The 535,025-nt window shown below is 39.6% G+C and overlaps 5 protein-coding genes, 1 long non-coding RNA gene and 1 other non-coding gene across 16 annotated transcripts; 3 read left to right on the forward strand and 4 right to left on the reverse strand.

Annotated features, from left to right (window-relative positions):
* Window positions 1-29,189: 29,189 nt before the first annotated feature.
* Window positions 29,190-111,648, reverse strand: fbln2 (fibulin 2). 2 transcript variants are annotated; one of them, XM_035951857.2, is made up of 17 exons: window positions 111,512-111,648; window positions 106,501-108,463; window positions 74,798-74,921; window positions 73,123-73,249; window positions 72,066-72,252; window positions 66,539-66,748; window positions 64,390-64,539; window positions 61,164-61,265; window positions 52,653-52,787; window positions 49,703-49,840; window positions 46,559-46,702; window positions 44,701-44,829; window positions 41,452-41,577; window positions 40,209-40,325; window positions 38,431-38,559; window positions 35,787-35,910; window positions 29,190-31,108 (listed from the first exon to the last, which is right to left on the reverse strand). In XM_035951857.2, the coding sequence occupies exons 2-17, from the start codon at window positions 108,356-108,358 to the stop codon at window positions 30,748-30,750; spliced, it is 4,161 nt and encodes a 1,386-aa protein (XP_035807750.2). In that variant the 5' UTR covers window positions 108,359-108,463; window positions 111,512-111,648; the 3' UTR covers window positions 29,190-30,747. The 2 variants fall into 2 exon arrangements, with proteins under 2 accessions (XP_035807750.2, XP_023133943.3); XM_023278175.3 differs by having other exon boundaries at window positions 61,164-61,268.
* A 36,820-nt stretch (window positions 111,649-148,468) lies between these two features.
* Window positions 148,469-180,544, reverse strand: hdac11 (histone deacetylase 11). 2 transcript variants are annotated; one of them, XM_023278183.3, is made up of 11 exons: window positions 180,358-180,544; window positions 178,960-179,016; window positions 178,684-178,832; window positions 175,686-175,786; window positions 174,624-174,740; window positions 168,044-168,086; window positions 164,411-164,487; window positions 163,395-163,457; window positions 157,047-157,143; window positions 155,765-155,943; window positions 148,469-151,586 (listed from the first exon to the last, which is right to left on the reverse strand). In XM_023278183.3, exons 2-11 carry the CDS (start codon window positions 178,992-178,994, stop codon window positions 151,344-151,346), a joined length of 1,104 nt encoding a protein of 367 aa, XP_023133951.1. In that variant the 5' UTR covers window positions 178,995-179,016; window positions 180,358-180,544; the 3' UTR covers window positions 148,469-151,343. The 2 variants fall into 2 exon arrangements, with proteins under 2 accessions (XP_023133951.1, XP_023133949.1); XM_023278181.3 differs by having other exon boundaries at window positions 178,960-179,019.
* Window positions 180,545-185,174: 4,630 nt separating this feature from the next.
* Window positions 185,175-185,256, reverse strand: trnac-aca (transfer RNA cysteine (anticodon ACA)). Its single transcript has one exon. It is a non-coding gene; the product is annotated as a tRNA-Cys (tRNA).
* A 58,210-nt stretch (window positions 185,257-243,466) lies between these two features.
* On the forward strand, window positions 243,467-465,605 carry iqsec1b (IQ motif and Sec7 domain ArfGEF 1b). Of its 8 annotated transcripts, XM_023278167.2 has the most exons (16): window positions 243,467-243,993; window positions 323,313-323,420; window positions 366,979-367,032; window positions 443,321-443,600; window positions 446,641-447,899; window positions 448,467-448,628; window positions 449,706-449,828; window positions 452,146-452,312; window positions 452,797-452,936; window positions 453,533-453,562; window positions 453,716-453,841; window positions 453,938-454,037; window positions 455,763-455,924; window positions 456,643-456,819; window positions 458,013-458,062; window positions 461,123-465,605. In XM_023278167.2, the coding sequence occupies exons 1-16, from the start codon at window positions 243,713-243,715 to the stop codon at window positions 461,663-461,665; spliced, it is 3,762 nt and encodes a 1,253-aa protein (XP_023133935.2). In that variant the 5' UTR covers window positions 243,467-243,712; the 3' UTR covers window positions 461,666-465,605. The 8 variants fall into 8 exon arrangements, with proteins under 8 accessions (XP_023133935.2, XP_023133936.2, XP_023133939.2 ...); XM_023278168.3 differs by lacking the exon at window positions 366,979-367,032; XM_023278171.3 differs by lacking the exon at window positions 458,013-458,062 and having other exon boundaries at window positions 461,123-461,271.
* A 3,097-nt stretch (window positions 465,606-468,702) lies between these two features.
* acad9 (acyl-CoA dehydrogenase family, member 9) lies at window positions 468,703-486,899 on the forward strand. The gene is made up of 18 exons (XM_023278174.3): window positions 468,703-468,956; window positions 471,126-471,219; window positions 471,330-471,431; window positions 472,448-472,554; window positions 472,688-472,788; window positions 475,331-475,409; window positions 475,522-475,693; window positions 475,781-475,854; window positions 475,946-476,021; window positions 476,113-476,183; window positions 476,270-476,389; window positions 476,477-476,605; window positions 480,180-480,259; window positions 481,545-481,671; window positions 482,835-482,912; window positions 484,180-484,308; window positions 485,858-485,930; window positions 486,245-486,899. The coding sequence occupies exons 1-18, from the start codon at window positions 468,774-468,776 to the stop codon at window positions 486,343-486,345; spliced, it is 1,896 nt and encodes a 631-aa protein (XP_023133942.2). The 5' UTR covers window positions 468,703-468,773; the 3' UTR covers window positions 486,346-486,899.
* Window positions 486,900-494,711: 7,812 nt separating this feature from the next.
* Window positions 494,712-512,495, forward strand: efcc1 (EF-hand and coiled-coil domain containing 1). The gene is made up of 8 exons (XM_023278177.3): window positions 494,712-495,516; window positions 497,445-497,884; window positions 506,574-506,722; window positions 508,194-508,329; window positions 509,063-509,219; window positions 510,669-510,827; window positions 511,522-511,591; window positions 511,753-512,495. Exons 1-8 carry the CDS (start codon window positions 494,839-494,841, stop codon window positions 511,884-511,886), a joined length of 1,923 nt encoding a protein of 640 aa, XP_023133945.2. The 5' UTR covers window positions 494,712-494,838; the 3' UTR covers window positions 511,887-512,495.
* Window positions 512,496-533,674: 21,179 nt separating this feature from the next.
* LOC129348996 (uncharacterized) lies at window positions 533,675-534,690 on the reverse strand. The gene is made up of 3 exons (XR_008601777.1): window positions 534,635-534,690; window positions 534,416-534,558; window positions 533,675-534,332 (listed from the first exon to the last, which is right to left on the reverse strand). It is a non-coding gene; the product is annotated as an uncharacterized LOC129348996 (long non-coding RNA).
* Between the last annotated feature and the right edge of the window lie 335 nt (window positions 534,691-535,025).

The raw sequence follows: 535,025 nt of genomic DNA on the forward strand, positions 1-535,025 counted from the left end.
TGCTAATTGCATTATACAGTTGTGAAGCAAGGTTGACAGACACGTGACAGAATTGGTGCAGTTTGGTTGAATTTATTTGGCTTTCTGACACAGACGAGGTTTTTCAGAACAGTATACATGCTCTTGATGGGGTCTGCGTCAGGACCTTGAGGAGGCCAGTCTAAACCTTCATCCTAGTCCGATTTAGTCATTTCCACTTTTGATGTGTGTTTGGGGTCATTGTCTTGTTTGAACACCCAAGTGCATCCAAGACCAACCTTCTGGCTGATGATTTTACGTGTTCCTGGATGTGGAGGTAATCCCTCTTCTTTATTTTTCAATTTACTTTCATCAAAGCACCAGTTCCACTGGCACAAAATCATTTACAAGAAGTTAAGAGGTCATGCCACTAAGGAAATTTGACTAATAAACCTTTCTATATCACTAAAACTGATCATTTAAGTTGCTGTATGTATATTTTTGACCCAGCAGATTTTGTCATATTTCCAGAAGATGAAAAATACATCTAGAAAAGATCCACCCATTATCTATACACCACTTAATCCTCCTTAGGGTCACAGGGGTGCTGGAGCCTATCCCAACTGACTTATGGCAAAGGCAGGGGACACCCTGGACAGGTCACCAGTTGACAAACAGAAACAAACAAGCACACTCACATTCACAGCTATGGACAATTTAGAATCACCAATTAACCTCAGCATGTTTTTGGACTGTGGGAGGAAGTCAGAGTACCAGGAGAAAACCTACACATGCACAGGGAGAACATGCAAACTCCATGCAGAAAGATCCCAGGCCGAGGCTGGGATGCGAACTGGGGATCTTCTAGCTGTGAGTCGACAGTATTAACCACTGAGCCACTGTGCAGCCAAGAACCAACATGCATGTTTTTGTTGTTGTTTTTGTGACAATGATGCACATGTTTAAGTCATTCCGTAATAGAAAATTGCAGGAGTTGCAGGAATCATGGGAAACTCAACACTGCCAGGATAAACACAGTCCTTACAAGTGTAAACTTTATTTACGACTATAGATCTGCATAAAGTTATTCATCCACGCACACCCGTTTGCTTCCAAATGTGAGCCTGTAGGTAGTGTAGATATTCCATTTAGAGTGTGTTGCAGCTGCAGAGGTTTCGGCAAACCAGATATTCAACACATAAAACAATTTTCTCTATGTTGTAACATCTTTCATCCACCGCATGGAGAGCAGAGCAGCAGAATCTGGCCGCTGTTGGTCTTTTCTTCTGTTGGTGTTGGGGAGGTGAATCATCCTCTCCAGGGTGTTTATCAAAGCTGCAGATTCATTAGATGTCTTTCCACAGCTGGGATTACTCTCATCCGTGGACACATGGAGATTTTCCAAATCTGGCATCAACAGGTCCCACACTGTGCAGCAACAGCTTTTCTACTCAGAACACAGCCGGTTATACCAAGACACACTTGCAGGATGTCCTTCTAGCTTTCCTCCTGGTCTCATCTTCCATTTGATTTAGTTCTTAATCTCCAGTTGAAGTATGAATGACTATCAAACTGAAATGACTTGCAACTACTCATATAATGGTCCATGGGGAAATCTGCCTTTGCATTTAGCTGCAGAAAGTCAGCTTTACACATGCAAACAAACCAATTAAGGTCACTTTCTATCACTTTCTGAAAATGGAGAGTGCAAAGTTAGCACAGAGGTACTATTGCCACGTGAATGGGAAATATTAGGCTATAATCAACTGCAGATATTATTTAATGTTCAAGTTGCATACAATTGCGATATTCTATTAAACATTTATGATGCACAATGTAAAATCTAGACACGATGTGACTGACAATACCAAGACTAAATGTCAAAAGGAAGTACTGCACAGCTCCACCGTTCAACCTGACACTCTTGGCACTCTAATAAGGAGTCTTTCACATGGATCCATTGTTACACAGGACTGTACTTTGTGCAGGTTTAAACTATTCAGCACTATAAAGCATAGGGTTACAGCTGTGACACAGTTTTGCCGCACACGATGACAGGATTCATTATATTTTCTCAGACAGGGTGGCATGAGAATGAAAGGAGACCGAGCGTAATTAGGGTTCTTCACCCTCGTGTTTTTGCAATAGTCCTCACAAATGATCAAAGACATTGCTTTCCTGCAAGACACAATCACAACTAAACAGGCTGACATGTAACAGTAAGTACAGATTAAATGAACACTGAAGCGTAAGTCAGCATTTTAACTTATTTGTTCTTGCAAGTTCTGACATTTAAGAGCAATATTTCACTATCTGTCTGCTGAATCATCTGCAAAGCCTCCAGATTCCCAAACAAACTGCAGCAGTTGCATAAATGCAGCAGGGTGTTTCTATCTGTTTGGATTTATTCAGACTGGAAAAGGACACCCAGTGATGTCTTCATGTGACAGGCGGAGAAAAAGGCACTTGTGTTTTGCAGGCTCCTACCACAGACAATTAAACACATGGCTGTTCGGAGCTGAGCACACAAGCAGGTTTTACTAGTGAGGACAGGACTGCAGTGGAATTCCTGAGGTGTGCACTAAGTCGGCAGTAAAAACACTCCATGTATCTGTCCTGGACTCCCACACACAGGCAGCCCAGTGTAAAGTGGTCATGCATCCCGACGGATCTGTCACCAGATGCTTAGTGTGTCCCACAGTCGCTGACGGCCGTGGCCTCGGCTCATTGTCTGCCTGACTGCTGCACAACAGAGCAGATTCACATTCCCCACATCCACCGGCAGCCCTCTGCCCTGCTCTGTGGGAGAATACTTTATGACACACATTTTGTCTCCTCAATTTGTCATCTAGTGAAAGGATGTTCATTAGCTGTGGATGGGAGGTGTCTCCAATCTGAAAAGCAGAAGCAGAGAGCATCCAGTCGGCCGCTCTCCAGCTCAGTGGCAGGTCAGGCTACATTTAGCCTACGGTACCCATCATTTAGAAGGTTTTTGTCTGTCGCTGGGAGTGGGTGAGGTGTAAATCACAGAGGCGCTTCCTGCTCTAATTCACAGGGAGTCAGGAGCTATCAGCACAGGCTGAAACCTGGTGAAGATTTCACAGGAAAGCGTGAAAATGCCTTTTTGTGATGAATACTCCAAGAGAACTCAATACTACAGAAACATCGTTTATCTCGAGGCGAGACCCAACTCTTCATGCTTTTGAAGGTCTGTTCATTACTTGGCTTTGGGAAACGTATCAGTTTTAAAACACAAAACTGAACTGATTTGTTATTAAAGGCAACAACAACTAACAGGAAAGTATAAGAAAGAGGGACAGCCGGAAAGGATACCAGTGATACAGATAGAGGAAGGAGAGAGCAACATGTTACTGTGAATACTCTGATGACGAAAGAATCAGAGATCTACTGATACGGACTCGTCAGCCAATATACACTTAAAGTACATTAAACATAAAATCAATCCAGTGTATATGTTTGACAAGTGAATAACTTTGCAATGCATTAAGAAAAGAAAATGCATTTCTACACTAAAGCGGTTTCTCAGTATTACCTATGTGGTCATGGACCTTGTTGTAAAGCTCCAGTAGGTACCTTCAGTCCAAAAGATGTAAAACCTGTGTTCTCTATCACAGTGACCGGCTGCTAATCCAGTATGATGAGTTTACATACACTCTCTGTAATCTGTTCAGCCTTGGTGGCTACCTCAAGGAAATTTCTCTCCTTTTGAAAGTATTCTCTCGTGTTCGTTGCTTTGATGCAGCCGTTGCCTGAGTTACCTGAGGAAACGCACTCTGCTCTGATGAAAGTTTCAAGGTGCCATTATCAAACTGGTATTATTGGTTTCAGCTCTGTTAGTACTGCCTCCTAAAACACCTGTCTTGCAGATATTACATGACTTTCCTTTTCCAACCTAAAATATTTCCACATTGAAGACACTTTTGACACATCCTGCAACAACTTGTGCTCACGTTCCAATGTCCACTCCACTAGGTGGCAGTAATGTGGCTTTAAGTTGATACTACCAACTAAACTAATAGAAGAAGAAGAAAAGGAAGAAGAATTGTGTTTTCCCTTTACAGACGGTTTGCGCTTGGTCAAAAACATGCCTTGAATGATCCTGATCCTGATCATTGAGATTAGCTGGCAACATCCCGAGAAAGAATGCTTTAGCTTCACGACATTATTAGTATTATAAGCCTTTCAAGAACTAACATGCAGTTAATTGGGGAACATGTTAGCTGTCAGTTTGCAAGGTAACCAGACTGTTTATGTGTTAAGTCCACACTGTTTATTCAGGAGTTGTGTCTATACCAGCAATTGTCCCAGAATTGTGTATAAATCACTCTTTCTGTGGGGAGTTCAGTTGTTGTCCTTCTGTTTTTGACTTGGTCTTCCATTCCTTTAAAGGCCAGCACTGTCAAGATGGTTTCCCACAGGTGAAGGGTTTGTATTTACAGGTCAGAAGTTCAACAAAGTTGAACCCAAGCTACGTTTAAATGAAAATATTTGGCCACCAATTTAATGAGTTTGAATGCAGTACAAGTCAGGTTCAGATAAATTAGAATCATCAAACTTAGACAAATAGGGTCTATCTACAATCTAAGCCATGACAACTGACAGGCCATTTTTTTTCAAAACAGTGAGTTTGGAACAAATTGAAACTGGCACATAATTCATTTGGATGAGTTTTGAACATGGTCCATGTAAGACAATGTTTCCGCTGTTTCAAAAGATCTAAACAATAGACATTTTACTAACATGTGGTTCCATTCCACTCCCACAATGTGAATTAAGAGTCCCCTCTGCACAAGACATACTATTTATTTAAAGGGAACAATAAAATCTGTAATACCTTCCCACATGCAAACCCAAGGTTGAATTATGAATAAAAAGTTGTGACATTTACTACATGTTTGGAAATGGAAAAGCCCACTGGAACGATCCAGGATTGTGTATATCCTATGCATGTAGATGGAAATACTTGAGAGCAAATTTTGGATATTTCCCAACAACTTATTTATAGAGGATGTTCCAGTTTTGACTTGAAACATGAAAAATCTCTCTGAAACATCTGTCTTATGATTCAAATGCCAAAAAAGGAATTCTGGGACAGTGAGTAACACAGCTTGCCATTGCTTGCTTGTTTTTTTCTTGTGCATGTATGCACTTGGACAGAATGCTGCAAGCGTGATTCACATGTATCCAGTGGAGTCATGGTGGAAGTCTTTTCTCAACGTAAAATAAATCACCTTGAAACTGAGCTGATCTCTCAGACTCAACAACCGAGACCAACAGTAGTGTAGTGGTCTGTGTGTGTGTGTGTGTGTGTGTGTGTGTGTGTGTGTGTGTGTGTGTGTGTGTGTGTGTGTGTGTGTGTGTGTGTGTGTGTGTGTGTGTCGCAGCAGCAGCAGCAGCTCAGAGGCAGGCTGCATGCCACACAGTGAGACAGCACCGGCGTCCGTCATCAGAACCATTATCCTTTGTTGTAGACAGACCCACCTACGTCAGGTGATGAAAGTTCAGGTTAAAGTGCACTCGGCTGAGAAAAGCCGTCTGCTCTCGGCCTCCTCAAATCTCCAAATTAATTTGGCTTGATAGGACAGAAATGTTTGCAGCCAGTGACTCACACGAGCAACGACCTTAAAGAAGTTTTTTTAAGAGCGCTTTTACAAGAGATCACAAGTTCATGTCCAGCTGCTGCCAACACATTCTCACATTCCTTCACATCCCAGTTTTACACTAAAGGTATCACCAGGGTTTGCTCCATTATCTGCCATAATCCATTCCCCAATGCATAAGTCTTTCAATTTCTATCGAACTATTTCTGTTTTCTGTCTATATTTAATGTCCAAATGGTGACGGTTTTAACCAGTTTAGTAATGTTGTGATTGTGGTGAAAGAACACTGAAACGTGACAAAAACTTATTGAGAGATTTATCTCTTTCCATCAGACTCAGGTTAAGAGACATAAGTAGTCCATTAGTTTCTGTCTGTTAGGGTCCCAGTAGAAAATGGCTCTTTTTTAGTCACATTTAAATGTGTTTTGAGCTTTTCTTTTTTTTTTTTTTTTTACAATTACAGCCCGGCAAGCTTCGTCTTCACCTCACTATCTGTCAGACTGGATCCAGTGTGGCACATTGCTGCCTCTTACAGTTTAAAGGTGGGAGTTCAGTCCAGTGTGTCCCTTAATTAAACTAATGTATTAAATTAATTTGTTCCCTTGTTAGGCTGAAAGTGGCCATTTCATCTGATAGCCATCAGAAAGTCTTTGAACTGTCTTTTTAAATGACCGGTTTCATACGTATTTTCACAGTTCTACCAGTACTACTGCTAATATGTATTAACAGACAACAATATGAACAACAATCCTTGCCAGGAAAATGACAAGCTGAAGCTGAGTAAAATTTCAAACTGTTAACATAATTTTGGAGGACACCAGACATGTATGAACCATTTAGTGTACCGGAGAGATGCTGGAAATGATACCATTCTGATGTCAGACCTGAGGACTGCAGTACAAAACAACATTATTGGGTTAGTGAGGTATGTTGAGCGTAAAGTCAGAGTTTTCTGCTGCTTTTAACCTGCTAGATCACCATGACAACTGATGCTGCGCAGCTAAGAGAAGGTTCTGTTCAAAGTTTGGGATTTAAATCAGCTGTAAAAAACATCTCCCGAGAAAACTTCAATTTCTGATGATGCAGATTCTGCAAACCAGTAACATCTGCAAAACCAGTTGAGCTGCATGTTAGTAATCCCACTTAATGAAGCCGTGCAGTTACAGCATGGTCGACTGTATATGTTGCATTGCTATGGGAACCTGCATGCATTCAGTTGGTGATATAGAAAATGTGTAAATATGTTTTTATGTTTGTTGCCCAGCCTGTTTGACACAGCTGATATTGCAGCTAGTGGAACACAGACTAGAAAAATTATCAGTCTGTTCAGTCAATATTCAATCAATAACACTAATTTTACTTTAGAGTGGCCAAAAGCTATAATATTCCCACGTATCCTTCATTATGGGACAGTGTTGCCACTAAATAGACTTAAATAGAAGTATCATGTTTAAATTAATGAAGTTAAAGAGCTCCAACGGGCAGCTGTCAGGTTAGAAACTGAGATGCTCCGAGTGATAAAAAATAAATGAATAAATAAAAAATTTACACGATTACCAGTTTTCTACCAACATTCCTCTCTTTTTACTATATATTTTTTTTAACCCTCTTAGCTCTCCACTTTTGCAACAACCTGTTGCTCTTCACTGAAATAAGAGGCACGCCATTGGCCCATTTTGTGAGGAGGAGGAGGAGAAACTTGATGCATCAAAGGCCCCATTTGATGTGATGGGGACAGCTTCTGAAGAAGAAAACCTCAGTTAATAGAGACAGTTGATAACCACTGTTGTGATATCCATTATATCTGATTGGGGTTGTAGGTTTTGTTGAGCCAACTTGCAAAAAGAAACTTTCAATACAGCTCTCTGAACTTCTCAGTCATTCAACATTTTCTTCTTCTCTCTAAAGTTTAGGAATCTCTGCTTCCTTGTATTTTTTTTTACACTTTTTTGACAAGAGACAATATAAATTTATATGACGTCTCTGAACACGTTATTAGAACTCATTGAATCTTTATTCTGAGTGCCATCTATTCTCCCTACTGCTCTCCAGCCTCACAAACTCAAATTCAGTTCTTACATTTTCCTGCTCCTCTTTTCTGACAGCTTCAGTCCTTTGCTTTGTTCCTGTCACCAACATCAGACTGTCCTCCATCTACATAGCTAGATATGCATTCATTCTCCAGTAGAAGCGCTTTCTTCTCTCAGTAAAGCAAGCTCTTGTTCTCAAGGATCTGCTTCCTCCTATTTTATTGTCCCTTCTGATCCTCCAGTCTGCATGTTCTTGTAGCACAAGAGCTAGTCTGAGCGTGTGCACATCCACACTACAAGCTGTTTGGTTCAGCTGCATCGATGTGCTGCGCTTTTCTAAAGGGCAAAATGTGACAAAGACTCATGTGTTGTCAGTTGAAAGTGGTGTAGCTTTATACATCTGGACCCTGATTTATTAACAGTGAATACACAAGAAATGCGTATGCATCATTTCCCACACAATGACCAGTTTTTTTTTTGGTATCTAGCTTAACATTTCTTTTTGCTTCAATGTAATATATAAATACATAATCCCACCACTGTACTTTCCATTACCTCTACTTCTAAAGTTACTAGGAAACAATAAATATTTACAGACAGAAGCTACATAATAGACCTTGTTCGTTGCTGCAGACATCTTGGCGTGTCACGGCAGGAAAAGCATAGGTATTACTAATGACATTAAAAATGATTGCATTCCATTTAGGTGAGCTGGTTATAGGTTTCAGGTATTGCAGATGACTTTCCAGGACTTTTGATGGAATTGAGTCACTGTTAATCAAAATTGGACTCGTCTGACAAGTCAGACTGCTGTGGAAAAAGTCCACAGTGCATGTCAGCTACAAGTACTAAAGTTCAACTATAAAAATGAAATTCACTGCAAAAACGGGAAACTACTGAGATGGCATCATAACATTTAGAATGAAAGTCTGCCAGTGGCGCATGTATGGAAAAGATTTCCAAGTTTTTACTAAACATTCTTATCCAGATGTTCAGCATACATTAGCAGAATTCTCAGTCGAAACTGTAGCTTTCCTATCAGTGTCCTTTAGCTAGTCCTTTCTGTAGTGCAGAATGGTCTGTCTGCACCACACCGTTATTCTGCATGTTGGTATTTGTTTGAACCAATCACAGTAGCCTTGGGTGGAGCTACGACAAAGATGCGGCCTTGGTGGTAGGGAGGCAATCACTGGCTTTAAAATGGAGAATCCATCCAAAAGACAAAATTAGCATTGCTGCCTTGCTGCACAATCCAAATCCTCTGCAAAACTGTAAATTTTCAGTTCTGTAGGTTGCTGTTTGCAGGTTGTTCTTATTGTTGTTTTGGCAGTAGAGAAAATGGTAAAGGAAGGACAAAGATGACTGAAATGAGTAGTGGCTTATAACTGCATCCTACATCAGTCATACTATGTGGATCCGAGCAGATCCTCATAAGATTTCTTGTTTAACTTTGTGTTTTAATGCATGTACAAATAGTGTTGAAATGTATTTTGTACTGTCTCTAATAAATTTCAAAGAGCTATATAGGGACATATGTTGCAAACTAGCTCAGGTTCTGAGTAGCTTGTAGCCCAGAAGTCTATTTTGTTACAGTAACATGCAGACAGTGGAACAGGAGGAAGAGGCCATCTGACATAAATGGCCAATGGCAGGCTTATACCTGCAGCTGTCATTGGAGGAGTCAGACTAGTTCCCTCCATATGTGAACGGGGTAAAATTAAATAAGCATTTTCTAGACCTCCCCCTATGGTTTAGGACTACGTGGATCATATTCTAAGGGTATAAAGAGTCATTTTGCAGAGTTGATAATGGCCAGTGGTTGTTCTCTGTTCACTGACTGTGTAAAAAAAGTGCTTTTAGAGTCAGTGTACATCACATTGAGATGTAATAATGAGGTCTGGTCACCATGTCAAGTTGCCAGATTCTGTTCTTGTGGACTTGAGTCTTGACCATGCATAGCAGGAAAATGTCTGCTTTTGTGCCTATGTAATGTATCTGTAGAATTTTATGCACGTGGCCGCTGGATCAGGACTTTTTATTACTGATGAAAACATCTATTACAGCAAAGATTGATCTCTAAATGCCTCTGTTAAAGACCTGAGATGAGCTTGAGCATGGCTGATGGAGCGTGCGGAAGGACAACCGCAAAGATTGAAGGCTTCAGTGAATTCCCTCCAAGCCTCATAGCCGAACCTCAAATGCAGGAAAAGGCCACCCACAAAAAAAATATTTCCCATAACAGCTACTGATAAGCCCAGAGCCAAGATAAATAAGAACACGCTCCTCTGCCAGTCTCCTAGTTTACACTGTAAATACTGCTGGAGTGTGCAAGGCAGTTGGTCAACATTTCGTCTTTTTAATCCGCTGCATCCCAACTACGTCCCGAGGCAAAGATCCTTGCTCAGCTCATCACGCTGATGTATTGTTGTTCAGTGACTATTAGGATACTAAATTTAAAAATCTGCCGTGAGACATGAAATTCTGGAGCAATCTATTTTTATACTTTTAACAGAGCTCATGTCAAATGAGGACAATTTCTGCTTTTAAAACAGTTTTTAAACCATCTGTGCAGCTGAATTCATTAACACCTCTGATGTGTACACATTGAACGGATGAAACAGATCCTTCAACCTGTTTTGTTTATCAAACAGAGAGCTCGGTAAAATATCTGCCACTTCAGAAGGCGAAAAACCCCCGTCTGGGCGGTCTTGAAGGGGGGAATTACCAGGAAACACAAAGTCGCGTGTCGAAAGACGACTGATGGAATGGAAGGTGAGTTGTTCTTTGTTGGCCGGTCAGGTGTCGTCTCTCCTCTGACCCCTGTGTTGACTTTCAGACACCAAACAGACCAGCAGCAACTACTTCTGACTTTTTCTATACAGTTTGGATGTGGACCAATACTGTCATCTAATTTTATAAGCTGCACAATGACCATTTCAACATTATACCTGCAAATCTCATCCATTTTTAAAGCAAGTGTTGCTTCTTAAACCTTCCTCTTACTGTGATGTTTTTATTGGGGTTTCTCTTGACCAGACAAAGTGTGTTAGTTCCATAGAGCGAAACACAAAATGTAAGCAGGGATGTTGCATTTAAAAGTGTCAAATTCCATTTTACAGTGATGAGTAGCCACCAATAAGAAATTTTAATCTCTGCAAGATAATGTGCATGGCTAAGTAGAACTTTTCAAACGCAAAGGTACAGTATAAAGTAAAAAGGACACATGCATACATGTTGTAAAAACTAAATGTTATCAATCATTCAAGTAATACATATTTCTGACTATTATTACCTCCAGGTTCCATTGTACATAAAGAAAATCTGCAAATTTGCCTGAAAAACTTCCTATTTTTAAGTATCAAATTTTAAGTATTAAATTATTCTAATGATATTGGTCTCTGCATCCACTGCAAACACACTGCAAATCAGAACTACAAATAATTATTTTGAGCATCTTTCGCATGGTGCCCGAGTCCACAATTAACTCTACATTTCCTGTTTGTATACTTCAAATTATAGGTCTATATTTTCAAAAGCATGACTATCTCACTTATGAAAGGGGACAAATAATAACGATAGATATGAATTTTCTTATATTGCACTCAATATTACAACTAGTCTATTTCTGCTCAGAATGTGCCGTGTTGTGTGTTTGTGTTGTGCATGAAGCCCACAGACTGGATATAAAAATCACCATAGAAGGATGTGATGTTGACACTGAAATATCCACATTTCCAATTCAAATGTTTGCTTTTGAAATTGATTATATTATTTGAAGTCTATATTTAACTCATCTGGATGATCAGGTGTCCCATACACCCATCCTATCCCTGGGTTCTCTGTTACTGAAACTCATTAATTTTGTATAAATGTGTATTTTTATCAACGGAGAACAGTAGAAAGTCGACACACTACCACCACTTTCTGATCTAATTAATTTTTGACATTCATAGTCACATGAAGCACAGCTCTAGAAATGTGTGAGCTACTGAAGTTGATCTAAAGAAGAAGAAAGTAGGGATTGAGTGATTTATGGGTTAGATGATGATTTCATTTAATAGTTATCATTTATCATTTTTGCCTTTGTTTGTATTGTTATTTTTTTAACCCATCTACAGCAAATTAATATAAAAATGTGCTGCTCTGTTCTCTTAAATAATGTCCCACCTACAGATGTAAAACATGATTAAAGGCATTTCAGCAACTATTGGATTGATCAGTTCTAGGTCTCCTTGATTGATGATAAACAGCATCAGTATCAGCCCTGAAAAACAGAAATTTAACCTTAACTACACAATTAAACCCTTTCAAATTAGGTAAAAGCGTCATATTTCTAATGCAATCTGCAGACCAAGCTATCGAGTTATTACTCCTACAACACAAGGCTCCAGGTACAGTAAGTCTAAGCAGTAGGTAAGATGTCAGCTATCAGGTTTTCTGGGTAGTAAATCTCAACATCTAATTAAGTTTGTATTAATGACACTTGTATCAGCGCCAGCTCACCATAATGAGTAGCTCTGACTCCCAGCGGTGACATTTGCATATTAACACAAACAGGAGAGCACAAGCCTACAAAAGTCACTCTTTCATCTTTTTCCCACCTTGATAGCAATCTGCAGCATTTACTGTGTGCTTCGCATCAACGCAACCACGAATGCGTGGAATGTCCAGATGCTTGAACGCAGCGCTGCGCCTCCTATAACAATCAATATAACGCAGAGTTTCTTCTTGGTTCTGCAGCTCAATACCTGTTTATCCCCCATCGTGCAGCAGAGGTCCTTTCATGAGACCCCTACCTCTGTGTTCCGTAGCAACTCAAGCAAACACCTCACCTTTAGAAGGATTTCACTGCCACTTAAGAATGCAGAATGATAACAAATGAGTCAGATGGACAGACCTGATTAATTACCCTTTTAATTGCTAAAGCTGTTATCTCAAATGAATGCTTTTTCCAAAAACAAAAATGTCACTAATTTCTTGACTTCTCTCAGAAACAATGATCTGCTAAAGATAAGCACTTAACATAAAGCAAATATGTGAAAAAGAAAAGAAAGAAAGCAGGTTTTACTAACATAAGTTCTTGTACATTTGGGATCCTGTTGAGAAATCACTACTAATGTCTTTTAAAGAAAGAAAGACAGCATTCCCCTGCATAAATACACTGACATTATGCAGTGGTTACAGACTACCACTATGGAGACATGAATTTCTCATTTGGTCATTGTCTGAGGACACTGAGCATGGTGATATGATAAGGGCCTTCAAAATATATCCCACTTTTTTGTTTATTTTGCTGCAAATGTGACCATATTTTGCAAAATATGCATCATGATGTATGCTCAGTAGGGTAGCAAACACTCATAAGGACCGATCCCATCCTGGACACCATCTGTTTAACCCACTACCCTCAGGTAGACTCTTCAGGTCCATCAAACCACAGACAAACAGGCTGAAAAACCGCTTCCACCTCAGAGACATAAGAGGACCGAACTCTCCCAAACACTTGCACCAACTGTCTGGATCTGAGTGCCTACTAGCAACTAAAATACTTCCTTGTGCACCGTGTATTCATTTAAAATGCATTGGTAGGGTTATTAACTAATTTTCTTGCACAATGTGAAATGAGATGAGCTTGAAATTAATAATTGAGACCACAAATTCTACTAATGTTTACTGAGGTAACACATCAAGTAGGAAACAGAGTCATTTTTTATTTACTTCTATACAATCTGACCTTCTTTTAATAACTACAGGAAGCTCAAAAAGAATACTTCTGTTGCTCGATGTCTGCTGGATAGCAGGTGTGTTAGCAACTCTCCAATCAACAGTGTGGCCAAAAGGAATTAGTACTATTACAACTACTTTCAGTGTTTTCAGTTTTAACAACAGCAAAAATGTGAATAATGCTGTAGTTGCCCTGAGTCAATACTGAAAAGAAGACCAGTAATACATTTTGACAGTGCATTAGTAAACAGTTATACAAAGTATTTCCCATTCAGACGATAAAAACGAAGCACAACCTGAGCACCATCAGAGCAGGTACTGACAGACTACTCCTTATATGATGAAAAATTGCAATTTTGGACACTGAAGGACATTTTCTAATTCTGCCATTCATGTCAGACAGCTGCAGACTTGAATTCAAAACAGCTAACTTGCACTAGCTCCTATATTTCATCCTACAGTCGGGCAAACATAATAGCGACCTCCTAACAGCAAGAAAAAAGCTGTTTTGTTGATTGTAATTGACTGACAAACACTGAAAAGACAAAAAAAAAGAGAGTAAAAGAAAAGTGGGTGCAATGCTAACAAAGCACAAACTGAATGTCAAGTTTACTTTTCTGGCACAACAAGCATGCAGTCGACATGCATGTTGTGCCAAATTTTGGGATAAATGAAGATAGATAGCTTATGTAGAGAGCAAAAAAACAGGCAGAATAATTGTATTTGCGTAAATCCAAATTTGAAAGACATAAATTCTAATTTATATCCTAATATAAATATGCCACCATATAACCGCCACATATAAACGTTGATTGATCACCGGAAAATTGTCACTACTGAAGTATGCAACATGTTAATGGTAGCCATTCATAAAGTCTAAATCATAAACAATATATTTGCATACTGTTGCTGACAGTGTTAGACATGGATAAGGACTCGGGCTAGATGAGTTTCTCAAGAGAAATAAAAAACAGCAGATCATTCATTGGAAATACTGGGTGACAACACTGGACTGTTAATCACATGCATGTGACAATTGTGTTCTTTATCAAATGACACATCTGCAGTTTGAAGGTGTTCAGAGAAAGAAAAATCCTTGCTGAGACCATCACAGCAGACTCATCATTTATACGTCCTGTAAGCTAAGCGCTTCTGGAAGAGGAGCAAAAGGGAATTACTGCAGCACCCCGGGGCCCGAGGCTGGGCTGAAAATCATCATGGCACGCAGTGAGCAGTTAAAGAGCTACCTGTGCTGTCTTGCTGCCTTGCAAAAAAAAAAAAAAAAAGATCATTTCTGAAGGTCAAGGAAAAAACTATTTTACAGTTGAAATCGTGACAGTATTTTTTCACCATGAATGATGCAGGGTTGGTGGTTTTAAACATTAACAGTAGATACAAAAACTGTTTGCAGGGCTACGGAGCATCAAAGATTCCTCATTCAACTCTGATTCTTTTCCTCCAAATGCTACGTCATATTCTCGGCTGCATGTGCAACTGTTTTTGGAGAGTTTGCAAATTAAAATCTCACATTTCGTGTGAGTGCCCGATGATCGTGAGAGTGTTTTTGGTGCCCCGACGGCCCCACAGGTAGCTGCTGAGTCAGCTGTTCTGGTTGATGATAATAATACCTGACTTAGTGACGCATAAAACAATCCATTCAGCTGTTTCTGTGCTCCGAAGATAAGATGTCTATTGCTGAGTATTTTCAAAAACTAAATGAGGAGAAAGAGAGGAGTACTCATCTGATTTTAAGAAAGTAGGTGCAGGCAGTGCTGGAAAATCGAATGAACATTAATCATGGCAACGGTTTAAACATCCCACAGCTATGAGATATAATCGATCGCTATATTTCTGTTCAAAATGAAGACAGAATTTTTCTTTCATAGAAAACAGTGCAAATAGAATAAATCACTTGGTATATTTTCATGCTAATGGTTCACACACTTGTGTAAGTTGCTACACTTACAGCAACTCTGTAGGGAGACTAGCGGCTTCTCTGTGCATGTTCAACTAGTTTTGCCTGCCTGTGAGGCATTTAAGGAACACTGGTAAATTGTACTGTCTGTCAACAAGCAGATGTTCAGCAAGTGAAATGTTTAGCATAGGAGTGACATCTGAGAATTTTAGTATTTTGCATAGCTATGTCAAATCTCGAACCATTGTCAGTTACATCGATGCAAAATTAGGTTATACAAATGCAGCGAGGTAATTCACTTGTTTAATTGCTGGAAGTATCAGGAATTTATTCTAGACTTGTCTTTATCCATTTACATGTTGTTAAAAATGAAATTTTAAAATTAAAAAGATTTAAAATGTAAACAATTTAAATTTAAATGAGTAACGTTAAACAGAAATACGTGCTGTCTGGCTTGATATTAAAATGAACCCTTTATGGTAGCCTGACATTATATGGTGCCAAAAAACAAATATTCAAATCATCACAGTGAAAGATTCGACTGTTGTAATTCTAATGCAGGGTCAGCCTGAGTAGCATCTTATTTTCAAGAACTAAAACCAATAGATTCAGCTTAAAGTCAATTTGTTCAGAATTTCTGATGTCAACATGATCCTAGTTGTACAATTCAAAAGGTGAAAGCTAATGGCTAAAATCTGCACACAGACTACAACAATTTCTATTACTGTCTGCATAATTTTAAAGAAGCTGAAATCACAATGTACATTTAAGGGCTTTGAAATTGCAAAATAAATTGTATTTTATGTTTATATTTGACTTAAAGTGAGTAAAATGAAAGATGAAAGGGATTTAAAATTGTATTCACTATTTTACCTCTGGAAGAAAATCAATACCATATGAACGAACCAATGAATTCCAGAAGTCACTGTGATATACTTAGGGCTGCACAGTGGCTCAGTGGATCAGTGGTTAGCACTTTTGCCTTGCAGCTACAAGATCCTCTGGGCCTCTGATCTTTCTGCATGGAGCCTGTATGTTGTTCTTGTGTATGCATGGGTTTTCTCTGGGTTCTCCGGCTTTCTCCCACAGTCCAAAATCATGTTCAAGTTCATTTGTAACTCTAGTTTGTCCGTAGGTGTGAATACGAGTGTTTGTTTGTCTGCCATAGACTGGGACCTGTCCAGGGTGTCCCCTGCCTTTGCGCTAAGTCAGCGGGGAAAACATCCAGCCCCCCTGCAACCCCAATGAGGATTAAGCGGTGTAGATAATGAATGGATGAACTGTGGTATGTTTGGACAGGGATTTTACCGCAAATGACAGAACAGGAAATCCATAACCATTCCTCCTTTTGGGGAAATTCATGGCATTCAGTAGGTCACATATGTTGCATTTCAGAAAAATAATGTAACCAATGTGCAAAAGAAATTGCAAGTAGCATGCAAATCACACTGTTGGAGGACATAAGGTGCAAAAGTTGCTGGTATTCACAATCAAGATGCAAAATTGCTGGTATTTACAATAAAAATAGCAATAAAAATCCTAAGTATGGTGAAAAAAGTAGAAATAATATAAATGATATAGGAAGAGTGCTTGGGCCAGAGTTATTGGTTTTATTGCACAGTTGAGTATCTGTTTTTTTTTAGGATGCCTAAATCTGATTTTATTCTTCAGCATCATTTTCTGACAATTCATTGCCAATATGAAAATACACCTTCAAACCAGTTAAAAATTAAACTTTTTAAACAATTTTTTGGGTGAAGTTTCACCAGTCAACAAACAAATTCCTTGTAAATGCAGTTTCATTTCTCCTTCAGACTGAGACGTATCATCCTCGCTGCAGCTTAGAGGTTTATAATCACAGCTCTGGGGTGACCTGTGGGTGATTCAGCTGACCCGAGGATCAAAGCGGCTCGGCGTACCTGCGCGAGCATCACTTGTTGAGTACAAAGGACCACACTCAGGCCGGCCCTCGTCGTAGCTGACCTGCGGCACTCGAGCTGACTGGGAGGCGAACCTACCCAGCCTCAACAAACACACTGCTGGGCGACTTCAAACGCGGCGCTTGGCTCTGAACTTCATTACCTCACATGAAAGACAAAGGTTCATCTCTCCTTTGAGGGCAGACATTTCGTTTGATGCAATGCACTGACCTACACGACCACAGTGCACGCTTGCTTCTTCACTGTCTGTCACATTATATCACCGCAACGCATGCAAAATATGACACAATGCCAATGAGTGGGTGTCTTTCCATGTCGATTTGGTTGGTTTCTATGCTTATGCGTCTCTTACAAAGCCACTTGACAAATGATAATGTCCTCATCACACCACTGTAGATAGAAATGGGGGGAGCTCATTTCCTAATATTTCTGCTGCGGCAGCTCTTACGAAGCATTTACTCTTCAGTGAACCTGGGAGGCAAAACATTTCAGCGTCGGAGGAAGGTAATTTTTCTCACTTAGCCGAGGGGCACGGTGCAGGGCTGTGTGAAGCAGAATAGGGGCTTGAAAATGATCTGTCAAAGTCCACAATAATACCGTTTTTAAAGTCAGAGGAATGCGCCTTTTCTCAGTCCTTTAGCTAAAACACTCGGCTCCTGCAGAGACACATAGGTAATTAATTGCAGTTAACAAATAGCAGGTAAAATTCAGTTTTTAACAGGTTACACGGGTAAGTGGATTCATAATTTGATGTTCTAGCTCAACAATTTAGCTTCCTGTAGGACTATTAAGACAGAACCACAAACACATTATCAAGTTTTTGTTGCAAACCTGTTAGGAAGCTATTTAAAATAAAACCCTAAACATGTACCAACATGTGCATTAATTTAGAATTCACTATTCTTCTATGTTACCCGCCTGTTACTAGAGTTGGTTTTATAAGAGTTTCTCACTGATAAACAGCTGCCTGCTTAAAAACCGAGCCAACACCAGTAGCTGCAGGGCATAAAAACCAAAACTACTAAATTGAATGATAATTCTTTCACATTGAGCAACTACCAGTCACACTAGATTTTAACCCATAGGTTAACCCTATTGGTTTTTCTCATGTAATGTTTACCAATCTCATTAAATCATGAATTAAAAGCTGTAATTTTGCATAAAGGTGCCTTACATATTTATCTTACTGGTTTCTCTTTTAGAAAAGTACATAGAAATGTACATGGAAAGTTCTTGGAACTGTCTTGTTCATGTAAAAAACTGAGCCAAAGAGTGATAATCTACATGTCTGAAAGGTTCCCTGAAGGCCGGAAACAACTATGTTAAGACGTGATAAATTGAGCTCTCAGGTCTTTTGCCTTCTTTTTACTGTCATTGCCGCAGGGAAAGTCAGTGACTGGTATGTTGGGGAAAGTCTCCCCCCTTCCTCTGGTCATATATCCACGTACATAACAGGACTCATTCCTCTTGGTTCAAATGACGGCTAATCAGTTAAGATACAGGATTTTTCATGTTTAACTCTTTTCAGAATGGAATGCTCATGAGATACAATCCCTTTAGAATATTTCAGATTTAGGGTCCAATTCAGCATATTTCATTGGCTGCTTGCACACAATGACAGTAGATTGTCATCAGGATTTTGCAAGCGTTGCTGATTGTTATCACTCCTACTTTTCCTTGGTTTCTGCTATGATTTCCAACTTTTGTAACAGGCATCGGTAGGACCAGTTTGGTGGTTTTATGGGGAATGCTCCAATCTTCTAGGCCCCACTGTGCACTAAACGCTCAGTGTGTCTTTCAAACTCAAATGCTACGAGTTGGATACAGGGTTTGAAATGTAAAGAGTTAAATTCCAATGTGGCAAACTGCAGAATTAAAAGCATGTCTACTTTAGAGAACTATTAAAGAAAATGAGTAAACAGTATCAGTCTCAAACTCCTCAGAAATGGATTATACAGCGTAATGGTCCATCAGTCGGGTAGTTTTTGTGGTGGCAGATTTATAAAAATGCCAACAATGCTACAAAATATGCTGACATACTTTCAAAGTGTGTAGTCTTCAAACATCTATGCCCTGCAGTAGAAATGCTTTTACTAATACATGAGCAGTGTTCCTCCTAATGCATTCTTTAGTTGCACATGTAAGCAACCCATTATGTAGCATAACACTTTCCCCAATGAGATTACTGCTGCCAAAAAAACAATAGCAGTACCTAAAACAGTTATATTTTTTGGCAAACGTCCCCATTTTCTTTTGTTAATTTTCCCTGGTGTTGGTCAGCTGCATCGGTTGAGGCAGCATGTCTTTAGCATTACGGTCCTGTTAGGGAGGAGGTTGGGGTGGCTGATTGGACCAATACAGCATGTTCACAAAGGCCACCACTGAATCGTGTTTCTCGTGTTTCTCACCAACACTGAAGAGTTTTAAAATTTCCCTACAATGTGACAGTTCAGTAGAAGTTTTTGTGTTTTTAGCCTTTTATAGTCTTTAGACTCAACCAACAAGTGACATTTATTAAACTTAAGCAATGGCGAAAAGTAACTCAGTACATTTACTCAAGTACTGTGCTTGGACTTTCATGCTACTTCATATGTCCACTCCACTACATTTCAGGGGGAAACATTATACTTCTTACTCTGGTGCATTTATCTGACAGCTTTAGTTACTTTAAAGATTAGGATGTTACACGATATATTTTATTACACCCTGTCAAAATACAACACATAATTAAAGATGAAACCAGCCTTTGTGGCTTCTTACAAAAATCAGTGTGTAGTCCAGTCACGTTTCAGATGTCCGTGAGTTGTTTACAGCTCCAGCAAATACAGATTTTTCCCTTTTCTCACTTTGTTTCATTTCCCCAAATGTGCCAGTGATCCAGTGTCTCAACAAAAATCCAAGAAAACGAGTTTGCGTATCACAACTTTGCTTTTTCTTCATTCCTCTCCCATTAATCATTTGATGAGCCCTCAGATTTATCTGCTGTCCCTGAATACAAAACCTGATATAAAGTAGTTCAAAGTGCAGCAGCTACCACATTAACATGCTGCTGACACACTAATGCTTCTCTGTCAATAATGCGATCAGGTCATTTGTAGCGATATATCAGTCAGAGGGACCAAACTGGGAGTTTTAATTTAGCACTTGAACTACATTTTGCTGCTAATACTCATGTACTTGTGTTTTATTTCATTTCATTTCATTTGCACATTTCTGTATCACTCTTGTATATTCTGTTGATTTTTTCTACATTATATTTTCAATGTTTTTGTATTTTATTTTATTGTACCTCCACTTTATACCCTAATATCCTGTGCTGCCTTATTGTTAACCCCCTTCATTGAATACCCATGCTGCTGTAACAACTGATTTTCCCTCTGGAGATTAATAAAGTCAGTCTAAGTCTAAGTTTAGTTGGACTTTTTTAATGCAGGACTTTTACTTGTAATGGATTATTTACATTGCTGTGACAGCTTTGACTAGTCTCTTTGACAACATGGGAGCCGCTTAAACAGAATTTAGAGCAACTAGAATACGATTGTTAACTAAAATCATGGTCATGAGTAAGCTGGACATTACCAGAAGACAAGAAAAAAAGAGCATAAACCCTCCTGTTCCTCACTTTAAAACCTGCTCTAAACTAAAAATTGACAGTCTTTTGTCCAGTATTCAGACTGGTGACTTTCAAGATTCTCATACAGAATCCACTCAGTCATGACTTGCTTTGATTTCACTTTTGTTATGTCCGGCTGGATGAAAAATAATCCACCTGATGAATCACATCAGAGATTCCACCACTGAATAGCATGATTTGCTTTTGAAACCAGAAAAGCAAATCTCATCTTTTGTCTCTTTGTATTCTCTCATTGTATTTTTTTTTTTTTTTTTACAATGTGTGTACCTTTAAGCAGAGCACTGGGAGCAATGATAGTAAAAATCTGATGAAAGTTTCTAATCCAAGAAAAATACTACATCACCTGAAGTAGCGTTTGATCACTTATCTCAAAGAAGAATTAATCAAAGTGAGACTCTGCCTGTCATGTCAAATAATATTGCAAAATATATCAATTCCAGGAGATGAGTATGACTAATCGTGAGTGTGCAGACAATCACACGTCTGGTTGTGCGGTAAACAAAACGAGGATCTTACATAAACAGAAGCTCTTTGATTTCTCAGAGGGCATTGTTAGGGGTGCAAAAGACCTCAAACACTTGTAAGGAAGATGAATAGTGTATAATCCGAAAATCTAAGGCGTCATTTAACCGGCTCCCCTGAGGAGACCTGGTGGGGCTGTGAGAGACTGTGCTTTGGAAGAAATGCATCACATCTATCCATGGAAAGGCTGACTCATAGGTTCACACATGATAACCACCCACTAATAGGTCAGACTGACACACTCTTACTGTGGAAATGTGATTGAACGCAGCCGTTCAATGGAATCGGTGGTGTGGTCCTGCAGGGAGGAAGCCCCTGCGTGAAGAATGGGAATGTGTTTGTGCTCACATGTGCTGGAATGGAAACTGTAGGCATGCAGTTGATGTGCTGACACTCAGACAAGTTACGCAAGTGTATTGTGCAAGTGAACATTCTTTCAGCAGCCGGCTGCGGTTGTGGGATTGGTGCAGTCTGCTGCCCTCTGTTGTCAACCTGCAACTCACTCATCACCTAATGACAACTGCTGCTATGTCTATCAGTTAAAAGCTTTGCACATGAAAATAGAAAAGTATTTCAAATGCAATTGTGAGACATGCAATTTACATGTAATTAAAAAGTGAAGAAGTAATGTAATGAGGTGACTGATGCTGTGAATCTTTTGTATTTAGACAAAAACAATCACAAAACAATGTCACAAGAATAAATACAGGAAAACAGCAAACAAACAGCAGTAATTCTCACAAAACTGAATAAAAACATAAAAGTATCCCATTAAGCCTCATAGCAACATTGATTTTTCATGTCATTAGACATAAACACATAAAAGCATATTTAGAAACTAAAAGGTCACTTGGGGAGCATGTTCTCTGCCAAGTTCAATGCCCTGCCTTACTTTTTAAAGAATTATTATTTAAAAAGTGAGCGATGCCCAAGTTTAATGGTTTCTTCCTGTGTACCTGTTCCACCAAGTTTCTTGAAATTTGGCTTTATCGTTTTTGCACAACCCTGGTAACAGACAGGCAGACACACAGACAAAAGGAATAGAAAAGTGGTGCATATATACTACAGCAACTCACAGCTACTGTAAACTCCTCCCATCTTTCAAGATGCAAAAAACACAAGACATGCAGCAACCAGAGCAAAACTAAATAAAACAACAGAAAAAGCTGCACATTCGTTAGTTACCAGGGGTCTATTTGCTCTTTACTGGGGTGAGACATTCAAAGTTATGACACTAATGAGGGGAATCACAGAAATCAAAGAATTGGCAGCAGCTAACAATTGCAAACTGCAATTTTTAAGATAATAAGACCAAGTGGGAATATTCGGAACTGAAAAGCCAATATGAAAGTGAAAAAAAGCTGCAGTTCCACAAACAGCTGGTTCCTAAAGCAAGTTGATCCATCTTGATCCATCTAACTTTACAGCAGAAACATGTTTACAGCATTGCACAAAAAAAAACTGCTGGTCTCTATTACTATGTTTTCTCTCATGACTACCATACGCTGTATGAATTTTTATAGAAGCCTTTTAGAGAGCGAGAGAAATATGAAGCTTACTTCAGGCTCCTGTACCATTTCACTGTCTCATGAGAGATGTTTGTCATCAGCCTCTCTTTTAGCTTCAGCCATGATCGTTTGGCAAACCTAATTAGTTTTGCCATCACACTTTACTAAACTGTGATAGAACACCGGAAATAAACATATATTTTTAGAAAATATTTAGTCAGCAGAGTCTGAAAATAATACGCCAATATAGATTTTAGATTTTGCACAGGATTATTCTGATTCTGTCCTCATGTTTTTGTCAAATATATGCATGTGCAATTGCGTTTATTCTCAAAAAACCCTCATTTTGACAACATTTTACTATCTGAGTCTCTTTAGAAGCCAGATGGAGGAGCTTTGATATGCACCAAATAAGCAGCAGGCATTTAGAATGCCACCTGTTGTATAATGTATACTAAACGGCACATTACAACCATTTGTGCCATCCTTTACACCATTAACAAAAATACAACTGGTGACGCTGAAACAACCATTTTATGGCCCCTTTTTGCTTACTTAGGAGGGAACTTAGGATTTCTGTGACACTTAATACACGTATAAAAACTCATATTTTACTCTCTTCCGATTGGCCCTCAGGTGTCTCCAGCTGTTGAACCTTTTAGTATCTGTTCCTCTGCACCAAGCCATGGAAGCAACCAGACTGTGAACACTGTAACAACACACTCCATTTAACTCATAACTACCCAGCTACAGCTTTCTATCGCTGCCATCAGCCCATGTAGGAGGTGTACTGGCTGGACATCAGTTACAGCAGTCTAGTGTGCACTTTTAGGTCATTTGGTAAACTGCCCGTCAGCCTGAATGTGTTTGAGGTAAAACTGTCTGGATTTCCCTTCTACACGGTGTCTTTATGCCTCTTCACTTTCCACCAGCCGCCCTCCACTTTCTTCACATCTCCATTTACCATCAAAGCTGGCCGGCACGCCTGAACCCTCGAACCTCATGGTCACTGATCGCTTTCTCTAACACACTGCTTTCATTTCATTGCCCAAGCTCTGATGTGCTGTTATTCGACTTTTACTGATGTCTCTTGCCCTCTGAAGGCAGCCTTAATAGTTTTGTAATGAGGCTGACACAGTTCTGTCTTATTCTCTTAATTTTATTCTGAGGTGTCAGATTCATTCAATCACAATTTATCCTCCACAAATGCATTCATGACAGTTCGGCCCTCTGCTGAAATCGGCGAAATTAACTTGTTTTAATAGCTGGCTGCTCCGTGAAAAGGGATAATCTACCACACCTATTCAATTTAATGGGAAATCTGGAGTTAATATTCCTTACTGAACTTACAGGAAGAAATTAATAGAAAAAGAGAACATTTTATTGGAGAAGGCTTCAACATAAAAGTCCTGAAAATTGAAAATGTTACCTGAAAATGTTTTTATTTCTTCTTCTTCTTCTTCTTTTTTAAATTTTTTTTTTTTTTTTTTTAACATTTTTAGTAAAAATGCCATGTCCATAAATATTCATAGCCGTTTAAAATGCTGCATGTTACGAGTCAAGTGCAAGTCATGGTGAAAATCAAACAGCTTAGTAAGTTTGCTACTAGGGTCCATCACTGATGAGACGCTGCACATTTTGGCAGCTCACAAGAAGAGAAAAGTTGATAAAGGCATGCCCAGGTGGCTCAGTTTCAAGTGCCAGTGATCACAGTGCAAAGCATGATTAAAAAGTACAAGGAGTTCCACACTGTGACAAATTTCAGAAGGTGCAATAGGAAAAGTGATTGCTGCGCTAGCGAGAAAAATCCTAAATTACCACAAAGACCAGGCTGATGAATCCAAGTAATTCTGGTACCAACATGTCAATGAGACACTGAACAAGTTTTCATAGAAGTAAACCAAGGAGGAATCCACTTCTAAAAGACAACTGTGCCTCACAACTCACAACAGCTCACCTGTACTAGAAGAAATCTATTCACAAGTTCTGTGGTCAGATGTGATAAAAATGTTTGGACAGAAGGAAATGGCTTTTTTTTCTCGCAGGATTGGAGCTTCCAGCAAGAAAATGTAGTTAATGTTGGTGTTTTTCTATTTGTTGATTATAACAGCTGTAACCTCCAGTAACGATTACAAAAGAAAACCCAAGAAGATTGACAATCATAGACAGCTTTCTCATCACTGATGTGAACGCAGCATGTCAGCTGAGAACTTGAAACAGCAGAAACATGAATGAGCCAAAATATTGTGATCACACACATCTTGTACCTCGTGAAATTCTGGGATATATGAGATAGTAGTAAGTGAACAGTTGGTTCTGACAGCCATTAGCCTACTTTACAGAGATTCTGCACCAATGCTGCTAAGAATATGTCCATAGTATGCTGCTGTTGCAACAAAAATGCAACAAAAAACCCATAAAACACAACAGTCCCACCTTGGACAGATTGTGTGAAAGGGGCTAATGTGTTAGTTGTGGGGGAAATGACTAGATGTAAAGATCTTGTACACTTTGACAAGGACCACAATTCCACTAGCGGTTAATCTCCAAAACGGGAAGGCCTACTGATGCTGGTCTGAGGAGGTAAAAACCATGATCAGGGTAAATGCTGATGCAAGTTCCATCCATGGTGGCTCCAATTTGAACTTTGCAGAACACGAAGGATCTGCTGCTAATGCTGCTTTTTATCTATTCATATAGGAGAACAACAAGCAGGTACATACAGCCATGAACAAAAGTTGACATGCACTTGTACAGACCATGTATTTCGTGGCAGTCTTGAGTTTTAAATGAGTTCTCGAACTTGAAACACTTGCATCTGTGTCACAAAAAACAATCATTTCTGAAACGTCTTTGTCAGAAAGCCAACACAGTTGAACTGCACGAATTCTGTCAAGGGGATTGGTCAAAGATGCAACTAGAAGCTTGTGCGGTTATCAAAAGCACAAGCTGATGATAAAATGGCCAAAGAACTTTTAAGAGTTACAGGAGTCATTGAAAACTTGAGAATGCCATAATAAACATGGTTTTTACAAGCATATGTAAACTTTTGCTCACAACTGTAGATAACTGTAGATAAAAGTAGGTACAACAGATGGTACTGCACTCACTGATAAACCTTCCAAGGTCTGGAAGCATCCAGACATTGTAAAAAATATTAAGAAGGATTGGTGTTAATGCTTTGACTCATAAGTACATATTTCTGTCTTTTCTCCCCTTAAGAGGCATACATACTGACCTATAACAGCAGAGCAGTAAAACTAGACGTGCTGAAGGGAACCAGTCAACAATTGGGCGTTAGTTTAATAAAGTTACTGGATGTCTGGTTGTTCTCATGGTACAATAACAAGGTGGGTCCTCAGCACATATATTTAGTAGCCTTGATAACTGTTTGAAGCTCAGACAGATAATCAGAGATCACACGCCCTCATGTGTGGGACGCCACCTCAATAGCCGGATGTGTTTGGGCTTCAGCAGAGAGGAAAGAAGCCACCCAGTGCAGACCAGTGTCACTGCTGCACAGGCTGATGAGCAATTTCCTGAACAAACTTAGTATCAGCCACTCGCATGAACCACAGCGATGCACTCTTGTGCCATCACTTATATACGTTTACAGGCTCTTTATTAGGTGTTTTTATGTGTTTGGATACATTAATTGAGGTATATCTTCATCACATTCTACATTATTTAGTTAGAAATCTATTGTGTGGGAATGTGGTACGATAATTCTGCTCTGGTGCATGAAATGTGACCTGTTTTTGATATTTGTGATTTACAATACAACAGGAAAACTGGATATCAACAACCCAGACTCAGAGGTGAAAGATCCCAGCAGTGGACATGCTGACTGACAGATGATTTTAATGCAAAAACACCACAGCACTAACTGCTGAATCCCAAAGATGGAAACTAAACAGTGCAGTGAAAAAAAGGCACTGCAGATATTTTAATGATAATGAGGTGCTGATAATAAGATTCTTACTGAGCAAGAGATCCTGTTTTTGAATGTGAAAGAGAAAAACACATCGTAAATTTGTGCACTAAGGTTACTGTAACAGGAATATGTGTGTGGGCTGCTGGATGAAGGTTCCAGTCTCTTGGAACCAAGTTTAGCGCTCAGAAACTAGTACAAACAGGTGATTTATTTCTGGAAGGTTGTTGCTTTCTACGGGTATAGCTAAAACTAAAATGATAATTTCAGTTTCTAGGAATGTAGCTATTATGGCATGTTGCTTGTAGTTTTTAAAAATGATCAACAACTGTGCTGTCTATGGCTGCACAGTGGTTCGGTGGTTAGCACTTTCACCTTGCAGCTAGAAGATCCCTGGTTCGTGTCCCTGCCTTCCCGGTATCTTTCTGCATGGAGTTTGCATGTTCTTCCTGTGCATGCATGGGTTTTCTCCAGGTACTCCAGCTTCCTCCCACAGTCCACAAACATGCTGAGGTAATAGGTAAGTCTAAATTGTCCATAGATGTGAATGCAAGTGTGATTGTCTCTATATGTAGCCTTGTGATAGACTGATGACCTGTCCATCCCCTGCCTTTGCCCTAAGTCAGCTGGGACAGACTCCAGCCCCCTGCGACCCTAATGACGATTAAACGTTGTATAGATAATGGATGGATGTGCTGTCTGTAAATTCTGTGAAGCCTCTATTCTGGTTTTATAGTCTCTTACTGTATGATATCTGCTCCACACTAAAATGCAGACATAAATAATAGAAGTGACTATCTAGTTAACACGGAGGAGCATGTGTGAGATGTGTTTGTCAGGACTGAATATTGAAAATCCAACAAGTGGAAAGAAACATGGCTGGATTTTCTTAATGGGTTCTCAAGTTTCACCCTAAACCAAATAAGTGAATAAATAAATGAATATGACCCTAGTATGGACTGGTGACCTGTCCAGGACTGATTGAGTAAATCAATAAAATTAAAATAAATCAAAAAGGTGTGAGGAAGCACATGCTCCTTACCTGATCACATGCAGACCTTTTGTGTAGAAAGGTGGAGGTGAACCTTACACTGTACTGTTTTTCTGCTTATTTAATCCAGTATCTTCAAATAGTGGCAAATTTGCACTTTATAAAGTTAAAGCTTACTTGTCTGATGAAAGTAAGCAGCCTGTTTAGGCATTAAGGTTAAAGAGGCCACCACCTGTCAGGAGTTTTGTCCTTGAAGAGGCCATATTGTTCTGGATTTTAAAGGGGAGGCGCCTCCAGAGCAGCTCGTTTATTGGTTCAGTGAGGAGGTAGGAAATGCAGCACTGCTTACCCTTGGACACAATTTGTCAAATTTTTCTTGCACATATTTTTTTTCTTGTTATTTATGTTTCTTTTTCTTCCTTTAGAAGATTTGCTTTTGTTTAAAACTGCAAACAAAACAGCTTCCAATTTTCAGGCATTTATTTTGCTTTTACCAGAATGATGTTTTTCCTCCACATCCCTCACAAGGCTATCTACAACCCTCTTTGCAACAAAACCTGGTGACAAAAACAGAAAAACGCAAAAAACTAAATAAAATTAAAAAATACAACAATTACAAAAGTAAATATGAAATAATTCAGATTGTGTTCATTACATGCGTGTTCAATGACACAGCTGCAGGTTTGACACACAACAGCGGAACTGAGAACCCTTAATACTGCAAACCAACAGGTGGCTCATAAATTAAATGGAAAACCTGCAAAATAGAGGAACACAACATCTATTCTGTGAACTCGTTGGCTGGTCTGAGAATTTGGAGAGTGACATAAATCACACAACATGGCCTTCACAGTCACCATCTATCACCACCAGCATCAAAACACCAAATGAGGGAATAAATCTTGAATGACGCTCTTCCGTCCAGAAGAATCTATGCTCAGAAGCACTATGAATCTGTTCTGACAGTTTATCACTTAGCAGTTTCAAAAATACCGATTCTATTATCTTGTACCAGTCCAGCTGTGCTGCTTATCTATACGGTGACCTGTGCTAGACCCCACCCACTCTAGTTTCCAGCTGAATACCCGTCTATTGGGGTGTATTAATAGGCTGAGGGAGCAAAGCACACACACTTTCCGGGTGGGAATGTAACAGGGTGTAACACAGCAGGACGAGGTGGTGAAAACAGTTGAAATAAGAAGTGCCTAGAATCAGTGTGAAACATTTTAAATAAAAATCTGGCTACACCTGAAGGAAAATACAGAATGTTGGATGAATGTTATTAGAGCGGTGAAGCACTGGTCTGCTGCAACCAGCAGATGGGGATGTTGGCTCAGCCTAAGAATAGAAATAACCCCACGGAACCAATGTTGGTGTGGAAAAACCGATCCTGACGCTGTTATTGAGCAAATGACAACAGTTTGATCATCATTTATTGGGTTATAGATACAAAAGCTAAGACTGTACATGGAGGCCAGTCTGCAGTTACAGCAGCAGACCGATTCATTCCTGCACACAGGAAATTGTCTAGCGTGGACAAGATTGCTTGATTTCTTTAGTTTTTTTTCACCCTGAGATAATTACAACACAGTAACATAAAAAAGATGAGTCCTGTAATAAAGGAAAAGAATATAACAATCAAAAGCAACGTCCTCTACAATAACAGTCTCAGTGCTGGAATTTTACCATTTGCAGCTGTTGAACATTTTCTTGTGTGATTTTCAACACTTTCATTCATCAGATTACATCTTTTGAAAAATAATATACACCAAAGGCTGAAGAAAATATGTTATCTGAAGGATTATGTGCTGCTTTTTGGTGGCCACATGGAAAAATTGGGTGATGATTTGAAGGTCCAAAACTGATCAAAATAAATAAAAAAAATACAATTGAATGCATCAATAAATTGTGCAGTTTGTTGCATCATTATAAGGAACTTTGAAAAGACATTAAAATTTGTATTTGCCTTCATTAGTTCCCTTTAATGGACTTCAAAAAAACTAGAATTATTCACCAAAAAATGTTCAAATTAAATGTAATTTTATTCATTAAATTTGTCACAAATTTAAACCTAATTTGTTGAATATAAAAATAAGTTGAAACTCTATGCATTTTACCCCCCACCCCCACATACATCTCATTATCACACATGCAAGGAAATGAAAATAGTGATACAGTAGCAAGAATAAATGCATCTACTTGAAAAAATTATTTAAATTTTGTGAACACCAACACAATGAAACTGAAAAAATGAGCTGCTGAGAATAAATACAAAATTAAAGTACATGACATTTTAATAATGTAAAAGTAAATGACAATAAATTCAATTATCAGTTGATTGGTAGTAAAAGAAAACACTTCATTGTGTTTTAACCAACTGATTGGAAGTTAAATGAACATTTCTTTTTAGCATTTGATTGTTTAACTAACTATATAATTTACTGATATATTCATGCGTAAAAGTTTTTACTACTTTTTTACTTACTTTTTGTCAGTTTTGGGCCTCATATCTGACAAGTGCCCTTAACTTCTAATGCTGTTTATTTGTTTCTTCAAGAATAAATTGAATTAAAATGACTGTTTTTCATTGGGAGATGGAAGAAGGGGGAGTTTTGAAGAGAGCACAAACCGCCAAATCAGATTTGTGCAGTGACTTGTGCAGCACCTTGCTACTGTTCAGTCTGTTTGAAGACTCTAACAATGACGGTGCATAAAAGCTAAGTTACATTAGCAAGTGGAAGAATATTTTGATACATACAAATACATTTTTTTTCAGTTAATATGACTGTCACTGAAACTCTGTGGAAAACCTACCAAAGACACCAAAAAAAAAATAAAGTGAACAGTTAAATCTTTGGCAACGTTCTACAAGATTCTTGAATCATGCTTGGAAACTGAGAGGCATCAGAAAAGTGTGCACACATAAAACTTTAGCACCATATGAAATATCTAGTCTCTGTCTCTATGTGTCCGTTACATAGTGCTGGACGTGATGAAGACGTAGATCCTGGCCAGGAAGGAGGTGGACGTCCCCTGCCTCAGCAGCTTCATCTCCACGTCTATCTGGAAGTCTTTGGGCTCACGGACTCGTCTCTGCAGGTAGACGGCGCCCGTGAAGCTGTTGAGTTTACGGGTGCTGAAGTAACCTTCCTCGTTACCCTTCGTGATGCTGATGACGACGTGGTCGCCGGAGTAGGCGGGCGACGGTCCGATTCGGAAGACCTGGGCTGGAATGATGATGTTGGTCTGGAAGCTGAGCTGGTAGTAGGTGATCCGGGTGGGAGAATTCTGACAGTCCAGGGAGTTGGCGGGACAACTGATCCTCTCACAGCGTCTGAAAACCAGACAAGAAAGACAAAGACGAGAAGAGGGTAGATGAGGAAGAGGTTATATTTACAGACTATATACTGGAGCTGTGATTCAAAGTGCATGTTATTGGTAAAAACAAATATAATAAGTGTCTTCTATGGATGTTAATAATAAATCTATGATAACTTAATTGAATGGATTAAAAATATCTAGCACAATAACAATTCAGAAGCTGAGGGACACAAGCTGTAGGTGTAACTGAGTGTTTTATAGATTTGCTGTAGTACCCAGTAGCACCACTAGATGAAGACTGGTATGCAGGGGTTGCAAATAAAAGATGGACAGCCATCGTAAAGTCAAACAATAGTTTGCTGACAACTATTTTGAAGCCTCGAATTTGGTCTTTTGAAACCGGACATAACAAGTTTGATCAAAATAGAGAATCTTGACGACATTACCCATACATATGATGTATGTATGGCAATCTGTCAATCACAGCATAGCCCCAACCTACAACATACCCTACTTTGTCTATGTTCCTCTAAACAGGACCATTATTTACCAAAAGAACCCCATGCTGCATTGACGCAGTCTTGAAATTATTGATTTACACCATCAACTCAATAGGAAAATGTTCACTGAGGTAGCAAATCAAGAGAGAAGCAGGGTCATTTTCTCAGTAGCTTCTATGCTAATCTCACTTCATTCTTCCAACCAGAGGAGTCGCCCCCTGCTGATGATTGGAAACAATGCAGGTTTCAGGCACTTCAACGCTGGCTTCACTTTTCAGACCTGGAGGCCATATTTTATATACAATACATGCTATAAACACAACACTGAAACACACAAAGTATTGCTTGACTGGGAATTTAAGGACATAGAGTAGTGACCAGTCAATGACAAGTAGCCCTGTCCTAAGGCATGCTCTGGTTTAGCGGAATTTTCCCTCTCAATGGGACTAATTTACTAAATGAATCACATTTGGTTTTGAAGAAGATTATAAACTGGTCACTGAGACTGTAAACACTTTAGAAAAATGTTTATTTAGGCAACACATCAAGTGAGAAGTAGAATCATTTTCTCATAGGTTTCTATACAATTGAATTTCAATTTTTAAGCAGAGGAGTCATCCTCTGCTGGCTGATTTATATACATTCTGTATTGGTGTATTTACTTCTAAAACCTAACAGGGTAGACTAGATTTTTTTGCTCAACAATTCTGTGCTAATACATAACATTATCCAAATTTATTATTAATATAATTACAATGTTTATTAGTATTCATTCTATCACATTTTTCCCAGTTTTACTATATTGTTTTTATCCTAGTTTTTCTTTACTAGCATGTCATGTCTTGATTTAACTTGTGTAACTTCTACATTTCTGGCTTTTGTATTCTACCAATGTATATTAACAAAGTGATGTGTTTTTGGTGTCATGTCCCCCATGCTTTGTGACATGTTTTATATAAATAAAATCACAAAAGAAAACATGTAAAGACTACACAGAAAGTTCAGCTCTGTAATGAGTGTGCTGTTAAGATAGTGGGATGAAGAATACATCAGCGTGTTACTGAATGTGTCTGCACAATAAATACTGAAATACTAACAAAAAAACTTTTGCAAACTATTGGGTTTGTTCTAAAAATGTTTCCATCTATAATCACATTTGAGCCTGTAGGTTTTGGTAAAACAGTCAAAAAAAGTTCTGAAGTTGTTCAATAGCTCTTACTACTTCACTCAGCAAAGGTCACATGAAGCTCAGAAACTCATTTTTCTGCTAAATGTGAACACGGCATAAGAATAGTCACTGAATTGGGACTATTCTACTTTTCTCTAGTACAGGAAAAGGTGTCATTTCACTTGATAGCATATCGTCAGAGCAATAACCGACTGCCAGAGGGAAGCTGCACTGAAATGAACTGCAATTTCCTATTCATTGGAAATTAGAAAGGCAGCAGTTTCATACACTGAAGCTGTTCCACCTCTAGAAACATCTACTGCTAATGAATACATGGAACACTCTCACTCATTGTTTTGGGATGTCATTTCTTTACAACACAAAACATCTGGCTGTCAGTCATGTGTGTTCTCTCTGTGTCTGTGTGGGTTTTCTCTGGATGTTCCAGCTTCCAGTTAAAGACATACATGATATGTTAAACTGGCAATTCTACATTGGCGTAGGTTGATTGACTGTGTTTGCCCTGTAATAGACCGGCAGCCTGCTGGGGATGCACCTCACCTCATCTCTACAGGATGAAAGTAAGGTCTAGCTAATGGATGGATGGATTTTTCATGAATGATTTAATCACATTTATGCAAAAACACTCACACACTTCAACGTAAAGACACAATGCTTGTGTTTTACTTGTGCTTTACGTATCTAAGTGCAAATCCAAAGCATATGTTACACTTCAAGTCTTTTAGCTTCATGTGTAACTACCTTGGCAGTGAATTAGGCTACGAGGGAGCTACGGTTCAATACTACACTAAAAATTTGTGCAACTTGTCTGGTGCACCACACTGTTTTTAATCTGTTTCTATCCAGTTTGTAGTCTTTAACAAATCTGGAATTACTTTCAAAATAAGAGTAACTGCCGTCGAACAACTTTCTGGGTTTTTATAAGGTTGCCTCAAACTTATTGGATCCTCTGTGATTCAAAGATAAGGTCATACAAGTATGGTATGTGGCTAAAGTAGGACTGCAGAGGAGCTGATGTTGATGTTGAAGCCAGTGACTGATTTGGCTTGTAATAGACTAACTGTGGTAAGATCTTGTGGCAGGTAATATGCTTTATAAACAGCAGTGACTTGTGACACCACAGGGCACCAACAGTGGTACCATGTCCATGGTACCTTATCCAGCTCTGAGCTGTTTGGTGGCATGAGGGGAACCTACACAATAATAGGCAGATTATTAGCTTTATTGTGATTTGTGTATATTTTAAATGATCCTAAGAAATGTGAATGGTTAGCAATGGATGGTTGGGTTGCTAGTGATTACCAAAGTCAGCGACATTTCCCATGGGCTGCTGAGGAAGGCATGCAAGTTAAATTCAAATTTAATCCTGGGAATATTACAGAACTTTTAATTAAAATTGTGACATTGTGCACAACTTTGTGAATGAATTGTAACCTAATTTATTCACAATTTTTAATCCTTAAAATTACAACTTTATTCAGGAAATATTTTAGTGTTTCTGCATAAAAATTTGACTTCACTGTGCAGACTTACAAAATTAAAATGTAATCCTGGATATATTACAAAACCTTTGTAAAATTACAACTTAATTGTAATTTTTTTCAATGTATTGCCACAACTTACATGTTAAAATATTTTTGCTTTTTTGTCAAAAACCTCCAACTTCACTCTGCAAACTTTTATAACCTGTTTGTAAAAGAAGAGCTTGATTTGTGTTTTGTAGATTTTATTTATGTTATACTTCTGGTTGTAAAGGCTAAGGACGACGGATGAACTAGTTCATTAAAAAATAAATAAATGCCTTGTAGAGTGACAAGGAAGAGATTCTTCCAGCTTTACGGTTTCCTGTACTGATCTTTAATTAACTACCTCCAGTCAATTAGTAGCTAAATCCGTCATCTCTGGCTTATAGTTTCTTTTTGGCACACACTCTGCACCATAATATGAGAAAGGTATAAGCTGGGGATTTGCAGGTGTAGATGAAAAATCGGCAGCACACAGTTTGATCCTGCAACTCTGCTTCACCTGCTGCTGCAAATGTATTCGATTTTACCATTAAATTACGTTACTGAACTGCTACTGGGAAATGTAGTTGAAGTAATGCTGCAAGTCAAACAATTGCAGTGAGGATTCAGTAAAAACAGAAAATGTGCAGCAAAGAGGGCAGGAATACAATGAAGAGCGCAGCATCCTCTTGAGGCTGCATGATCTGCCCAGTCTGCATTCTGATGCCCTGCAACAGCTTATCCATCACACATCAGAATTTAACCGCCTGGAGTAAACCCTGATTTAGTGCCGCGGAAAATTTGAACAATTCATTTCAGGGCAAGAGCGTGTTGGAACCTCTAATCTGGGAGACATTTTAATCTCATCCGCCTGCCAAGTCTACTCATGAATGAAAGATGTCTCTTGTGGCAAGCCAAGCCACGTCACAGTGAGGTTAATAAGGTGTCTCTAGATAACATTGATAAGAAGCCTCTCGTGGGCCGACCGGAGGGGGTGCATGTGCTGTTTCTGTCCAGTGGAGCGTTGAGCAGAGAGCTGTAGAGACGGCGCCGGGAAGCACAGAGCTGATCAAAGCCATCTGACTTCGCCGTGCAGCTCGATGGGAGTTATGTTCAGTTACCAGCCAGCCTCTGCAGCCGCTTCACTGCTAACAAGGTCCTTCTGTGCAGGGCGTTGCATTGTAAGGACATGGATGTAGACTACTGCACAGCATGACAGGATCTAGACGGAATCCCATGGAAAGAAACCCATATCTATCGATCCAAGTCAGTGATTAAAGGTGCAGTATGTCTGGGAACTGCAAGAAACATAATATATTATATCTGTTAGGGGCAGATTTTATTGGACCCAAGAGAAAATACACGCTCAGATACTCTACCAAGGCTTGACTTGATCGTACTCTGATGTAGATAAAATCATACTTAGATCAGGAAAATGCACCATTGGAGCAAGACATTTCAAAATTAGACAGTTGCTGAGAGATAAATGTGACTCACGTGTCAGACACTTTCTTGTAGTTAGCAGGGCAATTGAAGGAGAGACATCTGAAGCTTCCCTGCAGGTTAAAGCAGTTCTGTCCAAAAGAGCAGTTGTGGGTTCCAGTCATGCACTCATCAATATCTGGAAAAAGAGCCAGGAAATAAAATGAATACCCAACCTGACTACCACGGCTCATTCATGTTCAGATTTAAGACAGTTTAACAAAGCAGTCCAACTCAAGGCCAACTTACTAGCTTTTTTCTGAGGTTTACAACATACTGCATGATCTTCACCAACACATGAAGACCAGCAGGTGCAGCACCATCATATTTTTTTTCTGGCTGAGTTAAAAATGAAGTTAAAGGAATATTTCTGAGCATTCGATGTGACGATATGAAGCTAAAGCCAGCAGGTGATTAGCATAGCTTAGCATAACAACTATTTCTTAGCTGAGTGATACATGTATTAACCTCTGATAAGACATGTCATCTTTAAAAACATGTCAAAATTACACCATGTACCAGAGCCACAAACTGCAAGAACAGAAAGATTTGTCAGATTTCTAACTTTATGAAAGTCCTACAATGGAATTACTCAACATGCTGTTTTGTCTAAGAACAGGACAAAACTGTTTTAAATTTAGGCTTAATTCAGTTTAGATTTAAAATGAATTAAATGTAAACTTAAATTGCAATATTTTATCATAATCCCTCTATTGAACAAGTTGAATTTTTCTCGAACCATATTCTGTATAAAACTAAAAATTTGGAGCTCCTTGAAACAAATGTGAAACCATTAATTGGTTTAACTGGCACTAACAGTCATGCAACAAAAATTCTGTAACTTTTTGGCTGAACTGCAGGCTGTGTACACAGAGCAAATAGGAGACGTATGCAAACAATAAAAAATGGAAATGGTACACCCATAAAATGTAAAACCACCATTTTTTCTTCAGTAATTGGTAACACCTGTGAACACTTGGGAAAATGATGTAGCATTTATTCATTTAAAAAAAAAAGTAAAATAAAAATAGAAGAATTCAACTTTAATTTTCATGATATAGGGCATTTAAACTTTCACACTGCCATGAGACATTTTTGAGTTCTCGCCACTATTAGCAGTGGTTGTGCTGTTTAATTCCTGCTGAATACTGCAGTGAAAAATGAGCCCACAGTGACTAAAAATGTGACACAGGAAAAGAAATTGTCCAGAAATTGGAGTTTGGAGGATCCACGAGGCCACGTATGGCACTGCAGCCAAACATTTTTCCCATAAACCTTAATTATACTCCGTTATAGACAAGAAACATGGACGCATAGTTGTTACAATCATATACTTTCGATCTTTCTTCATCTTTCTTTTACATATTTTCTAGTCCATTACAAGTTGCTTGGAGACTTCCTTTCATACATGTGCACTAAATCAGCATCTATGTGTTCTTCGCATGCTCACTGTTGTTGTTGAAATGCAAGTTATGTGGACTCTGGTCTCGCTTTGCCAGCCCATTCTGTATTACACAATGGTCTGACAGCATCATTCTTGATTGTTGAAAATGGTAAAACTAAAGGAAGGACGAAGACGACTGAAATGCTTGCTGGCTCATACCTGCATCCTACATCTGGTATGTCAGACTATGTGGATACTAGCAGGTTTCCTGTTGACTTTTGTGTGATGTAATGGTTGCATGCATTGTTAAGATTGTGTTTTGTACTGTCTGTAATGCATTTTAAAGGTCTATATAGGGGCCGGCATCGCAAGCTAGGTCAGGCTGTAAATGCCGTGGTATGTGGTCTGTTCAAGTACAAATAAACATACTGATGTTTGAATGGGAATGCACACAGAAACAAACAGTAGCAGTATTTTAATCATGCAACACTCCAGTTAACAAAGTTCTTTGAATAACTCATGTATGACATGTACCTCTCCTTCTAAACAAAACATTTGATCGTTATTCTAAGCTAATCACCTACTTGCTCCAGTGAGAGTACATCAGGAACATGGAAGGAAGAAAGAACATTTTAATAAATACAGAACTGCAATTTAATTCTTCAGAGCTAAATAATACAGATGTGATGAAAGCAGCTACTCAGTGTTCATGGTCACAACTTTACAAACACGATCTGTTAATTAGGACTGCGTGATTCGACAGAAAACTAATTGTGCGGTTGAAATTGTGGGAAACATGTTTCTGAGGATGAATGAGTTTAGAAGAAATGTTAAATTTGACTGAATTATAACCAAAAAAGAAATTCATTAAAATGTGTTTCTACTTGTGCTGCAGCAGTTCCACAGTCTGCCAAGTAAAAAAAGGAGATAATATGTGGAACTATTCCAAATGTGAATTTTAGGGACATGTGGTGCAGTTTTGTCTCATTAGTCTTCTTCATTCCTTCCAACAGGTTGTAACAATGAATGCATTTTTAACAAGTTTGAGAAAAGTTGGAAAGTTTAGAGACATAAATTTAATCAGTATTTTGTTACGTCAGAGTAGCTGATGTCATAAATAAATGAACCAATGAGTTGTACCAACCATTCAATGTCCAGCTTTTAATGTTGGATGCAAACAGTTTCCAGTTTGTCAAAAAAGAGGATTACTGCATCTAACAAAACTACAAAAAAACAACAATATAAATTCATTTCTGAAGACGAGTGACGTCTCACCTCTGCAGGTGTGTCCGTTGGCCGACATGATGTATCCATGAGGAGGACAGGCGCACTGGTAGCTGCCTGCAACGTTAACACACTTGAAGGCGCAGAGGTTCCCGATGCTCTGGGAACACTCGTCAATATCTGTCCAAAACACACACATGTCTCATCAGTTAGATGAAAACCCTGTGAGGACGCCAGAGGCTGCTTCAGATGAAGCTCTTTATCTTAGTATGTGTGTTTTCTGTGCCGGTGTGATGCTTTCATGTCAAGGGGATTAGCAGCAGAAGCTACCTGGAGGCTCTGTCTCCCAAGACAAAACAAAAACTGAATCGTGAGGAATGTGTCTAGTTTGTTAGCCACAGCGTTTCCCTCTTGCAGCCACTTAATGCTGTATATTACCATATTACACTACAGCAAAAACATCAATAACAGTCTCTTTTGGATAAGTTATTGGGTTCTGGAGCACGTGCTGTATGTACATATACTGTATGTCATGAATTCATCTATACTTGATAATGTTGGTCACATGACCTCCCTGCATGAGCTTGATATCTTGAAAATGTTGGAAGTCATTACATTATTATCAACATTTCACTGTTTTTGCACATAATAGCAGGAAATGTAAACCAGAGTTGGTTATTATGATCATTAATCTCCTGTCAGGCTTCATCCAACATTCATCTTATTTCCCTGTTGTCTCAGTAAAGGGAAGAGAAACTGTTATTGACTAGACAGGATAGGTTTGCATTAGTATCCTCTAAATTGTCTTTTTTGACACTATGTCTGGGAAGAACCATAATCAGAAATGTTTAAAATCAAAAAGCTGTTTTGACCACTTGGTGGCAGATCAACTTCACATCAAGTTATAAACACATGCTCTGCCTTAGCACTTTATTAGGTACTTCTAAAAGATATCTAATGTACTCCAAACCAACAGGACAGCGTCAAAATAAAATCAATCGTGAGCTTAAAAGTTATTATTTACTATTTATTTGTTAATTTTACATACATGTATCTTTGTTGTTGGGGAACTATTTCATGTTAGTAGAGCGACTTTCATGTAGCTCAGCTTAATTATGGAAAAGTTACCCAGGGGGTGAAAAAGTTTAGGCTTGAGGCCAACCAAAGAAGATATGTTGATACTACTAGAAGGTTTGTGGCTTAGAAAAGCTGGACTCAGCATTGCTAACATGGTATGGAAAACTGTACCATAAGGTTTGAATGTACAACCTATTTAGAATGAGCAAACAGAAAAAAAGAGCTTGTGTTCACTATAAAAGCTAGTATAGTTGTACTTCTTTAGGGGAGACAGGAGTCAGGTCTCTCCCCATTGTAATGATGTACTTTCATCTCCATATTGTTAACAATATTACATTTATGGACAGCCCAGCAGTGTGTTTCTTATACAAGGGTAGAACTCGGGTGCGTAAAACATCCCAGACAACATACTTATAAAACGGATATATTTTACTCAGAAATTTCAAATTTTGCTAAGAGGTATTAATTGTACTACATAGGATGTTAAATATTGAGGTTCTAGTTTTGTTCTACTGGACTACAGTTTGTGAGTGAGGTGGGAAATACATTAAAATACCTCAATAGGGTCAACACATAGTTCAATTAACATTTCTTTAACAGTGTAAATCACATTTTAGTTCACCTGCATTGCCAATGAGTGGACCTCTGACATAAACACTAAAGTGTTATAGTTAATCATTATCTATACATCTGATTTCAAACAGAGCAACTTATTCTACTGATGTCTACACCATAATATTGGAAAAACATACCTTCACAGGTGTGTCCATCCTCTTTCAGGAAGTAACCTTGGCGACAGTAGCACTGATACGAGCCGTAGATGTTGGCACACTCCTGGCTGCAAGGTTTCTTGTCACATTCGTTCACATCTGAGCACAGAAAAGGAAAAAACAGTTAGAAATTTTTTTGATATTTCCTGAAGAATATAGCACCTATCCTGTATTTTTTATTAACGTCAACAAATCTGATGAAAAACAATAAATTTCATGAGTCCATCTGTCAATACTCTGATGTCTGGTTGGTCCCAAGTGCATTTGTTAGTATAGAAGAAGTCAAATCTATATTGTTTTGTTTATAAAAGTGTTTGAGTAATTTCCTCAGACAGCTGTAGAAAACTGTGCATTTGTTGGGAACTATTTTCATCTGCGGATTAATACAAAACTCATTCTTAGTAAATATGGCAGGAAGGTTTATATGGGATTTCATCACAATAAAATAACTGCAGTGTCCACAGTGATGAATGAACGTGTCTTTAATAGATCTTTAAGAACAATGGAACTCTGGAGTAAGATGTATCATGATCTACATACACTACAATAAAAAATAAAAAATAGAATTAATAAGAAATACATAAATAAATGGGATTCTTGCATGTGAGTCATTTCAGCTGTAATCCTAAACCGCTTCAAGCAAGACAAGCCTCAAGTGTCTGGAACAAATTAACCTGAAAAGCATTAATCAAAGCCTAATCATGTCTCTCAGACAAGCTTTTATAATAAACCCTGATAAATGCAAAGCTTCACCTTTTGGATCATGAACAGAAACCTTCACAACTTGATTAAGTTCCTTCAGTTTCTGTCTGTGACGAGCTGAACGTGAAGCGCCCTCCTGGTCAGCTTTGCTCTTTAAACCACAACCACGTCTCCAACACACTGATGACTGACAGCGGCTGAACCTGGAAACCGTTATGTATGCACCAGGAGACGCCTCCGCATCCAGGAGATGGAGGCGAAATTAAATTCCAGCAGAAAATAGCTTTTGCTGATAACAAAGACTTTACAAAGGACTCATAAACATTTTTCTATTAATATATAAAATCTCCAAAGTGTGCGAAGGCTGCGATTGTTTTTTGATGTTGACATTCTCCCAAGAGGATAACCTCTACGTTTTAAGTTCTTCAAGGGAAATATGACAGTCTGTCTAAACAAGGCAGCATTTATATTCTCAATATGTTGGAGGTAGAAGAAACAAAAACAAAAACGTAGTCTAGCTTACCTTCACAGTTCTTGCCATCGAATGCGAGGGAGAAGCCAGATGTGCAGGAGCAGTGGTAGGAGCCCGGGGTGTTTTCACAGGTCTGGGCACACAGCCTGCCAGGATAGCGCCAGCACTCATTTACATCTGTCAGGATGGAGGAGAAGCTGTTAGACAGCAGACAGATACCTTCAGGGCCCACCGAGGACTCAACACCAGCTCCCATTCACACACACACACAGAACGACTTTTCCACCTTGTTAGTACATTTTTATAAATCCTAAACACACGATGCAGCATTAAGAACAACTTTTCATGGTAATACTGAAGTCAGATGATTATAATTTATAATTTTCAACTGAGAAAACAAATAGAAAGCTTATCTTTAGGCAATGTTAATAATTAAATATGAAAGTAAACTCTAAAGCTAAAATTCAACATAATTGTGGTCAATTAATTCTCTGCTAGTCAATTTACTTTTTTTTTAAAGGTAACTATTAACTATGAATTACTGAAGATTTGCAATGGTTTCTAGTTTGACTATTTTTATAACTTGAAAAAGAATATCAGACTGAAATTTTGTCTAAGAAGTTTTGTAATGCCTATCTTGTATTCTTTGCTCTAAATTATTATTATTAGTATTATTAACCTCCTAAGACCTGGTGTCCACATATGTGGACATCTTTTTTTTTTCAAAAAGAAAATATTGTTCATAATAATGATAATAATAAAAATAAAAACAATAATAATTATAATAATAAAAATAACAACAATGATATCAACATAAATATAATATTACTATAACATAAATATAACAAATATAATTATCAGATATTTGATATTATTATATAATTATATTTACTGGTTGCTCCTTATCCCAAATAACTAGAAGAAATCTAAAATGCAAGCCCAACCAAAGCTCAGGTATTAAGATGTTAATAATAAAAAATAATAATTATTAGTGCTAATGATTATGGTAATGAGAATTATAATAATAATAACAATGATGCTAAAAATAATAATGATTATTATTATCATTACAATTATTATGATTATTATCAGTATTATTATTATAGAGGGAAGAGTAGAAGGACTAACAAATAAAGACTTACAAAAGATTCTTCACTTGTATTTTTTGAGACACTGAACTCACACATTTTATTGACCTAATTTAACTGATGCTGCATATTGGTTCAGTTTTTTCATTCTTACCTGCAGTCCTTAGCTGAATTGGGAAGTTTCATATTTCAAATTGATGCGATGATACTTTTAAACTCGTAAAAATAAAATTAGTCAGAGTGGACCTTCCTTTCTTCCCAATAAACAATTAAGAATATGTTCATCTTCCAATAAAGACTGTAAATAGTCTGGAAGAGACTTGTAAATAAAGTCTCTTCCAGACTTTATTTACAAATAATTATTAACTATCACTTTTTCAGTTTTATAACCACTTAGGTCCTACCATACGTGGAATTTGACTTCACAGTAAACACTAACAAGCAAAAAAAAATTACAAGTTTCACTGATTTCATTTAACATTCTCTACACAAAAACTCTCGTCAATAAATAGTGTTTTTTGTTTTGTTTTTTTTAATCTCTTTCTGCTCTGTACAGGTCTACTTATTCTTAGAGCGAAAGCCGAAACAAACTGTGTCAGAGTAAGTCGGATTGCACTGGGAGCATTTGGGAGTATCAGGTATGAGGATCAGTAGCAGACTTTTGCTTTGGGCCCCTGATGCCATCGCCTCCATCTGGACCCACACAGAACATCATGTCCGTACTTTACTTTCAAGAGATGTCATCAGATTACATAAGAAAGACACTCCAAATGTCTGTGACGTTGTTTCTTTTTTTTTTTTTAAAAACATGTTCCTTCTATTTTTAGGAAAGACAGATGGTGATTAAGTCAAGGTTATAATCTCTGCTCAGTGAGGGGAGAGAAAAAGTCAGAATAGTTTCATCACCAACTTGAACCAGGACCTGCGGCGTTGTAAAGAACAGATTGCACATCCACGATTAGTTTGGAACAGTTTAACATGTTCCAAGTTTCACTTTTTATCCTCTTCATGACATACAGGCAGTTGCTTTTTAAAAGATTTATACGTGACCACACCATTAGCTATATCAAATTTCCATTTTAGTGGGTCTCATGGAGGGTTGCGGCCGACATGATTGTCGTGTTTTTCAAATTTGGTTTTGTTCTTAAGAGGTCAGCAGGTTATTCAACTCGCTCACTGACACAGCTATAGGTGGGAATGGTAAACTGTGTTCTTACTGTAGGCACTGCAATTTACTCAATTCCTCCACAAAATCGCTCTGATGATGGCTTTCTTGGTTACCTGCACTACATCTGTAATCTTTCCTTCGCTCACTATTCTCATACAGGCTCAGTGGGAATGACTGGCACTCAGGTTATTGGAATAAAGGCAGGTTGAGGGTAAAAATTCAAAACTTGTTACGACCAAACATTTTCCGTCCAGGCTGCAAGATTACGGAACAGTCTGTACATCTTGCTCTGTTTCCTGTTATTGCTGATTATTCCTGTACCCACTTGCCTGTTCATGTCTTCGTGTTCTCCTTCCTGTATCCCAACCTCTGCAAATGAATTCATATTTTGATCCACTACCATTATGCTAATAGTTGGATGCTTTCAAGTCAACGTGATAAACAGCTGCTAGCATTAGTTCTGTAGTTAGATGACATTGAACTACTGCAGAGGAAGAGGGAACAATGAACTGATTTAATAATACATAATAAGGCCAGGTACACCTTGAATAATAGGAAACAGTGGAGAACATGTTGGAAGATCTGAATTCTGGTTTTTTTCATGCATTAATGTGAGAAAGGTTGCAGCTTTAAGATTATATTTTCATTGTTTTTAGTGATACATTAGTTTTCTTAGCCATATCTTTTCAGGTTTTCCGTGTTTACAGTCAGGTGTGTTACGCGCAGATTGAAAATATGCATGGAAACCCACTTAATGTACCATTTTTCTCAGTTAAAAAGAGCAACAGAGTCTCTTGTCTTTTTCCCTGTTTGGACCAAAATCACCTATTCTGGTCACAATCTTAATAAATATCAACAGAAGCTTCTTATCTGGAAAGCTTAATAACCTAATTATCATGTCACATGTTATGTATTTAGTAACATCTGACATTAAATTTGCACCAAAGTGAGGTTTAAGTGATCCAGTGAGAGAACTTCTGCCTCTAGAACAACTGAACCTTCAGTCTGCTCCTCGTCTTGCAGGTCTGACACGGTGATACGTACCAGTGCAGACTTTGCGCAGGGCGTCATACTGGTAGCCCGTCTGACAGTCACAGCGGTAGCTGCCAGGGAGGTTGTGACAAATCTGGCCCACTCCACAGCGGTGCGTCCCCATTTGACACTCGTCAATGTCTAGACAGGCAGAGAGAAACATGAAGCACCTCAGCAGTGACCCACTGAGCACCTGAGTGGGTTTACCTTAAACACACACAGCCTCCTATTCACAACACAAGACACAGTCCACGGAAGAAATGCATATGCTACTCCTGCTTTCGCTGTTTCTGAGACTTCTACTGACTAAACAGCAGACTCTGCAGCTGAAAAATGATGCAAAAGTGCAAGAAGCAGCAGAATCTTCAAATGGTGACTTCAGACTGGCTCCTATGTTAAATATTTAACTTTACAGTGGAAATAAACCTGTTTTCAGCCTGTTCCAAAAACACTTCGGGGCTCTATAGCTATTTCCCTGTACGGGGCTGGGGTGGGGTGGTATTATTATATAACTTACTTTTTAAAACTGTATTAAGACTTGAATCTATGCATTTATCGATGCATAAATAGGGCATGGTTCCTTTTACTGACAATCTCCTGAAAAAGAAAAAAAAACCTCAAAAATCTTCTGTTATCAGTTTTATTTTTACTGTTTAAAATTACTCTCTATTACTGTCACTTTTCTCCAGTCATGTAATTGGCCATTGGTTCATTCAAACCAAAGAATAGCCAATCACACATTGCATACAACAGACATAAAAACTCCATCGTGCATCACAAATTTTAGCACCTCTCAATGATTGTGTTATTTCTAAGTTGAAAAGTATTTCCTCTTACGAACATTTAAATCAAACACTGTAATAACACCTGTGGTTTCCAATCAGTCCAACTGCATGAACATGGTTATAAAATGAGTTGTAAGCAGCAGAAATTCCTCAGCTTTGGACCTATGGACTGTCTATCTGCGTTATGGCTCCACACGGACAAGAACAAATCTAGTTGGGAGTTCTCACAAAGATGGAAAAGGATCTGGGAACATGAGTAACCAAATACAATTTAGCCACAGGAGCACTGATCAGAACCACAGTGGCCGTCCTCCTAAAATGATGCCATGGACAGGGTGCTGCTCGCACAATCTAGCTGTGTAAAACAAATGAGCAAAAGGTGCTTCAGCCTTGGCCCAGGGGTAATCAATGGAAACCTGAGTTTCTTTGACAGTAAAGACCAGTTGAAAATTGATAGATCAACCTCTATGGATGCTGTCCAAGAAGGAGAAACCCATGCCTACTCTTTGACACCAAACTGCAAGATGCCTCTTTGCTAACGAACATGAAAAGAAGCCTGATGGACATTAGGATCATATTCTTTGATTTATAAGGATGGAGTCTGTCATATAAATAAAGATATACATACAAAGTACTGAAAAAAAATATAATTGAATCTCAGCAATGAAATGTGTCCTGACTGTTGTTGCATTGAGTTTCTACTGTGATGCCCGTATTTTAAATGTAGTAATTATACTATACTTCCTGGTTTTAACAGTTAGTTTACAATTTAGCATAACAGAAAATACACTGCTGTTCACAAAAACCTGTCACTGTTTAACCAAGAAGAAGAAAAACTTTAGATTCTTTTGCACTTTTCTGGTTAAATTTTCTATCATATATGCATTTCTTCTTATAAATATGTATTTCATATCTCTCCACATGAGTCATCCTGACTGGATGACATTTGGGCTCACTGTCACTCTTCGTTCCTCTTTATGACTCATTGCGTCTCAGCCAAAACAATGATGTCAGTGCTTCATTCACACCTTTCCAGAATGCCATCCTCCTGCGTCAGTGCTGCAAATTTAAGCGCTAAATCTCACCAATACACTTGGCTCCGCTGGGGCTGGCATGGTAACCGTTGCTGCACATTATGATCTTCTGCTGGCAAGAGTAGGAGCCCACTGTGTTGATACAGTTAAAACCTGAGCCGCACGGCTCATCCAGGCTGCTGCACTCATTTATGTCTGCAGGATCACAAAGACACAGAATCAGGCCTCGAGGCTACAGAGAAGAGTGATTGGTAAGAACATTAATCCTGATTGACAGGAATACCTGTGTCCATTTGCACAATTAGAGTTGTGTAATTAGTTGTTCGCTTGTTGGCATCGTGGTAGTGCTACTCAGCAAACACAAACTGGCAGTTTTGAAGTGGTTAACGATGTTTGACAACCTTCTGACTGTTAATCTTCAACTGATGTGACTGCGGCTGTTGACCTGGCTTGTTCCACTCAACTACACACTCAAGTAAGTCAGGATGTCCATGCTTTCCTCCATCAAAATGACTAACTACACTGAGTTCTTTCCAGACTAAATTGTGTTTCTTCATCACTCCCATGGATTTTCTTCTCTCCAAGTCAATGCATTAGTTTCAGCAAGTTAATGGGATGTAAATGCATGCCCTCTATAAAGTGTGCTGTGGTTCCTTTGCAGTTTCCATATATAAGAATAGAGGGTTTTAATGTAATGCTGAACTTGTGTCTGTTTAGCTACACCCTGTTCGCATAATGCAGCTAAAGCAGCAAACATTAGCTGGTGTATACATTGGTCAGTGTTTCAGCTAAGCAAGAGATAGATCTGGTTCCAGGTGGTAGAGTGTGTTTCCTTTATACTGTATTCAGCCTGGGAGCTGCTCCTTCAAAGGCAGTCAGCTGCATTTAGAAACCTGGACCAGCTGTCAACATGCAACCTTATTCCCAGCTAGCATATTCAGATTTATCAAAACCAGAATTCAGGATTCCTCCATATTGTGTTCAGGCTGGAAGCTGCACCTTTACGGGCAGTCAGCTGGGTGCAGAAACCTGAAAACTATGATATGCAACCTTATCCTGCTTTATTTTAAAATACTCCAGCGGGCATATTTGGGTTTATCAAAACCTGAATTCAGGATTTGTCTTCTGAATTTGAACACTTTCAAGCAACTGAGTCACTTAATAAAGCACTTTCAAGAAACTAACAAAGCCACTGAAATGCCAAACAGTGGTTGAACAACAGATCCACACGTCACAGTGGAATTGGGTGAAAAATCATTTAAAAACAGTTACATGAGATTATTTAACCACACAGATATGCATTTGGAGACACCCAAAGGAAGCCTCTCAGCCTCAGTGACAGATCTGTTATGTATGTGCAGCCATGCTGGGAGTTCTACAACTGATGATTACTCAGCTCTTGTCGCTGTATATCAGCCGAGGTATAGGAGACAGTTTTATGACATCAGCAGCACCCAGAGGTGAACATTACGGCTACTGCACTCCACATGATATTTCCCTAAAGATTGCGAAACAAATTGCATGTAATTTAAACAAAAGTGGGATGTTATTTGTTGCATTGTGTCACTACAGTGTTTGTGTATTGGGTACACTGAAGAAAGTGAAGTGTAACAACAACAGTTTGAGGCTTTACTGGGAGTCTTCTAAAGTTTTACCAAGTAGCTAGTGGAGCAACCTTCCAAGAAATAGTTGTTAACAAAACCCCAAATAATAATAAAAAAAAACTCACAACTTTTATAGTTTGGTTTTAGTACAGATGAAACAAAAAGACATTTAAATAGAGCTGAAACACTGAATTGATTAGTTCATCAACAAGAAAATAAAAGCTCTAAATATTCTCAACTTAGTACTTACTGCCCATCTTAGTCATTTATAAGAGTAAATTAATTATGTTTGGCTTCTGAACATGTGGTGAAACTAAAGGTGACATTTAAGGATTGTGTAAAGTTGTGATTGGAACATGTATTTTTGACACCTCATACACAAACAACAATGACGCCACTGATTATAGGCAGGCTGGTAGGCAGATTTGCTGTTCCTTTTGCCTTCACTCTTTAGGCCAAGCTGTCTCATGGTAGTGGCTTTATATGTTAGAGACAGATACATCAGATGTCTCTCAGCAATGAATTGAGTCAACAATAGCTAAAATTTCAAACCAAGTTTTTCTATATTGTGTCTTTGGGTCTTGATAGAATAGCCAACAGGGGAGAAAAGACACATGAGGGTCTGATGTGATCTGGTGACGTTATGGTTGATGGTTATTCTAGAAAAGAAGTGGTTCATACAATGGATAGTTGGACAAAATTAAAAGTGTTTATATCTAAAACGACCAGACTGGAATGTGGAGTGGAAAGAAGTGTGAATCACAATATCGATCAAAAAAGGGGATGATGGTATAAAGTTTCAGTCTCTAGAAAAGTCTCCAATGTGTTGCATTCTGTTGTTCACAAGTGAGAAATTCAACCCAACATTCCCCTATCCCATAATCAGGAATGAGTGGGAGGAAGGGGTTTCCAAAGTTATTCAATCACCATCCAGCAGTTGAACTTCTCACCTTGCTGCCTTTCTGTGATGTTCAAATGTTCTTGAAGACTCAGTGACTAACTCCAAGCAAACTTCTGACCACACTCAATCACAGTAACATCCGTTTAAAAATGTTCATTATTTCAGCTTGGTGCCCGTAGTTTGTCCTTGTAGATTCATCTAGTTCCTAGTAATCCTTAGAGCGTCAGTAAAAAGGAACCTTCTTTTTAGTTTCTAAATAAGCTTTCTGGACAGCTGTGACTCAATTTGCCCACTAATCGCAAGGTTGGTGGTTCAGTACCTGTTGAAGTGGGTAAGACACTCAACCCAAAGTTGCTTCCAATTGTAGGCAGTATTTTGCATGGCAGCTTTGTAACCACTGGTATGTGTGAATGAGAAACACATCATGAAACGCTTTGAGTACCATTAAAGTTGAAAAGTGCTATGTGAGTGCCAACCATTTAGTCCCAAATTTAACATTACAATATATTTGTATAAGTCCAGTTTTTCTCCCTTTATTAACAGTAAAAATCATACAACCAATATGGGTGGGAGCAAATGTACACACTACGTGGAAAATGTGAAAAATTGTGTTGTTGTCGGGGCTCAACACCTCATTTTGGATTAAAAGTTGTCTTCATCCAACAAAGAGCAGCACTGATGTTCTCTTACCGATGCAGTTGCCGTGAGAGTCCTGTGTGAAGCCACTGATGCACTTCTGTTTAGGTTTACACATGAAAGAGCCCACTGTGTTCTCACACACAAATCCCAGACCACAGTTATGGGTTCTCACCAGGCATTCATCAACGTCTGTAGAGACAGAACAGATGAAAATAAATTTAAACATGTCATCTTGACAAGCCAAAATAATCAATACTTCTGTTGTACGGGGCTTAAATCTGCTCTTGCGGCTTCAACCTGAGCTCCCAGCGTGTTAACAGTACAGCAGATGGCACTGTGGCTCAAGCACAGAACAAACATGTGCAGCAGCATCCCAGAAATGCAAACCTTTACTCTGCCAATGTTAAGCTGGAAGAAAAATCCCAATAAAAAACATCACTTGATCCAACTCTGCAATTAACGGAAGCTGAACAAAACTTCTAAAAATGACAGTTATTGAATCTCATGAACGATGGGTGAAGTTTAAATGGAAGATTTGTTCGGTTTTGTGCCGCGAGCCTCATTCTCAGGAGTTCATGTTACCCTGGGCCCTCTGAGCGGAAGGTCTTAATTGGGGTTTTTCTCCACCAATCATCAGTGGATGGATACGTTTCCACCGTCACAGCAGAGATCTCTCCTTGCTTTCATGCAGCTAATTAGTTTTTCCCCTGTTGGACGGTCGACTAAATATTACCTTCATTATCTGGCTACATTGATTAGTCCTCCCTGGTGCCAAGTGCTGATGACACGAGTCACAGAGCTTCAAAGTGCTTTACCGCCTGCGCAGTGCTGCCTCTCTGGGTGATTATCTTGTCACATAGAACCTGGGCATCTGCTCAAGCACAAACATCACTACTGGGGCCAAAAAATATTAACATACATATTTATGAAGCTTCACTGACTGACTTAAAGCTCCGAGTTGAAGACATGACCACAGACATGCAATTCCCCGAGTGCTTAAGGAATGTTGGCACTAAAATGACTGGTGTAGATCGCATTTATCTAAATAGGCACTGAGGGTGAAAACGTGCTTTTCTAAATATACCCTGTTCCTGTTAATGAGCCACTTTGAAAACAATTGTCTGCCATCAATAAAGGAGTCCTAAAGGGGCCCTTTAAGGACACATTATTCTGGGTTTTCAATGATACAATTAGAGAGAGCGGTAGAGGGGAAGTGATGACAAACATCAGGATCAGAATAGCCTGTGTGTGCATGCATGATCATCTATTATGAGCTTCCTGGGTTTGAGGTGTTGTTGGTTGCTGGGTCCTCTTTAAATTATTGGCAACGCTGAGTGTCCAACACAAACATGAGCTCCGGCCAAAGATAAGCAGCAAGTCGTGAAATTCAAATACACTGAAGGTAATGCAAAGTTACAACTATATATAAATAACTATTACAAGTTTTCAAGTTGGATGACATGGCACCAAACAATTTAGATCCAATACATTTCAATATATTTCAAGTGTGTAAAGTTGTGCAGCCTTTAGTGTGGAGGTCATGGTGGTACATGGGCATATAGTGAGTGTTTAAAGCTATAATCCTTAGTCATTCAGTGTGTTTACATTCTTTAATTTCCTCTCTATATGGCTATTTTATATTTAGTGGCAATAAGGGGTCGATCATTCTCACCCTCAATCAATTGCATGCATGTAATCCAGAATTACAGTTTGTAATTTTACTTTCATCTGTATGACAGTTAACTGTCTACTGATGCAAAGGCACATGGTGGAGTTTATTATGAAGAAGTCAAAACAAATGTATTGTTTTTGTTACTACAGTTAGTACCAACCACAACTTTCCATCAAATCAAATGAAATATTTATACAATACTACCATCAATGAAATAAGAAATGCTCTTTTAAGATGCATTTCTACATTGTTTTTTTGTACAAAGTTACTTTTGTAATGTTGAATACAATCTTTTTAATTTTTCCCCCCTATGGTTGTTGACATTGACCGTTTTTATTAGGGATCGACCAATATAGGTTTTTCACGACTAATGTACATTAAATGTAATGTTAACCTGTCCTTCATAACTACACTTCTTTGTCGATAAAGGTGACTATAACTGAATACGTAAAATAGAAATAGGAGAGATTAAATTAGAATGCTCTCGACTGAGATTGATCAGTTTGTGTCCTGCAGTTACGTCTGCTGTTCTTCTCTATTTTCTTCATCTTTCTCCGTTTTATCACTTTTATTGCAAACTTAGGTTCACATCTTAAAGTTTTATTAATTATTGTTTTCCGGACTCTGCTTCAGCTAAATCTGTGGCTGACTTTTAACTTAGCTGCTAGCCTTATCCACTGTGAGAGAAGCTAACTTCCTGGCCTGTGGCAAAAATTTGTTTCTTGTTCACTTTTTGCAGTCTCTGCTGGAGAGACATTTCTGAGAACACAGAGTGATGCCAGACAGACAGAGGTTGTTACTACAGACCTGAAGATGCACATTTAAATCATCAATAATAAGTCAATAATTTACCAATATTGATAATGGAGAAAATGCCAAAATTGGGCAAGCAGGTAATCGGCCTATCCCTATTTTTATTCGAACATCTGTTTGTTTGGTTGCACTTCATACAGATAGACTAGTTGCTACTATGTTGTATTTGTGGTAATCACAAATAAACCATGAGTGAAACCTTAACAACTGCAACTTTAAGCAAACCTTAATCTTATTTTACTGGTAGTGGTCCTACTCTTTCCTCAGCCCTAACTATATTGTAATTGTGAAAAGCAATAACACATGAAGCAGTAATTTAAAGAATACTGTCACCAGCATTATTCTGTGTTGGTGCTTTAGTTGTGTTGTCCACTGTGTCTCATTTCCGTTCCTTAACCAATAAAAGCAAGTTATAAGCAAATCCTGCAGTGCATGTCGAAGAAGACGTCATCAGCATCTGGACAAGACTGCTGGCTGAATTGGCCTAATGAAATACATCAGGGACAATGAACTCACCCTCACAAACACTGTTCCTCAGCTGGTAGCCTGCAGGACAAGTGACCTGCAGCTCGCATACAAATGAGCCCACGGTGTTCACACAGCGCTCTCTCGGCCGGCAGCTGTGGGTGTTGGTCGCGCACTCGTCCACATCTGCAGAAAGAAGACAAAGGTGACTGTGTGTAGAGGGGTGGGGGTGCGATTATGAGGTGGAGGTGAAGGTTGGAGTTAGCTGACGGACAGGTCCTAGATGTAATTCTGCTCCCGTGCTGCTGCTTTTCTTGATGGAGCTCAAGTGAGTCGGCAGGAGACGGACGTAAGTAAAAACAATACCGCGGGAACAAACAAAGAAAGTCATTCTTACATGTCAGGGTTTTGAGATATACCAGGAAATTGCATGAAAATCATCAAGCTGGGAAGCTACTGTGAGTACAAATTTCATTGGCTGGTGCAGTATAAAGCCATGAAATGGTTTTGAAATTCATTGTTCATAGTTTTGTGATTACTGAAAGGAAGAAAACAGGTGTTTTGCGATGCTCTTATAGCTCAAAGCTTGTGAGTGGGTGGACCAGCAGAAGCACAGAAACAACATGCACTGGTAACTCTAGTTTATAAACCAAGTAGAGTAGTGGTATTGAAGATTAAAGCTGCACAACTCAATATTTAAATGTTAGCAATCATTCTAATGACTGTGTGAAAGCAGTGTGTAATGACAAACCAACAGTGAATAATCACTTGGATCTATAGTTGCAACGAGTCCTTTGGAGAATTTCATTGTCTTTCAGCTCATTACTTGGGCTTTTACAGGCATTTTTAAAGGTCCCATAAGGAAAAATCCATTTTTACTGTCCTTTGTGGTTGTCATGAGCTTGGAGGTTTAAAATAAACGCTGTTAAGATATGAAAACATTTACTTCTGCCCTTCCTCAAGCTGCCCCTGCAAGTGGTTAGCCTTCCAGATTTACAAGGGAGTAAGAATTCAACACAGGCGCTACTTCACATCTAACTAACCAACAGTTGTTCAGCTCAAACTTTGTCTAATTCTTCCCTCTCGCTGCTTCCAGGTCAATCATTCAGAGTGAGCAGCTGCAGCCTCACAGGTTACCAGGTTTGTTTACTTTCTGGAGCTGCTTCTGCAGCTCATGACTGTGACATTTTACTGCTCTAAAATGTTGCAGCCACAAGCAAAGCACACCAAATGTTCTGCTGCTGACTGCAAGAGCCATTCCCAGCATCTGAGGAACTGAAGACCCAGTGGACTGCTTGTATTTATGATGGAAATATCACCACGCAACAATAGGAAAATCCTTGCTGCAGCATGTTGTGCAGCTCAAGTGGCTAAAATTACCATTCGTTTAGATGGTGTGATCAGAGGTCAGAGCTCTGTGGAAACTGTAACACTGAGGGAAATTCACAGATGATAAAAACTGTAATTTGACACCAATAAATAAGGATTTGGTGTGTCACTTTGTTTTCACGTCTCTGAGTTGCTTTGTTATCATATTTGTCTTTATGATTGTGCTTCAATGCAACCTAAACTCAGCTGGTCAATCTGTTTGCTTCTCTCCAGCTCTCTGTGCTCACGTTTGCTGCATTATAATACAGCTGAATTCAATAAAGCTGTTCTCACTTAAATATTTTTCTGTTTTTGTTGTCAGACAACGGAATAAGAATAAAACAGTGACTGAAACACAACCTATTAAGACTACATGGTAGCCATCACTTCATAGCCTTTTACGAAGCAGGAACAATGTCACCTGACAATTTCATACATGAGTACCACAGTAGGTGGTGGGCTGTTAATTCAGTGATATTTCCATTCGAAATAATGACTCAGAGAGAAAGGTAGTAGCAACAGTAGAAAGTCCTGATCTCACACATCATCATGTCTGTGTCAGCTCCTGTGCAGTCAACTGTTTGTCTGTCACAGACATAGACAGGGGGTTTTCCTACAGGGGGCCAGGACAACAGCAGCTGTTTCATTTTTAAAGCAAAACAGAACAGTTAGAACAGCTTTAAAAACACTTTTCTTGAATATTTTGAGCTGAAAATTTGAAAGATGCACTGTAGGGACAAGTGCATTAATGTGATGTAAAGGATCACAATATGGGACCTTTAACATCTTCATATGAGAGCTAATGTTGCTCTTTGTCTGGTTGATATGTGATTGTTAACTTATACTTTTGTCAACTTTGTGTGGAAATAATAAGTCAGTGCAAAAAAAAAAAAAATCTACTAATTCGGCATCAAGGACCAGAACATCTAGCATCTAAACTGCATCATTTTTAGCTATTTACTGAAGCTGTACAGTGTTTTAGCAGACATGTTTATGAGTGACTGATCTAACATGTAGACTGAGGTTAGTGATTAATGTTTAGTAGCTCATGAGTTGCAACATAAGACACGACGTGTCATCATGCATGGAAGTAAAAAGTAACTAGCAATTTAATATGAGGTTCAGGTTTTAAGGGATTTTTTCTGTTTTGTTGCTGAGCAATTACTGCTTTATACTATTACAATCTGATTGGCCACCAGCACAGAAAGAGTGGTATTCTCACAAGCTGGGGCTTTGCCAATAAAGTGAATAATATAAATGATAAGTTTTTCCCTTTTGGTTACACTGTTAAAAAGCTGATGTGTCCGTGACGGCAGACAAAAAAAAGAAAAAAAAAAAACACTATTTTTGGTGGACTAAATCAAGATTTGTTTTTAGTCCCATTGATTCTGCACACATGACCCTGACAGAATGTGTGCTGGAGAGCTGTTTGGCAGGCCGTTATATCGACTTTGGACAGCGGCTGCTCTGTAAACCCAAAGTTAAACGTAAAAATATCAGTTCTTGGCAAAACCTAAGTGATATTTTGCTTGTTATGCTTGTTTGTGTGAAATAAAATACACAGCTGCAAACCTTTAAGTCTTTATCAGTCAAACAGCAGTGCAGCCGGTAAACAGGCCGTGTTGATTTATGACACTGCTGGGCTCGTGCTGAGACAGTGGATCGTCGCTCTGTTGTGGCTCGTCTTTATCAAACTGCTGCATTCCCTTATCATGCATCGCAGTGCACAGCCGATTAGCCGGATGCAGTGATAGGGCTGGACTGGGATTATTGTGTGTGCGTGTGTGTGTGCGTGTGTGTGTGTGTGTGTGCGCGCGTTTGTGTGCATGCGAGGGTGCGGCAGCCATCCAGATTTGGAAGATCACCCCAAAATATGCTGCATTCCTCAGGGAACCTGGTGAAAAGGTCTCGTACAAATGTGCATGAAGAAGCCAACGCTGGAAAACTGAAAATCAGGAACGATTCTCCTGTGTTGCCCTTGTGTGTCTATTGGCAGTCCCTTACTGAAATGTCTTTTCTCGACTTTTAAATCTTGCACTACGGGGAATTTGAATGAACTGCATGGCTTACAACACCGTCCCACAGGGAGCAGGAGGAGGAAAAACACTGATGTGAGGCCTTCAGCATGTACCTGGTGTGTGAGTATCATCTGTAGCTCTTTTCTTGTTAGGTTCACCTCACAGAATTACACAAGCTAAGCTCCTCACAGCACAGAACATACTTTAATGTGTTATATAAAGCCTCTGAGGAGCTGCAGCAAGCACATTCATCTTACTAGAATGAACAGTTTCGCCCTTTGATATTGCAGAGACACAGGACGCACACATAAGCACATAAGCAGTGCTGTGGTGGCAAACTCTTGTTTTGTTTTGGGAGCTGCCTTTGCAAATGTCCCCATTTGTTTCCCAACTGAGAGACATCTGTTATCTACGTTGCAGGGAGGATATTTCCAGGGGCAAATCATGCTGAGCGCTGAGTCCACCCCATCCTCTGGGCCCTGCTCTCCTCTAAGCCCAGGGATGGACGGGACCTTTTCCAGTGTTTGCGTATTGCCAGTGGTGCAGAAAGTCGCCTTCTCCTTTCACCACAGAGCTCTGGTGGCCAGACTTATTTCCAGTGCGTCATTCAAAGAGGAAAAAGCAAAGGGAAAAAAGTGCCCATTGCCTTAAGGTCCCTGTACCTCCCCTGACTGGTCTCTTGGGGACAACCACATTACACAGTTGTGAGGAGTGAAGTGATCCAATACGAGGTGGAAACAAAGAGTCTATTTTTGAGAAATACAAATGCTTAGTTGAACTCAGAGGGGAGACAGCAGTTTTCGAAGAATCCCATCTAGAGAGCAGAGGAGGCCGAGCACAGGGAGATGTCAGACAGGCACCACTATTAGGCACAGAAGAAAACACACCCTGTTGTTCTTCCACACCGGACCCAGCAGACGATGAGATTTCTTTCTTTTTTTTTTTTTTAAAGTTCAAGCTGCGGTAAATGAAGTCAGTCTTGGCTTATTTGCAGAATTGGTTCGAAACGGGGAGGTTGGAGTTACACAGATGCAGACTGGAGGAGTTCAAGTGCAAGTTGTGAATTTGATTTCCAAATCATCAGTGAAAGGGAATAAATTCAAGAAGATGAGCCACAGGAGGGGGCATGTAGGCACCTGGAAGTTTTTGTCTTAAGACGTGCAAAATGCTAAACTGATGTACCAAAACATTCTGAAAACTCACAGGTGAAGGCAATAAACTTTGAGTAACTTGTAAAAAAGTCACATACCATATGTCTGGGATGCACTGGATTGTAAATGAACAGTCGTGCCTATCTGATGAATAATGCTAATTTCCTCCTGTGATCTGTGAGTTTGGCTGCTGCTGGGGACGAAGTAGAGTTAAAGCAGCGAAAATGTGGAATTCCATCAGCTAACATTTAACTTAACTGTCCCTGCAAAAATAAATGAATAAACTGAACCAAACTAAGCACGGGACCATGTATAGTGGTCCATGAAGGAGTTTCTGATTCTCAATGACTGCTGTAAACACAACGTTTCAGAATTGTAAGATTATGTCTATGTGACTTAAGAAAGTACAAAATCTTTTTTTACAACATCGCTGGTGGATACTAGCTTAGTTTTAGCACCATTAGCTGAAAACAAAGGAGAGATCGTCCCTCAAAATGAACACCAGCCATCCTGACATAGAGACATCTCCACCTCCTGCTTTACTCCATGTTTTAGGTCAATCAAAGCTGACACCCTTTGGTTTGCAATGAAACTCACAAATGCATATTATGTGCACACTCAGCACGTTTGATTCGGCTGCTTGCTGCAAAGTATCATAGCTCCAATATAATGCGCATAAAGATCATAAAGAGGAATCAGTGAACATCTAAAGGAAGACAACAAGATTCACATCTAATATAAACAGAGACAAGAGGTTAAAACCATATACTATAAAAGGCAGAATATTAGTTGATGTGATAACTTATGATGACTTGATTCACTGAGGAAGACTATTATATACTGCTTACTGATTCAGAAATACCAAGTGAGTTGACCTTTTTGTTAATTGGCTGATCTAAAAAACAGACCTAAGTTGCCGTGGAATGAAAATGTAGCATCTAGAGTGATTCTAACTGCTATTGAAACATCTCTATAGGGAAACGATATCAGTTTCAGGGATTATTCTCTTTGAATTCAAGAGCTAAAGAGACAAACTTTAGCCTGGAGGGGAGCTCGGCATGTTTTGCTGGGCGGATCCGTGATTCAGAAAACTGTGCGGTTGAACCTTCCACAAGGTTTGGTGGAGCAGATGTGTCTCTCCAACTATCCCAGCTATGTAAGTCTAAAGATTATGTTAGCTATGCGACCACAGAAAGGATAACGCAGTGGGCGCTGATTACAATTTATCGCAGGGTCTCATTCGTGTTTATCATCCGTGTAATAACTCTCAAAGCTCTCCACCTCTATGCAGCGTTTAGAGGAATGAAAAACAAATCCAACCCTGATCAAGTGTCTGACCCACACATTCGCTATTCAGTTTGTGCGTAGAGCCTTTCTTTACACAACCTGTCCTTGCTTCACACACATCTCCATGGTAACAACCGTGTGTTAAAATGTTAACGCTCATTCTCATTCATATGCAACTGAATACACCGTCGAGAGAGAGAGGATCAGCTTTATTTACCCTGTAAACCTGTAAATTAAAATATCAAACAGCCTTGATAAGGGCTGAACCACTCCAGCTTTTTCTGATAGAAGCGCCTCCATTTGCTAAACAAATTACAGACGACTGCAAACATCCCAGGTGTTAATGCTTTCACAGTATTTTCACAGTCTGGATGATACATCTACAACAACAAGTGCTCCACAGTTTACTTCACAGTCTACTTACAACTCTGTCAAAACCTCAAACAGCCCCCATTGCACTCCCATCTTGTCGTGCTATTTGCTTTGTTTCATTCCAGTCTAAACCAAATGCTGCCCACCCACATGTCCACATGTGGGAACACTTCAGGGGAGAAAGTGCTCCGTCTGCTCACAGAATGAATTGATAGGAGGGGAAACACGGTCTCTTATGTAGCACTTATGCATTTAGAGGTATTATCCCTTCTGCTAACGGACAGACAGATTAAATAAACTCAGCCAGGCCTGCACTTCACAGCTGCAGCACTCAGTACTAGAGCAGCACATGATCTAACTATCCACCCTTTTCATGTTGTCTTGTACGGTATTGGTGTTTCAGGCAGGGATTTGCACATATCGAGCCAGCGGGTATTGAATCCAAAAGCAGGACCATATATCTCTTTTTTTTTTCTACAAAGCCAAATTACTGCCAAGTTTTCGCCCTTTTGCAAATTCATGGATCAATTTACTAACTACTACAGTAAATTTTAAAACTGTAAGGCCGTTCAGGGAAAATGGGCTTTGGCATGGCAACAATTACATTCTCTTCTGGGTAGGGTTTTAAACATCCATGATCTATCGGCGTGAGGACTTTTCCCACAGTAAAATGTTCAGTGTGAGTGTATGGGTGCTTCTCCTGTCATTTCATACTGGTTTTCAGCTGCAAAACCTCCCGTCTGAAGAGTGGTAATCTTTATTTGCTCAAAGTTGAATTTTTACAAGCAGTGTAGGTGAGTCCTTCAGAATATAAACAAGCATTTACTTCAAGCTCTTCAGAGTTACCTGTTTGATGTTCTAGATAGCAGCATTACATCATTTACTTGGAAGTGGGTTATAATATTCAGTCATGGCTCAAACTTGCACAGGAGGAATCTTGAACTCAGTGATGTACTTCAGCCATCTTTCATGAACAACTCTCTGGAGGTCAATGTTTGATTTATGAGTCAGAAAAACATAGTATAAAGGTGCTTTTGGGCAAAAGTAAGTAACAGTATTATTTGGAGAGTGTCAGGTTTCTTTATGATGTCTAATGAAGGATGTCAAGCTTGTTTAAGGATTTGCAGAATGTAGATTTCTGAATAGAAAATCAGCTCCAATGCTACTTTTAGGGCCTTAGCTGTTAAGCTTTTTACCTCACAGGGTAATCTGCACTGAATTTTTAGTGTCATGTTAGCTGGGAGTTCACCTCTAGTGATAGTAATCTCAGAAATAAATGTTTTGCCCAACTGTGGACTGACTTTGAGCTCTATGAGATTACTTTCTAGCTTCATGCAGATCAACATTTCCTGGTGGTGAGCCTTCTCTATAAATCTCTATTTTCAAGTGAATAGTCTTTGTGAATTGCAAACTTAAAATGAGTGTTTACTGTAATTCAAAGCAGCACTGACACATCTCTAATTCGGCTCTATTAATTGGACACCAGATTTGCCAACACCTGACTCCAGTTAGCTTTAGTTGATGCAATTGGCCTCAAGTTTCAAACATTTTCCAAAAAGAACTGTGACTGTTGGAAAGAAGTATTTATCACGGACAATGATTATTGTGTTAGATTAGTTAAAATAAATTGTGTTTGTTTATAACTGTAACTTTGGTGAAGATGTAACCAGGTTTCAAGACACAATTTGCACATAAATGCAGATCATTCTAAGGGAGAACTTTTCATTGAAGCTAACTCCAGTACTTAAGCTGGACTTTGCACTGACACAGTTCAACAGGAAATGTGTATTTTTGGGTCATAATGAGCCGACATTATGGAAAACATTACTGTTGTTATGTCTTAATTCTGGTCATCTACTGTAATAGACTGCAATGACTGCTGACCTTCCGTCAGAGGTGTCACTGTTGTGCCAAGTTATCACATAGAGTCTTAGAAAGGAAAGTAGCTACTATGTGTAGTGTTTGTTATTGCAGCTACAGCTGCTGCCACAGAGTAATTGGCTATGGTTGACTCATGTTCCAGGCAACGGTCTCCACCTCCAGGTACTGGTAGCCCAATCAGTCGATGCATTGTTTAGTATCACAAGACGTGCATTTCCCTCCTTCATGAGTGACTGAATCCAATTAAAACGTGTCCCGATCTCTGGACAAACTGCTCCACTGCACTTTTGTTCGGTTGTCATGGCTGTACCTGTTTGTCGTTGTTCATTTATGCAGCAGTGACTCGTACTGTTGACGGTGTTGGGTTGTGTGTTAGTTGTGCAAACCCAGCTTGAGGGAGACAGCTTAAGGGATACATACAAGCTTCGTGAATTGCTCCAATTACTGCCAACGGTGACGTGACGAGAGGGAGTAGTGGCCCTTACCTTCACACATGCGTCCGTCTGTCATCAGTGAGAATCCTGGGAAGCAGGAGCAGTGAACCCGGCCTGCCACCGCTGAACACTGCTGACTGCAGCCACCATTTTCTGCTGGAGACAAACAGCATGAACACAATCATCTCCTAATTCCACACAGGTATACCTCCAGGACAGACATTCACTCTTATATTTCTCATCTTTGTGCTGCTTCCGTGCTGTTGTGCCTCCCAGACGTTCCTATAGACTCCTCCTCCTCTCCCTCACACTGATCATCACTCTCTGCAGGAAGGAGCCTCTCATGAGCCATCGCAATCACACAGCAGAATCAATTCTCCCTATTTAACAGCTCAATAGCCCTGTCATAAAGAGGCATGGGCCAGGAACTGTTTCCCCACAATCACTCGCCAACACATTCCCCTCTAAAGTTCTGCAGCGGTGAAGGCCGCTCAATACATTGATCAGGATCTTGCAACTAACAATCAGAGACACTCTGAAGGAGCGAGAGGCTTTCGCCGGAGCCTGGAGAAGAGAGTCAAATAGGTCGAGGGATCACGCTGGTGATCTCCTATAGTAACTTGACAGGATTCAGCTCATGAAGCTGCTGCAACTGTCCCTGTTTTCTCTTCTGTTCACGAGGGAGTCGGCCTCAGGGCAGGGAGTCAGTCCTCGGACACATCGTCATCCAGACCTGCTTGATTTCTTTCAGTAAAATCAGAGCTGATGTTTTGAGCAGATGCATGCAGCTTCTACAGATGGATTTTAGAGGGTGGAGACACCAGAGACTGCTTGTACACTTCACTGCCTTACATGAAACACTCTCTAAAGCACCAAATGCTCTCATTGCCCATTACGCATAGAGCCGTAACAGAAAATGTTAGCTAAGGGAGGAATCCATGAAGAGTCTCACAGCAGGAAGTGAGTATCAGAGCCAAAAACATTAGCGTGCTGATGAAAGCTCAAACATCAGCTCCTTGCTACTTTAATACAGTAGGTGATGCAGTTTTGGTGAATTCTCTCAAAGACAGAAAATGGCTGAAAACAGTATTTTACAATGGCAACTTATGTACTGCAAGTATTACTGGTTGCTTATTTTCTAGACCTCACTCTCATGTTTCAGCTGCTAGAACTAATTATTCCCCAATATGAGCACATTTTCAAAGAGGATGGATACAGATTACCTATCTTCGCATTAATTTGTGGCTATTGTGGCCCTATGGGTGACGCTAGTTTTGCATGCCTTGCATCTGTTGTAGAGATTTGGGGAAACAAGGAGTACCAAACAGAAATAAACCACATCGATCAGTCATTTTGCTAATTGCTATAGGGAGCTCTGCCTGAAGATACTTGCACATTAATCCACACCTGTTGGTTTGTTTATATGTGTGAGGCTTGGGATTGCTTTCCGTTTAGTGTGTTTGTGCTGGAGAGGTCGAAGAAAAAGAGTATCTGCAAGTTTCTAGATTGTAGGGATAAGACAAGATATGGTCATGAAATAATGTAGAACCCTTTAACACAACAAGAAATAATTTGCTAGGCATTGGCAAATTTGAGTCTATTACAAACAGGGGAAAAGCAGAATCCGTCCAGCATTGCTCTCAAAGAGAAGAACTTATTTACACTATGACAGTGAACACAAACTTTTTTTTCCCCCCATTGGCTCAGTGTGAACGGTTCGACAAGCGTACACAACACGTCAGGTCACTGCACATACACAACTGCTGCATGCAGTTGTTGTTATAGCAATTCTAAACTAATGTGTCACAACTATAATTTTAACAACCTAAGCAGAGTCGTAACTACAATCATAATCACAACAAAAAACTATTTGCCTTGGCAGCAGCTGGTGAGAGATCTGGGTGAACGACCTCCCCATCTAATTATTGACAGTGATTACAGTTGGCCACACCCAGTGGCAATCTTCTACAAAATACCATATTGTAAAACAGCTCAGCCTTTCTCTGTGGACTAGAAATGTGAATGTTACGGCGAAACCTTGTAACAGCAAACAAACAGTGAGGGAAGCCTGTGGGGCTCCGAACTCTGTAGCTTTCAGACTGCTTCTGTCACACACACAGATAAAACATACAACCCACATACCAAATGATAATCTAGTCCAACTTGTAAGTGACTGCTGACTGACTCTGACTGCTCAGATAGGTAGCTTCCTGGGGCATAATCCTAATAAAAGAAGTTTTCCTAACAAGCGCTGTGAAAAGAAAAAGCTGCATATCCAGAGGTGAATGACGCCTGATTCATTTACAAAGATATAGTAAATAGAATCAGGCTGGATTAATTTCTCACAAGATGGTATGTATCATCTGTCGCTGAATTTTCTTTATTCACTAATCATCCATAACATTAAAACCACTGACAGGTGAGGTAAAGAACACTGATCATCTCATTACATGGAATGTCCTGCTGGTAAATCTCGTGTTCTGGCATTCAGGTGGATATTACTGTGACATGGACTAACCACCTGAACATACCTGCAGACCAAGCACATTCCCTAATGACGGTGAAACTTCCCAACAGGACACTGAACCCCACCACACCGTAAAAACTGCTCAGGAAGAGCTTGAGGAATATGACAGATTTGATCATCAGCAGCATGGATGCACTGCAACAAGGTCTTACCTATCTAAGGAAGTCATGTGACTGGTCCTGAATGAATATGGAAGACCAGCAATAATTCAAAACGTGTAGCCATATTAATAAAAAAATATCTTTAGCTGGGATTATATGAAGAGGCTGATGACACTAAGACGACTGAAAGTACAGGAGAACAGTAGCAGCTTCTCCAAAATACCTAAAAAAAAACCTGTGTAAGCACACCAAACTATCCATCCTCACTTTTTTTTTAGTGCCTTTACGTTTGAACTGTATCTTTACTACAGTTTGATACCACTAGGAACAAAGCTGTTCTTCACAAAGTCTAAAGGCATACGAACAAAAGGTCCTTTTATTAAGCATTAACAGTTGAATCAGTTAGGATGAGCAGAATAAAAAATATAATTATGGCAGAAAATGTAACGTGTTCTACAAATACACATCGTGGATGCCCATCATCAGTGCTGAAATGATAAGTTTCTTCTCTTTTTGGCTTCAAAGGAGTTTGTAAAATCTGTTCCTAACTCTAAATATCATTTCTGCATGGTTTTATGTGATTGTATAGATGTTTGATACTAAGGGGGGGGGTATGTCAAAGTGACGTTGCATGCATTGTGATTATTACCTGCACAAGGATCAAACCGGGGAGGACTGGTGGTGGTTGTACGGGTTGTACTGGTTGTACTGGTTGTAGTGGTGGTGGTGGTGGTGGTTGGAGTGAGGCTCACAGCTGGACTCTCCACCTCTCCAACTCTGTTGTCCTCCTCAGGACTCACTGGACGGCAGCAACAACAGAAACCACAAGGAACATGAAGCACTCTAGCTAACTGATGGGTCCAACTACAAACTGACTATTTAAAGTTTCTGCCTCATGAGGCTAATTTGAAAACGAGCAATATTCCAAAACATAATTTGACCAACACTGGATGTTTTTGTCATTATACTCTTTTATAGAGCAGAGAGAGGCCTGTGAATAAATTATCTTTCACTTGAGGTTGCAGGGAATTTTGATGAGCCTTTTTAAATGCGTTTTGCTCAAGTGCAATAAGTATGATGTTGAAATCTGTTGTTGGTTTAACCACAGCATACCCATAGTCAGATAAGCATGCAGGCAAATACAATAAAATCAAGATTCCTGTATTAAAACTTTTAGTGCAAGTGAAACATTGTAGTTTTATTATTGTGCATTTGCCTCATCTCCTGTCTGTGAGTTCCAATCACACAGCTGTAGCGTAGTAAAGCTAAATGAGAACAGGGTCAACTAAGAGACATATACTGCGTGAACACAAATGTTTAAATGTTTGTGATAAAGTCTGTTTTTTCATTATTTATTTAATATCCTGATTGGAAGTCAGAACTAGAAGAGAAGAGTTAGCATTTTAGCCTGTTTCATTTGGAAGATCTGATGATAAATACATTAAAAGCATATACATAAATAGCCTGAATGTAAGGGTATTGTCATTTTGTGAGACTTTCAATGACGCAAGCGTTCGAAACTCCATCTAAAAGAAAGACTCTTGACAAAATGCTTTAACCTACAAGGTGAGGGTCAGCTAAAGGTATCTACAAGAAGACCCAATAGACAAGCCCTGTACAGCAAATCTGCACTATGACCAAAACCAATACTACAGTTTGTGCATTTATTCTGTCAAAAATCCTTCTTACCAACACACTCATCGCTGACAAAGGGCCACCTGAAAAATTATGAATATGTTTGTCTGAAAAGATCCATTTGATCCAATCCAGTGACTTTAATAGGATGCAAATAATGCAAGTGCTCTATGGACCCAGAATTGAGGAAGTGTGAAGAAGCTCACTGAAAAAACTGTGTATGCTTCTAGGAGTATGCTCCAAGTGTTCAGCCTTCATACAAATGAATGGGCCTCAATCTTTAAACGACGGCATCCAGCTTACCTTGTTAAAGCTAGAGTATGCATTTATGCCACGTTTTTTTTTACATCCTGACAGAAATCAATAAATCAAGTGCACTGACTGACAATAAAAAGAAAAAAAACGCTGTTGTCTCTGGCAGTTACAGGCCTATAAAAAAACCAACCAGTCAATGCATTTGGTGCATGAGATGATTGGATTGCCTACCCGCCTGTTGAATTATGTACCTGTCTAATTACTTGGTTTTTGAAGAGCACTCATATCACTGGAGTTTTGCACAATCCTATTCAGGCAAAAAGCTAGATGTAGCAAAAAGAATAAAAGTAGAATTGCAGCCACATTTTACGGTTCCACCTAGACCTACAAGATCTTCCAAGGTCAGCAAATACGAAGATTTAGTGCTTTAATCAGTCTCTGTTTCATTCTACCACTATAAAGCCTAAAGAATGATTGTTTTGAAATAGTTAGGGTTAGGGATCGTTTGCAGTTAAGAGAAATTTCATCTTAGAATTTACTAGCAAATATCTTACATTTATACTTGTCAGTAAAAGCCAAAAGCTTGAAGCAGTCTCTAAATCTTTTACATTCCCCTCTCACAATTTGTGCATCGAGCTCCACGAGATCCTCTAAAAACGTAGATGTCATTTTCCAAGACAACTACTTCGTCAATAGGTGGCCTAGTGAGAGTTTGCGCAGATGGTGAAAGCTGATAATGGGAGTAGCAGCGTGTATGTGAAGCATACAAGTATATTAACACCGAAGAAACCAGGCCACTTCATTGAGTTTTTATTCAGATGATGCGCTTATCTGACTGATGTTTTACCTGTAATGTGAAACTCCTATCATTCGTACATGAATCAACCTCCCAGGACGAGCTACAGTACCTGGTGCACAGGAGTGTTCGTCCTGCTGTAGAATGTAGCCCTGGTGGCAGCCACAGCGGTAGGAGCCCCAGATGTTAGTGCATGTATGCTGGCACAGCTGGCCATGGTAGAGCTGGCACTCATCCACGTCCTCCTGCTCCTCCACTGCATTGGCAGCTTCGTCTGTGGCGCTGATGGAGAAGGCCTCCTTGGGGAACTTGCTCTCTGAGACTGGAAGGAGTGAGAGAAGGGAATTTTGAGAAAGGGAGGGGGTCTCAAATTAGAGACAGAGCCATATTGCCTGTATAATTTACGTCATGAAACTGACTTGAAGACACAAAACAACATCTGCTCCTCCTCTACTTTTACATTCAGTGTAAGTGTTTAAATGATGCTTTCATACAGCGCTTCAATTCCTGAATTATCGTGATGACGAAAAACTACTAGTAATAACAAGAGTCAGAGCCTTGCTGCATTTGTCAAACTCTTGTGGCACTACAGTGATAATGAAAGGCTGGAGGAAGAAAGCAACCACCGCACATAGACCATACTCTTGACTATAAGTACACAATGAAGACAAAAGAACATTCCAGGCATCTCCATGAAAAGGTTATTTAAAGGGATAATTCAGGGGATAAGTCAAGAAACAGCACTTGGTGTAAAGATAAATCCATCATTACAAAGCAGCAGGGCTGTGTAAAAAAGTGACAAGAGAATGAGGCCACCAAGAAACCTTGGACTAATCTGAAGAAGTCACAAACTTCATCGATTAAGATGGGAGAGACAATTGTTGTATGTTCTTCACCAGTCAAAGCTTTATGGGAGAGTGGCAAAGAGAAAGCCACTGCTGAAAAAACAGCTCATATTAGATCAGGACTAGAGTTCACTAGAAGGCATGTGGGAAACTCTAAAGTCAACTGGAAGACAGCTGTTTGGTCTGAAAAGACCAAAATTGAGCTTTTAGGCCATCAGACTAGGAAGTCACCAAACACTGCATCCCGGCTATGAAGCATGGTAGTGGCAGCATCATAATGTTGGTATACTTCTCAACAGCAGGCCCTGGCATGCTAGTTAAGGTAGAGAGTAAAATTAATCCAGCAAAGTATAGAAAAAGTCCCGAACAACAACCTGATGCAGTCTGAAAGATAAGAGGGACTTGAAAGAAGATCTGTAATACTATGACCCAAATGATGGAGTCAAAGAAATGGTTTAAAAACAACCAGGTGAATGTTGTGGAGTGGCCGAGTCAGAACCCATACCTCAGTCCAGCTGAGAATTTGTGGCTGGATGAGAAAAGGCCTGTTATCACAATCCTCATGTAACCTGACAGAGCCTGAGCAGTTTTGCAAAGAAGAATGGCGTAACATTGCAGTGTTCAGATGTACAACGCCGATTGAAACCTATCAGCAGGTTCAATGCTGTAATTGTGGCCAAAGCTAGATCTACTAAATACTGACTTAAAGGGGGTGAATACTTATTTTATGTTCTATATTTTTGATTTTGACAAAATAATGTCAAAATCAGTTTTCACTTTGACAGTAAAGAATCTTGTTTTTTGTAAAATCTTGTCAAATTGAGCTAACACTGAAAAGCAACATAAGGGGAAAACTTCCAAGGGGGGTGAATACTTTTAATAAGGACAGTATTTTATCAGTAATAGGTCCAGTTGTGGGTTTTAAGTAAATATTTCTCACAGTCATTACCTGGGATTTAAATTCAGAGGAGCAAGGCGATTAAATGTTTCCTGTTTTAATTAAAAGGCGGTGAGTCATAAGACTGAAAACATATCCCCCATGGAAATAATTACAGTGCAACTCATCCATTTTTTCATCCATAACACACTCACAAAGTAAAGTCATGCTTCCTGCGAGAGCGAGCAAGTGTGTGTATGTGTGTGTGAGAGAGCGAGCTGTAATACAAACTGATGGAGCCTCACTAGTTTTGCAGCTCCTAAACCTTTCACAGCTTTCAGCAGGTTAATTGATTCCCACTTCAGAATGACATCATTCAAACTTCCCCTTTACAGCTGAAAGAAATGAGCTGCAGCCGATGGCTAGAGCAGAGCCTATTAAAGTGCGGGATTAAGAGGCATTCCTCTGATGTTGTGAATGAAATAACAGGCTAAGGCAGCAAGGAGACTGACCTTACCTCAACATCATACTTGAATACGACTCCCATTAAAGGACAACCACGAAGGCTGACTAATAACGAGCTACAGTGCCATGCTGTGTTTCTGGTCCCAATATATGAAATATAAAGCTAAAGAAAAGCCTACCAAACCACAAAATGGTCAACATTGTGATGCCCTAGGAAGAGGAATTGAAGTTTTAATTGCACAGCTGAGAACAGACAGACACACAAACAAATGTGGAGTCTTATATTCAACCATCTCAACACTGATGTCATTGATGAAAAACATGCAAAGCCCTTCTTGGGGAGCTCACAGCTGCAAACAAGGTATGTAGGTCACATATAGATCACAGAGGTGTTCAACAAACGGTCACATTTTTTGTAGATATGAGGAGGTGCAGTCTAGGGTTAGAATGATTTTGCGTTGGGTGCTTGATGGTTCAGAGACGGAGGAAAACTTTGCTGGCACAAGTAGAGAGACAACAGCCTGATCTGCCATCTGTTCCTGATTCATCACAGCTCACATACATCTTTTGCCATCACTACGAACGGTAACGTGATTCCTGACCAGTCAACTCAGAGCATCTGTCTTTTGGAACATCAAGCTCGGCCCAAACTCCACCTCTGACACAAGTTTCAGTGTGGAAAAATACTGACAGCTCAATCCTCGTCTGTTTTATTTACCGGTGCAGTGACAAGGGTAGCTACAGTAACCACTGATATAATCTGAGGGCAGAGTTGTTAAGGAGACAGAGTTAAGAAAAGCTATTTTTCTATTTTTCTGCAAAAATACAATACCTTTAATGCAGTTACAAAGCAAAAAATGAATGCCATTATTGTAGGTTTTATTCTTTCCTTTAATTTATTATTTAAAAAGTAAATGCATTGCTAGATTCTCACTGTTAAGTTGGAACGGTTATTTGTCAAGCACCATAAAAAACATATACATAAAAGAATGCAGGTTTTATGTGACCCTATAAATCACCTGTACTTCAAGCTGCAAACTGGATGCAAGCCACTCTACATTCAAATAAATAAAACTGCATCTGAAAGCATTTTATGCTCAAAAACAATATCTGCAAAAAACCACATTCACCAGTGTTCAAGAATGGACATGTCAACCTTCATCAGAATAACAGTAAAAAGTGGGATAAAACTTCAACAGATTCTAAAGTAAAATAAATCAACGTTGTTTTTGAATCAACGTCAGAGTTGTGTAATCATCGTTGCCTATTTATAAAGATTGACAAATCCTCTGAGACATCACCCACAGATTTCCTGGGAAGCAGTTTAGAGCCTCTGTATGGTGGCTCCAGCTGTTGCAATCTTGGCAGTGACTGACTCTGCCTAATTCCTGGTTAATACACAAATTAGTAAAGTGGAACATGAGTGGAGCTGAGACTATACAAACATCTCTGGGCCGTGGACTGTCCTATCAAAGCATCCACCTGTCACCGAAAACGGCCACATTCTTAATTGTGTTGAACTTAAAGCCTTAAACAGGTGAGTTAGATAAAAATCCAACCCCTTTACAAGTGTCATGACTGGGAAATTAACTATAGAGACCACAACCGTCATGGCACTAGCCTTTAAACATGTTTATTTCTGGTGTTAAATTGAACACTTTAACATTGGGTCTCCAGGGATTGACTCCCTTTTGGAGCTAGCCTCAAGTGGCAATACGAGAACCATTTCTGGAGCTTTTGTCCAAAGAGACTAAAGGTTCCTTCAGTCTTTTGTCATTTGTGTTTTCCCTGTGAAGAGTAGGTGAAGCTGATATTTCCAAACGCAGAGACTGTTTGGCCACATCGTTGTAAAGCAGAGGTACAAAAGGATGAAGAAATTTTAAAGAAGGTTGTCTTATCGTGAGGTTTCAAATTCCTCCTGAATGCCATCCTTTCGATAACAGCCTGGACCTTCTTGTTGATCCATCTGTAACCTGACTGGATGTAGGCTGCTGGTATTAACCTGCAATTGGCCACGCATTTCACACAGCTTTCTCTTGCCCTTCAAGTATATGTGTTACCGTTTTCAAAATCCCCTTCACTAACAACAACAACCTCAGGGCAGCAACTTACACGCTGAAAGTTTCAAGTTTTGCAGAAGAGCCTGTGTGATGAACTCCAGGGTTTGGAGTCCCTGGGAAAATACACATTAAAAGTGGAGTTCTTAAAAGGGTGCTCATATGAACCTGGCTTTAGAAGTTTAGCTGGCAAGTCAACGAGCTTAACTAGATAAGAGTAGCAGTTTTTCTAGTATAGACATACCTGTGCGGCGTCCCAGTACTAGTACACACACTAATTCTAAGCAGGTTTTGGGTTTATAGTGCACTTACTCTGAAAAACTGATTCAGTTAGGTCATTAAAAATGTGTATTTCCCTTCAATGCAATGCATAAAGAAAATGGAGCAGCTATTCACAGCTGCAAAACATTAAAACATACCGATTGTGGTGTGACAACTTGTGAAGGATGATGGATGACATTAAACTTTAAAAAAAAAAAAAAAAATCTTTCCATATTTCTTGTTTTTCAGGAAATTTTAGTCAATTCCTGCTGCTGCCTTTATGGTAAAAACTATGTGACATATTGTGATAATTAGCACAGCAAGCATAACACCTACTATATATAATCACCACATAGTATGTAGCAGTGATGAATCAAAGTTGCACATAGCTAATCTGATTGAATTAGGAGGTTCAAAGCTCACTGCAAACCTTGCAAAAAGCAGATGATAAAGCAAATGTTCTGGAGTTGCAGATGAGGAGTTCGCTCAGTTCTAACTTAGTTGGGGAGGCTCAAATTTGCTTTCTTTCTGGGAGCTGCTATGCACAGATATGCAGAACATGCAGGGTGATTAGCCAGTCAGCCAGCAAAATGTTCGTTTCAGGCAGCTAATTTCGGCTTTTCTTTCATGTCAAAATCAGATTTTTTGGAAAGCTGCGGGAAGCCCATACTTTTGGCCTCGATACAGGCTGTTTTGAGCAAGTCCTCAGTTCCCTGAATCTCTGCAGAGGAGGTTGAGAATTCAAATTATTATGACCCACAGAGTCACAATAGCCACATTAATGTAAAACAAAACAGATTGAAATAAACCACAATTGTGAAGCACTTACCAGGTGCTTAAAATCCTTGACATCTGGGCCAAATAGATCTTATTAAGAAGATTTTAGGATATCATTAAAAGTGCAAGAACACCTACTAAATGGACCAAACATTTCCTTAACTCTCCTTAACTCTTTCATAAGCATTTCTTGTTCCACTGGCCAATGTTTAAAGCTCACTAGGTTCCTCTTTGCTTCCCTCTTTCTTTCATTTTAACAATTTTTGCACGTACAGTAAATCCTAACCGTACCAATGTGCATGATGTTTTCCATGTTGAAACCTCTGTGTGAGTCAAAAATTGTTGTGCACTAGATACCTTTTCTGGGCAGCACAGTTGGTCTGGGCTTCTGCTTTCTCCTCAGCGGGATCTGGCTCAGATCTTCCTCTTCCTCGCAGCAGGTGAGGAAGACGTGTCCACACGGGTAGCCCAGATACTGGTGGGCATCGCAACCCCGTCCTTCACTGCGAACCAGTAAGCCAAGCGCACAGCAGCTGCAGCACACCTGCCCACGTACACGCAACAGCAGAGCCTGTTAGCATCATCACTGGTATACACTTCACGTCTCTAATCAACACCTCTCTTTATGGACCCTCCATTTTTTGTCCTGCTTACTAAACAGCAGACAAACACAGATGAACACACTGGTTCATCCAACAGCAAAGGCCTTCAGCTGCCACCTCAAGCTGAACCACATGTCTAGCAAAGAAAACCAGACTTTCACCTTTTGCTGGAACTTTCCTCTACAACTGAGTGAGTGAAAGACCTGGCATTGATGACTTGGCTCGACTGCCTTAACACATGAACATTTGGCTCATGGGCCAAACCACCAGGTTTCCTCTTGGAGAACAGGGGAATGCTGTTAGAGTCGAGTCGGAGCAGAGGTACGAGTCCCAATTCCATATGGAAGCATTCACAGCCTCAAGGATGCAAGTAATAATGTGAGGTTTTGGCAGTTTATACTAATACATTTTAACCTGTTTGCCAATAAACACAAACAGACTATGTGACCTTCATGGAGTCCTCTCTGCTGGCACAAGTATCTGAAACTGAAACCTCACTCCAAAGTCGAAAATACACTGGCAGACTAAGCTTCCACCCTGTTACTGTGGCAAAGAACACACTGTGCTTGACTATAATTTTGCCCACTTATGTGCACTGCTGTTGTTATGAACCATTTTAAACAGTGAGTCATACCACACCTGACTCACAGAAACAGTTCATATTTTCTTCTTGAGGTATCCCTAAATCACTTCAGTGTTTGTTTTTATGGAGAACTAGATGAATAAATGTGTTCATCTATGATGTCATGTCTTCTGGTCACGATTCAACCAGCTTCATCTAGTTTCTTAATTTTTTTTCCCACTGTACGTACCTGGTAGGAGTCATCTGTGCATGAGTTCTCATCAACTTCACAGGTGTCGCCTTCTCTGGCTGAGGTCACCCCTGATTCACACTGGCTCTCCTTCACAGAGCTGAGGCAGCACTGCTTCTGGGCAACACTGCAACACAAATGCAAACACACTTATGCACATATACATATGCAATCCAGACAAGGACCTTTCTTTTTTATTTTTGCTTTAATATTTTTAATTTGAGATTTTCGAAAAAAAAGTATACTACATTGAAATGGCAGCAAGTGTTGGCTTGCCACTTCAATGCTTACCTAACAAACTCTGCTTTAATTTGAGTAGAGTTATATGAATATACTGTGTGTATGATGTTTTATTAGTCTCAAAATCTCCCTACATAAAAACCAGGCACATAATATCATTGCACAAAAGCAGTAGCAGCCACTGCAAGCACAAAGCTCCACAGTTTCTCACTAGTCAAGTTGACTTTGGACATTTTAGAGGGAAAGATGGTTGATGATGCCTTAATCCTAAAATTGGTCAGTTTCAGGCCTTTCTGTTTCCATTTGACCGATATATTTGGCAGCAGGAGCATTGAGAAGAAGATGTCAGAGAATAAAGAGCTAAAATGAGGAGCAGTTACCTCTGCAGTGCCCTTAACACAAATAAATCGGGCAAAACCAAAATGTAACATTGGCTATTTGTATTGACAGCATTGATCACAAATGCTACAAAAAATGTGGACCCAATGCAAAAGTTAGTTAGGGTCAGCTGGACTGGAGTGTGGTGCAAGAGATTATGCATGTCAGTTATCCAAATAAACAACTAATCAAAGGTATTAAAAGTCCCAATCAAAGGAGCAGCCACTGCCCCCATTTCAAAAGTCTTAAAAATCAACTTGCCAAGTAGTGAGAGTCGAGCAATTGTAAGTTGAGAGGGTTGAGTGAGCGCTCGCTGCAGCTCCATGCTCACAGGATCACATTTTCCTCATGTAAAAGTTTTTTTCCACTCATGATACTGTTCTGTGTGCTTGTATCACATGCATGCACCTGGTTTTTATATGCATTCAATCATGGTCACTGCAATTTGGCTTTTTGACAAGAATTTCATGTCAAACTGACAACAGATTTCTACAATTAAAATATACTATACACCGAACTGTGAGGGTTCTGTTTGTTTAATGTGTCATTTCAATGTTAGTTATGCACAAAATGGCTCAACTGTAGCTCCTTTACAGCAGCTGCTATAGAGTGGCACAGTAATTTGGTCACCATATATTACCATTGTCTACCCATGGCATTATTATCAAATTGCACCATCATGGTAGTGACCACATTACCATGTTAAGTTTCCACAGTGCTTCCATAGTTTAGTTTTGCAGTGGATATCGAAGCAGTAGACGTCTAGATATCTGAGTTTGTATCATTTTGTTGTATGAGTAATTCGCCTAAAAAATGGATGCTACACTTAGTGTGTAGAATCGTGTGTGCAACAATTCCACACCTCCAGACCGTGATGCTGGTTATTTGTTTAAAATGTGAAAGTGAGAATCACTCCCTTTGATGAGTAAACTGATGTTCACATGTAAAACTGGTGGGATGTCCTTTTAAATGACCACATATTAGGCCCAAATCAGCTGCCAAGAGAATATTTGCTTTACTAAAACTACAATCTAACACCTGAGGCCATGCCACTTACCTGCAAACAGAGCGCTTGTCACCGTTCAGCAGGGGCATGTGGTTGCAGTGACGGTTATCAGCGGCCCATTTCTGGCCAGCAGCACAGCATACCTGCAGCGGGTCTTCAGCAGAGACACCTGGACCTGCAGCCCGGAGACATGTAGGTATGCATACGTCAGTGCACACAAGAGTGATGGAATAAAAACAGCTCTACAGTAAATCCTCCGTGCCTGCACAGCTACACTGTACGGAGCAGACAGAAGCCTGGAGAGTGCAGCAAGTATGGTGAGCTGTCAGACAAAAACATATGGTAGACTGTGCGAGGCCTCAAAGGCGCCTTTAAGATTTCTCCAGCTGACTAAAGAGGTGCAGAATACAGTAGTCCATTTTTATGATTGGAAACTTTTTACCGAGGGGCTGAGCTGCTGAGTTTATTCTATAAATAGTCAGAAGTTGAACAGCACTTCTCTGGTAGGATTGTGAAAAAGATAGAAAGATATAAGTACAGGCTACCACAAGCCAGATACTAATCTGAGAATCCGGTACGACCATATTTTTTAGCATTTTTCCTTAAAACCGATTCAAATGATTCATCAATAATGTAAATTGTTGCCAATTCTTTTTCTGTCATTGTTGAACAGATTAATTAACTAATCATTTCTGCTCTGGAGTACTGTTCCATTTCACAGTGCCACAGAAGAAATGATACACGTGTATTGTAGTGTATAGCAGAAGCCTAAGAACAAGTTTTTCCCTAGGGCCCCTTAAAGAGGCTAATCCAGCCCTGTGTGTTTAGCCCAAAGTATAGTTTATGAGACCCACATGGTGCTGGATAACTAAAGTCGTTACAATACATCCTGATGGAAGAGAAGAAAATCTGAACCAAGTTTCAGTCTGTACAAAAAAAAAAAATTCAACCGCATGGTGAGGAATCATCATCTTCCCCTAATTTTGTGCCAATCTGTTTGGTAGACCTGATCTTTCCTTTACAATAAAATAGAACCTAACAAACAAACAAAAACAATAAAACATAAACAAATCAGAAATTATACCAGAAATGACATTCAGAAATTAGGTTGTGCCGTCACAGTTATCTGATTCTGTATTTTTGAACTACCAATGATCCTGGCAGGTTTTTTTTTTTTAAACCAAATGAAGTCTGAGCAATACATGTGCAGAATACATTACAGAAATCTAGATGGGAAAATATAGACTACCCTGTTTAGGTCCTTAAAATAAGAAGGATTACATTTTTTACATTCATTTTTAAGGTGAAAGAAGAAGAATTGAACAACCTTCTTAACTTCTTAAGGCCAGAATCAAATAAGACATCCAAATTTCTCGTACTTGGATAAATGTAGTGTGATACGACTGCCGACGATCTGACTGACACTGAAGTGGGTGATACAAACTAGACAAATTCCATTTTGTTACCATTAACATTTAGGATATTTCTATAAGTGGCGTAACTGATGCCAGAAAAGCTGCCAGGAGAAGTGGATTGTAAGAGAACATACAACAGCGTGTCATCTGCATGACAATACTCTACTCTACTCTCATGACTGATAACCTGGTCTAAGGACAGTGTATAAACAGAAAACAGTGACAGATCCCAGATTCACCTTCAAGGAACACCATGACTGAAATGTGAAACTGAAGACTAGGATTCTCCAACAACAACAGAAAACTTTCTATTACGTTTGAGCATAATAAGTTCAAAGTAGACCCTTTAAAACACAAGACGCTTTAAAAGCATGGAATGGTCTACTATGTCAAGTGCTGCACTTAGGCCAGACAGAACAAGAATGGTCCTTACAACCTTATCTGTAGCAAAGAGTGAGTCATTTGTCAACCAGAAGGCTGTTCCACTGCTTTGTAAAGCCCTGATACAGATTGAAATTTATCAAAATGTCATTGGCACGCATAGGATGAGAGGCAATAACTTTCTGCAACACTTTAGACTGGAAAGAACTTTTAGTAAAGAGTAGGTGATTGCTGAGAGTGAGCGGTTCAAGATTGGGTTTCTTTAACAGGCATAGCACTGTTGCATGTTTAATGAGATAAATGAGAAGGAAAAATACAAGTGGCCAAGGAGCAATTAATAATTGATAGGATGCAGGGACTGACAGTGGCCCATACATCTTTCAGGAGTTTGGAGGGGAGGGTGTCGATCTGGGACGATTTAATATGAGAGATGGTGGTTTTAAGGATTGTGAGGGGCAAATGGCTCAAAATGAGTAATTGCACAGTGTAGTGAAGTAGGAGCTGGGGGTGCATAGGACATGTACATCTGGAATTAGTCCTAATATTATCCACCCTTTTTACAAATAATTCTGCTAATTTAGGGCTCAATTTAGTGTTGATATACTGGGACAGTTTACGACAGAATCAGTTACCTTAAATAATACATTTGAATTATGGGTATTTCTGGAAACCGAGCTTAAAATTGGGCAGATCCTGTCTCTTTAAGCACAGCCTGAACGTGACTTCTTAGGATGTAGTTGTTGAGATGTTTCAGTCTGGACTAGAGTAATGTACCAACCAATGCTGTCATCCCAAGAGTAGTTCTGCTAGTACAAGCCTGATTACTAAAAAATACATACAGAAAAGAAATCCACAACTCCCAATGAGCATTTAGGTTTAAAACCTCAAGTAAAAATTTAAATTCTGTACTGAGCACTGCTAATGACTAACTGGAAGCTGACCATATAAAACTGCATTTTGATGTATACTTTCGATGCATCATAAGTCTGGTGCGAGGTGACCTGTATCATCAAATCACCTTTGTACAGTTGCTTTGGGTGGCCTTTATCAGTTGTTACTATTAGGGATGTCAACCAGTCAAAGTTTTTTTGTTTTTTAAACTGATCGATATCTGCAATATTGAGCTCAAACCGAAGCCCAATCATTGGTTTGTCACATAGGTGTCGTAAAGGGAGGACAAACCTTTAAGGTGCATTACCGGCACCTACCAGACTAGAGCATGGAAAGAGAACACAAGTTGTGGTCACTAATGTGTTTGGAAGCAATCCAACAGCCACTTTTAACATCTGCAATGACAGTATTTTGAGAGGTGGTAGAAACAAGGCTGCATTGAGTACTACCAGTTTAATACGGCACCTAGAACACCCAACACAACAGAGTGAGTTCTAACTAACTCAGACAAAAGCTGCACCGAAGCAACATGAGAAATTTCCTCAACAACAAGGTCAGAAAGATTACAGAGATTCTAACTGAATTCATCACGCTGGATGAGCCGCCCATTGCTGTGGTAGCGAAAACAAGTTTTCACCATCCTTTGGGTCCATGATGCACCCTATCCTGACATTTCAGATAATGTCCTACTGGAGCTTTACACCATCTACTTAACATAAACGAACAGCTTGGATGCAGAAATGCAACTGCCTTTGTACTGCATTGCAGAGATTTTCAATTGTCAAGCAAATGCAATGGATTGAGTTTAATAGATCTGATGTACTTTAAGTGTGTATTATCTTGGGGAAATTATGTCAAGTTAGGACTTTGTTGGCAGATGCGAAATACCAAATGACTCGGATCAAATTTCCACCAAAAAATCTTGACAAGGACAACCCTAGTCTCTGAAAAGGCCTCTGTAGCACCAAGATGTTAACCATAGATGCTTCAAGTTCTGGAAGTTGAGAGGAGCTGCCTTGGAGGAGAGTCCAACAGAAGCCTCCAATAACCTAATATCAGTTAAAGTTTTGTACCTCCACAGATTATTGCTGATAGGTATACTTACTACTGCTCAACAGAAATACCTCATGAGTCTGCCTGTTCAGGAGATGCACTGACCCAGTCATCTGGCCAGATGTTGCTCAGATCTCTAGAGCTGCCCATTTCTCCTGTATCCCACCTGTTGACTACAAGACCCGAGTGTTCACTTACTCTCTGATATATCTCAGACCTGGACGTTCTTGACTATGAAGTCCACCATCAAGTACAACTTTTTTTGAAATGTACAATCTTTTATGTACTTTCAATTTCTCATATTTTATTCATTAGTGTGTAGGAATGTGTGTGTGCAACCATGTTTGTGTGTGATGCTATGACTGACCTTAATCTATGTCTCTCTTTTTAGCACCTTACAAGAGGAGTATGCACAATTTTGTTGTATATTCTGTACAATGACAATAAATTGAATCTCAATTGTTATTAAATAATCACTGTTATTTGCTTCATTTGTAAGTGTTTTGTCTCACCTGTGGATATTTCTGTATCTATATCAACAGACTCCTCGTAGCTGCACTGATTCTTTGAGGTGTCCCTTAAACAGTAGGGCCTTTTCTGCCATATCCATTCCTTTCTAACCATTTGTGATTAAAAAAAAAAAAAAAAATCCCTTCTGTATATCTCTGAATGAAACATGACATCTCCGAAATGAAGTTGGGAAATCAAAGACCAGAGCATAACCCTGTACTATTTCTTTTAGACAAGCATTAAATCTGGGGCAGATTTAGGTTTTTTACTCACTGACATACAGCCGATTGTGCATTACTAAGAAAGTTGTATTGGCTACCGAGCATCTTTATGAATGACCCTGCAAATTTAATCAGTTACCTTTATGAACTGGCCATATTAGTCACTCAGAGGAAGAATACCAAAATAAAATTTCAGTAATGACTCCTCTTCAAAACCATCTCCTTTTTGGCATCTTTTTATTCTGTGGAGAAATGGAACCTTTTCAGTGTCATCAACTGAGGGAAATGAGCATAAAACGTGTTTAAAACCAGGAACCAATTAAATTCCCACAATTGAACTAACGCGTTTCATATTTCTAAACCTCTCGCTTCTGTTGATGCTCCAACCAGAAAAAAATAAATCACTCAGCTGCTTGAAATGAGCTGATTTGAAGCAAAGCATGCCTACGTCAAGGAGATGCTGACGTGGCAGCCATCACACTGATCACCGGCATTCTTCTCCTCAGCGAGAACCCCACAGAGATTCGAACGCCTCCCCTCCCTTCCTCCCCTCCTCTCCCACCGCTGTCACAGCAAACCTGGCTGCACTTCGTGAGGCTCAGTTGGTGGATGAACACATCGCGAGACTCACTGCTGTTTGCCACTACAGAGCATCAAGAGCTCATCAGCCTTCCCATCGCCTCCACGTCAGACCCAAAGCCGTCTCACTCTGCTGCTTTTATCCACATATTAGCATGAACACCCGAGCACACACGCACACGCACACACACACACAGACACACACACAGACACACACACACGCACACACACGCACACACACGCACACACACACACACACACACCCACCAAAACTTCCCTCCCTGCCCTTTGAAGAAAAGCCACTGACAAAGAGCTTTTGTTTTTCAACTCAATAAACCTTCGTTGGCTTATATACGTCGCCGAACATTTGCATATTCTTCATATTCATGCTGCTGTGAAATGAAGTTTTGTTTTGTAACTTTGAGGACATGAACCTAATTTATGAAAGAAAAAAAAACAGTAAATACAGAACGATTTCGGTTACTTCCATATTGTTCTGATGAATAAAAGCATCTAGACATGAGTAAGCGAAGGTTTTATACACACACAGAGCAGAACTGATTAGAGTTCACTGTGTGGATTTGTCTTGAAACATGAAGCTTATTTCTTTTAATTAAAACCAGCTACATCAGAGACTTTGCCCCACATGGTGTCAAATATAGCAATGTGATCAGATTTAGAGGCAGATTTACTGCATTCATTATTTCCTTCATGTAACATCCACTGCATTTACCTCGAAGTGTAATACGTCTAAACTATGCTAATCCCATACTGCACAGCGTACACTCAGATAAAACACAACCATAGAACCAGAAAGGCCGTCAACAGTTATGCTTTGAGCCTCACTTTGAAACTCTTCTTTTTCCTTTTATTTCACTTGGCTGCGCTCAGCTTCATCCCGGATCCTTTCAAAGCACAGTAAACAATCATTTAAAGCAAAGGCAGTCTGCAGCTTACTCTGCATAATTTGTAAGTACTGTCTTCAGAAAATAGTGTCAAGTTGAGAAAAGAAGAGGCTTTAAAGTAAAAGCAGCTCCTTCTTATACCCCCAAGACATTTGTGTTTCACTCTGTAAAACATCTTTATTGTAGAATCGACATCCTGGCTGAGAAACTACTTTAAACAGATGTTAATCTCACCCATAGTAATATCTGAGGCTACCTTATCCATGTTTTACTGACGAGTCTCGATGCAATCTATGAAACCTGTTTCTAATCCCAACAAGGTAGAGTTTAAGGTATGTTTCATTCTTATAGTACCACTGAGGGCAGGTGGATTAATATAACTGGAAAAAAATGCTCACACAATATCTCCACTCTCTCTACTGGTTTGATCCCCAATGTAGGCTGCTGGCAGTGCTGCTATTTTCCCAAGCATGAAGAAACCAAGCAGAACACTGGAACAATAACCTGATTCACTGAATTTAATTGAATAAATGATTAATCCTTTCACCCATTTCCCAATTTTCTATGATAGTAAACATCAGTGTATTTAGTTTTTTTAACTGTTGGTCAGAAAAAAACAGAAATTTTAATAGATATGAATTGGGGTATAAGGGAATAATTATAAGCCTTTTCCCATTACCATTCACTATGTATTCCACTAAGCAGTCGAACAACTAGACAATTATCACATGTAATGACAATGAAAATAGGTTTTGGTTGCAGCTTTATTGTGGGTCTAACTACTTTAACTGGAAGAGTGGTCTAGCAAATTAAAGATATTTATGAAAAACATTTCCAACACATCACCTCAATATAAACTAAAATAATTTAAACATAAAAACTAGGTTCTGACATTGTCCCGCTACAAGACAAAGCAACAAGCCACGGTTAATATTCAACTCAGATGGTGTAAATTTCTAACAAATTCATAAAATCAAACCGGAACGTGCATTTCCTTCAGAAACTGGACATGATTCCTGTAAGTTGCTGCCATAAGATTTAATGATCTGAGCAATTTAGAAGCAGAAGTGATGTTTCCAGCTGTATATCCGTGAGATTAGAAGAATGACACTTCTGGCCACCCGGTGGTACTGTGGAAAAATATGGTTCAATATGTTGAGCATGTTTTTGAAGTTTGAATTCTTTAGCATCTGCAGTATCTGAGAGGAAAAATAATATTTAAAAAATATTTTTAAAATAAATCAATTTTAGTAGGTATCCAAAAGATGAATTCAAATCATCAGTCTTCAAATTTCGAATATGTCAGAAGTTGAAATTCCAGATAGCATTTAGGAGTAGTATTGGGTTATACTAATTAATTTAATTTTGCCAAGGGCTGCCAAGGGATGTGGGTTTTATCAATCCTGTTGGCTTCATCCATTAAACTCACAGACACTATTTTTTTGTGTATCATGGTTGACAGGATGTTTGCCAACATGCTACACTTTGGCATTCTCTCAGAAAACAACATAAAAATCCACTAATAATACAAATAATAGATAATTACTATATAACACGCATCAAAAAGCTGCGTAGACACATGGGAAGCAAAACCCTGTTTTTAACATTGAAAATATGAGAAGGTAAAACATGGACATAGCCTCTGGGTCTGAAGAGCGAAGAGAAAGTGGAAGCACCTCAAACCTGCTTTCTTTCTGATCACCACCAGGAGGCGACTCATCTGGTGGAGAAAATAAAGCAGACTGTATAGACATCTATGAGAAAATGACCCTAATCCTCACTTGATTTGTTACCTAAGTAAATCTCTCCTTTGTGGTCTCAGTTATTATAGTTTGAAGTGTCCTTCAACATAGCAAGATGCTCACTTAGTAAATTTGGAAATGTCTTAAGTTCTAGATCCACCCCTTAAATGATCAAGATGGCAAATATGAAATTCTGAACTCAAGGCCTCAAAACCATAGTCCGCATGCCAATGAGTGATGTCACAAAATATAAAGTTTTTTAAAAATATTGTCTGTGATTTTAAGCTCTAAATATGTGGGCGTAGAAGTGTTCGACAGTAATCACAGAATTATAGAGATTTAGCACACAAGGTGTGGCTGTTAAATAATGAGACCAATGCTGTAATTTAATTTTAGTGATTTCAATTGTTCTATAATTTGATTTTATTAAACTCAAACAGATTGAAACTTTCAGGGGTTCTTTCTGCTTGGCTATTGGCCATTGCACACCACATGAGTTGCACATGCATGCTGTGGTTTGACTTACATAAGCCCAGTCTCATTATTTATTAACCACACCTTGTGAATGTAGAAAAACATAATATTTTCAGGGCCCCTGGAGGTCTGGAGACCCTGACAAGTTTCCCACTTTGTCTTGTTGGTTATTCATCCTTCCTCACAGATCTTCTGAATGCTTTCGAGAAGCAAAAACATGATCCAAGTCTGATTTTGTACACAGTAAAAAGAAATGAAAGGAAGTCAAAGGTCCATTTTTTTCTCACTGACACTAAAAGCAGAGCAAATGTACCACTGTTGTGTAAAGTATGTTCCAAGAGTGCTTGCCAAAGGCCAAACATGAGGTTTAGCCCCAGAGTCAGATGCAGCTTAACGGTCAGGAGTAGCCCCCTAATTACCAGGAAAACAATGGAAACCAGCACATGTATTTATAGCTCAGAAACCACACGTGTCAATAGTTATTGTTGAAAGCATCAACGCAGTTTCCGAGATCGCATCACTGCCCTTCCCTCACAGCAACCTGTTATGTAGCGGACGGACCAAAAATACGAGACATCCGTCCTCTCAAGGAGCTCTCATGGGATTTGTGTGGACAGATTAGCCCGGCCTCACACTGCTCGGCCATCGTTACTCTGTCTGGCCAAACACAGACCGCCCTCACTCCACACTGAGACACATGTCAACACATCTGTGCCGTCTGAGAAGCTATAACAACATCCAGGCACCTACTGCAACATGTGACATAACTAATGTTCGCAGCCATTAATGTCTCAGAGTGTGGGTGCTCCAGGAGCTAATGAGGTGCCGATATATTGAGTTACTGATTTATCATGCTGGTACATGGCTGTCCAGAAATATCAGCCAATTAGTGCTGACCGCTGCTGATATGATGGAGAATGTCCTCTGAATAAAAAGCAGTAATAGAGAGTAAAAACGGAAGGGAAATTTAGCAATATTTTCCAATATAGTATAAATTACTTCTTAATTTACAGACTGATGTATTATATAGTTTTCCTCCGACTAAGTAGAGGAACTGGATTCCCCTAAAAGCTGCAAAAATCAATATTTTCATATTAGAAATCCATTAAATGACATGAAAGGGGTCGCTTGTAGTGACAGACCCACAGAGATTCATCAGCGTCTCTGCACTTTTAGCTCATTTAATTCTCCAGAGTACAGCTTCACATTTTCAGAAGCAGTTGTTTAGAAAGTTGAACGTCTCACACAACTCTACATTAGATGCTAATGCCTCTCAATACATGCTGAAGGTGTAAAGACACGATTTAGGGGCCACTTTAAGGGCAGAGTAGAATTAGAAAGTAGATGTTAGTAGAAAGCAGTTCTCCATTTACACATCCATCTGAGACGGTGGTACGAATGCAGTAGTATTTTGTCTTGTTTTCTATATTTGTGTATTCATTGTGACATCAGGTGCATTCCAGGTATGGATAACAATACAATTTTAGTGTGCCTTTACTAGTCTGTGATTAGCCTAAAAGTGATTGTTCCTTACAAACTATGTAAGAGCCAAAATGGCCACACTGGCAAACTGCTTTGTAAACACAACTGTTGTAGAGAAAGCTCTTTTGGACCTTTAAAGGAACTTGTAGGGGTGGCCAGCACTTCTTGGTATGATCATTAGGAAGGCAAGTGCTTGTATTTCATTTTGTTACTTTTGATAGGCTTTATTCATTTTGTAGAATAGATCTTTTTGGTTGCTTTTTTTTTTGGTCTGTGTCTATTCTGGATTCCCTAAATCTAATACTTGCATGCTGTGGCTTAGAATCTGGAAAAAGATGGCACCTTTCACATTATAAGTCAGCCACCCGTAGACAGGGCTTAACAGAGGGAGCAACATTAGCATTTCTTTTTAGACATGCTTCTGTCCCTTTGACAAATAAGTTCAATATTCACTCTCTGTTTAGGTGTCCTCCCACTTTTTAGAAATATATGTGGCTCTTTCACTACTAAATGTTCCACAGTGTTCACCAGACAGTTGCTAACTTTCTGTGTTTGTAGTTGTCCTTAAGTAGTGGGCTTATCAGAATTGCTTTTTTAAAGCTGGAAATGGTTTTCTGCAGTGTCTTGGAAGGGAATTGATGAAGCAGTGACGCTAAACAGAAACAGTACAGTTGTGGACCTCTACAACCAAAGCGCTGAGCTGAAAGTTGGTAAAACTGATATAGATGTACTGTAGCAATACAGCTTTAAACAGCTGAAAATCTTAATTAAAAAACATATTTGTATCAACTTCACGGCACAGTGATAGTGTTAGCAGGCTTGTTAAACATACAGTTCTTTAACACTTTTAAAACTGGCTCAAGATATTTGAATTTCACTGTCCATTAAACCAGAATATTGGTTGAAGCGCAGTAAGAATTGGGAAATGAAGATACAAAGCGAGCTGCATGTGGCAAACATAAGCTGGACCGAGATAAAACAGCATCGTCTCCACCACATCTTTTCAGAAGTCTCTTCATTCTTGCTGGACTTTTACAGACATAAAACATGATGGATTCTATCTTTGCCCCCTCTGAGTGCTTTCTGTTTATTTGTGCAGCCAGTATGAATGGACTGATGAGGCTGTCAGGGAGTGTTGCTTTTACGATGTAATAATAATATGAGCAGGCCGGAGCGGGTAATGATTTAGAACAATGCAAGGATGTTAACTGCCTCAGCCGCCACTGCTCTGGAACAGCTGTGGGATTTTCTCACCCTGGAAAACATGACAGTCATTTATCAATATGTTTCCTAAACAAATAAACCAGGCTGAGCAGTGCTGACTTACTCCTCCACTAGGAATATCATTCATATCATTCAGGAATATTAAATCTCAAGTTGCAGAGATACATTTAACAGAGTTCTGATAAAAGACAGTGAACAAATTTAACACATTGTGACTTTTCAGTCCAACATGATTCATTCAATTGTAGAATTCCCATCCTCTGCTTGTCTCACTTTATGTTCTCATTGCTTGTTTCCTCACCCACCTGCATGGCGCCAGGCATGTGTTTAAAACAAGCATCTACAATCTGTTCACATGCCAAACAAGCTGCTTATCAACCAATATTGTAAACCTTATCATAGAAATCCAAATATCAAAAAACTTATAAGCCACAAAAATGTGAAACTTATAATAGTTATAAAGTATTAATGATGAAGTACCTTCCGATGTATTCAACTGCTTTTTTTTTAATTACAAATAAACGCACCGTGTGTATTTTAAAATCTATGAATCTCTACATTAGAATCAGAACTGTTGTCCATTTGTGGAAGGGTAGCGTAGGAAACAAGACATGTAAAATCAACAGCAAACAAACTGAAAACTGGGATGCTAGAGTAAATGTAATCATACTAAAGCCACTTGATGTTAAAGCCATAAGGCAGAACCAATCAGTGGATTTAAGTTGTGAATTTTGCAAAAATAAAGCCACATTTTGTTTCATTTCGACACCAACATTCTCTGATCAGAGGGGTGAACGTTTGAACACAGAGTTCATAGAGGGAAATAGCATTTACAACTATTCAGTCACACATGGTCAAAAAACGCAAAGGATACCAATAAACAATGAAATCAGGACAATCTGTAGCACTCAATCAGGCCACACAGTTCACTAGATTGCCCAAAGCTGAAGGACCTTCATGAGCAATTGGTTGGCACTGAAATGGTCTACACTTCCTGTATATAACCCTTTTCTACCTTAGTGGTACTCAAAGTGCTTTACAATGTTTTCCATTCACCCACCAATGACGACAGAGCTGCTATGCAAGGTTCATGTTTCAGTGCCTTACCCAAGGACACTTCAGCATGTGGAGAGACTGGGGACTAGACCGTCAACCTTGCAATTAGTGGAAAACCGACTCTTCTACCTGAGCCACCAAGCACAGGAATGAAACAAACATAATTTGAAATCTATTTTCAATAAACTGGGCACATAGTATAACTATATACTTTTACAGTATTACAATTTATGTTTTACATGTTTAAGCAGTTTTATTCTTTGCATATCTAAAAGGGAGTGCCCCACATTGCCTTGTATTAACCATTGGACACAGATGGAAATGGGTCAAAAACAGTGACTGCAGAAAAGGATAAGCATTCAGTATTTTCAGTAGTTGTCAGAATCTTCTTTTGGTATTTGTTGTAGCAATCAGAGTACTGAATAGTTGAATGGAACTCAGTACAACAAATATTTGAAAGTGAAAGGTGGGTGCAAAATGCTGATGGAAAAACTGAACCCCTTCCTTGCCTAGTCTTTTTACTTAGCCCCCATCACAAATATTTAGAGCATCATTGGTGCTGCCAGAATGGAAGAGGTTTGCCCAATTTGTTCTTCTTTTATTTATACTGGATCAACTGAAAAGTGCCTACCAATTGAGCTGTGTTCCAATAAATCAGCCCCTACTTTCATTCTACTCTGGCTGCGACTGACGCTGAATTCACCAGCTCAGTCCAACATTTAATGACTGATAGCTGACCATAATAAAGTCAGTTCATTACAACCAATGAACCTAACCTACAATTAACATTTTGCCACTGTTGACAGGCTTTAGGAGAACCCCAGGAGAGAAAGAAAAAACTGCTTTCCCTAAATGTTCAGACACAAATTTGACTCACTACATTTTAATTTTCTGTTTCCTGTGAGTAGAAAACATGGCCATCCAAAGATCACACTTCTTGTAATAATTTCCCCTCAGGCAGACGGGCTGCTTCTCAGTTTCGGCGGGAAAGACAGGTGTGTTTTTAAAAGAAAGATTGTGTTCCTGCTTCTTCTGCAAATAGCCAGTCAATCAGAGCACAGCTGTGGAATTTCTTGATCTCTTTGACGTCACCTTGTGAAAAACCGTAACCAGCAAGGATTGTTGAATTTCCCGAATCCATGCGAGCTTTTTAAAATGACCGTGGTGATATGAGAGTATCATCTCCGTTTTTTCTCAGCTTTTCTTCCCACTCATACCCCCTGGGTCTCATCTGTAAAGCAGGTGAGATTATAATGAACTCTGTACTTGAAAGGACTGTCCTTAGACTGAATCAGAGCCCATGTGAAATATGTGGTTTAGCACAAATCGAAAGAGAAAAGGCCTGTGCGGTAAAGCTCTGCGTCTTGTCTCCACCTTCCTCAGAGGCAAAGCTAGAAATACTGTATTTTCTGCTAACACTTTGACTTTGGTTTCTGACACAACAAAGTTAACAGCTATGTTGCTGCTTTCAACAGTTATTCTTCTGCTTTGCCTAGAAATGCTAATCTCCTGCAAAGCCCAGTGTGCCCTCCCGGCCTCCCCTTCAGCTCTTTTCATGTCTGGCAATCTATCAGGCCCAGACACCCGTCAACAGCAGCCTGTCCATCGCAGCACCCCTGGGCCCTTCTCCGGCTGCTTCGTGAGAAATGTCTGCCGTTTTCCTTCAAATACGAGACATCAGGTCAGCTCCAGCACAAAATTCAACTTTGAATTTGGCCTCAAAAGTTTCACTCTTTGATAAACATGCATCGTTTAGAAGGTCTATATCAGACGAGCACAAATTTCAGACAGTACCAATTTCAATTCCACGCCAACTTGGTTCCTAAATTCCAAGCTTATTCACAATAAACATGAGTAATGAGTAACTTCCTTTATATTGTGAAACGTGCTCTCTCTGTCAAACTGTATTATGCTGAATCCAGGCAGCATCAGGCAGGATCATTGTGGGAGGAATCCACCAGCGGCAGCGGCAGCCTGGATGAGATGTGAGCCGCGGAGCAGACATTGCCTTGAAAGCAAAGAGTTTTGAGAGAGCTGCCCACCTGGCAGCAAAATGCCAGACTCACTTTCAAATCAGCCTCTCACATCTGCCTGTCACAGCCTCACTGTGGAGGGTTTTAGTCCCAGAGTTGAGAATGTGAAATCCATTTTGAACGCTTTTCTGACAGAAGCAATAAGCATTTCAGCAGTCAATAGACACGACCTGGCATTAGAGAAAGAAAATCCAGAGCTTTAATTGCTCATATTCTGAAACGGGTAAAAGTGCCGCCCTTTAGCAACAGTGCCTTCATAGATGGAGAGAAGGTGAGAAGGATTTGTTTGGGGAATTTGGTTAGATTAGATTATTTAGATATCAGTTTCATATTATTAGCACAGGGATGGAGTGGGGTGAGCTGAGCTTAGCATAAACTCCTGGCCCTATTCAGTTCTTGTGTATTTAACCTGAAATGTAAACAATTATTGATTTTAGATTGGATTGTGAGGTCTTCTACCTGTGGACCTTTTCCCACATGAACCATTCCTGTTGGGCAGCTGTTGTACTGTTACCTGTTTTTTTTTCTAATTGTTGAAACAAGCTGTAAACGTGGACTTATCACGTATTAATATGTTGAACTTGGTAGAAAACAGATGAATACAAAGCAGTTACTGTATGCAGCAACTAAACCATCCATTCTGAGTATGTGTGCAAGTACAAGTGTGTAAATATAAGTTTTCGTTCCCTTTTTCTGCCTCGTTTGGATGGCAAAACATGCTTGTGTCTACTTCCTGAATATTTCCTTGATTTTTGCTCTGTTTTAGACTTTCACCATTAGCTACTACACACTTCTCTAGATAGTTGCTTTGCTCGATTAGCCAGAATTAGCTAAAAAGCCGGCTGAAATTATCGGCCAATGACAGGTTTATACCTGCAAGACTAGCTGCTAACTTTGTCTACCTAATCCGTGTTGGTTACAAACAATGTTTCTGTCCACCAAAATGTTCTTCCTTACAATGTTTATGTACAACATAATCATTGGCTAGATTACTTTCAGAGCTTAAGTGTTAAGTGCAATATTTGTGAATATCGTTGGAATCAGTCGGAGGTGGCTGGGGTGGAGGGTGGGCACACACAGGGTTCAGGGGTTCACATCCAGACTTCTATCTGTGGTACAAAAGCACTTTGGTTAAGGTTACAGAAAGATGGTCCTTTTAATTAAACAAAATAAATACAAGTCTTAATTCACTGCAGACATGTTTTGTTTAAAACCTGCTCGAGACCATTTCCTAAATTCACTAAAATGACATGCACACCTGAGCAGAATCACAAAAAGTTGTAGGTCTATAATGCTGTATCGACAAGTGGATAATGTCATTGTGAGATCAGATGTGTTGGTATGTTTACCAGCTGGTATTGGATCCAATCCTCTACTATGACCATGAGCCTTGGGTAGTGACCAAAAGAAGAAATAGTGGATAAAAGCGGTCAAAAAGAGTTTCCTCTGGAGCTGCAGATTCCACTGATAATCCTGTGATGGTTCATCACAACAAGCCGCCCCCTTTCACCTGTTACATGGTTTACATATTGTCATTTGGTGCATTGTTGGTATAAAAAGGTAGATTACAGCTGCTTTACATAAATGCATGCTTGCTACAAATGCTACACCAGAAAAGTAGAAGCAGAATGGTATTCTAGTAGGTCTCATGGGTGTGTAATTGTAACAAGATTATTACAATGCGCACACACTGACAGAAACTGAGGGTTCATTAAGGGCCTGCATTTTAGGCCCTTAATGAACCCTTTAAAAATTCCTAATCAGTACAGAGCTGAAAGCAGACATGGCATACACAGCTACTCTTGTACCTATGTTGTTTGATCCAGTTAAAGCCCACATAAATACATACTTTCCATAGCTGATTTCATTATTTTTCCTTGTTATGTTATGATTCCCAACTGACAGTGGGCTTGAGCTCATTTGATGCAATTCCCAAGACCTTATTGGCTTAAGTCATTATTAAATTTTGCATGCTTACAGGATAGCAAAGTGTAAAATTCTCCTGTATTTATGTGAAGACTGATAGGTTTGTTTTCAGTCATGTTAAAAGGTGATAAAGATTGCATTCAAGTTAGACAGTCCAGTTTTTATGTATTTTATATCTGACTAAGTACAATATAATAATGTCATATCTCATCCTAATAATGAAGGTTCAAAAGGATTGTTTTATGCAAATTTCCTATAGAACTACTTCTACAGGAATCCCACAATGCAAATAGCTGATTCTAACCTCAATAGAACAGAAGTCAATGGAAGACCTCTGGATAGACTAAGTTATTTTCTTTTTCACTTCAGTTCTGACTCATTTGGCAGCAATTAACCCAGCTCCAGTACTTAAGCCTCGACCTCCAACTGTTTCACGTGCTTTCCTCGAAAGCCATGATGTTACAAGATGCCTTGTTGCATTGATTAGCTGCAAAGATAACAAATTTCTGTTTCCCCAATTACCTCAACTCCTCAAACAAAAACAAAGACTTATTTTTATACTCGACAGCAGATCACAGTGTTTGTCGACTCTGTCTCATGCTTGACTCCTACAAACAGAAACAAATGCAGTTTTTGCATGATTAGCTGCTTGGTGCCCCACTTTCCTGCTGGCAGGCGGCATTAAAAGCACCGTGACTGGGGTCATAACACAAGCAGGCAGCCTGCGCACATGACCCAGCCATCTCTCCACATTCACAGATAAGAAGAACGACTCAGGTGACAGATGAGGGGCCCACTATACATTATCATACGCTTTTTATTTAGAGGATTTGCCTCCTTCCAGCGAGGCCCCATGAGCAACGTGTCCCTGATACTGGCTGAGAACAAAGCGAGAGATAGCGCGCTGAGAGACAAAAGCTTTCACAGATCCACTTAAGATATGTAAAAGAAGCCCATCAAGCAGAGTTATATGCAATAAATGTAAGAGGAGATGAGAATCAATATCATCCATTATTCACAATATCTATGCCAGTTGCTTTTAATGCAGACATCTTAAGAGGCAGCTTCTCCATTGTTGGGAATAACAATAACAGTAAAAAAGTCTGTCTCTGATTTTCCACCCAGACGCTGAGAGAAGAGCTCAGCTTTATTCCTTCTACAGCTGGGGGAAAAATGTCAGAGGCAGTGGCACTAAAGGAAGTCCATTTGGGCGTCTTGCGTTCTGCTCAGTCACTACGACACGACAACCTAAATGGAGTCAGTCCAAGTTAGGATCGGTGTGTTTTTTCTGGGCCACTAAGTAAACATTGGAACACCATTTGGCTCATGCACCGTGTGCTACGACACAGGCATACTGCGATGTAAAGTCTTCAGGGGATCGCATTTCTATGTACTGTCGTCTGCGTGCTTAGCTGCAGAGAATGCAGTATTGTTTGGGTGATTGGGGTCATACAGTAGGTCGGGCTCATGCTGCAGGAGTGTGGAGAAAAACGAACCTTCACAACAGTGGTATTATCCAGGGACAGCAGGATGTAAGAACTGTTGAGGCTTCGGGGGTTCGTTCTGACTCCCCTCTGGGTCCAAGGCAATAACAGAACCTTCCCATTTATCACATACAATATTGCTTTCACCAATACCTAAAAAAACCCTAAGGGCACTGGAAGATCTCAAGCTTAACCAGGGCACTGGAGATGATGGGCAGATGTGAGACACCTGAGGGCCGTCAATCTTGGACCTGATAATCAAGCAGGCCTTCCACTGACATCGTAAATAACGGGGATTGTGTCCCTTCACTCAGTTTGCCTTCAAGTTACTGACACCCTGCCTCGGCTGAGTCGATTCTGTCAGCACCAATAGAGAGCCTGATGATTTGTGCCTTCTGCCGCGCCCAGTTGACTTCATTTAAAGATTTTCCTCCTGACCTTGTGACCTCAATAGCTTGATCTGGTAAAGCTCAATGTAACCCACAGCAGACCCTTTCAAGGGCCCTTCAGCAACTCCAACATAATGTAGCTACAAACTGCATAAATAAACAAATAGCTACTGAAATATCCAAGATGAAGAAAAAAACACTTTATAATCACACTGTGACCTGCTTAACAGTCCAGTGATTTCATAATCCTTTTGTCTAAACAGGGAAAATGCAATACCAAACAATAATTTCTTGGAAATTTCCTACAAGAAAGGGTAAAGGTGAGCTGAGGCAATAGGTGGGCAGTCCTAAATGCTTTTAATGTTTTTTGGACAGCAGAGGTAAAGATGGAAAGATGCAAGCTGAAGAGAACCTGTGTGGAGAAGTGAGAAACTAAAATGTTAACAAGTTGCATGTACCATCATAGACACCTGAGTGATTGATTTAATTGAAATTTTAGCCTATATTTGTTTACATTTTTGCAAATGGTCATTTTTAAAAAATGCTATTAGCTGTTTGTAGTAAACAACTACCACTAAGTTACTCTACTTGACAACTGAGTTACTTTAATCTTGAAGAAAGCTTTAAAAATGACAACTGTCAGGCCAGCTGGAGTTATAATTTCGAAGATCTCAAAACATAAATGGTCATTTATTCATGATGGGCATTGGTGATAGCAATATCAAAAATCTAAATGTGTGTACCATATCTGTGTGTGAGAGCACACTCCAAGATTTTTGAAGCAGCAAAGACATCAATTGCACTCTTCAGAGATCTGCTGGTACCCAACTTTGGTTAAACAATGTCAACATGCAATTTCCATCTGTTCCACTACTCATTGCCCAGTGGCCAAAAACATCTTGGTAAACCACAATATACCCACATGATCAGTCACCATTGGAAGCATTTCCAGCTCAGATGCCAGACAATAAAATTCAGTATCCAACCTGACGATCAAGACAAAACTGTCCCACTGTTATGTTCTGTTTATAAACCAAACTTTAGAAAGTTGAGTACACATTTGAAACATCTTCTAATGAGGGGCTCAGGACAAACTACTGTACAGTTTTATCAACATGAAACAGATAGTACATGTCCATATTTAACTTTTTTAGAGAGACCAACAACAGAGGAGCTTACAGTAATGAGAGGGTGCTGTGCTAATGTTTTTGATGAATTTATTTGATTTCTAAAGCCCATACAGGTACAGCGCATCCAAAATCAAGAGACGATCTGAAGTTATGTGAACATAAGCCGTCTGAAAACAAGAAAACTGTCTTGCCTGAGAGAGAAGAAAGAGTGGCTGAGGTAGCTAAAAGTGCCAAACAAAATGATGTGTTGAAATCATTTCAGATAATGAGAGATGATTACACCACCATCTGGAAGAAACTGGTGTGCTGGTTATTGATGTGTTTGCCACAGTGTGTTTCAAGTGAGCTTATTTCAACTCATTGCAGTCAGCGACTGTTTCTGTAATTCTTTCCAATGGGGAGACAGTGTCATTTTCCTCTAAAAACCAATTTGTTTCCTACACTGTATTCCACACAAACAGTTTCTATTAAAATGCTTCACTTAACTCAATTGATTCCAGTCCATGATGGTCTTAAGTGTTTCTAATTGGGTTTCAAAAACCACTAATGGCCAGTGAGACCTAAGACCCTAAGACAACATGAATGTAACCCTAAGACAAATGTAAGATGCTAAGTACTCAGAATATCCTTATTTCATAAATTTTCCTTATTTTTATAATTCTAAAAACTAAAAAATCTGTTAAAAAATCAGGAGTAGTACCATATGCAGGAATGTTTTTATAATCCTGCTGCCAATGGCTGCTAGTGGATTTCTGACCATTACTGCCTGCATTTGTTAGCTCTATATTCCACTCCCACCTGCACCCGCTAACATACACAATATAGAGTTGAGCAAAATGAATAAAAATGTGCCATTCTGGGGAATGAGTACATATTTCATACATTTCTCAGTTGTATAATACATGCAATAGCAAGTGCATTATCTTTGAACAAGACCTACTTCCACCGAGCAGAACAGGTGTCGCTTTAACACAGAGGTGGTGATTTGTGTCCACTGCATGTGTAAAGTTTGCACATTTGTTGCCACCCAGTCCAGTTCTTTTATATCTTTGCAGGTAAAAACTGAGAAATGTATCCACTTGTTGAACTTGGCTTGCTTTGGTTTTGTGTCAGAAAAAACCCACTCGTCTCTTTTTTCAGCTTCGATAGTTGACTCCCTCCTTCTGGTTTAGGTAAATATCAGGACCCACTGTTTAATATATGCCTGCAGCAAAAGTAAGACTGCCTGCTCTCACAAGATTTGCTTCCCATTGGACCCATGGGATCCAATTCCCAATGCAGTCGTCTAGTTAGGAACACCTTAATATTCAAAATTACGCAATTTGCTGGCACACAGAGATGTCTTTGTGATACACTTTTAACGAGCCATCAGTCATGCAATTGTTGCGTCCAAGGTACAGTGTATCTTTAATGTCTGGATCAACACCAGTTAATTTAATATTATAAGCATCTGCTGAAAGAGTCAAGCTTTCCACTTTTGTGTGAGGTGATGGTCAAACTGCAGAAGTGCTAAGTTGGACAGCGAACCAAGGACAAAAACCAGAGAGACTGATACCTTGTTGTCTTCTTAATTAAAAGTACTGTATGCCACTGACAGTACTTGTTGGAAGCAAATGAATTTGATTAAAGTCTTTGTGTACATTCTTTGTAGATTCAGACATAGTGGCTATCGCTACTCGTGCTAATTAACCAATTGTTCAGAGGGATTTGGAAATGTAAAACCCATCACCATATGTGCACCAGAAGCTAATTCTAAAGAACTCACACCATGTGCTGAGAACAAATAAAGCATGTGATGAATCACAACTGTATATGAACTGATGACAAAAGTGAGAAAAACTGTCGTGGGAAAATGTTGCTGCTTTAATTGTCTCCGAATAAAAAAACATTAAAATACTGCGCCTGTCCCAAAATTACTCTTCTCCCTCTCAGCCTCCAACACTAATTAATTTGCCATTCTGAGGTAGTCAGTATAAATAATCCTAATTCCAATCCCCCTAATCAACGCTGGTGTTGGAGGAAGAGTTTGGGCGATAAAACCAGCGTCAGTTTAAATTGCAAGCAGCAGAGCCAAGGACAAACTGCGAATGACTCCAGTGACTCCAACTCCTCCAGTTGTTTATTTCAGCAATGAAAAACAGTCATTTGCAAGCATTTAAAAGGTGACCTCAGTGTGATAATTAGAATTTTTTTCTAATTACAAACTGGAAGCAGAGGCAGGTGCTGTTGCAGTGCTGGATGGGAGAGAGTTATAGATGAGATGAGGTTTTTTGACGATGTGGAGCCGAGCCAAAGAACAATCACTGTCTCCCTGATACTGATTGCAGTGATTGACTGTTTAGTTTATGTCACACAGAAAGCTGCTCCCGTTGCCTGTTGTCATGAATGATCTGCTAGAAAACTGACATTGAACGCTGCAGAGCTAATGAAGCAAGTAATGACAAAACACTCAAAAACACTTCTGTTGGAAACTCACTTTGGTTCCATACGGCACTGTTTGTTTCTTTTAGTTTTGATTGTACTTTCTATCAGTAATACTATACTGCCCGGCTACAGACCTATACTTGGTATACACTGATGAGCTAGAACATTATGTACGCCTGTCTTAAGTGCCCTTGTTTCTGTTTGTGCTGCCAGAACATCTGTAATCCACCAAAACATTAACGCCACATGACTTGTGAAGGTGGCCTGTGTTAATGAGTCTTATTTAAATGGCACCATGCCAATTCAAATCCAATTTCACAAACTATATATGACTTGAAGGAAAGAAATCCTCACAATTCCAAAAGCTTAAACTGCATAAAATACAAATAACACAGAGGTTCCTTTCTTGGTAATAAAAGCGCATATATGGCAAAATGGTAGCTTCGTCATCTCTAAAGGCTATTTTGGTTGAAACACTATGTGCTGCACACTATTTATTTATAGAATCCAACAAACAACTTGTCTTCTAAGTCCTGTAAGTGGCTTTGGAGACACTGCAGATCAAATTTGTCACTGGTTCATGGTTTTTCAATAGATAGTTACCATCGCGCGCCGAGAGCATCCCATCAGCCTTTTCTGTTCCACTAACCATGACAATTTGACTGTTATTGCCCATCTTCTCTGTGTCCAATTCACTGACAACAAGAATCCAATGTTCTCTTACCATCCAATACATCTAAGAACCTAAAATGCACCATTACTACAAAATCAACATTATTCTCTTACTGTATGAACAGTCACAATGTCTTAGTTCATCAGCGTGCACATTCTGAAACTGCTTCAGAGGGGCAATCAGAGCTAAATGTATCCCACAACTCACTACTGTGCCATGATGTCCAATTGTTTACAGTAAGAGATATGATCTGGTTTTACAACCAATCAGCAAGCACAAAGAAGTCAGAGCGAGAGGCTTTGTTCAGTAGAATCAAGTATTCAGGTCTAAGAAAAAATCCATACTACTTCACACACAGCATCTTTAGAAAGTGTGATATCAGCAGCCTATGAAATTTTATGGTTTTAGGGAACAATTTAGAACAATGAAGAACTTATTTTGAAAGTCAATGTGAAATGTTTCCTTTAGCCATTGAACAATGCTATCTTCTGTTCTGGCAACCCAGGAACCATGAAGCTTTTCATTGGCCACTATTGGCAATGAGTAGAATAACATCACCACTGTAAGCATCTGTATAAAGCACAGGTGTGGATTTTGGGAGAAACCCTATAAATGTCTTTCAAGTTCTTCATGTGGTCGAATTCTCAATGCATGAGACAAGTGCTTCAGCACAACGCAACTGTAAGTGATGTAAGTAAGACAGATGTCCAGTCAGGCAGGAAATCCTGTCTCAGTCACCTCAGCCAACATCACATGTGGTACATTATTTCATCATTTCAGTCATCATATGTTACACACAGCTCCATTGGAACTGGTTTTATAGTAATTCCTTTGAGGAGGAAACTCATTTTTATCAGCAATCCAGACATACAAACGTGTCTTTTCAGCTTGTGTACAAGCTCCGCTGCTTGGATACAGTCCAAAGTTTCAGATCAAAGTCACATTTCTCTCGAGCGCCACAGGCTCAGCGTTTGCTATTGTATATCCAAGAGGAAGCAGTGTGATTATACGTGAACAGATGGAAACTTTTGTCTCACATTTACTGAACACATGCTGGCTACCTGGTCACAGGGCTCAGAGTCCGCTGGAGGAGCTCAGCTCATGCAGTTGAGATTCTGTGGAAATGATGATGCGAAAACGCCTTTTGTCTGGACAGCCATGAGTGGTCCAGATTGTGTGAAGCATATTCCATGACCATCCTATCTGTCAGTGCCCGGGAGTGTGACTGGCATTTTGATTGCAGTTTTTTTCTCTGGGGATGCCTGGGACCTTGAAACGGGATCACTGAGGCACACAGGATCCAGCAGAACATGTTTTCTGCTATGGAGCATTATTTTCTCAGTTTCTGAAAGTGTAATACCTAATGATACAGCTGTGTCTTTCTCAGTAAACAACTATTTATTATGTTGATATACTTAAATGTGTGTTTCTGTTGTAGTCTGTCTTTGTAGTCTAGTCTAGTAGCTGTAAATAGGAATGGCAGGTCTGTCAGCAGTAGTACACAATGTCTAATGTGTTTGGACAGTGGTGTCTCATTTTTTTTTCAAATCTAAAAAACCCAGAAGTGTAGGAAATGGTTTAAATTCTATTTTTTGATTCAATAAAGCATGAAATGTTAGTACACCTGGCTAATCATTTTACTACCTACAGTACTACCACTAACATTAGGTTTCCCTGTCACCAACAGGAACCGTTTTTAGCCGTTGTGCTTCTGTTGTGGTGTAGAATCCAACAGCTTTGACCGCGATGGTAACTTTTAAATACGCCAAAACCACAACAAATAGTAGTTGCTGAAATGTAACTCCCGCCTCCTTGCACCCTACAAGTTGTGTCCTTTTCCACAGTGTAATCTGATCCATTCCAACCCGACAGTGTTTGGAATAGCATCCCCATCTTCCAGGTATGATATCCCAATTTTCCTAACTGGAATTCTGAATGGATGGCTGGTCTTATTCCTGTTGGGAATCAAGAGAAAGAAAGACCTGACTGGCTCTACAGGCATCCAAAAAAGGCACTGCAACTGGTCAATGTTTGTGGCTGTCCAACATTTCTGCCCTCCGATCGATTCCCTGCAAGTTGCAAAACTGCAGTAACAGAAATAATAGCTATATTTAGGACCTACTTTTGTCCATTTTTTTGTTTGGTGTAGATTATCACGAGTCTCAACTGTGAAATTTGCCAACTTTATTGTCAACTGTACTATCTGAAGCGCAGGATTGGCAAGTCTACTTTCAACATTTGATAAGCCAGATCTATCAGTTTGATATTTCTTGTCATGATAGAAAATTACATAATACATCTTTAATTTTTTCAAATGAATGCCACCTAAACCTCAGAAAAATGAGAGCTTTAAATTTTTTTTATTTTTAGTTATGTTCAGGGGAATCAGAAATCCCAACCCAAAGTGGAAATATAACAGATGGAGATCTGGGCCTCATGCACCCCTCAGACAGCTCTCGTCATCATGCCTGATTTATCTTGACAGTAACCTTTGAAAAGCCACTTCAGGACTGAATCACCTGAGTATAGGGACTGAGAGTGTGACGCAGCAACCTGACAAATAAATCATCCTCGTTTGATTGATCAGCCACTGCCTCACCCTGACAGACTGTTTAGGATGTCTGACCAGCTGAGTGTCACTTATAAAACTCAGGGCATGCAGGGAACAGGAAGTACTGCACTGCAAAATTATTCTATTCTGCAAACAAGTAAGCTTCACAATGCATAAAGAAGCTCTGTTGTGGAGAGTGATGCATCATCTACTGCACTAGTCAAATACTATGGAGATAAATTCACCATGTCAGTTAACACAATAAACCTCCATTGTTCTATTTCATTTCGAGTTATGTCCAATAATTGCTATTTTTTGTTGTTTTGGTGCATTCAGAGTTAACAAAGCGGTCAAAGCTGCTGGATCTTACGCTACACTGGGAACAAAAAGGCTGAATTACGGGGTTATCGGTGTAAATTTTGGCACCATTTCACACTTGCCCTGACTTCCTGCAGTGAAAATTGTGCTTGTTTCATGCAACACAAGTTTAAGTTGGAAAGGAAGTGCATACAAACTAGTAAAAAAAAAAAAAAAAAGTCCCCCAACTTGGAGCTGTTTATCTGATGAGCCAACTCTTAATATGCACATGATGGCCATGAATGAAAGTAGGCATTCTGGGATGCCCAGAGAGTGATCTGTGAACAGGGACTATAGTCCCCGATGCAGCGACTGGGTTCAATTCCAGCTCACGGTCCTTTGCTGCAGGTCTTCCCCCCCATTCTCCTCCTTACTTTCCTATCTGTCTCTCGACTAGTAACTGTCAAATAAGGCCAAAAACCATCTAAAAGAAAAGAGGCATTCATTCATACTTTCTGTTACACTTTTTTCTTCAAAATTTCACAATTATTCCAAATTTAAGAATGTGACAATGCACATTATATTTAGACGGAAACCCAACTCATACCTGTTGCCAATGTTTTCTTCATAATATATATAGATCAAAAGTTTTCGTTTGATTTTATTTTCCAAAGATTTTTTGAAATTTGGTTAAAATTGGTGGGGCTGCACAGTGGCGTAGTGGTTAGCACTTTCGCCTTGCAGCTAGAAGATCCCTGGTTCGCATCCCGGCTTTCCCGGGATCTTTCTGCATGGAGTTTGCATGTTTTCCCTGTACATGCGTGGCTTTTCTCCGGTACTCCGGCTTCCTCCCACAGTCCAAAAACATGCTGAGGTTAATGTGTGTGTAATGTGTGAATGTGAGTGTGATTGTTTGTCTCTATATGTAGCCGTGTGATAGACTGGTGACCTGTCTAGGGTGTCCCCTGCTTTCGCCCCAAGTCAGCTGGGATAGACTCCAGCCCCCCATGACCCTAATGAGGATTATGCGTTGTATAGATAATGGATGGATGGATGGATGGATGGATAGATGGATGGTTAAAATTGTGCTACATTTGGATGGAAACCTAGTTAATGAGAAATGCCTTCAAGTTCCAGTGAAATGTCTTGTTTTGTTCGAGCAACTGTCCAAAACCAAAAACATAAAAATGACAATATGCAAGACAAGAAAAAGAAGGAAAATTCTCCCATTTGCGAAGCTGAAACTGATAAATCTTTGGCATTGTTGCAAGAAAAGTGATAAATCAAGAAGGTACACGACTAATTAGCTGATCATCCAATCAGCACAGCTTAAGTGTAAGCCAGCTTGATGCCAGTGAAAGTCAGGCAGAATGTTATTGTGTTTTTGTCTAAACTGGAGAGACGGGATAGATACATCTGGTTTAACTGGGTCTGAAAGTGTTCTACTTTGCCTCTTCACCACCTTTTTCATGATGCTAAAATAATGACATTAATATGGTTCACAGAAAACATGAGAATGGTAGAATGCACCAAGTCTTCTGGGTAAGTCTTCGAACCTTTCATTTCAGTGTGACTCTAAGAAAAACATCAAGAAAATGTCACAAATGCCAAAACATAAGTACATGCATTTCGAGCAGATAACATGCAAGACATTTTTTCATCTTTAAAAAGATTATCACAAAGCCAGTTTCGTGCCCCTTGTCAGATTTGAAGCAGTTGCCAAATCGTGCATGCTTTTCTGGTGCTCTCCTGAGACGATGTGCCATCAGCGCTGATAAACTTCATTATCAGCAGCATGGGAGAGGCCCTGCCTGGCCCTGCCTTTATCTCCACTTTAAGATTATGAGCAGCCACCTGTCTGTCCAGAGCATTTCTATCTGGAGAAAGTATTTTATCTGGAATAAGAGCATCCTGCCACTCCGACAGATAACTCCTCCTCAGCTTATCCTCCTGCATATGCACCAGAGGACACAGCAATGTGTCATTTCAGAAAGAAACTTTAGGGATCACGTAGTGATCCAGCAGCCAGCATACTGTTCCTCCTTATTATAGTGAATTACTGTGCAAATGGCCTGATAATAAATCAAATGTGGCCCAGTGTGATTATGTAATTACATTATCTCATCAAAGGATGGATTGATTAAGACCGACCTCCTAATAGATGAAGAACTGGATCATTTTATCACACACATTCTCTATTAAAAGAGCACTTTGATTACATGTGTTGAGGGTATATTAATTGGGAGCTTCTTAAACACACACAGTAAAAATTGTGCAATCTACAGTCCTGTATGCAGTAAATCCATCATTTATGAAGAGTCAAACGTTAATTATTTGCGCCGGAGATAACTGCACAGCAACTCAACACAGGGGGAAGTTACTATATAGAAATGGACAGAGGAGAGTGTGAGTCTGAGCCTTGGTAATATGAAAAACATTACTTTGATTACTACTTACTCTACTTCAGGGGATAATTACAATTTTTTAACAGCAGTTACCACAATCTCGGAGATGTAAAACAGAGATGTGGTTTTCGTCTTGCCATTGATCAGTGAGTATGATGTTAAAAGCTAAAACTTGCAACATATTTTTTAGGTTTTTTGGATATCTGCACCATTAAAAGTATGCCGAATGAGGTTTTAGCATTACCTGTTTGCAGTCTACCCATGAATGCACAAAGATTTATCACTGGATTATTTAGACACAGAAGGAAACTTTAAAGCAACATGATTTAGAGGCAAATCTGCAAGCAGGCCTGTTTTGTTTTTTTGTTTTTTTTTTAGTAATTTAAGGTTGGAGATGGCTATAGGAGATAGTGATATCTTCAGGAGGATTCAGTCAAACTGAATCTAACATGCTGTATCATGTCCCTCTGTGTGTGTGTGTGTGTGTGTGTGTGTGTGTGTGTGTGTGTGTATATTTAAATTTGACATAGTTAACACTATGAGGAGTCAGCTTTATGAAGGAAGTTGCAGCAATCAGGCACTGAGGGTTTAAAAAAACAACAAAATCAGCACTGTTAAAGGGACAAATTACTGTACAATGACAATTGTCTCTTTCCCCTCAGTATCTTTGCTTTCAACTCCCCTCATCTATGGCTGAACTTTGCATTATCTAATATTTATGTATTAACCTTTATTTAACCTTGAGAAATCCCACTGAGAATAAGAACCTCTTTTTCAAGGGAGTCCTGGCCAAGATAGGCACCAGCAGATACAAAACATAGTTACAAAATGGCACAGTTAAAACACAATTAAAACAAGAGCAAAAAGCAAATTAAAAAAGATTAAATTTACATGCAAATTATAAAAAAACTAGTCTATGTTATGAAGCAAAAATGCACCTGTGGATATATACGTGGAGAGATGAATCTATCTTTTAAATTTTAGTAATTTTTTTTTCAAATTTAACAATGATTTTGTGGATTTTTTTTTCTTTCTCTCTGATGTCGGTACCCAGATATGCAACTGATGTCACAATGACAGTACAATCTTTCTGCAGAACAGAATGGTCCACACTAATCATTCGACTTGTCTGCGTCTCTTTAAACCAATCACAGCTGTCGTTACTGGGGCTAAACAAAGGATGCTGCTTCGGCATCCACTTAAAATAGTGATGGCTGGAATTGTTGTGATGACACATTGGTATGCAGAGAGACGAGCACTGTGATTACAAGAGATAATCCACTGCAAAAAAAAAAGAACTAGCAGAGCTGCCAGACTACACGATCTAAATCCTCTGTAAAACTTTCAGTCTCAGGTTCAGTTTCAGTGTGGTAGGTTGCAGCCTGAAGCAAGTTGTTGCTGTTTCTCACGGTGAACAAAACTGTAACACACAGATAGCAGAAGGGGGGAGGATGCTAACTGAGATCTGAGTCAGACTAGATAGACTTGTGGTGTGATGCATTTCGTGAAATGGGTCATTGCATTGTCTGCACCTTATTTGCGTGAAGTTGAGGTTTAGGCTACTTTTTGCAAATGAGGGGCATCCAGCCGTCACCCGACGCCTCCGGAAACTCTGGAAAAACTTTTCCTCTGTCGCTCTAAATTGAACACAGATTCAGCAGCTGCACGGCTTATTCTCCTGAAGTGTTCACAGAAATACATTTTGGTGAGTTATTTTCATAATATAGCTAACAGTTTTCAAAGTTTGGGATCCAGGAGCCCCCTGAGTGCAGCATTGATCTGGTCAGATGCAGCCAATGCTGGCAAACCATTTGGAGGTGTCATGCTTTCCTGTTGGAGAGCACCTTAATCCTCTATCATGACACTGCCCAGTTGTTTTCCCATTAAGCATCCAATGACAGTGGTCCAACACTTTTACATCCAAAAACACACCTGTGGACACATAATCATGTAAAAGAGCCCACCCTCACAGCTCACTCGGGGCTGCTTGTGTCAGAAACATGGAATCTAAAGTTATTAATATGAAATTGTATATGGAAAAAAAAAGAAACAGCATTTTTAAATATATTTAATACATTGGATTTGGCTGTTTTTGTGCTCAGTCTGTGTATTTGTCTACAATCATGCACAGTAACTCGCCCTTCAGGGCCCCAACATCTGGATCTGATGCCTCATGCATCTTTTATTTCATTTCAGATGCATCAGCAGTGGCTCAAGTAGCTCAGTCTATCCCAAATGAAATATATTGACCAGTAAAACTATTTAGGCCAAATGTTATAGCTATAGTCCACTCTGTGATTCATTCTGTAGCCACATTTTCTGATTTATAGAATCAGTTTCTGACATGTTTATTGGGGAAATAGGGGGAAACGACATGCAGCCCACAAATGTTGTGATGGTTTAAAAAAAAAGAATACAGGCAAATCTAGTTTCTAAATCTTTCACATGACAACTTTTACATCCGAGAACCACCTCTCAAAGAAAAGCATCTGAAGGCTGGAGGCCAGAGAGAATTTATGACCAATTCCAGACTCTCAGGCCTGTCTGTCTGTCTCCTGTGGGGGAGCTGAGGCCTTGTACACTGGGTGAGGGATGGTGGTGATTGGTATGAGACCGCTGTGAGAGGATGTTCACTGTGGGAGGAGTGTTTGACTCCCGGTTCAAGCACAACCCAGACTCACTATTTATGTTCCTGGTTTGATACCTGGGGACCAGCGGGTGTCTCTACTCTTTCTATGCGGCTTGGTATTCAGAGAGGGATGGAGAAAGGCAACCTGGTTCTGTAAGGACAATTTTGCAAAGCTAAACAGAAGACAGATTTAAATGGTTTATGCAGGATTGTTATGGGGTGCTAAATGCCGCACTGAATCACTGGAATAATTCTCAGAGCTAAAGGTATTATTGCGGTTTATGACACACAATTTAGTGCCCTTTGGATTTAAATGTGTAAACTCTGGAAGTGTTCAACAGGAGGCATTATTTCAAATCTCAGTATTAAGGTTGTCAACAGTTTTATAACAAAGAAATGGTCATAAACCTGTCTATAGGCTTTCAATTAGAACATATAAATGTTTACAAGGAACTGCCTCATATTCTGCCTTTTTGGCTTTTCTGTTTCTATTGCAGAGTAAAATCCAACAGCTTTGACATTAAGCTAAATCCAGATGCTCCAAAACTGGGACAAACAGTAGTTACTTGACATATATTCCAGTTCTATGGAGGTTGGAAGTTCGTTATGTTTGCATATATGGTTAATTTTACATTGTGGATGTTTGAGAAAGGAAGAATGTTACTTGAGTGAGGTTGAAAAACAGCATTTGATATTCACACAGAGTTTAACCAATCAGCTTTGAGTATTCAGAAAGATGACACTAATCCAGGAACTAAAGTAGCACATATTTGCACAGATTCATCCTCTTCAGGAACTGGACCAAAGTCACCTTCATTTACCATTGCCCATGTTTACCATTATATGCAGCTTATTTTGTACACTTGTTTTCTGGGCATATCTAAAAGTCCCGAAAATTGCTCCAAAATCTCCAAGGAAAGCATAAAGTTACACTTGGCTCAGGGAGAAAAGTTTATATATTGATAAAAGCAAAATTGCAATAAAGTGCAGCAGAAACAAACTGAGCCAACAAATGAAGACATACATGGACTTAAACCATGTGAGCACAAGCAACCTTTGTCCATTTACTACTGGTGCTCCACTACAGAAAGTAAAATATTAGTTATTAAAAACATCAGATTTATGTGGAACCATGAGGATCTGCTATAACTTTCCACAATTACAGAAGTCATGGGTATCTTCTCTAATTTTTCACTGCTTGAGGCTCGATTGGACTTGAACATTTTCTCAAAATTATGTTAAAATTTCACTACATTTGCCTGTGTATGTTGCATTTTTAATTCAGGATTTGATGTAGAAATTGAGGTAATCATGTTTCTGTTTTAATAATTAAAGTACAAATATCAAATCGTATTGTGTCGTATCTGTTGGTGTGAATTCATCATTATCAATATATGTCAAATCATCTAAGAAGAAGAGATACCCAACCCTTGTAAACAGGAAACTGTTGCAAACACATAAACCACATCATTATATGGTGATGTCAGGGTTGTGCCCTGATTGCCAAGATATCAGTGAATACTGCTTTGAGTTTGGGTTTTTTGATGCACCCACTTATGCATTTCTTTGTGACCACTTGCTATATTGTCATTAACATATCAATAATCTGTCTCTAAGGAAATATATCACTGGGAAAGGGACATTTACATATTGTAGTTAAGTAAAAATAACCATACTATGATGATTAGCACCCTTTGTAACTTTGCCAAGTATAAATTAAATTTCAAGTATTTTCCAATGCGCTAACAAATCTGTTGTTCATTAATGCTGGTATCTATATTTGTTTTCTGAAAATAACTATCATCCAAAAAAAAAACCCCAAAAAAAACAAAACGACATGACAGCAATTCTGTACTGAGTACAAAGGGTTTTGGACTTACCAGTATCAGGTTTGATGAATAAAACCGGATGATGCCTCCTTTCCTCCTCTTTCTTCGTCACTTCCTCCTTCACTTTCTCTCCACCTTGACTGTGAAGGTTTAGCTGCTTCTGGCCTGGATTTGCCCTTCGATGACTCTCGTCCAGTTTGACCCTTGTTGGAGGCTGTGTAGTCGTGGTGGTAGTGGTGGTAAACTGCACCGTGGGGGTTGTCTGGTACTCCGGGCTCCTTGGGAGGTTCGTGCTGGGCTCAGATGTCTTTTTTCCGTAGCTGTTGGTTGGATCGTTGCTCTCTGAATCCTCATGGCTTCTCTCCTGTTGTGCTGACTTGATCTTGTAAGGTACATCCTCTCCTTCAGGCCCAGTGACACTTTGAAAAGTTGCCATTTCTTCCTCCGTCTCCTCGTCTATTTCATCTTCATTCAACCTGTCCTCATCATCTGGTGTGACTGCACCCCGTAATTCCTCTTGACCGTTTGTACCTGCCTGGGGGTGGATCGGAATCTCTGTGCTTCTCAGTATGTACGGTGGAAAATTTACTGTATCTGCTCCTCTTTCATGATTGGTTTTCGTCTCTGCACCTCTCACTGGGTGAGTAACTTTGATCTCACGGTTTGAACCTCTGGGTGTGACATTATCTGATGCATTTTGGTGACGTGCCTTAGTGTCAGCACCTCTCTGATGATAAATTATACTTTCCGAACTCACGTGTGGGTACTCTGGCTGTTTTTCATTCACTATTCCTTGGTTTAAGGGAAATATGACACTGCCCAAACTCCTGTGTGCATGCAGTGGGTTTTCTAAATCTGTCTGTTGACTCAAATCACCAAACGAGACACTTTGAGCACTTGTTAAACCTTGTGAGGGCTGCCAAGAACTAGTGGCATACATATGTGGCCTGACAGTACCCTGCTCCACTCTCAGGGGACTTTCTGTCACTTCCTCTTTGTCTGCAGGACGGTCATGAACTCCATATTGCTCTCTCAGCTCCAGCTTGCCTCGTCTGTCAAAGCTCTGAAGGGAAGAGGTTCTGTCAGGTCTGGCAGAGCCTCGGGACACGGACACAATTTTGTTGGAGGAAGAGGAAGAGGAGGAGGACTGTGTGGGGAAGACCAAAGATTGTGGGTACGTCTCAGGAAAGTCTGTAGGACCATAATCATAGTCTTCTGGCTCCTCCTTATCCAGTGGTGACAATTTGAAGAGAGGAAGATTCCCATTAGGTGGAAGGTGATACGGTGTTGAGAACTGATCCATGCTGCCTTGTTGGTCAAACTTGTAGGGATAACTATCGCGCCCATTGGCTATGTTTTCTTCTGTTGGTGCAGCTAACATGGGTTTATGGACTTTCTGGGGATCACAGTCAGGTACAGGGTAGCACATTAAGTCCCCTCCCTCATTAGGGCAGTGGCACACCCGGCAAGAGTCAATATGGAAGGAGTGACCCGCCTCGTACTTTTGCCCGCCATGAACACATCCGATGCGTTCACACTGCATGCAGCCATCTGCAGGCTCCAAAACCTCGATGCAGTTTGGTGGCAAATCAGGACAGCTGATGAAGTGGCAGCTGATCCGTCCCCCTCCAGAGGGGCAAGAGCACTCTGTGCTGCCGTAGTCAACAAAGTAAGAGTCTCCTTCAGGCACCTTCCCGTTCTTAAATCCAGCATTGATGCAGTCGTAGTACTGGTAACCCTCGCAGGTACATCCTTTCTGTAAGCATGAAGCACAACAAGCGCCTCCTTCCAGCACTTCTTCGATACAGTTGTCCAGCATGGGACAGTTCACACCGGTGCAGTCACGCTGACACCAGCAGACACTCAGGTAGAGGAAAAGCAACGTGCACGTCAGCAGTACTCGAGCCATTACACCTGGTGGTAGTTCGACAATCAAAGGAGTTCAGGTGTCATCCAAGGCCTTTAGTTTATCTTCTGGCAGGCGTTCATTCTGCACATGTAAGTCACCTCTATTCTGTGAGAAACGGAAGACACAGACACACGGAGACTTATTTCTCAAAATGAAAGCAGACAAACATCTGGCTTTGTAGTTGAGCTCACAAGAGTCCAATTTTTACAAGCTCCCAGTCTTCCTAACATTAGGACTACGTGCTCCTCATTAACATCAGCTGGAGACGTGTGTTCTGACTCATTATGCATGCTGTCATGATAAAACCTGGAATCAGCCCAACTTCTAAATGTCTACCACATCTGTGATTATTTCCATTAAAAATGCTCAAATAATTTTGTGTTGCAATCAGCCCTGAAGTCTATCTGCTGAGCATGGACGCTTCATAATATTTTGGCAGTTGAGTTTGTGGGAAATTGATTACACATTAAAGAAAGTACATTCTCTGAAGTAATTAGCAGGGCAGAGAGCAAAGTGCAGGGCCTCCTTTGACTAATGACTCTTGTTGAACATGATGTGTTTAATAAAAGCTGCAGTTTGAGATGCAAAGCGACTGTAGCAACTTCATTAGTTCATTTCATCACAAAGCAGAACTCAAATGGAGTATACATTAGATTGTAAAAACCTTTGGTAATTTTGTAAAACAGAACCAACGAAAGTACAAGAAGCCAAATATGTGCCACAAACCAACTCCACTTCACACTCTGCTGTTCTGAATTTGAGAAAATTCCAAAAACTACACATTATTCTCTTTACAAAATTGCTTGAGGACAGATCCAATTCATCATCAGTGATGCTAGGCATATTTTCCTTCACCTTCAGGTCATCTCTGCAAGTAAACACACACCCCCACATCAAGCTGCTCTGTTCTTGGAGTGACATTGGTGAACTGAATTTGACATCAGTTTGCCACAAATACTGCTGTCACAAGTCAGTAAATCTGCCCAAAACAAGCTCTGTTAGCCTCCTCGTGTGTTAATCACTCTGCAATCCCATCTGAGTCATGAACTGCACGTTTGATGAAAGAACCAGGGAATGATCTTAACAGACTGGCAATCGTTCACACATTGAATATATTATATTAAAAACAGCTTGTGTAACCCTTTACTGTGATTTTATAGCTCAAAATATCAAAACGCACAGAAAGACTTTATTAAAAGTGAAGAAATTATGAGGAGGACGGCAAAAATCCAGAAGTCTGGGTGGATCTGAAGGCTTTATGTAAAAAGTAGGATCCTGTTACTCACTTTGTACTATCCATTAACACAATACGCTCTAAAAACTCCTGCAGTCCCACTCATTTTTACCATTCTCTGAGGTTTTAGGAAATATTGTCAGATATTTGATTATTTGGTAACATAAATACGTTGCAATGGACAATGCAACAGCAGCTGGAGGCTGGACAAGGAAAAACAGGCAAGTCAAAAGGTCAACCTTTAAATCAGATGGGATTATATGATATGTAGAAGTCAGATAAAATAGCTATAAGTTCAAAAGGAATAAAACATCTTGACCTACTCACGGCTAGACTTGGTGGACATCATGATCAATACAGATCTATTTATGGATCATGGTTATTGTTATACTACGGCATTTGCATATCGTAAACAAATTAATGGATTCGCGTTTCATGTTGTATTGTAGCTACTCATTGCCAATTAACTAAACAAGGGTTTCATTATCAAATTGTCCATATAAAATTTTCTTTTTATATTCTGTGGAAATATTTCTCAGTCACTGTGTCATTCTTTCAAGTTTTTTCTTTCTTTACAGAAATCACAAGCAAATCTGAAACTGATAATTGTGACATAAACTTTAAACATCACTTTTTGAGTATCAGTTAATATTTTTTCTCTTAAGGAAGCAGATTGTCATATTGGGAAAAGTACTTATTCACACTTTTGTCATTTGTTCCATATCTGTTGCTTGAAAAATGGCTGAAATTGTGAATTGGTGGTTGAAATAGTTACTTAATAATTCAGCTAATCGATTATGAAATGTTTTAGCTGCTACAAATTATTGTATATCCAGAAATTCACCTTCCGTAAGACAAAGATAATTAATGCAGACAATGTGCAGTATTTCTCAAGCTCCTTGTCATGTATAAATCACAGTATAAAACTACTGTGCTGGATCAGAAACTATACAGTAAGCTTTTCTCTCGCAGACCATTCTGATATAAAGTCTGGAGTTGATATTTTACAGTGTTGAAGCCAAGGTCTTTGAGCCACAATCTATAGCATGCTGCAGAGAAAAGAAAGAGGAGCTGAGTAATTGGCATTTTTTCCCCCTCTAAACCTAAACTTTTAGAGTTAAGCTCCTGCTGCAGCCTCCCTGAGGGCAGGATGAGCTCCATCCTGCCTCGGAGGCCTTCTGTCACTAACCTTGACTAACCCGACAAGTGAGGATCACGGCGGCCCTGTCAACGAAAGTGACACCCACCGTCACCGGAGCAGGCATAATAAAAGCTGGCAAGAAGTGGATGCAGAAGAATGCAAACAGGGCAGTGAAAGCAGGCTGGTGTTTCCCAGAGCAGTGAGGGAAAAGGGGGATTCCTGCCTTTCTCAAAGCCTGAACACACACAGCTGATCTCTAAACAGTCCCTGATGGTGTGCTGCTTTGCCAACATGGACAAAAAGAAGGGGATTCTTTAAAGACTAAACTTTTTCAGAAAGGAAATGCATCCATGCAGAAAGAAAAGCAACTGACTCCACATGAAAACAGGAAAGTAAATTCCTCACTTTGTTTAGGACTGTGTGTTACAAACAAACTGTGGAGATTGTGCAGTTATTTTAATAAACTTGTATGTTAAACTTGTATTTCTTTAAATAACTGATAGCAACAACTGATTAGGCACATATACAAAAACAGACTAAACATGGATTTTGTTTCTTGTGCACAAACTTTTCTGCAACCTGTCACCAGTCTCCACTTAAAAGTTAAATGGGAAAAAACTCAACTAATGATTGCAAGGTTGCAGACTGAAACAGGAACACATCTGAACACAAAAGATTGGAGAAAGTACTGAACGACTCTACATGCATGCAGCAAAGTGAACAGCAGGCGCGCAGGTTTGATGGTAAAACGCAGTTTAACGAGTTGACTTTGTGTTACCTTGTCGACGGCTGTGGGGAGACGCCGGCTGCTGGTCCTCTGGGCGCCGCAAGTGTGAACCTTTTGACCACCGACAAGCTGCTGGAAGCTGGAAGCAGGCAGGCGGAGGGGGAGGTACGAAAAGTTTCCCCTGCTGGAGACTAAAGAGGAGATCCTCATCCTGATCCATAATGAAGAGCAGGCTCTGCTGGCAGGCACCGGCTCACACAGGACACGCAACCAGTAGACTGGACTGGGTCAACTTTGTGAACAGGAGCTGAAAAACTGGTCTGAAATGGATGTAGAACACGGAATAAAGCGGCCCTCTTAAGAACAATATAAACGATGTTTATGCGGAGAGACCGGGGATCGAACCGCCGACCATGCAATCAGTGAGCAACCACCTCTGCAACCGAAGCCACACAAATGGCTCTTTCTTTGAAAATATGTGTATTCTAAGTGTTTGGAAGTAATTAAACCATAATGGACTGAAAATTTATTGTTATTAAGCTAAATGTAAAATCTTAGAAAGAGGCATCTTCCTTCCAAGACCTCATCTACCAAAGCAAGAAGCCTTTTACTTCAACAATTCTACAATTTCATTTAGAAGACGTTTCTATTCAAAGCGACGTACATCTGAGAGTAGATACAACACAAGCAAGGATCTCGTCAGGAGAAGAGAACCCGGATAAGTGCCAAAAAACAAGTTCAAGTGTACGTCATCAGTAAATGTATACAACGCCTACAGAAATAACTTCTGATTAAAGAAAACAGTTGTCATGGTCTTGGGTTTTAGTTGCTAGTTTTGTTATTGTGATTCCTTCCTGTGTTTTTCTCTTATATGTTTCATTGTGTCTGGGTGTAATGTTCCCTTTCAGTTATTTTGTTTTTTTTTCAGTTTGTCTTTCCTTGTGTGTCGCTTGCATCTTCACGTCTGTTCTTTGTCCCTCTTTTCCCTCCCGTCTGAATACAGGTTTATTCTACTTTTTCAAGCCTTTTTGTGTTTCTTTGTTTCTTGCTTCTGTTTATGCCATGCTTTTGTTACCTTTTTTTTCATTAATTTTTGCCAGCTCCCCATGCATTCGATTCATCTAGACTGTGGTTTATTTTTGTATCAGCTTTCTGAACAAAGTTTACTTCTTATTTTCTAAATACCTGCTGTTGGGTTCTGCATTTGGGTCCTCAACTCCCTAATTCATGACAAGAGTTTCATTAATTATTTTTTACTTAGAATTAATGAATTAATCAGCATAGGACAAAAATTTCAACTTTACTATACTTAATTCACCATTAATCAATGATATTTAAATTCCTGAGATATAAAAGTATGTCAGATAAACAGGCATGTTTATCCTACAGTAGCGAAGAATTCAAGCTAACTAGCTAGCGCTACATCACCATTAGCTTAGCATAAACTCAGCTAGTTGGATTTTCATGCATATTTGGACTTTTTTTTGCTGCTGTTTAACTATTTATTCTGCTATTTTATTGGAAGATAGTGTGCACAAGTTATCACAAATTTAACAGCAGAACTAGTATATAGAAAATCATTCATGTCTTTGGGATTCCTCTTACATTTTCACATATTCCAGAAAAAAGTATTTGTAATTTTCGGTTCAAATTAATAGATAACCCTCTATGTGACTCATGCAAACAGTAAAAACAAGTCTGTATATCTATATTAACATAAAAATACAAGGAGATTGACTTTGCATTTTCAAAATGTTGCATCATCATATCTTAAAACTATTTATTTTGATTTCCATCCACTAGCAAAATAATTTTGATGCTATCTGAAAATTAGAAAGGATTCTATCATCCAAGAAAAGACCTGGAATGAGGAGATCTATTGATCAGTAGAGGAAATATGGTGGTGGGGCTTGAGTACAAAACCAACCAGGACAAGAACTGTATTGTATATAAGATCAGCAGCTCAGTGGCCACTTATCTGCAACAGTTATCACAACTGTGTTTGTAGTTTTAAGGTATTTTAATGAGGAAATAATGTGTCTTAGCGACCAGTAAGAAGCTCCAAAAAGCTACTAATTTCATCAGCAAGAGTGATGATTCGGTACAGCTAGTTCACTTTGAAGGTCTGGTCTTAAATATCTGTTCTTTGCTGTTTGCCAAGAAATAGTTTTAAAATGCAAAAAATGCAAAGCGTAACAGAAAGAAAAAGAAATGCACAAAATCAATGTTTTTCCTACTTGAAATTCTGCTAACACCACTGTGATCAAGTTGAACTCACACAAGGTTTATGTCAACCCAGGAAGCAAGACAGGCGGAACTGAGCTTATTATTCCACTATATTTCTGCTCTCGTGTTGTGCTTAGTGCGGTACAAAGTCATATAAGTGGAGTTACTGCGTGGCCGACTGTCTTAAATTTCCTTTCGAGCCATGTTGTAGGCCCCCAGAGTAAACTCCAGCTGCTGTCCACTGCTGTGTTTTTAAGGATCTTGCGTGTAGCTCCTAAATGGACGGCCGTAACCTTGGCTAAACAAGAGCCTCGCGCTCACATCATTACTCATGCTGCTGTCTGTCCCCTGCCAGTCGCAGCCCATGCATGACACAAGGCCATAGGCTATCGCAACTGCACACAAAACACCAAATCTCTTCAAACATGGGCCTGTTTTTAATTACCTGTCTAATCCCACGCTGAGCCCTTTACTCCCTGAAGGGATAAAGATGCATGTCAGTCAACTGAGCATGTTTCTGCATTCACGTGGCATAGAAATGATTTATCCTTGGCCGTGTTTTTAATATATTCCTGCCTTTTGGAGGGAGCGTGACCCCCAAAAGCAGCAAATGGCACAAGTCTAAGCAACTTTACGACTTGAGGCCTATCTTGTATCTCACTTTCGTGACACTTCTTCCTCTATTTGAAGCGGCCCCTTTGGAGAGCCTCGTAAATTTGGCACCTCCAGAGGACGTCAAAGTTCAAAGAGCGCAGGGAGTGTGAGCATTGTGGGGAACAAAATGCGGACTTTGAATGGACTCACTCATCATGTTGGAGTCACCAGTGTCGACCCCTCCCAGCAGCCCACGTAAAGGTCCTAATGAGGAACTATCAAGGCCTCGGGTGAAGTGGTGCTGCAACAAACAGATTGGCTCCGATCGCAGATAAGACAACCGCCAGGGGACTGCTTTCAACTGGAGATGAGAGATGAGGTAAAAAAGAATGGATTCAGACTGTTCAGGAGTGGGTCAGTGGAAGGACATGTCACAAATTGCGAGTAGGCCTGCATTTTTTTTTTTTTATTGCATCTACTATAGTGTGGGCCGGCTGCTTTATTTCTCACATGTAAAAATAGATCTGATTGTGACAGCACAGCTCCCTGGAGTTATGTGCAGTTTTGTTTTAAAGTCACATGGAAGATGCAGCATAGGATGACAAGATGGGACAGAACGGGTTGCCATGGTGTCGTGAACAACCTTGGGTTTCGCATAATGAGATCAGGCTCGGCCCTCGCCATAAAACACTAAGTGGGACTCGACAACACATGGGTGAGATTTGTGGAACCTCGGTGTGATCTCTCCGGAGAAAGCCTTCAGACGCAGGGGAGCCTTTGAAAAAGCCGTGGGAGGCCTCAGGGAGCCGGGCTTCATGTGTGGGGTCATCAGGGAGCATCTGGCTCTGCATTCACTGGTGTCCCCTCTGTATGGATTATTGACAGGGGGCTCAAAATTTGCTTTGAAATCATGTTTGGGGTCATTTTTGGAATTTCCACTTAATAACTTGCAAGTAATATCCGAATGCAAGTTCAGTGCATTCATGAGAAAACTGAAGGAACAGTCTTGAGGCAAATAGATATAGATATGTTCCACCAGCACCAGTTTTGTCTGGATCATTTCTCCAAAACAGCTGGAGCTTGAAGAAAATGACATCATACATGCAAGATGTACTTAAAGATAATCAGCAAGTGTCATTTGAGCTTCTGGGATAAATGTTATCTTTCAAATATTAAGTTCTGGATGTCTACCAGCTGTATTATATCTGTATTAAAACAACACATAAGACCAGATGTTTCAAAAAATGGCCCTTAACACTCATATTTCACTGCCTTAGTGAGTGTCCTAATCCCTAATTTGGGTGAGGTAACCTGAAAGACAAGGGGAGGAGCTCAGACATCCGGAGAAAATATGGATTAGAGCTTTCGCTTCTTCGTGGTAAATGAAGACTGTAGTTGACGTGGTTCAGGCATTGGATCAGGATCCATCCTGGTTGCCCTCCAGGCTTTCTGGTAGGCGACTGTGAGGGAGACCCAGGATATGCACTCTGGAGAGATTGCATCACAGCTGGCCTGGGATTGCCTCAGGATCCCCCAGAAGGAACTGAAAAGTGTTGCTAGGAACAGGGACATCTGGACAACTTTGTTAAAACTGCTGCCACTGTGACACGACTCTGGATTTGTGGAAGAAAATAGACAGATAACATAACCGCAAACTTTCTTTGTTACTGAAAGTGTTGGGAAAGGCTTTTACATCATGGATCAAGGTTTCAAGAGAAATGCTAACATGTTGTAGGAATAAATCCACTAGATTACTAATCACTTGACTCTGCACTTTGACCAGTGTACATAATGCTCATGGTAATCATACTATATATGTGTTGCATCAAACAACTCCTATAGGTGGTTGTTTTTCATTTTAGATAATGAGAGCTTGTTACATTGAGCAGGGATCTTTAGGAAAAGGTGTGTTTCCACTCATAGAACTTCAGCAGAGGAGCAGGGTAGACAGTTTTTACCCCAAAACCCACAACAGCATCTGTGTCTGTAAATAAGCAGGTTTCAGAAGCCCACACAATTATGCAAGCAATGAACCATCGAAATCCAGGCTTTGGTGTCTGCTTTTGCTGGGGACGACATTCAAAAGGAATTTGTTTTTTTGATACGTAAGCGGACTAGTTTGTTTAATCTCCTGGAACATAGGCCTTGCTGTGGAAATGCATTAAAAATGCACAGTTTGTACAGAATATTTAGCCTTGGAAACATGTTTTTAAATGGAAAAGCATAATTGGGGGAACCTTGGACTTGTTTTTTTGTACAACTACACACGGGGAAAATACAGGGTAACAGACAACTATGTCAACCCACTCACACCTACAGTCAAATTAGAAGTAAACCTACTGTGCATGTCTTTCCTCACACAAGCACAGGGAGAACATGTAATCTCCACTCAGAAAGGCTCCAGCCATTTCAAACTCACGACCTTTTTGCTTTGATGCGTCTGATGTGACCACCCAGCACGTCAGTTATGTAAACGTAAATATGCCACTGTTAGCTAAATGGCTAACTTTAATCTGTTGTGTCCTGACCAGGCGTTAGATCAGCCACAATACAACAACAACATGCAGAACAAGTAGCAGTGGAACAGGATAAAGTCTCACTATAACTAAACAATGTGCATAACGTAAAATGGATGCTACACCTTAACGTTCAGCACTTTTTGTACTAAAAATAAATAAAAAGGTTTTATTTGTTGAGCTCTTACAGTGAAAACAGGCACGTGGTGATTCAAAATGTACGGCCCTTATGGATGACAATAGAAGTAAAACGATCAGCACAAGCGCTTGAAACACGACAACACAAAATTATGCTATGGTGGTGGCACAATTCTGTGTCTTGGTTAAAAAAAGGTCTGAAGTTGTCTTTGTGAGTTTCATTGCAAATTGTTTCATCAAAGGGACAGTCACATACATGCACACGCACACTGACCCCTAGTAAACTCTAACGCCTTTGACATACTTGAAGCTGTGGGTGAAAACACAAATGTGCCATGACAGTACAAGCAGTACTTTCCCATTCTGCTTCTGAAAACCACAGTGTCATACAATTTTCATGATTACTCACATGGAATCTCCTTTATATGTTCTCCCTGAGCTTATGTGGGTTTTCTGTGGGTGCTCTCGCTTCCTCCCACAGTCCAAAGACATGCATGGTAGCCTAACTTCAAATTTCTAATTATAACTATAATACAGATGATTTTAGCAAAAACCAGAAGGGGCACCATCTGACAAACACAGATAAACTAGCTTTAGTGCCACAGATTACATACATAAGAAAAGGTAACATTCACTATATTATAGACTGTATGTGATAATTTTTCATAGCTGTAGGATGCTATGCACGAGGTGTGTCTTCTGTGATTAGAGGATTGACTTTCCTAGGCTACGAGCATCTTCTGCTACAAGATACCTGTTTTTTGTTTGGTTTTTTTTTTGACAACTTGAGAACTTCTGGCAGCCCAGAAGACAGAATGAAGCACATTAGCCACCTAATGATGCAGCCAACTCACTGCACAGAGCACGACTCGTATACCACATAGCAGCTCCATCACCATCTGTTGAGCAGCTCACACAGGTCACCAGTATTCCACTCAGCTGCATATGACACAATTAACATGCGAATGAGCGGCACATCCTGTCATTTACAGAAGTATCATCATTTTTCTAATGCATTACAATGAAATGCACAATTCTGCTCATGTCTCCGCTGACGAACTCGGGTGTGTCTCCGAATGGCATTATTTTAATGTTTGTAGAAATAAACTGCAGCGAAACATAATGGAGATATTTAATTTTTGGAATGTTCTTGATTCAGTCCATGTGTTGCTGGCTACAAGCTTTGATGAATAAATGCATTAAATTGCTTCCAGGCTAACTATATTCAGACGGCAATGTGTATTCAGAGTAAAAATAGAATGTTTTGGGAACATTTTTTTCCCATCGCTGACTGACTGGGAAACTGAGAAGTTTGGAATTATTACTCTATCTGTGAACTGCTCAACTGTTAAGTCTTCTTTCCTGCAGAACACCGAGGTTCTGACTGCATATCCTCTTTAGCTCATGACTGACAGCATCAGTGCAACATCACAGGGGCTTTACTTCTGCTAAAACAGACAATACTGAACACCGTGGGCTTGGAGAGGACTGACCTTCACATGGGCCTCAGTCTGCAGGGCTAGCCGCTGTGATTTGCAGGATGAACGTGAACTCTAAAGAGAGAAGGGAAGTGGGTGGTGTCATGCTCTGGAATCTCCATTAACCCGACTCTGTAGGGGACAGAGCAGCCCTGCCCCATGTTTCTGTCTTCCCTTAACACTGGGTGAGGTAGCCGAGGGCCCTTTTAAAAGCAAATCCAGAACACACTCTCGTTGGACTGTTTTATGAATAATATGGACTGAAATCAAGACTTTAAAAGACTCAGGTGAACCCTACAAAGACCCGATCCGTGCTGGGTAACATCTGTACATGAATATCCTGCACATGCACAAGAATTAAGGCCAGAGCTAAATCTAAAGTCACCACCTGGGCAGATAAAAACCCACTGATCTGCCCTCAGACTGTTTCTTTGTACGTCATGGAATGAAACTTTTCACTTCGACGAATTAAAACGATGAGTCACCAAACTGAATCTGAGAATGTTTGTCTACATCAAACTTGCCAATTTGGACAAATGAGCACCATAATGCCCACTCTTTGTTTGTCAGTGTGTCAGCTTGTCTTAGTTATTGGCTGACCTATCTTGTTTGGCAGCACGCTGTGTTTGGACAGAGCAGAGTGAGTAAAGAGTGAAGCATTGACAGACATGTGCTCTAAATGCTGCCTCTGCCAGTCAACAGGATGCTGGGAGAGTTTTATCCTCTGAGCACTGATTGAGATAAATGGCTTTATGTTAACTATGCAGGAATAAACGAACAAAAGGGAATTTTGCATTTAGGTCAAAGTTAAGATGTGTGTGTCAATATGCTTTTTGAGGCATTTTTGCATCTCTTGGCTCAGTGTTGTTGTTGTTTTTAATTTACTGCTCATAACCTTACTCAACTGACTGCTGAATGTAAGTTGGTGGAGCCCAAAATGGAGGGAAAAGGAGCTTAAAAAAGAGGAATTGTAATGTTACTTGTTGTCTCCAGGATACAAAACTTTGTACCAAACATTTGACTGGTCTAAGTGGCATGTTTGTGGTGCTTTAAAATTGTATTAAATAGTCTTTTTGTCCACTGGCAGCAAATGACCGCCACTACAAACTCATAATGCAACATCTAAGGTATTCTGATATAGTTAACTTCTTAAGTCGATATGTTGGCAAACCGTTGACCATTTATTTCCAGCTGCATTCATATTTGCATTCCCCCAAATTGTGCCTTTTTATTTAATTAGTTGCTAACTTCTCCTGCCTGCTGTTTGATGACAAGCAGGTATTATACAGTGTATTTATCAGAGCTTTTTCACTGACAACTGCCATAAAAAATAAAGGTGAGCAAAATTAAGGACCATAAACTAAACCAATGAGCCAAAAGGTGCTTTTTAGTGCCACAGAAGAGGGTAACTGGGAGCCCTCAAGAGACTCCAAAACTCTAGGTTGCCTGTTAATTTTGCCATTTTTAAAAATACAAACTGTACCCAATGGAGATTCCTACTGTTTTACATTTTACAATATATGTTTCATTTTTGCTCTGGGACCACATTTATGATTAATCTGGCCCTTAGAGCTGAAGGGAGCTGCTGAAACATTTGTCACTTGTGACCCGTTTCCCATTACAGACACTTATTTCATTCATTGTCAGTGTAAACTTGTAAACTGGTGCAGCTTTAGAAAAGACACTGGGGGTTAATATAATCTACAGGTGCTTCAAATGTTTACATGATCTTGATCATGGTTTTCAAGATAAATATCTTTGTACCCTGTATTACAGCAGACCCAGGTTCCCAGATGAAACAGCTAATCAAATTTGACGACACTGAAATTTAGTTGCATGACACATACAGTAATAAAATACTAACCAGTTCCAACTGGTATGTAATTTAGGTGCATTCGGATAAAGCAAGATTATGGAGAACAAGGTAGTAATGACTAGTAAATGAGAAATAAATTGCAGTATTTTTACAAATACTGGTCACTGAAAGGGTACAATATTGGAAAGTGAAGTTTGTGGGAAATAGCATGCGAATCTAACACTGTGGTTGCTCAGAATGTGTAGATCAAAGCACAAAACAAATGTAACTTTAACAAAACTATAGCCATGGATAGTTTATATCATCATTCAAGGTTAAAAAACACAGTTGAGTCAGGTAATATTGGAACGCATAGATGTACACTACCGTTCAGAAGTTTGGAGTCACTTAGAAATGTCCTTATTTTTGAAAGACAAGCAGTTTTTTTCAATGAAGATAACATTAAATTAAACAGAAATCCAGTCTAGACATTGTTAATGTGGTAAATGACTATTCCAGCTGGAAACAGCTGATTTTTAATGGAATATCTCCATAGGGATACAGAGGAACATTTCCAGCAACCATCACTCCTGTGTTCTAATGCTACATTGTGTTAGCTAATGGTGTTGAAAGGCTAACTGATGATTAGAAAACCCTTATGCAATTATGTTAGCACATGAATAAAAGTGTGAAATGTCTGGGTGACTCCAAACCTTTAATGCTTAGTTGTTTTCAGTTCTGTAAATTAGACAGTAGAAATGATATATGCTAAAAAAAAAAAAAAAAAAATGTGACTGGTCTTAACATTTTGCTCTTTAATTTCACAAAAAGATCAAGCTTGTTATTTTGCTATTTTCTTTAAACTTCATTTTTTTCAGGACTTTCCTCCATAGTTACCCAGAACAAAAACACTTGTCAGTGGTCACTGAGTCAACCGGTCATTTTCACATGACTGGAAAACAGACAATTTTCAGTTCACACTTTTTGTCATAAAGTATTATGTGTTACGCAAAACTTTATTCCACCTATATTTTAAGTAAAAAGTAATGTTTCTTTATATTGAGCGATTGTTTTGATGAATGTGACTATCCGTAATCATTCAGTTAATCAGCTTCTGATTTCATGAAATATGCATGGGCTACCAGCAGGCGCTCAGCAGGGAGCTTTGGTTTCCAGGGGATGTTGCTGGATACGGAGGAGGCATCCAAATTATGCATTGCTCCAAACTGGCTCCCCGTGTCTTCAGCCCCCTACACTGCAGCGGAAAAAACACAGTCGTGGCACTACAACCCAAAAGTTTCAGACTGTAAAACTCTGACATCAACAACAGCACTCTACCTCAAATGTTCTGTCGTTCTTTTAACTCTTGGTTAGAAACAGCGACTGATTCAATCCCCTGTCCTGACAGACACATGCATTCCTGTTGTAAGCTGATAAATGCGCCTTCAAATTAAACGAACATCCACTGACGCTGTTGTTATCTCCCTTTGTCATGATGAAAGCTGGCGTTCAGTTCGCAGACAAAGCAAAACCGACGCTGGAAGAGCGTCAGCTGTTCCTTCCCTCAGCGAGGCAGAAAAACAACAACGCCACTAAAAGTCATGTTCATCATGTCATAACATTTTGACCTTTACCTTGAATGAAATCACATTATTGCTGGACAAGCTCCATAAATGTCAAAAATTATCCTGTTTGCTTTGGAAGAGACCCCTCCCATGGTTTTCAAAATCCTCATCCAGACATTTTAATCTATTCTTTAAAGACAATGCACCTAAATACCAACTGCGTTGAGCAGGAATACTGATTTAATAAAAGCCCTCATGATGTCTTCTAAAGGGAAAACATTAAGCTCTGCCATTTGGATCATTTGTTAAAAAAAAAAAAAGAAAAGGGAAAAAAGACAAAAAACTGCTCTGAGTGTGTGCGTGTTTTACTATCATTTCATAATAACTGCTATTCAAATGAGTAGTCCTTGAACTCTGCAAATGTCAACCCAATCAGCAGCCATGCTGAATGTTGACAGCGCGCCTTTCTTTTATGCAGTCCTACAGTCTGTTTGGAAAAGCACTCATTGTGGATAAAACAGGACAAAGGAACTCTCCCCATATGGGCAGCAGATCCACCTTGAGCACCACATCTCCATCTGCAGGACCGAATCCAGCAGGAATTGCTGGGAGAAAACAACAATGCATCTTCACAAAGCTGAATGTGATGGTCATGTTGCGTCACAATACCAAAGTCCCAAAGAAGAATTTACATGGCATTCTGCGTGTTCTGCACTTCTTACAATGAAAAACAATGAGGCAGATTGGTTCAACATGACCGTTCCCACAGGCCAGCCCAGGTTTGAGTGTGCCTTAATGATGTGTGCAATTTACATAGCTTTCCCGATTCATCTCCAATGAATGAAAGCGCTGCAGCCGGCAACCCAGCTGGGAGATGCCTGCGCGGAAACATCTGTCAGATTGTTTTAATTTTATGACATTAAAGGACTGTTAGCGGTAAATGTGAATTCAAAACATGCTGATGTGACATCGTTGCTTCAGGACATTCAAACCTGGTGATGAAAAGGCCTTTCAGATGACATAATGCACCCCTGGGCGGCCATATTGGAGGCTCTGAGCTCCGGAGCAGTAAAACACAGAACATCTGCTTGTGTCTCTAAATGGACATCTTTGTTTTCTCAGCAGGAACAGATAGATGTAGTTGAGTTTTGTTCTGGGTTTTAGTGGGATCTCATGGTTCTAATTATACACTCGATACTTTTATATATTAGCAAGTCAGCTAACCACATATACAGCTAACCACTGCTCTTAGGCTCAATTGGGTATAATTGACACAATTGTCTAAAAACACAAAACACTTCTGGATTCTAAGTCATGCAGATAACTTTGGATAAGTTTATGGTGCTCACAGCATTAAAGTCTTAGAAAACATCAGATGTATATTAAGTCATTCTTTGATACATTTAATAGTCCTTACTAAACAGCTTTTGTTATTAAAACCATCCATTCAGTTTGTGGACTACTGTTTGGAAGCCTGAAGTTTGTATTTTGAGTGAGGCCATCTTGTGCTTTTAAAACCAGATTTGACGGGCGACCCGGTAGCTCAACTGACTGAGCAGATGACCCGTAAACAGGGGCTATAATCCCCGACGCAGCAGCCATTGGTTGGAGTCCAACCCACGGCCCTTTGCTGCAAGTCCTTCCCTCACTCTTCTCCCCATGTTTCCTGTCTCTCCCTCCACTGTCCACTATAATAAAGGCTAAAAAACAAAAACAGAACAGATTTAACAAGCAATACTATGTACAGTGATATGGTACAATCACAAGCTATCCCCGCTCTAAAACATAGAATGATTTATTGTCTATTTTAGTCTAAATGGGACCATAATTTACAAAATGAGCATAATTTTTTTTAAAAAATGCTACATTCACAAAGTCTTAAATCTGGTGATTTAGACCAGAAACTCATCAAGATATCGTTCCTTGAGATAACAGATCAAGTGACAAATAGGGTCATTTTCTCATAGACTTCCATACAATCTGATTTCTTTTTGCAACGAGCTGAGTCGCCCCCTGGTGACTGTTAGAAAGAATGCAGGTTGAAGACACATATTGACTTGACTTATCAGGCCCAGAGGCTAAAACCACCCACTGTATGATGGAAACATATGAGATATTTGCTAAACCCTAAGGAAATCAGTTTTTTTTTAAAGATACATGTTTTAATTGAGACGTTAACACTGAAACACTCAGCTAAGGTGCTTTTTTTTTTTTTTTTTTAAAGAAAAGAATCGGTATAGTTTCATCAAGTTTGACTACTGTGGCATGTCCCTCAGGCTACAGCAGCATCCAATCCATCAACTGTCTTTTTCTGGGCGAAAAGAAATTCACTTTCTCTCTGTTTGTCATCTGTGATTCTGAAATGATTCACAAATCTTAAAAAATGGATTTTTGGAAGTCTTCAATGATGTTAGGTCGATAAAAAAAAAAGACAGCACACACTGAAGTTGTCTAGAGTTGGTGTTTCATAAACTCAAGCATTTGGGTAATCTTTGGACTCAAAACCAAATGTTTTGCTTTGCAAGTATTTGACCTTTCAGACAATACTAAAATAGAATCCAGCAAACAAGCAAACCAACATACTGGTTTAATTCTCCGTGGTAGTAGTAGTATAGAACAGTGCAGGAAGATTTCCACTGCTAAAAACAAAATGTTTCTAACATCACAGAAGAGCACTTTTCTAGTAGACTGACCAATGGTTGTCCAACACCACTCCTCAGATAAACTAAGGAAACTACACTCTCCAACAAAATAAAATCAACATTTATTCCTTGTCTCACTTCTATGTAAGTATATTGTATAATATTATGATACAGAAGAAAAGTTGCAGTGTTTTTCAGTCATTTACAAGCACATTTTAGATGTTTATTGATAGGGGCATTAGTGATAAATATATTATCAAGAAACTGGACTACATTGAAATGTGCATCATGCCTTTGTGGCCAGACTAAATTATCACACAAAGAAGGACCAATCAAACTGCACCAATCATGTTTATGTACTTTATTTACATTTTTCACTTCACATAGACAAACTGTCTCTGTATTCCTTTACATTCACTGAGCTGAGACAGGATTTTAAATTGAAAGTTGAATCAGATAGAAAGTTGGAATAGAACTGCAGATTTCCAACCCTGCTAACTGTCATCAGAGTTTGAACCACTGTGACTGGTGAGAAGAAATATGTGACATTGCTTTTATCCAAATGTGTCCGACCCACTTCAAACCAGGCAAAACACAACTAAGGAAAATATCTCATCTGAAGTAGTCAAAACTGTTGGAAGAAAGTTTTACTGCCACGAAACCATCATCTCTGTCTTTGACAGCCGTTAAATGGAATTTGGGATTTAGAAGCGTTATGACTCATAATGTGTGTATATAAGGAGGACATACACAGTGGGAAGAGATGAGACACCAGGGTTGCATCTGGGCTTCAGTCTTTGTAAATCATCTCAGCATTCACAAAGTTTCAGGGATGAGCCTGTGGCAGAGTGCCAACCATGTGTTACGTTAGAGGGAGAGCTTCATACATTACTCATAATATTTTACTCCAGTCTGAAAGGGTCTGTTTGGAAAGACAAAGTATCTGAGACAGTACAAACAATATGGATTGGTGGTAAAACCTTTCAAATCTCCCTGTACATTTGTACAAAGAATCACCCAATAAAATTAAAAAGTAATGAGGTCTAATCTGATTAAAAGCAAAGATCCCTGAACACTGACATGAAGGAAACCAACAGACTCAACATCTTTTTGTGTTTCAGCATCAGATTATGCATTCCAAGAGCCTTGTGTCTTAATGAAACCGCTTTGTCTGCTGGGAAAGAGCTGATGACTGGGCTGGAGTAACTGAGGGTATTGAAACATACAAGCCAGGTTTTAGCTGATATCGATATCTGTGGATAAATCCAGTTACCTGAATCTGTAGTTCCAAAGCACAAAACCAGTGTGTACCAAAACATATGAGTACTATAACAGTGAATACAGATTTACGGCACTGACAAAAGAATAAATTCTATCCAGTTCAATAAAATTAACTTTGATTTACATATTATCAATTCTTAATGTATGTCATCTCAAGGCACATTTATAGTCAGGGGAAGACCTTACACTCAACAAATCTAACTTTCTTTTGAACAGCACTTGGCAACAGTGAGGAGAAAAACCCCCACCTCAAACAGGAAGAAACCTCCAGCAGAACCAGGCTCAGGATAATTAAGAGCTTTACATGTTAGGAGAAGGATTTTAAACTTGAGTCAGGAAGGAGCCAAAGCAGAGAAGCTAGTACAGGAGAAATATGATCTCTCTTGTTGGTTCCTGTCAGAACTTAAGATCACCTGGAGGTCTTTCGGAGAGTTATTGTAACATCCCAATATAAAGATAAAGAAGTAAACAGCAGAAACTAAACAAGAACAACAACACTGATAGAGTGCTGCTAAATGTTAAATGCTCATGCCAGCAGGCTAACACACTCAAAACATTTAGCAGATATACTGTTTGCTATCTTACTTTAGCACATTAGCAAGTTCACAGTGGCTAATTAGCACAAAACACAATGTACAGTTGAGGCAGGTAGGAATTATATCAGTCTTGCAAGTATTTTGTGATAAACCAACCAATCCAAACTCTTCAACAAATTAAACGTTTGGCCTGTATTAAAGTCATTGGGTCACCAAAGTGTTTACACTATGAAATTTGATGGGAGTCCATTAGTCTGGCATAATTGTCAAGGAGTTTGCCTCAAAATCATGTAAGTAACCTCATGCTGGCACATCAGGAAAAGTCTAAGGATTAGTGAAGTCATTAAGATTTATTCTGTGGACCATGAATGTCTGTAAAAAAGTGTAAAGTCAACCATCCAGTGTTTATTGATATGTTTCACTACAGCAAAGGTAGTAGTTTCTAGCAGGGCTAAATTCAAACATTGAACATTATACCTTGGAAAAGAAAATTCTCCCAAATGCTACTAATTTTCTTAAACCAAGTGAAGAAAAAGAAAAAAAAATCTGACTGTCAGTGGTATCAAAAAGGCACAGCAGGAAACTGCAATGCAACAGACCTGATCCATGTTGAGCCTTACACATTTGATATCCATGTGGTTTGTCTTGATACTGTGCAGTTAGTTTGGTCATCCATCTTCCTGGGATTATAGCAGGGGTACGCATGAAAGTCATCATGAAGTCCTCTGGCCAAGTGGATGTCCTTGTTGGGTTGTTAGTTTTGAAGAGTTACAAAAATTGGAACATTCCTGATCTTAAACAGAAGTTGTGGGGATAAGGAGATTAAGACACTGTTTAACAATCTAACATGCATTTCATTTAATATCTGTTGATGTCTTTTAGCCATATCCAGGGCATGATGGCAACAGGCTAAACAATGTAGCTGAGGAGACGTGCAGTTTCACCATGGTGGTGATTCCTGGTGTTGTTGGAGCAACACTTCCACCCTGAACAAAACCAACAATCGTTTGGTACTGGAGACAAAAGTGGAGGGAGGAGGCATGGTATGATTTTTTCCTGAAGCTTTCTTCTGTCTCCATACAACTACTGCTGCATATTTTTGTGTTCAACTTTAAGAAACATGATGTACGCCTGTAGGATCTCGTATGATCGGAAATTTTCACAAAACCTCAGCACAAGACTTTCTATCTGTAGACATAGGACATGCTAGACGACACAAACTACTTTGTTTAAAGTATTCTGAATGCCACTGAAATAGTGCGGGTCCTGTTGTGGTCCATTAACTGGAAAGGATCATTTTTTTGGAATTTATCCTGCTAGTTCTGAAGTGTGGGGCAACCCTAATACAGCTCCATGCCCCAGACTTTAAATATCTGTGCCTGGATGCCATCTGTTTCTTGGGCTTGTCTCAGTCTGCACTGGCCCAGCTGCCAGTGAATATCTTCTTCTGTACAGGGTGGAGCATGTACTATTTCCAAAACAGTCAGTACGTCTTGACCTTCTCTGCATACATTGAAAAGTGTCAAAATCGTACATTGGAGGGAATATACCACCTGAGATGGTGCAGTATGTGTTGAGTGAACCCTACTTTTGGTCTTGCAAACCTGGTTCTGGTTGCCAAAGGGAGGGAACTGCTTTGCCGCATGTCCTCAGAGTGCATCTTATGCGATCCAGAGCTCTGCAGAGGCCCCTGAGAGTCGAGGCTGTGGGCAGTCTGTAGGATGTCACCGAAACACAGTTAACTCCATCTGTCTCAGCAGCTAATCAGTGTCTCACAACTTCCTGCACTTTTACCAGACTGAGTGCTTTTCTTTCTTTAGATAGTTGGAAGCAGAGACATACAGGAAGCTTGTAGACTCTCCTCTTGAGGTTGCTGCTCTTTTATCATGTGCTTCAGCTTATAGCATGACAGTATACAGATCATCTGCAACTCTTTATTCAACTAAGACATTATAGATGTTTAATTCTTCCTAGTTTTCTGTAGGAGGAGAAGTTCTGTTGTATCAGGGGAGAACTGATGCAAATAGGGAAGTTCAAACACCCAAGAGGATGCAGTGCAGACTGGCAAAAGCAGTTGAAGCACTGATTTTCAGAACAAAACCACAAGCTTTTCTATTTGATCTATTCCTTAAAAGTATGCAGACATCAGCACCGACTTTGATAACCCATGTAAAAGTCCCAACTGTCTCTTTATTCCAGCAAGTATAAGGGATTTTTCAAAGACTGCAGGAACAGCAGGGTGCATGTGCTGCTTTTATGGTTTCACTGCAGGGACAGTGTGGCAGCTGAGTCAGGAGCACAGAAATTCTCTTTGTAATACCTCATTCATTGCCATATGGGAGGTATACAATTGAAGATTCAATGTATATGCAAAACAACAAGGGAACTAATTGTAATTTTCTAAAAATGCTGCACATAGAAATGTTTCTTTATAATTGTGTCACTGTGAAATATGTACAACTGACACATTCCAGTAAATTGAAAAATAAAAAAGACCTCCGTACCTTTACATCTTTTTCAACGTTAGCCCCAGTTAGCTGCCTCTGTCAGCTTTCATTTGGTTGGAGCTTTGGCACCGGCATTTATTTAGGTGATTAAAATGAAGCTGTCAGTTTAATTTGGTTAAGCATATGCCCAAGAACCACATGTTTGTGTTAAAATAACAAAGACCTCTAGCAGCAGGGAAATGTTGCACTTTTTAATTTTTTGTTGGTTTGTTTTGTTCATTTGTGTGAACAATGCAGGGATGATGAAAAACAGCAGAGGCATTTGCAAGATACATCCGCCGTTGGATGCAAACTGGGGACATTCAAGGTTCGCCAACATTTCTTTGGTTTCTTTTAATCATGATCCTAGTTGTTCCCTTCACATAGGCAGACATTTGAATACAAACCACCATCTATCTGTACAAAAGCATGACATGTTTGACTATAATGTAAAACAAAAGTATTTCTAGTTGTTCTTGATGGCCAGTCAGGGGCTTTGATCAAACCTCACTGAATTCAGTTCAATTCACTTGTATTCTCAGGGCACTCCACATGTTAAAAAATGGATTCTTGTTTATTTCAACACAGCCCATTTCCCATTAATGTGGCTTTAGTTGCACTGAGTGTCATGCTAACTTTTTCTCTTCACTTTCATTCCAGAGATGTGGGGTAAGAACATTTAACAAGCGGTAGATAGAATGAGCTCCTTGCAGCTTTCCAAAGAAGAAAGGCTGATATCAACATGAATCATTCATAATGTTGGTTTTCAAGTGTGACTTAAAGGAAATTCAGAAATTAGTCAATTAGAACAGACATTCTGTAGACTGTATTAGTGTTTACTTACTGCATGGTGGAGGACAATCACCTTCCCCTCCTTCGTTCTTCCAGGACATTAATGTTTATCAAAGCTTGGATTCATTAGTTTGAAATGATTCATGAGAAAATTTGCTTTCTTTGGAAAGCTGCAGGGAGTTCAGGCTAATTAATTAGTGCTAATCTAAGAATTTTCTTTTTAAGGTTGAGACCTAACAATATCATAGACAGAATCCCAACAATTCCCTATTGTGCAGCATTTGGTGACAACGAGGAGGAAAAACTTTTAATGGGAAAAAACCTCCAACAGAACCAGATCTAGGGAGGATAGCCATCTGTCTTGACTGTTTGGGGTGAAGGGAGAGCAAAGAGAGAAAACAAGAGTCACAGTTGTATGTTTGGAAAGTTTTTTTCTGACAGTTTCTGAACTGAACTGACAATTGTCCCCTCTGTTTCTCTCTTGACAATTCAATTTAAAGTCAGAGTAAATGTCAACACTTTTAGAAGAGCAATTAAACCTATGCAAGTTCAGCAAACAATGACTCTCCTCACTGCCTCCACATGGATGCAGATCTGGAATAGTGGCCAACCTTCATCCGAGAAATTCTACTTTGGTCAGTCCATTAATATTTTGAAGCAGCTGCAATGCATACCTGCTTGAGATTAAAGTCCTTGAGAAATTCAAGTAATCCCCCTGATAATAGTCATGCATGCATTCAGCTGTTCATGTTAAACTATATCTAAATCCTGAGCTCTGCTCTGCCTTATTTGTAAGTCCTGACATTGTGCTGCTTTAATTGATCACAGGTCTCCTTTTGCTAAGGTTTTCTCTGTTTTGTTCTGCCAAAAATTCCTGAGATGGAAGTTGTGAATCAGCAGCAGCAGGAGTGTGGATGAGACTCCAGGCGTTACCATCTGGATGTGTTTGGCTCATTTATTCATGTGCCATTGCTGAACAAAAAACAGTAACTATAAGACTAAAATTCAAAATGAGATTTCTTTGTCTTTCTTTGTAGTATGTGAAATAATCAAACTAAAGCAGTAGAAACTCAGCGACAGTCTGAACACATATGAAGGTGGAACTTGCAGAAATGTTCACCAATCTAACTAAATTATCAGTCAGGCCTGGTTGTAGATATAACACTAAGTATTTTAGTTATGCCCATAAATCACAATCAAAAGCCACTCTGGAAGATTGAATATGAATATTAATATACTCTTGATTATGCAAAATCAATAAATAAGTAATTTTAGTTAAAACACTGTGCATAGTCGTTGTCATGCAAGCTTCATTACAGATTCATACAGCTACAAGTAACAGAGTATTTGGAGCAGAGAGAGCATTCAGAAGACCTAATAAACTCTGCCTGGTAATGAAAGACCTATTGTTTCCCTGATTCTCTGGTCCTAATTGACTCTGGCAGCTTGGAAGTGGATAAAGGGTTTCCTCACTTGTTCATGGTGTTTCAGAGACTTCTCTGACAGCTTCATCTGATGCAGACGAATAGAAATGCCTGGTTTCTATCGGAACCACCATCAGGCTGATCAAATAAGGGCTGGAACATAACCACTTTGCTATCTACACAGCAAGAACAGACAGTTTCCCAAAGGAACACTTTTGATGGGTCTGATAATGAACCTCTGAACACCTTTCTCCCCTTGTCTTCTTTACATGAACACCACTCAGCCCGGCCAACTTTCAGTACATTTTCATTAATTTTTAGTTTTTTTGGTTCTTGTTTCATGCTTCATAATATATGTCCTGCATTCTAGATCCTTAGTCATTCCTGTTGATCAGTCACAAATACTGCTTCCTTTTGAGTTTTTCCATGTCTTTCAGCAGACAAGCTCTTTTTCTCTGTGTCAGGAGGTGATCATCAGGTTTTCTAGTGTGCAGGTGTTGAACCTTTGTGCACACACTGAGGATAACCCTGACCGTGGTGTGTACAGAGGCACTTGCATGTTTGCTTTTTGTGTTTGCACCTGCCCTGGTATATGATCAAAGCTTGAGCCTAGCGTAGCACAGTTGGAAGTAGGCAAAAATTGTCAAAGCTTTTATTTTTTGGGTAGTATGACTGTATTCAACACGATAAAAAGTATTTTGGTTTAGTAGCAGTTAGATTCTAACATAGCTACGGTTATTTTCAGACAGTTACAGCTGGTGTTAAACATGACGCTTAAGAAGTCCAGGCCTTGAGAGTCTGTGCTTTGGCTTTTGAATATATTTGTAATTAATTAGTTGACTATAAAGGTAGAATAAAATGAAGCAACATTTTAGAAATGCTGTTTTGCATTTTACATTTTCATGTTACCCAGCCAGGTCCTCCTGCTTCCAGTCATTTGTGCATAAAGATTCATGAAAAGGGCTAAAAGAGCTGTCTAATCTAACCCAGACATGGATTTGACATTGAACTTCCCTTCTACTGGTACTTCTCAGTATAACAGAATGTCAACAAATTTCCCAAAATGTTCCTACTCCTTAGAGTAAAATATAAAGTGTTTCCTGATTAACAGGCCAAAGAAAACTGGACTCAACAGCGTCTCGTCGTGGCTTTTTATGCTTTGCTATAAAATCATCATATGAATCAAATTACATATTTTCTGGGTATTGAAGGTCAGATTTTCCCAACACTTAACTTCTCACTGCCATTTGTGCTCCTTTAAATAGTCAATCACACAGATTTCTGAATATTTTTAGGAGGAAAATACCTGCTTAATCTCCCTAGAACAGAGGAAGTGGGATCTTTCAGATAAAACCAGGTTGCCAGATAAGATCGTAACAGCAAAGACGCCATCATTTATTCTAGACGTCGGAAGACGGCAGTGTGTTTTGGCACGATACGTCAGCAGCTTGATTGATTATTGTTCGGTTTGCATCCAGGCAGAGGGCCACGTCTCTGTGGCTGTTGGTGGATTGAAGGATGAAAGCTCAGTCTGGAGCCCTGTGTGGTCCTGCAGCTCCAGAGGTTTCTGCTCTGGCAGGTTTTTCCTGCCTTGAACGCACCTACATGGATCTTATGAGAAACATGGAGAAGGGATGCATAACTTCACGAACATTACCAGGATAGAGAGCATAGATTTTGGAAATGGGTCGATTTGCAGACGGTTAAGGAATCTTTTTGTTATACGCCGTCTCCTCCTTAATTTGCAGCCTTGGAAAGCAGGCCGCTCACTGTGCACCAGCGCCAATAATCACAGTGAGCGATCAAGGAATGTTTGGATATCAGTCTTGATTTTTACAGAAGGATCATATAAAAACTTACGCTCCAGCTGTGAATCAGACTTCCAACCTCATCTGAACAGATTTTTGTTCACTTTCTTTCAGTTGTCTACTTCATACAGTATGCATACCCACTCTGTGTTCTGCCAAAGTCTTAAACTACAACTTCAACTATAATTAGCCACTATCTGTACATCCTCAGTTCCTTTCCTTGACTCTCTTTCTTTGTGCCTTAGTCCCTTCCACAAGAGAGTCGAGTGGAGGAGGCGAGAAGGAGATGAGGAGTCGAGGCAAAAGGTATTTAACAAAGTGAGACATCCTCACCTCAGAGCTGTTAGTTTAAAGTAAGGTCAACTAATTAACAATGTACCTGTGGTTTATCTCCTGCCATCCTAGTTCTCCTATAGGTCGGACCAGGGGGTTGGGAATACCACCTGTATGGTCTTTTTTGTGTTGCACTGTTGTGTAGTATAACACAGCAAAATGTCTGTCTCTGCACAGAATATTTCACTCTAGTGTAAAAACTGCTCATAAGAGGAAATATGTTCTACTTGGTCACAGAAGCTCCAACCGTCTTTGTTTTAAGGTTCTAACTGGAGCCACAAGCCACCAGGAATCAACAGGGAATGAGGCTGCAATCAATTGTCCATTTATTTATCCAAATGACCTTATTGTTAATTGCTGTGATCATGACTTGGTGATTGCTATGGTTCAAAACCAAAATAAACACATTACAATATCTTGCCCAAAGATAACTTTCAAATCTTGGTATTTGCAAATGTAAGTACCACAGATATGTTTAATTGTCACTTTTTACTCCCCATTTTGTTTCCAAGATGTACAGAATTTCACAAAGGAGTAAAGGAAATATTAGGGTGTTTGTAGAAGAACATTATCGATCATCAGATTCTGACTAATCATGTTCATCAAGTTAACACTCTCATTGTAAAGAAACACTTAGAGTGGCTGTGTGACGCGGCAGGTATTTATTAAAACCAAAGGGAAAAAGCAACCATCAGATATGGGCAATAAATAGGACTTCAGTGGGTCATGGCTGGTCTAATACTACCTGGACATGAGTTGGGGGTTAATCAACGGTGTGTGATGTGATAATGAAAGACTTGGTACACCTATTAATCCCAACAAACACTAACATATGTCCAGGTACATCAAGGTGATGCACTGCTTGATGTTAAAAGGTGATGATGTTAAAAGAAGTGTAATAGATCGCCTACATCGACACCCTCTTAAAATAATGGCCTAAATCATTTTGTCAGGTTTTTCCGGAAACATAAGAACTGAACCACACCATGTTGAACCTTGACCTCGACTACATCCTCAGTTGAACAAACCAGGTGATTCTACAGGGGTAGATTTTACCAGAGGTGGCCAGCATCATGAGGAGATGATTTAGGCAAAAAAAAAAATTACTTTTGTCAAAAAATGACTTAGGCCACTATTTTAGGAAGGTGACACAAAATGAGACTTTTGAATTTTTCATTCTTCTTCTTGTAAAGTGCAACAACATATTCTTCATCCCTCTAAAACTAAAAGTGCAACTGAAACAGTGATCGCTGTGATCCCTTAATGAACCTGACGCTGAGAAAACTATCATATTTCAAGCAGAAGTTTTCATAGGAAAGTCATTGAAACTGGATGTTACTGACCAGATTTTCTTCCAAATACTGGAAACAGATTTGTTATTGCACAGCTCGAATATTTTGTTCCAAATGTGGAGTTTAATTTGAGTTTCCAGCTTCACAGAACCCAATGAGGACAGTTTGACAATTTTTCAACCTGAAGATCACATTTACCAATGAACTCTATTTCACCCTTATCTTTACACCAACCCCTGGGGAAACATCTCTCCGTTACTGAACATTAAGTTCCTCTTAGTTAATTTAGTTCTAAGGACGAGAAAGGGGTTCTGATCTAAATACAGAGTTTGAAGAATCAATGGTGGCTTCCCAGGTGTTGTGTTTACCATTGCTTCATGAGCCCAACCAAAGTGTAAACTGTATAATTGGGAGGGGGTGTCACATATATAACATAAGAAAAGGAAAGAAATGGGGAATGACAACAGATCTGTTGACAGGGTTCATAAAAAGACATATCAAACATTTTTTACTGTATTTACTGATTGGTACTTTCTCAGAATTGAGGGGGGCACAACTCTTAATGAATGTGCAGTTACACCAAGCATAGCAGAAAACACTAATTACTTATTAGTATACAGAGAGAAAGTTACTCAACAACAGTTTATTAAATAGTCCTTTTAGTTTTTAATCAAAAAAGCCAAACATGCTTTTTGTCATCTTGAATAACTATTGTTTTAGACTTTTAGACATGTCTTTTGGATGTGGGAAGGTATTTCCCACTATTGTTTTGACTTAATCTTTTCATTAAGAAAATAATGAAGAGATTATTAAAGTACATTTCAATATGATTAGAATCGTTGTCACTTGTCATTGCTTTTGGCTGAGCGAGGGAAAGTCAAGCCGCTGCCTGATGTGATAGAGTTTTTATGCAAACCCTTCTGCTGCACAAACATCTTCACATATCCTCTGCTTAAAGCCAGCTACTGATGAGCATCTCCTTCCCTAAAGCCGAACAAGACCTGCAGCCATATGGCGCATTCATCTAGAAGAGCGGCTGTTCGTGACAAGCCGACATCATCCTGAGAGCCAAAGACAACAGCCATTTTCCTCTCTGCTGCACTTCTTCATTCCTCGGCGTGTTTTTGTTGTCCAGTCTCACATTTCCACCGCAGACATAATGAGATCTTTTTCACAGAAAGCTTACGGTATTTAATGACCAAATGAGGGCCACAGTTAACTGAAGTGAGGAGCCTTAATTGCTGTGTTTGTGGGAACGGTAATCCATTATTCATACTTCCTGTGCTATTGTTGTGAGCCAGAGTACTCACATAACCTAAAAGTTAGGCAGTCTCATGTTCTATCTCAGCTGTACACCCCAAGACACAGTACCTGCCCTCTACATGGGGCCACCTGCTGGTTAGGGCCCAGAATTACAAGTTAAAGAATGAATAATTCAATAGCTGTCTGCAAAGGTGGGAAAACTTCAGAGCAAGCCAAACATGGAAAGCAGTCTGAGTCATACCAGTGAAGACATCACCAAATCACACACAGCTGCCAGCTTCAGTCTCTCGGCTCAACATCATTAATCACGAAGCCGATACTGGCAACGACGTCTGAAATACAATCTTTGCCACAGGAGGCGTATGCACAAAATGAGATAAGATAGAAGAACACAAAGGGTGAACTATCCAGAGAGGAGATTGGCTACAGATCTGTGATTGTGCTGTTTGTGTGTGTACTGTATATTTTGGATTCTGAAGAAGCAACTTCAGTGTGAAATTTCCAACTTGGGACAGGTGTGGTGTGTTATTGTTGGTGCTGTTGTTGTAGAAATTGTCAACAGTTGGCAGTTTTGTAAAGACTGAGTCATAAGCCGAAAATTTCCAGCACCACTGCACAAGATTTTGGAAATGTTATCTGACTTTTTACAATACAAAAGCAAAGCTATGCAAGTTTGACATTTGGAAACATAGGGAAAATAATGGATGTTATTGTGACAAATGTGCCAAGTGATGATATACAGCAGCTTTAGGACTAAAAGTGCAACTGAAACGGGGATCACTTTCATCACTTTATCAAACCGAGGCGATGAGAAAACTGTCACATTTCAAGCAGAAGTTTTCATAGCAAAGCCATTAAAACTGGATGTTATTGACCAGATTTTCTTCCAAATACTGTAAACAGAGAGACTTGCTACTGCACAGCTCAAATGTTTTCTTCTGAATGTGGGGCTTCATTTGGGTTTCCAGTTTCTCAGAACCTGTTTGTACAATGAGAACAGTTTGGCAACCTGAAGATCACATTTACCAGTGAACTCTATTTCACCCTTATTTTTAAACCAACCCCTGGGGAAACAGCAGCAAACACTATTTTTGCTCCACAGGGAAGCCTTTAGCCATTTCAAGACATATTTATGCATTTAAAATCCATAGCTTGTGTGGTGGGGTAAGAAGCAAGCTGGGTGGATCTGTACCAGAAGCTAACAAACCCACCATTTGAGGAGGTTGACCCCAAGTACTATGATTTTAAACCTGGACCACCACTTTAGTCATACGCAGGTCACAACCAGCTCCACTAAAGGGGGATAATCCAGTTTCTGCTCCATCACAAATGAAAGAAAAAAAAGGAAGAATCATTACCAAAAGACCAGTTGGCTCAATCAAAAATACAAAACAAAGGCAAACAAAGCAAAGCCAAGGCAAAACTAAAGAAATACCAAATGAAAATTGAAGCAAAATAGCAGCCAATAAAAACCTTAAATAGAAAAAAAGCACATTAACAGGTTTATAACATGCAGTAGTTTACCTCAGCTATCACACCCTTCCAACTACTAGCTAAAATAAGCCGTGCCTTGATTTAATAATGTATTGGCTATGCAGACTATTTTACCCAAAGGCAGACAAATTTTCCACAACCCTCAGCCAAACAGGTACCGATATGATGACGCAAACAGGAAACAGTCAAACAAATGCACCTTAATCACTATTTGCACATGAATGAATGAAATCTTTAAACAACCTTTACACCATCCTGACTACATCACCTACCTCAGAGTCACAGAGGGCAACCAGGTGGCAACCAGGAAGCAGACATCAGGCAGCCATGAAGGTGCTTTGAATCCCGTCAATCAAAGGCTGGAACATGGGAGGAGTCCACCCAGTTCTATGGTGGACTTCAGCCGTCGGACAAGATTTCGGCCGTTGGACGTGATACAACGACTGAGCAGCCTTGACGGAGTACTGTGCTTTCTGAGTGCTTTTCTTGTTAATTCTGTCCTGCTGGCAAAGTTGACATTATCAATGAATTCAAGGGTGTTTCTATATAACTATTGTACTTGCTGAATCAGTGCTGTAGAGATGTATGTACATCATGCTGAATATGTCAATATATTGGTTCTTTTGAGAATTTATTGTTACTGCATAAACTTTCCAGCTTGACAAAACTTCTAAATACTAGAGGTGTGACCTAACCCTGCATTTATTGTATTTATGTCCTCCTGTATGTAGTTTAAGCAGGAAAACGATGTGATCCTAGTGATTTCTGACAGCTGCTGTAAGACTCTCCTGAAGCTGAGTTTGCTTCTGATAATTTCTCGCTGAGACTATATCCCCTGGGGACATCGTGAGGTGGGAGGAACAGCTTTTCTGTTTCTGCACGACAAATCTGTCTCCAAACTCCCAACTGATAGACTGTCTGTGCTCTAATACAAAAAAATGACGCACTTAATGTCTTTCAAGGTTGAGGCAACGTCCCTGTGATTGTACAAAACCAACTGGGAGTAAAAACACAAAACGGACGACACCCAGATACGCGCTTAAGCAACCTTTTTGCAACACAAACCTGACAAGGAGAATGCAGCAACTTAACATTCTTAGTGCATTGCAGGGGAGAGATTGCATAATCTATCATACATTAGGTTGTAAATAAATTCCACCGTGAGGTATTCGCTGAACTGGAGCAAGAAACGATGAGGAAAAGTCCCTGTTGGTCACCCCAGGAGGTATGTCTGCCACAAATATCTCACTGTCACCAGGCTCCAGACATCAGCATCACGGAGTAGCAACACCGAGGAGGGGAGGGGGTATAATGGAAAACAAGATGTGTCTGGATTTTGGGTGCGTGCTGCTGTCAGACATGTTATCTGAGAGCGGCGAAAGCATGAAACCAGCCTGTCACAGCTGCACCTCACAGTGATGTCACACGGGGAACAAATGCTATTAACTCAAAAACCAATTCAGGCTCTGAGTCTGGTTTGTATTCTGTGAGATATGGAGTCACGTCTAACTACGTTTCTGTCAAAGGAGCAGCTTTTTATCCCGCTGAAAAATGGTGTCAATGAGGAATGACAGCTCTGTTTCTGGACAAAGATGTTCTTGTTGATGTTTTTTTCAAACTAATTTGTCAGGGCTGTGAGCACTGCAAATGTAATTGTATTCGGAGTCAGATATCCGAAAATCTGCCCAAGTAGAACCAATACTTCAGCCGAATGGGTAGATACCAAGAGATGAGTAAAACGAGGGAAAATTTAGGAGAATTGTATTTTCTTTCTATCAGCAATGAAAAATCTGAACTTACAAAATAAATTCTGCAATTCTCCTGGTATCTACTGGTTTTCATTTTGTCACTACTTTAGTCAAGTTTTATTTATATAAATTTAGGCACTGTTGTCTCATTTCTGTCTGAGACACTTTTTATTAAATTTTTGGATTTTGAGCTTTTTGCATAAGCGTTTTGAGGCTCTACATGTCACAGCGGTTGGTAGTAACAGGTGTTATGCTGTTATGTAAAGGTAGGTTAGCAGACTGGATCTTACAGGGCCCTTCACAGGTTAACATGGCTGACAGACGCATAACTTCACGTTACTGCATGTAAGATGCATGTTTTTAAAAGTTACTGGTTGTACATCAGGTCAAGATAGCTGAAATCAGCTCGTCAATTAGAGATCGTTGAGAGATGTTTTACATGGCAGAATAAGAATGTGTTAAAGTGTGTTAAAAAAGTCATTTGTCCATTCATTTGTTGTTCATGCTATTCTGGTTTTATTCTAGTTTTTGTTTCATTGTCATCATAAAATGCAGGTTGTCTGTGAGCTTTTTAAAAAATTTTTAATCATAGAGCATCTTTGATCTCATTATTTTAGTTTTAACTGTTACGGGGGGAAGCAGGAGAACCCAAGTGCAGGCACACAAAACTGGCAGACAGGTGAATTTACGGAAAAGGATTTATTCAACCAAATAACTAAACTAATACAGAAAAGGGAAAAACAAACCAGGAGATAAATTAAGCCGAATCTAACACTAAAAGAAACAATACTACTAAATCTACAAAAACCACAAAACCAAACAGGAATAAACTGAACCAAACAACACAGCAATGTACTTACAAAAAACCAGGGGAAAACAGAACTAAGGGCTAGGCAGGCTCGGGGAATCAGAAGCTAGTGGGGAAACAAAACTGGGGTACTGAAGACTGGGGAGTATCCAAGAACAAACAGAAGTTGAACAGAGTCCACGAGAGGGAAATCCAGGATGGGGGAATCAGTTTAGTCCAAGGGCTGAAGCTGACAGGGGGTAGGAGGCTTGGTGGGAGGCTTGGTGGGGAGAAACAGAATCCAGGAATGCAAAGGAAGCCATGAAGGGATGTGAATCTATGATGCGGCAGGGAGTGAATGAACGGGCAGAACTTAAATAGGTGGAGGTGAGGTGGAGAACAGGTGAATGGTGTGACCTGATTGCTGCAGCTGAAACTCATTGTGGTAATCAGCAAGACAGAGTGCAGGTAGGTGAAGCAGGGAGAGTGAGACAGGAGGGAGAGGTGACAGACAGAGGGAGCCAGAGAGAGACAGGTCAACACAAACAGATGAGGAACAATGGGAGAAAAGAGAAAAGGAGGAAGAAGGGCAGAGGCTGGAGCAGGATCATAACATTAACGCCTATTTTGGTTCAGTCTTACAGCTCTCATCAAACCTCATTCCAGGAGGAAACAGCAGTAATTTCCAGTGAAAAAACTCTGCAAAATGGATTTTTACACAACCTTTCCAGGACCAAATGTTAAATTAGTGAGAATTAAGCACCTAAAGAGTCAGATATCTTCAGTGGGGAAGGACGATAGTTAAAATAGGAGTGTTGCTGTGTGTGTGCTGGATATGTAAATAGGCTACTAGTTGCAAAAATGACGTCAGATTATGTATGGTATTGTATTTTCAATTCATTTTCAGACTCAGAATTTACTAATGTATCTTTAAAGCAGCAGTACATTTAATGTCTCTTGAAGTCAGTTGTTTGCTTACATATTAGTGGTATCAACTTAATGAGGTGAGATGCCGGTTTCACTGACTTTGTAGAAAAACGCTAATAATAAATAATGAATCATAATAGTGCTGCTTTAATCAAATAAGTCTTAAATCTGCCTATGAGATACAGACTGACTTCACCTGGGGAGAAATCCAATGATCTGGAATCAGGTTCAAACCAAGATTTGAATTCTACTCATCTCCCTGTTTTGTTAGACGGTTTTGATGCTAACCAGTAGCAAAAAAATAGCTACACCACTATTATACAACTCCAGCCAGTTTCAGCCGAGTGTATTTACCATTAACGTGGCTCTAAGCTTTGTGTCCCAGCTTCTATTTCATACACAGAATTAAATATAAGCTGAGGCACGGCTTTTATTGCCAAAAAATACAATAGACCATCAAACCGGTATTATGTTTAAGCCTTTGCAATTAGCTGTTGAGTTTCTACACAGTCAGCATCAGACGGCAAGTACCACCAGAGATCCCTCATGCGGTTAGTAAAATGACCAGCGGCTAAGTTAGACTGAAAACAAATGTTTAAAACGGTCATGTAAAAATCTTTTCTTTTAATTTCTTTTTGGTAGGCTGCAGGGAGCTCCCTTTTGCAATTTTTTTTCTTGTGACTGAATATTTACAACAGAGGTGGAGAGTACAAAGTTAACACGACCCATAGAGACACAACAGACACGATAACAGGAAATATAGAAGGACAGATTGCTCATTTAAGCCTCCCTCTAGTGTATAAGTACAGCTGGAAAGATTTGTGCATTTATCTATAAACTTGAACGCCATCACGAACTACTAAACAGGAAGTCAGGAGGGAGATCTCACAGGAGTAACAGGGACGTGCTGATCTTTATTTGAGAACTCTAATCAGTTGCAAGTATGTCGTCCCCTTTGGCAAACCTGTCAGTAACAAAAAAACTTGCCTCAACATTAGTCAGCCTGCCTTTTGTTATCTTCCTGTCGCTAAAACACTTGCAGCAACTGTCAGAACAATACAACAACTCCTTATGTTCAGTTATTCCCTGCATACACCAGTCTTGCCACTACTAGAGGGCTGCGTTGAGTGTGGCCGATTTAATTCCTGCTTAAAGTGACTGAGGGAGCCTGAATGTCCTCCAACATCACTCCGACACATTCAGCTTGACTAGAGACCAGCAGCTCTAAGGTCTACCAACGTTTAGTCTGGTCAATAACCCAGAAAATGAGGCCACTTCATGCAAAATTGGTACTCAGGTATTCCTTGGCCGAACTAGAAAGACACTTTGATCTGTGCTTCATTGAAACTGCTCAGTGGAACTATCTTAGCGGAGGATTTTGTGGGAGAAGGTCTGATGTAGAACAAACATTTTACAAATCAGCTCTGTGTATTCTTTCAAGATGCAGTTTCTGTGTGACTCACAAGGTCAGCGCATGCATCTTGGGAAACGATAAGAAGCGCTGACAATGTCCTTACCAATTTCCACATGATGGATAGGCATAACCTGTTTGCCAGGGAATATATTTCCTATATGAGCTCCGATCGGACGCAAATCCTGACCTCACATTATGCAAAGCGTGCCGGTAATTGCTGACTTAGTTTAAACACCTGAGCAAACTCTAATACGACTGTCTGATCAAATTTCTATCTAGATTACATCGCCTCCCCGTTCTGCAGCTTTGGTCCATTTACTCTGACAGTGCAGCCAGAAGCCCATGCTGTCACATGTTGCTTGATAATGGTCTTTTTAATGATGCTGATGGGATCTTGGAGCTCAGAGATTCCACACGGAATTCTGAAGCCTTTTGTCTATTGATTTGTGCTTTACAGTACAAGGAAATATTTACCTTTGTAACCTAAAACCAGAGAAAGCCGGACATTTATTTTGATGAATGAAACCATTTGAAGGGACAGGACAGTGAAACAGATTATATATAGTTAAAGATTTCTCCACTCCAAAGCATGAACAATGAATTTAGGTTTCAGGAGAGGGATCTTTGTACATACAGAAAGCACTTCTCCCACCTACTCATGAATTTAGAGGAATAAATTAAGGTACTGTGCATTCGTACAACCACGATAGTTTAAAACCATTTAATAATGAGATTGCTTTGGGATAACAGCTTTTCCTGAATCTGGTAGTCCCAGTTTTCAGACACCTATAGTGCTTTCCTGAGGGCAGTAGTTCAAACAATGAGTGGCCACGATGGGAACAGTCTTTTGAAGTTTTTGTGGCTTTAGAGAGTAGATTAGCGCTGGCAGTTTCCTCTAAGGAGAGGAGAGGACAGCCAACAGTTTTCTGTGTAGTGTTAATGACTTTTTGTCCTTTGTGGAGCATCCGTTGTACCACAACTCTCACACCACGCACCAGGATGCTCTCTATGGTGTAACGGTAGAGCGCTAGCACTTTTTAAAAAGTGTTAGGAAATGAAGTAAAATCAGCTTATTTGGCCAAGTATTTGAAGACATACAAGGAATTTGACTCAGTGTTCAACTTCTATGCACAGATATGTGTAGAAAAGCATGTTTAAAAAAAACTAGAGTTGTAGTGCAAAGTTACAATGAACCAAAATTTTGTGAAAATACAGTTAAGCAATAAATACAAAGTTATTGACACATTTTGTAAATCAGGTAGGTTGTGCTATTTAGTGTTGCTTTTTCATAACGCTAAATGAATCACAAGCTATACAGTCACGCTGTATTTAGAGGCAGTGCTGTTTTGAGCTAATCATTAGCATCAGCATGCTAATATTCTCATACCACTATGACAATGCTGATGTTCAGCATATAACATGTGCACCATGGTTGCAATTTTAACTGTATTCACATAGAGCTAGTATTACCTGGTAATTTGGTAATTTATAATAATTACAGAGGTCATCTGTGGTCTCAATTCTGTGCCAACATACAATTTCTGGAATTTGTCCATTCCATCCATTATCTACACACCACTTAATCCTCACTAGGGTCGTGGGGGGGGGCTGGAGTCTATCCCAGCTGACTCAGGTGAAGGCAGGGGACACCCTAGACAGGTCGCTAGTCTGTCGCAGGGCTACATATATAGACAAACAATCACTCTCACATTCACACCTACGGGCAATTTAGAATAATCAATTAACCTCAGCATATTTTTGGACTGTGGGAGGAAGCCGGACTACCCGGAGAAAACCCACGCATGCACAGGGAGAACATGCAAACTCCATGCACAAAGCCGGGACGCGAACCAGGGATCTTCTTGCTGCAAGGTGAAAGTGCTAACCACTACACCACTGTGCAGCCCTTTCTGGAATTTGTAAAGTAGAAATTAAACTCCAAATTTTAGACTATATTTAGTCAAGCGCAGAGGTCCAGTGATGATATTAGTCCAGTGTGAATCAGCATCTTGGTGTCAGGAATCAGGAATTTTCTGTTCTTTTGTAAGATTTTTGTTTTCTCTACACCTTTCTTTTCCCTCTTTTCTGCTTGAGGCTAATGGAGGTTGTGTAGGTTGATATAAATAATACTTCGGAGCATTTTGGGTGCAAATTCAGGAGGCCCATGTCACTATGCAGCATGGAGACCCATTTACAAAAAGAAAATCTTGAAGGCTGATTGACCAGCATTGCAGCATGCAGTAGGGAACATTGTGCTGTCTTTCAGCAAAGTTGCTAATATTATATCCCCACATAATATCGGTAAATTGGAGCCAAAGACAGACTTCACTTATTTCGTGTGAATGCCCTACATCAAAACAGATGTAGGTGGAGATTTTAAAATCACACAAAGTCCTCAGGTAATACAAGTCCAATGCAAATGAGGCTTAAGTTTAGAATGTTAGCTTGTTAACATTTGTTTAAAACCCTAAAACACCCCAAGCCACTGATAGTTTCCATGAGTTTGGCTTGAAAAATGACTGAACCGATCAATCAGTCATCATATTTGCTGCAAAATGACTGAAATGCATCCTTTGGACAGTTGTCATGACCTGGACTGTTTTTCCCAGATTGTAATCATGTTTGCTTCAACTCTAAACTTGGGCATTTTCACATCAGGGTCCATAGGGACTTACTCACTTTTGGAACCAGCCTCAGATGGTCGGTTTAAGAACAGCAGTTTCTGCCGCTTTCATGTTGGCTTCGTTTTTTCAGCCTCAGATCTCTGCTTGGTCTAGTGTGGGTCAAGTGCCAAAACCCTGAATCATAAATTTCCCACAAGGCAACTCAATAGGGCATTTTAATAGATCACTGCTGCCTTATAAACACCTATTTCTTTAAAACCTAAAACTTCCACTTTGCAATGTAAACTTTCTGTTCAGATTTGTACGTTCCAAGCTGAGATAGTGATGTCATCTGGGTGACTTCACATTCTGCTGTACAAACCTCCCTCCAAAGCCATTTCATGCTCCTCATGAAAAGTAAACTAAACTCCGTGTGTAAAATCAGCGGAGTGCTCTTTTAATCCGGTCAAAGCACATAAGGGTTTCATTACAACAGTGAAAGTAAAACATACTGAGCAGAGCTTTCATTCGCTTGTCGTAATGTTGTTTTCAGCCTAACCTGATTCAGGGCCGCTGATTGAGTGCTGTTCAACCTGCACTAGTGTTAGTTCGTCTGGAGAGGAGGTGGAAGCAGCGCAGCCTCGGCTCGCTTCCAGCTGAACCTCCGGAGCGGTTCATCCGAGGTAAGATGCCGTCCAGGAGGCAGGCACACGGCCAGGGAATCAGGTTTAATGAAGCTTGCAGCAAACTTGCTTTGTCCCAACTCACCAGTGCATGGTGTGCATGAAATGATGTCTGTCTGTGAGTATAGCAGCCCAAGATAATACCTTCACACCACAGAATCTTCCTGATTACATTTCAGAGGTCCCACTTAATAAATCCCTATAAGTATGTTACTTAAACATGCACTAATTCATAAACCAATCAGCATTATTTATGAGATCATTGGTATAATTGGTTCTGTGTCACACATCATGGAGATTATGCTAAAGTAGTTAAAGTGTTTGTTGTTTTAAGCTCGTAATGCACCACAGTATATTCATTTTGTGTATATTCATTTAGTGAATCATTGGTCACTGACATAATTCAACGCTTGTATTCAGTGCGGTTTGTTTGTATCCTTTAATAAACACCATTTCCCAAAAACATCAGATTGAACATGAGGATAGCAGATAATTCATTGAGCGGGTAGGGTTTGACAGATGACAGAATGCTTTTAAATATCAGAAATTGCAACCAGAGAGCTGAAAAATGCATTTAGAAGACAGCATTGCTGAGATAGGCACAAACATTGTAAAACAATCCAGGAGGTATATTTTTTCTGTGCTCAAAAAGTAATTGTTTAACATCACCAAGGCTTCAGTTCTCTATTGCCAGTGCTGTAAGTGATGATTTGCCTCAAGCTAGATTGCAGGAACAAGCTTCTTCTTTTCCAAAACGATTAATAAATGAACACTGAATGAGAGAATGTACGGAGTGACAGAAGCAAGCCCAGACATAAGGTCATGGCTTTGGAATGCAAATACATATAAAACGACAAACATATTATAAGCACAATATAGTACGACAAGTAAAAGAACTCCCAAATACAATTTGCTGTGCTATTTGCTGTCTTGTAGATTGATGTTTTTTGATTGTGAAGTGCTTTTGCTCCTTTTTTATTGAATACACAGTATTTGTGAAACTACTGAAAGGTCTAGTCTCACTAAGGGATACTCAGATTACTATAGTCAGTCTCTGTCTCCAGTCCATATTCTTCCTGTGGCTTCTTATCTAAAGACCTGGACCACAACCAAATATCAGACTCAAAGATGAACTTGAATGACAACCGCTGGGCTGTGCATGAGGCAAAAAGGTTTTTAAGCTTCTGGGTTTACTTTTGTGATGTGCTGCACACAGTGTATTACCATTAGTGTTTCCTTTTCTGGCATCATCAGTGTGTTGCCACTGGGTCCATTGTGATGATGTCATGGAAATAACAATCACTTATCCAGATACTGGGAAGATTTTACAAGTATGGATACTCCATGCATTCAAAAGTCATCCATCCATCCATCCATCCATCCATCCATCCATCCATCCATCTTCTTCCACTTATCTTGGCCCAGATGGGATATGCAATCCCTCCATTGAGTTCTGGATCTATCCCAGTGTCTCCTCCAAGTTGGGCATACCTGGAAATCCTCCAAAGAACAGCCCCCAGAAGACATCATAATCAAATGCCCAAACCACCTCAGCTTGCTTCTTCTGATGCAAAGGAGCAAGAACTCTACATCTGAGCTCCTCAACTCCTCTTTAAGGCTGAGCCTGGCCACCCTATGCAGCAAACTAATTTCTACCACTTACATCCAAGATCTTATTCTTTTGGCCACTGCCCAGAGATGATGACCATCGGTGAGGGTTGGAACATAGATCGACTGGTAAATCCAGAGTTTTGCCTTCCAGTTCAGCTCCTGCTTCTATCATGATGCCATGGAGTGATGCCTGCATTACCGTTGCTTCAATCTGGCTGTCCATCTCGCACTACATTTTCCCATTACCCCTGAAATACTTAAAACTCCTTCACTTGGAGCTGCAACTTGACCCCCACACAGAGGGAGCAATCTACCAGAGAACAATGGTTTCAGTCCCATGAAGAATCATGATACAACGATTAAAAAACAACTTTTTCTGCACTTGGAAGTGGGTGGTCAGGACTCTACAACAGTGAATATGATTGAGTCATTGGGGATTTTGTCATCACAGTGCCACATCCAGCTGTCCAAAAACATCCTGATCACACCAGGACAAAAAATTAATGACTTTGCAAATGTGCACTGTTTACAAATAGCAAGTCCTTTTTGACAATGCTGAGCTCTGAAGGAACAGACATCTGGAGCATCTGAAATAAAGGGAAACTACTGTAACTTGTTAACTGTGCAGCATCATTGATTTTTATTTAACTTGCTCTGTGAGACAGCAAATTGCTCCACATAGAAGCAATGGTTTGCAATTAGGAGCTGATGGTACAAATTTCTCTTTTGAATGACTTGTGTGAACTCGCACAGTTGGTGACCAAGTGCAGCCAATGAGCGAAGACGTTTTCAAACTGACTGCTGTGAAGCTTGTTAGCTCAGAAAGACTTTAATATTGTCAGTTAACTCTCCAGCAGTTGGCCATCCAGCCCTGTGAGTAGTCACTACATTACCACGGTTGGGAGCTCGTCTATTTCACATGGATGACTGTGTTTTGAATGTCACTTTGTCATCGTCACTTAAAGGCTGCTGTTAAATCAGCCTCTTCTACGTGATCTTAACCTACAGAGAAATATCACCTGATTCTGCAGCTCCTCCTCATCTTTCTAAGGCGCTATCAGAAAGTTGGTTCACTCATTCACAGTTGGGTTTTCTACTTCACTCTCACTGCTAACATTTGCTAATTAAAGTACAGCAGCAAGGACAGAATTGGAAAAAAAAGAAATCCTAATTGATGATGTATGTACAATTGATTTGGAGGACAGGTTTTGAACATTTTAACCTTAGAGGGAACGTCAATGGATCTTCAGTAGAATGGATCATTTGAGAAGTGCAAATATCTGTCCAAAAGTCAGAATTGCTAATTTTAGTATAGCTAAAGCTAGTAGCAGCAAGTATTAAGATCTGCAGAGGTGTGCAGGGAGAGGTTAATGATCTATTAGCATCTTCTGGTGGAGCCACCAAACATATTTCTTTCCAGTTGTGTGATTTTTCGAGCATCATATGGGGCAGTATTTAGAAAATGAACTGAAAAGCTGAACTACATGGCAGCATGCTATTTAGAGTCCAACCATACTAAAGATTTAATATAAGCAGAACAATTCCAGGATTAAAAAAAATTGCAAAACAGAATTTTTGGGTGTTATAGGATTTATTCAATGTCATCATGAATGCATAGAAGTAGTTTTTATTGTCAGCACAAGCCACAAACACTTAAAAAATATACAGTACAGCTTTGAAGTGTTATTTTTGGCACGCAACATTCAATCAACAGTTAAAATGTTGGCCGACATGAAAAGGAGCTTATGAGCTAGAATCTAGGATGGCATCATGTATTAAGGACAAGACTGCATACAGTAAGTCACATATTCTGAGTCCTAATTAAAGGTAGACTGCACTAAACCTTTTAGATGCATTCAAAAGCAGCACGCCAGATCAAAGACTTTAGCTAATTCGCACTGACACTGCTAATATGGCCTTCCTTTCACAGTTTCATTATGAATGTGTCCAAATAGCTTCCTGCATAATCACCCCGACACTGCTTTTCATGCTGTTCAAAGATAGCTCTTTTAATCTTTTAAATAATCACAAGTCTGCATTCCAGTCCCAACTTTTCTACTTTTTATTTATTCATTATTTTTTTTTAGTGTAGAGTGAAGCCAGAGCAGTGGAAGATAATGAATGTGAAAATACATTAGAAAAATCATTACGGCGCCACCTGCCAGCTGCCACTTCAGGTCCACTCAACCACAAAACAGCAAAACACGTCAAATGCAACGGCAGACAAAGTCCGCAGAGGATGTGGTTTAATTATTAAAATCCCCTCGGCTGCATTCCAAGTATCGTTCGCTACTCAGAAGCCAGCAATACTGCGTAACTTCCAAATGTGAACATGTATGCAACCGTCCCTCCTTCACTCAGGTTGTTGGCTGGTCAGTTAACAAGCTATCTAAGACAAAAGTTTCATGTAATGTGTTTTATTGAGTCTTATTTATGAGGGCAGAGACAGAAACCAATGTGCCTTTAAAGTCAGCTATGTCTTCTTCACCCAGACTGTGACAAATACAAATTTACAAAGCCTAACATTGCCCTAAACAGCAGGGATTGAGGAGTTTTAGGGTTATTGCTGCCAGGGTGTTTGGATTTTGCAGTTTAGGTCACTATTTCTATCGGATATGACAACTTTGTATTCCCCTCAGAAAATGCTGAGATCTAGAAACATGGTAACAACGCTGCAGATAAGTCTGATGGGACAAGAAACCAGTGGAGTGAGACAATGAGACATGTACTGCAAGCGGTTTTAATATTTTACAAGATGAGCTTGACTATTTAGAATTAAAATTACAGATATCAAGAGTATAATTCTGACTAGTAACGTTGTCTGGACAGTCAAAACCGTGTACGTTACCACAACAGTTTGGACTTGTCAAAATAATAGCTGCAAAGATCATCATGACTGGTCAGAATTGTTACACATGATGCTGCTCATACGAGGCTTCTCATTGGATATTAGTCCTGCAAGGGATTTGAACAGTATTAGGAGAAGTGAAGGTGCATGCTATGGTAAATAAGATCGTTTGAAAATGCTGTGAAATAGCAAAACCTCATCAGATCTAGTAGCAGTTTCTAAGAGCAGTTTACCTATTTTCATAAACATTTTTCTGTTGCTATTTTTCACACATTTAGCTAGGTAGCACCTGCAACATCAGACCCATACTGAAATATCTTTTTTTTCCTGTGATAACGCCAGATTCTCAGACCTCAGCAATTTCTCAGCGAATGTCATCATCATAAAGCAAAAACAAATGACACCCGGGTTGTAATAAACCAAAATAATTCTTCAATAAAACGTTTTGCTTTCTTTCAAGCAGTAAATTCTAAACTGGTTTGACACGCACACACACACACACCTGTACAGAACTTATCCTGAGCTGGATGAAGTTGTCTATGTCTTTAATTATATTGATCTACATGTATTTTGTTTCCTTCGACAAACCTTCTGTACATGTAAACACCATTAGTGGAGCTCTGTATGTCTGACAACAGCCAACCGATCAGGCAATGACAAGCTTCACTGCACTGGCTTCGTCAATAACTACACTTTGGTTTTTGGACATGATGTGCAACAAGTACATCAGCATCAGAGTCAGGAATCTGAGAATGTTGGTGAACTTTACTTTCACTGTGCAACGGTTAAAGTGCTTAAAGTCGCATGTTTTACTGTTTTTAATCTGTTCAAATGTAAAAACAAATCACAAGGTCCCTGTAAACATTAACTGTAAGATATCAGAGTGAATTTAAAGTAGATCATATTAAAACAAATCTTGATTAATGGAACACTTAATTCTAACATCAATATATACTATACATGAAAACAAAATGTCAGTGGGGAATAAAAGACATTATCTTCGGTCAGAAGGTTAAACATCAACATTTGATTAAGCTTGTTAGGTACACTTTTCATCTGCAATTACCTTCACTTTCCTCTTCCATCATCACACACTGATGGAGGATAGTTAAGTATTCCTCCAATGTATGTGCAAGTACATCAAACCTTAATATATCATATGCTCCAGAAATTATATTATTGTATTTCCTGAGATGAAAAATACCTTTCAAACGCTGCCCCGAACATACATTAAACATAAAACCCATTACTATCTGACTGATTAAAATTTAAACAGCTCTTTTTGTGGCATATGAGAGCTTGAAATCGGATGCAGCTATGAGAACGCTATTGTTTCGGTACAATTTTTCTCTTTGAATGATTATTCCCTTTGAGTGTCTGTCAACTTGTACATAAAAAATGTACAAATGTACCGAAGCTCATGAATTTTTTGCCTAACACCGCTTCCCACCCCTGTCATAAACTTTTAAATAACACATTTTCTGTGTGACAGCAACAACAGAGTATCATTGCTGCTGCCACAGTAATTGCACAATGTAAAGTTACTTTAGTGCCTTTAAATGTCACACCTGTGAGTGTTATCTCCATGACTGATGCTCCTCAGACGGCGGTGAATTTTGATCCTGCAGATCCAGAGCTGCACATCATGTGGGTCACCAGTGATGAGGATCCCTCCCCCTCCACGGCCTCCGATCCAATCAGGCCCTGCCGGTGTAAGTTGAGGATGGAGTCGGCGATGATGCGGGCAGTTTTCTTCTGGTATCCTCCGGATGTCACCATGAGTATAGGGATGCCTCGTCGCTTCGCAGCCCTGAACACAATCTCATCTCTTTTTATAATTCCCTGGCAGAGAAGAGGAAAGAAAAGCCATCAGTCTGTCCACATCTCTAGATAGTAGCATCTCTGAACTCAGTGAAGCTGCTGGCTGATGTTTCTATCTACACCCTGAGGATGGAGGGGAAGCCTGAAAGAGGAGTTTGTGGAGCAGCATTCCCAACGCATATGGGAGGGTACTGAAAAGAAACATCCCTGTTTGTCTAAGAACTCAAACTGTGAACAGCTTGTGTCAGAAATCTCATTTATTATGGAGCATTTTGCAACACAAGGAGTGATATTAAACATTATTAGGCGTGACAGAAACACATGTTCGGCCACAACTTTAAACAACAATTACTAAAGCTGCATTGCACTTTTTTCAGCCCATTTTCCAGCTCGAATCGCAAATTATCTCTGCAACACACATCAGTGGAGCACCCCCACCTCCCCACTAACACATTCTGCAGATTCAACTTATTTGCTCCAATTATTTTCTGGAATTTGTAGGATCAGTGGAAGGAAATCTCTGCACACAGGAAGCAATAAATTCGAATTTGGTTCCTTTGTATCAGCTCTCAGTATGATTTTAAATTCCTTGACAAATTAGCTGTGTGGAGCGCTCACATGACCCAACCCAGCTGAGCCTGCTGGTTCTACACTCTGACATTTCTCAGAGAATAACAGAGAAAGATATTCAACATTAGCCTCAGATAGATTTGATTTATTTGGACTCAACACAAACTAATAGGCGCATAGTAACAGACAGATTGGTGGTGACTCATTCTGAACATTGACACATATTTCTAGTGTGTAGGTGGTCATTTCTGAAGCCCAAAACACTAAAATCACATCTACTCATCATTCATCTCATTCATCTCATTCATTTTTTATCATATAGTAACAATATTGCTAATAAAACTGCTTTTTTTTCACACCAGTAGCAGCTTGTGAAAATCTTTCTGTGTCGCATCTTGGTAACCATCCCAGTATGATTTAATGCAAGATATCAAAGAAATGCAAATAACTGCAGATCATTTTATCATAAGTGTTTGTTTTTTTTAATTAGTTTGATGCCAGCAATTAAAATCAAGCTAAGGCATTTCTACACCCACACACACTGAACCCACAACATAAACATACTGATTTGACAGGACAAAATATAGACTTTCCAGCTAGAATACTCACTTACCACATAATCAATGTCTCCACTCGATGTATGATTAATTTAATGTTATCTTCATTGAAAAAAAATGCTTTTCTTTCCAAAATAAGGACATTTTTAAGTGACCCCAAACTTTTAACTGTAGTGTACATACATACATTGATAAATAAGCTAAAGTTAATTCCAAATAATGTGGTCTAATTCATTTTTTTCTCCTGGTCCTTATTAAAAATAGTTCCTAAAGGCTAATCAACAATTATTAAGATGAATTGAAATGAAACATGTTATCATGAAAAACTTTTCCAGCTATATTACCCATCTCAATTAACAGGATACTGATTGCAGTTCACTTAATGGCCACTGGTGTCATTACAAACAAGGGTTTTCTGAATGTTACACAGAGAAAGTTTAAGATGTTTAGTGACCAAAATGTACAAGAGGAACAATTACAGAAACGAACATCTGTCTCAGTGTCTATATAATGTGAATATGCCCTTTAATGTATTAAATTTTTAATATGTTGGATTTGATGCGTAGAAATGTGTAATATTAATTAACCTGAAGGAACTGACAGGAAATATACAACTGATCAAATTCTGTTATCAGAAAACTTGGAGAAATGTGTAGTATCTTTAATAATGTTACCAGACATTAAAAAAAAAGGTTATGTCTTTTAGGTAAAGTATCTCTATATGCTTTTAGATAACTCCGTTTTTCATTTTACTAATTGTATTACTTCTGTCAGACACTGTAACTGAATTTTTTACTGTCATATGAATGTAATTGCGACATTGTATATTTGGTAGTACTTATTTCTTCATTATGAAGAAATTAAATAAAAACAACAAAACGTTTACATTTTTCCAAGACATGTATTTGTGTTCGTGAGCACCACAGTTTGTCCATATTAAATACATGGCCCAGTAAACGCTGATAAACCTCCAGAGTGACTTTGGCACTGTGGCAGTTACTAGGAAACATGCATATACTGCAAGTGAGGGATTTGAGACAGTCTCAAGACTCTGCTTTTGTTATTTTAAGATTCTCATCAATAATTTGCTCCCAGCTGTAACTATGATGGTCTCTGGATTTGCTAAGCCTATAGAGATTTATGTCTGGCTGGGTCCTTCTCCACAGCAACAGCAGCTTTGTGGAGGCGTCACAATATTTAGGACCATCTACATGAGTTGGTACATATCATAGTAGATATCATTGAAAAAAACCTTTAAGCGTTACATTACAAATTCATAGTGGTAAAAAAAAAAAAAAAACATTTCCAGAACCAGCTGTCCCATCTCCACTCAGTGGCTACTTTATCAGGTACACCTGTACATGATTTCAATTCAAAACACCAACTCTATTATCAGTTCTACCTGGATGAACAATCTGTTTTTGGCGACATTGTCAAAAATGTTAAATTATACCAGGGGCTATCAAACCGTTCAGAGACTGTGCCTTAACATCTGGTCGCCATGTCTGTTGAGAAGCTCCTTGTCCAGTGATACAACCCTTTGACAACACTTGTAATGCTCCCTGAAAGTCCCACTGTGTAAACATATAAAGGACCATCTGTGTTTAGCGCTGAATTCCTAAACTGTCAAAAATGGTTACCCTTGAGCCTACATTTTATTTTGGGAAGTGCCACTGCTAGTGGTCTGACCAGCACTCAGGGCATTGGAGCACCCCTATGCCATTGTACCACAGTTCAGGCCGCTTGTGCTAAATGTTCTCCCTAACTCTGCCTAGACAAACGGACCATGAGGGACGAATTAATGGTGCACAACTACATGAATGATGAAGAAGATAATGAGAATGCTCCTAGTGCCCTCCTGATTTGACGTGCCTTGTCAGGTTTTGGAAAATGTGGGCTTTTCCATTCTGAAAACTAGCATTTCTTCTCTTGGTTGTAGTCAAAGATACACATCTTGTCACCAGTTGTGATCCTCGACTCAGAGACCGACTCAAGGCTGTTTGCTCTCTGGTGCAGTTTGAGGTCCATGGAGAAATCGCAAATGCACACCCACCAGTGGTCACAAAAACGTGTGAAAGACGTGTTTTGCTTTAAATAGTGCAGTGTTCGGAGACATCCTGATTAAAGTCTGGTTGTGCATGTTGCACAAGCATGATCGTGACGTGCATATGCAATAATCTTTGAGCTTTTTGGTCACCTCTCCTATAACAGGAAGCTCATAGATAAAAGTGGCCTTTCAGTAGAGTGTATTATATTGAGGAGTGTTGCTGTGTTTTCCATTGTTTTCCAGCAGTCTAGAGATGCAAAAGCAAATATGCCCCAAACTACTCAGTGCTGGTAATTTGGTTTGGGATGAGATTTCCAGAGTCTGATCCAAACAGTTGCACCCAGAAGCTGATTTATGTCTTCGTACATACTTTTGTTTTGTTTCTCTGCTGTAACAAATATCTTTTGATAAAATACGATACGATAAGATTTATTACTCAGTGGGGAATTTCGCATTGTTGCAGCAGCAAAGGGGATAGTGCAAACATTTATGAAAGACCTAGTACAAAAAAAATATACCCAAAATATACATTAGCATTGCTTTAGATAGTCCAAATTCTTCTGGATGTGGAAATAACAATATTGAATACATCAATGGTACTGCACAGATTCTTTCATGAGTAGAACTACAGATAGGAAAGTATTACAAATTACACAGTATCATCATAAGTAGAAAAACCATGACACCAAAATATACTGAGGTGTTTATTTAGTGGATTGTTAAACCTTTATTAGACTCACAAGTGACATCGAATAGTAGAAATGCAGCTGAATATGTTGCATTCCTGTCAAACACCCCACTTAGTACCGAAATGTATAACTGGATCAACTCTGTGGCTGTGTCAACAAAATTGAACATTAAAGGCACCATCAAAGCAGACTTTACAGGTGTGCCTAAAAGGGAAGTAGCAGCTGAGCCTCTGTAAAGTACCAAAATGTCAAACGTCCTTCCAGCTCAGTGCTGATATTCTGAAACTCTAGTATGAAGTGGATAAAGTGATTGACGTGACAGAGCTGGTGCAGTACCTGTGGTGAAATGGAGAGTCCTCCGAGGGGGTCCCCATCCAGGATGTCTGTCCCTGCATTATAAACGATGATATCCGGTCGTATCTCATTCAGAGCTCCCTCAGAGTGGAGTTCTACTTTCTGAAGGTACTCGGAGTCTTCGGTGCCCCAGTCCAGCTCCACCTTCCTCTTTATGGCTCCTGGAGATACCGAAATATGAACGAAGCCACAGAACACAGCTGCCACCGATAAACCAGACAATGTAAAGCTGTAGCGGCTCTATGGAGCTGAACCCACAGGCCTCACATATACTAGTAATTGCTGCAGTATTTCATGAAACTGGATTTTTCTCAGCAAAGGCAGAGAAAAGAATTTTTGATAAATTTTAATTTGAATTCTTTTACAACATTCAGGTAGGTAATTGTGTTTTTCCACCTATATAATCATATGTTCTTTTGCAGAGGTGCTTTAATTAATTACAATGTACATTTATAGTAATTAATGCAAATGATGAAAAAGGTTAATTAGGAGACCTTCATGTTTCAAAGTTCAAACACAACTAAGCCGCAAAAGCAGGAAAGAACAGCGCAATAGCATGTAAAACAGAGTTCTTGGTACTTTTGCAAGAGGACTTTCAAGAACAAATTGTAAGCTTCGTACTTTGAAGGTACAAGGAAATAAATGTGTCTTGGAGGAAAAATATAAGGAAAAAGGAGACTGTTATCTTAAACAAGCCAGAATATACATTTATTTTAATTTATTGAGCTAAGAGACGATTAAAAAAAAGTCTTAAATTCAATTAATTGCAGAGGGGAAGATAATTGAAGGATGGAGAGAATTTTTTTTTTGGCAGGACTGTGACATTCGGTCTGCAGAGTATCATTAGAACCGGGGTTAAATGGTAGCATGTGGTCGCTGTCAGATCATGTATTGACAGCTTCATTTGTGGAAAAGCTGCGATTATGGTATTGCAGGGGCTGCTGTGTGGTACATTTCCTGCTGAGTGCTAATAGAGTGAGTAGTGGTGCTGGGGGAAAATCACAACATAATTAAAATGGCACTGAGTGACATCTAGGGGATGGAAGGGAGGGAGGCAGTCCCTTCTCTACTCCAACCTCACTCCCCACCCAGGGATCTGAAGTAGTGCTGGGCTTATTTTAGACATCAGATTGCATCTCATTTAAGGGCATGAAAAAAACAGGAAGCACACAAACTTCTTTGAACGTATGACTTACTTCACAATGACTATGAATTTAAAAGACAAAACAAGTTTGAGGGGAAAACTAGCAGTGCTTTCACTTACTTTTGGCATATCCATCGCCGGGATAGATGTAGCGATTATACATATCCATGATGAACACTCGCCTGTCATCCAAAAAGTCACGCTCGTGTCCATTTCCCTTTAAAACAATGGAACTTTCATTTAAAAAAAATCGAAAAGGACTTTGATGTCGTCTCTGCTTCTTGAAACATCATCCAGCACTGACAAACTGAATCAAGTTTTCCACCCATGATGATTTTCTTGACAGTCCACTGCATCATTTGACTGTGCCAAGGTCCACACACCTGTCCCTCAGACCCATCTGTTTACCCAGGACACGCTGAGCCGACTGACAGCGCCAGATGAGGAATAAATAATCTTATGGTCCGAAGACATTAAATGTTAAAAATGCTTATAAAAAAGTCATGGCTACTCCATCAATTTTCATTTCCTTCCCTCCATTTGTCAGCCAAAGCGTCTGGCTGCTGTCACAAGGGAGATTAGGCGTTGTGCCAAATCTAGTATTACTGGATGAAAAGGATCTGTGGGACAAACAGGACATGCCCAAGTGACTGTATAATCTATTGTATGAATGCTGAATGAAAAAAAAAAGTAGATTTTCCTATTGTGTGCAACTGAGCATTCTCCTGCAAATCTGAACTAAAGATCAAGTGAGGGGATGATCCAGATATTAGCAGAATAATAAAACAATCTGTCTATAGTTCAAAAATGCAAGTACTAACACCTATAAAGCTCAATGATTAACACTGCATCTTTATTCACTGCCTTAAGCTCATTTATTTAACTTGTTGCTAGCTGGGTGCATCAATGCCATATGGTGTATTTAACATCTTCTTCATGCAGAATTTGAAAATGTCACACAACACAGGCACGGCATTAGTATTAACAATGATCTGACTCCACATACAAAAATGTACTGCATAAGAATAAATGTAAGATGATATAATCACATAATCATAGAGGCTTAAACATGCTAATTTTCAGCTTGATGGACAAAACCACCACAGCACAGAAGCAGATTTTAGATTTAAAAGTAAACTTTACACTTTTAAATCTCATTAATTCATATAAGAATAGTAGATATCTCTTCATATTTTAGTAATTTAACTGACTGAAATCATTATAAATCCTCATTAGATCAGGGGAACATAACATCAAACAATTCCAATGAGATTAGGCCCCATTCAAGCCAATTCACAACAGGACTTTAGTACTTTTGGGAAACTGGTCTCAATCGTGAATTGCTGAGTAGTTTTTCTTGGTTGGTATCAAAAACAGCAAGACAGAAAAACAGATAAAATGACCAGCATGACCAACTTAATTTGCCCTGCTGGTAGTGAGGAAAGAAAGATTTGAAGGGTCATTACTTATCAAACCTTATTATCATCCTGGCAGCTGAATTGATATTACTGAATAACTCAACCAGGTATCATTGACATCAAAAAGAAGATATAAGTTAGACAGAATAAGAAAAATTTGTAGACAGTATTCAAATTGAGAGAGGTGCACCTTATAACAAGATGTCATTAAAATGTTAATGCCAGAAAATGATAGTGCTATAGTTGCTCAGGCTAGAATAAAATATATTATGTAGTAATAGATTCACTTGACAAAAAAATGAAGAAAGAATATCAACTCCAATATAACGCAGTACTCCTTTACAGTTCAGAGACTTGGAGAGTGACTAAAAATACAATCAGTAAAAATCCGTAAGGTACAGACCGTCATCAATAATTGCTTAGGAAAGATTCTCGAGATAGACTGGCCAGGTAAGATCAGTAAACTATGGTTGAAAAAACAGAAACTATCAGAAGAAGAAACTTGAAGAAGAAGAAGATGGCGCTGGATTGAGCATAGTTTACGAAAATCATGGACAAACACCAGCAAACAAACCCTGACGTGGAATCCTCAAGGAAAGACTAGAAAAGGGCCGGCAAAAGAACACCTAGCGATGGGCTCAGCCATGGAACATCAAGAGGCTTTGGTACAACTAGACCCAATCAAAAGGAAAAACCCAAGTTGTTTCATATCTAACTGATCTGTGTCCAACCTGCAGTCAAACCTTTGAGACGTGAGTTTAAATCCAAGCTTGCACCCCAGATCATTGTTAATAGATCCTCTCGAAACTTAAGCAGAAAGCCCAAAACCTGCGTTGCCACTAGGTTGGTGGTACGAGGTGTGTTGTAGACAAATTGAACAGATAAACTACTACATCTGTAGGTCACATTAAGGGTACAGAAAACTATGAGCTGTGCATTTCGTTTGTACTATATGAACAAATCAACAAACTACACCGTGGGCTCTCACGGGCTTATTTTAGGCAATGATTAAATCAACATGTAAGTGAGCACTCGGTGCTCTTCCAACTCTAAAAGACAGCCTGAGACTATAAATCAGCTCATATGCTGCCTGAGCTCCCGTTGCCTGCAGGCTTATTAGTCTTATCCTCTCCCCCACATACTGTACTGTACAATAAAAGGGCTGCTGTTTCACTGTCAGTCAGCCTTCAAACAAGGCTTCTCCTTTAGTTCTTTAGAAAACATATAAAGCTCAAAAATCTGTATTGAATATTACAACCATCTATCACTTCTTAAGAAAACATAATCAAAGAGGCAGATATAGAACATTTTCTTTCTTTTTGCATCTGAGAGGAACCGAAGATTTTTACAAGATGACAGGATGTTACCAGCAAAGAGCGAGTGATGATCAACAGAGAGTTTTTTCCTGCACATACACAGTATTTATGGTAATTAATTATCAATGTCTGTTTGATCTCTGTGGCAACAACACATTAATATATAGAAACAGTGGGTATAATGGAAAAAGGGATTGGTAATTAGTAGGTTTCACTAATGTATAGAGAGCACAGATCGTGCATATTTACGAGGGCTGCCCACCAAACAGTATGATTCTACTTATCAGCTTAGACGCCCCCAAGACAAATCTAATTTTCAGTTGCGTGTCTTTGTCACGGCATTTTCTGTCTCGCTATAACTATTACAAACTGAGTTTTGCCTCAAAATCTAACCTAAAAACAAAAATGTTTGTAACTGAAAGAAGAGAGGGGTGATGGAGAAGAAGCACAGCTTGACGTGTGATTACTCTGACGCTCTTAGCAAAGAACCAACAAGCTGAAATGCTGAATCTGACTTAACTTTGCCGCAAAACAACATAATCTAGAAGCGCACAGGTTCAGCCTATGAAAAACATCCCACATTCCTGGCAGATTATTTTGCTACATGAACAGGATCAATGAATTGATTACTTGATGATAATTCTAATAGAGAATAACGACGATGATACACCTCCAGATTACATTTTTTTTTTTTTTAAATACTATGCTGCTTTTGATAACATATCACTTTATAGTTTTTCAAAGGTGTTCAGCTGGGTTGATTTCTGGTGTTTGTGGTGGCCAGTGGCATATATTTCACCTCATTTTCATCAAACACTAAATGGGCATCGCGCTGCATAAAAAAAAAAAAAAAAAAAACTTAATTTGTTGTTTCTCCAACAATGTGTTTAGCATTTTCCTTTAACTTTGGACACAGCTAACTCCTCGACTAAAAGATTAAACAACAGTCCATGATTACTTCAGGACATGAAGGTTTCAGAAAATTTCAGGAACAATCAAAACATTAGACAGGTGGAAATCTGCTGGTGACACTGATGGACATTTATTCAGAATTGAAGGTAACCAGCATGGTCACCACAACATCAAGCAACTACCCCAGCATATAAATCTGAAAATTAAGACATTTTTTGCCTAATTTCTGAACTGAAGAAACCTTTTAGAGGTGAGGTGCCCTTTTTCAAGAAACTGAAGCAAATCCAGTGGCCTTCATTTCAGAAATTTCTAAAAATAGTAAAATGTAAATAAAGTTGAGCTACTCACCTCAAAATCAGGTTTTCAATCATTGATGTAAGTCTTTACCCCATCAGTTAAAGGGCTGGTAATGTTTGTGCTGCTCAGTCAGTGTAAGTAAAAAGGTCAACAATCACTTATTGTCTTTATTTAATGATACATAAAACGATGACTGGTCTATAAAATGCATTTGGACTCATAAAAACATCCCCAGGGCTCTGTATAACAAACACAAACAGCTCTTAATAGATAGTGACATGTCTTCACAGCCCTCACAGTCAAGCTTGTTATGAACTCAAACTAAAGTCATTACTGTTGAGTTGTTGATTGGGTGAATAAGCAACACAGCTGTCTGGGCCACAATCTCACTTTATATGAGGACAAGAGAATTTTATGTGTCATGTTTCAGGGTTGTAATTAGGATTTTACTGCATATTCCCAATATTTTCTCCTTGCCCAATTATCTGCTGAGAGGGTCTTCATGCAGATTTGCTCCTTTGATTTTCTTCATGAATTATTCACTCAGCATTTGTATTGATCCCGTGCTTGTGTCAATAGGTAAAGGAGCATCATTACCAATAAACCAGAACTCAAACTGAATAAAGCTCTATTCCTGGAATACAGCCACGGTCCTCGACGATCTTGAGACATCATCAATGTTAACACAGTTCTCAAGGCTAATTGGTGGTGCATACAAATCATTACGCTGAAAACACAGCGTAAGACTAAAATATGATAATCGGACGTAAAAATGGTTGAGTCATTGTTTTCTACAGCTGGGGTGAGCTCAGTCCACTAATGGTGACCCACTAAACAAGACATGTAGTGCAGAGACAGCACATACTGCACAACGTAAACACACCAAGTAAGTGCTGATGTTTTAGATCCTAACGGGTATTCCTCTAGTCGCCTATCTAGTTAATCAACTTACCGACCTCACCTCTAAGTAACAGTGTCTTCTCGGTTGCCTGCAGCTGATATTCAAGAGTACAATGTTTTCTAGTTAATACAAGAAGACAGAAATAGCACAAATAACTTTGTACAAGTCAGAGGAAGGACAGGAACTAAATTTTAAGATCCTCAACTGGGAGTTTGTTTCAACAGGCCTCCATCTTCATCAAGTTGGATCTCAGAAACGCCTAGATCCTCATTCGGATCAGGGAGGGAAACAAGTGGAGCCGCATTCAACACACCTCTGGGTCACTTTGAGTATCCATATCATGCCATTCGGTCTCACGAATGCCCTCCCAGTCTTGTAGGCCCTCATCCATCACTTACTTGTACACGACATACAGCTTGCAGACCATCACCAGCCCAGCCCCTAGAAGGTCCAGCTCTTGACCAGAGACCTCTCACGTCACACAAACTCTTGCAGACTAGCTCCAAGATACAGAGGACCATGTGATATAGAAAAGGCGATCAATCCCAATGTTATAAAGCTCAAACTCAATCCTACTCTTAATGCTCAACCTGCTTTTCACTGTTTAAATCTGTCTCCACCTGTAGCTACTCCAACATTCCTCGTGCTCAGCCTACACTCCTTCTTCAGACACACCTCATCTTCTGCAGCTGATCATCTCCAGCCAAACCTGAGCAGCCACTGCTCTCCTTTAAGACTGTTTGTTTAATAAAATTCACCTTTCACTACCACAACTCTCTATATTCTGCATCTGGATCCACAACCAACCTCCACACAACAGACTATGTGTATTTCCAGTTATTTAGCGCTATTGCTTATGCTAACTTTGCACTTTCAACATCTGTTTATCCAAGATTGGAGAAAACGAAGAGTCACAAAAAACAGTGCATATAAACATTTCATTATTCCAAATAACATGATTTTTTCATGACTCACTTAAATGTTTGCTTTTGGTCTGACTGAAAGTAAACAGAAATGAACACATAAATTTTGGAATGGCCGCTTTGCTAACAGGCAATTCCTTACTTCCATGAATCCTTACAACGGTGATGGAGAGTGCAAAATTAGTATGACTCGCAGAACCTTAATAGCCACATTAACTTCAATTTGGGCAGGTTGAAACAAACCAGAAGTGAAGTTGCCTTTAAGTTTGATAATATCATATTTTTAAAAAAACTGATGATTCTACAGGTCGTAGAAGAATCTAATAATAAAGCACAAAGTCTTACTGCATCACATTTATGTCACTTTTCTTTCTTCAAAAGCACAGAGATATAAAGTGCTTAATAAAATTAAAAACATATGTCAAGCACACACATTACAGTGTCAACATGCGCAAACACACAAATAGATGACAAATATTCTGGAGATAGTCCAATATTATTCAAAGCCTCTATGCACCCAGCTGTTTGCCAGTCAAGATGCTTTTAGATACATTCCACTGAAAATGACAGTAAGGGCCAATTTTGGCCACAGGGAGCCGCATTGATTGGTGTGGTGGTAAAAGGTTGTTATCTTGTCATCAATGTCAGCTCCTAAGCAGCACTGCACATTGACGTGAAAAGAAGCAACAGCATCGGCTCACCTGATGAGCATCCAGATCAATGATGGTAGCCCTGGAGATGCCTTCCACTCTCTCAAACAGAAACTGAGCGGTGAAGAAGAAAATATTTGGTTTCTCTCTGAGGAGACATTCACTTTTTAGATTCTCAATGAGGCATTCCAAAGAAAAACCTTTACTTCAAAGATGGAATAACATTTAAATTAAAACACAGAAATGTCCAATAACTTAGTAAACCCTCATCTGTGGAGAAAACAAGTTGAATAACTTTCAAAGTCTGATAATAAAAACATGCTGCATGCAAACATTTAAATTATTTGTCTGGAGGCTCACAGTGCCCCTTTAATGATTCATCCTTAATTGACAAATTGCTGTTACTGATCTAAAACAGATTAAATTATGCCAAAGACAGCGGATGTGCAGTCAAACTGTGAAGAAATGTTCTGTAGATTTGCTGTAATACCTATTTGCACCATGAGGTGGAACCTCTCACTGTCTAATGAGCTGAAGCTACAGGTGTATTTGCTTTCTGGACTGAACCACCTGAGCGTATCTCTCAACAGATGGGAGTTGGAGCTCTTTAGTTTTTTATGAAGCTATTATTTTGTGTAACCTGCTGTTTAATGTTTCTTCACTGTATTCTGATTTTGTGGCAAACATAAATGTCAGTGGTTAAAAAAATTTGTCTACTTAACAAATTTACTGACAATCTTGATGACTAACAATTACTCTTTGTATCATAAAATCTGTAAGAGTCATATCAGTAAATTATGTATGGGCCATTCATGTGTATGGAGAATGAGTAGGATGGATACCGGTAGTCTGTGTGGAATGTGTGTAATGCTGGTATCTAACGGAGCTTGGGACTGGAATAATAACACCTGACAGCGTGCTTTAAAGTGGAGTGGGCAGTTGCCACAACTATTTAGAAGACTGCATCTCTACTTCTGCACTAATGACATACTGAATCAAATAATGACCTCTAACTGAAAACAGCCAAAAGCGCATGTAGAAACAACCAGAGGTGGAGTCCCTCTTACCTTGATGGTCAGAGTGATGTCAGCATAAGCACAGAAGCCCCCTCCCTTGTCGCTGGAGCAGTGGTGGAAGCCTCCTCCTGGGAAACAGAAAATTTACCGGATCAGCGTCTGGGCCATTAGACAAGGCGAACAGGTCACTGCACTTCTGAGAAGTCTATTATTCAAAACGGTTGTAATTGGCAATTTAAAATAAGCTGTTATTGAATTTATTGTAGCTAAAAAAAATGGGCGCTGTTCCCTTGTGGTAGAACAATGGTTGTATTGATGCCAGAGTGGGACTATTCAGTTGGTACTAAAATGCTTGAAGAGCAGCAGTTCACAGGGAAGAACACTTTTTTTTATAATTGGGATAATAACCATTCAGTCAGGTTAAGAGTTAAACTCTCCTCTGCCCTTCTCAAGCTCTTTAAACTACAGTGTAGAGTAGAATATTAATAAAGGCCAGCAAGGTAACGGGTGAAATATGATTATCATTTATTGTCCAGTTTCCAAAAACAGTCTTTTATAAAACTTGCACATCCTTGCAGTGTTGACATCCCCAATACGCTGATGTCAGACACATTTGAATAGCCTTTTATATCTTTATTAAAATCGTGTTTATTGATGCAGAACAATCTTTCCCCCTGATTCATCAACACAAGGTGTGAAGTAGCTGAGCAAGCAGGAGGTACAAAGTAAAAGTCTGATGCGGCCGTTTTGTTCGCTTGGCACAAAAATAAACGATGACCCCGGCTTTTCAGCCAAACACCTCGTACTCAATCAGTCCGGTCACTGATGGCAGCGAGTCACAAAGGAAACGCTACAGCAACATCCACCCTGCCTTCAAGCAAAGATGCTATCAACATTTATTATACATATTAGTATGCTCCGCCAAGGCTTCCATGGAAAAGTTAAACCACTAAGAATCCATAAGTCCAAGGACATTTGTGTTCTGGTGGAAACTGACACTTCTATCTGTTGTTTATTGAACCTGGTAAATCAGTATGATAATCAGCTCTTGAGTTGCAAATGCACAGAAAGAGACTTAGGGAAATAACATCAGCATAGGGTGGTTTTCTCAAGATAAGGATATGCTTTCTGATTGAGAAACACGAATAGCATAAAGGCAGCAGTTCAGTTTTGAGGAGGCGATGCAGGTTGTAGCAGCATGACAGCATACATTAGAGCCTTAGATCTTTGCCTTGTTGCTTTGAGAATGAAGGGTTCATGCTGATACCTGACAACTGTCAAAACTGTTCTGAGACTGAAGTGTGAAGCTGCGTGTCACACTGGGAACTGGGGAAAAAAAAAAACTGCCTCATAGCAGACTTTGAAATTCAAGCTAAAGCGTTCTAGAATTGATGAAATGGCAGATCACTGAATGCAACCATGTGTATTCAACCTACATTTATATACACAGGTGTGATACAAAATTATGGTCACTCACAGATGGAACAAATTACATTGACTGTGTCACAAAAATCACCCGAAAGTGGATGGTGAGCAGGTCAGCATGTTGGATGTGGGAGGAAATGGGAAACAGCAAAGACCTGAGCAACTTTGACCAGGTATTGGGGCCACATGACTGAGTCAGATCATCTCTAAAATGACAAGTTCTGTGGGGTTCACAGACTGTGAATCAGAAACTGGCTGTTGGAGGATATCCTAGGACAAGTGTTACCCATGGCAACTGAAACTCTCGACTTATAAGACTTAAAGGATCTGCTGCTATTGTCTTGCTGCCAGATATCACATGCCAGCTCCAGAGGTCTTGTGGAATTCATGCCTATGTGGGATGGATCTGTTTTGTTGGTAAGCAAAGGAATAACAGCATATTAGGCAGGGTGGTCATCAGAATCAGCTTTAATGGCCAAGTATGTACACAATATACAAGGAATTTGGTTTTGGCTGTTGGTGTGACCGATATGGTGAATATGGAAGAGGATAATAAAAAATAAAGAAATTATAGAAAGGGGAACAGGGAGGGAAAAAAATGTAGTAATAAAATTAAATATATAACTCAATATATACAAAAATTTAGAGCTACAAAGGAATATATAAAGACAGGAGTGCAAAAATGATAATTGCTATAAATACAGTAGTGCAAATGATACTTGCATGATGCAGGGCAAAAAGCAGAGGATGCTGTACATGGTGCAAAAAAATACTGTACATGTCCATTGGAATAATGTCTGTTGTACAGGTGAGTAGAATGGCTCAGCTGTTCATCAGGGTGATGACAGTAGGGAAGAAACTGTTTTTGTGTCTGGTGGTTTTTGTTAACAGGGCTCAGTAGCGCCACAACGCCAGAGGGTAGGTGGGCTCCAGTGATGTTCTTTGCAGTCCGTACTGTGCGCTGTAGTCTCCTTCTACTCTATCTCATAATGTTTAGTCTGGTTTAGTTTATTTTTTATTTTTTATTTTGTACAGAGACAGCGCACCCTATATATGCAAGGACATCTGAAAGGCATAAAATGTCAGTGTATTTCAACTGATGTGCCTTTATAATCATTATTAGCAGAAGCATCATTAACTTTTTTGAAAGCAACTCAAATGACTAGACTTAGACTAGGTTACAAAAAAGCTGTACTACCTTGAAAAAACATAAAGCATGAGGGATGCTGAGATTTCAGACATTACTTTTAGATCTTACTAACCCTGACCAATGAGGAGTGAGTGTGTTGCTTCACCCCAAAAAGGGCTAAGATTGGACTATCATGTATAGATCACTAATTCTTGAGATATGGGACAAAAGTCCCAAGTTGGATTTTAAATTTCTTAATAGTACATTATTTTAAAATGGATGTATTTTTAGACATAGATTTCACATAGCAATCCTGTGAAGGCACTTTTTTTTCTGAAAGTCAAACATTTTTGCATCTCATATTTTCATCTCAAAAAGCCTTTTTTTTTTTTTTTTTAAATTTAAAAATGCACCAAAAATTCTAAGTTCTCAAGCATGAAATATTTGTATTGTAAGCATTTTAACAAATTCTGCTGAATTATCTTTCTAAAATAGGAAATTAAAGCCATGTCGATAAAATTACATGCCACTTTTTTAACTAGTTGTATTACCATTCATGTGTTTATTTTGAATCATTCATAGGACATTTCTATGTAGGATGTGGTGTCCCTTATCTCAAGAATCAGTATATACTCCTTTAGCCCTGTTAGTAAAATGCACCTTTAATGAAAGTAAAGCTCTGGTTAGCTAGTATATACTAACATCTTGACCAAAACAGTGTGTCCATCAATATTTATTTGTGAAAAGGAGACACAGAATTTGGACTGGTCTGGGAGCTTTAATTTGAACGCAGATCACCAATGAGAACTTTAGAAGTAGAAATTTCTGCAAAAACAAACAAAAGAAAAAGAAGCCCACAATGCAGAAAAGATTCAGCTACTTTGTGGGAATTGACAAAAAAAAACAAAGATCTGGAGGAGTCCAACTCCAACCACAAGACAATTCTGTAAAATGTCAATAAAACACAGAAATGTTATTATAAGCCTGATGTTATGGATCTCCATGAACCTGATGACAACTGATATTAAATTATGCTCAGTATGTTGAGAAGACACAGACTGGCCAAAGAAGAGATCTTTTCTTTGGATTTTCCTTTCCTCTTGGAGTGCTTGTGCTGGAAACTCACTTACCTACATTTATGGCCCATCCTCGGTCAACGGCCAGTTTTCCTGCCTGGGGGAAAAACAATATTTCACTTAAGCTTTTAACATCAACAGAAAAATGCCTCAATCTGACCCTTTCTGAATTAACAGCATTTCAGTTTATGAAATAAAATTATCTGTTAGAAATGAACTACAAAATGCAACAACAATCATCAAGTAGCTTTTGCAGTCACCAAAAACTGATTCATGTAAATTGAGGAGAAAAAAATACATTTCTTTAAGAAAATTAGAAATCTGTCTCAAGGCTATACATTTAAATGCTGTTTCTTTTTGTGCAGGTCACATACTTTATTAAACAACAGCTTCAGCTACTTTTTCCTATTTGTAAAGCTGACCTCTAGTCATGTAGGGCACATATATTGTTAAATGTACATACAGGCCACATCACACAATAACTACTGGAGGTCTTTGAGCACCTTTGGGTTAAAAGGAAATGTGGACACATTTTTTCATTTTCTTATTTCCCTTCAGGGGTTTCATCTTTCCCCTTGAGAATCTCGGCAGTCTGCTGACATCTCACTGGTGATGTGTATTTAAAAAGTGGCAGCTTTGTAGTTTAAGTCGTAGAGTAACGGAACAAACAAATGAAGCCAAACTGATTAGGGTCAATATGGGTGTGCAGACATGCTTGAGCTGCAACAAACTGGTGGAAAGGTTAAAGGGTCTTTTCCAAACAGTAGAGAGTGGACAGTTAGTAGAATGGTAAAGGCTGCAAAAGTGTGCAGCTACATCTATGCTAGTCTCACATAACCAGCTCATTCTGCAGTACAGGATTGTCTGCCTTGTTTGTATTTCTTAAAATCAATCACAATCGTTTTAGGCGGAGCTAGGCGAAGGATGGGGCAACCATGTTAACCCAAGGTAGTGATGAGGGGAACTATTTTTGGTGGAACATTTGCACACAGGAAGACGAGCACTGTCATTAAAATGGCTACTTCACCAAAACAAACTAGCATGCTGTCTTACTGCATGATCCAAATCCTCTGCAAAACTTAAAATTTTTAGTGTAGCAAGTTGCTAGTCTGAAGGTTGTTGTTGTTGTTCACCATTATGAAGGGCATTTTGAAAAAAAAAAAAAAGTGGTAACAGAATAGAACTTGAAATGCATGGCCAATCCACAACCAGTGAGTCAGACTGCATCTAAGCAATTCTAAGGTGTTGTAGGATTTTTTTCAAAGACAAACTCTAGCTTTAAATATATCATTTTGATGAACTGAGATGCACTTTGAGCAGTTCAATCATTGCCAGGGAGGAACTATAAATGCAAATGCAGCTAAATGCTGAAACACACATTTACACACTGCGTAGAGTGTTATGGCATACTTCCATTTTCCTTTGGGGGATTCTCATATAGCCACACCGTGTGTTAAATCTACTCCTGAGACAAGGAGAGACAGGCAGTGTTTGTCTCACATGTTCATCACTTTAATCCTGATGTGCATGGCTACGCATGAGGAAGACATTATTTAGGACTGCTCGCTCCATCAGTTCATCCTCTTAAAAAACCACTGGAGGCTTATCTAATGCACTTCACAATGAAAGGGTATTCTTGGGAATGTAGTCTCATAACCTTCTAACCACTTTGTTCTCAAGGACTGATGGACAAAATGTAACAAAATAAATTATGTTTTGTTTTTTGTTTTTTGTTTTTTGTTTTTAACAAGAAGAATGCCGTTACACACAGAGCAGCAGCTGCTCCTTTAAAATGCAACCCAAGATTTCTCTCTTGGAAGAAAAAAGGGGTTCCTGTGCCACATATTTCTGGAGTCCAGTGTGTAGGGAAGCGAACGGGAGGAGAATGGGTGTAAATGCCAAAATGGCTCTCTGATAAATGAGCAATAACACACAGCATGTATGCACAAGCTCTGGCCACAGCTCTAACACAGCACTCTGGGGAAAACAAGGACTCTCTGTAACAGAGAGTACCAGACATATTTTACTACAGGCGTCTAATTTCACGTGGATAACTCCATCACGCACCAGAATAAATCTCTTTGTCATGATGGTCGGTCTGATATAATTTAGAATTATACTAAGGATATGCACTGAAAACCATAGAATATGCCTTGTTTGCATAATACTGATCAGCTCATGCACATTTAAGTCTGCAGACGGGCTTGCATCCCTTTTATTTATTCCTCCTTTGTCATTAACAAGACGAAGAGAGACGGAGCCTAGTTTCTCCTCATGCACTGCTGAAAACAAAGTGAACTGCACAAAGAGGACAACATCAATCAAGGGGCTCAGAGGGAGGAAAAAAACCCGAGGATTTCTGCAGAGTTGACAAAGTTAGATACGAAGCATTTTATTACCTCAAAGAAAACAATTTAAAACCTTCTTTACAAGGATACCAGCCAAAGTATGTATATAAAATGTAACAGCAGCAGAAACAATGTGGCCTAGAATTATTTATCATATCATATTTCATTTTCTCAGCACTTTTTAGCAATAAGACTTTCTAATAAAAGCATGAATGAAATTGATGTGATCTGGACCCTGATACGTAGCAGAAAATGGATAAGTAGACTGATCACTAAAAATATAATTCATTCATTAAAGTTCATTGTCAATGGATGATTTGAAGCTACAGTAAATCATACTCGAGACAGTGTTTGATACTGGTCTGAAGACAAGAAAAAACATTTGCATTCGCTGTTAAACTTTAAATTTAAATCCAATACTTCCTACTTTGTGGTTTAAACAAGAACTGATCACTTTATCTGATACAATGTGTGATAGTGGACAACAACCAGTGCTGCATCTTAGTCACCTCATGGCATCAATAATAAAAACACTTGCATAACAGCATCCAAAACATGACCAATAGGTGCACGCACCACTCTTCTATGCACAACCTGGCAAAGTTGAAGATAGACTAAAGAATGGACAACCTATAATGGCACTTCTGATGTTATTGTTTGCCTTGTTTACACTCTTGTTTCCAGTGGATCCCGGTTCCTTGGTGATGAACAAGTAGTCTTTCATATGATGTCTCTTCACCAAGTTACATAAAGAAGTTTTGACCCTGTAACAGCTATAGAAATGATTAAATAATCAACTGTTGTTAATAATCTAACCAATTAAAAACAAAATTAATCAAAAAGGCTGAAGACAATGGGCATGCATGAGGTAGAATGGGTTATTATCTAATAAGCTAGAAGACTGCATTTCCTTTTCTGTCTTTTCTTGAGCTACAGGCAGTTCTGTTTTGGTAAGCAGGGAGAGGATGGTGGGAGTTTCATTAGCAATGGGCCACCATGACAAAGACTTTCGTGGCAGTTAATGGCTTTCAGCCAGAGATTTAAGGACGGTGTTCTTATAGCTGAATGTGTACCACAATAAATCTGCATCTGTGGCAAATGTCATGTGTCTGTGGTTATAAATAGCTCAGTTAGCCTACAAAATAATGTCCTTTGTGCTGCATTCATTTTGAAGATTAACTGATTATTGACTGATAACGCTTTTAACTACTGGTCAAGGAAAATGTTTAAAATTTGCCTCCCAGCATCACATAATGCGACACGGTGACCATTTTAAACAAAACATTATGTAGTCCGACCCAGCATAAGACTTTACAAGACAAGTTTGTTGTAACCCACAATAAACTCACAACTCAACCCACTCAATCTAAGCTTAGTGCTACACAGTGTACTGATAACAGAAAGGCATCGCACAACCCCGTCACAGAAAAAAAAGCTATTGCAGATTTTTTTTCAAACAATACTTATACTGAATGACAGTATTTTACTGGAAAACACATCTCCTGGGAGCTGTCAATGTGCAATAGAGAGGCGGTGTGAGTGTGCAGATCTCTGCTTCGTCTCCTTGCAAGAACAGTGGACATGCCAATCACAATCACACAAATAAAGCAGAAATATGGCATTATGTTGCTTACAGTCGACAGTCAGAGTGAGCCACAGAACAAACTCCCAGATCCAAAGCAGTCGGATATCCACCAAAACCTTCTCCTTCGAACTTTTGCATCCTTGACCTCTCCCTTTAACCCTTCCTTCGGTCAAGCTGACCACCACAAGTTCTAGATTCTGTGCTGAAGGGACTCTTTGTCTTCTTTAAACCCTCTCCATTGGTATAAATCAGAACTCAATCCTTGGCCCACTCCTCTTCTTTTTTTTTACACCAAGACAGTCATTATAACTCACAAATTCTTCTAACACTGCAAAGGTGGCAATACTCAGCTGCCCTTTGACATTATTACAAGTTGAAGAACTTCTACATGAGAGGCCTCCCTTTGAAATTTATTTTACTCCACCATGGCAAGAAAAGTCTGACTGCTTTCCTTCTATGGGAATATTTCAGGCTACAAGATCTAACTAACACCTACTCCATTTGTCAAAAGCCTTGATATGATCCTTGTCAAACTAACTGTTTCACATTCACAGTAAGACGTAAGGGAAAAATCAATTGACAAGAGAATGGCAACTTTATCTTGTAAGATTCTACCAGAAACTGTTGACAGCACTCAGACATTGTAGAGCTTACCAGCACACACGCTAAAGTTATCTTGTAGTTCATCTTCAAAAAAGGCAAGTCTTTGGCTGCATTTTGGATTCAATAACTTAAATATAAACATTGCACAACAAAAGTGACAGAAACTCACAGACTGCAGCACAAAATTTGAGCCAATTTTGGTCAGACAAGGACATTAATTTTAACACGAGTTCAAATAAAAAAAAACCTTAGAAGACCTTCATTTGTACATAGTTTTGGATAATGATGTGTTTCACTGGTGTTAGCATGCAGAGAATGCTGTTTGTCCACTGCTGGAGATGTAAGGTTGGTAAAAGTGCTGTGGAGCATCCTGCTGTTTTTCACTTCTTTTTCTGAGTCTTGAACATACAGACCAACTGCTTTTGCAAATGAAAAAAAAGCAACAGATTACTGTTTTAATACAAAGACCTGCAGCAGTGGCCTTCAGCATCTGTGGAATCACGCTGCAGCTGCTGATTAGCGACGGTTTCTTTCGCTGCCCAAAAAACATCTCTCATTCAGAAGAAGCTGACCTGTTGCGCTTCAGTTACAGTACGTTCAGTAACATTATATGTCTGTCAGTCATGCTATCTGATTTTAGCAGCTGTGGAAAGAAACAGTTCTATTAATTTGATCCATCACCAGTCTATTGAGAAGCGACAACAAAACAGCACCTCGCACATGACGCCAATGTGTTTATTAAAAAATTAAGCCAATATAACATAATCAGGTGATGTGCATGTAACATTAACGTTACTTTCAGTAGGACATATTTTACATGTAGGAATCAGTCATCTCCACCTGAAGTTTCTTCTACCAGTTCACCTAAGAAAAATGTTGGATAAACTGTAATAATGTTCTCCAACTGTTCAGCTTCTCTTTTCAAGCTAAACACGTACAGAGAACAGGACTTTATTGAACACATAAATATATTATCCTCTGAATTAATCGCTTTTCTTCAATTAGGAGAACACCTAGCTACAGTAATGCTAATGCTAGGTTAAGTGAAACAGAAGATTTCAGCCAGATATTAGAAATGATAATATTAACCGGATTTACTGAGGAGACTAGTCTGTTCTATCACTGCCAAGCAGAAGGACAAGGACACTGAGCCTTTTCCAATAATAACACCTGTAACTATGGTAACTGTACACAAAGATGGCAACAGCATGGCATCAAAATTTTCAGAAGATGTAAAAGTCAAAAACACAAAAGTGAGCATAAACGTCACTGATGACAAGTAGAATAAAATACTTGCGTGTGCCATTATTCCAATTCACTGCTGCATTAGCATCAATTGTTGTTAACAAGACCTTTAAGTTAATCCCTCATCATCAAACACAGAGCTTGAATGTGAACATAATGCGAAGTTTATGAAGTTAACTGAACAATCTGTATGTCTGTTGTGCTGCATTTAGTATTAAATGTCATCTTAAGATACTGACAACATAATAGCGAATGTGCAAGTTTGTTAGAGGAAATAAACAACTGGATGGTGGGCAACAGTCCAGAAAATATAAATTCTATGGATCTCAACCCATCACTACTCGCACTGTAGTCCAAGTACTGGACTTCTGTATTTGTAGAGGTGTTTTGTATTTCTGTACACACAAACACACACTTAAATTATGTCATACTGTATTACTTTCAGTGTTTTCAATACTATGGCCAGACAACCAAGAAAAATATGGCAAATGCCTAGTAACTACAGAACTGTTTCTCATCTAAAGAAGTCAAAATGTAAAAATTTAAAAGCCAGCTCTGTGGAATGGCCTTCAAAATCTGCATTTCATCCTAACTAATGCCATGTGTAATGCTGGCTGGATGCTGTGGGCAGCAGATATGATCTTTGATGCACCTGCAGTGCTTGTATTGTTAGATAAGTGTAACAGAAACAGAATTGGATCACATATTTGGTGGTTTTACACTACAGGACATTGCTTTTATCTCTTCCTTTGACAAGTGAGGGTAGATAATAAGATGAACTGCAGAATATGTAAATACTATCAGCTAAAACATTAAGATACATGAAGAGGAAATGCGGCTGTCGGACACCTACCATTATCGTTCCTCCTGTCTGCGTCCGCAAAGGCCTCAACACCTTCCGCTGCACCAGGAAATTAGGTAAAAACAGGAGAGGTGGGATTTCTGTGATTGTTGCCACCACGACAGACCACTACAATGAAGCAGAACACAATTAGATATAGTGCAGTGATGTTTCTTGCTGCTATGATTCATCGATCATAAAGCAAACAAAACCAAAAGAAGACCTCAGTTGAGTAAAAGCATGGAAAGCCAAACAGGAGGTCCAAATATGCAGAAAGTCTGACTAAATAATGACATAATAATGTTGCCAGTGGGCTCAGGCTTAAACCTTGATTCTCACATGAGAACAGGACAGTACAGAGTAATGAAGATTCACATCAGAGCACTGACAGACCTCTCTTGAGCCCTCCATGATTTGGTTATGCAAGCGGAAGGGAAAGAGTGATTAAATACAAAGTCTTTGAATAAGACAGAACTGCTGTTAGCTGCTTTGCATTAACTGCAGCACATGCTGTTTTATAAAATCTTTAGAACTCACTATTCCTGAGATCTACAAATAACTGCAGTTTTGTAAATCCAATTCAGTGAAAGAAAACGTGGGTCACAATAAACGCCTCAGGCTGATAAATTAAAAGCACAAAAATTCTTAGAGTCATGGGGTTCGGAGCGGTACCATCTTTTGATTTTGCCTTAAATTATTGAATTTCTTGAGGACTAATTCCTTTATGGGAAAATCAAACTGCATTGTGAGGAGACCACTCTGCTCTCTTATGCCACTTCCTGCATTATGGCAATACGAGGAAAATGGAGCATTAACCAGAGAAAATCCAAGATAACAAACTGTTTGGTTTGGATCACATTCATACTATTGTGGAATACAGTGACTTTCTTCTTTAATAAGAGTTAAATCAGTTTAAATGCCTCGGGTCCTCAGGCCTTTTGAGTGCAGCATGTGACACACAGAGGAGAGACAGAGGAAAAAGATGTGAAGAGATGAAGAACTGTAGTGAAAACGCCATCCTGTCATACTAAGAGATGCACGAAAGGTATAAGTGCTGAGCGAAAACAAAGCTACCTTTAATCTGTTGAGGTAACGTCTGGTGTGAACCACCAGCAGATCCTCCTCAGTAGCTTCACGGGCCTCCACAATGCTCCCATCACTGATGAACTGCTCCTCTGGAACACAGTCAAACAGGTCAAACAGGCTTGAGAAAATTTGAAAAATGAAACCTATCTTCATACCAGAGCTGCAGTTTTTACAGATTTTTTACACAAGTTGAAAGAAAAATTGGAAGCTGTGAACTCTAAATTTTCTAACTTCCAAGTGTGAAAAGCACTAAACCGCCCTTTCATACAAGACATTTAGCTATCCTACAGCAATCTTATGTCCTCAGTTTAGTATTAAGTGAGTGTTTCAGTAAAATACCACTGAACCCAGTGGTCAGTAGTCATTTTAATGCTATCAGTTACCAAACTAATTTGCATGGAGACACCAAATACCAGGAGGACCAATGTAGGGCTAAACAATTAATCAATTTTAAATGAAAGTTGCAATTTGAAGCAATGCATTCAGAAAATTGCAAAGGCTGAAATATCGATTATTTGTCATAAGGCACACTTGACCCATGATTTTAACTGCTGTGTCAAAGGTTTTACACTTTCATGCTGCCCTCCTTGTGTGACAGTCATACCTTTCATGGTATCTCATCTAGTAATTCTTCATTTTTCAAAAGTAATTTCGCAATGAATATTAAACCAAAGCTTAGTTTTAAAAAAAATAGACATATCATGAATCAAAAAGACACATCTGTCTGGAAAATCACAACCTAATATCGCTCATCCCAAAAGCAATGCAAAAAATCCTACATTCATGAAGGTTGTAATATACAGGTTCGGCTGAAACTGTTTTAGATTCAACTGCATGCTAATTCTGGAGGCTACATTGTTGCACTATTATTGCATTAAGCTGACAGATGTTTCCATTATTCTGCCCAATCCATTTATATCAGTGACAGTAGGTTATATAACAGATACAACTCTCTCTATAATGCATTACATTTCAACAGCACTACAAACTACATCCTCCAAAATTATCATAAAATTGAATTAACACCTCTCCAAATTAAAACCCTATACAGTGCAGATGGGTACACTTATGCACTTTGTCAACCTGCTCTGTAGGAAGGTTGTCCTGAGCATCCTGGAAACTTCAGGCTGACTCATTCACTTCTAACACTGGGTGTATGTTTGGGCTTGTTGTCCTGCAGATTGAATTTGTGACCAATGTAATACCTTCCTGAAGGTGATACATGAGGGATAATATCGGTATTGTACGTTTTATATAAAAGACTGATAAGAAACAAGAACAGTATCCTGCAAAGAACATCCTTCAGTCATATATTTAACAACTAGACCTTTACTTATAAAAAATGTGAACGTTGCCAATATATCAAAAACTTTATTCATTAACTGCCAATGTGCATTATCAGCCGTTATTTGTCAAGTTCTATCAGTCACAATTTGAATGCAAGCAAGTCAAGCACTGACCATCTGTTCAACCCACAATTAAGCCTGGCTGACAGATCAATACAAATCCTCCACTTACATATTTGTTCAAATGCAGAATTCTCTCACTGAGATATTGCAATTTAAATTCCTTGTCTCACAGAATGATTTAGTTGAATAATGTCAGGGCATAAACTTGGTCAAAATATAGAGCGAAAATGAAGGATTTTGCTACATAAATAAAATCACAAGAATCAACACCATTGACATCCTTCTATTTTAAGTTCAGTCGATATTGTCACAAATCATGACATTGATTTTGACCATGTCACCAGCAGTATGACTGACTGCTTCATGCAATGACCCGCAGCACATCATCAATTTTTCACAATGCACTAACGGCGACTAAACGTTTACAGCACATGCTCCATGTCAACATTATTTCTAACCACTTCCTGCAGAGTCCCCTGGTGTGTGGACGCTGATGCCTACAAAAACTAATTAAATCACATAAACACAAATGTCAAATCACAAACAGCTAATAAACGACAAATACGTGCAATTACAAGTTGTGAGATTCAGAAAAATATAATTGCAAAAGTTTTAGAATTTACACTCTGGAAGGTCTACAGTGAAACAAGTGCAAATTATTTCTTAAATAAAATTGTGTAATAAATGTCTAGATTTTCATAGGCATGAATAAATAATTAACATTTTTAAATTCACTGGTACAACTGAAATCGTTAACCAGGGATCTCTGGTGTTTACATGAGAAATTATAAAGCTTGAAACTTTAAAGTTTGTAAAATCAGGAAGAAAGAGTTTCAAAGCAGCTGCTGATAAAAGGAATTAACACGATTATCATGCCAAACAGAGTAAAGCTTTGAATTTTTGTGTCACGTAATAGGTCATCATTGCAATATTATGATTCTGTGGTCAGCTGTTCCACTGCAGGATTGTTGTGTTATTTTCTCAGACAACTCAAACACAGCGGTCCAAAGTCGGCTTCTAACTTTACAGTTTAACACCGAAGGCTCATTAAAATCTATTACACAACTATTTCATTTGTATGATTCTCTAAATATGCCGGCTAAATCTGCACTATCATCCACTTTTTCTCCAATTATTGCAAGGGTAAATTTAGAAAATCCAAGGTTTCCCTCTGTCAGCACACGCTCAGTTCTCTGTTTGCACTCTTAGCTTCTGAAAGTTTTGTGAATTCATTAAGCTGCGCACGACACTTTCTACACCAAAGATGATTCTCGGTGCAAAGCTGACAACAGCTCGGTGTGAAGTCGTGCCAGTTAGCTGGTGACTGTTTTCCCTTGGCCTTGAAACCCACGCTGGGCCTCATCTACTGTACCTGCACAGGCTCCCACGGGGAGTTTTTCTCTAATTATCTGTGCTCTATTGCTCTGCCTTTCCCCTCTCCAACATCTACACCTCACCCCTCCACTTTCTTCTCTTTGTTCTCAGCCTCTCGTTGGCTGAATGATCTGATTCGAGTCATTCCATGTACATCAGCTCAGGGAGATGTCCTCCCCGTTTGCTTCTCCACTCTCTTTTACCTTTCAAGAAGTGGATGACTTTCCCCCACTTTCCCGCATCAAATGGATGGAGCTTTTCAAGGCCCATGAAGGTGATGTTGTAGTCAGGGTGGTACACAATGGGCAGACATGTTTTAGGGATGCTGGCATACAAATCAGTGAAGTGAGGGCTGAAAGAAGAAAAATCAAAAGGGGTTTTCAATCCGACGCCACTGCATTGCATTTACATGAAGTGATTTCCCCAGTGGCTTAATAAACATTATTGGAAGTGTCATGCTGCTGGTTTGTGCTTCTTACCTCCTTTTCCCTTCATTATCTTCTTTGTGAGACATGTTTTTCAGGCATTGCTACTTTCTTCTGGGGAGAAAAAATAAAATTTACCAGCTGACAATGAAATTCACATGTTTGTATCTGATAAAATTATCTACAGCAACTCTCAGAACCAAAATAATAACAATAATAATAATAACTTTGTTTATACAGCATCTTTACAAAGTATATAGTCCTTTATAGACAGGGCAAAAAGGGAAAAAAAGGCCACTCAGGAAGAACACTAAACAACAAAAGGCCAGTCAGTATAAACATGTAAAAGAAAGAATCTCAAAATAAATTTGTCCAACCACATTGATAAAATACTAAAATGCCACATTCAAGTAAGGGAAAGAACAAATATAATAAAAGAAAATAGAGGGAAAAAACCATAAACACAAGACTAAAAATGCTAACAATAATGATTGTAATAGTAAATAAATCAAATAGACACATAAATAAGTAAATAAATAAAGGGTAAAAGAGGATAAAATGGACAATAAAATAAATAAAGTAAAAAAATTAAAATGACTTTTTAGTACAACAATTAGTACAACAACACCAGACAAAATAATAAAATGCTGTAAAAATATAGAGGGTAAAATCATAAACACAAGACTAATAATGATAATTATAATGAAAATAACTGTAATAGTAAACAAGTCAAATAAATACATAAATAAGTAAATAAATTAAAAAAGGGTTCAAAAGAAAATAACATTTAAAAATAATAAAAATTAACCGTAAAATGAAGTCTAAAAAAATTAACTACATTAGTATTACAATTAGTACAACAATACCAGATACAATAATGAAATGCTACATCGAAGTAAGGGGAAGAACCAGTGGAACAAAGGAAAAACAAAGCTAAAATTATCACTATAATAGTAATAGTAGATAGGTAAAATAAATACATAAATAAGTGAATAAATAAAGGGTAAAAGAAAATAAAATGAACAACAAAAAACGGTTAAAAAAATCAACCAGATGAAAACAAATAGAAATAAAATAAATACAAATCATGAATCAAATCATTTGCTTTACGTAAAATAGAAATAAAAATAGAAATAGACAAATGATGCAGATCAAAAATAGAATGAGAACTTTCTAGATATATTTCAACAAATTAGTGGTGAAATGACACAAGAAGCATGGAGGGATCAGAAAGCCTCATTGGTCGCGCATGCGCACTAACAAATGCTCATTTCCAAAGACGCAACAGCAGAAGGAAATATTGGAGCGGACGTGGAGCTAACAGAGGTGTGTTTACATCTCTTTTTTTGGTGAAACCCTGCTCGTTTTTCACCGCCGACGACTAAAACGTGGAAGCAAACAACCTGGAGCTGTTTTAGCGGACACTGTCCAGAAACAGCCGACGTGACTCACCTGCTACTCTAATGAGGAAACAACGCAGGTCACCGAGCAGCTGCTGGAGCTGTTTGTCCCTCCAACGGGGCTGAACTCGGGCTGTTTGACAGTAGCTGCTGACACAGAAAAGCCTCTTTTCGAGACTGTGTTTCTGTGACAGTGTGCTTTTCCCGTCCTGCTCTACTGCTACGCATATTACGTACGTCGGATGCGCGCCAGATTCATTATAGCCGGAAGACGTAAGCTACGCTGTTTACGTAACCGGATATTAAAGCAGCAGCAGCTCTCAGCAGGGCCGCATCCACAAGTTTATCAAAGGGATGGCCACAGACAGAGTAGTTGAAATTTATATACAGTAAGAATTAAGAAATTACACACTGATATAGTTTTGTTTTGTATTTTACAGTGAAGATAACTATTTACCCAATGAGCATTGAGTAATACAGTCATAATTTTGAGGGCGACTGCTGTTCAAAACAGAACAGGAGAAGACACACCATAGTGTTTTTATTCATGATTCATTCTTCCTTGATGCATAACAACATAACACGAGAAAAGCATTCAGAGAGCGCAGTACTCCGCCAAGGATGCTCAGTCTTTGTACAGAGAAGTCTCGATAAGTCCACGGCGGTCAGTTTGTAGTAGGATCACAATCATAAGTGATCGTCAGCAGGCAGCTGCCGTAGTGTTCACTTTTGTCATAGTTGCAGTGATGCCGTTACACTAACTCGCAATGATACGGAAATCTTTACCAAATCCATGGATCCAGACTATAAGCCACATCACTGCCAAAATATAATCACCTGGTCATTGTATCATTTCTGACCTTCTCTGAAAATTTCATCTAAATCCATCAGTCTGTTTTTGAGTAATGTTCGGTCTGATGTAAAGAAAGGTACAGTTAAATTCTGATTTGGCCAGTCTGCATGTTGGGGATGATATATATTTAAAAGTAATTAATGAGAATCATCCTGCTGCTGTCTGATGCTGCAGGTATTTAATATCCTCAGAGGAACTACTACCAACAGCTGCAAGCAACAAACTAAACTTTAGCTCCTGTTAATGTTTTGAGGTCTGTGTGCGCCTCTGTCAGCTCCAGTCAATCAATGCTGCTTCCACTTTCAGTTGGACGAAAGTCTAAGTTGCATTCACTGAAATTTGGACATTAGAGTTTCAGTGAATGAATTTAACATATCAGATCACAGGGGTGGTCAGTGAGATTTTTGGGTTGACTGTCGCCTCACCTGGATCCCCTTTGCACTCATCGTTGCTCTAAAATAACAGATAAATCTGTGTTTGAGTGCACTCTGTGTTCAGTTTAGTTTACCGTCATATCAGGAAAATCATAACTAGATGTTTCTCTGAAATTGAGGCTGCAGTCAGTTGTGCTTATTGCATTTATTGCATTATACTGATACATTTTTCCATTATTCTGCCCACCCCATTTATATCAATGGGAGCAGGTTGTGAAACAGAAACAACTCTGCAGTGCAATCTATTTTCAATACACCACAAACTACATCCTCCAAAATCTTCAGAAAGTTGAATTAACACCTCTGTAAATAAAGACCCTATAGAGGCAGATGGGTACACCGTTTTGCTTGTTTGTTTGTTTGTTTCTGTGACAAGACACATGGGTTTCAATGATTCCATCATAGAAATTTCAGAGTTAAAGGAGTAATTGGAAACTCAAGACTGCCATGATATACATTAGCTTTGCAAAAGTGTGTGAAGTTTTGTTCCTGAGTGTACATTACCATTAAAAAGTTTGGGGGTCACTTAGAAATAACCTTATTTTTGAAAGGAAAGCAGTTTGTTTCAGTGAAGACAACATTAAAATGGTAATGTGGTAAATGAATATTCTAGCTTTAAATTTTTTAATGAAATATCTACATAGGAGTACAGAGGAACATTTCCAGCAACCATCACTCCTGTGTTCTAATGCTACATTGTGTTAGCTAATTGTGTTGAAAGGCTAGTTGATGATTAGAAAACATTGTGCAATTATGTTAGCACATGAATAAAAGTGTGAGTTTACATGGAAAAAACATGAAATTGTCTGGATGACCCTAAGCTTCTGAGGTTTAAAATACAAATTTAGTCTCTGATTATATGTGCTTACACTAGTGATTAATATATGGCAGAACTGCATTTATGTAGCCTAATTTCATTCAATTAAAGCTTTCTTGAGTGAGTCTAATCGTGTGTAATCATAACAGTGTATGATTATTATGCATGCCTTCTAACATTTTTCTATTAGTGTTGCAGACGCATTTACATATAGACTACTACCGTTCATTAATAATCGTGAAGCAGGTACTGTGGCACATAGCTACCTAATTAATTTGCTCCCCCACTATTTTCATTTCCCATTCTTAATAATAGCAGTTTCACAGGTCAATGTAACAAGAGCGTATTTCAACAAAGGCTCGCCATTTGTCAGAATGTGCAACATTGAAAAACTGAATCGTTTTACTTCAGTATTCCCACAGGGATCAATAAATTTTCAGCTTTATCTGATCTCAGTATGTGTAATATTGTGCAATTCTTCATAAGAAATTCCCCAAAATGCTGCAGATGTGTCTGTGTTGTCACAGAGTAAAATTAATTCAAACAACACAGTTTTCACTGCAGTGCAGGCAGCGGCAAGCAGAGCGTTACCTGTATTTCCTGTGAATGGGATGAGTCTGTAATCCTGTCTGTTGGCAGCTGAAGAGGCAGACGTCTACAAATAGCATTATATGTTAATGCCTGTGTACTGTAATAGAGATAGTCTGCCTCTGAAGCCAGGAAAGCTGTGATCCCTCCTCTGGGTCAGCAGTCTGAAAAAACACTTGGTGTTTTGTGTTGTACTTGACAGTGGAATTATTGTGACCTTACAGTGGCCTGGGGTGTATTTTTAGCTCATATTTATTCCTAGGTCTGGAGTACACTGCAGCTTATTGGTGAGATGTTTTTATGCTATTTTAAGAGACGATGTAGCCAGTATGGTTAACAGTGTGCAACTGTAGTTTACATATTTAATATAAATCTGGTCAAGAAAAATGCCACCAATACCTGCCTACTGTTTCTCATATACAGTGGAGTCTAAAAGTGAAAGACCATGTGGAAAATCTAAAATAATTTCATGTAAAACTGGAAATAATCTGCAAGTTTGAGGCTTTAGCAACATCTGAAAACACAAGAAGTTCTGACATGCAAAGTAACGAAGAAATATTTCAGATTCTGCCGTTTCAAGGCCAAACAGACCGTGATCATGTTAACTCCTTTTTAACAAACAGTCGGATTTTCTCAAGTTGCATCCTTCCATTGAAGCAGTGTTCAAATGACACTCTGCATTTGATTGACCCACCAGAGACCTGTTCAACTATGTCAACCTGCAGACATAGTTCATCTGTTAAACCATGTCTGTTCCTCACGTTTTTGGCAGAACATTGCTCACTCAGTACAAAATGATAGTGGGAAACATGGAGTCAGGACCCAGTCAAAGACTTGGTCAGTGTTGCACTATGAATGGAATGACGATTTATAAGGGGGCATTATAAGGGAGCTCTAAAACACTTTGTGGAAACGGGATCAGTTCTATCCAAACCAGGATCAGACAAACCAAAATAAGCACCACAGAAGATCCAAGAAACCATCAGAAGATCAGAACATTAAGCTTTGCTCAATGACACTTATAAAGGAACTTCTTTAGATGAGGAGCGTCTCTAAACCACTTCTCAGGGGAGGACACAAGGACAGACTTTTCAGGTGGGCTAATACTGAGCAGCATTTCACAGATGACGATGAAAAGTAAGTTCTATTTACAAATAAATCTTAGTTAGAAATGAGTGGTAGTAATATAATGATGCATGTAAGAAGACCAACAGGAGAGAGAATGATGTAGTAGATTAAACCTTTGTTGCTGAAAATAATCACGTAATGGGAGAAGTTTCTACTGTGGAGTTGGCCACCTGCAGTGAACTGACTCCACCTTGACCAAGGAGGATCAGCATTCCCTTCTTCAGAGACATGCTAAACCCTCTGATGTATATCTTTGTGCAAAAGGATTCATACTGCAGCAGGGTAAGGAACTGAAATGCACATAAAATTTTTGACCTTAAGACAAAAGAAGGCCAATTGCTGTTGACTGTCTGACTGATCTCCTGCCTTCAACCAAACTGAACATTTATCAAGCGCTTGATAACTAAAGAAAATCATAAAAACCTCTTTGGAACATTGCCATATGATGCTGGATAAATTTGAATTATGAAGTCTTAACAACTGCTGGGATCCATACAGCTCAAGTGCTGCTGTTATTAAACTAAAAGATGACAAACAAATGCTTAAATATTCTCAGACTTTTGGATCCCATGGTGCATAAGTGGCTGAAAATTTCTTGATTCAGTAATGTTCCCCTAAAACTATTCCAAATTCTTATATTGTCCTTAGTATTTTGGATTGTCTGTTCGATAGACTACTCTTACAACCACAAAGATTCTTCCCAACATGAGGATAATATCAACTCACAACTGTAATATAATCTAGTCCTTCAATCTAAATAAAAAAAGGGGTAAACCGGTACCTTTTCCAGGTTAGACGACCTTCGACATCATATTTACAAAAATAAACGCATCCCTCCCTGGTCAAGCCTGTCTCCCAGAAAATATGTTCCTAACTAAACTGAATTCTCAATTACATTTTGAGAGAAGAGTATTTTCAACCAGGAAGCAACAGTATGACATAGTAGGAAACACTTTCATGTTAAAGAAGTCACAAAGCTCATGTCAGGATAGTAAGTAGGCGTTAGCTACTTTATTCATCCTCTTGGGGAAATTCAAGAAACAGTGACACGTTGTCAGCAGGATTCAAACCTGCGCAGGGAAACCTCAATGGATTTGTAGTCCATCGCCTTAACCACTCGGCCACGACAACTCACAGTACGTCTTATTTTCACACTTAAATCAGAAAATACCATAGGTTTGGCTTAACATACGACCTATCCCAACATATTTGAAGCTTTCCTGGGTTATCGTGATGATGAGTCTTGCCTCATCTAATATCTGATGCATTTCTGATACACTGCAAACAATATAGTGTATGAAAATATAAACCAATATAAAGCATAATATAAATCGGTAAGAGTAGAATCAGTACACTCACTTTTACTCTGAAAGCATTTTTTTTTGAGTCAAACATTGTTTTGAGAGTAAACTGCCTGAAACTTCATTTCTTGCACTTGTTTCATCAGCTGAATGAGCAGGTGAATGCAAATTTTAACCAATTTTCCGTACTAATTCTGCACTCCTCAATGCATCTAGGAAGCTATGATTGACTGCAATCAACAGTCATGTGACTAAAATTCTGAAAGTTTTCAGGTGGATTGCTCTTCTAGGTGAAGCTGTTTTTTGTGTTTACACAGAGCAGAGATGAGATGACAAGACTGGGAGGGAAATAAAATATACTAGATCAATAAAATAAATGCAGGAGTGGCTTAGAAATGGCACACAATGTTGCAGCATTGTGAAATGTCTTTCTAGAGTTAAAGTGCAGAGTTGATGCAGAATAGAAAACACATAGTTTCCACAGTTTGTAAAAAATACACCTAGTCAAATGACCTATTTATAGCATGTGAAACCACCATTTTTTCTAGTAATGGTAACACCTGTGGGAAAAATGAACGAGTACAATCGCAAATGAGAAATGTATATGTTTGGTTTTGTTTATTTATTGCATTGCCACTGTGTCATACTGCTCAAAAGACACTAAGTGTTTTTTTCTACGTCTAGCCAAATTGTGCTGTTTGCATGGAGGTGCCGGATGATATATTGCATGAAAAAAATATCTCACATTGATTAAGAATGTGACAGGATTTAAAAAGCAAAAACAACAAACAAAAACAACTGTAAAATGTTTATGGCATTTGATGATTGGTTCAGACAGTATATATAAATGCTGCGATCAAATCAATTCAGCATTACTACAAATTAAACAAACCTGAAACCATATTAGATTTTTAAATGACTGATTTACTGTGTTCAGCTGCATAAATATTTCTTTGGGCCTGCTAGATGTCAGTTTGTTTTTCTATCTCAGCAGAAGTGATTGACACTGCGAGGTCCAGATCTGACATGAATTAGATAGTCTGCTTTGGGCAGTAAACACCTTGCCAACAATACTGAGCATCTGCTTCCATGGCGACTGTCAAAGTCCCGATGACAGCTACCTACTCTTACCTATATGAAAAAATAAAGCAGAGATGCTGACGATATAAATGAACCATCGGTGAGATCACTAATGCAATGATGTCATTTAGAATCAGATTTCATAAATCCTTATGTGGCGAGGTTTCAATGACTCCATCTGGACAAATCGATCACTCAGGGCTGTTTTGGAGACGGATGAGAAAACAGCTTCTGAAAAATCTTCAGGGAGACATTCAGAGATTGAAACTGTTTACCGTCTGCACCTGCTACAGACAGAAGGAGCTTTTATCATAAGGAACAAAATATTTCCTTAACACTAATTCATGTGATCATTTCTCACTAAGACAAACCATTGAAGTATACTGGTAGGTAGGATTTCAGCAACGTGTAATTGTAAAGATTACCTCAAAACCTTCTTGGACTCAGATCAGTTTTGTAATATTAAAGTTTAGACTTTTCTGCTAAATCTTATAAGGTTACTTTTTCATGTAAGGTTACCTACAGACTGAAATTGATTGAATGGTTTCTTTGCTTAGACGCACGGTTCTTAACCAGTACTTTGATGCCAAACACAACTGGCCCAACCATCAACTTTCCCATTACTGAAATCCTGTGTTTCTAAATGTCCTTGTACATTAAATTATTTTTTGTTGCTCCTATGTCTGTTGATCTGCACTTGGGTCCAGAAAATACAAAGACCTTAACAATGTTTATTGTGTCTCTGCAGGTCGTGCTCTTCCTCTAATTTAAGGACATGATGTGATGCACAAAACAGTGTGAGAATGGCACATACTGAGTCCAAACATTGTGATTCTTACATGAATCCTTTTAAAAGTTTGTGGTTAGTCGTTAGTCTGACCAAAAGTACACACACACACACACACACACACACACACACACACACACACACACATATATATATATATATAGAAAGAGAGAGAGAGAGAGAAAGACAGAGAGAGAGTCCCAGCAGCGGCGGCAGGCTCTCCGGAGTTTTATATGACTTTTGTCAACATTTATTGTTTGGTTTTGAGTTTCTGCATAATACAATATATAAAAGTTAGATGAACAGAGTGCAATGTTGAGCCACTGTGTCTATGGGCAACACTTATAATTCATTATCTGATTTTGTTGCAATGATTTCTGTCCTGTCTCCAACTCTTTTTTATAATTAGAAAAATGAATAAATAAAAATCTTGGTTGAAAAAAGCCATGCTCTTTTTTTTTTTTTTTTTTTTTTTTTGCTATGTGTAAGCTGTGGAATTGCATATTCCATGGTTTTATGAATATCAGCTGCATTTGACCACAATTTTCAGCTCACTGCCACTGCAACGGCAAAATGACAAAACATGCTTCTGTATTCCATCGACCAACACATAGAAGTGTTTTATGATCTGGCACTGGCACATTAATTAGCTTAATGCTATACACTCTATATACAATACATCAGATGGTTTCTATGTTAACTGCATGGCCCCTTATCAAATATTGGCAGGATGTAATTAGACTTTTAAACAACTACAAATCGTTGAAAAATCTGTATGTTTGATGATGTGACAATGATTTAGTCAGGTCAGGCTTTGCTCCAGGTTTTAAATATGTACATTGTAAATTTTAGGGAAATGTGGTTTGAGTTTAAATGACTACTCTGTGAACATTACGGGACCTCTGTGATTATGGTTAAACTAATAAAGCACGGATATGTTATAAAAAATGTTGTAATGAACAGAATCCCATGTTGAAGTGTAATGTTTTATTGACCCATCCATGAACCCTGACCTCCTCTGTATGCAGAGTCTTTAATGTCACTTTAAAGATCTTTTGCTTTTGTCATACTGGGCTACATGAAGATTAATTTCATTCAGTTGTTGAATGTGTGGAGCAGTACACTGTATCTGAGTCATATCCCAGACTGTAAACAGATGTAGTGCTTACATCACTTATATTATTTCGACTTACAGCAGAGCAGTACTGTGGAAGCAGCTGGAGATTTTGTGGGCCACTGGTTCAAAGACTGGAAAGACAGAGTACAATTTATTTCAAACAAAGCCTCTCAGTTTCCCATCAGCATCATCTGATTTCCAGAGCCAGGCGCGGATCTCATGAAACACTGTCTTTATGGTTGTTTGCTTTTCCATCCTGCAAGCCCTGTGTCGTGGTTTCTTTACTTGCTGAGCCAAACCTCATGCAGCTTACAACATCAGTGGATAATTGTTGTCTGATAGCAAATGCATTATGGTAACAAAACAAGGTATAAAGATTTCAGCTGAGTTAAGGTTAAGGGGGCACAACGCTGAAAACAAGCTTCTTGTCCTGCTATAGATAGGTTTCACAGTAAAAAATTCACATGGCTTGAGCAGTCACAAACTGTCAGAGGAAGGTGATCTACAAAAGAATTTACTTTCTCTTTCACTTTGTGTAAGAACTTAATCTGATCATCATATCCCTAAAAGTACTTTGCAAAAACTTGAGATCAACATTGTTTTCAGCCTGTCAATTTTAGTTGCCTACCGTTTACAGGACAAGATAGCAGCACTACTAAAGATGATATGTCAAAGGGCTAATGACTAAATGGTGCAAGGACATACCATAAATTCACCTTGCCAGACTTTTCATCCAAGAGTTTATGAAGACCAAAAACAGCACTAAAAGGGAAGTAATTTTGAACATTTTCAAATTAATAGAAAATGACTTCAAATAAATGCTAATGCTGAAAGGGTGCGATGTTGACAATATCTATAGCTATTTGGTAGTTTGATCTGCAGTGAGAAATTGGGCACCACTGAAGATTCTACTTTGCATTTGTTTTAAATTAAATACAATATGTTTATTACTAAACTTATGAGCTTACAACATTGAATTGAAAGTCTGAGCAGTAGTTTCAGTAAAACCTGATAATTCATGTAATTCCAGCTTGATGTGACATTATTTCAAAGAGATTCTTGTTATGTGAGGAGTGTTTGACTTTCTCAGTCTTCAAAAGCTACAGTCATGTTCAATGGAGTTGAGATCAGGCGCTTGTTGGGGAAAGTCAGTTAAAGTCTGCCCTGATTAGTTGTCCCTGGTCTTTAAGTCAAAGCTTTGAGATGTGCTTACACTCATTATCCTGCTGCAGTATAAATCCTTCTCCACAAAATTGCACACCAAAAGGTGAATCATGTATCCAAAGAAGGTATTGCTGCTTCTCCCTGGTCAGGGTGGAATTGATTCACTGCAGGTGTCCAAACCCCCCCAAGACTTGAATATTCCCAGCAGAATGTTTCACTGTGGGTGTGATCCACTGTGGTATCAATCTCTATACTGTTTGTCTCCTTACATACACCCTCTGTTAAACAGCCAATGGCGGGCTGAAACCCCAAATCTACATCTGGTGACTCAACTCTGTACTTAGTTATTGCTGTTCAAAAGAAAGCTTGAATTTTATTCGGTGTTTGTTCATGTCACCCCCAGAGAAGACAGTGGCATGTGTCCATCGGATCCGTTTTTCCTGCATGAAAACATGCTGCATCTGAAAATCGCCCATTTTGTGGGCGGTCACTAGTGGACCACTACGTGGTCACATGACAACGCTTTAGTCTGGCAGATGCATCAAACCAACATGGCGGCTCAGCCGCAAACTTACTCTTTTATTTCAAAAACACTTCAAAAGTATTTCTAAAAGCATTTGAAGTGAGAGATAACCTGTGCATTTGCTGAATCTTTACATAAAGTAGAAGTCGAGTCTACTTTATGCAAATGAGCTGTGACCTGCTCCGGGGAGACGCAACGGGACCAGCATGTAATGCAGTGCGTTTCACATAGAAAATGAATGGGATGCTGGAAATTGACGGATCAGGTGGACACGTACCATTAGTTCCTATCAATGTCCATATCACAGGTTTTGTGTGAGGAAATCTGTGGTTCCCTGGTGGTGGTTTGAGTTACCAAAGTATGTTCGATCTGCGGTCGCTCTCAGTCTTTAAGAAAGGACTAAAGACTCAGCTCTTCACTGAAAAACAAATAATCTATAACCTCCAGCACTGCCTGTAGGCACCAAGGTCCCATTATCACACTTGAACTTGTTTTATGGCTCTTATCCAGGTTGTTTTCTCCTGAATAGATCCTTGCTTGTGATGTATCTACTCTCAGATACACGTTGCTTTGGATAATAGCGTCTGCTAAATGAAACTGTACAATTGTATAAATTGCTCCATCATAAGTGAAGTTTTGGCAGAAAACACATACTGTACTTCACCAGTGTGCTAATTTGCCTCGAGCAGATGTAAGAAACAACTGACTTTGAATGTCAATGTCAAATTAAAGAACTTTTATAAAATATAGACTCACAACATGCTGTTCAGTATGGCAAACTGTCAAAATCCTGGGGTTTAAATTGAGCCCAGCATGCTCTTGCACCTCCTGTGGGAGCCTTGACCATGGCCACTCACAGCACAATGGTCCTGACACAGAATATGCTATGGAGCCGTCGGGGGGGCGGTAGGCCCCACAGCATGGACATCACTGAGCTGTCACAGCATGAACCCAACTTCTCTTATCCAGTCACACATCTGACAGCTGCTCACACATCAACACAACACACACAACTGACACGAGTGTGTGGAAAAGGAGTACAATATAAGGAAATGCCAGTTCAGAACAGATGTAGACCTGAAATGTTAATTATACTGTATTTTGGTCCACAATGGAATCAGTGAATGTATTGTTCTTGTGTTTCTGTGTCAAAGAGAATTAAGATCAACTGTTTGAAATATTAGACTTTAAGGATAATATGGATGATATTACCAGAGAATCCTAAATGAGTGAAATCTCAGTTTGGGCTGCAGCTGATGACAGAGCACATGATAATATGGTAGCATAAGAAATAATGAGGTTAAAATGGTGGGCAGATGGTTGAAATGGTTTACAAAAAAGTAAAAAAGAATATCCACAATCAATGGATTAAATGGCTAGCTAAAAGTAGCGGATAAATGTTTGAAAGAGATAGCTAAAAATAAGTGATAGTTTCCTAAAACTATTGGAAATGGTTGAAATACATATCTAAAAGTAATACATAGCTAAAATTCATTGATTGGTGGTTAAAAGAGAAAGCTGTGTAATGGATTAAGTTTAAGTAATAGTTTAAATAGGGTGGATAAATGGTGAATTTAAACATCTAGATAAACTCTAATGCTAAAACTAGGCTAATATTATAATGGCTAAACAGTACACAAAAGAGGCGAGTACACCCCTGTGCAAAATCACGTAAATGCATGACTTCTACATGGATGAAAAGCGTGTTTTCTCCTATGAACAATCAGAAACAAATACTTCAAAATGATTGTATTAAAGATACAGGCCCCTAAGTAGAAACTCAGTGCAAAACTAAGTGAAAACACCTGCAATCACTGACACACAATTTAGAAAACCTGTGATCATTGAAAACAAAGTGACCTGTGAACTATGTCTCATTCTATACCTCCTGATTATGGCTGCAGCTCTATTTGAGCTGGTCACAGATCTTCCTTTATCCTTTGTCTCATAATCGGATTTTTCTGTTCCTCTGGTTGTTCTTTTCGATGTGGAGCTATGACGCAGACATGCAGATAGATACTGCCTATAGGTCCAAAACTGAGAAGGTTCTGATGTTCACAGATAATTTTATAACCATGCTTGTGCAGTTTAGCTGATTGGAAGTCACATGTGTACTGAATTTCAATGATCAAAGGGGCGTATTCACTTTGATTGCATTGAGTTTGTACTTCAATAAAGTCTTTCTGAGGTATCTGTGTTTGATTGTTCATAAGCCAACATTTTCTACTTGTTAACTTAGAAATAATGCAGTTATTTAGAGTTGATACAACTTTTTATCATCTGACATTTAAGTGATATTGCACTGCAGTATGCTTCCTTCTGTTGCTATAATCCAAAACCATGTGAGATGACCATTTATTTCAGACAGGGTTATTACCAGGGGAATAGTAGCAGTTTAGTAAACCTTTTCACCTCACCTCTTATATTGTGGCAGTAAGTCATTCAATCATTTGGTTCACCACTTTGGTTCATACTGATGAGAGATCTTGCACTGATTACACTGAAAGTTGGCAGAGACATCATGTTGCTCCTGAAATCAACTGTAATAACTTCAGAGATCCTCTGACTTTTCTTCATCTACCTTTTTGGATTGTTGGTAAATTTTTGCCAGCGTGTCCTGCTTTTATTTTATCTGGACTGCTTTTATTGTATTTCTGTCATCGGTGTCTGTGTTTGGGTCCTGAACTCACCAAACCATAACATAACTAACATTCTCATTAGGAATTCCTGACAGGATGCTGTGACCAAGCTAAACATGCTCAAAGCAAAGCTGTGGTGACAGATTCTTTGTCATGTTGGCTCGTCTTTGAGGGTTTCCTGCTGGGATCAGCCTGTATCTGTTATCAAAATGGAAACCTGTCACCGTTTTTCAAAGGTTTGCTGAGTGAGGCACACTCAAAGGACAGACCACCTGGTACTCCTAAAAATGCATGTAGCATTGTTGGGTTGTATTGTTGTTGTACCACATTTTGTAGGTTTGAAGCTGAGAAGTTTACAACAAAAAATTCTACAAAGTGTCTCTTAGTTGATAGAGCCTAATATTGTTCATTTTGGCCTTACAGTTGCGGAACTATTACTGACTCAATTTGAGTGTAAATTTAGAAAAAATGGTTATAGAGCATAAGGATGAGAGGATATAACCCGAAGGAAACAAGGATGAACTTCTTTTATATTTCTGACAGCAAATTTTCAGTACTCTCAGTTAAAGGTGACCCTAACCTCAATGACAGATTTTAAATGAAATATACAGCATGTACTTTTGACTTCAGTCATTCTGCATTGTTAGAATAGCAGCATACATATTGTGATTAAAATATACAGAAATAGAAAGCTCAGATAGATGTGTTTATGTAAAATAATTACCATTAAGGGGACAATAAAATCTATTCTAGAATGAATGCTTCTGATTCAACATTAAGCAAATGCAGCCCTAAAAGAGAGTCACAGTAACAAGAAAAATTCGGCAACTGCAGAGGCAGGAGGAAGAGATGTCCTTTAATTTAATTTTGTCTAATTAAGATGTGCAGAATGGTATGAATTTAAGATTTCCGCCAGCCGAAAGACGTTAGTAGACTCTGCTGCATCTCAAAAAGTCACACAAACTGAATTTAGTTTCCTCCCCTCTAGCACATACAGATATTACCAAGTAAAAGTGGAAAATCCAGGCTGTACACAGTATGTTTGTGATCTTTAGTTCATATTCTAAAATAAAGCCTATAACACGACGATATCTACAACAGAAATGTGTTGATTATTCAATTATTGAGGCACTAGAATATTAAAATATTTCAAATTTACTTCTGCTTATGGTCACATGCTTACAGTCAAAGTGTTGCAGCTCTTTGATCTCAGTTATTTATTCTTTCAGTGGTACTTGAGAACAAGTGGTGTCAAAGGGTTGATCACACAGCTAAATACAATAAAGCTGAATCCTTTCAAATCCTTTCAAATCACATTTGAGATGAAAACTGCGCCAAGTAGTCGGTCTGTATTTCGTGAGTCTTGCCGCCAGGCCTGATGTTGGCGCAGCTGGAAGTACTAATGAAAAGGTACACTGTGTGTCTGGTTTTGTGTGTGTGTGTGCGATCTGTGTAGGATCAGTGAGGATTTGTGTTAAAACCTATGTATTGAGAATTTACAGAGCCACAAGGCTTCAGTGTGACATGAACCTGAGGGACGTTTCACAATGAAAATTGATCACGCAAACAATAATCAACGCGACCGAAGCTTCCCACTGCTGCAAGGTGTCGGTGTTGTTCAGAATAATCCATAATGTGGCTCAGCTCCCTGCTAACAGCTCCCCTCCTTCATTCATCACTCACTGACCATTTTGCGCTGCGACCGTGCCGTGATTGATTGTGTTTATGTTTTGTGCCTGCTGTGTGACTGATGAAGTGAAATGTGTGTGCACTATTCTGTGGACGGATGTCGTGTTCACTCTGTATGTGCTGCACACAGAATGAGCTATGCGGGCGGAGCTGCGCTAAGCCGGAGTTTAAGAGGAATCCAAAGTGCCCGTTCAGCCTAAATCAAAAAAAGCAAAACAAAGCAACCTTCAATTCCAAAATTTTGAGTGGATTCATACAGTCATATGTTTGGTTTCTGGTCCCTATTCCACCTGAAGGCAGTAAAAGGTCAAAATCATGTGCCCTGAATGTATGCAGACATGCGCACGTCTCCGTTTTCAATGAACTCCTAATGAATAGACTACTGAAAGGGTCTGCTGGGAACAGATCAGAAATCCTGACAGGTCGGGGAGCTTCTTTACGAAGTGACTGATGATATTTATCATTTGAAAATCATAGCTGACACAAAAACACAGGTGGAAATCACAAAAAGACATATAAAACATGCACAGAGAAACTCACTACACCACCACAAAACATGCAAAACAACCACGTACACAAAATGACTCCTAACACATGAAAAAAAACATTATTCAGTGTATTTCAACTCAAAACCAGTCTGATTATAGCTGTTGTCCATTTTATCTTGGTTGTCGTCCATATCCTCCACAGGACACGTGAGGGCTTTCCACTTTTCTGTGCCCAGGAAGCTATTGTCTCATAATCTGTCCATGGATCCACAACTCTCATTAAATGTGAAACTTGCATTGAAATAATATCAAAAGATGATAAGCAACATGATCAATTTTGCCAAAAGGTGCTGCAGAACTGCTGAAAAATGCGAAACTGAAAAGAAAAAACAAGTCGGTATATGTTTGGTTGCTTCTCGAGGATGGTTTCAAAAAATAAAATAAGAAGATGCTGGATTTACCTGAGAAAAGTCACAAGGCACCATAAAAAAAACTGTTTAAATCACCCTGCGGCTGTACTGGACGCCTTTCGATGCCATTAATTTGCAGTAGATAGTTATGTTTAGCAGCTCCTATGAAGTTTTAGCTGAGATGGAGAGACACAATCGTGTGAGGATAAAGAGGTAGAAAACCAGACGTTTATTTCAAATATGCTACATTTTTCATATTTGACCCATAGAATGATGCTTACAGACCTGTGTTTCTTAACTTTATGAATGTTTCTTGGTGTAGACTGATTCCTTTCATGTCTACACCATTTATCTCACACATCACCCACTGTAACTTCTCATACAGCAACACCAACAACAAATGAATTACACAGGGTGTGTAATATATATCCAGGTTCAGGATTAAAACTTCTGCATTAGAGTGACTTTGGTCTATAACTTTTTCTCTCGCACCCCTTCACTAAAAGACCAGAGTGGTAAACAGCAGTCTCCACGCTACAGGATTTTTAAATGTGTATGTCTTCTTGGCACCAACAATTAAAGTCTTCTAAAGCAGATTTAGTGTTTGTCCTGGCAGTCTCACTGCTTGGTTAGTCAGATGTAATGATGCTGCCTCCAGGATCCTGTGGGGATCTTCACATTCAGTGAAATATGAGGCTGTATGTTTTTGACTGAAACATGGCAGCAAATAGTTTTACACTCAAACTGTGCCTTGGAAGGCGATTAGAAGTGAGTTTAAGGATTGAAATGTGATGAAAGGAAGTTGGAATAGTACCACTCTACTGATTTCCTCAGATTTCCTGCAAGTGCTGTATGAAACCATATTCAGCCCTGTGTTTTGTGTAGAAATTCCAAACTATCCAAGCACAAGTAGACAAACACAAATACACAGGAGCAGGCACCCACATAGTACAGGCCAACAAATCATTCCGACTTTTGTTAACCATTTGTTTTAATTACAAGAGTCAGACTCTGCTTATATGATTTATTGCATGAGCCCCGATAACGATGCTGCTCACTATACACTCTCTACCCTATTTCCTTGCCTGATTGGAACAATTAGACCCGTTACATGGTAAAATACATGTACAGTAATGACATTTTGTCCATTATTTGCTCATAGTTCAGTCACCGCCCCCATGCAAATAGACATATAAAAGCTGGATGCCTGAAAATTTGCTGTGCCTTTGAGGATTTAAGTCTCTTGTGTTTCAGTATGTGTGTCTTCTTTTGTGTGTTTAATTAAAAAGTGGCTTGATTGTTTTCCAAAGAGCATCTGCCCCAGTTCTGCTGCAGTGCTGTTACTTCCTGCCCAGTGGTGCCTTCCATGTACTCCATTTTATTTTTATTTTAGTGCACACAATGAGGTCTGGAAGATGTTCAACTGCTGTTAGGCCAGAGAATGTAAAGTACAAATAGTAGGGTTACTTCAAAGTATGAGCTTGTAGTCCGACCATTCTGCGGCACAGAGCGGCCTGAGAATTCTTCTATAGGAGAAAATCCTCTGGCTTGTTTGTATTTATTTTAAACCCATTACAATCATCTAAGCTAAGCCAAAGATGCTGCAACATTGTCTCTTCGAATAATAGAAGTGGACATTATTTTAGTGGAACATGTGCAGGCAGGGAGATGAGGACTGTCATTAAAATAGCTAATTCACAAAAAAGAAAAGACAAATAAGAAATTGTACAATCTAAATCCTCAGCGAAAAGAGAACTTTTTAGTGTAGTAAGTTGCTGCCGGGAGTTTGTTGTGTTGTTTTACAAAAGGAAAGGCAATTTTGAAACGGCCATTGGTTGACTTGCACCTACGGTCTACATCCAGTGAGTCAGACTCAGTTTAAAATACTAATTAGGTACCATTCCTGAAGTAAGCTATGGCAAAAACTGACAGAAAAAGCAAGAACAAATATACAGTACCATTCAAATGTTTAGACATGCCTTCACAATCAAGGATTGTCCATTATTGTTACTATTACCTATACTGTAGCACAAAATAAAGACATTAAAACTGTAAAATAACACATATAGAGGTATGTAGTATGGAAAAAACTGTTTTGTGTTTTAGACTCTACTGTTTGTCTGGACATCAGCTTTGCACACTATTGCCAATGAACTTAGTACCTTCATGAGATCATTACCTGGCATGGTTTTGAAAACATTAGTTGTGTTGTTCTAAATGCAGTGCTGATATACACACAACAGCTAGAATTGATGAGTCAAGTAAAGAGAAACAACAATCATTTTCAAATTTTAACTTTCTCCAAGTGCAGGCTCAAAAAAAAAAAAAAAAAAAAAACATCAACTGCTGAGGTGAAAATGGTTCTCTAGTTCCAGGAAAGGAACACTAAGAGTTATCTCTGCTGCAGAAATACCAAGTTAATGCCGCCTTAGATTTGATCCCACATCAATGCTTCCCAGAATTGCTGCAAAGAAACCTCCACTGATCAAGAAGAAGAAGAGAACAGCTTGAACCCAGAAATACAAGGAAAAAACATTAGACAAGTGGAAATCTGAACCTTGGTTTGATGAGATGGTTTCTGCATGTGCATTTTCCACCACGAAGCATGAAGAAGCTGTGTGGGGTTGCTTTGCCACCGATCCTGTTGAAATTCAAGGCATCACTTAACCAGCAGGGCTACCGCAACATCCAGCAACAGCACACATCCCATCTGGTTTGAACTCAGTGGGACCATCATTAGTTTCTCAGCAGGACAATGAGCCGAAAAACACCTGCATGCTCTGTAAGGGCTGCTTGAGCAAGACGCCGAGTGATGGAGTGCTTCGTCAGATTATCTGGCCTCCACATATTACCCACCTGAACCTCGTGACTGGACTGCAGAATGAAGGAGGAGCAGCCAGCATTACTGTTGGAAAAGCTCCAGGTGATACCTTCATGAAGCTGGCAGATGAAAAGCGTTCACAGCTGGTATCAAAGCTGAGGGGCTTTGTTTGTTTGTTTATTACATTTTTCCATATGAGCTGTTTCAAAGTTTTGATGTGCTGTTTCATGACAAACAAGCAAACTTGCTATCAGAAGCACAATGATGCTAGTTTGAACAATAATTAGAAGACTGAAACTAAAAGTGCTGCTCAAATTGAAGAACCTGATAGACTTCTTGATGATAGTTGTTCATACAAACACAAAATGACACTGACTCAGTGCTTTCTGCTAACAATCTCACCTTGCATTGCAACAAATTTTACAAATGCAGCTGTTGTGTAGTTTAAGTGTAAAGTGCGATGTTTGTTCAAAATCTTGAAAAGAGCACACATTGTAAAATAATTCTGTTTGACGTTGTTTGACTTTGCACAGGGTTGGTGTGCCATCTTTTTGAGTGTATCGTGGTGACATCAGTGCAGGATTGAAAATCAGGTAAAATGTGCTTTTGATCGAATGTGACTTTGTCCTGCTGATCACTTCAAATTCAGTTAAACTGAATAATCTTGGATGTAGACATCATCCAATACCTTTAGAGACGTGTTCCAACATTAAATAATGAGTACAAGTGAGCATTAGCAGCAGGTGCATTGAAAGACTTAAACTCCACTTATGGGGGCTTTAGAAAGTGATTCATGATGGTTTGTCCTCTGTAGTTACTCTGTATTTAACCAAGCTGAGGTGAACACAATGTGCCACGAATATTACATAACCCACCATGAAAAATAGTGCAGTTCAAGGTCTCAGTGAGGTTTGTGGCCATGTGAATACGTGCACGGTGATGGAGCAGTACAATGAAATGCTAATGAGCAGCCAGAAACTGGAGCTTAATTAATTCGCTCTGCTCTCTGCTCAGTGAGAATATTGAATGTTTCCTCTGCCTCTGTCTGCATTTAATTGCTGCATGTCGAGATACACTAAAGGCTGCCGTGTACATTCATGACAGTGCCCCTATGTGCGGCCAGTCTCTGCAGAGAGGACCTCAGGATCATTAAGTCAGAAAGTTGAGTAATAGGCCTTGGAATGCAGAGGACGGTTCCACAGAGTATGAAGGAACATGCTTCCTCCAATTAACTATTTGCCCCCTGACTTTTACAGTTGGGGTTTTGCTAAATTTATAAGGATTCTTTCACAACCGCAGACCTATAATGCTTTTTCTTATTTTCTATGTATATATATATATATATATATATATATATATATATATATATATATATATATATATATATATATATATATATATATATATATATATATGTATGTATATATGTATATATATATATATATATATATATATACAGATGTTCATATGGCTCAAGTGTCAGAAAATGAGGTAAATGTCTGTAAGTGTCTTCTACTTCTGCTATGGTGCTTAATGTTGTTTGTAATTTATTCTCTGCATAATTGTGTTAAAAATCACAACCAGACACACAGGCTGTATTAAAAACCACCTACTATAAGGCAGTACAGTGGTCCCTCGCCATATCGCTGTTCACTTTCACAGTCTCTCTGCATTGCGGATTGTGAAACTGCATTTGGTATCTTGGATTTTTTGCTATATCGCGGAATTTTGCGGTATATAGATATTTTTATATATTTATTATTTGAATTATTTTTGTGTTACAATACGCATGTTCTAGCCTAAAAATTGAAAACAATATAAAAATTATTTAAAATAATAATTAAAACATACTAAAAGAATATTAAATTGAAATAAAATGCTGGATGTTGTACTGGACTTGGAAAAAAATGTCACTGATTTCATGAATTGGACCAATCTACCTCACTGTGTCCCACAATGCAAAGCAGTGAAATGTTAACAACACTGATTTTCAGGGTTATTTAATAACTTTCTGACATAACCCCATCTCCATTTGGTCCTCCTTTGAACAATCTATAACAATGCTGGAGTTTGCCTGCTTCCATCAGGGGTTATAGCTACCCTGGTACAAACTTTGAGATAGTTTTATAGGACTATGCAACTCTCTGAATGAGATGCAACACAAAATGAAACTGAAGACACTCATTCCTCTGACAGATTTTATTATTTCATATTTCTATTACTTTTTTGTTAATATTTCATTTATTGTTGCTGTATGTGTGTGATGGTGGTTTGAAGTGAATCATTTCGTTGGTGTGATCTTAAGTTCAAGTAATTTCTTCTCAGGTCTCTGATACAGATTCATTCATTCACTCTAATCAAGCCGTGTGTTACCATTCCACTACCTTCTCTTCTGGCACTGCAGAACCTGCCACTCCCACTCGCCCTGCTTTCCTGACAAGATCACCTGATCACGTCTGTTTCTTCACCCATCTGCCTCCGCTCACCTCATTAACTCCTCGATATGTATACTGGGGTTATGGTAGATTAGTCAAGAAAATTACATCCACCTTTCTGGAAATCCTCATCAAGGGTTTGGGGTTTGAACCTGCTGGCTGGCCGTGGCCTTTCAATTTACATGCTCTTCCTGTGCAGTCATGGGTTTTCTCCAGGTGCTTCCTCCCACAGTCTGAAATATGCATGGCAGGTTAATTGGTGATTCTAATTTGGCTGTAGGTGTGCATATATGGCTGTCTATCTCTTTGTGGTAGCCCTGAGATGCACTAGCACATTGTTAGGGTGCATCCTGCCTCGCGCCCAATGTCAGCTGGGATACGCTCCAGCCCCCCTACAACCCTCCACAGGATAAGTGGCTATAACTAATGGATGGATGGACAGAAGATAAGATGTCGTAAATCTTAGTGGAACTGCAGGTAAAACCATCAACCTTTCCGAGGGAACATTTTTAATATTTTATTAAAGGCCTTGGGGTAATTTTGGAGTCCGAAATTAGAAACCTCAAGGCTCATTTCGTGTTGTTTTGGCTTTTGGGTCTCGCTCTTATCCCCCAGTGTGTGCATGTAAATTTTGTTCATTTTTTGCTGTCAAATAGCTCAGACTGATTTGATTTATTGGATTAACGTAAGTAAAATCATACATTAATCATATGTAGTTTCATTTGCTACAACTTGCTCCTACTAATGTATAGCGGCAGCATACTGAACTCTCACACATCCACATGCATCATGCATTTTTATTGCCTTTGTCTGATGTATTTATTTCAAAGCAAAGCATGTTATCTGGTGCCATTTAGTGGGAGTGAAAAGCCTCTTGTCCCAGTTTAATGACAGCTGAATGACCCTTCTTAATGTCATTAAAAGCTGGAGGCATACTGTGTGACTAAGAGTGCTGGTGCTTTATGCACAAGAAGCCTCTTTCTCTATTGAGAATTAGTCTTTGTATATACAGAACACTCAGGGTCTAGTTTTTATACCACAAAGTCGTGTTTGTGCTTAGTAAATCCCTGGAGGTCATGTAGATGTTTAACAGAAGGCATACCACAAAATATTGCAAAAACAGTTTTTCTTTAGTTTGGTTTTATTGCTTCACCATTCAGGTACTTTAGTTTGCTGTGATTGGATGCTGTCTCAGCACATTGACTTTATCCTTTTTCTTTATTTCACCTTGACGCATAGTTGTGTTTGGACCTTAATGCCAAATGTAGCTTTGGATAGTGCAGGCAAGGCTATGAAATACACAATTATAATGTTTGAGCTACAGGTGAGTGGCTGACTTCATAGGAAAAACAAATTTCCTAGCATATTGTACAAATTTCCATAAATCTTAAACCTTCAAAGCATAGTCATACACTACCAAAGGTTTGGAGTCACTTAGATATGTCCTTATTTTTGAAAGAAAAACATTTTTTTTCGATGAAGGTAACATTAAATTAATCAGAAATACAATCTAGACATTGTTATTGTGGTAAATGACTATATTAGCTGGAATTGGCTGATTTTTAATGGAATATCTACATAGGGGTACAGAGGAACATTTCCAGCAACCATCACTCCTGTGTTCTAATGCTACATTGTGTTAGCTAATGGTGTTGAAAGGCTAATTGATGATTAGAAAACCCTTGTGCAGTTATGTTAGCACATGAACAAAAGTGTTTTCATGGAAAACATGAAATTGTCTGGGTGACCCCAAACTTTTGAATGGCAGTGTAATTAGGATGAAGCATGCTTTTCGTAATTAAGTTTGACCTTTTTTCCGGATTTTTAATTACAGGTATGTATACATTACTTGCTTTCAAGGCAAATGCAATATTGGCTACACTCTTCTTATATGTTGCATATACAGTTGCTTCACAAAATATTCAGACCCCTTTATTTTTTGCACATTTCAAAATGGTGTTGATTTAATGTAAAATAAATTACCTTAATTTTTAAAATTTTACAGATTTCTTAAAAACAAAAGCTGAAATCTCTCATTTGCATATTGCATTCCCTTTATTTGTGCCTCAGTTGTGTCTAGAACCTGACCAGAGTTCACCCGAAGTATGGTGATTGATTTAGTCATAATTTAGAAGGGCATACACCTGCTTGTGTAAAGTTCCACGTTCACACTGCATGTCAGGATAAAAAACACTTCATAGTCAGTTGTGTTATTCTGACAAAGTAGGATTAGCAGGTTTGTGGTCTTGGACCTCAGCCCCCAGAAAATGTTGTAGAAAAACTGCTGTGACTCTTATGATCTGAAAAAAATAAACAAACATTTTGCTGCTCAATGGTGAATTTTAATCTATAGTAAAGCAGGAAATATCTGTCTGGCACCTGTCTTAAGGAGAAGAACACAAGTGACAGTTTATTCATAGTATGACATCCTTTCATCTATTTTCTTCTGCTTATCCAGGATTGGGTCAAGGAGGCAGCTGGTGAAACAGTTTCATTATAGGCATCTCTTTTCCCATCAACACTTTCCAGGTCTTCGAAGTAGATGTGGAGGTGTTCCCTGGCCAGATGAGATATGCAGTCTCTACCTTGTTGTCTCCTCCCAGTTGGATGTCCTAATCCGATGCCTGAACCATCTCAACTGGCTGCTTGTAATGCAAATGGAGCAGCAGTTGTACTTTGAGTTTTCCCCTGATGTTCAAGCTCCTCACCCTACTTCTAAGGCTGAGCCCAGTCACCCTACAGAGAAAAGTCATTTCAGCTGCTTGTATCTGCCACCTCATACTTTCCATCACTATCCAGGGTTCATGATCATAGGAGAGGTTTGGAACATAGATTGACTGATAAATCAAGTACTTCATCTTCCAGTTCGGCTCTTTCTTCACCAAAGCCATCCAGTCTAACACCTGCATTACTGTTGATGTTGCACAAAACCATCTGTCCTTTTTTCCATCACTCCTGAGCAAGATCCTGAGATATTTTAACCATTTCACTCGAGGCTGCACCCCCAACCTAGAGGCAGCAACCCAATGCTTTTTGACAGACCGTGGCCTCTGACTTGGAGGTGCTGACTCTTATCCTCAACTGCAACCCGCTCCACTGCATGCTAAAGGTCATGGTCTGATAAAGCCAACAGAACCATTTCATCGGCTAGTATGAACACAAAGCTGTTTTTCCACTGGCTCATTTTGAATGGGTTGGCATTTTTAACCTATGAAATTGTTCTTTGCCACCTCAGAAACTGAACATACTACATATTATGCTGTACATTGAGAAAACAGGTTCTTTAGACTGATTCCTTTTAAGTTCCAAAAATACATGAGCATTTTGCTTCCATGAAATGAGAAAACATATATGCAATTGCTTATAAACGATGATTAATATGTGAGTGAATGATAACCTCTAAGCTTAAAACTATGAGACCTGGCAAGTGTACAAGTGCATCAGTGCTCTCTAATGAAACCACGACAACATCTATCCTTTCAAAGCTCATAATGTTTAGCTGGTGACAAGAGCGAATTCAATAATTTCTCATATTAATGAGGTCACAGTTAAAGGCATTGTTGTGATGAACTGCATTATATTGAGCAGTGTTTCTATTTACCTATTTGTATGAATCAGGGAGGCTGGTAGAAGAGCCTGTCAGTGCAACAGCATCAGTGTGACCGCACTGCTTAAACATATAATTTAATTATCACCTAAATGGCAGTTTTAAAAAACAAAGCAACACTACTAATAAACTGTCCACTGTGTGTAGAGCAGTGATTAAAAAACAGATGCACTGAGTTTCTGTTCGCTGCCAGGATAAATGGTGATTATAGAACAGCAGAGGAGGTGGCAGAGGAGTAATTACTATCCATTACAAGACTGAAGGAAGATAAATAATAAAAAATAAATTGAAATTAAGTAATGCTTTAAAACCTTATATCCATTAGTTCTGCATGTCCTGGTATAAACATATTTTGTATGCAGCACTTTACACAGAATTTCTTGGTACATTTACCTGATTACATTCAGTGTGACAACAGTATAAACTCATTTAACTTAAATATTTTTTATTATTGTTGTACTGTTTCAATAGATATGGCAGTGAAAGTCAGGAATTAAAACATTTTCAAGTTGTATAAAGTGGACATTTGTTTAGTTTATTTTCTTTTTTTTTTCTTTTCATGGTAAACTTTAACAGATGGAATAAAAAGCATCAAGTACACTTGCTCCAATGAATGTATACCTTCCTTAAGTCCTTAATCCTTAAACTCAGTTGGTAATTGAATGCTTTTTGACAACATTAAAACCACTTGTTGGTTGGACTCTACAGCATCTGACTGTGTGCTGACAGTAAAGTCGATGCAATAGAAGCAGGAAAATGGACAACGAAAACATCTGAGTAAAAAGTGTCAAACTTTGATGCTAGACAACGGGGCCGGAGCATCTCCACAACAGCAAGTCTTGTGGGGTATGCAGTAGTTAGTAACTACCAAAAGGGGTTAGAAGAAGGACAACCAGTGAAGCAGCAAGAGGGTTTTGGATGCTTAAGGCTCAATAACAGTCATGTGGAGTGAAAGCTAGTCGGTAAGGTGGCTATTCAAAGAAATTTAGTTCTGGGCACTTCCACAGTGGCTTCATTTTTCATCCCAGAGGTGATTGCTGCAGACCAGTCAGAGTACTGATGTTGACCCCCTTGTCTGAAAGCACCTACAGCACAATACATCAGAACTGGCCAATGGAGCAATGCAAGAAGGTGTCCTGGTCTGATGAATTTTGTTTTCTTTTTCATCATGTGGATTACCAGGTGGGTTGTTTACCTCCAGGTTTGCTTGTGGTTCCCAGGGTTTCCAGAAGCAGAATGGGAGGCAGAGCCTTCAGTTATCAGGCTCCTCTGTTGAGGAATCAGCTCCCAGGTTGGGTTCAGGGGGCAGACACCTTCTGTACTTTTAAGATTGCCTTAAAACGTTCCTCTGTTCTCTGAGTCTACCCTTAGTAATGCTGCCATAGGTTTAGACTGGCTGGTGGACTTCCAGTGATGCACTGAGCACCTCTCTTCTCCTCTCTTTCTCCCATACACTTATACATGGATTAGGCATAACATTATGACCACCTAATATTGTGTTTGTCCCCTTTATGCTGCTAAAACTCCTCTGAGCTAATAGGACATGGATACAGGACCTCTTGGGATGTCATGTGGTACCAGGATGGTGACAGTGAATTTTGTGGGTCCCTTGGGTTGCAGGACGGGAAGTACCTAGATCAGGCTTATCCTGGCACATCCCACAGATGCTCAGTAAGATTTTGATCTGGGTAGTGTGGATCCCGGGTGAACAGCTTAGCTCTGTTGTGTTCCCCGGGCCACTCCTGGGCAGTTTTTGTGGTGTCCGGATGCATTGTCCTGCTGAGGGTGAAAGCTGGCCTTAAGGACTGCTGTTGCCAAGGGGGTTGGAGTTTGCTTGACCTACAGTGCTTAGGTGGGTGGTACATGTCAAACATCCACATGAATGTCAGGACTCAAAGTCTCCCAGCAGAAAATTGCATTATAACAAGATGATCAATGTTATTCACTTCACCTGTCAGTGGTCATAATGTTATGGCTAATCAATGTATATCACCATTGCATGTCAATAACTTTGCGTCTCAGTTGTGCTTTTTGTGTTTTGCGCTCTCTGAAGGTATGGGCTCTCTGTTTAACATTTTTAAAGTCTTCACCTTACGATGTAACGTGCTACAGGATGAGGTATGTTGTGAATTTTGTGTGCTATATAAATTAAAAGTCTATTGCATTGAATTGAATCGCAAATATTTGAGTGGTTCATTTGCAAAACTAGCTAGCTATCATTAAAATTGTGCCCTCCAAGAAATGCAAGTCAAACAGGGTTGGGTTGGATTGTTTCTTCAAGAGAACTAAAATAATTTTTTACTTTCACTGGTTTGTGTTTTTGCATTGTGCAATTGAGGGAATGTTAAACTGTTATCGGTTATTAACTTTAAGAACTTTAAGGATATGTATGTGTAAAACTGAAAATGAGGCCGTGTGAATAAAATCTGTCAACCAATTATGAGCGGCGTATGAAGAAATGCTTTCATTTACGTTTTTGTACATATACAAATCAGAAAACTGTGTGTAAATGTGAAAGTTCCCACACTGATGAAGCTACAGGTACAAGTTACACATAGATAGTACTTCATCATGATATTGGTATTTAGGCTCTGACTGTCTTGCTCATATATCTGTTGCAGTCTGTAGTGTAAAATGAACTATAATCTATCTGCACTCTCTCGGCTACTTAAGCTTGTTACTCAACCGAGGAACCGTGATCTTTGTGATATATCTTCCACTGCAGAATTGAGGGTCAGAATGGCCAAAAAAAGCATAATGCATTTGACATACAACGTACTTTGAAATACTAAATATTTTTCTGGTATGCTCTATAGCATCGTAGTATGAGTACTGGAATAGATACATGCTGTGCATTTTCAAGATAAATGAAAGGGTGGGGGGGTTCCATGACCCAGTTGGGCTTAATTATACTTGATTAGTTGTCCTAATAATTAAACAGACCGGCCAGACAATTAAATATTTATTGGAGTGTAGCAATTAATAGGAAAATTGGCTTTCTTGTGATTCCCTGTTGGGTTTTAGGAACAGGACAATATTTTTTCTTAGGCCTTATTTAAATGAATGCATAAATAATTGTAGATAGCTGTTGTACAGTGGGTGCAGTGGGAAATTTCACCATTATTCTCAAACTGTCATTTACTCTTCATGCCTTCTGATGTGCAGGAGAGGAATGTGTGATGGGTAGGGTAGAATCAATAGGCCAGAGAGTGAATCAGGAGCTCAGACCTGAAACTGCCAGCAAAGAGCAGCCCACAATGCATCTCCACTCTTAATTGATGGTATTGCTTTGTTTTGTGGTGGTGCACAGCTCATCAGAGGCCTAATGTGCTGTATGTACGTGTGCAGGGAGAGGCAGACGGCGGGAGGTCAGTCTGGAGCGAGGAGCCTCTGCAGGAACACCAGCAGGTCAGCAGCAGAGCATTCGGCCACAAGCTGAGCGACGACTGCATCTCCACGCTGCACTCCGACTGTACCGATAATTACAGTTTACATGCTTTCGTATAGTTTTTCTCTATGAATGAACATACATTTCTTATGGTGTCCTGCTCAATAGTACAACACATTACACAACACAGGTCTGCCAGGAAATGAGCATCCTGCAATCAGAATGCAGCAGAGGTAGAAATTCAATCTCTTGTGTGATCACACTCTAGAGGACTACATGCTGCTTTAGCCATTAGCTGTTTGCACATTGTGCCATGGTTCAGTTCAACACCATTAAACAACACCACACTATTTGCAAATGCAGGCAGAGACTCTGTTCTATGTTGAGGCTCTAGTAATGAATTAAATGAGCCCGTGTGTATGTGTGTGTGCGTGTTTTTGTGTCGCTATCAGCTGGGGACATAATGGCAAATCAGAACAACTCTCATCCTGCTCTCCCCTGGAAGCTCTCTGTTGACTGGCTACCTTTATTGGATTACACTGACGCTAATGGTGTCCCCTATTGTGTATCTGAGAATACTAATTGCTACTCACCAGCAGAGAATATCTTCTTCACACTTAGTCTCTGTGGCCACTGAATAAGGACCACCTTCCTTGTCCTCAGCAGTCTTTGTGAAGGTGCTGCTGAGCAAGGCAGCTAATCTCCAGATGCAGCATAAGAGCTTTTCTGTGATCCACAGTGGAACTTTGATTGCTCTGGGCACACACACACGGGAATGAGCAGGCTTAATTGTCTGAGACACTGTGTGCACAAGTGGTCCTTTACTCGCTTAATTAAAACAACTTTTATTGGACTACATGAGAGTGGACAGGCTAAAGGGAGCTCTCATACAAACAACAGCACCATCAGCACTGCAGTGCATGAAGAAACCACGTCAAACCATGCTGATATCAACTTATGCAACATTTCATGACTTTTTGTGCACTTTTGTGCATGTTTATCTATCTTTAGTGGTTTCAGTGAGTCCACAAAACACCAGCGATTATGAGCTTGTGAATTCATGCTAAAATCAGATCTATGGTTGGTGTTTTGTTTTTAGAATTCCACTCTTAAAAAGTATTTCAAGAGACCCGATTCCACCACTTAAATAAATGCATGATTACAATTTAATTTAATAATTTAGCTGGTAAGTTGCAAACATTGTTTTGACAGGTTGGGTTGACATCGTAAAGTTGCATGAATTTAATATTGTTCATAATTTAAACTCAAATTCATGCATTAGTTGATTGAAGTTGCTGTAACTTAATGCATTTGTCTTTTTTAAAACTAGAAAATATTTTCTTCACCTTGAGTTCCGGATTTCAAGTCCCCTCATTTAAACCCTAACCCTGCCTGGATAATTTCAGACAGCTAATTTAAGAGTTTATCAAAGTACCTGTGATTGTATTGGAAATGCTCATTCTCCTAACTTAAAGTAGTTTGTTGGTTGAACAGAATTTCAAAAGAAGTTGTCATACTTCAATTTTTTTCCGTTGTGGTTGAGCTCAAACTTGTTTGTGTGTACTCTCCTTTACTGCCAAACAAACTGCACTAAACAACAAATACACTGTAGTGCATAGATCCAAACAGGGTGGGTGAGAGTGCCCTTTTCAGTCATATAGATAAAAGTTTTGCTCACTTTCGAACTTTTACTTGACATTATCTGTTGTAGCCTTTTCTTGCAATTCAGTAAAACGCTCATTTTAAGCTCCAAGAGAAGCTTAAAAACTATTTTAGCACTAACTGTGATGTTGCAGTGATATAGAAGTGTATCCTAATATGTAGTCTTACACTCTGAAGGGACCATGCAACATACAACCTGCAAAGCTAACAGGAATACCAGTAAACTTTGTGTGTTTGTTGTCAGTTGATCACTGGCTGTGCAAGTTGTTATCACAATGTTATTTTACAGACTGCAGTAAAGTTTTCACTTTAAGATGTTACAATAGCTACATCTCAGCAGGTAAAAATTAATAGGAAGGAGATTTTTCTTATTTTACTGCACTGAGCTGAGCCTCAGCTGCTGCAAGTGTTTCACCTTAGATTCGACTTTCAGCTTGTGAATGACTATAAGTTCTGTTTGTATGAATATTCATGAAGGCAGCTGGCTTGTTAAGTATTGATTTAATTGGATTTACTCATAACAGTTGCGTGGTCAGATCTGATGGCTGTAGGATGGAGTCAGAAGTGACATACAGATCAACCAGCAGTGAACACATACGTAAACAACACATAAATGATAGCAGTGGTTCTGAATACTAATACTGTGGCCTACATAGCACATGTGAGCCTGACAGCAGCAGGACTTGATAGAGATTGGCAGGCTAAAAAGAACACAGCCTTTATCATAGAAGAGGGGAGTCTGACATATTAGAACTACACAAACACAATAAATGCAGCATAAAATCTATATTGATGCTTCAATCATCTGACACTCTTATTATTCAAAGTCACTTTGTAGATTACATAGAAAGACTGGAAATCCGAACGTCAGCAACATTACATTTAACACCCCTCTACTGGTGACTACATGGTTTACCTGGACCCTTTACATTTGCATTTGGAAACCCAAGGGGCTATTTGTAATCTTTGAAAATGTAGCTTTTTCTATGCATTTCAGCCTTCGGCCCATATGCAAATGCAGTTTTAGGTCACTACAAGCTGACTAATGGTTAATATTTATGTAACATTTTATCTGAGTCACAATAGCATGTGATTGGAGAATGTTAATCATAAATTAGCCTTGTGCTTTTGTGAATTCTTTACTTAGCATTAGAAAAAACGTTCTTATGATTCCGTGTTTCTAGTGCACACTCCCTTGTTTGTCAGTTATTCTCATTTTTTCTTATTTTCATGTAGCTATCACACAAAGTGGTGTAAAAAAAAGTGTCAAAGTGAATGAAGCTCCTTCTGAAGTAGCAGACGTTTGTATTATAAATCTCATCAGTCACAGGGTATTCTTCATTTGACAAAAGCTAAGACACAATGGAATGAATCAGTGAGGTTACGGGAACTCAAAAAGCCTCGGAGCTTTGGTGCCATCCAGCTATCATGTACAAAAACACAATTCTGGATTGAATTTTAACCTTGAATATTTGTGCAGTTGTGTATTTTCAGATGTTAAGCTATACAAATTAATATTTCATATGTACCACATGATTTTTGCAGTTTGCTACATGGTAGAAGTCATGAGGCAATGAGGTCTAGGTAGGAGGTCGGGGTGGATGGACGGGTCAACACCACAAGAGATTGTGCCTTTTAAACCTACATACTGGAATTGGAAAAGACTGACCAAAAATTTACAAATAAACCCCCTCCTAAGTTGTTTATTTGTGCTTATTGTGAACAATATTTAAATTATATTGTGACATAATAACGATAACAATTGAGGAACTGTGCTGACAAAGGCCACCAATGTCTTGTTGGGAGGAGGTCAGGGTAGATGGAAGGGTCTGACATTTGACTTTAGCCCTTTTTTATGTCAGTTTCAATCTGATAATCTGTGTTACTTTTAGCCATATTCATCCAATAACCTTAACTGCATCTTTATTATCGTAACCATGACGACAAAGCCTCTGCTTAAACCCAAATCCGGATTGTTCCTAATCCCATTAAGTTCTTTTTTGTGTAAGCCTAAACAGAGGCACGAAGTATCAGTGTTTGATGTGGCTCCACCTACATGGTTGTTCAGGTTGGAGGAATTGTTGAGTTTGAAAGACGTTGGTATTTATCAAGCATCTTTCTCCAGTCGCATTTTGGGATATGGAGGATCTACTAATTTTATGCTCTTACTGTGGACTAAATGGCAAAATTTCTCAGCATGTGTTGCCTCATTTTTGACAGTTACTTTCTTTAATCTGTGGCTCGCAAGTCTCCAAATGTAATGGAAGCACACGACTCCAGAGAATATTGACAATTTCTAAAATAAGATCTTAATCTAGCAACTGGAGGATCAGAATGTGATTTGTTTTTCAGCAACAAAACTGTATTATATGCTTTCTGCTCTTACTGGAACTTGACATCTATTTTAACTCAGACTGCAATCCTTTAATATGACACTTGAGTAGAGTTTTATGCATCTGGATGACACTCGGAGAAGCCTTTCTGTAACATCCTTTCTCTTATGGTTCTAAACATCTTAAAGCATAAACTAAGGTATTATTCTAACTGTAGCAGCACAAATGCTACATGCCACAATGAAGCACTTTGAAGGGAAAAGTGAATTAGTTGCCACAAAATGTATTCAACAAGCTGTGGCTGCCGACAGCTCCATATGGTAATGTTTCCATGCTGTTTCAGCCCTAAGGCGCTGATTCCAACATATTAAGGTAGTCTGTTATTTTAGATCTTGAATCAGAAGGCTTATGAATTTTTTATCATGCAAAGCCTCATAGAATCAGTTGAGTGCAGGAAATGGAGCCTTTCATTGAACAAACCGTATAAGAACATTTCTTACACAACATTGTTGCAGATAAGCAGCTTAATTGGCATTCTGTAAAGGTGACAGTGAAAATGAAGAGATATATAGAAAAAGTACCATCTTTTTCTCCATCTCATCTCCTTTTCATTTTATGTCTTCTTCTGGCTGACTGACTGCATGAATCAGCGTGGGTCTATGAGCAGGATTGTGTAGTTTCTTCCTATCAGCAGTTTATCTCACCCTGTGCTCCTCAAGTGTAGCCTGACAAGATGTTAAAAAATTCTTGACAATGGCATTAATTAGCCCTGATTTCTGCACTTACTGGTTTCCTAGAAGATGTAATAGTACTGTATGAGACTGATTCACTGCACTTCCTTTTTTTTTTCTTTTGAATGGAAAGCGTACAGCCGGAGTGATATTAGGAGCTCCATACATGCTTCATGGGTCTCTGTAATGAATAGCAAAATGTGACATTGGTGTCACAGTTAATCACTGAAGTATTTTGTGGCTTGATACTACACAATGTTCCTCGAATGTGGTAAGTTGAAATGAATTTTGGAATGTTCAGTCTACTGTAGTGATGCTAAAACTCACATTTCACCTAGAAGGACGTGTAATAGGTAAATGCCCCTTGGTCATCATTGTCATCAACTGCTGCTACTCAGCACACAGCAGGAAGCCTCGTCAGTTAGCCATGAAAAGCTTCAAACTGTCACAGCCACAGCTTTAGGCTGTGGGCTGTGGTAGTGCTCTCTCCTCCTCCAGCCCTGCTCTCTCTCTCTCCTAGGTGTGCGTGGCTGGCGGCAGGTGCGACTCGTTTGCAATCAGCAGATCTGGTGCAGGTGGAAGCCGCCTGATTACGCACTCCGGCTTCTCCATAAGAGCAGACACCGCTCTTCATTCGAAGCTGGACCATTGTCTGAGCTTCAAAGTTGACTTCTGCCTGCTGTTGCTGCCTGGATCTCCCGGTTTCTCCGTTGGCTGCTGATTCGCTGTTCCTCCCAGGATTCCGCTCATCCCTAAAGAGACTCACCTCTGGCAGGCTTCACTATGGGAAAACATCCGCTCTCCACCAAGGATGTGTAACTCCACCTGGAACACCTGCCCTCCTTCCTGATCCAAATGCCAAACCACCATCTCCATGTCAGTACATCTGGGAACAAGTGGACTGGATGGAGCCTGGCCCCAAGTCGGACATTTCCCCAGATTAGGTCAGCTAAGTTTCGTAAGCCCTAGTAACACCAGACTATTTGTTCTTTCAGTACTTTAACACGTTGAATTTTCTAATTGGCTTTCTGTGCTTAGACCTTTGATAAATGTATGTTATGCTTAGTATAAAATAGTTTTTAGTCTTGGGTTTTGGTTTCAGGCTTTACTGTAGTCTAGGCATCCATTTATTTTCTGTACCTTTAGTTTTAGTTGTTTTCCTACCTTGATGATACCATATGTGGGTAAACCATAGTTTCTGTTTCCACCATCCTGTAGTTAGACTTCCTACCCTCTAGTAGGTTCATAGATCTGTTTCGCCTCTGGTGATTTAGGTAATAGTTCTGTTTCCGGGTTACAAGTTCCGGTTGGGATTTATAGTTCATATTTTGTGTTGTAAATAAACGCATTGTTAAACCATTCATTCTTTCTACCTTTTCAATTCCTGCTCTTGAGCCTTTGTACCTGCCATAACATAAACTCCAATTCCCATATCCAAGAGCCATTTTGAACAGGTGCCTTGTCCAGTGAGTAGACATCACTAGAGCAGCTACAGAACATAATCCCATGCTGGCATCCCAATGACAAACACGGTTTGCTTTACCCATTGCAATGCAAAACTTTTTAGGTCCTCCTCAATACACTGAAGAAGAATATTAAGTTCTAGTTGTGACCACAGTGTTCTCCTGGCTCTAGTTCCATCATGACATTAACATATGTGCTTTTGAGTACAGTGTCTTGATACACAAATATTCATATCCCCCACTGGATGACCTCTAAGAATTTTGTTGCTCTATTACTTTGAAGTTGGTGCCACAATCAGGACAGCCAGTGACAATCCCATCAGCCTTGGCTATACTTTGAGTTTATTGCACTCTTAACCCTTTGATGCATAACATGGGTCAAAAGTGACCCATATTCAATGAAAAATGGGTATCTCTTGACCCATGTTGTGCATCAAATGGTTAAAATGACTACCATGGTAAAATGTCAAGCTGCTAAACAACAACATGCTATACTGTTACTGTGAGACTGTTAATATACTGATGTAAGTAATTCTCTAAAAGCAAGTACAGACTCAAATGACATGAAAAAGTGACATCTTCTAAATTCCCACAATTGTACAATAAGGCAACAACTCCTTAGCAGTTCCTCGTAAAATTTGCTTTTCGGAATAGAGCTATCAAACTTTGGCTGGAATTCTTTAGGTGTCCATACTGACATGAAAAGTTTAGTTTCTTCATCAACCAATCAGTACATTTCTTTTGTTTGCTTCCTTTCACAAATATGGAGACAGTGATGCCGGTGTAGCCAGCAGATGGGTCACAAGTCTGAAACTGTAATTTAGTGCTGCACTACTGGACGTTTTTGAGTGGTGAATATTGTGCCAATGAAAGCAGAACATGATCACTTCATTCCTGCTGGAATGTAAATGCACCTTTAATCTTGTTCCCACAAATTTTATTTACAGAACAGAGTTAGATTGTGTTACAAAAACATGCATTTTATTGTCATTTTAATTGTGCTTAAATAAAAGGTTTCTCACCATGAGCAGCTTATATTCTCTTTTTGGCAGAAGGGAGGGGAAACATTTGAATTTAGAATATTTACAGCCATTAGCTACATTTCTTTTGTTTCATAAAATGAGGTTTTATTCAAAGAAAGAATTGCAATACAGGTGCTTGGAGAGATGAAGGAAAACATTATCTGTTATCGTTTACATATTATCCACTCAGTTACAGATCATTCATCTTACTTTTCTCCTGTGGAAGACAGTAACGCATGTCTAGCATTGGGTTTCATGGTGCACCAATAAACCAATCAGGCATAACATTGAAAACTCTGACAAGTGAACAACATTGATTATCTTGTTACAATGTCATCTGTCAAGGGGTGAGATATATTGGGCAGCAAGCGAAGAGTCACTTCTTAAAGTTGATTGGAAGCAGGACAAATGGCCAGTGGGAGGATCTGAGTGACATTAAAAAGGGACAAACTGTGATGGCACCTTCAAAACAGCAGATCCTATCGGGTGCTTCCGGTATACAGTGACTAGTGGTCCAAAAAGGACAACGGTGGAGACAGTTTGATGCTCTGGAGAATATTCTGCTGGAAAAGTTTGGGTGCTGGCACTCATGTGGACGTTACTTTGATTCACTGAACATTGTTGCAGGTCTAGGACACTTTCATGGCCGTCACCTCTCTCAGCAGGATGATGCTCCTGGCCACACTGCACATATTGTTCAAGAACAGTTTGAGGAACATGACAAATAGTCCAAGGTGTTGACTTGACCTCCAAAATGGAGATGGGTTGACTGATACGGTTTTGTCAGTGCCAATTATTAGTAATAACAGAGGTATATAGGTGGATGGTCGAAGAGCTTGATTTCAAAATTTAAAATGACACAACCTCCAGCACATGAACTTTGTGTTGATGATTGTAAAATGTTTAATCAAAAGACAACTTTAAAACTTTTATGATTCAGTGTTGATTCTAGACCATATCGAAGGGTTATTATTCATGATCTGAAACCAATCATTTTTACCTACATCACCTGCAAGACAATGCGTGAATTATCCATAATCAGGCAGTATTGTGATTTAATTATAGTCCATATATTGACTCGGTTTCCATAGTGTTGCTTGTGTTGAGTGACAGTGACCAGGTCTCTTGTGTCATTACTGCACGCTTGAATTATTCACAATTGTCTATGTAAAGGGAAGCAAGAGTCATAGTGAGCATACGGCTTGTAGATGTGTGATATGCTTCATTCTGTTGTCACTCTAAAAGGTGTGGAGGTGGAAATTACAAATCAGTTCGCAATATCCTAATCACTTCATTCAATTCAAAAATTTGATGACAAAAATAGTCACTTCACCTTTTCAAATGCACTAATTATGCGCAATAGCAAGCGCATGTACCACTGATCATACAGCTGAGTGTACAGTGCTGAACTGTTCAGTAATGCTACTTAAGGCTGTTGCATATAGTTCAGTATAGTCATTTTGCTTTGAAAATTTGTTGATGAATATTGGTTTCTTTATGTCCTGAACACCTGTAGCATTATCTTTACCAGCGTTAGAGACATGCAGGAGAAGTACTTCATTCCAAAACCCATTCACACTCTGGACAATTAACAATAAACTACCTCACTGACCACCCGTCCCCCACCCCCCACACAGAATTTTTCAAACCTAAATGTGCAACACTACAAATCAACAACCACAAACACCACAAAATCTGTGCAATTTACTTCTCAGGGTATCTACTTTTTAAAACTTTTATATATACAAAGTGCTCTTTTTATAACATTCACTTATTTTATTTTTATAATGCATATTTGTATTTCTCCTTTTTTATCGCTGCTGCCCTTACCTTTTTCATTATTTTATTATGTTTTATTTTTCTTTGTATATAAAGCTGACTCAAGAAAACCCAAAAAGAATTCTTATGTACCTCTTCTGTAATCAACCCGTGCAAATGACAATAAAACTCTATTCTATTCTATTCAACTCAACTCTTCCAGGGCTCCTGCCAAATTTAAACTGCTCTCTGAAAGTCTTGCTTGACCACCACAAATCCTCTGTCCAACTAGCCCGACCTTCATGACAAGGATCGTCAGTAGTGAAGGGATTCTGGTCTACAGCTATGACCCATAGACCAAACCGTAATCCATAGAATCCACAGCCTCCACAATTTAAGACTTCCCAGGGTTATTCACCTTGAACTCCCATCAGCAAGTCTAAACGTACGTGTCCACTAGATCTGGCAATTTCTCGCATCTCATTCATTGTCTATGTGAAACGCACCGTGTTTTGAGCTGCAATCCGGTGTTTCTCCCTGGAGTGGGGCACAACTAATCTGCATAAAGTAGACTCGACTTCTATTTCATGCAAATTCGATGTGGCATGCAGAGGTCTGACGCATTGCGGAACTTTCATCAAACGTCTAAACTAGCCGTCGTTGAACTAAAATGAGGACAGATTCAGCTGCTGCGCAGGTTCTTTCTTGCCTCAAATGCTTTCAGAAATACTTTTTGCTGAGCTGTTTTCAAAACAAAAGGGAAAGTTTGCGGCCGAGCTGCCATGTTGGTTCGACACACCTGCCAGATTCTCAAGTGAAAGCGCTGTCACGTGACCACCTAGTGGCCCACTAGTGACCGCCCACCAAACGTGCAATTTTCAGATGCAGCGTGTTTACATGCGGGAAAAACGGATTGAGTGGACACGAAGCAAAAGTAGTACCTAAAACTTGAAAAGCTTGAAAATGCCAGTTTTTCGGCCGCACCAACAAAATCCTCGCTCACCACTCAAGGTTTTCATGTCTTCTTCTTTTTATCCTAAATCTAATTCAATTTGAGGAGTCACCATTTTGACGCAGTGGAGGAAATTGAGCGCTCCTCGCAGATGGCGCTTGGCGAACTTCCCGGGAGCAATCCAAGTGTGGCAGGAGAGCTGGGATCAGAGTATCACTACAAAAAGAGACTACTTCAAAAGAGATATTTAATTATTAATTCTAATTAGGTACAGTTTTGTGCTTTGTATTGGCATAGATTCATATTGCAGTCCTAATGTCATATCTTCATTTTCACTGTAACACTGAAGTATATTCACATTTTTGGGAAGTCTCACATCAGCTACAGTCCAACTTGGGCTCGTAGCTGTTGATATAACCTAATTTCTCTCAAGTAAGTACAAATTTGGCTTTTGGCTCTTTCATTAAACTTGAATGAATTTCTTACTTTCATCTGTAGTTAAAAATAGCATCCTGTCAAACCGCTAGGAGAAATCAACTAAGTTTTTATTCCATGTTGCATTATGTGTAATTCCCTGGTGTGACTACAGTTTAAAGGGTTTAAACAATCATTACCAGACAATGTTAGTCTGTTCTCCACTTTCAAATATCTCATCATCTGCATGGCAAGCCAATTATGTCCTCAGACGATGACGCCTTACAACTTTGGTGATTCTGGGGGCACAGTTAAGTTCACATTGTATTATTTTGTGTGAAATATTGAAACAAACATTGGATTTCATTGTCATATTGTGGTGCTCCATTTCATGCCCTTTTCAGGATGAATTGTGATAACTAATGATCCTCTGACGCCATGGTTAGATCACAATTTCAATATTTTCTTACTTAAATCTTAAATCTGCAAAATGTATTACATGCCCACCGGTTTCTGCTCGTCTTTGTTGTAACTGGAAAACATAAATTAAGGACATGGATTTCTTGCTGTCAATTTGAACATTTTAGCAAGTTGGAGTTACAATTTCACTGAAAGTAGTGCTGCCTCTAAGTCCAGTCTAGCAGGTGCTTCGGCAGTTTTGCCATAATCCGTGAGACAACATTTGTTAATCCATGCATATAACATTTTTAAATGAAATCTATCATCTGTTGTAACTCGATAATTAAAGATGCCAGTCAAACCTGTGCATGACGATACCCCACATCTACAGACTTTATTATAACTTCTGTTAAAATATCATCTGAGGCAAGTTGTTTCTCTACCCTGATACGGTTTAACTGTGGTCTGTACCTTTTGGCCTTCACCGTCAACAGGTGCGTGAACATTTATAAACACCTCAACTTGACGTGATTGTTCAAACCCGAGGGTCAGCAGATGAAGGAGGATGATTGAGGTTAACAGGGGTTACCAGGATGCCTTCTGTTCAGCCTGACTTTCAAGTGCCCCCATCATAGCGGTGTCTTGATGAGTGAAGAAGCCTCCCTGAGGACAACACAGATCTGTTCGGGGCACGGCAACCTGCACTCGCATTCAGCTGCACCATGCATCAAGCCTAAATTACATAGAAGTAGCACCTGCTAAGCATCTCAATGAAATTTGTTAAATCGAAGTTTATTGATCAAATTAAGATCCTGTCCAACCAAATTGGATGTAATCTTCGAAACAGGTGTACAAAGAGAAACAAAGGTTTGAAGGTTGAAGGGGTTGGGTCAACTTGTCGGCTCGAGTTTGCCTCCCATCTGGGACCATTATTGTCCCTTCTGGCCCAAATATATGGAAATGATGTGGGCTCATAATGTCAGAATCGTGTAACCTGCCAAACCAAATTCTTCTCGCCTTTCTCACTTGATTCTTTCATGTCTTGACTTAAAATAAGCATCCTCCTTTGTTGGGTGTCAAATGTTTTAACACTAATTGGATAAGTTATATGTTGGTGTTGGCCAGTTCAATACCCTTGCCAGCTCCATATTCAGAAAAACTTGCTAAACCGTGTGCATACAGCAAATATACAATATGTATGCATATAGAATCCCATTGACAAGGTCATTGAATAAGACTTGATCAATAAAAATACACAACACTGACAAAAGTTTAGAACATGAAAATTCATGTTACTTTTTTGGCCACACAGAAATCAGATGGCGTCCTGTAATGCTTTTAAACTGTGCAGTTTTAGTTCAAGCTGTGGCAGAAATGAACAACATTCACAACCCTGTCTTATTTCATGTATGTAGTAGGTTATTTGCATGATTTTTCTATGCAAATGCCTTTTTGTGAATATTTGCCCTGCAGCCAGACATGAGAACACCATCTGATCTGAACAAACCAGAGATGTAGAATCAGGCTTTGATCATCTTAGAGGATAATAACTGCCTTCCTGAAGCTACAGCTCTGTCCAAAACTCATCTCACTGCAAGCATCCTGTAATACATCCAAGCTTCTCTCAGGGCCAGACAACACTTATGTATGTTTTGTGTGTGTGTGTGTGTGTCGATAATATAATTCTGAGCGCTGTTTCTGTTCAGCTGTGGAGCAGAAACTGGCTGCTATTTTACAGCTAGGTGGCCTCCGGCAGATCACCTGCTGCCTGAACACAAGCAGAACTGGAGAGCACTGACTTCTACAAAGCAGTTCAGGTTAAAGATTTTATTTGCTGTCTGCTGAGAAATCTCTGAGTAATGACTACCTTTGTATGAACAACCCTCACATCTTGAAAGCCAGAAACACAGTGGCCCATTTTAAAGACATTCTCCCGTGAAAGTCAAGTGTTTTACCTTGTTAACATGCCCATGTGGTGCATTGTAATGGCTGAAAGATGCATCACGAATGAAATAAGGAGACAACATGATTGAAGCTGAAGCTTCTAGAGGTTTAGGTAGGATTATTTTCATTAAATATATCAAAATATGTAACTTTGACACACAGAGAGATGAATCAATGACAGAAATAGACTTCAAAATTAACAGCATCATGCACGCATTGGTCGTTTTTGCAAGCGAATTAATCTTGATTATATTCTCAGTAAACAATTCAATTCATGCAGAAACTCACCATTTAACATGCATTACCATATGCCTTATATGCAAATGTGTTTCCTTTTAAGTGAATGAAATGGCAAAGCTGGAGCTGCATGTTTATCAGCTGAATATGCTAATTAAACATGTAATTTGCATGAGTTGTACAATGATGTTTAATTAAATGCAATGACCTAAACACATACACATTATAATGTAAGATTTTCAATGCCACATTTTCCCTCTTGTACATCAACATCATTATAAAGTGGACCCTCTTTGTCTGTAAGCAGTTTGAGTTCACCGTATTCTACACAGTCATTAACTGGTATTTGATAGCTTGGTGGTGGAGCAGGTCACACTGCAGGATCTGCAGGATAATTTAAGTTTAAGGTCTTTACTGCTTTAAGCCATCATTCTTCTCTGTAATAACATCAGCAAATTAAAGCTGCCGTAATTCATTTTTCTGGTCACTAAAAGGGGCAGCAGAACAACCTGATATTGACATATTAGCCTCTCGTAAGACAGTAAATGGGGAATAATATTGTGGAATGTATTTTGTCAGTGAGCTTAGCTACTGAGCATTAGGTGAGAAATTGAAAGAAAAAAAGGAGGACAGGGAAGAAGAAGAGGTTAGAAAAAACTGTTGTTTCAAACCTAACACATTATTGGGATTCCATGTGCTTGTTTTATTTTTTCAATGTAAACTTAAAAAAAGAGCTGAAATGTTGCTGTAATGTTGCTATCTTTGACTGAGGCCATAATAAAGTCATAATACTAAAATGAAAAGTGGCTTTGTAAATAAATGATGACATTCTGTACATAATGTTTCTTCTTCTGCAACGATTGAATGGCACCCAAATGGCTAGCACTACCAGCTTTATTTTAACAGACCAACTTTTAATATTTGTTGAACTACAGCTGATGGAAACATACACTGATATGTAATTTCTGTCATAGATTTTTCAATAAAGCCTAAATTAAAAGTAGAGTCAGTGATTAAAATCCAACACAGTGGGATTGAGAAGAACAGTAAATCTGGCATATGCTGGTCTCTTATAGTCAGACCACAGATCTCCACAGTGCAGTGTCAGTACTGTAAAATGATCTGGCTGCACCTTCTATTATACCTCTGTAGGCCCCAAAAAAGGCTCTCCTTGTTTGTCTTTCTCTGAACCAATCACAATTGTCTTGGGTGGTGTTAAGTGTGTACATTGCTGTTTAGGAGGAGGATGTTGCCGGGAGATTTGGTAATGCGTAGATAGTAATAGGGGAGTGGAAAGCTGTGTACATTCAAGGTGACATCTGGATGGATGCACATCTGTGGTATTTGCAAGGCTAACATAAGCGCCACATACCACATTGTGCGGTCTTATTAAACACCACCATCTCTTAGCACAGCCACAGCCTTTCCACCTTGATTGCAGTGAATTACAGGCTTTAGTCAATTCACCTGAATGAGTCCTATTACAGAGGAGCCATTCATCGAATGATGTTTATAGGGGAGTAAACAAAGCAGAGCATTACGGAGGAGGAAGCATGGCTCTCAAAAGAAATGATTTTTCTGTTTCCCCAGTAAATAGACCCAACAATAGGGAATGTTTTGTAGGATAGTTTTTCAGTACAAAATTGAAGGTTAAGGTGATGCATGTTGTACAGTGATAAGAAAGAGAGGTGAATGAAAGGCACCAAAATGTCATACTTTCCCGACTGCTGTTGCTGAAGTACAATAAAATGATTTTAGGTCTACTTGAGAAAAAGAAAATCACGGAAATATCCACACAGAGTGGACGTAACATGAAAGACAGCAAAAAAAATATAATTAAAATGTAAACAATGTGTAGTTAATCTTGGGTTTGTATGATTATTTCACATAGAGAGGAGAATGCCAACTTCAAACAAGGACACTTGACATTCACAGATGGTGCACATGCATCTCTACTCACATGCATGATTTATTTACGCCTGTTTACAGTGTCTGAAGATTAGCATTTTAAAAGCTCTGTTAAATGTGAAATAGACCATTGCACAGAAAAAAAACATGTCAAGAGCATATGTAATGAAAAGTAGCTTGCAGGAAATGGAGAAACATGTTTGTTGGTTGATTTATGTCATTATCCTGAAGAGCTTTTTGCAAATTTTAGTTTTTTAATTTGTTATTTTTATATATATCTAGAGCTGCTATCTGTAGCTCGTTCCTTGGCTTGAGTGTCCTGCTAATCTGTGCATCTCCATTATGCTCAGTGCATTTTTCATTGGTGTACGGTTGCGGGATACCAAATATTTCAGAGTAATTTACAATCACATGCACATGTAAAAAGGTGACATGAAGGTTGATCACACTGTGAATTCTCCTTTATCTCTCACTTGCAGCTGCAGCAGCATGAAATAGATACATCTGGCCTAATCTTCACTGAATCCAAACCTTCTCTTAGATAACAGGGCTTGTGCAATATTCAGAACCACTGGATCATCACAGACCAAAACAAATGAGCATGTCTGCAGCACGTCCTCCCTCACTTCACTTTCATGTGTAACCAGAAAGGTTGTGCTCATGAGAGCCAACAAAAATAATCCAGCCACAACCATTAGCCCATTCTATCATTGCAAAGTACACTGAATGTCCGTAACCTCATTAACGTTTTCTTCATGTTACCTGTCTATCCACAGTCTAATTGAACTTGATAGTAAGAATAGACAGGAACAGACAGGAAAAGGAGAAGCAGAAGAAAATCATACAAAACGTCAGAAGAGACTTTCACTCAAAGCTGTAATAAAACACGGGCACATCGAAACATAACGTAAATAGAAACTTGGACTGCACTTTTCCCACACCTCATTGGAAAATCAGATTCAATTCAGTTTACTATACATCATTCTGGGCTTAAATGTAGGCTTGCTCTTTGTATTGTGTTAATCTAAAATTAGCAGTACTAATGACGAGTGTTGCAGCTGGTTTGCATTTGGTCATAAGCCAAAGCATAGTTTGAACTGATTAGGACGCCAGAAAACAAGTCAAGAGATCTCTAAAGTCATCATGAGAGGAGTATGAATGTCTGTGCAAAATTTTGAGCCAATTTTTAGATATTTTACTTGAAATCTGAGCAGGATTTATCCAAGCATTGATGTTTGTACAAAATTTCAGACCAATACATCTACCACATCCACTTGTAAGCATACTACAAGATGATTTCAGCAATACTTGTCCCAATTAACCCATCACAGGCATTTACATAGACATTTTATATAGATGAACACTAACTTTGTTCATGAGCATGGCAAAGAACACAACAGTTTCAATGGGAGGGACTTTCATGCACTAATATGCACCAACATACACTTGTGGCCGGATCTGCTATTAAAACATAAAGCTTGGATTAAAAAAAACAAAAAACAAAAAACGTATTACAACATATGGAGATGGTGTGGGTCTTCATTCTTTTCTAAGGGTGCCATTATTCTGCAATATCTTTAAATGGTGAATAGTTGTTAACTGCTGTATTAATATTCAAAATCTTGCACACTGCACCTTTAATTATGTTTATTTGGCAGTGGAAAACAGAAATCCAGTATTCTGTGGGTTAGTTCTACTCTGATCCAGTAGTATGGCTATTACAGTTTGGTTCCTGTCAAAGTTTCTCTGGTCTTCATACCTGCCTGTTTCATGCATGTTGACTATGAGAACCAACTCTTCACTTCACCATTGAATAGATTCCAGACTGTGACATAATACAATATTACAAGTTAGTCAGTCTTCTTTGCTTCATCTGTAATCGGAGTGGACATAAAGATTGGCTCATTAATGACAATATGAGCAATATTAACATCAGCCAAGTAGAGTACAGAGGTTTTTGCAGGATGTGAACTATAGTTCACCTTGACGGGAAAACACGAGTCCCCATAACCACCTAAAGCAAGGTACGTGAAAATTATCCTTGTGTTCACTTTTGAATGTTGTCAAACTTGTGAGTGGTTCCATGGAAAAGCCATGGCTATACTATATGGAAACTGTCATGGTACGGGGGGTGATTTGCACCCAAAATGAGAGCGTACAGAGCAGTTGGCAGGCAGGTCACAATTAAACTGGTTTATTAACAAAAGAACAATGTCACTCAGGCCAAAAACTAACAAGTGGAGAGACGCACACCTGCAGCAGAGGGGCAGATGGCAGAAGGGGTTAGGATCAGGTCTACATTTTGGATCTATACTTAGTAATGTCTGCACTACAGTTACATCCTTTAAGGTAGATTGACATCCACTTAAGTCAAAAGTATAGGTCATGCTAAAATCAAATAACTGATCAAAAACACAAAAAAGTTGATGCAAAATTTTGCTGTATTAAAGACACATTGAGTCACATTTAAAATCTTTTCAAATATTTGTGTTTCCAGCTACTTTCAGTGATGCTCTTGAATGTGCACTTAAAAACTGGAAAGCACGTCAAAGAGTGTGTCTGATGAAGAATGTCAGGAATTGAAGGACCTTATGCCATTACAGCAACAGAAACAAGAGTAAGTCTTGACAGTAACCTTTCCGTAACAGCAGAAAATTGCATAATACAGAGTCTGATGCCAAGCAAAGGCGGTTCACTTGGCAGAGCACTTCAACACAGGGAGATATTATTCCTATGGGCCATCGGAAATGTTTTCAAGGTGTGATGTCTGGAGTAAATGTAAAAATGGACACTGCAGACTTGGCTCACTGTTGTGTTCGTGTACACTTTGGGCCACCGCTGTGTGTCCAATCAGTCCTCTGCCGACTGTCAGCTCAGGGACAGAGCTGATTTATAGCACAGATGGGGACAAGTGCATAGCTCCTCACTGTGAGAGATAGCTAACATACCTGTACTGACAGTGAGGATAGAGCAAGGCAGCAGCGGTTTCAGGGCGGTGCTGCTTTTTCCTGCATTGATGGTCCTCTTAATAATGAGAATGCATGAGTGCTGAGTGAACGGTGCTCAGTCTCTGTCTTTGCTTAAATCAGATACCTGAAGCTGGTGGCTCAGCATCACACAATCAATTCCCTGCGGGACTGAAAGAACCGAACACCCAGATATTGACGGTGACTCCGATTTAAGCGGACTATGGCTATCTTTAGCAAGTGTTCGTCAGATGTATCATCCCTTAAAGCTGTCCAACTTCCATTTTCCTATATTTTTTTAATGATACAGTATGCATTTAACATCTGGTGGTACTCAGCCTAACCCTGCTATTTTAGTGCCATTTTGATGAAAGACACTCTTGTTTTGATTCTTTTTTAATGATCATCCACAGAGAGATGTTTACAAAAACTGCAAAGTGACATTTTGCCGAATTGTGTTTGACTTGCTTTTAAGTGTTATATTTATTTCTCCTCTCTCATTATGTGGATCTGAAAGCAGTGAAAGATATGTTTAACTCTGCCGATTGTGAAGCTTTTTCAAAAACATGTCAATTTTGTCAACGGAAAAAGTGTCAGCATTGGTATAAGAAACATTAAAGCCTAGGTAATATCATCCATCTGTATTTTATAATGTGAGGAAAACTTCCAGCACTCTACATACTGTATTTTTCTTTGATTTGTGTACATATGGAGATGCTGTATACATTCACACATGCACAAGATGAAAGAAGCAAGATTATCAAAATGCACTACCATTAGGCCTGACTGCACATAAACACTATGGTCTTATCTTGAGAAGCCCAAGGGGAAAAAGTTGGTGTTAGACATCTACTGACCTTCACAATAAATGTTAAGGCCATTTCATGCTTTGCTTTGCATGTTCACATCTGCAAGGGTATGTTTGGTATAAGGAAAGATTGCGTGGGGTGATTCCTTATATATGTATAGCCCCAGCTACTGTTTATGCTGCTTCTACAGAGGACTGTGAGAGGTTTCTGCACTGATTTGTCAGTAAGATTTAAAACATCTGAGCATCAATTACTCTTACCAACTCACTTCCACCATCACCTGAGCCCCACCATCCACCACACTGTTACATGCATTTGCCCCTATTACCCTCAGGAATTCGACTGGCATTGTGTTCCACATAAATTTCACGGCTTGTGAATCTGACATCATCCCTTCCAAGTTGTTTAAGGAGGTTTTTGCAGTCATTGTCACAGCCACAGCTTAAGGCTGTGGGCTGTGGTAGTGCTCCCTCCTCCCTCGGCCCTGCTCTCTCTCTCTCCTAGGTGTGTTCGTGGTGAAGCCGGCGGCAGGTGTGTTGCATGTTAATCAGCAGATGAGCTGCAGGTGGGAGCTGAGTGATTGGTCTCTGAGCGTCTCCATAAAAGCAGACTGCACCCATCATTCGAAGCTGGACTGTCGTCTAATCTTCAGTCAGTACGGGGAATAGAACTGTCTTTGCCACCAGCCTTTGGACTTTTAATAATCCTGTTTTCTGTGTTTAGTGAAGCTGACTCCTGCCTGTTGTGTTCCGGGATCCTCAAGTCTGTTGGTCCTCCGCTCTGCCTTGGATTCCGTTTCTAACGGAGGATTCCGCCTTTCGCCAACTTCATTCTGGGAACCACAGGCTACATCTCAGACGAGACACCCTGGGAGAATTACATGCCTCCATTGAACTCATGGACGCCAACTTACCTTCCACGTGTTGAGCTCCAAAGAGGGAGAGAGCCGGATAAAGCCAGGCCAAGGACCGTTTCCCTGTCCGTCAGCTAAGTTTCTAAGCCCTGGTATCACCAGACTATTAGTATATTATTTTGTACGTTGAATTATTACATCCTATGTTCCGTACCTAATATTATTCTGTTTTTATGCTCTGCATAAAATAGTTTTAGTCTGGGGATTTCTGTTCAGGATTAGTTTGAGTTTAGTTTTTGTGTTTTCAGTTGTTCTCCTGCCTTGGTAATACCATACGTGGGTTAACTGTAGTTTCAGTTTGTCGTTGTCGTGTAGTCATCCTCCATACCACTAGATGGTTTCTGGTTTAATAGTTTATTTTCTGGGTTAAGCGTTCTATTTCCGGTTCCTGTATATATCTTGTGTAAATAAAGCATTGTTAAAACATTTATTTGTCTGGTGTTTCATTTCCTGCTCTTGAGCCTTTTTGAACCTGCCATAACAGTCATCTATTTTTACAATCATAAATGCATATCCTTTATCTAGCATTGTCCCGGGCTATTTAAAACAGACATGTATCCAGGCTCTCCTAAACAAACTTGATCTAGCCCTACATCAGAATTACCGTCCAAATTAAAAATTGCTATTGATCTAAAAACCTGGTGATTGAGTGGTCCCCAAGCAAAAGGTCTGGGGGGGGGGGGGAACAAAGCACAGAAACAAATCTGCTCAGAGTAGCCAACAACACGTCTGTGTAGATTCTTGGTCATCCAGGTCATGGTAATCCTAGGAAAGCAGAAAACAACTAGACTTTTGTGATGATGTTACACCTCTCATCTCAGAAACTTTTTCAGTTTCTTCAGCTATGGCAATCTGAATGTGGATTCTGGCAGTCTTACAGCTCTCCTTCTGCTGGACCTGAGTGTAGTAATTAGCACAGTAGATTACAAAATGCTCCTCAACAGGCTCAGGAACTGGGTCAGCCTTGGTAAAAATGTTTTAATTTGCTTTTCATCATCCTCAAGTAGAGTTTTCCTCATGTCTTGTGGGGTCCCTCAGGGCTCAGTCCTTGGATCTTTTCTGTTTAGTTTGTATGTGTTGCCTCTTGGTCAAATCATTCACTACTTCAGCCCTGTGTCCTACCACTTCTATGCTGATGACTGCCAGTTGTACATCTCATTTATCCCAGAAAGTCATACAATCTATACTGCAATATTTGTTCACAGTAATCAAGGACTGGATGGCTACTAATTTCTTATAATTGAATACAGATAAAACTGTAGTCCTGGATATTGGTCCCCACCATATTTCCCACAATATCACCCCACATCTTGAACCACTATCAACAAACACAGCACACGCAGTCAAAAACTTGGGAGAAATTCTCAATTGAAACCTCAACTTTAACCAGCACATCAAGATTTAGGTCCAATCATGCCATCTACAACTCAGAAATATGGCAAAGATCAAAGCAATACTCTTCAGAAACATCAGTGGACAGCTTATACACACCTTCATTTTCTCCAGCCAGGGCTATTGTAACTCATCATTCACCACAATTACGCAGGTTTAAGATTATGTTGATTGCTTTTAAACTCTTGCACAGTCTGGTTCCACTTGACATTTTCTCAACTTTTAACACCATATTCTGCATTTTAACCCCTCGAGATTTGAGGATCACCTACTGCTGTACATCACAAAGTTTTTCAAAAAGTTTAAATCACTTCAAACTAGTACATACGTTGTTTGAACTGATTAGAATGCAGTACAAATGGACTTTCTTTTCCCATGTGGTATCATTAACTGTTCAGCACGTCCTTGCATATAAATCTTCCTGTTTCATCGATGAGCATTTCTCAGAAGAGTCCTGAGGATGAATGTGGTGAAAAGTAAGCAATCAGATGAGGTTTTTTGGTCTTGCTGTTGCTTCATTATTTTTTTTGGTGGCTCTGCTGACTCACATGGTTGAAGTGATGTGGGGGACACCACAAATTTGTTGTTAATGTAGAGCAACACAACACTTTATACACTTTAGCGAAGAAAATAAGCCATATCTTTGCTGTTAATTTTGTCGAGAACACCTACGGTGTTTCCACACGTTGCTTCGCCAATGTGTTAGTGTTGTGGTTATCCATTTAGCACAGCTTTCATTGGTTGTGTCCTCCATTTTCATAATTAGATTAGTATTCTCATCGCTAAAAGCATAGATATATGCATGTAGCTACAACATAATCCTGTTGTGAAGCCATAAGTCTTTGATGACACCAAACATTTTGGGACAGGAGATCTATCTATGCTGTAATATATATATGATATAAAATATTTGGTAAAATGCAGGCTTTCATTCCAAAATAGCTTTTCTAGATACTAACAGAAGTATTTCTATGATGTAGCATTTAAGATGTAAGTCAAAGCTGGGTAACTTTGAAGTCAGTTCTTTTAATAAATTATCAAATTGTTTTAATAGGCAGAACATTTTTAGAGAGATAAAGAATGCAAATTTAACCCTACTCTTGAAAATGCATAAAATCAAATTATTATTTTTTTTGTTGGAAGAATATCAAGCAAATGCTTGTACACAGATTAATGCTCATATGAACATATAGACAACTTAAAGCTACAAATTCACTTTAACATTTACAGTTTTGCTGCTAACATAATTAGAAGTTCTCCACCAGTCTGCAATAACGTCACTTTACATACTTGACATTAGACCAACTTCACACAGTACGACATACGGAGACATAACTGACTGTTGGATATATTTTTCAGCATCTTACTGATATATTATTTCTACAAAGTTGTATAGCTTCTTTGTTTATGAGTTAGCAAATATTGACTGTAGATAAACTAGTGCATCTCAGAAATAATTAGAACATTTTGAAAACACTTTTTGAGTCATTTAATTTGAAAAAGTAAGCTTTCATATCTTCTATATTCTTTACAAAACTAAAATATGTAAAGCCTTTTTTTAAAATTTTCATTTTGACATTATGGCCTACAGCTCATGAAAATGTGAAATCCAGTATCTCTTTGAATTTGAAATATTTACCTTTACGTACACTGAGTCTAGGATATAATAAATGTACACTTATGCTCAGTTATTTATTACTCCTAAATAACTGATGGAAAATATGAAACCTTTTCACAATATTAAATTTTTTTGACATGCACTAGTATATGCATGCACTGTATAAATCTGTGAGTATCAGTGGTAGGCTGGGTGAAAAAACAATAGTGATATGTGCAGATAATAGACCTGTCTTCAATTGCAATAAAAAAAAAAACTATTTGATAGAATGTTCAATAGATTCACCAAAATGTATTGGATGCAAACCAGCATGAAACAATATCATAAAAACGAAGCACGTTCCCCTCCTGGCTCTTCTACAGTCTCGATAATGAAGTGTGTGACTCTCCTTCACTCTCCCTGTGGTTTCCATGCTGGTCTCCTGAGGGACACTAGTCTGCTGCCTCTTTGTTGCCTTCGTCATCAGACCTCCCCTGGTGGAGGCTGTGACCGAAAGGGACTCACAGTTGCCCTTGTGAAACAAGCCTTCACAGCGCAAAGCACTTCCTAGTCTGCCACTCAGGACCTTAACCTTGAGGTGATGCCATGGCTTCACCCTCCACACACCTCTGTGCACCCAGCATTACAAATGTCATTTTGTTGCATTGCATTTTGTGACAATTTTTTTTTTCTTTTTACTAAATTCAAGAGTTTCTTGAACATTTCTTTCTATTTTCTCTCATTAATCTTCAATTAGTTTACTTCAAAATCATTTTGTTTGCTTGTAATGTCTAATGTGTATCAAGATGAGGTTATTTTTCTATCCTTATTTATTTTTATCTATTTGTATTTAAAATATTTGTGTTCAAAGGAAGGAAATTCTGAATGAACCTTTTATCGGCTGATCTTTCCCTAAAAAGGGTCATTAAAATGTATTCAATTTTTGTAATTGTTGATTATTGATATACTGAAAACAAACATTTTATTGAGATACATTTTCCATGTCACCCTATTTGATGGTCACTTAATGTTAATTCACATGAATGATTCCTTCCCCCAATATGTTGGGAACAGTTAAATGCTGTCAGGTAACTCTTCACGTGTGAGATGTTTTTCTGTGTTGCTTAGTTTCAGCATTTCTTTACAATACAGCATTTAAAAGCAGCCCATTTATCTATGCATATGTATACTGTCTTTGGGTATCTCAATAGGGTAGCAACTGCTCAAACTGAAGCGAATTTTAGATGCAGAGCCACAACACAAACTACTTTATATCTACTCACAAACTGTGTTTTTAATGGAAATAAATCCTTTAGTTCAAACTATAATCAGATATTTAATGTGACAGAGCTAAAGTCATGGCATCACATCCGGGCTAACCCTAACCCTAACCCTGCCTTTCATATTTTCCTTTGAAGAAAATTAAGCTCATATATGGAGATTTGGACAAATCACCATCAGCTACAGAACTGGCTGTAAGGCACCATCACCATCAAAAATGTGTGAAAATGTGGTGAAAATACACTGTAGAGAAAGTCTCTGCTCCATTGCTGTCATCTGAATCAGTGAAGATATAGACATCAGCTGCATTCAGAATGAGGTTTTTGCTTTTGGAAAAGAAGTTTCTATTCCACTTGAGCTCTTTACATGTCTTTTTCAGTACATATTGTTCATGGTGCAAAGCTTTTCCTTTGACTAGGAACAGAGCCTGCAGCAGCACCTGTCTTTATCGTGTTGACAGACTCACCAGAGATGTCAGATGCCAGATAGCATGCTGGTGCTAACACTCCTGGCTTTAACTCGTTGCCCCCCTGTCAGAGCCAGATGATGAGAAGTGCTGATATTGTGTTGGACACAGAGAAATAAAACACACTGTTTGGTGCCCGCTGATGGATTTCAGTATTGACCACCGAGGCAGGCTGTCGAAATTCGCTGCATTCCACTGAGAACGCAGCTTTGTGAGGCGGACAAAGAAGTACAAAGTGTATTCATTTTCAATGTGCATTGTATTCTCCATGCCAGCCATCCATCTTATATCTAAAGATGGTCAATAGTTGTAGAAAAATCTATATTCCACCCTTGCTATGGATTCTTTCTGACAATTACAGCAGTTACATGTCTACGTGACATAAGAAAGTGTCAAAGTGTCATAGAAAGAAATCCTGCTTTCGAAGAAATGGCCTAAATATCACTGAGCAAATAAGAAAAAAAAAATCACATCAAATTCCTGCTCCAGCTGTGGCAAACTGCTTTTTGAGTTCCTGTTCTGAGCTAAAAATGGAACATTGAAATGCCCCTGTCTCTCGTGTAATCAGAGGAGAAACGTTACCTCCAGAAATTGCCCAAGGACAAAGCTGGGATGCTGCTCGGTCCAATCATCCACAATAGAACATACCGTGCAGTGCTCTGAAGTCGGCCTCACTCAGCCTTCGGTCTATCAAACCTTCAACCTGAGAGGCTTGACAGAATAACAAAGGAGGAGATGGGAGAGAAGTAACAGAGTGTGCCAAAAAGATGTGTTGTAACAGCTTTCCAGATGTTTCTACATGCAGACAAACACCTCCAGCAGCGGCACAGATGCATTCTGTACCTCTGAACTATACTTTTCATGTTTTTTAAAAGTAAGTACAAAGTGTATGATAACTTATACCTCAGTGCCACTCAACTTCACTGTCATCCAAACACTATTAAAAACACAAAGGTGCCTCATGCATAAAGCTAACATCAGAGAACTTGGCGCTGACAAAGGTACACTGATCAAACATCTTACATCAGCTCACATTGTCTTTTGTTTAAAGTTGCTTTTGAACGCAAAACAGAAACTAACAGCTGACAGCTCGACTACATCATGCACATACAGTGAGTTCTAAAAGTTTGAGAAAACACCAGAAATGTGTCATATTTTCATGTAAATCTGGAAATAATCTGAAAATTTGAAGATTCGGAAATATTGAAAAATGTTAAGACATACAAACATGAAAAGAAATCATTCAGATTTAGAATCCTTTGTAGAAATGGTCAATTTTCTGTTTTCCATACAGGTATATGGCACCATTTATGTCACTAACTGTCTGTCTTCTCTCTCCTGTAGTTTGTGTTTTGTCCTTTCTGCAGGTGTCTCTGGATCTGGAGCTACACGGCTCTGACTTGCAGTCGCTAGGCCTCATTGATCTTTAAAGTGTTTATTGTTTTCTTATTGTTTGTCTGTTCTCCATCTGCTATCCTGTGCTGTTCTTGTCCTTCCCAGTACAGAGAAGTGTTTTTTCTTCCCACTGTCACCAAGTGCTTCTTTCAAAGGGACTCCACCTTCACCTTACAATATAAGGTGCCTTGAGATGACATATGTTGTGAATAGCGCTGCAAACAGAAAAGAAAAGAACTGACTATCCTTGAATTGCATCCTTCTATTGAAGGCACTAGAAAAGATTGTGACTCTCCTTTCTTACTGAATGAAGTGCCTTGGGAGAATGTGGTTTATATGGAAACTCAGCTGGATTTGATCGACTCATCATGAACTTGTTCGACGAAATCAACCTGCAATAATTTTTCACCTCTCAGAAATATGGCTGGATCTCAAGTTTCCAGCAGGACACTGCTCACTAAGTAGCACTGTGATAGTAAAAACATGGCATTAAAACCAAGTGAAAGCGTTCTGAGCAAAGAGCAGGCTTCTTAGTGTCATATCATGGATGGACTGAAGGTTTCGACGGAGGAAGTGCTCTAAAACACTTTGTGGAAACTTGATTAGTTGAATCCAAAGCAGGATCAGGCCAACCACAGAAGACCCAAGAAACCATCATAAGATTGGTACATTGAGCTTTGTTCTACATTTATGGAGAATTTGAAGACTGACAAGTTCTCCAAGAAGAGTTTGAGAAGTCAAACATTCCTCTCATGACCAGAAGCTCTCTGGAACATTGTCCCATCATACTGGAATAACATTAATGGTCAAATCTGAAGAAACTGGTGGAGTCTATACAGCGGCTGCTGTTAAAGCAAAAAGAGGAAACTAATACTGAGACATTCTGGCATTCATGGACATTTTTCAGAGATTTAATGTTCAACTCAAATGTTTCAACTGATATTAACATTTGTAGCAAAACATTTTGTATTTAATTCAAAATTAATGCTAAATAGAAGGTTCTTCATCAGTGGTATCCAACATCCCTGTATGTTTAGTGTATTTTATACTTTTTTAATGTTATATGTTATATTTATGTCAACTCAGTAAATTTGTTCTCAGACATTTATTCAATTTTTGCAATCAGACAACCGAACTTGTATGAAATAGTGACTGAAATACAGCCCATTAAGAATACATGTTAACAAACGGTCACTTAAGAGCCATTTCCCATCAGCTGCTCAGCACCACAAAACTGCTAATTATATATTTGCAGTATTGTCTGACAAACTCACCACATACATGAATTAAAAAACACTAGCTGTGCTGTGAATTCGGCGAAATGTCCATTAAAAATTACAGAAAAAATCAGAGAGAAGCAATGGAATATTCTTATCCAACACACACACTGCCTTGGTCAAATGTTTTAATCTGCACTGTCAATCACAGACACAGAGAGAGTTTTCTTCCTGAAGGGGGCATCAACAGCAGCAACTACAGACACTGAAACAGTAGTTTAGAACAGTGTTAAAGCCATCCATCCATTATCTATACACCATTTAATCCTCTTTAGGGTCAGGTTTTGGCTGGAGTCTATCCCAGCTGACTCAGGGTGACAGCAGGGGACACCTGGACAGGTCACCAGTCTATCACAGGACTACACATAGCCACAAACATTCACACTCACATAGGCTACATACCTACGGACAATTTAACATTAATTCATCTCAGCATGTTTTTGGACTGTGGAAGGAAGCCAGAGTACCTGGAGAAAACCCACAAATGCACAGGGAGAACATGGAAACTCCACACAGAAAGATCCCAGGTTCAGGCCAGGGCACGAAACGTAGGTCTTCAAACTGTGAGGCGACAGTGCTGAAACCTGGGGCTTTCAATTTTGGTGAAATTAATCATCTTTTTAGTGTTTTGAGCTGAAAAATTGACAGACACATTCTGGGGATATGTGTAACTTTCCTTCATTTCCTGGAAAGGGGCACCAATATGGGACATTTAAGGGACACACTGATCGAGTAGACACCTGTTCTCCTCAGCTTGCTCTTTTCCTGCTTGAGTATCTGCTTGACCACGTTTGATAGATGTCATTTGCTAATTTGATTTAAGTTTATCCTCAAAAACTGCAAGAGATCGTGACGTGATACTGCCTCTTGTAATAACACACTAGACATTTTCTCTTCAAATAAGCTAGAGGCTAGCCATCTTTCCTGTAGAACATGTTTAGTGTGTTTTCATTTTAACCAGATGTGTGGTTTGTACTGTAAGCAGGGCTGTCGTGTGAAAATGGGCAAACACTACTTTACTTCAGCTACTCTATGAAAGGTTCACAAGGGCTACGATGATGGAAAGATGTACATACCAGTCTCTACTTCAAAGAGCCATTTTGAATCTAACAAAATCTATACGGTATTGATCAATTTCTGAATGAAATAGCAGAGAAACAACATGACTGATGGAAATAACAGTTTAAGTGAACAATAAATCTTACTGATGTCAGCTCTCTTAAGCAGCAACAGAGGACAATAATAAACAGTTCTTAAACAGACCCTGAATTAAATGATCTTTTCCATTTTCATGACAAATATTGGGTTTTAAACTCGGTTGTTCTTCACCTTGTTATACTTTATGTCTTAATAAAATCAGTAAGCCTCCATTTTACAAGTCTGACATTGAGCAACTTGTATGGTGTAGATTACAGTTGTTGTAGATTAATATTTAAATGCAGTACAGGGTGTGCAGGCTATGAGCTGTTAGCTAATAGAAATTATAAAGCAGCAGCAAAGCTGGTAAAATGAGTCCTTTAAACAGTGTTATGTAAAAATAACTTCAGGCCCACCTCAGGGCTCATATCTAACTTCAGTTTGAGGTCTTTCATTTGACTGCCCATTATTTTCAGTTAAGATGTCATATGTCTTTCCACTGAGCTCTGATTTATGCTGAACCCCTTGAAAGCAGCTCTGGCAGAGTTTGCAGTCTGCCTCCACGTAGCATGAGTGGGTTGATGGGTTAACAGTTGTTTCATGTTAATGAGGCAATTGGCGCCGACATGAGAATGCAGTGCACCAGCAGAAAACAAAACAATGGATCCTAGAATTTACAGAACAAACCGAGACAGGGACCCTCATCTAGTGCACAGTTTTTGTAAAGATTAGTCTTGTAGAAGATTATCCACATTGTTTGTGATGACAGCAGCTCAAACGCACTTTTTAGTTTTTCTACCTGGGAATTGTCTTTTCAGTGTAGTCTTTCGAAAGAGTTGGTTTTTGATTTGTCACGGAAGGAAACAGTCAATGCCATTATTATACTAATTTAAATTAAATGGTGTTTAAATCATTTTACACAAGGATGTACTCACTTTTGTTTTGTACTGTAGCTTTATTTCATTAGTTGAATTAAAGCTTTATTCAACATTTAGTCAGTTGCACTCAGTCTTGTGATGCTCTTTGTCATGAAATTAATACAAGAAATGTTCACTCAGTATCATTGATTATACAATTTCACAGTACAGTTTGAGTTAAAATTGTCCTTTCCAGCATTTGCCAACTAAATAACTAAAATTAACAGTAAACTCTCATTCACTTTCATTGAAACAAAAGAATGCAATTTTTCATAAAAATGCAGTTTTTACTTAATAGTGGCTGATAATTTCCATTTCTAAGGCCTAATAGTTTGGAATGATGGGTAGTTTTTTTACTTTGTCCTTGGCAACCAATTTGTGCCAAAGGTTTTGGAAAAACATGTTTTTCCACTTAGACTACATGGCATCATGAGCTTGGGTCATTGTCTCCATCCTGGTCTCTTAAGCATTAAAAACACAATTTTAAACTATTCTATCAGCCACTTATTCTAAATTGCAGAACCTTGATAAATAACAGTAATTGAGGAGGTTTTATGTCATTATTTGCCTTGGAGCGAAAACTTATTATTGGGCCCTTACTAACCCCGACTTTTAATGCCAGTTCACTATTTTCTCAGGTATCTAGAAAAAAAACAGTAATTTAGAAATACAATGGCATATTAGCTGATTGGTGGAAAATTAACTGCCATCAATTTAGACAAAATGCCACGAATTTGGTGAAGAAGATTTGCTAAAACCTCAGTTTGCTATGATGGTAAACTCAAGATCTTTGCGTTTACTGTTGTCAGAATAAGGAACAACACGGATATCAGCAGAGAATCCTTTTCTCACATTTTATACACACTAAACAGTCAATTCATTATCAAAGAAAAACATTCTTTAAAACACTGGAGCGTTGTTGCTCTCATATCTTTACACTTCTGTGATGAAATAATACTACCGGTTGAGATTTCTTTTTGTTTATTACTTTACCACTGAAAACAACTCATGAAATGCAGTTTTACCCCTAATGTGCACCACAGATGTAACAAAAAATAACAGAAGTCTTCCTTTCTACTGTACGAGGACAGAGGAGGATGGAGAGATTGTCTTTAGTGGTATAAATTTAGTATCTAAAAAACTAGCTGGAGTCTATCCCAGCTGACTTAGGGTGACAGCAGGGGACACCCTGGACAGGTCACCAGTCTGTCACAGGACTACAGAGAGAGACAAACATTCATACATATGGACAATTTAGAGTTACCAATTAACCTAAGCATGTTTTTGACCTGTGGGAGGAAGCTGGAGAACCTGGAGAAAACCCATACATGCACATGTAGAACCTGCAAACTCCATGCTGAAAGATCCCAGGCCCAGGTGAGGACACGAACCGGGGATCTTGTAGCTGCAAGGCGACAGTGCTAACCACCAATCCACTGTGCAGCCCATCAATGAAGATACTCACCAGAAATATTTAAAAACAAATGCAAATATGATACATGTTATTTCTTATATTATTTTAAACTGTCACATCAATGTTGCTATGAATTGTAGCTAATATCCAAAATAATGTCTATTAAAATTTGCTCCTCAAGGATATGGGGCTTTTTGGGGGGACTTATCCTCCTGTTAATGGGAGCTGCAGAAATCTGGATGGAAGACAAGCCGGAAATCCAACCTTCCTCCCTGTTCTCAGACCATCCTACCAGATAATCATGGGCATATATTAGTACTTCAAATGCATAAAAATAGTCGAGCTAAGGGTCACCATTCAACTATGGCCTCACATGGAATGCCCTGCGATTGGCTGAAATCTCCTTTCACTAGGAAGATTGCCTAAAGCCTGAACACAAGCAGAAGTCTAGTTTTTGCTCAGACCACTTTAATTCCAATATACAAAACATTTAGTTTTTCATTTTTTTGACCAATGATGCCATAAAAATACTGCCTACCCCAACTTTAAGGAAGTGTGTCTTCAAGTGCAGTTCACCTTAAACATTTTTATCTCATTTTTGTGAGGTTTATTAAAGAAAAGAATGTAAAATATGGTTTAGATGAGCAATTATGAGTTGACGAACATTGCTATATTTCTATATGACCATGATTCTATAACCAAGCACATTGTTAGTAAGAGAGAGTCTCCCTGGACTATTACTAAATGAGGAAACAATGTTCAGTCTGACCATCTGAATCTTAACTATATTGTCATTTTTGGGATACAGCCATTTTTTTTTGGCGAGCTCCACAATGTTGCTGTCTGACTCATGTTTGCTGGGGTGGCTCTGCTTGTGTTACACTCCAGTCAATGACAGAATTATAATAAACCTCTGAAACCTGCTAAATCTCACCCAAAATCTTTCCTGCGAAGTTTAAGGCCCATTTTGTTATTCAGGTAGAGTGACTGAAACCACAGCTGATAGTGTGGACATTAAATCCTAAGTAGCCGCCTGAGGTCAAAAAAATTAATGTGAGGTTGTAAAAATGTCCTTCCACTGGCCGTCAGGGACATAAAACAGCCTCCAATCTCTGGCAGCAACTTTGTTGTTGCAGTGGGGGGAGCAAACGGTCCGCCGAGGTTTTGTAAAAAGGCCTTCGCTGCATCTTAAACCCTGAAAAAGGATAGCATCTCACAGCAGTTGAACTGAATCACAAGCTGTGAGCTGGCAAGAATAGCAGACACTCCCATGTGTGTTTTCCAGTTCGCCACCCGGCGCAGGTTTCGCTTTCTCTGCGAATGCAGGGGAGTATGAGGTGAACACTTCAGCCACTTCACTCTGTCTTTCTTTCATCTTGGGGGACATATGGGATCTAGTATTACAGCTGCTGCTGTCACTGTTATTGTAGCAACCTTTGATACGATGGCCTTTTGTGAGATGAAGCTGAAGATTTGCTGTGAGCAGAAGCTCTAGAAAACACTCCAAGGATCAGCTGAAGACTCCACAGGAAACTTTGTGTGCTTTTTGCTCTGACCATACAGCTTCGGTACAAGACGGAGGTATTTCATCATCAGAGTCTAAATATAACTTCTGAAAAAGAGAGAAAACATCCCCCTGTTCTACAATGCACTCAGCCTCTACTCTCTTCCATGCTTTGAAGATTTCTACAAGCAAAGGATCACAGAATCTTTTCGGTGAATTATGCACATTATCACTCCCCATTTCCTCGTTGGAGCTGTGGTGCAGTGCATCAAAGCGGTAGAAGAGGATTTAGCCGTCTGTTGTGTGTTTGTCATTGGATAATATGAGTGAGCCTGAGGCCTGTCATTCACAGTGGAGGCTGGATTCATTCTTGCGACTTGGTGAAATATATGAAACATTTTAGTAGTCGGCTAAAAAATATCCAGAGTTGTCAAATATCACCAAGGCTGTCACTGGTGACTGGATGTGTTCTGAACACAGCAAACCACTAGAGGGCAATCACTGTGTGAAAGAAGCATCCAGCAGCTGCAGCATGTGAGGGATAATGACAGGCTTCATATGTGGTCTGCCTCTCTGGCTGTTTTTTTATACATGTATAAATAAGAAGGCATCCCAGTAGTGCAAAAAAAAGAAGAAGAGAAACCTGGTTTGAAGCCATTAAATGCAACTCATACACAATGTGAGGAACAGGATCTGTCTCTGAATCCAGTGAGGAAGCTCTGAAATATCATCTTAGCCATATTCACTGTTTCTTTTACATCACAGTCAATGCAGGACTCTCCATTAGCATTAAGACAAAGCAGTTCCACATCTATATCAGAGATGTAGTGGTAGTGGGTTTCATCAATATGAGATGAGGGATTCATAGGTTACATCTGCTATGCTGCTTTGCAAGGCAAAAAAAAGATGAATGGCCGCATTATCTCATAGTCTGTGATGCACTGTGATGAAAGGTGCAGTTAATCTAAAAGATATGCACGTTACATTGACCTGCGCACGTCGGAGAAAATCACATTTTTTCTCACAGTACACAGACAGGGGAAAGCGTGGCGAGAGTGGCACTTCATTCCTGTAGAAATTCTTCCCCACAGTGAGGAAAGAAGATGAAAACGGCATGATTCAGCCACAATGAGATGTATGGAGGTACAGTATAGAACAGAGGGAGTGCTCCTGGAAAGAACTGACAAATTAGTTGCAGTTTTCCTACTTCAAGACGGTTGCTGCTGCTTCTACCTCTGCACTGGCAGCTGTCAGAATCAAAGCAAAGAGACAGAATGAGCTGCACTGGACTCCAGTTGTGTAGGCTTTATCGGATAAAAACTGTGCCAATTTGTACACACACATACATACTATACTGTATACATGTTATAGATAAATTCCTTTTTAAACTGCAACCAGCTGAGCATTACTGTTTCCTTGATGAATCTGTTCATTCAGCCAGTCTATAAGGTTCCCTACTATATTGAGCCTGATGAGCTCAGCAGTCATATTGAGGATGTGCTGCACTGTGTTCTGATACAATAAGCAGCAGCTGCCTCCAGTACAGCAGAGGAAGGCTGACCACAGGCCTCCCTCCTCTTCCATGTTCTTAAATGGTAATACGTGGATGGGGCAGGGGCTCACTCAGCGGTGCAGGGTATGCAACAGCATCCAGAATAGCAATTTACCAAGCAAAGGTCAGGTGTGTGGGGTGTTAGCACCGAGAGACGGCCAGGAAAAAACATGCAAAGACAGCTGCTGCATATGCACATGATGGGTTGAAGCCTGTGGAGCCTTGGGGAGGAGACGGGGGGCTTTATATGTACCAAAGGTCACGGCTTTGCTTTTTGTGGTAGCGACATGTTGTGGGCACTTTAACCCTGTGAGCAACCGACATGTCTAAACTTTCCTGCTGAAAGACGATGGTTCAGTTGTTTGAAAACATCTTTTCTTTTTTGTAGATTCCAGCCTTCTTCTAATGAGCTCCCCCTGCTCTAATACCTGGACTCCCTCAGGAAGATTCCTTTTAAAAGGAAATATTCTAATGCTGATGGCAGCTTAATGTGCAGGTTACAGCCCACCTTTAATAAAGTCTAATGTAGCATTCAACCGTGGGGCAGCTGTGCACACTTAAAGCACAGTTCCTGGGTGGGAAAGTGAGGAAAGACCTGCCTAAAATGTTAAAAGGGAGACAGAATAAAATAAGAACTGTGACCATCATAATATGAGGAGAGATTACCCACTGTGTAAAGTTGGCTGCTGCCATGTGACTCATGCAAATTCACTGTTCAGCAATTGAATCATGATGATTTTCATTAACTAACTCTTGATTTGGAATACTGGAACATGCACTACTGCATATGATTAGCTGTAGGCTGCGGAGTCTCAGGAAGGAGACAAAAGCGCCATTATTCCAGCTAATATTAAAGCTGCACTAACATATATATCGACCTCATATATTTAGATTAATAATGGGTGAAATTACTATTAGTAAGCTGCTAACGGTGAGAACATAACTAAGAATTATCACCTTACTCTGCAGTTTTATGGAGCTGAGGGGATTCTTCATTTCACTCACTGTTTTGCTTTTACTGCCTGTCAGTTTTACTATTTTGGTACAGTCTCTCATTAGCCTTGTTTTGTGCAGCAGCAGGCAGCTGCTTTCAGAGAATAAGCTCTGATAACGCCATTACACAGCACAAAACAGCAGACAGGTTTAGTTTGCAAGTAGCTGGTGCACTAAAAAGTAATATTTAAGCTCAACAAAAAAAAATTCAGTCTAAAAATCTGTTTGCATCAATGTTTCTGAGCGACTAAAACTTCTAAAGAAATCATGTTCAACCAAGAAACTACATGAAATTAAGGATTTCAGCCTTTCCTCTATAATGTGAGATATTTTTTAATTAACAGTTTTTACTGTCTGAAACTGTCCAAGCATGTTTGGTAGGTAAAGGAGGGGCCTTGAAATCCAGATGTCAAGGTGAGGAAGAATTAAATAATCAAGCAAATTTCTTTAAGTTACATCAGCTTTTATTTACTTTTAAATCAACTAACACAGAAATTTTAGTTTTTACACACAATGTATGGTTGGTCTAACATAATTATGTCAACGCAGCTCATCAAAACAATGTTTGCAACGTAAAAGATTCATCTAAATCTGCTCGATTTTTAGAGATTACCTTTCAACCGTAACTTTCTCAGAATGTCGCTGGTCATCTTTTAACAGTTAAAGTCTAAGCTCTTCAGGGAGGAGTTAAAGGCCACAAACAAGGAAATAAAGATGGACTTCAAATGGACTCCAAATGTATGCTAATGTTGCTCTGTGTCTGCTAGATGTGCAAATAATAGAATAGCTTTATTTATTTATTTATAGTAAAAATAAATAAATGTGGCAAACGTTTGGCAGTTTGTAGAGAAAATATGTCACCATTGTGTTAAAAGCTGGTTCTGCTGCCCCAAATGCACCAAAAAGAAAAAAAAAAAAGCCCTGATAGATAGCTTTAAATTCATTGTTAGGGTCAGTTGAAGCCCAGCAGCTCATTTCTGGCCACAAGCTTCTAAGCAACTTATTCCAGAGCAGCCATGTTCAAAGGTCTCTTTACAGCTGCCTTTAACACAACATTAAACCATCGTGGCAAAAAATGTTAGAAAACCAGCTCCCCCAATATTTAAACCTCATCAGGGATCAGTTTTGGTTGATGTTTGCTGTCGGAAGGAAGCACTACTGGCTCCTGCATGAACAAACATTCCGTACAGGTGAGTGCGCACCTGTGATTTGGCGCAGCACAAACTCTTCCTACCTGTTGAGCAGCTACACGTGCATCACACACACACACACGCACACACGCACGCACGCACGCACGCACGCACGCACACACACACACACACACACACATATACTCTGTGCGTGCGTTTTCCCTCCAGAGCACCTTCTGCTACAGTGAGTGTGAGGCAGCTGAAGCGCTGAACCGCCGGCCCTGAAGGGGTTAAACGCTTCTCCGTGCACGGAGCGGCTGGCTGGAGGTTAGTTCGGCTGTTGCGGCGCAGAGCTGGTGGACGCGGGGGCGGCGACGCACCAAACCGGGCCAAGTTCACAGCAAAGGTGCCACTACTACACAACCCAACAGCCATGTCGGAGCGAAGGAGGATCTCTGGATGTGACTGCGCTCAGTCTTACTACTACTGAGCGTGTAGGTGAGAGAGAGCAGAGAGGAGGAGAGGAGGAGAGGAGGGCTGCTTTTCTGCGTTTGTGGATATCGCCTTTCTTCATGGACGGGCAACGGGGCTTTTACGAGATGGAGAACCCGACAGAGAACCCCAGCAAGGCGGCGGAGTATCTCAAAGAGCTCAATAAGATCATCGAGACTCAGCAGGGTCTGCTGGAGAAGCAGAGGATCCGGATCGAGGAGCTGGAGCTCCAGGTGACGGATCTTTGCAAGGAAAACGCCTGTCTGAAGGACCAGCACCAGCGGCACCTGACCACCTGCAGACTCCAGCAGGGCAACCACTCCACGCTGGGGGCCATCAAGGAGAATGTCATGCAGGAAAAGTAAGTTGTGTGTCCGGCTGGGTTCGGCTGATCAGGGCGCTGTCAAAGTTTGTATTCTGCTTGGTGCCACCAGATTGTTTGGTTGGAGACATCACCGCGTCTCTGTTTTGTTTTCTGTCACCAAACCAAACCAAATGCCCGTTTCTCCGCCACTTTGTCACGGCTCCGCTCTTTAATTGTCCGTGTAATTTGTGACATTGTCGGGGATTATTTCAGGCTCACACACACACACACACACACACACACACACACGGGCGATGCGAGCGGTACACGCGTATTGCGTAATGGATCCCGCTAGGCGCACCGCACGCCGTGGAGCCTCGGCTGGGTGACATGAAAATGAGGTTCTGTAGAGCGCAAACTGTGTCAGATCATCGTGGAAAAAAAGTCAGTGGGTGTGAATTTGTTGTTGTTGTTGTTTTTTTTTATTATGACAGGAGTCTGCTGTTGTTGTAAAACTAGTTTACGCATCTTCTTGTCTCAGCTGAGTTCCTCCATCTATTTCACTAATGTTTTCTGGAGACAGTGTAAGGGAATAATCACAGAAAATGTGCGCAGCCGCCTGCCTGCCTTGTTTTCCTCACCAACGTGGAAGGCTTTTACTTTGAAAGGACGGTGGTTTGGGGTACTGCCCACCGCCACTATCACAAATGATTGAGAAATGTTCCATCGCAGCTGCCAAAACGTATGAGGGCAGCTGCTTTGGTGGATGGAAGCAAACATGAAGGCAGTTTTAGCAAGAAGTGTGGTTATTTTTTAATACATGGAATGTTTTATTGAGAAAAGCAAGCAGATTGTTTTAAAGCTTTCACTCTTTTAGATCCATCAGAACTTTGCTTTTCTGACAAAACATATGGACTTCCTGGAATATTGTACAATTCTGGTAATTTAATTTGTGGATATTGTTCAGCCACTGAGCCATTTAGGGTTGTTCATACAGATATGTCTAATTTTACATTACAGTGTCTAGTAACTCTCATCCAGAAATGTAAGCTACTTATCAAATATTCTCTGGTGTCAGCTTCTTTATTAAATAATTGTGGTTTATTTCTTCCTGCCATATTTCCCATAAATGTGGCGGCTATGGTTCTGTGGCTAACTTTGCGCTTGCTACCTATAAACATAGCAACCATGCTGCCACCTACTGATTTATGGACTACAGTTTTGAAGCATTTTATTTGGAATCTGGCCTTGTAGCACTTTTAAATTGGACCTAAGGAGCAACTGGTGGGTCTGACTGGAGAACATAAGCACATACACTGCTTTATCGACTGTTTTACTCTAATTGGGGCCATAATATCGTAAATTAGGACTATGCTGGTTTCAAAAAAACAATTAAAACTAGTGATTAAGACCATGAACTCATTAGGAAAATGTTTACTAAGGTAACAAGACCAGGTGAGAAGAAGGGTCATTTTCTCATAGGCTTTTGTACAATCTGACTTCTTTTTGTAGCCGGAGCAGTCGCCCCCTACTGGTTATTAGAGAGAATACAGGTTTAAAGCGCGTTTACTTTCGCTTTGTCCATCTTTCTATACTTGCACAGTCTGTACTTGCTGCTTAGAGTTCTAGGGAAAGGAACTCACGTAAAGCAGTGTATTATAATTTTTACATTCATTATTTCACACACTGTCTAACACTTGTCTCTGACCTAAGTTAAACAATGGAAGTAGTCGTCTAGCTAGCTTAACTACAAAAGGATCTGCACTCGCGGCAGCAGTAGGAGGCTTGTGCTGTTACCACAGTGTTTTGTTTCTGCACAGTGCTAACATGACTCATACCCCAACAACAGCTACAGTAATGGAAAATATAACACATGCGGTCAGTTGACATGACATGATTGAAGGCCACACATAGGACCCAAATTTGAATTGACATTTCTGGTATTTTCTGCCACATTAACCACAACAAGCTTGTAGCAGCCCTGATCCCAGTGAATATCAGTATCTGGTCCTGATCCCTGACCCTCTACTGTTGTGTTTTAGGTGCATTTGAGTCACCCTGGACATCATTTGACATTCTGAAACATAGATGTAAACAATCAACATGGCTGGCCGCAAAAAATGCTGGCAGGCAGCATCGCTTTAGTCAGAATATTACATGCAGTAGCAAATAAATACTATGAATGCTGCATGTTTAGGAAGGGTTATATTAGCAAATTGCATGGGCTGAGTGATGTTGGCTTCTGTGACTGATGTGCAAAGGGTTAGGGTTAGTCACTGATGTGAGACTGTCTGCTTCTCCTGATGTTGGGGTGCATTAAATTGGTTTTCCAGTTGCACTTCTGACTTCAAGAAGCTTTTATCCATCACACTATTTCTGACAGTTAATTGAATGCGACATTAATACTTTCAATGAAATCTGACATTTGAATCTGTAATAGGAGGACAATTTAAAATAAAAAATTCAAAGTTTGTTGTAAATCAATAGTTTGAGCTCTGACCAGTTTCAGGGCAAGAAAGTCATGGACAAAAAGACCCTTTATATTGATTTTGTATTACTGTAAAAGTTATTGCAAGTTGTTGTAAAGATTTCCAAACATATAGTAAATTTGTGTTATTCCTTCCATCACAGATTTTATGAATAAAGGCTGAACTGCAATGTTTGACTTCCTGGAGATGTAAGATCGATTCTGGTCCCAGATGATGGAAAGAATCAGTATATTCAGGAATTAGGGTTTTATCTTGGGATTTTCTTTGCTAAGTAATCAGGAAACCTTCTTTTTGGTTACATTGTTATTCTATAAATTGGCAGAAAATAATGAAGTTTTGCAATTTCCCAGGACCCAATGGGATTTTTCAGAACTGCTGATTCTGTAAGACCCAACAATTTACAGTGAAATGAGATTCAGCTTGGAATGACACAAAGTAGAGAAAAGTAGATAATGGTAGTGACTACTGCAGTTAATTTATTGTCAAATATGCTTGACACAGACTGAAAAACTGCCATGGCACTCGGCAAGTAAATGTTTTGGATTGTCTTGTAGATTTATTCAGACTTTGAAAAGTGTCTCCTGAGCTCCAGAGAACATTGGACAGCATGTGCACCTCATGATGAGGAAACTGTTGGTGTGTAAAATTTGGAGTTTGGCTTTAAAAATAATAACACTGGGCCATAAATCATAATCACAGGGAGCTGAGGGTTGCCATGAAGCCATCCTGCTTTGCAACATTTCCTGCAGTGGTCCGATATGAACAGAGGATGTTATGAGACATATGATACAGCGAAAACTCTGACGTTTCACAATTTAATATTATCATCTAACTGTATACCAATGCAGTGCTCTCATGGTTTCCTTCACTCCCTCCATCCACACGTCTCCTTGCTTGCCTCTGCAAATATGAAACTGCAGCATCTCCAGCGGTGAGTGATTAGCGCTTCAGTCTAACAGATAGTTTGGTGATGATAGCAAAAGTTCAGACATCACCAGTTATGCTGCAGCTTCTACTGAAAATGCTGCCTTCACAAAATGTAATTTTTGCTCGTGAAAGCTGCATCTACAGCAATAACCTGGTTCTGTTTATTCGTGCCGAGTCTGAGGCCTTTTTAACCTATGACATCATTATCATATTTGCTCGCTCATCGTTTGTACGGAGCTATAAATAGTTACCGGTACAGAGTGGAGGACAGGAGTCCGTCTCTTGGGATTTTCAGTCTAATACGTGGTGTTGCTTTTTATACCTGAAAGGAAACGGAAAGGTGTGTGTTTGAAATGTGGCTAAAAATTGAACAGTACGCACGTGTTTTGTTTTTTTGTTTTTTTAGCTAAAAGCACTCAACCTGCGCACACACAGCTGAGAGGGAGTCCTGTCCCCTGTGTTCTGTCAACAGTTGGGCCACGTCAGCTGTTCTTTTTGTGCTGACCGCAGTCAGCATACAGTCCTGGCCTTGACTGGAGGGCCGGTGAGGGAGCTGTGTTCCTCCCAGGCCCTCTGACACACACACACACACACACACACACACACACACACACACACACACACACACACACACACACACACACACACACACACACACACAGTGTAATGTTAGCCTATGACGACGCAGCAGGACGGGTCACCCTGTTACTCCAGGTAATCAGTGAAATGAGAGAACGTGGCGGCTGCTCAGAGGTCTTAGCAGCTCTGGAGTCTGTTTGTGTTTTGATAGAGTGGCAGCATATTGTTCTCTCCACTCTCTGCGCTGTGAGCTAATCCACTGCGCCGTTGCTCTGCGTTTACTCGCTGCTTTATTTGGCTGTTAAACTTCACAACTGGCACAAACTTGTTCGGCTCTTGTCAAGGTCGGATAGGATGTGTGTTGGTGGATATTTGACCTACAGCTGCGAAGTGCAAAAGGTTCCTCTGGCAGTTTGGTTTGCAAACCTTTACATCATCGGTGTTTAGGATTACTGATGCAATGAAATGTTTTTAGGGAGACTTTGCTGTTGGGTTGTTACAGACCCCAACAAATCCACTTCACAGCCTTTGTGCAATGCAAGTCTACCTTGTTACCTTCAATTTCACATTAAAGGGCCTATATTGCACCCACATTAATGAAAGTCTCACATGTAAGAACTAATTTTTTTACTTTTCAGCTCGTAATACCACAAAGATCCCACTTTTTACCCTGACTGTATAACTGCTGGTTTTGGCCTTGATCTAAATGAACTGTCTCTGTGTTCATCATTTAAAGGCAGCTGATTGGCAGCTGTCCACGCCCCCTTCAGGAAGAAGACTCTCTCTGCACTTGTGGTTGAATCAATGTTTGAGACCCGTACTTTCTAGCACTTTTAACTTTTTCTTTCTGTGTTTTGCTTGTGGCTGAGATACTTAAAAGTGCAGCTCTAGAAGGTCAACAAACTGGGTAACTGACAAGCAGCTGCTCATTCTGAATGGTTCACCTGGAAGCAGCGACCAATGAGGGGGCAGGATAATACAAGCTGGACGACTATTGGTTCCTCAGTTTCTACATAGAAACTAAAAAGAAATCGTACTGAAGTAAATGTCTTCATATTCCCACAGCTTTTATTTCACACCTCCATTTAGTATGTGTTGAAGATGCACAAAACAGGCCAAAAGTGGATTTTCACCATATGGAACCTTTAACATATTCATCAACAAATCCAAAACAAAACCTCCATTAGTCCACTGCTTCCTGCTCTGTTGCTCTCAGCCTGAGCTAGTTGTGAACGGAAACCTTTGAAAATTTGTTAGAGGTATAGTTCTGTCTTTAACAATATGGAACTGTTGGGGTTTTTTTTGCAAATATTGCTCAGACAGATGGAAATATCGCATTTGCTGGGTTACTACTTTCAGCTGCAGGTTCACACACATTTGGATTGCATATGGAAGCAGACGAGGTTTAATAGTTTTTGGACAAAGGAGCTTGATAGCAAAGAGGAATAACATACTTCACACTTCTATGCTCAGCTTGTATGTGTTCAAGAGATCAAATCATCATTTACTTTTGGTTCTTGGCATTTGTTTGTGTTGGTTTTCCTTTTCATTAAGGACTTTTTGAGCATGTTGACTTTCAGTTTTACTTTCAAACAATGTGTTTTAGATAATCTGGCTACACTTTTGGATTATTTACATGTCTGACAAGAATTTTTACTTGTCGCCAATGAAACAATGCTTTGAGAACTTGTTAACATTCCTTTTTTGTTGCATTGCAAACTGTGCAAGTTTGGGCTGTGGCCTGTCAGACAAAACAAGACTTGAATCTGTCATCTTGGGTTCTGAAAATATTTTTTCTGGAAATGTTTTCATTACTCTTGACATTTGAAAGACTAAACAATTGATCATGGAGCAAAAATATAAAGTTTAACACCCCCCTTTGGAGAAAATCAAGGTTTAGACCTTGCTAACAAGTCTGTAGTGTGCTGAGAAAAATAAACAGTCAACTATAACACCATGATTTAGCATTTTCATCTCGAAACTGCAGTTAGTCTCAACACCATCCGATGTTAGTCTCAATACCACAGATTAAGACTTCCAGGGTTTCGTACACGATGAACTAAGGAACAAATCCTGTCAACTTGCACTGTAGGACTTTCTGCATTATTACTCTTATTCAGAATTGGTTTCTAGTTCAAACATGTATGACTGAGTTGTTCCAGTACTACAACTTGTCATAATTTTGCGTATAGCAGTTTGAGCAGAGTCATAGGTGAGCTGGTGTGCTTGAGCTGAAGAGAGTCAGGAGGAGTTTGGGCTTCATTTGAGTAGAAACAATAGTGCAGGGTTACATCTAAGCCATCTTAAGTGGATTATTTTCATGGAAAAAAGTTCTAAAAATGTAACTGATACACAGAGATACATTAGGTGTTTAGATTAGGTGTTTATTCAATGATCAGAGTTGACTTGATAATGAAAATGATTATTACATCTGACAGATTCTACTTCTTGACCCACTGGATATCAATATTTCTGTGATGTTTTTGCAGCCTTTTGCAGTTCTTTAAATTGACCTTTATTAATCCATGTGAGGTATTTCACCTGTGATAACCTACACATGTATGTCATTAAGTGATGTTTTCGCAGTTCTACATTAGCTGTTCAATAGCACGCTGCTTTTGTAGCTTTAAAAATGTATTGAATGAGGTGAACTCAGGCAGCCCTCCTTCACACTGACTGCATTCTCACAGAGAATGAACAAACCCCCATACGTCCTTCACTCATTCCAAGAGCTGTTCTTCAGAAAGTGTTTATTTCAGACCCGACTCAAGGCTCCATCGGTTCTGCGTGTGTGTGTGTGTGTGTGTGTGTGTGTGTGTGTGTGTGTGTGTGTGTGTGTGTGTGTGTGTGTGTGTGTGTGCGCGCGACGCTGCAGGAAATAACAGCTCGCTGGTCAGTAGCTCAGTGCAGTGAATCAGGAGTCAAAAAGTGAACACTGCCAGAGGATATATGAAAATTGGTCAGGAATATAACAAAGTTTTGGGTTTATGAGTAAGCACATATGCCGCAGTTGCTGTGGGCAAGCTGTGAAAAATGCACTCTTGGTGATGCATTTACAGCCGAAGCAGAAATACATTTTACACAGACAAACAGTGTAGATTTTGAACCCCGAGGGTGGTCTTGACAAGCTGCCATCTGAATGCAGAAGATGAGAAGAATAAATAAACTTTCAAAAGGAGAAACGCATTTTTGGAATGAAATATTCATGGAGGGTGTTAAGAGATCTGCAGCTTTATAGGATTCTGTTATTGTTTATTCTCAATATGTAACATCCTGTGTATTACGTGGTGCTTGTTGCTCCTGTTTTTTTTGATATTTTATGCAGTTGAACTTTCAACAGAATTAATTAAAAAAAAAAAAAAAAAAAACTTTCTCATCAGAATGTGGTGATTTATGACACAGTCTGGATGGGCGTCAGACGGGAAATGCTAAGGAGAAATTGATAGATTGCTAAATGTAAAGTGAAGAAATCAGCTTTTTTTGTGGTAAACAGAAACTACAACACAAACAACTGCTCTAAAGGAAAAGCCGAGAGATTATTTTCCCTCCTACATCAAATCTTTTCCTATGTTGTTGCTTTGAATTTGCCCCCTGGTGTGAAATCGTGGGATGAGATTGAAAAGTTAATTAACCTCCAAATTAACATGAAGCAATATTTTGGCTCAAAATGACTTTGTTGTCACTTTTAACATCAATCTGATACAGGTTCCAATTAAAACCATATTTTCTCTGTTAATGACAACAACTGAGCTGTTTCATGTCACTTTTAATTGCTAAGACTGCTGTTGTTGTACCTCCACATTAGGCAGCTTTTACTTGACACTGTGTCAGCGTTAGGAATCGTAAATGTACTTTAAAAAATTTTGTGTTCAGAAGGTGTGATGTGCACTGGAGCACAAAGCGGTTTGTCAAGTGTGTTGTGTATAGTTTGATGGTATCAGACATGAACATGTTTTTATAATTCAACCACAAAACTCATCAAAAAAGACATTTTAATCAAAAACGAAGTCCTTAAAGCATCAGATGCAGTCTTTTTTTCTTCAGGGGCATCATTAAAAGTGCATTATTCGGTAGCTAATTGTGGTGTAAATGTAACTGTGCGGATTTCAGGAAATTCTGCCTCACATAGGACTCTACATCAGTGGTACGCAAATGACTGCCATTGGGCCAAATTTGCAACTTCAATGGAAACATTTGGTTTCACAAATTAAGCAGTTTGCATTGAAATGTTTGTGTAATTTTCCATAATTACAATTTAACCAGAAGGCAGTGTACATCTCAATAAATCAGACTTCATGACAGTTAATGCCATTGAACAATTTGCATTTTACACATAAATTGGTCGCAGTCTATTGCAAACTTTCTCAGACGTGAGAAGCTGCGATAGTTTACAGTAATGAACTGGTTACCGTTTTCCATTATTGTAACGCGACAAGACGCATAATTTTGCCTATTTTAAACAATTTGAATGAAGTATGATGTGAAGTGAGGCGAATCAAGTCGAACACATTATGCCACATCTTTATTTACTCCTTCATAAATAAAGAAAACTTGCACATTTCTCATTTTCCAAGACGAAACTAGAAGAGGAGTCTGACAGAGCATAATTTATTCCGATTTAAGGGTTCTTAGATACTTTAACTTTTTTGCTTTTTTAATTAACAAGATACAGACTTTGTTTACATGCAGGCTCCACATGTACACTGCAAAGTGATCAACTATGATGTTAAAATTGTCATAGAAAATGGTCTATGTAGATGCAGTCTGTTGGTTTTGAGTAAATGTGACACAAATGCGAAATAATTTTTGCTGTTTTCATAGTAATTTTTGTTCACTGTCTGAGATGCTGTAACTAAGTGGAGACTAGAGGCTTCTCTGTGCCCAGCCAGCTTCTACTGTAGTCAGCATGTGAGGCGTTTAAGGGACATCAGTAAATTATAGTGTCTATTGTTAAGCACATGTTCAATAAGTGAGGTTACTTGGGAGTAGTTTAATTTATCCTTTTCCTCTGCGAGATACTTTGAACTCAGTTAAAAAGGAACCGAGTCTTAAGTTTTATTCGATGCAGATTTGCGCATTCTCTTCCCAAATAGAGTTCTTCACAATATATATCACATAAAAGAAATTCTCACAATGTCACTTTTTAGTACCAATATTGTGCAATCCTAGTAGACGTGGAGTTCAGAAATGTTAGACATGTTTCAGTCAGATCAGTGTCACTTACTCATTGTTGGGTGGAAATAAAAATATTTTTTGCTCGAGTTTTTTGATCTTTATTCATAGAGCCGTATTGTTTTGTTTGGCCTTCCAGTTCTGTAGCTGTTCCTGGTGGAATTCGGTTGTTTTTGAGATGGAAATGCTTTAAAGAAAAAAGTTACCATCTGGAATGGAAACATAAATACAGGATGTAGTTATCTGACCTTACATTCAATCCTAAAGCAAACTGCTTTTAGAAATCTGTTGCATATTTGAAAGAAATAGAATATTTAAAAATACAATACTCAACTGAAGAAAAAGTAAAAATGAAAAATGTACACCCTGTGAAACTATGGAACTTTAACGGTTGAACTTGCTGGCTGTTACTTTACTCTGCTTTTTTTTTCTTTTGGATGCTTATAATTTAAGTCCCAACTGAACGTTAATCTTTCTTTATATTTCAGGAATGTTTCTGCCTGAGGTTTGCGGCTTTCTCAAGGCTACATTAGCCGCTAGGAGCACAACCCACTCATGTCTGACCAACCTTAGAGTTGTGCTGTTGCACTGTGGGGAATGTAGGCATTTAGGTTTTGACAAGGAACAACAATATATGGAGTAATGCAAGATATCTCTAGTTCTTCTGTATTGATTTTGATGCCTTTACCCTTTGTGACATTGTTGTAATGGCAATGAAGTCAGTCCTTCATCCTGAACCATCAGATAATCATCCAAAATGAAACCAAATTATGTGTATTGGTCAGTGTATATAGTAGCACTGTTGAGCATAATTTAACAGTAACTACGCTTCTTTCAACTCACCCCTGCTAATGTATCCTCAAACCTGCCGCTAGCTGTTTCCATTTATGTTTTATCCTGGTTTGCCATTAGTCAGCACCGTACAACACAATAAATAAAAGATATATCTGATCATATATGCAGGACAGTCCTAGGTTTGTACAGAAATTGCATCACTTTCCGGTAAACTTTTTTTGGTAATAGTTTGAACTCTCCCTGTCAGACTCTTTCAGAATTTACATTAAAATTTAAACAAGTTGAGACAATTTCCTTGAAGTATTAAAGTGGATCTCTCTGAACGCTCTGTGTTGAGTTGTGCCTATCAATAATCTTGTGGCAGTGAGGGAGCACAGCTCTGTGCTCCTACACAGCCATTGTTTACCAGGGCAGAACAGTAAAAATTAGATTTTTTTTTCTTGATATCTTTCCAAGAGGCACAAGGTACCCAGACTGTTCACTGCAAAGAGACACTTTTGTTTACCATTTTTACCATTGTGTGCATCTTTAAGACCAAACAATCGAGAATAATGATTTGATTGTGAAGGCTTAGAAACCTGCACTCTATGACTTAGCTTTCAGTTAACTTCTTCTTTATTGGTGTGTTTGTGTCTTTGACGGCAGCAAAAACTGTTACTTGACACTCAGGTCGGCTGATTTCCTACATGGCTGTTGTCAAAAAACTGTCATAAACTGTTGTGAGCTCATTGTAATATATGAATAGCATTTTACATGATGTGTTTGACAGCCTTGACTCACGCTAGATTGAAATCAAACTAAACATGGATGCAAAGCAGACAAACCACATCTCTCCAGCCTTCTGCAAATGGAGATTCTTTTTCAGTGGGTGCTGTCCTTTTAAAAGTGTAATTGCACAAAGTAGGGCTGTCATTAATGATTACTGTCATTACTGATGAATCTATCTTGTCTGTCAGAAAGTTGAGTCACGCTTATATCGTCAAATGGAGCATGCCACATTATAAGCTAATGTTCAAACTTTGCGAGCCTACTCATGCATGGGGGACATTCATGAGGCTGAAACAAGCGAGTTTACAGTAAGTTTTTGCAGGTAAATCCATTTCATATTACCAAACATTAGGAAAAATAGTATAAAAAAAATGTAAAAGTTGTCTTTGATGCCTAATGTGGAAGATAGAAAGTGTTTTAGTTACAGTATTCAGTGTCTCTCTGCCGTATTACAGATAAACAAACTGAAAAATTATTATATATGACACTGAATGCAGCTGAAATGCCATCTTGAGGTTAATTTATGTTCGAACTGTTGCACTTAGAAACGTCTTTTTGGTCTTTAAGATTAATTGCACTACTCATTTACCTTTTTTTTTTTTCTTTTCCCTGTAGCCTACATTGTATGAAGCGGTATTGGTATTCATGCAGACAGGTGACAGCAAACTGTGCTCCCCCTGGCGCTGGCCATTTGAGAGCAGATGATAACACTTTTCTCTAGGATTTTATCAGGTGTGTAAATGGAGGCCATCTATCATTGTGCTGAAGCCATTTAGACTGGCTTGACCGCTGCTCATCCATTATATCACAGTGGACCTAAAGGCTGACTGTGGAATGACCTGCAGTTGTAATTTTCACCCCCCAGCCTTGTCAGTTATTAGAGAGGAAGGTGTGTGCCAATGTACACGGAGGTTATGCTAAAGTCCAAAATGTTATGATTAATGGATGCTGAATGTGTCAACTGAGATTCAGTCGCCTTTGAACTATATGTTTAGTCATTAACATGACAACAGATGGAGGTGATTCTTTCCCGAGACTATGAAATGCACATAGGGAACACAATAGAAGTGAGTGAGGAATATCGCCTAAATGTCAACATTTCTTACCTTACAGTAATGGTTGTACTTTCTGAGTTGAACAGAGGGGTATTTGCTCTTGTAAAATTACAGAACTAACAGTTAACATTTACTGTATTCAAAAATACATGGAAGGTACCATTTTTTTGGGAGATTTTTACTCTGCAATTCTGAGGACATTTTTGGACAGTCACTCTGCCCTTCTTTGTAAAATTCCCAGTAGATGTTCTATTAGATTCAAGTCCAGTGACATACTTGGCCAATTTTTTTCTTCTTCAAAGACTCCTGTGTGCTTTGAATCATTCTTTTTTTTTTCTGGACTATATCTACAGGGATTCATGGTATCATCTCCCCACCATGTTTTGTTCTCATGCAGCTGTACCACTGTGCTTCACTGCTGGGACTATGCATTCACTGTGGGAGTCCTTTCCAGGTTCACAACAAACAAGCTGGATCCCATCTAAGTTGAATAAATGTATCTTGGTCTCATCTGACCAAACAATGTGCTCCTAATATTAGTCAGGCTTCTTTTGTGGACTTTTAGCAAAGCCTCTTGCTGTTTTGTGCTAAAGTGGCTCCGATTAGCGAACTGTGTTCTATACCTCCTAATCATTGCTGACACAATCTTTCCACTGATTCTCTTTATCATTTTTCATCTCTGAGAAGTGTCACAATCAGATTTTGCAGTTCTTCTGTCAGTTGTTGTTTGAATACAGCCAATGGGTCCAAGACTGATATTTTTGATGTTCACAGGTCATTTTATAACCATGTTTAAGCACCATGTTTGTGTGACCACAGGGTTTCTAACTTGTATGTCACTGTTTACAGGTGTTTCCTCTTCTGCTGCACTGACTTTCTGCTTTGGAGTCTGTATTTTTAAGAGTCGTTGTAAAATCTTTGTTTGTGATTATTTATAGAAGGAATGTCGGCATAATGCATTGAGAAGTGATGGAATTTTGGCATTTAAGTGATATTGTACAAGGATATGTTTACACCTGTAGGATTGCTGGAGGTGATTAGAGTGTAGATGCTGTTTAATGCATAACAGTACCCCTCCTCTTCTTCTTTCAGCCCTGCCCTTTATAAATGCTTTATATACTGATATGATGACAGCTGCACATGGAGAGTTGGTAAGCAGCCACATTTTAGGCAAACATAAAATTAGAACTGACAAGCAGATGTTTAATTTAATTGATTTTTGGAAAAAGGCTGTGCATGTTCAAATGTCCTCCTCGCTGTCGTTTAGGTTTCATTTTGGGTCCCATACAAGCTTGGCATGATTTATAGTGTAGGTAATATTTGTAAACCTTTCTAATTGCTGGGTTTAATCGTCGTCGTCCAGGTTTTTTATGCATCAGCTGATTATGGATGGGGATTCACTGAGTGTTGTTTGTTTATTTTCTTCGATCTTGGCCAACACTCACCAGTGGATTTCTGTTTTAAATGTGCATGGACAAGAAGCATTGTGATCATATCAATGAAACAACACAACCCCAAGCTTCCAGTGGTGGCCCTCACTCAACCTGTTGCTAGTCAGGTAGTTCCAATGTCCCTCCAGCAACGAACAGATCTGTTTGGTGGCTACATGGCACTTGGACATGGAAGAGGAGTGAACGAGGTTTTAAAAAAGAGCATTAATAGGAGATTTGTGAGTACTGTCGTAGTAACTTGATGACTAATTGTTTTTTGAGGCAGAATGAGCCTGCTATGCTTTGGCTTGGTGGTGCTTATAAATATTGCGTGGCCGTGATGATGCAAAGATTGATTTACTCTCTCTCGAAATCCAATCTTGAATCAAACGCTGTCTGTGTGCCGTTCATTATAGATCACTGTTTGTTTACAGATTCTCTCTGGTCGTTTTGCGATTCCATTAGAACCTTAAGTGGAGTCGGTGCAGCCTCTTTGCCTTGTAGCTCCAATGATTGCAGAACTGCATGGTTACCTAAGGCAGGATTACAATTTTCATCGATATCTTGACAGCTTTTACATAAGCAGTAGGATCTGCTGCACAAATCACACCCTTCTAATTTCTTACACAGTTGCATTAATAATGGCATGATGGACAGACTATTACTACAGATAAGAGAAGGCTTGAATTTAGCAATTGGCATAGTGGCATGTTGGGGAGAAAAGACTATTGCTTGAGAGAAGTTTAAAGAGAAGTCAGAGAATCCTCTAAGATAGCAAGTGTGCTAATAAGGCATGAATGTGATGCCATTCAATGATACAGATATTTCTTGCAGATTAACAGATTTCCAGCAGATTAGCAGGTATTAATAGGATCCTTCTAATGGACATAACAGTTGGTTAGAAAGACCTTCCTCCACCAAATTTAGACAGTCTGATATTAATCTTTGCTAGAGGAGAATCAAGATTGCCATGAAACTTTATTTCCCTGTCACACAATCAAGTTTCTAGTTGAGAAACCTCATCTGCATAGTTTTACATGTATCATAACACAAAATGTGCATTTTTCAGTTGCCAATCAAATATTTGTTATCAGTCCTTTACGGCAGAATATCCAAAGGTTAGGTGTTAGTGCAAATGAGCTCTGTGAAGGATAGCTGCAGGTCCACTCACAGAACTACTTTGTTAAATTCCTCTGTGAGATGTCATCTTGACATTTTCAGCAAGTGCAGTTTGGAGGTTTGGCTTAATGGTAGAGTGAAAATCCTTTGTTTTTTGTCAAATGCTGCTCTGAGTTACGTCCTTGAAGAAAGACACCAAACACAAAGGTCTCCGAGTCCTGCAAATGGCATGTCATGCAATATTAAACACTAGGCTGTATAAACTGTGTGGTAGCTCTCGATTTACCTCCTTCTGATTATCACAAAACTATATCCCACTCATGCATTTGTACTGAAGATGGAAATTTGTTGGCATACGGTCGTGATCAAGCATAACTTCAGTCCCAACAACCCTAGAGAGCTGTTATCTTGTGAAACTTTGACTTTAAAGAGAAAATGAAAAAAACTATGCTTCTGCCTTTCTCTTTTGAAAATGAAATGTTGTCTCTGTGGCCTTGACACACATTGGTTTTTAAGTAACTCATTGCCTGCATATGTAAAAGTAAATGCTTTGCAAATGTTGTCTGTACCTGAAATGTTCCAAGTATTTATGATATTTACAGTTTGTGCTCAGACCCAAAGCCCTCCTTGAGGCTACAAAGCCAGTATGGATGTATTGACAGCACAGAGAGGTGAGTTCCATTTCATTTCACATCACCCAGCAGACTGAAAACTAAAGCTGTTCTAGAGGCAAAGATTTTCCACTCAGCTTATAGTTGGATCCTGTGGGTTTTCTCAGGCATTAGAGTCTGAGTATCTGTTAAAGGTTGGTTGAAATGACACCTTTAAGTCTGTGGGCTTCAAACATGAATTATTAATTCTAAATCAATGTTGATCTTCAGTGCTGTACTGACCAACCTCTGCTGATTTCAATTCTTATGCTAGCATTTTCATCTTTTGTTTTGTTTAAGCCATACATTCACATTAAACAGATATGTTATCAAATTTTTTATGCACTTTTGTAAGTATAGAAATACCCACTGAGTATTTCAGGTGTCCTTTGTAATTTCTGCCAGCCCATAGCTTTAATGTGGCCCTTATCCAATATTTGAATTGAATTAACTTGCTCATATGGAGTGTATTATTATGGTGATGTTGGCTACTGTAAGTACAGCTCGGCGTAAGTGGGGCATTGATATTAGATGTTCAGACTCTGACCTTGTCTCTCCCCACAAGGAAGGCCCTACAGCAGAGATGAGAGGGAAGTGACAATAATAACTTCCCCTCCAGGGAGACAGAATGAAAAGCTACAGGTGGGCTCTGGTGTCGGTGGGACTTTCTGAATGCTATATAAACAACCGCAGCGCTGGTGGCAGCAGCGAGTGGTAGCTTTCAGGAGAGGTGTGGCAGAAGGCAGAGCACTGGTGGCACCAACTTAATGAGATGGGTGTGCTGATGGATGCTGCAGTTACGTTTTCTATGGTTGTTAGGACATTATGGCTCATTTTAGTCAGTGACCAGACATTTTTGTGTGGAAAAACCTGCTTATAGTCAAATATTATATTGTAACATAATATTTTGGTGTCTGTGATGAAATTTAGCTGTCAGATGGTACTAGTATTTTAAAACGATTCAAGCATGATTAAGCATTAAGAAAAGGGCAGGGTGATGGCACATCTGCATTGGCTTTACTTTTCAGTCCTATATGTCTATCTTTTATATACAGTCTGCTGTCGAGACCCTATTCACACGTAGTCTGTCTGTGGATGATGGATGCTTAAAGCTTTGGCATCTAAAGAAGGAAAACACATGCAAACGGATGCAGAAGACACTGGGGTCAGAAACAGACAATGAGCTAGACCACATTTGGAAGTGGTCAGGCCTGCATTGTGATCAGACCTTAGCAAATACAATCTGTACAGCATGACCATTCTGAAAAATGAACACCAACCCCACACACTGAAAGGTCATGTAGCTCCACCTCTTCCTGCTAAGCCTGACAAAAGCTCCAGGTAGTAACTATAAAGAGAAGAGCTTCCATTGACCAGGGAAGCGTCTTGTTTGTTCACAAGTCAGCAAGTCAAGTTTTACTTGCAATTGCACATGGTGATTGGAGGAAACGTATGAGGCCAAAAACTTCTAAAATATTTTGGTTCTCATTAAAGTGTTATCTAACCTTTTTGGAACACAGTTTTATGGATGTCCATTTCTTGTCGGCTAGGATTTTGGTATATCCACGGGTATTTGTGGTGCCATCTGTAAATGTCATCTCCAATATCATCACACTGCCACCTGCATGCTTCATTGTTGGAATATATATCCACTGTGGTAGTCCTGGCCAGGTTCACAACAAACATGCTGGACCCCATCTGAGCCAAATGAACGCATCTGGGTCTCATCTGACCAAACACCCAATATTATGCACCCAATATTACAAAAGCTACAGGTAGTAACAGTAAAGACAAAATTAGTCCATAAAGCAGCATCGCTTCCATTGACCTGGGATGGGCCATGATTAGTGTAAGTCAACCAGTCATGGGTTTTAGCAGTTTGCATATGGTGACTGAACAAAGTCTAAATTAAGCCAAAAATTTCTGAAATATTTTGTGGCTCAATAAATACTTATCTTACCTTTTCTGAACCCGTTTTTATTGACAAACAACCAACCGTTCTGGAGTCATTTCAGTCTCAGTCAAAACACTAATGGTGGCGCTAAATAAAAAGCCACAGAATAACCAAGATTATTAAAACAATGTTGAAGGAAACATCATGTTGGCACTAATTTGTTTCCTAGTCCTTCCACTGGTAGCTGAGTTATATCATAGCCTGGATGAAAGTTGCTGATGACATCCAACAGTATAATCATTCCAGTCCCACCACCAGCACCGCTACTTGTCCCACTAACATAATGATTTAGAATACCGTCATCTCGCACTGTCCCCCTGCCTCCGTCAAGCTATCCATCCGTTTTTAAATAATTTCTGATATTTCAAGCATCTTTTCCTCATGTGCTACTTGGTTTCCTAGCTGTGAGGCTACTGTTTCCCACACTACTAATGTGATGAAACAATAGTTTGACACTGATGTCCTCCCAGAGTGCTGCACTCCTCACCTTATGATCTTGCACAGCGAGCCTGGCCAGTTGCCTCATCTTTACTTCTCGTTATATAAATTTCTTTCTTTCTCTCGGTAGCTACTCAAAGGTCGTGACCACAGGTGAGGGTTAGAGCCCAAATTGACTGCTAAATCAAAAGCTGAGCTTGGTTGCAGAGCCCCTACTTTACAGCTGCATTTTTTTTCCTGTGGTAACATAATTAGCCAGTGACCTCTGGTGCACTGCTGTTAAATCTACTTGTGTTTTTCATCCATTGTGGTTTGGAAATGTGAACAGTGGAAGCATGGAGATTTTCCAACAAGTGGTCAAACATTGGGTTATGAAATACCAAAAGTAACATAAAAATACAGTGGTGTCTGGAATGTTCTGTATGGCATACCTGTGTTGTCAGTTTACCAGGTACAGAGTACTTTAAGCTACTCAGAGCAATTTTGTGAATATAATTTCCAGTTGTATGACTGACACACATAGTAATTTTAATCATATAGCCAGTTAACAATACATGGGTTGTTAATGTCTTATGTGAACAAAAAGCACAAACATTTTTGGATCCAGCTTCTCAAATGTGAGAAATGCTGCTGTTTTTTCTATTTTATGTAAGTTTTAAGTTGTAAATTAAATCTATTCAGTTTGTGTACAAGACTTTATTTTTTTTCTCTTACATTACATTTTGTACACCAAATGATAAATTGGCATCTGTCATTCCAAGGTTAAAAAAAAAAACTACAAAAGTCATAGCTGAAATACAGAAAGTAGTAAATGTCATTGAATGATTGTTGGAAATCCAGATCTGCCATTTAAGTTCAAGTCGATTGGCAGATTTCTTTCTAAAAATGTTGTTGTTGTAATGTACCGTTTGTTCTCTTGTGGTACAACACAACATTCTGTCATGTGAATTTCAAATAAAAGAGAGATTATTTAGTAACCAAAGGTCAAAATGGAGCATGATCTGTATTTTAATGAAATAAAAACTTTGACGTAATACAATTACAGTGCATTGTAATTTGGAGGATTCCATATAACACATGCTCATTTTGCCTGCAGTGCCAGAAAACCACAGAGAAAAAAAAAACACAGATACAACATATAAAGTGTATCTCATTTGCAGTGTAGATTTTTGCGCACTGAAATCCATGGACTACTAATAAATCCTTATAAATGTCTTGTACAACTCATACTTAAAGTCAAAGCCTGACATAAAGATGATGTACGACACAAAATTCACAGTTTTCAATGCACCTTAGTACATTCTCAATACAGCAGAGAAACAAAAGGATGGCATATATTAACATAATTTTGTAATTTATTAAAAAAAAAACTTTCACATAAATCTGACTAACAGTTAAAGCACTCAAATTCTGGGACACTGTCAATAAGAGCAAGAAAATGAAAATGAATACCACAAATGTCAGTAATGCTCCATCAGAAGACTATGAAATGAATCAAATAAAAATAACGCTGCCTTTTCCTCTTTCTGTCAACACTGAGGACGCAGCCATCATGTTTGAATGCCAGTGGGCTGAAAAGTGCTTCGGCTTGTTGTTTACGTTCGGGTTGAGCTCCACATGGCGGCCAATCGATTGATCCGTACAGAGGAGCTGCAGGTTCTGACTGCAGGAATTAAAGCATGAAGTGTGAGTTAACACTTTGCACAATATTTAAAACATTTATATACGGTCTGTCCAGCTTTAAAGACTAAAACAGCTACAGCTGATTCAATAAAAGAGGCGCCCAAATACCTGTTTTATACTGTAATCATATATAGGAACTGAGAGAGTCCACAGTGGATCTCCTAGTTTTCTTCACCTTGTATACAGACTGTAGTGTATATTTGTGATAAATGCTCCCACATTCACTTTGACCTGGGATAAATGGATAGATTACAGCCATATGTGTCCTCACAGAAGCTTGCTATCAGTTGTATCTTCGCCACAAGGCAGTTTTGAGGGTAACCTTGTTGTAAATGTGTCTGAGATATCCTGGGGCGGAGTTGGTCACAGCACAGTGATGTTGCAGAACGACTCTACAAACTGCCCACCCATCCCTTGCCTGCCAGGCTCGTAGTGGGTCAGCAGACAGCCAGCCTTCTGGGTCTCTGATTGCTGGTCCGGCAAAGGAGATGCAGACATGTCCACAGGCTAAAGAGGGCTGAGATCCCAATTCCACCGTGTTCCACTCTCACGAGCCTCGGCAAGGTGTTTGCACGAACTGCCCTCCTACTAGTATGTTCCATTTTCTGCTCCAAAGAGGTCATTTGATGCAGCTAAAAGGCCTGTTTGCATGGGCACTGAATGACCTCTGTAGGATTACTAGGAGTGACTACAACCTTTAAAGGAACAAGTAGTACTCCGGGATTGAGAGGAGAGGAATTGTAATACAGGAAATGTTTGTAATAACCCAAAATACAGTATGCCTCATTTGTCAATTTATTTTTAGCTGAAATGTCTCAGAGTCTGTGCTGCCTGGCCATCATTGATCAAACTGAAAATCTTGGTGATTTGTGGTGACTGGGGTTAATTGTTGATTCGCTGGTATTGATAAGCAACCTTATCAGCCTCCACACAGATGTATTGTGGTCATTCTGTGCTTTTGATTTAGCAGTAATTGAGCTTCTTGCTACAGTAAACCAATATCAATCCTGATGCGTGGCTTTAGGTCTCATTGTATGAAATGTATTGGAATGTTGCAGCACTACTCGATGGGTCTGCAGAGGCAAAACAATGTCGAGGCAATATTCAGCTCAGGCCAGGTCTGAGTTCTGTTTTATGTAGTCGGATTTGCTGGCGTCCTGTTGTATTACAGCGGGTTTTGAGCCTGTATGTCAATATATCTGATGTGTTTGTGATGTAGATGGTGAACAGTAAACTATTCACAGAATTAATAAGTCTGTTTGGATCTACTGCATTTTGGATCTTGTCTATTATTTCTTGGCTTTATCGGGATTGGGTATCAGATATGCAACTATACATAACCAAATGCTGAAGTACTGAAGTCATTTTGTCGTCTTTTGATTAATGTGAAGAATTGTTGTGATGCCTTTCTTAGATTTGATTGATTTGATTGGATATAAATATTCAAATTTCTCCATATGTGAAAGAAAAGTAGCTACTTTATAGTGTCATAAATTACTTCACCAGCAGCAAATTTTCAAAAACAACTATGGATGTCTCACTGTGAACATATTTTACAATTTTTGTTTCTCCGCGTTCAGACAAGGTGGTAAATGAAGTGGAAAAAGTTTGTGTTCTCATGTGGCACTCTTGTTGTATCAGATTACAGTATGTGGCGATCACAACAGTAGCATCTACATTTAACTAAGAAGATCAAGATACTTTCCTAAAATGGATTTTTAAAGGTAGTCCCACTTCACTTGTTCTTAGACAACTCTACGCCACTTAGCCACCAGAAAAATGCAGTTAAAAAGCACTGGTAAACTTGGCATACCTCAGTTTAGTGAGAAAATGGCTCTAATTAAAATGCACTACTAGGAAGTCGGTTAATCTGACAGTACATTCATCCAATTCAGATATTAGCAGCCCATTAAATGGTCCATTATCAGGGCATATTAGTCCGCTACATTAGGGTCAGTACAGATCTCTTCCACCTTCAAGTAGGCTTAGTAGGGATGGTATTACCCATTCTGATCATTGACAAGAAAGTGACCCTGATAATGTCAGCAACTCTTTCAGTCGACTGAATAAGTGAAGGCAAACTCTCCAGTGTAGTCGTCAACTTGAAAACGTACAAAATGGAGTTTTGTAACACGTTAAATGTAGCAACCATTATTCTTTTTTAAAGTAAACTTAACCAAAAGAGACTAAAAAACAGTAAATGAAAGCAAAAATCCAAGCAAAGCTAAAACTACAAGAACAGTCAGAGACAATACTTGAACTAAAGTCTCCAGAGTGAATACAGGTATATAGTTCACTGAGTTATGACTCCTCCGTCCCCTCCAAATGTAGTCTTTTGTTTCTCTTTGTAAGTGAAATGTGACTACATTGCCATTAACTTTAGTGATAATGGCCGACTGTGCCTGCTAGAAGGTTGTTGAGGTCCCTACTAGCCCATATATAGGGAATGATCAGTGGTATATTAAGTACAGAGCATCATCAATGAGCTGTCATTGAATTTCCAGGTACAACTGGGGCTATTCAACTTAAAATGGAAAATGTCAGTTTGATCTAATCTAAAATGTGTCCATCCATATTCACGTCACTTCAGTGACCCAGAGCAGTCACTTGTCCACTAATCATGTCTTCCATAGCACTGATGATAACCCCTCATCTCTTCAGCATATGAGTTCTTGCTGTCCTTTACAAATAGCTAAAGGGAACTTTATGAGAAGGTATTATGAGAAAACTCTTAGTGAGGATCTTTTACTGTTGTTTAGGAGAATAACCTGGTGGTAAGACAAGATCCTTTGTGATAGCTTTCACTTTTAAAACAGCTAATCAGACATGTAAACGGAATAGGCTATGGTCTGCAGTTGCTCAGTCGCATTAGGCCATACCACAAATGTTAAACCCACATGATCAAGGTAAACAATGCATTTCCATGTTCCAGTTCTTCTTAATTCAATTTACATGTCTTTGTATGACCGTGTACTCCAAATATGTGTGTGCCATTCAGGCGTTGTGTTTGTCCTCCTGGATGTGAGGCAACATGTCCATTATGAGTCATTGTTATGCCTCATGATGCAGCATGTGGTAGTTAGGCTAATAAGAATAGCTTCTCTGCAAACTAATTAGGAAGAAATGTGACCTAGCGTTGCCCTGCATGAAGGTAATAGCCATCCATACCGCTAAAACATGCAGGCAGCTGGCCGGACATTTTAAACACTCTGCAAGTCCAAGGACTCTCTTATTGATCAAAGATCCCCGGGTTGTCGTTTTCTCTTTAAGAATGTCCAAGCTGCCTCTTAACAACCGCTACATCTAAAAATTAACTGAAATAGATCAAGCAGGATCTATTTTTTTTTAACAAAGTTGCGCCATGAGAGAAGGCATTTATAGCCTTTTCCAAAAATTCTTCACTCAGATGCTAAATAGCAACTGTCGGCAGAATGCTTGTTTTTATCCTCTAAAGAGTTATAATCGGCGTCCTCTAAGGCGGTCAATGACAAAGACTTTATTATAGCACACATCTGCAGCTAAAACTACACCTTTTTGCTCACTTCCGTGGTCCTGTCTTTGCCAGCTGCACCCTTAGCTCCCCACGCGTCATGAGCGCCGATATCTTTTCCAGCTTCTTTGTAGGTGAAGAGGTCTTGAATGTGATTTCAGGATAATGAATGCCATGTATTGGCGACAAGCTCCTCACAGTTTTCCGTGACAGATGAACCCTATTGGAATTATTATTTTTTTTAACGGCTGCCAGATCGCTGTGACTCATCTCCACTTTGTCGTTCGACTGCCTCGCTTCCAATTAAATCCCGGTGATGAAAAGCTGCAGTTAATACCTGTACCTATAATAGGCACACTTTACCTTCTAATGATCCATACTTACAGGGAAATAATGTATACCCCAAGGAGGAGCTCGTCGTCCTTCAGTGACTTCAGCAGCAAGCTTGGGCTCTATGCGGATACATGTGGGAAAGATCCAACTCATTTGTACATGTCACAGTGCAATAAGTGGCTGTTTATGGAGTAGATGGTAACCAGTGTGTGTTCATAGCTGCCGCTGTCCTCATTGATCTTTCTCTAGCTGTCCACTGACTCCTAGTCGATGACATTTGACATTTTCCCAGTGGATGTGGTGACTGGTTTTAGTTCCAGAAAGCTTATGTTGTCTGCTTCATTCAGTCTCTTGTCCACCAGGTCTTGCCATTTCACCACAACAGGTTTTCTCCAAGGGTCCTGTTTTGTTGCCGTCTTTCGAGTGTACAACAGAGATCTTAAAGGACCAGTGTATAGAATTTAGTGGGATCCGTCTGCAGAAATAGTATGTAGTATTCAGAATTATGGCTTCAACCATGTACAGTCACCTGCAATGATGTGTTATTGTGTTTTCATTTGCTCAAAATGAACTCTTCATATGGGTAAACACCAGCAACCTCAGTTTGTAGTGTTGACTAAATTTAGCAATTTTCAATGTTTTCCACTTTGGTATGAATATCAAAGCATTAACAAATAGTAAATACACTACTTACCTACATGTACAGCAACTGAATTCCCTTTTGTTTCAACTCATCTCACTTGGTTAACTGTAGCTTGCAGGTTTGAGCTGCACCAGTAACAGCCTCTTTAAGGTAAAAGGCCAAGGAGCCACGAGATCAAAGCCTGTCCCTGGAGGCTGTCAGTGATGGGTCTGTGCAGAGAAAAGAGGAAACCAGTTAAAAACCAACCTCCCAAAACCTGGTTATTTCTCATACAAGATGTTGTAGTCATTCTGTAATTAGCCTGTGATTGATGAGTGCTATTTTGATTGAACTGGTCAGACTGATGAAGATCTCCATGGGCGATTTCTTCACTTGGAAATGTGATGACGTGAGACTGCAGGATTATCAGCCCCATGTTGATTGTTCATTATAAATTTCTTGCAAAACAATCAAAAAAGATTGTGCTTCGTCCTGTGTTGATGATATGAAGGCCTAATCTCTGTTCATTATTTGAAGGTGAGTCAGGTCAGCTCCCTTGCTGATCAGCTGCCTCCGTCTCCTGTGACGGACTAACTTACTAGATTTGAGCCAGCAGCTAATAGTTTATTACATGCATTATACAGAAACAGCGCACTGGATGCTCCTTATTATAATTGTAGATATGTAGTTCGGATAGTGTGAAGGCGAAAAACGTCCATTCAGAATATTAGCCAGTATTTTTTCTTTGTTAGTTAGTAAAACTGACAGTGACGTTCACTCTGTATCCAAGCATCAAGCTGACAAAACAAAGACCAGGACAAAGATTCAGATTCTGCCACTTAGGGACAGTGAAACTAGCTGTTAAACATTCAGCAGGCATGGAGCAAACATTTCGAGGTGTTTCGGGCCGACCAACATAGGCAAGTGTTACATAAACTTTACTTCTAGCTTAGTTTTGGTTTCCACTGACTGCTGTAGAAAATATGTGGGTCTTTGGCAGTGAAATGTCCTCTAGGGTCACCAGCTAGATGCTAGCTTTCTGTTGCTGTTTGTCTGGTGTGTACTACAGTTTACCAAAGCTTTCTTGGTGAAAATGCTTAAATTCTCTGTAGAGGTGAGGGAAACTGTCGAGATCAGTAGGTGACAATTCTCTCCGGGTTTGTCACTATGAGCGTCCTCTTTCACCTTTAGAGGTAATTATTTGGTCGACTGTTAGCATAAAAAACATTGATTAGAACATATTTAAACTTTTGCTCACATTTGTTCATTTAATCTCATCAACTTGGGTGTTACCTGTAAATGCCATCCACTGCATAATGTTTCTGAGCTTATCTCAACCTCGGTTGGTGGTAGCAGAACCCTCCAGCTCTTCCTGGAGGATTATGAACCAATTCTCTGTGCTCGCAATACTTCCAGTGAGAGGGCACCAGAAGGCATTTGGATCACATGCACGATCCACCTTAACTGGCTACTTTCAAGGGCTGTACTTAAACATGGAAAGTCTTGGTCAACCCTTTAGTCAATGTGGGGAAAAAATACCTTTGTGTTATTACTAAATGAACTTAAGGGGCCACTGAGTGAACCTTTCCTGCTCACCTAAATCAATTTAACCTGGTTATTTTATACTGAACTGATAACATACAGTCACATGGTTTCTGAAAATAGAATTATATCACTCAGTGATCCCAACACAAAAACTATTGAAGAATATAATGCAGACAAGTTTATTTTCAACTTTTGGATGATCTGATGTGTTAGTTATTGAAGTTGCTGTTTTGCAAAATTAACTGTTGACTTCTTGGACTTCTTGGCCATCCAGCTGAAGTAAATTCAGCCTGATGTAATCCTGGCGATCTCCATGAGGTTAGAGGAGTCAAAAGTTGAAAATATTGGGGTGTTCACAGGTAATGTGCTCTTCCTGCCACAAAAACTAATGGATTCATCCTTCAGGGCTATCGGTGTAGTGCTTTTCTTCTTATGAATGTAATACTGGTGATTGTCCAGCCAAAGCAAATTTTGGTTGGATAAGAATAGTCAGTCAACTAGTCCATCTGGACACTACACACCTACTGCCTTCAAAGTAAAGAAGCAGCAGTTCTGGAAGAAACTTGGTCTAAAACTTTAAAATACAGTGTGGTATTCTGTGTAGCCCCCACCAATGACTACTTCAGCCGTATGTTTAGCTCACGCTTTCTTTAAAGTAGGCAGAGGATACACAACTTGGACTGTGTGGTGAATGTTGCATAATGAATCACATGAGTAACTTGTCGCAGTTTAATACTCGTGCAAATGAGTTTTTACTAATTATTTAGATTTCTCAGTAATACAAATTATATGGTTTTACTTATTATATGGAGCAGCTCTTTAGTGAAGACATTAAAATAATCAGCACACAAAATCGTCATCCATTCCCGGTACTTAATGGTGTTCCACAGAAAAGGGGTTAAAGATAATAATCATAAAGTTGGAAATGCTCATTAAGGCATCTGGTTGTCTTGAAAAAACAGACATATTTAATTAATTTTGCCATGCGGTCTACAATCCCAGCGGTTATTGGGATTATAAATCACAAAATGTTCCAGGGAGATTTGTGTGACACCAGTGTTTTAATTTTATTTTATAACCCTGCTTATGTCACTGGCATAGCTTTTATATTACATCCACAGGCAGACTGCGGAAGGAAATCCATGTGCTTGACACTGCAGAGGAAATGAAAGAACACTGAGGCACTTCCTATGATCCCTTGTCATGTACTGACGTCAGAATGCAGAGGCGTATTATTCAATCCCCAGCCTGTTTTTGTTGACGGCCGGTCACAGATGTGCAGCCGGGGCCGTTGTAGCCGCTGATCTCTGGCGTAGCTTTAATCCTGCAGGTTCCCACGTTGCACCACAGACGGGCTGCTTCGGTCATTCTAAACCCCAGTGAACTTTTAAGTCCGGGCCGCTGCTCTAGATTTAGGCTCTTGCTGTCAGAGGGAGGAGATTATGGGAGCACCTACGGCTGCAGTTACATAATACTGTGTCGTTGCTGTCGTTAGAATGCCAAGGCCAGATATTATGTATTTACATTTACTTTACATATTGTATTTTTATGCTTGCCTACAGTATGTTTGTTGTTCTTAGAGAATGAGAAGTGTTTATTCACATAGCTGGCCAGTATTTCACTGGAATCATAATGAAGCATTAAAGCTGCACTAATGAATATTTTTGTATCAACAATGGCCCAAATGGCTGCATGTGATATGATGATGTGAAAATAGTGGCTTGTAGTAATGAATCCACAAAGAACTATCATCATAGTTAGAAGCATTTTAGTGATTTTTAGCGTGACCTGCTGATTTATTGTTCTTGTTCAGTCTTGCTGCTCTGTTTTGTGAACCTAGTGATGCACCCATTTAATCCCAAATTTTTCCCTGCAAAATAAGTGCATATATTTTACTCCTTAGACTTCCCTAACACATAATATGTATAATTTTTTTCATTTCATGTTGGTTTTGTTAGTGCAAATATAGGTTTTATACTTGGCAACAATTGTTGCCGGTGGGAAATCGCATAGTCTAAATTTACACAAATTCTTCAGTTTGACCTATTTACACATTTTTTTAAAAAAAGGAAGAATAACACTAATAAGTGTAATGTATTATAACTAGGCATGGTTATAAATGTGTTCACAACTTTATAAGATACATAGATAGCTGTTTTGTGTATGGCATCATCTTGTGAATACCCTTAGAGGATACATCAGCAGGAACAAATCAACAGGGTCTGCTTTAGTTTGTTTCATGCAGTCTGCTGCAGTTCCTCTATAGGTCACAAAATCTGGTTTATTGGATGAACTATGTATTGACTATGTATGTATGTATTGTACTATGTATTATGCTAGCGGCAACAAATGTTGCCATGCTTACGTTTACTCTGTCAAAAGATGCACGCAGGCATAAAATTCTCATATATCAGTAGAAGACCCTTTTAAAAATGTATGTACAAAATATCTCAGTTACATCTGTTAATTAAGGTATTTAAATAAATTATTCTTGTACAAGTTTGGGGCAGACATCTCCTTCCATCGGTGCAAGCAGGAAGTAAAGAGGCCTAGTCATGTGACCATTCACACTAGTTACATGACATTGATGCAATTTAGAGGAGACAACCTATTCTTTGATTTCAAAACTTGCATTAGCTGTCCAAAGCCAAAACAACACTTTGAGAGAATAAAAATTAAAAGAAAAATGATCGACAACAATTGTTGCCAGTGGGGTTAACAACTAGAGAGTGAGTTGTTTTCCTCGGAGACAAAATCTGATGGATAGTAATAACAATAAAAAAAAGTGAAACTGAAGCTTGGCTGAAATGAATGCTGTTTCCAAGCCCCTGTGATTTTTTTGCTAAAATGTCCATGAAAATATTTTTGCTAACAGGCCATTCAATTGTCTTTATATAGCAACAAAAAAGCAAAGCAAAGAAAAAAGACCCTAATCAAAGTATTAAAATTCAGACCAACAGTCCAGTGCAACTCTGAGGAGCTGATGTAACTCCAAATGACAGTTCTCTGGGTTTGACTGACGGACGTGTGGCAGAAAAATGTAGATAACTGTGGTAGAGGAAAATCTTCAGTCAGCTGTTCAAATATTGAAACAATTCAGACAGTTGGGCTGTCGTCTGCAGACACAAACACAACCATGACTTCCGTCTCTAGACTGGTTTGGACCTGTAAATGCTCTTAACGCCACTGTCAGAAGGTTAAATATAAAATACTAAAATTGAGTCCCTCGTGCTCCTCCTATTCCTGCTTCACTCCCAGTAACTGCTAAGGAACCGCTGCCTGACAGCTCAGACTTTTTGGTCTGTTGGGTTTCCACACTTGTAACCCGAAATAAAAAAATAGACAGAAATATTGACAGATTTGTCTGAAATTTTTGTCTGGTGATGTCCTGTTTATTTTTAAGTTACCGCATATTGAAAAAGTGCTACCACTCAAAACTTGTATATTACCGCTTTTTGATTGCCTCATTGCACTTTGACCCTGCTTCGTTTTCTTAATTGGGATGATGGAGGTCCTGTTTTACTCCTGTGACTTTGACCTTTTGCTGCTTTTATCTCTTGGCTGGACACAGTATGACTGCAATACTCCAATCTGCCGGAGCAGCCATGAGCTGAATAAAAGTGGTGCTTGGGTAATGATCTCTGGGCTCGGCTTTGAGGCTGCAGCGCTTCACTCTTTTTGCTGTAGGGTGTGTGTGTGTGTGTGTGTGTGTGTGTGTGTGTGTGTGTGTGTGTGTGTGTGTGTGTGTGTGTGTGTGTGTGTGTGTGTGTGTGTGTGTGTGTGTGTGTGTGTGTGTGTGTGTGTGTGTGTGTGTGTGTGTGTGCGTGTGCGTGCGTGCGTTTGTGTGTGTGGATATGTCAGTGATAGAAAGGAGAGTGTGTGTGGCACATATACACCGAACCACCTGCCCCCTGCCTGTGATTGATAATGTGCCTCATTATTTGTGCCATTTCATCTGAGGCTTCCAGGGAAAGCTTCAAGCTGGGACTGTCTGTCTGCTTGGAATACCTGCTAATGACGGTGCCCCTCCCCTCCACAAACCCCCATCCTCCCAACACTGGGACGCTTTACAGCAGTCAGAGTGCCAGTGAATAGCACAGCCTTGGCTTGAGAGGTGGCACATAAACACACACATTCATTTGGACACATGCAGATCACTCACAGCACAAAAGCAAGCAAATTCGCTTTCTCTAAATTGTTCCAATCCACGAAATAAGCATCTATATTTCTGTTACAACACCCATCCCCACTACTAAACTCCAGACAGGGTTTATACCTCTGCCTGTCGATAAGTTTTATATTAAGCTCTGGTCTGTTTGCATCCTTGGCTTCACTGTCTGTCATTTTTTAAGTGTATGAATTATCTGTGTAGAAATTGTATCCTCGAAAATCCCCACAATGGAAAAAGCTCATAAATCACTGTGTTCCATTTGATTTTACGAAGTGATGGTTTTAGAATATCAGTTTGCGGATCACAGTAAACTGTTGAAGGAACAGTGACTGCAGACAGGTAGAAAAAAGCCCTGAAGAGAAAGGAGACAACAGAGTTGCTTTTCTGCATTTAGTCACAATACATAAGCTGTGTCCAAGGCTCCCATTCTGTCAGTGGAAATGACAAAATGCGTGACTGCAAGCATTTTCTGATTTGATGGGGCTACTTTTTGTAAAAAAAATATTTAAGGCTTGTTAAGTTTAGGAAAACACTGTGGGATAAAATAACTTTGTTAAGGTTATGGGGTGTTTGTCATTGCTACTACAATAATTACAGAAAAAATAGGTGTTTAATGTTTTGGAATGATTGTAGTCATGGTTTAAAGATCTTTAACTGAAAGACAGTAGGAAACAAACAGAACAGCAGTCTCTGCACTAACAAAATCCGGTGTTTTGTTGACCCATCCAGCCACCCTGACCTCCTCCTCCTTCACTGACTTTATCACTCAGATATTTACTGCAATTGCAACAGCTGTTCAGTCACTTGAACATAGGGACATGATGTGTCCAGCCTAATTCTATACTCTGCTCTTACCACATGTCTCTTAATGTGACCTCTGATTATCGTTTTAGTTTTCAGGTCTTGTTTTTCCACTGTTGAGAGCCAAAGTCATGAAGCTTGTCTCTGGTCCACTAGCTTCAATAGCTCAAAGCATCTCTTCTACAATTTCTTTCATCAATCTTTTGGAAAAATAAGCATGTTCCCAGGATTTAGTTTTCATAATCCAAGGCAGATCACAAGAAAAACTATGACTTAGATGACAACTGCTGCATTGCCAGTATTTATGCCACTGTCACTTTATTTCATCCATATCCATTAAACCCTCAATTTAAATGTCACCTTATCAACCTCTTAGTTGCAATCTCAGCTGTCCAGCAATTTTTTCTATCAGGATTTTCTCCTCTGTGCTGTGATTAGATGTGTCTGAGCTAGTCATGACCCCTGAACTCATTCACTGACTCATCTCTTCCATCTAGTCTTGGTGTTTAGTCTAGCCAGGAATGAATGTCCAGAGCTTATCAGACATGACGATGATGTGCTTGAGTTCTGTCTCCAGTGTTTTTGTGTAGTCTGCCCTGATTCCAGGTCTTCCTGGTAGAGGGAGGTCATGTGGGTCATAGGGCTACATCCTCAGAGATATCAATAGTTTGTAGGGCTTTTTGCCGCATTTAAATTTTGTCATTTGGCCATTCACTAAGACGATTTGAAGATACATTTCTCATTTCTTTTGGCTACTTATAATGTAGAACTACCATATAAGCCAGGTGTCACATACATTTTTGTGTTTAAATCAAGGTCTTTCTGGCATTTTCTTTAAGTTTCACATTAAACATGTTGCAAATTTGAATAAGCACAAGCAAAGAAAAGTTTTTAAATATATTTACAGAACTGCCCACAGCTGAAATCTTTGTGCAACTTACCTCGTTTTTAAAAAATTTCCATGTCTGTTGTTGAATGATTCTCTAATTCTTGCTCGTGTTTCACTTTGTGTTTAACTTTTCTAAGGGTCTTTCAAAGTTCAAAATGCCACCATACTTTAGGTGTCTTTAGAGTGTGATATTTCCAGGTTCATTGGCTTCTAACCATGGCAGGCAGACCTCTGGTTCCAGACCTTTCTCTAGTCTCATTCATTAGCTGGTAACCTCTACTGTCTGGACTAAAGCTGCAATGGTTAGGAGGAGACCCCATTGCATTGTCATTTGAACAGGAGCATGCTTTCCTTTCTTGTAGGGCAGATAACATCTGGATAACAGTAGCTGTGGTGACATGCTGGTAATGTTACTTTATTATGTGAAGTGCTTTGAGATGGCGTATGTTGTTGATTGGTGCTATATAAATTAAACTGAACTGGACTGGATTTTAATTACTTCTTACACACACTCCACAACAATGGACCTATGTCACACACCAGTTATCTATGTTTAACCAGAGTTTGCTAGAAGGCATGTAGGAGAATCTGAAGTCAACTGGAAGAAGGTTCTTTGATCTAATGAGACCAAAATTGAGCTTTTGGGTAGTAGGAGCAGACGCTATGTTTTTGCAGACACCAAACACTGCACATCACCATTGCCACTGTGAGGCATGATGGTGGCAGCATCATGACGTGGAGATGCTTCTTGGCAGGCTGTAAGGCTCGTAAAGGTAGATTGTGAAATGAATGCAGCAAAGAATAGGGAAATTCGGGAGGACAACCTGATGCAGTTTGCAGGAGAACTGTGACTTTGGAAGATATTTGTTAATCAGGAAGACAGTGAGCCAAAGCAGATAGCCAAAGTTACACATAAATAGTGAATACTTTGTATAGACACTGTAGCATGCTAACTTCAGGGTCACTTGAGTTGGCCCTAACTTTAAGTTGTATCATAATGGAACACTGTATTTCTAGTCTGATGGTAAACTAATATGAGAGATTATAGATTGTATTTGACTCTCCAGAGTTGCCGTAGTGCCTACAGTAAGTGTGAATTTATATCTGGCTATAGTCCGAGTAACATAATTTTCACTGGTTTGTCCCTTCATGAATCAAATGCCCTGCTTATGTTGACAGTTGCTATCCCCTGATATCAGACATTGTTGTTTGGCTAGACTGGTTTGTTTATTTGTATTTTGTCTTGACGTGGAGTTTGTGTTGGACACTGTGTTTTGCTGGAGGGCATTTGTTGGCAGGCTCGATTTCTAAGCTAACGTTTGCACCCTGTTGGCTCTGAAGGGGAGGTAAGAGAGGCGCTAAGGCAAAGCATTGCGGAGCGAGCATAAACATCATGTCCTTTGGATTATTATTTGGAAAATTAATTCTGAACACTTTACATAGAAATCAGTCCACAGGCTGTTATATGGAACCGAGACAGTTAGAAAAGGTCTCATTTTTATGTCATGTTCCAATCTGTCGACACATTGGAAATACAGGATGATTAATGCATGTAAATTCCTTCACATTCTGTCACACAGTACCTTTAATGTCATTTATGTTGAGTGACACACAATGATGCTGTCACATTACAATAATTGCACGGTGCTTCGGAAACAGGTTTTCACTGATATTAGAATCCTTGGCCATCAGAAAATGATGTAAGTAGCAGTTAGAGACAATAAATGGTTTCCTTCTGTTTATATTCACATAGACTTTCAGTGTGGGTGTAGTAGGGTGTCAGCATCAATTCCGTTTCACAATATTTACACATAATGTGTAAAGTTGTGGAGTTTATAGACACAAAATCGGATTTAATGGAGCTCTTTAACCCTTTTCCTTTGTGAGTCTGTAACACAAATAAAATCTCACAGTCTGTCTCTTAGATGGACAAAGCCAGTGAGCATATTTGTCTCACCAGTTTTTATTATCTCTGTTGCATTCTGGTGTCTGTGACATTTTCAGTCAGCCACACACTCAGATACAACTTCAAAAGAGGACAAAAATAAAATACAATAAAACATATGGACCCAATCGAGTCCAGGTTCTACACAATGAAGTTGTACAAATGCGTCACTTGTGCGGGTGTAAAGTCAGCAGGGTTCGAGCAGGAGGCAGGAAGCAGCAGAGGAAGTGAGGTCAGAGCTGCAGGGTGACTCTGAATGGCAGGAACAGAGAGGAGACGGAGATAAGAGAACAGGAAGATGATGCTTGAAAAATCCTGCCTCAACTCTGACTTGTGTCACCCACATGGGGAGACAGGGGAGAGAGATGAGGGTCTCTGAATGACATTCTCCAAAGGAATCAGACCCTTCATACATTATTAAACAGTCCCCTGGTTTCTAATAACAAGACTATATTTACTGGAGGTTTCTGGCTGCACTGGGCTGTTGGATGCACAAACAAACACATGCACTGTATACGAAGGAGATGTAGCTGCAAAGCACAAATCCTGTTTGGTGAAATGTTTTAGGATGTTTGGAATCGTGCGGATTTGTTATGCAGTGATTCACAATGCTGTCATGTCTGATTTGTCCTCTTTGACTTTTACTTTCTTTGACTGTTACACATTTTCTGTTCGTCAGGATTTTTGCTGAAGCAGACTCAGTTTGAAATAAAATGAATACATTCAAGTGTCAAGTCTCAGCTTAAATGTAGCTTAACATCAGTTGGGAAATTCAATACATAGCGCCCAAACTGCAAACGTTCTCATGCACTCTACCTACTAGCTTTATTAGTCCAGATGAATTATAAAGAAACATTCAAAGCCAGCATTTGCAGTATATTAAATGGGTTGAACCTGGTTGTTTTATACTAATATCATAGGAACAGACTTGTAGCAGAGCAGCTGCTAAAAATTCATGATTTTTAAAAATAGCAAAATTTTCACTCCACCATTTGGCCATCCATTTAAACAAAATACATCCACACTGATGTCTTCTTTGACATGGTGTCAGTTAGTTTGGAGCCGATTGAAGGCAAATGTTCAGTAAATGTTAAATAAATCAGACCTAGTTTGTGAATAAATGGGGGTATTCACAGGTAATCTGTTTGTCCTAATGCCATGAATAACAGAAGGCTGCTGATGTTGTGCTTTTCTCCAAAACCAGCGATTGCCAACAAATCGACCAAGCATCGAGCAGTCAACCTGGAGATTAAAGACCAAAAGCATTCATGCACAGAAGAGTATAAAAAAGTCACCTGGCAAGTAGAAAAGATAATGATTGGACTAAATAAAATCTAAAATTTATGTCAAAGTAGTTGTTTGCCAAAATCAACAGGTGGGTTAATTTTAACGATGCAGATGTTCCCAGAAGTGCTAAATGTCAAGCACAAGTCTGGTGGATGATCTTAATATCAAATCCATGGTGAAGATTGCACAATAGGTCAAGAATCCACGACGTAGGAGAACATGTTTCCTTGTCAACGATCAAGAGACGACTTCATTAGCAGAAACAAAGAGGATTCAGCTCAAGGTGCAAACCGTTGGTAAGACTCAGAAACTAAAAGGCCTGGCTTTGGTGCAAAAAAGAAACTGGTAGATGTGTGGAGCAACATTCTGTGGACTGATGAAACAAATATCAACCTGTCAATTCAAAATGATAGAAGAAAGTGAGGAGAAGGGAAAAAAACAACCTCACAACCCAGAGCACCTCCTCATTCATCAGACATTGTGCTGCTTCTGTTATGGTCTGAGCATTTTCAACCCTAAACTTTGGCCACAGTGTGTTATAAGGACTAAACTTCCCACATGCTCATATTACAGCTGACTTAGCACTTTCATGTAGTATCCATTATATTGTTTCAAATCGAACGCACTGAAGCACAGACCCTGGAAAACAAAAAATTATTATGTGTCCAAATACGCTGCACTGTAGTGAATGTTGTAGTCAAAAGTGTTGTAAAAATTGTCGGAAATTCCCAGAGGTTAATGTGTTGCATGTGCTGGTAGGAACCTTAAGTTAAAAACGTGGTTCCCATAAAAAGCTCTTTAATTAATTTGTTTTTAACTTTCTGACATCATACTAAGCGCAGAAATCTTACATTTGGACAAAGAACTACAGAGCTGGACTGGACTACAGATAGAGCCTAAGATGACAAGTGAAGTTAAAGGGGTGGAGGCGTCACTCCTCTTTGGATCAGTTTAGGTTTCAGAGCCCTACTTTCCCCCTCTCATGTCCATAATTACACTCCTCTGAACACCAATAAACAGGACACTGCAGATCATTCCCGTTTCATCAAACGCTGTCAGATATCAAAGTTTCTTTGTTGTTATATTAGTTCCCAAATGCCCAAAGCTCAGAGCTTTGGATCAGTTGAGTTGCTTTTGATGGTCAGTGGCAAAGGAAATGGAAGCAAGACTTTTATGATGGTGGTGACTGCCAAAAAAGCATCTCATCAGAGTTTGAACTGCTCTGCCAATGCAAAGTTCTGCGTCTGTAGACCACTGATTGATGATGGAAGTAATTAGGAAGTGTTAACTCTACATGTCTTTGTTGATTAGCGTGCAAACATTACTGAAATCTCTTTAAACAGGACACATATGCCTGTTTTCTGAGCATCTGCCATCTGTGTAATATTGAAAGGTCAGATTATTGATTTATGTCACAAACACATTAAGTAATTTCGTAAAAACTTCAGGTCCAGGCAACATTTAATTTGTATACAATTCTATTTGTCGCAACCACATTTTTTAAGTCAAGTATTTATTATTATTGACTTTCATTTGTGTGTAACTCATTAATTTCCATTTTACATGAAATTATTATCTGTACTTTGGCACACAAGCTAAAGTGGTTAATTTCAAATAGTCGTGCTTAGCGAGGGAAAAAAACGCTCTGGCTTTTTTGTGTTTCTTTAAGCCGATCACAGTCATCGTGGGCAGGGCTAAGCAAAGTTTGTAGCTTCGGTGTTTCCTCAAAATAGTGACAGGTGGAATTCTTGTAGAACATTTGCACGCAAGGAGACAAGCACTGTGATTCAAATAGATAATCCACAGAACAACAGCGAGCAGAGCTTCCTGTCTGCACAATCCAAATCATCGGCAAATTGTTTGGTTTTAGTTTCAGTTTCAGTGTGGTTGGTTGCTGATCAGAGGTTGCTGGTGTTTCCAGGAGTGAAGAAAATGTAACACAGACATAGTGGAAGGTGGGAGAACGTTTAATGAGATGATCGGCCAATGACAGGCTTATAGCTGCATCCTGCATCCCATGAGTTAGATCAAAATTCAAAGTGCAATGGTTCAATTCAAATAAAACCCTTTTTTTCTGCTGGTTTTATTACAAATAGGTCATCAAAGTGATCAATAGTCATTGGTATCAACTTAAATCAAACATTTTATAGTGATTTAATCTTTACCTATATCACCCAGCCCTATTGACGTGTGATCCATGATGACGAAGATCCAGGAAACAAGAAATGCATGGCAAAAATAGAAGTGTTTTAGAGCTGGTACATCCCCAACATCCTGCCGTCAGTTCATGGTTGGTCAGTGGCTACTTGACACTGCTGACTAAGAGCACCTTTACAAGATTGACGTTTGTCTCACACCCAATATGCTGACTGCAAGAATCCACTGGTCACTTACTGTCCAAGACATCCCAGACCTTGACATCCACTGCTGCCGTGAGATGATCATCTTCATCTGTGAGCGGTCACAATCTTTAGGCTCATCGGTGTATGATTTAGAGTCCATTAATACAAAATTAATGGACATTTTCTTCTCATTCAATGTAAAAACTGATGCTGCATTGAACTTCCCAATGGCTTCTATCACACAAGCAGTATTGTTAGCAACCATGCACCCCCAAAATGAAACCACATTCCCTTCGAACCCTGCTGGTCCCTTTTACACAGGAGATATTACCTCTGCAGTCAAAGGTTTTTCTCACTGGCTTCATTGAAGAGGATAAACATGTTGGAAGTCCCTTCTCAGTTTGCCTTTCACTCCTTCCACCATCTGCCGCTGGCAGAGACTGACAGCTTTCACTCCATCTGCACTGGCACACCAGCAGATCCTTGTCCTCTTTCTGTGCTGTAAAGCAATCCAACAGATTTCCAGCCAAATCTGACATTGTGGCACACGAAAGTGAAAACGCAGAGGACAGCTGAGAGGCTGCCAAACCCTCTCTCAGTGGTGGTCTCATTTGTTTCTGCTAATTATACTAATTTCTCCAAATGACTTATTGATGTGGAAATGCTCCGCATTGCCCCCCTTTAAATAGTTTGTCTGAGCTATTGTTCTTCTTAAATAGATGGCATTGATTACATACTACCATTGAACATTTCACTGATGTACTGAATTGGTTTTTTCCTTGTAGCACAAGCATATGTTATATTCAGGCATTAGACAAATGCTGTGTCCTTCTATGAGGTGGTCCAATTACTTAATGGAATATTCCCAGCAGTATAAGAACCCAGTATTGACTTCTCTCTCTCGTTCTGCTGGAAAGAAGGCTGTAATAAACTCTCGTCTCATTTGAAGTGCACTACACTGTGTTAGGGCTGTCTTTGACTTCAGTTAAGTGATCCTAGGAATGTAGCCTGGCATGTGTATAATGGCCACTAAATATTCTCTCAGATGCATCTCCTCTCCGATGAGCATTTCTGTTGTGAATAATTGCCGCTGACACATGCAGTGGGGTGGGGGGAAGCATGCACAACATGATGCACGACAAACAAAATGTCAACAACAAAACTGAGCGACTGCAAACATCACCGCTCTCCGGCAAACGTCACTGGCCTCCTTTTTACAAAGCACCTTAAAATAGACGCAGGAGATAATTGATGCCTCGTGCACATTCCTCTCTGTGAAAGTGCTGCCATTACACTGGCAGGCTGATGTTGATATGTTTGATGCTGTCGTCTGTGGGCTACAACGATGATAGATTTAGATCAGTAGTCCTCTTTTATAATCCATGTTCTTTAATGCAGCAACCGTTGGAGGCGCATCACTTTTTTTTTCCTTTCATGTGGTTATGAGTTCCCTGTGGTCACAGATGTAATGAGGAATAATATCTGTGTAGTATGCTGGCACATATTAAATGCTCTCCTGGGGGCTCGGAGGCATTAGCGTTCTCACCTCAAATCATGATCACAATATGCTGTGGAAAATCTGCCACTGGCTCTTATTATACCACAAAAAATTAAAATGCTATAGCCATTAATATCAGGCTATTAACTGACTTATCACCTCTCAGTGTGCTGACAGTGCAGCATTATTACTTGTCCTTCATCATGCCGAGGAACATGGCCGTGCAGCTACCATATGTAAAGTACATGTGCATAATCAAGCGACTGACTTGTACATTGAATCGAGTATTTCAATCACTAATTGGCCTTAAAAAACCTCGTTGATTCTCTTTTACCATAAGTTTGGGATTTAATCATTTTTATTCCACAAATTCTTCTTAGTTGCCCACACTCTGTATCCATATTACTCACAATGCAGCGCGTCCAACAATGGACTGGGTGGAGTTCAGGTGTGTAACTTGCAGGTTGGCAATGGAAAATGAAGCACAAACTATCCATCCATCCATTATCTATACACCGCCTTATCATGATTAGGGTTGCAGAGGGGCTGGAGCCTATCCCAGCTGACCTGGGACAGGTCACCAGTCTGTCGCAGGGCTACATATATAGACAAACAAGCACTCTCACATTCACACCTACGGGCAATTTAGAATAATCAATTAACCTCAGCATATTTTTGGACTGTGGGAGGAAGCCAGAAAACCCGGAGAAAACCCACGCATGCACAGGGAGAACATGCAAACTCCATGCAGAAAGATCCTGGGAAGGCCAGGACGTGAACCAGGGATCTTCTAGCTGCAAGGTGACAATGCTAATCACTACACCACTGTGCAGCCAGATGCAAATTAGAGTCATGAAAAACTATGTCTACATAGGCTCTACAGTAGCATTGAGAATTATTTTAGTGACAGAGTTTTATACCCTGATCAAAAAAATGTGGTCATGAGTCTTGACACTCGTGAGATCAAACATGTACAGTCATAAGCATATGATGGACCACAGCTGTATAGTTGTGAGCCTTCATGGTGTCAAAGAAACCTGTAATAGACAATATCAGCCACAGCCAGGAGTGAGAAATTAATCAGTGGTGTGAGAAGAACCGGTGAAGAACTGATCTCTGATGGAGCTGTAAACATTGCTCGTGCAGAAGCTGCTGCTGATGGTGGAACTGAAGCCCACCAGCTATTAGTCCAGGTACAGATATCCCACCTGGATCTCCACTGTATCTCCAGGAACATCGTCTTGTCTAAAATGAGTGCCGCACATGAGCGCATTTGTTTGTTACAGATTCCACTCTTCACCTGCACAAAAGGCACTCGGGTGTGAAAGCTGGCTCCATTTGTCTTCCTGTTTGAGGAAAAGTGGACTCGATGTCCTGACAGACTGGAATTTGAGCAACCTGAACAAACACAATAATTCACCGTGATGAAACACTGTGTAATACAAGGTAAAGCCAACATAAAAAACATTCACTGAATCACAGCCAGTCAGACTCGCCTAAAAGCAGAGTGCGCTACAGCAGAGATGAGTCTGTTACATGATGTAATATGAAAAAAAGTTTCTGCCTACTTCTTCATCTGAATTTCTGACTTTATGTCCCATAAAACATAACTAAGTACACATTTTGTTCAAAATTCAGTCTGCAAGTTGCACTTTGACTCTACGCCCACAGATATTTTTCTTTTTTAACTCCAAAACTCTTTTTAATCTTCAGCCCAAACCGATGCTGAATCAAGTAACATCACTTGACTCAGCGTTAAGTTAAAACTCAGTTTAAATAGTGAACTGTAAAAATGATCACAGTTCCTCTTTCAAGCTAATAAAACTCAAATCATTATTTATTGGCTCATGGTGCCACTAATTGGGTTCTCAAATCACAAATACCAAAAAATAGAACTATCATGTGATGGAGTACAGAATGCAATGTGCTCACTTGAAAGACAATTCTAAGTTGATCAGTAATTGATCAGCTTATATGTAAAGCTAAAAACTAAGACTTTAGAATACTGTGTTTGAACTAGAAAGTAAGAAGTCAATGCCACAAACAAAATAAGACCTTTATTTCTGAGATCTGAATCTTGTATTTTTTCATTCCTTAGTATGTCCACCTTTATTTTTGAGACTCAATCCTCCTCGGCATGGAGGATACAAGATTATTAAAGATGTGTTCTGCCATTCTTCAGAGACTAGTTGCTGGAGGGGTTGTGATGCTCTGACTTTCTTTTTGAAAAACCCAATGGTGTTCTATTGGATTCAAGTCAGGCAGCATACTTGACTAGGTCATAGTTGTCTATTTTTTCTGCTTTAGAAACAGATTTTTTTCATGAATGGTGCTCATAGAGATTCATGTTATGTCTTTCTCACTGTCTGAGCTGTCTCAGAAACTTCAGTTTCCACTGATATGCCCAGTGCCAATGTGCCCGATGTGTTATTCTCAGCTAGACTGTAAAAGTACTGCACTGTCTGTGGTGTTATTAGTAGATAATGACCACCGCAGCTCTGATTAGTGGTACTAAGGCTCATCTGTATCTCCTGATTATTGTTTCCAGTGTTTTTTGTTGATCACCTGTATTATTTCCTATCACTGTGGTGTCACACAATCAGATTTTTCTCATGTAGAGACACGACACTTAGGTCAAAACTTAAAAAGCTTGTGTGTCAGAAATCACATTAATGTATTGAAAAGTGTACTGATTTTTGTTGCATCAACTTCCCATTTCATCATTTATTCATAGTGCAGCAAAAAACCCTTTCATTGAAGGGAAGAAGCACTTTTGTTATGGAAAATGGTACCCTGCTATGAGCCAGGGAGGCAACACACTTTTTTTGTTTGTTCATGCAACTGAACATTGTGTTTTTGTTATGTGTTTACATGTCAGTTTGCATCTGATGTAATTAAGTGAAACTTTTGAACATTATGTTCTACTCCTTAGTGAAAGGACAAGCGTTTTATATTATATGTGTCAGCAAATGACAAAAGATCCAGCATGTCAATGTTACCTAGAATCTGTTTGGGTGACCTTGTTGTAAAATTGGTAATGTGCCTGATAAAAGTTGCAGCTGGCACTGTGAAGTTTGGGTTTGTGCAGACATTATCAGCATGTGGTCCTTTTTGATATTGGAAGAAAGAGAAGAGATTGTGAAGGTGAAAACTGAAGAAAGGCTCCGCTAAAAGGCTGAAATCACTGATTTGCTAGACGGAGCAGCCAGACAGCTCTGTTTCACACACTGCCTCCAACGCAGATTCTCTGTCAACACACCTGATCTGCTTGAACAACTGCTGAGAGTCGACTGGTTCTATAAAAAGTACAGATGAAGGTCTGTCACAAACCCTCAAAGCAAACTAACGGAGGTCATAGGTGGGCTTTGTATGTCAGGAACTGCACTATGGATACCTACATACCAGGACGCAGAGACTACAAGGAAACAAATGAACGCACATAATTGTGTTAAAGTATAAAAACACCAGAATCAGAACGTCAGTAACTGAAAACTCATGTTCTGGTTTTATACACATTCCAGGTTTTATGCACATTCCAAGGTAAATTCAAAACTGTTTTCTATTTGATTGGTTTAACAGAAAACACATTCATGCTCATCTCTGTGTGGCTATGCAAGTAATGGCAGATTTCACTTGATTTTCCCCAATGAACAAACCAATGCTATGCAATAAACATGAATGAATGAATGAATGAATGAATGAATGAATGAATGAATGAGCTGATTCACGATATGGGATGTTTTCCCTTAGTTACATTGTTCCTCTTTCTTTGCATACAACATGCTTGTGACTATGCATGGTTGGGATATTTTCTTATTTCCTGACTACGCTGTTGCATTTCTGAACATATAGTGTGTTTGTATAGGTTTTTGTACTGTATTTGTATTGTTTCATGCAGTGAAATGTGTAAGTATAGTGTGTTAGTATATAGAAAAACTTTACTGTTAGCCCAAAATGTGTTGGTCTAACAATAAAGTTGTTCTATACACTGATGTTGTGTAGGTCTTCTTTGTGTTGTCAAAGCAACATGGCATGGACATGGGACCTCTGGAGGCGTCCTGTGGTGTCAGGACATTAGCAGCAGATCTTTTGGGTCTTGTTGGAAGTTAAATTAAGACTCAGCGGATCAAGCTTGTTCCACCCTGTAGATTCTTGATCAGATTGGGGTCTGGGGAGCCTAAAGGTCAGATCCATGGCTTGGACTCTTCGTTGTGTTCCTGAGTAGTTTTTGTTGTGCCAGAACATATTTCTTATGCTGGAGGAGGCTGCTGTTGTCAGGGACAGCTGATGCCAAATGATCCCAGTGCTTCCTAGTTGAATATTGCATTGTAACAGACGATCATTGTTATACATGTCACCTGTCTGTGGTTGTAATGTAATGTCTGAACAACACCTAACATAGCTCACATTTTTCACTTTTTCATAGTCAGAAGCAACAGCTTTTATTTAGCATTATTTGTGTTAAAAATAATATGAATAATAGAAACAAGAAAACAGATAAAAAGCGCATCTTAACCGCTTTTCGCATTGCAGAGGTATAAGTTTGTTCTTCAGTTTTGTTTTGCACAAGCTGGCAGCAACAAAGTTTGTTTTTTTCTGATCTTTTTGGGAAATTAAGTTCGAGTTTATAGTTTCCAGTTTCTTTTTTTGTATTGCTATGTTTAGATGGCAAGAACAGCATCCAGTGTAGTGTTTTTACAACACTGTAAGCGTCCAAAGTCTACTGCTCACTATTACATAGAGAGATGTGAATGACTGGGATGGATGGATGGATGGATGGATGGATGGATGGATGGATGGATGGATGGATGGATGGATGGATGGATGGAATAAGATGCAAGATAATGTGCAAATTGTCCTGGTATTTTACAATAAAAAAGAATATTAAATAGTCCTAATACTGTCTTGCAATAAAAATAATAATAGGATGGGTCTGAGTTCAGCAAAGTGAGAAATCAGTGAGTATGATTCATGTGGATTTACTGTGTTCCCTTAAGAAAACCATAGTCACGACAGTTTCATCAGAATAAACTGAATTTAAGACAAAAACATTATGTAAATACTGCTCTGACCAGGCCTTTAACCTGCCGAGTCTCTTCTGGACACACACTGAGCCACAATGCCGCAGACAGCTTCTGTAATGTCTTCCCACTGTTGACCGTTGGGTTGAAGGAGCATCTTAAGCACCGGGGGGAGCAGTTATCCTCCCAGCACTCAGCCATAAGGGAGAATAACTGATGACAGCCACTGCATTGTTTTACCCCAGTGAACTGCTGTGCAGCTGGGGACTGCTGCTAGTCCAGGCAAACGGCAACACAAAGCCTAGATGATAAACTAATCTTCCTCCAGAGAAAACGGTACGCACAGTGTGTAACAATAAGACAGTTATTATGAAGATATTGGCGGTGCGACTGTGGTGACGATGCATTTTGCATTGTACTCTGACTTTGAGTCCATAGGGCTCCTTGTATCCAACAGCTTACTCTTACATTTAAAATGCAGTGAAATGGAAGCTGGAAAGCCTCTAGGCAAAACAGTGCAAGATAGAAATGCTCTTGATCTTGATCACTGTGTTCAAGCTGAGCGAATGTCTTCGTATGATGAGTAAAATCATTTTAAGGAACATAGAGGCTCAGTGGTTTAGCACTGTCGAATCACAGCTAAAAGACATTCTATGTGGACTTTTCTCATCTTGTCTGCTTGGGTTTCTTCCAGGTGGTCTGTTTTTCTCCCACAGCTGAGATACTCACAGGACAGGTGAAGTGGAAATTGTGCATAGGTGTGAATGTGTTTGACAGTAAAGTCAACAGCTTGTCTTCAGTGTATCCCGTCTCTCTGCAGAGTGATGGGTGGACGAATGTTGTTGTAACAGTCAGATACAGTACAGTGTGGTGGATCGCATGTGTTATCCTGCAAACAGACACTGACTTCTTTGAACATGCCCAAAAGTATTATTGAATGAGACTTCATATGTATTTTAGCCTAGTTTGATTTTGGTGTCAGTTTTGGCATAAACAAGTGGAAAAAGATGGTATGACACTGTGTTTGAGATCTTAATGGTGAATTTTTTTTAATTAACTTTTTACCAAAAATACTATGTCCAGATGGATGTCAAGGCCATCAGTGTTGTTAAGAGACTGGGCAGTAAGAGAACCTAACATACTCCCAAGAAATAAATAAGACTCAAAACATCCTTTGAAGAATTTGTATGGCCACCTTTTTTGCATTTATCCTGCTAAATGCAGGACTGCAGATTATTAATATTATTATTATTAGAATGAGATTTGTGTTTTTGTTTTTTTTTTTGTTTAGCCTTGCTGTATGGACACTTTAAATGCAGCTTTAGAGTTACTAAAAACTAATGATGCTGCCATTGGAAAAATCACCTTCGTCTCGTGCCGAAAACTTCTAATTTGACAAGTCATGTGTATTGTGTTGCTCCACCAGAAAGTGGTTTATCATTTCTCCATCATGTCTGCCTTTTATCGTGCTTTAGAAATATGTATTTGACAATATTTCTGAGCTTCAGGCATGGCGTCAATCTGGCTGCCACAGTGGCGGTTTTAAGTAACTCATCCATATTAGGATGCTCCTGCCTAAACTTCCCATTTTTAGATTTGTCTTGAGTAAACACACTTGCGCTGTAGAGAGTGTTGCTTCTACAAGATGAGTTATGGGAAAATTTTGTTTATATTTGCCTGAACGTTAATTTTTTTTACATTGTATAGGGTTTGTTTAAAACAATTCAATTCCGTATTCTTAGGCTTTGTCCCTGTTTGTCTTGTTCCAGTAGCCCATTTCCCATCAGAATGTCATGGTTCCCTCAACATCTGATGCTGGAAGAATTGTAACCGCAAATAAAGACTCACTTGATTGCTGTGTGACAAAGTTTGGTGTAGGTGGCAGTTGGTTTACTGTGGTTGTAGGCATTAGAAGCTGAAACTTGACTCAACTCCTCCTATAAATGCTGAACTGCAGGCTACACACCATGAGACAACCAATCGGACCATATGTGAGCTTCAGGGCTCATCAGATTTGTCCATGTCGCAGAGTCACAGTGTACTTAGTGCTCATTAGCCTGTTAGCCTGTGGAGACTGTTGCTGTGGACTTTGTCAAGTCTTGCTGCTACAGTTTGATTAAGACTTAGAGGAAATCTCGGTGCTTGTTAGTGTCAACAATAGAGCTGAATAATTTGGGAAATGCATCTAACTGCAATTTTTCTGACAGATATTACGATTTGATTTGTAATGGTATTGTGTATGTTGAAGTGATGGAGCGTTAGCACAGGAGATACCATCAACAGCGTGACTGACACACAAAGAGGATGGCATGGATTTGTAAAACCAATGAGATGACATTTCAAACCCAGGGTCAGAAGTGTTGCATTTTATATATCTTAAAATCTTGTTCTAAATCAGTCAGTTGTTCAGCGCTAGTTTAAAGTGTCATGCTGTCATAATTCAGCACGTTTCTGAGTTATTAAATTTTTGCTTATTTACTGTAAAAAAAATAAATAAATAAATAATGCACACGCAACATACACGCATTTCTGAATTTAATAAGTTTTCAGCTTTGTGTGGCGCACAGCCTCATACATTGGTAATATATATGATAATGAAGCACATTGTTTGGATTCCACTGTATACCTGCAAGTCATGTTAGCATGACCTGCCCTCTTGTGACCTGAAAGGAGTGCGACACTCGACACTCAAAATGTTCAAAACACAGGTTTAGGTATTTGTCCATACTGAGAAAAAATAAGATTTGACTAGATCTAAGCTAGAAAATATGAAGACATTCAAAAGGTAAGTAAAATTAGGGAACACGTGTAAGGACTTTTCATTTTGACTGACTGTAAATGCCGATTGAATTAGTTTCTTTAGTTGTGAATCATACATTGTAGCCATGCATCAAGGAATCAGTAGGGTTCCACTCCACATGGGATGAAGGTTTCATTGGTGTCTGGCCTCTAATGTTATTGCACTGACTAGTTAGATGTCAACATGGCAAATCAAGATGGAGTAATGCTATCCAGCTAATTGGATGCATACATTTCCTTTTTTCAACTCTCCTCTGTCTACTGATTTGTGCTTCAGCTGCACATAGACAAATTGGACTAAGTGGGCCAATCAGGCCTGCAGGAGAGCACCTGAAGTGATCTCCACTTTACTCAGGAGTACCAGGAGCCTGTAAGTCATCCACTATGTTCACATATTTGTCTGGCCTGGACTGACCCATAGAGTTCAGTCTGAGTGCAACCTCTGCACAACAGTCTCCAATTCTTTGGCTTACACTTCACCTACCTCCTCTTTCTTTCTCAATAACAACACACATAAGCCTATACTACCTGCTGGCAGACTGCCCATATTGCTGTTTGGTACTCTGCTCACAGGGGAAATGATACTATCTTCCAATAAGACTGTGGGTTCATTTTTATTCCATCATGTAGATAGCAAATTGAGGCCAGTGCAGGGCTAATATTGCACATTACCTGCCATCAAATGCTCTATTTACCTCTGTTCTATATCAGTCTTCTTCCACCAGGAGTCATTGTCTTTCACAGGTAATTTAAGTTTAGGTTAATTTCAAGAGTTGATTTGTAAATATACAAAAGAATGAATCAAATTTTCTTGGAGTTAAGAATCTGCATGCCTCTTCTCTCGAGAATAGATATTGTTTCACAGTATTGTTTTCGAAGGCCCATGCTTCCTATTAATAACTTATGAAAGGAAAGGAAAAATACTGTAGAGAGACTGTGTGTAAATGTATGCAGGCCATGTGTGTGTGTTTGTGTATGGACAGTACTGTCTGTACAGTCACCGTTTGAGGACTCCCCTGTGCACAGCCATGCTGGAAAAGAGTTGGAAAGAAATGTGAAAAACAGAACAAATGTGTTATGTTTGCTGTCTTGGTCTGTACTCACAAGACCGAAAACCAGGGAAAGAAAACATTCACAATATATGGCTCTTAAAAAAGATGTTGTATTAGAGGATGGTCACAGGGTTTGTAAAAGCATTCAAACAAGTTTCAAGATGAGCTCTCGATAAAAGCGCTTATGGCTCATCAGACTCATTGCAGCGGTTACCTATATATTTAAAAGCATCATACACAGAATATATAAGTAGCATTAGTAAATGTCCCATCTGGTATGAGCATAATATCAGTACCGAATGCACCACTAAAATCCTATTTACAGCCTCCTCCAACCTGGCCAAGTGCTCCATCAAAAGCAATTAGCAGCTGTTTATGAGTGGGAAGCCAGTGAAGGATCATGCTCTCTTCACTATAATCCAACCACCTGATTAATGGATGATTGTAGGGTTTTACAGCTGTGTACATTTTCTCTCACCTACGGTTGACAAAGAGCAGCACTTACAACAACAGTCATTCTCTCGAATCACAGACTCCACTTTTAGGTCTTAAGGATCATTACCCTTCAACAGAATCACTGCAGCTAGCTTTGTCACACAATCCACCTTTATTTAGTGTTAAGCCCTCCTCTCCTCAAGTATAAACTGCTTGCCACTATTTGCATAAAGTTTGGAATCAAAAGTTAATGGTATTATACGTATTTTTAGCATTTTCGCTTATTGTCGTGCTAGTAATCAAGCTGACAAGTCTTGCAGGACCCAACAAGTTGAATGGGGTCCTCCAGTCAAAAAATAAACTACAGGTCCCAGGAATAACTGCAATCAGGACTGAGTCAACAGATGAATGCAAAGTAAATCAAGACAAGTCTGACACATGGATACATTTCTCAGTTGTTGCTTCCAAAGATGGAAAACAAACTCAAAGTAGATATACAGTGGGCTCACCAGAGCTGACCTCCTCTGTTCTCCCATGTAAATGTAAACTCTCCTTCAAAGATAAAACACTTTGATTTGCACATGACAAAATTACAAGATTCAATCAGGAAATGTGTAAATATCGCCCCATGTAATTGTAGTTTTGCAACATCATTTCCAGCATTTATGCATCTCTGTATTTAAACTACACAGTAAAATAACATGTTTTTTTATGTGGGATGTACACACAAAATATGTTAAACAGGCTCTACTTCAGAGAACTTTTATGTTCCTTTTTCAGGAGATTTTATGGAATAAAATGATGTACAATCCTGACAACAAATGGTGACACAAACCTCTCCTTAAACAGTGACAAACTTGGACAACTACTGACTAGTGTTCCTGACTTTAGCCCTGCAAGTAATGTTTATGCTTCTAAGTGTTTAGCACCAGTATTACCAACTACTTTCAATGGTAGCTCATTATAAAAATTGGTAAATGTTGCTGATTGAAGTTATGCACTCATTCTTCATGACATCATCTTGTCAGATTTGAATGTTGCTTCATGTTATATGTTAAACAACAGTCACCTCGAAGCCTTTTCAAGCTGAGGGTCTTTATCTAAAATACTGACTTCATAACTGCAATGTCATTTGCTGAAGTCACCATACACCTAAGTTAAAGAGGTCTTATACAAACTCCAGCTTTTAATAGATTTTAAACATAATTACATGTCCCAGGTGTGTCTAGATACCCTCAAAATATGAGAAAATACTATCTTCTCATTTCTGTTCTTTCTAAACAAATCAGAAAATGTGTCTCTAAATGAGCCGTTAATATCGTCTACCTGTTGTGATGTTACAACAGGGTTACTACTGACCCCTGCTTGTTTCTTGTCTTCTGGGCTCATCACTGCCACTTAGTGAGCAGAGTAGATACGAAGAGAGATGTATCTGTTGTTGTCCTCCTGAAAGGGGTGTTGAAAATACTGATTTTAAAGCTACAAACACTGAAACATCCTATTTGTAAAAGGGCCAAAACTGGGGATAATATAAGAATGGTGCACTGAATGATCTGTGCAGTATTTTCAGCTAAAACTGAAAAAAAAAACACATTCTGTGGACTTGTTAAACTTGCTTTAACTTGTTAAAAGGGGCTTTAATGTGGGAGCTTTAAAGACAGCTGTGCTGAGAGCTTGGCTGTATTTACATGTAAAAAGGTCACTCAGAAAGAAAGATAGTGACAGAATTGCTTGTTTTTGTCAAACAGCACACAGCGTCCTTAATAACACTGTTTGCACATATGTGACTCACTCGCGACCATTTCAACTCTGCTCTTCTTTGTCACACTGAACAGAGTAGGAGTGTTGTGCTTGTGATTACAAAACAAGAGTTTGGACATGTATGCAGTACCGACAACTCTCTTCTATGCTGAGAATCTAAGACTTGTTCAAAAAGTTGCTAGATTTGGTGCTGGACACGTTTGATAAGTCACTAAATCAAGAGGCAACATTGCTAAAGTGGCAGAAATGGCACTGCTTCTTTCAGGATGTTGCATGGATGGATTTTGGTGTGAAGGTGTGACTGGGCACTGATGTCCTGGATTAAGCTTTAGAAAACATTGTTCACTTGTTTTTCATTTCCTGTTTATCCCATCGGTTTGTTAGAGCTGCTGCAGTCCATGTTAAAACCCATAAATAAATTTAAAAAAAAAAAAAAAAAAAAATAGAATGTGGAATAATTCTCAAAAAACCCAGTATTATAACTGCTGTAATCTATAACTTCCACTGCTATTGGGAACTGGCAAGAATAACAAACAGGACGGTTGGGCCACTCAGCCAAAATAGTGTCACATTTTCCAAATTGTCATTGTAAAATAGCTAATTAAAGCACATTTTTTAAACAGAAACCTGGTTGAGAGGAAGTAATATGTCTTCCTCCTCACTAGTGGAATAATAACTCTGCTTATCATCGCCATGTCTGGCACTGCGAGGCTCCTTCTTTTCCAAATGTCTTGTAAAACTGGCTGCAGTGGATGCCAGAAAGTTACTTTTAAAATGCCAACAGAAAGTATTTGTTCCAAAACAAAAGTGCATGTTGGAAAGTGAGTTTGAGAGCTCAGTGCTCTGCCAAACCAGGGTGGACCAGCCTCCACCCATAACAGCATAACATGGAATTTGTGCTATTTCTGCTATTTAAAGACTTTGACAGTAAGCTGATGTGAATGTGCCTTTTCCCAAGTGGGCTTTAAATGTTTGATTTTATCCAAAAGTGGAAAAAAAACAGGCAATTTTGTTTTCATACACATGAAGAATGTCATGCAACATCTTGCATGTGGCCTAATGGAAATGCAGCATGTGTTTGTCTGTACTCTGACTCTGGCGTCCTACCCGATCGGTCCTCCCCACACTGCTTGTCCTATTTGGCTGTGATGTATTGCCCAGTGTGCGAAAAGGTTAATTTCATTACCCCCGTTCGGTTTAGCAAGTACTGATGTAATTAACACAAGAACAGGGGAGAAAGTGAAAACTTAGTTCAAGTCAACCTGCTCTACAGAGGCAAAGAAAAGCTGCTTCTTCTCTCTACCCCAAGGGATTTCCACAGGAGAGGGCACCAGCGCTTTAACAGAAATGAAATATGGGAGAAATCACATTTATTGGCTTTTCACACTGTTGGAAGCTAAACTGCATTCTCCTAGTCCAAGCTTAAAGCCCACAAGAAAACTGGGGTAGCTATTGCAACTTAGAAAGGCACTTTAGTTCTTACACCTCAGCCCATATAAAAATCTTTGAAATTGTGGGTTGAAACGTGTAATGGGAATTGTAATCTGTTTTTTAAGAAGTGTAAAGGCATGAAGGTTTCTTACAACCAGTGCTTTTGTGAGATGATTAAATTTGGTTGCAGCGGGTTCCTTGAGGTCATGTAATGAAAACCACTTATTGCCAGGCTCATATCATTTAATTGGCTTGGCGGCGGCCCGCTACCAGTTCATAGCAGCGCGCCAGGATTGCGTTTGTCCACATTGCTATCGGAGATTCCTTCCCCTTCTTTGTTTTTTTTTACACCTACTGGGAATTCTCCGCATTTGCTCCAAGTGTGTGACTCTGTCTGCTTGGCCCAGAATCAAATCTAGGCAATTCTGTATTTTAAACATGGTTAGGTAAAATTTGACTTTATTTTTAAATCAACCGAGACTAGAATTTATATTATTTTCATCCAGATGTGTTTCCAGATGGAAGGGTAAGAGCTTGAACAAGTGTGATGCATAATTCCTTGCATCCCCATTCATCTGTGACTAGTAAAACTTTATTCTTGATTAGAAAACTCTGTGGGTCTAGAAAATGTTAATTTTCCTAATCCTTTCCTTCGATCGGACTGACAGCTGCCGGAGCACAGCTGATTGTCAGGGAGGAACATATCCCATAATATACTGATACTGCAGCTTCTCTGCATGCAGACGTTTCATCCCTCATCAGTTGTTTTTTTTCACCTCATTAGGACTGGATGTATTGATTTGTGTATTGAAGTAGAAGGCAAAAACGAAACAACCGCAGAATCTCCTCAGTAATTTAGCCTTTATCTGAAATATTTTACTGAGGTTGCCAGTTCTTTTTTTTTTCCATGCCTGGAACAAGAAGCACATTTAATGATGGCAGGAGAGTACAATTAATCACAACCTTTTGTCTTATTTTTCTCCTTTTGACCACGATTGTTATTATTAATAATGCAAATTTTCCTACCAAGCTAATTAGCCAGATCTGGGAATAGATTATCACTGCCAAAAGGTAGTCAGATGGGGCCTGAAACACCAGTTTTTAAAAGATAGAGTTTAATGATAAAATGATTGCCAGAACCGTCAGTGGTGAACATCCATAAATGTTTTACAAGCATTTATCATTATTGAGGGATTATCAGCACCACTTTGACTCATCTCTATCCATCCATCCATCCATCCATCCATCCATCCATCCATCCATCCATCCATCCATCCATCCATCCATCCATCCATCCATCCCCCAGCAACGTTTTCCAGTTCCTCCTGGAGGATCTCAAGGTGTTCATAGGCCAGATGAGATATATTTTCGTTGTGGTGGGAAAACTACTGTTTTCATTGCAAATTTATCCAGTGAGTTCTGTGATACTGAAATAAAGAGACTTGAGAAAATCTTTTCAGTACTTTATTCTTTGCACAGAAGGTTAATCATCATATAGAATGCAGAGCAGTCTGCAGAGGAAGAAGAAAACATACTGTGTGCTGAATTTAAGGCTAAGGGCAGGAACTGGGAGTAGGGGAAGTACCAACATAGGTGTCTAAGGTCAGACGGTTGCAGTTCCTACAACATCCGAAACATTGCAGTTAATCTGTTGCTTGTGCATACAGGACACACTTCCCTTTGACTTCAGACAAGGGGTTGTTTTTTGTTTCAGCAAGTCAAACATCAAGCTCAGGTCAGACATCAAGTACAATAGAAAAATTACTATAACATCCGCCAGCAAGTTCGGGATCTGCAACCAAACTTTATGTTTCTGTTGTGTGCTTTAATCGCGGTTTGCATCTGATGCATTATAGTAAAAATTATCAAAGTGTCTATTGCAGGTGCATATTAACATCATTTATGCTCTGTGTCTGCTGGTTGTGCAGAAAAAACTAACAGAAATCCAAAATAAACAGTAACACCAACTGAATTAGGTCGTGGCAGTAGTGATAAAATATCAGACTTGTTTCTGCAGCTCTTTCAGCAGGCCTCAAGTGGCCAAAAGAGAAATCAGCAAATGCAGCAGTAAATTAATATGTGTTGACCTTTACCTTGCTGCCTGCTAATCTTTATCATTAATTTTCTGTTGCTGCCCAGCCAAATTATACAATTTAGAACATCTAGACTTAAGTTGAATGTTGATAAATCAGCAGCTAAAGTATATTCATTTGTTAATGCTCCATATCAAACAACTCAGAACCTCAACTATTTAATTGGCTCCCATTAAAAAGCGTCTGCTCTTACAACTTGGCTCTTTTTGCTCTCAATTATTCGGGCGTATTGGGTGTTGTTTGTCACATCCTGCTTTCATGCTGTTTTACAGCAGCCTTTTTTCATGTCCCTTGTCTCTATTTGAACAAAGAGGGTCATGCTATGAGGATCGATCCATCAGGAAGGAGGATACAGCAGGAATGCTGCTGTTTCTGATCCAATTTTGATCACTACACAGGAGGAGCCGTGTTTCCTGTTTACATAACCTGAAATAGTTGTTTGGTCAGTTCAGGATTTGACAAGAAATCAAGACAAGACATGAGAGGAATACAATTTCTGGTGATTCGAAGCTTGAAAAATGAAATTTAAAAAAAATCGAAAACAACCTCTGTTTTCTGAAGCAGTCTTCCTGAATAAAGGACTTTACCATGGAACTACTTTTTACCAAAGAAATAGTCCCTACCTAAAGTGTTTGTGGATGACGCAGACCATTTTGTATCCACCTGTTTTTAGGTGTGTTGTTTAATTTATATATAAATGAGTGGAAATGTCAGCTATGACCAGATCAGTGTGAACTGAATGTAATGTGAAACAAACATACATAGAAGTCACTTTTCCATCATGTTTCCTACAGTTTGACGTTTGTCTGGTTCTCTCTGTATCACTACACACTCTTCTTCTGCAGTAGTTTAATAGCACTTTACTCGCCTAGCTCCTATTATTCAGTAAAGGTGTGTATATCTGCTCTTTTTTTTTTTTGTTTTTTACAGATTTTGTGGTATTTCCGCAAAACTGTGCACAGCTTTGACTGGAACTTGATTTTTTTCTGTCAGTCAAGCAAATATCAGGGTTATCAGGCTACTGTGGGTGGGCATAGCGCAGGGTCTTTTGAGAATTCAGAACTCCCTTCTTCTATGTTTAGTTGCATGTACACATCAAAGCACCTCTGATCTCCAGCTGCGACTACTTCAATTGCAAATCTTAATAATGAATTATAAGGGTGTGGATGACTGAGAATTTCCTCATGCAGTCTCCCCTCAGATCATCAGTTTGTTTTCCAGGCACACGTGCAGTTGGCGTACTTGCCGTGCAGTCACAATTTTTGGACTGCACGTTTGTTGAAGGGTCTATGTAGCTCCTTAGGGGCTCAGTGGATGATGAAAATTTACACACAGATATGGAAAGCGTGAACTGGCCCGAACCCGTTAGCTTACCAACCACAGTAGTATATTAACTAGTCATGCAATAATCACCATTTTGCGAGGATGTCCATCCATGGTTTAGCTTTGCAGGCGGGCTACTGCAGCTCATTCCAGCTGAATGCAACCTGGACAGGTCACCAGTTCATTGCATGGCTGATTCAAAAAGATAAACTAATAATGCATGCTCACACCTATGGCCAATTTAGAGTCAGAAATTAGCTTATCATGCATGACTTTAGGCTGTGAGAGGAACCCCATGTAAGCATCAGGAGAACAAGCCAGCTGGCAGGTTCAAACCCAGGACCATTATTATTATAGCAGGACAACTGTAATTGCCACAACATGGCCACCAGCAGAGAAGGAGATGCAACCAATCCCATTCCTCCACAATTATACAGCAACTCTCTGTAGAGATGACTTGATTCAGTAATTAACTTGTGCACCACCCACAGCCTAATGCATCCTGCACTGTGGTTATGGTAACCCTAACCTCCGCCTCAGCACGTCACTCCTAATGTGGCCTGTCTGGTAACTTGGGGAAAATTCTGTGGAAAAGCTCAGCTATCTCACATCCTCAGATGATATCAATAACTAGGGTTTTATCAGACCAGCAATCTCTGCATTTGTGCCTGCAACTATCCTCCCCGGTTGTCAGTTAGTTTAAAGGAGAGTGCCACGTTCCCCTTCCCTCCCGCCGCCGCTGACAGGGCCACAGACTCCCAGTCAGGCCTCAAAGTGCTGCAGTCTCCTCGTTTACAATCTGCCATTGCATTTGCGGTTGACAAAGGACAGGTTAATCTTTCTGCTGGTCTCACACTGACAGCTTATGATTTCCTTTGGGCTCGTCGCCTTGTTTTCATTCGGTTCTTGCTTACATTGCTCCTTCTGGTCCCCCCTCCCCCCTCCAGCCCATCCCCATTCCTCTCCAGCACTTCCCTCGCTGTGCTTGCTCTGTGTGTCATCTGAAAACAGTAGTGACAAAGTAGAACATCTGAAGTTCAGAAGTGTCTCATCAAAGCAGCTTTGTACAGGTGGGGTACCATTATGCCATTAGTAAAGGATTTGATACGCTTCACTGTCTGTCTCGGACAAACACAGCATGGATGAAGGTGTCAGAATCCCACCACCTCTTCCAGCATTTGCTTCACCCACCTCTATGGAGAGGAATTCAATACAGCTGATAGATCACTCTCATTAGTTGAGTATTGAGCACCAGGAGCCAAAAAACCTGACACTTTTCTGCTGAAGGTAGAGCAAGGAAAGGCCCTATTAGCTGGATGGGATGGGTCCTGAAAGACAACCTGGATATAATGAAGGAGTCCTTCAACCCAATTAAGGTTGGCTGGTTACACTTTCTTGGTCCAACACCAGCTAAATTGGAGAGAGTCCCTATCGTTTTCCGGAGTGAAGTTGATGGACGTCACTGGCGGTCTGCCCCCACTGTGCGATTCAGCAGTGTCCCTTCAAGGATGGAATTTTTCCGCTTCCATTTTTCCTACGAATTGAAAAGATCTGTCCCGTTACGTGACTGCTGGCCTCTGTTGTGACATTCTTTGGAAGCTGCAGTGACCCACGGCCATGCTGGCGTCTGTCATTACGCACACGCCTGGCTGCACATCTGCCAAAGGTTAAAGTACCAAATAGGTCGTTTACCTTCATTCAGCTTGTAATTTCCTGTGTTTTTAAGCTTTGGTATATACACCCATTCCCAGCTGAATCAGCTGTGCTCAGACAAAAATGCAGGAAAAAAGCATCTGCCAGCTCTTGGTGATTTCATATTAAAAAAAATAGAAATCCTCTGCGCTACATTAGGATTAGAGGAAAATATGGAACTGAGGGAAAAGGTTCCCCGCAATGTTGTGGTTTGATGTAGGCTAAAACAGCTCTAAGGTATCAGAAGGATATTTTGACAGTGCTGAGGTACAGCTAAAGTAAACCTCATGCATAATTTAGACTGCTTGTAAATGAGTGCTGAGCAGAAGTATAAAATAAGACTGTAAGAACTTGTGTGTGCTGGATTTTTGATGGCCGGCCTCTGACGGTTGGCTTTCGTGCCTTCTGCTGCAGCTGGGATTTTTCTGTCCAGGACCTGCTGGTCTGGAAAAGCAAAGAAGGCAGTTTCACTACTTTAATTGGCAGTTTAGCTTTGCTCTGAGCTGCCCTTAGATATGTATGAGACAGTTATTTAACCAAATGTAATTTAGTGCCTTCGGTGTCGTTTCATGTCTCATTTTGACCTGCTCAGAAGTGCAGCATCGGGATTTTCAGTTTCAAATTATGACTTTTCAGGTCATGAAACAAATGCAGACTTATTTTTCAAATTATACCACTTTTAATTCTTTTCCTCTTCTAACCGAAGTGTTTGTCGTTTACAGATAGGAGACTCGTCAGGGTCTCTAAGTGCTGCCCAGATCTCTCTCCACACATTCTCATTACTCTGCTTGTAAAAGTAGCCTTGTATTTTTTCTTCCACACTGCTTACAGTCATCTAACAGAAACTCTTCAGTTTTCCCTGCACCCTACTGGACTTCTGGACTGAGCTGCTGTGCACACTCACTTGCCAGCACCAACCTATTCACAGAAGATTATTGTTTTCCTCCAGGAAGCAGCGGGATCACACAATGCTTTCTGCAGGGCCTTTCTTCTGATTCTCATCGTTATCCAGAACCGCCAACCAGGAACTCATGTCTTGTTTTGCACTCACAACACCATGATTTCACACAGTCATGGGTACAGATTTCCTGGAGTGAGGGAGAGGGTTATAGAGAGGTAGAGAGATAGACTAATAAAAGCACACACCAACTGTTTCACCCCAACATTCATGTGTGATTGAGGATGACTTTCCAAAATCATGGATATTATTATGCTGATAAGGCTGAAGCATGTCTTTATGGAGCTGGCATTTTGCACAGAGGCTTTGTCACATTGAAACACAGAAAGAAAACAAACAAAAGTTGTTCCAACAGAGATGGAAGAACATTGTCTAAAATGTCATTTTATGCTGTAGCATGGGGTGAAACTCAGGCTAGTTTTGCCTGTGAAAACAATTCAGGAACAAAAACACACAAAATGATGTGACTGCTCCTGGTTTGTGAATAGATGTATGGATGACAGAAGTCACTTGATAATGGAAAACCTTTTCTCAGTTAAGAAATCAGTTTTTCACTCTTATACAATAGCATATTGCTCTCTGTTGTGCTTTTATAACAGCATGTGGATTGCATTGGTTCTGAATTAGTAATACCCTCCAATATTTTTCATATCAATAATTTTGTACTTGGATAAACTTGGGTGCTTATTTGAGTGCTACCAAAAATCTGTCATGTGCAACCAAACATTTTCACTGTTCGCAGCAGTGCACCTGACATTTAGCAGGTATGTCGTGTGTGCATGTGATTAGCATTATGTTTTTTTCCTATCTGCATTCTGTGTGAACAATTTGGGATGCGATTGGATGGGATCTAAATTATGTGCAGGTGAACCTCAGTGAAAAATATAAGTAAGACTTAGACCTAGCCAGCAACAGTAAGAGTGGTAGTACTGGTGAAATTTCCAAAATAACTATCCCTGCTTTGAACAAAAGCATTTGTCGCTTGAATGTAAAGTGACGATGGATGGATGACTAGATAATTACAATACATACATAAAATTGATTGTAGTTGCAAAGCTTAAGCCTAAAATTTGGTGATTTAAAGGAAAATAAAACATCTGTTTAAAAGAAGATATTCAGCATATCACAAGACAGAAGCTACTACTGAGTACACAAACAAGGACTGAAAGAAGAACTCTGCTCATAAATTCCAATAAGTTTTGGATGTTTAAAGATGCAGAGATGATCATAGAATGTCATGACATTGGTGAGAAGCTTTTTCTGTCGTCAATATTAGTTCTTTTTCATTGAAAATGCAAAGTAACAAAGAGCAGGAGCTGCACTAATAGGAATAGTCCTGGTGTGTTGTACCTTGTTCAGACTGTGTTCACAGCTCATGTGGCTGATGATCACTAGGAAACCCAAATTTCCCGCCTTTACCTCGCCAAAATTTAGTCTGTAAAGCAGTACATAGCCAGTCGTACCACTTTTAGCACCATGTTCCTGTCTGGATCTGCTTACAGAGTTGTGTTTGTTGCTAATTTGATTCAATATCTTCATTAGAAATGCTTAAAAGGTCGTTGTAAATGTGGTCAAATGCTTCTGCAACCAAAGGTAGATTGCATAATTGACTCTTTTAATGCATCTTGGGTACATTTACACCTGGATTTGTTGGTGCTTTTGCTTTGTATAAGTCATCCAGGTGTTACTGCTGTTAGGAAATACATCTTCATAATGAGTATTTACGCGAACATCCTTTTCAGTCTGCAATTAGTGGCGGTTTCAGAGCATATCAGAAAAACCATGTATTACCTGACAGATTGCTGGTTGTAGTGAAGGATTTCAGTGCTTCTGACCAGCTCACATGACGGCGACGTTGCTCAGTGTCCTGAGACAAAGTGAGATGTCAGAGAGGAGACGAATGGAAGGCTTGTCCCTGAGAGACACAGGAGTTAGACACCGTGGACACCTTGTTCTTTCCAAGTCAATCACGGGGCACAACAACACTTTCATCACAGTGATAGATGCTGCCGGCTGTGGTTGTGTGTGTCTGCAGCTCTGGTAGCAGGTAGAAGTGGACTAAGCAGTGTGATGAATGAAAAGATGTAGATACACCAGTTTGCCAACATAGCAGACTGATGTGACAGTTACGTTTGAATGTGCACAGCATCTGATTATGTTTTCTTTTTTTAAAACATGTATTTATTGCTTTTACGCATTTACCCACTGAACATACATTACAATGTACAAACTGATGTATTTTTACTGTCTTTTAAAAGGTACAACGTGCAGGATTTAGTGGTGTCTTGGGTTAAGCTTGAAGAGTGAAACCAACTGGAAACCCACTACCTCACCTTCACCTTCTAAACATGTAGGAGAACCGATGGTGACTGCTAAAAAATCCTCCTTAGAGCCAGTGTTTGTTTGAACAGACTAACAGTTATGTCTACAAACTGCCTCACAATAGGTAGAAATGCTGAGCACAGCTTTCTAGTTTCTAAATTACCATGTTTAGAATAGTTGTTAATGCTGAAAAAAATAAATTTTGATAATTGTGACAATTTGCAGTAACATCTGTGTATTGGATTTATGTATAGATTGAAAGTCAAACTGATGTTAGGATTAATTTTTGCTGGTGTTCCACTTTCTGAGACAAGTACAGACTGAAAAGCATATTAGTGCTTCCAAAATGGCACCTCAAAACTGCAACTGTAGATGCAGGAAACGGCATTGCATGGATTTTTTGGGTTCTGTATTGGTTGCAATGATGGCTGTAAGAAGTGTTCTCACAGTTTGGTCATTTCCTGACCTTAATTTTCAGGTTGCCAGTTTGTGTACATGTGGTATTTTGATATTTTTGTTTTTCTGGGCAAGTTGAGTGAGTTGTTGGTGATTTGGAAAATGAGATTAGACGTCTCAGAACCCTGTGTGTTTGTGATGCAGCATCAATCCGCTGCCACTTTGATGATTTTATCAACAAAAGCAAATTAATGACTTGGAGAAAATGTGCTGAGATAACGGAATAATGCTGAAAATGTGAATAAACCATTTTAATTACTCACTTCACAGTCAGTAGAGGTGCAGGAACATCTGTAAATCAGTCTGCATTGATTTATGAATTACTCCTTAAAGTTTCTGTTGTCCTTAACTGCTTTATACAACATGACAGGCTCTTCCTTTAGTCCCCTAAATCCCTGCAGCCATCGGAAGACAGGAGGAGATATATGTTGTTAAAACTGCAGCCTCTACAAATACACATCTGTTTGGCTATAACTCTGCTGTTTATGTGGATGTGGAATTACTCAGCCTCACCAGCACTGTGTATCATTAGCTCCTTTGCATATTTCTTTTTAGCAAAAGTATGCATTAAGAGTTTCAGAATATAGAATCAGCAAAACTTCAGTAATCCCCACGAAGTAGTAACTTCTGATCTTATTCTATGATATGATGTGACCACGTATGATGTGTGGAAAATAATGCAAAGAGCAGCAGAGTGATGTGGCCATCAAGTTTGGAAGAAAAGCCACACATGCGCCTCTCGCTGCAGATTTGACATACTGTGTGTCCACATGATTGACAACAATAGAATTTCCTAAAAATGTCTCTTTCCATTTGCTGAGCCGTTGGCGTCATACTTCACTGTGATTGGCTCATTTTTTCAGAGCAATGAGATGTGACTGTCAGAGTGTCTTTATTAACTCATCTTTCTACTGGCACTTAAATGACAATGGACCATTGTCTTGGGAAACACAGTGTGAGACATGTGAAGCTAAGTGCTGTTTCCACAATGTCCAAGCTATTTTAGCTTCTTTTATTGGGAAAAATACTGTAGCTGTGACTTCTTGAACTTCAGAAACTCTTACAGGTGTTTCAACAAGCAGTAATTTCCACTTGTAGTCCACATGGGGGACTGCTTCACCAATTTTGGGCACTTTTTTTGGCCTTTTTCTTACTTCAACCATCCACAACTCTACAGAAGAGTCATCATCACAACATGGCACATCCGTAATTCCTAAACATAACTGGTTTAAGAAATGTACTGCAGCCTGAAAGCTTTCTCAGATACAGTAGAAATTATTTCCTCACCCTGCCGATGCTTACAGTGTGAATATGTGTCGGCATATTATAAATATTTCAGTGCAACACAGACCTGATCTGTGTTTACCAGCCTACATTCTAAGTACAATAAGCGTTTGTGTGTATAGTTACTTTGTAAGGGGTATACTTCACTGGCTTGATGAGTGATGTTGGTCATCCTGATGCATTTGTGATTATTACATCCACTCAGCACAGACAGAAGGCCTTGTGCCGGGGGCATAATTTGGTGAGGATGTAGGTACTGAGAAACCGGAGTGCAAGAAGATTTCATCAGCCTGTGAAATGGGAATTACTTGACTGAACTGTTGACAGAGTAAAGCCTCTCTCTTTAACAGGTCAAGGATAAACTCTCATGAGCTTATGCTTGGGAAGGATATTGAAGCATTGTAACAGCCTCCAGAGCAATAACAGAGAACGTCATAGAGCTGGAGAAATGGAATTACCTCTGCCCTAAACAGTAGCCCTACTTTGACAGGGGACGGTATTGGATACTGAGGGGGGTGGTGAGTTTTGGTGTAATTACTACTAGCTCCTGAGGGATAACTGTCAGCTGTTCTTCTTCACATCCCCCCAGCTGACTCTTTTCTGGTACATCCAGATTCACAAGTGTGTGCTGTGAGCTTCTAGAGGAAACCATTTTTATTGTAGTTGTGTGTTGATGAAACTGGAGTGCACTGACGTGACTCCAAAGTGTTTCAGATTCAGATAAATGACTTTTTCTCCATTGGCCACAGAAGTTAGCTAGTTACATAATGCACCTGCCACTCTAACAGTTCAACCATCCCACTAGGTTTTAAATATACAATAGATTGAAGCAGCGGGGGCAGTGTATGAATACTATCAAGGGAGGTACATGGAAATATCAGCAGATGGGTGTTAGTAATCCTCCACTGTGTTTCTGTTTGCAAATGAGCTCTGGAGTAAAAAACGAAAAATATGCTCTATGATTATTTTCTGATCTAGCAGCTGGGAAGCGAATATTTCCCTAAATTTCATCTGAGGATTGTGTTTAATTTCATTTTAATAAAGAAAAGTAATGATGAACCAGTGTGCTAACATTATGCTAGATGATTATAAAGTTCACAGTCAATTTTACAACCTTACACAGTACAGTGAAAACATCAGGATAGGTTAATAAGGATGGATGGATGGATGGATGGATGGATGGATAGATGCTTACTTTGTTTATATTGTTACGGGGGGAGCTGGAAAACCCAGGCGCAGACACAGAGAGACTGGTGAAGAATTTATTTAAACCAGAAAACTAAAACAATACATAAATGGAGAACTGAACTGGGGGGGAACAAAACTAAACCAAACTACTTCTAACAAACGCTGTGAATTCAAAAACAGAAGACGACAAAACTAAACTGAATTAACAAAACTAAGCTAAGGAGGGGTACTTACAAGATGGGGGGAACTGACAACAGAAGGGGCAGGGAAGCAGGCTCAGGAAATCTGGTGAGAACGGAGACGAGGCTGGAGCTACTGGCTGGAGACATAAGCAGGGCTAGCGGGAATCCAAAAGAAGAACTGAGTCCAAGTGAGGGAAATCCAGAGGAGGGGAGAACAGAGTCCAAACGTGGAAAAGCAGAGTCCATGTGGGGACAGAGTCTTTGAAAGCATGTGGGTCGATGATCCGGCGGGGAGTGAATGACAGCACAGAGCTAAAATAGCTGGAGGTGAGGTGGAGAACAGGTGAGTTGAGTTCAGCTGACACTCACTGCAGTGATCAGCAGGTAGAGTGCAGGCAGGTGAAGCAGGGAGAACAGGAGGGGAAACAGGGAAAGAAAGAGACATGAGGGAGAGGTGACAGATACAGGGAGTCAGACAGGTCAAAATAGATACAGAAGGACAAAGAGGAAGAAAGAAGGAAGAAAAGAGGGGGAAAGAGGGAGAGGAACAGGGCCTGGAGCAGGGATCATGACATATCTCCTTGGGGCAATTCAAGGTATCCAGTAGCTCACACATGTGCCATTCAAGAAAAAATAGGAAAAAATGTGCAAATCATGCTGGTAGATGAACAGGTGCAAAATCATGCAGGTATTTTACAATAAAAAATAGTTTTAAAAAGTGTTAATACAGTATAACAATAAAAATAATAATAGGTTGGGATCAGAGTTCCTTCGTTTCACAAAAAGGTTAAACCTGGTTTGATTTTAATTAGTTAGTAGTACAGAACGTTGTTTGCCGTGTTCAGACTACACTACACAGTTTCCTGCAGAACCCTGGCAATTCTGTCATAGGCTCCAGAAAGCGTCCCAGAGCAGGTCATTTCCATTGTTAAGCACTTCATAATTCTCTTTCCCAATTGCAGCAGCTGCCAAATCACCATCAATCATCTGGAGAGGTTCCCAAAGAAAGCCAGAGGAATAGAACAAGTCGCCCAAACTAACCACACACTGCCTTAAAACCTCAAAGGTGCAGTGTACCAAGGAGGACAAACACTTGAAGTGGTACCAAATATGCCATCTCTATCAGGCTGGGGTTGGGTACATCCAAGCAGTGTGGTAAACTCCTCCACTTCAAGCCAGTTCATTCTTTAACTTTTCAAAGTTGTGGCTACATAAAACACAGTCAGGAGCATCACAAATGCAAAAAAACCCCTAAATGCACAGCTCTGTGTCAGTGTGGAGGAGGCGGTGAAGGAGACAGTGAAGGATAAGAAGAAAACTATCAAAAGTGCCTCTAAAAATATGCTTTTTGAAGTATATTTCACTGGTTGACATGTTAATTTTAGGCACATTGAATAGTGATCTAGTACATAGATATGACATTATAAAATCTAGCTTAGGTTCTCAGATGATGTGATTTATTTTCTTCACACAACATCTTTGAATGTAGCGTTAACTATTTACCTAAACAGTTCATGATGTTGTGTGGTGACAACTTTCAGAAGCATCATTTTGAAGGCTATTGTTTGTGTCCATTGTTGTTTCTCTAAAGTGAGTCACTGGAACCTTGTTCTGATGGCATCATGCCGGTTGTGAAAGATGATGAGCTATGATTGGTTGGGGACCAACATGGAGCCTGTGCACTCACCTAACCTAAGGCAGTGACCATCTTTTTGACTGAAATATCATATAGTCTGCTGCATTTGTCAATCAAATATGTACACACACATTAGTGATAGATCTGTTTGTATCACTGACGACATGATTCCAGTGATTATTTTCTTCTTACCAAGTTAATGTCATTGCGTTGACTTTCCAAAGTTTCCATTAACTGTTGTTTGGGGTTTCAACTGAATAAGCCTCAAAACTCATCTATTGTTGACCCAATGCAGAATTTCTAGACGTTAGATTGTGCAGCTACATGCAGCAACATGAATTCGTCCTGACAGGTTATTTTAAACACATTTCTGCATATGGCCTGATAATCATTGCTTCTTTCCAACGCTGCTCAGGTAGAAAGAAGTACGTTTATTGCACTGCTTGAATTTTAATTTCCATGCAATGTCTCTGCTCCGTATATCACCTATTTTGTTGTGACATTACTCAAAATGACAAATAGTTGACATCATTTCTTTAATGCAGCGTATGGAAATGAGGCCGTTCCTTATTCCTTCATGTTGCCGTGACACCCGGCTCCCTTCCTCGCTGCTTTCATGCGAGGCTCTCCAAAACTCCTGCTGCCTCTTCATGGCAATTTAATGAGAGCCCCAAGTAACAAAGTCTAATTTTGTTTGTTGCCTTTGTTGGGAAGGTAAAATGGCAACCACAGTAATAATGCATGTGCGAGCATGACCTGCGGTCAAATGGTTTAGTATTCTGAAACCTACATGCTGAGGCTTAGAAATAGATTTCTATTCAAAGTTATCTTGGAGTTGTGTGTAACAGTAATATACAGTACAGCAGCTTTTCAGACCCAGCTTTCTGTTCTCTAATTGCTTTACCGCATTGTCTTTTGTTTACAATAGACAGTAACAGCCATGAAATTAAAGCTACCCACATAGTGTGATGGAGCCCAGTTCTTGTGCCTTTTGACTCTTCTGTTCTCTAGCGCTGACTTGAAAATGCACATATGGGAGATGCAGAGCCTTAAAAGCTTTTATTTCTACTTTTTTGTAACCACTTTTCTATATTCTGTATTTTGGTATCAACAGTGGATCAGTATACTTTGTCTAAAATGAAAAGTGTCTCTTGTATTTATGAAACCAGTGAGAGTAAGTGTAACAATTACCTGCATAATCCATCAATCTGCCAATACTTTTATTCTTAATTAATGGTTTAATCTATTAAAAATCATCAATCATAGCCTTGAAGAGACAAACACGATGTCTTTAAAGATTTTGAAATGTTCTAATTTGAGAGAAAGGAATTGGAAGCTCTGAGCATTGTTTTCAGTATTTTTACTTCACTGAAAATTATTGTAATAGTTGAAAATGATTATTGTTCTATCAATAAACTACTCAATTATCTACTTTTCACTCTTTTGCTGTTCCGCCAACCATCACTCCAGTTTAGTCTGGTGTTTAGTCTGGTGCTGTTACCAATTGTTTTTTTGCTATAGCAGCTTTTTCATGACGAAGTTAGCAACTCTTGTGATTAAATTCAACCATTTACTAGCTACAGAACCCACTGTTTCCCTCAGGAGACAGTGAAACAAAACAGAGCTAACAGGAGAATAATTCAACCTTCATCAATTTTTGCAGAAATGCGACTTTTGAGTCTAAATGGTGATACTTTGGAGGCTGAGTCTAGAAATTGCATTATCATATGCTTGCAAATTGTGGTAGTGGTTGTTGTGACTCAAAATGTGTAGGGTTTTTTGTACATTTTATGACTTTGAATCTTTTTGAAGACATTTTTGCAGTCAATTTATGTTTCTTTGCAGTTGTTTTGCATCTTTATTCAATTTGTGTCTATTTGTTTTGTGTCATTCGCAGCAGTCTTTTTGCACATCTTCATGGATATTTCTCTTTATGGTCTTCATTATCTTATTGGGGTTGTTTAATGTCCGTTAATAGTCATGCCACATCTCTTTTCACATCTCTTCTTGCACTTTTGTTTCTCTTTGTAGTCATCTTGTATCTTTTTGTTGTTGTCATCTTGGGTCTGTTTGTTGTTCTTTTGCATCTTTCCATAGTAATTTTCTGCTATTTTGTAGAAGTTTTTCTCTTTTTGTGATTGGTTTTCAGAATCTTTGTCTTCATTTTATTGATTTTTTGATCAATTTTACCAGTCATATAGTCACATTTTTACAGGCCTGTGACTCAGTGGCCGTTCTTCGTGACGTATGAGTTTGGTTAGAAGCCGTGCACATGCAGTCATATAGTGCAGTATCAGTGGCGTATGTTCGTAACTGCATCCCTGGATCCACACTGTTTTCTTCCTTTTACTGCTGGAGCCCCGCAGGACAGTTGGTGTTCCAGGTGTGTCATTTAGCAGGTGAGCAGTTCTGTCAGCACCTTCACCCTTAACCTTCCTCTCGCTGCCTCCCACCGTCCCCTTGTCCCCCTGGGTGAGAGCCAAACAAGGCATTGTTGGCTGCTCTAACACATCGGCCCACGCTGGGTTGATGTGTTGCATCCAGTTTGAAACCATTCCAGCTGTAACGTTGCTCCACTGGGAGGAATCCGGTGTTTTGTATGCTGATGCTGCATTGTGTGAGAAGAGCATGCCAAGGTTAACTGGGCTGTAGAGGCCGGTGGCTGTGTGCCTCAACATGGTATGTACCAACACACCTGCATGAGGAAATCTCCCAAGGCAGCGAGGGAATAAGACTCAGCTCTGCTCTGTTTGAGTTCTAATCAGGCCAATACAGTCAGGAACAACACAGGATAGAAACTTCTCACTTACAGTAAAGCTTCTCGCTGTAAAGGCTAAGATCTCTAGATTCCTGACCAGCATACATTTGCATCGCAATAAGACATTGATTTTTGTGGAACTTCCCAGACTCATAAAATAGATTTTAGCATTTATGTGGCAAATAAAGGCAGATACAGTCTGCAAAAAGGAATATTTGTCTGGGTCACTGATTAGCATAATGAAGGATGCTGTCAGCATTGTTGTCTACGTTATTCATGGCGATTATGAAGGAATATTTTGTAGCTTTATTCAACCCTTTTTAAAGAAATGTAGAATGAAATTTATTAACATTATTAGCATAACAACAGACATTCATACATTTTAAAACATCTGCAAACTTTTCAAAATCAAAATGTTTGGTTTGTTTTCCCACGTTGTCTGCTTTTGGCATATAAATCATGACGGACATTTTTGTTGAAGGTTATTTTGTCACTTTGTTAGGGGAAACTGCAACTTTGTGTTCCTGCTTAAATATTAAACTACGCCTGACAATACATGACATGCTGGACATGAAAGTCTTCGTACAGCACTTTATTGCGCTCCCCAAGTGTTTTACAAGTTAATTATTTTTAAATTGCTGTTCGTTTATGACCTTGAGTGTTTGCCAGCAGTTGTCTTCTACTTCGCCTTCGTTGGCACGTTGCTAGATTAATGTGTGTGTTGCCATCAACAGCTGCAGCACTATGGTGCCGCTCATCTATAGGATATTCATTTTGGGAATGCAGGTACATAGACATCAAGTGATGTTTGACTTTTGAAAAGTTGATCAGGACAAAATGTTTCAAATTACAGTGTTTGTCAGCAAAAAAAAAATTAAGAAAAGAAGAGGAAAAGAGAGCAAACTGAAACAAATTGAAGTTTAAAATCTTTATATGCCATCAAAATCACTTTATTGTGTTTCTTAAAAAAAACGTATTCAATAATAATAATAATAATAATAATAATAATAATAATAATAATAATAATAATAATAATAATAATAATAAAATAAAGTAATTCAAGTCATAAAATGCGAAAGAAAAATGTATGGACACAAGGAAAAATGTTCTATATGATGATTTATGTTTTTTAAGATCATAAAAAAGCTTTCTTTTTATGATTTTATAGCATTTTAAGTGTGTCATACGGCACAAAACACATTTTTTATTTCTATAGCCATGGTTGTGTTGTTTCTGTAGAGGAGCACAATTTTATATTGCAATAAAAAAATAAATAAAAAATGAGCCCACAGTGAGCAAAAATTGGAAAGGAGCAAAAAAAAAAAAAAAGCCCAGATACTCAGAGGGTTAGTGTTTAAGTTGTTGCAGTACTGCATATAAAATAAAATAAAAATCCCTACAGCTTAGCTTCAGTGCCATAAAGCTACACTGTAAGTACAGTTCATATAATGAGGAAGAGGTTGAATAAAGTCAGACTCCTGTCATGTTTGCTCTTTTTTATTGATATCATTCAGATTTAATTTCTTCATTTATTTCTGCATAAAAGTGGAGCAGAGCAGAGAATATACTCTGCTTTTGTAAGTGTAAGCTACAGTTCTTGGGAGCAGTCCAGAGCCCAACAGACACGCTGCCAGATGGCCACGCTTTCTGTTGCACTACAGTTTGGCACTAAATGGCACAACTTGAATTAATGCCTTATGTGTCTAAAAAAAAAAACTCAAAAATGTTAAAGAATGGCAAACTGCTGGCCTAATATGGTTCCAATAACCCACAACTTCTGATTGTGAATGAGAAGCTAATCACCAGATGAATTTTAAGTAGGTTATTATGTTAAGCCTGACAGTAAAACGTGTAAACAACATAAAATCACATTATTTTATCATGGCCTCTTGCTATCTGGGCTCTTTGGGACAATATTCTGTATGAAATTAGTTGCTAAAATGACATTGTTCACATAGAATTTTGGCTCATCTTGTCATATCTTGTAAATATAAAGTGGAAAATGCCTCACTTGTTTGAACTTATCAGTTATTTAAGTCATCACTCATGAACTCATAGTTTAATTGGTTTTGGGGCTCCATCTACTGCACCTTTTAACATCCACTGACTTGTATAGAGAGGCAGCATCTGGAGGAAGGTTGCATTGAAGAAATAGACCGATTAGTCAAAACAGAAAGAAAACATTGCACAACATGCACCGCTAAAGCCCTCAATTGACTAGCCATGGCTGTAGAGTAGCCGACTATATTACGTTTTCTAGATTCCAAAACCATCTTGCCACTGAATATAAATCATAAGCAGTTTACCCCATTTGAGATCTTTTCTTTTTGCTATTTTGACAAAAGCTCTCATGTTCTTTCAGTCCACTGAAAGAAAAAGACGCGGGTCTGCTAACAAATCTGACTGAGAAAGAAGAATAGTTACCTGTTGACGCTTTGCCACATGCTGTTTTGTTCTGCATTCCCCTGCAGTATGTTCAACCATCCTTCAGGAATTGCACAGCCAGACGGGCCCACGTTACTAATTATGCTCATGTGTTACAAGGCTTGTGTTTGTTTTTCCATTCCTTTATCTGCTCCTGGGGGATAAGGAGATATACGCCAAGAACGCACTGTGAAGTGGTTCGTTGAGTCGGTGGTGGTGGTGGTGGTGGTGGTCATGCACAGCGGAGTGGCCCAGATGAACACAAAGCCTTCCCTGTAACACAGATTCCAACACTCAAAGCCGTGATAAACTGCAATAGTTAACTGTGAGGTAGCCTCATTTTTTTCTTCTTGTCAGGCCTCCTTACGTGGTACGAGCTGGGCAGTGGGCAGTATGAATAATTAAATCTTTGTATTTACTACTGAGGCTTATAAATGTGCCTCCCTCTCGACTCCAGCGATGTGGTGCTGATGAGGGAGCCGCGATGGAGAGACTGATAGGGGGAGGGGCACCACTGCAAAGCCGATTTCCAAAGGCCTCACAGAGAGGCAGCAAAGGTTAATTGGATTCTGTCAACATGATATTGTCAGCCGATGTTTCATTCTCTCAGATCACCACTCAAACGCCAGTTTTTAATTTTCTTCTTTGAAGGACATAATAGTTTGATCTTGTCATAATCAGTGCTCAGCAACATTATAAACCTATCAGGATGGGAGATCCCTCTAAGACTGTTGTGCAAGAGCTTGTTGATTCGTGATTTTTTTTTTCCTGGAATAAAGGTAGATAAAAACACCGGATTCTTACTCCAATATGGAAAAGAATAACTTCCCAGCCTTAGAGAGCCGTGTCCCTCTTTTGTTAAGTAATACCACGAGTAGGCATGCTTACAGCCTATCTAGCAAAAAGAGAAAGATTTGGATTGCCACATTATATAAAGCAAAAACGGCTTAAACCGGCTTTTTGAGTAGCACAGTACACAGCTGGGTTACGTAACTGCCGGAAGTACATGCTACTCATCCATCAGGAGGAAGTAAAGAGGTGGGGGGTGTTTTTGTCCCTGAGATTTGTGTCAGCAAAAACACACACACACACACGCACGCACACACACACACACACACACAAGTAAAAGTTCTCACGCTCCAAAGCTTAGCGCTGTGTGTTGCAGACAGCGCCTGTGTTTGTGTTTATTCCTGCCCCGTCTGGAAGTCGGCTGCTTTCACTTCGTTCTGATGGATGAAGCCGGAGCTGCTGTGGTGCAGCAGCAGCAGCAGCAGCAGCAGCAGCAGCAGCAGCAGCAGCAGCAGCAGCAGCAGCAGCAGCAGCAGCAGCAGCAGCAGCAGCGCAGGACTGTTTCCACATGAACTGACCTTGTTGTACTGTGCTGATTAAGAGCGGGACCGTACAGTATTGACTCTTCACCAACACCATCACCCCTGAAACCTGACTCCCCCCCAGCTCGCTGCTCCCTCGGGAAACCAAATGCAGATGATCGTTTTAGTGTCACTGGCTGCACTGTGAGTGAATCGCTTACTGACACCAGGATTCGCTGCTCCTGAGGCGTCATTTTTCTGCATCTGCGCCTGCTATAGCATTAAACTTAACATGTTCCACCAGCGTATGCAAACTAAAGACCGTATTTAACTACAGTTGATAGCGGCTGGTAACAGTAAAGGTCTTAAACTCTGCTTTTTTCATGTTAGTTTAAGGGACGTGATCCAAACAAGTATGACTCAAATGTTTCCTAAATATCAGCTCTGACATGTAAGAGGTGGAACATTGAAACTATATCTAAACCTTATCGTCATGACTAAGCAGACTCTGGTTGAATGGATGTCACCAGTGTAAGAATGCTTTTCTGAGATATGGAACATCTATAGAGTGGGAGGACCATAAACTGAATAAAGACTGATCTTTGGAGGACTTTGCACATTGAAGACGGTTCTAGTTTATCAGCTATCTTTTCTATTTTATTTTTGTATCCACTACAGTAAGTGCAGATGTGTTGTTCTTACTACTTCATGCCACCTTAGTGTAGGCTATGTGGATCTCATGATATGTAGATTGTTGAATCCCACAAGGAATCACAAAAGTTCTCAACGTCATTTTCCAAAAATTATCTTTTCATAGAGCTAACCTGCACTTTTAATTACTAATTTTCTGGTGATTTACATTCGATGCATCACTAATACTTTTCTAATCAACATACCGTTGCCATTTATTTTATTGTCTTGCTGTTGTTACTTTTCGGCCGACCAATCATTTATTAAACAGGGCAGCAACCATCACCCTGGTAACGCAGAAAATAGAGGACAAGCTTCAAACATCTTGTAAAAAGCATAACAAGGTCGTTTTGGTGCATAAACTTAACCAAGCCTCTAATAAGTAGTTATTTTTGTGAAAGTGTCAGGAAATTAGTGAAGCTTTCCAAAAACTGTGAATAAACCAAACAGCAAGTGAAAACTGAAAGTCAACATCAAGTGAGTGCAAACTGGAAATCTTTCCCTCCTACATCACAGTCTTAACTTTTTGGTGAGAAAACATAATGAGAAGTGACTCTCAATGTTGTTACTAACTAGCATGTTTTCTTTCGAGGTTCAAGAACATACATTTACTGTTGTTACTGAGCAGGGATCATGACATTTACTTGTGTAATGTACAACTTTGAGTTTTTTTTTTTTAAATCTGTGAAAGTCCACTTTGATACATTTTGGAGGCAAATGTTGTTGGCTTTAATTCACTACTTTTATTCGACAGCTTTAGTTACTGCTTACTGTGCAGAGTTGGTTTGGTAACACAAAATAGAGTTTGGTCAGCAAATACCACTCTGCATTTTCTAAATGGAACTACTTTTTATACAAATCAATCAGTCTGACCATTACCAGCTGACACAGGTATTAAAGTAAGTATACACATAATCCAATAAATAGACTCATTCCGGATAGTGACCACTTTTACCTTTAGTACTTTTAGTATATTTCACTACAAAAACTTCTTTGATATTCGATGCCAACAACTCTGCAAATGATGATCAATAGTTTTAATGCCATTAATGAATCAGATAAGGAAAAATCTAAACTGGAGCTTGAAAATGAAAAATGCTTAAGTATGTAATAGTGTTAGAGAATGACGTTTGAGGCTTAACAGTGAAAGCATTGACTGTTTTACTTATCTTACAATTCCAAGCTTATTTTGAGAACGTGTATTAGCTGCTGCAGTGGTTGTCTGTACTGACTCTGACTGTGTGTTTGTGTGTTTCTGCATATGCTCCATTATTAGGCTTAATTAGTCCTTGAAACCACTTTGCCAGCCTTCTGACGGTTTACAAGTTTTGGGAGCGAGCGTGTTTAGAGACGGACATTATGTAAGCACAGAACCTGCACTCCAGTGATAACAGGAGGCTTATGTGGCAGGCGGTGGGAAATCTCCATCCGGGACTTAACCTCCATGGATGAGAGATTATTACTGGCAGCTCTGGGTCACAAAAGAGCACAACCCATTTGTCCTGTAGGGCACGTTTATCCACATGGCATGCCGCTTTTAGATTTACAATTTATGCAGGGTCTTTCTATCACCCGCTGCATCACATTGCAATGAGTTTAGGGGTTTTACAAATTGCGATTCACAGAGCAACTACAAACTATTTCAGGCATTATTCTTATGCATGTTGAGCACTGCTTAAATAAGAAGGACAAAACGTGACAAATTCATTATCAGATATGAGGTTTTTCTGTTACTTGTCATGCCAAAAGCACAAACAGTCTCTCTTTCTGTTCCAGCATTCGTACCCTGATGTCTCTCGATGGTCCCTGATTACTGCACTGATGTAAAAGTGGCTGTAATTTGAACGTGTTGTAATTTGGACAAGCAGTTAATTAAGGTTTGGCTGCTCAGTGTTCACACCAGCCCAAGTCGGAGATTCATGGTGTTTTCCTTCATACTACTCAACCTCATTCCTTTAAACTACATGCATGACTTATTATCAGAAGTTAAAGCAAAGAAATACATCCATTTAGAACTCATTCAGACGCTCCATAACAAACAGGAAATATATGAAGCAAATTACTGCCAGTGTTTAGTTGGAGGAGATGGAAGAGAACTAAGCAGCTGTTAATCTTTCAGATTTATTGTTTACAAGGGGCCTGCAATATATTTAACTGTGTCTTTTATCATTAAACACTGTGGTCACATTCATTTTACAGAAACGCTGCTTAAAATGTGAACCTAAATATCTAAATTACTAAAAGTACTCAAGCTAGCACACATGGGGTAGAATTAACAATTAATTAGAATTAACAAAAACTATGTTAATATGAATGTTTCGTTCACTAAACCTTGCATTTGTCGTGTCACTTCTGGTCATGAATAACAATTTTGTTGTTAGTAGAGTTGCAAATCACAATTATTATTCTTGATGCTGATTTTCTTGTTCTGTCTTTATAATGACGAAAACATTCAGATCATTTTTTTCAGAGTCCAAGGCCGTATTTTCAAATGTCATGTTGCATCCAAACAACAGTGCAGAACCCAAAAAATATCCAAAAAAGAAAAAAAAAGAATCTGAGCATTTTTGGAAATAGTTGCAGATTAATTTTCATTTTTACTGGAATATTACTACATTTGACTGATGGCTTCTAATTTGACTCTATCATTGTCAGTGTGTCCCTCTGTCTGTTGTCAGCTGCTTCACTTCTTTGAACCCACAAATTTTTTAATTGATTGGCGTGAAATCTGGTACTAACATTCATGCCGACATCAGGTTAAGTTGCCATAATGTTGGTGGCCCATTAGCATCATCACTAGCTCAATATATCAATTTGTCTGTCCAGTGGTTTATGGAAGCTAATACAGTTCAGCTGATCTCACATATTTAGTGTTGGCTAGGAAAACAAAAAAACTTGTGAAACTAAAACGATGTAGTTATTTGACCTGTGTACAATTAGCATGTTAGCAATGGCATAGTGTTTGCAATCTTACCAACCCACTGTCTGGGCTCGAAAGGCCAATTTGTGGTTTTTGCGTTGCCAATGTGGACTTTGAAAGCAGACTGTAGACAGAATAAGGCTCTACTCATACTACGGTAGGTATTTCTGAACGGGTGGCTGTGATTTTACAGTTTTTATAGGACTTTGTTACTGGTTACAAATTGGGCTGCGACACCATATCAGTGATTATTATGTACAAGATTACACATAGCACAGGATATCTGAAGATTTTAGAACTTTTGACTGCGATTGGGCTCTGTTGATGTAGAGTATGTACAAATCAAAGCTAAGCCAAAGTCCAGCAGCAACCACTTCAGTTCTAACACCATAACAATAAAATATAAAGACGACCCTCGCAGATATCACACACACCTTTGTGAACGAAAAGTATGAATTGGCCAACAGACACATACATATTTATTCTTGTAGAAAATGTGTCAAAATTTGACTGTTTAATGTTCATTTTATTGCTTTGACAAAATGGAGATGAAAGTGCAATTACTGTGTGGATTATTTTCCCTGTCAGTGTTGTTTTTTGTTTGTTTAAAGGACTAAGTTTACATCCTGCATCTGGTTAGTCATTGGCTTTGACTGCATTCATATTGTGTGTAATTGCAGTTGTGGTTGCCCCTAAGCAAGAATCCTCTTATCACTGCTAATTTAATATGTATTGTTTATTAATATTTCAACACATATAAAAGGCAACAATTACATTTTATGTTACACATTAAAAACACATAAAAAACAAACAAACAAAAAGCAATAAATTGCATTCTAACCATGTTAAAAACCTTATATCAGATGCAACTGTGCCACAGCTAGTGGCGTGATATCTCACAGTTTCACAGCTTACTTTCTAGCTGAGGAGTTTTTCAGGACCCCACACAAAAAATATCTGAGAAAGCAGTGGAAAGATGTGACAAATGAACAGAGCATATCAACACAGTCTTAGAGTTAGTGAATCGGAGGACCAACAAAGCTGAAATCGATCCTAATACTACCTGGCTATTAGTTGAACTGACAAACTGTCACTGCTTTTGGGGAAAAATAAATATATTTTCAAGGAAATAGAAGAAATATGTTTGCAGATATATGGGCAGTAGACTAAAGACAAAAAATGCCCTTTAAAGAAGGAACATAATATGAAACAATTTGGAAGCTGCTGCATTATTAAACCATTATTCAGAACAGGCAGACTTTAAGGGTATGTATTACAAGCACATATTGGGGCTCATGATGCATCACTTACCAAAATATAGAGGAAAAGCAAGATGTAATGTGATAGTGAAGATGAATATTATCATGCATATGTTGAAGGAAATCTTGGAGGGATTGGCCAAAGTGCCAGTTAATGTTAGCGAGAGCATCTGATCATTATAAAACTTCTGCACTCCCCTCCAAAATCATCATCCCTTCAAGGCCAAACCAGTGTTGCTGTTTCCCATGTACAGACTTATCTCAGGCTGATCAGAGCCATCTATTTAATACTTGTTTTTATATCAGCCTTTACCTAACATCTCTTGAAGTTAATGTTCCTTCGGCTTGAAGGTTTACGAGGTTCATCAAGAGCAACATAAATCTTCATTCCAAGGTGAAGAGTGGTTAAGCCCCATCTGGGCGTGGGTTTTGCATTATCGCTACTGCTCTCAGGGCTCTTCTGATATTAGCAGAAAATGTTTCATCCCTATACTTGTGATTGTTTGATGCTCGTGGGCCTATCAGACACCGGAGCTCTCACTGCACAAGGAATGACTTTGCAAGGACTTTCTTTTCCCAGGAAAGTACACGGCACATTTCATTGTGAAAACTTTGGGAAAGTCTTTAAGAAGTACATTGTGAGGTAAATCTCTCTGACTGTAGGTTTGCTGCACTGGGAGGTCATGACTTGTGATTGTACAGTAGCACCGGCCTCAGTACTGACAAGTGACTTCAATGACTTCACAGTGGATGCTTGCTCCATTACTCAGCCTGCTGCAGCAATTAGACACTAGGAGGAGATGTATAGGTGGTGTATTTATGGACAGTCCTCTATTTGGCCTGATGGTCATGTCCTGTCTCTCCCTCCACTCTGCCTCTATGGCCTTTTTGTCCAGTGTAGCCTTGTCTGGACTGTACTCCCAGCTTATTGGGAACTGTGAAAAAACCACTCAAATTCAATCAGCTCTTCAAGTGCAAGGCACAACCTTTGAAGCTCAATGAAGGACCCTCTGTAAATTGTTACAACCTTATAACAGTGAGTCAATAGTGGCAATATTGAACCTGTTCTTAAGCCTTTGCACTTCAACAATATCAACTTTGATGCAATAGCAATGAATAGCCATTGAGCACTGTGTATCACTGTTGTGCTGTGTCCATTTTAGTCACAGTAGTACTAGGCAGCCTCTCCACTGTGGCCATACGAAGAGTGTTGCAGACAATCAAAATAATGGTGGCAGGTTAAGCTATTTAGATCTTTTTTCAGCAGCTGTATTAGAAATCCAACTGTTGAAGTCATTGTGATCATCTGAGAGGCAGATTGTTCATATTTCTACCTCTACCATTTCTACCAGAAACTCTACATGTTTCTTAAATGATTTGCAGGCAACCATCCATCCATTATCCATCCATTATCTATACACCGCTTATTCCTCACTAGGGTTGCGGGGGGGGGCTGGAGCCTATCCCAGCTGACTCGGGCGAAGGCAGGGGACACCCTAGACAGGTCGCCAGTCTGTCGCAGGGCTACATATACAGACAAACAATCACTCACACATTCACACCTACGGGCAATTTAGAATAATCAATTAACCTCAGCATATTTTTGGACTGTGGGAGGAAGCCGGAGTACCCGGAGAGAACCCACGCATGCACAGGGAGAACATGCAAACTCCATGCAGAAAGATCCCGGGAAAGCTGGGACGCGAACCAGGGATCTCCTCGCTGCAAGGCGAATGTGCTAACCACTACGCCACTGTGCAGCCTGCAGGCAACCAAATAAGGTTTAAAATATGGCTAAGTTTGTCTTCAGTACAGAGGTTGGGGTGGGTGGTTAAATGTACAAAGACTCTAAACCCCGAGATCTGCAATGATCTTCTCACTAACAGTTGGCATTACTTTTAACTATAACCATGTATATGCCTTAAACATATGTTTTAGCTTCCCAGACCAGAGATTTCCAAGTTTTTCACAAGAAAAAACCAACACTAGAGAATTCATACCTAGACTGTCAGATCACACCTCACTAGTTTTATCTCATGAGCCGTTGTAGTGCTACAGTCTCCTTGGTAAATGTGTGTGCACATTCTTTCAAAACATTCCATGTGATTCAGGTTATAGATATTTAATGTACTCAGCATACAAATAACCAGTGATACAGGGAGATATTATACAGTCATTTCGCAACATTTCATCAGCTAAATTACCTTTAGTATCACCTGACAGCAGACATTTTCCACTTCAGTCAGCATTTTAGCACATTTCCCACATGTACATCTATTAACACAGGCACATAGAGTAAAACGTTGACATACAACTTGTGAGTGAAAGACTAAATCTAACATAATGTATCCCTATAAGTAGGTGATGAGTGTCATACTTACAGAACAGAAACATCCTGCAGTAATCTTTGTTGCTGCACATGTGCTGCTGTGATTCGTACAGTCCACTATCATACTCCAGATCAGATTTTCTTTGACACCTACAGCATGACAAGAAAACAGAACCTTAGCACAACATACAGTTGTAAACAAAAGTTTATGTAGACTTGTAAAGACCATGTATGTAATGGTACTCTTGATTTTCCGATGACTCTCACAATTCACATTTTCTATGTATGACTGATTGAAACGCTTGAGTCTTAGTCACAAAAAACTGCGACACATTGTGGTTCTTTCATAGATTTATTATAAGTCTTCTGGGTCAGAAATATATGTATACAGCAACTTGATTTCTCTGTTTTGGTGATATAGAAAGTTAATCAGTTTTTCCTTGTAAAATGGCTTTTCAACTTCTTGTGAGCAATTACAGTTGACTAGAGCTGCTGACTCCTCTGAGCCAATTTAAATAGGACCCATCTGATACATTCATCAGACTCTGAGGAAGCAATTCAGTAGCTTGAACAAGTTATGAAAGTCACATTAGACCCATTTCAAAGCAGCTACAGATCCCAGAATCATCTGTGCAAAAAATCATTTGTAAGTATAAAGTCCGTCGTACAGTTGTGTCACTGCCATAGTCAGGCAGAAAACACAAACTATCACCTGCTGCTGAGATACAATTTCGGTCAGGATGCTCAAGAGTCAATCTGTCTGTTATGAATATACTGCGTACAATCATCAGTCCATCCATTTGAATATAAACCAATGATAGACTAATAAATTGTGGACAAACAGACCTTTATTGATAGCTGTCCATCCATCCATGGTATAGATGGAAAGACAGACAGATATCCACTCCTATTTATCCATCCTCCATCATGGATGGACAGAGATGGATTAATAGATAATATCCAAACATTTCTTTCCATCTATGTAGCAATGACTCTGATGGATGGATGGTTTGATGAGAAATGGATAGGTGGATACGTGTCAAGATCTATGAATCACCAAACAGTATCCGCCTGTAGTACATATGTAGAATTGTATTGAATTAACTGCGTTCAAACAGACTTTACTAGCAAGTTTTGCAATAATCATCTCTTTGTTACAGTTAACCCCGTCAATGGCAGTAGTTGTAGCATTCCACTTTGCTAGTTTCAGTGGAACTGTACAAGAAACAGGATCCAAATTTCTAAGTCTTCATGTGTATCAGAGATTTAAATGTTGCTTCTATGAAATAAAGATGAATAGAACTCAAATACTTTTAAAATTATTTAGCCAAAACCATAATATGTTAGGTTGTACAAACCCATTCATTGCTTTTTTTCCAGCTGATTTGTACTTTGTAACTTTGAAATAAAGTTATGTTGGTTTAATTAAAAGTACTGAAATATTTGCGCTCTATCTCATATGTGCGTTATGTGCCGGACTGCCATTAGCTGTTAAAATATGACAAAATGTCCTGCTGGCAATAACTGACACTTCAGATTTGAGCTGCGAAGGTCATCGATGCTAACAGCTTAGATAAGAGAAAGTAATTTGAATCTGCTTCCTCTTGTCTTGAGCTTCCGTACTGTCCGTATCTGTTTTCCACAGCCTCTGCTGTCGTCTTACATTACACTCAGCCTGGTACATTCTGATCATGTCTCATCTTCTGTCTCTCTCCTCCTCCTCTTCCTCCTCCTCTCTCTGCTCTCTACCTGGCACTGAGCTCTGTGTGCTGATTCAGCCCGTTGTGCATATATGAGAGGTTCCCGGCCCTGATTTGAAGGCATTAAAATGCTGCAGGCAGTGGACTGGAGTAATCTTTCTTTCTGCCAGGCGCGACGTTCAACTCAGCGGGAGTTAGCACGGTGCCCTTCTTGGTATACACTACGCCACGATTCATGCTGCAACATGTCACCGCCCATGCATCACTTGCTGTCTGATTCTGAATGAAAATATGCCTCTATATTTTCCTGAACTTCATGAAATGTGCATTATGAACTGCTTCAATGTTCCTCTCTCTTTTTTATGTTGCAGGCGGCACACCTCATTGCCTATAGAAGTCTCTGAGATCCCTCTAAACCTTATTGCCCCTCCGTGTAGAAGAAGTTACCCCTGTCGGAAATGGAAGTCTGCATCGTTTGGGTAAATTGAAGCTTGTTTTTTTTTTTTTTCATTCATTAGACCACAACTTTCTAACCCCATTTCCTGACAGTTTGTCTCATTACTGCAGTTTCTGTCCTGGTGCTAGTTTACAGCATCACTCTTTTTTTCAGCCTGATGAAACACCTCATTTCTGATCTTTCCAATCCCCTTGCTGCTGTTGAGTGTTTCTTTGTTTGTCAGTCTTTTTCCTTTTGCTCATGAAAACTTCCACCGCCTACGGTGCACAAGCTGGTAGGTGGCCTCCTCAGCCTTCGCAAATCCACTCAGACAGAAAATGAACAACACCCATTACGACCAAAGCTGTGAAGTAGAAGCTCAGTAGGGGGACGGACTACTTTTGAGGACATTTCAGTCTTTCGATCCCTCTATCTTTTAGTAGTTGAAGGATATCATAGAAAATGATTGACAAGCCTTGATTCTCTGCTCCGACTTTGCAGTTTTTGCATAGAACATCCTCTGGCACATAAAGTACAGCGATATCTGTCCGTCCGTTGCAGTCCTCTCCTCTGTGGATGCTTTTTCCTTGGAGTTCATTACAGCTGCTCAGCGAGGCCCTGAGAGCTCCTCTACAAATGAGGAGAGATGGGGAGAGATGAAAACCCTGAGAGCGTTGAGCAGTGGGACATAGGCTTCAAAAGCTTCGTGGCAATTTCAAAGGGTTTTTATTCTTGATGCCACGCTCACTATATCTATAACTATGCAGCGCTGAGCTTGAGAGTGATTCTAAAGGCAGGTTTGAGGGGAGGTGGCGGTGGTGGTGGGGAGGCTACCAAACCCTCATCCATGTGCATGTGGAAGGAAATGGTTAAAGTCCTAATGAGTTGTGTTTGCTCACCATGTTTATTGATTCTAATTAGCCGTGGAGATGAAGAGAGCACAAAGAATGAGTGCTAAACACTTGCGATTACAGTGAGGTCTTGAGCTGTCCCGCTCTATTAGCAAGTATTTGCCGAAGAACACGAAGAACAAGTGCACATCAATTACAATCGCCCAGGGAGTTGAGCTCCAAATGAAGTTTGGGTCAAGCTGGAACTTAGAATAGGAGGTAGGTGTGTAGATTGGATAATGAATGCAATTATGTTAAACCCCTGAGAGGCGCGGAGGAAGTGACACATTGCTGCACGTAAAATCACACTGTGAAGCAATATGCTGCTGTACAGTAAATCAGCTTCGGAGACAGATTATTGGGCTTTTATATTTGGAAGATATGAAATTTAAAGGTGTCAGCAGCAGGAAAGGGTAACAGCAAGAGATAAGATTACCCTCTTCTTTTGGACTTTTCCAGTATTGTACGTGTAGTCTTGCTGTGATACTGCTCTTCACTAAACATTGTTTCTTTGCTCAGTTCATGTTAACATAATACGAATTATAGAATAAAATGTTTTTCGTGATTCAGGCTGTGAGATAGCTTCAACGGGGGTTGCGAAATTTAAACTTGTATTACCAGCCTTGTCTCTGAGGGCTTATGTTACCATACAGCTTAATAGCCAATATGACTTTTCATGCCAAGAACAGCAAAAGTGCAACATATTTCGATGGCTCCATTCCACTAAGTGTTGAAGTACACCAGTGCCAGCGAGCTATGATGTACAGGAAGAGGACTGTGCTCAAAGATTAAAACAGTTATTTGTGAACTATGTCTGATTCAGTAGGAGGTGGTTGGGGTGGATGGTGGGTATATAGAGCACTCAGTTCTCATAGAGTTCACATCCTTTCTGTGATTTCGGCAACAGAAGCCCTTTAGTTAAATTTAGTGAAATAAGATAGTTTTGGTCAAGTAAACATGTTGTCATCTCTTCCTAAGTTTAATCAAATGCTGTTAGTGGCAAAACAGAATCTTTAAAATGTAGCTGAAAGGGCATACTGTATTGCAAAATCAGATATTGTCAGTGAGTATAATACTATCTCAAAGTGGACAAAGGCATTGAACGAACAGATATGTTTAACCTAATCCAGTTGTACAATTGTCTTTGAATTACTGGTTAAGCTTCAAATCCATTGGTATTTGCTATATTCAGTGTCCAAGTGCCACACTCTTTACCACAGGAACAAACACTCATCTTAAAGTTGCAGTAATAAAAATGCAAAAAGCATCAGGGCAAACTTCTGTCAAAGGTAAAAACCCAAAGGAGAGATGACAAATCAAGAAATTAATTTATGTGAGAATGCTATTGTCATGTTGGAGACAAAGCAAACCTTTGTTAAGGTCACAAGGACAAAATGTACAGCTATAAACATCTCTCAAGTTTAAGAACTTGGAGAAACATGACAAATGCAATTGACATTAATGCTAAAGACTCTTGGACACCGATTATAGCAATACAACAAATTAAGCCTTTTTTGCATTCATAATTAGACATTTTCAGTTCTAGTATAAAACATACATATAAGTGTAGCTTAAAAATCTGTTCACATGTATCTTTGTGTGCATAGTATTTTAGTAAACATAGCACTATATGGATAAGAGATTCTATGTTACCAGAAAGATATGTGCTAGACTGACTAAATTAGTTTCATATACTGGAGCAATCTTACTTTTATGCAGAAAAATGACATTCTTCAATCCATAAAGTTCCACAACAACCACCCACCTGGCCTGGTGCTGAGATTTGTACTGAATTAACTTTTAAGCTCAGTGATAGTTTGTTTGTACTGAGAGACCTCACGCTGCAGTAACTCTGATTCCTCTCTCTGACCACCCATCTTTCTTCAAACTGTGTTATTTTCCTTTGAATGTTTGCAGCTGCGAATGTGTCGAGTTCTGTAAGTGAGTGCAAAGTGCTGGCTGCAACTGCATTTGTTTGTGGATGTTCTGTTTAGACTCACTAATGTACAGGTGTGTCTCTCCCCAGTAATGTTTGCCAAAGTGGTCTCTCGCATAAACCAGGCTCTGTCTCAGCATATTGCCAGTCTTGGAAAACATTGTAATTTCGTGTTTGGAAAAAAGCCTAACTCCACAGAGCTGCATATTGGAGGACGATATGTTCATTTTTCACTGTGATCTGCTTCTTCTTTTGATCTGCTGTTCTTTTTAGATGGTTTTTCTTTTTTTCTGTTTTGGCTTTTTTTTTTTTTTATAAATAAAAGCTAAGCGAGGGCAGCTGCAGACTTTCAATGCCTTCCAAAGGACTGATGTTACTCTTGTTTTCAGTCTTTGTGTGTGTCGACATGGTCTCTGTCCGGTGGTGTGAGGTCGAGATTGTTTCCAGTGTTTGTGCCATCAAATGGTGTCCATCAGAAAGCACACTCTCATCTGTTTAAATGACTTTTGTAGCAACCTCAATATCCATTTCACTAGTTCTTTTTCTACTGACTGCTCTCTCCAGAATGGACAGTTTGTAGTTGAAACTGATATCACCCTACATGTACACTCTGTCTCCAATGGGACAAAACCGGTGGTGCTGTCACATTTCCCCTTGTGCTTGAAATATGCGGCCTTCAAGCAGAGATCCAACAAAGAGCACACCTGGTCTGGGTTGAGTTTCATTCTTTTACTGTCTGCACTCTTGATGACATCATATGCTCTCATCAGCATCCATTTTGTTTCACTGACACCTGCATACAAAAGCCTCATTTTTTTTTTGTCTGTGATATACAGTGCAGAGCTACATATTGGAAGATGTGCCATTTTTATCTGAATCCCTGTGTTTTTTTGGTTTACCTGTATATTAATTGAGTTCTTGGCATAGAGGCTATGGTGGATGTCAGTTGTGTCATTGTGTGTAGGATGATTGTAGAAAACAAGAAATAGTTGGCTTTAGAAGGGTTTAGTGTGATGTTGGAGTTCCTTTGTATTGTAAAATAATTAAAAATAATACCTGTTCCTTCTTCAGACCAGAAGGTCAATGAAGCCACAAAGCTTTAACATAAATCCATCCCTGCCCTGTCTTCATTTTCCTGCATGACTGTTCAACTACTGGGATGTATCCAGATAACAGTTCTTCACAAATTCCAAGTGTTTGCTCCCGATTAGAAGCACATTCATCATAAACCTGCCTGAGCTTTTACATTTTCCTTCGAGAAATATATTCCTGATCGAAATACAGTGAGACTTGATCCACAAGAACCAAGCGAAAATTAGATCCAAAATATACCTGAATAGAGTCTAAATAAGAAAGAACACAAACAGCAGAAACAAAGAGAAACTAATTCCAGTAATAATTAGTTTTGTATGCTTCAAGGATTAGTTCATATAAGTAATTAAAAATGCCAGAGGACTTTCCAATACATTGACTATAAATGTATAATTCTGTATCACAGCGTAATCAAAGCTAACGCTGAATTACTCAGGTTGTGGATTAAGTTTTGTTTCCTCAGAGGACCTTTACTCAAACACAGCTGTAAACTTTTGAAGAGGTCCTGCTAGAAACCAGATCAGGATACAGTATGCATCCCTACAACGTTGAATCCCTCGACTAGAACTTCGCTCATCAGCTTGTAAAGTGTTTTTGTGAGACACGTTCTTGCGCCACGTGTTCTTATTTAGCAGGTGTATCTGACCAGACCCCCCCAACTCCACTAACATCTGTCTCTCTGTGTCTCAGTAGTGTTCTTGGCTTAGGAATCAAAGATGTTAATTTGTTCCCGTCTCTCTTTGCTCTTGACTCGAGGAATAAGTTGTGCATGTTTAATGAATTCTGACCATCTCTGCGGTGTTGCCCCGGGTAGTCACACCACCAACCTCGAATGCAGCTGTACATCTTTTACAATTAGGAAAGAGGTGGTGAAATTAAATTGTCTCGTGTGTTTGTTCTGCAAAAAAAAAACTTCTTGAATGTGTGAAGAAAGAGGGAAGTGGCTGCTTCTCATTTCATGGTTATTCGATGAGCTTTCGCATCTTTGCTGCCACATTACCCTTCACCGATCCTAAGTCATTTAAATGACACTTTCTGACTTTACTTTGATGAAGTAAAAAGAATATAATCAGCAATTTTGTCACCTTGTCTGTGTCTGTTTCGAGACAAAAAAAAATCCAGTCAGTCGGTAAGTTGCTTAATTCAGCTCACGGACCTCCTGATGTAACAAAATATTAATTTGCCTCTGGCTCATGTTGGTGTTATTTTGTGCTGAGATGCACAGTGAGTGGCTGCTTTAGTCAACCCACGATACCCTTGACAAATGGCTGCGTTGCTTTGCCTCTGAAGTGAGGTGGGAGTGGCAGTGTGTGTGTGTGTGTGCGTGTGTGTGTGTGTGTGTGTGTGTGTGTGTGATCAGCATGCAGGCTGCATTGGGGTAAAGTTAGCCTCACACCACTCAGTCGACTGTGCCTTCATTTCATCTAGGCATGCTTTGATGTCCACTGGCTTACTGATGTAGCCGTCCCTTCCCAAATCGCGGCCCTACATCATTAAACTTTTCGGTGGCTCATGTTTCCATTCTGTACTTTCTCTCTGCCTCCGTTTGCGCCACCAGTTGTCATCCATGCACTCAACAGACTTGTCATTACCGGCCGACTGTATTGAAGCCATTCACAATAACGCTCGGGGATTTAGTCGTCTCTGCAGCCACGGCGCCTGATTGTGAAGCCGCTGTCTCCGCTCCGGTCCTGGAAGCAGCTATTGTTTTGTTTGAAATTTAATATCGTGTTCAATTTTCTGCATGCTGCCGGAGCTGCGGGTGGAAAAAAATAAAGTTGCTGATCGCTCTTTGCATCTGTGTGGTGGTTTGGGATTGTGACGCAGCATTCGGCACGTTCAGTTGGATGGGATTTATAAATAACCACAATGCTTGTCATTGGAGCTGGGAGAATATTTATAGATTTCTGTGAATACTCTGCCCCACTTACATTCATTTCACCACAAGCAGGCGTCGGCAGAATTGCGTTCTCTGGCCTTTACTGCTTACACTTCTTTAGAGGTGTTAATTACCTTATACCTCCTGCTGTTCTGCTCACTGCTATTCTCCTGTCAGGCCTACAGTACTCACAGGATTTTCAGTATAATACTGTTTTTTAATCAAATCAATGTGAGAACGACAATTACACTACTTTAAATGGGCGTTTCAACCAATTTTAGTCATTGGGAGACCTTCAGGTTGCAAAACAGTTGCATAATGTTTTCAATTAAGTGTAGACAAAACTTACATCTGCAGGAAATGTCCACTTTGTGTAAATTCTGCAAGGGAGAGTTAGAAGAATGCAACTGTTAACTGTTTCAAAGGACGATCCATCAATCCCTTAGCAAAGCGATTATTCTTCCCAGTGCACTATGAAAAATTACTCTCTTAAATAGTAATCACATTCTTTTTAATGTTCTTACAATATTCCGGGTGTCATCTCATTTGAAATCTGATGAAGCTTTGACATCCACAGACTGGTCCAGCACAGGAGGTGCAGGTGATGGAGATGTGAGGCGCCACCAAGAGTGGAAATGCAGCCTGTCAAAGTTGTCATGCCTTTGTAGCCGACGTGCAAATATTAGCTACTGATAAGCCCGATATTCAGGAATCTCCTGTTCTGAGTTTGAGGTTGTGTCAGTGCTACATCTTCAGTTTGACATTAATTACTCCTGCATTCAACCACCCAGGCTGTGCTGCCGAGTGATGTTCAGTAAATACCTCGAAATAAGCTGCCTGCTTGTCAAACCACACAAGATCATTTACTGCATACCAGTTTATGCTGGTTCAACTTGAAAAAAAACTGTAAATTCCTCTGCTGCATTAGGAATAATTTTAATCTAATTCGTCTATTAGTGATACCCACTTTATCCTGTAGAAGGTCACAATGAACTGGAGCTTATTCCAACTGACATTGCATGGGATGCGGGGTTTAGCCAGGAAAGGTCGCTAGTTCAACACAAGGCTAACAGAATAACAGACAACCCAGCACATCCTCACACCTACAGGCAACTCAGACCAGTTGGCCCACTATGCTTTGCTTGTTTTCATGTCTTTGGCTGTGGGAAGAAGCAACCGCTCATGCAAGCACTGGGAGAGTATACAAATTCCACACAGAAAGGCTCCAACCGAGCAGCAGGTTCAAACCCAGACCCATCTAGCTGTGAGGCAACTATTTTAAGCTCAGCACCGCCGTGCTCCCCACCTTATTTATTTATTGACCTATTGTTATTGAAGATGCAGTCCTAAAATGTCTTTTTTTTCTTTGAACTACAAAAAATAAGGTTGCCTGGGGAGTTGAAACTCTTAACTAGTGCATGCTGGGAAGGATGCTAATATGGTAAATATGCCTGTGTAGAAGCATAATTGAAAAAAGTTATGAGATCCCAGCAGTTCATACTTCTTCTTCTTTTCCTTTTGACTTTTCCCTTCAGGAGTCACCACAGCAAATCATCTGCTTCCATCTAACCCTATCCTCTGCATCCTCTTCTCTCACACCATCTGCCTTCATATCTTCTTTCACTACATCCATAAACCTTGTCTTTGGTCTTCCTCTAGGCCCCCTGGCAGTTCAAAACTCAGCCTCCCTCTACTGATATATTCACTATCCCTCCTCTGTACATGTCCAAACCATCTCAGTCTGGCCTCTCTGGCTTCATCTCCAAAACATCTGATCTCAGCAGTTCATACAATCAGTTCTTTTTTTGTGTGGATTGCACCTTTCATTCAGTTCAATGCAGTTCAAAGTGTTTGACTGGTGACTGACAGATTTTAAATGTAAGCAGTAAAACTGTCTTAAAGTGACAATGAAACAGATTTTCTAAGAGCTATAATTTTTAAAAGAAATAAAATTGAGCTGATGGCGAAAGACACAGGAAAAATCAATAAGACTAAACAGAACATTTTAAAGCATAACGACAATAAAAAAATATTTTGTGAAAGAAATTGGCTATGAAACGTATAATGAAAAGCTAGGTTGTAAGCGGTTGGTTTAAGTATTGCTTCTTTGATAATATATAATGAGTGAATTATGACATTGTTCAAATAACCAATCAAGCACTGCAGACAACTAGTAAGTGGCATTGTGGGAGTTGTGTTTTTCCCATGCTGGTGCTATTTTAGGAACTCAAGATCAGAACATGGCTGCATGCCACTGTTTCATTTTTGACCTTTCTTTTTTTTTTTCAAAATCTTTCTCTTGGAAAAATCCCAGCTTTGTGCCAGAGCAATTCTACATTCTTCGAGTTCTGCTTTAAGTAGTGTGTAGTGTGGTGATATTGTACATCACGGTCATTCCCTGAGAATACTGTAGCTCAGAAAGAATCGAATGCCCTCGCAGCACGGCTCTGCTACACACCTCATTCCTTATGCCTACTACTTCCAAAAGCATGAAAATGAGTTTCATGTTTTTCAATCTAAAAGGCTTTCTGTGTCCACTAATGAAAGAATTCTTCTCAGTCAGGCAGTGCAGATAATAAGTGTGAGACTCTTCCAAGGATTCAGTTCTTTTTATGTCAAAGGACTTTATAGTAATGGAAGCCAGCCGTCAAGGCCTGGCTGAACACTCAACTCTACCCTGAGCCAGACTACCTGCTGGACTGGAGGAGCATCTGAGCTTTCACTGCACTCTTTCCATCATCCTGCATGTGTTTAATTTCATTTTATTATCCTAAATATTTTTAAAAATTGCCACAACTGAACAGTGCTGGAATAAAACAATGAGATAATTGCTCTGTTGCAGCTGCATCGTCATTATCTCCCCACAAACTCAGCAGAACAGAGGAAAAGGCTGCTTTGTTTGTGCTCTTAAACTAAGAGAAACTAACAAGCATCCTTGATTTCCACTAATGGCTTTGTTTGTGTTACTTCAGTTATTGGCTCCTTGTGTGTTAATTGCCTCCTCATCTCTCAAGATGTAGCCTCGTGCCTGCATAGGAGCTAGCTGATGTACGATGCACGGGAGCAAACTATAGCGCTGCTTCCCCTGGGCTGAAGTCGCCGATGATGGGAGGCAGGCAGCAGAGAAGGAGCACTAATTCATCACTGTTAAAGGCTGGGTAATAGGGCCGCGTCAGTGGCCGGGCTATCGCAGGCCCGCCGCCTGAAAAAGGCAGTTAATTAACTTTCCATTGGCTGTGAGAGGACGCATGAGTGTGTGTGAGCTCTGCCGACAGGCCTGGATGCAGCCTGCGGAGTGTGGATATGTGAGGTCCAATCCTCGGCTCTGCTGGGAGGCCGGGCTTACCGGCAAGGAACCACACTGGGAGCTTCTGGAGGACATACTGCCGCTCTGGTTTGGAGCCAGGTCCACACATATAAATGCCCAGATTATTTCCATAATGGTTCTTTTCAGCTTCCCCCTCTGCCTAGTTTTGGGACTCTTAAAATATTTAGTTTTGTAGAGAATGAAAGTGTGACGGTTCTTTTTCACAGGAACGCTCAGTGCTCAGAGTCGCCATTCAGAGTGTTGTTTTATTGCAGTTTATTATGTTTAACTATGAGCACTGATGGATTTGATTTGTGGCTTTTGTTCTTGTGTGAAGATGTGTGGCAGCGAGACCCTTGAATCTTCATTGTGAATAATTTGATTCTCCTGTCAAACTAGTGTCTTGTCTTTTTTTAATCAGGAAAAATGTCACCATGAATCCTCAAATAGCAACCAGGGTCCTGTGTTTTTACTCACCTTGTGGGAGAACCAAGCCTTCTTTGAAATCGACTGTCAGACCTTTATTCTTAATTTCCACTATTGCCTGCCAAAGTGAATATTCACTGAAAGGTAACACTTGTCAGGTTTGCCAAGTTAAGGGTTTTGTTCGAAAAGCTGAAATTGAAATCAAATTAAATATTTTACGTGTTCACTACTGCGATTAGGTTTAGAAAATGTGTACATATATTAGGGCTGGACATGATCACAGAAGAATTCATCATGATAAAAATTTTACCACTTGAACCCAATAATCAATGCTTTGTGAAACAGGGTTGTGGTTGTTTTTAGATCATAAAGCCTAAATCTTGTAAAGGCGAACATCAGTCCCTTCCTGCAACAGCCTTCACCATCGGAGGATTATGTGCTCAGACCTTAGAGGACCTGTACAGAAGCCATGGATTGTTCATGAGACTGAATCTGATCTGATGCATTTAAGTGAAGCTAGCAAACATTCTAGCAAACAGTTTATAGCAGCTGATGAAGTGTCTGTCGCTGGTACCTAACTTATATTAATATCTGTAGTTGGCAGTTGGACAAAATGAGTTACAAAGTATCAGATGCTGGCAAAAGTCCAATATCATGCTTTCCAACTGTATAGATTATTCCACCCACCCCACGACACCTTTTATTAGATACAAGCTGTTATTTCTTTATGCTGATTAATTGCATGTTATCTGAATATCTTCTCTTATTTAAGAGATTATATTAATTATGCAAATTAGTTAAGCTAATTACATGTGTCTGCTATATTTAACAATCTGAACGCTCTGGTCATTTCTTTGTTTAGTGTGTGTTAATGTGAAACTGACAGTACCTCATTTAATGTTGCACTGACAACCTCATTTATGTGTACTGCACTTCACAAAACTGCACATTCAACAGTACAGTAAAACACAGCTACACTATTGCACCAGGCAGTGTTAACCCTAAACTCGTCTGTGATCGGTACATTTAACTGCTGCTCTTGACAGTCTTCAAACATCTGCAGCTCACCTTTAGGTGGCATTTACATTGGACATTTACTTTCTGTCAAATCGGAGGACAAGAGTGAGTTGACGGCAATGTTAATGCATTGTTATGGGCTGGAGAAGAAGCGTTTGGATAAGTAAAGACTTGTAAGGCCAGTATGTGTTGACAACAGTTGGCGCTTCCAGAGTTCTTGGGTAAGTCTCTACAATCTTTGTACACCTGGATTTGGGTGGATGTCTACACTGATGTTTGAGCTTTTGCTGTGCTTCTTGTGGGTAGTCAGAGACCTGAAGCCATCCAGTGCTGTCTTGGCTGTTTACTGTACGCGTCATTGATGAGTCACTTCACTCTGGAGTTCCCTTTGTTTGGTTCTCTGTTGGCCGCTCTGAACCGGCTACCATGAGGCATACCATGATACTGCCACCGCCATGCTTCACTATAGCGATGGTGTTACTAGGTGATGAGCAGTGCTTGGTGTTTTCCAGTCATAGTGCTCGAAGGTCCTCAGTTCATTTTTTGTTCACTTACAGTGACTGTTAGGTTCTTCTCTTATTACTCTTTTTCAATTTAGTCAGACTACCAACACTAGGAAGCATCCTAACAGCTCCAGATTTCCTCCAGTTTACAGTTACTGAGGTCACTTTGCTCCTGAGACCACTCTAAGCTTCATAAATGTGTTTTACTCTTGACTTGATGAATTGTGAAGGTCTGTAGAAAGTTTCCTTAGACTTTCTAGCTTGTTTTTTATTTTTTTGCAGTGTGATGTGTGGGACTTTACAGAAGTCAGCATCCAAGGATGAAGATACCTAAAAGCAAATGCAATATTTTTAATTAGCTACAATTTGGAGTGCCACAGCAACGAGTCTCAATACTGTTGTAAATGGAAAATTTCAGCTTTGGATGTTGAATAAATAATAATTTTTAAAGTATTTTCACAATTTTATTAATTCAATGTAAAAAAAAAAATCTTTAATACAAAAAAATTTGCAAAAACTGAAAAGGTCTGAATGAGATGCGTAGCTGATTCTCAGTTTAAGCTACTCATGTGAACTGGATCTAAGGCTTGTCCTCGGGTCTGCTCTATTGTAATTTTCTGCATGCGGCTCGGCAGTTTAGTCATTTTCCTGTATAGCGTAGTATCGCTACAAATCTCAACTGAAGTGTTGTTTCATAGTTCAAAGATTTACACGCTCCAATGAAGAGCTCATTTGTTGATAGCCATCACTCTAACTTCACAAGCACACTCAGAGGAGATGAAAGTGAGTGGAGAGATTACGTTTCAGTGTGTGTGTTGGTGTGTGTCTTTTTTTTTTTTACTCCCCTGAAATAACCCTCTTGCCTGTACGGATATGTGCTGTATGGAATCGGTCTTTTTCACTTCATTGTGATCATCTTTTTTCATTTAAGATCACCGAGCTGCTCCCGACTCCCTCGGCTTCCTCTTCCTCTCTCTCCTCTCTCTAAATGCAATCAATTGTGAATTTGGCTCTGCCAGATAGTTTTTCTGCTCTCCTCTTGGGAGTTCTCAGCGCTGAAATAGACTCTTTGTGCCGACCCGTGGCACCGCTGAGCGATGTGAGCTTGTTTGCAGTTTGAGCTGCGCCGCTGGTCAGCAACAGCAGCAACGGTGACATTGATCCCTCTGCATTCTCTTCATTAGCTCGGGCCAGATGACACAAAAACTTCTCCATGTCAAAAGAACACTACGAAACTGAATGCCACTCTGTGGCTCTTAGTAGACTTTTAACAAACACCCAGCTGGTGTTACTCATACAATATGTTCACCGCCCACATCGAAATAGTCGCTGCCCAGATAGGTGACTTTTAATCACATTAAATGAGTGAAAACTGTAATTTTATTTCAATTTAATTCAGCAGTGTGTACATCCTCTGTACAAAAAGCAATAACTACTTGAGGAGATAATTTGGTGGAGGTGTTCGCTTTCTTGTGAACTTCTGCGCTTGTTTCTGTTCTTTATGTTTTTTCATGGCTGCAATGCCATCTGAAACATACTTATTCTTTTGTGTGACCATTAGCCTTTTGCATAAGTGATAGTTAATGCTATGCAAAAACAAAAAGATGGTCATTCATTCGTTTGAGCTCTATTTAATACGCCTACCTGGACTCATAATTCTGTGGCTGAAAAAGTCCTTTTTTCATGTTCTCTTGCAGTACTGACAGTATGGAAGGGGACCAGCCAGCTTGTCTTTTGTTCATGTTAGAATTGATATTAATTTATTCAAGCATTTCCTAACTTTTTGTTGACAGTGGTTTTTCTTAAAAGTGTGTGTCTACAGAAAAACCCTCAGCTACACTCAGAGATCCGGGACTCTTTATGTCTCCGACTGTCTGGAAGCAGTTTGTAATTTGAGATTAGGGGCCATCTGGGAGGGTAGAGGGTGAAATGTAATCCCAGTGTATTCACTTACTCAGTTTCAGCACAGCTTTTGGAACAGGGCAACATATTGGATTTTTCTGCAGGCATGGTGTGTTATTTTGTGTGATGCTGGGGGACGGCCAGAGAGCGGATGGTGGCGTGTTGTTGTGGATGTGGACAGCATCGACAACAGACGTGGAATGTAAAATTTATAACGTCCAGTAGTGCTCGATGAGCCGATGGTCAGCTTGATAAACAGATGCAATTCCCCCCTAATGTCTCCTTTTCTCACTCTGACTACATTGACCCTCAAAGCAATATAACTGCTCTGATTAGAAGCTTTGTTCTCCTTTATAGCGGTCATTAGCTGCATCCCTGCCAGCTCTTCCTATGAGACAAAGATTGGCTGGAGTTCAAATGATCCTAAACTCTGCAAGTTTTGAAATTAACGAATGTGAATGAGCATGTTATTATGTTTGGAATGAAATCTGTCAGATACCTCACTGTGTCTTTTCTAAAAAACACAAACAATGAAGCAGGATAATTGCTTCCATGGAGGCACCTACTTGTAACTGACAACAGGTGCCAATATTAGCAGTGTCTGCTCTTTCAATTTAAGACATTCATTAAGAGGCGACATGTCGCATTTTAACATCAACAAATCATTAGCATGTTGTTTGGACTCATTAGTTTAATTATTGTAAACAAGCAAGACAGCCTTTGTGTCACTGAGATGGGGTTTTATCTGCTTTTTTTCACTTTCACTGCAGGTAATCAGCAACTTCTTGTTCAGCTTCCCATCATTTAATCTGTGCCGGTATTAGTTGCAATTGGATTGAATTAGATAACTTTATTGATGATGCGAGAAGAAACCAGTTAGTTTGTCAATGCACAGTGACTCCACAGTAGCAAACTAATAAATAAATTATACAGGACACTAATGTAGCTATAAGCCAGTTCAGTCAAAGGACTATTTCAACACATGATGCACCTGGAAACAGCTGAATAAAAAGGAAAATTAACTAAACAAGCTGAGAGTCTTCTGGATTACAAGATGGTGCCTCCTTCATTCAAATGAAAGGTGATCAGTGGCATATAAAAGTAATATAAGCTTCCTCTGTGAAGTAGCAGAAGACTTGTAAAGAGGACTGAGATTCCTGCTGGCTGGTTTCTTGTTGACTCCTTGCATACAGGAATGGTTAAAAGAAATAATTGCACGTCTCTTCTAGACTTGCCAGATGTTATTGGACTGGATGGGTCAAACTCTCATAGAAACATCTTTATTTGGGTTTGTAATGCTAATTAAAATATATTCACCACTTTATTGTACTACAGCTGCTTCTTTTCATGTGTGATAAATGTGAAAGTTGTTGTAACATGGTTTGGCCGCTATGCCAAAATCACCACCTGATCACTGGCTTGCTTTTTTACAAAGTCTCAATTGGACTTTGATCCAATTGAGAAACTTTTATTAAAGTGTGCAGCTGCCATATTTGTGACCAGTAGCTCTCAATACATCCATAACTATGTCACCAAGCTTGGGTTCCTGCCATGTTATTTATTACAAGCAGATTTTTTTCAAAATCCCCAATAATGTTTTAAGTTCTGTCACAGAAAAACCAGATGTCAAACTGCTTTTAGGTGTTTTCAACATGTGTTAGGTCAGAAAAGCACAGCTCTCGTTCTGTTTCTTTCTCTTCCTCCTCCTCCCAGTTTAGTTCAAACTGTCTCTCTTTTTCAGAAACCTCAGTTTGTAACTGTTTTTGGAAATATTTTTAGGCCTAAACAAGACAAAAAAACATGCATTCCTGGTTTTACCTGGCTTAGTTGTTTTAATGTGTTAGCATATTAGCATTTTCTAATTTTCACCAAGTACAAATTAGACAGAAGAAATATTATTTTTCATTATTTAAGGTCAGTTTACAACAAATTAAAATAGACGTTTAAGTAGATATTGCTTAAGTGAAATATTTTTTTTGTTTTTACTGAGAAAATAAAGTAATAAAAAAAGGTAAATATGAATGATACGTAACCTTCGAGACATACTTAAGAAAAAAGTATAAAAATGAACAAATGTAACAAGACATAAGAAACAAAACCTTGAAAAATATCTACAAATACTGTAAAACCTCTGTCTCAGTTTGGAGATGTGGACAATATCTTCTACTGTAAGTTAGTCTATGCAGTATCCTTAACCGATCATACTGCACATTATCTAAAACACCAGAATGGTTGATATTCAAGCTGAAATCTGTTTTGAACTCCTGGTTTCTTTCCTCAAACTCCTTTTTAATGAATTGAGAGTTAAACCAGTTGATGCAGTGGAAATTTAACCTAAACTGTCCATTTTTAAACAGCATTAACATTTCTGACCAGTTTTATTGAGGGAAAATTTCAACCTGCTGATGTCTGAAGGTCAGTCCTTTCTCTACCTGCAGTATATTAATGTTCGGATTCATTAACATCACACGAGCTGGTCTTTAAAGATTTAGTATGAGGCCTACATGACCAGAATTATCAGAACATTTATGAACATGATGCTTGATTATACACATCCTGCTGCGTGAAAGACGCATCTAATGCCTGGGTTGCTTGTTATTTTTGGAAAAAGAATGTCTCCTCATCACCAGGGGGTTGGATTGCCCTTTTAGTCATACTGTACTTACAAAATCAGAAAATGTTACCAAAGTATTGAGCATGCTCAGTAAGAAAGTCACGACCAACATGTCTAGAAAAATCCTAAGGAGCAACATCTGCTGTCTAAGTGTTTTCAGTTTGAGGAAACACAGCATGCGTCCCCCTTTAGTGAATGAAACTGTGGCCTGATACGGGTTGTTTATATCTGAGTATCGCTAATAAATACAGGAATGGATCTCATTTTAATGATATCTGAAGGAGTACCTTTGTCACAGAAGAGAGCCCCAAAGCAGTGCAATTAGCTATTGATTGCTTTAACGGTGTTTTTAAAAGTTTTTTCTGTGTGTGTGTGTAAGTGTGTGTAATTCTCTGTGTGTGTCTATGGCAATGGACAAGGGAATAATATTTGTTTCGTGAGGCTCAATCTGATCACAAAGGCCATGGGGCATTTGTGCCGGTACCAAGCATACACATTATTTGATTGAGAAAGTTGCCGGGTATTTGTCTTGTGAGTAATCATGAGTCCAGGCGCCACGGAGGCACTGAGCTATGAAGGATCTACACTGTTCTGTTTTCATTTGTGATTCTCACAGATGAAAGCAGTTGTTATTATAGCCGGCCATCCGGCCCATAAATTCTTTGATATCACTATTAACATGGCCTTTACTTTGTCATTAAGATATCTCTGATATCGTGTAGAAATGCTTAAGGACGTTGTAGGAGATCGTGAAAGTGGCTTCGCCCAGGTTTGAAATACTGTCTTAAAGAGGAGCAATTTTCATTAATCATTGCTTTCACCCTGAGGCAGAGCAGAGCTATGTGTATTATACACTGTGATTTAAACCATAACCTTCTTCCTCAGCAGCAGCGGCAGCAACAGCAGGAGTGGGCTCTTATACACCATGTGTTTGCTGCTATATGTTGATGATATATGATGTTCCACATGAAAACGTAACACAGTCACACAGGTGTGCTTTCCGACTGAACACAACTTTTCAGCTCACACAATTCACACAAAATTGCAGTTTTTAGCAGTATTTGTCCCAGATGGCCTCTGTGCTGGCTGTACAGAGGACATTAGCTGTACTTAGCCATTTATCTACAGCCATAAAGCTACTTTAATACTTGAACAGCGTAACCACATACAGCCAAGTATTTCTGAGGGGTGCAGTGCAAAGCAAGTTCAAGACAGACTTTCTCTTTAGAAGCTATCTTGACAAAACCTAAAACCTCAATCTTTCCCAGTTGTAAATTATGGTGGATAGCAGATTTCTTTATTATTTCCTTCAGACTCTATGCACATTTCATTAATAGTGGGATTCAGATGTCAGAATCTGTATTGCTCAGAGAAAATCATCAGGAAACGAACTGAAGAAAGGGAGATGCTTCTTCTAGCTGTTTTAAATTCCAAACTCTGACTGGAACCTCCTCTGGACCAGTGAGCTCTGCAGCATCAGTTACCATGGTGATCTAGCAGGTTAAGAGAGAACCACCTTCATGACATTGAAAACTGAAGCGTGTATGATTTAGCTGACGCTCTTGTACAGACCCTTAAAAACTGAAGAGACGAAAACTGCTAAGCAATGAAACACAGACCCAGAATCTGCAGCAAAAGACAGAATCTAAAGTCTATTTTGGCTTTATAGCATCCCACAGTTGGTGCAGATTTGTGGGCTGCACATCCATGTTGCAAATCTTCTGTAACACCACCTCCCAAAGATGCTCTATTAGACTCTACGATGTGCAGACTTTGGAGGCCATTGAGAGTGACATCGAGGCTCATCAGACCAGCCAACATTTTTCCAGTCTTCTATTGTCCATTTTTGGTGAACCCATGCAAATTGTAGCCTGAGTTTCCTGTTCTTAGCTGACAGGAGTGGTGCCAAGTGGTCTTCTGCTGCTGTGGTACATCTGCTTCAAGGTTCAGTGCATTCAGAGATGGTCTTCTGCATACCTTGGTTGTAGCGAGTGATTATTTGAGTTACTGTTGCCTTTTTTTCATCTTGAATCAGACTGACCTCTGATCTCTGGCATCAACAAGACGTTTTCGTCCCCATAGAACTGCCACTCACTGGATACTTTCTCTGTTTTGGATCATTCTCTGTAAACACTAGAGATGGTTGTGTGTCAACATCCTAGGAGACCAGCAGTTTCTGAAATACTCAAACCAACTCATCTGGCACCAACAATTATTCCACATTCACTGTCACTTAAATCACCTTTCTTCTCCTTTCTGATGCTCAGTTTGAACCTCAGCAGGTGGTCTTGACCACGTTTACATGCCTAAATGCATTGAATTGCTGCCATGTGATTGGTTGATTAGGTATTTCTGTTAACGACCAGTTGAACAGGTGCACCTAATAAAGTGGCCAGTAGGTTTATATGGGTTCTCATGTACATCTACATATTCAAAGAGTGTGAGAGCAAAAAACGACTATGGTTTGTTGGAAAAAAAATCATAAATAACGAGATATTGTGCTACTCTGGTGTGAGTAATGGTCTCAGCCAGGGCACCCCCATAAAAAATTCCTGGCTCCGCTGCCTCATGTAGATCCATAAGATCCTCTAACTCCAGCATCTTAAATGCCCCCAAGAGTAGTACTAAGAAGATGGAGATGCTGCATTCTGTCGTCAGCCCTCGCTTCTGGAATAGTCTTCCAGAGGACGTTGTAGCATTTGATTCAGATGATAGCTTCTTATCTTGTGTATTTACTATGTGAGCCATGGCGTCACATGCTGCCCTGATTTAGTGCAACGTTGTGTGGCAGCTAAATAGACCTCTGACCCTGAAATGACTGGCCTCCTAAGTGCATGTAGAATGGGAGTCAGGCACTGAAAGATCACTTAAGTTATGATAGGGAAAAACATTGCCACAGAGAAGAATGGGGGAAAATTTAATTTTCTGCATCTCTGCACTCCCACAGCTGTAGAACTACACTCTCCGATCCTTCCAGGACTTCACGAAAATATCTCAAGCATGGCAGAAAATGTCAAAAGATGGGGGTCTCAGGGTGGAGTGCGAACAGCATTGCTATTGTTTTTTAGGGTGTAGTTCCAACGTAATCTAGTTCTCTGCTTTAAGGGAGTATGTGCATTATTTCATGCAAACTGCACTCCTGCAAAACCATGCACACCTCCTTGTCTGACCACATTCTGCATTTTTTAAATAATTTTTGCTTATAGTACACTTTAGACTTTATTGTGCATTTTGTATTTCAGTATATTTTTCTATTATATTTAAAATTTTTGCTGTATTGTGGTTGTGGTCACTTTACTCTGTCTGCTTGCTACTGTAGCAAAATAATTCTTATTCTATTTTTTTTTTCTACTGAACATTTTGGTACTCTAATATGTAAGAAAGTAGTTAAACATGTATATCTATATTTTTCTGCCTTTTTTATGATAATTTTGTTTTAGCCTACCTACATTGATTTCAATAATGTGTATGAAATAACACATAGTTGTGTAATATTTGTGTTTTTTGTATGAATGTAATTGTTGATTTACAGTAGGAGTGGGTGAAAAAAATGATTCAAGTTACGATGATTGAGAAAAGAATGCAAAAGTCTCAGGAACATGATGGCTTTTACAAGACAAAAGTGTAAGTAATTTGTGAATAATTTCAAATCTTTATTCTATTATTTTATTAATTTAAAAAGCTGCATACTCCCACCCATCGATTCTTTGTGTTTGTCAGATAATGATCCTCATCAAGACCAGTAAATTTAGTTGTCACTTACATTTCAGTCATCGTTAAAGGACCAATATTGAACTGATCTGACACCAAGAATCAGTATCAAGTCATTGGGCAATTTGTCAGCGGCAGGTGACGTTGCTGAAGGTTCCTACTGTGAGGAATAACAGCGACTCGATGTTCGCGTGTTTCTTGAAAAGCAAAGAGACACACTGTGCTTCTGCCCTTCTGATGCCTGAGGTGGCAGCAGGTGATGCGGAGGACGAGTATTTGTGCAAATAAAAGCTTGATTGGTGCCCTCGGAGCAGCCTCAAGCTAGCGGCGCGCACAAAGGGAAAATCAATGTGGATATGTTCATTAGTTAATCCAAAGTTAATGGCAGCACTGTTGCTGCTCTGCTGTCTGCCCTTTGCGGCAAAAGGTCAGCATCCACCTTTTAAAGCAGGTCCAGGTCATACTTGGCTGGCCGTGGCAGTACAGCAGCCACATGTACACAAACCTCCACACAGCTTCTCTTTATTGTCTCCAAAGAGCTTGATCATATCAGCTGTGTTGCTGGCGTCTGCTTTGTGTCGAAAGTAATTAGTGATGGGTTGTTTATCAGAGGGAGGGAAGGGTGTTCCTGAAACAGCTCGCCTCCCAGCTCCTCCCCCTCACACTCCCCCACACTCCCCCACACACACATTTTCCTCCCGCTGCCGGCTTCAGCACGTGCCTCCCCCTAATGACAAGGGCGTGTGTTGCAGTGTGAAGGGCTGTTATTTTCTGACATGGGAGCAATTTAACACTTCGCAGCACATTGTGAATTACAGTAGAATTCCTTTTTTCCTTCCGAACAAGATTCTGAATATGAAATGTGACATGAGACCCAACCGCTGCAAAAAAAATGACCTTTTCCCCACCGCTACACAACTTTGTTCACCTCTGTCTTGTCTTCCAGCTGTTTGAAAAGTTTTTTAGTAAAGCTTCAGACCATCTTTTCCGTCATTTTGCCTCTTCCATTTCAGCCCCCAGATCCCAGTCTCTTATGTTACACTGTGTATAAAGACACAGTTGAAAAAGAACTATTTGGCATTTGCTCAACAGTCCTAATTACTACTTTGTTGCAACCTGTAAGGCTCTCTTGTACGAGGCACAACCTCACACCAGATGATGAAAGAAGTAATTTCCTTGCGAATATAAACCGGGAGTCCTGTTCTGCTTCATTAAAATGAAAGCGATTACCATGAGCAGGGATTTACTCGTGATGTTGTACAATAACAAATCTATTTCTCTGCATATTATGCAACTTTCTGCTCCTGGAAGAATGCCACTTGTCCCCTCCCTCCCTCACTCTCTCTTGCTTACTCACCATAAAACTGCAATTTCCCTTTGGGATTAATAAAGTGCTCTATCTATCTGCAGCCACTTAACTTGATGGCTAGATTTCTCTCACTCGCTTCCTCACGGGACCCACACAACAAACGACAATCCGCTGTTCGTTTGCCCCTCAGGAGAGCCAGCGGGTGAAGGAACAGTGCATCTTTCTTTGGCCAAGTACGTTTAATGGATGATGGGGATGAGAGGCAGCTGGCGAGTGACTGGGAGGCAGCCAGCACATCCGTCAAACATCGGTCACATGGCGCCTAACTGGCCCTCAGGACAGAGGATGGCACGGCCTGGCACCCGAGACTAACATTCCTGCAAACTGAAAAAGCATGAACATTCCTTACAACGCCTTCTTCTGATGGCCTCTACATGAAAACATTAATGAAACACTATCAGAATTACAAGATTCTTTACAGAGCTGCTGAATCCTGCTCAGTAAAACAACACTTTGTTCCCAAATAGAAGACGTGGGTGTTTCAGAGGCAGGAGACAATGAACAAATGGGCTTTACGTTGTTCCTTCAGGGCTAATATCTTAGTAATTGGTGTTAAGCAGCTGTTTGGGCCTTACATACTGATGTGCATATTGCTGCAGTGGTAGTCGCTCCCCCCACCTCCCTGTTTGCAGGAGGCGTTCTAAGGCAGCCCTGCGTGGCGTCTCCACCTCAGATCTCCGGGAGAGGGGTGTAGATCTCGTTAAAGTGTGCCTCGCTGTGCCCTCTGGGAGGAGTAAAGGGGCTGCGCTGAGCTGTAATTGATAGATTGATGGTTTACCCCTCTGGTGCCTAAAGGGAAGCATCAGCCACCCCCCCTTCCTACACATGCAGTAGGCCCATACAGCCATGCACACATGCAGCAAGATGCTGCCACTGCTGGACCTGGACTGACTCCAGCAGTGTGGTTTGAAAGCGACTCACCGTGTTGCATGTTATGTCTTTCTTTTAGTGTTTCCTTGTAATCAGTGTGATTGTGTGTGCAAATGCATATTGATCTGGTGCTCTGCCACCACTCTGGAGGTTAGTTCATGCCAAAGGGGGTAGTGGCCTAGCATGGCATCACTCCGATTATCTGGAGCAGTTGTAATCAGCTAATCAGTGATCGCCAACATGCAGCATCACATGTTTGCTGCACTCGCTGTCCACAGGCCTCTCACTGTTTATGCTTTCCTTCCAAGAATTTAAGGCCAATTTAGTTTATTGGGTTCTGAAATGAATAAACAAAATATTCAGACCTTCAGAAGCTCATGTTCTTTAATAAATATGTGCAAATAACATGCTGCAGGACTGTCTGTCTGATTGACTATTATTGGTGTTGGGTCACCACATGACAGCAGAACAGCTTCACTGTGCCTTGGCATTGATACTTCAAGTCTCTGGAACTCTACTGGAGGGATAAACAGTATTCTTTCAGTAGATTTTTTTTTCCCTTCGGTGTTTTGATGATGCTAGTGGAAAATACTGTCTCACATGCAGGTTCAAAGTCTCCCATAGGTGCTCACTTAGGTTGAGATCATGTGACTTTGACGGTCATACAGGGCATGTAACAAGTATTTACCCCTTGAGGAAGTTTTCCTGTTTATTTCTTGTCAAGATTGAATCTTTTTCAATTTAATATGGCTTTTTCAATTCACTTTTCTATCAATGTGAAAGCAGATTTTTCCAAAGTGTTGTCAGTTAATTAAGTTGTTGCATTAAGCTCTGTCAGGATGCACAGGGATTGTCAGTGAAGTCCAGCCACAAACTCTCAGTTGGATTGAGATTTCGGCTCTGATTCGATCACTCCAGAACATTCACCTTGTTGTCTTTAAACTATTCGTGTGAAGCTCTGGGTGTATGCTTCCACTCATTGTCTTGCTGGACAACAAATTTTGTCCCAAGCCACAGTTCTCTTGCAGACTGGTTCAGGTTGTACTCCAAGACTTTGCTATACTTTGCTCAATTTACTTTACCCTCTACTTTTACAAGGCTTCCAGGTCCTGCTGTTGAATGTCCCACATCATGATGCTGCCACCACCGTGCCTCACAGTGTGTTTCAGATGATGTACAGTGTTTGGTGTCATCAAACAAAGCATTAAGTCTGTTTGCTCACATGCCTTCTGGTGAACTCTAATCAAGATTTAATAAGCTTTTTTCAACGGTGGCTCTCTCTTTGCCGTTCTGCGCTGAAGTGTTAACTGGTAAAGGACAGTCTTTCTCTTCTGTACCACTGAAGTTTGTAATTTCTTCAGAGGAGTCACAGATATCTTGGTGGCCTCCTTCACTCACAGTCACTCAGTTTTTGAGGACGGCTGCTCTAGAGTGGATGCATATACATGCATAAACATGCCTAGGCATGTTTATCTTCAAATAGATTTAACTTTACTCCAAGGGATGTTCAGTGATTTAAATTTTCTTGTATCCCTCCCCTGATTTATGCTTTTCAATAACTTTTTTAACAAAGTCACTTTTATTCTCCTTTTGTCTTCATGTTGCAGTTTTAGCTAGGAATGCTGATTTAACATTGACTACCTGAGATGCATTCACTGCTCTCTAGTGATCTCCAGTTCACTAATTGTTTGACTTCTAGCACCAATTGACTGCACCTGTGTTGAATTAGTTGAGTAGCTTTAAAAAGGGGTGAACCCTTATGTCGTCACTTTTTCTACATATTATATTTTTAAACTAACTGACATTATTTTGCAGAAATCTGTTTCCCCTTTCACACAAAAGAGTCTTTTTCTATAAATTGCTTCGGGAAAAAAAGATAAATTGAATTAACCATGATTTAGCGTTTATAAGCAATTAAAGGTTAAAACTAACAAGGGAGCTGAATATTTCTTATAGGCACTGTGTATGTTATGTATTTCATATTGGAATATACAGCATAATATTAACAGAATCAACGGTATGAGCGTAGTTAAGTATCATAGATTATTTCCAATGCATTATAGCAAAAGCGCTATCGATCAAGCAACTTCGTATTGATTTGCAGTGACCTTTCTCTCTAAAGGGACAAGTGCACCCAAATGATGCACTATAATGCCCCCTACAGCACAACTGAGCCACCAGATCTGCTCTCTGTAAGGGTCAAGGGTTCAGGTTATTTCTGTAATATGACAGCTCATTCTGTTTTGGAGCCTCTGGCTTTCCGCTACATCAAGGGTCAACCGTGGATGTATTAAGAGAGCTGGATATGGCAACCACACTCTATCTTGCTGCCAGTTTTTCCTAGTTGTCACTCACAGTATTACTATAGAAAAATACCCTGCAGCTGGAGTGAGTTTTATTTTCATGACATCATCCCACCTCTGAGTCTATCAAGGGGAAATGTCATAGCTCATAGGCCATGCAATGCTGAAGCAAACCCGGACTGGAAGACTTTTAATTCAAGTAAGCTGGCACCATGTTCCAGCCCAGTGTCCAGGATTCTCAATATGGGATCAGTGGAGGCTCAAAGTCATATCTAGACTAGCTAAGGCTTATAAGGTAAAATTTCTGGAAGACCTTTGTGCTTAATTGCTGAATATGAGATCATTTTTCAAAAAACTACCATCTATATCTAAACATATGAAGGTAGCAGCAACACATGCTATTGAAAAATGATCTTTTCTAAGATCGGATGTTTTGTTATTAGCAGCAGTACAAATGTCCTTAGTTACTCTGACAAAACTTAGATGTTTGGGTTTCACTTCAGCTCTTAACTGGTCAGTGTTGCGAACATTTACTTCACCAGCCAAAGAGAATCCGCTGATGACAGCAACTCCATGAAATGAAAATGGAATTTTTGACATGAAAGTTTGCTCTGTAACTGATTGTGTGATTAGGCCTCCATTAGGTTTTAAAAATATTCCAGTGCTTTTAGTTGAAAAGGTGCACCAAAACTTGAGTACAAAGAGGAATATTTGGTGCTGAACACTTCCATGTCCTGTCTTTTAATAGGATTGTGCACACCACCATGTAAGAGGCTGTGTTATTGTGGGCGCTAAGCGTCTTCTGCAAACTCTGATGACTTGTAAAAATGCAGGTGCATCAAATAATTGGCCAATTATCCTGCTTTTGTGAGTAGCTGATAGTTTGAAGATATATAACTTCCATCCAATAGCAGTAATACTCCATCATCCTGTGAATATTTGGCTCAGCAGCAATAGCGACGGTCAACATAAAATATTCTTCCTAATCCAACTTCTGTCTCTGGAAGTTTGTAAACATTCCTTGTTCACTTTCCCTAGGATTTTGCAATTGTACAGCTGGAGCAGAGTATATATGATGCAACAGACAGCTCTTATTCTGTTCTTTGTCAATATGTAGGGTTTACTTATGTACAAAGACCAGTGTGGTAATGAGGCTGCAGGCTGCAACAAGGCCACGTTGAATAGAGCGGTTAATGGATGTTTCTTGTGCTTTCTGACCGCTGGTGGTTTGCAATCTGTCTCCCAACTTTTTTCTCCCGTTTCCTCTTTCTGTCAAAACCCATTCATTTATTTCCAAGCTCTATTTAACTGATATTCTTTCTGTTCAGTCATATAATAAACTGCGTGCTTTTGATTCAAATGAAAATTGGTGCCAATTCACATCTTCTTGATATGGCCTAGCAAAGCACAGAATAAGATTTTGGAGATGCATGGCTTTTAAAATGAATGTTATTATTTGATAATTGCCTCCATCTGGGGGTGTCCCAAATCTCAAAGTATTTTTTCATAAGTTGGTGCAAGACCAATTTCCTTTTTTTCCTGCTGTAAGCAAAATCCACAGAAGCATTAACCTCAGTTTATTCCGAATAGAAGCTGATCCCCTCTTTTCTCTCACCACCTCAACCGTGGTGGTATTTTCTATATGTTCTATCCCAAATGACTGCTGTGTTTCTCACAGCAAGACGTTATATGTTCTCTTTACGAAGCTGTGGGGGTATATTTAGACATCACAGCTGATTTTTATGTAATATCTGCACGTTGGGACTATAGCTTCGAGAAAAGTTTGATTAAAAAGAGCCAAGTGTCGCTCCAAGCCTTCTGGAACAACACTGGGATGTGAGGCGATTTTATTTTGGTGAAATAGTCAAATGCTTCCTCTACACATCACTAATTCCACATTCATCACCTCATTCACACTGGCCCAAAAAGGAGTGGCTGTAAAATAATGAGTAAATCTTTCTGAGTGTCAAAAACCAGACTCAAAGTAACTCCGTATATTATCAGAGTTTGATCTATTCTGTCCAATAGTAAAAGGACAGATAGATAGATAGATAGATAGATAGATAGATAGATAGATAGATAGATAGATAGATAGATAGATAGATAGATAGATAGATAGATAGATAGATAGATAGATAGATAGATAGATACTTTATCAATCCCGAGGATATTTCAAATATTCAGCAGCTTACATACAACAAAAAAAAAAAAAAAAACTGAATAAGGCAGGTTAGTAACCATATTAACATTAAAGGTTACTATATGCTCTAAAAGACCAGCTCTATAATACTGTAAACAAAACACTTATTAAAAATTTGAAATGTTAAATATATTAAAAGTCAATATACAGTATTTGCACATTTCAAGACGCAATGATTTAAAGTGATTTTGACAGGTAGTTAAAAAAAAGTCAACTTTTAAACCAAACTTTTGTGCTGCAATAGAGGTACAAAGGCCCATCTCCAGCTGTATCTCTGCATTCTATAAATTGAAAAAGAACAATACTACTGTTTGCTCTTTGAACTAATGTTTTATTGCTATTAAAATAAACACATTTCAATGATGCGGTCTGACTGTGAATGATAACCACATCCAAGCCCTAGCTTTAAAGCATAGATTATTCAACAACAGCAGCATGGAGATGCTTTGACTAGATTTTAGTGTATGTCGGCGTGTGTCTGTCGAAATGTCAGCCTCGTTACTCTGTAGGCAGCTCATGTGCGTCATAGAAGCTGCATGGGTGTGTAAAAACACACCACATCCAAGCTGTGTAACGCAAACCCAATCTGATCTTACTTTTACAGAAAGCGTTTAATGCAAATGTGGCCTTAGCTTGGGCTTCAGCACGAAACAGAAACATCTCCTCTGTCTTCCAAATTCATGAAAAGACTCCACTGAACGCTTCGAGCACTACTGCTGTAGGTGATTTAAACCCCCATCACCACCCTTTTGGGATATTTGATCAGCTGTAGCCATGGTTACAGAAGAGAAGTGTTTAAGGCAGTTTGAGAGCTCAAGGATGGAGACGAAAAATAAAGTCGAATAAAAACAGTGAGATAATGATGAAAGTCCTTCAAGAAACTGTACGATTGAGCGAGAGCGAAAAGTCCGAGTCAGGCTATACTTTTCAAGTGATTGAGTTCTTTCTAAACTACAGAATACACTTTTATTGCTGTGGATCTTTCCCCCCTATAGCCAGAGGTCAGCTCAGATCAGGCAGGCTGGCAGCGCCTCAGGAGCTGTGGTTGGTCTTTAATTTTAAGTCAGCCTTCCGCACCGGAGGAATGGATGTTCATCTCTATTACACATTTTTCTCCAGACCCAAATAATAGTCACATTAAGTCTTGTTTCATGCCTGCAGCTGTAATTCTTTTAGTCTTGTTCTTGTTCCTATACACAGGCCTTACTTCCCTTTTTCTTTACTTTAATCACACCTATCATCCGGAAACTGCTCCCTTGTGTAACCCTGTCTTTGGTAGGTTTAAGTATGAACAGTAAGAACATGTCCCTACCAATTTTGGGATTTAATGAATTGTTGCTCCCAATAACTTTGTCTCATATGATCTTGTCTTCTTCAGGAAATGTTCCGTAAATTCAGTGCACGCCGCAGATGGCGCTTGACATATTATATTAAAAATGTTAAAAATGTATCACAGGTCCTACTGTTGATAGCACAGTGTCCCATAACATCCTGACTCACAGTTAAGGCTCGCTCAAGTTGCATACGTGCTTCCTGCACACGCAGTCTTGAAACATTTCAATTAACGCTTGTATTGTCGTCTATTAACTGATGTGAGGAACCTTTACACAGGCATTTACACAGACAGCACTTACAGAGCAACACTAACATTCCTTTGTAATCCCTTTTTCATTTTGTTTTAGCTCAGTTCTTGGTCTTTACCACCTCCAGTGAAAAATATCAGCCAGTCGCTGATAAAGCTGTAAAAACCTCCGCCAAAACATGCCAAGTGGCGAAAACAGACATCTTTGTGAATCGATGGCTCTTGCTCTTATATAAAAGGAGCGAGAGATCTTCTTCATGTCTGAGCCCTAAGGCCATGGCTCATTGTCTCACAATCTATTTACAGCTGTTTACTGTATAAATATGAAAGTGTGACATCAGCTGCTTTCTTGCATCAAAGACAGAAAGAAGCCCAGAAGCATTTCTTTTTCTTAGCCTTGTTTATTATAGGCTCTTTTTTTTTGAGAATTTTATGGCTTGTGCAGTTATAGATACACAAGTGGGATGTTTGCCATCTTGTGTATGAACTATGTGGTTGGTGCCATCTCTCGACCTGCAGCCAGGACCTTACAGATAAGGAGTTCTCAGTGTTATGCTCTCAGAACACACCCCATTAAACTGGATACTTTGGACCGAACTGAATACATTTAGTCTTCCTGGGTTCCATATGTAACAAACCAAAAAGAAGCCAAATCCTGTCAGCTTGCAGAGCTTGACTTTCTGTATCATTATTCTTTGGAATTGGTTTCCATACATATGGCTGTATTACTCCAATATCACAGCTCATTTATGGTTTTACAGCATTTGAGCAGATTAGCCAACGTGCTCGAGCTGCAGCAAATAGAGGATGGGAGGATGGACAGAGAGTGGACTTGCCATGCAAGTATGCGTATTAAGGCAGGAAGGGGTTAACTTCACATGGAAAGAAATGACAATATATATATATATATATATATATATATATATATATATATATAAATAAAAAAATGTGTGTGTACCTCTGATACACAGAGTGAGTTTTTAGAGGTTTAATCATCAAACTGAGAGGAACTTTAACTGCAAATACAACTGATCTGTAGGTCTGGAGAAAAATCTCAGTTTGTTCTTAAACTGAAGCTCTAAAATCACCTCCGGCACACTTGTGCTGCATCAGAGGGCCTGAATTTTTGATTGATGCGATTGATTTTGAAAATGACTAACCTTCCAGAGAGAAGTTGATGTTTTTTGAATCAGAAAAATGTTTATGGAGCTAACATCTAATGGCTATCAGAGGCATTAATACTTTTGCACTGGCTTCAGCTTCAAACCGTGGTCGTCTCACTCAGGTCTCTGATGTCATAGTGAAATGCTTGACTGTACTGTAAGGTCATATATTATACAGATTGTCTGCGAAAATGTGTCAGTGTTAAAACTAAGTCTACATTCCTGCACCCCGACATACACACTTCATGTTTGACTGTGTTTCTCGTCTAAGATCTCATATTCTTATCTTTCTTGTCTCCTTTTCCAGAACATCTCTTGTTTAAATTAGAGGTGTCACAGCTTAGTGTGGAGTTCAGACAAAAAAAAATAAAAAAACAAACTTGCTGACAGTTTGAAAGCTGGTTTCCATGTTCACTACAAAATGGAGAAGGAAAGTGATCAGTTCCGTTCAGATGCTTTGCTGCTGCTGAAAGTGCTGCATGCTCTCTTTATCTGCCTCCTTCTTCTTCTTCCTTTTTATCCCCCCAACATCTAAGCTTTCATTTGCTCTACTTTTACTCACTGAATGCAGAGGATGTACTGATAGATTTGTATAGTGCACTGAGTCATCTGCACAGTGAGGGCATAAAGTAGATCCATTCATTTCTGGGACCAAAAACTGGATTGCCACGTCACTCTAATTCAATAACAACGTGTGTAATCCTGCCATGGATTTCCAAAATGAAAGAGGGAAAAAATGTCAGCATTAAGATATTGTCAGGCACCGGCATAGTAAATAGAAATGTAGGATTGGAACACATGAGGCTGAGATCATCTTCTTAAAAAGAAAAACACGCTCTAAGTTCCTTCAACCTGTTTTTGACAGGCTGCAAGCTCGAGTGCAGCAGACTTGGTTCAGCAGCTTTAAAGGCGAAGCATCCAGCAGGCAGAGAGGCTGAGGAGTGTGTGTGTGTGTGTGTGTGTGTGTGTGTGTGTGTGTGTGTGTGTGAGGACAATATTACCATCACATTACCACCTTGTCAGAAGCGGCTAGTACATCCCTGGTTCCTGGACAAACTGTAACCGCACGCAGTCAGTCAACAGGCTCCAGTGACAGATACAAATGTGCAAAAGCTATCATCATTATTCAGGTTGTTTTATTTTAGCACTGATCCAGACCACTGATTTACCACACACAACTCAGTTGATAGATCTTGTGTTTTGTTTATTGACCAATACTGAAAAAAATAATCCGTCTTTCCAGGTTGAATAGAGTTCAGCAACTGATTCCTATAACGTTGTCAGACTCCTAATAGCCATGATAATGCAGGTGATAATGTTTTAACCTTAAGATAGATATTGACAGATGGACTGATACGATGTCAACATTGTACCAGGCACTTGTTGTGAAAAGAGAGCTGAGCCAAGAAGGTGTAAGTTTTACTGTCTATGTATGTTCTGATCCTCATGTATGGTTGTGAGTTTTGGGCAGCGTCTTAAAGAATTTGATTGTGAAGCACACAAAAAGAGTTTCCCCCATCCAAATGGTAGGAGGTAGGGTAGAAACAGAATATGCTGGAGAGATTTTATTTCTCATCCAGCATGGGCACACCTCAGGATCCCACTGGAGAAGCTGGAAAATGCCTGAGATGTCTGAACTACCTATCTTAGCCTGCTGTCTCTGTGACCTGACTTTGGATAAGTGGCAGGAATTGGGTGGATGGATCAAATCAGTCTTCAGCACCAGCTGATGGTAATACTTCTGCTAGAGTAGTACTTTTATCAGAGCTACAAAAATAGTCACATCCAAGGAAAATTGCCACAAACATAGATTACTGCAGCTCTGCAAAGCAGTGGTTTTGCTGTCTTACAGAAATAATAGTTCTTATTAGGGATGTCCTGAGTAAATTTCATGCCTGCCATGCAATTCGAGTCACTAAATATTTAGTACCTGTCAATACTAAGTTTCAATCCACTACCATTGTCCTAGATAATACACACTTATGGTACATTTAAGTTACTTAACTCAATCCAGTGTGCATGTTTGATAATCAAATGGTTCTGCAATGCATTAAGGAAGAAATACATTTCTGCATCCAAGCTTTTCCTTAATGTTATGTAGGTGGTCATGAAACTGGTTGTAAAGCTCTGATAGTGCTGTGTGAAATGTAGTGTTGAGAGGGCAGGGTGTTCAATGGCTTCACAAGCAGAACGAAAACCTAAATTCCTTACATGCATGTCAGAATTAGTTGTAGTACCTGGTTGCACCACCAGGCGAAGCCTTTGACTGTTTAATACTGTAGCAACCTGAGCAGGTAGGGATTTGGACTACGGGTGTTTGTGTGTCGCCTAATGACATCCAGCCGGAGTTTATGGATGAAAGGCAAGTTGGTATCATCCAGGACAGTCAGTGACAAATGTTTGTGTTACTGGGTAATCAACTGTTAATTGATAATTATTGATGAAGAAAATTATTAAAAATTTGAATCTCTAATGTCCAACCACTGATTGTGTAATGATGATCACCTTGCAGCAAGGGGTTAATCAGACATGTTGAGCACTTTGGTTTTATTTTACAAAGTGTTTGTCCTTTCATTTAAATGTTATAGTTAGAAGTCTGGAAGTCATTTACGGCTGCATTATCTCTTCACTGTGAGTTTTACAGGAGCTACTTTGCATGATTACTTTGAGCTGGCAAAGAATGCTAAAATTATGAAATTACCCAAAGATATATGACACTGTTTATTGTCTTATTTAGCAGTGCATAAAATTAATAATGAGTCAGAGCAGATTAATCAATGGGTGTGTTTCTGTGTGAGCAGAGAGGAAGAAACTAAATGATTTTGTGTTTGGCTCACTCTGAGCACAGCTCTGGCATCTATAGTAGTACTGAGTGGAATAGAAGGAACTGTTTCTAATGTTCTGCATTCATTAGCCTACTTGTTTTGATCCACAGTAGCTGGAATGTGCATGCAGCGTGACCTCTTTTGTTTAAGTCAGCACAAGTGGAAAGAAGTTCATGTTTTCTGTAGATTTTGTAGGTTGAAGACAGATTTGAAGAAATGTGCTCTAATTTTTTATTATTCTTTTTATTCTAATCTTCCTTTTTTGTTAAAGAATGCTTCTGAGGACACTGAAATGTGTATAATTTATGTGTCTGTGCATACACGTCATGCGTTTGCGCTTGAAGATTGCAGCTGAATTGGATCACAAATAACTGCTGAGCTCGACTGTGTTCATGTTACAGCCACAATTTTGGAAGATTTCAATTTTCGAAATCCACAGGAGATCCTGGACTACTGAGTCTTTCATTTCACTTAAAACCAAACATAAATAGGCTTCTTATTTGGAGCCAGCAACCATGGATTTTATCCACTTGTAGCTTCCCATTCAGAGTTGTTGAATTGACTCGTCAGTCAGAAAAACCCAGACTTTAATCTTTATTTCTTATTCAAAGCATTTATGGTCATTTGGAGTTAATGACCTGGTTAAAAAATATATCTTTAATCAACTTTGTAATGCTTCTTGCCTGATTTGTTTTAAAGGAAGTAAAATGGCCTAAAATGTGCACATGATACCACACTAAGGGACTGATGCTGAAGCTACATATCCTAAGCAAAATTCAGCGTCCTTACCAGCAGATGTTCTATGAATAGAATGAGTAGTGTTGTTTTTGTATTGCAGGGTGTAGCTTTTAAGTCCTACATTTGCAGTACAATAAAATATAAATATTGTTAAACTGTTATTTGTTCTAAAATAACCATTAGAAGTTTGAAAAGATATATGCTTTAATGTTTATGTTTTCAAACAGCCTCTTTACTTTTATAAGAATGGAGAATGAGGGTGAGCAATGAGTCAAGCAAATTTAACTCAAAACTAATGTAAATGTCTTCAATGCATATATGGAGCAGGGGCCTTCAATATTACACTAAACTGTGATGCATTCCTGCGTTAGCTTTAATATGTTCCAGTCGTGAACAGATATAATTATAACTTAATTATCTCATAACAATGACACATGTCAGTGTCTGAGAATGTAAATGACCAGTCAGCTCTTGCAGTCAGTATGCTGAATGCAGGATGAATGGGTAGGTGTAAGGATCTGAGGGACTTTAATAAGGGAAAAACTATGGATAGCAATTTTTAAAAAGTTAGAAATTTGACTGTGTTATCAATCAATAATCTATTATCTCTGCCTGGGAGTCATTAACCACCACAGAAGTCTCTGTCATGGTGCCCATTGCTATCTTTACCTCCACCAACTGTCTCTGATTGTCAACATGGTACCCTGTAGTATGTGTGACTGCTACAGTATTAAACACTGCAAATGAGCTGCAGTTGTCCATCTTATTAAATAGTAAGAGGCTTCACCTGGCACCCAGGTACTACAGTAAATCTACAGTACATTGTTTGACATTCAGGATTTCCTGGAGGAAGTCTGAACCATGACATGCTTCTGTGACTTGGAGCTGTTTTGGTGACACATTTAGGACCAACAGTGTATTTAGCAGGGCCCATCAGCATGTGGAGAAATCCAAACTCAGCCAGCCCTGTTTGATTACCTTTGCTAAGCAATTGTTTGATAGTCTGTGCTGGGTGGTGGGATTTAGCAAACCACTTTACTGGTACAAGTGGTGGTACTGAAACTTTTAACGCATTGAATACCATCTTGTTCAGCTGCCTCTGGGCTCATTATGCTGTAGAGCGGTGAAGCCAGATTCATCAGAGAATGAAAGCAGTGAAAGAGAAGACAACTCTTTGTTCTTTGAGCTCCATCCTTGGCCTTTCACAGAAGGACACAAAGGGGCAGGGGGCTGTCTCAGATCCAAGGCCAGATTGATAGTTTGACTGGATTACTGGGGGAACATTGATGGGACCCATCTCTCACTAAGTCTCTGTAAGTGCCAGAGGGTGGGAGTCAAGGCCAAATTGAATTAGATCCTCTGAGAATGGAGTTGTTCTTGCAATTGACCTTGAGAATTGTTCAATTGTGATTCAATTTCAAGCGCATGCAATCTGTTGACTGATAGCTGTAAACATGGCTACAAACACATTCCTTGTCCCCTGTTATCACACCAGTAATGGATGTGTCTTTCCTGCCACACAGGTTTACACTGTGAATATCACCCATCTCCTAATCTGACTGTCAGATAAAATGGCTTTCATATTGCAAAATCTAAAACAACCAAATCTCATTGTGGCTGTAACTATCTCAGCATCAGATCAGCCTGGTGCTTTAACGGATCCCAGAGATGCCGAGTCGGATCACAGTAAACCCACCGCTGTGGGTATCAGAAGGAAATATTCAGATATCCCTCCTGCAGAGTCACAGCCTTCATTCTTTTTGACCTAGGTGATTGCTTTGCTCTTTGTTCACTTGGCTGCGACAGCACCCTGTCACACTTTGCGTGCAGTGCAATGGGAGATAATTAACTGTAATGATAATGGCAGCCATTTGCTATTTCGATTAGTATCATTTTAATCATCATTACATTGTTGTCTGGCTGTGACATGACATTAATAGGAAGTGGTGATGGTGTGTACACAGAGCGGGCGATGGCGGTGGCTCGACAGGCCCGAGAGCAACACTTCCTGCTCTTCCTGCTGTAGACAGGCAAAAGGGGCCAGTGTTGATGGCTCATTACAGTTTGCAAACCTAAATGAAATGTTTCTGATGCAGGAATCCCCGAATTTTTTTGGTTGTTTGTATTGTAATTAGCAAGTTTACTGCTTGTGGTGTCTTACCGCAGCGTACATTACGCTCGGCGTTCATTTGATCTGTCACGCTTCGCCGAACATTTACGTCTTCACTGGAAGCGATAATTGAATAAACTAGCAAGGGCATTTCTCTCCGTGCATTTTTAAAGTGCATCTGAAGCAGTAATTTACATTAAGGAGAGCAATTAGCAGCCTGGCAATTAACAGCCAGCAGTTATGGCATCACTATTTATTTATTTTTATTTATTTTTTATTTTTTGGAGCAAGCCAATCACATTTTTTAGAAAGAGATCTGTTTCAAAGTGGACATGGACAACTTCTAAGCTGTTTTCTGGACTTCTGGTTCATACAGTAAAATGATGAGATACGGCATTCAAGACCTTTACTGTCATTGTACAACTGCAGAGAACAATACAGTGAAATTAAGGTGTAACTCGGTGAGTTAAAATAGAGTAAAATAAATAATAAAATAGACAGTCTAAGAAAATGTATGAATAATGTCTAGGAAGTGTGAATACAAAATGAGGTAGTGCAAACAAAGGTGATTGGATTCACAGATATTGGTACAATATTGCACATGGTCTAATTATTTCCCCAAGAGGTAGTTCAGTCTCTGTGTGGCAGTGTGGGAAGGAAGATGGTGTGGGACAGCATGCATGGAAGTTTCCAGTATGCCTCTATGTCTGTATATACTGTTATTTGTTAATGGTTATGCAAAATAAATGAAGTGACACTGGTACTAATGTATCCACAAATGTCAAAATTTCATACCCCCTGAAGTTAGAGATAAGGTTTTTCTGAGCTGTGCTGTTGAGCAAAACGCCTCTAGTTGGCCTATAAATCAAGCCGCAGTCTGCTGTGGGTATAAAACAGAAATTCAATAAAGACTCAACCAAACTTTAGATGTGTTTGGTAAGATTGCAGCAGTTGTAGAGCAGCAGTCTTGTAGACAGGGCCGTCTCCATGGATGAGACTAAAAAATGAATTATTCAGGTGTGCCTTTGGCCTAATGTGAAGCATGATGAAAGTAGATTTTAGATCACCAGTGCGTCGACTTGTCCTGCCGGACCTGTGGGAAGACCTCAGTGAGTGAAAACATACTGCCCTCTGTTGGGCCAAACACTTCTACTGCCTCCAGACTGTGACCACACATACTCAGCAGGTCCCACAAGGGTGGCGCCTCCGTCTTGATTTATTCCTGCCGTTATTAAAATCATGTAGCTCTTCACTCAGATGATTTCAGTGTCGCCATGGTGAAATTAATCATGTTAGAACTAGAGACAGGGCATTTGCTTGCTCTGGCACTTGTTTTTGTGGACATGCACACTGTGTTATGTTGAAAACTGGTTCTGTCTGGGCTGTCTGATGGATTAAATGAAACATGTGCAACTGTGTGATCTTGCACAACCCCAGATGCCAGCAAAGAAGAAGCCATGGCATAATTTTAGAGACTTCATTAGCAGAAAGTCATGTAAACTGGTTCCAGGACTAAATATCTGTCAGGTATGGGACTGTTAGAATTTATGACTGGTGAAAAATAGGTGATAACTTTATTAGTTACAGTTCCCAGGAAGTTCCAATTCCCATTTAATACAGTCTATAAAACAGCAATAATTGATTTTTTTAGGAGGCCAGTTGGGGACATGAGAAGCAAGCTGTAAATAAAGCGTTGACATATATATCAAACACTCCGATAAGCCAAAAGTTTACGACCACCTTTCTAATTTGCTGTTGGCTTCGTCTCTACAAGACTTCTGAAGTTATCCTGTGGTACCAGGCACCAAGTCCTAGCAGCTGTGAGTTTTAGCCACCATGTATTAGACTTATTCCAACAAATCTCCCAACAAAGTGTCATTGATTCATGGTTTGTCAGTAGCCACTCACCACTGTCCACCACTGCTGTTTAGGTGATGCTCTGACCATAAAGATGAGTTTATTGTCAAAGTTGGACAGGTCTGTAAACCTACACATTTCTCCCACATCTAACACTGACTGTAAAAACTGACACTTCACTTACTGTCCTATATATGCACGAACTTTTAGTGTGTTAGCTGTTTGGTGCTGGGCAGATCATATCCAAGCAGTATCCAGTATTCAGTTTTCATTAAGGCATTTGATCCATTGTTAGCATATGGATATTTTGTGCAAGTTGTATGTGGTGTCAGTTGTTGAAAGGTTTGGCTTTCTTTGAACCATGTTCTTTTATGAGCTCTGCACAGGTCTAAAATGAAGATACGACCTGTCCTCTTTTGTCCCTGTATCTCTAATACCAAACATAGTTGAACTGAAGTGGTTCTGCCAAATCTGAGAACTGAGGTAATGTTTTAGCTTACTGGCGGCATTAATAGATTAACTGTCTGAACGTCAAGTAGTGTTTTGAGATTCACATTTTTTTTTTCCACTGTGGGCCTATTTGTTGCTACAGTATAAAGTCCTGCACCTTAAGCAGACCATTATGGCCATGACTAGAAGTAGGGAAAGCTCAGAAAGACCTTTTGTGCAGTAAAACAAAAGTTGAACTTTCATGATAGTTCCACAAAAAGTTAAACAGCTTTCAACATGTACAATACTGTTGCCCATAAGCCCACAGGTGTTACTAATATTGGACAAAAAATGGTGGCTCTACATACAATGAATGTTTTGCTATTTACATTTTTTACAATCTCTACAAATTAGGTCTTTGTCACTACTCTGCTGACACAATGCTGAATGTGTCTTCCAACATTTTGCTCTTCTGTATACCTTCATTTTATTAATCATTCATCGTCCTCTCAGTCTCTCTCATTTCTCTACATAAGTGTTTCCTCTCTGATCTGTATAAACTCAGCCTGCAGTTCAACCAAATATTCTGAATACACTGAATTTTTGTCTCGTCACTGTTGGCCACAGCTGAGTCATTCATGGATTTTTAGTTGTTCCAAAAAGCGCAGAATTTTTTGCTTTTTGCAAATCTGTTGCAAGCCATTTATCTTTGACAAAATTTTAAATCACATGTGTAACAAAATTGTTTTTGATGGAATGCCACGATTTTAAGCTTAATTGGGTTATTTTTCTCAAAAGAACCACACGTCACACATTAGTTTCACTATCAGGAAGCTGAAAATCTTATTATTCTTTCTGCTTTTGAATGGTATTATTTTGGCATTTAAAAAAATATATCATGCCTTTCAAACATTCACTGATTAATACAGTTTGTTATTTAAATTACATATGAAAACATATCTTAAACAGATGCAAAACTACAGTGGCGATGAAGTGCAAAATACAACAAAATTCTTGAAAGCACACTTCAAAAAACGCAACCGCAACACAGATAAGTCAAACAGAAAGTGAAGTTGTGTTTCTTAGAATGTTGTTTTATTCTCTAGAATGTTGCTTTACTTTCTGGATAGATAGATAGATAGATAGACAGACAGACAGACAGACAGACAGACAGACAGACAGACAGACAGACAGACAGACTGACTGACTGACTGACTGACTGACTGACTGACTGACTGACTGACTGACTGACTGACTGACTGACTGATTGATTGAAGTTTTGTGTTTTGAGCCAACATATATAGTAGCAAACAGTGTAATATGATGGACTTTACTTGTCATTTGAAGCTTGCAGGAGGACTTTTTTTGAGGTTCAGTTGCAGATGTGAGTCAAGACAGCCGGAGGAGGGAGACAGTGACCACAGATGGGAGTGGCTCTAAAACAACTTTCTCTCTAATCGCACTCAGACACACACACACACACACACACACACACACACACACACACACACACACACACACACTCACAGTCCATTACTGCTGCTCATTCACTCCTGTCCTCAGTGCTGCTGCCTAGAAGTGATTAGCAAACCACTGAGACAATATGCAAAATTGCTTTCGTCACACAGAACTCAAGCTCAATGAGCTGCTATATCATGTATCGCGCTGAACAATCTCATGATTGGATTGCCTCTTCACAGCCTTTTCCTCGTCCTGCTCCGTGTGTTTTCCTGACTACCAGCAGTGTAGTGCGGGAAACTGGAGTGATGTGGCTTTTGTGATGTTGTTGTTGTGAGCCCTGGGCTTTTTTCCTCTCATAGAAAGGGCCTCCACTTCTGGGCCCTAATGCCTGCCTTTTAGCTGATGCCGTAGCACTCCACAATACACTCCGATCATTCACTGACTTCCTCTCTGTCTGAGGAGACTGAAGACATGTCTGTGTCCTATACCTAATAGCACTGTATTTAGAGGTAAACATGGTCAGACATTCCTCCTGTTAACAATAGTGCAGGAAAAATAAGAGTTTATACTCTTATGTCCTGTCTTTTTGCAGCTCTGTAATTGATAATAGCCATTCCTATTATTGTTTCCTCCACCAATTTACCAGAAGCAGACCTTATTGACAATATGTAAGGAGACGTTGTCCAGCAGCACTCATCATAAACACGTCTCCTCCCTATAAGCCGGTTACATAATGGACTATTAGGCCCATTCTGCACAAGGATTAGAAGTGGTGGGGAAATCTCTCAACAAGAGACAGATGGACCAAGAGACATCTCCGGCCTTCACAGGTATGCGATCTGATGATCCTCCTTTAGATCTAAATTTCACAACTTAGATATTTGCTAAAGGTCTCAACAATGCCCTTGGGTTTGCTGGACATGGTTTGTTTCCATCTTTAAGGTTTTATCAAGGCCCAATGTCTCTAAAGATTCATAAAATCTCTCGCCAGAATGTCTCTGCTGGTGTCCAGACAGGGTCAAATGTCCTCCTCAGTGCTGTTGCCTTCAGGTCAAATCCTGTCTCTTTGAAATTACTCTCATGTATCACTAAATTGTTTAAACGTTGCTTTTGGGATCACGTTTAGGGCAAAGGGTTTGTTTTTTAAATCAGTGAGGAGCTGCCTTTATGAATTGCACTGTAGTTGCTGAGAAGTGATTGGGGTGGATGATGGGTGTGCAAAATGCTCAACTCTCTCTGAAAACATAGATGTAATTTAGTCAGATATAGATGTAATTTCTAGAAGACAGGGTTGGACAGTCAATCCTCCAGAGACTAATTCATAACGATGAATCAGAACTGAGTTGTAGCTGTCAGCATCGCGCCACTCTGTATGTTCCTCAACATGCATGTGGTGCTTGTACTGTAGAAGCAAGATGATGCCCCTCGAGGGGAATTGTTCAGCCATGCTGTTGAGGGTGGGGTTTAGCAAAATCATGTGTACGCCATGTAATGAGCACATGCTGCAGCCGATCCAGTACAATTCATCAAACTGACAAACTCACCCCCACCGATGCATTTGCTTCCTTGTTGTGAGCAGACAGGAAACATCTCCCACCTGGATTGGTCGCTAATACTGAATAGTTCATCGAGCGACTTGCTGGACCTGCAGCCGTGGCAGTGATCCCTGCAGTTTGTGTCTAAGTAGATTGGGTCTGAATGTCAGTAAGTCTCCAGAGAGGGGAAGGAGAGGATCTTTGCTTTCACTCATCGCCATTGTCATGACAACTGCTGTAAAGGCCTTGTCGGTGATTGATGTTTCAACGCTTCCTTCCACCTTGCCTCTTGTCATGTCAGCTCGGTTCAGCCATTTCTGCAAATTGTGTATTCCCGCGAGGAACGCACAGTCGAGTACAGCAGCGAGTGATACATACAAAGCATGTTCGGCAGTCATGTTATCTCCCGACTGATAGAGCGGCTTTTTATTTTGTTAAGCAATTTGCCCGCCCCCCTCCTGCTTACTTCCAGCCTTGTTGTGCATCACACAACACTGTGACCAGCTCCACCCTCTCTTCACTCTCTCTGATTAGGGCATACATCTTCCAGAAGGCTGCACAACTTCACTCTTGTGCTGCAGTTAGATGGAAGGTATAGCTGAAAAGCTGTCAGCGCATCCCTGCCAAAAGCAGCGTTTGCTCATCTGCTGGCTTAACATGTTTGAACTAAAGAGGAAAAAGGGCAATGCACTGCAGACTAAGAAAATTCTTAAGCCATTTTTTCCTGACGTGCTCTAATACCATTTGAATTGCTCTCCTTGATCGTCTTTTTAGTGGTGACAAGGTGCCAGATGGGGTTCCTGGCCTGTGTTTAAGCTGACATTGCCTTACTTTGTCTGTTGCTGATGGAATTAAGCACTTGAACAGCTTCTGTTCAGCGAAACAACTGTCTCTTGCTGAGTGTTTTACTTCAAGTCAGTAATGAAAACAGGAAATTAAGAATCGATAGGTGCCACATAGGGCTGGGCGATAAATCGATTTTATCGATTAATTCGAGTTTGTACTTAATGTCGATTTGTTTTTATGAAAATCGATTTTCTGATCAACATCCGCCACCAACACCTTCCCGCTGGGCTCCCGTAGTTCAGAGTGAGCGCCCCCCTGCGCTTGATACACAAACAACATGGCGGCGAGCGGTGCAGATCTAAAGGCGCGTGTCCACTAGATGCTATTTTCCCGCACGGCAACGCAACGCTTCTGAAAATCGCACGGATGGCGGGCGGTCACTAGCGAACCACAACATGGTCACATGACAGCTCTGAGCAACAGCAGGCCGCTACGTGGTCACATGACCGAGCTTTCAGCTGGACAGTCCTGCAGACAAGTTGGATAAACACAGCGGCTCAGCCGCAAATTTTCCCTTTTATTTCAAAAAACATGTCAGCGGAAAGTATTTCTGAAAGCATTTGAAGCGAGGAATAATCTGTGCAGCAGCTGAATCTGTCCTCGTTTTAGGTCACCGACGCCTAGTTTAGAAGTTTGAGGACAGTTTCACGATGCGTGGAATCTCCGCACGCAGCATCCAATTTGCATAAAGTAGAAGTCAGTCTACTTTATGCAAATGAGCTGCAGCCTTCTCCAGGTAAACACACCGGATCGCAGCGGGAAACGCACCACAACCGGACCAGCATGCCACATGCAGCGCATTTCCAGCTGTGATCCAGTGTGTTTACCTGGAGAGGGCTGCAGCTCATTTGCATAAAGTAGACTGGACTCCGGCGTGCAGAGATTAGGTAGGGGGTAAAAAAAAAAAAAATTGGATAAATCGTGAATCGGGATTTTTTGTGAAAAAATCGGAGATATCGCCCAGCCCTAGTGCCACATGGATAAAGCAAGGGTTCAGCCCCCAGTAGAAGTACTTGTGGCTCACCTGCGTTTTCACCACTGACAGTGTTCAGGAGTGGGAAGTAGATGAGGGATTAAGTCCTTGTCACTACATTAGTGACTCGTGTGCAGCACCTGTAAGGATTTCGTGCAAGTTTTAACCACCTATATAAGTGGTTCACAGCTTAGGGTCATGACCTATTCAGGGATACAAAGAGCATTAAAGGGATGTGGAAGATTGGCCAACAGAATCCCTTTTCTTTCCTACCATTTTGAGGAGAAATAGAAGTGTAACATCAGTTGTTGGGCATAGTTAATGCAATATTTATCATGAATATGGTTTTGGCTTCCTATAATTAAATACACATGATCAAATGTGGTACAATACCATGTGAATTATGAACATTTTGCTCTTTAAAACCCCTGTGCAATCTCTGTTTTACAACATACACAAGAATATCTGCTATTCACTTAGTCTTTCTAGTTATATGCAACCTGTGCAATAATAGTGCACTATCAGGATTTTCTGTTTATCAAAGAAAAAATCTGTGCAATACCACTGATATGTGCAATAATGTTACTTTTTAAAACTAGTACTTATCTATATTTTGGTCTTCATTCTTTAAATGTTTGCATTGCCTTTGTTGCTGTAACATTTCACATTAATAAAGAGTTATCTTTTGTGATATTGATGTTAAAAATGCTCCTCTCGTTGAAAACCACCCATGTGAATTAGAACATTAGGGTAATTTCTGGTCACATCTGTCTGAGCTACTGCACTGCAGTGACTGAGTGGAGACTAGCAGCTTCTCTGTATACTGCCACCCAGTTAGCTCCTTTGATGTGTTTTGGATAGAATTTTATTCATGTTTTGCCTCTAAGAGACCCTTTAAAATCAAGTGAGGAAGAAACTTATTTTAAGTCTCTCATGCAGATTTGTACATTGGTAGCAATAGTAGCACAACGTGGAGATCAAAGCAACGCTCTGTTTCTTTAAATGTGTAAGTGCAATTAAAAAAAATTGGAAAATCAACTAAAAATAATTGCAATTACAATGTTTATTTAAAGAAACCATGATTTTAAATGTATGAGAGGGGGATGGATGGATGGATGGATAGATGGATGTTATTTTCACTCCTGTGTGTCTATGTATATGTGAATATATAGCTTATTTGCATAGATCCTCTATGGATGTCTTTTCCATAATGACACACATCCAGCCATATTAAATGTGATTAAGGTCTGTACTGGCCCAGTGGTTTCACTGTGGAGGACTCATCAGCTCTGGATGAGAAGCGCAGAGAGGATTTGATTCCCTGACGCCTTCCCCTCTGTGGACCTGCCCTCAACGCAGCCACTGGTTTCCATAGAGACCAACAGACCAATCACCTCTCCCCTCCTCAGCGCTGTAGTACAGTGAACCATTGCATAGTACGTTACGTAGGTCCCTCCACAGTGAGATAATCCTCACTTGGTCAACACCCTCAGTGTTCACAGTAGATGGTGCAGGTGTGACACATGAAGACACTTCAGATGTTGTTTGGCATGATTGCAGCTGCAGAATATAATAGAATATATGCCAACACGATTGCATTGTCTCTGTTATGATTGTAGAGTCATGCAGTAAGAGCCATTTGGAAGCATACGCATGTTTGTTTTCAGATTAAATATTCACAGCCTAATAAACAAGAATTAGTCTACAGAAGGGGGCTTCATTCCCGAGTGCCATGCAAAACAGTTGCACCTAAAAGCACTAATAGATATTGACTATACAGTTAGGATTAAGTAGACTTAATGGATATGCAGTGCTAGTCTGTGTACATGAATATACATTAAGTAGGTTAAATGCAATAGAGAGTTTGTGCTGCTAATGAGATGTGCAGCGCCGGTTACATCATGAGGCTGCTGTACGTGAGCCATCATCCCCACTGTGCACAAGCTGGAATGAGCAGCACTGGGTGTGTGTGAGTGTGTACATGTGTGTGTTGGGGTAGGTGGAAGATTTAACTGCATGCTAGTCGGTTTGTGCCTAAGCTTTCTGCTCTCCTGCTCCCCCAGACCAGACTCAGAGGTCTCCGGCTCTGCCATGATTCACAGACGCCACCATCACTCGTGAGTACTCGTGTAAATGTTGCATGCTGGGGGATTTTGGGGGCAATGTAGTGTAGTCTGAAATGTTAAAAGTTAGAACTAGAGTGCTAAAACTTTCTTTAAGAGTAGGAAATGTTCATTTGATATGTAATGCATGCCTCTTTTTCTGGAATCTAGGGAATCTAATATCTATTTAGATTCATTTCTTATGTCTTAAGGGATTCGGAAAGCAGACAGTACACTTTTTTGTGTGTACTGTTTTGTCTGTTTTTGTGTGAATGTATGTTTGCAAGCAAACTCAAATGCTACTGTAGTTTGAAACAGACTTCACCCGGACTTTTTTTGCTGCACCGACAGACGTAAAAGTGGACTGTATTTTTGTAGGTCTTTTGACGTCACGCCAGCAGAGCTATTTTTAGAGAGGGGTCTGAGGAAGGCTGGCTTTTTTTTTTCTCTTCACTCTTCCAAGAGTGTTATTACTATTCAAAGCCTTTCTCAAGTGCATGCTTTTCTCAGCCTGTTTCATTTCACCGTTTTGGTCAATTTGGAGCCTATTAAAGGGCAACTGATCACATACACAAAGCCAGCTTTACACCTCAACACACACACAGTCAACTTCCACAGAGAATGCATTGGTAGAAAAGAATAAGGCCAAGATCTATGCATTTCTAGATGATTTTGCACACAGAAAGAATTAATTAATGGCCACTGCTGCACTGGCTGTGTTGATATTTGTTAAGGTGATTAATATTAATGAGGAATTTGTTTTAAAAGAAAAAAAAGTGCATTTATTTATGCATTCAGGAAAGACTCTATTATACTGGAGAATTTCTAATGTGGTTCCATACATGATGCACATCAGTTAAAATGACTGACTACAATGCAGCGTTCACTCATTATCAGTCTCAGCAGTACCGGGCTGCAGCGGGACGGACGAGGCAGCATTGACCTCTTGTTAATCCCACTGCCGTCCTCCTACAAAGCTCATCTCTTAGTCCCAGGATGTTCATTAGGCTCTTTATTTTTTCTGACATCCGGGGAGTCACATAAAAGTCAGATTGTCTGCCTCACTAGTGCTGGATTGCATAAGAAGGAAGGAGCCTCCATCTGTTCCACCCAGGGCTTGCCTGCACTGAGCAGAGTTTTCATCACATTACCACAATGTAGCCTCCCCTCTTTCCCTCGGTCAAGGCACAACCAGCTTGTTCAGAGCCAAGGGGGGGGGGATCAACGGTAATCATGTGACCCGACCGAGCTCAAGGTCGCTGGTGGGTTTGTGCCGCAAAGCTGGATTTCCTAAAGTTCCACAACTAAACATATCCTTCACGTGGGTGGCCAGCCAGCCCGTCTCTTAATGACTAGTACTTTCCTGTTGGGTTTGAAGCAGTCTTGGAGAGAATAGGTAAACCCTGCAGCTGTGACTTTCCAGTCACTCTAATGCTGATCCACTCTGTTGTAATTTAAGTTGCATCTGCATAATATTCTGCAGCCTCAAACTAGCTGCAAACTGAAGTCCACACTTTGAGTATTAAGCACTTCAAATGAAATCACGAATACTACATGAAAGTGCCAAATCTCAGCTTTAGTTGTGCAGGTTTGCATCAGTATTCTAAGAAATATGTGGAAGATGAAGCCCTTCACACACGTTCTGCCCAGTTTTTAGGGGTTCAAAAGTAAATATAGATGAAGTCAAACAAAATCATCATATGTATTCACTTTGCATTCTGTTGGTGCCTGAAGTTTTGGATTCACAGAGATCATCAGAACTTTTGTATATTCCTGGTGATGCTCTCTCAGACCTTCACTACAGATTCCTTTAGCGCTTCTCTCTCTTCCTTCAGTCTGGTCCTCAGCACCTCAGTTTTGTTGCTTTGATCATTAATACTGATGAAATATGGTCCGCTAAGTGTTAGTACGTTTGTCTGAACGTGACTACAGAATCCTGCTGTAAACCTGAGCATTCATCCTGCTGCCTTGGTAACCAAACGTGCATAAGCCATAACAGAAGCACCACCATTTTTGACATATGCAGTTGTAATTTCTTCGTTCCTTTGTCTCGATACAGTTTGATTTTGTTTTCCAGTCCACAGAACTTTGTTCCACAACTCTATCCCTTTCTGCAGACTTTTTGTGTCTGTGGTTTGCCTCTTGTGGATCTACCTGTGAATCCTCCGAGGATCTGCTCATGAAGTCTTGTCCACCTACATCCTGCATTCTTGATTTTCTGTGCAGTCATGAAGATGTCTTTCTAATTTCCTGCTCATCCACGAGAGTTTTTGGTCCTCCATTGCCCAGATTATCTCTGAGATGCTGCATTTTTCAAACTAACTCAGCTGCAGCTTTGGACAAACCCTGGATTCTGTATCTTGCTGTTTGTTGACCCTCATTTTTACCTTCCTCACTTTGCATGGTTAAGCTTCAGTCTTCATATTGTCAACACCTCAATCTAAATGGCATGTGATGAGCATTAACAGTGATCAAGATGCATTTGTGGCTGCCTTTCAAGAACATAAAAGTATTTGTTGCTGAGATAACTAGGAGCAACTACTAATAAGACACCATTAGTTAAAACCAGACTTGTCAATTCATCACAGACGTCAGAAATTCATCAAGCCTTCAAGAGTCTTGTTTGCTAAGTTTTTCAAATAAAAGCTAGAGAGAATTATGGCAACTTCGAATGGCTGTAATCAGCTTCTCATTCACTTTGCATCTGCTGGGCAGAGCAATGCAGAACTAATCCAATCTGTAGTGGCATAAGGAAGTGTGAAAATCAGATTGGGGGATTCTCTTCTCTCCTGACAAGCCTGAGCCATGTCCACAAACTGGCTGTGGTCTGTAGTAAACCTGGTCAAGCAAACTGGATTCTAGTACATAGAACAAAAACATTTCCTGAAAGCGAAGAAAAATCATATTTTGTTTGGATTGATGGAAACTTTTTGTCTAGAGCCTTTAGGGATTTTTAAGTTTTCAAAAGGAAACACTAAACACCAGAAGGAAAGATGAATATTTTCTGAACTTGCCTTATGATCCAACCATCCATTATCTATACACCGTTTAATCCTCATTAGGGTCACAGGGGGCTGGAGTCTATCCCAGCTGACTTAGGGCGAAGGCAGTGGACACCTGGACAGGTCACCAGTCTATCACAGGGCTACATATAGAGACAACAATCACACTCACATTCACACCTACCGACAATTTAGAGTTACCAGTTAACCTCAGCATGTTTTTGGACTGTGGGAGGAAGCCGGAGTACCCGGAGAAAACCCACACATGCACAGGGAGAACATGCAAACTCCATGCAGAAAGATCCCAATCAAAAATTGGAGTACATTTTCCTTTGGAAAAGCAGTGGAGATAAAGGTCTGAGTTTTTTAATCACGACCTAAAAAGCTATAATAATGTATTTCACCCACATGGGGGAAATTGATATGATTGTGCTAGCAGTGGCCTATTTAGTGTCCTGTTTATTCTCCCATACAATAATCTTTTGGCTCTGTTTTGTTCTCCACCTAGTCCTGTGAAAAATATCAGGCTTTTCAGTTTTCTTCATGAACTTGCAGCTAACTTTGTTTGTCAGGAGCAAAGACAACAAAACTAAAGAGCTAAATGGCTCAATATCTGTGCATAGAGCTGAACAGGTGGGTGATGGAATAAAGGTTCACTTTCATCAAGTGCACTGTTCAGCCATGACAGTAAGCCAGCTTGTACCACACTGGAAACCTGGAATTGGTTCACCAAAATAAAATGCTGTTATTTCAATGTTGGCAATTATGCTATGAAAAGCCAAAATATCTCTTGTGATAACAACCTGTTCTTTTGGCCAATTTGAGCGACCCTTTACACATTACATGTTTTTTGATCTGTTGCCAATAGAAAAGTATCAATTAGTGCAGCTTTAAGTGGTGTTTTTGAATAAATACGAATAAATACACTAGAATTATGGTGTCTATTTTGGAAGGATGTGGTGCATAGGTAGTGCAGTGGTTTGTGGTGCTCATTCATGGTTATCAAGACTGATTTTATCTTTGGACGGCATCAGAACCAATCAGTATGGCAACAAGTTTCCAAACAAAGCAATGAAGTAATTAGTGTGCAGAGACCCTTCAGAGAAGAGCGTAACAATTAGATTGAAATGGCTGTTAATTATTGAGAAACTGCGCTGTCAGACAGTGAATGGTGGGAAGGTGGTTGATAGAGACGCTCTCATTTATCTTACTGTCTGTCTTTACTGTGTGTGCATGTACAGTAGCTCAGTAAGGCCACATATATCACTCTTCATGACAGCAATATCAAATAAAGCAGCCAGAGCCGCACCGCTGGGTTCTAGATTGATTGACAGGACATTATTAGAAAATTCTTTGTCAGCCTTTTTCCACCGAGTATACTGCAGGACCTTTGAGTATCAACATTGTTCCCCATTATCACAAAGGTAAATCGACCCAGTGATGTCTGCCCACATGTCTATAATGAATGGGCCACTGAAATATTTAGGGAGTCCTTCTGGTTAAACTTTAATGCCGGACTCAGTGTGCACCTTTACATCATGAAAGATGACTGTGGCAGTGTCAGACAGCCTTTGTGCATTGCTTTAAACTGTCGGGGAAAATGACTAAATCATGAGCTAAATGATAATGTGATCTTAAACGCTGCTGCTCTCCAGGTCCCATCCTCACTGTTGTTTTAATGCTATATAAACAAAGGCAAAGAGTCTTGGAGGACCTAAAAGGAGCTCAAATTAGCCCCAGTGTTTTAGCTCCAGTGTGTTGTGGAGGGAGATCTATGTGTATTTAATATGCAGTGGCATTGCGGTTGTTGTTGGCAGTGGTGATATAGGAGCTCTGCAGCACATGGGGCACGGCTGTTTTTAGAAGGCAGTAGTAATTACAACTGGAAATTGTCAGATGGTACATAAAACTAGAGACACTCCAGCTAATTAAGAGTAACCTCATATAAGCGTTGTCATCGTGCACAGAGGAGCCATAAATAGATCCGGCTTTTTATTCGCTTTCCTGCCACCACTGTTTGTGTTGAATTGATCTAATTGTAAAGTCTCTTTCATGGCAGCACTGCAGAGCACAGCTGAGAGGATCAGAGATCAAAGCAGCCTCACTTTCCCATAAATCTGCATGGTGGCAAATTTAGGCTGCTAGCTCTTCCACGCTAAATACACGAGCTACCGTATACCTGCACAATATGTGTGCAATTAACACAACAGTCTGGGTCTTTGTGGGCTTTGGAGGGGGATAAAGTGATGGGAATATGCCGTTAATTGCAGTTCACTGTCATATGCAGACTAGGCTGAATGTTCACGTGACAGTTATCGTCATGAAGCATCGTCATTCAACTCTTTATTGGAAAAACGCAGATTTTTAATTATATATGGAGCTGAAATGACACTGAAACTCAACATACTGATTAGTTTCGGCGTCTGCCTGTCAAATGTGATGATTTATTGTTCAGTATCTCTGATTATAGTGACTGTTGGTCGGTTAAGTCAATTTGGAGACGCCGTCTAGACAGCAACATCTGATGAACTTTGCTGGGATGAATAAGAGAGGTTTATTAGTAAAAGTGGATTCTGAAAATGTGCTAAAAACATCATATAATGTGCTAATGGGGATTTTTATTACACCATAATATGTTTTATACAGACATACAGGGAGGGTCAACTCTTCATACCAGCATTATTATTAGGCTGATGGCCTTTTTCTGCCTCACTATTAGTGACACAAAGTACAATTAGATATAATGTCAACTAATGCATCAGAGACACAAAATTACTTGCATGCGACATAGATTGGGATTCATTGGGCTCGGGACATTAATATTGTTTTCAAGTGAATGCATAGTACTCCTTACAGAATTATCACTGACTGAAACACAGACTGGACTGTGTGGGAATGACAAACCACTGGTATGACTTATGACTATAACCAGTAATGAAATGGAAACCATGTTGAACTTAACCCTTTCATGATGCCGAGGTAAATATTTCCCTGAGAGCTACACCAACTTCCAAATTCACCTCCCTTCGTCTCAGCTAAACATCTTATTAAGCATTGAATGCAGTGAGGTGTAGCACATATCAAATGAAACTGCAAAAATTGACCTTTTTAACATCGCTAGTTGCTTGTCTGTGCAAAGAAGTGTCAGTAAGAACCGGTAATTTTGAATTTACATCAGATTTAATCATCATTTCAACCGGCACACAGACCTGCACCAGTTACTCGTTTGACTTGCTCATGAACTCGCTATTACAACGATATGTTAATATCTACATATGTTAATATCTGTGCAATGCAAATATTACATAAATATTAACATATCTGTACATTTGTCTGGTTTGAAACCTCTGCATTAGCCTACTGTATGTGAACACTTTAGCATATGTTTTCCCACTTTCCAAGTAATGCAGTATCCCACCATCGAGGCTGTGATATTACCAGATTCCAGACTATCACTGCCACATAATTATAAAAAGATATCTCCAAAAACATTTTCATAATATGAAATATAAAAGTAAATCTTAAAAGATCTGCAGAAATGATCGTATCAAATGACGAGGTCTGGACAACCTCAACTGTTCTGAGAACAAAACAAGATTCAACATGTACGGCTAAAGAAACTGTGCTGACTATCAACAGGAAACAAACAGTGGTCTCCCTGGCGCTGTCATAGTCAAACATCTCATTTTCTGTTCCCTCTCTACAGCTCATTTTCAAATAAACGCATAAAATGCTGGCTGGCACTCATAAACTATCCACAAAGGATCACAGAACATATAATTGTGCCAAATAATTGCTACTTGGCAAGCAGCTAGCAGTCATCTATTAATCAAGAAGTTAGGACTTCGTCTACACGAAGATCAAGCCATAGTTTTTGTAGTTAACTGAAAAATGGTCTTTTACAGCATCAATGTACAATGTTCCTACAATCGCTTCTTTAATGAAAAAATCAATCCACCTTTCAAAACATGCGGTCAGTTAAGTCATGTACAGTATGATGATTGTATTTTTGAAAGAATAAAACCCTGTTAGACTCACTTTGCACAAAAGTTGGAATGAATTTGAGTGGAGGATGTGTGCCATGCATGCAAAAAAACATTTTACAGACTAAACAATTGATCACATTGATAATACTAATTGTGGCCATAGCTCAAAGCTGCCATATTTTCCTCTGTGGTGGTTTCATTGGAAACCGTTCTCCTCTTGGCCTGTGTGTATGTTTCTTTATCTCTGAATGCTACACACAGATTTGGCTGAAATTGGGCAGAGAGATAGGCCTCTGCTTGATTAGATTTTGCAAGTAATCTTTATCCTCGGTTTGCACCATCTGAAGATTATCGCCGATTGTGATGCTGCTCTCGGGTGCCAGTGGAGGAAAGCCTGACATTTGGGTCTTCCATGTCGGCTGCTCACTGAAGCAACAAAAATAGTCGCTACGTGGGTTTAAACTCTGCTCTGCATTGCTGTCACATGCTGTAGTGACAGTAAACTTGGGGCATATCTATACAACATTACAGGTCCTGATTTCAAAAATAGTACAAGCATTCAAGTATAAATAAAATAACAGAAAAGATGTGAGAGGAGTTGACACCAGTGTTCACAGTGCATGATATGTGACTGCCTGCAAATACGGTGTTTAGAACTGATTCCTTATCAATGTCAAAAATCTGGCAGAAATAAATTGGTTTTGTCAGCGTAAAAAATGAAAATCAAACTTGTATACTCAAATTTTTTGGCTCAGGAACTTGGCTACTATCAAATCCTTGCATATATACTGAGGAATGCAGGAAAGTGTATACCTTTGCTGTGGGCCAGTTTTCTGTGGAAATAATCCAAACGCTGTCTCTGCAAAGAAAACACTGTGCTTATAACAGAAATGCAAGATAATCTATGCAGTGTGAGAGTAGGAAGGTTCACCTTACAACACTAATTCATAATATTATTTGCTGGTTTTGCTGAAGTACAGTGGCTGTTCAAGGACGGCAAACCTCAGCTGCATAGTACATTTACAAAACAAATGCAAAGTCTCTTTCCCATCGTGGAGACGACTTTTCTGTTGGTTTGGCCAGAAAGTAGCTCTGATTGCAGTCTGAGTGATCAACTCTTTGTATTAGGAAGGACATGCTCCAGTTGACTTTGTTCATATTTATTTTATCCTATTGAGTTTCAAAGGAAATGATGTTAAGTGAATTTTATTGAGTTGAGCTGCAGAAAAAAATATTCAGTCTTTGCTCTTAGGATATTAAACATACAGGCCCCACAGTAGGAACTCAGTGCATCAAAAATCAGTACCATTACCAGTATCATTATTTATATTAAAAAGCTTTTCTTTTATCGATATTTTACATGTTTACCTCTAAGTTTGATGGCAGACTTAATTTTCTCAGCATGGAAAGTGCCAGTGTGGCATAGATACCTAAACAGATGTCCTGTCATCCTGAGGAGACACTTTTTCTTCAGTTGCTTATGCTGTAGAGGTTGTGTTGATCTTTGCTTTAAAATACCTCAAAGGGATTTTATTGGCTTCAAGTCAGGTGACGTACTTGGCCAAGTCAGAGTTTCCTCGTTCTTAGAGACTTTTCTGTGATTTTGCACCATTTTATAACCAATTTCATTCAGTTAGGCTACTGGAAAATCACAACTGGACTCAATTTTGTATCAGATTTTCTAACTTGGGTGTCACTGAAGACAGGTGGATTCGCTTTTGTCGCATTGAGTTTCTACTTTGTACTTTCAATGTAGTCTCTCTGAAGTATTCATTTCTGATTGTACATGAGAGGAAATATTCTCCAGCTGATCTTAAAAATAATGCAATTATCGAGAGGCGATAGTATTATAAAATGTTGGCCTTTCAAATGATTTTACACAGGTTTTACTCGCCTCTGTTATATACTGTGCATTCGTATATACAGTACCAGTTAAATATTTGAATGATACTCATTTGCAATGTCCTACAAAACAAAACTAAAGACATAACTATAATATAACACATATAGATTTATGTCATGAACAAAGAAATGGTTTTAAACTTTAGATTGCATAGAGCATCATCACAGCATTCTTGAAGAAGCTTTTAAAGCTCTGAAGTAATGATAGACTGCCACTTTTTTATTACTTAAATCTGCAGATTTTTCCTTAATATAGATTGCTGTATTAACTGAATATGTTTTTGTTGTGGTGACTGTAGATGAGACTCACCTGTTGCCTGAAAAAAATATTCCAGTACTCTACTCCCACTGCTATCAAATGTTTTGCTTATGCATAATTTCATAGGTATCATTTCAGTTTTGATGTCTTAAGGGGTTTGTTCAATCTTTGCTGGTGTTTTAAAGTTTAACCTTGAGAATACTGACTCAGATGTTGAGAATAACCTGTTGAGGTCTGAGGATCCACTATTAAGAGGGTTAAAACAACTGCATGTGACCTCTGATTCAAATTTGGGGCCAAACACTTTGACGTCATTGTAATTTTGCAAAGTGAGAGAAACACTATATGTCTGACGACTGATTAAACAGCAGCACATTAGAGATAAACAGCCCCCTCTTTGACTTTTTAACCTCTTTGTCTTGTATGATTTATCCTATTTCAAAGGAATCCATGTTGCAAAACTATGCTCCCTCTCCACAGGGGTCTTACTTCAACTCACCTGACCTGATTAACGTTTTCTTTCCATCATCCATCTCCCACTTTAATAACTGTACAGGGTGTAGAGTAACAGTTAAGTGATGAGAGCCTGAACAGTGTGACTCGGCTGACATTTTGCTGCACCTTTCATCTTGTTTGTGGCATCACTCACGCACTTGCCACTCTAAAGTACTTCAAAAGCGAGACCAGACCACTGAGGCTCCACTTCTTCCTGCCTGAGGCGATAAAAACAGGGCAGCAGGCCAGAAGGTTACTGTAACTCTGTTAGGAGGGGATGATTTCTTTAGCTACTGAAATGAAACTTCACCTGACATAACATCTAATTTTGGAATAATCTGATCTACAGCCTGGGAATACACAAGCTGTGTAGAGAGAGGTAGATTTACTCAGTTAAAGTTACATGTTTAGGTATAGTTAAGAGGTACTTTACTTGAATATGTCACCATTTATACACAGAGAGAGAAGTACTTTTTTACTCCAATGGAAGCTATATTGTTGTACCTTATTGACTGTAAAGACAAAGACTTATAATGACCTTATATATTATAATACAATATAGTGTCATAAATTATCATGGTATAATGTAGTTCAAATTAACCTCTACCTTGAAGAAAATACTATAAATATATTTTTGCACCAGTGATTAGAAGACCTGAGCATTCAGTTTAGTCATTCCCAGTTGATGTTGGGGGAAAAGCATCATCGTAGTCTGACAATGTTTGTCAAAGCTGCAGATTCATTTGGTGCAGTTCCACAGCTGGGGTAAACCTCTTTGGAGATTTTATTTTGCAACTAAAGTTTTCCTGTGACTGCATGAACAACACCATCGTCTCCCAGAATGCCCTGTTGTCTTTCTGTCTCTGCCTCCGTCCTCTATGTCTCATCTTCCATTTGATTTAACTCCATCCTCATAACGCTCTGTGGGGAAATCTGCCGTTGCAATTATCTGTTGAGTTTCCTGAAAGTTAGCCTCTCACATTTAAACAAACCAGCACGGGCGAATGAATATGCCGATAATTAGGTCAGCCGGCAAGTTGCCCCTGATGGAGATCCCTAATGGAGTTAGCAAAGTGGTCATTCCAGGAGGCTAATTTCTGCTTCCTCACAGTAAAATAAACTTTTGAAGTTATTCACATTAAAATTAGTTTCATTGTAAAGCTGTAAGGAGCTTGTTTTTTTGCCCAGATACGTGCTGGTTTGTGCTACTTCTCATTTTCCTGATTCCCTACAACAAATCGGAAGAGTCCAAAGTTAGCTTCATTCATAAAATTCATAAAAATGTCTGAGGATAATTTATCGTTGGACAATGAACTTTATTATCAAAGACAACAGTTGCAGTAAATCAAACAGATAAATTCTACGTAAGGTAAATTAATATTAAATGATTAAACCACAAATTAAACTAAATGCTGCCTGCAAACACCACAGTCCTATTATCACACTTGTTTTAGACACAAACTAGTTTTACGGCACTTATCCTGATTGTTTTCTCCTGACTAGATCCTTTCTTATCTTGTTTCTACTCTCTGAGTACGTTGCTTTGGATAGAAGCATCTGCTAAATGAAATTGTAAAAATATATAAAGTTTGTATTATTATAATCATGAAACAAGAGTCACATTTTACACCTGCTAAAATATGTTCCAATAACAATATATTGGTAATAGCTCTCCATCATTTGCAGCCTTATTATGCTGTAATGTCACCATTAATTCAAAGATCATTCTTGTATAAAATCACTGAACAGTCTGTCGCTGATATTTAGCGACATCTCACTGAGCTCATATGAGGTGAAACACACTGACAGTGTGACCACAGTCCTGCTGGTGTGTTTACAACCAATGTTAGTCTGTAGGGCAGGAATCCACTAGAGGGAGCACAGCTCTAAGGCTTCGCTCCTGAGAGCTGATTAATCTTCAGTCCAGAGGACGGGAAGCTGTAGCATTCGTTGGAGATAAGCAGTGTCTGGAAGAAAGCTGCAGATGCTCTTCAATGCTGCCTCAGGCCTTAACAGTGTTATCAGGACTTAAATAAATGATGTGTTGAATCAGGTCCAGTTCCTGATTAAAAAAGTCCCCTCATTACTAAAGCAGAGCTGGGTTTTTTTTCTGTTTTCCACAAAGTATCTATAGTTTACAGATTTTTATAGTTTGAAAAGTAACAGTAAAATTTCATAAACATAAAACTGTTCCACTTTTAAATATTATAACATTACAAAATGCATGTGACAGAAGCAACCGTTAATAGTCTGATCATTTAATTTAGGCAAAAACTGATAGAAATATAGAGCAAATGCCTGAGGACAAAGTAATTTCATTAGCATGCTGGCTGGATGATGCCGTTTTTCAAATTTTTTCAGAGACATTCACCTTTACGGAAAGTCATCATATTAAAAATGTGACAAACTACTTTTCTCTTGTGTAAGTTAATTTTCTCTCACTTCTCTCTAAGGTTGGATGCCATTCATATTTAAGCTGATGGATGCGTGTAATTTCAAAATGAAGCACACATCTGAGTTGTAGCCAAATAAATTTCACATTCATTCCAAGTGTCATAATCTAAATCCCCCCCAAAAATCACATTTTTGTTCAGTATGATTTTTTTTTTCTATAACCAACTTTGAGCATCAATGTCATGAGATATATTATAGTTTAAATAGCATAACTGCACTGGTTTAATGGTTTAAGTGTAAAGAATAATAGAATCAAGCATTGGTACCTTTGATGTGTTATCCATTGATAATTCACCAGAGAAAACTTTAAAAAGAGCATTTCTATTACACTTTCAGGGTTCATATGTGATAGACGGTTTACCAAACCAAGTTACAGCAGATAAAAGGTCTCATTTTTATCTACATTTAATACCAAGTTAATCTTCTAGCCATGATTCCTTCTGTGTCAAGGCTATTTTCTGATATAGTTCTGTTTTGAAACTCCGCAAAATTTCCATATGATGAGAGAATTAAAATCATGATATAACACAATCATCTTCCTGCCTCATAGAAAAGACAAGTGTTGGATACCAAGATTACACATTTTCACAGAACAAACTGACTGAACACTATAAGAGGAGAAATTAAAAGACTCTCAAGCAAGCACTGAATGCTCCACTGCTCTAATTTTTTGCAGAAAACATGCAAATATCTGTGTTGTTTCTCCTTTTCACAGTCATAAACTACATAAAGTAAGTAATTTCAGCCCGCCCCTATGTACTTTAAGGACCTGTAACTCACAAAATGTTCATTATACGACGGTAAAGTTGCATAAATTCAATAACAATACAAAAGATAGCAGGCATTTAAAAATCCACTGACTTTAAGTGGTTCAGGTGGGAGGCACTGATTGATTTTTCATGGTGTGACCCCCCCCAAAAATTTCTTTTTTGTGGTTACTGCAAAGTCAAAAAGTGTGTCAAAAAAAAAATGATGTCATGAAGTCAAATAGGCGCTATAACCTCATTTAGTTTTGACTAAATAGGCACTTGCTGCCTTCTGCCGGTGTGAGACAGAATTGTGATATTAATTAGGACAGAAATGTTTTCTATTAAGGGAGGTGGTTTTGAATTTTTCCCTTTGCATTACAATAAATGTAACGTATTAAATAATCCATGTGCAACACCTCTACTTCTCCATATGACAACTCTTTCTTGAATAAAGGTGTCAAATGAGGCTAAAGAGAGCTGTTAGGAGCATCACCCAGAGCTTTGTTGTATAAAGCTTCTGTCTTCAGTCAGAAGGATCTTCAGGAAAAGAGCTCAGACCTCTGGGCAGAGCTGGAGCTGAGGCCTGAAGCTGAGGCAGATAGCCATCAATCAGTGTCTCGTGTGCACATACAGGGCTGCCTACTCTTTCTGCTCAGACCTCAGCTGGCTCCTCTTGGCCTCACAATAGCTGCAATTACACGGGTGGTGGTCCCTCGGGTGGCAACAGAGGCTCATGGGGGCTGTTAGGGCCGAGCGGGGACGCCACGGGCCATCTTTATTGGTTTCCTTGAGCTCGGACTGCAGAGGTGATGATAATGCCAATGCTGGGCTGTTTATCTCTGTTTATCTGGCTCTATTCTTAGTGGGGAATTAATGCAGTGTCCAGACACAGTAGGAGAGTAGAGAACACACCCTGTATCTGACAGGGATGCAGGAAAGCGAGGACTTTAATGAACTCCGAGGAGAGCAGGTCAGGGTTGGGATGCCACCTCCGTGTGGTAATAGTAATGTGTCTTCCTCACTCTTTCTCAGTCATGCCTATAAAGCTTTGCCTTCGCATCCAGGGGGAACAAGGCATCAAATTCTTAGCTTGATCATATCATGCAAATTTTCTGACTGCCTCTGAACTCACCCACAACACTTCTCCCTGCCTGCCTGAGACCTGAATCTGATGAGAAAATGTAGGTCATGAGTTAAACTGTTAAATTTCCATGAGGATAAACAAGATAATGGGATCTGTTGTGCCAACTGAATCAGCAGAACAGTGTGGTGGAGGTTTGTTGCCTCAGCCGGTTTTCTCAAGGAAATACTAACCGCTGTATTTTTCCAATAATCTGCTCCTGCTGGAGTGGGAAGGAATCATGTTCTACAAACAGTAGAGTTTGATATATGGGAAGAATAACATTATTTAGATGTTTTTTTTTTTCTGGAATTGCTAAAAGCTAGAGGCTGTGAATGTGTCGTGATTAAGCAATTACTTCCAGACGTTGCCTTTCTTCATGAACCGAGCCTCTGCCTGATATTGACATCTTCTCAATGGCAGTTACTTTGGAGGAGAAGCTCAATGTGCTCGTCAGCAACATCCTAACGAGTGTTTCACTGGCTTTGAATAAAATGTTTTTTGTGTCTCTGGGCCTCATGTGGCTGTATGCGGCTGCCAGTTTCAGCTTATGTTCAGGCTCGAGAGTTTCATCACACATACATTCGGTACAGCAGGGACTTTGTCTCACAGTGTTGCAGCTTGGAACGAAATCCCACGGCTCCAATTTTAAGTTTGTAGCATTTAGCGAGTGATTAGAAATTATCTTCCAAAACTGTCAGTGTTGTATTTATAGAAAGACAGCATTTGGAGGATGAAACTGCAACACTGGCAGTATTTACACATTTAAAGTGAAATTGAGCTCCGTCATTAAGGTTGACCTGCCGGCAGATCCAGTATGCTTTGCATTGTGCTAAAATGGATGTAGGGATTTCCAGAGGACTATTTTCTGTTTGGAGGAACATGTGAGTTACTTTAAGTTCCGATGTTTAGTAGCAATGAGGGAAGTCATATTGCTGGTGTAGCACAAAGCACAGAGTAAAAGGTTGAGGTTAGGGTAGTAAAGAAGTGTGCTACAGATACTTTTGTCAGAAGAAAACCTAATTTATACAAGTAACAAGATTTTCGCTGCCTAATATCCATGGTTTCTCTGCGATAACATTTATCTGCATGCATGTGAAAAGAACCCCTTTTAAGAATATTGTGATTGAATTATCCAATATCAACATTCGCTCTGGCAGCAGGCTGGACACAAAACCTTGTATTTTTAAGGTGGGTGTATGTTTGAAACAAATTGGTATGACATTGTCTAAATGTATCTGAAGGCAAAATTGGATATATCTGTATCAAACAGTCACACTTGAGGGTCAAAGAAAGGCGAGAAGCAAAATTATGGGGATAAAGCCTCACACTTCTTTCCAGTGTTTTTTCAGAGGCAGTCATGGTGTTGGATGTGGTTGTGCATGTTGAAAGGAACGGAAATTTAGTAGAAATGATGGCACGGGATGTTGAAAATAGTTACCGTTAAACGCAATCTTTGCAGAATCATTCAACAGCAGTGTTTATTTGACCCGTAGGGATGAAACTTGACAACAGTCTGCCCTTAGGAGCTTGGCCCAGAAAGCAAGAGTTTTTTGATCCAATTTTTCTAGCAAGATTTTGCATTTTTTTTCAGAGAGTGCAAGAAAAATGTTAAGACCTTTACCGTGTACCATATAGAGAACAGACCTGGGGAAAAGACAGACTACATATACACAGAAGAGGCAAAGCTCAAGGATGGTGTTAAAATTAAGTTTCTTGTGACTTTGGGCCCAAATGACATGGTTCATAACAGTGATCCAACACCCACATTACCCATTGAACTACATGGTAGCACTGTGTGGTTTCCCTAAATTTATAGCATATCAAGACAGTCTTGTTCTTAATGAAGAGGATATCCATAGTGCTGATTATTAGTCTCTGCTCTGCTGCTGGTATTACTGTAGTAGTGTACGACTGGGTATGTTGATTCCCAGGCACAAGCCAGTTAAAGCCTGTGAATTAAAGCACAGCTCAGCTGGAGTGAAGGGCTTGTCCTTCCCAGGTGCCAAATGGATTCTGCAGTTATTACCATAATGCTTTCCTCCAGCTCATTTCACTCCACCCCACCCCACAGCTGGGTGCAGGAAGAGTTGCACTGTGTACAGCCAACAAAGCAGAATTTGGATCCTTTACCACAGGAATGTAATGGCTGCTAGATGATGTCAGCGTGACATGTGATAATTTATCAAGTACAAACTATTTTATCATCTTGCTTTTACATTAAACCCATGATGAGTTCACAATGGGATTTAAACAACAGGAATGAAGCAATAGTAATTAAGAATAATTAAGAACTCCGACATGGGGTTTCCTTTTTTTCCCCCCGAGTAAAGAGGTGATCGGCCATAGCTGATGTCTCACTCTGCCCGTGCTCAGACCTCAGGCTCTGGAGAACCACATGATAGATGGTGTCCCATCGGGCTGCTCCGTCTGCTCAGTAATGTGCTGCCCCAGATGCTCCCCTCAGACTGTCACCGACACAAAGGGCAGTGTTTACATTGGTCCTTAATAAGGCAAGAGGAACATGTGTGGCCCAGTCCATAACCTGCTGTCTTGCAGTACAACATAAATGAAAAGGAAATTACATTTTACAGCAGTCCATTAACTCCTGTTTAAATTCAGGCAAGCATGTTAGACTCTGCATTTACAGCATTGCAGCAATCTGACATTAGAAACCTTTTAACACATCAAGCTCAGTTGCTAAGTCATGCAGCCATTTCCTCCTATTCTGTTTTTCCATTTCTGTTTTTTCTTTCAATGGTATCCTTAGTGTTTCCAACATTAAACAACAGGACGCATCTGGACAATGTAACACGTAGGTTTATGGTATGGCCACTTTGTTTCAACCTTGCTTCTGAGAAACCATGTTTTGTACAACATTTTACAATACCCTCATGCTCATTGGACAGTTACATAAGTATGAGCCACAAAGAGGCCACAAAGGTGAACTTCTTAAATGTGCAGATTGTGTTTGAGAGGTATTCTTTAGCGTCCACCTGGCCTTAGTGCTGCACATAGCAGAATGTCAAGGTGGGTTTTTCATGTTTCTTGCCAAAATGCTTGGAAGTTGTAATTAATTTATATCTCAGATTTTAATGTGCACATGATTGCACCTGCTGTTCTCTTCCGATGCCATGGTTCTCTGCCGGAAACCGGTGGAATGCTTCCTCTGGGTTTAGGCAGAGTTGATCCCCCAAGTGAAAGAGTTTAAGTATCTTGTGATCTTATTGATGAGTGATGGGAAAATGGAGTGTGAGATGGACAGGAGGCTTGGGGCAGCATTAGTAGTAATGTGGGCATTTTACTGGACTGTCATGGTGAAGAGGGGACTGAGCTGGAAAGTGAACTTCTCAGTTTACCAGTCCATCTATGTCCCAACCCTCACCTATAGACATGAGCTCTGGGTAGTGTCCAAGGAGGAGGAGGAAGGAGCCAGTTGAAGTGGTTCGGATTCCTCTGGGCAGACTTTCTTTGGAGATTTTCCAAGCATGTCTGCCTGGGAGGAGACTACGGGGCATGCCCAGAACTTATTATATATCTCATCTGGCCTAGGAACAACAGGATAGCTCAGGAAGACCTGGAAAGCATTGCAGGAGAGGGGGACAGCTGGGGTGTCCTGCTTTGTCTGCTGCCACCGTGACCCAACCCCGGATAGGCAGAAAAATGGATGAATCATTGCACCTTCAACTTTTTTAACCAAAGAACCAGACGCTTACAATCAATAATTTGTTTTCTATTAATGACTGAACCAGGAGAGTTTCATGTCTACCCAAGCTGGAGAACAGCTCTAACTGTGAGTCACCTAATGTTTTCTAAGGAGAACCCAAAAGCCCTCCTGGAATATTTTCTGTGGCTTTGGCACTGTTTTCCAAAAGGTCCACAGAAACAGCGTAGATGATGTAATTGGGCTGTTTTATTAGCTTGGGCATAGACAGTATACTTTTTTTTCATCTGAAACTCTGTTACAAACTGGGTGTAGTTGTAGAAAGGTGGGGCAATGTGTAGAAACTCAAGATGCTACTAAGCTGTCTTGTGAGAACTATAGGATCTAGTGTGTTTGAGGCTTTTTTGCTCCTAGGTGAATCTGTGGCTGATTTTTGTGTTGGCATCCACCCTCTTTGACAGATGAAGGTAGTCTTTGTAAATGTGGAAGCCATTCAGCCTCTGAACACTTATTTGAAACTGCTTATGATACAGGCTTTGTGGGGGGAAAGGAACCTTTGTTATCAGACAAAAAGCATTGTCTTATATGGCCCCTGGTTTAAATCAAAGTTAAATTGATTTCATGGAACAGAGACTTGTGGTTTGTACTCTTTTTCACTGTTAGTTTTTTCCTCACTGCCAAATGCTTTGTAGATTCTAATCATTATTTTAGTGGCATTTGAAGGCTGTATTTTTAGTATATAACTAGTTTTATGGGATTTCTTGGACAGATATCTGGAAAGTCCTTTGGAAACTTACAGTTCTGCACAAATGTACATGGAAGGTTCTGCCACAGTATTGATGGCTCATCGATTTCTGCTTACAACCCCAATTTGTCCATCCTTGGATTTCTTTGAAGTTCATTTTTAATGACTTGTAAATCCCTCAACTTTAAGGAAGTGAGACTCTAAATCGCTTGAGAGCCCTTTACCATTCCTGTACGAGCCTGTATTCATTAACTGAAGGATCCCAATCTAGTATTATGTTGACTTTAATTACCAAAAAAAATTGTTTCCATTTATTATTTTAGCTCTTTAAACAACTTGTTCATCCATGTAACATACTGAATGGAATGGGGTTTTGTGTTTTAGTCTGCAGCATCATCCCTCAGTGTGCTGCTCACTACTGTAAACTTATCTCAGCTGTTTTCATGACTCACAGCCTTTTACAAAATGCTGTCTGTTCTCACTTCAAAGCCGTGTGCCAGGCTGAATAATTGCTGTATCGCTTCGTGCGACTCCCCACCCGACCTGCTCCATGGCTCTGTGAGCCGATGGAGCCGAATCTGAAAGCTGTAGCAACGCTGCATTAAGTGTCTCTGCCAGGATGTCACTGACAGCTGAATCATCATGGCAGAGAGCAACAACACCCATCTAACGGAGATATCTGTGTTAAACAGAGAGTGACCATGGCACCATGTTTAGCAGTGGTAAAGGTAAAAAACGATGACCCATTTCAGCTGAATGAAGAGTTCTCTTGGATAGAAAGCACTCTTCACTGGTGCTGTATTGACAAGAACTCAAGAAAAGTTTGGCTTTGAATCACAGTTTTGCTTTTTATTTCATGTAAAACCTGTTCCAAAGCTACATGACACTCCAACATTATGATTTGTTGCAAGATGTGGATTTGTACTTGAGGGAACATATGTAACCCTAAACTATTGATGACCTGTGTTTCTGTAATCATCATTAATTCATGAATGCATCTGTAGTTGTCTGTTTCAGTTTATGCTGTGTTATTTTGACAAGTTTTACAAGGAGTTTGTGTTGATAAAACATAATTATTGATTATGATCACTGCGGAAATGTGAAGACAACTATTAAACTGAGATTTATTTATTGATTTTACAAATATGCACCCAATTTCAGATCACAGGCCTTGTAGGTTCTTCTCGTGCTGACACTCACCTCTGCTCTTCATCCAATCAGCAAGACCCATATCAAGGGTCCAACAGTGTCTTTTAAATGCCGTGTTGATGGTTGTCGTGGCAACCAGCTTGAGGTTTTATGTACACATGAATATGTGCGAGGTTGGCCCTCGTGGGTGCCGGATTTACCCTTCTGCGCACCATGTGCTGCTGCTGATTAGCTCGTCTCCGAGCAGGCTGGGCTGGCACAGGCTGTGCAGCATCTGATAAAACCTAATTGATACGGCCACCGAGGGAGGCCTTTGTGTGCTTTGTTGGCCCAGCGAGGCGCAGCAGAGTCAGACCTTGTCAGTGTGGCTGCTCAGACAATAGGAGCAGCTGTAACTCAACTCAGAGGAGCAGCGATGATGGAGACAGGAACCTCCTCTGCTATTGACTGACTGAGACAGAGTGGAGAGAAGGAGTAGGACAAGGGTTCGTACAACAGAAGGTTGCGTTGGGACAAATCTTTTGCAACTCTAGTGGAGGCCACGGCGACCAGTGGCTGACATCTCTATCAAGGCACTAGGAGCTTATAACTGGACATACAGCACAGGATGGCTCAGCATTAACAAAGGCAGCAGAGGGATGCAGGTTCAGCCCCCTCCAAGTGGCCCAGATACACAGAGGCAGATGCTGAGGTGGGACTGTACCATGTGGGCTGTCAGTGTTGTTGCCACACAGTCTAAACTGTGCAGGATTTGCTTTGTTCTTTCCTTTTAAGCAACTTCTTTTTTATGGACCCTAGACAGAATGACACTTTTAATCTAAGCCTTTGTAACTGGCTGACAAAATGTTGAAGTTCAAAGCTTTTTGTTTGGATTACTGGCAGTTCCTCTGTCTGCAGCCTCTGCATGGTTTCTATAAGAGGTAAGGTGCTGATTATAAAACTTCCAATTTTGCCTTTTTTCCTTGTCGAGGGAAAAGACGCGGCTTGTTAAATTTGTTTCTAAAAAATGGATTCGAACCTCATGTCAGTTTGATGCAGTAACTCTGTGTTAATGTAATTCATAGGCTTCTGGTTCTTTGTATAGACGTTAATGTAAAGTGTCATGTTTGAACCGGTCATGAACCACAGACAGCTACCACGTTCCAGTCCCCTGTGCTTTTTCCATGTTAAGAGGGGCTGAAATAGGGACAAAGGGCCCACGTGTCAGCAAGGTCAATGGTCTGAATGGAAGCACTATTGTTGTGGTTTGCCCCCAACAAGCTCCAGAGCAGTATTCAGTCCATTGTGTGTGGTCCCACTCACAGTTATTGGCTCGGCAGCATGAGGCGACACGTGCTCTGTGGCCCCTGTCTAGTACAGTACACAGTCTGTCCAGCCGCTTGCAATTCAGTTTTGTGTCTGTTTTTATACTGTGCTGGTAGGGGATGCTGTCCTACTCAGCTAGACTATTACATAACCCTAGAGATGCCATGAAGGTATAAATATTTAACCGAAATCCTTCAGATTGGAGGACATAAGGATTTACCTGAGAGGGAGAGTGAAATGAAAAAAGGCAATGTAAAGCTACATCCAAACTAAAACTCACTGTAAAATGGAAATTAGGAGGAAGAGCATTTTCACACCGTTTCGAAAATAATCTGTACTAAGACCTGAAAACACGTCACCATTCCTGTTTACTGGGTATACTGGTGCACGTGTTAACATGAAGCACAGGGGTGGTTGCTTAGTTGTAGAAAATACTACAAAAGAAAACTGTCCGAATGAAAAGTAAGACCAAAGATTTCTTGAACTGCACAATATCCTCCAGCTGAGACAACAAAGTCAACAAAGCCAGTTAGGACCATGTCGAATTAACCTCTGGTAATCAAGGGTGACATCTATGTTTGTTTCTTCTGAAAACTGCCTCATGATAGGAGTGTGACCAATGAGGAAACGAGATGTAGTCACAGTATCATCAAATCAGGAAGTGTCAATTTGTGTCTGCATCATATTTTCTACAACTCTGCTTCTGCAATTTTTACCCAAATTTTAGGGTGAGGGTTAGCCCTTACGGTCTTTAAAATTTAAAAGGCAACGGCTTTGTTTTGATAAGTCTCTTTTTTACGGGTCCTAAAACTGAGGAGGAATGCGGACACTATGCGTAAAGTTAGCAGACGTTATGTGTTTCAAAGTGAAACTGTTTGTATGGATGGAACCACAGACAGGACTAATCAGTCTTTGCTGGTCTGATTCTTTTTTCACAACTTGACAGGTTTTCATTATGGAAGTGCAGGACTAAACAGATGGAGTACCCCACCAATCTTGGGCCAGATGATAAATCAAATTAGTTTAACTAATTTTAATTTTTATGAGTGAAATGTGTATTAACCAAAGCTAACTTATGTGACCAGCAACACAAGAGCGGTTCATGCAGTTTACATGACGGTAGTGATTCCTATGTTTAATATCCATTCATTTTCACCTTGTATATATATTATTGCACTATCTGACTTGATTTATATATTTAATTTGCTAATTTATATATACATATATATATATATATATTTATTTATTTATTGTGTGTTCTTATTCTTTATCCTTATTGTCTCGGTTTGGAACAGGTACACAATGCATTTCACTGTGCATTATGCTATGTATAATTGTGTTCGTGATAAATGAAGGTCTTGAATCTTGAATCCAGGTTGTCCACTGCAAGGAGTGATTGCAAGATAGATATATACAATGATATAGCACTTTACCTATTGATCTGTGTCCTTGGTTTGTGTTTGTTGGTCAGGCTTTGTTCAGTCTGTCACTGCCATGTTGTCAACGTTAGCTACTGTTAGCTCATCAGCTACGAGAGACAAAATCAACACTTTGTTCTTTGGAAAAGTAATCAAGGTTTATGCTTCCTGTTGTTCACAATTTCTCAGCTAACTCATATTATCCACAGCAAAGAGCAAAAGTAATTTTTAGTCTTGGACTGTAGATTGCAGGTATAAGTCTGCAAAATTTCACATTTTGTTGAAGGTTGGGATTATAAGCTCCCCTCTATGATTTGTCAGGGAATTCAGTGAATCAGCCATTTTAATGGCTGGGCTCATTTCCCAGTATGCAAATGCTGCACCAAAACAATCTCCCATCACCATTTTGAGTGAACACCATCACTGCAGACCCCCACCCCCATCATTTCCACATCAGGATATTAAGAGCTGTCGCTTTCGTTGTGGCTCAAAAAAATCCATTACAGCAATTAGTACAACAAAATCAGATGGGTTTTACAGTTTATGATACTGCAGCCAAAATAAGTGGCGCACTCTGCATGGAAGCTCATCTATGCATTTTTTCCAGACCTCTGTTTCAACTTATTTGCTCCATGTAATGAGAAACACATCTGTGTGGTCAGCTGAAGTGTGCTAACTCTTTGTCTGGTTTAGAAAATGGTAATCAAAGAGGGGTAATATGTGATGAAGAGAAGAGCATCTCATCCACCTCAAGGCCATATTTGCTCATGGTTCCACCCATCCCCCCATGCAGCCATGTCTCTGAGGGAGGAGGAACAAAAAAACATCACCCCATGACGGCACGGCTTAATGCTCGGGTGTTTTTCATTTAAATACTGGTCAGTGATTGGATGGTGGAGACACATTTCATTAGGCTTGAGGACGAGCCAAACTCAACAGCTGTGTTGTTTTGGAGCGTGGTGGAACTGGAAAATGTTCATTTGCTGCGGGGTTCTGTTTTGGGAGCTGTACAGTGATCAGATCAGGTCAGCATGAGGCTGTACACAAAGGACAACAGTGCTCATGATACTGTTGAACCACAAAAACAACAGCAGGCCATAAGATGTGTCTGTCTCATCACCACAACCAAAAGAATAAATTTTCACTTAGGTCTAGCAGTGATGTTAAAGAATGTACATAAATATATTTAAAGATAACCCACAATGTATTGAATTTTTGTCAATTTGTTAGCTGGTTTATTGGGGTTTTTTGGACAGTATGGCCCTTTTAGGTCATTTTTTGTCTACCTCCCGATTTTATCAGCCATGCATGACCCTTCGGATGGTCTGGTGGTGAATTGATATCTTACCGAACTAACCAGTAAATTGAGGCAAAATAGTAAACATGTCATTTGAGATTTGCCAAGATGGTGTATCTTTCTGACTTTGCTTTCCTGACTTTTCTTCAGGCATCAATTCAAAAGTAAAACTTGTCTGAAGGATTTGTTTATGGCCAAATATCTGAATTCACTTAAATTAGGTAACAAATCAAATGAGAAGTAGGGTAATTTTCTCATAGACTTCTATGCAATCTGATTTGTTTTTGCAACAACATGAGCTCCCCCCTGCTGGCCATTGGAAATGCAAGTTTAATGTATTTCTATTGTGTTAAATTTCAAGCCATAGTTGCTGCCCTTCAGTTACATTCCTATTTCAATGCAGTTTTCATTGCTTGTCAAGGTTTAAAAATGGATTTTTTTCCCTTGGAACTACTTTTTACCAAAAGAAGTGATGAAAACAGTGTACAGCAAGGCACCATGGACTAAATGGCATTTCACAGTGCTCATTATCACAAACAACATTTGATTCACCCCCAATGTATTGGGGTTGGGATAATCCTAAAGTCCAAGCAAATAAAAACAAAACTACAGTATCTTAATACCTAGACGCCATTAGAGGGAAACCAATTTAGGCAAATTGTCAATTGTTGCCCCATAGGAAGATGTTCAGTGAGCCATTATAAACAACAAACAATAGTATATAAAATTAATACAATATTAAGCAAAACATGACAAGACATTTAAAGGTGTAACATGATTTGTCTGCAAGGTTTTTGTAGTAACATCCCTCTGTTTTCCTCTTGACTTCAGTAGATCAATGACCCCACTGGTCAATCTGTCAACCTGCACTTAACTGTGTGTTAATAGCTGACGATAATGGGTATTGTGTTGACGGGGCGTGAGGGGAACCTGTGATCACACCGGACTGAGAGCTTGAGTTAAGGCAGTGAAGTGAAAAACTCTTCGATAGAGCTCTAACCTCTCTGCTGTCGTGGGTCACTGGCCCTCATCAAACTGTCCAAATGCGGTAGTTCATCGGCATTGAAGATCTCCCCTCACCCATTCCTTCCACACACACATATTCTCCCCCAAAACCCTTCAATAATCACACCCACCCCCTCCACTCTGCCTCACTTTTCTGGCTCATCCACTTTTTCCCAGGTGGATGTGACCTCAACCCCACCATTAAAGTGGCTCCTTTATGCATTTCAGTTCACCCATACAAAGATCGAGGCTTTGCCCTTTTCCTCAAGGATTCATCTGATTACAGTGTTTTTATCTGAAGTTAACAGACAGAGCCACAGCCTTTAATATTCCCTGCTCATTGTGGACTGGAGGGAGCAGTCTCCGCTAAATTGAGGACATCAAAAGGCTTTCTAAAAGCATGAAGCAGGTCCCTTCTTTTTCGCACACTGATCCCAGCGGCGCTAGCCCAAAGTCCTTATAAATGCAGATGAATCGCTGATAAATCTCTGGTGCCTTTCAGAATTCACACTGACTCACCCAAATAATGGGAATGACCCTAATTTGGTTATTGGGGCTCAGAGGAGGCCACTGAATAACAAACTGGAGAAGAAGGGCACAGCAGCAGCCACTGTACTGAATAGTTTAAGGGGAAATGTTGTATTTAAGTGGCATCTTAAAAGAGTGCTAGTAAATTTGTTTACGGGCCAAATGGAACAAAGATCTGTGAATGTGTTGGTCCTCAAAGTGAGATATGATGCTGACCTCTGTCATATTCAGCCGGTGTAGCTAAGTCAGTTTATTTACAATCTCAAAACTTTCTTGTGTGTAATTTTCATTTATATAAGTCTGCAAATACTACGCTTTCACTATGTATTATACTTCCTGGCAATCTGGAGTGGCAGGCAAGCCTTTAATAAACAAAACCTACAAGATGTGTATGTAGTTGTGGGGACTAAAGAGTATACCACTGTCTGCATACCTTGTGCCCCATGCAACTCTGTTACGGAACGTATTTGTGCACACTGTGTTCCTGCCAACATCTCACAGCTCATACACCAACAACTTGTTCACCCATGCTGCACTACCCAGCATCAGATACGGCTTGTAGCGATCAGTTTGATATCATCCACTCTGTCTGTGGTTTTTCTTCATGGCGTGAAATGGAAACATCAAAGTCTGAAGCCCCTGTCAAATTGATCTGCTGTGTGAAACTGTACAAGTGTGGCAGTACAACCCTCCGGAGCTGCAGTGTGTCTGTAATCCAGAGCTTCGTGGCCTGTAGCGAGTGATGTTCCCTTTGTTGATTAGTTTTTATTATGTATTAATTACATCTGCCATAATACATCTGCTTCTGCTCGTTTCTTTGGTGTATTGTAATATTGCATAAAGGGACACAAGATACACTTCATCAAAGGGAGGATTTTGGTCTCCGAGGCTTCATATTTGCATTCTTTCTAACTAGTAACAGTTGACCCTGCCATGAAAGTCGGGGTCAGAGACAGACAGACAGACAGAAAAATGTTTGGCAGCTGCTCAGAGGAAGGCCAAAGAGGCCAACAGGGAGTGAAAATACTTGGCTATTCTTAAACGTCTAAAATAACAAAGGCAAACTTCTCACATGGTCGCTGTAAGGATTTGCATTACTGCATGTCAGCATATCCTTTACATGCAGCTGAAGTTTGTTTGAGACATTTGGTATGCTCAGCTGCAACCACTTACTTAGGACTGATGACGTACGATTAACTCATACAGTAGCTGATTTTATCTTATTAAGTGTAAAGTCAAACACATTGGTATACACATTTATCGCCAAACCAAACACAAATACACTGCAGCGTGGAAGTTAATATGGCAATAGACATGATTTTTTTTTTTGCTTTTAGCTTATTAAGTAAGTGGCCCATTTTCCAGTGGGGATACTTGCAAGCAGTTTGAGGGCAGGCAAAATCTTTCAGACTGTTCTGATTGCAAGAACTGCACCCATGAAACCTCTTTCAGGGCCATTTTCAAGGATGACAAAAGTACATATTTTAAGATATTTACTAGTGAGCGACCCTAGCACACTGCTGTATGGTGCTTTAAGTAGTGCAACTTGAAAAAGACGAATGCTGTTTGGTTAAAAAGATAGGTTCAAGTCTAATTCTATTGTAAAACAGAAGTCATTTGGGCTATATGTACAGTGAAGGGTTACTAGTTGATGTAATTGTGCCTCTTGTTCATACTGGGCACAGAAAGAACCCTTCATAAAACAATTCCAGTGTAAATAATGGAGGACAAAACTCAGCCCTTTATCAGTGCAAAAATAGATTCCAAATTTCATCTGAAACCGATTTGAGGCCTTACCACTCTGCTTCAGTCCCTTCACAGCCATTATAAGCACAAGGAACTATTACACTTAGTAACCACTGACTCTTTTCAGTGTACATGTAAGCACTCTATTAAGACATTCTCACTTTTTTCAAGGCTTTCTTTTATTACAGAACAAAAGTAATTCTGTCGAGCTTCTTTCATCTCTTAGGTCTCATCCTTTGACTTCTCTACATCTTCAGTTACTCTGCATTCATGAAGATCATGCATCCTTTGCTGCAGCACAGAGGCGTGTTTTTCTGTTCACTCATTTTATTGGAGAGGATCTGCAGGCTGCACAGCTGTTCACAGCTAAAGCCTCTTTAAGACACGCACCCCTTTCCATTAATCTGACAGCAATTTAAGGTGTCGAGTTCATGTCAGAATAAGCCGCTCACTTTTCTATGAAAGACATGGATCTTTCCCGGTCAGAGCCTGTAATCTTTTTGTATTATTGTCAAGACAGAACAAGTCGGAATGAGTGCATTAACACAAGCGGATAGGCATGTACAAGATTTCAATTTACTGATGTTTTTACATATGCTGACCAGTTCAGCAAAAAAATGGTTGGGAATTGGTGCAACGCAGAGATCAGGGCCAGTTGCCCACACAGCTTAACAGGACCATAAGGGTCTCATTTATTTGATGTAACTTCCCTACCATCTAGCCTAACAAGTTGGATGCTAAATATTGTACATACCCTGGGACCTTCTGCCCCTTTTCCCCAACTTGTGTGTTTTTACGTGTTCTGGTTTGGCATGCAACTTCAAATATGCCAGTCGCTGTCCTAGACTGTTGGCCAGTCATGTGCTCCCATCAAGCTGCAGCAATCACAACAACTGGGCATAAATGTGTATTAACTTGTCAGTCTTGGCAGCTGTGATTTAATGTGAGTAGCTTAAGTTGGGTCTTCTTGTTGTCCTAGCATTTTCTGTGCGATACCTCGCTAGCTTGTGTCCTGTGTGGTTACACATTGTCTGTGTGTTTCTGTAATCTCTAGCTAGTGGCTCCCTGTAGCCTTGTGCTTGTCGATATCTACCTGCTATGGACTACTCGTTGTCTTTAGGTGTTCTGTAACCACTTGTGGTAACTCATAACTTTGTTCCATCTTTGATTTGTTGTACTTAAGGCATTCATCCAACTTCCTGGAACTTGGGCCAGGCTTAGTTAATTTCACACACCTGCTCACACTTAGCTACACTAGGTTGCTGCTGCCTGTGTATTTAGTTTTTGGAGGGAGTTCAGTTATTTTCTTTTCTAGTTTACTCAGCAAGTTGGAACACTCTTTTTATTTCATTTGTTTCATTGATTTAGCAACACCCACAGGCTCGGTATTTCTTTCCAGTTTTGCCTCTTTTGTCAGTAAATAATGCTTCTAAGCAATAAATTACTTGCTGAATCAAAAACAGCTGGTTTTTGTTGCTTCCCTGAACTCTTGCAGAGTTGGATGGTAACGACACAGTTTCAGCATGTCTGGACAAAAAGTCACCAGTGTCTGAATCAAACAAAACCGTCACTTTAGCAGTTTAACAAAGCTGCAGTAATTATCACTAACTGTTCAAGGTCTGAGAGACGCCTCATGTTTTCTACATCCCTTCCACATATCACATTTTCCATGTCTTCCAACTAAACTTCCAGTCCACTGCTGACTCAGTGCGTTGACTTTTATCCTGCGCCTGTGGTGTTTTATTCTCCTTCACCTTGTTTGGAGATGGCTGCTAAGTGACGCATCAGACGCACTGTAGCGTGCCCAAAGATCTACTTCCCCCATTCAGCAGGACTGTGCTTCACATCCCCTTAGGTCAGATACCATCTATTGAGAGTTTGCGAAAGAGAGTGAGATTTGACACTACAGGAGCTGGTACAATGGCAGCAAACAATACCCAAACCTCTGCACCTCCCATACAGAGCCACAGAGATGATATATTGCGTGGCATCAGTAAGCGATATGCTGCTGAGGAAGGGGCTGCAGCCGGCTGGTGGAATGTGACCACGCGCTAGTGTTACACACTGCAGCAAGGAGGGATTTTACTCTCGGTCTGGTCCACTTAGCAGCTGGCCTTACTTGGTAATGCTGGGTAAGTCTCTGCCCGGCTCTCCTCAGACAGAAACAACTTGCTGTGTCTGCTTTTATAAAAGCTGAGTAAAAGAAGAAAAAAAGGGGAACTCAGATGGGAGCAGTGACTGAAGTAACCCAACCTCCAGGAGGGAGAATTAGTCATTTTTCCTCAGGAGCAAGCAAAGACTAGTACATGTTTTGTGGTCAAGTGAGGAGAGAGAGAGGGAGTGGCATGGGTGGATGCTGGTAGAAAGAGTGCTGCTTCTCTCTCATGCAGACTGTTTTCGGCTCTCAGTTGAGTAAAAACATTTGGGTCTCTCATTCAGAGAACTTAAATCTCAAGTTTCCAGCCCAATGATGTCAGGGGCATGTGGAATCTAATGTGGAAGTACTGCATTTCAGTGCGGACGATAAGGTAGGGATCCTATTACTGCAGAGCTCCAAAGCATGGTGGTGCGCTGCTGGGAAAGGAAAACCATCAGGCTGTTGCTGGTGGCTGAACAGTTTTTAATATATTTGGACACTTGAATGTAACATTTTTACATGAAATACTTGCAGAAGAAGTCAGGTTGACAATATAGGCTTTATAGTTTTAATAGTAACCCTTAACTAGTAAGAATAAATACATTTTGGACTTTGCAAAAGTTGTAATAAGCTATGACAAAGATTATCTTATTATCTTCCAAAATTATCTCAGTGAATTATAAATACAGCTTCAGTTTGTATTAATGTTTTAAATAATTTGTTATTGTTTCAAATGTCACAATAGTGAATAGTGATGTTCTTGAGACAGTCCAAAAATCCAAATGTACTCCATTTACAATTATATTAAATTGAGTTACCATGGATCCAGTAAATGTATAGCTTTTTTTTTTTTTTTTGATAAAAATTTTCTGTGACCCTTCTAGCAAAACCCTTGTCATTAGTTGCACATGTCTACCAGTCTGTGAAATTATTTCTTTGTTGTTGTTCTGTATAAGTATTTTTTATGAGCCTAATGAAGTAATTTTTGGGGGTAATTTGCAAGAAAAACAAACAATCAGGAGTAGTCTGGAAAGTTGATTCACCCTGTGACTGAAACTATAGTGTTCCAACCATGAGTTGGCAGTTTGAGGTCTTTAAATTCGCTCCACAATTTTAGACACATGGAAAACGTATACACACTTGACAGGCATTCAGTATTTTCTAAAAGGAGAAAACTGATTAAAGGGCTGACCCAAGCCTCACCGAAAGACCCACAAGGATAGTTAGACTCAATCCAAAATGTAGTTGACCCAATCAGACCCTTAGAAATTTAAGAAAATCATGCCCAGCATGCTTGAGTAGAATCTGGACTATATGCACTCAGTTAGGTCTAGGATTCTCAGAACAACTTGGACCTGTGAGGAACTTTACTTGGAACCACTGACTTTAAGTGTTGGTTATTTAAACTGTTGCGTATTCTGATGCATTCTGTTGATCTGCTGTTCAACTGTGTGCCAGCTGCTTTAACTTTATATGACTTCAGTATCCAGCAGAGGACAGGAAGATGATTTGCTGCACTTCTTATTTCCATGTGGTGTCCTCTGTCTGTGCTGCTGAGAACAGAACAGCAGGCCATGAGAGATGCTATCGGGGACGGGTTAAAGCATTAATGGTTCCACACAGTGATTTCACTACAGCAAGGCTAAAATTAGTGGCCACTGTGGCTAGAGCAGCCTGAGTCAGCAGTAGCCAATCACCATTCATAAACTGCTCTGGCCTGTAATTCTAGTCTCCACGGGTCGAACAGCCACAGCTTGGCGTTCCCGCTTTAATACAGAAATGTTCCTCCCTGGACTGTCAGGAGTCCAGGCGTTTTATTGAATTTCTGATCCCTGTCTGGTACAACACACGCACACCATCTTGTGTAACTTGGCCATCAGACATTTTCCGTCTCTGATTAGTTCTCACGAATACCGTAGTTACATGGTTTTTCCTCTTGGCTTGGAGTCCCTTCTGTCTGCTCTGCTAAAAATGACCACAGAGTTACTCACACAGGACCCAGAGGCTGAAGTCAGATGTGCGGAATATTTAAATAGCTAACTTTAATAAGCTTTGTATTTTTTTCAGTTTAAGTGTCACTTCCTGTTGTTGGTAAATTTTGGTATTAATAGTGGCATCGGGAAAAAATGACATCGTTCAGTGTTTCTGAAACCTAATTAAAGCTGTAATCATTGATTTTCATTGATAGTGAAGCAAGTTGAAGCAAACCGATTGTAATAAGTCAGTAAATTAGGTTTAGACTAATGAGCTGAAGCATATTTTATAGATATAGTTTAACATAAACTTGTTCCTTTTTGTGATGGATTTTAAAATAAAATGAGAAAGTTTGATGTCAGTTTTTAAGCTTGTTCTGACCAAATACATTGTTACTGAATCTTGACTTTGCAGGGCAGTATATTTGATATGTTGTGCTATAAAAACAGTGTTTGCAACTTTAAAATGTAACACTTTAACATCTTAAGTTCTTTATTGATACTGATATTTATTTTTGTCACTCATCAGTGGTATTTTCTCTGTCACATAATGTTGCACACTTTGTGACATCACCTTTTCCCAAGTCCGATTCACCAGATGTGTGTGGCACATTCCAGTCGGCATTCTCCAGCCCTTCCACACTTCGCCAGCTTGGCAGCAACCTACCAAATAGAAAATGAAACTGGAACTAAAAAGTTTTGTCGAGGGTCTGAATCGTACAGTGAGTTAGCCCTGCTAGTTTTTTTTTTTTTTCGGTGGATTATTTATTTTAATCACAGTGCTCGTCTCCCTCTGTGCAAATATTCCACCGCAGGAATTCCACCCATCACTATTTTGAGGGAACCCCAAAGCTGCATACTTCTCTTAGCCCCGCCCACTATTACTGCAATTGGTTTAAAGATGCACAAACAAGCCAGAGTGTTTTATTCCTCCTATAGCTGAATGATAATATAATGCAGCCAAACCAGTGCGTTCTACAGAATAGACTGGCTAACTGAGATTGCTTTTTCCCCAAGTTTCCACTTTCCCCAACTGAAATATGTACATTTTTCCAGCAAAAAGACCAAAACAGCTTCAACATTAACAGACAGTTGTGTTCATGTACAAGCCCATCGGTCACAGTGATGTAGCCTGGCCCTTTAAGAGGCTCAGCAGGAAACAGGGCTGCCATTCTCAGTCAGTTTTACACACCTACAACTTCTTGCAGTACAATTGTTGAGCCTGATAGACTGACTCTTTGGTAGCACTCGTCCCTGAGCGGTGGGAGAAGACGACGGTGTCATCTGTCTGCAGAACATTCCTGAAGACAGGAGTCATACGTCAGTAACTCTCCTCTACTCACATGCAGGTCTCCACTGACCCTGCTTCTGCTTTTTTTTTTCCTGCCCGCTAATGCCTTACTACATACCAACCTCATCTGTGTGTGTGTGTGTGTGTGTGTGTGTGTGTGTGTGTGTGTGTGTGTGTGTGTGAGTAAGTCAGTGGTTTTCTCCCTACTATTCTCTGTCTGTAGGGAATTTATAATCTGCTTTGCTGGAGCTGTTTTGTAATAAATTCCCTTTAAAGACCTGAGCTTTACAGCAGGGGCTCTGTTTGAACTCTTATTTTTGTTCAAAGTTCTGCGAGCATGCAGGCCCTTTAAAAAGGTTTGCCAGTGAAACAGTAGAGGCCAGCAGCCCTGATCTTGCTATTTCAACTGCACGCCAAAAGAGTGCAGGATATTATTTATTTAACTCATGGTCTCAGACTGGAGTTGGAGCTGCCGGTCTGAGGTGACGTGAAGTGAAGCTGCATGTCTGGTTGAGGAGAGGAAGCACAGTTTTCCTGCTGGACTCGACAGCAAATCCTCTTGACGACTCTTCCAGCTCCTGCACGGCTTCCTGACGTCCAAGCAGCAGATGGGAGCCGGCAGTTTGTCTGAAGCAGGACCTACATCGGCCTTCTGTAAAAGCTACTGTTTAATGCAAAAGTCATTTCTGCCTTCAATTCCTGTAGGAGTGAAGTTTGAGGGCCTTCTGTAAGGAGCTCAGAGCAGCCAGTCAGCTGTTGGGACGGCTCTTTGACAGCACCTCCCTCTGCACTGTAGCTGGTAAACGGTATCTCAGGAGACGCCTGCTTTATCACACCTGACGGAGGCAGACAGACAGGAGGACGCTTTTTAACACCAAACAGAGACAAACAGACGGAGCAGCGAAGGGCAGGAAGGTTTATGGTGAGTGCTGGTCTGATTCACAGTTGGAGGAGCTGTGCAAGGAAAGACAAGATATTATTAGACCTTTACCGGCTCTTAAATCATGTGAGTGGCTTTTTTGTTTTTACATGCTGAGAAAACTGCATGCGGTGTTCTCTCATGCTCCGAGATATCAGTCAGTTAAACTGGCATCCGTGTTCAGTCGATGACGAGGTCACTTTACTTCAGCCGCCGTTCCTCAACAATTTCACACTTTTCGTGTTTTGCGTGGAAGGAATTCTTTTCATCCCGATTACTCTCGTCACGTCTGGTCTTCTTATGTAAAAGCTAATTTATGTTGACTCTGCATGTCAGGTCAAGCAACCGGGCATGTTTCCGTAGGCTTATCTACCTTTCTGTGACTTTTTTCTTGTTTTCAAAGAAGCTGAACTCCAGCAGGCTACCATGAGAAGGTAGTTCTTTATATAATGTTGCTTGTTGTTTGACTGTAGGCCAATATTGTAATTAGATGGTATAAATATTTCAGTGCTGCAGTGTCTTATTTCCACCAGTAATTTGACTCAGGTCTCCTTTCCTGGACTCCTAGTTGGCTTTCAGTGTGTTTATTTGCGTAGTGTTTTGGTATATTTGAATCTTTTTTTAAATTTTTGCCTGTATCTTTTTGAATTAATTTTTAAAATGATATTTTTATTTGAATGTCCTCTTTTCCAAAAGGTGCTCAATTTACAATAACTTACTTACCATGAAAAGGAAGCCAATACTGTCTAAAAAACGCAAAATTCAGTGATATATTTTGTATGATTTACACTAACAACAAGCTAGTTAAGATTATGCTAAATGTTGTCATAACTAGCTTCAGCTAAAGCTAGTTTACTTACTTTTTACAACTTTTTTTCTGCATTACAACAATAAAATATAATTTCCCAACATCTCAGGACTTAAAAATTTAACTGGATCTTAGAAAACTCAACTTAATTTAATCTTAATTGAGGAACTAATAATTTACATTCCTGCTAAAAGCTAGCTTGCCTTTAGATGCTTCATAGTCATTTAAAGGATTGTTACTCTCTAGAAGCAATTGCTTTTTTTTGGTTCTTTTTGTTTAATTGCCATCCAAATGTGTCAGTACATTGTAATTTTAGAGATTATATATAACTATAACTAAGTCAAATGTCTTAAGTATACATCACTTTAATCCACATTCATTCTTCATAGCCTGCAGTTAACTAGTAGTTGATTAGTTAAACGTAAGGATCATGATAAAAAAAGACAGGAGAATAAAAATAAATTTCTTTGCACATATACAGTATTGCATGATGTGCCAACAATGCATTTTTCTGACAATTCATCTTAATAGTTGTCAAATAGCTTTAAAAACATCTATAACTAAACCCATTTTGTGTGTGTACATATATTGTTACTGCAATGACAAAATGCAGTAACTACATCTTTGGTCAAAGTTTTAGAAATATGTATTGTTAATGGAAAAAAGTCATTAGCTATTTGGTACAGACTGACAACAACAATGCTACTTCATTGTAATTTTTATTGTGCCTTTTGAAAAAATGATTTAAAAATTGAACGTTCAGGCACAGTTCGAGTTCAATCAATAAGCACCGTTGATGTCTGATAAATCAATAAATGTAATGAAACAAGAACATGAGCTACTTCAAACATTTTCCTTTCATGGCTTCATTATACTTTCCATATCACACATCGGTGCATGTCTTTATACTGTATATACAGTAGGCAACACCACTAACTCCATTTTTATGTCTGTACCGTCAGGTGATTAAGCCATAATGTTTAGATCAGCTATATTAAATACTCTCAATACATGCTTGGATGGAGCTATAATAGATTTAAATTGCCATAATGAGGAATAAATGTCCTCAAAATAACTCTGTGTCATTGTAGCTCAGGCAACTGCTGCACTCTGAGTCGTTTTTAATCACCATCAGGTGCTATCAACGGTGACCCTTGGCTCGGTCAGTAATGACCGGACAGTGACTGGGCCAGGCAGGGAGTCCGCCACCACCTGGGGTCCTCCTCCATCTTTTATGCATTTCAATGAGGCCAAGCCCATCCAGTATTAATGGCCACAGCGCCCCTGAGCCTGGATCACTCTCTGTCAGTCTGCTAGGCTCTGACCCCAGGCTGTCGGTGGTCTAGCAGGGGTACCTCCACCCTGACCATGGCTGCCCCGCGAAGCCTGACTCCACCCCGACTCTGATAAAGGCAATGTGCCACTTGCTAATGGCACCTTGACCGATTAGAGACACAGCAGCGCTCTCACAGGATCCTGCAAACACTTAAAATCTAAGCCATCAGCCATATTCACCATGACCTTTCTCCTCCAAAGTACTTTTCGGCAAGTCCATTATTTTCTCCTCAGGAAGAGTTCTGCCTCTAGCTTTGTAAATTCAGAGAGCAGCTGGAGGTGACACTTTGGAGATTGTGGCTGTTTGTATGCACAACTAACCCAAACCACAGCACACGTGGGCCTCATCATTATCACGGCATATAACACAGCATGGGCTGCTGCCAACATCTGGCTGGTCACATATCATGTACTTCCTTAAAGCATCATCGTGTGACTCACATCATTGCCCCAAACCACAGTCAAGTCAAGGAAGGACACACAAACTGGTGTGTATTTAGAACAATTTAGGATGGTTCTGTGTGTCATTTAAGCTGAAAACTCTTTTTTTGTAGCCTTTAAAATATTGTGTTTTTAAACCATTTTCATATCAATCTTTTCTTAGAATGTGTGGTTGCACAAACTACTTTAACAACTTTCAGCAATCTGATTCAACTACTGTTTTCATTACTATATTTTTGTTGTCATATAAGGGAGGTTTGTTTTTCAGTCATTTACCTCCAGAAAAGCTCAGTTAATATTACCACAGCACTGTATATAATATGCAGCCCCGTAGCTAATCAATAGGGGGTTAATGGTTCTTGGAACACCTCCTGCTGCACACCCACGCCCTTTGGTCTTGCATTCTGGGAAAATATCCATCACTGGCAGCATGTACTCTAGGTTTTTGTTATTTTTCTTAGCCAAGAGCAGAAGTATATCGCCAGTAGATGAACATTATTCTTACTGCTGGAGGAAATGCATGTTGTTGATGATTATTTGGAAACAGTGCAGACGCTGCTGAAATGAGGGACTAAATTCTAAATTGTATGCTGAATGGATTGCTTCCCGTCATTACACGTGTTTTGATCTAGCCGATTCATTCAAATGATTATGTAAAATAACATGTAAAGCACAAAGAAAAGCACTTTTAATAAGGGATCATGACTGTAATTGGAGACATACCATTTTTTTATTTATATTCAGCTGTTGAAAATTGCAGCAGAAATGCGAGCAAATCATTTCCACCTTTGACCTCTTTATTCTCGTTCTCCTCCCACTGCTCCACCCCCCTGTGGCCGACCAGCCTTTAACCCCCTCCACCACTTTTATTATTCCTGGCTAAAATCTGCCATCAATTAGTACGAGAGAAGGCCCAATCAATTCCTACTCATTTGCAAGTCCTCCCAGTTGAACACTTTCCATTATTACCAGTGTCATAATTAATGTGGAGGGGATTGAGAGGAGGGGGGAGGACTGAGAAGAAGAAGAAGTGGAAGGATGGAGCTGCTGGAGAGGAAGGGAAATGTGTGTCTGCGTGTGTTTGTGTATCAGTTATCGTGTATTTGCTCCCTGCCTTATCGCCTGCTGCTCATCCAGACGTTACTAATCATGCGTTTAGTCGGGCCATGCTTACATTGTACAGTAGGCTTTACAGTGAAGCAGTAAACCCTGAAATAGTCCAAGAGGCTTTGCATTTATCTCACATAAGGCACTCACCATGTCCACTGAATAAATTGTTGGACTGAAACAACTAAATTTCATGTATATTTTGCACTCTTGTGCAAGAGTAAGCTCAGATAACCTGTGGTGCTAACGCTCCTCTTAGCGGGGCACAATGTGACTATACGCTGCTTGGGGATATTAAACTATTTTACATAATGCTAGTTTTCTCATACAGTCCAGTAAGGAGCAGACAAGTTGTCCAACCCAAACGAGCATATGGGTCATTCATCACAGCCATCTGAAAATGACCGATACATGCGTCTCTGGAGCCTCTGCCAAAGTAGACAGGTAACAACAACTAATAACTAAGATAATATAAGATAAACTTAAATAACTTTATTGATCCTAAAAGAAATCTTGCGCCAGATGTTGCTCAGAAAAAAACTAAATAACATAAAATAAGAAATGCAGTCACTAAAAAAGTTGAAAAACAATAAGATACAAGTACGATACAATACTAAAGTAAAATAAGTAGTTAAAATAAGGCTAAAATAGAAAAATAAAAAGCAATGCTGGCGATTATACTAAGGTAATGACTACTAATGATGCTCCAGCTTTCTTGTCTCATCTAAGGTTACGCAAGAATCGCAAAAATTCTGCTGATCAGTATCACTGTCTGGTCATAAATCACCAATTTCCTAACTTACTGCATCCTTCCGTTACCATGGAGACTTTATGACACAAAATAGAATAGAATAGAATAGAATAGAATAGAATCAAATAGAATAGAATTCCTTTATTGTCTTTGTACAATGAAATAAGGCAGCAATCCATGTCAGTGTATTCAGAAAATCAGACAACATTTTAAAAAGTACAAACATAGAATAGAATAGAATAGAATAGAATAGAATAGAGTTTGTTGCCATTTGCACAGGTACACTGGAATTCTTGTATGTGACTCCGAGTCAAAAAAAAATTAGCAACAATTAAAAAAAAGCAAGAACCTTTAAATAAATCACAAAAAAGCACATTATCAGTGAAAAATATTAGCATAAATAGATAAATAATAAACACAACAATCAATAAAATACTTGTTTGCAAAGGTGAGGGTATTGCACATTTGTCCATTATAATGTGTGTGATGTGGCGATATTTTGATGTTATGCCGTGTTATAGTACCTCCCCTCTCCGATGTCCAGTACCACTTGTCTGATGGTGGCCGGGAAAAAGCTGTTATGAAAACGTGCTGTATGGGCTCTGATGCTCACTAGTCTGCTGTGTCTCAGGCCGTAGCCCGAGATCCGACACCGAAACAGGGCATGAGCTGAAAGAAGTTTGTCTTTTAAAATTAAATCCAGTAGAAAAATTCTACGTACAGTTGTAGCTCTGAAAACAGTGGGATAGCTTATTCGTAGGTGTATTAAGAATTATATAAACAGTATTGTAACCAATGTTGCACATTTGAATAGTGCTTTCCAACAGTAATCTACAATGCAAGCCACAAACAGACAGATTTGACCAGATAGACTATAATGAAATATAAGATTGCCCTAAGTTTGCCACAAATGAAAAAGTATCAAACTGCAAAAAGACCCCAAACAGATGAGAAATGATGAAGAATAAATGGAAAGTGACCACAACAGATGTGAGATCACCACAAAGACATGAAACCAGATCTAAGCAACATGAAACAAAGTGGCAAGAAAATGACACTCTTGCTTTGGTTTTGTCTCGCTCCTGTGACAGAATGTGTGCCCTGCGGTCCACTGTGTCAGAATCTGTGGATGTGAGCGGACTGTACGCAGCTGTGTGGAAGCATGTTTTATGAGCAGCAGGATGAAATGGCAGTGACTGGGAGGCAGCTGGTGGACCAGTGGTAATTACTGGGCAGCTCTGCCTCTCAGTCAGTGGTCCCCACACAGCAGTCTGTCTGCTCCTGGCCCTAATGAAAAGCCTTTTAACATCTGATTAGCTTTTAATGTCACTCTGCGGGCACGGGTTGCAGATATATGTTCATTTTTGATTGAGGAGCCAAGCGATCCAGGTGGAGATAATTGCACTGGAGGTCAATACTGTTTTCATAAGTGTGCGTTTGCATGTTTATGAGCACCGGTGTGTGCTTCCCTTTATTTCTGGTCTCCGTTTCAGCCCACAGAGGTGTCTGTTTGATGGATTGTGCAGATAAAGTATTTGATGACACAGGAGAGACCGGGGCTATTAGAAATTCATAGCAGATTATCCAGACAACTCCAATGATAATGGACATCAGGGACATAATGGCTGTCGTTGGCATTTTCCACCAGTTGCTGTGATATCTTTCTGCTTTATTTTAACAGGACTTCTACCCTGCACGTTCTCTCTTTTCTCTGCTGGCTTGAAAAAACAACAGTTGCTCAAAGCACCGCTAACAATCACATTGTTCAGTTTCTGCTTTGTGCCGGCAGCTTTCATCTGATCCCCTCGATCAAGTCACAGCGACAAGAGCTGCTTTGTACAAATGAGCTCTCATATTTGATCAATACGAGTTGCCTTTGAAGAAAGTCTTTTTCCATCCAAACAATTCGTGGAATTCTTATTCTGGTGATTTCATAGCTTTGCAGTTTTCTCAGTTTTTCACTGCTTGTCAAGAACATATTTACGAATATCAGTGAGCCACTGTGTTTTTCACACATGACAACATGTTTGAAAGATGATTTGCTGTGCTGAATGCCATGAAAGTGTAGAAGTATTCCTCATGAAGTGGTCAAAAGTTGTCCTTTTTGTTGTGTTTTGTGTGTCGCTAAAGTGCCTCATATGTGACTGTACAAGCTTGGCAGTTTGTCAAGGCTTGAAGGAAGTGAGTATTTGGTGGGATGTTGCTGTTATGGTTGGTTCTGTGGTGTGAATGGTAGAATTTCCTTAAAGCTGAACTTGCCTATTTCTACTTTGGTGTTGTTTTTGAAGTTTTGTGGCTTAGTGTCATATCACGCTTTTAAAAGCATTGGCCATTTTTCAAGCACAATTACATACCTTGAGTTGGCCATGTATTCGAATGCTATTGCTTGTGATGTTTTCAAAGCGTACCAATAATAAGAAACACACAAAAATATATTTATGTAATCTATAGTGATCAAAAAAAATGCTTTTTCATTTCTATTCATATATCTTTCTCTGTGTAGGTTGGTATATTTGTCCATTATATTGTCTTGTCTTGCACAGAGCCAACTGTAATTTCTCACAGAGCAACAAAACGAAATTAGTCAGCAGAGCAATCACAAATTCCATTCACATGCTCATTGTTGCTGCAAAAGCTGTTTGTGCAAAGCATGCACTTGTCCAGTATTTAGTGGGAGTTTTCCAAGTGAAGCTGTTCTGATTCGGGACAAACTCTAGCCTCCATCAACTTTTTAGCACCTATTTCCTGACAGCAGCTTCGTCTTTGTCCTGCTCTGGTTCTGCTTTAAAATGATTTGATGGCCACATGAATGGCAAAACATACAAACAAAGAACTAATTTCTCAACATCAGTACCCTCCAGTACATCTTCATTTACAGAATTATCATCAAATCACTCCAAAATCAAACAAAAAAAAATGCTGTTTTGCACTAAACCTGTAACCCAGGTGCTGCATTCTTACACTATTGTGCCAACAAGCTAATCAAAACACTACAATGCTTATTATTACTGAACTCTGCACAAGTAAGAACCAAGTTATGGTATACTAGAATTATGCTCTGACTAATGCGTGATGTCTGGCCCATGAGGTGGCCCTCAGCAGCCCGACAGCAGGATGTGGCAAACATCTCTGTGCACAAGACGACGGTAAACACTCATTAAATCCACCTCTGCCTGTGCACACAAACATCTGCTGTCTGCTACCGTGGAGAGCCAGTGGACCCCATCCAGCACCTACTGTACTCATCTCTCAGAGTAGGCACCGTGGCATGCCAGCTCTCTGCACACAATGCTTCACTGCCTGCCACGCCAGCCGCCCCTGCTACCAAAAACAAGGAGGTGTCTTCCTCTGGGTGCTGCTGTGTGATAGGGGATGAGCTGCTGTGTGCCCGCATAAGAGAGCGCATATGTTTAAATGCCCTGACAAAAGCGCTCGTGTAGCAGAAGACGAAGCCCGCGCAGACTTCCCAGCCTTGACATCACAGGCTTTGGGGAAGACAAGATTTCATTTTCGAGGATCCTCGTCCGATTCTGTGCAGCTGTGGCCTGCACAGGGCAAACAGAGGTGCTCTTCCGATGGAGCGGCTCATCATTTCTGTCAGCGCCCGAGAGATTACATCAACCTGGTGTGTGTGAAGTGTCTGCTGAGATGTGTGAGCTGCTTTATTCTTTGCACCTTGATTCAATTAGCGGATCCAGGAGGCCACGCTACAAAAAGCCATTTTATAAGACATCTTGCAAGAAGGCTGTTTTTTTTTAATAACAGTGGTGGCATTTTTACATGGGGGACACCTTAACGTGGTGTCAGGCTGTCAGGAGATGTAGTTGAAAGCTCCTTTTCGCTTTCTCACTCGGGCTCTTTCTCTTTGTGGCGACGTCGAAGCTGATGGTACTGATGTGGTGTCAGAAGTGGTGCCAACACACCACCAAGCCTCCGGGCTGCAGGCGGGTCTAATGAGCTCCCCTGAGTGGTTAGCGGGCTGATGGAGATGGTCCGTCCTCTCTCCTCCCCCTCACTCAGCAGGCCCGGCTGTAATTGGTGGGAGAAGAAAGAGAGACTTCAGAATTACAGGAGACAATGCTTTGGTCAAAAGTGAGCGAGAGAGGAAAAAAAAGAATCTATTTCTTCCTCATCTGAATGCGAGCCCCCCTTCACCCCAATTATAATTTCTGGCACAGGCTGGAGGATTACATCAGCCGGTATGTCCTAAGCCTGAGGAGAAGGACATGTGTGAAGTGAGAGGAGTCAGGAGTTCTCTGTGAAAGATGGAAGAACTTGATGTGCCAAATGGGTGCTGCTGCTTTTTCACCTAGTTCTGATCGCACCGTTGGCCCTGAATATCACAGTGCTCTTCATGCTGCTGAGCTTTAAAGGGCCTGAAGGCTGGAATAATGATGCCCCCTGCTGGTCAGTCAGCAGCACAGCCAGGAGAAGAAAAACCAAAGACATCAGCTATCTCCTGATGTTGGTTGTGTATTTCTTTATATTTCATATACTATATTTGTATTTATATAGCTTGTACTGTACGTATAGACCCCCTCTAGGATCAATACAGCATTACTGTATTGTCCTAGTCTTATCTTGTACACTGTATATTTATTGCCCTAGAGTAAAAGATCAGAAGAATGTGTAGAAATAAATTATTACTAGCAAGTACAAGCAAGAAGAAAAGAGAAACAATCTAATCCAATAAATGAACACTTGATTCTGCTGATCATCCAAATATATTAATTATTATTGTTATTATTATTTAGTTAATCAATTACATGCCCAAATCTCATTGCTGCCTGAGGACAAAATTGAAACATCAGCCCCTTTTTGCTGTCACTCTTATTTACTTGTATCCTTAGAAATGGATTTTAAAAGCATGAATAATGCATTTATGAGCTGAAATCCAGACATATTTTTGACATTTATGAACTTGCTTTGTATTTAATAACGAACTGTGTGGATTTTCTACAAAAAAAAGTTCAATTGTTTGTCTAAAAATGCAAATATTTTAAGTTGTACTGCTGGACATAATGTGTCTCCAAATCGACTAAAATGTCCATTCTCAGCGTATTTGTCCTTAGACTTAAAGTGACCACGTTTCTCTTGTGGAAACAGGACCAAACAAGCCACAAACTATCAGAGATCATTTCATTCTCATGCATACTGAACTCGGACTTAAGTTGAGGACAGAGAAACGTTCCACCAAGTGAAGACACAATAAACTGAACATAACTTTGAGTGGTTTTAGGTTGGCCTGTTAATTGGAGGAAGCCTTAAAAATGAATTAGTAGAACTTTGCTGGGATGAACTTGAGACTTTGTTATGCTTGAGTCCAGCTTGTTTGGAAGATGCTGTCAGAATTTGATATATAATGGAAATTTTGAAGTCAGAGTTTGACTTAATTTTCTCACTTCTCAGTAGATTGTGTTTTAGTACAAAACACTGTGTTGCCATTTTCACAAACACTACATTGAATTTAACTGTTACCACAGAGCAAATCTGGTCAGTCCGATCAGCTTAAAACACTCAGTCTGTTACAGTCTGTCATTTCTCAAAGCTGCACCTCTGTTATGTAACTCCTCCATCTGTCTAGGACTAATTATAACCCCCCTCTGTGCTGTTTTGACATTTTGTTGCTGTTCTTATAGATGCACAGTCTTGAGTTGTTTGTAAAATGCAGTTTTAAGAGTAGCATAGATCGTCAGCACGATGAATTCTGAAGGTCTTCAACCAGGCACAGAATTTCAGAACTAAATACCTTTTATCCATATAAATTAGTACTGTAGGACTGCAACTAACAGTCACTTCTTATTTTGCCTGCGTGCTATTTGCTTTCGGTTCTATTAGGACTAATTTCCCAGATCCTGAGATGGTGCATTCGAATTTCTTGCAACATTTCAAAACTCACAAAATACTTTCTAGTAAATTAACTAATGAATTGTTCATCTTTTTTCTCAGTCTTTTCTCCTATGCATGATAGTGCATGATAACAAAACTGGTCTAAAATTAATGGAAGTCAACCTTCTTACTTTTTTTGCATTGAGAACGAAGAAGGAAAATGAAACAAAAACATTATAAGAAAATGAAATCTTTCTCTCCAATTCTTCTGTATTATTATCAGACTAACTTTGAATATTAGACTTAGTGTCCATCCCTGCCACAGAGCTCTCTCACCTCTATCTGAATCACTGTGTGTCATTGCGACACAACTTAAACGCTCACACCTCTAATCTTTTCCCTCTACAACCAAAGTTTTACAGAGTACAGCTTTTGCAGTGCAAAAGAGGTGACTGGGAGCGCCTTCCTTCCACACAGAGAATTATTTACCACAGTCTGATATATTGATTACCTGTTTTGAGGTGTCACGCGGGCGTGTCATTTATCTGAGGCTGACGCGAATCCACCGCTGGGAGGATCATTCAGCTGGAACCGTTTGCCAAACAGGAGCACTGATGATGGCTATTCAGAGAGGAATACATGTCGTTGGTAATGAGGAAAACTGAGCATTTTACTTGAAGGATTTATTTTTTTTTGTATCTTCAATAAAGTAAGAAAAACAGGAAAGCAGGATGTTTTGGAAATTCCTTTCTGGTGAATACTGATAACCACCAACCTTAAAAGTAGGCAGGAACTTAAAGAAATGGCACCTCTTTTATTTGCAGTCTTTTCAAGCTAAAGGTTAAGATATGTAGTGCCGTGAAAAAGTATTTGCCCCCCTACAGAAATCTTCTATTTTTGCATATTTGTCAAATGTAAATGTTTCAGATCATCAAACTAATTTTAATATAAGAAAACACAAAATCCAATTTTTAGATGATGATTTCATTTATTGAAGAAAAAATGCTGTCCAGCCCATCTTGCCCTATGTGAAAAAGTAATTGCCCCCTTAGCTACCAATCTACTAAATTCATTGGGTTCTGCAACCTGACAAAGACTCAAAGCCCACAAGCAAGTCCACCTCTAAGTGACCCAAAAAGCACTAAATTAAAGTTTTGTAGTGGCTGAGTCAAAGCCCAGACTTCAATCCAATTGAGATGCTGTGGCATGACCTTATAAAAAGGCATTTCAAGCTTGTAACCCATCTAATGTGACCAAATTAAAACCTTTCTACAGAGAAGAGTGGGCCAGGACTGATCACACACTGCAGTTGTTGCTCCCAAGGGCAGAAAACCAGTTATTAGGTTTAGGGAGGCAATTGCTTTTTCACAGGGGTGATACAGGTTTTCAATAAATCTTTGATAAATCATGATATAAAAACTATATTTTGTGTTGTGTGGGTTATCTCGGTCTAATAGTCAATACATTTAAGTATTAGTTTGATGATCTGAAACATTTAAATGTGAGGAAAAAAAGCAAAAATAGAAGATTTCTGTGCTACTTTTTCACACCGATGTAGGTGCAAAAGTTCCAAGTTGCTCCCCTCCGGTGCTCAGGTCAGGTGTGTTGTTTGTTTGTGTCTGTCTGCGCTGCTTCAACACCTCCACGCTCTGCTTTGTGTTGCAACGTATGAGACGGCGCCGCTGATCCCAGTGATGTCACAAGCTGTCCTGCTTTCAGAGGCTTATGGAGAAAAGGGGACAAGCTGCTTCATCCTCATTAGCATCATTACATTATGACGTGGCCTCCAGCTATTGTTGTCTTCCTCCGTCTCCAGCCCTCCCTTCCTCTGCCTCCCTTGTTTTTCTGTCCTTCCATTCCCATGACTTAGCACCAGTCAAAGCCAGACAATTTTTTTTGGTTGATTTTAGTGACAGGAGAGGAGAGACGAGGTGATGCAAAAAAATAGTCGAGGAAATGTCAGAGCTTCTCGCTGTAACTTTGTCCCGCTGGAAATGGTGCAAGCATGAAAACTAGCTTTTGACTTCTCTTGAGCAAGGTGTTTAACCCCGATCAATACAGTGAGGCAGCAGTGGATAGTTGCCGAAAGCGTTTTCCTGACAAATGCATGTTTTTAAAAAAAAAATAGCAGAGAGCTGTTATCATCAGCAGGCAGCTGTTCACGCTTCAGAAGATCTGCTTTGATTTCATTTACTGTCTGAATATTTGTCTCTCTTTAAAACACAGACCGTTGTTTTAGATAGTGAACTGGTTGCTGCATGTGACACTATGTTCCCTGCTGTTTAATTAACTGCCAAATGCACAGTTATGATCAAATATTGTCACCCTACAAAGGCGAAATACTGTAACTTCATATCTGGTTGAATCCATAATCTGCCTTTATAATATCTTTCTTTGCTATAGCAATTATTATATCATCAAGTGTTTTATCACTGCGAGATCTTATTTGTTACAAAAGCAAACATTTTGTAAGAGAAACAGCACAGAAATTCATACTATCTAGAAAACCGAAGTATAACCCAAACTATAAACTCTGGTTTCTTAAGGCTAAATTGTGGGACTTTTTCTTGTTTCTGGGAACTGAAAAAAAAAATCTGTTTTGATGCTAAGAAATATTGCGTTTTAAACATAAATCATAATGTTAAGGGGAAAAATGTAGTGCTTGATAAAATAGTCTTGCTAAATGCTAACAAGCATAGCTTGCAGAATAGAAGCACCTTTTTTTTTCTTTTTATAGCTGAACAAATTCCATAGCTGAACATTATTTTCTTAAAAAAAAAAGGCTTCAAACAAAATGTTATACCTTATTATATCTGCCACAAAGTTAAACTAAGAACCTTCAAAATTCAAAGCCTTTTTTACTGTAATGCCTTGTTTCTGTAGCACAGCATAAAAGATATATGTGTGTTGCTACAGGAACTTCAAGTCAAAGAAAATAAGTCATATTACAAGCTTAGTCTTGTAGTCCACAAATTTCCGCAATGTGAAGAAAAAAAAACATCATTATCGTGGCTTGCCGCCCCCTCGCTTCCCGGCATCCATGTATGTCGACATCCTGTCTTCTTTTATCCTGAGTACTTCTTTTCTTAGCATGTCTTTGCTGCATGCACCTTGCACAACGCCTGGCATAGAGTTTGAAAGATGTGCATATTCTCCAAGCAGAGATTGTCTAACAAAGAGATGCTATTAAGTTCCATCATGGGAAATGAAGGATTAAATGTTTGTGGATCCCATTACTGCCTGCCTATTATGCGTTCCCTTATTTTCTGTCAGATACTTGAATATATATAATGTTCAGTATCAGATGTGGCCAGAGTGTCAAATAATGAGGTAAATGTAAGCATAAGTGATCCCTGTGAGATAAAAACTCAGGTCTTTTCTACTTTTATGCTGAACAGATGTGAGCTAGTCATGGGTTTCTTTGTATGATCGTCTGCTCCAGGCACAGCCTGTTCACAAATTTAAATTCTGGTGGTTTTGGTCAATAAATTTACGCATTCTTGTTGTGTTTATGCTGTCCACATGTACAGATGGATCTGAGAAACTGCCATTTCCAATCACAGACCAAAAATTATGATGATGAATATACAGTTTGGTTTTGGAACGCCAGCAAGAGGATTAGGTGGTGCTCACAACCAAAGGCTTCGTCACAGCCGGCCAATCAGAAGAGAGTGGACGTTTACGGAGGGAAGTCCTAAAGAGCCTAGAAACAAATAGGTTTGTTTCAGACAGGATGAACTGAGGGTCAACATAGGGGCCAGTATAGGATAAATAAGATTTTTTTGAGCTGTGAATTACTCAAAGCTACTTTAGCAGAGGCCCAGCATTAAAAAATAAACAGCCTGAAATGAGCATAGCAGGTCTAAATCAGAAAACCTTGGTTTTGCCCACTTTTTCGCCTCAAACCCCCAACTTCATGAAAATGCACTGCTCATCAGTCTTACATTAGCTCATACTTATTAGTGCCTTTAAGATGTGCTTAAAACAAGTCCACACTTCATTATGAAATTTTTTTCATCCACAAGTCAAATTACACACACTGGCCACTTTATTAGGTTCGACTGATGAAATCTAAAGCAATCTAATACAACAGCTCTGCCATAAAATCTATTTTTATGAAGCTTCTGTATTTTCCTATTTGTTGACGCTGTCATAAAGGTGAGAATTCTAATTTATATTTAGTATCGAGGCTGTAGTGTATGGTGGGTGTGCACTGTACTGCAATATATTCAAAAGTGTCGTTAACATTTTGTCCTCTGCATTCACATAAATGAGCAGAGCAATATATTAGGAACACTTTAAAATGTAATGCAGTCCATTATACTACTACCATCCACTATGACTTCAGCAATAAACATGAAGTGGAGTAAATGTGAAGCTTCTCAACAGTAGAATTTATGGCAGAGCCGTCGTGTTCAATTGCATTGGATTTCACAGGTGTATTTAATAAAGTTGTTGGTATTTACACAACCGTTCAAAAGTTTGGGGTCACCCAGACAATTTTATGTTTTCCATGAAAACTCACAGCAATTCATCTTCTAACATAATTGCACAAAGGTTTCTAATCATCAGTTAGCCTTTCAACACCATTAACTAACACAATGTAGCATTAGAACACAGGAGTGATGGTTGCTGGAAATGTTCCTCTGTACCCCTATGGAGATATTCCATTAAACATCAGCCCTTTCCAGCTAGAATAGTCATTTACCACATTAACAATGTCTAGACTGTATTTCTGATTAATGTAATGTTATTGTCGTTGAAAAAAAATGCTTTTCTTAAAAAGTAAGGACCTCAAACTTTTGAACGGTAGTGTATGGCTATCATGTATGATGATGATTAACAAATCTTTGGGTCTTTCAAATCTCATTTTACTGACTTCCATCTTGAAAACTGGTTTTACCTTGGAGACAAATTGGAAAAAATGCAAAATAAAATGTGATGTCACTTGACACTTAAGTAATCTGCTTTATTTTAAGGTGTTGGCAACATGTTGAACATACTGGTAGCTATTTTGAGCCTCAACACAGGTGTAAAGAGCTAAAGCGGATATTTTTTTGCTCCAAGGAGGCAGCGAAAGCTTTAACCACAGCAATGTTTTCATTGCCAACTCTGAACTTGAGCTAAATGGGGACACCACCTGTCAGAAGGAGCCATTAGTGGGAAATCCCATTACCAGTAATCCTATAGGCCCAGTGGTAAGAGCACAGCAGCTAGTCCCCACTCTCGCCCTCCGTCTCCGTTTGTTCCTCCTGGCATCACCAACAGCCGTGATTTTGCATCAGTCGTCGTGGCAACAGGCGGCTCACGAGTGCCAGCGTTCGAAAGGGGCACGACCCCTGGCAGACTTCCTCCCAGGTGGATAGAGAGGCTCGCTCAGGATATTAATGCCGCTCCATGCCAGCTGCAGTTTACACTCACAACAGTAAGACTTATCCTCTACGGTTACTGCTTTGCTTTACAAAGAATGCTATTCTCTGTGCGCCTGTTGCTTTGACTTCCCTGTATTGTCAGGACCTGGGGTGTTTGCTTAATGATGACTTGTTTTTCAGCCAGCAGGTTACAGCAAACAAGTAGAATTCAGTATCAGTATATCTTCAGTACTTATTTGATGATGGAAAGGGCGTGTCTTTATCCCTTAGTACTGAAAATAGTCAAGTTTCCAAAATTGCCACTAAATATTGGGTCAGATTTAGTCATTTGCATCTTCATTCCTAAACTTCAGGTTAATTTATGCAACCGTCTTGTGTGACTGATCAAATTAAACTGGATGGTTGTTAGCTAAAAGTTTTCTCAAATAGAAAAGTCCACAGCCATGTCATGCTCTTTGAGGCTACATTTAAGCAAAGGAGTGATTAAAGCTTGATGCATTACGTTACAGTGTCGATGCTAACGTGCTCTTATCAGGTATAATTGTCTTGTTCAGCATGCAAGTTTAGCTTGTTAGCATGCTGTCATTGACTAATTTTCACTATCCACACAATGCAGTTGCTGGTGATGGGAATGGAAGTAGTTTTTGGTAGAATTTGGTTAATTTTGACTTCATTTAAAACCAGTAATCTTTCCAGTGACCGTGACACATCTCAAGATATCTATGGGAAAGGTCACGGATCATATTCAGTACTTTTAGTTTTCTTATATCGCACTGGCTAGAAGGTCCTGGGTTCTAGTCTCCTTTCTGTGTGGAGTTTGCATGGTCTCCCTCTTCCTGTATGGGTTTTCGTCAGGTGATTTGGCTTCCTCCCAGAATCCAAAGACGTGACAGGTCAATTTGTGTTTCCAAACTGTCCATTGGTATGAGTGTGCACAGTTGTTTGGCTCTCTTTGTTGGCCCTGTGATGGACTAGTGATCTCTCCAGGATTTATCCTCCAGCACATACGTAACCCTCCATAGCATACAGCAGTGGATAGAAAATAGTCAGTGTTAAATATCTGCAAAATTCAGACCAAGGCGATCAACTGATCAGTCCTCTGACATTAAAAGGCTACATTGGCAAGTCTAATAAGTTTTTGTAGTAGAACATGTCCATGTCTCATGAGGTATCAACTTTCTGTTATTGGTCACCAAATCTCAGGTAATCTGTAGTCCTTTCAGAAATGTCTAATGAAAGCCATTCTTTTTGTAAATAGCAGCAGCCTAAGTTCAGTTGAGACCACACATGTTATGAAACTCAATAGTGTCCGTCTTGTGTAAGAAAATCTGCCAACAGGACTTTTGGAGAAAGAAAAGAAGCTGAAGGTAAATCCTTACTTGAAAGTGCAACTTATTTTTGACTTTGACTTGATAGATTCTTCAGTTCTAGGCTCTGATTCCCCACTACTAATGGCAGTTTGGACACTTTCAGTCTGAAATGGAGTATTCTGAATAAACTGAAACCTTATTCCACTACAAAATGCTGGATAAAGTCAAGGTGGATGGTTGGGTCTAAGAAGTGTCTGACTCTGACATCAAACATCTCCCACCACTGCTAAGTGTTAGGTGATCCAGTTTAACTGAACCAGATGGTTTTGATTGTTATCATCTAACAGCAGTCAAAGGCAAAGGAAGAACCCATTAAATAAACATTTTTTGAAGAAATATCCAGATATTTATGATGGATTTGACTGATTACAGATGGATTTGGCTGGTTACAGATTTGCACCTCATAGAGGAGTGAGCTCGTGGTCTTGGTAGATGTGTGTGATTCATGAGTCCCTCTTTAGTTTAAATTGTACTTTTGCCAGTTCAGAGTTGTTGAACTGTTTCATGGACACTGATTAGCCAAAATAATAGGACCACCCCTGCCAAATGTGTTATTGGTCCCTTGCGTGTCACCAAAACATTTCTGATCCACCAAGACAGGGATTCTCAAAGACCTCTGAAGGTTGCTTCATGGTATCAAGCACCAAGACATTAACAGCATATCCTTTAATTCCTGGAAGGTGCTAGTTGGAGTTGGATTAGACTTCTTCCAGCGCTTCTCCTAACACCTTGTTGCCGATTACTTCCATTGGACCACTGTCAGAAGGTGCTCACCACCACTGATGCATCCAACATGCTTTCCAACACGCCATCTGGAAATAACAACTTGACCCTTGCCAAAGTCACTCAGGTCTTTGCACCTGCCAGTTCCCTCATTCAAAACACTATGAGAACTGACCATTAATTACTATTTCATATATCCCAGACACTGACATGCACAACTGTTATGAGATACTCAATGTCATTCGATGTATTCACCTTTGACTGGTCATAACGCTTTGACTTATTGGTGAATATGCACGTTTAACATTTGCTAAATCTGGCTTGTCTATATTCCTCTGAGCAAAGTATAAAAAAAGTAAAAACTGTATTATATTGGCATATAAATAAAAGCAGCACCACCACTGTTATCACTTAAATCTTTATGATGTGGAACTCGTTTTATTCAGTAAATGATAGAATAAGTAGAATGGTAGAATCGATCATGTTATTCCGTGATATGAGAAAAGCAGAAATCTTTTCTCAGGAGGGATGATTGATTTTTGTTGCAGATATAATTTACCTTTTTTTTTTCCACTTCACCACCAAAGTCTGCACATGCCTGCTGCAATCAAACTCAAAGCAGCTCATCTGATTAATTACCACCTTCACACAGGGAGGAAGAAGAAAAAAAGGCAGCTTGGGAAGTGACTGAGTTAAAAACCACATTCTCAGGTGTCAGCGCTGTGTCTCTCTCTGTGACTGGATGCAGAGACAAACCTTGACCTTGCAGCGCTGCCAGCAAGCGGCAAGGACTCGGCGGGCTGCATTCAGGCTGGACACACAACTCCGCTGGGAGAGGAAGGGAGGGAGGGGGGAGGTTAAAGAGAGAGAGACAGAGAGAGAGAGAGGAGGGAGGGGCCGAGAGAGACGAGTGACAGAGAGGTTGGGGGGGAGTACAGGAGGCGAGGGCCCGAGTCGTCTCTCTCTGAAGCTGGAGGTGAATGTGTAAGGATGGTCCCTCGCTTTCATCCTGCCAGAGTCGACCGAGTGCCGGGCTGCTCGCTGTCTCTCTCTGCCGGTAGGGCTGCCGCTTTAACCGCTTCTGTTGTTTGTCATTTTCTCCTGTCATCTTCGGCATCCTGTTGTGTTTGGAGTCACTTTTCTTTTGGCATGTGTGTTGAGGTGAGGATAGAAGAAGAGTGGTTGTCGGGTGCGTACTCTCTTGTTGTTTACACCGGCTGCCCGGGCAGGTGTCTGGCAGAGACGACTGCAGCAGCTGCACTGGCTTTACCCCCCACCACCACCCCAACCTCCCTCCTTCTACCCTCACACCCCCCCCCCCCATGCACAACCTCACTCTTCCCGTCTCTCCTCCTGTAGTCTGATGTCATGGCAGCTGATGTTTGCGCCGGAGGACGCTCGCTGCTCGCTGCAAACTAGAGCTGAAGGGACGTTTCAACTTCTCAGACAGTGCCGGGACTGTTGTTGTTGTTGTCCCCTCCATCTCTGCTCCCTCCTCCTCCCCTCCCCTCTCCCTCCTTCATGCAGAGGCTGTTGTGTCCTCCGAGCAGCTTTGCAAACCAGGGGTGGGCATTTACTGTTTGTTTTTTCTCTCTCTTTTTGTGTCTTTAACTCTGCCGCATCCTGGTCCCTCTTTTTGCTGAGCGCAGGGCGGCTGTGTGATGAATCCCTATTGATCCTTTAAACAGACCCAGGAATAGTTCATTACATCAGGCTGCTCTCTGCTGACCTAGACAGCATTCAGCTGGCAAAGTGAACAGGCTCTTGTGCCATACAGCAAATGAGATGGAGGGTCACCAGCAGTCCCTCCTCTGCCTCATAGCGTTTCTCTTCATCGTGCATATCTTAATACAGCGTAATAGGTTTTAGCAAAGCTCACATTAATTCATCAATAATGAGTTTGGGGCTCCGGCCTGCGGCACAGGATTATGTGTGACTTGTGTGATCTTGGTGGATATAATTCCATCTCTGAGGCCAGATCTGTTTTTCGGTTCTTGGTTGATATCCTCAGGGGCAGGATTTTCAGGTTGGGTAGATTATGCAGCCTTAAGCTGCCTGGTATCAGATAATTCTACAATGCTGAAATCCTCTGTGGTTATGAATTAAAATAGGCGGCTGAGCTCTGCTGTTGTTTCATGCTCACAAGAATCTATGTAAATTTATCTTTTTAAAGAGTGTACATTGAGCATATGACAGCTGCCACCACAGAGGAAATTTGTTTCCTTGTCCAACATTTATGAAAACATTTCCTGCCTGCTTTGAATCTGGAAGTCGGCTGCAAAACAAAACTGATGCCATAAGTGTTCAAAGAGGATAACACATCCAAATCACTGCTGGAGGAGCCTTTTCCGCTAGTGAAGTGCGCTGAAGCATTTAGGCCGTTTTTAATGCAAAATACATCAGCATGTGTTAAATAAATCATGGGCCTATCAGAGGAGTTTTCAGGGGGACGATTCAAAGCAGGCGAGAGGGAGCCAGGAAGCTGTGACAAGCGTCTGATGACTCATCTCACGTTTCAGTTCAGAAGCATTAGGTATGGGCCTGGCTGGCCGGACAGAAGCTCGCTCCGCTGGCCTGTCATTCATTATCACTCCAAGGAGACTCCACTCCAGCATAATGATTCTGATTGGAGTTTGCTGAGGTTGAACGGAATCCAAAATCCAACACACTGAGTCATCGAAGCTGCTGCGTGACATTTGTTTTCATCTTCAAATTTGAATCGTCCTCCTTGTGTTGGAAGAAGTGAATTTCATGCAGTCGGGCTGCTAGAATGATGTCTTATTTCATGCACAGAATGCTCAATGTAGGTGGATAATCCATATAGCGGATTTTCTTGCAGTAGTCAGTGAATACAAACAGGCTTCATGTTATCATGGACCCTTTATAAGCTTGAGGAATAGCTGCTATGAGATGTAACCATCAGTTTCTGCCCATGAAACCTTCATTTTGTACTTCAAGTAACTGCATTCTCATCCTTAGCAAAGGAAGAAAACAATATTTGTCATTTGTTAGAATGCTTGGAACTCGATAGACACTCTTTGCATCCAAATTCATACCCCATCTTCTCAGCTGCCTTGATCAGAAAGAATACTTTGCACCAGCATGTGGCTTCTTTTAAATGAAACGATAAAACTTGACCTTTCTAATGATGCCAGATGTTTGTCTGTATGGTGAAGTGTTGGTGAGAAAACTCATTTAGAATTTTCTCATATTTAACTATAGTTACGATGTACATACAGCTCTGCACACACTGAATCACTCATGAGCTCGTCATTGCATCAATATGAAAAACATCAGAAGAATTTGCAGATCCGGAGCTTTGTAAAAGTGCTTGTCACATATTTGTACACGCCATGGTAATCATGTTATGAAGAAGATCAAACCTCTGCAGCAGAAGTAATATTTGTACATTTTTTTTCACTCATTTTCACACTCTGGCTTCTTGGTGGAATAGATTGTTCCAATTAGTTTGGAACATGTCACATATCTAAATAAATATCAGAATCTACTCTTTCTGATGATACTAGTTGTTTTTTGTGAGACAAAGCATTGTCGAATATCCTGGTTTTGAAATTACAAAAAATTTCTCCTTTTTTGTCAAGCTGGGGATGACATTATATCCCAGTTTGTATGACACTCCTGAGTCATTAATCTTATAAATATTGCTTGTTTTAGTGCCTAGTTTTGTACTTAAAGAGTGAAAAAGAATCTGAACCGGACAGGATTAAACATACGCCCGAACTGAACGTGATCAGAGTAGCTTATTCATAGCCATACTAAGGTGTGTTTGAATGGTGATGATTTAACTGTAGAAAAAAATGAAGCATTGTCTTCGGTAACTTCAGATTTGTCTCAGTGATTTGTAATTTAAACATCTAATCTTACTAGATAAACAACATAATTCCTCTTTTCAGTAAGTAAATGAAGAAATTGCACATTTTCGTACATGTATCATTCTGAACAATAAAACTGCATTAAATAAAGAAATAATCTTGAGTTTAAACAGAATCCTGTCAAGATTCTGGATGTAAGCGTGACTGTTCCTCTGCATGCACACAATCCTCTGCCTCAGAAGTGCCCAGTGATAACATGTTATGGTTCAGGCAGTGTGTGATGCGGATTAGAGTCTGTTTATGCGTGCCCAGCATTGGCCCACTGGGTCTCTGGGATTGGTGTCAACAGGTTGCCGTAAGGCCCAGTAACATGTGGGATGGAAAAGCTGCAGGGGATTATTTTGCTGGTGCTCGCTCCGTCTCTTCCAATTATTACCACAATTACTGTCAGCAGACATAAGAGCCATTCTGGAGAGGCTGTACATTGTGAACGATGGTGTGTCATAGTGTTTTAGTTTCACTATTACACCACGGCAGCAGCTACTCTCAAACTACAGCTTCTACAAGTCAGGAAGGATATTACACAAGGGAATATTCTGCATGTTGATACAGGCTTTGGCTGTTGAAAACATTCTTGGATAGGTTGCTTTTGGAATGAAATCGGGCTTTTTCTCTCATGTAATGTGGGGCAATTTAAAAGGGAAGCTATATGAAAATAACCTATTTCAGCAGCCCTGTGGCTCCTGCTTCTAGCTAACAATCACTTTTCACTGTAGTATGAGAAAAAATCGTGTTGTTCAGTGCTCGGATTTAACTGTAACAAATGCGGAGGTGTTTCATATGTACATGCATGTGAAAAATATGAAAGCACGATACACAGAAACATGGATAAACCTTGATTTTGTGGCTGTGATTGGGTGGCATTTAAAGAAATACAGTGTACAGCTGTGTTGTTATGCACATAGACTGAATGGAGCTTTCACAGTGGTTTCCTTAAGTCGTGCCAAATAAAATGAAGGCTCGTGTGTGTTGCTTTGCACTTGACGTCTGAGGTAAAAATTCCACACATGCAGTCTGGTGTGGTGTATAAAATGGTGTATTTCTCTGGTTCATTTATGCACATAAATTAAAAGTACAAGCCTAAATCAGGTGCTTGTTGAGCTGAAGTGAACTGCTGGCTGATAGGCGCTGCAGCATCCCTGTTTAAAGTCGGGTTTCTTTCCACTTGTTTCCTGCCATTTCTTCGAGTTGGTTAACATTTTCTAATTGTTCCTGAGAAAATAAAGTCTGCAACACATCAGGGTTGTGGACAAAGTGCTATGAGAATGAAGCTGGAGTTGTGTTTTTCCACTTGTGGTATAGTCCCTCATTTGTAGCCAGATGGCCCGTAGTGTTTGTGGCTCAGCTGCTGGTTTTTCCAAATGTTCCTACTGAAAGGAAAGTTGGAATGTGAAGAGAGAAGATGCACCGCTGGGATGTATGTCCGATTTAACAGAGAGGGTTGAATTTCAAGATGAACAAAGAACCTCTCCTGTCTCAGGTTTGTTATTTCTAAATCTGATAAAACTTTGATTTGATTCTGACAGCAGGTTAACGTCAAGAAGTTTTGACTATGTGTTACACTGTATGTTGGAAAAATAGGGTTTACTGCATTTTTGTCAGTCAGGCTGGCTCACAGCTACAGATAAGAGCACTAAATCAGCTTGAAATTGCTTCAACTCTGTGATTCTGCTGCAATAATCCCTACCCAACTGGCACCAAAGCAACTCAAACAACACTGAGAAATATTTAAAAGATCCATTTGGTCTAAGAAATTGTCATCTGGGACTGTATTGTTTGGAGATGAAAGATAACTTCTTCACTGTATTAATAGTTGAAGGCATAAAATATCAAACTAACTATTCATTGCTTTTTGAAGATGACATGGTCTAAGTTCAGTAAAGTCTTCTGATAATCTCTTTTCGCAGGAAGGAGATGTCGTTTTGTTTTAGTCATAAGGGTAACCTCAGGGAATGAAAGAAAAGGTGGATACGCAGGAGGAGGGAGTGCTCCTACCGGGTGATCACATGTGAACCGGCAGGCCCTGTCAGACCATTCAGTACATGCTTGGCAGACATTCAGAAACTGCACTCATCCCCTCAGGAGATGGAAAAACATTATCGTCTTGGGGGAAATCTTGCTGCTGGAGTCAAGCTGAGGCACCATTTGACTTCTTTAGAAAGCCATAGGCGCTGTAAACGCCGGTGTTTCCTAGTGGGCTTCCTCCACCTACTACTCCTTAACCCACGGTGACAAATAGTTGATGGGGACATGTGAAGCTCACCTCTGTAAAAATCTCTTGACAAATGCTTGAAATCGAGGCCCAGAGCAGTAGTTTGTGAGAAATGATGACTGTAGGGCAGTGCAGAAATGTTCCTTCCTGTTTTTCTTGATATATTGCGCTGTTCACCTTCTCATGCTTAAAAACAATTACCAATCCTTCTTCTTCATGACATCCATATTTTTTTTAGCTTTAGGGAAATAACTCCTGCTGACTGTCGGAAGAATTTTTTTACTGGAATGAGAAGTTGCTGAAATCTTAGCGTTCCTCCCCGACATAAATGAAAGTGACACTTGGAGCCGTGCTGAGTCTGTATATTAAAAGGTCCGTCAGGGTTACTTACCACACATGGGTGAGGCAGGTTAACACCTCTGCTTTTACAAGGCGCATACTGCACATATTCTGTCATCCGCTCAATAATCACTGAAAATTACTGTCAGATGAATGAAGCTGAGGCGTTTAGCAGCACCGTCACGTCTTCCACGCCCTGTTACATGAGCTCATTTACCGTTCTTCCCGAGAAGCATTTATGTTTTACCGCGCCGGCGTGACTTGCATGTTCGAACACCACGCTGGATGTCTGCTCAGATTTGTCAGGTTTCAGCTGAGCCTTCTAGCGCAACAAGCCGACACAAGTTGTCTGCACGGTGAACTGTGGAGCAGTCTGGGGATTTGTGGAGGAAGCGCTGGTTCAAAAGGTTAGCAGAGGTCACATCTGAAGAGGAAGTGTTCAAGGTGGGGGGAGAATGGATCTCTAGGGGCAGGAAGAGTCAACCAGAGTCCTTTTGATCACAAGTGCTAAGGCAGACAGTAAGCATTTTTAGTGGCCTCTGCCTGACCTCTACCTGACAAGAGATTCCTCTGAAATCCTTCTATTCAGCATGTGAGTGTTGCTTTTGTGCTTTTTGTCTCAGTTACTTTAAGAGTCGGTGTATATGTGGCATGAGCTATACATTTAGACCTGTTTGTGCTGCTCATAAACACTAATATTGACAGCTTTTGCCAGATGGGGCTCACAATTAGTCTAATTACAAAATGCTGCATGAAACCTGCTGGACTGAATGAGCTTGACAGCATAGATCACAGATGCAAATGTTGCAGCTTAACAGCAATTTAATGTCACCGAGCATGATTTAAAATGGCCATTTCTATGCCTGCATCAGCAAAAGTATGTGGAATAAGTTATGCAGATTGACTTTAACATATGGTAGAGGAATCTTTGTGGAGCATCAGGGATTTCTCTCAGTGGAGAATGGGAGTCAAATGATCGTGCTGCAACAGTGGTTTTATGTGTGTGGAATGTTTAATGGCTTGTAAGCTATTTTCTAAAAATGACTCAGGGATATTGGAAGTGTGAGAAGGTTTTTTTGTGTCTGTTTACAAACTAGCTGACACGGAGCAACATTAGCATTTATTTGAAGTTATGCTTCTGTCCTGAGAAAAAATAACCGGCTCCATAGCTGCTCTTTAACTTTGCCTTTTACCCTTTTGTGCTGTGCCAGTGAAAAGTGGACTACAGGGGATTTATTGCAGCTATTTTCATTGAACATAGCTGCTGTCTGTGGCTGGAATTGATGTTGATGAAAATAGTGGAAATGAGCCATGCAGTACATGTGGTGTGCAACAAAGGACGACTGATTAGAAGATGATCCCTCTTTTTTCCAACATCTGTTTCTGAGAAAAGAATTTTTGAGGTCCTGCTGAAAGAAGCGCAATCCAATAGGAAGAGAGTCCTGGTCATTGAAGCTTTTACTCTCATATTTGTGAAACATGAAATACGTTAAAACTCTCCTGTCAGTCTCTCAGAGGCAGTAAGAATCATTTTCTCTGACAATGAGCATGTCAAGCTCATCGTCTGTGACAGTAAATTTGTCGTGAGAAACTACTGACTTGTTTTCAGTCGTCATGAATATATTTCAGTCATCATGAATTATATTGGTCTCACTTTAAAAAGGCTTCTGGTTCTTTACCTTGTTAACATGTCCAGGTGTGGTTTTGTGTTTGCTGGATGACACATCATAACTGAAATGGGCAGTAAACACCATGACTGAGCATCTTGAAACTGTAGTGAAGCACCGATGACAGTCTAAAGAGCATGGATCTATCCTTTTGGGGTTTTGGACATAACAAGCCTAACGAAACAATCCTGTCAACTTGCAGGGTGCGGTTTTCTGCACCATTACTCTTCTTCAGAATCAGGTTCTGGCATCAACAAGTGATTGCAAAAAACTGATAGACTGTCTGCTACCTGTTAAAGCTATGTCACCTAGTTTACATCTACAACAGGTTTTATATGGATTAATGTGCAAATACACAGGGGTTTATATCTGTGGTAACAGCAAAGGTTTGTCTTTGTGAAATTAACATTTCTGGTGACCAGATAATTGCGTCCAAAGAAATGTTTGCAGTTTATGGTGTAATCGGATTTGGCATTTAAGATTTTAGGCAATATCATAGCAGTTTTTTTCAATGTTATGGCTATGGTTCTAATATCTTTAGTTACTTGGCAACTAGACCGTAATTTACATGGCTTACAGATGGGTTTTGTATCTAAAATAAAGAAATTGTCTTTTGCAACTATCGTTTGAATTGCAGTATAACTTTAATGAACTAAATCACGTCATGTTGATGCATTAGTGACATTTCAGTCACAATGTAGAGGCTGCGATCACTTTCTGGTAGAAAACTGCAATGTATGGGTTGAATCAGTCTGGTGAAAAGAACTGGTCTGGTTATGATCTAGGCCACAGTGCAGGTAAGGTAACACGGAGACATAAGGATAATTGCAAAAAAGATTAGGACTGTTTGATCCAGATAAAAGCCTGTGGGCGGCCGTCAGTTTTTAACAATCGTCTTTTGGCACGGCACCACCTCAAACATGTAACTGCTGAGTTCCTCCAACATGACAACTTAACATTGTGTATCATTTAGGAGTTTTACAGTGTTTCAGCAGAGTTGTAGGTGAGCTGGTGTGCTTCAGATGCAGTGAGATCTGCACATTGTGAACAGTGTAGAATAACATGAGAGTCTTTTTAAGGAAGGAATTTATATTTTTTTTAAATGGAAAAGGGTTAGGGTTACGGTCTAAATATGTCAGTTTTGATACAGAGGGATGACTTTTGGGGATTTAATCAGTGACTTTAGGGGGACTTTAAATATTATGTGTTTTTAGCTTTAGCTTTAGGAGTCACTTGTTGATTAGAGTTGCAGGGTGCATGAACCTGCAGCTGACCCTAGAACCTATAGAGAGCTGTGTACAGTGACTTAAGCTAAGCTATCTGCTACTGGATGGTCAACAATCCCACCAAACTGTAGAGCTGCCTGTCTGTTATTGTGTTATTGTTTTCTGTTTCAGCATATGTTACATAAATACATGATATAAGGATTTGGGGTTGTTTCTTGTTGTATAGATGAAGCTACTAATCGAGGAAAAAGCACTCATCCCTCTCCAGCTCAGTGGTTTTCGGACGTTCAAAATAGATGAACCATGAAGGATTTTGGCTCTCACTCTATCGGTTATCGATACTTAATTATTCCATTCAAGTGTCTCATATGCTGTTCCATGAATATGAGCTATATTACTATAACTCAGTGTTCTACAGTGAATACTTCCCTATTCTTTCAGTTCAGCCAAGTGTCACCTGACAGACGGTGTCATGTGCTGCATCTTTCAGAAAGGGCTATGTGATAGCATGTTTTCCAGTAAATAAAATAGTGGGTTATTTGGTATCAGATGAATGACAGTTGATCTGATGTAATGAATAGATGTGGTAATCGTACCGGGAAAATACAGCATGGAGTTTCAGTTTTATTAGGGTGCCAGCGGAAGCCAAAAATAATCCCCAATCAGCCAGTGTAATCGAGTGTGTCACACCAGGCTGCCACTCCCTTCCCCTGACAGGCAGCCACACACAGCCGGTACAACGGCGTCACACAACCTTTCTTCCATTTCAGCCTCGCAGCTCTCCTTGGCAGAAGGTGAAACCTTCCAGCAGGAAGGCAGGGGGGACATGCAGGAAAGAGAAAGGCAGCTTGTATTGCAGATGCCAACATCAACAGTACCCAGAGCCAGCGTGTACAGACAGAGGTGCTGCCTGTCTTTTCAATAGCCTCAGTGTGTGTGTTCTATACCACAGAAAAGAGGGGCGGGACGGGAGCTGGCAGGAGGTAGAGCCAAGCAGGGTGGTGCCTACCAGTCACATAAACCGGATAGATCCATGCTCCTCTGGAAGTCCATGAGTGTGGAAGAGAGGAGTCCTGCTGTCATTGCGTGTTCGGACATCTGTCTGGAATTATACCTTGAACAGCTCCAGTCAGGTTGTGCTGGGTTGAGACAGGCCTGGAGTCAGCTGTGCTTCACCTGAGCTTCTGTACAATGAAGGTATGTTCATGTCAAGACTGTGATTTCACTGCAGCTGGATTTAGTTCGTCCTGAAAAGTCTCACTACATGCGCTTCATAGAGCAACTATTTTTCTGTGACAAAGAATGACATTTAATTTTCTTTGTTAGTCCAGCATCTCTCTCTTTTTTTTCCATTTCTTTTCTCGTCCTGTCTGTGACATTTCGGGGACTATCCTTTTAGGCCTGAACCAGATGGGTTTCATCCCTTCTCCTTCTGGTAGATAATGAACACCCCCCCTCCCTCCTTCGTTTTTCCCTCCTGTGCGTCACAGCAGATGATGTACAGCTGCTCCTCCTGAGCTCCAGAACTCTCTCCATCGTCTGGGTAAAACGCCCTTGAAAGCAGCAGGGGCAGCGGGCGGATCCACAGCCTGTCATGACCACTCAGCTAGGATCTCGGGCTGCATAATTTTGCCCTGATGGTCCTGCTCAGAGCGGACAGTGGAGGGTGCCCATCAGTCACTTTGGCAGCAGCACTGCCCACTCGGTGCCAGGGATGAGCAATGCATGGCAGACAAGGGACATAAAGCGGGGAGACAGAAAGAGGAGGTTATGGGGAGGAGGGGGGAGTGATTGTGCAGCAGATTCAGCCTTTCTTGGTGTCTTTCTCCTTCCCCTGTTCACCTCCGGCCTGATCAGCTCATCAGACAGCTGACTGTGTTGTTGCTGGTGTCAGTATCTGGAGGAAGGTCACACTAACGTCATTCACAGGACAAACTGAGGAGAATTTAGCAGCCACTTCAGTATCTTTTGTGAAGCGATAATTCAATACTACCTTGTCAGTGACTGCACTAAATTAGTTTTGCAAACTGTGATTTAATATGCCTCAAGAGGGTGTAAATGCGCAGACTGGAACAGCTAAAAATAAAAAGTTGGAACAGAGGGACACAGTTCCTCCAGACGTGTGTGGAACATTCCCCTGAATGTTCATTTTCCACAATGAAAACTTGGCAGCATTGAGCGCTCCACCTACAATTAAATCCCATTTCACACAAACAGTTTGATGCACCAGGTACCAGGAAGAAACACACAGAGGTGATGACAGACCAAAGGCAAATCTATTAGGTCATTCTTGGGGGATGCATTAAGAAAAAGAAAAACATAATATGAAAAGTATGTTTATAAGTGTCTGCAAAGGTGCAAAGCTGCAACATTGCTGTCCAACTGCACAGTGTTTGGCCTGCTAGGTTTGGATTACTCATCCTCAAACCATTTGAAAGTTGGAGAGTTGGCTTCTTTCATGTGGGTAATTTGGGCAAATTCAGGTGGTGCCAAACCACAGCAGGCCAGCTGTGAAAATGTAACTTCCCCTCTTCTTCCAAGACTGCTTCATTTTTGCTAGGAGTGAAAACAAAATCATTACCACCACGCAAAGCGGGAGGATTTATTGGTACAAGGAGCCAGATGTTGAAATTTAATATACAGCAGCTTCTTGTGCCTGGAAAGATGAGCACAATAAAAAGGCAGCTATTTCCCTCATGAGATTAATCAGAAAATAAAACAAGGATTTCAAAAGGAACAAGGTAAATAATGATGATAAGTAAACAATATGTCATGTTTAGGGCTGATTTTATTGAGACTGACCACTGGACCGTGTAGGGATAAAAGAATACCAGGAGATAACTGTGTCTATTTTGGCTTTTGGTTAAAGGTAAATTATAGGTGTGATTGCAATATTTGTTAAAAAGCTGATTTCCTGCAGAAGTAAACTGAGCAAAGATCCAGAGAAGAAGTCAAAACTCTACCAAAGTGATGCAGAAGTTGTATTTTTAGTTCCATAGCATGAACTGTGTGCTTCTCACCGGTGCAGACCGGTGCGAAGTTTGTTCTCCGCATCTTTTCTTTCCCCCTCTGTGATTTTGTGTCATATGTTCACGCATACCAGATGTCCAGCCATTCTCAGACTGAGCACACTCAGACCGGCTGCTCTTCCTGGAACAGACAAATGTTTATGAATACTAATGAAGCCAGCAGCGCCTCTGGTCCACGTCACTGCGAGGCTCTCCGCTGTTTTCACTGCAAACTAAACATGTCAGGATCTGTGTCCTCAGTGATTTGCAAACACGTCTGGACTGCATATGATGAGGCTGATTTGTAGTATTACTTGGTAGGCTCAAATCTGTTTTCCAATCAGTTTTTTGTAATGGAGAAAATTTCTGCTGTTTTTAGTGGCAACTAACTAGCGCTGACACACTCGGTATCTATGGAGGGCATCTGAAAAATGCTTCCTGTCTTGAATTATCAGATAGCATCAGGGTTTGTGCGGATTGTCTGCACACTGCTAAGACCTGACAATAACAAACACTGAAGATAGGAACTGATGATAAAACCACAGCCCTGCTCTGGAACTCAAATACAGAAAGTAAAACCAAACACAGTGAAAGGATATCTGGAGTGACACGATTCTGACGCAGACCTATGCCTCATTTACTGTAGCTCAGATTAAATCTATCTGAATTATTTGCATCATACCACTTTCATTCAGACTGCGGCTGAGATAGTGTATCCATTCCCCCAATGCCGGTTTGTGCTTTTTCAGTACATACGTCGGAACCTTTTGCAAGCACTGGTTCCTCATAGGACCGGTTGGAGTGGGATCTAATTATTATATATCCGTTATTATTATTATTATTATTATTATTATTATTATTATTATTATTATTATTATTATTATTATTATTATTATTATTATTATTATTATTATTATTATTATATATCTGTTCTATGTGTAATAGATAAATTAACAATCTCCACTTATTTTAGCATCAGCTGGAAAGCAAAAACACACAAAAAAAACTTTTTAAATTTAATTCTAAATAAATTCAGACGTCAAGTGGTTAAGGACCAGTGTGTAGGAGTTAGGTGTCTCTATTAGTGTAGAATCAAACGTAACTGCAAAATGCTGTGTTCAGGTTAGAATGAGTGCTTCTTATCTATATAGGGAACAGGTCTTCTTCCATAGAAAACACCAAAAACAAGATGCATCCAGCTGCTTTTATGCACATTTTCAGTTTGTGCATGAAATCACCTAAGTGGAAATGCAGATAGTTGAAAAAGAAAGGTCTCAAACTGTCACCAAAACTCCTCTTAGAGCATGTAGATGTAGTATTAGCTGTTCAGATATTATTTTCATTGTCCAGAAAGCTCTCTATCAACTTAATACTGCCTTTGTTGTGGTATCAACATTCATTAGGTTGGATTTAACATGGTGTTTAAAAGCACTTTTAAAATCCAAACTGCATCTTGGTGAACCTTGCAGAAATCCTGTCTGTTTTAAACATCCATCACAGTTTACACTCTCACTCTTTGCTTAAACTCTGGCTGATTTTGCTGACCAAACTCATATGCTTAATGTTCTGGTGTAATTAGGAATTATTCCTGACAGAGCAGGTGCAAAGGTTCAGATAATCTGGGTAAACTGATTGTTCCTGCCTCCTGACCTGTCAGACTTTGCTGCTGCGTCACTAAATTCCCGGAATTCAGCGCTCACTTTGGTGACTACAGTGTTTTTATGAGTAATGAAGACGCCAAAATGACCCGAAACTAAGAACCCAGTTGTAAATTCAGTCCCTGTATGACACTTCTCAGTATTTACTACAATGCTGCGGGGTTAATGGTGTTGTTTGGCACTGGAGCTTATTGGTGGCTCAGAAACAGGATGGACGCAGAGTTACGGCAGGCGGATTAGCAGAGATAATCTGAATAATGGCACCGTGGTCCGAGGAGCTGCGACAGCAGAGCAGAGAGACTGAACAGATTCACTGCCATATGGTCATCAGCATAACATAACAGCTCTGTTTTTTCCAGCTTCTGACTCTGCAACTTTCTGTGTTTATATTGTGCGTGTGTATGACTGCATTTAATGGGGCACCTAGATGCTTGCATGTGGATGGTATTTGTCTTAAAGTGAGCGGTGTGTGGCGTATGCTCCGTGTGGCCGAGGAGCAACGTGCAAGTGCATCACGACAGCCATCGGTTAGTTGAGTTAATCCTCCGTTTTTCTGCCGCCTGAGGCTGAGAGGGCAGGACCAGCTCCTCCCCCCGAGGGCTGCACGTGGGTGGGTTCTGAGCTGAGGGATTACAGGGCTGAACTGGAGCCAAACAGCTTTAGAGTGGACAGTGTGGCTGCTAGTCCGAGCCTGGGCCCCGCTTAGTTTGGTGTGTGGATGGTGCAAGTGGAATTCAGCCAGAGCACGAGGGCAGCCGCTGCCTGGATCTTTGTTTTCATGTCAGAAAGCAACTAATTCCCCAGTGTCTGTAAACAGAACATGATGCTAACTGAGGAGGCAATTAGAACTGTGCTTGCACTTGTGAAAACATGCCACAGTCTTAACTCCAAGTTGGTGTAAGCCCATGGAAAACACCATTTATGACTCAACCTGTTTGTGTATATTTTGTTCTGAATCATAATTAAAGTGAGGTGGGTTTTGAAAGGAATCAGGTCAAATGTAATCTCATATTTCAAACTACAACAAACACAGTCTAAACCCAGCCCTAAAAACATTATTACTTCCTGAATCACTTTTACCGACGATGTTTGTTTTTTTCTAGGAAAAACCAGGAAAGTTCTGCATCCGGCACACCATGTATGGTTACATGTGGGGCCAGTTTATGATTAGTCAGAACCAGATTTTAGGACAGCCTGCCCAAAATTAAAAGAGCTTATATCCCGTCTGTGTGGCCAAACCTGGTAATGTATAGTGTTGCACATAAAAAGTGCCACAAATAGTTAATAGTAAGAGAACAGGTTTAATTCTTACCTCCACACAGCTGGCCAGGTTGGTGTTTTGGGTTTTTTGGTTCTAGTGTGTCACAAAAATGGTCAGATATAGACTCCTTCACAAATATGGGCATGTCTAGCTGCATGGGATTTCCAAAGCTATCTGGACAGATTCCAGAGTGTAAACGTACCTTAAGACTGACTGTCTGCCTATGTTTCAAATCAGAAGCATTTACAGATGAACCAGTACAGCGCATGAAAGCAGAGTAAGACATTCATAGTTAAGCAGTCAGTTGTTCACAATAAAAGTGCCAGAAACTGATGTGCTACAGATGAAAGAAAATCTTTTCAGTTTCAGCAAAGAAAGGGTCAGACACAGGTCCACCATCCCGCCATCTGAAGTCTATAAGCTGTGGGTGGACACCCCCATAGACCACCATAATGAAAAGGACATCTGTAAAACTGTAGACAGGACGCTTCCAATTAAACATAAGGTTTTAATCTGTGGACACTTTGTGTTTGTAAACCTCCCATAATGTTCAGTCTATGGGCCATATGGGGGCAAACACTAATGTGCAGTGGGCAACACAAAGTGAAAGCAAAAGTGGAAACTAGAAAACCTTTTTGTTTCATGCATCAGGTGAGCAATTTTTATTCATGTGAGTGAGGGCTATCCATTTCCCCCGATTACACCCAGCTTCACTGGCTTGCTTTTGCTAAATTTATGAGCGTCAAACTTATCAGACTTTTTCAATATCCAGCCAAGAACATCGTCTTTTCTTCACCACCTAAGCAGAAATTGTAGTTAAAACAATTAATATCATCTTTGGAGGTTTTGCTGATGTGTCCATTACTGTGTTTAACAACTTTCAGTGTGAATATCTGGTGTCCAGGTTCTGACATTATCTATCTGACAGCAGGGAGTGAGGAATGACAGTTTCCTCCTAGAGGATGGTAGACTAAGCAGCAAAAAGGCTTCTCTTAACAAGTGGTCAAAATATATAAATAATATTTAATTTATGATGATATAAACCTGAGAAAAGCATCCAGATTTGAGAAGTTGTAAGGGTTGAGTGCTGCTAAGTGACTGATTTAAAGCCATGTAACTGCATATTTATCCGAGCTCCCTGTTAGAAACGTCTCTCCTCTGTGAGTCCCGGTGAGCTTCTTGTGTTTCTAATCAGTGCTACTGTTGATTTCAGCCGCAGACCTCAGCATCTAGGGAGGTGGACGTGCAGACACATTTGTCTCCAGCTACCCCATTCACACAGACTGCTCAATTTACTTACCAAGCCAAGCAGAAAATGCAGTGTCTGTCAGTGACTCTATTTTTGTCTCTGCTGGATGAGAACCAGCCTCATGCAGTATGTGAAATGTATCTCCGTGGTGGGAGTGGCAGGTTGTCAGCCCACATGGAGGAGGTAGGAAGTGAGCGGTGGCAAAGTCTGGACACTATAAAGATGTGTGTAAAAGGAGAGCAGGATCTAAATGGTGGTAATAGTTGGAATAGAGCTGTGACACCCTCCGTCCAGACGGAACTGATGTAGGGCTTAATAGAAGGATGACGGCTCCCGCTGTTTCCAGTTTGGAGTCTAGACAGAGTGCGACAGGTGTGTCTGTAATACAAGCCCTTAAAAGAGCCATCCGGTGTTGAGTTGTCTCTCCGCAAACTCACTTTGAAAGCACTCGCTCTGAATTGTTTCGCTACTCTAGAAGGACCATCTGTTTTCCTCAATTCCTCAGTGCCTTTTAGAGTCTGACCAGTCGACAACAAGCTCACAAGGAGGCACATAGCAATCAGAGCAGCGACACCAATGCCTGTCATTTCACTGTGAGCAAAGAAAGGCAGTAATTATCTGATTTGGTCATGCATCTTACTTGCATTAGGGTCGTGTTCATGGAATACGTATCTGCTATAATCTTTTCAGTAAGTCCTCTCACGTACAGACCAGTCTGCCTCCTTCAGGTGTTGTGATTCTGCACACGTAGCTCAAAGGTCACAGGGGGAACCTGATGCAAAGCAGTGTGGCGAGAAAAATCAGGAGAGGCTGAATAATAAGAACTGTTGTGTTGGAATGACAAAGCACAGTTTTAATGGATAACACGACGAGTACAAAAATCTATGTTAAAGACCAAACACTTTTATTTTACAGTTGTAAACTATTGATTTCCAAGTAGGGGTTACTGTACCAAATTGCACCATGGACAGATTGTGTTGTTTCCCCACCAATTTGAAACAATCTGAACTTTTTTTTTTTTTAAAAGCAAATTGAAAAAAAAAATTCCATCCAAATATTTGTGACCCTTGAGTGCAACTTGATGATATATGAAACCTACTCAGCATGCAAGTAAAGATGGTAAAACAGTTAAAAGTAATAGATAAACAGGTTTAACAGCTGGAAAAGCTTGAAATAATGGATAGACCGAGCCAGTTTAAATCATTAAAGTACTGGATAAACAGATTACATAATTAATGATGGTTAATAGATGCATGGTTGAAGTCATATTGTTTTATGTTTTCCTTTCTTGGAGAACATCCAGGTGGAAAAGGCAACCAGAAAGTGTACTGAAGCCAGGCATTTGGATACACTGAATACAGTTGAGTCCATAAATCATTTTCTAGTTGTCACAGAGCCGCGACATGTTGACGAGTCCCTCCCTGTTAGCTTATAGCACAGTTTCAGATTCGACCGTGAGGTAAAAATACATCACATCCCTCCTAACTACTGTACTATCTGACTAATTACTGTCAAGATACAGATGAGAGGGACAAAAATAGCTGATCAAAGGCAGCTGTCTCCAACTATCTCTCTCTGCATTCAAACAGATGTAGTGAGTGTTAACTGCTGCAGCTTTACCTCAAGCTTTATGGTCATGATTAAAGCTAAAGGAAACCATCTGGCTCAGATAGTGTTGGACTGAGTGTCTGCTGATCAAGACTTTGCAGGATTTTCAGGTCCTATCCAGGTTTGTGTGTCTCTTAGGCTCACTTCAGCCCTTTGTCTTTAACATTTTCAGCTTTTAAGTGCACAAAAATAACATTTTCTGCCTCTTTTGAGCTCCTCCCTGAGCACCATGGTTAGCTTTGTAGTTGCAGTTCCTGAATCGAAGGTCAGAGATATTTTTGTCCGCATTTGTCCTCTAAGAGATCGTCTTAACTCTCTTTATAATAAGCTACAATGAACTCTGTGTCTTCGTGGTGCACTTTACATGAACTTTTACCAAATGGGAGACATTTTGCTACTTTTTTATGCTGTAATAGATCAATCTGCTACTCCCCCTTCAAACGTACCTATTATGTATTTGTAATTAAGACTGTTTTCCATATTATACTGCATCATTAGGAATTAGTTTTCTTGAGGTAGCTCTATATGAGCAGAGAATATGTATGCTTCACCCGAGGGTACAGTGCAGAAAGGCAGATCTCTTCCCAAACCGCCCCTATTAGCAGTGTTATCACAGAGCTGGACTTTGTTTGGTTGCCTTGGTTCGATAAAATCTTCGGTCCACTTGATACACACCCATTGTTTGGGTAATGATGTCATTATACGGAAATGGAGAGGCCCCTCACTGCTTTGCTTTCTGGGATGGGAATAGGAGTGGTGATGGGGAGATCATTCTAAACATCAGCACAGAGTTGGGAGGAGATGTGAGTCAAACATTCCCTGTTAATGCAGATATTCGTTAAAAGGACGGTGCTTGGGATCAGCTGGCCAAACAGCTGTTGCTTCTTCTGCAGTGTCTGTTAGAAGACGGCGCGTGATGATATCATTCGCTTTTAGTCCTTTGATCAGCAGTTGTAAGGTGGTGATTATCAGATGCTGCATATGTCTTCCATATGAAGCTCAAGGCTGACATCTGAGGACAGTTGTGTTAAGATAAAGCTCACATTACTGCAGCTGTACCTCTACAGCTAAACCAGTAAAGCCAGGAGTTTCCCCATGCAGGCCTCATACTTGCCACCATTCTCCAGCTATTAATAAAGCCAACACCACCAGAGCTTCTCTCTCTTTCCAATCTTTACTTGTTGCCCCTTCCTGTTGGAGACCCTCCACATCTGTGGGACACCAGTGCTCCCGCTGCCACACGACCCAGTTTCCTCTGGAGGAATTCCCTCCCTCTTCCTGCGAATGCCCCTCCTCACATATCTGTGAAGGAAGGCCAGAGCTGGAGAGGTGTCCGAAGAGAAGGGAGCATTTCCCTGACTGAACGCAGAGCAGACGGACAGTCGATGCTACATTTAGTCCAGGGATGGAGTGACGGAGATCAGGGTGGTGATGGGTCTGGCGTAGGGGCTTGGAGGGCAACATGTGGTGTCTTCAGTGTGCCTCTGACAGGACTCAGTCCTTACTGGAGCTGGATTCAGACAGCTGGTAAGTGTGTGTGCTGGCGCTGGGTGTAGCAGTCGATATTTTGAAGAGTTGCTTGACATGTGCTTAGTCTCTGTTTTGGCTCTGAATTAGTCCAGTGATGCAGGCCGTACATTTTACTAATGGTTGGTTCTGTATTCGGGGAGACTGCCAGCCTCAATTGAGAAAGCATTAATTAAGGTCCAACAAAACTGCTGTTACTGCTTATTGGATGAATTGCCTTTGATGCAGTGGATTGTGTGTGAGGGTATAGCTGCTGATGAACACTTTGTGTAAGTACTTGGTTTTCCTACTGAGCACCGTGCAAGTGAACGCCGCTGAGTCACATTTTACTCCTCTTCCCCCAGTGCCCTCTGTAACTCATATTTAATCAATTTAGACTTGCGAGAGTTACTCACTCGTGAAAAAACATGCGAGACAGTCGGTGTGGATGTGCAACAAAAACAAAGAGAAGCAGAAGAGGCAGGCTGTGTGTGAGTGGCAGGTCGGAGTAATTAATTCATCACCGGCGAGTGCCACAGTGAGAAGACGCTCCGGTCTGAAGAAGCCACTCGGCAGCACAAGGACGACATCTCCAGGGGATGTGTTGACACCAGAGCTGTCCTCACATCACCTGCCCCCTGGATCCACCACAGCAGCTCCCAATACAAACACATCATTAAAATTCTATCAGCCGGCAATTTATGCAGTGTCATGGGGCACTGCAGCGCTTCTTTGAGTTGGAAAGGTGGCAGTAAGGAAACAAGAGGGAAGGTCAGATGCACATCCTATATATAGCTGAATAGTTATAGACATATGCTGATACCAGTCTGAAGACTTCTTAAAACCACTTGCCTCTAAATGCCAGGGAGAGGTTAATGTTTGATTTTGTGAAAATAGTTGCATAATGTCTTCTGGAGCTCTGGAGGAGTTTTGTCATGTCTGAGAAAATGACTTGAGTGTCGCTTAAGTAATGTCAGTTTGGGCTGGGAGGCTGCAATTTTAGAACGGAAAGCCTGGAGTTGGAGAAGAAGTGGCTATTCACAAGACAAGGAAGGTCTAATGAGAAATACTTTGGTGTGGCATCATGGGATGAGGTTTGTACAACTTGACAGATTGTTTAAAACTCTGTATTTCTTAATTTTGACCTTTTTTTCCCTGGTGTTTCCAAATCACCCTGGTTACCAACAATGGTGCTGGTGATCAGACTGTAGACAAAACAGAAAAGCCTAGAAAGCCCCTTATGTAACATGTTGACTTTGTCAAGCAGTGTATTGTGTATTATGCATAAAACCTTAGGATCCCTTTTATCCTGGTTATCTCATCCTCGGCATGAAGTGACAGCAACTCTATGGTCTTGGCATAAACCCAATTGCAAGCATTTTTGGAAAAAATAAATAAATTGCTTGGCTTGTAATCCCCCCAAAAATCCAGAGTAATTCATGTTTGCAGTCCAACCTTCTAAATGATGTCTGGCAGTGGGAGGCATAGTGGTTCATGGGCCAAACAAGGCCCTCCAGCTAATATATTTGTCGCTATGACACAAGCTAAAGTCCCATTTTCTTGTTTACATAAAACCTTTTTTCACCAAAGTGCTGTAGGTAGAAGTGGCCCACCTTAATGAAATATGCTGAATACATTGGTTTAGTTGAAAAAATGAGTTTCATAACAACATTATTTGTCTTTAGTCACTCGTTTGTTTTGTTGGAGCTTCTTTTATCACTATTATTACATGGAACTAAGCACAGAACCTCTTGTTCAGTAACTCTAATGCAATATAACTGGCTAACCGAAGACATAAACATGCCTTAAGTGTTATTATACTTTCAGTCCGAGTTTGTCGAGGCCTCCGTCTATACTCTCGCTTCGAGCTGAGTGCCACGTTTTAAGCATGCTAAGCTCCTCTTCCATCTAAACAAATGGACATTTCCAATTAAACATCCTCGGTTGGAGCAGACGTATTATGGCCCACCCTTCAGTCTAATTAAAGGACTCTCTCTGTCTGATTAGATTAGTTCCTTTTGAAATTAAAAATGTGTTGAGGATGCGTGGGGAGCAGAATAAAGATGCAGAAGGGGTTTTTATAATGAGCATTGAGTGTCCAGCTTGAGGAAAGAGGACATTTTCTGTAATGAAAGATGTTATCCAGTGACGGAGGACCATCAGCCTACCACACTGTGGGTTGGCTCAAAGGCAACGAATCCTCCAAAATAAACAATATTGAAAGTCATCTGTTGAAGTATATTACAAAACAATTAATCTGACAATATCATGGCTAAGCTATTGCTACTTCAAGGCACAAAACCTACTTGGTTAAGCTTGAGGAAAGGAAGTTTGGACTTCTAGTAGGAAGCAGTAGACAAAGAGTATCAAAAATCCAATTCACATGCTTTCTACTCAACATACAGTATGGAGCTTCACTTACAGATTGAAATTACAGTGGAAAGATTAGCTTAGGACTCTCTAGTATTTAATTATCTGCCTGCCCTCACTTTTAAAGGTCATTAATTAATTGTAAATGTAAGTGTTTGTGGTTTTACCATGATTTCCATCCTGAATACACTCATCTCCTACTGGTTCGAGATTCATACTTGCATGCAGAAACATGAGTAGCAAAGTATCCATCCCAATGCAAAGAAAATTTGAACCAAAGTTTGAGAAAATCAGCTAAGGAATACATGACTGAAGGCCTGTTTCCATCCACTAGCATTACACATTGGGTGTGCTCTAATATCTATACCTCCATACTATGTAGTATGCCAGAAAAAGACCTAGGATGTCGCAACTGAATGTCAAATGCAGTGTGCTAAAAATACCAAGATGGCCTACTACAGCTGGTTGCATTTTACAGTATGCAACCCAGCATGCTTTTCTGGTCCTTCCACAATCCTTTGCGGTTATGTCACATGTCACATGTGTGTCTTGCATAAGTATAAATAAGGCCAAGCCACAGACAACGCACAGACAGATAATGCATTTTGCATTAAAGACTGCAACGGTCAAAATATTATGAGGCGATGGTGTGGCCCAATTTTATGCATACTGTATGAAACTGCAGCTGTGGTGCCAATTCTCTAGCTGGATGCCATTAAACCATTGCAGAAGAAGAAGGTGCAATAAGAGAATGTGAGGAAGAGCTCCAGTCAAACATCAGTAAAAAAAAGAATGTATGATGGTTTTGAGCAAAGTTACAGTTTCCTCATCATTCCCTCCAGATCTGGTGCTTTTGTCTCCTGCTATATATTTTTTGTCCCAAGCATCGTACATTTCAAAATGTATTTGCACTTTGTCACATTTTGCTTTATTGTTTTGTGCCCTTTTCCACCTCAGGCAACCACAGTGTTTTCCACATTTTTCTACTCATCCTTTCTGATAGACAACTTAAAATCATGCAAATGCAGCTTGTGGGCCAAAAGTTCTGTACATTTTTCAATGTTTACATCAAATTAGATTCCATGTAATTGAACAGGCCATTGTATCCACTGTATTGGATAGAACCAAGTCCACTGTCATCTTATCGAACTCTTGGAAACAAAGTAATTTTGGGAGTATGTCCCCAAAATGTTGAACTACTCCTTAAAGACACTTGGCAGCGCTTTAAGAGTGTCTACTTCTGCCTTTCCTCTTGACTCACTGCCATAATTCACACAACTACTTGCTGGTCTTGTCAAGTTATTTTAAAATTTGTTCATTTTTGGCATTTGAACAAAGGTTCATTGCTGTAATTGTTTTTATAAAGTGGCAGGTGGTGGTTTTCACTGACACTAGAGAGAGACTGTTGCTGTAGTTGCCAACATTTTTGGCATCTGAAAATAAAGCTTTGAGAAAAATCAGGCAAAAATCTCCTACTATGAAGAGCAGAAAAACCCCAAATAAGGAACCGCTGTCCTAATCTGTAGCAGTTTTTGCTTTGATACTTCCTATTCTTCAATGGAACTCCCCATATGCTGCTTTGACTCTCAGTTTCCGGCACTCTGATTTGTAAGGACAATGACAGGCATCATTAGTTTGCTGCTCTGAGCCTCTTCTGGATGTCAAATCTCTGTCCTGTTAAAGCTTTTTATTTTAGCCTTTATTATCTAACCTTGACACAATCTCCCACAGAGGTTTGGGGATTTGACAAGGTTATACGGTGATAGATGGTTTCTGGATGGATGTCCTTTTCTGAGCCTTTCCGCTTCGTTCGTCATATTGATGACAAACAAAATTAAATGATATTGATTGTATCTTGCTGAAAAATATAATACCGAGTTGCTTTAAGGTAGAAAAGGTGAAGGAAAGGAAATTTGTTTTTAAAGTCTGGCCTCATGACCACATAATAGTGTCACCTCACTTCTTTAGCTTGATGAATTGGAGGCATTTTTCTCTCTGGCTTATTGACTGCGCTGCTGATACAAGGTCACATGGTATACAGGCAGCAATTGGCCAGCGCCCTGCGACATGGATTTATGGTTTTGTGACTGTGACATTGTAAACTGTTGTGCTGTTTGACACTAAACCATGAAGAATCTACATATGCGCAGTGATGTTTGCCATCCCACTAATGATTACACATGCTGCTACTGGCAACTGTCCATTTGCAACCCTCCTTTGTTTTCCGCCTGCAGTTGCAAGAAAGAAGTGGATTGAGATACTCAAGCTTAAGGCCAGTCGCTGTATTTTTAGGCGTTTTGCTATATTTAATTGTTTGCTTGTTTAAGATCAAAACCTGAAGGCGATCATTACAGTGATAATTATATCTATTATGCAGTGGAGTTTGTATGCTCCCTGTAACACCTATACATGGTATTCTGGATGTTTGGAAGAAGAATCTGAACATTTTAATACATGACTTAGAGCCAAGACTGTATATCTTGAGTGCCTGTATATGATTTTTTTTTTCTTTTTCACTTTGATCTCAGACATATTTAGATGTAATCTTTGTTCTCGTGTCAGCATTTCCTCTCTGCTGAACTGGCTTCTAATTTATAGAATTCCCTGAAATATCTATGGCAGAATAATATGTACTTAATCTGCTTATATTAGCATCCAGCTCTGCCTCTGTACAAAGAAAAAAGGCTTAACTCTTAAAATCAAAGCGTCCATCTCTGGAGAGGGACAGCTTGTTATTTCACATATTCAGAAAGCATTCTGATCAGGTTCCTGTCTTCTTCTTCCTCTTCTTCTTTCAGTGGAACAGCTTTGATTCTATACGTAGCTGTCTCCTTGTACCAAAACACAGGCTGCTTTAGGCCTGTCAGCAAATCACAGCAGTGTCAGAGGTGTGGAGAAAGTAAAGAGATGTGTGGTTTAGCTGCTGGTATGGCCGGTGGTTGCTCAACACTGGGAGTTTATCCAATCAGCTGTCCAGGCTGGTGTTTGTACTGCTGTGAGTACATAAAGATCCGTATTAATCTTAATATTCAAGGCGCTGCTTCACGCACTTTAATCAGCCCTGACATTGTGTCACTTTGCTTTCGCAGGAAGATTGAGGTTTTGATTATGTGGTGATTTCAGTGTTTGTTGAACTTCAAGTGGTTCTTTAATAGTCATAATTAATTCATAGGCTTTTCATTTCCTCTTTTCGAGGCATAGTGCTTCAGTCTTGTGGCTGTTTCGGTTGACATGAGGAAGTTTCTGCATTGTTAAAGGAATGTCAGGCAGCATTCAGACCGCTTCTATAAATTCTCTCACTCATATTTATACCCTGCCAGCAGTATCAAAGTTCATTTGTTTTCCATCTGTCACGTGCTCTTTGCTCTCAGGAAAATGACTCAGCAGACTAAGTGGGTGTGCTCTGTGTGTGTCTGTGTGCTGCAGTGTGGAAGGTGATGCTCCGGGCGGTGAGGTGGGAGCCTCTGTGGACCCCAGCGGCGGCTACAGTTGCGTCCCAGTGACCCACAGCGGCGGGCTCGGTCCCGACCACCTGGACAGCCAGCTCTACGGACACATCCTGCTGCCTGGGCACCTGCGGCCCCGCCGGCCTAAGCTCCAGCACTCCCAGTCCATCCTCCGCAAGCAGGCAGAGGAGGAGGCCATCAAGCGATCCCGCTCGCTGTCGGAGAGCTATGAGCTCTCATCTGACCTACAGGACAAGCAGGTGAGAGGGGTCAGATACACAAAGCCCAGTTTGTTCACACTCGGGAATATGCTTGAAACAGTGTCACTTAAAACATATTCTTAGTAGATATACTGTATATTATGATATAGAATATATAGAACATGTACTCAGAATTACATGTGATATAATGTAAATCTTGAATTACTGTAGGTGGCTTTTTGCTAACATGTTGGACCTCAATTTATCTAACTGTGTTTATAACTGCCCCAAACAAAACAACAAAAATCAGCTTACGCTGCTTTAGTTTTGACGAGCATTATGTGAAATGATAAATCAGTATTGATAAAGGATCATTGAATCATCATTCAGACCCAACCTAATATACTGACCACATTGCCAGGGCCATATTTAAATTACTGTTATTTATATAGCACATATAAAACAGCAGTCACTGGGCTAAAGAGTTTTCCAGTAATGAAATAAGATTGGTGTTGCAAACCTAACAAGCAAAACATTAAGATTAAAACCCTCCAGTGTCGTTCATGAAGGGATATTTGCTGGAGTAATGTTATTATTACAGCTAAAAAAAAATACAAAATCATATAATATAAACTTAAGTGACTAAATTTAATACTAAAGTTAAAAAATTGCAATGTTAGAAACTCAAACAAATAACCTGACTAATTGAAGAAATTTGGATAATATCCTAGAAAATTATATACAAGAAACCCAACAAATCATTGAATCCATTTTGTTTTTCAGATGATCCAGTTTATGATTCTCCGGCTAGTTGTTCCTACTGACACATTCTGAGAACAGCGAACATATATTTGCTCCTTCCATACAAAATAGAGCTACATAGTGAAATGTAGCTTCACAGACTTTCACTAAATGTTGCGAAGTGCATAAAGGGAATCCAGTAGAAACACTGTATTTGTTGGATTTTTCTGTATAATTTTGTAACGACAGTCTTGATTCTAAGATGTGATGTGCCTTAAAATGACATATGTTACGAATTGGCACTATATAAATAAAACTGAACTGAGCTGAATTAGATGTAATAGCTGTCTGACCCAAGATATCGTAATGCAAATACACAATGTTTGGTTTACATCATACCAACAGTGTTACATGTTGAGGTCAAATGGTGCAAACTATGTCACAGATGAGTAATGGGAACTATATAGTGTTATGTAACTCGGCATTTAAGTGTTAAACTGTAAAGTATTCGGTCCCTGTGTGTTATGAAAATCTACTGGACTGCTGGTGGAAAAAACCCAGTGATGTGGTCAGTCTTATTTCAAACTTTATTAATTCAAAGTGTGCTCAAAATATGAATTAAACTCCCCGCTACTAAGAGGCAGCATGTCTGTTTTGTGTTTCTGATGTCCTGAATTTTAAGTTTCTTTTGTCTTTGCTCAAGTGCACATCCTACCTGGATCTAGTGGGAAAATATCAGTTGCTTTACCACATAGCTAGCAATAAATCAGCCTCTAATTTGGCCTACAGTTAGATAATAACTTTGTTTGGGTGTGTTGCTCCGTGTTACCCAGTTATGACATGTATTTTTATGGGAGCTACAGAGGAAAGTTTCTTGTGGATCCAAAATGGACAGTTGAACTCAGTCCAAACAGGCCTGACAGTAATTAGACTTGCTCCAAAATGTGGTCAACCCAAACACACCCACTGTATAGTCAGAGCTGAAAGTACGTCTGCTTGGTTCTATTTAGGTATTACATGTGTCGACACACAGATCCAAGGGAAAACAATGGGACCTACTTGGAACCAAATGGATCCACGAGGACCTCAAGCGCAGGATTACTGGCAATGCAGTGCCTGTCGCATAAAGTATAACTGCTCAAATGAAACAAAATGCCCTCCTGTGTTATTTATTAGATATGACATTAAACTGTCAATTTAATAAATTGCCAATGAATAGTGAAACATATTTATTGCACCTTCATCATACATACATTCAGTGAGGGTTATTACTATATATTGCCTCCCACTCGTTGCTGTCCGGCTGAACCTCCTCACAGCAATTAAACAAAAGTAGTCTAATTTGGCCTCTTGGCCATGCAGCTACATCTGTGTGGGAAGGACACTGGAACCTCTTGTTAAGCAGTGGCAGTTGTAGCCTGTTATACTGAAACTAACTGTCATGTTCCTTGTGGCAAGTTTGAGTTCACTTGCCTTCATGGCCCTCACATACAGCACGACACATGATTAGTGTCATTTTACACTGCAGGTCCATAGGTGGATAACTAGGTCAGTGTGTAAAATGTACAGGGTTAGGAGAGTGGGCTAATGTAATGCAGCACTGGACACCGTCCTAATTATAGGTACAGTTGTGGCTGGAAGTTTACATGCAGTCACCACAGGCTCAAATGTCATGGCAATGTTGGGCTTTCATTGATTTCTTTACTGTTCTCCTGGCTAAGAATAATTGTACATCACTTACGTCTTTAATAGAAAAGAAAACCAACATTTGGGAGCCAAAGTTTTAATTTTGAGTTTTCTGAAAAAAGGGTCAAAATTATACATACACCTAATATTTGGAGCTCAGGCAAGTTTCATCTTGACCATTCATTTGGTAGTCATCAACACACTTCTGGAAAATTTCTGGTCAGATATTTATCCATTGTTATGAGTGTATGTAAACCTCCAACCACAGCCGTATATCACATCAGCCAGTTAACATTAGCATGCAGAATACAATTGCTGAATTGTTGAGGTTCACATGCTGTAGGTATAATGTGAGTCAAAATTTCTTTACTTGAATTGATTGATGACAGCTGAGTTTTCTTAGTAACAACACAGGTTTTTGACAAATTACTATTTCCAGAATGTTCAGGAATCAGCTGTTACTCAGTTTTTGTTCAGTTGTTATTCAGTTTTGCAGCTGCCTTTAAAGATTACAAGGTGTACGTACACATACATTTCATAAACCAAATACAGAATCTGTCATACTATATGATCACTGTCTTTGTCCTTGATTCTATTTATTCACAGCCACCAATCATCCCATTACAGGGAGCATTTTCATGGCTAACGCCAACTTTCCCTTGTTCTCTTGCAGGTGGAGATGCTAGAGCGCAAATATGGTGGGCGTTTCATAACCCGGCATGCTGCCCGCACCATCCAGACAGCCTTCCGCCAGTACCAGATGAACAAGAATTTTGAGCGTCTGAGAAGTTCTATGTCTGAGAACCGCATGTCCAGACGAATTGTCCTATCCAATATGAGAATGCAGTTTTCCTTTGAAGGACCTGAAAAAGTCCACAGCTCCTACTTCGAGGGAAAGCAGGTGTCGCTAACAGATGACGGCACCAAGATCGGTGCATTGGTGCAGTCAGAGCATAGTGGAGAGATGGGTGTGCAAGCCAAGACCCCTACAGCACAGAGTGACTTCACAGACGCCATCACGGAACTCGAAGATGCCTTTTCCAGGCAGGTCAAATCTCTAGCTGAGTCCATTGATGATGCTCTAAACTGCCGCAGCCTACATGGTGAAGACAGTCAGTCAGAGCCAGGAAGAAGCCTCCAGGACATGAACAGGGAGGTCAGCTGTCAGGTGAAACCCTCACACACCTCAGAACACCGCAAACTGGACGAGATGACGGCATCTTACAGCGATGTCACCCTTTACATTGACGAGGAAGAGCTGTCACCCCCTCTGCCTCTGTCTCAGTCTGTAGATCGACCCTCCAGCACAGAATCAGACTTGCGCCAACGTTCCCTCAACTCCTCCCAGGATTACTGGTCCTTGGCTCATAAGGATGAAAAAGGGGACACGGACACCAGCTGCCGCAGCACACCTTCCTTAGAATGCCAAGACCAGCGTTTGCGGGTGGACCACCTACCCTTACTGACCATAGAGCCTCCCAGCGACAGCTCTGTGGAGCTGAGCGATCGTTCTGACCGCAGCTCTTTGAAGAGACAGAACGCCTACGATCGGGCCCTCAGCAACCAGCAGAGCAGCCCCAAACACATCAGCCACAGCCTGCCACCTCGAGGGCCTTCCAGAGAAGACGATGCCTCCCGCCATCGACCCCGACAACTGGAGGCCCACCTGGCTATCAACGGTACAGCAAACCGACAGAGCAAGTCAGAGTCTGATTTCTCTGACGGTGACAATGACAGCATCAACAGCACATCGAACTCCAACGATACCATCAACTGCAGCTCCGAGTCCTCATCCAGGGACAGCCTGAGGGAGCAGACGCTCAGCAAGCAGACATACCACAAAGAAACTCGCAACAGTTGGGACTCACCTGCATTTAGCAATGACATCATTCGCAAGAGGCACTACCGCATTGGTCTAAACCTCTTCAACAAGTATGTACACTCCACTCCACTAGATCCATTAAAAAACACAAAGCCAGACTCTTTCTGATACATTGCTTGGACCTTGTAGCCTCAAAATGATCCAGTCACATATTACAGGAAGGATAAAGGAGGTTATGTAAATTAGATAAAGTTCATTACTCATTGTCTAGAAAATGTTATTTTGTTGAAGGCTCCAATATGTTAAATATGCAATGATGTTGATTAAAACATGAATATTTGCCTGTTCTACTTAAGATGTCAAACGAGCCTGGGACTCATTCTGCTCCACTTCATGCAGAATGGTTCATCTGAGGGTGGTTGATTCTGTTTAATCATAGATGATTGTGGATTTGGTTTCTTTTGGAGCAGACTATTAAGTTTCTTTTAATCGTTTGTGATCAACATCCTGGCTCACTAGCTCCCGCTCCCCCTCTGCTTCTCTAAATCCTGTCCGTCATCTGACACACATTTGGCCAGGGCAGAAGTGCAGTGGAATAATCACAGATTTGGATTGTGTCCTCACTCCTTCCCTTTTTGTCTCTCTCTCTGTCTCTCTACTCTTTCCTGTGTATCTAGGAAACCAGAAAAAGGCATCCAGTATCTGATAGAGCGAAACTTTGTTCCAGACACTCCGGTGGGTGTGGCTCACTTCCTGCTCCAGAGGAAAGGCTTGAGTAGGCAGATGATTGGCGAGTTCCTGGGGAACAGACAGAAACAGTTCAACCGAGATGTCCTTGAGTGAGTTTGCAGCATTTCCTGTCTGTGTACTCTTTGGTGTATTTGCATATGCAGGCAGATTATTTCAGGCTTTTGATTTAACTTGCCACCTATGCCAGTGCACAGAATTTGAGGTTACTTGCTTCCCGGGAATGTAAATATAAATCATCATTTAGTTGCAAATAGGGTTGGCAGTTTGCAATCTACCCTCATTCAAGCAGCCTTTGGAGTTTCTGAGGACTACATAATGACTTCAGTTTCATCCAGGAAATAAACAGAAATAGAATCCACTCAGGAAATTGATGTGGCGTTCAGATAAACATACAGATCCTATTTATATTCCCCAGTCCTCTTTAATAAGGAAGGGAAGCTGTAAAAATCTTGTATTTTCAAGGGGTGATCCTTTACATCATTAAAATAGCGCCTCTGCTTTATGCTTTAGGCTGGACGGACTTATCTGATTCATACTTGACGCACACCAGCTCTATCAAAGCCCATTGAGATTCAGTGGAGGATAAGGCTAGAAAAGGTCCAATGGTGTCAGTTTGACAAGCATATCTAAAGGGCTCCTTGAGAAAATGTCTATAAATCCTGACATGCGAGATATCAAGGTAATAGAGCTCTGGTGAGCTGAGTCACAATCTCCTTCTCAGAGGAGAAAGAAATGCTCACTGGCCTTTTAGAAAAAAAGTGTCAGGAGAGCAGGAAAAACATTGAATTTCATGCAGATACCCTGCAGTAAAGCTACACAAATAAGCATTTGTATATGGACAATGGATCACATAATATTCACAAAATGCAAGGGGAGATATATCACCCAACTCTGCAGTTCTCATCAGCTCTATAGAGCTTTTTGGCATATATTGTTTCAGCTCATTGTTTTGGTAAATTTACTGAACATTAGTGGTTCAGCCCCTCAGTAATCTCAGGAGGCAGAGGTTTTCAGTAAATACATACCAAGGTGATATTAAATGTAGATGATGCTGCACTTGTGAAGTTTTTCCCTCATGTGGCCAAAAACAATTATTAGTGGTACTTTAAGTAAAATGTATCTTATGTTGAATGTGAAAACAAGTGTACCTATGTGCTTTTTACCAGCTGCGTGGTGGATGAAATGGATTTCTCAGCCATGGAGCTGGATGAAGCACTTAGGAAATTCCAGGCACACATCAGAGTCCAGGGAGAAGCCCAGAAGGTCGAGCGGCTGATAGAGGCCTACAGGTGAGAATCTCCTGTGAAAGCTGGGGACACAACCCATGACAGGGCTTCACTTCCCAAACCGCACAGCTTAGATAACCCAAGTCCGCTGGTCCGCTGAAAGGAGCAAAAAAAGTATGTTTTTGCAAATGGGGTCGTACATCAGCTTAGACCAGCTGATTATGTGACAGGATGGTCATTACTGGGCTCATTGCCGTGTCTAGTATTTACCACCAATATAGCGCGTATGATTAATGGATAACACATGCTAGCTTTGCACCACTTCAAAAACACCATTATCCTCTGAAACAGAGGTGACACCGAAAAGTCACTATCTTAATTTAATACTCACGAGCCGAGATCAGTCGAGCAGTGCAAAGCCATTTCAAATCCAGACTTTGTTCGACCAGTAAATAATTTCAAGAAAATTAGTTCAAAAAGTTGAGGAAAACCTCCCCCAGGGCAACTGATGGATGTTGTTTGTGCCTCATTTACTTTCACAAAATCCTCCAGTAGAAAGGTGCTCTCATGCCCACGGAGAATTCGCTTCGATCAGCACTGAACAAGGACATTTCAGCCTCAGTAAACACTGTACTCACTGTTTCACTGGGGAGATAAAGATAACTGATCATCTGGTGGTTGCCTGCAGCCCAGTCCAGATATGATCACAAGCTCACTTTATGATGACTCAGAAATGGCTTATCTGATGGCTGCAGGCTGCATTGACAGGCTTCACTGGTACTGGCTCACTCTTACTAGAAGCTATGTAGCATCATTTAGCTATATATGACGACCACAAAGCAGATAGCAGAGAGCTCGGTATTAATATCATCAACAACACTGATACCCCTGCCCTGAAACTGAACTAATCACTGACAGGAAAGCTGGCAGATTTATTTTGCCCTGAAGGTAATTTGTCACACTGATGCTTTCTCGTTTACTAACTGACTTAAGCCAGAGCATTATGATACCGCTTTTTGTAGATTTTTTTCAAACATAAGAAAACTCCTTTCAGTTTTTTAAAGGAGTATACATGGAAAGTGCCTCAGTTTCAAGTCTAATTTGGCATTGGTTCCTGCAAGATGTTGCTGGACCATCAGCAGAGCTGGATTCATCCCGTATTATGGATGTATGGAATGTAGTCATCTTTCATTCACATACCCAAATGAATAAACTGTGTAAACTCACAGCAGTTGGGATAATGTACAAGTTGTGTTTAGAAGTGGGGCTAATCACAATGTACTAGTTGACTATTTGTTGATTATAAGGTAGTCTAATTTACCAACAGTAGACTGCAGGTATAAGCCTGCCGATTCTGCTGTGCATTTTAAGAGGCCTTCTCCTACCGCTCTGCTATCTGCATGTTACCTCTTTCAAAATCCTGTTTGTTGCAGGAAACAAGACTTGGATTATTCTGTAAATTAGCTATTTTAATGATAGTGCTTGCCTCCCTTGTTGCTATTTTTCAGGGACACCATTGCTACATCCTGGGCTTAGCACTGTACAAGACAACTGGGATCAGTTTAAAGATATTCAAACAAGAAATGCAAATATAAAATGCCAATGAAAAGCTTTGAAGTAATTACTCATTGACATTGGAATAAAAATATCAATACTGACATTGTCAATTTATAAACATTCACACCCAAGCTGAGGGGGCTTTGTTACAGCAGAAAAATGAAGATTTTTTTCTTTTTTGTTATTCCACAAAGTATACTAGTCCAAACAAATGCCGGAAGGATATACAGCCATGAGCCAAACGACCATATAAAGATCAAGAAAAGAACGGAGACTATTTTATTCGGTGCTGCACCTCAAGATCTGAAGTATACTGGACTACAATTACAGTTGATTCTTGTAGGCCACTTGTTGGATGTGTGAGAAACAGGGAGATGTAAAGACCTGAACAAGGAACTTAAACAAGGATCAAATTGCTTTGACTAGATGGCTGAGGTTCTACGCCTTTCCAAAATGATATGAATTGTGGAGTCTGCAGTGGTGAATACCTGTCAACAGTGATTCAAGGAGGGACAAACCTGGAGCAGTTGACAGGGAATGTGCCGGGATAAGTCTGAACTGTGACAGGTGGAGCTTGCATTTTACAGGATTTAAAGAATTTGCTGTAAAACCTGGTGCCAAATACCAGAGAGCACCTTTAGAGGACGTGGTTAAGTTCAGCCCTGGTTTTGATGGATCTGTTTTGGCCATACACCAAAGACCAACAGCTTTTCTTTTTTTAATATGCGGTGCTTATAATATTTTGGCTCCTCAATGTGGACCAACTTCTTCACAAATATAATGCCTGTTGATTTCATTTTGATGTCTGCTATTCTTCTTCCAGCCAACGCTACTGCATCTGCAACCCTGGGGTGGTGCGACAGTTCAGGAACCCCGACACCATCTTCATCCTGGCCTTCGCCATCATCCTCCTCAACACAGACATGTACAGCCCCAACGTCAAGCCTGAGAGGAAGATGAAACTGGAGGACTTTGTGAAGAACCTTCGGGGTACTTTGTTCTGCCTCCCTGCACCATATCCAGCTGACTGTCAGAAAACCAATATTCTGTTAAGGCGTCACTGTTAAATATTCTCCTCAAATATAGTATTGTGCATGCATTTTGCTTTGATTAATGGCCGTGTCAATAAGGTATTAATTTAGTAAGTCATGGCCAAGAAAGCTTTGTTGGCGAAGCAAAGCACTTTTTAAGTTGCCCTCAACAGATTTTGAGGGTATTAGCAAAGGGCTTTATGGCATGACTAACTAATTTCTCTGCCTATTGGAGTGTCAGTAATTAAAGTACAGTATTGAGTGCAGGAGACATACTTGTCCTCAGAGAGCTGTGAAGGACATTTCTTTGTGCTTTGTGAGATATATGTGCAGCACAGCAGTATGTAAGTAAATTCAGGGGTTCATCGGCTGTCATAAATCTGTGAATTAATCATTAATCCTTTTTTTCTCCCACTCTCTCTTTTCGTCTCATCCTCTGACAGGAGTGGATGATGGGGAGGACATCCCCCGGGAAATGCTGGTAGGGATATATGAACGGATTCGCAAACGAGAGCTCAAGACTAATGAAGACCACGTGTCTCAGGTTCAGAAAGTGGAGAAACTGATTGTTGGAAAGAAGCCGGTGAGTTTGAGTTTGCCCTTGGGCTTCTGCATGCAGAGTGTGACCACTTTTATCTTCCCCTTCATTCAAGAGCTGAACTGAGACCAAACCAAATTACCCAATGCAGCTCTGAGCTGCCGCAGAGAGCACTGGATTATTCGTGGGCAACAAACTCGAAAACAAGCAGAAATGAAACAGCATTCTTTACCTGAATCTTATTTCTTCTCTGTGTGACACATCAATTCTTCAGGGTTGGAGACCTTCATGCTGAAATGAATGTAACATGTCTGCTGCCCTGCAAGCCACAATGCTTTTTTTTGTCATTTTAAAAAGTGCTGGCTGACATGCTCCATGAAAACACCCAATCATTTTGAAGAGACCCAAGCCTTCCCTTTTGTCATTTGATTGCATTTACACACAAATCAGCAGAAGTCTGAAGGATCTTGAGGATGTCAAGATCAGGACTGTGAAGGACACATGGAAGCTAGATTCCTCCTTTTAAATCTGGCCCATATTTCTTGTTGAACATTACTTACAACGCCTTTCCTGTTGTATATCACAAATGTTCCTACCGATCTCTGTAAAAATATCTCTTCCATGTATCTCTCTCTCTTTAGATTGGCTCTTTACACCATGGTCTTGGCTGCGTAAGTATCACTTTTTCACTTACTTACTTCCCAGCGTTGAGAATATTTGAATATATTTTTATGGAAGACCTGTTGACACTGTGGATTGTATCGAGTTACATGTTTGAAGCAACAAGACATTGACTTAGAAATGCCGCTGTATCGTGTGCGCAGGTACTATCTCTACCCCACCGGAGACTCGTCTGTTACTGCAGACTTTTTGAAGTGCCCGACCCCAACAAACTGCAAAAGCTGGGCCTGCACCAAAGGGAGATCTTCCTCTTCAATGACCTGCTAGTGGTACGGCAAATATTTCTCTTCCAGCACACTGAGAACTAAGCTGGGCACCCCAGCGAAAGAATCTAAATAAACAGTATATGCTATGCTTTTTTATAGGTTACAAAAATTTTCCAGAAGAAGAAGAACTCTGTGACGTACAGCTTCCGGCAGTCCTTCTCCCTTTATGGCATGCAAGTGCTGCTCTTCGAGAATCAGTGTAAGTTCCATTTGCGCAGCCATTCATGAAAGATTCAGTAAGGTTGTTTCCACCAAAAGTCCCCAGAACTCTAAATTCAAGAAACTAAAGCTTTCTTCAGCACCTTTTTGATCTGTTTTACCACTGAGATCTAAACCCCTATGAAAGTAGGACAAATTAGGCACCTGACATTTTTAGAAGCAGTTTTACTACATTTTTATGTAATCTTAATAAAATTTTAAGGCTGACCTTTGCATTTTGGGCCCTCATGTTAAGGCCTGGATATCATTCGTTTTGGATTTTCTCTGTAGTTCCATGTTTTTCTGGTAAAATGCAGTGAACAAAGATGAAATATACTGTTAGCAATTGAAGGTACAAATGGTGGCTGAAAACTTGGAAGGTCAGGAAGGTGAAAAGTCCTAAAAGTTCCTCAACCTCAAGTTTTGGAACTACCTAAACTTAAGGTACAACCCCCTGAGCAGGGACTTTTTAAGGGGTAAAACAACCTCCCTGGACCTTAACTCCAACCTTGGCTGCTCCGGTCGATATCCCATTCAGAAAATCCCCAGGGAAGTTTCCTGTGGTGGAAACACAGCTTATAATACCATGTTGTGATGTAAACAAATAGTTTGGGATGAACACTGCTGAGCACATTTGTACTATTTTGGAATGGCCACACAAAAACATCTGCCGTTGTATAGAGAAGCAAGAACAGCAGTCAGTTTTGGAAATGGGACTAAGTATGCACATTAGGGTGATGACTTTTTTACAACCTCATATCCCTGTATCATAATTTGATGAACTTTTATTAAAGATTAGATAAAATCTTACTTTTAAGGTGATTTGATAAAAAAAAAAACCTCACGCACAAAATGATTTTAAAAATTTTAATTATCAGCTTTTTGGCCAGAATTTATCAACTTCAAAACAACTACCAACACTTAGATTATCTTTTAAGGCATTGAATCATTTACTTTTCTATGGTTGGTGCATTTGGTACTGTTTGTGAATGCTTCTTTGGGCTTAACGAATTTAGTCCCATTGATAGTAATAGTGATTTTTTCAAAGTGGTTTGTGCGTGACCTTTTTCAATATTTCAACAGAATAAATGTCATTTTAATCATTAATAGGCAAAAGTTCATTCATTAGTGCTACAGGAAATAATTTTTGAGAAAAAAAGTCAAAAAGTCATCACCCTAATGCACATACATTCATGGTTTTGCTGTTATTTGTACATGCAAAATGTTGACTGTAAAGATGCACACCTACAATTTCTTGTAGACAGGGATGCAAGAGGGAATATCTATAGGTCAACAGGTAGATAAACCCAACACTGTGCTGTGCCCAGCATCTGTACCTCATATCGATTGACTGAACTGATTGAAAGGAACAAAATTTTATACTTACACCAATGTTTACTGTAAGTAAAAAGACACTATGAGGGAGTTCTCTTCTTTTACATGCAAAATGTAACTGAAGTAGTTTGGAAAAATGCGAAAAAAAAACATCTTGCGGATTGTATTTTTTGGAAAATTATGAAGACAGATGCCTTTGTGACGTCAGAAAGCTATGGAAGAACAGTTCTTTAACTATCTAACAAGCTTTTTGTTAGATGTTTACATACATCTTAATGGTTGCAGAAGTTCTGTCAGTTGTTGTATAAAACAGTCCTAATAGCCACAGGCTCCATTCATTTCATTGTTCCTGTATTGTGTATGTTAAAGCATTGTCATCGTCACTTTTCAGATTATCCCAACGGAGTTCGTCTGACCTCAGCCATTCCCGGAGCTGACATCAAAGTCCTCATCAACTTCAATGCACCCAATCCTCAGGACCGCAAAAAGTTCACAGACGATTTGCGAGAATCTATTGCAGAAGTCCAAGAAATGGAGAAGTACCGGATAGAATGTGAGCAGAACAACTATGCTGTTTTTTCTAAATATTGAATTTTCAGTGAATATAAAAGCATACACCTGTCAGCCACACCATTAAATGTTTCATATTGTGCCCCTTTCCAGCAAATTAATGGAAGTCTCATATGTACTTGGAAAGTGTATTTAAATTTTTCAGATCAAAATATTGCAAAAATGGTTCATTTTACCATTATTATGCAACTTTGTTCATGGTTGACATTTTAGAGTTTTGCAAAAGCAGCTCTAGAACGTAAACAAACCTGGTAAACTGAGAGGCAGCTGCTAATTCTGAATGGTTCACCGGGAAGCAGTGGGCAGTGAAATGGCACAGTTAGCAAAAGTGGAGGAATGACAAACGTAAAGGTCCTATTATCTTCACAGCTTTCACTTTACAGTTCCAAGTGTACAACAAGCACAATAGACAATAAAATTGGATTTCCACAACATGGGAACATTACATCCACCTCTCTAACCTCCATCAGGTTTGTTCCGGCGCATCGTGTGGAAAGTCGATTGGATTAGGATCTGGGAAGTTTGGAGGCTAAAAACTGTTTCAGTGTTTTAACAGCCACATAACTGCCAGGACTTAAAGTTTCCCAGCAAAAGACTGCATTATGATAAGATGATCACTGTCATTCCCTGTGTTGTATTATATCACTGCAAACAAATGTATTTATTCATATATTCATGTTGTATATGTCTTCCCTGCACAGCTGAGCTAGAAAAACAGAAGGGCGTGGTGAGACCCAGCATGTCCCAGAGTTCGGGGTTAAAGAAGGATACAGGAAATGGTAACCTGAGCCGAGCGAGTCTAGACGACAGCTACGCCATCGGTGAAGGTCTGAAGAGGAGCGCCCTCAGCAGCTCCTTGCGTGACCTCTCGGATGCAGGTAAAGTCGGGGGTTGTCATAGCAACATAGTGTCATAAGTGTCACCCCTCTGCTAGGCGGAGTAGGTTGTACACCCGAGCTGGATGCTGGCATGATACTACTTGCTCCTTTTGAATGCTTATTGATTTGGAAACTTGGAAGAAGTCGGGTCTCTGCTCCTGTGCGGCTCTGATTTGGGTGGTGGCCACGGCAACTGCCTGCCAACGCAGAGCCTCTGAGCCAGTGAAGCGAGGAGATAGAGATGAGTGTGTTTACTAATGGGCCCAGGTGTAATTTACTAGAGACTATCAACTAATAATCCTGTGTCACCAGTGGGAGGAGAGGCGGCACTATGTAGGTCACTGCGATCAATTTGAGCGTCTTAGCAGTAAGAAGAATTAATGGTACGCCACTGATTCAGGCAGGGTGCAGGGAGCTGCTCTGCACTGGCACACTATGTGACCTAAGATGACTAAAGCAACATTAAATAATGAATGCAGTGTTGTTTTTGTTCAGCACTTTTGATGCTTTTTGAATAAGCTGCAGCCATCAAAAGAGTGGCAGCCTTTATAGAGCCCAACCTATTTTGGATTTTAGAGGCCTTTGCTTCCTTTAGGAGATATTTATGCAGCATTAAAATTACATCTGACTCATGTTAGAACATCCATTTCCTTCAAAGAGAAAGTTAGCAGTTATGGTGAGGGCTGCATCTTTTTGGGGTTTTTTTGTTGCTTTTTTCCGATGAGGCTAGTCTCGGTTTGAGTTTGGAGCCTACATGTTTTTGGTTTAAAAAAAAAAAAAAAATCTGTCGGTAACTGGGAGCATGGAATTTTCTGATATTTTGGCCTCTGATGCTTCAATTTCAATCACTCTTTTTCTAATATGTCTCACCTTGATGCCAGTAAACTGCAGGAGTATCCTTTTAATGCAGCCAGACTACACTTGTTCTCCTAATGGGAAGGTCTCCTGCCAGCAGTGCCTCGGGTTGCTGTGTAGAATCCTTAGGAGATCGAAGGCTGACCTAGTTTTGGAGCTTGTTTCTTCTCCTTCCTCTAGTTGTTATTCTCCTCCCTGTGCCTTACGATCAGTCCTCTGCTTGCTAGTCATGTGCCATCTTAGTGTTAGTATCCTCCCATTCTAGACAGAAGGGATGTGTGCACCTCCACATTTTTAACCAGGCGTTTCTGATCTGTCATGTCACATGTTCTGGGCAGGCAAGCGTGGGAGACGCAGCAGTGCAGGATCACTAGACAGCAATATGGAAGTAAGTAGGACGCAACCGATGCCGAGTGTCCTCCGACTTTATGTTCACTGTGAACACGCAAGTCTGTTTCATTGTTTCTTTGTGGTGTTCTTTTCTGTTTTGGTGGTGTGTGTTTTTTTTCTGAGCACCTCGGTCGCTGTGCATGCATTGGGGTGAACAGGAATGATATCACTGCTGTGGCTGGAACGTTAACCCTTTACATAGCATGACATGATACTCCTGACTCACATTAGGGCCACTCTGTTAACATACGACTCTCACGTCTGAGTCGTCCTCTCTTGCCTAGTGGTTAAGTTGTCCTGAATTTTGCCCTTGGTTTGTTCTCTCTGAGTGGAGCTGCCTGTGCTCTGTCAGCTCCTGCATGCTCACACAGTTTGAAGTCACCGACTCGCACCGCTTCCTTTCACTGACCCCTGACCTTCACCAGAAGTTCCTACCTTTTCCTTTTTTTACTGTCACTCTTACCCACTGCAGGGTCTGATGAACACATTTACTCAGTTTTGAGGTACTTTGCTTGAGTGTTTCCAGTTTCTGCTACTTAAAGGTCCTTCACTCCACTACATTTCAGAAGGAAATATTACACTTTATACTGCATTGCATTCACTTGTATTCACATTAACTTTAGCTATTAGTTACATGGCAATTTCAAGCTAATAAAAATACAATTAATCCACAATATAATACATATTAGCTACAGACTTTACAGATCTACTAGGGATATTACTTTACAGACAGTGCTCAGATTTGTTTTGTGTGTGGCTAACTGACTTAGCTTGAATTGATTATTTGACTCAAGCTTTTTCTTTCTGTGCTAGCTTGAATCTGTCCGAGCTTCCGGACTTTAAAGGAGGCTGGCATTATTATATACTAGGTTTTTCTTATCATCTGCAAATCCCATGAAAAGACACCAAAACCAACAATTTATCTATCATCACTAAGCCCCACCACATTCTGAAATAAGCCCCCAGGAATATTGCTGTGATGTCTAGCAGCAGTTAGCATAGCAGCCAACCAAGTTACTACAGTTCCTCATGGGATGCCCACCCACACATAATCATCAGAGTAGGAGCACACTTCAGTTTTTGATATCTTTTTCTGTGCGTCACAAACCAAGTGAAAACGCTCCTTTAATTACCCAAACTGGATCTATTTGTTTTATTGTTTTACTAGCATTACTAAGTCCAACATGAGCTGTACATTATTTTTATTTTATAGCCAAGAGGAGACCAGCCAGCGAGAGTTTATGTCGCACATGCTCTTTCACTTGTTTTTTTTTGTTTTGTTTTTTTTAATGTGTACACCATTTTAATTCAAATGAATGTGGTTCCATCTCATAATCCGGAATCTGATTTCCCTTAGTCTCACTTACTAAATGTTTAAGCCTGTATTGAGTGTTCATGTGTTGCTATTTTTTAAAATAATCCATTTCAACAGGAAACAATAACAACAATATCTGGCTAGCAACCTATCACACTGAAAATGATAAGATTTGCTGCAGATTTCATGCAATAAGGCCGTCCTGAATATATATTTGTTTGGGGGAATCCATTTTAATAGATGCAAATGTTCCACTAAAACAATTTCAACATCACTATTTTGTAGGAACACTGTAGCTGCATCCTTCACCTAGCTCCACCCAATGCAAGTGTGATTGGTTTAAAGAAATACAAACAAACAAAATGATGAAGAATGAATGATCTGACTATGCAAGACTTAGGTCACCTTATTACATCCATGACCTGAATGTCATTAATTCCTGCTTGAGATGTTAATCTTTAAAGACAGGAAAAAAATGCAGAAATAATCACAGTTTAATTGAACTAGCTAGTAGCTGGCTGGCATTAGCATTAATCAGTTTTTTCTCAAGATGAAGAACAGGGCCTCGGTATCTTTTGGTGTTTGAGAATGTTTTTTTAAATGGCACTCAATACAAACAATAAAGTTTAAAGGTTCTGCCATCAACATCCAGCCAGAGTGAATAAACTAGTTAACAACTTGCATTCCACTTGTGCAATACTAGCTCATTTATAACCTTCACATATTACTAGTGCTACACAAAGATGAACATGTAATGCACGTATAGATTTATACTGTCATTTTTTCAGGCACCGTGGTCATTTATAAGGAATCTATGATATTTCTCTGTCTTTATAGCAGCAAAACAATATTTCATATCCTGCAGATCATAATGCACAGTTACTTCCAAGGGTCGGGCTGCTCTATGAGTTTAGTCAAGCACATTATTAATTCATGAAAACACATGAACACATCGTTAATTTAAGACTCTGGATATTTTAGAATTATCAAGGTTGTCTGTGAGGAGTTCTCTTTGCATGTTGTGCATGGCTCTGAATGATGCGCTTCATTTCTTTTGTTTTGACTGTTTTGCTTTTAACCTGCTAGTCTGTTGCTCTGCTTGGAAAATATGACTGTGAGGTTTGTTTTTGCTGAGTGGAAATTTGTAACCATCAACACACATCAGTGCAGTCAGTGAATCTGAGTTTGAATATACATGTGAAGCTTCAGATTGTACATTACAGGTTCAGAAGCGAAGCTGAATAGGAATTAAAGAGGACACTGCAACCTTGGAAACCGGATATACCAGAGACAGGAACTCATAACAGTATCAGCAGTCAGAGAGAGTCTGTGGACTTAGAAGCTGTTTGTCTGCTCGTGAAAGCACAGATACCTCCGGCTCTGACAGGCTCAGCAAGCTGAGCCTCCAGACCATTTAGAGAGAGTCGACCATGAGATGTTAGCATGGTTAGACAAGCAACGGCAGTGAACTGGAAAAGGAAATGGAGACGCTTTTCCACAAGGCAACACAAGCAATCATGGGAAATTTTGAGATCAGCTGCAGCAGGTCATGCAGCTGGAGCTGTTGTGATAAGAATTCAACAAGGCTGTGCACACTACAGTGTTTCACATCCACAAATACGCCTTTTTGCATGTGTAAAACTTCAATCTTCAGCAACAGCATTTTTATTCCGCTGGTTGTTAAGAAGGTTTCTGTTGTATCTGCTGTGTGTTTCTGTGCTCTGACTCTTTCCTCTCTTGCAGGGGTCCATCATTAGCAGCCCTCATATGCGGCGGAGAACCCCCTCCAGCCGAGACTGCCCGTCCCGCCACAGTGGCCAGTCGCTGCCCAACTCCTCCTCGCTGCTCGGATCTCTGTTTGGCACCAGGCGGGTCAAGTCCCCCAGCCCCACCCCTCTGCACCCCACCCTCATCTCCCACACCCCCCACCCGGCCAACCTGCACCACACGGCCCGCGTGGAGACGGACGCAGGGCCGGGCCCCATGCACCCGCACCACGCTCAGTTCTGCCACATGACCCAGAACCCGCCGCCTTACCACCACCACCACCACTACCACCCGCCGGCCCACCTGCAGCACCCCCCGCACCAGTACCACCCGCCCCCGTCGCACGGCCAGCAGCCGCCCTACCCGCCTCACTCTCACGCACAGCACGGCCACGGCAGCCACCCGGCACACTCCTCCCACCCGGCCCACGGCTCCCACCACCACGGCCCGGCGCCACCGCCCTCCCAGGGCCCCAGCAGCACCAAGCCCAAGCACAGCGGCATCAGTACGGTGGTGTGAGGGGCACACGGGGGCCTCTCCGGGCCCCTCTGACTGAATTTTCATTTTTTCCTCCGAGGCTCTCGGCTGACGAGACGGTCGCACTGTGCATCACTGGTCTGGGGATGAAAAGCTAGATGAGATCCTGTGCCTCCTTCAGCTTTTTGTTTGTTTGTTTGTTTGTTTGTAGCTCAGTGGGGCAATTTATTCAGTTTTTTCTTTTCCGCTTGCTCCTTTCAACACATTTCAGGTCATAATTCACGTCTGCCTGCTCCAGGTGCAGCAGACAAACATTGCAAAAGCATGCACAAAGACCACAACTACTGTTTCTCCTCAGTAAATTAAAGGAACACGATCAAATATCTTGCTTACTAGTATTTTACCGAAGAACTAAATAGTAATCTCGACTTAAATGTCTACAAAGTGATTTTATCTAGTGTGAGGTTAGTGTGGCTGGACAGACACAGTCGGCCTCAGCAGTAGCTGGACGAGTATTTAATGTAGCGGTAGCTCACAGTGCACTGTGATATCTTTGTTAGCAGTGATAAATGTGCCAATTATTGAAGCATTTACTAATTTAGTCACAAAAATTGCTTTATGTATATTGTGCATAGTATTTTGTAAAATAATAATATCAACTGTTATAATTATTATTACCAAACAAATGGCATCAAATAAGACTCAGTATTATACTCACACATAGGAGACATACTTTCACTGTTAAGAAACCAATCAAAGCTTTTATTAGTTAAGTCGATGTAAGCTGGAACACTACTGTAAATGGTTGCCTTTGAGTTAGAACTCCGTTGACGATTGTTGAGGGCTGGTGAACGCCGGCCTGCCCACAGTCTCGTCCACTGTCTTTGGTTCGGAGTCGTCTCTCTTGCTCTGGAAAACGGAAGCCACAGCGAGCTGCTGAGCAAACAGGTTCTTCTGAATGTCCGCCCTTCAGTGCTGGCTGCTAGCCCGCCCTCATTTTATTTTTTTAAACTATTTTTTTAGAGTCCAATAAACAATATGAATATATTTGTCGTACTGCGAACCTGGTTCAGATTCTTCAAGTCTGCGCAGCGGGAAGAGGAGGAGGGGGATTTTTTGGACGTGGAAACTGGAGGAGTCTGTGCAAACTGTGCAGCAGGGAAACAGCAACAGGACTGTCCCAGTGGTGAAGCTCTCAGCTGGCTGAGTGAGCCCCGTCCCTCTTCGGTTGCACCGAGCGTCTCTGGAGCAGCGAGCCATCATGCAGGGCTGTTCACTCCCTCCATCTGACTCTTTTTCCTGGGAGCCACACAGACGCCACAGTACTAAAAATCAGTAATTATCATTCTGTGATGGTGACAGCGCCCTCATGCTTCACTCAACACAAATGGCAGTTTTTATATCAATCATCTTTCTGACATATTATGGGATGGCTGACTGTACCTCCCAGCCAATCCTGTGCACAGTATCTGTGGAGTGGCAGGGGGCTGGTGTGCTGGAGCATATTTTCCGTTGAAAGTGATAGACACAGCACTTGTTCTACTTAGTTGATATCAGTGGCAGAAATTAGTCTGTATCTGCTTAAAGACTCTGAGATGCATTTTTTTTTAACTTGTGCAATATGTATTTACTTTTTTTGTTGTTGTCCAAGAACACTTTGCAATCTGGTGGTTGTTCATTTTGCTTTAGTTCTGTTAGTTTCCCCTTTTTTTTGTCCTTTGTCATTTCTTCCTCAGTGTTTGTGAGTATCCACATGGATTTGGATGGACTGGATCTTCTGCACCGATACAGAATGTCACGGAAAATAATTGCATGTAACAGTGTATTTTGACGAGATTTTCAAGCTATTGTGTATTCCCGACCTATATCAGTGTTATGGTTGACAGTTGTTAAAATGGTAGAATAGTTTTGACTTCTTCAACTACAGCCAACCGAAGTCAACTATGTGTTTGTGTCACTCCAGACGATAACCGAATCTGTATCTTTTCCTGATCTGTATACAGTACAGTAGTTTACTGGATCTTAGTGTACAACCATAGTTCAAGCTGGATCTTATCACAGCTGTAAAGGGGGGAAATGTTCTTTTCCAACACAAATTTCTGTTATCTTTAGAGCCGGCATGACAAAAAGATGTACTCTGTCATCTGAAAATTAAAGTGATAATTGAGTATTTAAACTGGAACTCTCTAATCTTCACATTGTCTCTGTCAGGAGCGAACACATTGCTGTTGTCAAGTGATAAACAGTAGATCAGTATTCTTAAACAATTATGTCCTCAACTTTTCAAATAAACCACCTTTTCAACAGGATTCGTAATTGGATTTATTGATAAAATTAATTGTCTGTTAGTAAACTTTTTTTTAATGCTCCTTATATCAGCAATAACCCACTTAGAAGACAACTTTTGAGTTTTTAAAATAGAGTCAGGGCTGGTGTCCTTATACCTTATATGAGTGGATCCATGTTTTTGTTTGGATTTATGTATGAAGATAAGCAGTGCACCACAGCTGCTGCACCGATGAATGCTAATAAGACATGACAATCTGTCACAGTTTTTGGCAAATGATTATTAACCCTGGCTGATGTCTAAGCTGTTGAGTATCTAAATTGATCAGAAGATGAGATGGATTTGAGTTTCTCGCCACTTCTGTGTAACAATTTCCTGGAAGAAAAATACCACAAAGTGATCCCAACCTGGCAACCCAGTTGTTCCTTTTAATGATTTATGACTGATTTAACTGGCATTATTACTGCATTTATTCACCTTTAATTTTAAGCTGACAATTGCAACATTTACCATTATCTTAACTCTACTAAATGCACTGTAGAGTGCTGTAGAATCTAATATTTGTGATCTGTAAAACATACAACAATCAAAGCATGTAGTTTATGTCAGGAAAGTGCCAATACTGCACTTTAAAATCAGTTTAGTAACCAGTATAGTTGCAAAATTTTTCAGCTCCTCAGGTGACAAATTCTGTCTTTAGACTACATCCTGATTACAAACTAGTTGTTAAGGAATGCAGCGAACAAAAAGCTTCAGTTAGTTTTATTACATCCTGATTACATCAATTCACAACCATCCAGAAGACTGATTTATTGTAAAACCTGTCCAGATTCCATGTGAGGTGCTTTGTTGCATGCCATTGATGCCTATTGTTTCTTTACTTCTTCTCTCTCTCTCTCACTTTTTTTTTTTTAAACTGTTCTATCAAGCAGCATGCTTGACTCGACCCTAAACTTTCAGTGTAGCTTTGATTTCTCTCTGGCTGATGCTTGTTTACATTTATATGAGTTCTGGCCCGCTAGTGTGTCTCTTCATTTTTAAAACTTGTGTCATTCTACTCCGGCATGCATTTCACCTCTATTTCCACTGTACAATATGAAGACGCAGCAGTGTACTGCTGAGTGTAAATAGCAAAAATCCACCTGGGGAAATCTAATGTAGCACGATGAAACGAAGTGGGTTTGAAATTGAGCAAACGTTTTAAAGGATGGGTAGTAAAGAATGAGAAACATATGTAAATAGTCTGTAAACTATTATTATTATTATTATTATTATTATTATTATTATTATTATTATTATTATTATTATTATTATTATTATTATTATTATTATTATTATTATTATTATTATTATTATTATTATTACAACTCATTGTCTGCTGTTACACTGAAGGTGCATTCTTGCTCCCCTCTGATCTTTACATAATCATCAAACTGCTTCTCTCTGCCTCCGACAGGACTGAATTATCATAGGATCTAGAGATGAACAGCCAACTGTTACACGGTTAACACTGCTTCTTATTACCTGAGACGCTCCTGTTTTCTCACAGCCCACTTTTGAAGTCAAATGGAAGGGAGGAGTGCTCTTATTTTATTATGCATTCTGTTTCTAAGTAGACAAAAACCCTATTGATGTAAAACTAGTACTGTGACAATGTTGAGAACGCAAAATAAAACAATATACTGTAAAACCTGAGCTGCCTCTAAGTGTCTGTACGTGTTTATTATTCATCTGGATGACTGGGAAGGTCTAGAAACTGGACCTTCTGTAGGTCGATAGTCACACTAAGTTTGGATTTTTCTGTTTAAAGAGTAAATGGGAAGAAATTTTGGAAACAGCCTGGAAAATGTAGGTGTTTTAGTATTTAAGAGCTAACTTCACTGTAAGAAGGAAATGTTGCTTTTCCACCTAAAAATGGCCAAAGGGTCCCATTCTTTTCCACAAAAGGTTAAGTAGTTCTAGAATTTTAGGACTTGGCAAACTAACCAGAAGTACTTTCCTACTACAGTCCAAGGATCAAACTTTATTATGACTTTAAGGACTTGTCTGCTTATTAAATGTTCATATCCTAAAGTGTTAGGATCAGTCTTTGATCAGCACTAGCCTGTTCTTTCTAAAAGTGCACTAGAATCCTCTTGAAATGCTCTTACAAAAACTTTTCTGTGAAAAAAACATAAAAATTATACACTTACATGAATTTTTCTAACTAAAAGTCATGGAATGCAACAGAAAAGGTTCCCTCACCCAATAGTGGCACCACAGTGCTAATCTTTAATAGATGTCTAAGAGGAACACACTTATGCAGACAGTTTTTCAGTGTTAAAGTGGTCCTTTAGCTCTTGGCCTTTACTTAAGTAACGTTTTTTACTTACAGAATACAGAGAGACCCAGAATCTTCAGACCAAACTTGGGTTTCTTACTTACTTAAAATCATCCTGGAGTCTAGAACCATGTTAGATTTTTCTACCTAAAAGTGTTTCTGCAGTCATAGAGTGGCCTTTTAACGGACTCAACCACCAAAGATCATTGGTCCTACAACCCAGAAACCACAAATGTATGGGACTTTTTATGCAAAACTGCCTCCTCAGCATGAGTGCTTCAAATTGTTTTTCATGACCATTATTTGTAGTGTGTTGTTCAATATGTTGCTTATGACTGGGTTGATGTTAAAACTACCAACCCAACCCTGTGATTATTGAACTCCTTTCTCTTTTGCTTCAGCCGTCAAGGAGAGAACTAAACTAGGACTAGATCTAGACCAGCTATGAGTACATCTTGACTTAGGAAAAAATAGTATTTCTAAATTAATAATAATACTAGTATTTATTTATTGTCTCAAATTGATATTTCATCTTATAAAAAACTTCCACAGTCAGCTCTCAAAGCTGTACTTTGTGTGCTATTGTGAAATAGAAACTCCTCCTCAGGTCATTGAATGGGTCACTGAGTCTGGATCTGACTCTTTCATTATGTGATCAGTGACATCTTTTCTTAGAACTTCCCTGCACCATCAGACATTTTTTAAGCTCCGCACCCTCCGTTTTTACCATCAGCCTTCTATTATAAATGTGTAGCCTGAGGTTTCCCTGCTGACATCATCCGGGTTTTTATTCTCTTGTTTGTCTATGGCTGCTTTTTGAGCTATAGAATACATACTCCGAGCATTGTATTGGACTGTGACGAGAACACTGACCTTCATGTGTCAACTTGGTGGAGTTCCCCTTTAAAATCCCCACATTTCCCAGAAACAATGCTGAGGACGTGACATCTGTGTCCTCAGCAGCACCTACACAGCCCTGCTGATAAGCGATACATACATGTCTGTTCCCTCCCTAAGCAACCCAAGAACACAGAGGCCCACGGGGACAGTGAAGTGTTTGTATGGACCAAAACAAAAAAAAATCTCTGGAAGTTGTCAGTGCTGATGAAGGTCAGAGAGGCAACACAAAGCAGTGCACACTAATTCTTTTCTCAGTCTCTCACAACCAGCATGCCTTGGCCGCCTGCCTGACTGTGGCAGGTGGTCTGAGTGACAGTTTGCCCTGTTTGTCTGTCCGGCCCTCGAGGTTGGAGCTAAAAATAGACCCCAGCTTTGAGGGCCACATCCTCGCTGTCAGCAGGACGACGTCATCATGCAGCTGGGAGGGACCGAGCACACGGCTTCATTTCCTCCACCAGCAGAGAATGGTTGGCATTGTAGAAGTACAGTATGTATTTAATGTAAACAACCAGCAGTTGTTTATTTTTTCCTATCAGAATCAGAAATACTTTATTGATCCCTGAGGGGAAATTGTTCATGCTACAGTTGCTCCCATTCAAGTTTTAGAAATTTAATCAGTGGGGGGAAAAAAAGATTAACATGAGTAGAAATATGTCCTAAAAATAGAAGCATAAGTAGAAAATGATAAGCATAAAATGTAAAAATGTACATTGTACTAAGAAAATAAAGTGGAATAAAGAGAATGCAAAGAAGTAGTTATTGTACAATACTGAGTGTCCACTCTAGAAGAGAATATTAGTTAAGTGAAACAAAATGAGCCCAGAGTGTCTGACCTGTGAGTGAGGAGATGAATCTGTTTGTATATTTCACGGAGCAGATTTTATACTTTATTATTGTTATTATTATTCTCATCATCATCACCATCATCGGCAACAACAATAATAGTAATAACAATATTAATGATATTTACTGCTCTTAAAAAATTGTGGGTGGCTGAAATTTGTCTGTATTTGTTGCACCCTTTATTTTTAAATAAATAAGTAAATAAAAAAATAAACTTCTATAAATAAACTTTTCAATCGTGGTCCAGCTCTGTAGTTTGCCCTATTATCGTTGTAGTTCCTTTGGGCATTGCACCATCTAGTGGAGCCCTGGCAGCACCGATGTGCTGTGTCCAGGTGTAATCAGAAATATCATACTAGCACAGCAAACCCAAACAAATATAATAAAACATTATTTTAAAAAAGTATTTAAAATATATATTATTATATAAAATTGTCTGACAACCAGCTTAATATCTATCAGGTTAAAAATATGTATATATCTGTTGCTATGTTGTCTGGTGAAAATCAAACAACAAACAATACAACTAGTGAAAACTGAGAGAATGTTTTGTGTTTTCTCACTAAAATCCGGGTGCATGCACATCATAACTCTATTTTCCACCACAACTGCTGCACCGATATTTTATTTAAATTGTAGAATCGCTCATATTTGAATAATTTATTGTTTACGAGTGACAGTGAAAGCATCTCCAGCCTACATGGTACGTCATCAGCCAGCGACATAAACAGGTGAAAGGTCTTCTGGTTGTGGTGTAACACAAACAGGGGCTGCAAGAAGCGGAGGGTTTTGCCAGAAGAATGATGAATGTACATAGATTTATTGTCTTGTCTAGAAGTTTTGGAGTCGGAAAGCGGCTTCTGGCGGGTCGTGTGAGGCATGTCGGGAGAGAAGCGACCCTTCTTCAGCTGCGGAAGTCTTTTAAAACTCACTCCAGAAACCTCGCGTTTGCCAAGGATTTGTTCCTCGGTCAGGTGAACAAGGTAAAGTAGCTGAAAAGAAAGCAAACACAGTGGTTTTGGCTTCGGTTTAGAGTAAGCTAGCGCAGGAAGGACCGTTTATTGTCCATATGTTAACTCAATGTGAAGCAAACTAACCCCAGCTTCCACCAGTCGTCCTCAAACTACCCTCACCTGCCTGTCAGGACCTTTATCACAGTTAGAGACTGATTAAATGCAAGTAGGTTTTCACATTCAGGAATTTGATGTGGTGTTTCACATCAGTAAACACTGACACGTAAAAGTAAATAATTAAAGAAGGATTTAAAATAAATAAAAGCAAGAGCTGGAAGTTAAATAATCAGTCAGTGTTATAAGACTAAAATTTAGAACAAATTTAACAAATCAAAGCTATTGTGAAAATAAAAAATATATATATGTTATGTAAGAACTGCAGTTCTACAGATTTTGTACAAATGTGCCCATTTTTCACCAGCAACTTGAAATGTGCAGAATGACAATAAGGTAAAATTAAACTTTGTTAAGCCTGAAGGAAATTCTTGTGCCAGAGAAAAAAACTAAATGTGACATAACATAAGAAATGCTGTGCCTGTAAGGCAATGAGATATAAGTAGTATACATTGCTGAAATACCTGGAATCAGTGAGCTAAATACATGTAGAATGGATTAGTAAAAATTAATGCAGGCAATTATATGGGGTATTAAGTAACATCACACAAAATAATGAAAAAAAATCAAATTAAATGAAATGCAATATTGCACATATTGACTATGCTGCACATGAAATGGAAATATTGCACATTTAATTAAAAAGTTGCAAGGGAAAATTAAATGTTACCCTCAATGATGAAATATTACACATGGAACTGATTTAATTTTAAAAAATCATATTTTATTAGTTGTGTGCTAAAGGTAATAACATTGAGTCAATGCCATAGATAGATAGATAGATAGATAGATAGATAGATAGATAGATTATTCATCCTCTTCTGGGGAAATTCAAGGTATCCAGTAGCTCTCACATGTAAGAAAAGTAAGGGATAAGAGGTACACATCGTACTGGTAGAAGAACCAAATTCAGGTGCAAGGGGAAAACAACTGATGCTGCTGGTGCAAGAGTATTTGAAAGTATAAATGCAGTATAATAGTAAAAAATAATAAACAGGCAGAGGAGTGGTTGGGTCTTAGTGGGTTATGCTCAGAGTCAGGGTTTGGAGGGTGGAGGAAGGACTCTGGCCTTGTTGATGAAGCCAGCTGCTGTTTGGAAGAAGCTGTTTCTCTGATGAGATGCTCTGCTGCTGATGGATCGCTGACTCCTACCAGAGGGGGAATCAAAGCGCTTGTGTCCAGGGTGGAAGGGCAGTGTCATAGCAAGCATGACAAGCTTGTACTCAGCTCTTGACGCCTGCTTTCAGACACTGTGTTGCACTGAATGAACAAATGTAGAATGTCAGCTGCTTTACTTTGACTTTAATAAACAGTTGTAGCATCACACAGCAGCAGGATCCATGCTGTCATCTGTGGTGAAGAATTTCTCTGATTAACACACTAACTGAATGATTCTTGTACACACTTGAGAACAAAATGGGCAGAATCAGTGGTCTCCGGTAAACTTGTAGTTATTTTGTACACTGTGCAGAGAGAACAAACAAACCGAACTGGTCTCCACTGACACAGAATACATTAACTGAAATGCAATTCCTTACCCTGCTAAACATGCGTCATAAGCAAAGTATGTTTATCACCTGATTCTGACCTCCTGTCATGTGCTGCATCACCACATTATGTGTGATCAGCCTTGACTTCACAATAAAACCCCAAACAATCTTTGTTTTCGGTCTGTCTTGTGACCTGAACATCGTGGCCTGCAGATTGTCTTCTGTCGAAAGTAACAATACGCAGAGGGCTCACAGAACAATCGTATCAAAGTTGTTCTGGACAGTCTTCACATATCATGACCTTCTGATTATTTACCATCATTAAATTTAGCTTAGATGTTGATATTTTCCCTGCACCTAAGAAAGGGACTGTGTAAAATGTATATGGGTGGCACAGCAGGTGTAACTTCATTAATTATTACCATATTCTCACGTGTCACTGTGATATAACGTTGCAACTTTAGCCTAAATGCTTTTCTGCAAGCAAACAGCTGAGCTGCTGCACAGATTTAAAATAGCCTGTTTTGTCCTCCAGGCTGAGGTCTTCCCTTATCCAGAAATTGGAAATGAAGAGTTGGAGGAGATTAACCAGCTTGTTGCCCCGGTGGAAAGATTCTTCAGTGAGGACGGTGAGAAAGGACATACATACACGTGAAAAATGACTTCGGATTTTGTTTCTTCTGAGTCACTTGATGATTTGACTGTTTTGTTGTTGTTGTTTTTTTTTTTTTTTTTACAGTTGATTCAGCAAAGATTGACAGAGACGCCAAAATCCCTCCAGAGACTCTCAATGGACTGAAGGAGCTGGGCTTGTTTGGAATCATGGTTCCTGAGGAGTACGGTGAGATGATTGTGTCCTGGATTGTTGGATTAGTTTGTGTGTAAAGTCCCTTCAAAGGCTGCTAGTTAGGGCTCCTCCATATAACATTTCAGCAATGTGCACTTATGCAGTAGTCACACTGCAGGATATGCAATATGTAGTTCAGCAAATTAACTGAAACACAATGGTTTTCCATGACTAATCTACAAGAGAAGTTTGTCTGATAGAACATAATTTACTTAGTTTTCTGTATTTACATGCAGACTCCAGAAGTGCACAGCAAAATGAGTGAGAAACTGAAGGGAAACACTAAAAAGTACATTTTAGTTTAAAAAAATAAATAAATAAATAAGAAAGGCAGCATCATTTGCAGAGCTACACAATAAATGAAATATTAATCACAGTTACCATTTGGGCTTCCCATAGTTAAAAGAACACGATGGACTGTGATACTGATGTTTAAAATACTCCACTCATAGAAAGTAATCCATGTAGAAAAAAAAATCACTTGGTTTGAACTTGTGGAAATCTGACTTTAAAACTCCTTATTTCGCTGTTTTTAAAGTAACCTTGCTCAGGTGAGAGGCACAGACAGAAGTATTCTCATTCTGGTGGCTGATGTCTCAGTTTAGAATTGGTCAGACTTAAAAACAAACGTTTAAAATGATTCACGTAAAAACTGTTGAATTTTTGTTGTTTTTGGGGGGATGGAGCTGTAGTAATGCTGCATTCTCTTGTAGTTTCTAAAACTTTCCTTAACTTTAAGTAAGTACATTTGTTCCTATATATTCGTAAAATTGTATTAGCATACAATGTTATGTGGTATTAAGTGTATTAAAGAGCACTTTTCAGGAGAATCCGTGCATTTTTAATGATAGAACATGAGCTATGCATGGACCACCAAGGTGTTTCCCTAAACCATCACTAGAGTTTCCACACACCTGACTTCATCTCTCGCACTACCATCCATGCAAGACGGAAATCCACAATTGGTTCTTTTTTCTGACTACAAGCTTAATTCTTTTCTTTATTCCCAGGGGGTCTCGGACTGTCCAACACGATGTATGCCCGACTGGCTGAGATCATCTCACTAGACGGCTCTATTGCTGTGACGCTGGCTGCACATCAAGCCATTGGGCTGAAGGTGAGAATAAATTAGTAATTTCATAACACAGTTTTACATGAAACGTCTGTTTTCATCATGAAAACAGGACACGGTGTCCTCACTCTGAATGAGGTTTTCGAGGTGATTTGCTAACAGCTGTCTGGGGTTTTAGGGGATTCTGATTGCAGGGAATGAAGCCCAGAAGCAGAAGTATCTGCCAAAGCTGTCCTCTGGAGAACACATCGCAGCGTTCTGTCTGACAGAGCCTGGAAGGTAAGGACACTGAGACCTCATCTACATCTCATTTACCATGCTCCTCTCTGCAGCTGCATTTATGCTCAAACGTGAGAGCTTTGAACACTCTGATCACTTCAAAACACACAACCAGGTGTTCTGATTAACACAATAATAATAATAATAATAATAAAAATAAATTTTATTTATAAAGCGCTTTTCCAAAAACTCAAAGACGCTGTACATAAAATACAATAAGATAAAACAAAACTGTTAATTAAAATCAATAGATAGTAAAACAAGTTCAAGATAAAATACAGAATCACTTAAGGAAAGCAGATCTAAAAAGGTGAGTCTTTAAAAGGGATTTAAATGTGGTGAGGTTGGTGCAGTCACGGAGGGCATGGGGGAGTGAGTTCCAGAGTGTGGGGGCGGCAATGGTGAAGGCTCTGTCCCCCCAATGTCGCCGGCTGGTCCTGTGCGGGATGGAAAGGAGGTTTGTGTGGGAGGAACGGAGAATCCTGGGGGGGTGTAGGGGAGGAGCAAATCGGTAAGGTAAGAGGGGGCAAGATTATGAACACAAATAAGGGTGTTTATTAAGGTAAACCCTTTGGTGTGAACATAATATGCTTTTTTCCTTGTCATCATCTTTTTCTTCAAGTTTGTTTGGAGTAAGTTTGAAGTTGGCACCAAAGAATAATACAAATTTGGCTACTTATTTTCAGTGTCTCATTCTCTCACACTGAAGATGTAATTTATTTGCTTGGTTTGCAAAGCAGCTTTTGCAACACTACATTTGCACCTTAATCAGAAATGAATCATAACGTGTGTATATTTTTGTTAAATTTAACTACCTTTATTCAGGAAATGAAAACTTTGTATCAAATAGGGTCTGGATCTTCTAGTCTGCATTTGTCTGGAGTCTCAGTGTGACTTTGTGTTTCTGACCTGGACTGATCCTGTCTCCATGTCAGGGATAATATATAATTATAAGCAATTATTGAAAATGCTGGCAGCATTGTCCCACATGTGTCAGTCAAGTGTTTTGCTTTAAAGATGCTTATATAGATCCTAGTGCTGTCTGATGTTGCAGATATGTAAAAAAACAAAACAAAACAAACAAACAAAAAAAAAACGCCTAGAGGTAATTAGGGAAAGACACTTACAAACAGCTGGAAGCAACAAACTAAATTTCATTTCCTGTTAATGGGTTGCCAGATTACACTTATTACTGGTAAATCATCTTAATAGCGTGTGCAAGCAGTTTGGAACGGGTGGACAAAAGTGTCAGGTGTGATGTGTGATGAAAGAGTATCAACAAGAATGAAGGGAAAGGTGTACAGAATGGTGGTGAGCAGCGATGTTGTGTTGTTTAGAGACAGTGGCATTGAGGAAAAGACAGGAGGCAGAGCTGAAGGTAGCAGAGATTAAAATGTTGAGGTTCACTTTGGGAGTGACCAGGATAGATAGGATCAGGAATGAGTACATCAGAGGGACAGCACATGTTAGATACTTTGGAAATAAAGCCAGAGAGGTCAGACTGAGATGGTTTGGACATGTACAGAGGAGGGGTAGTGAATATATCGGTAGAAGGATGCTGAGTTGTGAACTGCCAGGCAGGAAGCCTAGAAGAAGACCAAAGAGGAGATTTATGGATGCAGTGAAAGAGGACATGAAGGTAGTTGGTGTGAGAAAAGAGGATGCAGAGGATAGGGTGACATTTTGTGATTTTGGCAGCAAATTGTGTCTTTTTTTGCTTTTTGTGCTCTTTGTGGACAAAGACTGGTACTGAAATTGTTGAAAAAGCCTTCCGTAAATTGTTTCACACAAATACAGTGCTTTTGTGTGCCTATCTGTTCATGTGATGACATGCAGTTTAGACTTGTGTGGGGCTGAAAATGATAATGGACTGTTGCTTGGTTCGACCTAGTAAGAGTGCCATTTCACGTTTAACACAAAAGCATCCAGAGTGATCATTTAGACATGATGTTAATACTTTCAGTTGGCGAACGAATAACTGAAAGAAGTGCATATCTGAGAAGGGTTTTAGTAGCTTTATCCTGTACAGAGTCTACTGACTTATTCTTGGACGAACTTCATTGTCAGTCCAGCTTTACACGCCATTGTACATTATATTGGAATTATGTTACATGGCTCATTGCAATATAAATACAACTAAATACCCTCCTATAATATATTATATAATATATGTAGTATATAATATATGATACAGTTGCTATAATCAAAAGATTGAAATTAAAGATAAGTAATCTGTCAACTTGTGTATATGACACAAACTCAGAGAAATACTTAATTCCATAGCCTTCTGCTGGATCCAAAAAGCTAAACACCCAACAATCCCAGTATTAAAGATCAAAAGGAAACCGTACGCGTGCTGCAGGTTTAGCCTAAGTTTAATGTTTAGTGTAGCCAAAGTGTCGCAGTAACTACCTAAAGCTCATGACCATAACTGATGTTGGGATCCCTTCGAACCAAACACAAATGAGAAGTGGTAGCATCTGCATTTTGTGTCACTATCTGGTTGGATTTGCTTCACTTACACTTAATTTGCTCATTCTAGTGGAAGTGATGCAGCTTCCATTCAGACCCGTGCGACCCTGTCTGAAGATGGAAAGCATTACCTGCTTAACGGCTCCAAGGTGAGAAGAAGAACAAATCTGGCCTTTAAATTTACTCTGTAAAACTCTCTCACATTATACATTTTAACCCAGACCGACTAAAGATCCAAATGTCTTCATGATTTGTTTTCAGATTTGGATCTCAAACGGGGGGATGGCAGATATTATGACAGTGTTTGCAAGGACTGAGGTGGACGTAGACGGTGAGAAGAAAGACAAGATTTCTGCTTTTATTGTGGAGAGGGCTTTTGGAGGCGTCACCAGCGGCAAGCCTGAGGACAAACTGGGCATCAGGGGTTCCAATAGTAAGCTTTTTATAAACACTTGAGAGTGGTTTTGGTTGAATTTCTGCCCTTTTCATGTCATGTACTGACTTTTCTGGACTTTTTTAGCTTGTGAGGTGTCCTTTGACAATGTCCCAGTGCCATTGGAGAATGTAATAGGAGAAGTAGGAGGTGGATTTAAGGTGAGTTCAACGTTAACTCAACACTATGTTTTGTTTTGTTTTGTTTTGTTTTTTTTACTGTATCTGTAAACTTCTGCTTTGTGTTGGACAGATTGCCATGAACATCCTGAACTCAGGGAGGTTCAGTATGGGCAGCTCTTCTGCTGGAATGATCAAAAAGCTAATAGGTAGAAACAGTTTTCTTTCTTTTTAAATAAGTAGGAGTTTCTAATTGTGCATGTTGTGAGATTTGTTAAGTTTAATCTTCTGTCTCCGTAGAATTGACCTCTGAGTACGCTGCAAGCAGGAAGCAGTTTAATAAAAGCTTAAGTGAATTCGGAATGATTCAGGTAAGGTTCTGCCTGAGTGGAATCTAGTGCCGCCTTTTAGTTGGGTCAGAAATTATTTAAAAAGTGTGTTTGCTCTGTTACTGTAGGAGAAGTTTGCGATGATGGCCCTGAACGCCTTCGTGATGGAGAGCATGGCGTACCTGACAGCAGGGATGATGGACAAACCGGGGCTCCCAGATTGTTCTCTAGAGGCCGCCATGGTCAAGGTTGGACAACTTTGTCATTTGACTTTGTTCATGTAAAGTCAGTATAAAGCAAAACACCTCATGGTGTGTTTTCTATCTTCTGTGCAGGTGTTCAGCTCAGAAGGAGGCTGGATTTGTGTCAGCGAAGCTCTTCAGGTGCTCGGAGGTCTCGGTTATACCAAGAACTATCCCTTCGAGCGCTACGTCAGGGACTGTCGCATTCTGCCAATCTTTGAGGTACAGTGATAACTGTTCTGTAAGTAAAATTAGGACAACAAGAGTTTCCATTACAATTACAATCATTTTACATCTTAATAGGGGGAAAAACAAGTCTGACTTGGAGAAAACAAAATAATCCCACACACTAAGTTTATAACGGCAGTGTTTTATTTTTGGTTTTCTTTGAAAGTGAGGAATTTTTGATGTCATTTTCCTGTCATTGACACTTTATCTCAATATTTTGTGATATTTTTACAGATACAAAAGTAGTGCAGTCAAATGGAATCTTTTTGAGCACAAGTCATCACTTTATAGTCTTAATAGAATATTAATGTTATTGAGAAACTAATTTCATTAAAAATACAGTAACCTCTGCTTACTGATTTCATAAACTGGACACCAGTGCCATTTTCAAAATGTATAAGGTCAAAAATTGAAAAGTAAACTAAAAGGGAATTGGATTTTTTTAAATTTAAATTTTCCACAACAAGGCTTTGTGCAGACTATTATTGTGATCAGGTTTGTAGCCCGAGGCCTTAGGTGAGCTGAGAAATGGGAGCAAAAAGAAATCCGGTGGTTGGGAATTTAAAATTCAACATTTCTAAAATACAAGTATAATCTAAGTATAAAAAATATACAGTAGGGCTTTAGTTGGTTTGTTTGTTTGTCAGTTCTGTAAGTGTCCAGCAGGTGGCACATTTGACTTTGAAATCTTCCTGTATGGAAGAAATGGTGGTAAAGGATACCAATTCAGTTCAGACTTATTTTTCAAGGAACGCATTTTAACATACAGTGCATTTACGAAGTTTTTAGCCCCTTTTACATTTCTTTGTATTTCATATTCTTAAAATTGATTCAATTAAATTTTTTTCTGACCGATTATCACAAAGCAATGTCAGATTTTGAATTGTTTTCTTAATTCATTAAAATGCAATGAGAAAACAATTAAAATAATAATGATTAATTTGCATGAGCATTAATGGTGCCTTCAGAAGTTACTTACAGTGGTGGCCAGATGGAACCACTGCAAATCTTAGGGTTACCCATTTCAGGAATTCTGTTTTGTTGTTGTAGGTTAATGACTAGTTGACATCTATGTCAATATGTGAATTTAAAAAATGGCATATATGGCATATAACCCATCAATCTACAGCAACCTAAGCTGTAGTTATAAAGCAGAGTGTTTTCATTGTTACCTGGCTACCTGTAGCCATTTATTGGTGCTGATTTAATGATTGCAGAGGTTGTTTGCTAACACATCCATGCCCAGAATCCTGCAAATATCCCGTTGTGCAACGGGAAGAAATACCTTGATACAACAGAAAAATTTTTTGACTTTAGTGAATAAATCAGACTTTTACAGTAAAATAATATCCAACTGTGAGCTCAAAATTCAGCTGTTTCAAATGATTTAACTGTAATTTAAAAACTCTCTGACAGTGTTTAACAGCTCACCTGTCTGATGTAAATAAAAGCACACAGTTAGATCCTGATCCATCCTGTCTCCATGATGGGGATCAGGTGATTAATGGCATTATCTGCTGTGTTGTGCTGTGTGCCAATACACCAAATGGATGCTGCTGCTGTCTGATGCTGCAGTTATTAAATTTTTTTTTTAAAAAAACACCTACAAACAGCTGGAAGCAGCAAACTGAGCTTTAGCTGCTGTTAACATTTTAACATTTGTGTTTGCGCCTCCAACAACTGTTTGTGTTTTTTTGAGCACTCTGTGATGTTTGTTAATGGGCCACACAGCTGACTGGCTGCTACACATAGCTGTTACAGTAATTTAATGGTGCGTTCACTTGCACTCAGACACCATAGTTGCATTCAATGGAAGTTGGGCATGAGAGTTTCATTGAATAGACTGGACCTATCAGAGCTGCTTTCAGGATTGGAGGCTCCGCTGATTTAGACCCTTTGTTATGACGTTATCAGCTGAGCTGTGGCTCATTCTACTGCTATCAGTTGTCATTAATGTGCTTTTCCTGTGTAATTGGAGTAATTTAATTCATTGGGCATCATTAGGAAAGACATTTACTTTACTGGAAGAATTTTATACTCCGTCGTCCTAGATCTGAGGGAAGGAAGGAAGGGCCTTGCTCAGACAGGTGACCAATAATCGAATGGTCACTATTATTGCGATCCAGAGTTCCTTTGTGGAGATGGGAGAACCTTCCAGAAGAACGTCCATTGGTCCAACACTCTACCTGTCAGGCCTTTGTAGTATTGTGGCCAGATGGAAGCCATTCGTCACTAAAAGGCAAATGACAGCCTGCTGGGAGTTTAACAAAAGGCATCTGAACGGCTCAGACCAAAAGAAGCAAAATCATCTGGTCTGATGAAACCAAGGTGCTGGGCATCAACGTCCAGTGGTGTCATGATGTGGGATATTATTCTGCAACAGAGACTCACAGGTTAGCGAGGATAGAGAGGAGAATGCATACAGGAAAAAACAGAGCAATCCCCCAGTTAAGACCAGAGAGCTCAGGATATCAAGCTGATTAATATTTCAACAAGACCAAAGCATACTGCCAAGAAAACATAGGAATAGCTTCAGGTAAACTCTGAGAAAGTCTTAGTGTGACCCAGCCAGAGTCCAGAACTTATGAAAAAAAAAAAAAAAACTTCCACAATGAAGGTTATCAAACTTGTAGGATCAACTCTACAAGTACAGCCTTGGCTTTGGAATTACCAGCCTGAGGAGTTTGTGTCTTTTTTTTAAATCACTTCTTAAAGCCCATTTTTATAGGCTTGCCTTTATGTAATGTGCCTATTTATTATCATCTAATTGATGTGTTTTTTTTTATTTGCTCATGTTACTTTTACTCTTTCTTTATTCATTTATTTGTGAATTTATTTTATTTACTATAACTGTTGTTACTATTATTAATAGGCTGTTGTTAGGCATTTATGGTTTTACCTTCCATTTTATTTTATTTCATTCCACTTGTTCTTTTTCCTTACTTGCATATGACAATTTTAGTTCTTTTATTATTATCTCTGCCATTGTTGTATTGAATAATTTTATATATCTTTTACCATGTTTAACTCTTATTTTCCACTTTCACCTCTGATCTTTCTTCTTCTGTTTGGACTGGCTGTCCTTCTTGTAAACTCTTTTTTTAAAAGGTGTTGCATAAAGTTAGAATTGATATTAATATAAGTTAAAGGAATAGGTACTTATGTAAATGGGAGATTTTTATTTTCAACAAGTTAACATAGCACTCCAAAATCCAGTTTTTACTGTGCGATTTGTAGAGTATTGCATAAAGACTGATGAGAAAATAAAGTAGAATCCAGAGTCAGAAACAAAACGTGTAAAGTGCATGACATGTCAGGGAAAAGCAAGGTGAAGAACTTAGTGTTATAGAAAAAAAAAATCAGTTTTCAATGGGATTTTGGATTTTAAAGAAACTTTTGTTCATATGTTGATAGAAAACTATCAAACATGCAAATGGTTCTCTTTTTTGCCACAGTACACCCTCTCAACAACACACAGCTGCTTTTGTGTTGTGTTTTTCATGGGCTGCATCGCAACATACGTGTCATTTTAACACATGTATGATTAAGACTCCTCTCTGTTCTACAGGGAACCAATGAAATCCTGCGGATGTACATCGCTCTCACTGGGATGCAGTATGCTGGCAAAGTCCTCACAGGGAAAATAAAGTAAGGATATGAAGCTGGGAATATGAATGTATTCCAAAAATATTTGATTCATTCATCCATCATTATTATGATGTCATGGTAATCACTAATGTGTTGCCTATTCAGCAGGCACATGCAATGTTAGGGCCCATGTTTACCCTCCTTATAGCTGTGTTTAATCCTCGGCCAACTACTGAGAAAAATATCTGACTGTTTGGCTGCTAACTAGCTAACTGTCAGCTGTTTGGTGGCCAGGTAGTAGGTTTAGTTTATAGCTGTTTTTGTTGTCGTTGCAGGAAAAGTAGCTGAAAATAAAGCTGGTGAAAGTAAATCTGCAGACTCGAAAACCAAAAGTATGAGCAAAAAGATACTGAAAACTCTTTAGAAACAAGGTGACAGTTTGCTCAAAAATAACTTATTTGTTATTTGGGACCAAAAACAAAATTCTTAAAATATTTTGGTAGAATTCTGAGAATTTTGTAGTTTGTAGACGTTAAATGTTTTGTATTTTCACCCTAAAACAGTCTTTCCTGGAAAACCATTTTAAGAGTTCAATATCTTCAGAAATATAACTCCCATGAAATTTGGGCAAATAGGACACCAAAACTGAAAGCAAATCCAAGTGATATAATACATTTTTTAAGTATCTGTGCTGTAAGTCGATGTATAAGTGCAACATTTTGAAAGTAGTTTGGTATCAGGACCCCATAAAGTTTCTTTACATGTATATATGTGAATGAATCGATATTTTCTACTAAAAGTACAGTCTTTGGTCGACATTTCAGAAAGGTTTCAGGTGTCTAACATCAGTAGAATTTCACATATAGCAGGCTAAGTTTCCTTTTTTTTTTTTTTTGCTATTTTGACATGCAAAATGGAACCACAAAAACTGGTGTACATCAAGGTCTTTATATATATATATTATATCATTTGGAATTGCTTCTATGTTGTCTTCATGTTGAAATTTAACAACATATGAGGCTTATTTTACCTTAGTGAATGCTCTTCTACATGTACCTGAAATGAACATAGAACAAACTAATGATGATTCAGTACTCTGAACAAACCCTGAGATGGTGGAGCAACAGACATAATCACATATTCCATGTCGATGTAAAAATATTGATTGCTGCAGCTTTGAATTTGGTGTTTCTTTCAACTTACAGCTGCGTCACGTCACTGATTTGCTTCTATGTAAAAAGTCTTCCCTAAATAATCATCACATTGTTCTGTAATTCCTGGAAAACTACTAGCAGAGTCTTTGGCCAATTTCGGCTCTCTCAGCCTTTCTCTGCTCTGTCTCCAGGGAGATGAAGAAAGGGAATATAGTGATGGCTATGGGCATGGTCGGCAAGAAACTGAGGACGTCACTCGGAGGTTCAGTGGACCTCGGTCTGACGGGGAAAGACGGAGTCGTGCACCCGAGCTTGGCAGTAAGAACTTAAATAATTAAAATGTGAAATTTCCTTGTATTAGTAGGGTTCTACATAGCATGGAATTTGATTTTAGTGATTTCACACGAGTTCCTTTGAGTGTCTTTTCCACATAAGGAGATCTTTATGGTTCCATTCCTCCTCATATCCATGAAAACAATTAAAATGAAAAGTCTGCATTGATGTCATGAAAATTCAATCATTTAGATCAGGGGTGTCAAACTCGTTTTAGTTCAGGGGCCACATTTAACCCCATTTGATCTGAAGTGGGCTGGTAAAATGGGACCAGTAAACTCCCAATTTTCCCATTTGCTTTAGTGCAAAAAAGTACAATTCTAAAAATGTTCACATTTAATGTGCTATCTTTTTAGAAAACATTATGAACAACTTGAAATTTCTTATGAAAAATATGTTAAATTTCAACAATATTATGCCTCAGTTTATCATTTACACATTACAACTTGCAGATGACAGCGTGTCTACAAAGGAACAAAACATTTAGTCTCAGATATCTGGAACTGAGCAATATAATACTTTACTTTATGATCAAAACAACTTGTCAAGATCTAGAAATTGTTTTAAATGTACAGTTTTACAAATTTGCAGTTGATGTCTTCTCTGTAATTTTTACACTGTGCAAAGTCATGCTGTGGGCTGGATTTGACCCTCTGGTGGGCCGTTTCTGGCCTGCGTGTCACATGTTTGACACCCCTGATTTAGACTTTCAACTAATTTTCAGTTTTTATGTATAAAAGACTAAAAAATTATTGAGGGAACAATAATATATTATTAATTCGATATGTTAAGAGAAAGTAGTGTAAGTATTCTGTCAGTATGAGTGCTAATCTTTGTGCAGAGATGTTTTTACAGCCTGAATAAACTACTGTGGATTGATTCTACCTGGGTTTGATGTTGATTTGTATCAGCTACAGTATCAAGAGCTGCAATTGTCTAGCGATTATTAAATAAAATGAAAATAGATAGTCAGAATGAAACATACATGTTAACAGCTGGATTTAAAAACATTTTTTTCACCTAATAAGCATCAGCTATTTGTACTCGGATGTAAAACCTACTGAGATGTACTGAAGTCTTTAGAGTTTCTAGTAGGAGCCCTGGTTTCGCTGTTTTCTAGAGGCTCAGTTTCTGTTTTCTGTTTACAGGACAGTGCAAAGAAGTTGGAGCAGAATGTGAGCCTTTTTGGATCGACTGTGGAGAGCCTGCTGTACAGATACGGAAAGGTAACATCTGATTGACGCTGGAGGAGTCGCTGTGGGATTTTCCTGCTCAAATGTTTCCAATTCTAATGAACGATTTCCCGTTCGTCTGAAATGGCTGAATGTACGAGTTGTTTGGTAATGACACGGGATGTTCGTCTGTTGCACAGCTGCTCCGTAGTGTTCTCTCTTTTTCCTGTACTTTTGTAATCACGGCTTTCCCAAAGAAGCCATAAACCAAAACGGCAGAGCTTTCCAAATCCTCGCTTCCTGTATCATTTGGCTGTTTTGATCCGGTAAAGGAGGAGAGCCTCCAGAGGGTTTCATCACACTGATTCGATTATTTGCCAAAACGTTGAACATCTAAGTTCACACTGGATAAGTCAGAGTCATAGGCACTTTACATTTAATGGTCAATAGAACCTGTAAGTTGCTGTATTTTCTACTGAAAGATCAAACCAGGGACCCTGAGATAATTTAGGAAAATTAAGACAGATGAGTTGATTGGAGGAAGCAGAACCTCTGGTGGTAGAGTTCAGGTAATGACGTGAAGTTACAAGTTGCTTTGGACAAAAAAAAAGAAATTATAAACTTACCACAAAATTCTTCATAATATTTTTTGCGTGTCAGAAAGGAAATAACAGAAGCACTGTGCTGAGTTACTCTTTGTCTCGTCACTTGGCTGATCACACAATATTAAAATGCCAATTTTGGGTGAAAATCAACATTTAAATGATACCCTCTGCAGTTTCTTGGCATTTTTTGCTCCTGTCACATCTGAACACCTGCACCTCTATGGAAACATCACAGCCATGGCTACAAGTAGATTGAACTAAATATATATTGTGTGCACATTATGCAGATTATGTCATAGTTGCAATGCCATTAATCTTTCTTTTTTGCCACTTTTTTTTAATTTAACCAAAATTGATCAATACTGCATTTGCATTTGTTGCTTTGAGAATCACGACTTAAACTACGTGTGGAAGAAAAACTGAAGAGGGATTGTTTCCTTTCTCATACATACTTGAAGAGGGCCGCAAAACACTTGATTGAGGACCAAATGTGGGATGACATGACAGAATTGTGCTCAGTCTATTTCATAAATTTGAATCAGCCAAGAGAAAAAAAAGGAGTTGAGGTTTACAGTAAAATAATTCTCTCATCGAGTCACAATTACTTTTTTCCCCCATCGGATCGCAGAAACTACAGTAGAAGCAACTTGCCTCTACGTGAACTGTTGCTGAGGTTGCAAATGATTGAAACTGAAGTGTCCTTATTTTGATGTCAGACCATAGTGGATGAACAGCTCATCCTGAAGAGAGTAGCAGACGTGCTGATCCACCTCTACGCCATGACAGCCGTCCTTTCTAGAGCCAGTCGCTCCATCAGCATCGGCCTCAGGAATCATGACCACGAGGTATGTACACGATGCACACACAAACACACTTTTTTTCTCTGCAATAGAAAGTCCTACACTTCTAGAAATAGCGCAACCATGAATAGAAGCAGAAAGAAATCAGAAAATTCTTCTGTGCAGTACAGCATTAGATCTGGTGACATTTTTGTATCACTTTCAACACAGTCTGAACTGCACTTAGGCACATCAGTTGACAGACACACACAAGCTTTGGTGCACTGAGTTGTGTAAAGTGATTAATGGAAAGATTTTTTCACATTTTAGCAACAATATTCTTTCAGAAACAGAGAAAGTCTTTGATCTCAGTTAACTGAATACTGCAGAATCAAACAGCAGCAGAATACACATGAATGTGCTGAGAGCAAGAAAACTGCACACATTTGCATTCATAGAACAAATCACTGGTAACTTTATGAATTAATTGTTGTTATAACTGATCCCTGACACGAAGACAGGACCAGCCCAGGTTAAGATCTTACAGCAAGTCAGAGGAATCTTTCCTCCGAGTTTATTAAAAACATGCAGCGTCAGACAGCATGGGATCCATATGAGCTTCTCCAAAACTAGAAGATTGCACATTTTAGCGCACCGAGCAGCAGCAGTAATGTCATTGATTGATAGAATAATAAATTGTCCATGACATGGAGACAAGATCAATGAGGATCTAACAGCGAGTCAAGCTGTTCTGTCAAACTGAAGTTAGATTATCATCAGACATAGACAGAGTTTTCAGTCTTTAATAAACCAGAGAGCATCTTAATTCAACTCGGTGTAATTATCAGACTCATTAAATGACACGTTGTTATTGTTTTTAATTTGGTTTGGCTGTTTAAACTTGCTGCAGCAAGTTGGAGTCTCATGAAAGAGATTAAAGCAGCAGCATGTCACAACATTCTCATTTTGTTTATTTTCTCCTTTTTTGCAGGCTTGTTTAATTAGGCCTTTTACTAGCATGTGCAGACTTGTTAACTTAAATCAGTAGCCACTTTCATTATTTTCACTTCACAGTTTTATGGCGGTAAATGCTCTGCTGCTCTTTTCTCGATGGGAGTTTGTATCAGAGCAGATTCAGGTGAAGGACTCTGGATGGCAGAGTGCAAACGCTAACTGTCCGACAGGCTTGTGTGTAATCAGAAGCAGGGATGTAGAGCAAAACAAAACCTCCAGAGAACGACATTAAAGAAGGCAGCGAATGCTTCGTATTATCCTCTCTTGTAACACTCCTCTGTGTTTCAGATGGGCAGCCATGTGCTCCTCCTCCAGTGTTCCTCTCATCTGTAGCTACAGGCATAAATTGTCAGGATGCATAAAGTGATCCACCAGTTCCGAAGCTTTCATCCTGTTTGTTGTCACTGTTATAAAAACTTTCATCTTAATATTTTCTTTAATCAAGCAGGACAGTGGTAATCTGACAATTTCGTCCTTGATTAATGAAAGTGTGCGTAATGTTTCCAGGAATTTGCCGTTGTGATCTTGCATAAAAAAGATAGAACCAGCAAATCTTAGCAGTTGTGTTTTCCAGCTGGATTCATTCAGGTTGTGTTTCTAGGTGCTGCTTGCAAACACATTCTGCAGCGAAGCTTTCTTCAAGAACAATTACTGGATGGTTCAGTTGCAAAAACGTAAGTACAACACAAAATGGTAATTGAGAACAGCCCCGTGCTCTTTGCTTTTTTCTTCTTTTTTTTTTTCTTTTACAGCATCTTAGTACAAAAGACTTGCATGTGTTGCGGAATTTCCCCACCAAACCCCACATACCAACACTCGAACCCCCTGCTGCTTTTCATTTTCACACTGCGCGCATTTTTTTTTTTTTTTTTTAACGACCTACATGTAATCCAGAGTTTAACTGGTGACATGATCCAGACAGATGAGAATGTTGTGTTTAACGAATGAAAGCGGCTTGTTTTGTAATTCGCATTTCAATGTGTTCCAGACTCTCCGGAGAACAACGATGCCAACATCAAGAAGATCGCCAAGGAGGTCCTGGAGAACAGAGCCTACATCTGCTCTCACCCTCTTGAAAGAACATACTGAGCTTTCCCCCTGTGATCGTAATACTGTGTCTACTGTATTCACATTGGACAACGTGCGCAGAGTCCCAGTTATTGCTCTGTTTGGCATTATTTCTCCATTAAATTAATACATTCAGAGATTTATGTTAATAGTTATATTGTATTAACTGTATTCTTCAGAGAGGACACCTGAAATCACTGGATAGCAGGCTTCTCCTCTGATGAAACCACATGCAGTTCTATCCCAAGTGCTCTATTAACTGTATGCACTGAGATGCAATGAACTATTGCACAGATACTCAATTTAATGAGCTTATTTGATGAAGAAGGTACACTTTTTGTGGGTTCTAGCTGCTGCAGTATTCCTGGAAAGCTGCAGAGCTGATGTTTGTGTCTTCATGTTACATGCAGACCTTTGGAAAGCAAACCAACTCCTTGTATGTCAGAAACAAGGCAGTTTGCTTGTACAGGAAAGAATGCCGCTTTCTAACTACTATTGACCACAGGAACCTTTTTAGTGTTTTCTCTAGTATCTATTGAGTGTTGACATTTTCAAAATAAAAGCTGTAAATTGAACTCACAAGCAGTGGTCCTTGCTGGACAGACATGTGAATGGGGATGGTGGGATTTTTTTCATTTCTGAGGCTATACAGTCTTCGCTGAGTTTCCTTTTCCTCTGGTTTGTCGTTACCCAAGTTCATCACAGACAGCTGAGGAAAAGGTTGCAACAAAAAAACACAAGTCTTGGTTGGTTATCACAGTCAACTGTAAACACAGTCATGCCAATACAGGAAAAAACAAGAAGCAAACTAAATTGAGTGCATTGAAAAATGGACCTTAAAAGCTGCATACACTGATACTTTACAGACACTGGGGCACAAACACTGACACATTCCAATTGTAAAGGTTCCATATTGTCCCTTTTTAGAAAATTACATGCAAATTACAACAAAGTCCTATACATCTCAACATTGTGTCTTTATTTTTTTCAGCTTAAAGTGCTTCATTTCTCCATGACTGTTCAACCACCTGTTTTAACATTTGTTGGTGTTGCTGGTACATGCCAGCTGACATAGCTGTGAATGACTGAGACCATGACTTTCTATCGCCTCTAATTTCCTCTCTAAGTGATCTTTTAACATAGAAATATCGCTGAATTCACATCACAGCTGTTGTTTATAACTCATGTGTATAGTGAGTTTATGAGACAACGATGTGGCCGTAAAATCTGTACTTTAGTAGAGCAGCAGTTTGGAAAGGGCTCTGAAGTGACTGTTGGTTAACATGTGGTCTCACTGTGATGTGTTTCAGCCGTTATTTGATAGTCATTCTGTTGTCAGACAACAGAAACAGAAAATGTATAAATGAGAACGGCTTTATTGGGAGTTGAATTGTATTAAAATGCAGTATTTGTGAGCACAGAGAGCAGGAGAGAAGCCAACAGGTGTAAAAACAGGCAGCATGAAAACAGTAACCCACCCAGTCCATGTTTACTGATTGTCCTTTGCATTTGCAGTTTCTACAGAGTTCTGACTCAATCTCTCACTGGCTTGTAAGCTGTGTAGTTGAGGGAACTTGAGGAATGGCAGAAGTAAACGACTTTATAACTTAACAGCTTTAATTTTACACCCTCAGGTTTGTAACAACCACAAAACAATACAGATAATAAATTTTTACTCCTGTTTAATTATTGTGTTACTATAACAGATGATGGTGGCCAGAATTTATCATACCTCTTAAGTCTTTATTTTCTAAAGGTGCCATCCTATCAACACCTCATTGCCCTTGATTGAACACAAAATAGTTTAGGATATAGTAAATGATATGTACATGCTCATTTTAAACATTTTAAAATTACACCCAGCTGCCGGTCTATTGAGAACACTTCATCTTAGCATTATGGCTGGTTTTCTTGCTTAATACTTCTTCTGCTCATCTTTTAGTATGTCCAGAATTCTCAACGAATTTCCTCTCAAGTGACTCTTGAATTCTGGGAAGAGGCCTTTCTGTGTTGGGTTGGTGTTGTTACCGCTCAGATGTAGCTTCTTCCGTCAGCGACTGTACTGAGCTCCAGCTGCAGAAGGTCTCCTGGGGATCTCCAGCACACCCACTTAACTCTGTAGATTAAGTACTTCATCCTGAAAAGTTTCTAAAGTTAATAACCTTAACAGCCCAGACTGGCACGAGAATGAGACAATCTTTATGTGACCAATATTGATCAACAGGTTGCTTTTGTAGACTGCTATTGGTCAAGTTTCCACCCTGTCCAAATATATTCTCCAGTGCAGTGGGAGTTTTTACCCAGGGAAGATTTACACTGTCTTAAATATCAACCATCTGGACCTTCAATCAAAACATATCAATAGTAGCCCTCAGTACTGAGAAACAGCCCAGACGGTTATAGGAAAATATCCACTCTTGGATGCTCTTGGACAGTTAAAATTTAGAGTATTTCTAGGTGCTACAATAGTTAGAGCTTTGTGCCTCGTAGACATCGCAAGATATAACACCCCATGGTTCTGTCAAATTTTATGATCAAAGCAGGTGAACTTTTAGCAGTATCAGTTATATTATTGACAGAAGAGGCGTGAGAAAAGTAAAAGTGCGTTACAGCTCCCAAAATTTCCTTCAGCCTAAAGCAACATTTCAGCTTCACCAAAGCTTCATCAGGCAATTGACCAAATAAGACACAGCAAATCATATGAAGATCTCAGCCTATACCCCCAAAGTAGATTGTGAGGAAGAGAAGGAATGCCATCATAGCATGGCAGGATGTGACTTGAGTGCTTTGCTGGAGCCTTTCTACCAGTTTGGGAGTCACAGCTCCTAATGTTCTAATTAACACTGGGATCACTGTAGACTTCACTGTCCACATCTGTTCCAGTTGTTCCTCCAGTCCCAGGCACTTTTACATCTTCTTGATGAAACTGGCAGCTGCCACATATACCACAACTGCCCTCTTCTGCTCCTTGTTGACCATCGTGTCAGGTTGGTTGGTTTTGCCATCAGCTGTTAGTCTCCATCTTAAAGTCCCACATGATCCTGTCTTCGTTGTTCTCAACTACTTTCGGTGGTGGGGACTGTCTCAGGAGCCTCTTTGCACTGTCTGCACCTGAAGTCCTGTCTGCTGTGGTAGATACCTGCCTCTATGGTTCTGGTGCTCTGAGCTTGTTCTTATGCTGCCAGAAACAGATCATCTGCGCTGTCTAGCAGACCAAACTGTTCTTGCCAAGAATGGGATTTCTTAATGTCAGAGACCTACTGCCAGTGGTACATCCCATGGGGAAACTTCTCCTCCTATGGCCATCTTTCTATCCTAGCTGGGTATCTGATGAGTGATAGGATGTACATGTTGGATCTTATTGCTGCTACTGAGCTAGCTTCTCAGCCCTTGTTTTACCCTCTGGAGGTATCTGACTGTTGCAGACCTCCTTGCATCCTTATCATAGCTCTATTTGGATTGCAGGATAAGCTGTCCATTACACTATCTTGCTTTCTCGTAACTTCACCCCCTCAGTCCACATCTCCTCCTCTCTCTTTGCGATTTTACTTTCTAAAGGTTCAGGAACTTTGACTGATTGGTCAAGCATGCTACCTGTCAGTTTTAAATAATACAAACACGTTTTGCTTGTAGGTTTGCAACCCATGGAACAGCAACAAAGTCTAAGCAACATTCAAATAGAATTTTAGAATGTCACGCTTTTGATGCTTCAGGGGACAAGTTTTCTTCATCTCCCTGTTGTCTATCTGTCGGAAAGTTTCTGTAGGTTAGATTTAAACACGCTTGAATGAGTCCTTACCAGCCCAGTGACTAGTGACTGGAAGTCTGCTGAAGTGTGCATGGTCTTCTATAGAGCAGAAAGTCCTCAGAACGTTGATCCAGGCCCACGAACATGTCTGTTGTATGTTCTCTCTCCATGTCTAGAAGCACAGTGAGTAGTAGTATTACCAACTACAAAGACACACTGTCATCAGATACCTCTGGAGATTAGACAGATGCCTCTGCTAGTTTTAAAATGTTATCTTTACCGCTGTTGGGACAATAAATAATTATGCAGTCAGGGCAACTGAAGCAACAGCCGGGATGATATTATTAGTCATGTCATATTACACGCTATTCTATACCTAACGTAAACATAGGAGGCCGAGGGGAGAGAAGACAGAGTAACTAAACAGTTTAATAAATGTTATCCATGTGCTAAGATTCATGGGAATGCCAGTAAACTGAGCACTACTTTTCCAGTGAAATCCAGACTGCTGAAGAATGAGGAGTGGTGTCACCTGGATGTAGGCAGTATTTTGTACCAAACTCTAGAAGCAGCAGTGGAGCTAGAGTCAATTTTGCACTGTGGTACTGCTGGCTGTAGGTATACTACCACCCAGGCATCAGAGAAATACGGCACTTCTACTTCATCTTCATTACTTCGTCTTCTATACAAGCTTAAATGATAGTCCAGGGATATTCTGTGGTCTTCTTGTGTCAATACAGCTCAAAAAAGGACCAAAATGTACAGTGACTGTCCTCTTTGTTTTCTAAATTTGTTTGCAACAACATGAACCACACTGGTTCACAGGGCAGCATGTTCCTTCACTGCTAGTTTATAACATAAACACACAAGTGGTAGTTTTACTTAGTACACTGTCCTGCTGTCATAAATACACACTAATCAACAAATGTATATTTATACACAGGTGACATAAACATGGTCACCAACAAATGCTCTACAGCTAAGTAACATTTACGTCAAACTGTGTTTTAATTACATTATACTATAATTACAGAGTTCTTTTATTTTGATTTGTTATGGAAATGATGACAAAGGAAAAAAAATACAGAATCACAACAGCATTATTCTTTAATAAACATTTTTGCTGATGATGTTTGAATTTGAATATGCTTTTTTTTTTTTTTTTTTGCTAGGGTTTTTCTTGTTTTTTTGTATTTTACAAATGTCCTCACCAATTTGCAAAATTCAATAGTGGACCCACTTATCCCAATGGGAAGCAAATTGTTCCCATTTATGACTCACAAAGGTTGTTATCTTCTCTATTTTATTACTGTCCGTTGGAATGTCCATTTAACCTGTCTTGAAGTATACAACCATAAAATCGAGTCTTACTTTCGAGGGGCATTTCACATTCAAATGTCCTGTAGGGCACTGTGTGGCTCTCTCCAGAAATATTTGGTTACAGAACATTTCCAGTAAACATATTAATGGTTTGCATTTTGATTAATATCAGTATGGTTTTAGATGTATTTTTGTTTTTTGGCAGAATGTTATTGCATCATTTGTTTTCATGTCTGTGTGGCACAAATAACTATGAGGACAAAGTCGCTTGAAATTTATACTCAACAGACACAACATTAAAATGACCTGCCCAGTATCGTGTAAGTTCCGTCTTGTGCCATCTGGCCTGTCGTTGGGTGATACAGCACCTGTGAGGGTGTCTCATTTCCTGTGTTGGTAGATGATGGGGTCCCACAGATGCTACATCACATTGGGATCTATGGAGTTTTAAGGCCGGGTAGGTAACTTTGGCTCTTTGTCATGTTTCTCAAGCTGTTTCTGAGCTTTTTCTTCTGCATGCTGGGGTGTGTTTTCCTGCTTTTGAAGGCTGCTGTTGCCAGGGAAGGTGCTTGGTCAGCAAAATTTAAATGGGTTAAAGTGAAGGTCAGGACCTGAGTTTTCTCAGCAGACTATTACTTTGTGACAGGAAAATTTATTTTATTCAGTCACCTGTCCACTAGTTTTAATGTTACCACTGATTGGTGTATCATCCATGAATCTGCATTTGTACACTTTACATTATCAGTGAGAGGTACTGTATCTGATATGAATTTACTCAAAGCAATTACATGATTAAAAAGAAATGTAGGGAGATTTTAAATGGAAGGTGATGAACTTTAGAAAATGTAAAGTCTTGATTTTCATTTTGTATGAACAACAGTGGAAACCAAGGGATGCCAGTAAAGGTAGAAAAATACACTGAAATTTCTTTTTAAAAAAATAGCAGCATTGTGAACATATTGTTATAGTTACTACATCTGTTATTAATATAACTGCAATATAATAAAATAGCACAATAAAAAATGTACTGGTAAGGTGCTTTAAAGCCCTTGAGTCTTTAATTTGCAAGATTTGTGTGTTTTTAGAGCGTAAAATGTTGCACAGTTTCTGACATGTATTTTTATATACAGAAGCATGAATATTCCTGAATATTCCCGAGGTTTAATGCCACTACAAAATGCCTTTGTTGAGTACCTTGGCAAAGCTTTGAAGCAATAATCTCTAATGTAGATCAGAAGCTTCCTTGTTTTATGGCACTTATCCAGGTTGTTTTTTCCTGACTTGGTTGTGTTGTATCTACTCTCAGATGTACGTCGCTTTGGATGAAAGCGTCTGCTAAATGAAATTGTAGAACTGTAGAGTTGCAGAATGATCTTCAGTGACTCACATCGATGACTTAGACTCACATCTACTTGTATTAAGTCACAGATGTATTTTAAGAAACCCAGGTTTGATTGGAGATCACCTGCTCCCCTCGATCTGACTCAACCTGCTCAACATCACATTTCTCTCCTTGGAATCGAAACACTCTATTGAACAGACAGTAATGCTGACAGCTGTTAAGACTGGCTGCAAGGGCAAGACAGGATTCATGGGTGAACTTTACAGAAACAGTCTCCCAGTGTCTCCTCGCTGCTTTATGTTTCAGGAATAAAGATGTGCATCATCTTATGTAACTCGTGGAAACCTGTAACAAAATCCAGATCCATTCAATGCCATTATGTCATTTGATAGGGATGTTTCTGTATTTTCCAGGGAGCAGGACCCCACATGGAAATTTGCCACGTTAAGTCTGAGGATCTCCAGCCAAGAAGCTGAAGAGCGAAAGATGATGCAACCAAATGGATCAATACAGGGTTCGTAGCAATGGCTGGGAAAGCTATCTCAATCTTGACTTTGAGTTGCAGCGTTTATTTGGTAAGTGCATCTATAAAGTTTTTATCATAAGCAGTAGCTCAGAGAAGTTTAGGCTTGCAATATCATGAGCTTTGATGTCCCCGCTGCCTTCTGTTTAAATAGCACTGCATCCTGCTGGATGGGGATTTTCATACTTCTTCCAACTTTCTGTCACAATCATGAACCGCTGCCTCCAGAGGCTGATAAAAGATGTACTCTTGGAGCTCCTCCTCACTCTACAAGCCAGTCTGGATTACATTTAAATCTTTGAAGTAGATTTTGCTAGCATGATTATGACAGTGTGTTCTGTGCTCCTTCAAATTACGAAACCTTTTTCTGGCAGTATACAGACATGCATCTCTCCCGGGAGCAGATATAAGCTACAGAATGACTTCTATCAAAGCTTGGTGCTGAAAGTTTAACCCGAAAAGCTAAATAGTGAATCATCTATGAAGAAATGTACTCAACAAACATGCAGCATTAGGCACGTCTCCATTTAAGATTGGTACTAAACATGAAATGGGATGGAATACAGCTTCAGGACATGGAAAGAGATAACACAAAATGGTGAAGAACAGATTGGGGAATGTTCAGGCAGAGAAATTACATATGAGGCAGACAGGAAAGTAGGGAGAAGAATGGGGGAAGACCTGCAGCAGAGGGCCGTGAGCTAGAATCAAACCCAGGGCGCTGCATCTGGGACTATAGCCCGCTGAACCTGTTGTCTCGGCCCCACAAACGTAATTTTGATGAGCTGAACTGACAACATAATGTTTGTACCTGCATCAACTGAATATTATCTATAACAGAAACACATGAAAAACTAAATCAAGTTGAGATAACTTTGTTAAATGGTTTGATACCTTAATTTTTATTCACCTTGAGTTCAGGATTTAACATGCCTGGACAATTTCAGACGGTTAACACCGTTGATTAAAGTATCTTTAATTATAGAGGAAAAGCTCATTCTTGTAACTCATTGTATTTTATCACTTGAGCATAATTTCATTTAGAACTCAAAAAGACTGATGCAAACTGTTGGATGGAGCCAAAATATTAGTTGTTAGGATGTAGAATGGGCTCATGCATTATATGAGGAACAAAGCAAGGTGAAAATTGCTCCAAAAGCTCCGTATATAAGCTGTGTTTTACGCCGCAAACAGAGCATGCAGTTAAAAATCCTGCAGCTGTAAAAAGACAGTATAGCTCTGCTGCGTGGCCTATTAGTCTCTGGGGCATCTTACATCTTAACAAGGTCTAACCCGAGTGAATGACAAAAGTTTACACACCTGGTGGCAATTATACTCATGCAAAGAGGCCGTTATAGAAGGCTGAGTGTGTGAGTTACCCGTTGAGACCCCTGGTTGTGGATTTTGGGGGCAGAGCTAAATTCAAATCCGCTCTGCTTTAACACACGCCTCATTTCAGCTGCGCCAGTCTGCTCCAGGTTCCTGCGCAGAGCAGGAACACACACAGGATGCTGCAGGAGGAAATAAAGTAGCTTTTGTTCTGATTTTTTTTTCTTGGAAATATGATGTTTCCCTGCAGAAATGATGGATGCAATAGACTCCATTGATCCATACAGCCGACCAGCGCGCAGGACGCAATGGATAGTCAGCACTCTGGCGTACCACTACGGACTGGACCGGGGAGTGGAGAACGAAATTATAGTCCTGGCCACCGGCTTGGATCAGTATTTACAGGAGATTTTCCACCACATGGACTACCAAGGTGGAGGCAAAATCCCCGTGGAGGACTTTAACATCTTGTGCGAAGTTCTGGGACTGAACAAAGACTCGGAGGACACAGAATGCGCCGGAGTTTTGGATAACCTACCCAGCGAGCTCACCTTCAGGCACTTCCACGCAAAACTGTGCGGATACTTCAGCACCAAGGCCGGGTGTCAGTATGAGAACGGTCGGCTGCTGGTCGGGATGGACAGCGAGCACATAGAGACTCAGATCCGCCTCAGGAGCCCTCTGAAGCGGCGAGAGAAGCTGCTGTCGGTGGGAGCCGGCGGCCGGTCCTCCCCTTCCCCGGAGGGACGGCACGCCTCCGGCTGCAGGCTCGGCTCCTGCACCCGGGAGTGCTACGAGGAGATCGTGGCCCTGGAGGAGGCGGAGGACCGGATCACCAAGCTGGAAGATGAGAACGCAAGTTTGAGGGAGCTGATTGAGGACATGAGAGCTGCGCTTCAGAGCAGTGATGCCCGATGTTTGGCTCTGCAGGTGAGAGAGCTGGAGCTTCGGTTCTGTGCGTAAAACTTCAGGCCTTAACAGGGGAAATCACCAAACTTTAATAGAGGTTGCCTCCAATCAACTACCGCCACCAACACCCAATGCTGTTATTAATGTCTTATGCATGAGCTATAAAGCATTAATTAATGGTTTATAACTGCTAATAAAGTTTTTAAAAATGCTGCTTCATTAGAAATAGTTAGGATTACTAACAGGTAGCATGTGGCCCCAAACCCAGAGGGACCCCAAGGGCCACAGATTTATCTCTGTCCGCTGGATGTGGCCATTTTTATTAGTTACAAACAGATTAGATTAGATTAGATTAGATTAGATTAGATTAGATTAGATTAGAGTAGATTCAACTTCATTGTCATTGTACAGAGTACTAGTATAGAATAGTAATAGAATAGAAAAGAAATACTTTATTGATCCGCAAGTGGATATTCTGTTGTTACACTAGCAGAAAGAGTAAAGAGACCTCCACCACAATAGAAAAGATATAAAATGTAATATATGTATGAGAGAAAATATGCCAAGATACAAATGCACAATAATGAGTAAAATACGCTATGAATAGAAATGTGCTGAATTGAAAAGTGCACCATAAAGTACTCGAAAATGCAGTTTAGCTTCTAACCGGAAGAGCAAAGCAGCAGTAAAGAGCATTATTTACAGTTTGGTATATACAATATGTTACAGTATAAACAGAATGAGCAGCATGGACAGAGCACGATGAACACACTAATATATAAATATATTCATACAATATAAAATAGATCTTTGAAATCTGCAGGTAGAGATAAATAGTGGTATGAGCAGAATAAACTGCATAAATTGCATGAATAGTATAAACTGTACAAACAGTAAAAACAGGATTAATGCTGTGAGATATATCCAGTATATATACAGGAATAGTATAAACACTATAAACAGGTCAGGTATTAAGGCATTTACACCACTAAATATCATCTAAGATGATTCATGGATTAGTACACCTTATGAGACTTTATTTTGAATACAAAAGCACAAGTTAAAACATCTTAAGTATTGGGCTGGTACTGGTTGTACAGGACATAATGGGAACTTTGCAAGGTTTGTATTCAGACAACAGTACAGTCGTGGGTCAGTGTTTCAGCCCTAGTTTTCTGCAGTTATAAATGTTCGTAAGATATTAGGTTTTTAAGATGCTCCATCAGGTCTGTAGATTCAAGTATTACTAAGCTGTTGCACAGATTCCAGCCCACGCTCCCTGCAGCCCCTTTAAGACAGTAAGTGGTCTTTGTGGGGGTGTTGAACTACAAGTGCATGCTGGAGGAAGGTAAATGCAGCTGCAGAGCATTTCACTATTCATAAGTGTTCACGGCAGTATTTATTCATGTTAAATTAAAGCATTACTTACAACTTATAACCCCTTTACAAGGACCGAGAAACCCCATTACCTGTTGCTTATAAATCACTGCCATTCCCAGATGCAGACATGATATCATACCCTTTAATAACACTAATAATACTGACTAAAAATGACAAGCTAGTGTAACTGCTTCACACCTTTTAAATGAATGATTAACTGATTTAAGAAATCAATAATACAAGTATTAATCATAGGTGAAACATTCCTTGCTTAGTTAAATATTCTCAATTAGAAAATCCATGACCCTTTGTTGATAATTTTATTAACATTTACAACTGCAAAATTAATGTTTATTAGAAAGCAAAAAGTCCAATATCCTTCAATGATTACTTTTAACTGCTGATCACTGTTCAAAAGTTGCTCTTATTAGTGACTTACAAGTGATCTATAAATAAATCCCTTATTTTCGGATATTAAATCTTATTGATATCGTTCTTGCTCAGCCATATTTCTGTAATTTTAGGGATTATCTTGATCTAGTCACCTCTTGTTGTTCCCTTTTCTTCAGGTAGGACTGTGGAAAAGCCACTCCAAACATAAACCAGAAGACGGCTGCTTCCTTGCCCACCAGAAACAAGCTGCCCAGAAAAGTGTGGCCAGCAACAACCTGAAAAGCAGCACCTACACAGAGCTGAAGAGCTTGCAGAACATCATCCACGAGATCGAACTGCTTCGTAGCTCGAGAGACCTTCAGGTGGAGGAAGCCATGCTGTCTAATCAGAGACTGGAGCAGGAACTGTGGAGCTCTAAAGAGGCCGTGGCCGCTCTGGAGGACTGTAACCGGGCTCTGAAGAGGGAGCAGGTGGGCATGAGGAGGAAGGTGGAGGAGGCCAGGCAGGCGCTGGTCAGTGGACTGGGGAAAGTGAAGGAACTGGAAGCCAAGGCCAGTCATGTGCCAACACTGCAGAGGCACATCCTCCAGCTGGAGTCAGAGCTGCTCTTCTACAGGTAAAAACAATGGAAACTGACATCCACATGACAGATTCTGGCATGTACAAACACTGCTTTTTAGAATGCTTTGGCAGTAGTATAATAAGACACATTGCCACAGTTTAGGAATTTGCCAAGACTCCTCGGCACCCACTGCACCATCTTGACTGAGTTGCCATTTTATTCAGACATCGTGTTTAACCGGATTTTTGTTGGTTTGGAAAAGTTGGAGCAACAGATGCTTAAAGCAGTTTAAAGTGTGTGTATTTAACAAACATGTTGAAGGCATTTATACGGTGCTTGCAACATATTCAGTTTTGAAATCCTGCTTTCAAGTTGACAGTCCTTTTCATTGCTACATTTCTTGGTGTGTTACATCCACCAGTTGTCAGTCAGCAGAACAGCCTGAAACCTGTAGCAAGAATGTGTATCATTGCCAGCGTGTTTGTGCCCATCACAAACAAATGATAAGAAACTTGACATGGGAGTGAAAGGCGTACAGTCATTTGAATGAAAGCTGTGCACCTGACACATAAGCCAACAAAGTTTTCTGGCTTGTGGGTTTGCTTCTGCGCTGTGGCCTACTGCACGTTTGCAGGAAAGGAACAACCACAAAGAGACACAAAATACTACAAAGAGACACTAAAGTACCACAAAGAGACACAAAAGAACCACAAAGAGACATAAAACTACAACAAAGAGATGCAAAACAGCTACAATTACACAGAAAACCTACCACAAAGAGACATAATAACAACAGAGACACAAAACTACCAGAAAGAGACACAAAGCTACAATAAAGAGACACAAAACGACCACACAGAGACCCAAAACCACCCCAGAGAGACACAAAACTACCACAAAGAGTTGCAAAATAGCCACAAAGTGGCACAAAGCAGCCACAAAGAGGCACAAAACAACAACAAAAAGAGACAAAACCACAGTAGACACAAAACTACAACAGAAAGATGCAAAACTTCCCCAGAGAGATACAAAACAACCATAAAGAGACAAAAAGCCTATCTTGTTTGCAGCTGGTGTCATGTGTGATGTCATGTAGACATATTTTTTCTAATAGTTTCATATTGGAAGAATATTTTGGGGGATTTTTTTCATTGCAATACTGCCGGTTGCCACTGGGGAAGTATGCACCTGGGTTGAGTGCTATGTCCAGTATCGAAACATTTCTTTATAGCATTTCTAGTGACCACTGACACTTAATAGCTATAGTCTATAGCGATAAAGATACCAGACCTGTGTAAATTTCAGTGTGGAACCAGGCTAATTCTACATGGTCAAAGCCTAAATATACCTCAGTATGCTTCAGAAGGCTTGTTGCATCATCTCTCAACACCTAAAACCACCTTTTTAACAGCTGAACAGAAGTTGCATGGAAATATTGTTGTAACTTTCCAAGCCACCAATCCCACAATCAGATTTTTGCACCAATTGGTCTGGTGTTTGGAGACAAGTAGGCAAGATTTCCTCCATCTTCCAACTTCTTCCACCACCGTAGGTGTGTACAGCTAAGCACACAATGACAAGTTTTCTTTGAGAAGCATCCATCCAAAAGTCTGATCTGCTATTACCATTTGTGGAAGAACCAGAATTTTTGGAGAGAGATCGAATAGGCAGTTCGGCAGCAGGTGTAAAGGTTTTTGGCTTTGGACGTCACATTATTCAAACTAACTTGTATGAGACGAAGAAAGGGTCACTGAGGATAGTGAAGTCCTGACTTTTTTTTGTTGTCTGGAAACTTTTACGAAATACAATTTACAGACAGGAAACCAAATAAAGAGAGTAAATATGAACAAATAGCTAGAACAATAGCAAGATTTCCATCAAAACATAGTGCAGATTTAACAGAATTTTGAGAAAATACACAAAAACACCTGCTTTACTAAATGCTACATGATGCCAATTTCTGTCCAGTATCATTGGTTGCTTGAGCTGATTGGCCAAGATAGACAGCTGATGGAGTTAATTCTCAGCAACATGATGTGATTAAAAAAATGTTGTTTTTTTTTTGCTTTTACATTAGTGTTGGGTAGACGCTTGGAAAGAAATACCCCTCCAAATTTACAGACAGAGAACATAAATTACACATAAACCTCTATTAGGTTCAATCACTGGTCAAATCCTGAGCAAAACAAGTGTCAGGCTGTTCACCGTGTCATGTGAAACAAAGGTTTGGTTTGGCAGGTTATTGCATTTGGGGGGGCCTTTGTGGCTAGAATCAACCGTAATGAATTATAATTCCCTCTACAGTAGAATAAAATGACTCTGTTTACCTCTGGCTTCATGCCTGGAAAGCTCTGCCATGCTATTTGTGAAGGCTTGATGTGGTTTACTGTTCTAATTTTCAGACTAGTTGTGCTTTAGTTTATTGAACGGGCTTCATGTGTGGCAGGCTGGTCCTGCCTGAGTGCCGCTACTGTTGGGAACTATTCATTTTGGTGGAAGTAAGGGTGTAATTGGACTTCTAAAGTACAAAGCCCTTGGTTTAATGTTTATCTCTGTGTCTGTAGTCTCTGCGCCAACCATATAATCAGTGTCTGCAGGTCTGGCTTTCTTAGATAGCAGATGTCTCTAAATGCTTGTAACATCTACATAATGCTGCTATTATGGAGTCTAAGACAGAGTCATGGACAACTGGATCTGTAAAAGTAAAGTCCCTACCACTACCTGATTCTAAATAACACATTTAGCAACCACAATAACTTTGCTTTAACCCTAAATTCCACTAATCTATGCAGACTGCATTCCAAAGTCTTTTCACTGCCCTTCCATTGATGCCCTAATGGCAAATAATTCAACACCACAAAGGCAAGAGAAAGCGCCATTGAGTGAAACCTCAACAGACTGACTGTTCTCATCAGTCTCCGCTCACTTCTTTCTCTCTGCTCCCAGATGAACAATACCACATAGGCTCCCCCATCCTATGGATCTTAGCAACTGAGCCCCATGAATATTTCCCCAGAAAGCCTGAATGCTTGCTTAGTCACATTCTATCCAAGGACACTGTTAGAGAGGAAAGTTCCAGGTGAGGTGTTATTAATATTTGAGTAACATGTAGTGACTTTTTGGCCTCTTTTTTATATGTCTGAATCCAAAACTCTGCATTTAGTTTAATTACTCTTGCAACATGCTGTCTCAGTGTAAAATGTCACGGATCACATGGGTTTGGAGATTCAGTGGTATGTCAGTATGTTTTCGTGAAATAATCGACAGTGACTTTATTCCCATGACTTGTTTTAAAAATGCTGAACTGTAAAAGATCCAGAAGGCTCCTAGTTTAACTCCTAACCTGACATGATATCAACACGTTTTTGATTTTGAGGCATTTAAATGAGTTGTCTGACACTTAGAAAAAAACACACAAGTTGCTCCATATTGCACCAGGATTCTTGTTGAAGTGGTGGAAGATTCCAAACTTTGTGCTGCTTTTGGATGCTTTGATAGTAAAACAAAAACAATATGGAATAACATTCACAGTTGAGAATCTATCTTACAATATTTTACTGTTACAAGTGTACTGTATCTATGCTACTAGCTGACTATCAGACAAGCTAGGCTACCCACCAGGTAAAAAAAGCTTTACATTTTTGTTAATTATTTTATTTTATGTAGTGTGTCCTGGGTTAAACCGTATCTATACATTTCTCTAAGATTATGGCTAAAGTTGCATCATTCATCTTTCATTTTCTATACCCCACTTTATCCTCTGTAGAGTTGCGGGGACTTAAAATTTGAATATTAGCAAACTATTTGATTACAAATGTAATTAAAAACCAAACAATGAATCCTGGCAAAAATGTATGTGTACTTCAGTGTGTGTTGGAATTGTGGCTTTTTATTAAATTAAATTTCAAATCTCTGAACAAAATTCTGTAACAGAAGCCACCAAACAGTGCTTTTAGAATGCACACATAGAAATGAAATATGTAGACATGCTGTGTAATTAACCCTAGTCAGACATAATCTTGTATTCCAACAGCTGTGATGGAGCTCAGGACTCAATCTGAAGACAATCACTGTGTAAAAAATATTCAATTATGGATTATAACCTGTGACTTTATGTGTAACCTAGTCTGACACAGTTGGATTGTTGTCAACTTTAACATTAAAGTTCAGCCATTTAGCTCACATGTTCAGATACCATTATCACGTATCTGGCATTTGTATACAGTGAAACAGCTGGAAAATCAGTGGAAAATTCTGCAAGGTCTGATCATTTTAACAGCACAGAGACGTCCTGTCCTGATAGACATTAACCAGACTCTTAACCAGAGTAGCGCAGATACCATGTTGATGCATGGCTGCAGAGAACACCAGCAGGCAATGAGAAGTCTATATCTATATAAAAAACAAAAAAATCCAGTAATGATAAAATGAAATGCAAATTTTAATTGGCAGCAAAGCCAACAAGCATTGTCTTCAGAAATATGGAGCTCTTCCTGTACTGATTGATTTTTCTGTTTTTTAGCATTTGGTAATGTTCAGTTTCTCATCTACAAAATCCCCTTTTAACTTTCCATCAACTTCCCAGCAGAGGTCTGTTTGGTATGAAACTTCATCGGTGTGTGGGTGTTGTTGCATAACATGTCTGTGATTGCTTTGGATTGAATGCGAGAAGCGAGCAGAGAGTCAGATGGGAGCCGCGCCTTCAATGGGACTTAATCAGCACAGGAAAGTCTTTGTGTAGCTGCGATCGTCTGAAAGTGTTACTCTCAATTCTGTATTTCTTTATAGCTCCAGAAGGTAAAAGGGAGCCTAAATCAGTCACTGCAGTCTATAGAGCTCAGTGGGCCAGAGGGATTAGACAATAGGAAGCACAGCGAGGGGAACAAAAAGAGATGAGGGGGAGGAAAGCCTACCATCTGGAGGAAGAAGCAAACACTCAACTGTTTGTTCATGAAATGATGGACATGTTTTGGAAAGCCTGCAGGAGAGGAATGGCTTCATTCATCTTTCCACCTTCTCTTTGTGCACCAAAGAAAAGACTTAGAGTGGGGAGTCAAAATCACCCATTTAAAGTGAACTTTGGTCATGTTTCATTCAGAGCTTCTTTAGTTTTATTATCCCCTTGATTCCTGGTGTCTCATTTTATGTAGTCCAGGAATTTCTAGACCGATACCCATGTGTCCTAAGTGTGCAAGTTTAAAACTCACTTTTCGTTTTAACAGCGTGCCTGCAGACTTCTTCTCTGTATGGCTCTAACCCCGGGCCCTCTGAAGGCAGGCCCCAGGGGAAGCATAATCTCCCGGCCTTTTCATGCTCCCTGCATGGTGCCTGGAGGCGGAGGGGAGAGGAGGGTCCTGCAGACCATTTATCTGCCTCGGCACAAGAGCTGCAGCATTGTGCGGAGCAGGTGCTGTCACGGCACTCCTACCCTTTAAATAACGTGGAAAGGACACACTCGAGGGATGTCTGTGGCATTCTGCTGCTGCCGTCTTACTGTTGTTCTTGAACAGCCTTCAAAAACCCCCACGCTGCCAAGTGGTCTCATTTTCACACTGAACTGCTGCCCCGCTCTGCCTCTCTCTGGTTTGAAGGTATGCTGACATCAGCAGAAATACATCACACACAAAATATCTTATAAACTCATGCCACCCACCCTCACTGGACTTTTCTCCCACTGCTTTTAATACCCTCGTTTGTTTGACTTCGGGTCTTTCTTTGCACTTTGCTTGCTAAGGAAAGCTTAACCACCCTCTGTAAATGTTACTCGCATTGGTTTTTGGATTAAGTTCTCAACTGGTGCTAAACAATAATCACATCCCTGAAGCTGCTTTATTTGCTCCTCAGAGACCGACTCATTGTGCGACCCAAGAGGACTTGATTAATAACTGTCAGCTATGTAAACAAGACCCCTCACCCGTCTCCGTCATGCTGCAGGGCAACCAACAAGCACAGAGCTTCAAGTTCAAGCTCAGGTTTACAGCGTGTCCTCATTTTTAACCTTTGCAGAGAAAAGAGACTGTCATTGACCGATGACACCTGAAAGAGGAAACTGCTCTAGCGGGAGCGGAGGAGGGTGAACATTGATGGGGGGATGTGTTTAATGGAAAGTTCACTTCGGTGTCACGCTGTGATAAACACTGGGAGGATTCTGGGTGTTCCTTCTGCATCAACAAACAGCAAGACGACCCCCACACAGGTCTAAAGAACTGCTTCAAACTTCTGCTAATAAAATACAGGATATTATCAATTAGAAATACTCTGATTTGGCACAATAGAAAACTTAAGATAGAAGTGATATTATACAAAATGCTATATCTACATCCACATTTAACCCCATTAAACAATATTGTGTAAGCACTTTACACTACCAGTAGCTTAAATCACACCAATAGTATACTAATGTAGGCATTCTAAAGTGGCACAGGATAGTATTTTTCTTTATTCCTTTATTTTACTTGAGCTTATTCAAAGTATCAGTCTAATTTTGTCTGCCAAAAGTTGCCTTTGATACAAGAATGTGATAAAAGATTAAAAAGAAATGCGAAACTGTTCTGCCTGTTCCACTTGTACTATACCTCCTCAAATACGATGAGTTTCTGGCAGCTACGTACGACTAAATGTGCCCTGATTCTCCGTCTGATTTATATCATATTCATTCAATTCTGTGTCCTTTTTTTTTTTTTTATGAAAGAGACAAAATGCGAATAGTTTTTAATTTTGTAGACTTTAACGCTGCATTAATGAAGTTTTTCTGGCACTTGAGCACAAATGACAATAACCAACACATTCTATTTACTTAGTAAATAGTTGCTTTTTGCACATCTAGCAGACGGAGAGCAAGATTTGCATTTAATCTGTCGAGTTTCATCTTTAGGCTCTGTTTTGGCCTTTGATTTCAGGTAAATACACAGCTTTTTAGGTGCTAAATGCTGTCACTAACAAAGCTGCCAAACCAAAGCAAAGTGCTGAGAGATGCTTAAATACTAAAGCTGAGGCAAACTACAAAATAATGCAATATTTCTCTTCAACTTAATCACTGTGAATGGCTCCTTTCACATTACATCCAACCATTTGACTTACTATTAATATAAAAATATTGATTAGTGCAGCTTTAACTTGTTTTTTGCACACATAAACACAACATATAGGTAATGAGTTCAGTTTGAAGTTTGACGACACTCATACTATGAGTCTGCAGTTCATTTTACCTTCCCTCTTTCTCAGGAAAAATGAGTAAATAAATAGATTTTTATTTTGGCAGGTCAAGCATATCCACGCTGGCATACTTGCAAGAGCTCTGTCTGCTGAAACGCTGATCAAATTTTGTCTGTGTCTGCTGCATCCCACAGTCTAACCGCTATCCAAGATGTCTGCCTGGACTACGTTCAGGTGTCAATGCTCATCCAGCAGGAATTCCCACAGTCAGCAGCACCACCAAAGTCCTTCATGGTGCCCCCCTGCTGTGGTAGTGTGTGATGAAGAACCTTTAAATATCATTTCTAGCGGCAAAAAAAAAAAAAAAATGGTTTTCATGTGACAGTTCAGAGGTGCCAGTGAAAGTCATTTTTACCCTCTGTGCATGACAAAGGCCTGATCCAGGAGCTGTGGTCTTGCTGTTGCGTTTTTGCACCGTTTATTGGACACAGGCTGCAGTCGTCCTCCAACCACTGTCAATTAAAGTGCAATTAGTCACACCGAAGCCTGCATTTGAAACAGCCTCATTCCAGAGTCCGAGCGTCTCCACGGCAACCAGCAGAGTTTTGTGTGTGTCCACGTCCGTCCGACTGCTGGCCGTCATGAACTAACTCCGTCCCTTCACGGCGGCCCCCACTGTAACCTAAACACAACTCGCTGATTGATTGTTTGAAATCATGCTGCAATTATTGAGCTGCAGCTGCAGAAGGAGAGCTGCAGCAGAATGCAGAGTATAATGTTGTCTTACGGCACAGTCTGCCTCGTGCCAATAGGATATAAGCTTGAGTGCTCTGTGACTTTTTTCCTTTTTTTTCAGGCTGCTGAAAATCTTTTCGAGATTTTCTCTCTTCTCTTTTTTTTCCCTCGGCAAGACATCATCATCTGGAAACACTTATTCTGTGATTTATGAAGGCCCCCTATTGGATTTCTTCCCAACACAAAGGAGCAGACAGCAGAAGAAACCTAGAGAACTCAAACCATTACACAACAATTGATCTGCCCAAACTGCAGCCTCAGGTTTTTTATCGGGAGCGAATGTTTGAATGTGAACCGTAACATAAGGAAATACATGAAATATAAACTAAAAGGAATACAGATTTTTTTTCATCGGCAGATAAAAACACATGTAACTGAGGTTAGAAAACTGTGTTGCACTTAATAACTTAGTTCCATTCAGTGTGCTTTTACCTCACGTCTTCCAAGCCAACTCCTGCACACTAATACTGCATTCTACCACTGACCCACTTTACTGTAAAAATGCCTTAAAGATACAATGTCTGGCTTCAATTACCCCACCCAGATTTGGCATACAACATCACAGGCCTCTATAAAATTATCATGGCGGTTGTAGATGTGGCATAATACACACTCCCTTGCGTTACATGATATGTTCTCTTTGATGTTGGAAATTGGATTTGACTCAACTTTTCTCATCTGTGCAAATTTGAAGGGTACTTTTAGCCCTTTAGGTCACTGTCATTCACTGTCACAGCAGCACAGAGGGGGGATCTGCAGAGAACGCTGAACTTACTGTTGCTCTTTTTTTTAGGTCGGAAGTGTCAAAGCTACAACTTCCAAGCAGCACCAGGGCTGAGCAGCAGCTGAGTGTTAGCGGCCGGCTGAACCAGAGATGCTGCCTGGACGCCCAACATGACCGCTGTTCCCCGACAGGGCGTGCCGTTACGACTCCGGACAAGAGTAAGACCTTTTTTAAATGCAGAATGTAGTGCTAATGTTAGCCACTCTATATGCTTTTCAGGTATTACCTTAAATGCAAGTCCCGGAGGCAATTTTTAAAAAAGTAAATACCAGGTGGCCACTCAAAAGGGCATGTACCCTGATTTTAAAGGTATTTCCACAGTAACCAAAGACTCTTCTAACCATATGGACCACAAACAGGTGTTGGAATAGACTGATCATCAGCCTGACTGATTTTTGGGGCCGATATTTGGCATTTTCCCAATTATCTGTATTGTTATTCTCATTTGATCTTGATTATCCATAAATTGGATGGACTATGTTGGGTCTGAGGTGGCTGTCTCTCTATGTCTGCAGTCATTCTGTGGTCTCAGAAATGCCTCTCTAGCAGAAGCTGAAAAAACGTAAAAAGAAACGCAAGCCATCACCACAAACAAGAAATTTACTGCTTTCCCAGTGGCTAAGGCTACGCTACGGATAGCAGCTAAGTTAGAAACAAACATAGATTACTACTGAGTCTGGCTAATACAAATGATAAAGCAGAGAAAGATTTAAAAAAAAACAAACAAACAGAAGAACAACGGATGGAAATGCAGGAGACTAATTGTTCAATCTCAAATCGATCGATCGATTTGTAAACAGCAGAGAACACCTTATCATCCTGTGATATTCTGATATCATCACTCCTATTTCTAGGAATTTCCTTGAAAATGAAGATGCCTAGTTTTGAATAACAGATTCCTTGCTATCATTTTTAATGTACATCTGGTCAGAAATATCAGTTTTCAGTCTTTCCTGATGACCAGTAATCTGCGTCAATATCGGCCCTGAAAAACCCATATCAGTCGATTCCTAGTCTGGTGCATGAAAAGCAAAAAATCCTGTGTCTCAGATAAAATGTTTCTCACAATCAATTGAAGGCAGCACTGCTAGAGGCTGGCTATGAATTGCACAACATTCATCCCATTTGTTTTATTGTTTTTTAAAACTATATAGAAAATACATATTTACACTACCATTCAAAAGTTTGAGGTCACCCAGACAATTTCATGTTTTCTGTGAAAACTCACACTTTTATTCATGTGCTAACATAATTGCACAAGGGTTTTCTAATCATCAATGATCCTTTCAACACCATTAGCTAACACAATGTAGCATTAGAACACAGGAGTGATGGTTGCTGGAAATGTTCCTCTGTACCTCTATGGAGATATTCCATTAAAAATCAGCCGATTCCAGCTAGAATAGTCATTTATCACATTAAGAATCTCTAGACTGTATTTTTGATTCATGTAACATTATCTTCATGGAAAAAAATGCTTTTCTTTAAAAAATAAGGACATTTCTCTGAGTATTCAACTGGATAAACTGTTTATGCATCAAGCCTCAATTACTTTTTACATCTGGCAATATCTGTCACATCTGTGACACTATTAGAGTAATTATGATGATGGTGTGTGATGGTGTCTAGTGGAGGAGCAGCTGTTTCGGTCAGTGGAAGGTCAGGCAGCCTCGGATGAAGAGGAGGACAAGTGGACCAGTGATCAACAAAGACGAGTAGATGAGGTGAAGAGGATCCTGACCAGACTGTCCTGCTGTGGGGAAAGGTACAGAGCATCCATAGAGGGTTGTTCCATCTAAAATCATCAGGGTGTTCCAGCTTGACCATTTCTGATTTGTTTGAAGCTTTTTTTTTTAATCATTATGGATATTTACAGGGATATCTTGAAACTTAGACTGATATATCAAGGACTTTCTGAGATAATTTGAAAAAAAAAAGGCTTTCATCATCTTTTTCACACATTGAAATTTGATCCTGGACACTATCTCAGGAACTAATAAAGGTAAAGCAGAGAGGTGTTTATACAGAAATGAAAATACATTGCTACAAAACATTATTCAGCCATTAAACAATTTCCTATAACCACTTATTCTTTCAAGGTTCGTGAGGGTTCATGATCCATAAAAACTATCTAATGTCAAACACAGGGCTAAAACATATCTAAAATAAAGTATCAAATGTGTCTTTATGCAAAAGGCTCAGGGATTAAGAACAAAATCTAAGCAATGTTGTGAAGGCCTGATCCAAGACACACTTGGAAACATGTTCAACTAATTACTTTAGCACTAAACAGTAGATTTGCAGCTATAGTTGTTTCTACTAGTGTGTGAAATGTTGCCATGTCGCTACAGAATTTAAATAAGGACACCAAAAACTAATGCTTATTGTTGCTCAAAACCAACATGCCATGAAACACATCATTCCCCCAACATTCTTGACAGCTACTGTAGCTCCCAGCTTCATTAACTTCTAGTTTTCTGCTATGTGTTCCTAACCAGATGTGATGACAAGGCATTCAAGAAGCTGATGTCTAACTTCGGGAGCTCGAGAAGCGAAGAAAGCTGCAGTGCCGTGGTGGAGCTCTTGGAAAGGGTGACCAGGTTGCATAAGCAGCTGGAGCTGAAAGAAAGCCAGGCAGAGATAGACATGGACCAGGTACGAACCACCTCTGACCACCATCACACCAGAATGAACTCCTGCTGTGTCCTCGGACCCTGTTCTGTTGGATCCGTTTATATGAAAACGATCTCTCTGGCCAAAGTTCTGCCTTGCTCTCCATCTTAAGTCATTTTGTGGCTTTGTGCACAGTGTTAAACTAGATTAGAGAGGACTGGTTAAGGTTGTTATGAAAGTGGAGGGCTTCAAAGGCAGAAACCACAGCTAATGGTATGATCGTGCAGCTTCCACCTAACCGAACCACCAGCAGCGGCTACAGAGCCTCCCTGTGTGTGCATGCGTGGGTGTGTTTGCAGCTGTTTCTCACTGGAGCCGACCACAGAAACACTCCAACCCACTTGTCACCGCATGACACTCAGATGTATCATGAATTAAAGCTCTCTCGTTACACTCGAGTAGTATTTTCACAACACAGGAAGACGGGCAGGAGGGGAACCGTGACGTAGTGCGTTCCCAGAACATCTCAGCACTCAGAGAGGAAAAGTTAAAACTAAACAAAGTCCTGACTGTGAGGCTTTGTTTATGAGCAGGATGTGTGGGGTGAGACCTTTGTCCTTCAATGCGCTATGACGTAAAGGTGAGCTGCAGGGACTTTCAACATTTTGGAAGGAAAAACCACAAAATGTGGACTTAAACTCGATACAACCCATAACATATGACTCACATTTACACTAGGTATATTTATTTTGTGCTAAGATGTTTAGCAGGCCTACAGGGTGTCATTTTTACATCTGCAAAAGTGACATATCCCACTGCTCTTGGAATCCTGTCAAATTATGTACAGTCCAAGAACATATCTTGACAAGCTCTTTTGCGAACAAGTATAATGTGTATATCCAAAGTCATTAAGTGCCACTGAGCTCCAATGTTGTCCAAAAAAATCTCTTCTGTGAGTCTCACAGTTGTACTGGATAACATGTTCATTAACTGACCTCCATCTGCACCATCCTGTTGTTGGAAATACTAAAATGTGTATCAATCTGCAGCTAAAATTAGTCCCTTTTGATTGTGCCTTTTCCTCCTGTTTGGGCAACGTTTGAAGAAAACTGCAGTGCCAAAGTTTCTGTAAAACTAGTCCGAAACCTCCACTGGTTAATGCAAGTCCAACCCTTTCCAGTCACTCTGGTTATACATGTCTTCTAAAAATTTCCCCAAATTCATTACAAAATACTAGTATCCTTAATATATATATATATATATATATATATATATGGTGATGTTTTATTTATTTATTTATTTTGTCTGCATTTGTTCTCATTGTTTAACTCCACAAAAGAGGTGTCAACATTGTATGAGATTGATGCATATTTTAGTCTTGCAGCCAAATATTTTTTTTGTTTTGGTGATGTTTTAAACAACTGCATGTTCCTCTAAGACAGACCACATGCCATGAATCAGGACTGTATTTAGGACTGCTGTATCTTCCAGATGAAGGACTCCCTGATGCAGGAGCTGCAGCAGAAGGCTGAGGAGACGGAGCTGCTTCAGATGGAGCTGCAGATGCTGGAGACAGAGAGGGTTCGTCTGTCGCTGGTGGAGGAGAAGCTTGTGGACATCCTGCAGCTCCTCCAGCAGCTCAGAGACCTGGTCAGTCACAGTTTCAGGATATCTATGTTGACTTTACTTCTGGTAGATTCTGTGAACTGAAGCGCCTACAGGAGGATTCTGTAGATGTGCATTTTAAGGCTCCCACATACTGTTATGATTTGTGGCGTAGTGACAAATCTTGTCAACAGCAGTTGGTCCATCATGTGAACTAAAATTCAAGGTAATGACAGTCATTTGTAGGTGAGAGAAGTCCACCCATGCTTTCGAGGAATGATTTTTTGAGGGGGACATCAGACGGGAAAACTGAATTTTCTGTTTGGATTCTCAGTCAGTAAGATCACGGTCATCTTTAGGGCTTCAGTAAAAAGCTGCTGGACTTGGAACCTTTTTGGTCCTTAAAGACATTTCAATTCTGGAACTTAAGGAGCATCTGGGATAAGATAAGACAAGACAAGATAAAATAAGATAGAAATTGACTTGCTTTTTACTGCAACTCTTAGAATTAATTAGTGTTGTTCCAGGACGAACTTCCGTATAGACATTAACTTTGTGATGCTTTTAGATTAAAACTTAGTTTGACCTGTTGAATCCACAAATACGGCTTACCTGCCAAGTAAGACGTCACAAAGTTTCCCTTCTTTTGTGATCTAATCCAAACAATGTGACAACCAGCAAGTGAAAGGTTTTGAAGTCACAAGAGTCGTTTTTAAAAAAACTTTCTCTCTCGTTTCAGAACGTCTCTCGGAGGTCTCTCGGGAAAATCCTGCTCAGCACGTTGGAGTCTTGCAGCGACCCGCAACACGGTTAGTCGAGCTGGTGACGCCCAATAAAATCAATACAAGCCCTGTGAAATGCAACGATGAGAATTTACAGTTAGACGGGGCAGGGGCTTTGATGAAGTTCTCATCGGGTCATCGGGAAGTTGACTCCCACTGAGGCCACATCTGCTCTGTTTTTTACGCAGGCAAAGCTCACATCCTGGAGGTGCTCAACGCTCTCTACCATGAACTGGCTGCTTGTGAGATTCTGTCCACTGGGGGACCTTTGGAGAGGACACCAAGTCAGCAGTCTCTCAACGCCCTCATCATCTCCTGCTAGACAAGACTGCCTCCTGGTGGGCGCAGAACATCTTCCTCAAGGACACTGAAAACAGAACAGTGGTCAAAAAACAAGCTCATTGATGTGTATATTGTATTATACTGTAGCTTATATACTCCTTATATCTCATATAAAGGGATGGTAGAATAGAATTATTGTAGCAAAGAGCTTCATTAGATATAAATGAAATTCTTGTTTATACATGTTTTTTTCCCCCCGAGAGCTTTTATTGCACATACCTTTTTCATGATCCAGTGGGGAATGTTTTTATTATTAATTGTTCTACAGCAGACTTATTAATGTGAAAATGTTGAAATAAGCTCAGATTTAAAGGCATGCAAAATGCTCTGGCAACAATATGGATTTAAAGGAAGCCACATATTAGTTCACAAGCCTCAAAATCAAATGAGTTGAATGGGAAATGTTTTTAAAAATGCAGACTACACGGCAACCCTGTGGCCAGTGTTTTAATTAAGGGGCTTTTATTTACATGTAATGTTGGGACCATGCATGGGACCATCACCCACCTTGTTTGTGTTTGACTTGAGGTGTCTCTGACAAATGCGTAACATGAACTGGACCAATAAAACATCATTGCAATTTTGTAAATACTGAATGTGAATTTCTTTTTGCTAACTATCTTAAGGGCATTCTACTTTTTTATCAAGATGATACACATCCCATAATCAATTAATGCTAAGCCAGTAAAGCTTTGATAGGCAGTATTTTTTGACATCAAAATTCCCACGCTAACATTTCATTCTATTGTAATTCAAGTGGTGGAAATCCTTTGTCACATCTGGTGACTTTTACATTGACTCTCTGAAGCACATGCTCGAGGGTCGTATTTACACATTCTTACATTTGTTGGCTTTTTTAGATTTCTTTGATGGCTTTAATGGTGCATTGTTTTAACTCAGATCGGGCCTTGTTATAAATCACAGCACAGAATCTGTAGCAATCATTTTCTCACTGCCTCAGACAGTGGACTTATCTCTATACTAGACCTGCCAGATCTCAGTGCTGCATCTGACTATTATAATTCCTTTTAATCAGGATATCCCAATAAATCTGCTAAAGTTCTGATAGGAACCAGCAAGAGGGATCTTTTTCCTTCCGTATTGTATTAGCTTCTCTTCACTGGCTTACTGTAAATTACAGAACAGAATCCTCCTCACAAGCTCCCTTGTATTTTAAAGACCTCATTGTGTCATACTATTCCAATAGAGCCCCTCACTTAAAACATTACTACAAGAAATACAAATAAAATTTAGCAATGTACGGAAATACAAAAATTCTGGCGAGAAGTGAAACAATTTATTCAAAATATTTTACAGATTCAAGTACCCACAGCTACTTCTATAGGTTTATATCCAGATAATTTAAAGATTAAAAAGAATCAACGAATATTTGTAGATTTAAGTATATTAATGGCAAAGAGAGTAATAGCCCTCACATGGAAAAACATCAGAAGACCAAGCGTGACCAAGTGGTTGTCTGAGCTATCTTCAACGCTCCCTTTAGAGAAAATTACCTATACAATAAAACACCAACAGCATCATTTTCAGCAGATATGGGATCCCTTCATTCACTATGTTTCAAGAACAGATCTGTCATGTGCGATGGAAGAACCCGGGGACATGTAAACAGTGGCCCTCTGCAGTAACCAATAATAATAACTCACTAACTTGATCCCCAACCAAGAATCGGAGTAATTTGGAGAGTGGGGGGGTGCAGGGATGACATGTTAGTTTAATACATGTAATTGTTTCCTTGTTATGTTATCTTTATGTTGTGAAAACAATAAAAACACTGTTGGCAAAAAAAATACTAATAAATTCCCACAAAGAACACAATTACAAATACAAGTAATGGTAATTTGACAGTCTCTATTTTCACATTTTGTGCACTGGGATACACTATATGACCTCAAGTGCATGCACAATGATCATTCTATCATGATCATGCTTGTATGATGTGCTTAAAACCATTCATTTATTTCTGATTTTACAGCTGCATGAATACAGCACGTTAATTTAGAAAATGTGGATAATTTGGATCTGATGGTGTTTTGTTCAGTCAGCAGAAATGTTCTTACTAGTGATTGCTTGCAATGCATTATCGTGCATTATTTAAGGTTAAATCAGACAAAACACAGACACAACAACTTTTAGTTATTTTAAAAGCTTGATTTTTAGCTGAAAGGTAACTATTGGGATGTATTTATGTAAAATCCAGTCTTTAATAAGCAGTTAATTGCAGCCATGATGACAGCTTGCATGCAATTTTTTAAATTTATTTTTTAAAAAATAATCAGCAAGTCTACTGTACATAAATAAGATAAGATAAGATAAAGTTCTTTATTTCTCCCCACTCCAGGGGAAATTTACATTGTTACAGCAGCTTTATTTACAATATATACAAGGGTGGCAAAATTTTTTAACAGAAAAAATAAAAATAAAGTTTACATGTAGTACGCCGGTCTGTGTATTTATCTGGCAATTGAAAAACAAAAAACGAGTGGTTATTTGATTTTCGTTTTAAAATACAAAAATTAAAATTGAAACACAAGGCGTTTTTCCTTTCATGATCAAAAAGGGATATACGAAATTTTAAAAATGCTTTGATTTTCATTTTATATTTAGAATAACAAAAAAAAATAAAATCAGTAAGAGACAGAAACGAAAAAGGTCCGTTTTTTCATTTTCTGAGACCGGAAGTGGTCATCAGCAAGTGTGGAGCCAAACGACAACAAGATTCTCAGAGGGCGGAGCCAGAGAGCAGTGATTGGTCAGACCATAGATAATATAGGAGACAGCACGCTAGCGTATCTAGTCTATGTATATCTATGGTCGGCACGTCTGGTAGCATCTCTGGCTGCTGTTGACCTTGTTTTTGGAGTAAAACACGGTAAGAAGATAAACACTTCTAACCAGAAGCGTCGTTTTGTTGTACGTTAAGTCAGCGACTTGTGAAGAGTTGTGTTTTGTCGTGTTTGAGCAGTTGGTCCGGACGCGTTAGCTAGCGGGCTAATTAACACAGGTGGCTAACTTACAGCTGAACACCTGTGTTAGTTGCTGCCACAGCTGTCCGTCCTTAGTAGAATGACCTTCTCAACCTGTATTTCTCTGCTGTGTATTTTAGCTTTTAAAAAGGTTATTTTACTTTAAGGTTAACTGAAACCCATTCAGCTGCACTGAAGTTTAACATTCAGCTGGTTTGAATTAAACTGCGCTTAACTTAACATTGTGCAACATTCCCTCTCTGAATCTCCATAATTTCATTAAATTCCTTCTCTCTTCCACTGCTCAAGTTCAATCCAGTATATAAAATGACATTAATGGTGAATAAACTAACAACCAGCCATTGTATTTATTTATTACTGCATGTATTTGTAGTAAAACATGAGTTGAAACATCCTACTTTTGGATCTAGAACTGCACAAGCCGTTCATTTTCAGTCACCTGATGAGTTAAACTCCCCTTTTTATGTGAAGTTGAAGCAGAAAGTCTGAGTTAACAAAGAAAGTTGTTTATAATTTGTGATACCTGTTATCTCTGACTGAGGCTTTAGTTTTGGTTGAGCTGATTTACACGTAGAAACTTTGTTCAGGAAAATTTCTCAGTAGCTCAGAGGACAGGCTGCTTTTTACACAACCTTGTAAGAGAATGTCTGTCAATGCTTTCAGCAGAATTTAGAAACACAACACTTCCTAAACAGATATTTTGAGGCTGTGAGGTTGAATGTTTGAGAGTATATCAGTGTGTTTCTTTGTGGTCTTTCTGTTTCTCGGTGGAAGCTGAATTAATGAGGATGATTCCTGCTCCTGTCATCTCTAAGCTCCTCACACATCTTTACCTGCACATGAGGAAAATCACTCCTGTAGAATGCAGGTATGTTTGTCATTATTATAAAAAGATGTTGCCTGGTGACCTGTCAGAAACCCATTATACAGAGTCAGCCAAAATAATGTTTACACACATCAGGAAAAGAAAAACTTGCATAAATATTTCAATGCCAAATTTATTCAGACATCACAAGATTAATAAAAGTTATCTTTGGCCTCTACAATTACAAGAGGTGCTCAAAGTGGTGGCCACTGGCTTCCAGACATTTCTGTTGTGTTGTAGACGTCACTTGTTAATGCTCCATTCATGAGGGTAGCGCCATCTGTTGGGAAAACATCGTACAACAGGACACAGAGTTGTCATGATTTGATCAAACTTAGAAAGAGGTATCTATATGTATAGAAGTACTTATACAAATGAAATATTTATAAAAGTTTTTCTTTTCCTGATGTGTCTACATTATTTTGGCTGACTCTGAACTTAATGAGAACAAAACTGTCATTTAATTGTTGCTTTGAAAGCTTCTTTAGTGAAAACCAGCTGGTGTTCTGCTTTGAAACAAACTGCTGTTGAGGTCTGTGTTTTTAGGTTTAACCCCACAGTTTCTGAATGAACTGATAGTTTGTTTTACCTGATCAATGTGGACGTTATAATTGATGGTAACATTTACTGATCATATAATCAGCATGACAATATAACAGTATAACATTCTGACCACCTGACTAATACTGTGTTGGTCCCTTTATGCTGCTAAAACTCCTCTGACCCAGTGGTTCATCAGAACCTCTGGGGATGTCCTGTGGATTCTGTGGATCCTGTGGGTTGCAGGGTGGGTCCTACCTAGACCAGGCTGATCCTGGACCATCCCACAGATGCTCAATCAGATCTGGATGTGGGGAGTGTGGAACCCAGGTGAACAGCTTAGCTCTGTCGTGTTACTCAGACCACTCCTGAGCAGTTTTAATTTGTCCTGCTGAGGGAGGCAGCTGGCATCAAGGACTACTGTTGCCATGGAGACTAGGGGGTTGTTTGTCCTGCAGTGTTTAGGTGGTGGTACATGTCAAACATCCAAATGAACGTCAAGGTTTCCCAGCAGAACGTTGCATTAGAACAAGATGATGGATGTTGTTCTCTTCAGCTGTCAGTGGTCAGAATGTTGTAGCTGATCGGTGGATCTGTCTGCCTTTACTCTGACATCCAGAGTTATACAAAAGTGTAGTATGTGTGCAGTGCAGAAGAGATTTACTTTATTGTATGCAATTTTTTTGTTTTGTTTTTTAAGGGAGAGCATTTTTTTTTTTTATCCCCCTGAGGAAGACCTAATCTTTCCCTTCAAAGGATAGTTAATTTTTACTACGGCTTCCATAGTTGTCCCATCACAGAAAATCATATCCATATACAGATTTTTATTAATTCCAGGGCTGGTTCAGTAAAGATTATAATAATAACTACATCAGATAATTCTTGGTCGCAGCTGGAATTTTGCAGCCTGAGAGATGGTTGAGAATGTTTGCAGTTCTTGTTTTAGCAAAATATGTTAAAATAGAAGATCTTTATTGTCATTGTACATGAAATTATCTGCAAACCAGCAAAGTGTATCAGTCTGAGGTATCTAAAAATAAATAAAGAAAAATGCTTCTAAAGCCAATAATAAAGAGAATATTTTGAGGGAATATTCTAAAAAGGAAAGAAAAGCTCCATTCTCACTCCTCTCAGGATAAACTGTCATTAAAATTGACTTTAAATTTAGCTTCAACACAAGATAAAAAACATTTACTTCCATTACTGATATTGTCAAGTTTTAATAAAGTTCATGCTACTTTTATAAAATGATGAAAGTGAATAAATAGTATTTCTGTGATCTGTGTTTGATTTCTGTCTTTTCTCCTGTCATCCAGATGTTCAGAGGGAGATGATGCCACATCTGGTCCAGCTGATGGAAGGTCTTGAAGTTCTCTGACTGGCCTCGACTGAAGATGGTCGTCTCACTGGATTTAAGGTTCAGATGCTCAGTAACAAACTCCACCAATGTGCCAACAGGGAAGCTTTAGGTTTATTAAATGTTGCTATGAAGGTTTCGCTGTTTTTCTCTGTGAATGCAATGTGCTCCAACTGAAACTTGAATTAGAACTTAGAAGTAAATCCTTCCATCTGAAAGGATTTAGTTGCATTAATAACCTCATAACATTCTAATTTTTATTTCAGTCTTGGTTGGAAATAGAATCTCTGTATTGATTCAGGTAAAAACTGAACTTCACAGCATGTTGGAGCAAAACAACCAGATGAAAACTGTGATGGTGTTGGATTGTCAGACCGTAATGTTGCAGCTCAAAGCAGCTTTTCTATCTCAGTTCATTCTGACATTCAGCTATGAATCAACACAGCAGATGGTGATCCATGCTGTGGAAGTCTCACATCTCCTGATTTAATGGAGCTGCTTTGCACTTTTTACACTGTTTATTCACCAACACTTTATTTAATAAAAGTCCCATCTAGTTTTTATGAGGAATGTGATGTTTTAATTTCTCTGTGAATAACTGCAGTCTAATGCAACAGCTGGAATTGTAACATCTGTCCTGATATTGATCATGGAGTATTGATCAGAATACTTATGGTTCACTGTCATCCCTGAAGTTTTACATTAAAATCTTTACTTGTGTTGTGAACTTTGGTAAGAAGCAGAAACGTTAGCGTTGCCATGGATACATGAGTGTTAAATTCTGTCCATGTTTCCATTTTGGGAAATTCAGTCCAGTTCCAGAAAGTGGAGGAATTTAGTCTCACAATCACAGACAACAAATATTATCTGAAAGTTGGGTTGTTGTTGTTGATCAGCACAATACAAAAAGATTAATGTTAGAAATATTCCAGTTAAGACTCTAGAATATCATGATTTATGTAAATTTCCCTCAATAATATGAATGTTCAGGTTAAGATTGTACAGTGATATTTATTATGTAAGTTTAGCTGATGAAAGTTTATGACTCTGCACTACAATATTATTTAAATTGACATCATTATTATAATATTTAGGGTCAGACCCTACAGTATTGAGATTAAGAAATCAAATATTCTATAAAATGTAAATACACTGAACTCATTTGGATATATTTAAGTGAGACACTACAATATTATTTGACACAAATCTATCTAAATCAAATTTTTAATAATTTTCAGGCCAAAGATTTACTGGACTGATTTAAATATTAAAATCACTCCTTTCTAATCCTCTGCTGTACGTTCAAACCTGAGGCCTTAATTAGAAACACACAAGTATCTGTTTGAAGGAACTTCTGCAGAGTCCTGGTTCCAGAACATGATGATAGAATTATAGACAAACTTTAACAAAAGCTGCCTGAGAGTTTACAGGTTTTTATGTTAAATTTCTTCAATAATTTAATGAGTTATCAGCAATAATCAAGTGTTCATTTGATGAACTTCATTTCCTAAAACATCCAGAATTGAAGCTCATATCTTTGGCAGCTGTAAAGTTTCTGCTCCTTCAAAGTTCACAACACAATGAATGAATTCCTAAAACACTCTGAATGCTGGAGAGCGTTTGTGATGCTGAAGCAGTGATCAGTTTTTCTGTTTCTTCTCTGGAGATGCACAATGAGGGACGTCTGCAGCGACTGAGAAAGAGTCTCACCACATCCTGACATGAGGAAAAAGACTTTATTGAAGACTGCAATGAGAAAAACTATCAGACAGCAGACGGCTGCATTCAAGGTGAGCTCTGAACATTTGATCTGGAACAGGAATTCAATAACGGCAGCATGAGCTTCATTTCAGTCTGTAGCTGCTGAATTCATGGAAGAATCATCTGGCACTAGAGAAGAAGACCATCAAACATCCACGTCAGCTGATGGAGGTCCGAGAGTCTCACCAAACAAACAACCTACAGAGTGAAGACCTCGAATCTGATTGGACGGCCTCCTATTCAGCCACGTGTGAACAAATGCCTCTAAGTTGATTTGTTTTCTAAAATAAATCTAGTTTGAGTCCTAATCTATGCCTGTGTGTTTGCTTCTTTACACCGCTGTTAACAGTTTAGGCTGTTAGATTGTTCCAGATAAGACAAGTACAAGATACTTCAGAGCCGTTCTACCACGAGCCTGACAGGAAGAACTCCAACAGCTACTGAATGTTCCTGTGGTCCCCTCAAGGCTACAGGAGGAGTCCTACGAGGACGAGCCGGTCCACCTGATGGAGGCCAGTCGCTGCGGTTCAAAGCCAACACTGACTACGTGGACTTCTACTGGACCACATGGAGGTCTTCAAACCGGACCAACAAGTTCAGCGACTCCCCGACTAGTGGGTCTGAGGATGCCGCCGAGCCTCGGTCCAGCCGGCCTCCTGTCTGTGGGTGTTTGAGTGCTGAGAGGTTTGTGGATGCATGTGAACGTGTCTGTGTTGAAACAGCAGCTTTGGACTCAGTAACGCCGGGAAAAACCAAGAGCTCCTTTATTTGTGACTTCCACTAAAAAAACTGAAGAAAATAAGTTTGCCAGGGTTCTGACTGATAACAGATTATTAAATAATGAAAATAATCCTTTAAATAATCCTTTTAGGTCTACATTTCCTTTACACTGACTTCTTGGTATATGTACAAGTATTTTGGGTGGAATATACCATTAAGCCCAATGTTCAAGGGTTTTTCTGGGAATATACCATTAAACCAACATTTTGGGTAAATGTTCCAGGATGTTGTGTAGAATATACCATCACATCAACCTTTTAGGTCTACATTGGAAGATTTTAGAGTAGAATATTACTCCAAACCATCCTTTAGGTCTACATTTAAGGTGGAATACTCCTTTACACCAAGATTTTTTGGTCTAGGATTTTGGATGGAATACTCGGTGAAACCAACCTTTTAGGTCAACATTCAAAGATTTAAGGTGGAATATTCCTTTAAACCAACCTAAATTTCATGTTTTGATCATTATCAAGTGAGAAACCTCAATCCAGACTCCTCATAATGACGTTTGAGATTTATGCTGCTGTTATTTGTTTAGTCCAGACTAAATGACAGAAATCCACAACTGTAATTTTATTTCAGGACTCGGTTATTAAATGTCAAAACAATCCATGTGACTCTAAAAACTCAACAGCTTTACAAACTCTAAGATTAAACTCTCCACAAGGATCCAAAATAAGTTGGACTTCTACATGAGAGCTTTAATTATTCTTCATCTACTTCCTGAAAAGTTTGGTCAATAAAAAAGACAAAAACTAATATTTTCAGCTGAACTAAAGACAGACTTTGTGATTTTTCTGCTCACATGTTGTGTTGTTGTAAACTTACTCTTTCAAATAAATAGCCGCCTAACCCCCTGGAAACCAGCGTTTGTCCTGTTTTTGTGTTGCTCCTCGGCGACCCTAGACAGCCGGGTCGTAATGTTTTTTGAGCAACACACCATACTATGACGTTTTTACAATGATGGTTCTACTATGGAACCAGTTTGACATGTTCAGGTGTTCTTTGTGTGAAAACTCAGAGATTTCAGGTATCAGAAGGTGGTTTTCAACTTTCTTTGTTAACTTTCTGCTTCAACTTTAAATTTCCTTCACTAACCCAGCCCTCTGGACTTCCAGTAAGCTGTGTTCCTATTGGCTGTCCAGGTGGCTGCTTGGTGTTATCAGGAACACCTGAGCAGCTCAGTGTCTTCCTGCTTTATTTAGCTGCAGACAAACATTTCCTCTGCTTCTCTTCACCACTGAACTGGGTTTGGCTCCATTGCTTTAGTTTGTTCTTTAGGCGTTGGCTTGCAGCTTCCAGCAGTAAAATCGTCTTTAATGTGTTTCTTGGTGTGTTTTAGGGCTTTGTACTGGATAGTTGTCTTGGTAAATGTGGTTCTTTAGCCACAGTTAGCACATGGTGCTAATGTGTGCAGTGATTAGTGGATTTGGTGCAGCTGAGTTGTGTCTTTATCTTGGCTGTAGTGAGTCTTTAGAGGTTTTTGGTCAGACACATTCTGTATTCTTGTTTGAGAACCACGTTGGTTGTCCAGAAGGTAAGAGTTCCTGTCCTGATTCTCTGTTCTCAGAGGTTCTCTGGTAGGCTGCAGGAGACTTTAGCGTTTGGGTTGTGCTAGTTTGGTTTTTGTATGGTTTCATTTGGACGACTATCTTGAGGCCCCTCCATGTGGTTTAGTGAGGTTTTCTGGAACAGTTCTACAAAGCAACCTGCAGCAGAAGAGACTTTGAGAGTTTTTAGGAAGTTCTGGAGACCAGACTTTAGAGCAGCAGAAACATTTGTCAGCAGTTTGAGCAGGAGAAGGTGAGCTTCAGAGTAGAAATGAGACGGAAACCTTCTTGACCCGTGTGGTGAGGTCCTGTACCAAGAGTTTGAGCAGGTTGTGAAGAGTCTGTAGTTCTTTGGTCTGAAAGCACAAGAAGAGTCGACTCATTAAAGGAGAAAACAGGAGATATTGTTGGTTCTTCTGTCACTCTGCAGTTTCCTTAGACTGAATATCAAGTTTATATTTTAAATGATTTCCCATGTGAGCCCAAGAAGACTTCAATAAACTCCCTCCATCCCCTGGACACAACAGATTTTATCATGTTAAATCTTTTTTTTAAAAATATGTTTCTGAGTTTTAATCATAGTTTTACCATAGTTTTTTCTCTTTGCTTGTTTAGTTTTGTCATCTGTGTGAAAGGAGCTAAACAAATAAAGCTGAATTGATAAACTGAATAATTGACTAACTCATGATTGTGACAACAGAAGTATTTTCATTGTGATTTAAGGGTTTGTTTCATTTTTAAGGTTGGGATTAAAATCTTGACAGAGAAAAAAAAATTTAAGAAATAAACTATGTTAAAAAAGCAATTAAATCAAAGGAACAAAACATTTAATACAATAAAACTTTTTAAAAGAAAATTAAATATCAAATACAATTAAATGATATTAAACAGACAAAATATTTAATTAGATAATTAAAATGAAGATACAAAACATGAAATTATGAAATTAAACAAAATTTATTAAACAAAATATTAAACATTAAAGATCAAATATTTTAGATAATTAAACATTTAAAAAATACAATTAAACAAGAAGAATATTAAACATTTAAAAAAAATAGAAAACATGTTATTAGATTATTAAACCTTTAAAAAGACAAAACATTTAATTAAAAAAATAAATGTTTAATTAGAAAATTAAATCATAAAGACAATAAAACTTTAAATAGGAATTAAACAGAAAATACAATAAAGCATTTAAAAAGAAAATTAAACATTAAAAGGTGGTAAAACATTTAAAAAGAAAAACCTTAAAGATTTAATCGAAAAATTAAACATTGGCAAAGAAAAGGAAATTTTTCAAACAAGCCGATAAAACATTTGAAAAAACAAACATTAAAAAGACAAAACATTTGGAAATCAAATCAGACATTAGAAAAGAATAAAAGATGAGAAAAGAGCAAAACTAAACATTTAAGAAGAATCAAACTAAAGACAAAACATTTGAAAAGACACCAGTTAGACTTTAGAAGATCAAATTAAACAGAAGAGACAATAAAACGATCAAAAAGAGCAAAAACAGATAAAGGTCTTAAAGTGTTTTCTAGTCTGAAATGAAAACATCAAGTTGTTTCTTCAAACATTTCCTCTATGTTCTTGCTTTGATTGTGGACAGATTTACTAAGAACTCATTTCAGAAAACTGCTTTCCAGATAAAGTCTACTAGTAGTTGAAGGCATTGATCAAACTAATGTTACCTTCTGATCTCCACAAACTTTACTGTTCAGTGAAGAGAATCAAAGTTTGTTGAGGATTTCTAAAAAACCCACAGGTGAAGGTCTGAGAAGAACTCAGATGGATGGTCTAAATGTGAAATCAAGACTCATGGTCACAAGTTTTAAGGCTTCTGTTAACCAGAAAGTTCAAACTAACAGAGAAGTACTGAGAAACTTTTAAGATTTCAGTCCTCAGACTGTCTGAAGGTTCAAACTAACAGAGAACTACTCAAGAACTTTTAGGTTTTCAGTCCTCAGACTGTCTGAAGGTTCAAACTAACAGAGAACTACTCAGGAACTTAGAAGATATCAGTCCTTGGACTGTCTGAAAGTTCAATCTAACAGAGAACTACTGTGGGACTTAGAAAATTTCAGCCCTCAGACTGTGTGAAAGCTCAGGTCCTGAGGACTCGGGAGGTGTGGAGGCTTTGGAAAGTCTTGGAACTGAGGGTTCCACCCTCCAGCACAAAGGCTGAAGTCCAACCTCCTGAGAAAAACGGTCGAGACGAGACTCGAGTTAAAAAAAAACTCGAAAATGACAAAAAATAGATGATAAATGCGCAAAAAAAAGAAGAATTAGTATCTGAGCGAGTAGCTCAGGAGGATAAGAAGAGGACTACCAACTGGAAGGTCGCAGGTTCAAGACCCGCCACTGGCCTTTTCTTTCTTTGTCTTTGTCAGGATTTTGATAAAATTAAGAAGGTCTGGTCTTGAACCAGCGACCTGCAGCTCCATAGGCAAATCCTTAACTCACTGAGCTACAGATCAGATAAAAAGAAATAATTCGTCGTCCCTTTGACATCGTAGTTCCTGAAGTGACCACATGGGTGGAGCCAAGGCGGAGTCTGGGTGGAGTCAGGGCGGAGAGTAGGCGGGGAGGTGGGTGGCGGCCTCCCCCCTCTACTCCCCCACCTCCCCCCACCGCCCACCACACCTTCCCCCGCCCGACGAGTTCTTCGAGTCTCCACGAGTTCTTCGAGTCTCGACAGGTTTTCCCGAGTTTCTGGAGTTTCCACCAGGTCGGAGGCAGAACAAGTTGTCATGAAGAGGTGTTGAAGTCGGTCAGGATGGACTGACTTTTTACAGCGACTAGAAGGAAGACCTAGAAGAGCAGGTCTTTAACCACCATCCATAAAATCCATGGAGTCGCTCCAGAGAAATGAAGGGAGGTCAACTTTTATCAACCTCCATCCAGATGTTCAACTTGATATCTTTACTTTGAGATTTTTAGCACCACAAACCTTTAGTATCACACTTTATTATCATTTATTAGGACTTTAATGGAATCCACCAGCAGATTTACTTTTTGTTGACAAACTTTATTCTTGTCGTCGTGGGACTGCAGTATTTAAAACTCTTCCTTCTATTTGACCTCATGTTTATTAGTTTTAGTGGAGAAAGTTGCTTTAGTTGTCCATTAGTCTCTTAAAAACCAAATAATAAATTGGATTAGTCAAGAGGATTAAATTTCTTAATTTGTCATATTTTAAATATATGACAAAAAAATAAAAATAAAGCGTCTTGAGACAATTTGACCTGTAATTGGCGTTATATAAATAAAATTGAATTAAAATTGTATGTATCTTGTAATGTTGGAGTAATTCAGCCATATATGTTGGAAAACACATTTTCTTTGTCCATTAATCTGTTGTTTTCTCCAGTAATTCATTTATTGTTTTGGTTTATAAAATGTCAAACCCAAATATATTCAGTTTACTGTCATAAAAACCAAAAAGATTTACATTCATGATGCAGGAATCAGGCAGTTTTTCACTTTTTATCTTAGTTTAGTCAGAAAGATAGTTGATAATGTGTGAATTGTTGCAGCTTGTGAGCCGTAAAGGTTTTAATCTTTGGGGCCGAGTGTCAAAAAACATTTAGAAACCAACATCAACAAAACACTCAACAAAGATTTGAACATCATTTGCATGACAATGTCTAATTAAAGGACATTTATTTCCAACGTAAATGTGTGATATTCATCCTCTGGAGCTTTCTCTTCACATCGTCTTCCACCTGGACTGGTTTGGTCGGGAGCATGTGCAACAAACATTTGAAAAACTGCACTTTAACATCAATGAATGACACTGAAGTTTAATCTCTACATAAATGAGACTGAGTCTGGATGTGCTGCTCTGTCATTAACTCCTAAGTTTAGGGAAAGTTCAAACAAAAGAGGACAGTTCAGATAAGACTTGAGAATGAGCTTATTTTGAACAAACATCTCAGACTTTCTGAGCTTCAGCACCTACAGCAAGATATTTTAACAACAAGCAACTCAAGAGATCCAGAAGTTGGAGAGAGTTAGCTTTAGCTGAGCCAAAGAACATGTGGGACGCTAACCTAGCAAACATTTCAGACTTTTCTCTGTGAATTCTGAGAAATAATTTCCTATTTAATGACAGAGCTACACATCTTAACTCAGTCTCATTAAAACAGACTCTAATTCAGTGTCATCCATCCATATTAAAGTGCAGTTACCCAAAATGTTTGTTGCATGAGCTCCAACAAAACCTGTCCAGGTAGAAGGCCACTTTGACAAACAGGAAGTGGAAGATTCCAAGCAGATTTATAGAAGGGGGAACCGGACTGTACTAAGTGTGGTCGAGTATAGAGGGGTGTTTTGTGGGTTTTTAAGGCTGATAATGATTATTAGTGAGACATTTGGAGTAGATATTCATTTGCAGTAAATGAAAGTATTTAAAATCTTGGAGTTAAACTTAGAAGAACACAAACTCTAACAGAAAACTTTGTTGATACGTTTTTGTTTTGTTTACAGATGTTAAAGGAGTTTTATTTGTGACGTATAAACAATCAAATCACTCCAGAAGACAGAGCGACCACAGGTAGATAAAGGTTCAGAGCCAAAGTAGCGCCATTTTTAAATTGATTTATTACCGTAAATCAGTAAAAAATAAAATACTGATAATCAGTAAATCAGTCAGCCCACAATTACTACAATTCTACAATGTATGTCTCTTTCCTTTGACTTGTTATTTGTACAATATACGATGTATATGATGGTGTTTTTTCATACCAAAGGCTATACTATGATGTTTTCTAAGAGACATACGATGCTACTCTGTTGTTCTGGCCCTGGGCCACTGCACTCCTCCTCTGTTGTTTTCTGGATTGTACTCAGCTGCATGCCTTCGTCCACCCGGCCTCCGTTGACTCGTCCCGCCTGCCGTCTCTGGAGCTGAAGCTGGATTGGAACAGACCAAAGTACAGTCCAATCACGATGCCAGCTGCCTCTCAAAAGGCTCCTTCATCTGGCAGGTGGCGGCACTTCTTCTGAGGGGAAGCTGAGCTGGCCCGGCAGAACTTTGGAGATGTGTTCCAGTGGTTGGTGGATGTGTGGGGAGATAGAGAGGGACCTTTGAATTGTTCAGAAAGGAAAACAGGGAACCCATTGGTAGTTTTAGTTTAGGCTGCTACTGCGGTGTGTTTTTGGGTTTTAAGAGGTGAACAGGAAGAGTTTTTTTTGTATTGATTATCTTTTACTTTGTTCCTGGTTGGAATGCCCATCAATGTCAACATGAAGTTCACTTTTAGTTCTGTTTATTTTTATTTTACTAACACCCATTTGCTTTTAACCCCCTCACATGTTGTGTTGTTGTAAACTTACTCTTTCAAATAAATACTCTTCTAACCCTCTGGAAACCAGCGTTTGGACTGTTTTTGTGTTGCTCCTGACCTACTTCAGACAGCCAGGACAAAACAATGTTTTGTGGACTAAAGGCTATATTCTGACATTTTTAGAGCGACATGCTATACTATGACTTTTTTGAGCGAAATGCTATACTATGACTTTTTTGAGCCACATGCTATACTATGACGTTTTTTTGGACCAAAGGCTTTACTATGACGTTTTTTTGGGCGACATGCTATACTATGATGTTTTTTGGATGACATGCTATACTATGATGTTTTTTGGATGACATGCTATACTATGATGTTTTTTGGACGACATGCTATGCTGTGACATTTTTTGGACCAAAGGCTATACAATGACATTTTTAGAGTGACATGCTACACTATGACGTTTTTTGAGCCACATGCTATACTATGACGTTTTTTGGGCGACATGCTATGACTTTTTTGAGCCACATGCTATACTATGATGTTTTTAGAGCGACATGCTATACTATGACGTTTTTAGAGCGACATGCTATACTATGACGTTTTTAGAGCGACATGCTATACTATGACGTTTTTAGAGCAACATGCTATACTATGACGTTTTTTGAGCGACATGCTATACTATGACGTTTTTAGACCAACTATACAATGACATTTTTAGAGCGACATGCTATACTATGACGTTTTTAGCGCAACATGCTATACTATGACGTTTTTAGCGCAACATGCTATACTATGACGTTTTTTGAGCAACATGCTATACTATGACGTTTTTTGGATGACATGCTATACTATGATGTTTTGTGGACGACATGCTATGCTGTGACATTTTTTGGACCAAAGGCTATACAATGACATTTTTAGAGTGACATGCTACACTATGACGTTTTTTGAGCCACATGCTATACTATGACGTTTTTTGGGCGACATGCTATACTATGACTTTTTTGAGCCACATGCTATACTATGACATTTTTTTACACAGCACTTATGCAAAAAAAGATTACCTTCAAATGCTCCACTGTCTTTAAAGACAGCTTTTCCACTAGATGGAAGAATTCTCGTCTGGGGCCTCCAAGGTCTTCTGCATCCTCATTGGTGTCTTCATCGCTGGCAAAAGTGACATACAGCATGTCTGTGCTGTCAGCGAATCTATGCCTGCTAAACTGTCGAGGCAGTCGTCCACACATTCCCTCGGCTCATGTAGATTGGTCTGTAGGCTGTTGTGACCACCCTCTCACTATGTGCCCATACTATTCCTATGATTCTTCTTTGGTCAAAGTTCTCGCAGACCTTCAAAACAAAAATACTAAATATACATTTTGACAAACCTGATGCTGCTTTTAAAACATTCAACACATCTGAATTATATGCTATATGCCTATATGCTGAAATTCAGTGATGTGGAGGCTTTTGTATCACACAGAATGTAAATATATGCCATCCAAGGAAAAAAAAATCCACATCACTGTTTACATAAACCTACTTTGACCAATGTTGAACTTCAAAATTAATTAAAAAAAATTAATTCTATCAAGTGCGTCTTTAATCATCCTAGGCTTAACTCAATTTGCCAACAGGTATCCTGATTTGCACAAAACATATCAACCTGTTCTCATTTCCAGTGTGTCCTACATTACGTTATTTGGCCACATATGACAGCTTTACTTACCAATCTTAGTGACGTGGTGGTCGCGGCAAAACTTGAAGTACGTGAGGGCCCGGCCAGAGGTATCTGTGGTGTGGAAACCTGAAACAAAGGGCCATATTTTAAATGTCAGATGTGGTGGAAAAGCCCCTGTCCCTAACACAGGGTAGGTAGACTGGTTAAAGACTGGGCAAAAGTAATTATCCAATTTTAAGTAGTTAATTACTTACGAACCGATAAAACACTGTTTCGGTTAATATCTCTTTCTACATTGTGTCTCAAGTCACTACACTTAAATCACTTCAAATAACTACACTAAATGTTGGCTTATCAATAAATGAATCAATTTCAAGATGACTTACAAGTGGATCAGGGTTGATTTATTTACAGATGAAATAAAGATCTCTCATTAATCACTAAAGGTTTGCGTGTATAAAAACATACATATTACAACATATTAAATATATTTAATACCAACATATTTAAGATCTAACTATATGTAGCTTAACTCCTAGACTTGCGGCCTAAAGTGGAGGAATTTTAGACTTGTAAAGACCAGGTAAACCTTAGCTGGCAATCAAGCTAACGTTAGCTACTTGTAAATTACATTTTAACATATTAATCACAAGCCCAGCATGGTCACTGTTGCTACTGGTACCCACTAAGCAGTGATTAAATGAGCTTACGTTTTTCAAACACAGCAATAGGAAATCTTTAATGTGAATCACATAACCTTTGCTAGCATCACACTGACGAAAGGTAACGTTAGCCTGTCGGTCTGGCTAATTAAGTTAACAGCAACTCTGTCCAAAATGAGTTAATGAGTTGAAATTCAACCGCTTCACTTACCGTTTGTGGTGTGGACTAAAGTGCAGCCCGTACACCGGCCATAACCGCCCTCTCGTGTTGGTCTGATGGAGCGAGCCCGCCATGTCTGCTTCTTCCCCTCGCATCACCCACTGAGCCGCAGTCGGAGGTATGGGCGGGGCTTCGTGAGCTGAGGCTACGGCAAGGGGCGTGGAAGACTGGCGTTAACCTGCCTAATTTGCATAATTTCTAAACATTTAGCTTTACACTTGGCAAACGATTTAAGATTTAACATTTAGATTTAGCATTTAGATTTATTGAAACATGATATATATATATATATAAATATATATATATATATATATATATATATATAATATTATATATATATATAATTTATTTATTTATTTATTTATTTATTTATTTATTTTTTTACCTTTGGGGTTTCCTTAAATGACAACAAACCAGCCTCACCTGACTGTAAAAAGGTGATTTCTGCTCTCAGTGTTAACAATAAAAACAAACCAGCTGCGGTCTCACTCATTTAGGTTAGTATTTAGATTTAATATTTATGATTTAGCATTTAGATTTATTGAAACATGATATATATATATATATATAAATATATATATATATATATATATATTATATATTATATATATATATATATATATATAATATTTATTTATTTATTTATTTATTTATTTATTTATTTTTTACCTTTGGGGTTTCCTTAAATGACAACAAACCAGCCTCACCTGACTGTAAAAATGATTTCTGCTCTCAGTGTTAACAATAAAAACAAACCAGCTGCGGTCTCACTCATTTAGGTTTAGATTTAATATTTAGATTTAGCATTTAGATTTATTGAAACATGATATATATATATATATATATATATATAAATATATATATAATATATATATATATATATATATATATATATATATATATATATATATAAATATATATTATTAATTTTTTTACCTTTGGGGTTCCCTTAAATGACAACAAACCAGCCTCACCTGACTGTAAAATGCTGATTTCTGCTCTCTGTGTTAACAATAAAAACAAACCAGCCTTGTAGGTACTTTCTGTCAGCTTGCTCACATCATCCCGACCCCAAGACATGACTGCAGGTTGTTCATTCAGACCAGAAATAGAAAAAAAAGCTTCAACAATTCAAAAAAAAAAAACAAAACAAAACAAAACAAAAAGAGAAATAAAAAATCTGGTGTGTGGTGTTAATCCAGATGCTCCCTCAGTCCTGGTAGTAAATCCCAGAGCTGCTGCTGCTCTCAGACTCCGCTCATGTGGCCACAGAGACGCTCAGCAGCACGGAGGACGGGACACCAGGAATGTATTAATGATAAACAGGAGGGAATGTTAGAAGGTTTTTTATATTATCATTAATGATAATATAAAAAATCTTGTAACAGTAGGTTTAGTGAAAAGTCTGAGTTTGTTAACCCTGAAATGAGGGAAACTCAGGGTTTTCTGTTTCGCAAGGGGAAGTAGCTCAAACTAGAGACAGAGGGGTAACTCTAACCTGTTTCAGAAAGAGAGGTAAGTAAAGCTTTTGGTTAGTTACTGTAGTAACGGAGTCTATGAATGTAACCTGGTCGGGACCAGGTTTATCTCAGTAAACCTTGAGTTCCTCTCCGTCTCTGGCCTTTGTCAGCCACGTGTTATTTGATTTTGTTATTCATTCAGTCAGCAGGTGAGTTTTTGTGAAGCCTAGTTCTGCTGTGTGTCAAAATGTCATGTCCTTTGATTAATGGTGCAGTGGATGAAGGAGCAGCATTACTGTGCAGAGAATTAAATATTTTTTGGGAGATTGTTATCAGACTGTGCATAGAGGTTGTTGCATTTCTGGATAGTTGTCTTTTAGAGTGGTACTGTTTACATCACAGTTCATAATCTACATCCACAACCTAATCTGTCCTTACATTTGTGACATTACCAAGTGCAGTTATGGTGTGACATCCCAGCAGATATTGTGTGTTGCACTGTGGTTCTTTGCAAATGGAAGTGTTTCCATATAATGTGTGAGGTGCAGAGCACTTCAGTAAGGCAACTGTGTGTAGGAGAGGCAGGAAAGTGTGCTTGGCCTTGAAAGGGTTTTTACTCATCTTTGTGGTTTTCCCTGGACATAAACCTGTCAGAGCCATGAAGGAGGAGTTTCACAGGATTGCAGATCAATGATGTAGAGATGTGTTAAATTAATGTTACATTATGTTCTGTTAATGACATCATGTTGCAATGTCAGATTGGGCTTAGTAATTTTAATGTCTTTTAGGATTTCTCAGTGTGATTGGCTGCATAGATGGCACACACATCACCATCACAGTTGCCTGACATACTGAAGCTGATTATGTGAGTAGGAAGTGCATTGACAGCATAAATGTGCAGGTGGGCTGCAGGTAGATTGAGTACAATTTCAAAATGTTAAAGGCTGCATTATAGTTTCAACATGTGTTATTTTCTATGTTCTGCAGTTAAGATCATATGTGGTGCTGCGTATATTATTTCTAGTGTGGAGGTCAAGTGGTGTGGTTTTGTTCATGGCTTGAGGATTTGTGATGGGTTTAACTTGAGCAATAGACTGCATGTGCTAAGTTGCCTAAAGATTTTAACAATATGATTGACTTGTCTATGTTCTTCAATATACTGTAATGTATCCAGTGTACATTACAGGAGAGTTTGATGGTCTTTTGGTGGGTGATAGAGGTTACCATGTCAAACCAGAGTGATGATCTTCTAAGTTGACCCCCAACAGAAGTTCAAGCAGGCTCGTTGTAGGACAAGAGCACAGGTGTAGATGATCCTAGGTTTGGTGAAAGCTCATTTATAGTGTCTATGTCACCTCAGGGTCATTCTTGAGAGGGCCTGTGATATTCTTGTGGCCCGTGTTGTTTTTTCCTTGTATTGCTGCAAGTAGAGGAGAGCAACACTTTGCCGTTTAATTTGAAGATGTAGGTGATGAACTTTTTCTTTATTTCATACACATGAAAGAGCTAGTTTTAGTTTGTTTTTCCAATAGTTTACATAATTCAACTGTGAACATGCAGTCATGTCTGAGTTGTTTGCAGGTTTTACATTTGTAGATGTGGCCTTGTAATGTGATTATTCCAGGCTAGCTGTAAATTTCTGTATATATTGTTTTATTTAATTTTGCTCTTTCATTTTTCTTCCTGTTCCTCTTTCTATAGTTTCTGTATTTTTTATTACCCTCTTCCATATTCCTAGTGTGACACTAACAGCCGAAACCAAATTCCTTGCATGCTGTGTACTTACTAAAGCCGATTCTGATCACTTTTCTGTCTTTGGTCTAGGCAAGAGGAAAAGGTGCAACAGAAAATTGGAACTTCCAAGCGTACTTGTGGAGATGCAGGCGAGAAGGAGCGGAACCGTGCCCAGCATGATGAGAACATCTGGTTGCTCTCAGCGAGGCAAGAGAGAATGAAGCGGCCTTGCAGCGGAGGAGATGGCCCAGAATGCTGCCTTCAACCAGTCGTTCCTGGCTGTGCTGGGGCAGCTGGTGCAGGCAGTGCTGGGTGTACTGGGGCAGCTGTGTGCAGGGCAGGAGCAGCCCAGTGAGTCCACCTCCCAGAGACTTGAGATTTAGTTTATATAGTTTTACTTTTAGTCCTCCACTGTAGGAGAGGCCCACCACAGTTGTACTTTGCACATTGTAAATAGTTCTGATTTGCTGCTGACTAATAAACTATTTTTGACTTATGTGATTGCATCATAACTTTTCATTTTGTCTGTTAAGACACTGGTAGGAAAAGAGTCAACAGTCTGAACCAAACAGTTCTGTATTCCCTAATGTGGCAAAATTCGAGGAATGTTTGTAGCCAATTAGACCAATTATGGTCCCGACAACGCCACCTGGGACTTGCACCCAGGAAATCCTAGCTCAGGTGTGTTTCACTGTCCCTAAACCAATTAAGGCTCAACAAGTTCCATTAACAAGGGGGGCGAGACGTGTTCAAATTTAACAATGTTTATTAACAATTTGTGAGGAAGGAAATAATGTCACAACACCAGTTAACATATACTAACTAAAAGAAAGAATGGGCAACAAGGAAAAAAAAAAAAAAAAAAACCCAGGCTGGGGTTTACCCTGCGGCAGGACAACCACAAAGGGGAGAGGAATCCTCAAATGAATCACCCGTGACACTGCAAATAATACACACACAAAACCAAAAGAAAGGGGGGACCGTGAAGAAGACACCACCAGCAGGAAATAACTGCCACAGTAAGCCACAGCACCTGTACACAGAAGACAGAGACAAAGATTAATAAAACATGCCCAAACTAACCATAACTGGTGTGGACAAAAGAAAACAAAACCAAAGAACAATAAATGATGAATTAAATCAATACATGAGGCTAAATAAACTCACAAAGAAAATAACAAAAACACAATTAAACTAATGCAACAAAGCAAACCAAGACACCAAAAGGAAATACCTGAATTAATTTCCAAATAACAAAGAAAACAAAACACCATCAACTGAAGTAGCCCTTGCAGCTGTACAAGTTCTGACACAGCAGCAACACAACCAGCCTCTGCACGGAGTGGACGCAGACGGCACTCAGCCCTGCTGGGCTGAGAAGTCCGCTCCAAGCCGCCGCAAACAACTGAATGAAAAAAACATAAACAGTTCACCAAACAAATATTAAAGAGAACCAAAACAGCAGCTCAGCTTGAAGTGATGGTGGCAGTCCGATTATGCCGGGCTGTTAACTGGAAAGAAAAATAACACTGAGTTAAAAAACTCATTACATAAAATCAGAATAGCGGGGGTGGGAAACCAACCCGTCACGTACCTGGCAACTGGAGGGTGTGAGCCACAAGAATACGGCTCACACACACCCACACACACCCAGAGCGAGCCTGTGATCCTATGCCCAGCAGGGCTCCAGCAGATCCCCGCTTCACCCCGGGGAATTCACCCCAGCACTCAGCCACGCTGGAAGGAGTGGAAATATGGTGATCAGCAGATGTAATCACACGCCAAAAATAAAAGAAGGCGGCAGAACACTTACGTATTCAGACAGCATGCCTTGACGGCAATCACAACAGCTGGATACACCAGAGAACGTGCGTCCACCAACGCCGTCATGCCAAACCACAGCCACCACGGAAGCAAGCAGGGAGCGGAGGACAGGAAGCTCCACCGCTGCACACCTGAATATAAAGGGCGCATGGTACCGCCCAGCGATTACGGTACTCGCACCGCTGGCACGGCGCCCAACAGCGGCCAGGAGGGAGACGACCTCCTGTCACACTAATAATGCATTTATGTTTAATGGGATTTAACATGTTTTAACACAAACTCCTTTATGGTTCATAATTCCGTTTGACTGAATTACACCAAAGCAATACTGATTTATCAAACTGGAATATTCTTAAAACAGCTGTTTTAATGTTTTGGTG

The sequence above is a fragment of the Amphiprion ocellaris genome, chromosome 5 (genome assembly GCF_022539595.1).
Source record: "Amphiprion ocellaris isolate individual 3 ecotype Okinawa chromosome 5, ASM2253959v1, whole genome shotgun sequence".
NCBI lineage: Eukaryota > Metazoa > Chordata > Actinopteri > Pomacentridae > Amphiprion > Amphiprion ocellaris.

Coding starts and splice junctions, on each gene's coding strand:
- fbln2 (XM_023278175.3), bottom strand. CDS start 108,358: ATGGCTCGAGTACTGCTGACGTGCACGTTGCTTTTCCTCTACCTGAGT. Junction 52,788..61,163: donor AGACGGACGCATGTGTGAAG/GTAAGGGCCACT, acceptor TTCTTTCTGCAG/ATGTGGACGAGTGCGCGACC. Junction 46,703..49,702: donor CTCTCACGGCAACTGCATCG/GTAAGAGAACAT, acceptor GTGATCCTGCAG/ACATAAATGAGTGCAGCAGC.
- hdac11 (XM_023278183.3), bottom strand. CDS start 178,994: ATGTCTCACAAAGAAGATAATGAAGGGAAAAGGAG. Junction 168,087..174,623: donor AGACAGGAGGAACGATAATG/GTAGGTGTCCGA, acceptor TTTTTCCCCCAG/GCAGGAAAACTGGCCGTTGA. Junction 155,944..157,046: donor CGGCGATGGATATGCCAAAA/GTAAGTGAAAGC, acceptor CGGTATCTCCAG/GAGCCATAAAGAGGAAGGTG.
- iqsec1b (XM_023278167.2), top strand. CDS start 243,713: ATGGACGGGCAACGGGGCTTTTACGAGATGGAGAACCCGACAGAGAAC. Junction 448,629..449,705: donor TTCAACCGAGATGTCCTTGA/GTGAGTTTGCAG, acceptor GCTTTTTACCAG/CTGCGTGGTGGATGAAATGG. Junction 455,925..456,642: donor GGAGAAGTACCGGATAGAAT/GTGAGCAGAACA, acceptor TTCCCTGCACAG/CTGAGCTAGAAAAACAGAAG.
- acad9 (XM_023278174.3), top strand. CDS start 468,774: ATGATGAATGTACATAGATTTATTGTCTTGTCTAGAAGTTTTGGAGTC. Junction 475,410..475,521: donor ACCTGCTTAACGGCTCCAAG/GTGAGAAGAAGA, acceptor ATTTGTTTTCAG/ATTTGGATCTCAAACGGGGG. Junction 480,260..481,544: donor GTCCTCACAGGGAAAATAAA/GTAAGGATATGA, acceptor CTCTGTCTCCAG/GGAGATGAAGAAAGGGAATA.
- efcc1 (XM_023278177.3), top strand. CDS start 494,839: ATGATGGATGCAATAGACTCCATTGATCCATACAGCCGACCAGCGCGC. Junction 495,517..497,444: donor CCCGATGTTTGGCTCTGCAG/GTGAGAGAGCTG, acceptor CCTTTTCTTCAG/GTAGGACTGTGGAAAAGCCA. Junction 509,220..510,668: donor CAGAGATAGACATGGACCAG/GTACGAACCACC, acceptor TGTATCTTCCAG/ATGAAGGACTCCCTGATGCA.